The sequence below is a fragment of the Homo sapiens genome, chromosome 18 (genome assembly GCF_000001405.40).
Source record: "Homo sapiens chromosome 18, GRCh38.p14 Primary Assembly".
NCBI lineage: Eukaryota > Metazoa > Chordata > Mammalia > Primates > Hominidae > Homo > Homo sapiens.
The window spans coordinates 79,787,583-80,263,285 of NC_000018.10; the positions used below are offsets into that span (position 1 = coordinate 79,787,583).

The 475,703-nt window shown below is 48.3% G+C and overlaps 7 protein-coding genes, 4 long non-coding RNA genes and 1 pseudogene across 44 annotated transcripts, besides 56 other annotated features; 8 read left to right on the forward strand and 4 right to left on the reverse strand.

The window, feature by feature from the left end:
• Positions 9,639 to 10,235: an enhancer, noted in NCBI's record as "H3K4me1 hESC enhancer chr18:77557221-77557817 (GRCh37/hg19 assembly coordinates)". NCBI's record gives its function as "activates a minimal SCP1, AML or CMV promoter by ChIP-STARR-seq in naive H9 embryonic stem cells {active_cell/tissue: H9 hESC(naive)}" and the evidence as "EXISTENCE:reporter gene assay evidence [ECO:0000049][PMID:30033119]".
• Positions 9,639 to 10,406: a biological region, named in NCBI's record as "H3K4me1 hESC enhancer GRCh37_chr18:77557221-77557817".
• Positions 10,167 to 10,406: a silencer, noted in NCBI's record as "silent region_9577". NCBI's record gives its function as "represses an Ori minimal core promoter by ATAC-STARR-seq in GM12878 lymphoblastoid cells {active_cell/tissue: GM12878}" and the evidence as "EXISTENCE:reporter gene assay evidence [ECO:0000049][PMID:35858748]".
• On the forward strand, positions 10,356 to 112,518 carry KCNG2 (potassium voltage-gated channel modifier subfamily G member 2). The gene is made up of 4 exons (NM_012283.2): positions 10,356 to 10,432; positions 68,797 to 68,870; positions 76,046 to 76,709; positions 111,458 to 112,518. The coding sequence occupies exons 3-4, from the start codon at positions 76,086 to 76,088 to the stop codon at positions 112,232 to 112,234; spliced, it is 1,401 nt and encodes a 466-aa protein (NP_036415.1). The 5' UTR covers positions 10,356 to 10,432; positions 68,797 to 68,870; positions 76,046 to 76,085; the 3' UTR covers positions 112,235 to 112,518.
• Positions 28,937 to 29,438: an enhancer, noted in NCBI's record as "H3K4me1 hESC enhancer chr18:77576519-77577020 (GRCh37/hg19 assembly coordinates)". NCBI's record gives its function as "activates a minimal SCP1, AML or CMV promoter by ChIP-STARR-seq in naive H9 embryonic stem cells {active_cell/tissue: H9 hESC(naive)}" and the evidence as "EXISTENCE:reporter gene assay evidence [ECO:0000049][PMID:30033119]".
• Positions 29,439 to 29,938: an enhancer, noted in NCBI's record as "H3K4me1 hESC enhancer chr18:77577021-77577520 (GRCh37/hg19 assembly coordinates)". NCBI's record gives its function as "activates a minimal SCP1, AML or CMV promoter by ChIP-STARR-seq in naive H9 embryonic stem cells {active_cell/tissue: H9 hESC(naive)}" and the evidence as "EXISTENCE:reporter gene assay evidence [ECO:0000049][PMID:30033119]".
• Positions 32,316 to 32,455: an enhancer, noted in NCBI's record as "active region_13545". NCBI's record gives its function as "activates an Ori minimal core promoter by ATAC-STARR-seq in GM12878 lymphoblastoid cells {active_cell/tissue: GM12878}" and the evidence as "EXISTENCE:reporter gene assay evidence [ECO:0000049][PMID:35858748]".
• Positions 38,393 to 39,592: an enhancer, noted in NCBI's record as "BRD4-independent group 4 enhancer chr18:77585975-77587174 (GRCh37/hg19 assembly coordinates)". NCBI's record gives its function as "activates an origin of replication core promoter dependent on BRD2, P300/CBP, MED14 and CDK7 cofactors, and independent of BRD4, by STARR-seq in HCT116 cells {active_cell/tissue: HCT116}" and the evidence as "EXISTENCE:reporter gene assay evidence [ECO:0000049][PMID:35650434]".
• Positions 54,044 to 54,544: an enhancer, noted in NCBI's record as "H3K4me1 hESC enhancer chr18:77601626-77602126 (GRCh37/hg19 assembly coordinates)". NCBI's record gives its function as "activates a minimal SCP1, AML or CMV promoter by ChIP-STARR-seq in naive H9 embryonic stem cells {active_cell/tissue: H9 hESC(naive)}" and the evidence as "EXISTENCE:reporter gene assay evidence [ECO:0000049][PMID:30033119]".
• Positions 67,608 to 67,687: a silencer, noted in NCBI's record as "silent region_9578". NCBI's record gives its function as "represses an Ori minimal core promoter by ATAC-STARR-seq in GM12878 lymphoblastoid cells {active_cell/tissue: GM12878}" and the evidence as "EXISTENCE:reporter gene assay evidence [ECO:0000049][PMID:35858748]".
• Positions 69,127 to 69,421: a silencer, noted in NCBI's record as "tiled region #1017; K562 Repressive non-DNase unmatched - State 10:DNaseD". NCBI's record gives its function as "represses a minimal TATA promoter and a strong SV40 promoter by Sharpr-MPRA in K562 cells {active_cell/tissue: K562}" and the evidence as "EXISTENCE:reporter gene assay evidence [ECO:0000049][PMID:27701403]".
• Positions 69,127 to 69,421: an enhancer, noted in NCBI's record as "tiled region #1017; HepG2 Activating non-DNase unmatched - State 4:PromP". NCBI's record gives its function as "activates a minimal TATA promoter and a strong SV40 promoter by Sharpr-MPRA in HepG2 cells {active_cell/tissue: HepG2}" and the evidence as "EXISTENCE:reporter gene assay evidence [ECO:0000049][PMID:27701403]".
• Positions 69,203 to 69,332: an enhancer, noted in NCBI's record as "active region_13546". NCBI's record gives its function as "activates an Ori minimal core promoter by ATAC-STARR-seq in GM12878 lymphoblastoid cells {active_cell/tissue: GM12878}" and the evidence as "EXISTENCE:reporter gene assay evidence [ECO:0000049][PMID:35858748]".
• Positions 111,707 to 112,001: a silencer, noted in NCBI's record as "tiled region #1467; HepG2 Repressive non-DNase unmatched - State 18:Pol2". NCBI's record gives its function as "represses a minimal TATA promoter and a strong SV40 promoter by Sharpr-MPRA in HepG2 cells {active_cell/tissue: HepG2}" and the evidence as "EXISTENCE:reporter gene assay evidence [ECO:0000049][PMID:27701403]".
• Positions 112,967 to 113,261: a silencer, noted in NCBI's record as "tiled region #11655; K562 Repressive non-DNase unmatched - State 18:Pol2". NCBI's record gives its function as "represses a minimal TATA promoter and a strong SV40 promoter by Sharpr-MPRA in K562 cells {active_cell/tissue: K562}" and the evidence as "EXISTENCE:reporter gene assay evidence [ECO:0000049][PMID:27701403]".
• SLC66A2 (solute carrier family 66 member 2) lies at positions 114,838 to 164,071 on the reverse strand. 21 transcript variants are annotated; one of them, XR_007066224.1, is made up of 7 exons: positions 163,142 to 163,437; positions 159,685 to 159,759; positions 155,747 to 155,880; positions 146,387 to 146,440; positions 131,602 to 131,818; positions 128,642 to 128,897; positions 127,808 to 128,112 (listed from the first exon to the last, which is right to left on the reverse strand). XR_007066224.1 is itself a non-coding variant. In NM_025078.5 (6 exons), the coding sequence occupies exons 2-6, from the start codon at positions 163,342 to 163,344 to the stop codon at positions 116,394 to 116,396; spliced, it is 816 nt and encodes a 271-aa protein (NP_079354.2). In that variant the 5' UTR covers positions 163,345 to 163,443; positions 163,999 to 164,071; the 3' UTR covers positions 114,838 to 116,393. The 21 variants fall into 21 exon arrangements, 18 of the variants coding, with proteins under 18 accessions (NP_079354.2, XP_047293784.1, NP_001139817.1 ...); NM_025078.5 differs by lacking the exons at positions 127,808 to 128,112; positions 128,642 to 128,897; positions 159,685 to 159,759 and adding exons at positions 114,838 to 116,601; positions 163,999 to 164,071 and having other exon boundaries at positions 163,142 to 163,443; XM_047437828.1 differs by lacking the exons at positions 127,808 to 128,112; positions 128,642 to 128,897 and adding an exon at positions 114,838 to 116,601 and having other exon boundaries at positions 163,142 to 163,448.
• Positions 116,585 to 117,220: an enhancer, noted in NCBI's record as "H3K27ac-H3K4me1 hESC enhancer chr18:77664167-77664802 (GRCh37/hg19 assembly coordinates)". NCBI's record gives its function as "activates a minimal SCP1, AML or CMV promoter by ChIP-STARR-seq in naive H9 embryonic stem cells {active_cell/tissue: H9 hESC(naive)}" and the evidence as "EXISTENCE:reporter gene assay evidence [ECO:0000049][PMID:30033119]".
• Positions 124,790 to 125,706: an enhancer, noted in NCBI's record as "H3K4me1 hESC enhancer chr18:77672372-77673288 (GRCh37/hg19 assembly coordinates)". NCBI's record gives its function as "activates a minimal SCP1, AML or CMV promoter by ChIP-STARR-seq in naive H9 embryonic stem cells {active_cell/tissue: H9 hESC(naive)}" and the evidence as "EXISTENCE:reporter gene assay evidence [ECO:0000049][PMID:30033119]".
• Positions 156,683 to 156,742: a silencer, noted in NCBI's record as "silent region_9579". NCBI's record gives its function as "represses an Ori minimal core promoter by ATAC-STARR-seq in GM12878 lymphoblastoid cells {active_cell/tissue: GM12878}" and the evidence as "EXISTENCE:reporter gene assay evidence [ECO:0000049][PMID:35858748]".
• Positions 163,353 to 163,472: a silencer, noted in NCBI's record as "silent region_9580". NCBI's record gives its function as "represses an Ori minimal core promoter by ATAC-STARR-seq in GM12878 lymphoblastoid cells {active_cell/tissue: GM12878}" and the evidence as "EXISTENCE:reporter gene assay evidence [ECO:0000049][PMID:35858748]".
• Positions 163,513 to 163,592: a silencer, noted in NCBI's record as "silent region_9581". NCBI's record gives its function as "represses an Ori minimal core promoter by ATAC-STARR-seq in GM12878 lymphoblastoid cells {active_cell/tissue: GM12878}" and the evidence as "EXISTENCE:reporter gene assay evidence [ECO:0000049][PMID:35858748]".
• Positions 163,913 to 164,422: a silencer, noted in NCBI's record as "silent region_9582". NCBI's record gives its function as "represses an Ori minimal core promoter by ATAC-STARR-seq in GM12878 lymphoblastoid cells {active_cell/tissue: GM12878}" and the evidence as "EXISTENCE:reporter gene assay evidence [ECO:0000049][PMID:35858748]".
• Positions 164,553 to 164,602: a silencer, noted in NCBI's record as "silent region_9583". NCBI's record gives its function as "represses an Ori minimal core promoter by ATAC-STARR-seq in GM12878 lymphoblastoid cells {active_cell/tissue: GM12878}" and the evidence as "EXISTENCE:reporter gene assay evidence [ECO:0000049][PMID:35858748]".
• LOC124904336 (uncharacterized) lies at positions 165,227 to 168,514 on the forward strand. The gene is made up of 2 exons (XR_007066429.1): positions 165,227 to 165,497; positions 165,694 to 168,514. It is a non-coding gene; the product is annotated as an uncharacterized LOC124904336 (long non-coding RNA).
• Positions 170,148 to 170,746: an enhancer, noted in NCBI's record as "NANOG-H3K4me1 hESC enhancer chr18:77717730-77718328 (GRCh37/hg19 assembly coordinates)". NCBI's record gives its function as "activates a minimal SCP1, AML or CMV promoter by ChIP-STARR-seq in naive H9 embryonic stem cells {active_cell/tissue: H9 hESC(naive)}" and the evidence as "EXISTENCE:reporter gene assay evidence [ECO:0000049][PMID:30033119]".
• Positions 170,747 to 171,344: an enhancer, noted in NCBI's record as "NANOG-H3K4me1 hESC enhancer chr18:77718329-77718926 (GRCh37/hg19 assembly coordinates)". NCBI's record gives its function as "activates a minimal SCP1, AML or CMV promoter by ChIP-STARR-seq in naive and primed H9 embryonic stem cells {active_cell/tissue: H9 hESC(naive and primed)}" and the evidence as "EXISTENCE:reporter gene assay evidence [ECO:0000049][PMID:30033119]".
• Positions 172,470 to 173,154: an enhancer, noted in NCBI's record as "OCT4-NANOG-H3K27ac hESC enhancer chr18:77720052-77720736 (GRCh37/hg19 assembly coordinates)". NCBI's record gives its function as "activates a minimal SCP1, AML or CMV promoter by ChIP-STARR-seq in naive and primed H9 embryonic stem cells {active_cell/tissue: H9 hESC(naive and primed)}" and the evidence as "EXISTENCE:reporter gene assay evidence [ECO:0000049][PMID:30033119]".
• Positions 175,543 to 175,622: an enhancer, noted in NCBI's record as "active region_13547". NCBI's record gives its function as "activates an Ori minimal core promoter by ATAC-STARR-seq in GM12878 lymphoblastoid cells {active_cell/tissue: GM12878}" and the evidence as "EXISTENCE:reporter gene assay evidence [ECO:0000049][PMID:35858748]".
• Positions 176,718 to 177,287: a silencer, noted in NCBI's record as "silent region_9584". NCBI's record gives its function as "represses an Ori minimal core promoter by ATAC-STARR-seq in GM12878 lymphoblastoid cells {active_cell/tissue: GM12878}" and the evidence as "EXISTENCE:reporter gene assay evidence [ECO:0000049][PMID:35858748]".
• On the forward strand, positions 177,061 to 183,240 carry HSBP1L1 (heat shock factor binding protein 1 like 1). The gene is made up of 4 exons (NM_001136180.2): positions 177,061 to 177,204; positions 179,030 to 179,096; positions 180,507 to 180,601; positions 182,858 to 183,240. The coding sequence occupies exons 1-4, from the start codon at positions 177,154 to 177,156 to the stop codon at positions 182,867 to 182,869; spliced, it is 225 nt and encodes a 74-aa protein (NP_001129652.1). The 5' UTR covers positions 177,061 to 177,153; the 3' UTR covers positions 182,870 to 183,240.
• Positions 183,231 to 246,354, reverse strand: TXNL4A (thioredoxin like 4A). Of its 8 annotated transcripts, NR_131175.2 has the most exons (5): positions 200,658 to 200,981; positions 199,020 to 199,168; positions 190,016 to 190,119; positions 189,136 to 189,205; positions 183,231 to 186,274 (listed from the first exon to the last, which is right to left on the reverse strand). NR_131175.2 is itself a non-coding variant. In NM_001305563.2 (4 exons), exons 3-4 carry the CDS (start codon positions 190,057 to 190,059, stop codon positions 186,103 to 186,105), a joined length of 216 nt encoding a protein of 71 aa, NP_001292492.1. In that variant the 5' UTR covers positions 190,060 to 190,119; positions 242,939 to 242,995; positions 246,269 to 246,354; the 3' UTR covers positions 183,231 to 186,102. The 8 variants fall into 8 exon arrangements, 5 of the variants coding, with proteins under 5 accessions (NP_001292492.1, NP_001290400.1, NP_001292493.1 ...); NR_131176.2 differs by lacking the exon at positions 199,020 to 199,168; NM_001305563.2 differs by lacking the exons at positions 189,136 to 189,205; positions 199,020 to 199,168; positions 200,658 to 200,981 and adding exons at positions 242,939 to 242,995; positions 246,269 to 246,354.
• Positions 200,794 to 201,033: a silencer, noted in NCBI's record as "silent region_9585". NCBI's record gives its function as "represses an Ori minimal core promoter by ATAC-STARR-seq in GM12878 lymphoblastoid cells {active_cell/tissue: GM12878}" and the evidence as "EXISTENCE:reporter gene assay evidence [ECO:0000049][PMID:35858748]".
• Positions 201,074 to 201,363: a silencer, noted in NCBI's record as "silent region_9586". NCBI's record gives its function as "represses an Ori minimal core promoter by ATAC-STARR-seq in GM12878 lymphoblastoid cells {active_cell/tissue: GM12878}" and the evidence as "EXISTENCE:reporter gene assay evidence [ECO:0000049][PMID:35858748]".
• Positions 215,392 to 215,605: a silencer, noted in NCBI's record as "fragment chr18:77762974-77763187 (GRCh37/hg19 assembly coordinates)". NCBI's record gives its function as "represses an EF-1alpha promoter that drives an FKBP-Casp9 reporter gene in an ReSE screen in HepG2 liver carcinoma cells {active_cell/tissue: HepG2}" and the evidence as "EXISTENCE:reporter gene assay evidence [ECO:0000049][PMID:32094911]".
• Positions 219,076 to 219,577: an enhancer, noted in NCBI's record as "OCT4 hESC enhancer chr18:77766658-77767159 (GRCh37/hg19 assembly coordinates)". NCBI's record gives its function as "activates a minimal SCP1, AML or CMV promoter by ChIP-STARR-seq in naive H9 embryonic stem cells {active_cell/tissue: H9 hESC(naive)}" and the evidence as "EXISTENCE:reporter gene assay evidence [ECO:0000049][PMID:30033119]".
• Positions 225,227 to 225,521: an enhancer, noted in NCBI's record as "tiled region #15651; HepG2 Activating DNase unmatched - State 23:Low". NCBI's record gives its function as "activates a minimal TATA promoter and a strong SV40 promoter by Sharpr-MPRA in HepG2 cells {active_cell/tissue: HepG2}" and the evidence as "EXISTENCE:reporter gene assay evidence [ECO:0000049][PMID:27701403]".
• Positions 225,227 to 225,521: a silencer, noted in NCBI's record as "tiled region #15651; K562 Repressive non-DNase unmatched - State 23:Low". NCBI's record gives its function as "represses a minimal TATA promoter and a strong SV40 promoter by Sharpr-MPRA in K562 cells {active_cell/tissue: K562}" and the evidence as "EXISTENCE:reporter gene assay evidence [ECO:0000049][PMID:27701403]".
• Positions 246,138 to 246,307: a silencer, noted in NCBI's record as "silent region_9587". NCBI's record gives its function as "represses an Ori minimal core promoter by ATAC-STARR-seq in GM12878 lymphoblastoid cells {active_cell/tissue: GM12878}" and the evidence as "EXISTENCE:reporter gene assay evidence [ECO:0000049][PMID:35858748]".
• Positions 246,339 to 246,495: a silencer, noted in NCBI's record as "fragment chr18:77793921-77794077 (GRCh37/hg19 assembly coordinates)". NCBI's record gives its function as "represses an EF-1alpha promoter that drives an FKBP-Casp9 reporter gene in an ReSE screen in HepG2 liver carcinoma cells {active_cell/tissue: HepG2}" and the evidence as "EXISTENCE:reporter gene assay evidence [ECO:0000049][PMID:32094911]".
• Positions 246,339 to 246,697: a biological region, named in NCBI's record as "ReSE screen-validated silencer GRCh37_chr18:77793921-77794077".
• Positions 246,378 to 246,697: a silencer, noted in NCBI's record as "silent region_9588". NCBI's record gives its function as "represses an Ori minimal core promoter by ATAC-STARR-seq in GM12878 lymphoblastoid cells {active_cell/tissue: GM12878}" and the evidence as "EXISTENCE:reporter gene assay evidence [ECO:0000049][PMID:35858748]".
• Positions 246,708 to 246,787: a silencer, noted in NCBI's record as "silent region_9589". NCBI's record gives its function as "represses an Ori minimal core promoter by ATAC-STARR-seq in GM12878 lymphoblastoid cells {active_cell/tissue: GM12878}" and the evidence as "EXISTENCE:reporter gene assay evidence [ECO:0000049][PMID:35858748]".
• Positions 246,852 to 263,069, forward strand: RBFA (ribosome binding factor A). Of its 2 annotated transcripts, NM_024805.3 has the most exons (7): positions 246,852 to 247,071; positions 249,086 to 249,128; positions 249,748 to 249,924; positions 250,923 to 251,035; positions 254,553 to 254,637; positions 256,630 to 256,703; positions 258,192 to 263,069. In NM_024805.3, exons 1-7 carry the CDS (start codon positions 246,914 to 246,916, stop codon positions 258,571 to 258,573), a joined length of 1,032 nt encoding a protein of 343 aa, NP_079081.2. In that variant the 5' UTR covers positions 246,852 to 246,913; the 3' UTR covers positions 258,574 to 263,069. The 2 variants fall into 2 exon arrangements, with proteins under 2 accessions (NP_079081.2, NP_001165438.1); NM_001171967.2 differs by lacking the exon at positions 254,553 to 254,637.
• Positions 246,898 to 247,047: a silencer, noted in NCBI's record as "silent region_9590". NCBI's record gives its function as "represses an Ori minimal core promoter by ATAC-STARR-seq in GM12878 lymphoblastoid cells {active_cell/tissue: GM12878}" and the evidence as "EXISTENCE:reporter gene assay evidence [ECO:0000049][PMID:35858748]".
• Positions 260,956 to 262,155: an enhancer, noted in NCBI's record as "BRD4-independent group 4 enhancer chr18:77808538-77809737 (GRCh37/hg19 assembly coordinates)". NCBI's record gives its function as "activates an origin of replication core promoter dependent on BRD2, P300/CBP, MED14 and CDK7 cofactors, and independent of BRD4, by STARR-seq in HCT116 cells {active_cell/tissue: HCT116}" and the evidence as "EXISTENCE:reporter gene assay evidence [ECO:0000049][PMID:35650434]".
• Positions 277,993 to 278,494: an enhancer, noted in NCBI's record as "H3K4me1 hESC enhancer chr18:77825575-77826076 (GRCh37/hg19 assembly coordinates)". NCBI's record gives its function as "activates a minimal SCP1, AML or CMV promoter by ChIP-STARR-seq in naive H9 embryonic stem cells {active_cell/tissue: H9 hESC(naive)}" and the evidence as "EXISTENCE:reporter gene assay evidence [ECO:0000049][PMID:30033119]".
• On the forward strand, positions 279,674 to 293,722 carry RBFADN (RBFA downstream neighbor). The gene is made up of 4 exons (NR_103445.2): positions 279,674 to 279,726; positions 282,216 to 282,324; positions 292,105 to 292,226; positions 293,199 to 293,722. It is a non-coding gene; the product is annotated as an RBFA downstream neighbor (long non-coding RNA).
• Positions 290,125 to 290,667, forward strand: SLC25A6P4 (solute carrier family 25 member 6 pseudogene 4; annotated as a pseudogene).
• Positions 316,067 to 316,810: an enhancer, noted in NCBI's record as "OCT4-NANOG-H3K27ac hESC enhancer chr18:77861530-77862273 (GRCh37/hg19 assembly coordinates)". NCBI's record gives its function as "activates a minimal SCP1, AML or CMV promoter by ChIP-STARR-seq in primed H9 embryonic stem cells {active_cell/tissue: H9 hESC(primed)}" and the evidence as "EXISTENCE:reporter gene assay evidence [ECO:0000049][PMID:30033119]".
• Positions 317,667 to 317,776: an enhancer, noted in NCBI's record as "active region_13548". NCBI's record gives its function as "activates an Ori minimal core promoter by ATAC-STARR-seq in GM12878 lymphoblastoid cells {active_cell/tissue: GM12878}" and the evidence as "EXISTENCE:reporter gene assay evidence [ECO:0000049][PMID:35858748]".
• Positions 320,103 to 320,604: an enhancer, noted in NCBI's record as "H3K4me1 hESC enhancer chr18:77865569-77866070 (GRCh37/hg19 assembly coordinates)". NCBI's record gives its function as "activates a minimal SCP1, AML or CMV promoter by ChIP-STARR-seq in primed H9 embryonic stem cells {active_cell/tissue: H9 hESC(primed)}" and the evidence as "EXISTENCE:reporter gene assay evidence [ECO:0000049][PMID:30033119]".
• Positions 321,431 to 321,932: an enhancer, noted in NCBI's record as "H3K27ac hESC enhancer chr18:77866897-77867398 (GRCh37/hg19 assembly coordinates)". NCBI's record gives its function as "activates a minimal SCP1, AML or CMV promoter by ChIP-STARR-seq in primed H9 embryonic stem cells {active_cell/tissue: H9 hESC(primed)}" and the evidence as "EXISTENCE:reporter gene assay evidence [ECO:0000049][PMID:30033119]".
• On the forward strand, positions 321,680 to 352,764 carry ADNP2 (ADNP homeobox 2). Of its 5 annotated transcripts, none has more exons than NM_014913.4 (4): positions 321,680 to 321,890; positions 329,948 to 330,068; positions 345,521 to 345,610; positions 348,030 to 352,764. In NM_014913.4, the coding sequence occupies exons 2-4, from the start codon at positions 329,961 to 329,963 to the stop codon at positions 351,225 to 351,227; spliced, it is 3,396 nt and encodes a 1,131-aa protein (NP_055728.1). In that variant the 5' UTR covers positions 321,680 to 321,890; positions 329,948 to 329,960; the 3' UTR covers positions 351,228 to 352,764. The 5 variants fall into 5 exon arrangements, with proteins under 5 accessions (NP_055728.1, XP_011524185.1, XP_047293306.1 ...); XM_011525883.3 differs by having other exon boundaries at positions 329,948 to 330,002; XM_047437350.1 differs by lacking the exon at positions 321,680 to 321,890 and adding an exon at positions 322,309 to 322,439 and having other exon boundaries at positions 329,948 to 330,002.
• Positions 321,742 to 321,901: a silencer, noted in NCBI's record as "silent region_9591". NCBI's record gives its function as "represses an Ori minimal core promoter by ATAC-STARR-seq in GM12878 lymphoblastoid cells {active_cell/tissue: GM12878}" and the evidence as "EXISTENCE:reporter gene assay evidence [ECO:0000049][PMID:35858748]".
• Positions 322,102 to 322,201: a silencer, noted in NCBI's record as "silent region_9592". NCBI's record gives its function as "represses an Ori minimal core promoter by ATAC-STARR-seq in GM12878 lymphoblastoid cells {active_cell/tissue: GM12878}" and the evidence as "EXISTENCE:reporter gene assay evidence [ECO:0000049][PMID:35858748]".
• Positions 331,093 to 332,018: an enhancer, noted in NCBI's record as "OCT4-NANOG-H3K4me1 hESC enhancer chr18:77876558-77877483 (GRCh37/hg19 assembly coordinates)". NCBI's record gives its function as "activates a minimal SCP1, AML or CMV promoter by ChIP-STARR-seq in primed H9 embryonic stem cells {active_cell/tissue: H9 hESC(primed)}" and the evidence as "EXISTENCE:reporter gene assay evidence [ECO:0000049][PMID:30033119]".
• Positions 359,899 to 360,058: a silencer, noted in NCBI's record as "silent region_9593". NCBI's record gives its function as "represses an Ori minimal core promoter by ATAC-STARR-seq in GM12878 lymphoblastoid cells {active_cell/tissue: GM12878}" and the evidence as "EXISTENCE:reporter gene assay evidence [ECO:0000049][PMID:35858748]".
• Positions 360,342 to 390,850, forward strand: PARD6G-AS1 (PARD6G antisense RNA 1). 2 transcript variants are annotated; one of them, NR_028340.1, is made up of 3 exons: positions 360,342 to 360,672; positions 388,298 to 388,353; positions 390,504 to 390,850. It is a non-coding gene; the product is annotated as a PARD6G antisense RNA 1 (long non-coding RNA). The 2 variants fall into 2 exon arrangements; NR_028339.1 differs by lacking the exons at positions 388,298 to 388,353; positions 390,504 to 390,850 and adding exons at positions 374,934 to 375,021; positions 381,237 to 384,151.
• Positions 360,749 to 360,848: an enhancer, noted in NCBI's record as "active region_13549". NCBI's record gives its function as "activates an Ori minimal core promoter by ATAC-STARR-seq in GM12878 lymphoblastoid cells {active_cell/tissue: GM12878}" and the evidence as "EXISTENCE:reporter gene assay evidence [ECO:0000049][PMID:35858748]".
• Positions 360,869 to 360,948: an enhancer, noted in NCBI's record as "active region_13550". NCBI's record gives its function as "activates an Ori minimal core promoter by ATAC-STARR-seq in GM12878 lymphoblastoid cells {active_cell/tissue: GM12878}" and the evidence as "EXISTENCE:reporter gene assay evidence [ECO:0000049][PMID:35858748]".
• PARD6G (par-6 family cell polarity regulator gamma) lies at positions 369,650 to 459,932 on the reverse strand. Its single transcript, NM_032510.4, has 3 exons — positions 459,695 to 459,932; positions 415,128 to 415,350; positions 369,650 to 373,024 (listed from the first exon to the last, which is right to left on the reverse strand). The coding sequence occupies exons 1-3, from the start codon at positions 459,764 to 459,766 to the stop codon at positions 372,189 to 372,191; spliced, it is 1,131 nt and encodes a 376-aa protein (NP_115899.1). The 5' UTR covers positions 459,767 to 459,932; the 3' UTR covers positions 369,650 to 372,188.
• Positions 372,168 to 372,237: a silencer, noted in NCBI's record as "silent region_9594". NCBI's record gives its function as "represses an Ori minimal core promoter by ATAC-STARR-seq in GM12878 lymphoblastoid cells {active_cell/tissue: GM12878}" and the evidence as "EXISTENCE:reporter gene assay evidence [ECO:0000049][PMID:35858748]".
• Positions 391,391 to 395,855, reverse strand: LOC124904337 (uncharacterized). The gene is made up of 3 exons (XR_007066430.1): positions 395,716 to 395,855; positions 392,596 to 395,568; positions 391,391 to 392,479 (listed from the first exon to the last, which is right to left on the reverse strand). It is a non-coding gene; the product is annotated as an uncharacterized LOC124904337 (long non-coding RNA).
• Positions 440,204 to 440,705: an enhancer, noted in NCBI's record as "H3K4me1 hESC enhancer chr18:77985669-77986170 (GRCh37/hg19 assembly coordinates)". NCBI's record gives its function as "activates a minimal SCP1, AML or CMV promoter by ChIP-STARR-seq in primed H9 embryonic stem cells {active_cell/tissue: H9 hESC(primed)}" and the evidence as "EXISTENCE:reporter gene assay evidence [ECO:0000049][PMID:30033119]".
• Positions 458,070 to 458,571: an enhancer, noted in NCBI's record as "H3K4me1 hESC enhancer chr18:78003535-78004036 (GRCh37/hg19 assembly coordinates)". NCBI's record gives its function as "activates a minimal SCP1, AML or CMV promoter by ChIP-STARR-seq in naive H9 embryonic stem cells {active_cell/tissue: H9 hESC(naive)}" and the evidence as "EXISTENCE:reporter gene assay evidence [ECO:0000049][PMID:30033119]".
• Positions 458,572 to 459,071: an enhancer, noted in NCBI's record as "H3K4me1 hESC enhancer chr18:78004037-78004536 (GRCh37/hg19 assembly coordinates)". NCBI's record gives its function as "activates a minimal SCP1, AML or CMV promoter by ChIP-STARR-seq in naive H9 embryonic stem cells {active_cell/tissue: H9 hESC(naive)}" and the evidence as "EXISTENCE:reporter gene assay evidence [ECO:0000049][PMID:30033119]".
• Positions 460,098 to 460,157: a silencer, noted in NCBI's record as "silent region_9595". NCBI's record gives its function as "represses an Ori minimal core promoter by ATAC-STARR-seq in GM12878 lymphoblastoid cells {active_cell/tissue: GM12878}" and the evidence as "EXISTENCE:reporter gene assay evidence [ECO:0000049][PMID:35858748]".
• Positions 470,491 to 470,540: an enhancer, noted in NCBI's record as "active region_13551". NCBI's record gives its function as "activates an Ori minimal core promoter by ATAC-STARR-seq in GM12878 lymphoblastoid cells {active_cell/tissue: GM12878}" and the evidence as "EXISTENCE:reporter gene assay evidence [ECO:0000049][PMID:35858748]".

The following is a 475,703-nucleotide window of genomic DNA, read 5'->3' on the forward strand; positions in this document are numbered from 1 at the left end:
CCAGACATCTCCACGGTTCCCAGTTTTCCAATACTGCGGAGGTAATGCCTGTTAACGTTCTTGGACCGATACTTTCTCGGCTCTCGTTTATTTCCTTAGGAGAGAATTTCAGAACCGGATAGCCGGGGCAGTTAGAAGATACTTGCCTAATTTTACGGGAAAAGTGTCATTGTTTTAATTTGCATTCTTTAATTATAAGTGAGCTTGAACAGTTTTTTCCAATGTTCGATATTTACATTTTTTGTCACTTTTATTTTAGTCCTCCGCGAAGGAGCCTCTCAAATATTCCCGGAGCACAGGCTAATTTAGAACGTGTTATCCTGACAAGGCGGCCCAGCCAGGGAGGAGACGCCGGGGTCCGCGCCGCGGGGCGGGCGCTTCCCCGGACCCGGGGGAGGCGGGACGCAGGCGAAGGCCGCCCCGGGAGAGCGGGGTCCCGGGAGAGCGGGGTCCCGGCTGTGGGGGACGCGGGCCGAGGCTGTCGCGAAGCCGCTGACGGCCGAGGCGCTCCCGGTTTTCGCGGCGCACAAGGGTTGCCCGAGCGCTCAGAGCAGGGGCCGCCACGCGGGCGCCCGGTCCAACCCGCGGCCTCCCGGGTCCCTCCTAGCGGGGCCGCAGACGCCCGCGAGCCGCGTCCCCGGAGCGCAGAAGATCCCCGCGCACAGCGCAGGCCCCGCCGGCCCGGTGGACCCGCTTGAGGACGCGGAGGGGGCGCGTTTCCTCTGCGGCGCCCGCACGGCCTCTGCCCGCCTGTCCCGCGCTCCCGCCCGGCAGGCCCAGCTCGGACGAGGCTCAGCTGCCGCCCCCGTTGCCTTTGTGGGTTTTTCTGCGGAAGCCCCTTTTCCTCGGGTGGATGGGACCCTGCGCGTGGAACCCCGCACAGCCCCCGCTCCGCCGCGGGCCGCAGGACCCATTCCTTCTCCACGGTGGCGCTGGGGAGGGGCTGCTTCCACCCAGGAGATTCGCGAGGGAGAGAAAACATGCGGCTCACATCCGGACGGCAGCCCCGCCCCGCTTAGAAACAATATGGCCAGTTTGCTAATGAAAGGTGAAATTAATCCATTTCTTCGGAACACTCGGGGTCGCACCCAGGGCGCAGGTGGGTCTGCCCTGTGCGAATGACCTCCGCCCCCCGTTGGCCCCCCGCGCAGGGAACCGCCCCGCCCTTCCCGGCCACCCCCAGGAGCAGGGGCTGCTCTTCCTTCGCCTTTGCTCCTCATGGGCCCTCCCCGGCGGCGGTCGCCGCGTCCCTGTGGGATGCTGTGTCGGCCCGGCTCGGGGTCTCTGGGTTCTGGGGACCGGAGCCCCGGTGGTTGGACAGGGCAGGTGCAGGCCCCGGGGCTTCTCCCACAGACAGCGTGGCCTTTGCTCTGGCAGCGCCCGAGAGCAGCACCGCGCAAACGCCAGCCCAGGCTTCGGGAGGGCGCCTGGTTCCAGCGCTGCACACACTGGGGCGAGGCAGGGTGAGAGAGCACGCACATATATGCACACTCACACATACAGACATGCACACTCAGACTCACACATGCACACTCACACACGCTCACGCACACTCACATGCACGTGCATGCACACACGCACCCACACATGCATGCACGCACACATGCACACAGGCACGCACTCACATGCAAACGCATGCACACGCACGCACACACACATGCACGCACAGACATGCACACACGTGCATGCACACATACATACACCACACCCACATGCATGCACGCACTCATGCACACTCACACCATGCACATGCACGCACACTCGTACACACGCATGCACTCACACATGCACACACGTGCACACACGCACTCTCACACGTGCACGCCTGCACACTCGCACACTCAAGCACACTTGCACACGCACTCCCATCTCACAGACCTGGGCACACAGGCACATACGGGTGTGAGTCAGCAGCACGGGTGGGCTCACCACAGAATCTGAGCGAGGCACCTCCCACGGAACCTCCGTGCCCTCCCAGGATGGAAACCCCACGGCTCCGCTGCTCCCAGGGGGCCCCGCATGCCCCCCGCCGCGGGGGCAAGACGTGAACAGGCCAAGCACTGCCCTGAGCGGCACAGGAGGCCCTGGAGCCCGGCCGGCTCAGGCTCCCCGCAAGGAAAGCAGCCCATCCACGGACCAGGCCTTAGAGCCACGGGCGCACAGCGCGGTGCACACGCGAGAGGCAGAATGAGGAACGGGCTCGCGGGCTGGACGCTGGCGGGGACAGGAGCCTCCACAGGGGCCGCTGCGGGAAATTCCCGGGCCCCAGGCTTTTTGCGCAGGGACCTCGTCTTGTCCTTGGTATTCCAGAGGCCATGACCAGACTCTAGTCTCATAAGAAGTACAGAAATTCCTAAATTGCTCAGAGGTGCCTCCTGTGCCAAGGAAGGGGACGTCCGTGCCCCTCCTTGTCCCGGGGAGCACGGCTCCATGGCGCCCGCTGTGGAGCTGCGGTTCTCACCATGGGCAGGTGCGAGGCCGTAGACTGGTGTGGTCAGACCAGGGGACTCCTGCGTTCACCCTGGGCCCCGGAGACTAGTGATCCCGCTCCCCAGCAGAGCACCGCCAAAAGCCCCGGGTGCCGGAGCTGTCCTGCAAGAATGAACGGGCAGGAGACACAAGAGCGTGGCGGGGCCTTCCGAGGATGCGGTGCAAGGGCGCTGTTAGCACCCACGCGAGGCGGCAGCGCATGGAGGAAGCCTCCCATCGTAAGCGCGTTTCTGCCTGAAATGCACGTGTCCTTATAGGCAGCGGTCTTGCCACTCATGGACGGAGAGGCAGCATATGTTTAAAAGATGAGCACACAAAGGACTGTGCACCTGCCGCGGAGTGGCGTCCTCTGGGAGAAGCTGGAGAGTTTGAAGGGGTGGACAGGAGGCGGGAGACAGGGGAAGACGGAGCTCAGACCTGTAGGGGCTGCTGTGCTGGCCCAGAGTGTCCAGGGTTTGGGAGTGGAGGAAGGAGGCAAGTCTTTTCCAGTTAGGGAGAAACCACACAGACCCTGAAACCCGGTCCCCACATGCAGACCCAAAACCCAGTCCCATCCCAGGAGGCTGGGCCACCACCGTTGTGGGTGCTGAGTCCCTTACTTTCTGCCTCACCCGTTCCACTGAGCCTCTTTCGCGCCACCCTCACTGTCATTTGCAGGAAACACCTGTTCTCTCCATGCACCTGCTCTGATGCACTGACTTGTTACCGGGAAGGTGGCTGCTTCCAAGGCAGGCCAAGATGCCTGCGGCTTGTTATTCGTCTGAGAATGGCTCCTTGCTCTAACGGGGTTTGAGGGACAGACGGGACTGCTTCCTTCCCTCCTTCCTTCCTTCCCTCCCTCCCTCTCTCCTCTCTCTCCCTCCCTGCCCCCCCCCTTCTCTCCCTCTCTCTCTCCCTCTCTGGTTTTCTCTCCCTCCCTCTCATTCTCTCTAGCACTTTCTCCCTCCATTCTCCCTCTGATTCTCCCTCTTTCTCAGTGCTGCCTCCTGCCTCTATGATCTGAACAAATTTTCTGTGGAGATCGAAGTTGGTAGGGGGCAGGGGGTGGCAGCCTGTGTTTTTGGTAGAATTTCAAGCACGTTTTACAGGAGGAGCTGACACTGTCGGGCCATTATCTTTCCTGAGCAATGACAGCAGCACCTCCTGGCCTTGGGTCTTATCATCATATTGTTCCCGAGTGTGGCTTTCAATGCAGCTAATTACATAGGTTGTTGTTTTCTTCCACAGAGTTTTCCAGCCTCTCCAGGGCAGAGGCTGTGTCTGGTGAATGTCCAGGCACTGCAGCGCCTGGCACACGGCACTGGGTAGGTGCTTAACACAACATGTGAACAAATATTTATTGAACTACATAAAGGTAAACCACTCCATTCACAGAAGAGAAATATCTCTGTTGAGAATGTCATGGATGCCACGTAATTGGGGAGCAAAAGGAAGCCCCAGTCACCCACAACCTTTCACAGCACACGGTGCAGGGCTGGACAGTGCAAATAACTTACAGGGGTTTCCTCATCAAATCCAAGGCCATTTCCCAGAACTGTGACAGTAGTGAAATGGAATGTTACATTCACAGCACAAAATTGACAGAGACAGAAAGGACGTCTGCATTCCACTGTGGGTTTAAATGAAACGGTGAGATGCTCGGAGGAAGCGCCGGCTGCTTGCTGCATCAGGAACGTTTCGTAATAGCAAAGGCACTATCGGGAAGCGTTACGTAAGCTGTCCATTAAGGACACTGATTAGGAACGTTCAGAAATATGAAAACCGCATAGCATTGTTTGCTGGCCTCAACCACATGCAGCTTGCTTTCAGCAAGAGGGAAGGAAGTGATCACAGAAGGTGCAGGTCACTGCTGGGATGCCCCCTGGGCTGAGATAACTGAACGTATGAAACTGCTCCCTTGCCAACAGCTCGGTAAGAACGCAAGTGCTCGCGTTACAAAAGAATTTGGCATGAAGAGCTGTTCGTCAGAGAGCCCACCAGAGTCGTGTATACGTTTGAATCCACTTCCAACGTTTTAATTTACACAAATTTCAGGAGCACACTATTAGCCGAGTGGAAGGTGGTCTTATCCTCTGCACCACACGTGGGTCCGAGACCCCAGAGCACAGTCGTCTCCCTCGCCAAGAATGCACTCGGCAGCCAGGGACTCGCAGAGTGAACGTGTGCGGGTTTCAGTGGACCGCTTCCCATCTGGAGCTCAAGTTAAGATGAGGAAGTAGAATCACAGTAAATGAGGAGTTAGGGAATTTAGGGTAGAGATTAAAGTAATGAACAGAGGAGGAGGCCTGAGACAGCTGCAGAGAGACCCTGTGTTCCCTGTGAGGTGAAGCGTCTGCTGTCAAAGCCGGTTGGCGCTGAGAAGAGGTACCGGGGGCAGCACCCGCCTCCTGGGAGAGGGATGGGCCTGCGGGCACCTGGGGGAACCGCACGGACACAGACGACACTATAAACGCGGGCGAGACATCAGGGACCGGGAAACAGAAGGACGCGCGTTTCGAGCAGCTGCCCAGTGGGCCACAAGCCCCGCCACGCCACAGCCTCTTCCCCTCAGCACGCAGAGAGGGAGGCTGCAGATGCCAGAAACGGGCCCCTGTCTCCCATGAACAAGAAACAGAAAAAAAGGAAGAGAGCAGAGAGCCAGGCAGATGTTCAGGAGAATGAACGTGTCCGAAAGACAGACAGAAGCCCGGGGACTGACGTCCGTGGGAGCTCCTCCCGCACTGCAGAAGGTGAGTTCCTGGGTCCCCTCAGTACCACGCACGGGGAAGGCAGCGGGCGGAGGTCGGGAGGGCTGAGGGACACAGGTTTCTCGGTGGGGTGGTGAAAATGCTTTAAAATGGATGTAGCAACGGCTGCACGCGCTGAATAAACTGAAAACCACTGAATGGTGCAACTTAAATGGGTGACTTGTATGGTGTCAATCCTATCTCGGAAAAGCTGCAGAATATATCATCTTATTTTGAAAATCAGCCAAGATATGAAAATTATAGTAAATGTCTAGAAGAAAATGACTAATTTGGAAAATACTAGTAAAGAAAGTAATTTGACATCTAAGTTTATGACAGTACCACCCACTTCCTCATTTCCACCTTCAGTGAACACTTGCGGACAGCATGCTTCAGAGCCCGGCCCATGCCAAGGCCCAAGGACACAGATAAGAAGGTGCCCCTGCCCAAGAGGCTTAGCACCCAAGACAGATAAGCCAGTGGACACAGAGGCTTGCTATTCGTTTTCTTTTCTTCCTTTCTTTCCTTTTCTTTTTTCTTTTTAATTTTTTTCTTTTTTTTTTTGAGACAGGGTCTCTCTCTGTCACCCAGGATGATGTCCAGTGGTGTAATCACAGCTCACTGTAGCCTCCAACTCCTGGGGCTTAAGTGATCCTCCCACCTCAACCTCCCAAGTAGCTAATATTACAGGGATGTGCCATCACATTCAGCCAATTTTTCAATTTTTTTTTTTGTAGTGACAGAGTTGTGCTATATTGCCCAGGTTGGTCTTGAAATCCTGGGCTCAAACAATCCTCCTGCTTCAGCCTCCCAAAATGCTGGGATTACAAGAAGGAGTCACTGTGCCTAGTCTATTTTTTTGAAGAAATAAAATTTCAATTGTAATGTTCACACCAAGGATTTTCCTCTAATAATACATTGGTTGGGATTCAGCAATGTCACCACAGTCAAGAAAGTGGGTCAAGATTTGTCTGTGAAGATGTTTATGGCAGAGTATTTTAAGATAGTTGAAAATTGGAGAAAACATCAATGTCAAATAATAGAGTTTCAGTTAAAGTGTGGCAGCATCCCCAGGATGGAGATCTATTTAAAATGGTGTTGGAAAAAATGAAAAGTGTGTATTTCCTTTTGTGCAGTGTGTATACCCTGCCCAGTGTATATTTATGATGCGATTTTTGTATAATAAACCAAAATTTATTTTTACATAAAAAATGACCAAAGTAGGCCAGGCACAGTGGCTCATACCTGTAAGCCAGCAGTTTGGGAAGCTAAGGCAGAAGGATTGCTTGGGCCTAGGAGTTCAAGACCAGCCTGGGCAACATAGTGAGACTGTGTCTCCCCCAAAACTAACAAAACTCTCTGAGTGTGGTGGCACACCTGTGGTCCCAGCTAGTCAGGAGGCTGAGGTGGCAGGATCACTTGAACCCAGGAGGTGCTATGATCGTACCATTGCACTCTAGCCTGGGCCACAGAACAAGACCCTGTCTCAGAAAACAAAAACAAAAACAAAAACAACAAAAAAAGAGACCAAAGTGTTTCAGTGCCAAAATGTTAACAGGGATAAGTTTGGATGATGAAGATGGGAGTTAGAAGTGATTTATTATTTTCTTATTTGTGTTTTTCACAAAAAGTTCACACATTTTCTACAATGAGCATGCGTTACAGACAAAAAACATCTTAAAGTGTTTGTTCCTTTCCTAAAAGAGAAGCTACAGGAAGGTGCAGGCGCGTCACCTGGGACCTGTGCCTCTGGGATGACCACAGTACAAGAGTGTGTGTGTGAGCGTGCACGTGTGTATGAGTGTGTCCATGTGTGCCTGGATGAATGTGGGTATGAGTGTGTGGATGCATGTGCATGACTGTGGCAGTGTGTGAGTTGCACGGATTGCCAATGTGAGTGTGCACCTGTGTGAGTGTGATTGTGAGTGTGACAGTGAGTGTGTGATTTAGAAAGGGGAGTCATGAGCATGAACGGGAGCGAGTCCCACCCTCTGTGGCCCTGTCCCCGCATCCTTGTATCCTTGAAGCCCATCACCAGTGCTTGCTTAGGACATCACAGTGCAGGGGTCCTGGGACCTGAGCATCTGGAAGGCCCAGCACCCTCAGTGTCTGCCTAAGTCTGCTGTCAACAACAATCAGAAGAAAGGGAACACGTGAAACATCCAAAGTTCAGAGATGGAGCAACAGGAACCATGAACAGGAAGGAGACGCACACGGTGAGGAACGCTGCGGCTTAGGGAGAGGAGAAGAGCACAGAGACGAGTTACGAGGAACACGCACGAGGCCCCGTCCCAGAGACATGGGACCAGTTTACAAGATGACAGCGGGAGGGAAACACATGCGAGGCCTGTCCACATCTGAGAGACACGGGACCGATTTACGGGATCACAGAGGGAGGGAAACACACTTGAGGCCTGTCCACGTCTGAGAGACATGGGACCGATTTACGGGATCACAGGAGGAGAAAAACACACACGAGGCCTGCCCACATCCGAGAGACACGGGACCGATTTACAGGATCACAGGGGGAGAAAAACACACTTGAGGCCTGTCCACATCTGAGAGACACAGGACTGATTTACGGGATCAGAGAGGGAGAGAAACACACTTGAGGCCTGTCCACGTCTGAGAGACACGGGACCAATTTACGGGATCACAGGGGGAGAAAAACACACACGAGGCCTGCCCACGTCCGAGAGACACGGGACCGATTTACGGGATCACAGGGGGAGAAAAACACACACGAGGCCTGCCCACGTCCGAGAGACACGGGACCGATTTACAGGATCACAGGGAGAAGGAAATGGGTTGTACAAATCGCCTGTCAAGGGACGTGTTTCATCCGCATGCTGTGCAGGTGTGAACTGCCCTTGGGCAGGATGCCGCACTGCGTCCTCGCTGTAAGTTCAAGGTCCCATTTTCAAGACTCAGTTTGCAGATGTGTTCAGTGTTTCAGCATTCTGGAAACATTCCAGATTGTGACAGGTTTTGCAAGCACCTAAAACAATGATGATCATTGTTTGTCTGTTTGCCGTGAGCCAGACATGTCCTAGCGTTGTCTCATTTAATTAGTAAAACAGCGAAGTGCGTTCTGCTATTATAGACAAGGAAACTGAGGCACCACGCGTTAGGACCTCGGTCCAGGGTACACAGACCTTCCCCACTCCAGGCTGACGGGGTTCATGCAGCACCACCACCCCCCCAGATTGGTGAACGTTAGCCAATACTAAAAAAAACTTATTAAACAGACCACATTATTTGTTGTCTTTTTTGTGTGATATTGGCAGGTTTACTAGTTCAGATGCCTGATTCATTGTATTTTGATTTCTGAAAGTCTCCACTGACATCCTCCCAAACAAAATGGGAAATGAATCAGCAGGGTGGGCGTGGAGTCGCAGCTGGCGTCCAGGCAGTGCTCGGGGGCCTGGGCTTGCCGGTGTGACCCCTTTTTTTGGAAACATGAATTATGCTGATGACTTGGATGGCCCAGCTCGACTGAGCAGTTGTCCAATGGCTTCAGATGAGAAGGAAGCTAATAAGCTGCATAACAGAATTAAGATTCTGAAACATCTGACAAGGCTCATGAAAAAGTTTAACCTAATAAAAACTACCGAAATAAAATGTACTAGGGACAAATTGTAATATACAAAACCTAGACTTTTAAAGAATCAAGTAACTGAAAATCATGGGGGAAAAAACCCAACAACTGCACAGACCTAGAGCTTTGACTAGCAAGCCAGGGCTGTCTGAAACGTGATGTGGTGCCTGGAAAGGCTGGTGAGCATTTTGGTTGGATCAGTAGATATAGAGTCTGCAAAAGGGAGGTGATGGGCTGACTGCACTCTGCACGGTCACAGCCACCAGAGACTGGGTCAAGGTGCAGGGTCTGAAAGAGGCAGCCAGGGCTGAACTGGACCAAGAAGAACAGACCGAGGTCAGAGAATGCACAGCCTGAGAAACCCTTCAGACCCCCACGTCCAAACCACCAGCTGTAGGGCAACCCCTGCGTTCCAGCACAGACAGCGCAATCTGAGTTATCTCGTTTACTTTTCTAATGAGTGTATTTAACAGGGGCTTCTGAGATAAAGGGGTCCTGGCTGCTTCTGCCTCCTGCAGCTGCAAACGTCCACTGGATCCCCAGGGCAATGTCCCCAGGGGCAGATCTGTTCAGCCTCAAAGGCCTCCGCTAACCACCAGCTGCCCCCCCAAAAAGCAGCCTCTGCCCTTTCAGAGGCAGCAGTGCAGGCACCTCCTGCTCTGAATCCGGTAGATGTTTCCATGGAGAAGAGCCTCCCTTCCAAGACCTGGTGCTCCGGCTGGAGCTGGAGAGGAACATTTCCTTTTTGTGGATGCAAATGAGAAACATCCACTCACTAGAGGCTCCGCTGCGGCTCCAGGATCCATCCCACAGAAGCGTCCGGAGTCCTCACAGCTGGCGTCTCCTGGGGATCCGCTCAACGAGAAGTGCCTTGGCTGTTGACTGAAAACCCACAGTCCTGTCCTTCCAGAGTCTTGGGCCGGGTTCCTCGTCTCTTCCCCTGTACCCCAAAGGCTGCTTTGGAGTGGTCACAGCAGGCAGGAGGCAGCCCGTGCCTCTGGAATGACATTGAGAGTGTTTGTGTGTGAGTGTGCATGCGTGTGTGTATGAGTGTATCCATGTGTGCCTGGATGAATGTGGTTATGAGCGTGTGTATGCATGTACGTGAGTATGAATGACTGGGGTTATGAGAGTATGTGAGTGTGCACCTGTGTGTGATTATGTGTGGCAGTGAGCGTGTGAGTTGCACGGATTGCCGATGTGTGTGCACCTGTGTGTGTGATTATGAGTGTGGCAGTGAGCGTATGAGTTGCACAGATTGCCGATGTGAGTGTGCACCTGTGTGAGTGTGAGCGTGTGTGCCCCTGCCAGGGCGTGCGCTGGTGGGGGCGGTGTGCAGAGTGGGGCCTGGGCCTCCTGCCCCCAAGGGCAGCTGGGTGGGCTCCGTGCTCCCTCCGAGTGGACTTGGCCCCGGCTCCAAACCCAGCCGAGGGTCGGCTCGCTCCTGGGGACCCGCGGATGTCGCGAGGGGGCGCCGCGCCACTGAAGGCTGGGACGGGGGCGGTGCGCGGGGCGGCGCCGGAGTCCGGGATGCCGGCTCCAGAGACGCCGCGCTCCGCCCCGAGGAGGCCGCCGGCCGGGTAAGCGGAGCCCGGAGCTCGCGGAGTCTGGACCGCAGGTAAAGTTGAGCGCGCCGTGGGGCCGGGGGTGGGGGGTCCGCGGCGAAGGAGCCGGGGCCGCAGTGGGCGGTGGGGCGGGGGGCGCGGGCTCCTGTCTGATGGTTCCGCGCGCAGCTTCTTCTCCGGGTGCGCGGTGCGCGCGGGCGCGGGAGGGTCGAAGGGGACCTTGGAATCCCCCTGTTCGGGCCAAGGGGGCGGGGGCGGCTCGGGGCCGGGCGGGGCTGGTGCCTCCCCCTCCCGCTCAGCGCCCAGAGTCCGGGAGTCGAGGGGGGCGTCGGGCCGGAGGCGCTCGCCGGTCTGGCCGCGCCGCGCGCGTGGATGGAGGTCTCGGCCGCGGATCGCCCCGTCTATTCGCGCTGGTCCTGCGGGAGCCCGGGTGAGCCGAAGGCGAGGAAGGGGCGCGGGTCTCGGGAAAACCCGACTCTCCCGGCGCCCGCCCCGGTTCGGTTGGGGGCGCACCCGGCTCGCGCGGAGAGCGGGCGGGGTGTGGGCGAATGCTCGGCGCGCTGCGCCTTTCCCGGTCCCCCTTCTCCCCGGAGATGAACGCCCCACTCCCGCTCGGACACACGGCCGCACCCCTACTCTGCCTCCTCCGACCAGCCGGGGCGCGGCCCGAATTGGGGGAGAGAAGACCCAGCTCCCGCAGCCGCGAATTCTGCAAACCCGGAGCCCATGCGCCCCGTCCTCCGGCCCGGGGAGCTCCCAGCCTTGCCCGCCGAGCGCAGCCCGGGTCCGGACTGTGGTCACTGGGGACGAGAAGGGTCCCTCCTGCGGGGCTCCCGGGTTCGGATGGACGGAGGGGGCGTCCGGCAGGTGAACTGGGCCCGCTCCGCGTCCCGAACGTTCCCCTAAACCCACAAGTCCCGGAGACCCTGGGGCATTCTGCGATTTCGGAGTGACCGGTGGAGCCCCCGCCCGCGCGCCTGGCTCCCGGGGTCTCCCCACACAGCAGGGGCTGCGGGGACCCCCTCTGTCACCTCCTCCAAAGGGTCTGGGAGCAATTCGACCTGCCTGGAGAATTCCAGGAAGTCCTTTCCCTGCGGGAGCCTCATGGGTCCCCCCTTCTCTGCCTGCAGAGACCTCTGGCTTCCGCGTGCGCTCAAAGTGAGCGCCGGGCAGATTGTAAATAATGGATTTTGACCCAGCTGGGAGATCTCAGAGTGATTAAGTGGAGAGGCTGTTCCACCCTCAGCCCTGCCCAGGCAGCTGGGTGACCCCGCGGGCCACATGCCACAGGGGCACGGACTCAGCCCTGAGTGGTTTTCGTTCTGCTGAGAGTCCAGGAGGCTTCCCGAGACCCCAAGCAGAACCGCGGAAGAGGGGACCCTCCTCCCCCACCCCTGTTCTCTGGGATGGTGCAGGGTACACAGCTGGCCTCTGAAGGTTCTTCCTTAGGAATTCCTAGTTAGAGGGATGGGATTGCCGGGCTTTCTTAGGGAATTTGGGGGGCATTGTGGTACATTCTGGGGATGAGGTCACCTTAGATGTCACATTCTCGGGACTATCCACTGTTGCCACAAAGGGTTGCTGTGTCCGCATCTTCCCTGGGGAGAGGTGACAAAAACAACTTCCAGGTCTGTCCAAGGCCAGTGCCAGTTGTTAGATTCCACTTTGCAAAAGTGTGTTTTAAATGTTGAGATTTCGATAATTTAAGGGAAAAATTGGTGTTTTTGTAGGCATGAGAAGAAAAGGAGGGAAGTGAGTTCTCAGCTGCCACAGGCAGGAGGCTGCTCAGCTTTCCCTTTTCAGCGCCTGGCTGAGCCCTGCTTGTGCCAGGCGCACAGGAAGTGTGTGGGGGGCGGGTGGCCGAGCTATGATTCGGGGTTTCTGCCCAGCGTGCGGCTGGGGCTGCATGGCTGTAGTCACAGGTGCAGGTGCCTCCACTCATGGGTCATGCTGGTAGGAACAGGCCGGTCAGAAACGATAGCGTGCTGGGTTTTGCCCTGGTGAAAAGCAGGTGCTTGGGTTCTGAATGTCTCGGGAGGATCTGCGCAGCTTTGTTGTTCTTTTGTCTGATGGTTGGGGGCTGCTTTTCTGGAAGAAGTGGGTCTCAGGCAGGCACCTGGAGGGCAGCGCGAACGGAGGGCTGTTTGTCGTGGGAGGCGCGTCTCTCTGCAGCCCTGGCAGGCGTGGGGGCGGGAGTGAAGGGAGCAGATGGGGCTGTGCCGACAGGCATGAGCTCTGGGGGCCGGGAGGGGTGGTAGGGCCTGCAGGACGAGGACACGCAGGGCATCCAGGGACGGCCACCTGTGTCTGAGTACTGCGCGCCTGTCCACGGATGGGTAATTTTGTAATGAATGGGGATATCTTAGGGCTAACGCTTGGTCAGGGATGTTCTTGGTGGTAAGGAAAGGAGCCATGGGGCCCTTGCTGCCAGTGAGGTCGCTCAGACACAAACGGGTGCTGCCATCAGGTAGCCCAGCCGGTAGGCATGAGTCCAACGAGGGCGGGCATTGACCGAGGTAGTTTAAGACCCCCTTCCTCAGATGAGGCTTGGGAGGCAGGATCTCGGCCCCCTAAACCGGCTGAATCAGAGCCTGCCTCTGACGAGACATGTACCCCGCCTTCCCGTGTGGGAGGCACTCAGGGTCCTTGCTGGTGTCGGAGAAACAGCACTGGCTCCTTCACAGCCGCGGCTTTCCGGCAGGAGCCTCAGCAGTTCCTTCCCCGGGCGGGCGGCGCTGAGCAGACGGGAGGTGGGCTGGTGCCTATGGTTGCAGTCGGCCTGGCGTGTCCTGCGGGCACCCGCAGGCTCTGCTCACCCACCGGCTGGTTTGTAGGGACAGGTCTGCTTGGGGAACCACAGCGAGGGGCACCCGAAGCAAATGTCAAGTCAAAATGGGTCCCCGGCGGGGCCAGGAGAACACCCAGACTCATGGAATTGCTAACAGAAATCTTATCAACAGCAGGTTCAGCCTTTTCACGTGATGGGAGACCATGCCAGGCAGCTGCCAACAGTCTGGCCACGAGGAGCTCCGTGCTGTTGAGGCACTGTGAACTATCAGACAGCCTCCCTCTGCAGACAGCCATGCGGATGTCCGGGGCGGCCAAGAGATGCCGGGCAGGGCTTTAACTGCTGGTCTCTGATCCCCGCCACGTCAGATGAGAGGGTTGAACTGAATGATGACGCCCTGACCTGTGTCAAAATCAGTAATACATTCCCTCAAAAAGAAACCATGCAGTATTTTAATTTGATTATGAGTTTAGAAAAAGGCTAATTGAAATGTAATATAAAAATAGCGCAGAAGACCTTTATGTTGCCTTTGTCAATTAAGGAAGCTGAGACTGTGTGAGAACCGGTACCTGTGAAGGCCTCAGGCCTCGCCAGCTCTGCGTCCTCCTCCCCCGAGGGGATCCTCACATCTCTTAGTCCAGCAGGTCCAGGTCCTCCATCCCTGCTGGGTTTCCTCAGCCGGGGCCTGTGGAGGGGCCACACCTGCCCCGCACTGCCCACCCTTCACCCAGGCCCGGCAAGGAGGGGACGCACATGCTGGGCCCGGGAGCCCTCCGAGGCAGTTCCCAGAGTTTAATGGCCTTCTGGATATTTTTAACCTTCTCAGATAGTTAAGCGATGGAGTTTAAATCTTATATTAGACGTGAGTAGTAAGCACATGAAATCAAAGGCTAGAATTATGGGGCCCAGTGTAGCTTCAGAAACCTTCAGGCTGATCTGAATGTGGCAGCAGTTTTTACTAAATTCCAGCCCGAAGAGGCAAATGTATTCTTGCATAGGATTAGTGCAGTGGCAAAGGCTGTGTGGTCCTAGTTGTTCCTGGCTGAGCTCCTGGGTGCGGCACACAGAGGGGCTCCTGTGCCCCCAGCAGGGTGCTCTCACCCGTGTCCCCGCCCTCGCATGGAGGGATTCATTGCCCGCGTTTCTCATCACACTCATCACCTGGTTAATGGGAAGCCACTTAGCCAGGGACTCTGGGGACCCCTTCGCCAGGGGTCCCAGGTGGTGGGTCAGGGTGGGCCTGGAATTGATTCTTAGCACATATCCTACATGACGTTCATCTCTGAGAAGTTTTGGAAATGGTGATTTGTGGATGTGACTTGCGTTTTCATAGTGAGATGGAATAGACAGAAAATATGAGCATTTCATACACTGTGCAGTTAGTTTTGTGTGTTCCTGGTCACAGCATAAAATATTTTTCTCACTGTGGGTTTTAAAATCATGGAAAGAGCTGCCCAAATACAGACAGCTAAAGGGATCCTTTCACCTTTTCTCTACGGTTTAGAAATGTTCAAAAAGCACTTAGAAGACCAGGTGGACGCGGCTCATGGAGGGGCGTCTGGGGACCCTGGAGCAGTGAAGGTCGGCTCTCCCAGCCGTGCCGCTCCGGTCCGGAGAGCCTGGCCTCAACACCTGTCCCAGCCGTGCTGCTCTGGTCCGGAGAGCCTGGCCTTGACACCTGTCCCAGCCGTGCCGCTCCGGTCCGGAGAGCCTGGCCTCGACATCTGTCCCAGCCCGGCCGCTGCAGCATCGGCCCTAGTGGGGAAGGTCTGGCTGTAACTTCTTCACCCACAGCTAAGCAGACACTTGGCTGGCTCCCCTGCCTTCCTTCTCCAGCTCAGGTTCACACCCCAAGGACACCCTTCCTGGCACTGACCCCTGTGTGCACACCTGAGCCACCCCCAACCTGGCAGATAACAGATTCTGAGCGTACAGTGGTTCTAGCGTGCATCTGTTACAGCTGGGAGGAGAGTTCCTGGCTTTTTTTTTTTTCCTGTTCTTTTGGAGGGGATGTCTTTGTGTGCAGATTAACAGGAAAAAATTCTATGACAAGTTTTATATCGGTACATTTTATTTAACATCATAGCAATTGATGCAATGGAGTGAAAATGCTTTGATGAAATAAAATGCATTAAAAGTTAACGCTTGGCTGGGTGCGGTGGCTCACGCCTGTAATCCCAGCATTTTGGGAGGCTGAGGCGGGCAGATCACCTGAGGTCAGGAGTTTCAGACCAGCCTGGTCAACATGGTGAAACCTCATCTCTACTAAAACACAAAAATTAGCCGGGCATGGTGGCAGGCACCTGTAATTCCAGCTGCTTGGGAGGCTGAGGCAGGAGAATCGCTTGAACCCGGAAGGCGGAGCTTGCAGTGAGCCGAGATCGCGCCACTGCACTCCAGCCTGGGTGACAGAGCAAGACTCTGTCTCAAAAAAAAAATAGTTAACACTCATGAGATTGCCTGATCACCTCTGTAGTCACAGGGCAGGGCCAGCCCCCTCATCTCCAGGCCCCCAGCTCTTTCACCTCTGTAGTCACAGGGCAGGGCCAGCCCCCTCACCTCTAGGCCTCCAGTTCTTCTTCCCGGAGGTTCACAGCCACTTCAAGATGACAGTTTCTGACTGTGAACAAATTTCCTTGATTTAATTTTCCCTTGTTTTCTGCCAAAAGAAAAGACATCTTCTAGAAGAGGGAAGATAGGAAATATGTATCATTGGCTTCTTTAATACTTGCCAAATTAGAAACGGAAACATTCTAGGGTGAAGAAAACAGTGGCTAGGCGTGGGTGTGCAGTGCTGGGGACCGACGAGGGGGCCTGTGATTCTGGGGGCTCCGATCGTGTTTCTTCCCTGAGAACCTGCAGGGCTGGCCGTGATTCTCACCACTTGTGGTCCAAGGCTTCTGCTGGGCTGACGGAGGAGGCGTTTTCTCCCATCCCGCCCCAGCAGGGAGCCTGCCCTCCTGTCCAGGAGCCCTCACAGCTCAGCCGGGGCCCTCCTGCGTCTCCCGACCACAGGCCCCAGTCCCGGCCAAGGTTCCAGGATGCCAGCAGGTGCCTGAGACTGGGCTGCCTCCAAGTTTCTCCTCACTGTGATGGCCCCGGGGCCATGCTGAGGCCTCCGTGTTGGTTTCTCCGGGGTTGGTGCCGGTGGATCAGAATCTTAGGCCTGGCCTGGCCGTGTCACTCCTATCTCACCTTCAGGGAGCTCTAGCCTGCAGCAGGCCCGTCCTTTGCTGGTGGCAGATTATTCCTCAACATGGGGATCTTGTTCCTTATAAAAGTGCTGCATGGCACTGAATGCCTCCAGACCTGGGAGCACGATCATGGGGTGGCCAGAGCACCTGCCACCTCGGGGTCTGTGCCATTCTCTGTACCGAGGCCCCATGGAAAGGCACTGCTCAACCCCACCCTAAATCTGGCCACCTTCACTGCAGGCCTATGTGACCTGTTTCCCAAAGGCTACAAGAATAGGGCATTTGAGAGCGTGTTCTTCTTGCCCAGGCCGGAAGGCACCAGCCACAGCCGCTGGACCCTGGCCCTGCTGGACTCTGCCCGTCAGCACCCACTGATCACTGCATGGGGTATGCACACGGTGTGCTGAGCTCCTGCCGGCCGGTGCTGCACCAGGCTCCAGGGGGGACTCAGCACCCAGGCCACACACCTGGGACTCCTGGCTGGAGCCAGTGCTGCGTCAGAGGCCCAGGTCCTTCCCATGACAGGCTGTGGCTGTGGGGGGCCCTCCCATGGGTGCTCAGGTGCACCCGTGGCCGGTCCTGAGCCAAGGTGCAGAAACACACCCCAGCCCCAGAGCTGCTGACGCACCGCTGCTTCCTGGAGTCTGTGCTTCAGTCAAGTCTGGGCTGATGCTCTTTGATGTGAACCGTGGTTGTCGGCCTCTGAAGAAATCATTTCACACCAAAGGGAATGTGGCATCAAAAAGAAGCCAACAGTGAGCCCACGGGAACAAGTGGAGGGCCTCTTCAGGCTTCCAGGTACAACAAATGCAATTTAAAATGCCTTTTATTGCTTTTTCTCACATTCTAAAAGCAGTACACTTTTATCACAGAAGACTTGGAAATGAAAATTAAAAAGAAGTATAAATTACTTTTAAAAAATCTTGCGTAAGATTGCAACTGTCCAGAGGTAATAGCTGCTAATACATTAGGATAGTTTCAATGTGTATTTATAGAATGACCACACACACGCACACACACATACGGGTGAAGGCTCTCATACATGTTTGGGGTTATTTCACATCATATTATATTGAAAGCATCCTTTTGTTTGGATTTATCAAACTCTGTTTCTGTGTCCTCCTGTTATTGGCCATGTAGGTTGTTTCCAGTTTGTTGATGTTCCAAATACCACTGTCATGGACGTATTTGTAGATACATCTTTGAAGAAACTTTGCATATCGTCAAAAGTTAGAAACACTAAGGTCTTACACATTATGCCAGGTCGTTTCTCGGGAAAGCTGTGCCAGATGCATCCTTCTCATTCTCCGCCTCACCGCACTGCATTTCAGTGCTTTAACCTCTTCTCAATTTTCCAAATACATGGCTTTTTGCTGTAAAAGTGATACATGGTCATTAGGAAACACACGCGTGGCAGGAGGTGTAAGAGGAGGGCCTGCCGCGCACTCGGGATGAGGCCGGCACCTGCGGAGCTTCCTCCAGACTTGGGCCCTGCTGGCTGCACCCACACAAAAGTGCACTGGCTACAGGTCGAGTTTCTAGAAAACACTGCACTTGATGATGTCTGGCTAAGGCTGAATGTTTTTCTCCATTGCCTTTTTTTTTTCTTCTATCGTCTGTTTCTCAGTGATGATCTTAGTGGCTTCCTGTCTACTGTTTGTCACATTTCTCGCCTTCGGGTCTTCATTGTGGTCCTGGTGGCCATGTACCACCTGGCGCCCTGCAGGGCTGCAGCCTCTTCACCTGACGGCCTCATCCACCATGTGTGGTTGCAGGGCCAGAGGAAGTTAAATTAGCAGATGTTTCTGAGTGTGAGCTGGATTCTGTGCTGAGTTAGAGCTAGAAAAATGTCTCCACCTGCTAAAATCTAGAGTCTAGTTGTGGGGGAGGAGGAAATATAGACAGACGCAGGTCCACATGCACACACACACACACACGTGCACACACACGCGCCTAGGGGACAGGGCAGAGCCAAGAAAAAAGGAAAATGATGAGAGACTGGAGTGAAGGCCCCAGGGAGTGACAGGTGGATTGATCCAGCCAGGCCCGAGCTTGCATCTGTTCACACAGAGCTTTGGGACGTTAGGGTGACAGAGGAAGGAGGCGGCTGGGATAGCCCACACAGGTGGTGGGAGTCTGTCCTCTCCCTGCCAGGGTGCAGGACAGCAGGTCTCAATCTCGCCCAGTGGGACTCAGTGGTCCCTCATTCAAAGGGGCTGAGAGCCAGGCATCCAGCCCACGAAGCTCACATGGAAGCCACTGTGTGGTCTCAGGCAAGGCCGTCGTGCTGGGGGTTGGGGCGTGGGGCCATCAGCAAGCCCCTTGAGCGTTTGTGGTCTCAGGCAAGGCCGCTGTGTCGGGGGTCGGGGCATGGGGCCATCGGGAAGCCCCCTGAGCATTCATGGTCTCAGACAAGGCCGCTGTGTCAGGGTTTGGGGTGTGGGGCCATCAGCAAGCCCCCTGAGAGTTTGTAGTGGATGGTCTCATGGGTGTTTCTTGAACCGTGCTCTGCATGGCCTGCGACATGGTCTCACTGGTTGCTGGGGGCCCCTGAGTTATGGAAATTATTCTAGGATCCTTCAAATGCTTCAGTTAACTCCAGCCAGGCCTTGAGAAGAAAGCACTTTAGAATGAGAGGTTGTCTTTTATCTCTCAAATGATGGTTTTTAGAAAAAAATTGGTAAAATTAATACTTGCTAGGAGGAAGCATCAGAACATGGATTCTCTAACTCTTCCTTAGGGTGTTTTGATTTACTGATGAATTGGCCTCTTTCTCTCCTTTTTAGTGCATGAAGCTTTCCTTTTTAGACTGTAATGGTGACGCTTTCTCAAATAAAACCAGAACTAAGGGCTTCAAAACCACTCCACGCAAAATTAATAAAGAAGAAAATAACATTCTTTCCATTTCATTTCAAGGGCAGTTTTCAAAAATCTGCATTGACTTAAGGCTAGAAAGAGAAAATGCATACATGGAATTTTCTTTCCACCCTTACTCATGGATCTAGGGTCTGTGTGGGGTCTCAGATTTCCACCAGGGGCAAACTTCCTCATCTTTCTTCATGTTTAAATGTTAGAAATAGCCTGAAGCCTTGGGCTGCAGAGAGCTCAGGGGCACCTTTGAGCTGGACAGACCTCTGTGGAGGAGAAAACTGACCCCGGGAGGGTTTGGTCTGGCCAGCGAGGGTCAGCACCCACCTCAGCCTGCCTGCATCTGTCTGCACCTCAGGGTCACACATGCAGATGGACTGAGGGTTCCGAGTGGGTGGCTCAGGGATACTGGGAGCTCGTCGCGTAGTCTGATGTTTTTGCATGAAAGTGAGGTCCTCTGAGGGAGATGCACCGTCTGAGCCTGTTCGTGTTGGGGTGCCGCGAGCAAACCTCACGCCCTCCTCACCTTGCCGACGCTCTCTGCATCTGCCCCAGGACATAGATGATGAGCCTTTCTGCTCTACCGTAAACACCCGAGCACCCAGCGCCCTCACAAGAGAAGCAAGCGCTCAGTGACCACCTCAGCGGCGCGGACTGCTCTGACACGTCACCCCACCGGGATTTTTAGAACGCCTCTGCGCTCGTGCATTCACTCCATTTTACAGATGAGAAACTGGTGTGACTCCCATGTACGTGGCCCAGGCTCACTAATTCTCTCTTCTTAATGCTCTCACGCCTGGGCCAGCCCTTCCTCCCTCCCGCCGCAGCACACGCTGAAGAAACAAGTCCAGCTGTGAAGCCCCCACCTCAGCCTCGGCCCCAGAGTCCGCACTCTGAGAAGTTGCTCCGGCGCCACTGACGGGCACTCCATGTTATATGCCCAGAGTCCTCGCCCTGAGGAGCTGCCGGGGCCGCGCTGACCACACTCCACGTTATGGGCCCAGAGTCCGCGCTCTGAGGAGCTGCCGGGGCCGCGCTGACCACACTCCACGTTATGGGCCCAGAGTCCGCGCTCTGAGGAGCTGCCGGGGCCGCGCTGACCACACTCCACGTTATGGGCCCAGAGTCCTCGCCCTGAGGAGCTGCCGGGGCCGCGCTGACCACACTCCACGTTATGGGCCCAGAGTCCGCGCTCTGAGGAGCTGCCGGGGCCGCGCTGACCACACTCCACGTTACGGTCCCAGAGTCCTCGCCCTGAGGAGCTGCCGGGGCCGCGCTGACCACACTCCACGTTATGGGCCCAGAGTCCGCGCTCTGAGGAGCTGCCGGGGACACACTGACCACACTCCACGTTATGGGCCCAGAGTCCTCGCCCTGAGGAGCTGCCGGGGCCTCGCTGACCACACTCCACGTTATGGGCCCAGAGTCCGCGCTCTGAGAAGCTGCCGGGGACACACTGACCACACTCCACGTTATGGGCCCAGAGTCCGCGCTCTGAGGAGCTGCCGGGGCCTCGCTGACCACACTCCACGTTATGGGCCCAGAGTCCGCGCTCTGAGAAGCTGCCGGGGACACACTGACCACACTCCACGTTATGGGCCCAGAGTCCGCGCTCTGAGGAGCTGCCGGGGACACACTGACCACACTCCACGTTATGGGCCCAGAGTCCGCGCTCTGAGGAGCTGCCGGGGCCTCGCTGACCACACTCCACGTTATGGGCCCAGAGTCCGCGCTCTGAGGAGCTGCCGGGGACACACTGACCACACTCCACGTTATGGGCCCAGAGTCCGCGCTCTGAGGAGCTGCCGGGGCCTCGCTGACCACACTCCACGTTATGGGCCCAGAGTCCGCGCTCTGAGAAGCTGCCGGGGACACACTGACCACACTCCACGTTATGGGCCCAGAGTCCGCGCTCTGAGGAGCTGCCGGGGACACACTGACCACACTCCACGTTATGGGCCCAGAGTCCGCGCTCTGAGGAGCTGCCGGGGCCTCGCTGACCACACTCCACGTTATGGGCCCAGAGTCCGCGCTCTGAGGAGCTGCCGGGGACACACTGACCACACTCCACGTTATGGGCCCAGAGTCCGCGCTCTGAGAAGCTGCCAGGGACACACTGACCACACTCCACGTTATGGGCCCAGAGTCCGCGCTCTGAGGAGCTGCCGGGGCCTCGCTGACCACACTCCACGTTATGGGCCCAGAGTCCGCGCTCTGAGGAGCTGCCGGGGCCTCGCTGACCACACTCCACGTTATGGGCCCAGAGTCCGCGCTCTGAGGAGCTGCCGGGGCCTCGCTGACCACACTCCACGTTATGGGCCCAGAGTCCGCGCTCTGAGGAGCTGCCGGGGCCGCGCTGACCACACTCCACGTTATGGGCCCAGAGTCCGCGCTCTGAGGAGCTGCCGGGGCCGCGCTGACCACACTCCACGTTATGGGCCCAGAGTCCGCGCTCTGAGGAGCTGCCGGGGACACACTGACCACACTCCACGTTATGGGCCCAGAGTCCGCGCTCTGAGGAGCTGCCGGGGACACACTGACCACACTCCACGTTATGGGCCCAGAGTCCTCGCTCTGAGGAGCTGCCGGGGACACACTGACCACACTCCACGTTACGGTCCCAGAGTCCTCGCCCTGAGGAGCTGCCGGGGCCGCGCTGACCACACTCCACGTTATGGGCCCAGAGTCCGCGCTCTGAGGAGCTGCCGGGGCCGCGCTGACCACACTCCACGTTACCGGCCCAGAGTCCGCGCTCTGAGGAGCTGCCGGGGCCTCACTGACCACACTCCACGTTACGGTCCCAGAGTCCTCGCCCTGAGGAGCTGCCGGGGCCTCACTGACCACACCACGTTCCGGGTGCCCAGCGCACCTGCCGCTTATGCAGCTTTCGGTTCTAAACCTCGCTCCCCAGAAGGCAATCTTCACGCCCACTCAAGACGTACTTTTCGGATGCTGCAGCCCAGGCGTCCTACTGCACACTAGGAGCTGTGGTCACCTCGTCCAGAAAAAACAAGAATGTGGCCAAATGCCCGTGGCTGCCCTCTGCGTCTCCTTCATTGTTGCCGGTTTTAAAGCTTCTCCTCCCACTATCGTGACGCTCCAACTTTCCGGGGCTCATGGGGTTGTGGGGCTGGTGGGCGGAGTCCTGTGCTCATTGGCGTTTGGCTGTGGGTTCTGGTCTCAGCGCCGTCCACAGGGCCAGCCTCGCGGAGCCGCCCGCCCATTGCGCTGGGCCTGGGTGGAAGGGCCGATGAGGATGAAACCTCGAGGGAGCATCCCTCAGAACCTGTGTCAGCACCCAGCTGGGCTTCTCATGTGCAAAGGCAGAATCTGATTTAAAAGCCAGGGAAGATGGAGGCGGTGGGAGGGGGGAGTGGGTAATAGTCTAAAGGAAAAAAATCAGGTGAAAGGGACAAAAAGAGAAACTTGAAAAGGAAGCCTTGGAAAAGAGAGAAGAGAGGGTGGACAAAGAGGACCAAGATGAGACTGGAGAATTTCTGATCAGTGGGGAGGGGGGAAGCACCACGCCTAGTCCCGGAGGGGGTTTGCTGGGGGCTGCCCAGCACAGCTCTACAGGGCAGGCAAACCCAGCTTTGGTCCCATCTCATGTCAAATACTGATGCCGAGTGCTGGTGAGTAAAGGCAGGAAACGTAGAAATCAAAAATTAAAAAACAAAGTAGCCAGATGCAGTGGCTCATGCCTAGAATCCCAGCACTGTGGGAGGCTAAGGTGGAAAGATCACCTCAGAAATTTAAGACCAGCTTGGGGAACATAGCAAGACCCTGTCTCTAAAAAAAAAGAATTAACCAGGTGTGCTGGCACAGGCCTGTAGTTGCAGCTACTTGGGATGCTGAGGTGGGAGGATCACTTGAGCTCAGGAGTTTGAAGCTGCAGTGAGCTACAATCACACCATCACACTCCAGTCTGGGTGACAGAGTGAGATGCTGTATAAAAAGACAAAACAAACCAAAAAACGTAGAAAAAAACTAGAAGTAAATATATGCACAGTCTCTGAATGATGAGGACTGTCCAACCTTAGAAGCATGAGTCAGGCTCTTCTCAAAAACAAAAACAAACCAGAACTTAGAGTCAAACAATACTCAAAACTCAGCGTGTTGTTGTATACTAGCAATGAAAAACCTGGAAAGGAAATTAGGAAGACAATTTACTATAGCATCAAAAAGAGTAAAACCCCTAGCAAGAAATGTAACCAAAGAGGTGTAAGACTTGTATGCTGAGAACTACAGAACATTGCTGAAAGAAATTACAGACCTAAAGAAATGGAAAGACATCCCATGTTCACGGATAGGAAGACTTAACATTGTTAAGGTGGCAATACTCCCAAACTGATCTATAGATTCAATACAATTCCTATCAAAATCCTAGCTGACTTTTTGCAGAAATGGACAAGCTGATGCTAAAATTCATATGGAATTACAAGGGACCAAAGTAAGTGAAAAAAATCTTTAAAAAGAACAAAGTTGGAGTTCTCACACTATTTATTAAAACTTACTACAAAGCTACAGTAAGCAAAATAGTGTGGTATTGGCATAAGGAGAGACATATTGATCAATGGAATACAATTGCAATTCTAGAAATAAACCTATACATCTGTGGTCAGCTGACTTTTGATGAGAGTGCCAAGACCATGCAATGGAGAAAGAATAGTCTCTTCAGCAGATGGTGCTGGGACAACTGGATTCCACATACAAGAGAATAAATATCCAAAATGTCCATGATACAATAAAAAAAAGTCACTCACCAAGAACCAAGAAAACCAGAACATAAATGAAAAAAGACAATTAACAGACACCAACATCAAGCTGAATCAGATGTTGGTTTATATGACTACTATTTTAAAGTAGGCTTCACCAATCAACGATGGGTTTAAAATGCTTCACCAATCATGTATTTTCCTGAAACAAATGAAGGAATAGAAAATCTTAGCAAAGAAATGAAAGATATAAAAAAGAAAAAGATGAAATCACGTAACTGAAATATATAACAACAGTTTTTTAAACTCTGACTGCATGGGGTGAACAGTAAAGGGGAGATCACGCTGGATGGAATTAGTGAACCTGACCCACAGAAATTACCCAACATCAACAGAAGAGAGAAGAAAGACTGGAAAGCATGGGCAGAGAGTCACAGGGAGTTGTGTGACGATAACAAAAGTATTAATACTTGTATCATCAGGCCCCAGAAAGAGAGGAGAAAGAGTGGGGCTGAAAAAGTATTTGAAGAAAGAATGCCCCCAAAACCTCCCAGATTTGGCAAAAGACATAGATCTACAGATTCAGGAAGCAGAAAGACAACAGGAAAATCTCCAGATACTTGGAAATTAAATAACATGCCTTAAAATTATCTATGGGTCGAAGAGGAAGTCTCAAAGGGAAATTCGAAACACATAGAACTGAATGAAAGTGAAAATACAGCAGAGCAGCATATGTGAGATACGGTCGGAACAGTTCTTGGGGGAGGTTTATAACATCCAGTGCTTAGATTAGAAGAGACAAAAGGTCTCAAAGTAATATTAATAATATGTTACAAAATTGAATTAATTCTTAAAAAGTCCTGAAAAATCTCCAGACCTGGTGATTTTACTGGAAAATTCTACCAAATACTTAAAGAAGAATTCATTCTACCAAACATTCAAAGAAGAGAAGGGAACCCTTCCTCACTCAATGTGAGGTTTAATGAGGTCAGCCATACCTGGCGACCACATTAAACAAAGACATTACAAAAAAAGAAAACTAGAAAACTATAAGCCGGGCCTGGTGGCTCACGCCTGTAATCCCATCACTTTGGGAGGCCAAGACAGGCAGATCACTTGAGGCCCAGAGTTCAAGACCAAGCTGGCCAACATGGCAAAACCTCATCTTTACTAAAAATACAAAAATTAGCCAGGCGTGGTGGTGCGCACCTGTACTCCCAGCTACTCAGGAGGCTGAGGCGCGAGAATCACTTGAACCCAGGAGGCAGAGGTTGCACTGAGCCGAGATCGCACCACTGTAGTCCAGTCTGGGTGATAGAGCGAGACTCTGTCTCAAAAATAAGTAAATAGGCCAGGCACAGTGGCTCATGCCTGTAATTCCAGCACTTTGGGAGGCCAAGGAGGGCGGATCACGAGGTCAGGAGTTTGAGACCAGCCTGGCCAACATGGTGAAACCTCATCTCTCCTAAAAATACAAAATTAGCCGAGTGTGGTGGCGGGTGCCTGTAATCCCAGCTACTCACAAGGCTGAGGCAGGAGAATCGCTTGAACCCAGGAGGGGGAGGTTGCGGTGAGCCGAGATCGCGCCATTGGAATCCAGCCTGGGTGAGAGGGTGAGACTCCATCTTAAAATAAATGAATAAATAAATTTAAAAATAAAAAAAGAAAGCTATAGACCAGTATCTTTCACGAATTCACATGCAGAACCCTCAACAAAATATTAGGAAATTGAATCCAGCAATGAATAAAGTTGCTGCACCAAATGAGATTTAATCCAGGCACACAAGTCTGGTTCAACATTCTGAGTCAAACACTGTACTCCACCATATCAACAGAAGAGATATACAATCATATTAATTGATGCAGAAAAGCTTTTGACAAATCCAACATCTACTCACAATAAAAACTCCCAGAAAACTAGAATTAGATCCTCAATTTGATAAAGAACATCCACAAAAAATCCACATCTGAAGCCTTTTCAAGAAATGTTGTAGGTGCAGTTGGTCATCCATGGGTGGGGTAGCGTGGAGGGAGGATGGAGAAGCTTATCCTAAACCTTCCACCTGCTACACAAATCAACTAAAAGCAGATCACAGACTTAAATGTAAACATAAAACCATAAGAGTTCTAGAAAAGATAGGGGAAATTCACTGGGACACAGGGGTAGGCAAAGCCTTCTTAGACTTGACAACAAAGGTATAACCCATAAAAAGTAAACTTGATAAATTGGACCTCATCAAAATTAAAAACTGCCCTGCAAAAGACATTTTAAGAGCATGAAGCGTAAAACTACAGAATGGGAGAAAATATTTGCAAACCACGTATTCACTAAAGGACCAAAGTTTGGAATATATAAAGAACTCTCTAAATCACCGGTAAACAAATATTCAAAACATGTCCAGTTAGACATGTACAAGATGTGTGCACAGACCTTTCACTGTGGAAAACTCATGGAAGGCAGACAAGCAGGTGCAAAGACACCTAGCACCGTCAGCCTTTAGGGAAATGCAAATTAAAACCACTGTGCCCCTACACATCTACCAGAGTGGCTGAAATCAATAGAAAATATTGACAACACCGAATGCTGACAAAGATGCAGAGAAATGACCTTTCATGCCTTGCTGGGAATGTAAAATGGCTCAGCAACTCTAGGAAACAGTTTGGCTGTTTCTGATAAAACTAAACATGTCACTCCCGTATGACCCAGCAATTGTGATCTTGGGCATTTATCCCAGAGAAATGGAAAATATATTCACATAAAAACCTAGACACAAATTTTCATAATGTTATTACTAACAACCAAAAACTGGAATTGTCCCAGAGACCCTTCCACAGGTGATAGTTCGACGATCACACTTCTGTACTGCGGAATACTCTCAGTAGAAAGGGATGGGTTATCGGTACACACAGCAGCTTGGATGAATATCCAGGGAATTATGCTGTGTGAAGAAAGCCAGTCTCAAAATAATCAGACTCTGCCATTCCATTTGCACGGCATTCTTGAAAGGACAAGCTTATAGAGATGAGAGCAGATTAGGGGCTGCCAGGGTTTTACAGAGCTGGGAGGGGGTGGCAGGAGTGACACTGCCTGCGTGGGTCAGCATCAATCCTGGCGGTGAGATTGTACTGCAGTTTTGCAAGAGGCCACCATTGGCGGAAACTGGGTAAAGGGTACAGGGGATCCCTTTGTATTGTTTCTTGCAACTGCATGTTAATCTATTATTAATCTCAAAAGGTTTAATTCTAAAAATGTATATGTATATGCATAAAGGCTTAGTAGAAGTTCTGGGTAAATAAGTCACCTTAAAAGTAGTTACCTGTGGGGAGCGGATTTGTTTTGAAGGGGGAAGGGTGAGGATGGCCATGTGCTTTTACCCTGTGTGCTTTTTTTTTTTTTTACGATGAAAATACATTTATGTTTTAGTAGTGTAATTTCAAATATAAACAGATTAGGGTCAGGAAGTCTTCCCAGAGAAAATGAATTTAATATGCAAAAGGATGTTCTTTGCAGTATTCATGAACTAGCATGGAACTTTAGTATCAAAATAATGTCTGACAATAGGGAAATGTAAGTAAATTAAGATCCATCCTCAGGGTGAGGTATTACGCAGTTTCCACCAAAATGCTTATATCCAGGCACAGTGGCTCACGCCTGTAATCCTAACAATTTGGTAGGCAGAGGTGGTAGGATTGCTTGAACCCAGGAGTTCAAGATCAGCCTGGGCAACATAGTGAGATGCTCTCTCTACAAAAAAATAGAAAAAATTATCTGGGTGTGATAGCAGACACCTGTAGTCCAGTTACTTGGGAGGCTGAGGTGGGAGGATCACTTGAGCCTGGGAGGTCAGGGCTGCAGTGAGCCAAGATTGCACCACTGCACTCCAGTCCCAGGATGACAGAGTGAAACCCTGCCTCAAAAAAAAAAAAAAAAAAAAATCCTTTAATGGTTTATGAGAGTGTTGGGGAGTGTTCAGTGATGGCTTCTAGCGGAATCAAAGAAGAATCAAAACTTTATTTCTGCTGGATTCCTGAGGTCAGTGAAGGAACCACCGCTCAGCAAAGACGTGACCTCGCTCTAGAGCCCTGCGCCCAGCTGTCCCTGCCCACAGCACAAACCCCCAACTTCTCCACCTTGCTCCCTTGCTAAACCATTCTGTCTGGAGCAGATTTCCCGTGGGGAGGGAGAAAAGAGGGGCTGTTAGGAAAGGGGTCTGAGGAAGCCCTTCAGCGTGAGTGTCCTGTCCCCTGTCCCCTGCTCCCTGAAGCAGCTGTTCTAACCCAAGTCTGGGGCTCCCCGCTGGCCTGTGTGCCCCGATGGCACCCACCGCCCTGGAGCTGAGCTGCACTGCCACAGGGGGGTGGCAGCCAACACTGCTGAGCAAACACTGAATTTGGCCACCACGTAAAACTATGCAGAGACGAGAGGGAAAGACGTCCTGCAAAACGTATGGTGGCTGTTTCTGGTGGTGGGATTGGGTATTTTTTTCTTTGCTTTTATTGTACTGTCTGATTTTCCATTTTTCCACTAATTGGAACATTGCTTTTTATGCAGATGAACATCTAAGACTCGTTTAGACAAACTGATGTAGAGAAAAATAAGAAACATCAAAACATACCGTGCCCTGACCTGGGCTTTAATCCTCATGAGGCCACACTGTTCAGAATCGGCTGAGGGACTCTGTGGCATTTCGGGGTGTCCTTGCTGACAGGGTATTTGGTGGCCCCCAAGTTCCCTCCTCAGAGGTGGCAGCCGTGGGGGACCCTGCAGCAGCTGTAGTGGTGTGGGACTTGGTAGCGGGGTCCTGACGGCGGAGGACCCAGCACGTCTGTTCTCAGCGGAGCGGCTGCCCATCTCCCCCTCCCCTCCCCTCCCCTCCCCCTTCTCTGCCCTCTGGGGGCTCCGCTCTGGGTGGGGGTGGCACCCCAGCCCTGCACGGGCGCTCTTTTCCCTTTCCTGTATGCCTTGATGATTGTTAATAAAACTTCTTCAAAGTTGGTTTTCCAAATGTGGACGGTGTGGGAATGAGACATTTGAGTTATTCCAGCTCCCTGTTTTTCTTCCAGAAATGGATAATGGGCCCATTTCACATTGAATTAAAAGGCTATTAGGGCGTGCAAATGGTGTGAGCAACGTGTCATTTGCTGTTTCTCACAAATGTGAAATTTTCCTGGGACGATGTTCTCGCCGACCTGGCTGAGTGGCAGATCGGGAAACATTCGCTGTTTCCTGAGTGACACCACGGTGCAGTGTGGAGGGCCCAGTCTGGGGTTAGCAGAGAAAGAAACCGGGGACCAGACACAACAGGTCACAAATCCAGAAGTTACCGATTGTGTTACTGAGCAGAACCAGTGCCTTGAGGCTGTATGGAGGCGGCAGCAAAAGACGCAGCGGCCTCAGGTCCCTTTACATGGCCTGAAAGGCACGGCTGTCACATGGCTGTCACAAGGCTGCCACTCACATGCCTGTCACATGGTTGTCACACGGCTGCCACACGGTTGTCACGCAGCTGCCACATGGATGTTACACGGCTGTCATACAGCTGTCACACGGCTGCCACTCACATGCCTGTCACGTTTGTCACACGGCTGCCACATGGCTGTCACGCAGCTGCCACATGGATGTTACACGGCTGTCATACAGCTGTCACACGGCTGCCACTCACACATCTGTCACATGGTTGTCACACGGCTGCCACACGGCTGTCACACACCTGCCACATGGATGTTACACAGCTGTCATACAGCTGTCACACGGCTGCCACTCACATGCCTGCCTCACGGCTGCCACATGGCCGCCACTCACATGCCTGTCACATGGTTGTCACATGGATGTCACACACAGTTGTCATGCCTGGCTGTCACACATGGTTGTCACGTTATCAGATGTGCTTGTCAGACACAGTGTCACATGGCTGTCACATGGTTGTCACACCCGTTACACCCATGGTTGTCACACACGTGTCACACACAGTTCTCACACACACAGTTGCTGCACATGATTATCACATACATGTGGTTGTCATGTGGTTTGCACATGGTTTGCACACACAGTTCTCACACAGATGGTTGTCACACCTGGCTGTCACACACGCGGGTTGTCACATGCATGTCACACACAGCTGTACTCTTGTCCCTGAGGGCACAGTCAGTGGAGGGGCAGCAGGCCCCATTCTGCCCTCCCTCCACACCTCCCACCTTCAGCTGCCCCTCGGTGGGAAAGCATGGTTTTTAGCCACAACCTCCTGTGGCCTCACAGCTTTGGTGGGCCCCACGTCGCCTTCCCCACTCACTCTCAGACCCTCGGACCTGACTGTGAGGACCCCTCTCTCATTCCTGGTTTGAGCCCGTGGAAGCCCAGGTCTCGGGGTGGGGGTGCCCTGAGGGTGCTGTGAGGTGGTGAATTGGGCTCTTTCCTGAGGTGCATGGGTGCAGAGAAAGGGGACACCCTACTGGACCTGCCACCCAAGGGCTCAGGGTGGGTGCTGCCTCCTCGCCAGGTGGGCAGGAGCCTGCCCCTCGCCCCAGGACAGACGGCCAAGGCCCTAGGCAGAACACAGACCCTGAGGCAGCACCTTCAGGCCAGGAAGAACGAGCCACAGAGGGTGGGTGTGGTGCCTGTCCTGGATCCATGTGTGGCTGCTGTGGCCACCCGGGAGAGGCAATGCGATCTAATAAGGAAGCTTGACTCATCAGATCGGGAGACACCACCCCCACCCTCCTCCCAGAAGGAGGCACAGATGGAAACAGCTGAGTGAGACCCCAGAGACCAGGTCACACTCGGGTGAGGAGCCCAAGAGGGGCGTGGAGGCTGGAGGCCCGGCCCATGCCCACCTTGGCCAGCCCGCGAGAGATGCGCCAGGGTCGACTGCAGACTCTCAGCCAGCCCCAGGGCGGCCCCTCCCTCCTCCCCCGCTGCCTGGCCCCCTCGATTTTTCTAGCAAATAAGCAACAGCACGTCAGGAAACTATCTTAACTGAGAATTATGTTCCTGAGACAGGTGATGAAGCTATTTTTAGAAGTCTGTCACAGTTAAATTCTATAAAAATTAAATGACCCCAGCCCATCAGTCGGGTCACCATGTATGACAGTCCCTCCCGCCAGCATCTCCGATGCGGAAACTGCTCGTTCAAGGGCTGGGCACTCTCTGGTCTGAAGATTTAGGATTAATAAGGAACCGCCCAGAAATCAGTTCGTACCTGCGAGAGACGTCCGTGTCCTGAGGCAGAAATGACTGGGAGGCACTTTCCAGCAGGGTGCTCCGTGGGGGCTTTGGGGCTGCTTTAGGGGAGACTCATTCCCAGGCAGCAAAGGGGGCCCCTGGCAGCTCCAGCCACCAGAAGCACCCGGCAGCCATGAAGAGCCGAAGGTCCGCAGGTCTGGCCGAGCACTGAGCTCGCCTGTGAGATGCGGCCATTGGTGACTAATGTCCGAGAGGCATCAGGACTCGACACAGTGCCCAGTTCTGCTGGGGGCTCCACAAACATTTGCGTGTTGAATGAGAAAACAGACATCTAAGAATAGCATCAGGAGATGAAAAAAACAAAAATAAGGGAAGAAGAAAGAGCAGAGAGACTCGTTCCGCAACAGCAGAGGAGGCAGCAGCTCCACGGTAGCTATGGGGTGATAGGACCCCTCTCACTGCTCACCAAGGCCGGCGAGGGCACCCAGGACGTGTCAGAGGGAGAAGGCCGGCAGCCTGCAGAGACACCAGGCAGGCCCTACCCGGGTGCAGCCCAGGACACCACGGAGCAGCTCAGGCGGGCCAGCCTCAGCCCAGCTGGCACAGGGAGGGCAGCCTCACCAACCGAGGGACCCTTCCTGGTGGCTGTACGGGTGAGGCTGAGCCTCAGGGCACAGATTTGGGGGTCTCTAGGGAGAGCTGTTGCTGCCAGGCCTGGGGTCCCCACAGCACCTGTCCCACCTGGCACCACCCTGGGCACCGGACCCTCCTGGCAGAAGGCATGCAGCTGGCACTCAGTGTCCCTTCAGATCGGGCTGTGTTGGGCCTGGGTGTCACCCATGGACAATGTTCACGCCGCGGGGTTTGTGTGAGCCCCGTCCTCCCTACAGGTGAGCTGAGCGCTCAGCCAAGGACCCGGCCAGGCCTCACAGCCAGCAGGCTGCAATAGAGGCCGTCCACCTCCCCTACGGCTCCTCGGTGTGACTGGGGTAAAATACACATCACCTAAGGTATTCCATTTTAACTATTTCAAGTGGACAGTTCAGTAGCATGAATTCCAACCGCCGTGCTGTGCAGGCATCACCACTTTTTGCCAAATTCTTCCATTGCCCTCAACAGGAAATCTGTAACCACTAAGCAGTAACTCCCCCATAGTGCCACCTCCAACCCCTGGTAAGGTCCACTCTGCTTTCTCTATGAACCCCGCTATTCTAGGGATTTCATGTAGGTGAATCACACAGTGCTGGTCCTCCAGTGTCCAGCTTCTCTCACTCAGCATAACGCTCTCCAGCTCCAGCCGCGCTCCGAGGAGGAGCTCCTTCCTTCTCCGAAGGAGGTGCGTGTCAGAACCTCCTCCTATTCTGTGTCTGGGCAGTGCCCTCGTGCAGGGTACCCCACACTGTGTGCGTCCACCCTCTGTTGGCGACACGTGGGCTGTCCCCATCATTTGGCTAATGGGACTGATGCTGCTCTGAACGTCGGCGCTTGTATCCTCTGTTTGAGTCCCTGTTTTCACTTCCTCCCCACCTTTTGGCTAATGGGGCTGATGCGGCTCTGAATGTCAGCACATGTATCCTGTTTGAGTTCCTGTTTTCACTTCCTCCAGGCATGTTCTTAGGAGGGAAATGCTGAGCCAGATGTTGATGCTGCTGCTTAACTTTTAGAGAGTCTGCCAAACTTCCACAGCAGCTGAGCCATTTTCCCATCGGCAATCCTGAGGGGTCCAGTATCTCCCATCCTCACCAGCACTCAGGATGGTCTGTCTTTCTTATTACAGCCATCCTGGCAGATGTGAAGCGATAGCTCATATCTGCATTTTCCTAATGATGAGTGATGCTGAGCATCTTTTCATCTGCTTGCCGGGCATGTGTGCATCTTCTTTGGAGAAAAGTCTGTTCAAATGGGTACAATGTACATTTTTTAAAAAAAGGCTATTCAAGTTCTTTGCCCATTTTATTTACTTATTTATTTAGAGACAGGGTCTCACTCTGTTGTCCAAGCTGGAGTGCAGAGGTGCAATCAGCCTCAACCTCCTAGGCTCAAGCAATCCTCCCACCTCAGCCCCTGGAGCAGCTGGGACTCCAGGCATGCACCACCACACCCAGCTAATTTTTGTATTTTTTGTAGAGAGAGGGTCTCGCTATGTTGCCAGGCTGATCTCAAACTCTTGGACTCAAGTGATCCTCCCACCTCAGCCTCCCAACGTGCTGGGATTACAGGTGTGAGCCACCATGCCTAGCCCCTTTGCCCATTTTTAGATTTGGTTGTTTGTCTTTAGTTACTGAGTTAGAGAAACTCATTATATGTTCTTGATATTAAGCCCTTATCAGATATGTGATTTGCAAATATTTTCCCCCAGTCTGTGGGCTTTCATTTTGTTGATAGTGTCCTCGGATGCACAGAAGTTTTTAATTTGAATGAAGCTCAGTTGATCTATTTTTATTTTGTTGCCTGTGCTTTTGATGTCATTTAAGCAACCATTGCCAAATCCAACATCATGAAGATTTGACCACATGTTTTATTCTAAGAGTTTTATAGTTTTATCTGTAAATTTTGGCCGTCAACCCATTTTTACTTGAATTTTTTTTTTTTTTTTTTTTTTGACAGAGCCTGGCTCTTGTCACCCAGGCTGGAGCACAGTGGCGCAATCTTGGCTCACGGCAACATCTGCCTCCCAGGTTCAAATGATTCTCCTGCCTCAGCCTCCCAAGTAGCTGGGATTACAGGCACCCACCACCACACCCAGCTAATTTATGTATTTTTAGTAGAGACGGGGTTTCACCATGTTGGCCAGGCTGGTCTCAAACTCCTGACCTCAGGTTGTCCACCCGCCTCGGCCTCCCAAAGTGCTGGGATTACAGGCGTGAGCCACCACGCCTGGCCTTTTACTTGAATTGTGTATATGGGGTGGGGTAGGGCTCAGCTGCACCCTTTTGTGTGAGCACATCCCCATCTTCCTGGTGCCATTTACTAGGAAGGGCCTCCTTCCTGAATTAAATGGTCCTGGCACTCTTTTCCCAAAATCACTTGATCATAGGTGTAGGGCTCATCTCTGGGCGTCCTGCTCCGCCCTCAACTGCCCTGTCTGTCCACAGGCCAGGCCATGCATCTTGATCGCCATAGCTTGGCAGCACCTTTGAGATTGGAAGTGTGAGGCCTCTATCATTGCCCTTCTTTTTCAAAATTGTATTGACTATTCGTGGTCCGTTAAGACTCCATATGAATTTTAGGACGGGCTTTTTCATTTCTGCAAAAAAGCACTGTTTTTTGTAGGCCATTCTAGAAGTGGGCTGAGTGAATGTGCCAGATGGGTTTGTTGTGAGGAAATCCCAGCACTGATATTTGGGGCTGGGATGTGAAGGCTTCAGTAAAACTTGTCAAATTCAGACTCAAGGTGCCTTTTGTACCATTGTCCTGGGGTTTAAGCAGGAAATGTTAGATTTTTAAAAGCTTTTTATTTGAACGATTTTTAGACTTATAGGAAAGTTGCAGATTCATAGAGGTTCCCATGTCTCCCACCCAGCTTCCTCCAGTGTTGGCAGAATGGTCCAGACCAGGGATTCCCACTGGCCCCGCCCTGGTCACTACTTTAAAACCCCACTCAGATGTCACCGCGTTCTTCATACTAGAGCCACGGTTCTGTCCAGGGCCCCTCACCATCGTTCCCATCATCCGTCTGTAATAGCTCTCCAGTTTGTTTTTCGTTTTTGTTTTTCACAATATTGATACTTTTTAAAGTTATTATTTTTTTGAGACAGGGTCTCACTCTGTCCCCCAGGCTGGAGTGTAGTGTTGCAGTCATGGCTCCCTGCAGCCTCAGCCTCCAGGGCTCAAGCATCCTCCCACGTCAGCCTCCCGAGTAGCTGGGGCCACAGGCGTGAGCCACCATGCCTGGCTAATTTTTGTAGAGATGGGGGTCTCGCTGTGTTGCCCCGGCAGGTCTTGAACTCCTGACCTCAAGGGATCCACCCACCCCGGCCTCCAAAGTGCTGAGATCACAGGTGTGAGCACCGTGCTGGGCCTTCAAACGTGTGCTGTGCTCACCCCGAGAGACTGGAGCCTGCTGCGTGTGGCTCTTCTAGTCTTTAGCCTCCGGATTTCATGGAAACACATTTTCCACAATTACCTGGGAGAGCCCTTGTCTCCCCACGCTTCCGTGGGGTTGTGGATTCCTTGTGAGGCACCTGGGCTTATCGTGGGCGTTGGTGTTGCGTGTGGGTGTGGCTCACTTGTGGCATGTGAAGAGCGTGTGGAGCACCCCAAGGCTTTAGGAGTCACTGCCTCTGGAAGGCCCTTCCCACCTCCCTCCATGGGGAGACAGCCTTAGTTTCTGTTCATCCTCCTCTGTTCCTCCTGCACAGCCAGGCAGGCACCTGTGCATTTCAGCTGGCCCCTGTCTTACACCATGGGTGGCAAATCTCTGCCTTTCTTCTCACTTTGCCTTCTCACTTAATGTCCTGGAAGTCATCTCGTGGCAGGCCTTACAGACCTTCCTCCTTCCGGCACGTGCCCCACCGTGTAGACACCCGCGTTTACTCAGCGACCTTGCTCTGTGCGGGCACTGGGCTGTTTCCAGGGTTTTGCCATCTCCACCTGTGCTGCTGTGAACACCACATGTGGACCTTTTCATCTCTGCAGGGTTGACTCCCAGAATTGGGGTTGCACAGAGGTCATTAGCCAGCCGGATGTTGCCACATTCCTCCCTCCTGAGAGCTGTGCCCCGTGTCGAGCGCTGTTTGCTCACAGCCAGGCCAGGGGTTGTGGTAGGATTTTTAAATTTTTGCCAGTCTCATGGGTGAGAAATGGTATCTCAGTATTGTTTTAATCTGCACTTCTCTGATTACGAGTGTGCTTGAACATGTTTTCCATACGTGTGAGAGTCATTTTTATCTTTTGTGAATGGCCTGTTCATGTGTTTCCCCATTTCTCGATGGGGTTTTTGGTCCTTCACCCCCTGATGTTTAAGAGTTCATGCTATATGAGTTTTTCCCCTTGTTGTTTTTCTTTTTCCACGTGTGCCCAGCTCTTTATGCACATTTGAACCTTAGTATCGACATGTCCAACTCCATAAAATAGCTTACCCTGTTTTACTGGGATTGAGTGGAACTGATGAGCTAACACCAAGAGGAAGCCACCTCCACAGCGCCAAGTCTCCTGTCCAGGAGCATGGCTCGCTTTCCATTTGTTCATGTTTACTTTCGTGTTTTAAATTTGTTCTTGTAAAAACAGTACACATTCCTTGTGAAATTTGTTCCTACATGTTTTTTTCCTACTGTAAATGGACTTTTTCTTTCATCAATTTAATTTAATTTTTGAGACAAGATCTCACTCTGTCACCCAGGCTGGAGTGCAGTGGCACGATCTTGGCTCACTGCAGCCTCCGCCCCCCAGGCTCAGATGATCCTCCCACCTCTCAGCCTCCCAAGTAGCTGGGACTACAGGCATCACCACATGTGGGTAACTTGTATTTTTTGTAGAGACAGGGTTTCGCCATTTTGCCCAAACTGATCTTGAACTCCTGGACTCAAGCGATCCCCCGACCTTGGCCTCCCAAAGTGTGGGATTACAGGCGTGAGCCTCGGTGCTTGGCCATAAATGGACTTTTCCAATGATTGTGTTCTTTGTTGTTTGTGTATAGGAAGGCTGTTGATTTTATAGCCTGCTACTTTTCTGAATTTTTTTATTCAATAAATAAGTTTTGTCATTGATTCTCTGGGATTTCCAAGTATAAGATGATCCTATCTGCAAAGAGAGACGGTTTCACCCCTTCTTTACCTGCTCTATGCTTCTGATTGATTTTTGCTGTCTAGTTTTATTCATTAATACCTCTCGTATAATGTTAAATATATCAGAGGTAGTGGGTATCCTTGTTTCTGATTGCCATGGAAATGCCTCTAGTGTTTCTCCATTAAGAGAGCGGCTTTAGAACTTAACACAGGCTGCCGGTGCTGGTGAAATACCCATCAACGCCCTGAGTATTCATCAAAGGCTGCTTGGTATCTATGGAGATGATTACATGACTTTTCTACCTAAATTTATTATTATGGTGCATGATGTTAATGGATTTCCTACCACTGAACCTACTTTGCACCTTCTGGAACAAATTCTACTTTGTCGCAGTATTTTTTTTTCTTAAGAGGCATTGAATTCTGTTTAATAATATTCCGTTTAGAATTTCTGCATTGGTATTGATGAGTGATATTGAACTTAAGTTTTCTTTCTTCTTATTATATTTGGTTTAAATATCAGTGTTTGCTTACTTCATAAAATGAACTAGAGAGCTTTCCTTCCTTCTCAATGTTCTGAAATAATTTGTAGAGCATGGAGACTATCTAGGCTTTATAATCTTGGGAGAATTCTCTGTAAACCTGTCGGGGCTTAGTGCTTTGATAGGACAGTCAGTAGTAACTTTCTGTTTCTTCAATGGAAATGGGTCTGCTGAAGTTTCTAACTCTCCTGGGACAGTTTTTGGTGTCTCTGTTTCCCGAGAACATCTGCACTTCCTCTGGGTTTTCAAATGTGTTTGCAAAGAGGACTGCACAGTGTCTCCTCTGATTGTTCAGTCTGTTTCAAACGTTACATTTCTTGAATATAATAATGTGGCTTTAAAAAAGAAAAAGGAAGACACTTGAAGAATGGGAAAATATCCCTAAGTCATCCTACAGCTATAAGCCTTGTTTTCAAAGCAGCACATCACAGACTCGTGTTTACCGTCAGTTTACGAAGAATGCGCTGATGTCTGGGTCCATAAAAATATCTTTCCTGTCCTTTTCTGCTGTTTGCTGACGAAATGCCTCTTCATAAAAAATAGCTTTAACGCCTGAGAGTTACAGAAGCTCCCCTCAGCGAGGAGTCTCAGAAACCACGGAGGTTTTACCAAGTCCCTGTCGGTGAACATCAACTTGACTGACGGGGCGCAAGCTTCAGGAGATGAAGTGTCAATAAGGATTAATACGAAGGTAGATCAATCACGCTGTCATTTCATAGGGCTTCAGTTTCTTTCTGTAAAAACCCGTCAGATGTGATTTTCCCTCTAAAATTAGAATCGTTTTTATTCCTTTTTCCAGTTACTAAAATTACCTGTATCGTCTGGGGGAAAATACAGAAGGACAGAAAAAAGAAAGTAAAAATCACCTGACCTGACCGTGCACTGTCAGCCTGTCTGTGGCCTTCCTTCCGGAAGTTTCTTTATGCGTCTGCCCATGGACGGCAGGTGGGAGCGCGGACACCTGTCGCCCTCTCGGCCGCTCTGGGACCTGCCCTTTCTTTGAAACGCTGTGTCCAGGGCATGACCCCCATAGAGACGTGGGCCTGGGTGGAGGCTGCAGCTTAAGAGGAAGCTCTCGGCGTCGGGGCCTGTGCCCTGCCGGCCGCCCTGACCTTGGAGGAAGCGGGCGCTGACACACTGTGGGCGACAGGAAGGGCCGGGAGCTCTGTGGCCGTTGGCAAGGCCAGGAACCCGGGTAGTCGAGCTGAAACTGTGATCTGAGGCGCGAGGCCTCCGTGGGAGAAGGGTCGCTTCAGACGGGGACCGAGGGCCTGGCTCTGGGAAGGTGGGTCCTGCTCCCTTCTGAGGCAGGCAGAGCTGCAGGGAAAGCAGGTGTGTGGAGGCCCCTCCAGAGCCAGGCTCCAGGCGCTTCAGGTACGGCGCCCGTTCTGCTCCCTTCCCAGGCCTGCCCAGCTGCCCACCGCACGAAGCTTCACAACTGAGCGAGCAGCTCCTCACGGAAGGTTAGATTCGGCGCGTTACGTCATTACGTTCAGTGAAAGAACTGAGTGAGCAGCTCCTCACGGAAGGTTAGATTCGGCGCGTTACGTCATTACGTTCAGTGAAAGAACTGAGTGAGCAGCTCCTCACGGAAGGTTAAGTTCGGCGCGTTACGTCATTACGTTCAGTGAAAACTGAGTGAGCAGCTCCTCACGGAAGATTACATTCGGCGCGTTACGTCATTACATCCAGTGAAAGAACTGAGTGAGCAGCTCCTCACGGAAGGTTAGTTCGGCGCGTTACGTCATTACATCCAGTGAAAGAACTGAGTGAGCAGCTCCTCACGGAAGGTTAGTTCGGCGCGTTACGTCATTACGTTCAGTGAAAGAACTGAGTGAGCAGCTCCTCACGGAAGGTTAGTTCGGCGCGTTACGTCATTACGTTCAGTGAAAGAAGGTGTGGGAGTGACTAATCACTTGTTTGATAAAATTGATTGAAAAAGAAATTACCAACTAAAAATTATAATTATTAAAATGTAAAAGTTTAATTACAGTTTCTAGGAAATTCGCCTTGGCTTCTGCCCGCTTTCTGTTCAGGACGCTGAGCTTTGCTGCTTGGTGCCTTGTGAGGACGTGGCGTCCCCGGCGATGCAGGGGCCGGGCCGCGCCAGCCTCTGTTGCTCCTCTATGGGGTGGTGACAGCCTCAGGCCTCCCTGGGGACAGGCTGGGGACTCCCAGATACTGAAGCTTAGCAGGTGCGCCCCCACATGGTCATGGAGCTGGGGCTCGGGCCAGACCAGCGACACCCTCCAGGCCTCAGTGGTCCTGTGTCCACCCCGGAGCCCCCAGGGCAGGAGATGTGGGTGGGATCCCTGCAGGAAACCGTGAGGGTTTCAAACTAAGCCTCCTTTCGTTTTCCCTGGCGGTGTCAGCATCGTGCCTCTAAAGAGTTCTGTTCCTTGGTCAGAGTTCCAGGTGAGATGCTATCTTAGGTAGGAGAGGTCATCTGGCCCCAGCCAGGGTTTCGGCCCCACCAGTGGGGCAGGGCCTGGGGACTGGTAGTTTAGCACAGCGGCTCTCAAACTTGTGGTGCTGGGAATTTTTAGGACCTCCAGCAGCCTGTGTTCCTGGAGGAAGGAGGGTGTGGCAGAGGCCCTGGAGTCCCAGTGTCTGAGAGGCCAGCAGAGGAGGGGCTCAGGATGGAGCGGGAAGCGCGGGGAGAAGAGCGGGGACTCAGCCTCCCCCCTGGATTTCGCTTCTTCTGAATGCAGGCCCTGGAACCCCGCTTATTACCCGCCCACCCAGTGCCGCAGCTCTGGAAATGCAGCTTGGTGGGCTGGACCCAAGTCTCTCCATGTGGCTCCATAGGAAAAATACTGATGCAAGTAACTACTTCAGAGACAAAAACAGTTTTAACAATGTACCAATTATAATCCTTTTACCTATATGTTTAAACAGAATTAGCAGTTAGAATTATACTGGAACATAATATTCTTTTTTCTTTCTTTCTTTCTTTTTTTTTTTTTTGAGATGTAGTCTCCCTCTGTTGCCCAGGCTGGAGTGCAGTGGCGTTGTCAAGGCTCACTGCAACCTCTGCCTCCCTGGTTCAAGTGATTCTTGTGCCTCAGCCTCCCAAGTAGCTCGGATTACAGGCACGCACCAACACACCCGGCTAATTCTTTGTATCTTTTGTAGAGATGGTGTTTCACCATGTTGGCCAGTCTGGTCTTGAACTCCTGACCCCAGGTGATCCGCCCACCTCGGCCTCCCAAAGTACTGGGATTACAGGCATGAGCCACTGCACCCAACATAATATTCTTAAAACTCTTAGACATACAGACATGTAGGAATACTTAAAGACATGACATGCGTGCGTGTGCATGTGCATATGTGTGCACACTGCGTCATTGCATGTCTGCCTGTGTCAGTGTGTGCATGAGTCTGTGTGTGCAGGTGTGTGTGTGTCTTAGTGTGCATGTGTCTGCATGTATCAGTGTGTGCATGTTTGGGTGCATCTGTGTGCAAGTGTGTGGTGTGTGTGCAAATGTGTGTCTGTGTGTGCATGAATGTGTGCATATGTGTCTACATGAGTCTGTGTAGTGTAACGTGTTTATGCATGTCTGTGTGTGCATCTGTGTGTCTATCTGTGTGCATGTCTGTGTGCATGTGTCTGCATGTGGGTGTGTGGATGTGTGTAACGTGTCTATGATGTGTTCATGTGTCTGTGTGTATGTCTGTGTGTGCCTGTGTGTGCATGTCTATGTGTGCGTGTGTCCGTCTACAGGAATTTGCGTGTGTGTAACATGTCCATGATGTGTGCATGTGTCTGTGTGTGGGTGTCTATGTGTGCGTGTGTGTAACGTGTCTGTGTGTGCATGTGTCTGTGTGTGGGTGTCTATGTGTGCGTGTGTGTAACATGTCCATGATGTGTGCATGTGTCTGTGTGTGGGTGTCTATGTGTGCGTGTATGTAACATGTCCATGATGTGTGCATGTGTCTGTGTGTGTCTATGTGTGCGTGTGTGTAACGTGTCTGTGTGTGCATGTGTCTGTATGTGGGTGTCTATGTGTGCGTGTGTGTAACATGTCCATGATGTGTGCATGTGTCTGTGTGTGGGTGTCTATGTGTGCGTGTGTGTAACGTGTCTGTGTGTGCATGTGTCTGTGTGTGGGTGTCTATGTGTGCGTGTGTGTAACATGTCCATGATGTGTGCATGTGTCTGTGTGTGGGTGTCTATGTGTGCGTGTGTGTAACATGTCCATGATGTGTGCATGTGTCTGTGTGTGGGTGTCTATGTGTGCATGTGTGTGTAACGTGTCTGTGTGTAATGTGTCTGCGTGTGTGTCTGTGTGTGCATGTGTCTGTGTGTGTGTCTGCATGTATCTGTGTGTGTGTCTGTGTGTACATGTGTCTGTGTGTGTCTTGTGTGTCTGTGTGTGTATCTGCACGTGTCACTCCCTGGTGACCAAGTACCTGCCCCTTCTCTGTTGCATCATTCATGGCCCGTGTTTCTCAGGTGATTGTTTTTTACTTGAAGTGAGTCAAGTAGCTGGTCAGCCTCTGCCTCCCTATGGCTTGTGGGTCTTTGCCTCACACCAGTCCGTCTCTGCCTCCCTACGGCCGGTGGGTCTCTGCCTCACATCGGTCCGTCTCTGCCTCCCTATGGCTGGTCAGTCTCTGCCTCACACCGGTCCTTCTCTGCCTCTCTACAGCTGGTCGGACTCTGCCTCACACCGGTCAGCCTCTGCTTCCCTGTGTCCGGTGGGCCTCTGCCGCCATCTCTACACTGTACTGGCTGTTTGGGGGCTCCACTTGGGCTCAGGGCCTGTGTGGAAAGCTGGTGCCGGGGCAGCTCACACCCAGGGCAGCCTGGTTGGCCTTAAGACAGGGGCCTTGTGTCTGAGCCTCCAGGTCATCGTTCTTACATTTCAGGGTGTGATACTCCCATCTGTCTAACTTGTTAGGAAAAGGCAGAGAGGAGATAAGAAAAAGGTACCAATTCTGCGAAGCTATTATGTTTTCATTTGTCTTGTCAAAGCCTTGCACTTGGAGATTCTGTGCTTTTGTGGAGGAGAGTGGGGATGCTGTCTGAGAAAAAGGCACAAACCATCACGCTATGATTAAATTGGTCATGGGAATAAATAGAAAGTGTTCCCCCTGAAGTAGGAGTTCTTAACCTAGGACTGGTGGGTCCACGTGGCCACGAGTAGATTCTGCAGGTCCACGGAGCCCAGTGGAACCCAGGTGTGTGGTTGTGGACCTGTTGTGAGAAGACGAATCGTGTCCATCTGCTAAGGGTTCATGGTCCATCCCAGGTCAACACACCTCCCCTGAAAGCAGAACGTGACGTGTTGTTTCAGGGGTTTGAGAAGTGCTGGCAGGGTTCTTACAGGATGGCACCATTTGAAAGGGGCGCCTGTGACGAGCCCCACACCAGACAGCCCGGTGGCAGGAAACATGTCTGCAAGGGAGGCCTCCAGCCAGAGCTCACTGGGACATCATCTTTTCCAATTTAACTGTCACACTTAAAATACCTCAAAACACAGATACCTGCAAAAACATTTATTCCTCAGCTTACATAAACGGCAGGTGGTGTTCAAAGTAGGAAGGGTGATGGAATGTGGGGAAAGAAGCAAAGGAAGGGCCTTTGGCCATGGGTCCCTCCAGAACCGCCCCAGCTCCAGAGGCCAGCGAGAGAGATGCCTCGAAGAGACTCCCGAGTGATGAGACCCCCAAGCATTCCCTGCGGACAGAGCCTTTGTCAGGAGGGTTCCCTGCAGACAGAGCCTTCGTCAGGAGGGTTCCCTGCAGACAGAGCCTTCGTCAGGAGGGTTCCCTGCGGACAGAGCCTTCGTCAGGAGGGTTCCCTGCGGACAGAGCCTTCGTCAGGAGGGTTCCCTGCATACAGAGCCTTCGTCAGGAGCGTTCTCTGCGGACAGAGCCTTCGTCAGGAGGGTTCCCTGCATACAGAGCCTTCGTCAGGAGGGTTCCCTGCGGACAGAGCCTTCGTCAGGAGGGTTCCCTGCGGACAGAGCCTTCGTCAGGAGGGTTCCCTGCGGACAGAGCCTTCGTCAGGAGGGTTCCCTGCGGACAGAGCCTTCGTCAGGAGGGTTCCCTGCGGACAGAGCCTTCGTCAGGAGGGTTCCCTGCGGACAGAGCCTTCGTCAGGAGGGTTCCCTGCGGACAGAGCCTTCGTCAGGAGGGTTCCCTGCGGACAGAGCCTTCGTCAGGAGGGTTCCCTGCGGACAGAGCCTTCGTCAGGAGGGTTCCCTGCGGACAGAGCCTTCGTCAGGAGGGTTCCCTGCGGACAGAGCCTTCGTCAGGAGGGTTCCCTGCGGACAGAGCCTTCGTCAGGAGGGTTCCCTGCGGACAGAGCCTTCGTCAGGAGGGTTCCCTGCGGACAGAGCCTTCGTCAGGAGGGTTCCCTGCGGACAGAGCCTTCGTCAGGAGGGTTCCCTGCGGACAGAGCCTTCGTCAGGAGGGTTCCCTGCGGACAGAGCCTTCGTCAGGAGGGTTCCCTGCGGACAGAGCCTTCGTCAGGAGGGTTCCCTGCGGACAGAGCCTTCGTCAGGAGGGTTCCCTGCGGACAGAGCCTTCGTCAGGAGGGTTCCCTGCGGACAGAGCCTTCGTCAGGAGCGTGCCCTGCGTACAGAGCCTTCGTCAGGAGCGTGCCCTGCGTACAGAGCCTTCGTCAGGAGCGTGCCCTGCGTACAGAGCCTTCGTCAGGAGCGTGCCCTGCGGACAGAGCCTTCGTCAGGAGGGTTCCCTGCGGACAGAGCCTTCGTCAGGAGGGTTCCCTGCGGACAGAGCCTTCATCAGGAGGGTTCCCTGCGGACAGAGCCTTTGTCAGGAGCGTTCCCTTCATACAGAGCCTTTGTTAGGAGGAGAGCCTCCTTCAGGATGTGCCGTCCTCCCACCCCCACCCTTACCTGGCGGGCGGCCTAGGTGGTTGTCTCCTGGGTGCTTTGTAGAACCCTGATTTGGAGCAGCACTCACATCCCAGCTTGGGCTCTTCTCCTTCGCTGTGACCTCCACCTGGGAGTTGGAATGCAAGGAGCAGCCGTCAGAGCAAATGTCTAGAAAGGGCTGGGTGGATGCCCACCAGAAGTTTCTCCATAGCTAGGCACCCCCGGGCAGAGCAGGTGTCTGTGGCTTCCCCACACTCACCCACCGCCCCCTGGTTCTGAGCCTACTCCGAGGTACATCTATCCGCTGCTCATAGCTTGCCCGTCCTCACCCATGAGACCTCAGCTGCCCATCCTCACCTGCCCTTTCTCACCCCTCCTTCCTCACCTGCCCTTCCTCACCCCTCCTTCCTCACCTGCTCATCCTCACCCGTGAGACCTCACCTGCCCTTCTTCACCTGCCCTCACCTGCCCATCCTCACTGTCCTTCCTCAGCTGCCCGTCCTCACCTGCCCATCCTTACCTGCCCTTCCTCACCTGTCCATCCTCACCTGCACTCACCTGCCCATCCTCACCTGCTCTCATCTGTCCATCCTCACCTGCTCTCACCTGTCCATCCTTACCTGCTCATCCTCACCTGTCCGTCTTCACCTGCCCATCCTCACCTGCCCTTCCTCACCTGCCCAGGCCTCTTCCTTTTCAACCTTCTCTTCTACTTCCCTCCTCTATCTTCTCCCCACTCTCTTGCTGTTTTTTGAAACCCCACTCCTCCCTTCTTCTCCACTCTTTTCTGGTATTCATGAAACCTTGGAACTGGGAGAGCCGTGCAGATCATTCGCCCTGATTTCCAGAGGAGACCTGGGACTGCCCAGGCCACAGCCAGATCCTGCTCTCAGGACCCTCGGGCCACAGACTTTTCCAGCCTGTATGGCAAGACTCCTCTTTGCACAGTGCTAAGCAGCCTTAGAAGAGTGTTACATGCTTCAACGTGTTCTCAGAAGTAGATACAATCTCTCCTGTGGCTCCTCTGGGAGGGCTCCTGCGTCTGCTCCTTAAGCCCCTGGCACCTTAAGGTAGATCACGGTGAGCCTTGGAGTATAAACGGCTGGGACGTCCTTGCTGTCTGCTCCCCTGCTATGAGCCTGGGCTGCACCCAGTCTCCAAGGAAAGTAGCCTGGTTTCCTTTAAAATTGGCAATGAAGGATATTTTATAACTTTTTTTGAAATTTGTATAATTTTTTCTTATTACTTCAGTGTTCCTCAAGCTCTATAATTAAGAATGTCTTACCATCTAACCTAAATCTCTCTTGCTACAGGGTTTTTTTTGTTTTTTTGAGATGGTGTCTCACTCTGTAACCCAGGCTGGGGTGCAGTGGTGCGATCTTGGCTTACTACAGCCTTGACCTCCTGGGATCAAGCAATCCCCCCATCTCAGCCTCCAAAATAGCTGGGACTACAGGTGTGTGCTACCACACCTGGCTAATTTCTTGTTTATTTTTTTGTAGAGACAAAAATCTCACTATGTTGCCCTGGCTGGTCTCAAACTCCTGGGCTCAAGTGATATGCCTGCCTCAGCGTCCCAACGTGCTGGGATTATGGGCATGAGCCACTGTACCCTGCCTCTTACTGCAGTTTGATTTGACTGTTATAGTTGTTGGTAATTTTAGTTGTGATTTTAATTGTTTTTCTTTCAATTGCATGTTGTTAGCATCATGTCTGAGAAGTAAGAAATCAGAAAGTATAAGTTCATAGAACAAAACCTGCAAGTTTATAGAACAAAGCCCAAATCTCTTTGGCTATGACAGTTTCAAAGAACAAACCTTTGCTGCAACGTCATTTCCACGGATAAACAAGGCTAAGTCCAAATATGTGGTATAAATGCATGGATAATGAACAAATGAACATCAGTAATTAGGTGGTGCCCAGTGTGGCAGCATCTGGCTGGCTGCTGTGATGGGAAGTGTTGCAACAGCGAGTTTGTGTGTGTTCAAGCTGCAGCCTGGGCTTTTGTGGCAAAGTGTGGCCAAACTCTGCTCTGAGCCAGTTCTGCTGAGTGCGCCGGGAAGAGAAAGGCCAAGGGTGGCGATCCTTGCTAGAGGGTCAGAGTTGTGCACATCTGGCCACAGATGCTCTGGGCAGCACAGCTCCTGAGACAGGGCAGCCCAGGCCAGTAACGTGCAGGGCAGTGCCTCTCTGGCCAGGGGACGGTGGGCTGAGGAGGCCACCCAGTGCAGTGGCAGAGGGCGGTGCTTCCCGTGGTTTACCTTTAAAACCCCTTCACGTTAAAGCGTGTCGAGGTCGGTATCAGTGAAGGTGAGCTGGTGACCTGCAGCAAGAGCCCCAGCCAGCGTCAGAGCGGCTTGGACCAAAGATCAGGCTGCAGAACCCTGATAAAGACCCGTTTGCCTCGGCGGCACCAGCACTGAGCAAACGTCCTGTCCTCCGACGTGGCAAATGGGGGTTTTCTTTCTTTTGTTATTGACTCATGTTTTACAATAGGTTGCAGCCATTATGGTTTTAGACTCTCAGTTTCTGGGAGGACATCTTTTGTGCTGGCCACATGCTTCTGACACACACCCATCCATCATTTCCGGTACAAGGCCTCAGGTCTCACCCACACTTTGTTGGGGTGATCAGACCCAACACCAGGTCATGGGCGACAAAGTCCGGCAGAGTCAAAGGAATGAGAAAAAGACAGTTTGAGAGAGAAAGTGGGACCGGGGTCCACCGAGCTCTGGGAGCCCACGCTATTTAATGGTACTCAAACAAACAAACAAACAGCTGGTGGGGATGTGGGGTTTAAAAGGAAACCAGTGTATCAAGTGAATGAGAGACCTATGGCTGCTTGAGATAATGGGAGTGCTAGAAGCAAGAAGCCAGCAAGTCTAGCAGACATGCAAGCCCTGCCTCAGCTTCTCTCCCAACACTCAGCTTTTCTCCCAACAGACTTCCTTGTCAGGAGTCAGCCACTCTCCCACAGGAAACATTCTTGAGCAGGAGGAGCTGGTTCCTGATGGCTGAGTGCACCTTCAGTGGAGAAGGCACATCACCGAATAAACTCAGGAGCCATGCTGGGTGTGTTCACATCCAGTCCTCTGGCCAATGGAGTATTTCCCTCTTGTTTATACTGAGTCTGTCTAACAGAACCGTCTGTGCCACCCACACCCATGGTGTCGGCCACCCATATGGGGAGCAGTAACAAGACACACCCACCCCTCCCAGCCAGGGACGTGTCTGTAGAGAGATGTGGGGAGTAGGAACCCCCATCCCGACCCACTGGTAATGAGGAGCCCTCCCTCACCATGGATGTCAACAGAAGCCTCTTGGGGAATGTGCACTTCTGTCCCCACTGCCAGCAGAGGTGTTGTCTCTCTCCCCCCTGCCAGAGCAGGGCCAAAGGAAGCCAACCGCAGCAGAGCCAGCATCTGAGAGGCTCAAAATGTCTAGGTTTCCATGGAAATCAGCCCTCATACCAAGAGCCAGAAAGATTTCGAATTTGGTGAAAAGGACAGTCAACGGCCATTGACACCAACACTAAGATGATAGTAATGTCGAAATTATTGGGCACAGATTTTAAAACAGCCGTTGTAAAAATACTTCAGTGGACAATTACAAACATGCTTGAAACAGATGAGAAATAGTCTCAGCAAAGGAATAGAAGATATAAAATAAAACCAAATGGGAATTTTAGATGTAAAAATACAATAAATGGAATGGGAAACTCAATGGATAGGTTCAGTGGTAGACGGAGTAGACGTATAAAAGAGTCAGTGAACTGGAAGGTAGAATGGTAGAGGGGAAACATGATGAGGAAAATGTGAGTAAATGCAATAGACTTTCCTTCTCCACGTGAGTTTTCTGAATTGCTCGATGGTGGGAGTAAAGATTGTGAAAATTCCTGATGTGGCTCTAAGGCAGGTAGAGGGATGTGTAAGACTATTATTTACAGATGGGATGTGGGACATATAAAGGAAAGTGATGGCTCTACACTTCACTTGAACTGGTAAAATAACACCAGTGGACCATGACAGGTTGTGTGTGTATAATGTAATACCTAGAACAGATACAAAAAACACAAGAGATAAATCAAAATAGAATTGTCAAATAGTGAAGTAATCCACAGGGAAACATGAAGAAGAAAACAGAAATAAAGAACAGAGAACAGAAAACAGTACAAAATGGAAGATTAAAGTCCTAACATACAAATAATTTTAGTAGGTGTAAATTGTGTAAACAAAACAAAAATCAACTAAAAAGAGACATTGGCAGAGTGGGTTTAAAAGCATGACCCAATGATAAGCAGTCCACAAGAAAGTCACTTCAAATATAACAATATAGGCAGGTTGAAAATAAAAGGAGACAAAAAGATACATCGTGTAAACATTAATCAAAAGAACGTTGTTGTGGCTATATTTGTATTTGATAAGGTAGACTTCAAGGTAAATAATGTTACCAGAGACAGAGGAGAAACGTTATGTAAAAATGAAGGATCTAAGAGGACATAGCAATTCTAATGTATATGCACAAACAACAGAGCTGCAAAATATGTGAACCAAAGGATGACAGAGTTTAAAGTAGAAACATTCACAGTTGTGGTTGGAGATAACATCATCATCCAACAGATCTATTTGATATTTAAAGGATACTTCACTCAACAAAAGGAGAATATTCCTTTTTCTTGAGGTAACCATGAAACATATACCAAAGTTGTGTTAGTCCATTTTCACACTGCTATACAGAACTACCTGAGACTGGGTAATTTATGAAGAAAAAAGGTTGAATTGACTCACAGTTCCACATGGCTGGGGAGGCCTCAGGAAACTTACAATCATGGCGAGAGGTAAAGGAGAAGCAAGACCTTCTTCACATGGCTGCAGGAGAGAGAGAGTGAGTGAAGGGGAAGTGCCACACTTTTAAACCATGAGTCCTTGTAAGAACTCACTCACTATCATGAGAACAGCATGAGGGAAACCAACCCCGTAATCCAATCACCTCCCACCAGATCCCTCCCTCAACACATGAGGATGACAATTCAAGCTGAGATTTGAGTAGAGACACAGAGCCTAACCATATCAATTCAGCCCTGGCCCCTCCCAAATCTCATGTCCTCACATTTTAACACAATCATGGCTTCCAAACAGTCCCCCACAGTCTGAACTCATTTCAGCATTAACCCAAAAGTCCAAGTGCAAAGTCTCAACTGAAATAAGACAAGTCCCTCCCACCTATGAACCTGTAAAATCAAAAGCAAGTTAGATACTTCCAAGATAAAGTGGAGGAACAGACATCGGGTAAATGCTCCCATTCCAAATGGGAGAAATTGGCCAAAAAAGGGGGCCACAGGTCCCATGCAAATCCAAAACCCAGCAGGTCAGCCATTAAATCTTAAGGCTCTGAGATGGTCTCCTTTGACTCCATGTCTCACATCCAGGTCACACTGATGCAAGAAGTGGGCTCCCATGGCCTTGGGCAGCTCTGCCCCTGTGGCTTTGCAGGGCACAGCCCCCATGGCTGCTTTCACTTGCTGGCTCTGAGTGATGGTGGCTTTTCCAGGCAGATGGTGCAAGCAGTTGGAGGATCTACCATTCTGGGGTCTGGAGGACAGTGGCCCTCTTCTCACAGCTCCACTAGGCAGTTCCCCAGTGGGGACTCTATGTGGGGCTCCAACCCCACATTTCCCCTCTGCTTTACTCTACTAGAGGTTCTCCATGAGAGAAAAATCATCTCAAGTTCAAAGGTCCACAGATCTCTACGGCAGGGGCAAAATGCCACTAGTCTCTTTGTGAAAGTATAGCAAGAATGACCCTACTGCAGTTCTTAATAAGTTCCTCATCTCCATCTGAGACCACCTTAGCCTGGACTTCATTGTCCATATCTCTATCAGTATTTTGGTCAAAACCATTTGACAAGTCTCTAGGATGTTCCAAACTTCCCCACATCTTCCTGTCTTCTTCTGAGCCCTCCAAACTCTTCCAACCTCTGCCCTTTACCCAGTTCCAAAGTTGTGTCCACATTTTCAAGTATCTTTGTAGCAGTGCCCCACTCCAGGTACCAATTTTCTGTATTAGTCCATTTTCACGCCTATACAGAACTACCTGAGACTGGGTAATTTATGAAGAAAAAAGGTTTAATTGACCCACAATTCCACATGGCTGGGGAGGCCTCAGGAAACTTACAGTCATGGCAGAAGGTGAAGGAGAAGCAAGACCTTCTTCACATGGTGGCAGGAGAAAGCGAGAGTGAGTGAAGGGAAAGTGCCTCACTTTTAAACCATCAAATCTCAGGAGAACTTGCTATCACAAGAACAGCAGGGGGGAACTGGCCCATAATCCAGTCACCTCCCACCAGGTCCCTCCCTTGACATGTGGTGATTACAAATCAAGATGAGATTTAGGTGGGGACACAGAGCCAAACCATATCAAAAGTATACCATAAAACAAATCTCAACAAATTTAAAAGAACTGAAATCATATAAGTGTTCTCAGTGTGGTTCTCTGAGCATAATGGAATAAAACTGGAAATCAATAATAGAATAATCTTCAAACACTGGAAATTTAAATCATACTTCTAAATAATCCTTGGGCCAAACAAGTCTTTTTTTTTTTTTTTCCTGAGACAATGTCTCTCTGTCGCCCAGGCTGACTGCAGTGATGCAATCATGGCTCATTGCAGCCTCGACCTCCTGGGCTCCAGCAGTCCTTCAACCTCAGCCTCCTGAGTAGCTGGGACCAAAGGTGTGCACCACCATGCCCAGCTAATTTTTAAATTTTTTGTAGAGATGGGGTCTCCCTGTGTTGCCCAGTCTGATCTTGAATTCCTGGGCTCAAGTGATCCTCCCACCTCAGCCTCTCAAAGTGTTGGGATTACAGGCATGAGCCACCTCACCTGGCCCAAAGAGGAAGTCTTAAGGGAAATCAAAACATACATTGAACAGAATGAAAATATATACACAACATATCAAAATTTGTGAGACCAAGCTATACAGTGTCAAGAGGGAAATTACATTAGAAAAAAGGAAAAACCTCAATGTACAATCTCAGGTCCCACCTGCAGTACCTAGAAGAGGAAGAGCAAAGCAAGTAGAAGGAATGAAATAATGAAGAGCAGAAGTCAATGGCGCTTAGCCCAGTAGAACAATAGGGAAAAGCAGTGAAACAAAGAGCCGACTCTTTGAAAGGATCAATAGAATAAACTTGGCCAGATGCAGTGGCTCACACCTGTAACCCCAGCACTTTGAGAGGCCAAGTCAGGAGGATCATTTGAGTCAGGAATCCAACACCAGCCTGGACAAGACCCCACCTCTACAAAAATATAAATTTAAAAATAAATTAGCAGAATATGTGGGCGCATGCCTGTCATCCCAGCTACTTGGGAGGCTGAAGGGAGAGGATCACTTGAGCCCAGGTCAAGGCTGCAGTGAGCCATGATCATGCCACTGCACTCCAGCCTGGACAACAGTGCAAGACCCTGACTCTAAATGCATAAATAAATAAATAATTCCTGGCAAGCCCAACAAAATTAAGAAGAGAGAAGACACACGTTACCAACGTCAGGAACAAAATAGAGGACATAACTGCATACCCTGTAGACATCAGAAGTGTGAGAAGGGAACCCTGCCAACAACTCTACATGCACATTTGACAGCCCAGATCTACTGGACCGATTCCTTGGAAAATACACACTACCACAATTCACCCAGTGTGAAATAGATCATGAGAATAGTCCTATAACTGTTAATAAACTTGAATTTGTAAATTAAAAATTCCTGAAAAAGCAATCTCCAAGCCCAGATGATTTCACTGGAGAACATCTAAACAACTAAACCTCTGAGTAAACATCTAAGGAAGAATTAACACCAATCTATACTGTCTTTTCCAAAAAATGGAAGAGGAGGGAACATTTTCTAAAACCTTATTAAATATTAGCAAATAGAAATCAGCAATACGTAAAAGGAATTATACACCATGGCCAAGTGGAGAGTTTATTCCAGGGATGCAAAGATGATTCAGTATTTAAATTCAATCAGTGTAAGCACCATATTGACAGGCTAAAGAAAAATCACATAATCATATAAGTTGATGCAAAAAACTTTTTAAATAACACCTCTTTTGATAAAAATTCTCAGAATATAGGAATCAAGGGGAAGTTTCTTGACTTGATAAAGAGTATCTACAAAAACCTTAGCTGACATACACTTAATGGTGAAAGACTGAATGTTCTTCCCCTCAGATGGAGAACAAGGCAAAAATGCTCACTTTCATCACTCTTATTCAACATATAACTGAAAGCTCTGGTCACTGCAGTGGGTAATAAAATGAAATAAAATGTATATAAGTTATAAAGGAAGAAATAAGACTGCCCCATTTGCAAATTACATGATTGTATACACAGAAAATCCCAAGAAATCTACAAAAAGCCAAAAAAAACTCTTAGAACTAATAAATGAATTCAGCAAGATTGCAAGACATAAGATAAACATACAAAATCAATACACTAGCAAGACACATGGATATCAAAATTAAACATAGAATATAATACCCTTTACAATTGTTCAACAAAATGAAATACTTAGGTATGAGTCTAGCAATACACATATAGAACTTTAATGCTGAAGACTACAAAAGGCAAATAAAAGAAATAATCTAAATAAATGGAGAGATGTATCATGTTCATTTATGGAATTAGCTTATTAAAAATGTCAGTTCTCCCCAAATTGATATAAAAATTTGAGGTTAAAATCCCAGTGATTTAAAAAATATATAGATGAGATTATCTAAAATTTATATAGAAAGTCAAGGGAACTAGAATAGGTAAAATTATTTGGAAAAGAAGAATAAAGTGGGGAAAATCCATCCACCTGATTTCAAGGCATGTTATATAGCTATAATAATTGACACTTTGTGGTATTGGTGGAGGGATATGTACATAGATCAGTGGAATAGAACAGAGAACCCAGAAATAGATCCACAAAAAAATTCCTGATTAACTTTGACAGAGGTTCAAAAGTGATTCAGTAAAGTAAATATAACCTTTTCAACAAACAATAAGACATCCATAAGCCAAAAAAAAATGAATCTTGACCTAATCCCACACCTTATACAAAAATTAACTCAAAATGGATCATGACTTACAATAAAACTATAAACATTACAAAAATAACAAGAGAAGCCTGGTTGTGGTGGCTGATGCCAGTAATTCCAGCACTTCTGGAGGTTGAGGCGGGTAGGATTACTTGAGCTCAGGAGTTCGAGACTAGCCTGAGCAACATAGTGAGGCCTTGTCTCTATGAAAAGAAAAAAAAGTCAGCCAGGCATGGTGGTGCACACCTGTAGTCCCAGCTACTCAGTAGACTGAGGTGGGAAGATTGCTTGAGCCTGGGAGATCAAGGTTGCAATGAGCTGTATAGAGGCTGCAGCAAGCCATGATCACACCATTGCACTGGTGTTGCCTGGGTGACAGAGCAAGACCCTATCTCATAATAAATAAATAAATAAATAATAACAGAAGAAAACCTTCGAGATGTTGGGCTAAGCAAATCATTCTTCACACCAAAAGCACAGCCAATAAAAGAAAAAAAGGATAAATTGGACTTTATCAAAATTCAAATATTTTGCTCTGCAAAAGACCTTGTGTGAAGGTTTTAAAGATAAGCTGTAGACTTTGAGAAAATATTTGCAAACTATATACCCAACTAAGTACTAGTATTAAAATGCGTTTAAAAACTCTCAAAACTCAACAGCAAAATAACAATCCAAATAGAAAATGAGCAAAACACATGAAAAGATATTTCACCAAAGAGAATAGATGACAAAGAAGTGCATTAAAAGGTCTTCAGTGTCACTAGCTATTAAGAACATGCAAATTAAAAGACAGTGAGGAGTGATGTCATCAAGATAGCAAAATAGGAGTTTCCAGTTTTCATACTCTTAGAGAAACAGTTTGAACAACCATCCACACACAAAAATACCTTCACAAGAACTAAGGAATCCAGGTGAGAGATTAGCACCTGAATGGAGCACAGGAATAAGGAAAGACTCATTGAAAAAGGAAGGAGAGTTTCACATTAACTCATACCACTCTTCCCCCAAGTCCACATAGCACAATATGGAGATACTCTCCACATGGAAGGAGAACGAAGCGAGCACTCAACTTCACTGTGGACCCCAATACTAGGTCCCTCCCCCTCCCCAGAGTGAACCTTGATGCCAGGCTGGCCCCTGCAGACCCAGGTGCCAGGACTGCAGCTACAGGCCTAGCCTCCAGGCCCACCCTAGCTCCAGGCAAGTCCTCGCAGCCACATGCTCCAGGCCTACCCCAGCACAAGGGTGGCCTCTGCAGCCCAGGTACCAGGTTGGCCCTTGCAGACCCAGATACCGCCTACTCATGCAGACCCAAACTCCAGGCCTGTCCCATGGACCCAGGCCCCAAGCTGGCCCTTGTAAACCCAGGCAGCAAGCTAACCTGCCTGAGGACTCCAGCAGCAGGCCTTCATATGGAAGCACCCTTGCCCAGATAATCTCTGGGTGGGCTGACTGATAAAGGGCTCTCCTTGCCAAAGCCAGTTTATAAAGACTGGAAGAGGTGCTTGCTTCTTTAAATACTCAGATACCAATGCAAGGGCACAAGGATCATGAATAATCAGGGAACATGACATCACCAAATACACAAAATAAAGCACCAATAATGAAACCTAAAGAAATGGAGATCTACAAACAGCCTGACAAAGAATTCAAAATAATAATCTTAAAGAAGCTCAGTGAGCTACAAGAGAACACCAATAGACAACTAAACAAAAATCAAGAAAATAATACATGAGCAAAATTAGAAGTTCAACAACAAAGAGATAGAAAGCATAAAAAAGACCCAAACAGAAATTCTGGAGATAAAGCACGCATGATTGAATTGAAAAATCCATAGAGATTTCAACAGTAGACTCAATTAAGCAGAAGAAAGAATCAGCAATCTCAAAGATAGGACATTTGTAGTTATTCAATCAGAAGAGCAAGAAAAGTGTGAAGAAATCCTAGAGACTTATGGACTGCCAGCAAGCAAATCAATATATGCATTATAGGTGTTCCAGAAGGAGTGGAGAATGAAAAAGGGGAAGAAAGCTTATTTAAAGAAACAGTGATGGAAAACTTCCCAAATTTAGAGAGGGAAATAAACATCCAGATCCATGAAGCCCAAAGAACCCCAAATAGATTAAACATAAAGAGATATTTACCAAGACACATTATAATAAAATTCTCAAAAGTCAAGGACAATGAGAATCTTGAAAGCAGCAAAGAAATCCATTTATCACATATAAGGGAACTTCCCCATAAGAATATTGGCATATTTCTCAACAGAAACCTTGCAGGCCAGGAGAGAGTGGGATGATATATTCAAAGTGCTGGAAAAAAAAAGTCAACCAAGAATATTATACTCGGCAAAGCTGTCCTCCAGAAATTAAGGAGTGATAATTATTTTCCCGGACAAACAAAAGCTTAGGGAGTTTATCACCACTAAATCTGCCTTACCAGAAATGCTGAATGTTCTTCAAATTGAAATGAAAGCTCACTAATAGCATGAAAAAATATTAAAGGATAAAACTTACTGTAAAGGTAAGAATATAGTCAAATTCAGAATGTTCTAATACTGTAATGGTGAGTCATAAGTCACCTGTAACCCCAGCATAAAAGTAGAAAGACAAAAGTATTAAAAATAAGTATAGCTACAGTAATTTGTTAATGGATACATAATATATAATGTAAATTGTGACATCAGTAACATAAAATGTGTGAGAAGAAAAAGTATAGTTTTTGTTTACAGTTGAAGTTAAGTTGTTATCAGCTTAAATAAACTGTTACAACTAAAAGATATTTTATGTATGCCTCATGGTAACTAAAAAGAAAAAAATTGTAATAGATACACAAAAGAGAAAGAGAAAGGAATCAAAGCATACGCTATGAAAAAATTATCGCATCACAAAGAAGACAGCAAAAGAGGAAGAAACAATCAAAGGAACTACAAAACAGTTGAGAACAATTAACAAAATGGTGGTAGTAATTTCTAACCTATCAATAATTACTTTAAATTTAAATGGATGAAATTCTCCAATCAAAAGACATAGAATCACTGAATGGATTTTAAAATAAAATCCAACCCTGTGCTGCCTACAAGAGACTTGGTTTAGCTTTAAGGATATACATAGGCTGAAAGTGAAAGAGACAGAAAAAGATATTCCATGCAAATGGTAACCAAAAGAGAGCAGGGGTGTTTATACTTATATCAGACAAAATATATCTGCACTCTCATGATCATTGTAGCATCATTCACAATAGCCAAGATATGAAATCCACCTAAGTGCCCATTCATGGATGAGTGGCTGAAGAACATGTTATTGACATATACACACAGAGACACACACACAACAAAACATCATTCAGCCTTGAGAAATGTGTAATGAACCTGGAGGATGTTATGCTAAGTGAAATAAGCTGGGTATAGAAAAACAGTAATGTGTGATCTCACTCGTATGTGGAATCTAAGAAAGTTGAACTCACAAGCAGAGAGAATGGTGGTTGCCAGGGGATTGGGGGTGGAGGAAGTGATGTTGATCAAAGGGTACAAAGTTTTAGTTATACAAGATTAATCACTTCCAGAGATCTAACATGCAGCATGGTGACTATAGCTAATAATACTATAGTGCATACTTGAATTTTTCTAAGACAGTAGATCTTAAATGTTCTCACCACACACAAAATGGTAACTGTGCAAAGTGATGGATATATTCATTAGCTTGATTGTGGTAATCATTGCACAATGCATTCATATATCAAAACACTACAGTGTGCACTTTTAATTAGACATCAATAAAGTGGGACAAATGAATACAATAAGATGTCACCACACAGCTATGAGAATGCCTAAAATTAAAAACGGTGATATCAAGTGCTGGCAAGGATGCTGAGAAACTGTTTCTCTCATACATTGCTGGTGGGAATGTCAAGTAGTACAACCACTCCAGAAAGAATTTGGCAGTTGCTTTAAAAACTAAATATGCAACTAGCCAGTCAGTAAGGGGGAAAAGGATAAATTGAATTTTATCAAAAGTAAAACCTGTTGCTCTGATGAGCATTTACCCCAGAGAGGAAAAGCAAACTGTGTGGAAATGCTTATACCACTGTGTTCATAATAGCCAAATCCTGGAAATAACCAAAATGTTCTCCCACTTGTGGTTAAACAAACTCTGGTGCATCCATCCCATGGAATACTACTCTGCAGTAAAAAGGGATGAACTCCTGATGTATTCAGCAACCCAGATGAATCTCCAGGGAATTATTCTGAATGGAAAAAGCCAATCCTAAAAGGTTACGTAGGGTGTGGTTCAACATTCATAACATTCTTGAAATGACAATATTATGACGATGAAGAACAGATGAACAGTTTCCAGGGGTTCAGGAGGAGGTGGCTGGGAAGGCAGGGGGTGTGGCTGTGAATCCGCAGGAGGGACCCTTGTGTGAGGAGAGCTCTGTGTCTGGATGTGTCCATGTCGGCGTCCCGGTGGAGAAGGCGTTCCACGGTTTTGGGGAGGCTACCACGGGGAAAACTGAGTAAAGGGTGCAAGGGTGCCCGTGTATTTTCTCTTACAACTGCATGTGAATCTGCAATTACCTCAAAATTTGATTTTGAAACTTTTTGGAGCAATTATATGCAGCTGTACTGTACATACCCTGCTTTGTGGATAAGAGTTATTAATTACCAAATTTCTATGTGTATTATAGACTTGGAGATTGTGTCCCATAAATCATAATTGAAAAATAATTGTCAATTTCTCAGTCAAAAACATGGCTAAAAATGGATCTCATTAGCAAGTTCTCTTCTGAACAGAACCAAAACCTTGCTAATTAGATCTTATATACTTCATTTTATACACGTGTGTATTTATGAAAAATAAAACCCCTTTATAATTTATGGAACTTTGGCATATAGAAAATAAAAGTGGCTGGGCGCAGTGGCTCACGCCTGTAATCCCAGCACTTTGGGAGGCCGAGGCAGGCGGATCATGAGGTCAGGAGATTGAGATCATCCTGGCTAATACAGTGAAACCCCGTCTCTACTAAAAAATACAAAGAAAAAATTAGCCAGGCGTAGTGGCGGGCCCCTGTAGTCCCAGCTACTCGGGAGGCTGAGGCAGGAGAATGGCGTGAACCCAGGAGGTGGAGCTTGCAGTGACCTGAGATGGCGCCACTGCACTCCAGCCTGGGCGAAAGAGTGAGACTCTGTCTTGGCTGGGCGCGGTGGCTCACGCCTGTAATCCCAGCACTTTGGGAGGCCGAGGCAGGTGGATCACAAGGTCAGGAGATCAAGACCATCCTGGCGAACATGGTGAAACCCTGTCTCTACTAAAAAATACAAAAAATTGGCCAGGCGTGGTGGCGGGCGCCTGTAGTCCCAGCTACTTGGGAGGCTGAGGCAGGAGAATGGCGTGAACTTGGGAGGTGGAGCTTGCAGTGAGCTGAGATCGTGTGCCACTGCAGTCCAGCCTGGGCAACAGAGCGAGACTCCGTCTCAAAAAAAAAAAAAAAAAAAAAGAGTGAGACTCTGTCTCAGAAAAAAAAAAGAAAGAAAATAAAAGTATTTCAAATCAAAATAGTTGAGACTCACATGTGAACTCATATGTGTATCAGAAAGAGATTACAGGAATGATGCTAATATTACTCATCTTTAGTTTACAACAAAAATCTCCTGAGTCATATTTTATTCAAAATTATTTATGTTTGGCTTTTTTTAACCCATGGGTGATTATAGTCTTAATTCATCTAATGTTTTTCTTGATAGGACAAGTAAGAATTGAAAAATAAAAAATTCATTGGCACACTAAATATTAGCCTGGAACTGAAGTTAGATACATTGTATTTTAGACAGTTCTCAGCTGCAGTCGTATGCTCACTGATTGGTTGAAGAAGTCATCTTGTTTAGATGGTTTTTCCAGTTGTCGCATGGCCCTGTTTGTGAACCCGTGTCACCGCCGAGGTTAACAGTTCCAGCTGAAAGGCAAAGTGTGCATCTGGATGAAGGCCCCACTGAGGAGCCTAGAATAGTCTTCCTGAAAGGTGTGTGTAGGTCGCAAGGGTCTCATTTCCTGCAAACGAACTCGTTTGGCCACAGGGCAGCCGGTGGTAAGAAGACATGGGGAAGGTAAGTGACACCTGAACCAAATTTGTGAAGATGCCAGAACAGAGGCAGGCAGCGGCTGATGAAAGCATTTATCTGCAATGGCTGGATTATCTGGCAACATCTACTGCATGACAAATGCTTTAAGTCCTGAACAGTTGGCTTCTGAGCTTCAGTGAAAAATCCTCTGAGCTTCCTCCTTGCTTTGCTCCTCCTCGGATGTCAGCCCTCCTGGCCTCGTACAAGGTCCCCCAGGTGCCTTGGGATGTGGGGCTTCTCCGTCTGGAACTGTGGACGTTTGGGGTCGGATAGCTTTGCTGGGAGCCATCCTGGGCACTGTGGGTGTTGAACAGTATCCCTGGCCTCCATGCCTCCATGCCAGGAGCATCCCCAGTCAAGACAATCAAAACCTGGACATTGCCAGGTGCCCCGTGGGAACTGAGGGTCGCAGTGGATCCCAGTCGAGAAGCCCTGGTCTGGAAACCACGCTAAGCGATCTTTACCCGGCAGTGCGGACCACGCTCCCTGTGGAAGCCTTGGTGGGTCTTGCTCATGTAGATTAACAGCCCCACTAACTGCAAAGCACCCGCCCCATGAGCCCTCATCCATGTATGTAATAAGCATGTACAGAGATTCTAATTTTAACTCAGAATGGTAAATATTATTATATCCCAGTGACTTCTCCTTATTGATTACATTTGAAAAATCCTGATACTCTGGGTAGTGGCAGTTGCAGCTTTTCCCGGTGACACACACTCATGTTGCATGTAGAACCGCACTTGCTCTGGCATCCTGGAGGCTGGCACCTGGCTTGCTGGCGGCAGTGGGGCCACGTGTCCCCTGGGCCGGGCTCATGATCAGGGATGGTGGTGACACAATGCCCGAGGCACTAAACTTGTGGTCCAGTTAAGCCACAATTTAATTTAAACTGCTTGAGAGTCCATTTCATTTATGTATGTGTATTTAGCCAGATTTAAACAAAATAGTCACTGTTTTCCTTGGGACTGAAGGAGTGGATTGGCAGGGGGGAATCCTGGGCAAACAGGGAGTGAGGGATGGGGTGCGGTGCATGGACCCTGACCTGGGGCCCTGAGCACAGCGAACTTGCAGAGCTTCTCCCGGTGAAGGCAGAATGTCTGAAACCCTAGCGTGGGCTCAGCAGCTGCCAGGGGCCAGTGATGAACGCCAACCTCATCTGTCCTCGATCCCTGAGGCTAATGGTGACGCATATGCTTCTAAGTAGGGTTTGCCTTTTGCTTGGAAGGAAATGTTATAATTATTTCACCCTAACCCGCTGCATTCGTTGCTTAGAGCTGCGCAGCCTAAAACACCAGAAATGTATTCTCTCAACCCCGGGAGTCCCAAGTACAGAGTAGGGGTCCGCAGGCCTGTGCTGTCTCTGAACCGCTGGGGAGGGGCCTGCGTTGCCGCTCGGGCTCCTGCAGCACCGGCCATCGTCAGCCCTCCTTGGCTGTGACCTCGGCCTCTGCATCCCACGGCCTCAGTGTCGGCCTCTCCCCTCTTATGGGGACATCCGTCCCTGGACTCAGGCCCACCCTAGGGGCCTTGTCTTAGCCACACGCGAAAAGACCCTGTTTCCCCATGAAGTCCGTCTCACAGGTCCCGGGGCTGAGACTCGCACACACTTCCGGGGACGCAGTGGAACCCACAGCTCTGCCTTTGGGCAGCAGCCGCGTGGGGGAAGGAGGTGGGGACGGTGGCCCACGGGCTGGGGCACAGCTGGACGGTTCTGTGTATTTCGCTGAAGAAGCATCCTGTCGCCATGCCTGCCCCCGGGAGCTTCCGTTCCCCAGAGGCCGCGGCATTCCCGGTGAAGCCAGACTGCCCGGCTGGAAGAGCCTCCTCCCTGAGGAGTGGCCCCGGGCAGGTGGCCTCAGCCCTCTGTGCCTCGGTCCGCATGGGGCCCTGGTACCCACGGCATAGGCTGTTAGGGGTTAATGACCGCCTGGCGCCTGTGAATTTCTCTGTGTTTGTTGAATCAACAAAGTAAAAGAGCCGTGGATAATGAGTGCTTCCTGGACACGGGACCCGTGCGGACACAGGAGAGGCCTGGGCCCGCGTTCTCCCTCCCACGCAGGCCACTCGGCCGCTCTGCACGCCAGGCCCCGCCTCCACATCGAGCCCCTCTGCCAGCCCCACCCTGTCTTCAGTCAGCCTCCCTTAGAGGGAGCCCAGACCTCGCAGCCTGGACCCCTCAACCTCCACAGCCTCCCCAGAGGGGCCTCCGAGCGTGGTCCCGTCCTTAGCCCCTAATTCCTTTATTCGGAATTCTAATGTTCTCACTGAGCTCTGACTAGGCGCAGGCGACGTCCCGGGCAGCAGAAAACAAATCACACACAACCCGCCCTCCCAGCGCTGAGCTTCTGGGGGGCACAGGCGCCCCTCTTGGCTCAGAAGGTGGGGCCCTGCACCCCCATCTGACCCCATCCTCTGCCCTGTGCTGGGGCAGGTGCGTCCGACCTCATCCGGGGCAAGGTCGTCCGCGTGCAGGAGCCGCATCTGGACAGGCCGCACCTGCCTTCCCTCCCCGCCTTGCTCTGCGTCAGCCTAGGAGCCTCCTGTCCTGGCCGCGGGTTACACCAAGCGCGGCGGTAAAGACAACCGTTGTTTCTTAGCTGTCGTGGTTTCTGAGGGCCCAGCGCGGACGCTTGCCTTTCTCTGCTGCGTGAAGTCTGGGCCTCGGCTGGAGGCAGAGCGGAGGCTGGGGCCACCGGAAGCCTTGTTCTTGCGTGGCTGGGGGCTGATGCTGGCTGCCGGCCGCCCTGGGTGGCGTGGGAGCAGGAGCGCGTGGAAGACCCAGCCTCTCTGAGAGCCCCCCACGTAATCACACAGTGAGAGGTCCGCTGTGGTTTAGTGGGAGGAACCCGAGACTCCACCCAGGCTGAGTGGGAGGGAGGCGAGACCCCACCTGGCCGTGGGAGGAACCCGAGACCCCACCCAGGCTCAGTGGGAGGGAACGGAGACCCCACCTGGCCGTAGGAGGAGTGTCCCGCGCACCTAAAGGGCTGACAGGGCCGTGTGAAAACCCGCCGGGGTCGCTGGTCCTGGCTCTCCTGACCTTCTGCCTCCCCGCTACCCTCATCCATGTACCCAGCACACACGTGCACACATACGTGGATAAATGGAATAAACATAAACTTCACCCAGACAGCCGAAGCCCCTCCCTCTGTCTAATCACATGCATGGATACATGGATATATAAATAAATATCAACTTTACTCATACAGCCGAAGCCCCTCCCTCTCTCTAATCACATCTTCCTCCCTCTCCATGCAGAGGTGATTAAAGTTTGTATAAAATTGGGATTATTCTGTTCCTTGAATATCTGGTAGAACTCTTGATAAAGTCATTTGAGTTTGATTTGTAAAGAGATTTGTAATTACTCTTTCAGTTCTTTAGCAATTTTGTATTTATTCAGAGTTCCTATTTCTTAAGTCAATTCTAGTAGTCCATGTTTTATTCAGAGTTCCTATTTCTGAAGTCAATTCTAGTCCATGTTTTATTGTCTTTATTGGCATGAAGCCATCCAGAGTGTTTTCTCATGACGTTCTCTTCTCTACCAGATCTGATGTTATTTTCTTTTCTGATCTTCATCTTTAAATTTGAGCCTTCTCTTCTTTCCCCTCGATTCTGTTATTGTTTCCTTTCCTGCTCGTCGTTTTGAGAATGCGTTTTGGCCTCTCTGCCTTTCTTTGGGTTTTCACAGTAAGACAATCTGAAATTTTTTAGCTATGATGAGTTTCTTCTTAAAGTTACTAAGCGTACAGGCTTCATAGTGTAAATCCTTTTCTGTGAGTTTCTTTGTATAAAACTAAGAGAGATCATGGCCCAGTAAGAACTCAAACGCACGTTGCTTTTGTACCCACGAGGGCAGGCGCCGGACCAGGTGGTTCAAGACCAGGTGGCCGCACAGAGTGGACGGGGCCTGCGGTTCCAGCTCTCATGCCGAACATCCGTGGAGTCTTCGTGTTACCAGAAAGGGGTCCCAATCCAGACCCCCAGAGAGGGTTCTTGGACCTTGTGCAAGAAAGAATTCAGGACATGTCTGCCGTGTGCAGCAAAAGCAAGTTTATTAAGAAAGTAAAGGTGAATCGGCAGCTGCTGCATAGACAGAGCAGGACGTTCCCGAGAGTAAGAGGAGGAACACGTACAATGCTTGTTTATATACAAGACAAAAAAAAAGATCATAGGGAGATGTGCTCTGCTACAAGGGTTTGTGATAAAGGATTGATTTTCTTTATTAGTATATTTTGCAAGAATCAATATTATCTTTAAAGCAAAATTGGGAATGCTTCTGTTCTCAAGATATCGGGATATCAGGACACTCCTAAGTCTGGGTCTGTTTAGTAAACGTTATCAATCTGTTCCCGTAGCCATAAGCATCTAGAGTCTAGGAATACCCAACTTCCTGGGAGTCAGCCCAGCAAGTCCCAGCCTCACTTTCCAGCCCTCAGTCAAGATGGAGTAGCTCCGGCTGGAGCGCCTCCGACACTCAGAGGATGCACATGATATTAAACCAGTAAGAGCAGACACTGCAGATACTACCCTTGATCTCAAGGAAGTGACCTGATAGCCTTTTCAAGCTACGCTGTGTGTGTGCATGTGCGGGTGTGTGAGAGTGTGTGTGTATGTGCGGTGTGCAAGTGTGAGTGAATGTGTGTGAATGTGTCAATGTGTGTGAATGTGTATGCCTGTGTGAATGTATGTGTGTGTGAACGTGCATGTGTGTGAATGTGTATGCCTGTGTGAATGTATGTGTGTGTGTGACTGTGAATGCGTGTGTGAATGTGCATTGTGTGAATGTGTGTGAATGTGCATGTGAATGGGTGTGTGTGAATATGAGTGTGTGTGCACGTGTGCGTGTGAGGACTTATGCACCAGGACTATTCTAGGCATCTGCATTGGCTGTCAGTCCTCACAACAGCCTTGTAAGGTAGGTGCTATTCTATTAGGATTTATTTTCGTTTTATAGATGCAGAATGTGAGGCTTAGCAAAATTAAGTCGGTTTTTCAGGGCTGTTTGGCCCTTGCGGACCGCGGCACTCACCTGGGTCCGTCTGCACTAGCTCTAATTGTTAACGCTGCAATGAGGCTCTGCTCGTTAGACATCCTGTGAGGACTTGGGTTGGGGCCGGAATTGGGGGGATGGCAAGCGCTGTGTGTGCATGAGTGACACTTCACTACCGCCAGCAGGGTCCCCCGCCTCCAGTGACCTTGTTTCGGGGAAGCGCGCTCCCATTTCCCAAGCGCCCGCCCCGGGGAAAACGTGGCGTGGGCATCGTTATTTCCAATAACGCGCCATCTATCTCCAGCAGCGCAAACGATGCCTGCTCTGAACAGTTCAACCCCATGAGGAACATTTTGTATTCAACTTAATCTTTGCTTTATGTCTGTAATATCAAAGCATGTCTAAAGAGCCCGTGCACGGTCAGAATCTATTTAATTGTGCATAAGCGATTTCGACTTTAATTAAGGAAGCGGGGGAAGCGTTCCCTTAGCTCTCAGCCCCTGCACTCGCAGAGAGCATCTCAGTACAGGGGCCACTGGGAGCCCAGTTCCAGCCTCCTTTGAGGTGCCTGGGACCACTTGGGCTTCGCCCTGACAGTGACGATCGCATTCCTCGAAGATCACCGTTGTCCATGCGGATGGCGGCTCACCAGCGCCTGCACCTGGGCGTGGGCCACCCTCTGGAGATGAGCTGGACTTTGAAGCCACCGACGGGGAATGAAGTGGCTTCTCCAGCTTCCCGGCCAATCAGGGGCGGAGCCGTAATTAAAGTCCAGGCCTCCTGCCCGGTTCAGGGTTCTTTCTGGTACAAACCAGTGTCCCTGTGAGGACGGGCCTCCTGCCCAGTTCAGGGTTCTTTCTGGTACAAAGCAATGTCCGTGTGGGGATGCAGCCTCCTACCTTAGCAGAGTCTTTGTCATTTCTTTGGGGGTACCTGTGTCAGTGCAGACCAGTTCCACCCACTCCCACCGTGGGGCAGGCCCTGGGCTGGACACGGCACCGCGTGGATGCCCCGTGTGTGCTGGACGCCGAGAGCATCCCAGGCAGCCTGAGACCATTCCTTCCCTTGTCTGTCCCTGCGGCAGTGCGTCCTGGTCACTTGTGTGTGCCCTGAAGTGTTCCCAGGAATACGAGGGTGGGCAAAGCGGACAGTGGGCATGTCCTCGAGACGTTTACATCCTAGCGGGAGTGGACAGAAAATAACACTGGGTAAAAATAATGCACTAATCATTTAGTGCTTTAGGGGAGAAAAGAAAGAACGCAGCAAAGTGAGGTGGGCCTGGGCTTCAGCGTGAACCAAGTGGTGCAGGTGAGTCTGACGAGAGGTCAGGTTTGAGCAAACGCCGAGCGTGAGGGGTCACCATGGGGTGAGGGGTCACCGTAGGCGTCACTGAGCAGCTGTTCAGGCAGAGGAATGGCTGTGCTGAGGCCTGAGGCGGGACTCGCCTGGGTGCCGAGGGGAGCAAGGAGAGGCAGGACAGACCAGCCTAGTTAGGGCTGTGAGCTCTGGCGTTTTGAGCAGAGGGTGGTGTGCAGTGTTAGGAGGCCCCTCTGATCGCTGAGCTGGGAACAGAGGGCAAGAGGAGGAGGCGGGAACCTGCTAGGGCTGTGGGTGCAGCGGACAGGAAGCTCAGAGCAGAGGCTGCAGCGAGTCAGGAGCTTCCAGATGCCAGGCAGCCGGTGTCAGCAGCACGTAGCTGTGGGTGACCCCCAAGGACTCTGGCGGAAGGCCTGAGTGGGACTAGAGGCCAGGCCCAAAGCCTCAACATCTGTGCTGGGGGGATGGCCCCGCGCCGGGGACAGATGTGGCTCCCTCCAGGGCCCGAGACGGGCGCCACCCCAGGGCGGGCACTACTTGAGTGGCAGGTGCCTCGACCCTGTGGGCCTCAGGGCCAAGTGGGGAGCTGGCTCAGGGGGCTTCCCCCTCTGGTTTCCAACCTCGGGGTCCAGCCTGTGAAACAGCACAGACCAGTTTCCAGTGGAATCCACCACGCATGGGAGGAATGAGCAGGCCGATGTCCAGGGTAGCCCTGCCTGGTTCCAACCCCGTTCTGCAGGCGGCCCCTGGGGAGCACTGGCTGCACCTACAACTGTTTCCTGGTCGTGGGCTCAGGCATCCAGGACTGGCCGCGGAGGGAAGGCAGGGGGCTGCCTGTCCACAGGAGGAGCAGAGCCCGGCCTTCTGCTTCCATCACTGCCCGGCAGAGCCTCACTGTCCCAGCCCCGTTCACCAGAGCCCCCAGCCCCTGTGTGAGGGCAGCAGTGGCCGTGTGTGCCTGGGTGCCGTGTCCTGCCTGGACGCCGTCACAACACTCACATGCAGAAACACAAGAGCTTTCCCATTCCCCAAGCTCGGCATCAATTTCCCCTGGTTACGTTTATTTTAAAAGTAAATGTTACAGAGGTCCCCGTGGAGGGCCCAGGGGTGCACGATTCCTCATCCTCAAAGAGCCTTTAATGATAGACCTCCTGCCTTCCGTAAGGCTGGTAAAATCCAAGTCTTTATACATTGCCTTTCATTGGCTTTTTTTTTTTTTTGAGACAGGGTCTCGCTCTGTTGCCCAGGCTGGAGTGCGGTGGCGTGATCTTGGCTCACTGCAAGCTCCACCTCCCGGGTTCACGCATTCTCCTGCCTCAGCCTCCCGAGTAGCTGGGACTACAGGTGCCCACCACCACGCCCGGCTAATTTTTTGTATTTTTAGTAGAGACGAGGTTTCACCGTGGTCTTGATCTCCTGACCACGTGATCCGCCCGCCTTGGCCTCCCAAAGTACAGGGATTACAGGTGTGAGCCACCGTGCCTGGCCTCATTGGCTTATTCTTCTGAGCTTCCTGGTAAACCACTTTTGGTGATTTTACTTTCTCCTCCATGTGTGACTTTTCTGTAATATTTGTCTCCTGTGGACCCCGATGCCTCCAGGAGACAGTCCTCAGCGTGAGATCTTTCTACGGTCAATCTTGTCTACCGACTGTACTTTTTCATTTCTAGTTTTGTTTCTTATTTAGATTCTCTGGGGGTTTTTTTGTTTTTTGTTTGTTTGTTTTATTTTTTGTAATGTCTTTGCTTTCCCTAGTGTTTTTAATTCCTTCGTTCATTATTTTCTGTAATTCTATTTTCTAAAGTTCCCAGGAGGCTGTGTGTGCTGGCATGTGCTCACGGTGGACTGTTGCTGTGTGTGGTTTGTCATTTTAGTTTCAGTTCATCTTGGCTGGGGCTTTGTCTGTGGGAATCCCATGAGGCTTGAACTGAGAGTGCCTCTGGGCCAGTGCCCTGCTGACATTGGGCTGCAAACTTCTTTGCTCTGGGGGCCCGTCCTGTGCAGGGTGTTGGCAGTGTCTCTGGTTTCTACCCACTGGATGCCAGTCACGGTAGTCGTGACCATCACAGATGTCTGCAGACCTTGCGGGCTGCCCTGGGGCAGAATCACCCCCACTGCTGGGAACTGCCGCTTTGACTGGTTCTCTGCTTGGTTCTGTCAGTTTCAGGGGTATCACTGGCCTGCGACCACCTTTGTGCGTGATCATGTCTTGGCTGTATCACCCACCAAAATTCCAGCCTCACCCCACTGTGCATGCTAGGCTCGTAGACACACAGCATTGTTTTTGACCTGGCCAAGCAGAGAGGCCTTGAAACCTTCTGGTACTGGCTGGTGGGTTTCCTTCCCGATCACCCTCCGTGGAGGGGACCCTGCACGGCCCCTGCTTTCCTTAGATCAGTTCAGCCTCTGCCCTCGTGCTGTGACGGCCATTCCCGTTCACCTCTGTCGTCACTGAACCAGACCCCACACTCTTGACAAGAGTGTGTCGTCAAACTGGTTGATCTAGTCTAATACCTGTGGCAATTCAAGATGCTTATTTTTGCTCTTATGAATGAAATTGAGCATTTTTTCATATGTTGGAAGCCTTTTCCCCCTTTGATGTGAACTTTATGTCAGTTGGCCCATTTTTTCTATTGAGCTGTGCGTTGTCTTTCTTTTTCTGACGTTTTGCAGAGAATGGGGAGGAACTCCAGAGCTTTCAGAAGTAACTTTGTAATCTCCTAAATCAAGTAATTAGCTTTAGAACATTTCTAATGTAGCATATAACTTACGTCCATATTTTAAAATGTATGTTCTGGGAGGAAGAAAGCCTTTTACAGCAAAAGTTCCAGGTTATACCTGATTATCCACTTATTTTAATAATTATTCATCCCTGCCTACAAAAAAATGGAGCATGCAATGGATTTGGCTACAAGGGAAGTCAACCTGTCCTGCAAGCCTGGTGTGTGTGCTCGCGGGGACTGGAGGGGTGGGGCGTCAGAGCCACGATGCTCCGCAGTAATAACGCAGGTGACTCTCTGTCCCTTAGGGTGAAACTGGATGTTCATTTTCCAGGTCGAAGCCGCTGGTCTCAGCTGTGTTTTCACCGGTTCCCTGAAAGAGAATACCCTGTACCTTCACAGAGCCAGGTAAACCCAGAACCTGCCAGAAGGGCAAGAAACCTCAAGTCGTACTGGGATTATCATTTTCCATTTCAGAGAGAGGGTCTTCTTGGTGGGTTCTTGTGCCTTCTGCTGATGGTAAAGCTGAGACTCTGGTGACTGTTGACACACACCTGTCAAAGGCATGCCTCACAGGCAGCCCAGAACTCAGGCGCAGCCCCTTCCGAACCCCGCCTGGGACTGCAGAGGACAGGGGAGCTCACGGGGCCGTCTGCCACGCCACAAAGGGCTCCAGCAGCTGGGTTTGCACGCTAGGCTTCTTCGACAAACTGGGACAGCTGCTGCTTATTCCGGGCAGTTTCTGAGGCAGCACGTTCAGACGACTTCCTGCTGCATTAGGAAGCTCCGTCTTGTGAGCCCTGGGGAGGCCGGCAGGTTGGAACCTTCAGAGCCTTTAATCCCCCAGAGCGCTTGACTTGTAGGGCTCGGGAAATCTCCGCAGCAGGTTTCCATGACCTAAGCAGCTGATTGCTTTTGAATAAAATCAGATGCCCTGCTCCAGCCCTTCTGCTGGGCCAGCCCTCCGTCCCAGAGGAGCTCTCCTGCTTTGTGGACCTCTCTGCCTGCCCCCCACAGCCGCCCCCACAGCCGCCCCCACAGCCCTGTGTGGTATTGGATGAATCGGACTTGTCTGTGTTCCTCAGATCTATGCTTCAGGCCATGTCCTTGGCATGGGGTGTCTGGCACAGAGGTTTGGATCACATGTTCACTGAGTGAACCTTGGGGCACAGAGGCACACATAACCATTTGAATCCTGACCACGTCCCCCCTCTTCTCATGCAGCGAACTTGGCGCTGAAGGTCACAGCACACGTGGTCCCGGTGATTATGGAGCGCTTCTCTCCTGGCCTCCATTGCAGTAGTCATCCAAGGAGCTTTCTCCCATTCAGAAGCGACTTATGCAATTCTTCACTGGGGTGCTGAGCTCTTACTGGCAAGCTAACTAATGCCATTTTGTTAGACTGTCTTTCCCTCACTCCTTCCTTTTCATTTGACTTTTTCCCCCTAAAATCTCTAATGAATCACACGCTTGGGTCGAGTGGGCAGTCTGCGAGCTACACTGAGCAAACCCACCACGCCCCCTCTTCTCTGGTTCCTGACTTGCCGTAGTGGTGGGTTTAAGCTTTACTTGGCAGAGGTCCTAGAATACAGTTGTCAGCAACAACCAGAAAAAGGGCTTGACGTTGGCGGTGGAAGGCAGCGGCTCTCAAGCCTCAGTGATGAGGCTTGCGTGTTACTGGATCCCCCCGAGACCTACTCACTCAGAATGATTTTTATAAATGGAGATAAAATTCACCTAACGTTATATTTACCATTTTTATGTGCACGATTCTGTGGTTTTTAGTGTATTAACAATGCTGTGCAACCATCACCACTATCTAATTCCAGGACTTTTCATCGTCCCAAAAGAAACTCTGAGCCATTAGCAGTCACTCCCCATCGCCCCTCTTCCCATCCTCTGGAACCCCCTTGCCGGCTTTCTGTCTCTGTGAATTTACTTATCATGGATATTTTATTTTATTTATTTTATTTTTTGAGACAGTCTCGCTCTGTCTCCCAGGCTGGAGCGCAGTGGCGTGATCTTGTCTCACTGCAACCTCTGACTCCCGGGTTCAAGTGATTCTCCTGCCTCAGCCTCCCGAGTAGCTGGGACTACAGGCGCCCGCCACTGCACCCAGCTAAGTTTTGTATTTTTTGGTAGAGACAGGGTTTCGCCATGTTGACCAAGCTGGTCTCAAACTCCTGACCTCAAGTGATCCACCCGCCTCAGCCTCCCAAAATGCTGGGATTACAGGCGTGAGCCACCGTGCCCAGCTCGGACATTTTATATAAACGGATTCCCAGTATATGTGACCTTTTCTGCCTGGCTTCTTTCTCTTAGCATAGGTTTTATCCACACTGTGGCATTAGCAGCACTTGGTTCCTGTTTGTGGCTGCATAACATTCCTGTATGGAGGCCCATATTTTGCTTCTCCGTTTATCAGTTGATGGAATTTGGGTTGTTTTCAGTTTTTGGCTATTCTAGTAATGCCACTGTGAACATTTATGTACAAGTTTTTGTGTGAACACATGTTTTCATTTGTCTTGAGTGTACATCTCGGAGTGGGGTCACCGGGTCACATGAGAACTCCATGTTTAAATTTTTGAGGAACTGCCAGACTGTTTTCCACTGTGGCTGTGACATTTTATATTCCCACCAGCAATGTACAGGGGTCCAATTTTTCCACATCCTTTCCAACACTTGTTGGGTTTTTTTTTTCCATTTGTTTGACTATAACGACCCTAGTGGATGTGAAGTGGTATCTTGTAGTTTTAATTTACGTTTCCATAATGACTAATGATATTGATCACCTTTCATGTGCTTATTAGCCATTCACATACTTCCTCGGGAGAAATATCTATTCAGATCCTCTGCCCATGTTTAAATTGGGTTGTTTGTCATTTGTTGTTGAGCTCCAAGAGTTCCTAACATCCTGGATACTGGACTCTTATCAGATACGGGACTTGCAGCTCTTTTTTTTTCCACCGTTACTTGTCATTCATTTTCCTGGTCCTGTTCTTTGATATACAAGAGTTTCATTGGAATGAAGTCCAATTTATCTTTTTTTCTTTTGTTGCTTGTGCTTTTGGCATTCTGTTTCAGAAACCAATGTCTCATCCATGGTCATGAAGATGTACAGTCTGTTTTCTTCTACGTGTGTTTTGGAGTTTTAGCTCTTACATTAAGGTCTTTGATCTAGTTTGAATTAGTTTTTATATATAGTGTGATGTAGGCATCTTGGTCCATTCAGTGTTGCTATAAAGGAATACCTGGAGCCAGGTAATTCATTTTAAAAAGAAGCTTGTGATGTCATCATGATTCTGATGTCTGGAAAAGTTCAAGATCAGGCATCTGCATCTGAGGAAGGCCACAGGCAGCTCCAGTCATGGCAGAAGATGGCGTGGAGCTGGTGTGTGCAGAGACCACACGGAGATGGAGGAAGCAAGGGCTAGGGGTGCCAGGCGGGTTCAACAGCCAACTCTGGAGTGAACTCATAGAGCGAGAACTCACTCATTACCATGAAGACACCTCCCAGCCATGCATGAGGGATCAGCCCCCATGACCCAAACCCCTCCCATTAGGCCCCACCTCCGACACTGGGTATCAAATTCCAATATAAGATTTGGAGGCCAATATCCAAACGATAGCAGGGTCCAACTTTATTTTTTTACATGTGGATAACCGTTTGTTGGAGACACTATTACTTCTCCATTGAATAGTCTTGACGACCTTGTCAAAAGTGAACTGACGGTAGATTTATGGGTTCATTTCTGGACTTTCAATTCTGCTCCATTGATTTTTATGTCTCTCTTTACACTAGTACTACACTCTTGATTGCTGTAGCTTTATACTCACTTTGAGTAAGTAGTAATGTACTAGTCCATGTTCGCATTCCTATAAAGGAATACCTGAGACTGGGTAATTTATAAAGAAAAGAGGTTTAATTCGCTCATGGTTCTTCAGGCTGTAAAGGAGGCACGGTGCCAATGTCTGCTAAGCTTCTGGGGAGGCTTTGGGAAGCTTCCAGTTATGGCAGAAAGCAAAGGGGGAGCAGGCACGTTACATGGTGAAAGCAAGAACAAGGTTGCGGGGTAGGTACCACACACTTTTAAACGAACAGATCTCATTTCGACACAAGATTTAGGTGGAGGCATGTAATAAAATGATATCAAGTAAGTTTGAGCCCTCCAACTTTGTCCTTTGTCAAGTTTGTTTTGGCTACCTTGCATTTCCAATAGAATTTTCAACTTGTCAATAGAATGTTCAACTTGTCAATGTCTTCAAAAAAGTTACTGGGATTTTCATATGGATTGGATTGACTCTGTTGATCAATTTAGGGAAGATTGCCATCTTAACAATATTAAGTCTTCCAATACATGAGCATGGAATGTCTTTTCATTTATTTAGTCTTAAAATTTCTTCCACCAATGTTTGTAGTTTTCAGTTTTCAGTGTAGGTTTCAGTTTCCACTCCTTGGTTAAATTTATTTCTAAGTATTTTATTCTTTCTGATGCTCTTATAAATGGAATTTTTTTAACTTCCTTTTCCGATTATTCATTGCTTTTGTATAGAAATACAACTGATTTTTTTTACCGATCTCATGTCTTGCAACTTTGCTGAACCCATTCTCATAGTGATGTGTGTGTGTGTGTGTGCGCATGTGTATGTGTATGTGTGCGTGTGTGTTCTTTAAGGTTTTCTGTACATAAGATCATAAGATCAAGTCATCTCAAAATATAGTTTTACTTTTTTCTTTTGAGTGTGGATGCCTTTTATTTCTTTCTCTTGCCTAATTTTTCTGACTATAATTTCCAGTTCAATGTTAAGTAGAACTGATGAGAGCAGGTATTTCAGTCTTGTTCCTGGTCTTAGGGGAAAGAATCCAGTCTTTCACCGTTGACTATGGAGTTAGCGGTGAGTTTTTCCTACGTGGACCTTGTCATGTGGAGGAAGTTCTCTTTTAGACCTAGTTATTGATTGAGTTTTTTGTTTAATCAGGAAAGGATGTTAGACTTCGTCAAATCCTTTTTCTGCCTCTATTGAAATTATCGCATGATTTTTCCCTTCATCCTATAAATGAGCGTATTATAGTAATTTTGTGTATTGTGCCACCCGTGTATTCCTGTGATAAATCTCTATGGTAAACGATCAAATGGTCATCATGTATAATCCTTTTAATATGAAGCTGGATTTATTTTGCTCATGTCTTGTGGAGGATTTTTGCCTCTGTTTTCTTCTCTCTCTCTCTTTTTTTTTTTTTTTTTTTTTTGAGATGGAGTTCTCACTCTGTTACCCAGGCTGGACTGCAGTGGCGCGATCTCGGCTCACTGAAACCTCCGTTCCCAGGTTCAGGCAATTCTCCCTGCCTCAGCCTCCCGAGTAGCTGGGATTACGGGCACCTGCCACCACACCCCGCTAATTTTTGTATTTTTAGTAGAGACAGGTTTTTGCCATGTTGGCCAGGATGGTCTCAAACTCCTGACCTCAGAGGATCCACCTGCCTCGGCCTCCCAAAGTGCTGGGATTACAGGCATGAGCCACTGTGCCGGGTCTTTGTCTTTAGACAGTTTGTGGTGTGTCAGTGTGGATGTCTTTGAATTTATCTTACTTGGAGTTTGTTGAGTTTCTTAGATGTGTAGATTAATGTTTTTCATCGAATTTGGAGGGTTTTTAAACCATATTTCTTCAAATATTCTTTCTTCCCTGTTCCCTCTTTCCTTTCAGGACTCTCACTATGCAAAAGCTGGTACATGTGATGGTCCCACAGGTCTCTTAGGCTCTGTTCCGTTTTCTTCACTTGTTTTCTTTCTGCTCCTCAGATAGGATAGCATGAAATGATGTATCTCCAGTTTCTCTGCTTATTTCTTCAGCGTGTTCATAGCTGCTGCTGAGACCCTCTAATGAGCTTTTCATTTCAGCTATTACACTTTCAACACCAGAATTTCTATCACTTTTTTTTAATATAACTTCTGTCTCTTTATTGATATTCTGTATTTGGTGAGACATCATTCTCACAAATTCCTCTAGCTCTTTGAAGATATTAAATAAGCTTATGTGAAATCTTTTCTGGTGAGTCCAATATCTGTGTTTCTTCAGTGATATTCTGTTTTAGTTCCTTTTTCCTGTCTATGAGCTACACTCTTGTATTCTTTGTATGCCTTGTAATTTTTTGTTGAAAATGAAATTTTTAATAAGTGGCAGTTCTGGAAATCAGACTCTCCCCTCTCCCCAGGAGTTTTTGTAGCTACTGTGGTTTGTTGAGTAACTTTTGTGAACTAATTTTGTAAAGTCCATATTCTTTGTCTGATGTGGCCACTGATGTCTGTTCCAATAGCTTAGAGGGCAGCAAGTGGTGGGACATATAGATTCTTAAACGTCTGGAATGAAAACTGAAACTTGTTTTTGCAGATGGGCTCTGCGTGTCTTGGAGCAACCTTCAGCACTCATCCAGGCTGGTCAAGCCTCTGTCTTATCACCTCCTGCTCGCAGAATCTGAAGGTCAGCCCGAGGAGGCACTTCAGGGACTTCTCGGGTTTTTCCCGGCATGTGCGCAGCCGAGGCGTGTGCGTGGCATTCCAGATTCCCGGGAACTCTTAGAACTTTATCAGGCCTTCATTTCCTAAATCATCTCATTCCCCAGCCTTTCGTCCCCAGCTTTTTGTTTAGCCTGTGGCGGCAACCATAATCCATTGCCTCAGGCAGCAATGGCTGAAACACTTTCCTATCAATGTTTTTGACACACACTCCCCAAGTGGCTGCCTTTGCACAGACGGAGTTCCAAGACACCGGAGATGAAGGCAGGAGTTTGAGCCAGTCTTCCACGGAGTCAAAGTAATTACGATTCCTAGTCAAAGAGTCCTGTAGCTTCTCCTTCCAGTGCTGGTACCGGGAATGCAGGCTGTTGCTGTCCCCGCAGAGCTGGGGAGCGACAAAGCTTATTATTGTGACGAAGACTCAGCTGTTCTTTCTTAGTGCCCCACGGTTGGTGCAAGCTTTTGGTTAGTTTCCAGAGTTCCAAAAAAGTTGACTCTTGACAGTTTTCACCAGGTTTTCCATTGTGTTAAGGTAGGGATGGACTTTTGGAGCTCCTTATTCTGCAGTTTCTCCGCCTCACAGAATGCTGAGTAGGGCCAGGAATGCCGTTTTCCAGCAGGTCCCCTGGCTGATTCTGACGTGGCTGGTCCGCGGGACACACCGTGAGAAACTAAGCTAGGACTGCGTCTCTCCCTCCAGACATCACGGCGTCCTCACCGGTCGGTGGGGTCCGCCCTGAAACATCTGGCTCTTTGGAGTTTGCGTCGATTTGTGAAAGCTCCGTTCGACCCCGTGTTCCAAGTCCCCTAGTGTAAGAACCCGGCTGTTCCCTTGGTGATAACTCAAGGCGGGTCACCACCTGGCGGGGTCCGCTGGACGCTTGAGGGTCCCCCATGCGGACCAGGTGCAGAGGTCGGGCCTGCGGAGGAGTGGGAAGTGGGCGGGCGGAGGGGTCTCCGAGCTCACCTCCGAGGGTTCGGTGCCGGCCCGGCCCCTGGATCCCCGCGGGCGGACGCGCTCCCCCAGCTCAGCCCTCGCGACCCTAACGCGGTCCGTTCCTTTTGCAGGAGCCGGGCAGGAGCCCCTCGGTCCGGTCCGGCCCTGCGCATGGAGCCATGGCCCTGCTCCCCGGGCGGCGGCGGCGGGACCCGCGCCCGGCACGTCATCATCAACGTGGGCGGCTGCCGCGTGCGCCTGGCATGGGCCGCGCTGGCGCGATGCCCCCTCGCGCGCCTGGAGCGCCTGCGCGCCTGCCGCGGCCACGACGACCTGCTGCGCGTGTGTGACGACTACGACGTGAGCCGCGACGAGTTCTTCTTCGACCGCAGCCCGTGCGCCTTCCGCGCCATCGTGGCGCTTTTGCGCGCAGGGAAGCTGCGACTGCTGCGGGGCCCGTGCGCGCTGGCCTTCCGCGACGAGCTGGCCTACTGGGGCATCGACGAGGCGCGCCTGGAGCGCTGCTGCCTGCGCCGCCTGCGCCGCCGCGAGGAGGAGGCGGCCGAGGCCCGCGCGGGGCCGACGGAGCGCGGGGCGCAGGGGAGCCCGGCGCGCGCCCTGGGACCTCGGGGGCGGCTGCAGCGCGGCCGGCGGCGCCTGCGCGACGTGGTGGACAACCCGCACTCGGGGCTGGCGGGCAAGCTCTTCGCCTGCGTGTCCGTGTCCTTCGTGGCCGTCACGGCCGTGGGCCTCTGCCTGAGCACCATGCCGGACATCCGCGCCGAGGAGGAGCGGGTGAGCGCGGCCGGGGGTGGCGGGGACCGGGCCGGAGCTGGGGCTGGGCTGGGATCTGGGCTGCGGGGAGGTGGGTGGGGGAAGGGGCGCGGGGGCAGCCATGGCCAGGGCCTAGGACCGGGCTGGGGGCTGCCGGGACTGGGGTGGGCCGGGGCCGGGCTGGAGGCGGCCGGGCTGAGGGAGCGCCGCTGATGGTGGTCTTGGCCAACCTCCACCCCCAGCGGGAGACAACAGAGGCTCCAAGTTACATTCGGTTTCCGACGCAGCATCCGGTCCACAGGCCGCCGGAAACTGCTCAGCCCATCAGGCCTTCAAAGTTTGGACAACGTGGAGCTAAAATATTGGGTATCCGGGGCCTAGAGAATTGTGTGACATTTGGTCATTCTGGACCAAGGAGACCCAACCGCATTGTTTCAGGGCTGGAGGACAGTGCCAGGGCCAGGAAGGCTTCTGGCTATGGAACCGAGGTCTGGGTGCCGAGGTCTGTGTGCTGAGAGGTCTGGGTGCTGAGGTCTGTGTGCTGAGAGGTCTGGGTGCCGAGGTCTGTGTGCTGAGAAGTCTGGGTGCTGAGGTTTGGGTGCTGAGGTCTGTGTGCTGAGAGGACTGTGTGCAGAGGTCTGGGTGCTGAGAGGTCTGTGTGCTGAGAAGTTTGGGTGCTGAGTTCTGTGTGCGGAAGTCTGGGTGCTGAGAGGTCTGTGTGCTGAGAGGTCTGGGTGCTGAGGTCTCGGTGCCGAGGTCTGTGTGCTGAGAAGTTTGGGTGCTGAGGTCTGTGTGCTGAGAGGACCTTGTGCTGAGGTCTGTGTGCTGAGAGGACCTTGTGCCGAAGTCTGGGTGCTGAGAGGGCTGTCTGCTGAGAGGCCTGGGTGCTGAGAGGTCTGGCTGCTGAGAGGTCTGGGTGCTGAGATATCTGGCTGCTGAGAGGTCTGTGCTGAGAGGTCTGTGTGCTGAGAGTGTGGGTGCTGAGGTCTGGGTGCTGAGGTCTGTGTGCTGAGAGGTCTGTGTGCTGAGGTCTGGGTGCTGAGGTCTGGGTGCTGAGAGGTCTGGGTGCTGAGGTCTGGGTGCTGAGAGGTCTGTGTGCTGAGAGTGTGGGTGCTGAGGTGTGGGTGCTGAGAGGTCTGGGTGCTGAAAGGTCTGGGTGCTGAGAGGTCTGGGTATGAGGTCTGGGTGCTGAGAGGTCTGGGTATGAGGTCTGGGTGCTGAGAGGTCTGAGTGCTGAGAGGTCTGGGTGCTGAGGTCTGTGTGCTGAGAGGTCTGGGTGCTGAGGTCTGGGTGCTGAGAGGTCTGGGTATGAGGTCTGGGTGCTGAAAGTTCTGTGTTCTGAGAGGTCTGGGTGCTGAGGTCTGTGTTCTGAGAAGTTTGCATGCTGAGAGATCTGTGTGCTGAGGTCTGGGTGCTGAGAGGTCTGGGTGCTGAGGCCTGGGTGCTGAGAGGTCTGTGTTCTGAGGTCTGGGTGCTGAGGTCTGGGTGCTGAGAGGTCTGTGTGCTGAGAAGTCTGGGTGCTGAGAGGTCTGTGTGCTGAGAGGTCTGGGTGCTGAGAGGTCTGTATGCTGAGAGGACTGTGTGCTGAGAGGTCTGTGGGCTGAAGTCTGGGTGCTGAGAAGTCTGTGCTGAGAGGTCTGTGTGCTGAGAGATCTGGGTGCTGAGGTCTGGATGCTGAGAGGTCTGTGTGCTGAGAGGACTGTGTGCCGAGGTCTGGGTGCTGAGGTCTGGGTGCTGAGAGGTCTGGGTGCTGAGAGGTCTGTGTGCTGAGAGGTCTGTGTTCTGAGGTCTGGGTGCTGAGAGGTCTGTGTTCTGAGAGGTCTGTGTTCTGAGGTCTGGGTGCTGAGAGGTCTGTGTTCTGAGGTCTGGGTGCTGAGAGGTCGGTATGCTGAGAGGACTGTGTGCTGAGAGGTCTGTGGGCTGAAGTCTGCGTGCTGAGAAGTCTGTGCTGAGAGGTCTGGATGCTGAGAGGTCTGTGTGCTGAGAGGTCTGTGTGCTGAGAGATCTGTGTGATGAGAGGTCTGTGTGCTGAGAGTGTGGGTGCTGAGGTCTGGGTGCTGAGGTCTGTGTGCTGAGAGGTCTGTGTGCTGAGGTCTGGGTGCTGAGGTCTGGGTGCTGAGAGGTCTGGGTGCTGAGGTCTGGGTGCTGAGAGGTCTGGGTGCTGAGAGGTCTGGGTGCTGAGAGTGTGGGTGCTGAGGTCTGGGTGCTGAGGTCTGTGTGCTGAGAGGTCTGGGTGCTGAGGTCTGGGTGCTGAAGTCTGGGTGCTGAGAGGTCTGTTTTGTGAGAGGTCTGGATGCCGAGGTCTCTGTGCTGAGAGGTCTGGTTGCTGAGGTCTGGGTGCTGAGAGGTCTGTGTGCTGAGAGGTCTGTTTTCTGAGAGGTCTGGGTGCTGAGGTCTGGGTGCTGAGAGGTCTGGGTGCTGAGAGGTCTGGGTGCTGAGAAGTCTGTGTGCTGAGAGGTCTGGGTACTGTGGTCTGGGTGCTGAGGTCTGTGTTCTGAGAGGTCTGTATGCTGAGAGGTCTAGGTGCTGAGGTCTGTGTGTCTGTGTGCTGAGAGGTCTGTGTGCTGAGAGTGTGGGTGCTGAGGTGTGGGTGCTGAGGTCTGTGTGCTGAGAGGTCCGTGTGCTGAGAGGTCTGTTTTCCGAGAGGTCTGGGTGCTGAGGTCTGGGTGCTGAGAGGTCTGTGTTCTCAGAGATTTGGGTGCTAAGAGGCCTGGGTGCTGAGAGGTCTGTGTGCTGAGAGGTCTGTGTGCTGAGAGGTCTGGGTGCCGAGGTCTGGGTGCTGAGAGGTCTGGGTGCTGAGGCCTGGGTGCTGAGAGGTCTGGGTGCTGAGGTCTGGGTGCTGAGAGGTCTGTGTGCTGAGAGGTCTGTGTGCCGAGGTCTGGGTACCGAGGTCTGGGTGCTGAGAGGTCTGGGTGCTGAGAGATCTGGGTGCTGAGAGATCTGGGTGACTAGACCTGGGTGTGGATCTTCCTGCCCCTGTCTTAGACTTCCTGCCCCATCCGTCCTGTCCCACTAACCTGACAAGGCCTGGGCAGAAGTGTGTGTCCTTGTGGGTCAACCTATGTTACCATGAGGAGGCAAGAGAAGGCAAAAGCTTGCCAGCATGTGTCATGTCTGGGGAAGAAGTGAGCTCAGCATGTGTCATGTCTGGGGAAGGAGTGAGCTCAGCGTGTGTCGTGTCTTGGGGGGGGGACCGTGAGCCCGGCGTTGTGTCGTGTCTGGGGGGGGGATCGTGAGCCCGGCGTGTGTCGTGTCTGGGGGGGGACCGTGAGCTCGTCGTGTGTCGTGTCTGGGAGGGACCGTGAGCTCAGTGTGTGTCGTGTCTGGGGGGGGACCGTGAGCTCCGGGCCCTGGGCCTGGGGGTTTGTGTTGCCAGAGGGTGACATTCACGGAGAAGGGGCTGTGACTGTGTCTGAATGGGCATAGCTGAGTGTTGCCCTGAAAAAGTCTCCCTGCGTTTTCCGATGGCCACACCAGGAGGCAGAGCACCCCACCAGGTGGGGGTCGGGCACCCCTCCCCTCGGCACCGGCCTCCCTGGACTGCGTGGAGACCCCTCCACCCCTCGGGGCAGAGCACCCACCGTCAGCACCGCAGAGCCCCTGCCTACCTGGGGGACACTCATTGAAGGGCACAGCAAGAAGCTGAACTGACCCAAGCCTGCGGCCCGAGTGCCAATCTGACTTAAATACAGGTTTGGAAGTCGGCTGCTGCCTGCAGTCTGGGTGTCTGGCGGCCAGGCTGCCTTCCCCCGTCGTCCCCATGAGGTCCAGGTCCTGATCGTGCTTCCAAAAGGTGCTGGAGTGTTTGGCTGTCCTCGGTCGAATATCCAGGAGGGAAAATTCATTTGTGTCACGTTAGAGAATAGGAGAAGTTTGGGCTGCCCCAGCTACAGAAGTCACCCCAGGAACACCAGCCCTAACCCTTACTGTGGACCCCAAAACCCCAGATCCTCTCAGGGACAACCCTGGGCTCCGTGGCACCCAGCCCTTCACACTCCTGGCACGCACCCCTAAATTGCTTGTCCAGTTAAGAAGCAGTCGCCCTCCGCGTGGGGCCTGGTGACCCGTGTCCGAGCGTCCGGTTAAGAAGCAGTCGCCCTCCGCGTGGGGCCTGGTGACCCGTGTCCAAGCGTCCGGTTAAGAAGCAGTCGCCCTCTGCATGGGGCCTGGTGACCCGTGTCCGAGCGTTGCAGCTGCTGCTGACTGACCGAAGGTCTTTTTCGGAAGCGATTCAGTTGTGTGGGTGAAGAGCCAAGAAAAGGTGGTTCTCACTCCTGTCCTAAGAGAATATTTCAAAGCATGAGAATTGGCGTGTTGGTGACGTAACAAAACCGGAAGCCAGGGTGCTTCCAAGCGTCCAGCTGGGGGCTGGTGAAGGACGTCACCTTTTGTCCACTTGATTGATGGGATGTGAGAACCGTAAAATGATGGTGATTCCCGTGAGAAGATGCTCAGCCTCACTTTAATTAAATAAATACATGCTGAATCCCAGACAGTGCAAGTCCCAGCCCAGCTCAAGCCTCAGACGAGCCAAATCACTGGCTGACCATCCCAGGCCAGCTGCTGAGGGACGGCAGTGGGACCGTAACTCAGTGCTCCCTGGAGAGCACGTGGGTGCGAGCGCTTCAGTGCTGTTTGTCAGGACACGAGTTCTTGAGAACTAGGAGTCGGTGTTACTGACAGAATGTGAGCTCTCTGATGGGATGTGTGCGGGAGGCTGAGTCCAGCCACCACACGGGTCGGCTTCCACAGGGTTTCCCGCACGCACTGTGCTGTCCCAGGTGCAGGGGTGGGGATGCAGGAGCCGTGAGCACCCCTACACACAGCCCTGCAGACACTGGGGAGACCCCGAGCCAGAGTCCAGCTGGGACAGCCTCCCGGGTCTCCTGGATACCTCGGAGAATGAGGGAAGCCCAGGGTGCTGGTTGCTTTCAGTGCCCGCCCCGCGCTGAGTCTCCTGCCCCTGGGCTGCGACCTGCACAGGGGCAGTAGCTCCCTGTGGGGAGGGCTCGGCTCAGGGACCACGGAAACGCCTGGTCTGCTGCACACGGCGGGTGCGGAAGAAATAGGAAGCCTCAGTTATGTATGAGCAGGACATGCCCGTGCGTCCCCAGCAGTGCTCAGGACCTGAGAACCCGGCTTTGTCAGTGTGTGCTTGGCTCTGGGCTGCCTGGACTGGGAGCAGTTGTTGAGTCTGAGCCCACAGGGGACGCACTGGCCCACAGATGTGCTGGGACGGCCCTGGGGACCGGAAGGTGGACACCTGGACCCGCCCTGTGCTGTCCAAGCAGGCTCTGTCCTCTGCCTTCTCACGTGGGATCGTTCACTCCATTGCTGGGCCTTTCCCAGGAGAGAAAATCCGTTCTATCCCAAACCCACAGCATCTTCGTGGCCAGGCGTTAGGGTGATTTGCTCAACTGTTTATCTTGCCTGTGGCCACAGAGGTTACAAACCAAATCCTAAACATCTGTGGCCCCCAAAGTTATCCTGGATTCTCTGACCCTCAAAAAGTACATTCTAAACCCAAACACACCCACTGCACCCCCAACCTCGCCATCTTTCCTAGGAGAGGTCACCAGTGGTCACGACCTGCAGACACCTCAGCCGCCGCCACCACCACGCGGGACGGCCCGCAGCCGTGGCATGGATGTTTTAATCCAGGCTGTAGGGACACACACGGGTCTGAGGTCAGAGCTGGAGTGGGAGTTGCCACCCGTTCCCAGCTGGTGGAGGCTCAGCCAGGCAGGACCTCCCACCTCTGGGCCCCCAGCCACCTGGGGGTGGGCACCGCTCGTGCTCCCCATTGCCCTCATGGGACCTCCAGTGAGTCTGTGGCCTTCGGGAGTTTAGGCTGTGGACAGCTACTGGAGGAGGCCGAGCGACCTCTCTTCTCCCCACCGTCTGCTCCCAGACGAAGCCCCCCACGTCGAAGGCGCCCTGTGAACATACAGACGGGATCACGAGCTTCAGCTGCCGTGGGCCCTAATGGCTGCGGAATAATCGGCAGGGAGCGGTGTCTTCTGTCGTCTCTGACAGTGACAGGGCTTGATGATTGCAATGACGTGGTGTGGTTTTGGGGTCCCGTGGGCTCTCCATGGTCAGGATTGCACCAGTGTTGGCTTCCTGCTGGTGGATGTGGCCTGGTGACGCCCACCGTGAGGATCCAGAGGCTTTGGAGGGATGGGTGGTGGCAGTTTCCGTGCCCCCAGAGCTGCGCGCTCCCTCTGCGCTGGGCGGCTGCTGTGTGGCCTGGATGGTGTGAGCACCCACGGGCTGGCTGGAGGCCAGGACAGACTGTGCATCTGCTCACTGGAGACCTGCCCGCTGTTGGAGGTTTCTGGCTGGAGGTTGTTTTTCAAAATCCATTGCTTCCTTGTACATTCAGGCTGATTTTTGGCTCTGTGAATTGATTTTTTCTTTTAAACTCACATGATTAAATTGAGACCAGTATAATTAGTTATAGATTTCATGACTGGGATTTGAAGCATTGAATTCACTGAGAACATTTTTGCAACAGCTTTAAAAGCTGGTAGCCAAGTTTCTTCTGCACGTGGGCAGACGTCACAGACACCGAGTTGTGTCAGCTCACAGAGCGAGTTTTGTGGATGCCGAGTTGTGTTGATCAGGGTTCTCCAGAGGTGCAGGATGAAAGGGTGTGGCTGATTGGCAGGCGTCAGCTCACCCGGTCCTGGAGGCTGGAGGCCCCACGCTGCAGTCAGCACACCTGAGACCAGCAGAGCCTGGGTCTGAGTTCCAATCCAAAGACCAGCACCGAGAGACCAGAGCTGTGGTTTCCGTCGAGCCTGAGGCAGGAGGAAGGTCCTAGCCTGTGGCCAGGCAGGAGGAGTCCCTTGCACTGGGGAGGGTCAGCCTTCGTGTCAGGCACAGGCCTCCGGGGTCCGCCGTGAGGGTGTTCTGTCCACCTGCACCTGCGTGAGGCTAAGCCTTATGAGCTGACAAATCGCACCTCCCGCCTCCTGGCAGCGCAAAACGTGCTTGCGTCTGTCGCAGCCTGTCCTGTGGGGGACCCTTGGAGCCCTGAACGGCCTCATGGCAAGGATGGACATAGGGTGTGGACAGGACGTGGGGTGTGGCCTGTCCCTACAGCCGCAGGCAGAGTTGTCCTGGACCTGAGCACCAGCTGGCAGGTTCTGCGTTCAGAGCTGATTTCTTCAGAAAGAGCAGGCAGTGGGGCTCCTAGGGCAGCTGCTCTGGGCCATGGCCCCTTCCCATCCATGTGGTATAACAAGGGCTGTATTAGGGCCACAACAGATCCAAACTTGAGAATCTCGGGGGACGTCAGGCGGGGCTGACGTCTTGCGGCAGCAAGTCGAGTGGGCGGTGCAGGACCAGCCGGTGGCCCCCCGCGTCTGGGAGGCTCCCACACCACCAGTCTCCACCCAGGGGCAGTAGAGGGAGGGGAAGGCGGCCCCCTATGACGCCTTGGCAGAGCCTCTGCGTCCGTCTGCGTCCCGTTGGCCTGGACGTCTGCGGTGCAGAGGGGCCGGCATCACATCCTAACCCAGAGGCCACAGGCCTGAGCAAAGCTGCGGCTGCTCTTTACCAGGGAGGCAGGTGCCAGTCAGCAGCGTCTGCCACTGCGACATTGGCAGCAAATTCCTGCCAGCACCGAGTGAGGACCCGCAGCAGATGTGTCACCAGGGCCAGCTGCTCTGGGGCCGCACAATGCCACCGGACCAAGCTCTGGGAGGCGGGCAGGGCCCAGTGATGGCAACGCTCCTGCACGTGCGGCCGGCCGCACACCCCTCAGCCCTTGGCACCCCTGTGGAGGGATCAGAGACCCTGCAGAGGCTCGTGGAGGCCTGCAAACGGCAGGGCCTGGAAACTCCATGGGCAGGGGAGGAAGATAACAGGCTGCATTCTCTGCTCTGCTTCCTGCACAGATTTGATGGGGAAAACATCGAAGATTTGTGTTTTGGATTTTCACTTTAGTCTGGCAAAAAAAAAAAAAAAGCTAAAATCCCTGATATAAAAGCTTCAAAGCTTCAGTTTTTTTTTTTTTTTTTTTTTTTGAGATGGAGTCTCACTCTGTCACCAAGGCTGGAGTGCAATGGCGCAATCACAGCTTACTGCAATCTCCACCTCCCGGGTTCAAGTGATTCTCCTGCCTCAGCCTCCCGAGTAGCTGGGATTACAGATGCACCACCACGCCCAGCTAATTTTTGTGTATTTTTAGTAGAGACGGGTTTCACCATGTTGGCCAGGCTGGCCTTGAACTCCTGACCTCAGGTGATACACGCACCTTGGCCTCCCAAAGTGCTGGGATTACAGGCGGAGGCACCGCGCCCGGCCAATTCTTTTTCCATAAAATCCCTCCCAGGTCTCCGGTCTCTCTTCTTGCTGCAGTACGAGGCGCAGTTGCGGGCTGGCTTAGTTCTCAGACTCTGAGTGTGACTGGCGCTCCCATCCAGCTCTGGCTCTGACAGCGGCAGGGCTTGAAACATTCTCTCCATTCTGAGCCTGTTTCCTCACCAAACAAATGCAGATTCTTCAAAGCTGTTGAGATTAAGTTGAATAATTTACGTGCCTTGCTTTGGACAGTGCTCAGCACACAGAATCACACAGCGAGGTCTCTCTCCCCTTTTGCAAACGAGGGAAGCGAAGCCTCGTGTGGCCCCCTGTGTGGCGGCCGTGGGGAGGGTCTGTGGGGTGGGGACCGCCCCTCCGGGAGCCGGCGTGTGCTGTCCTCCTCTGATGACATAGCAGGAGTGGTCAGTGTGCAGAAATAGTGGGGAGGCTCACAAAAGGACCTGCTAGGAAGAAGCCAGGTAGCTCTGCCGGTTGGGCCTGGGGACAGGATGGGCAGCAGGGTGGGCCAGGGTGGTTTTGGAAAGACAGCACTCGGGCAGGAAAACAGGAATGAGAGTTCTTGCTTTGGGCCTCGGTCCCAGGCTTGAGGCCCTCTCGGGGGACCACCCTCTCCACCCAGCGTTTCTCGCCTCCTGTCCGTATCACTTGGGAGACTTCCCCTTTCTTCTTCGTGGACTTTGTTTTTTCCCAGGCTGTTGTTTTTCTCAGTTCTGTGCCCTGCAGGGGTCTCTGTGTGCTCCCCGCCTCCCCAGGCCTCCCCCACACTCCCGTTCCCTCTGTCACTCCCCGTGCTGGCCCACGGGTGCCGCTCCTGCCGGCCCCCCTCCCCCCCCCCCAGCCACCTCCTGTCAGTCTTCCCAGATCCTCTGCGTGGCCACCGGCCCCTCTGAGCACATCCAGCCTGCGCTTGGCCTGTATGCAGCTGTGAGGGGCGTCGGGGAGCCGGCCCTAGCTGTCCGGCCGTGAGCCCTGGACGGGAGCGTTTTCCTGGGAGCTGGCCCTAGCTGTCTGTTGGGGAGCCCTGGACGGGAGCGTTTTCCTGGGAGCCGGCACACCCCATGTCCTCAGTGTCTGTTCGCGGCATCTGAACTTTGCGATTTGGAAAGCAGGAGTCTGGGAGGAAAGCAGGGGAGGCCATGGAGCGGCCGCGGTTAGAGCTGGCAACAGTGTCCGCCTAGCTGCCTCACTGGGCCAGGAGGCGCCTGGGACTTGGCGGGGAGTGGATTTAGCCCAAAGAAGGCAGCAGCTGCGGTGTCCAGGTCCAGCCTGTGAGAGGCGCTGGCCTCGCTGCTGAGGGGACATCCTTGTCAGTGACATGCTCATGCTGAGGCCACTGAAGAGTCAGACACGTTTCGGGCCACTTCGGGCTTTGACGGGGTCATCCCGAGGACAGCTGCCTGCCCCAGAACCCAGTGGGAACAACTGATCCGGTTACAGCCTCAGGTCAAGCGTGGGGTCAAGAGGCCAGGCAGGCGCTGTCTCCTGACTGCCTCGGGAATCCTTGGCCCTCACATTCGGCCCTCACAGCGCCTCCCGCCTTTCCCCATCACAGGCTGAGGTAGGGATTCTGCTCCTGAACTGTGTTTTGTTGGCCGATTGAAGAAAAGCTGTACAGCCACCGCCATCAGCCACCTTCCTCTATGCCATCAGTCATAGAAAACTTAATAGAAAAACTATTCCAGTCACCCTAATAACAAAAATATGAAAGGCCTAGGAATAATCTCAGCAAGAGAGGTTCTGTGTCTATCAGGAGCAGCACCGTCACAGCGGAGGCGAAGAAAGGAGTGAACGGGGCACACCTGCCCCGAGGGGGGAGCCACTCCCCAAATTAACACACACACTTACTGCGCGTCAGTCAGAGTCCTAGTGGGTGTTTTGGACTCTCACAAAATAATCTTTAAAATCTAGAGAAATGTGTACGAAGATGTGACGGTGGATTCTGGAGAACAAAGAGAAAAGTGCAAAGCGGGGGGCCCACCCCAGAATTGATTCTCTCCTACTGCATAAGCTTCCCCTTGGGTTCAGATGGCAGCCGTCTGTCTGCGGGTCATTCTGAGGCTGGGTTTGGGCTTGGCATGCTCTGTCCTTGCCGCATCAACTGGGGTCTCCAAGGTGGAAGCTGGTGCATCTCCGCTCCCTCCTCTCCAGGAGGCCGGCCCAGGTGCGGTGGTGGGAGAGCTTCCAGGGGCACCGGGTCCCTTTCCAGGGCTCTGCCACGGTCACGTGTGCTCCTGCCCCGTTGGCCAGCGCAGGCCGGGACTTCAGGCTTCCCTCTTCCCCATCGCCATTCCTTCCTGTGGTAGGAGTGGGGGTTCCTGGAGGGTGTCAGGAGAGGGGCGTCTCCAGGTATGTGACAGGCCCTGAGGAGACTGATGAGGCTCAGAAAGCCACACCCCAGCGGGACAGCCTCTGCAGCAAAGCAGCTCCCCACCTTCTGCCCTGTGATCTCCCAGCCTCCATCTCACCCAGGGCTACCAGAGAAACTAGAATCTCTTCGCCAGGGTGGGTCATAGAAACCACAACCCCTTTTAAAGCTAGCCTGAGTTATCCCCCTAACTTCCCCACTCTTCTGTGTGAGGACTGGCCATGAGGAGATTGCCCTACGTTGTCTGATGGGGTCCTAAGACCCCCATTCCAGAGGGTCCTGCCCCATCATGGGAAGAAAGAGCACTGCCCAGAGCCCAAATCTGAACAGGCGGTCCTGGGGGCTCCTCTCAGTCCAACACCACGGAGCACAGGCGGCCCTGGGCGCTCCCCTTGGTCTAGCACCACCGAGCACACATTTCCATCTGCCAATCCCATTTCCACTCCAGCTTCACTGAACCTCCACATACAAAGAGATTGTTTCCCTAAATCTCAGGGTCTTCATGCCGAAGGCTCCTGTGTCAGTAAAACTCCCACTGTGAGTTTGTCATGTGTTTCTCCTGTCGGCCTTTGTTATGGGGTCGGCCGTGACCCTGACAATGGGGAAGAAAGAGATCACTCCCGTCCCACCCTACACGGTGGCACCACAGACCTTCCCGCCCTACACGGCAGCACCGCAGACCCTGGCACGGGGTTGGGGACAGCGGTCCTGAGTCGGGGAGGTGCAAGTCTGGCCAAGAGCAAGACTGTGGTGTTCACGGGGCCTCTGCCTGCTGGGGGGCCTGGGTCTCTGCTGCTGAACTTGCCCTGAGCCCCCATTAAGTGCAGAAAACCTTGAAGGGGGAGGCGGTTGTGAAGAGCAGTCGGACTGGCCTGCAGCCCACTCAGTGTCTGCCCCCGATCCCCAATGCCCAGCGCACTGATGCAGAGTTGGGATTGCTTCTTTCCTAAATCAAAATTCCTGTTGAGCCAGTAAGAACAGATTCTCCACTGCACCGATGTCCGGCACGCAGTCCCCAGGCGGGCACACTGCCCAGCAGCCCAGTGGCAGGAGCTCAGAGCTGACTTGCTTCTTGCCCAGGTCTGGGGTTGGTGCAGCGCCCGCAGCTCACGGGCCACAGCAGCGGAAGGTCTGCGGCATTTTGGACCTTGCTGTTGCCGGGGCAGTGGGTGTTGGCGCCACATCCAGGACCCATCTCCCGCCTGGTGCCGCTGCCATCACAGTGAAGCTGGACTGAAACCCACAGACAGGTCCAGCCCTGCCGGGCAGGCGTGATCAGGCTGACACTGCGGAAAAGCCCCACTAGGCAGGTATGATTGAGCTGGCGTCTCCGAAGGGCCCCAGCCAGGCAGGGATGATCGGGCTGGCGCTGTGGAAAGTTGCAAGCACACTGTGTGGGCACTTGGTGGGGCTGGGCTGGGTGCAGAGCACCTAATGGAGAGGAGTCACCTGCGGCGTGGCCACTGCTGTGGGCTGCAGTTCCCGGGAAACAGCAGTGGAAACCAGCGGCCCAGGGACAGGACAGGGGCTGCAGGTGCTGAGCCGTTGTTCGACCCAGTTGAATTCTAACTCGTGACTTGGAACGATTCTGTCCCGGGAAGGATGCCCTCTTCTGCATCCACAGGCAGTGGTGCCCTCTGCGAGCAGCTTGCTCACCTGTGTCTGTGACGCTGGTGCCCTGAGGGCAGGGCCAGCCCCCTCTCTCGGCACAGCTGGGTGAATCATCAACGACACCCTTGGCACCGTGAGCACTTGCACCTGCAGACCGCCTGGTCTCGCTCTTGGGCACCAGCCGTGCCAGGCCCGGGCCACCAACTCCGTGTCCTTCTTGCAGATGCCTCTCATGGTGTTTGGCACAGAACACCATGCTCAGAGGAAACCTCAGAATGTGCTGGGGTCAGGGGGCCCTGGGACGGCCAGGCTCATTTCAGCCAGGGGAGGGTGAGAGGACAGAATGCCGAGGGGAAGCTGTGCCGATTTTCTCCAGACACGAAGGCACAAAACGAGTTAACGCAGGGTGCGCAGGAAATCGAACTGACACGTCTGCTTCGGTGCAGATAATTCCAGGCGAGCACATTCTAGGCAAAGGCCTGTTGTGCTGTTTTGAAACAGTTTGTTCCCTTACATAGATTTAATATTCTGCTTTTCTGTCTTCATTTGACGCAAGAGGCCTTTTCTGTAGATGAGTGAAAAGAAAAAACCTCAATTCAGTTCAAAGTCAAACTGTTATGAATTCATAGTTAGTAAAATGAGTCAATAATTATTTTCTTTCAGGTACTTAGGGAGCGAAGGGTTAAAGTCTGCGGACAGAGTCGCTGCTGAGCAAATGACTGCTGGTGAGGCTGGGTCCCTCCAGCGGCTGGCTCCCGGCTCTCAGTGGCCGCGGCTGTTTGCCTGGTGGACAGGTTGGTGGAGGAGAGAAAGCTTCCAGGAGATACACAGGCAGCAGCCAAGGGATGCAGAAGGCTGAGGATTTGACTACACACTAAATAGACCTCAGACCCCAACAGGAAAATCGCGAGCTGCGGGGTCCCTGCATGCTGAGCCCTCCCTCGCCGTTGGGGACAAGTGCACCCAGCCTTCCCTGACCCCCTTGTTCTCACACCTCCGCCCCCCCCGAGAGTCACGGCACTCAGAATCAGCCTCGTTCCTGGCAGGCTGAAGCCGCAGAATCTTCTGTGCTCTGAATTGAGAACAGAGGCCCAGGAGCACCCACACTTGGCATCTCTGGAGCCTCGGTCGGGGTGACAAGTGCAGCTGCAGCCGTGGTTATTGGGGGAATGTGGCTCGGTCCTTCTGTTTACTGTCACTAGGGAATAAAAGGTTGATGCCAGGGCGGACACCATGTCAGCGGAGACCTCGCCTTCTGAGAAGGGCTCCCAGCCCACTTAGTTTTTCAAAGGCGGCTGGTCACGGTCCCTGTGCCTGCTCAGCCTGGCCCCACTCCATCCTCCACTGCCCTTGCCCACCGGGCTGCATGCCCATTCCGCCTGGCACCCAGGTTCCTGTGGCCACGTCCTGAGACTGTTGTCAGAACAGCTGTCCCCACACTGTCCGTCCCACGTTGCGGTTCCCGATGGCACCGGCGCTGCCGCGTGGTGTGAGCGTGCCAGGAAATGTGTAAATGCCTGGGAGGAAAAGCTGAACCCTCACTAGTCCCATTACACACAGAGCGCCACAGGAAGCGTTCTGAGACTGCCTTTCTGGTCTTTTCCTATTGACACACATTTTCTAGTTGAGACTTCAGTGTAGATCCTGCCTGGTGACTGGCTGCTTCACATGGCAGTGTGCAGAGGGCGCCTGATGCCCACGTGGCAGTGTGCGGAGGGCACCTGATGCCACGTGGCAGTGTGCGGAGGGCGCCTGATGCCCACGTGGCAGTGTGCGGAGGGCGCCTGATGCCCATGTGGCAGTGTGCGGAGGGCGCCTGATGCCACGTGGCAGTGTGCGGAGGGCGCCTGATGCCACGTGGCAGTGTGCGGAGGGCGCCTGATGCCCACGTGGCAGTGTGCGGAGGGCGCCTGATGCCACGTGGCAGTGTGCGGAGGGCGCCTGATGCCCCAAATCTTCCCCAAGGGCAGCCCTCCTCGCAGCTGTGCTGCATTCCTCCCCTTGGCAGTTCCGTAATTTATTCAGCCTGCTCTCCTTTCATACAGAACATTTAAGTTCCTGATTTTTTTTTCTAATAAAAATAATACTTAGACTTTTGATTAGGTAATGGATTGGCTACATCTTTTGACCTCCTCTGACTTCTTGAACCCAACTGAAATGATCGTAAAGGGAGAAAAGAGTGTAAATCCACATGGACGGTGCAGGCAGGAATGGATACAGTGACCGATGGGCGCTTTCCGCACGAAGGAAGATGGTGGCCGTGGCTGTGGAAGGTGACGGCTGTGTTGTGGAGCGAGACCTGTGGGAGATGCCGGCAGCCCACCATGGGCCGCTCTGGAGGCTTCTGTTATCCCAGCAACAATGGGAGAAACTGGGGCTGGAATGGGGACGACAATGGGTGGTGAGCTCAGCTCCTGCCTCCCCCGTCTTTGTACCAGCTCCTGGCCCCATGCCGCCTCCCTGGAGACCCGGATGTGGGGGTCAGGCTCCTGGAGGGTGGTAGCGTGCCAGGCTGCAGGAGTCATTGAGGGAGAACCTGCCCATAGACCCCTCCCTGCCTAGGATGGCTGCAGCCAGACCTCCAGCCCCCACAGGAGCCAAAGGACCTGTCTTTGGCAGAATTGGGCACCTCAAAGGGGAGAATGGCATTGGCTGGTGCACAGGGCCTGACGAAGGCCAGCACTGTCTGGACACTGGCAGTGAACCCAGTGGTTGGCAAGCCCCACCCAGGCCACAGGGCGTCCAAGCAGCAGTTTAGCGCCCCCGTCTCGAGGAAGTGAGGCACATTGGGAAAGAATGGAGCCTGAAAGGATAGACATGGGGCTTGGGGAAACACAGGAAACATCAGGAGTTATAATCAGGGACGCCAAGAGGGCAGAGCAGGGCTGTGTCCATGAAACAAGAACAAGACGCCATGAAAAAGGAACCGAGGGTGAAGAGGATCTCTCAGAAGTTAAAAATGGGATTACCCTACTCAAAAAAGAAGTAGTACACATTTAGGAAAGAAGATACCACTCAAAGACAAAGATGAAAAGGCAGGGGGAAGATGCACCGCTGGGAGGTTAATCCAGAAGTCCCGCTCTGGCCTACCAGGGTTCCAGAAAGGCGAGAATGAGAAAGGGTGTTATGGTTCAGAATTGGCTCAGAATTCAAGACACCGGACTTATCCCAACCAGTGCACGAATCCCCCAAGGCTGAATGGAAACGCACGCGTGTCAAGGCGTCTCATCCTGAAACTTCAGGGAAAAAAGAATATTCTAAAAGCTTCCATGGTGAGAGGGAAGAAACGAGGTCCCACCAAAGGCAGGACAGGAAGGGGCCCCCTGGGTCGTAGGCGGGTGGCACTAAGCAGTTCTGGAATGAAACCATAAAACTTCAGGAGAAACAAAACATTCTATGAGAAAAAAATGTAATTGTAGAGCACGACTTGGCTCAGCAATGAGCATGTTCACATTTTCTTAACACTGTGAACGCGCATGAGTTATCTTACCCCAAAAATGGGATGTAACAATGTCTGCAGAAAAGAGGTTACAGTTATGGTGGTTGAAGGTGGGGTGTGTGGGAGACCCAGATTCTCAACTCTACAAAGTCACCCAAAATGTGTAACATTAATATGCCAATAAATGGCCAGATCAGCATTTAGAAGTAGGGATAGTTACATGGGTTGGTTTTGAATATCACATGAGCCAAGATCGCGCCACTGCCCTCCAGCCTGGGTGACAGAGTGAGACTCTGTCTCAAAAAAAAAAAAAAAAAAAATTACATGTACAATTACTTTGATAAGACAAAAATTAACTTAAAAACATGCTCAGTCACCAAAATTCACTCAAGAAGAAATAAATAACATAATCCTATGGTAATTAAAAAAATTAAATTCATAGTTTAAAACCTTCCAGGAAGAAAATTCCAGGCCCAGGTAGTTTCACTGGTGAATCTAACAAAAATTTAAGGAATAAATAACACCAATTCTACATGGTCTCTTCCAGAAACATGTAAGAGGAGGGATCCCTTCCCAACTCATTCCAAGAGGCCAATACTCCTCTGATACCAAACCAGAGACATGACAAGAAAAGTAAAAACAAAGACCAGTGTCTCCCATGAACTCATGCGAAACTCCTCAACAAAACATCAGTAAATCGGGGTTGGTAAAGACATAAAAAGCACAGCACATCACGGCCAACTGAGGTTTTTCTCAGGAAAGCAAGCTTGGTTCGATACTCAAAACCAACCCATGTAATTCACAATATTAATGCACCAAAGAAAAAATGCCAGCTGTTCATCTCAACAGATGTAGAAAAAGCGTTTGACTAAATTCAGTATCCATTCATGATTTTTAAAACAGCACTTTCAGCAATTTAGGAATAGAAGGGAATTTCCTTTTCCTGATAGAGAACATCTACCAAAAAAACCCTACAGCTAACAACATACATAGCAAAAGACTGAATGTTTTCCCGTTAAGATTGGGACCAACCCAAGGATGCCTGCTCCCCACTCCTCTTCAGCACCTGTTGGCAGTCCTAGAGAGAGCAGTGAAGCAAGGAAAGTAGACGTCGTACTATTGGAAAGCAAGAGAATAGAACTGCATATGTAGAAACACGCTGTCCAATTGGAAAGCAAGAGAATAGAACTGCCTATGTAGAAACACACCATATGATTGGAAAGCAAGAGAATAGGACTGCCTATGTAGAAACACGCCGTACGATTGGAAAGCAAGAGAATAGGACTGCCTATGTAGAAACACGCCGTACGATTGGAAAGCAAGAGAACAGGACTGCCTATGTAGAAACACGCCGTATGATTGGAAAGCAAGAGAACAGAACTGCCTATGTAGAAATTCCCAGGAAACCCACAACAAAGCTTAAGAAAATTAAGGGAGTTGCTAGCAGTGAACTATTGGAATTCAAATTTTTTAAAGTTCATTAATAGCACCAAAAACCATGAATTGCTTACATGCAAGTCTCACAGCCTAGGTCCAGGATCCATCTACGTGCTGATAATTACAGCTAAATACAGCTGATAATTACTGATAAAGACTGAAATCAACGAAGGCCTGCAGTGCTCACGCGCTGAAGACTCGGTGTGACTAAGATGTCCACCCTCCCCATAGTCCATCTCCAGATTCAGTGAAATCCCATTCAGAATCCCATTTTCTGCAATATTTACAAGCTGATTGTAACATCTTTATGGAAAGGCCTAGGAACCGTTTTGAAAAAGCAGCAGTTGGAACTGACACTGCCTGCTTTCACGATTTGTTCTGAAGCCACAGCAGGACAGTGTGGGGAAAGGACAGGCGTGGGGTCGTGGACACAGTCCAGGAATAGAACCACATGAATGGGGCCAGCCGGCGTTTGGCAAAGTGAAAAGGCCGGGCACGGAGAAAGAATCGTCTTTTCAACAAATGGGGCTACAACAACTGAACTCCCATATTTTAAAAAAACACAACCCATGCCTTACGTTTTATACAAAAATTCAACTCAAGGTGGACCGTGGCCCTAAACATATAACATTTAAAACTATAAACTTGTAGAAGAAAACATAGAGGTGGCCTTGCCAATGGAGAGTAAGGAAGGAGTTCCCAGACGTGGCGTCAGATACGCGATTCATGAAATATGAAAATGGATAGGCTTCACTTCATTAGAATCTAAAACTCCTGGCCTAGTTGGGGTCTCAGGCCTGTAACCCTAACACTGAGAGGCCGAGGTGGGAAGATCACTTCAGCCCAGGAGTTCACGACCAGCCTGGGCAATATAGCAAGACCCTCATCTCTATTAAAAAAATTCTTTTGACTTTTGTCCACAAAAGACTGTTAAGAGAATGAAAAAACAAGCCTCAGACTGGGAGAAAATATTTGTAAATCACATATCTAACAAAGGACTTGTAATTAAGCTATATAAAGAACTGTATAAACTCAACTGTAAGAAAATAACCTGATTTTAAAAGGGACAAAGTTTTGAACAGACACTTCACCAAAGAAGACACGCCTATGGCAAATACAGCGCTGAACTGTTATTAGGGAAATACAGAGTTAAGCCACAGGAGCTGTCACTCACATGTTAGAAGGGCCCTGATCTAAAAACCAGCCGAGAGCAGCAAGCTCAAAGGAGGGTGCGCGGCCGGCAAGGCTCAGGACCTGCAGGCCATGGAGTGGCGAGGCTGCCATGGAGTGGCGAGGCTGCCGTGGAGCGCGGAGGCCGGGTACACCTGCGCGTGGAGCGCGGAGGCCGGGTACACCTGCGCGTGGAGCGCGGAGGCCGGGTACACCTGCGCGTGGAGCGCGGAGGCCGGGTACACCTGCGCGTGGAGCGCGGAGGCCGGGTACATCTGCGCGTGGCACGCGGAGGCCGGGTACACCTGCGCTCATCGCACACCAGCGCCCACGCCCAGGACGTACTCGCGGGAAGGACAGCGTGTGTCACGTACAGAGCGAGTGTTCAGCCGGCTTTATTCAGCACGGCCTAGCCCGGAAGCAGCCGACACGGACCGCGACGGCCGGTGCCAGATCAATCCCGGTGCATCCACGGTGCGCGGTGAAAAGCAGCAAAGGGTGGGTGCCCGGGACAGCACGAATGGGCTCGCAGGGCCTGACGCGGGAGAGGCCAGGCCAGGAAGCCACGCTGCGATCCCGTCTATGGGATACCTGGGAAAGCCAGGGGTTGGGGGCCAAGACTGGGTGGGCGGGGTCCGGCTGTGAGGCAGGGAACGGCGGGGGGAAGCTGGGGGAGCTGTCCTGCGTCTTTGCGCTGCGTTTTCGCGGTAGTGGTGGTTCCAGGACCGTGATTTGTCCAGACCCATAAAGCTGAGCTCTGATGAGCGAGCAGGTCCTTTTGCATAAATCTTTGGGCTCATTTCTGACGTTCCCTGACAACTCCCCAAAATAGAATTTCTAGGTCAAAGTGCACACAGTCTTTGAAGGCTTTTAAAATATATTAGTGCAGAGTTTTACGAGTTTATACCCTGCCCCGCCTGGACCACCCTGGGCCCCAGAACCTTGGCTGTGGCCGTGACCCAGGGGACACTTGTCTGGTGGGGACAGGGCTGAATTTGTGTGGCTGCTTGGGGACCAACTCAGCAGCTTCTAGTGAACGATGAGGAGGGGCCTGTCTGGCAAAGGTGAAGACATGTCTGTCTGGTAAAGGTGAGGATGTGCTTATATGTCTTAGAAGCCAGCTGTTCCACTTCCAGGTACCCTGGGTAAACGCTGGCCGGTGAGCACACAGCGTTCCCAGCAGGCATGTTTTCGTTTTTGCTTTGGTGATAGTGGATGATGCCGTTTACAGGGCCCGTCATGGCGGCTGCAGCCCCTTCTGCCATTTAGCACAGACTTGCACCGGCGTCCCCACCGGCACGTCCACGAGGGCTCCATGCAGCCCGGCCCACTGACCCCCAACTCGGGTGTGCCTGGGTGGGGACCGTCCCCCGCCCCCGTCTAGCCAGTCCCCACGTCCTGACGTTTCTATCCCAACCCCCGCCCTGCCATCTTTTCTTCTCCCAGTGCCTCCCGGAGGCTGGGCCCTCTTCTCCCACCAGCCTCCCGCCTGCAATTTCCGTGGCACAGGCCGACCTCTCTCTGCCAGCACGAAGCCAGAGCTCAGCTCCCCAGCACAGCACAGAAGCTGCAGGGGCTCCGTCCCCATGCCCCTCCCCATGCCCCATGTCCCTGTTCTCAGCCCTCCTCCCGCCCCTCCCTGTGGGCCCCACACCTGCACCCCCAAGAGAATTCGCCCCATCTAGGTCCCACCTAATGACACACACTCCCGTTCTCAGTCCTTCAAGGAGGCCCCCAGCTCTGCAGCCCCCACCACTGCTGGATTCCCGTCCTCCGGTGAGGGCGCCTCTGCTCAACCCCGGCCTGGCAGGGACTGGCTGGTTCCCTTCCTTGGTTCCCCCAGTGGGATGGAGCCCCGGCCACTGGGTCCCCGGGGGAGAGCCAGGCTGTGATGTCCCGATGCAGTGGAGGAGCAGGGCTGGGTCTGGGCCTGGGCCTGGGCGTGGCAGCTCCCCAGGCCCACGGGGCAGGAATTCTAGATTCTGGGATTCCTTTCATCGTTGCTTTTTGTGTTTTCTACCTAGAGCGGAGAAATGTTTGTGGTTTCCAAAGAGACCGGACACGCCCAAGGCCCACAGACACGTGGCTTCGTGATGGGGAGCCACGGGGGCAGGGGTCCGCCCGGCTCTGTGTTCCTCGGGGGGGCTCATCCTGGGGCCCAGGAACTCGGGAGCGGTTTACCCACAGGTTCCTGTGCGTGGGAGCAAACTTGCTTTTCCCATTCACAGAAACACAGTAGCGTGCGCGGGTCGGTGATGCAGCCAAGACACCATCCCTGAAACTGTGATAATGAGAGCGTCCTGACACCAGGGCTGGGAAGCCCACACTGATCTCTGAGTGTGCGGTCCACTTTCCCTCCCCAAAGAAGCGCTTGCCCAACTCTCGGGGTGCTTGCTCACACCCCTCACAGTCCCCATCCCTTGAACCTGAGACCACAGACCCCACCCTGACAGTAGAGGGCAGAAGCTGCCAGGAGAGCCTGCTCAGAGCACAGAACATCGTGGAGCAGCCCAGGGCTGTGGAGCAGAGTCTGAAGGTGCCCGCCCAGCCAGGGCACGCAGGAGCCGGCCCTGGCACCCCACAGAAAACCCTGAATGTCTGTTAAAAAGCACAAAAAAAGCCAAACAATCTAGAGGGCGGTGGCTGTGCGGGCCTCAAAGCTGGGTGAGCCAGGCTGAACGTAGACTTTTTTTCTGACCTGATTTTTGGCCAAGTAGACCAGGTGCATCAAATCTGATCAATCAGGGTCTGTTTTCTGGGCTGAAAGTTCCGGAAACGTGCCCGCCGACCATCCCACCTGTGGTTCCGCGGGTGGTCTCTTTCTAACCACGGGCAGACCCGGTCCAGGTGGTTTCTGGCTCTGTGGCTGCAGCTGCACTGGGTCCCTCCTTGTTGTGGGCAGGGCGGCGCTCAGAACACACACTCAGCCCGGGCGCTCCTGCCCCACCGGTCCCTATGCCCGGCCAGGGACACAGGATTCCTCAGAAGGGCTTGCGTGGAAGGCAGCATCCACCAGTGGTTAGGACAGTGCCCTGGGGCCAGCCTGGCTTCAGTCCTGGGTGTGCAACCCAGTGACCTGCCCAGGGGACATGGGATGGGGACACACCGGGGACACGAGGGAGATGCCTGTGGGGACACAGGGACAGGAACATGGGGACACAGGACAGGGAGATGGGGATGGGAACATAGGGACGTGGGGACGGGGACATGGGGACACGGGACAGGGAGATGGGGATGGGAACATAGGGACGTGGGGACGGGGACATGGGGACACGGGACAGGGAGATGGGGATGGGAACATGGGACGTGGGGACAGGGACATGGGGACACGGGACAGGGAGATGGGGATGGGAACATAGGGACGTGGGGACAGGAACATGGGGACACAAGACAGGGAGATGGGGATGGGAACATAGGGACGTGGGGACGGGGACATGGGGACACGGGACAGGGAGATGGGGATGGGAACATAGGGACGTGGGGACGGGGACATGGGGACACGGGACAGGGAGATGGGGATGGGAACATAGGGACGTGGGGACGGGGACATGGGGACACGGGACAGGGAGATGGGGATGGGAACATAGGGACGTGGGGACGGGGACATGGGGACACGGGACAGGGAGATGGGGATGGGAACATAGGGACGTGGGGACGGGGACATGGGGACACGGGACAGGGAGATGGGGATGGGAACATAGGGACGTGGGGACGGGGACATGGGGACACGGGACAGGGAGATGGGGATGGGAACATAGGGACGTGGGGACGGGGACATGGGGACACGGGACAGGGAGATGGGGATGGGAACATAGGGACGTGGGGACAGGGACACGGGACAGGGAGATGGGGATGGGAACATAGGGACGTGGGGACGGGGACATGGGGACACGGGACAGGGAGATGGGGATGGGAACATAGGGACGTGGGGACGGGGACATGGGGACACGGGACAGGGAGATGGGGATGGGAACATAGGGACGTGGGGACGGGGACATGGGGACACGGGACAGGGAGATGGGGATGGGAACATAGGGACGTGGGGACAGGGACATGGGGACACAAGACAGGGAGATGGGGATGGGAACATAGGGACGTGGGGACAGGGACACGGGACAGGGAGATGGGGATGGGAACATAGGGACGTGGGGACGGGGACATGGGGACACGGGACAGGGAGATGGGGATGGGAACATAGGGACGTGGGGACGGGGACATGGGGACACGGGACAGGGAGATGGGGATGGGAACATAGGGACGTGGGGACGGGGACATGGGGACACGGGACAGGGAGATGGGGATGGGAACATAGGGACGTGGGGACAGGGACATGGGGACACAAGACAGGGAGATGGGGATGGGAACATAGGGACGTGGGGACAGGGACATGGGGACACGGGACAGGGAGATGGGGATGGGAACATAGGGACGTGGGGACAGGGACATGGGGACACGGGACAGGGACATAGGGCCATAGGGACAGGGACATGGGGGCATGAGAGATGCCTAGGGACACGGACAGGGACACGGGGACAGAGGGACAAGGACACAGGGAGGGACACAGGACAGATGGGGACAGGGACACGGGGATATAGGGTCACAGGGACAGGGACACAGGGAGGGGACATGAGGGAGATGCCTGTGAGGACATGGGGACAGGACACAGGGACGGAAATGCTGAGACAGCAGAGGCGGAGGCCGCCCTGGGCCAGAGGCCACGGGACTGTTTCCAGGACACACTGGGCTCAGAGCCACGGGGCTGCCTTGGGGCCGACCTGTGCTGAGATGCCCTGTGCTGCTTCCTCTCAGCAGGTGTTTCAAGGTTCACGGGTCTTGAGCTCCGGCCTGAATTTGCCAACTCCTGGTCACTGCCTCACAGAGACAGACGTGGGAGGGAGGACTCAGCCTGGGCACCTCCTGAGCTGAGAACTTTCTAACCACCCCCCAGCTGGGCGCATCAGGGTTTCAAACCCGCATCCAGCTTCCCAGGGGCTCACACACCGTGGATGCCCAAGCCTGGCGTCCCGAGGGCTCACAGCCCCAGTGGTTCAGAGCGCCTAGGCCCCTGAGCTCTGGCCACGAGCCTCCTGCACCCGGACACGTTGCCAGGTGGGAGGGGCTCTGCAGGGGCTCCCTCGGGCACAGATCGGGGCTCGGGGGGTGGCTCCCCCACTTTTCCCAGGGCCTGTGAAGTTCGGGAATGGACTGGAGCCAGGGATCCACGCAGCAGCCCACCCGCCTTGAATGTCGATCAAGACTTCACTGTGGTCTGTGGTCAGAGAAGGCTGCAGAGGGAGGCGAATGGGGAGTGGATGTCTGACGAGGCCACCGTCTCGGGCTCACAGGGTAATAGCCTTGGAGACAGATGGTGAAGGCCACACAACATTCTGAATGCATTTAACACCCTTTAAAACGGTTCAGATGGTGTCTTGTTACATGTATTTTACCACAGTTTTTAAAATGCTAGGACAAAACCCACACCCCAGACCTAGGCCTCGAGGGTGGAGGAGGCCATGGGAAGCACCCAGACCTAGGCCTCAGGGGTGGAGGAGGCCATGGGGAGCACCCGCCAGGCCCAGATTCAGTCCCGTCCACGCGGTGGGGACCACGTTTGGGGTGGCACGCTGGGACCAGTCCACGGGGCTTCCACCAGCTGTGCCAACAGGCTGCAGACTCCTGAGAAGGTCCCCAGCCCACATCTGGGGCTGGGTCGGCCCTGAGGCTGCAGGGGGGCTGGGACAGCAGCATCCTCCTCATGAGGCCGCGGTGGGGCCGGGACGGCGGCGTCCTCCTCATGAGGCCGCGGTGGGGCCGGGACGGCGGCGTCCTCCTCATGAGGCCGCGGTGGGGCCGGGACGGCGGCGTCCTCCTCATGAGGCCGCGGTGGGGCCGGGACGGCGGCGTCCTCCTCATGAGGCCGCGGTGGGGCTGGGACGGCGGCGTCCTCCTCCTGAAGCCGCTGTGCGGTTCTCATTCCCGTTTCCCTGATGACCAGTGATGTCAAGCATCTTTTCATGTCCTTCCTGACAGTTGAGAGCTCTTCTTTGAGGAATGCCTCTTCAGACCTTTTGCCCAATTTTTTTTTTTTAGAGAGTCTCACTCTGTCGCCCAGGTGATCTCAGCTTACTGCAATCTCCACCTCCCAGGTTCAAGCAATTCTCGTGCCTCGGCCTCCCGAGTAGCTGGGATTACAGAAGTCCACCACCACGCCCAGCTATTTTTTTTTTGTATTTTCAGTGGAGACAGGTTTTCACCATGTTACTCAGGCTGGTCTCGAACTCCTGACCTCAAATGATCTGCCCACCTTGGCCTCCCAAAGTACTGGGATTACAAGCATGAGCCACCACGCTGGCCCTCCTTTGCCCAATTTTAAATTGGGTTGTCTTTTTATTATTGAGCTGTAAGAGTTTCTTATCTATCCTGGATGCAAGTCCCTTATCAAATATCTGATTTCCAAATACTTCCTTCCATTGTGTGGGTTGTCTGTTCACTTTCTTGCTGTTGTCCTTTGAGGCACAAAAGTTTTTAATTTTTATGAAGTTCAGTTTATCAATTTTTTGTGCTTTTGATGCCATATCTCATAGCCCTTGGCTAATCCTTTGTCGTGAAGATTTTACCCCAAGTCTCCTTCTAAAGTTCTGTAACTTTAGCACCCACATTTTGAGCTTTGGTCCATTTTTTCTTAATTTTTGCGTATGGTTCAGGTAAGCGCTCAGCTGGATTCCTTTGTGTGTGGACATCCAGGCACCCCAGTACCGCTTGATAACAAATTGTTCTTTCTCTATCAAATGGTCAAAATTTAGAGTTTCTTTCAACAGTGTTTTGTAGTTATCAAAGTGTAAGTTTTTTTGTTCTTTTGTTTTAGTTATTCTGATGCATTTCTTCCTTTTGATGCTGTTGTGAAGGGAATTACATTAATTGTTCATTGCGAGTGTATAGAGATAAAATGGATTGTTGTCGCATATTCTACAACCTTGTTGAACTCACTAGTTTGAATGGACGTTTTTAGTGGATTCCTAAGGATTTTCTATATACGAGGTCCTGTCATTTGTGAACCAACATGACATGACCTTCTCATTGGCCTAGTAGGCGTCTGTGCACATTCTGTTTAACCTGCCTGATCGTCCTGGCTGGAACATCCGGTACAGAGTCCACTGGAAGTGACGAGAACAGACGTTAGCGTCTCGTTCCTGAACGGAGGGAGCACGGAGTCTTTCGTTACCATGTGTGATGTTAGCTGTGGGGTTTCTATAGATGCCCTTTTTGCGGAGGTTTCCTGCTTGTTGAGTGTTTCTGTCATGAAAAGATGTTGTATTTTGTCAAAAGCTTTTTTTCTTCATCAGTTGACATGATTGTGTGATTTTTCTTTTCTATAATATGGATATGATGTATCACGTTAAGTGATTTTCAGATGTTAAGCCAGCCTTGCATCCTTGGGATAAATCCCACTCAGTCCTGATGTCTAATTCTTTTTCTACACTGCCGAATTCAGCTTGTTGATATTTTCTTGAATCTTTTAACATCGGTATTCACGTGTGGTTTTCTTGTGATACTTCATCTGGTTTTTGTATCAGGGTGATGTTGGCCTCATAGAATGAGCTGGGAACCATTCTCTCCACTTCTGTATTTTCATAATAGTTTGTGAGGAATTGGTATTAATTCCTTTTTTATGAATAAAATTTTTTTAATTGCTTAATAATCTCAGGTTTTATTTTAGGTTCAGTGGGTATGTGTGCAGCTCTGCTACCCGGACATATTGTGTGATGCTGAGGTTTGGGGTAGGATTGGTCCTGTCACCCAGGTACCAAGCACAGCACCCGACAGCACGTTTCCAGCCTTTGCCCCTTCCCCCTCCCCACTGGCAGTCTGCAGTGTCTGCTGTTGCCATCTTTATGTCCATGAGCACCCAACGTTTAGCTCGCACTTACGAGTGAGAACATGCTGTATTTGGTCTTCTGTTTCTGCGTTAATTTGCTTAGGATAATAGCCTCCAGCTGCAGAGGACAAGACATCGTTCTTTCTGTGGCTGTGGATATTCTCCTTTGACCCTTTGGCTGGATTCAGTGAAGCATCTGGCCCTGGGCTTTTCTTGTGGGTAGTTTGAGGGTTTCTGACTGAGTCTCTTCACTGATGATTAGTCTGTGCAGATTCTGTTCCTTCCTCGTTTCTGTAGTTTGTTTTTCTGTGAATGGATCCATTTTACCTGTTACCTACTGTGACGGCGCACGATTATTCACAGTGCTGCTTTATCACCCTTTTTATGTCTGTAAGAGCATGAATCACATCTCTGCTTTCACTTCTGATTCTAGTCAATGGAATTTTCTTTTTCTTCTGCTCAAACGAGCTAAAGATTTGTTGATTTTGTTGATCTTTTCCAAGAACCAGCCTTTGGTTTCATTGGTTTCTCTATGGGTTTTGTCTTCTGTTTCATTAATTCCTGCTCTCATCTTTGTTATTTCCTTCCCCCACCTGCTTTAAGTTTTATTTACTTTTGTTTTCCCAGTTGTCTTAGGGTGGAGTGTGAGCTTATTAATTTGAGATCTTTCTTCTTTCTTATAGGCATTGAAAGCTATAAATTTCCCTCTAAGCATTACTTTTTCTTTCTTTATTTTTTATTTTTTTTTCAAGACAGGGTCTCGCTCTGTCACCCAGGCTGGAGTACAGTGGCACCATCATGGCTTACTGAAGCCACAACCTTTTAGACTCAAGGGATCCTCCCATCTCAGCCCCCCAAGTAGCTGGGACTGCAGGCATGAACCACCACACCCAGCTAATTTTTGTATGTCTCGTAGAGATGGGGTTTCACCATGTTGCCCAGGCTGGTCTCCAACTCCTGAGCTTAAGTGATCCTCCTGCCTCGGCCTCCCAAAATGCTGGAGTTACAGGCATGAGCCACCACGCTGGCCCTCTAAGCATTACTTTAGCTGCACCATATAAGTTTGGATACGTTGTGTCTTCATTCTTACTCATCTCCAAGTCTGACTGCCTTCTGATTTCTTGGTTGGCCTCTTTGATTATCTAGGAATATGTTTAATTTCCACATATTTGTGAGGTTCCCAATTTTTCTCCTGTTATTAATTTCTAATATTCTATTGTGGATGGAGAGTATATTTGTATTATTTCTATCCTTTTAAATGTATTGAGGTTGGTTCTATGGCCTGGTATATGTCCTGTTCTGGAGTCTGTTCCGTGTGCACATTGAAAAAATGTATATTGAGTTGTCCGGTGCCATGTTCTACGGATGTCTGTGAGGTCCATTTGGCTTATGGTGGTGTTCACACCTTCTGTTTCCTTGACTCTCCTGTGTACTTGTTCTACCCATTATTGAAAGTGCAGTATTAATTAGCTGGGCACAGTGGTGCAAGCCTGTAGTCCCAGCTACTCAGGAGGCTGAGGCAGGAGAATCACTTGAACCTGGGAGGCAGAGGTTGCAGTGAGTCGAGATCGCAACACTGCACTCCAGCCTGGATGACAGAGCAAGACTCCGTCTAAAAAAAAAAAAAAAAAACAACACAGTGCGGTATTGAAGTCTCCAACTATTATTATGGAATGTCTCTTTCTCAATTTCTGTTTGTGTTCAGTTTTTGCTTCATTTACTTATTGCTGTATTATTGGTGCATACATTTTACTTGTTATATCTTCTTGATGGATTGACCTGTTGATCATTACATATTATCTCTAATAATATTTTTTGTTTTAACGTCTACTTTGTCTATTAGTACAGTCATTCCAGCTTTCCTGTGGTTGCTGTTTGGATGATATATCTTTTCCTATCTTGTTACATTGTATCTATTTCTGTATTTGAATCTAAAGTGTGTCTCCTGTAGACAACATATAGTTCAACTATTTTTTAAAACCCAGTCTGCCTTTTGATTGGGTTGTTCACTCCATTCACATCTAATGGTACAATTGATATAGTTGGGTCTGTGTCTGCTTTTAATTGGGTTGTTCAAGCCATTCATAACAATTGATATAGTTGGGTCTGTGGCCGCTTTTGACTGGGTTGTTCACTCCATTCACAGCTAATGTTACGATTGGTATAGTTGGGTCTGTGTCTGCTTTTGATGGGGTTGTTCACACCATTGATAACGATTTGATATAGTTGGGTCTGTGTCTGCTTTTGATTGGGTTGTTCACTCCATTCAAAATGATTGATATAGTTGGGTCTGTGTCTGCTTTTCATTGGGTTGTTCATGCCATTAATAACGATTGATATAGTTGGGTCTGTGTCTGCTTTTGATTGGGTTCTTCACTCCATTCACGTCTAATGTTACAATTGATATAGTTGGGTCTGTCTGCTTTTGATTGGGTTGTTCACTCCATTCACATCTAATGTTACGATTGATATAGTTGGGTCTGTGTCTGCTTTTGATTGGGTTGTTCACTCCATTCACATCTAATGTTACAATTGATATAGTTGGGTCTGTGTCTGCTTTTGATTGGGTTGTTCGCTCCATTCACATCTAATATTATGATTCATATAGTTGGGTCTCTGCTTTTAATTGGATTGTTCACGCCATTCACATCTAATGTTATGATTGATATAGTTGGCTCCGTGTCCGCTTTTGATTGGGTTCTTCACTCCATTCACATCTAATGGTACGATTGATATAGCTGGGTCTGTGTCTGCTTTGGATTGGGTTGTTCATGCCATTCATAACGATTGAGATAGTTGGGTCTGTGTCTGCTTTTGACTGGGTTGTTCACTCCATTCACATCTAATATTACGATTAATATCGTTGGGTCTGTGTCTGCTTTTGATTGGGTTCTTCATTGTTAACAATTCATATAGTTGGGTCTGTGTCTGCTTTTGATTGGGTTGTTCACTCCATTCATATCTAATGTTATGATCGATATAGTTGGGTCTGTGTCTGCTTTTGATTGCGTTCTTCACTCCATGCACATCTAATGGTTCGATTGATATAGCTGGGTCTGCGTCTCCTTTGATTGGGTTGTTCACTGCATTCACATGTAATTGATATAGCTGGATATGTGTCTGCTTTTTATTGGGTTGTTCACTCCATTCAAATCTAATGGTTCGATTGATATAGCTGGGTCTTGTGTCTGCTTTTGATTGGGTTGTTCACTCCATTCACATCTAATGGTACAATTGATATAGTTGGGTCTGTGTCTGCTTTTGATTGGGTTGTTCCCTCCGTTCATAACGATTGAAATAGTTGGGTCTGTGTCTGCCTTTGATTGGGTTGTTCATGCCATTAATAACGATATAGTTGGGTCTGTATCTGCTTTTGATTGGGTTCTTCACTCCATTCGCATCTAATGTTAACGATTAATATAGTTGGGTCTGTGTCTGCTTTTGATTGGGTTCTTCACTCCATTCACATCTAATGTTAACGATTAATATAGTTGGGTCTGTGTCTGCTTTTGATTGGTTTCTTCACTCCATTCACATCTAATGTTAACGATTAATATAGTTGGGTCCATGTCTGCTTTTGATTGGGTTGTTCACGCCATTCATAATGATTGATATAGCTGGGTCTGTGTCTCCTTTTGATTGGGTTGTTCACACCATTCACATCTAATGTTATGACTGATATAGTTGGGTCTGTGTCTGCTTTTGATTGAGTTCTTCACTCCATTCACATCTAATGGTTCAATTGATATAGCTGGGTCTGCGTCTCGTTCGATTAGGTTGTTCACTCCATTCACATCTAATGTTACGATTGATATAATTGGGTCTGTGTCTGCTTTTGATTGGGTTGTTCACTCCATTCATAACGATTGATATAGTTGGGTCTGTGTCTGCTTTTGATTGGGTTGTTCATGCCATTAATTACGATTGATATAGTCGGGTCTGTGTCTGCTTTTGATTGGGTTCTTCACTCCATTCACTTCTAATGTTACAATTGATATAGTTGGGTCTGTGTCTGCTTTTGATTGGGTTGTTCACTCCATTCATAACGATTGATATAGTTGGGTCTGTGTCTGCTTTTGATTGGGTTGTTCACTCCATTCACATCTAATGTTACGATTGATATAGTGGGGTCTGTGTTTGCTTTTGATTGGGTTGTTCACTCCATTCACATCTAATGTTACGATTGATATAGTGGGGTCTGTGTCTGCTTTTGATTGGGTTGTTCACTCCATTCACATCTAATGTTATGATTGATATAGTTGGGTCTGTGTCTGCTTTTGATTGGGTTGTTCACTCCATTCACATCTAATGTTACGATTGATATAGTGGGGTCTGTGTATGCTTTTGATTGGGTTGTTCACTCCATTCACATCTAATGGTACGATTGATATAGTTGGGTCTGTGTCTGCTTTTGATTGGGTTGTTCACTCCATTCACATCTAATGTTACGATTGATATAGTGGGGTCTCTGTCTGCTTTAGATTGGGTTGTTCACTCCATTCACATCTAGTGTTACGATTGATATAGTTAGGTCTCTGTCTGCTTTTGATTGGGTTGTTCACACCATTCATAATGATTGATATAGCTGCGTCTGTGTCTGCTTTTGATTGGGTTGTTCACTCCATTCACATCTAATGGTACAATTGATATAGTTGGGTCTGTGTCTGCTTTTGATTGGGTTGTTCACTCCATTCATAACGATTTATATAGTTGGGTCTGTGTCTGCTTTTGATTGGGTTGTTCATGCCGTTAGTAACGATTTATATAGTTGGGTCTGTTTCTGCTTTTGATTGGATTGTTCACTCCATTCACATTTAATGTTACAATTCATATAGTTGAGTCTGTGTCTGCTTTTGATTGGATTGTTCACTCCATTCATAATGATTGATATAGTTGGGTCTGTGTCTTCTTTTGATTGCATTGTTCACTCCATTCATAACGATTGATATAGTTGGGTCTGTGTCTGCCTTTGATTGGGTTGTTCATGCCATTAATAACGATTGATATAGTTGGGTTTGTGTCTGCTTTTGATTGTTCACTTCATTCACATCTAATGTTATGATTGATATAGTTGGGTCTGTGTCTGCTTTTGATCGGGTTCTTCATTCTTAACGATTGATATAGTTGAGTCTGTGTCTGCTATTGATTGGGTTGTTCACTCCATTCACATCTAATGTTACGATTGATATAGTTGAGTCTGTGTCTGCTTTTGATTGGGTTGTTCACTCCATTCCCATCTAATGTTATGATTTATATAGTTGGATCTGTGTCTGCTTTTCATTGGGTTGTTCACTCCATTCACATCTACTGTTTTGATTGATATAGTTGGGTCTGTGTCTGCCACATCTTATTTTCTGTTTCATGCACCTCACGGAGCACGTTGTTTCTGTATCCTTCCTTAACTGCTTTCTTTTGCATGGGGTGAATATTTTCTAATGGAGCATTTTAATTCCACTAATTAGATATATATATGTATTTTTTTTTGAGATGGAGTCTCACTGTGTTGCCCAGGTTGGAGTGCAGTGGCACAATCTCTGCTCACTGCAGCCTCCACATCCTGGGTTCAAGCAATTCTCCTGCCTCAGCTTCCCAAGTAGCTGGGATTATAGGCGCATGCCACCACACCCAGCTAATTTTTGTATTTTTAGTAGAGACAGGGTTTTGCCGTGTTGGCCAGGCTGGTGTAGAACCCCTGACCTCAGGTGATCCATCTGCCTTGGCCTCCCAAAGTGCTGGGATGACAGGCATGAGCCACCACACCCAGCCCACTAATGATATTTTAAAGTTTTTTTTTTTTTTAGTTCTTTCTTTTAGTGGTTGCTCTGGAGTTTACCACAAATAATCAGAACCTACTTCAGGTTTGTGCGTAATTCCAGTGAGATGGAGATATTATGCCTATAGAGCTGTATTCACTTTTCTCCCTTTTGGTGCGATTGTTGTAATACACATTGTTACAATTGTTGCTTTTGCTTCACTGTCATTTCCTTAGACCATTACACTTTTGCTCCCACACACCTCCTTTGTGCTTTTATTGGCAAATACATTGCACATATATTACATTTCTATATGATGCAAGCTTAATACGTTATATACATCTTATTTTTATACAGTTGCTGTTCAAATCCGTTAAAAAATTCATTTATAGTGTCTTTTCTAATTACATAATTACCTTTACTAACACTTTTTGTGTCGATCCAGATTATCATCTGGGTTCACTTGCTTTCAGCCTGAAGAACTTTCTTTAGTATTTCTTGTGAGGCAGGTCTGCTAGCAGTGAATTCTCTCTATTTTTGTTTACCTGGGAAAGTGTTTATTTTTTACTTTCATTTTTCAGCAGTAACTTTGCTGGATATAGGATTCTTGATTGGCAGGGTTTTTTTCCTTTGAGCACTTTGGATGTGCTATCCCACTGCCTTATGGCTTGCAGTGTTTCTGCTGGTAAGTCAGCCGTTTATTTGTGAACTTCCCTTGTAAGTGATCTTCATTTTGCTCTTGCTGCTTCAATACTTTTTCCTTGTCTTTGACCTTCGTTACTTGTATTATGATGTGTCCACCTGCGGGCCTCTGTGTTTATCCTGCTGGGAGTTCATTGAGCTTCCTGGATATGTAGGTTATTGTTTTTAAAAAATTGTTTTTTTTTTCAGCATTATCTCTCTGCATAGTTTTTCTTTTCCCTTCTCTCCTCTCCTTGGGTATTCCCATTATGCATATATTGGTGCATATAACGGTGTCCCACACTTCCTAAAGCGCTGTTTGGTTTATTCTTTTTCTCTCTATTCTTCAGCATAATTCCTGTCAAACTCTTCATGTTTACTAATTCTTTTCTCTGCCAGTTAAAATCTACTTTTAAGCTTTTCTAGTGATTTTTAAATTATTTTATTTCAATTATTGCACTTTTCAATTCCAGAATTTCCGTTTGGGTATTTTTTTAAATGTCCATCTCTTTACCAACAGCCTCTATTTGTGGCATGTTCATTTATGCGTCCTTTAGTTTTGTGAACATATTGATAGTGGCTGCTTTGAAATCTCATTCAGTTAAATTTGACATTTGGTCACTCTCACAGCAGTTTTTGTTGCTTTCTTCCTAATGTATGAGTCATACTTTCCTTCTTTTTCTTTTTCTTCCTTCCCTCCTCCTCCTCCACATACCCTGTCATTCTTTGTTAGAAACTGGACATTTTAGACAAGATATTCTAGCCCTTTTGGTAGTCCCCATCCTGGGCCTGTTATTCACTGGTTTAGTCTTTGGTGACTGGCTGGCTTACTGTTGTGATGCCTGTGTGCCCCTCTTCCTCCCCAGCAACAGTCTCGGTGTCGAAGCACCAGTGTGCCACCGTCACCCTGGGATGACAGGGCTTGGGGAGCAACCTCTTCTCTGTCTCACTGACCACACCCAGTAGTTAAACTCCTAGCAGCCAGCTGAAAGCTCTGTTATTCCTTTACAACCTGCTCATATCGCAGCTCCTTCTCATTGCTTTCTGAGAGTGCCTGACATTGCTCTGACCCCAGGAGGGCTCCTGCCAGCTGTCTTCTCCCCTCATTCCCCGGCACCTTAGCCAGCGTGCAGTCTAGGCTACGTGGTCAGCACACGCATGAATCCTAATTCCCTTCACCACCACCTCCAATAGCGTTGAGAGTGCCCTTCGGTGTAAACTTCTTCATGTTCCATTGCAAAGGAAGTCAGTTCCTTTGAGAAGAGATTACTTCCTTCATCTCCCTCCAGGCAGGAATCTCTGAGCCAGGGATTTGGGGGATGGGGACAGCTGCGAGCCTCAGTGTGAATGACACCCTCCCTCTCTAGGAGCTGAGAGCTTGATAGCACCCTGAGACCCCATTGGCCTCTCCTGGCCTGGAATCACTGCAGCAAGGGCAGTCAGGCCCTGCCTTCTCAGTGTGCCACACCCAAGGCCAGCCTCCCACCCACGAGAGTGGGGACTGGGCAGGAGGAGGGAGCCCCACCCCTCCACCGGACTCCCCAAGGACGTAGCCCCAGGAGCTGAGGGCGGAATGTGAGATGCTGATGTCAGCCCTTTCTAGGGAAGAAGCCCTCCTGACTGGGAGCTGTGGGTGGGGTGGAGGTGGGGGTGGGGGTCTGTGTTCGTGGCTGCAGCCATTCCACGTGGCGTCTCCCCCTGGCCAAGCTGAGAAGGAGGATGCAGTCTTGACACAGATACCACAAATGCTCACCTTTCTTCCAGAATTTTCACATATAAATAGATGTTTCTTCGTTTGCTGTTTGCTCTTAAGACCATTTCCCAAGGCTTTAAAAGGTCAGGGGTTTTAACATTATTTTCACCAGTTTCCTGGGTCAGCTAAGCGCATCCGCTCTCAAGCCCGAAGTGATCACCATGAAATCTTGCTGGTTTTCTGGGTTTTTCCAACAGGAACTGGGCCTGTCAATATCCCCTGCACCCGCTTCCGTGGGTTGGGGCGGGAAGGGTGGCCTGGGGGACGCCTCTGGTCCTGGGAAAGGAAGGGCAAGGCGCCCCCGGCCCTCCAAGAGGCCTGCGCCCCCAACCCCGTGTCCCCTCTCCCCGCAGGGCGAGTGCTCCCCCAAGTGCCGCAGCCTGTTCGTGCTGGAGACCGTGTGCGTGGCCTGGTTCTCCTTCGAGTTCCTGCTGCGCTCCCTGCAGGCCGAGAGCAAGTGCGCCTTCCTGCGCGCGCCACTCAACATCATTGACATCCTGGCGCTCCTGCCGTTCTACGTGTCGCTGCTGCTGGGGCTGGCGGCAGGCCCGGGCGGGACCAAGCTCCTGGAGCGCGCGGGGCTGGTGCTGCGGCTGCTGCGTGCGCTGCGCGTGCTCTACGTGATGCGCCTGGCGCGCCACTCGCTGGGGCTGCGTTCGCTGGGCCTGACCATGCGCCGCTGCGCGCGCGAGTTCGGGCTGCTGCTGCTGTTCCTCTGCGTGGCCATGGCGCTCTTCGCGCCACTGGTGCACCTGGCCGAGCGCGAGCTGGGCGCGCGCCGCGACTTCTCCAGCGTGCCCGCCAGCTATTGGTGGGCCGTCATCTCCATGACCACCGTGGGCTACGGCGACATGGTCCCGCGCAGCCTGCCCGGGCAGGTGGTGGCGCTCAGCAGCATCCTCAGCGGCATCCTGCTCATGGCCTTCCCGGTCACCTCCATCTTCCACACCTTTTCGCGCTCCTACTCCGAGCTCAAGGAGCAGCAGCAGCGCGCGGCCAGCCCCGAGCCGGCCCTGCAGGAGGACAGCACGCACTCGGCCACAGCCACCGAGGACAGCTCGCAGGGCCCCGACAGCGCGGGCCTGGCCGACGACTCCGCGGATGCGCTGTGGGTGCGGGCAGGGCGCTGACGCCTGCGCCGCCCACACGGAGACCCCCTGCCCCCTCCAGCTGCAGCGTCGGGACCCCCGAGGTGCGCCAAGGGGTGGGGGGCGTCTGGCCTGGGGGAGCGGCTCCTGCCGGCCGCGTCCTCGGCCCTCGTGCGTGAGCAGCCCCAGAACTTGGCGGGGCCCTGCCTGACTCCCCGTGGCAGCGCTGGGCAAAGTCACTGGCCTTTGTCCTCCTGCCCCACCCCTTTCCTTGGATTTTTAATTTTCTACGCCTAGCTAAAAATAAATTTAGTAAGTCCGAGAGATTCCACGCCTGCTGTGGATGACTTCATCCCCCTGCCTCCAGCCAGGGAGGAGGGAGCACGGCCCCTGCCAAGCCCCCATGGCATCCGGAATGGGCAGGTCCCTGCAGAAGGAGGCCCTCCGCATCCACCTCTGCCCAAGGCCACATCACCTTCCCAGGGATGGGACAGAGGTTTGAGCCAATGCTCACAGCACCCCCAGTGCCACCGCAGTAACCGCCCTTTCGGGGGTCGGGGAAGAGGGTTCCAGCCCTGACCTCTAACCTCCATCCCCTGACACCACCTCCCTAGGGAATCTTTAAGGCTTGACCTCCGGGAGGGTGACAAGGGCCTCCTGACACTCCCTCTGCACAAGGTTGCGTGTGGCATTGCAACCCCTCCATGGCCTTGTTCTTCTGGGATCCTCCTGTCCCAGAACATGGCCTTGTTCTTCTGGAAGGAACTTTCGACATCGCGCTGCTCTATGCTTCATTTTAATGAGTTCATCCAGGAAACCTGAGACATGGTGGCCGCAGCCCGAAGCAGGAGGGGGACACCTCACCAGAGGGTCCCACTGTCCATTACACGGCAGCAGGAGTCTGTAGGGGACGCAGGTGTGGAGAAAGGGCAGGAGACGTGCATGGCCCCGGTGAGTGGCTGAGTGCAAGCCCCAGCCCCTTCTCCATGGCAGGCAACAGCCCACCGGGACCACCTGGGGCTCAGACCTGCCTCCCCCGACAGGCAGGTCAGCTGGTGCCCCAGGTGCCCACGACATGGCTGGGTCCGAGGACGCCAGGCACACAGCGCGGGGGAGGGTCTGGGAACTGGCTGTGCACTGAGGGCTTCCCTCTAACAGTGACAGCCTTGGGTGTCGCTCAGGAATGAGCAGAGCTTGCTACCGGTCTGAGAGGCCCGTGCAGGACAGCCCGAGGGGCCACACGCCGAGGCCGGTGCCCCCCACCCTCTGCTGCTTGTCCCAGCGTTGCTGGTGACCCCCAGAGACAGAAGGATTCCTCCTGTGTGGTGAGGTGCTGACCACCACGAAGACCCCCAGAAATAAACACAAGTTGTTCTTCCTCGGAGGGTCAGGTCAAAGGTGAGGGCCAGGTCAGAGGTGGGGAATGACGGGGGATAGGAGGTCTCGGACCTGCCCCTCCCCACCCTGGGCTGCAGGGTCTGGTGGGGGAATCCCAGAGCCCTCCAGGACCAGGGCCCACCAGAGACCACCCTGGGTCACCAGGATGGGGGTGCCAGGCAGTTGTGCTGAGACTGGGGTGGGGGTACATTTCCTCCTGAGCAAGCGGCCCACCCAGCCCCTGGGCATCCTTTTCACTCTACAGGTGCCCAGTGGGCCGCTCTCTCACACAAGCCCCTGGGAAGGGCACAGGGCTGGGGCTCAGGGCAGGTCTCAGTTTCCTCATGGGGTGAGGGGAATGTGAACTTCCCAGGCTCTCACAACCCGCTCTCTCCCACGGAGGGGCCCTCACTGGGAGCCCTCCTCGGCCTCCTGCTTCCTTGGTGCTTCTTTGTTGCTTAAAACCATCAGAAGGCATCACAGGGTGGCAGTGACCTGAGAGTTCAGAAACGCAGCTATTTCCACCGCTGCCCCCACCTGCCACGGCCCCTGCAGTGCGGGGCTGAGACCTTGCTCCCATTTCCTGTTAAAACCCAGAGTGGTCCCCAAGAACCGCCTGTCTCCACACCCTGAAGACACACAACCCCATCCCTGCGCTAGATCTCGGGTTCATCTGGCACCGCCCGCCAGCACTTGAGGAGGGCGATTTGCATCTGAGACGTTCCAGACACGCTAGCCTTCATCATCTCCAGTCTTCCCCCAGGCTGCTGCCTGGACGTGGCCTGTGCCCTCTCCTAGTACCCAGATGGGCCCTTCAACCCAAATCCTGCCCTGCACCCACACACCTGGTTTTTTACTGGACAAAGAAACATCTTGCCTTCAATGTAAACTGCACAGAAAAAATCGCTATGCACACACAGCTCCATCTGTATGTGCTGCTCCAAGATCGCAAATCTGGAAACACTTCTCTTGGCCTTTACAGGAGACCCTTCCCATGCTCTAAGCCTTCGGTGGTGGGAGGCAGAAGGGCGGATGTGGCCAGGGCAGCTAGAGGCAGTGCCAGACCCGTCTGTGAGGAGCCAAAAGGACCCCCGGGCTGCCGGCCCACAGGCACAGGCCAGTGACAGGTCGAGGGGGCTGGGCTGTTGTTTGGGGCCCTGGAGGAACCCAGGTCACACAGGGGCCTTCTAAGGTGGCCCAGGCTACAAGGGTGTGTCTGGGCAGAGGCCAGGACCACAGCCAGATCCTTCCCTCTGCCCAAGGCCAACTCAGGATCCACAAATGGTTTATTGATTCCAAGTCGCCACACAGGGTACATTCAGCAGTCACTGCGCCTGCAGTCGGCGACAGTTTAATGTGAGGCAATTACCGCTACAGACATCTTGCTTCATCTTAAAAAAATAAAAATTTTCAAAGCATCTCACAGGCCAAAGAGCTAAGCAGGACCCTCACTCAGACATTCAAGAGTGTTTCCGAGGAAAACTCGAGGAGGAGGCAGCGTGGAACATCTTCCCATGGCCACGGCCCCGGCACAGAGCTCAGATGCCTGCGGGAAGCGGCCCCTCCACCTGCGGAAGGGAAGACGATGCCTGTTGGAGCCGCACGGAAGCATCCAGAACTCTGAGGCCTGGGGGCCGGCTGCGGTCAGTGCAAGGCTGCTGACATGGTGTGACCTCTTGCAACGGGGTGGGGGCAGAGCGTGCGGTGACAAGGGTCAGACTGGCGGCTCCCACTGCAGCCAGAAGTGAGGGAGCCAGCACACGGGGGTGGGCAGTGGACAGGACAGGATGCGGCAGGCCCCAGTACCCCCCACTCAGGAATTTGCTTCAGGCCAAAAGCCCAGGGCAGCAGGGTAAGGCGCCATCGGCCAGGACCTGCACGGCAGGGGCAGCCCCCTCCACTCCCTGGACCCGAGACCGTCTCTCCTGGAAGATGGACATCAAAACTGCATCCGGAGGTGCAGTCTGCACCCAGAAGGAAGGGGATCTCCGCCAGCAGAGCCCAAGAGTGGCGTGCAGACTGCATGTGCACAGCCTCAGCCCGGCCCCCTCAGCCATTGCCCATGAGGGCCTCCACGTTGTCTGATGGTCGCTGGCATCTGCCACGTCCCCAAGGACTCGAGGAGAACCAGAGGCTGACAAGAGCAGCATGAGCTAGCCCTGGCGATGCTCAGCCGGGCTGGACACAGCGGATCCACAAGGCGTTCAGGCCTCGCAGCCACTCCAAAGGCCCAGGAAACACCGACTGTCAGAAAACCCGGAGCACGGTGACCCTGCGTCCGCACAGCCGCCTTTCCGTGTGTACCAGGCAGAGAAAGCCCCAGCCCTCCCCCGTGCCAGACCCCTGGGTAGCAGAGGCCACCCCAGTCCAAGCAGGGTGTCTGGCCAGGGTGTCACGGGGTCGAGGGCTCCGCTCACAGGCCTTACAGGGTCTCCTGCGGTCACCCCAGCTTCAAGGTTCGCGGCTGCTGGCCCGTGTGTCCACCTGGAGCAGGTTCCTGCAGGCCGCCCAATGTGTACCTTGGGCTCAGACGGTGTTTCATAAGAGGAAATGGGGAAAACACTTGCTTTTTATGTCATCCTAAAAACATCCAAAACCCTCGGGGCCAGATCAACCCTGGCTGTCCCCGCTGAGCACAAACAGCGTCCCAGCCCCACCCCCACTGCCCACCCTGAGACACCCCACAGAGGCTGATGGAGACCCCAATGCCCATGCCCCATCTCTGCCACACCTGCAGGGGCCACAGCACCCACCCTCCCCGCGGGGAGGTCAGGGCCCACCAGTGCCCGCGGCTGGCGGTCCCACATCCTCGTCCTCCCCACTGTCAGAGGGCCTTGGTGCCAGTGGGGTGCACGGCGTGGGGCGCCGGCTTCTGGGGGTGGCGGGCGAAGGCGTAGGCCTGCCCCAGGATGGCCAGGTCCACCAGCACCTGCAGCAGGCCGCACACGGAGAACTGCAGAGGGGCACCCTTCAGCAGGAAGTAGGCCGTCTTGAAGGCGTCACCACTGGTCCACATGAGCACCATCTTGATGCTGTGGAGACACAAGCAGGCGGTCAGCGGTGGGGAGGGCGGCGACCTGGGCTCAGTCAGTGGGGAGGCCTGGGGCTTAGACAGCGGGGAGACCTGGGGCTCAGGGGCACCCAGGGGGCTAAGGGGACCCCCAGGCAGTCGGCGGGGAGGCCTGGGGCTCAGGGGGCACCCAGGGGGTTGAGGGGACACCCAGTCTACAGGGTGACCCAGGGGTCAGGGACACCCCAGGGGGCCAAAGGACACACCCTGACCCCACCTGTCCCATGCAACCCCCACCCTTGACTTCTCTGTGGCCGCAAGAGCTGCCGCCTGGCTGGGGCTCTGCAAGCCCAAGAACAGTGAGACCAGCTCGAGGCTACAGGGGACAGCAGGGCGAGCAGCTGACGTCAGGGCCCCTGGTGCGCGGTGGCAATTCTGGGAGGGGCCGGGCCTGGGAGGGTGCTGAGGACGCAGATCTGTGCCCCCAGGCACACAGCCAAGTGGAGCAGAGCAGCTGCTTTTGGGTCTCTGCCGGCCTCCCTCCCTGGTGATAGATGCAAACCTTCCTTTCCTGGAGTGAACAGGGAGCAGCCGCCACCCACCATCCCAGTCCGAACACGCTTCCCCCACCGCTGTGTTCATGCCCTGGCTTGCCTAGCAGTGAACATGAGTGCTGCTGCACTTTCCCGTGTGAAATGTTTAAATCAGCGGCCGCTGACCCTTCCACAGCTCCTGAAGCCAGAGGCAGAGCCTGGGTGGGGAGCGCTGCCTGGACAGAAAGGACAGGACACAGCCCTCCCCCACCCTGGGGCGTCCGTCCCGCTCATAAGCCAGGGTGGGCACCTGGGTGCCGTAGCCGCCCTGTGTGAGAGTCTTCAGGCACAGCCATGGCCGGGTGTGTTCAGGGCTGGAGCTAGGAACCCGCAGGAGACAGCCGGCATCTGCACCCCCTCCTCTCTCCCAAGCCCACAGTGCTCGGCTCTAGAGCATCTTGTTGGCCTCTGAGAACATAAATCCGGCTTTATCATTACACCCACTGGGAAAAACCAGGAGGCTTTGGGACTGTTTCCACTTGGGTCGGTTTAGCTAAATTATAAGGCCCTGACCCACAGAGGGCATTTTCCTCCCATTTTTTATTCTCTGGGATGTGTCCTCCCCTGGATGCAGCTCCAGCTCCACAAAATCCAGTCTCTTCCACAGACAAAAAGACAGGGTGGTGCCTGGGTAGCACCGGGGGAAGGTGGTGCAGGCCCCTCGGCCTCTCACACACCCCAGCAGTCAGCCCAGGCTTCGGAATTCCCCCCTGCCTGCTTTAGGCCCAGGCAGGGCTGCACAGCTGACTTGGGGTGGGGCTCCGGGCCTGGGACCACAGCCCCGGTGCAAAGGCGCCTGCCTTTCCTGCGCTAGCCATGCACACAGCAGGCGCCCGAGCATTGCGCGGTGACCCCGCCACCGGTCACCTTCGCCCCACGCAGCTTCCGGTTGACCCCTCACACCAGGATGGGAAACAGAGCTCGCCTGACCCTCACACACGGCTGAGATTTCCCAGGATGTGCTTGCGAACAAGACTCAAGGCCTGAGAGCCACCACCACGCCTGCTTCAGGGACAGGCTACTTCCCACACAAAGCCCGTGGCTTTACTTGGCATGCAGCATCAGCTCACACTTGAGTTTCAACACTTTGTTTCTAATCAGTTGGTAACTCTGTAAACACACACACACCCACACACAGACACAATTTCTGGCTTCTCTGGAAAAAGAGCCTTTTCAGACTTTAGATTATGCATCTACAACTTCCTTCATAGATACGGGTTATCTACTTAAGAGATACTCAAGCTATTTCTTCTTGGGTTAAAGGAATTGGTCCATTTTATCCAAATTTTCAAATGTATGGGCATGAGGTTGTTCATTGTACTCTTTTGATGCCTGTGGGGTCTACAGAATATCCTCTTCCATACCAAATACTGGGGATCTGTGCTTTCTTGTCATTCTGGCCACTGGTTTATCAGTTAATGATTTGTTCCAAAGAACCAGCTTTCAGTTTGGTTTTTTATGTTTGCTGCAGTTTTGTTTTCATTTTTGTTGCTTGGTGTTAGCTCCGTTATTTCCTTCCTTCTGCTGGCTTGGGGTTCCTTTGCATTTCATTTTATAGTTTCTTAAGCTTAGATTGATGATTTGAGAACTTTTTTCTAAAATCAGTATTTAATACTACACATTTAACTCTAAGCATTGCTTTAGTTGCATCCCACAAATTTTGATATGGTGGTGTATTTTTCAGTTCAAAATATTTTCAATAGTTTGCTTTGCAATATCCTCTTTAACAGATTGTTTAAAGGTGTGTTGTTTAGCTTCTAAACCTTTGGAGACTTAAGATCTATTTCTGCTATTAATTTCTAGCTTAATTATATTATATTCATAGAAAATACTTTGCACAATTTCAGTTCTTTTTTAAAAAAATTCTCATGACCCAGGATATGGTCTGTTTGGTGAATGCCCAACGGGCATCTGAAAAGAATGCGCACGTTCACTTGGCTGTTGATGGTGTTCAGATTTTCTACATCCTTGCTAACTTTGTCTGCTTTTTCTATCAGTTACTGAGGAAAGCTGGAGTCCCTAAGTGCAACTGGGGATTTGTCTTTGCATTTCTGTCAGTTCTGACCTTATGGACTTCCAGGCTCTGGGGTTCCATGCATACACACTCAGAACTGTTGTATCTTCTTGGTGAACTCACCAGTTTATCATGATGCAATGTCCTTTTTTATTCAAGGCAAATGTCCTTTACTTTGCCTGATATTAATACAGCGACTCCAAGCTTTCTTTGGTTCATATATGCATCTCTCACTGCATGGCCTCCTGGTCAATACATCCTGCACCCCAGCATCCGCCATGGATGTAATCAGACTTCAATTGAGTTTGCTGTAAACAGCAGGTAGCTGAGTCTTGTGTTTCTTTTTAAATTAATCTGAACATTGCTGTCCTTTAATTGGTATGATTAGGCCATTTACATTGAATGTTATTATTGACAGGTTTGAATTTAGATCGACCATTTTAATTTTTTTTGGTCTCAGCTTGTCCCTACGGTTTTATTCCTGCCTTCTTTTAGATTATTTGAAATTTTTAAAATATCCCATTTTAATTTATCTATTTGGTTTTTCACTGTATCTCTTTGTATAGTTTTTTTTTTTTTTGGTTGTTTTTTTTTTTTTTTTGAGAAGGAGTCTCGCTCTGTCACCCAGGCTGGAGTGCAGTGGCGCGATCTCAGCTCACTGCAAGCTCCGCCTCCCCAGTTTAAGCAATTCTTCTGCCTCAGTCTCCCAAGTAGCTGGGACTACAGGCGCCCGCCACCACACTCCGCTAATGTTTTGTATTTTAGTAGAGATGGGTTTCACCACGTGGCCCAGGCTGGTCTCAAACTCCTGAGCTCAGCCAATCCACCTACCTCGGTCTCCCAAAGTGCTAGGATTACAGGCGTGAGCCACCGTGTCAGGCCTGTATAGTTCTTTTAGTGCTCTAGGGCATTGGTTCCCAAATGGGAGTGATTATGACCCCATCCTCACACCCCTGCCCAAGGAAACATCTGGCAATTCCTGGAGACATTTTTAGTTGTCACAACTGGAGGAACACTGCTGGTATCTAGTGTGTAGGGGACCACGGATGCTGTTAAACATCCTATAATACCAAGATAGTCCCCCACAATAAGGGATTCTCCAGTTCAAAGTATCAATAGTGCTGCTGTTGAAAAATCTTATTCTAGGGACTATAATATATTTAACTTGTCAAAGTCTCCTTAGGATCAACATTTTATTACTTTAAGTGGAATGCAGAAGTCTTAGCACCAAGTTCACTATCGTCTCCCTCTTTTACATTGGACTTGTCACGTACAGCTACATTCACTAAAAACCCCACCAGACAATGTTATATTTTTTGCTAACTTTCACACATATTTTAAATAACTTAAGAAGAAAAATATATATATTATATTTACCCAGATATTGGCCATTTCTGTTGGTTTTCCTTCATTCCTGGAGTCCCAAGTTGCTCTCCTCCAGCGGAAGAACTTTTTTTAGTATTTCCTGTTGAGTAGCACTGCTGCCCATGACTTCGCTTTGTTTCCTTTCATTCGAGAAGGTCTTTATTTTGCCTTGATTCCTAAAGGAATTTTTTTTTTTTTCCTGAATATAGAATTCTGGGTCAAACGTTCTTTTCTTGCAGCATCTGAAAAATGTGCCACTTCCTTCTGACCTCCCTCGTTTCTGGTGAGAAACCCATAGTAATTTGGATCCTTTTCCTCTTAACTGCTTTCGACATTTTTTATTTGACTTTGATTCTTACCAGTTTGATTGTGATGTGATATGTTTGGGATTCACTGAACTTCTTACATCTATGTTTGTCTTTCACCAAATTTTGGGTGTTTTCAGCCCTTATTTCTTCAGCTATTTTTCCTCTGTGTCACACTCTCCTCTCCTCTGGGCTCAGATGACAGAATATTAGACCCTTTGGAATTTGTCCCTGACTCTATTCATGTTTTTGTTACTGTTTTTCAATTGCTTCCTGTTCAGAATGGACATTTTTTAATGATCTGCCTTCAACTTCACTATTTCCTCTCATCTCCATTCTACAGTTGTGTCGTGAAATATATTATTTAGATTATTGTATTTTTCAATTTAAAATTATCTATTTGGTTTTCTTTAAACTTCTATTTCTCTATGGAGATGTTCGGTCTTCCCGTTCATTCCAAGAACGTTTGCTCTTACCTGTTAGAGCACAGTTACAACAGTGACTTCAAAATCTTGGATAAGTCTGATCTGTCAGCCTGAGTTGGTTTCTATTGACTGTCATTTCCGTTGGCAGCTGAGAAACTCAACTCTTCATACATAACTTTGGTTTTTATCTTGGACATTCTGAACATTATGCAGTGAGATGTGAGTCTTCCATGGTCCTATCAACAGTGTTGCTTTTCCTGCTACCAAGCACTTCATGTGGTTAGATTCAGGGTGTGAGGTCTGACTTGTTTTTGGTGGACTGCAGTTCAATTTAATTCCATTTCAAAACCTCCCTTTTGATCTTTGGATCTGTCTTTCATGTGCAACACTCAGAGACAAGACTGGGACTTGAGCAGTCAACTGTCCACAATGACACTGAGTTCACAAAGCTGTTGGCATGTAGTTTAGGGCCAGATCTATGCATGTGTAGTTCAAGGGTGAGTCCAGAAACTTCACTACAGTGTCCCCAGTCTTCCTCACCACGATGTACCCAACCTTCCCCATCAGAGTACCACAGAGTCCTCAACCTTCCCCACAACCTCACCAGAGTCCCCAACCTTCCCCACAACCTCACCAGAGTCCCCAGCCTTCCCCACAACATCACCACAGAGTCCCCAACCTTCCCCACACCCTCACCAGAGTCCCCAGCCTTCCCCACCATCTCACCAGTCTCCAACCTTCCCCAGCATCTCACCACAGAGTCCGCAACCTTCCCCACATCCTCACCATAGAGTCCCCAACCTTCCCCACCATCTCACAACAGAGTCCCCAACCTTCCCCACCATCTCACAACAGAGTCCCCAACCTTCCCCACCACCTCACCAGAGTCCCCAACCTTCCCCACATCCTCACCATAGAGTCCCCAACCTTCCCCACCATCTCACAAGAGTCCCCAACCTTCCCCACCACCTCACCAGAGTCCCCAGGCTTCCCCACCATCTCACCACAGAGTCCCCAACCTTCCCCACACCCTCACCATAGAGTCCCCAACCTTCCCCACCATCTCACCACAGTCCCCAACCTTCCCCACAACCTCACCAGAGTCCCCAGCCTTCCCTACAACCTCACCAGAGTCCCCAGCCTTCCCCACACCCTCACCAGAGTCCCCAGACTTCCCCACACCCTCGCCAGAGTCCCCAGCCTTCCCCACCATCTCACCAGTCTCCAACCTTCCCCACACCCTCACCATAGAGTCCCCAACCTTCCCCACACCCTCACCAGAGTCCCCAACCTTCCCCACATCCTCACCATAGAGTCCCCAACCTTCCCCACATCCTCACCATAGAGTCCCCAACCTTCCCCACATCCTCACCATAGTCACCAACCTTCCCCACCATCTCACACCAGAGTCCCCAACCTTCCCCACCACCTCACCAGAGTCCCCAACCTTCCCCACCACCTCACCAGAGTCCCCAACCTTCCCCACCACCTCACCAGAGTCCCCAACCTTCCCCACCACCTCACCAGAGTCCCCAGGCTTCCCTACCATCTCACAACGGAGTCCCCAACCTTCCCCACACCCTCACCATAGAGTCCCCAACCTTCCCCACCATCTCACAACAGAGTCCCCAACCTTCCCCACCATCTCACAAGACTTTTTCTAGTTCACTCTCTTCTAAATTTGAGCATTTTTTTCGCATCACACATGAATGAACTAAGCTGTAATTTAAGGCAAGTTTAAGCTGTAATTTAACATTTTCTCATTCTAAAAGAGACCATATGAACCACACAAATCCTATATAAAGGACCAAAGACAGGTGTAAAATAGAGAAACGTGGCACCCCGGAGAATCTGCTGACTGTGTCTATTTTGCCCAGGGTTTCCCATATGGCTGGGCGTGTTCCAGTGTAGACGGAGGAGGCCAGGGCACGTTTGTTTTGGCTGCTTTGACAGACAACGTCCCTCCTCACACAGCGGCCACACAAGTTAACTGTGAACAACTTTCAAACTATCTTCAGTGAAACAGTCAAAGCAAGCAACCCAGACCTAGAGAGACAGCTTTTAGCTCCCACTGTAAAATCAGGTAAAGCCATGTGGTCTGCAACTTGGAATGCCCCTGGCTGCCAGGTGTGGCAGGGGAAGGGCTAAGAGGCTCACTGCAGCACCCACACCACGGCCTCAGGTGGGGACAAGTGGGAAGGTGATGCCTGAGCCCAGCCCCCAGGAAGGAAGAGCAGAGCCTGGAACAGCGTGGGCTGCTTTGCTGTCTGGAGGGAAATCGGGGGTCGGGGCCACTCCTGAGGCCCCAACCACACAGGCAGAGCCCAGGCCCATTCGGAGCCCACCCTAGGAGGGGGCTGGTTAGCCCTGAGGGGCCAGTGGGGGCCTGGACATCTTTCCGTCCCCTTCCCTGCTGACGCCTCCAACACACAGAACCCCAGGGAGCCAGGCAGGCCAGGAGGCAGGCGGCTGGCCCACGCCCCGTGAGGATTCCGCAGTGGCAGAGCTCAGGTCTGCACACACCAACAAAGACAGAGGGCTCCAGAGTTCCAGCCGGGACACAGCCCTGGTCAGACGGGGGCCGGCAGGACGTGCAGCTGAAGCCTGATCCCAGGACCACCTGTCCCTGTCCCCAGGTCACCGCCCGGCTCCCTCACTGTTAGCGTCCCCGGGGCCCTGACGCACAGGTGCGCTCTGCAGCATGGCAGCTGCAGGCACGGAGCCATCACTGGGCTGGGCTCTGCTGGCTGCGGGGACATTCCAGCTGCCGGGACGCTCTGTCAGAGAAGATGGCTCCACCACCATGGCACGGGGACTGGAATCCCAGCCATCCCCCACCCCCCTAGCTACATCATTTAGAGGGCAGGGGAGGGGACGGGAGCAGGGAGGGGACGCAGCAGGGAAGGGACAGGAGCAGGGAGGAGACAGGAGCAGAGGGGAGGCAGCAGGGAGGGGATGGAGCAGGAAGGGGACAGGAGCAGGGAGGGGAACAGTAGCAGGAGGAGATGGCAGCAGGGAGGGGACAGGAGCAGGAAGGGGACAGGAGTGGGGGGGACGGGAGCAGGGAGGGGACAGCAGCAGAGAGGGGACGGGAGCAGAGGGGACAGGAGCAGTGAGGAGACGGGAGCAGAGGGGAGGCAGCAGGGAGAGGACAGCAGCAGGAAGGGGACAGGAGCAGGGAGGGGAACAGTAGCAGGAGGGGATGGCAGCAGGGAGGGGACAAGAGCAGGAAGGGGACAGGAGTGGGGGGGACGGGAGCAGGGAGGGAGTGGGAGCAGGGAGGGGACGGCAGCAGCGAGGGGATGGGAGCAGGGAGGGGACGGAAAACAGGCTGGCAGCTCTGCAAATTATGAAACAGGGTCACATCCAACCGGCGATTCCACCCCCAGGTAGAAGGGAAAACTACGTCCACATAAAAACTCGTTCATGAGTGTCCATCACATGTAACAGCATAAACGTTAAACAACCAAATGTCCCTCAGCTGAAGAACGAAGAACGAAGAGCAAACGTGGCAAATCTATGGAAGGAACATTTTTCAACCACAAAAAGGAAAGAAACGCTGACCCCTTCTGCAGCATGGATGAACCCTGAGAATACGAAGTGCAGGGAAAGACGCCAAGCACAAGGTCACATATCGCCAGGCCACGTGTCGCCAGGCCACGTGTCACCAGGCCACGTGTCATCAGGCACCACTGATGTGATGTGTCCTGAAAGGCAAGCCCATGGAGATGGGAAGTGGAGGAGTGGCAGCGGGGGTGAGGAGGCTGGGGCGGTGGGAATGACTGCCAGTGGCCGCGGGGTTGCTTCCTGGGGTGCGGAAAATGTTCTGGAATTAGACCGTGGTGCTGGCTTGGCAGCCCCGTGAGTATGCTGTGATGTGAGTCACATCTCAGGCGGGTCACACTTTGTAATGTTCCAGAGCCTCCGCTGAACCCTCCTGTCACATGGGCCAGCCTGCGTGCACCGAGCTTGCTTCCTGTTAACCCAGGCATCCTGTGCAGCACTCACTCCACTCAGAACCACAGGGGCCTGCTCTGCATCAAAGGCATAAGGAAAGGCACAGTGGGTGAGGGGGGGTTCTGAGTGTCATGAAGACGTGGCCCCAGGGGAGACATGCCACATGCCCAGAGGCTGAGGACCCACACAGCCTGCTCTAGAGTTTGGGTAAGAGCTCGGCTTCTGGATCCAGCCCATGTCCTGGCTGGACAGGGGCAGCCCCAAGGGGTGAGGACTGACGTAGTTGAAATCCTCTCCTTGCGGGGCGGCCTGAGCCTCAGCTTCACCTGCTGCAGGCACCATGCCACACCTGCCTGGTCACCCATCCTCACTCAGCCACGGTGGTCACACACTGTCGGGGTCCACACAGGCACCTGCCCAGGCTCTTCCACAGCCACGGTGTCTGTATTCCGCATTTCAGGCTCCTCCCCATCTGTCAACACCAACGCACCCCCGCTGCCCTCATCATCTACACCCACCTCACCCTCCAATCCTTGTCAGGGAACAGTCTTCAAATCCAGTAAAAACTGGAGGAAGAGGAATGCAAACACTCTCAGAAAATCCGCCCTTCGGAGCCTGCTGTGTTAATTAGCAAAGCTGTTTCTGAAGCTTTATCACATCTCATTACTGGTTCAGAAACTACAACCACGTAGTATTTTCTAAAGGGAAGTCACTGTTCAAAAATGCCTCCGGCAGTTGCTCACAGGTGGAAACCGTGTGTGCATCGCTGTGTGTGTGTGCATGCGCGCACGCGCGCATGGAGGCAACTGTGCATGCCGGCCTGTGCACGTGTGTGCAAGTACACGAGACACAGGACTTTCCAGAAGCAGGGCTGCTACGAGATCAACTCGGGAATTCTTGAGTCACTTCCTATCAAACATCCTAGAGACCTTCGGTTTAATGTGGAGCTGAGGCTGTGGGTCCCAGGGAAGATTCCAGGCAGCATCTACGCCTCCCTCACCTAGGGCAGTGGCACTAGCAGGTCCCCAGAGAAAAGGAGCTGAAGTTCAGGCTGTCACGTTTCAGGCTCATGTCACCATTCGCCACCAAAGTCTTGTTTGTTTTTTTACATGGAGTCTCACTCTGTTGCCCAGGCTGGAGTGCAGTGGCGCGATCTTGGCTCACTGCAACCTCCGCCCCCCAGGTTCAAGTGATTCTCCTGCCTCAGCTTCCTGAGTAGCTGGGATTACAGACGCCTGCCACACCTAGCTAATTTTTGCATTTTTAGTAGAGACAGGGTTTCACCATCTTGGCCAGGCTGGTCTTGAACTCCTAACCTTGTGATCCACCTGCCCTGGCCTCCCAAAGTGCTGGGATTACAGGCGTGAGCCACCGCGCCCAGCCCAAAGTCTTGGTTTTTTGGGTATCTGTTAAGTACGTGTGTGTGCACATTTTAAATACGTCATCTTAAACACGACCCTGGAGATTATACAGGAAGCACACATGATCTATCAAACCTGCATTCAGAAACCACTACCCACAATGGCTTCAAGAATCACAACTCCTGACAGGGCTGGGGATACCACGACGCCCCCATCAGGCAGATCGGAGCACAAAGGAACCTGAGACGTCTCTGACCTGCCTCCAGATGGGGGGTGGTCTGACAGCAGGAAGTGGGGGGTCACTCCAGCCCACCCCAAGGCTGCCGTGGCCCCGGAGGAACAGGCAGGTACCACAGGAGCACCCAGGAAGTGGCAAAGGGGAGAGACACCCCCTTGCCCAAGCTGCGTCTGGAGAGCGAGTGGAACCCAGGCCGGGGAGGGCTGAAGATCCACGGAGCGGTGGCCTGGACCCATGCGGAGAAGCCAGAAGACCACACAGCAAGGGGGGCAGAGGTGGGGACCCTGTGCCCCACAGGCTGCAGTGCCAAGGGAGGAAGGTGGGCAGGGCCCACAGGCCCAAAGAGACGGAGCTTCAGACGCGCAAGTGGAGCCGGCTCCAGACTCAGCCCTGCCCAGAGGGAGCCTCAGGAACAGCCCCCAGGTCGCCGGCCCTAGCCCTGCAGGCCCTGCCTTGCCCAGGCTGCCAGGTGGCGTCTCAGGTTGTGGAAGGCAGCTGCTGGGCCTCCAGAATTCACACTCGGGTGATACTAAAACCCAGGGCCAAGGTGAAACGCGGCGTCAGAGCAGCAGAAATAAGGACGTGCGGCACAAAGGCTGGGCCTGGAGTGGTCCTGTTCCCTTTCCCGTTTAGTGAGAACCCTCCCAAAACCTTCCCTCAGGCCATGCAGAGGCAACGTCCCCACAAGCAGACCCCAGACTTTGCCTGGCTGGCAGGCATGGGGTCAGGCTGGCTGTGCGTTCTAGCAGCAAACGCCTTATGTGTTCCAGTGGGAAAACCGCCCGATGGTCACTCTTAAAAGCGCAGACCGGATGAACTGGGCCTGGGGAGGGCTGAAGCTCCCGGCAGCACGGGCGGGGCCAGCCCCACCCCCTCCGCATCCCCCCAGGGCCCGCCCTGTCCCCTCCCCATCCCCCCGGGGCCAGGCCAGGGCCTCAGTGCACAGACTCTCCGGGGCGCTCATTACCGTAACTACAACCACACACTCCATCACTCCGAGCCGACCCGACGCTGCTGCTCCTGGTCCCCGTTCCTGACGAGGATGCACAGGGTCTCAGCGGTCCCGCACTTGAAGCTGGCTGACCTCGCTGCCTACTTCCTCCGCAGAGACTGCTCCATCTCCCTCAGCCTCAGGACTCCATCCAAGCCCTCACAACGTGCCAGCTGTGTGGGTCGCCCGTCTTCTGCCCGGCCCTCCCGGCAGGGACAGAGGCCAAGCCTCCTGTGGCCCGATGGGGAGATGGGGTGCCTGTGACATCCCGTCCCCAGCCACACCTGAGGTTTATAAAAGCAGAAGTTAGCCCAGGTGATCTCACAGGGGCTTGGCACTCACCCAGGGAGCAGGGCAAACTCAGAGGTAGAACACCTGCACCTCCTGGGATCCCTGAGACACGTTCCAAGTTCCGCAGCCAAGGAGAAGTATGCAGGCAAAGGACCATGACCCCGGCTCCCATCTCGCCCACACAGCACCCCCAATACTATTTTACATGTGTGTAAGTGTATCCGCATCCCACACACACGGGTTTTCATCCACGGTTCCAGGGTGCTAACTCCCACAGTGCTTCTGTACCCGCGGTGCTCTCATAGCCGCAGTGCTCCCGTACCCTCCCATACCCACGGTGCTCCCGTACCCATGGCGCTCCCATACCCACAGCGCTCCCGTACCCACGGTGCTCTCATACCCGCAGTGCTCCCGTACCCTCCCATACCCACGGTGCTCCCGTACCCGCGGCGCTCTCGTACCCGCAGTGCTCCCGTACCCTCCCATACCCACGGTGCTCCCGTACCCGCGGCGCTCTTGTACCTGCGGCACTCCCGTACCCGTGGTGCTCTCATAGCCGCAGTGCTCCCGTACCCGTGGTGCTCCCGTACCCGTGGTGCTCCCGTACCCGTGGTGCTCCCGTACCCACAGTGCTTCTGTAGCTCTTGTCATGACGTTGGGGTGCTTTAGGCCTCAGAAAACAGAATCTCTCTGACCTTTTGCCCTCTGTTCACCTGCCCAGGCAGGACTCTAACCCTCATTCCAGAGAGGGTCCTGCCGACATCCTGGAGGAAGGAGCCTGCACAGAGGACAGAAGAATCTCAACAGACCCTGCTGGGTTCACGTCGCACCCTTAGGTCCAATCACATTTCAACACCATTGTCCATCACGCCTATCCAATGAGGTCTCCCAAGTAGACAGGCTTTGGGAGGCTCCGGGGAGAGCTGAATTTGCGGGAGCCGGCAGGAGAGTGAACAGGAGCTCATCTGTGTGCCGTGAGGGCGGCAGCCCCACTCCACGAGACCGAGCTCCTGCCTGGGGACCCCTCCACAGCTCCCTCTGTGTATCCCCTCACTCGGCGGTTTATGTCTGTCCTTTAAAATGCTCTTTGTAAAATATCAGCAACCGTGTTTCCCAGAGCTCTGTGAGCCGCTCCAGCAAGCTGACAGAGCCCAAGGAGGGGTCATGGAACCCTAACATGGCCCAGAAGTTCCAGAGGCCCAGATTTGCGATGGGTGTCTAAGTGTGGGTGGCATCTGGCGCTGTCTCTGGGTCAGGACAACCGGCGGTGCCCGCCGCAGGACCGACTGCCTGCTCGGTGCTGGGGAGACGCCTGCACATGGAAGTGTGTGTGCTGCTTGTGGTGAAGTGAGTGAGAACAGGAAAAGCACGTCCAATGTGTTTCTTCCACACACAGACCCCCCTTCCACAGGCGTTTCTGGAGCCTTCCCCGTGTGTGAGAAGAGCAGACCTCAGGGCCTAAGACAGGCCTGCCTGCAGGGCCGCCTCGGCCAGCATCTGGAAACTCGGGTTTGAAGAGGATTCCCACGTCCCCCCAGCTGACGGGGCAGCCCCTGGGCTGAGACCTTGAACAACATGCCTGCGCTGAACAGCAAAACCTGCTACCCTGGAATCGAGAGCAACAGCTCCTGCCAAGCCTGGGGCCCCTGTGAGGTCACACACGGCCAGCTCCTTGTGAGGGGCCAGGAGGCCGGCATGTGGGGTCCGGATCCGCTAGACCCTCACCACGAGGCTGTGGTGATGCTCTGGAGGGCACAGGCCTGGCACCCAGGCACCTCCCACAGATCTCCAGGTCGCAAGCTCGGCACGCGGGCACTGCCCACAGGATCTCCAGCTGTGGGGTGGCTGGGGACGCCACACTCCGCCGGACAAGGCCCACGTCCAGCCGGGGAGCCTACATACGACGCCCGCCCTGAGACCCACTTTCTCTCTGGGAGCATCCCTGCCTTTTGGGCTCCACACCGAAGCCCTCAGGGCTGCCACTGCCCAACCCAACAGTGAGGGAGCCTGTTCCAGCCATGGACACCCTCTCGGGCCTCCATGCACCCTCGCCCGAGAAACCCCAGCAACCCCCCTGGTCTTGATTCACTGTAATCACACCAACCAGGGCAGCCCAATCCCCACCTGCACCCCACACCACACCCCAACCTGTACCTACCTCACACCATGCCAGCACCCCACACCTGACCCATGCCCCACACCTCTACCTACAGCCCACACCGGAACTCCATACCCCACACCCCAGCCCACACCTACACTTCACATCTGTGCCTATGTCCCACACCCACACCTACGCCACACACCTGTAACTGCAACCCACACCTATAACCCTGGCCTGCACCTACATCTCACCCCCTACCACCACCCCACACCTACGACAAGCCCTCCTACCTTTACCTCTCACGGGCAACTGAACCTACACACAACCCCCGGCCCTCACACCTCTGCCCACACGCCAAACCTGCAAATACTCAGAGGTCTCTGAAAGCCCTCAAGAGAGTGCTGTGGCCCCTGGGCACCCGTTCTCCAACACAAAAACGCGTCAGCCCCTCTCTTCCAGGCTGTTTCCCACAAATAACAAATCCAAGAATAACATTCCCTCCAAATCACAGCCTCAGCATCTGTATTGGAGACCAGACTCAAGCAACGTGTGGGGGCTCAGGGTGTTCTCCGTGAGGAGCGGGCACCGGGGGGCGGATCCCCAGTGAGGAGCGGGCCCGGGGGGGGGTCCCCAGTGAGGAGCGGGCACCGGGGAGGGTCCCCAGTGAGGAGCGGCACCGGGGGGTCCCCAGTGAGGAGCGGGCCTGGGGGTCGAAAGTGTGAGGGACTAGAGTTTTCTGCCCCCGCCACAGCGAGCAGATCTGTTTTTATTACAATGCAGTTTCCATCCAGGACCTTGACTGAGCCCGTGGGCATCATGCTGCTCGCGTTGTGCCCTACCTCTGGCGGTCACGGGGACGTCCAGGCACGCACTGGTGCAGGGCGCCCAGGCATGGTCTGTGGTTCCGAACGTCAGCCTGCCCAGCCTTCTACCACATACCTCAGAGGCCGGAGGCCGTGCTGGGGCCAGTGGGGAAAGACCGAGGACAGTGTCCAAGGCAGCCCCCAGACCACCTTCCCTGCCCCACCAGACCCGCCCTGACCCTGGGCCAGGCTGGTTGCCCTGCACTCCTCCTGCCCCGTCTGGCCAGGCACTCGGACATCCCTCCCACTGGAAGGTTCCGTCTCAACGGCCCTGAAGGAGCAGCTCCCAACCCCGTGCTGGGTCTCGGCTGCCCCTCATGCGGCCCACACAAGCTCATCTGCTCCAGCGCGAGGTCGAGGGGCCAAGGCCTATAAACCTGCTATTCTTTAACCGGCAGCTTCACAGGTCAACGTGGGAAATACACAGCCAGACACACAGGCGTTTGATTTTTACCAAATCTGCAGCCATGTGGTGCCTCTGGAGCAGTGGTGCTTCCGTGGCGGCATCCCCGGCCTACCTCATGCCCTCCGTGGACTGGTGGCGGTGGTTGCGGTAAAGCTGGGGCACACCCAGCATGGCTTCGGTCAGCACAGCCAGGAAGCCCAGGGTCTCCACAAACAGGGCGGAGTCAATGGACAGGTAGGTGATGTAGCCCGCCACGCCCGTGAAGGCCAGGACGCACTGCACGTAGTCCGAGAAGCTGCTCCACTGCCAGAAGTGGTGGGGGTCGAAGTCTAGGGCGAGAGGGAGAAGCAGCCTCAGCACAGCTTAGGGTCCAGGTGAGGAGTCAAGGTCAGTGGGGAGAGACGGAACCGAGTGAGAGGTCAAGGTCAGTGGGGAGAGACAGGAACCGAGGGAGAGGTCAAGGTCAGTGGGGAGAGACAGGAACCGAGGGAGAGGTCAAGGTCAGTGAGGAGAGACGGGAACCGAGGGAGAGGTCAAGGTCAGTGGAGGAGAGACAGGAACCGAGGGAGAGGTCAAGGTCAGTGGGGAGAGACAGGAACCGAGGGAGAGGTCAAGGTCAGTGGGGAGAGACAGGAACCGAGGGAGAGGTCAAGGTCAGTGAGGAGAGACAGGAACCGAGGGAGAGGTCAAGGTCAGTGAGGAGAGACAGGAACCGAGTGAGAGGTCAAGGTCAGTGAGGAGAGACGGGAACCGAGGGAGAGGTCAGGGTCAGAGGAGGAGAGACAGGAACCGAGTGAGAGGTCAGGGTCAGTGAGGAGAGACAGGAACCGAGTGAGAGGTCAAGGTCAGTGGGGAGAGACAGGAACCGAGGGAGAGGTCAAGGTCAGTGAGGAGAGACAGGAACCGAGGGAGAGGTCAGGGTCAGTGGAGGAGAGACAGGAACCGAGGGAGAGGTCAAGGTCAGTGAGGAGAGACAGGAACCGAGTGAGAGGTCAAGGTCAGTGGAGGAGAGACAGGAACCGAGGGAGAGGTCAAGGTCAGTGGGGAGAGACGGAACCGAGGGAGAGGTCAGGGTCAGTGAGGAGAGACAGGAACCGAGGGAGAGGTCAAGGTCAGTGGAGGAGAGACAGGAACCGAGTGAGAGGTCAAGGTCAGTGAGGAGAGACGGAACCGAGGGAGAGGTCAGGGTCAGTGAGGAGAGACAGGAACCGAGGGAGAGGTCAAGGTCAGTGGGGAGAGACAGGAACCGAGGGAGAGGTCAAGGTCAGTGAGGAGAGACGGGAACCGAGGGAGAGGTCAAGGTCAGTGGAGGAGAGACAGGAACCGAGGGAGAGGTCAAGGTCAGTGGGGAGAGACAGGAACCGAGGGAGAGGTCAAGGTCAGTGGGGAGAGACAGGAACCGAGGGAGAGGTCAAGGTCAGTGAGGAGAGACAGGAACCGAGGGAGAGGTCAAGGTCAGTGAGGAGAGACAGGAACCGAGTGAGAGGTCAAGGTCAGTGAGGAGAGACGGGAACCGAGGGAGAGGTCAGGGTCAGAGGAGGAGAGACAGGAACCGAGGGAGAGGTCAAGGTCAGTGAGGAGAGACAGGAACCGAGGGAGAGGTCAAGGTCAGTGAGGAGAGACGGGAACCGAGGGAGAGGTCAGGGTCAGTGAGGAGAGACAGGAACCGAGGGAGAGGTCAGGGTCAGAGGAGGAGAGACAGGAACCGAGGGAGAGGTCAAGGTCAGTGAGGAGAGACAGGAACCGAGGGAGAGGTCAAGGTCAGTGAGGAGAGACAGGAACCGAGTGAGAGGTCAAGGTCAGTGAGGAGAGACGGGAACCGAGGGAGAGGTCAGGGTCAGAGGAGGAGAGACAGGAACCGAGGGAGAGGTCAAGGTCAGTGAGGAGAGACGGGAACCGAGGGAGAGGTCAGGGTCAGAGGAGGAGAGACAGGAACCGAGGGAGAGGTCAAGCTCAGTGAGGAGAGACAGGAACCGAGGGAGAGGTCAAGGTCAGTGAGGAGAGACAGGAACCGAGTGAGAGGTCAAGCTCAGTGGGGAGAGATGGAACCGAGTGAGAGGTCAAGGTCAGTGGGGAGAGACAGGAACCGAGGGAGAGGTCAGGGTCAGAGGAGGAGAGACGGGAACCGAGGGAGAGGTCAAGGTCAGTGAGGAGAGACAGGAACCGAGGGAGAGGTCAAGGTCAGTGAGGAGAGACGGGAACCGAGGGAGAGGTCAGGGTCAGTGAGGAGAGACAGGAACCGAGGGAGAGGTCAGGGTCAGAGGAGGAGAGACAGGAACCGAGGGAGAGGTCAAGGTCAGTGAGGAGAGACAGGAACCGAGGGAGAGGTCAAGGTCAGTGAGGAGAGACAGGAACCGAGTGAGAGGTCAAGGTCAGTGAGGAGAGACGGGAACCGAGGGAGAGGTCAGGGTCAGAGGAGGAGAGACAGGAACCGAGGGAGAGGTCAAGGTCAGTGAGGAGAGACGGGAACCGAGGGAGAGGTCAGGGTCAGAGGAGGAGAGACAGGAACCGAGGGAGAGGTCAAGCTCAGTGAGGAGAGACAGGAACCGAGGGAGAGGTCAAGGTCAGTGAGGAGAGACAGGAACCGAGTGAGAGGTCAAGCTCAGTGGGGAGAGATGGAACCGAGTGAGAGGTCAAGGTCAGTGGGGAGAGACAGGAACCGAGGGAGAGGTCAGGGTCAGAGGAGGAGAGACAGGAACCGAGGGAGAGGTCAAGGTCAGTGGAGGAGAGACAGGAACCGAGGGAGAGGTCAGGGTCAGAGGAGGAGAGACAGGAACCGAGGGAGAGGTCAAGGTCAGTGAGGAGAGACGGGAACCGAGGGAGAGGTCAAGGTCAGTGACAAGAGATGGGAACCGAGCAAGAGCGTGAGGGGCAGCCGAGGGTCAGAGGAGGAGAGACGGGAACCCAGGGAGAGGGCAGGGTCAGAGGAGGAGAGACGGGAACTTGGGAGCAGAGTAAGAGGTCAGGGTCGGTGAGGAGAGATGGGAACTGAGCGAGGGGTCAAATCAGGGAGGAGCCATGTGTTCTTGATCATGCCCCCCTGAAGGAGCCTTGGTACAAATAATAACTCAACATAAAAGACGCTGACATCAGGCCAGGTGCAGTGGGCACCTACAGTCCCAGCTCTTCAGGGGCCAAGGAGGGAGGATCGCTTGAGCCCAGGAGTTGAGGCCAGCTTAGGCAACACAGAGACACTTGTCTCTTTGAAAAGAAAAAAAAAAAAAAAAAAGCTAAAATCCTTCAAATTAATCTTAATCTCTGAGAAGCCGTAGAGTGCAGGGAGTGCCCTGCACTGGATCTGACGCCTGGGTTAGGGGCGCAGCCCCCCTCGGGTTAACCACGGTCTCCTGTTCCTCAGATGTTACCAGGAAGAGACAGAGACCACTCCTAGGACATTCTGGGGATTCAACGAGTTGATCTTGAGTTCTACAACACGCCTCGGCCACGGTGCCGCTCAGTAAATCCGTACCACATCCCTCCTGCACGATGTCATTTGCTAGATGCTGTATTCTGTAGAAACCACACTCATAAGCACTCTCAGAAATTAGCAAATTAAAGGAGGCAGGTGGACATGTGCAGTCCAGGGGACATAGCGGCAGGGAAAAGGTGAACGGAGACAAACCTGCCAAGAAGCCTGCAAGGCCCGCACCTGACCTCTCCTTACAGCAGCAGGGCCAGGGCATGGGCTGCAGGGGTGGGGTGATGGGAGGCGGTGAGGTCGAGGGGGTTGGGGGTGCTGAGGGGTGAGGATAGAGGGATTGGGGGGGTTGGGGTATGGTGAGGTTAGGGGGGCTTGGGGGCATCAGAGGGCAGAGAGGCCAGGGGTGTCGGGGGCCGGCTGCCTGTGGGGCTGGCAGTGCAGTGAGGGCAGGGGTGGCCAGGCTGTGCACCTTCTCCCCATCCCCTTGGACCCTAGATCTGTGCCTCTCTTCCTGCTCCACCCTCTCTCACTCTGAGTGAGACGCTGCTCGGCATCCGAGCTGGAAAGGGGCTGCACAGGAAGCAAGGCCAGAGGAAGGATGGGCATGGTACGCGGCACCTCCCAGAACACAGCGGGGCGTGGGCTCATGTGTATTTCATGAAGAAGCCCGGCTGCAGTGAGGGGGGCTGAGCAGGATGGGCTATGGACAGGGGGGCTGTGGACGGTGAGGGGGTGGATGGGGGGGGGCCGTGGACGGGTGGGTGGAGGACGGGGGGCCATGGACAGGCGGGTGGTGGACAGGTGGGTGGTGGATGGGTGGATGGTGGACGGGCAGGCAGGGGGGCTGTGGACAGGTGGGTCATGCATGGGCAGGTGGTGGATGGGCAGGCTGTGCACGGTGGGCTGCGGACACAGGACGCCAGGTGAGGGTTTAAGAGACTTGGGAAAGCCAGGTCTAAGGTCCATCTCTGGGAGACCTATTTTAGTTTCCCCAGGAAGGAGTCAATTGGCAAATGACTAACAGAAAATCCTCACTAAACAGTTTCTGAGAAAAGAATGAACCTGGATGCTTACCTTATACCACATACGAAATTTAACTCAAAATGGATCAAAAACCTACAAATAAGACCTGAAACTAAAACTCTCAGAAGAAAACATGAGGAAACACTTCAAGACATTGGATTTGTCAATGAATTTTTAGCTGTAAAACCAAAAGCACAGGCAACAAAAGAAGAATAAAAGATAAACCGGACTTCATCGAAATCTAAAACATGGCCAGGCGCAGTGGCTCACACCTGTCATCCCAGCACCTTGGGAGGTTGAGGTGGGAGAATCACTTGAGTCCAGGAGGTCTTGAACATCATGAGATTCCATCTTTACAAAAAAAATAAAAAATTAGCAGGGTGTGGTGGTGCGCACCTGTGATCCCAGCTACTTGGGAGGCCGAAGCAGGAGGATCCCTTGAGCCCAGGAGTTCAAGGCTGTAGTGAGCCATGGCTGTGCCACTGCACTGCAGCCTGGGTGACAGAGTGGGACCTGGTCTCAAAAAAAAAAAAAAAAGGCACTGGCGAGCTTAACCGTACACGCCAAACACCCTCAATTCGTGCATTTACCACTGCCGGGCCGGCGGAGAGGCTCCCGAGGATGGCAGAGGGACAGCAGGGTGAGAGGCACGAGGCGAGGCAGCTGAGATGCGTGGTGCAGGTGGGGGCAGATTTCCAAACAGAACGTGGCCTGGTGCACAGTGGAGTATTAGCCACAAAAAGGAAGAAAGGGCAGATTCATGCAACAACACGGATGGACCTTGAAACAGGACACCAAGTGACAGAAGCCAGACACGGGAACCACACACTAATGAGTCTGTTCCCATGAAGTGTCCAGCACAGGCGAGCGCACAGACAGCAGACGAGCCGCCGTCGGGGCTGGGGGAAGACGGAACTTGGGGAAAAGAAGGAAACTGGTTCGAAGGGGTTTCTTTGGGGGTGATGAAAGGCCCCCTAATGAGACAGTGGTGATGGCCGCACAACTCTGTAAATACACTAAAAACCACCGAACTGTGCACTTTTAAATGGTGATAAAATTGTGAATTTTATGTTATGTAAATTATATCTCTAATTTGAATGTTATGTAAATTATCTCTCTAATTTGAATGCATAACGAAATAGAAAATTTTAATGTATGTGACTTGTCTTATACCAAAAGATGCAGACATATCTACTTGTTTTATTAAAAAGTATCTACTTATTACTTATTAGTAAATACTTATCCAGCATTTTCTGATGCTGAAGTTGAAAATAGTTCCTTCAACTCCAAGTCTGGGAATTAAGGTGCTGTCATTTGTATCCAGAACAATTTGAAATAAATTTAGCAGCCATCTACCATTAGCTGTCAGCTCACATGTGCTGGGGAATTGGAGCAGGTGGCGGGGAGGAGCTGGGTAAGGAAAACGCTGGCTGAGGCTGACCTGGGGTGGCTCAGACAGCGGGAAATGAGATCTCTAAGTTCAGTCAGGAGAAGTCGGCGGACACGGGGGACACCTGGTGGGCATGGTGACTCCTGATCTGTCCGGTGGAAAAGAACATTTTCTGCACTTCTGAGACATTCCTGTGTCAGGAGATTTTCATTAATAGTTTTTTAAATCAGCAAATAAGAGAGAGGCGCCTGGCAGTCCTCCCAGAAGAGCTGGCCCTATTCCGAGGGACCTGGGAGGGGAGGGCACCCCCCTTTCCAAAGCAGCCAGGCCCCCGCACTGCTGAGCCCGACAGAAATCCAAGAGGGCAGGTGGCTGTGGGAGAGGAGGGGCTCTGAGAACAAGAACAAAAGGGCAAGAACGCAATTAGGATGCACACCCGTGGTCACGCAAGGTGCCAACAGAACAGCTGACAGCCGGCAGTGCAGACTCACACGCCGTGACTTCCCGAGATGTGTTTCTAGAGAGCGGCACCAAAGATAAGGCTTGAAAACGAGGCATTCAATGCTAAACGAATGTTTCCAGGCTTGGGGGGCTCACCAGAGGCCCACCCTGGCATGCACTGAGCAGAGAACAGCTGATCCTCAGAAGCTTCCGTCGCACGGGCGTGGCTGCCCTCAACTCACAGACAGATCTCTTCCAGCACCCCCCATGGGGAGCCCTGTGGGAACAGACCAGCTCCAGTCCAACTGCTCCTGGATTAAAAAGCAATTTTACCACTTGGGGAATGTGCACCAGGAGACTGTCTCCTAATGGGTAAGGAAGATCCGATTTCTCATCAGGTCGTGTTTTCATGTCTACAGGAGCACATGAGAGAGCCTGGTGTAAGAGGATCTGATGGCCAACGTGTCCAAGGCATTGGAGCAAGAGCAACTCCATTGTGAATAGAGGCTGGCTAAGATGAGGCTGAGGCCCTCTGAGCTGCGTTCCCAGACGGTCAGGCATTCTTAATCACAGGATGAGACAGGAGGTCGGCACAAGATACAGGTCATAAAGACCTTGCTGATAAAACAGCTTGCAGTAAAGAAGCCGGACAAAACCCACCAAAACCAAGACGGCCACAAGAGTGACCTCTGGTCGTCCTCACTGCTACACTCCTACCAGCACCGTGACAGTTTACAGATGCTGTGGCAACATCAGGAAGTTACCCTATATGGTCTAAAAAGGGGAGGCATGAATAATCCACCCCTTGTTTAGCATATCATCAAGAAATAACCATAAAAATGGGCAACCAGCAGCCCTTGGGGCTGCTCTGCCTATGAAGTAGCCATTCTCTTATTCCTTTACTTCCCTAATAAACTTGCTTTCACTTTATGGATTCACCTCAAATTCTTTCTTGTGCGAGACCCAAGAGTCCTTTCCTGGGGTCTGGGTGGGGAGCCCTTTCCAGTAATAAACATGAGAGGGACAGAGAATGCCAGAGAGCTTCCTGTTGGGACTGGGATGGCTGGAGGGCATCACAGCACTGGTTTCGAACACTGAACGGAGAACTGCCATGCAACAAGAACCTGGGCACATCAGACCCCTGCAGGCACCCTCGGGACCCACAGATCGCACACTCGATGGGCGCTCGCAGGACGTGAATGGCATCTCGGTAACGCCAAGCTCCACCCCAGAGCCACAGGGTGCCTTTCACCAGGCTACGGAGCCTCCTGGGCCACACTGCTCAGGGACATTCTGCAGGGGAGGAAATTGCTCTTTTTTTTTTTTCATGATTCTTGTATGAATTCTAATTAAGAAACATTACATTCAGAATTATAGCACTCACAGTGATAGTTTTCAGAAGACTGTAACAGCTTCTTTGCTACTTAAGGGGTACAGACGGTGCAGCTGCTTACCTGAATGACTTCTTAAATGAGTGACTACCACCACTCTAATTTTCCTAGTTGTAGCTCTGTTACAGGTTACTGACCACAAGTGTTGGCAAAGAAACTGTTCTTTTAAGCACTTTGGCGCTCCCTGGAGTGACGGCCATTCCCAGCAGCTAAACTGTATCATACTCCCACTTTAACTCTGTGACTGTTTCAGTATTTTTAAAAATACAAATCGACTCTCCAGGAAAAAACAAAAAAACGAAAAAACTTCTCACTTCCTTCAAATCCCTGGTCCAGGCTCACCTGACCTCCTGCAAGCTGCCCTTCAGGGCAGGTCCCAGCCCTACCTGCTGCGTCTGCTTCTCCACCCCACTCCAGCTGAGCAGGCAGAGCCTGTCCTTGGAAACGGCCCGGCCACCTGGGAGGGAACAAACAGGCACTGCCCAGACCCGGAGCTGCAGGCAGGGCTCAGCAGGACCCCAGGCGGGCACACAGGGGCTCATCTGGAGGGACCTGAGGGGCACAGGCTACAGTCGGGAGAGCCCCGGGCAGGCACACAGGGGCTCATCTGGAGGGACCTGAGGGGCACAGGCTACAGTCAGGAGAGCACAGACAAGAGGCCCCCGAGGCCACCAGGGCCGACTTTTACTTTATCCTAAGGATCAGGGACGCAAAAGGATTTTAACAAAGACGGCCACACCACCTGCTGCAGAATGAGTATAAATGCCCTTCTTAGCCTTCGAGGCCGGCACTGGCCTCGCTGACCCCTCTAATCCTGCCACCTGTGCAGCAGGCGGCAACAGGGACAGGCAGACGACACAGCTGGGGCCAGAGGACGACGCAGAGAGACCCACATCAGAGACCCTCGGGGAGTGACAGAGCCCCCGCCCCAACCCCAGTGAGTGGGACAGGCTGAGTGGGGACTGAGCACGTCTAGGGCCAGAGTGGGAGGGCCAGCCGTGCCGGCTTCCAAAGAGGACCCCGGGAAACAAACACCCTCCCACTCGGCAAGGACAAATCAAGCAACTGCCGAGACAGGTGTCCGCGTCCCAACCCAAGGCTGCCCAGACAGACAAGCGCTCACCGCCGCACTGCCCTAACAGCTGCTGAGACACATTCCTGCAGCCGCCTCAGCTAGAGCCAGGGAGGCCCTGGGAGAATGGCCTTGCCTGCTCTCAGCCTCCTCTCATCTTCAGGAGCCTTTTCCCCCCTTTACCCTAACTGACATCTCCGGGCCCCTCATTTGCTCAGAGTCTGCTCAGTGGGGCACCCAACGGTGGACAGGTGAGAGAGGTGAGGGGCTGGGCTGTCACCGCGGCCAAGGGAGCCATGGCCCTCCAGCCTGAACGGCTTCTGCCCGAAATCAGGACACAAACACAGCATCATACACAGCAGAAACAGCCCAGAAAGGCCCCAGCCCAGATGGCACTGGAATAAACAGTTTTCCCCAAGTCACTTTAAAATGAAAGTTTTGGGCTACCTACTTCTAAAGAGGACTTCAGGACAGTTCCAGGAGTTCCTCCATGACACACCCCATGGAGAATGCTTGGCTGCTGCGTTTACTCAATGTAGCCATTGAACAGAAACTCAAGAGCGTTGCTCTGCCAGCCTGAAACCTTCTTCATGCTTCCAGCCATCAGGGTTTCAGCCAGGTCAGAAACAACAGAGGCAGTAGGCTCTTCCAGAACAGCAGTGTGAGGCTCTCCACAGACCCTCTCCAGCAACATCACTGCCAGTGGTGAACATTACAAACAGCACCCACTTAAAGTCCCTAACGTGTCTTAGGGACACACGGCGAATGGAGAAACGCTTATCCAAGAAAACCACCTAAGTGGCAGCAGGAACAGCAACTTCGTGACACTTGGGCCACAACCTGCTTCCCCATCCCCATGTGACAAAAGCTCTACTCCCAGCAGGCAACCGAGAAGACAGGCTCCCTCTCCCCCAGTGCCACTGCAGCAGTGGCGGGCACCCGAGCTCTTCATCGCCTGCTCAGCTCCTGTCTGCCCAGGCTCCCTTCCTCCACTCAGCCCCCACCCATGGCGCAGGGGCAGAGGACACTGAGCATCCCTTGTCCCTGCCTCAGCTTGCTCACTGGGAGAGGTTCCACACAAGCAGGGGCAAACTAAGAAGACCAGAGGCAACAACTCACTTCCCATGCAGCACTCAGAGCAGAGCTGTCACCCTCAGAGGACCAGAGGTTCTGTCCTGGGGATGGCGGTATCAGGATAGAGAGCTCCGTAGCTCTCCCTAGAGGGACTCCCTGCTTAGAGCAGGTACAAGTTCAAGTGTAAGGATGCTAACAAAAACAACAGAGACCTCGGCAGCCAGCAACTAAGAGGAGCTAGAAGCTCCATGATGAGCTCAAAGTTTATCAAACAGAACCAGAAAGGACAACCAAGAGGAGCACTCCTGGGAACAGAACCACCACCAAACACTGGCCCCAATGGCCACCCTGCCCAGCTGTGGGGAATACATCCCCCAGGGCATCATCAAATCAGCCAGCAGCCATCAATGAGTGGAGGCCAACAGCTGGTTTGACCACCAGAAGCTTAACGGGAAGATCAGGGAGGGTCACAGCCAGCCAGAACCACCACATCTGAGGGAGAAGAGGCCCAGAGACTGCACTAGTCCAGCCAAATCACAAAACAAACAAGCAAACAGTAAGTCATCCTTCCCCCAAGTGGGGGAATCTGTATCCACAGCTGCTACTATAGTTTACCTAAAATGTCCAGCTTGCAACAAGAAAACAAAATGAGTTATACAAAGAAACAGAAAAGTGTGGTTCACACAGGAAAAAAATAATAAGCAGGACACAAACTGCTTTTGAAGAGGCACAGGTGTTGGACTCAGTAGAAGAAGACTTTAAAATAGCTATTATAAATATGTTCAAATAACTAAAGGGATCCATGCATAAAGAATTAAAAGAAAATATGATGACAACAACTGATCACATAGAGGTTATCAATAAAGAGACAGAAATTCTAAAAAAAAAGAACCAAGTGGAAATTCTGGCATTGCAAAGCACAACTAAAATTTTAAAACTCACTATAAGGGCTCAACAACAGACTGAGCTGGCAGAAGAATCAGTGAATTCAAAGAAATATCAATAAAGACTATGCAACCTAAAGAACAAACAGAAAACAGAATTAAGAAAAAAGAACACAGTCTCAGAGAAAGGTGGGATGACAGGAAAGGGCACCGGCACATGCAGAATGGGTGAGATTGTGGAGAGGAGAGAGGGGAGCAGAAAAAAAAATTCAAGGAGATAATGACTTTTGAAAACTTCCCAAATATGATGAAAATATTAATCCACATACCCAAGAAGCTCAACAAATTGCAAACCTGATAAAGAGATCCACACCCTGACACATCACAGTCTAAATGATGAATGTCAAAAAACAAAGACAAAATCTTGAAAGTAGCAAGAGAAAAATAATTTATCACTTACAAGGAAACCCCAATAAGATTAACAGCTGACTTCTCATCAGAAACAATGGAGTCCAGAGGGCAGTGGAATAACATATTCAAAGCACTGAAAAGAAAAAAAAATCATCAACCAAGATTCTTACATCTAGTAAAACTTTTTTTAAAAAATAAGGGGAAAACAAAGATTCCCAGATAAACAAGAACTGAGAAAATCTGTTGCTAGTAGGCAGACCTTACAGAAAACAAATTTTTCATGCTGAAAACAAGAAACATCAGACGCAATTCAAATCCACATAAAAAAAGAGTACAGGTAAAGACAATGATGTAAGTTATTATAAAAGATGATATCGGTCACATGTCTTCTCCTTTCCTCTCTTAGTTGACTTAAAAAGTAACTGCATGAAACAATATGCATTGTATTGTTTGGGGGCCTTTAACATAAAGAAATGTAATATATTTGACAATAATATTAATAGCACAAATGAGATGGGATCAAAACTGTATTAGAGAAAGAAAATGACTGTAGATGGTAACTCAGTCTCAGAAAGAAATGAAAGGAACCACAAATGGTAAATAAGGTTAATATAATAACTCCATAATATATGTTTGTTCTCCTTTCTTTTCTCAAGTTCTTGAATGACATAAAATGTATATAAAGGAACAATCAGAAAAATATATTGTTAGGTTGTAATATATGTAGACAAAATATGTATAATAATCATACCATTTAAAAAGGGAGGAGGAAATCGAACCATGTAGGAGTAAGGTTCCTGTCACTGGAATTAAGTTAGTATAAATTTGAAGTAGATTCTGATAAGTTAAGATGAATATTGTAAGCCTTCAAGTAACTACTAAGAAAATAATTCAGAAAACATTATTTAAAGAAATTAAAATGTTACATTAGAAAATATTTACTTAATACAAAAGAAAGCTGTAAAGGAGCAACAGCTAAGGGGAAAAGGCATAGGATATACAGAAACCAGAAAGTAAAGTAGCAGATGTAAATCTGAACATATTATAACATTAAGTGTGAATGAAATAAACAATCAAATCAAAGGGCAGAATTGCCAGAATGGATTTTTTTTAAAGATCCATCGTATGTATACAGAAGACTCATTTTAAATTCAAAGACATAAAAAAGTTAAAAGTAAAACAATGGAAAGAATATATCAAATGGCAACCACAGGAGACATGCATGTGATGACACTAACGTCAGAAGACACAGATGTCAAAAGAGAAAATATGCATATACGTCCCTAACAAACAACAGTGCCCCAAAATACATCAAACAAAAACTGACAGAAGTGAAAAGAGAAAAAGATAATTCAAAAATAGTTACAGACTTCCACACCCACATTTAGTAATGGACGTAACAACTACACAGAAGAACAATAAATCATAGACTTGACCTAACAGACAACCCTCCACCTTCACCCAACCACAGCAAAATGCACATTGAATATTCTCCAGGACAGATCATATGCTAGGCCATAAGATGTGCCTCTATTTAAAAGTACTGGAATCTGGCTGGGCGTGGTTGCTCATGCCTATAATCCTAGCTCTTTGGGAGGCTGTGGTGGGTGGGTGCCCTGAGCTCTGGAGTTTGAGACCAGCCTGGTAAACATGGTGAAAACCCTGTCTCTACAAAAAATACAAAAAAAATTGGCCAGGGACGGTGGCACACACCTATAGTCCCAGCTACTTGGGAGGCTGAGGCACAGGAATTGCTTGAACTCAGGAGGCAGAGGTTGCAGTGAGCCAAGATCACACCACAGCCAACAGAGCAAGATTCTGTCTCCAAATATTAAAAATAAATAAATAAAAGTACTGGAATAATACAGAGTATATTCTACAATTATAATGGAAATAAATTTGAAATCGATAACAGAAGACATTTTGGGATATTCACAAATATGTGGAAGTTAACACATTCCTAATAAGTGGGTCAAAGAAGAAATCTTGGAGTAAATTTTAAAATACTTTTAGGTGCATGAAAACAAAAACACAACACACCAAAGTATAGGATGCAGGTAAAGCACCTGCTTAGAGAGAAATTATGGCTGTCAATAACTACATTAAAAAGGAAGAAAGAAAAAAAATCAATGTTCTAACCTCCACCTTAAGAAAAAGAGTAAATTAAAACCAAAGCAAGCATAAGGAATGAAAGAATATTGGAGTGAAATAAAACACAGAATAGAAAAACAATAAAGAAAATGAACAAAACCAAAAATTGGTTCTCTGATAGGCAATGTGGATGTGTTGTGTTAAAAAAAGAAAGAAAGAAAGAAAGAAAAGAAAAAGAAACACCTTTTAAAAAGTTGGTTATTTGACCAGAACAAAAAATTGACAAATTTTTAGCTAGACTGACCAAAAAAAGAAAGGAAAGGAGGGGATCAAATTACTAAAGTCAGGAATAAAAGAGGAACCATTACTAATGACTTTCCAGAAATACAAAGGATTATAAGGGAATACTAAGAAAAATTATATGTCAACAAATTAGATAACTTGGGTGAAATGGAAAAATTCCAATACAAACTACCAAAACTGACTTACAAAGAAACAAAAAATCTGAATAGACTTATAACAAGAGATTGAATTCGTAATTTTAAAACTTCCCACAAAGAAAAGCCCAAGCCCAGATGGCTTCACTGGATAACTCTAAAAATATTTAAAGAGAAATTAGTGTCAACCCTTTGCAAACTCTAAAAAGATAGAAAAGGAGGGGAACATTTCCCAACTTATTCTATAAGGCCAGTATTATCCTAATACTAAATCTAGACAAAGTCATCACAAGAAAACTACAGACCATCATGTCTTACGAATACAGATACAAAAAATCCCCAATACAATACTAGCAAATAAAATCCAGCAACAGATAAAAAGTGTTAGACACCATGACCACATGGATTTATCCCAAGAATGCAAGGTTGGTTCAACACACAAAAATCAATCAATGTAGTACATCATCATAGTAGAATAAAAAATAAAACCCACATGATCATCTCAACAGACACGAAAAGCATTTGGCAAACTCTTTTATTATAAAAACACCCAACAAACTCGAATAAAAGGGAACTGCCTTAACCTAATGAAGGGCAACTATGGAAAATCCATTAACTAACATCTACTTAGTGATGAAAGATGGAATGCTTTCTCACTAAAATGAAGAATAAGATAGGTGCATCCACTCTCACCGCCTATAACCAGGATAAGCAATAAAAAGAAATAAAAGCAACTACATTGGTAAGGAAGAATTAAAACTATATTTGCAAATGACAGAATCATATATAGAGAATCTACTAAACAACTCTTAGAACAAACCAGTTCAGCAGAATTGCATGATACAAGATCAACATGCAATGATCAATTACATTTCTATAAAGTAGCAATGAAGCAGCAGAACTGAAATTAAGAAAACAATTCCATTTACAATAGCATCAAAAAGGATAAAATACTTTGGAATAAATTTAACAAAGTCCAAAATTTGTCATCTAAATTTTTCTCCTCCCTTCCTGTCTCCCTCCTGCTTCCCCTTCCCGCCCCCATCTCCCCACACACAGAAGAGCATGGACAGGCTTCTAGTAACTACTTCATGCTTGAAAACAGCAGAGCTAGGAGTTGATTAGTTTGCTGTAGACTCGGCCACGCTTGGTAAAGATGACGCACGCACATGCACAGATGGAAGCAACAACAGGAGGAAGTACAGCTGCAGGAATGAAGCAAAAGGAACGTGCTGCGGACAGTGCACGCGCAGGGTACATACCCAGGAAGGACCGCCTGGGGGCAACCTTGACTTCTTCATCCTTGCTATCTGCAGCTACACGTTAAAAAGGGAGACAGAAACAGAAAGGGGAAAAAGACAGAAACATACTGGTTTTAACATGGGTAAACAGCTGTGTTCCCAGAACTTTTTGCATTTCTTTAAAAAAAAAAAAACAAACCAGAATAGAAAGATCACAAGATTTTGGTTTTTGTGCATTAGAAAACCCACTTTCTGAACTATTTTTCTGCAAACCTAACCTCTTCCAATATCATAAAAAAGTGAATGGGGAGAATGGGAGAAAAATTGAGCCAAAAATTGAAAGTTACCACATTTCCATTTAATCTCTCGGGAGAAAGGCAGCATGGGAGCCCGTCACAAGCGTGCTGTGCTGATGGAAAGCAGCCAGGCAGATCCTGCTTCCCTTTTCCTAGAAACTCATCTGTATGCAAGCTGCGGCTGCAATATAGCTGCCCCAGGTCAAAACTCTTCAGAAGGCTGCCTGATAAAGCTGTTTTCAGAGTACACTCTGCTGTAAAAGGACAGCTGGTTCCGCACATGCACTTGACAAGCACCTCTGCACAGACACAGACACAGGGACAATGTGACAGGGACCCAGCACCCTCCAGGGCCCAGCACTGGCAATGACAGGTTATAAGTCAACCTTCCTATCTGCGCAGCCCCAGGACAAGACAGCAGCCAAGGTCCTGGAAAACAGTGTGGCCTCTAGGTGGCTCCTGGGAAGCCCCATGGGGTTTGGGATTGAAGACAGTTGATAAACAAGAGACTCAAATAAGTCCTGGGATCAGAAAGCAGAAGTAGGATCAAAGGTTGTGTTTGCCTGCCCCAGGCAATGTAGACTTAAAATGGAAATTTTGCAAGTGAACAGCTAAAAGCAAATACGAGGTGACCTCTGACCTCTGCCCTCTGCTACTTGGACTTAGGGTGTTGTTCCACTCACAAGGCAGGAACTGCAATATCTCTACCAAATTTGAGGGTTTTATAAACCAATGCAGCATACAAAGTGCAGTCTTCTCTCCTCCCTCAGCCTCCCCCAGCACTGCCTCTTGGATTCTATGGGTCCCTCAGCTCGTCCTCTCTGTTGCTTTGATTTAGACAACATCCCTCTCCACGGGCGCCTCTTCTAAAGACCAAGATCCTCAAGGGGTGGGAGGGAGGGACCACCCAAGGCAGGACTGCTCAGTCCACACTGTTTCCCTTCTCACATCCAGGTGTGACTGTGAACAGGCAATGGTGGGAGGCAGCCAGCCGGCAGGCTGGGGAAGAAGACATGGTTCAGGCTGCAGAGTCACATCCCACACCAGGCTGTGTCCTAGGCACAGCCTCAAGCTACCTGAGGCTCCTTGCCTGGAAAGCAGTGTGATCAGATCCACGTTTGTGTAGGATGGAATGCAGAGTTCTGATGCTGAGAGAGCTGCCAGGAACATTTTCAACAGTCACACACTTCCACAGATCTGTGCTGAACACGTCCTCCAGACCAGGCACTCAGGATCCAAAAAGGGCCCAGCAACATTTTCCTTTTCCTCCACACTCGGCATCAGGAGGTGGTGTCAGTGTCTTCTCCCCTTGATCATGGGTGGGCTTGTGACCACTCCAGTCCACAGAAGCAATGCTGTGATTTCCAAGACTTAGGTCATAAAAAAGATACAGCTTCCACCTGCTTTCTCAGGTAGCTCCCCCTTGGGACCTGGCCGCCATGTTGTGAGGAAGCCCAGGTCTCATGAGGAGGCCTTGGTGGGTGTCCCAGCAGAGCCTGGGTGGAGGTCCCAGCAGATAGATGGCTAGCACCAGCCATGCCAAAGAGCGAGTGAGGGAGAGAGAGAGAGAGAGAAAAAGCAAGAGAATGAGCTTCAAGGGCTGCAGCCCTAGCCTTTGAGCCTCCCCAGATGCTCCTGAGGACAGCAGAGACCAGCTATTCTTGCCAAGCTCTGCCCAAAATGCACTCACAAGCAAAATAATTGTTGTCCTTCCAAGTCCTAAGATTTGGGGTAACTTGTGGAGTAGCCAAAGAGACTGGAACAAGAGAGACACAACAAGTTATGGTTCCACATGGCCAGCAGGAAGGAGGCTGGCTGGGCCACAGAGGCCATCACCTGCTTCCTGGGACTTTGGTCCATGTCACGACTGGAGACCACTGCTGTTGGCACATGAAGGAAGGTTTGCACTGTACCCTGTCGGTACGGCGTGTATGGGGAGTGCAGGGGTGATAGTGACAGGGAGGTGCCAGACAGCCTGGGACCAGGGAAGAGCACATGATCACAGTGGCCCAGGCGAGCCCCCAATGGGAGGTACACAGGCAGATACAGGGATTCCTAATGTGACGTCCAAGAATCTCAATAAACCCCTGAAAATGCATGCAAGATGGCACATGACCCCTACATACAACACATTTTCCAGCTTTCTTGAATTATAACTAACTCACCTGTTTAAAGTGTACAATTCAATGGTTTTTAGGATATCCACAGTTGTGCAAACACCATCACTATCTAATTTCAGGACATCTTCAGCACCCCAAAAAGAAACCCTTGACTAACCAGCAGCCACTCCCTCTCCCTGGCCTCCAGCCTGGAACTGAGTGTTGAGATTTGGGACAAATTTCAAGTAAATTCAACCACCTGACTTTGAGCCACAGACAATTATTTCTCAAATAACCCCTAAGAGGAACTTAAAAGGAAAAAAGTACATGATAAAACAAAGTTAAACTTTATAAAAGCAATATTTAAAATGAAACAAATGACCCCGTGTATCCAGTTGCTGGTGCACCCCTGACAAGGTGCGTTTGTTTCCTGGTGACGTATCATGCAGCAGCGACCTGACCTCCGTTCCCAGCGGGAAGTGTCCTGAGGATGTGCAATCCTGAGCATATAAACCTCCACCCCCAATAAAACAAACGTTTTCAGTAACCGGGAGGCCGGCGCTGGCATGGTGACCCTCAGACTGCCGTGCACAGAGAGGGCTAAGGGAGGCATGAGGATGCCACATTCCATTATTTGTGGGGTCCTTGAGGGCAGAAGGGAGGCAGAGCTCAGGCTAAGCGACACAGCCAGGCCTGGAGGTTTGAAGTCAAATGGAAAGAATTGGTGTCCACTCATGAAGTATTTCACCTCACCAAAAAAAACTCCCTAGCTCCATCCACTGAAAAAGCCAAAAAATCAACCTGTAGGCCAACCCTCACACATGCCTAGGCCGTGGTCTCCAAACACTGTGTCCCAGATACCAGAGCTCCTTGGAGAAACGACGGATTCTAGGTCTGGGGCAGGAGATGTAGCCGCCACACGAGCACCCTGTTATACCAGGATCCTGTGTAGAAGCGAGACCCCTCATGCTGGGTCGAAAGGGCCCAGCAGCATCTGACGCGGCTCCCCGGCCAGAGGGAAGAACTGGAGCATTAACAAGCGTAATAATCCAGTAACACACCAAACGTCCAACTCACATGTTCAGAATGACTCAGAAACATGCACTCATCATTGCAAGATGCTAGGGAACCAACTTTGAAAACTGGTAAAGAGACCCGCATTTCCTTTATAAATTACACCTGTGGATAGCTGAACAATGGGTACCCGCCCATTTCTCTGCAGAGGGGCTCCAGCTAACAGACAACAAACATCCTGCAGCCCCTGATGAGCTGACGGCCTCAGCATGAGCCCCACAGTGGCCGCTGACCACACGCACCTCCGACGGAACGACGCAACCATCCTGCGAAACACAAGAACCAAACCTGGATCCGATAGGGCCTCAGGGTCCGCTATCTTTTTAAAATGCTCTTTCACAGAAAGAGCCAAGGACAGAACACCTTGTCCTTGTCCACATCCCAGGGACATAAAGACACGAGGAAACACCAGGAGTGCCATCTCCACTGCAGGGCTTCCCAAAACTCAGCCTGCAGGAGTACTCAGCAATCTTGTTAAAAATGCAGGTGGCACTGATGCCGCAATACAGACCACGGGCAAAGTTGAGAGGAGCTAAGGGAGAACCCACGGATTTTTAAACAACAAAATCGTATATACTGCCAGACACAGGGGCTCACACCTGTAATCCCAACGCTTTGGGAGGCTGAGGTGGGAGGATCGCTTGGCTTGAACCCAGGAATTCAAGGTGATAATGAGCTTTGATAACACCACTGCACTCCAGCCTGGGCAACAGAGTGAGACCCTGTCTCAAAAAAAAAAAAAAGAAAGAAAGAAAAAAGAAAAACCTGCAGGAAGGAGACCTGAATGCAACTGTGGGTCCAATCACCCTCGGGACTTTATGCCACCCTACCTACTTGGTAAACGCTTGAAATTCTCCATAATGCAAAGTGAAAGGTAAAAAGAAATAACCCAGCACACGAGAGACAGGTGTGCACTCACTCCCAACCGCAGTCAGCCATGGCCTGGCCGAAGAGGCTCAGCTCCGCCCAGGGGTTGCACCGTGCTGATGCCAGCCCTGCCTTCCTCAGGCTGGGCACTCGGGGCCCTGTGGGACATCTCCCTCCAGTGAGGGGCTCTGACCCTGACTCACAGCAAAAAGGGCTTGGGAAAACATCTCAGTGGAATGAGGGTTTCTTTTTAAAGTCTGATCATAATTTTGAAAATTATGCCAATTTTGTGAAAGGCGACTGTAGAAGAAAAAAGGAAGAGACTTGGAAAGCATGCCACGAGGTTCAAAGTAGTCACCTCTGGAGGGTGGGGTGGAGGCTGTTTTTTTGTTTTGCTTTGTTTTGTTTTTTAAGATGGAGTCTCACCCTGTGGCCCAGGCTGGAATGCAATGGCCCAATCTTGGCTCACTGCAACCTCCACCTCCAGGGTTCAAGTGATTCTCCCACCTCAGCCTTCTGAGTAGCTGGGATTACAGGCATGCGCCACCACGCCCAGCTAACTTTTTGTATCTTTAGTAGAGACGGGGTTTCACCATGTTGGCCAGGATGGTCTCGAACTCCCGACCTCGTGATCCGCCCACCTCGGCCTCCCAAAGTGCTGGGATTACAGGCATGAGCCGCTGCGACCGGCCAGAAGCTGTTTTACTTTATATTCTGTCTTCCCCAAATGTCTACCATGAGCATGCACTGTTCTTTATAATCAGACAACAAATTATGTATCTAATTTTTTAAGTAACCTACTCTTTCTTAATACCATTTATGTTTCTTTTATATTAACTTTCAAACTGAATTTGTGACCTTCAAAACTTAAAATCCCTATAAAAGATAGCTGGAAAACATTTCCGCTTTTATTTCATTAGGTCGTCTGACCATCCATGAGCACAGTGAAATGCAGCTATTCAAACGTTTCCTCATAAGTTATTTTCATGTCCTCATCGGTCTGCCAAGAATTGTGCCTCTCAAGGCCCATGATCCCCCTTGGCATGTCCTCACCCTCAGGGTGAGGCTCAAGAATGTACTTGGCAAAAGCAATAATTGACAAAGGGGATCTAATTAAACTAAAGAGCTGCTGCATAGCAAAAGAAACTATCAACAGAGCAAACAGACAACCTACAGATGGGAGAAAATTTTTGCAAACTACGCATTTGACAAAGGTCTAATATCCAGCAACTATAAGGAACTTAAATTTACAAGAAAAAAATGAATAACCCCATTAAAAAGTGGGCAAAGGACATGAACACTTTTCAAAAGAAGACATACATGCGGCCAACAAGCGTATGAAAAAAAGCTCAACATCACTGATCATTAGAGAAACGCAAATCAAAACCACAATGAGATGCCGTCTCATACCAGTCGGAATGGCTATTAATAAAAAAAAATAACAGATGCTGGTGGGGTTGTGAAGAAAAAGGAACACTTACATACTGTTGGTGGGAGTGTAAATTAGCTCAACCATTGCAGAAGATGGTGTGGTGATTCCTCAAAGACCAGAAATACCATTCAACCCAACAATCCCGGTACTGGGTATAAACGCCAGGAATATAAATCGCTCTACTATAGACACATGCACACATATGTTCACTGCAGCACTATTCACACTAGCAAAGACTTGGAATTAACCTAAATGCCCATCAATGAAAATCATCTAGATTTTCTTCTGGATGAAGCAAATGTGGTACGTATACACCACGGAACACTATGCAGCCATAAAAGAGAACAAGATCGTATCCTTTAGAGGAGCACAGATGGAGCTGGAGGCCATCATCCTTAGCAAACTAACACGGGAACAGAAGACCAAATGCCGCATGTTCTCACGTGTAAGTGGGAGCTAAATGATGAGAACACATGGACACACAGAGGGGAACAACAGCCACTAGAGCCTGTCGGGGGGTGGAGAGCAGGAGGAGGGAGAGGACCGGGAAAAATAACCAGTGGGTACTAGGCTTAATACCTGGGTGATGAAATAATCTGCACACTGGCCGGGCGCAGTGGGTCACGCCCGTAATGCCAGCACTTCGGGAGGCCAAGGTGGGTGGATCACTTGAGGTCAGGAGTTCAGGAGTTAGAGAAATAATCTGTACACTAAACCCCCGTGACAAACAATTTACCTATATAACAAACCTGCACATGTACCTGAACTTAAAAGCTTAAAAAAAAAAACAGAACATGTTCAGAGCCAACAACCTTCCCTTAAAGGTGACGCCGCTGACAGGAAGACAAGGCTGGCCACCTTGCTTGGCATGGGGCTGTGCTGCAGGAGCTACCGATCGGGCGGCCAGAAGCCAGAGCTTTCAGTCTGAACTCCAGTGATGTTCCTGCCTTGCCCTCCCCTCTCCTGGCAGATGAGAGGACATGAGCCCACACCTTTCATCAAGACGCCCTGCAGGAACAGGCCTGGCCCATCCACCAAGGGGACGTGGACATGTATAAACTCAAACCGGACTCCAATATTAAGAGTGCTGCAGAGGTAAATCTTGAGAATTCTTTAACACACACAGCTACACCCCAGGACACAGAGCTCAAGAGCGGATGTCCCACTTGAGGTCATTTGGGGCCCAGGAGTCATGCAGCTTGGTTCTCAGTCCTCCCCGGGGGAGGGCAGGCACAGGTCACCCAGGCTGACCCCAGGAGCCCGGCCCCCTACCCCTCGTGGCGGCCCTGGACTGCTTCCCAAATACTCCAGGCCTGAGGAAAGGGTGCCCCAGCTTCCTATCGCCTCCATAACAAGGTACCACAAACGTGGCAGCCACAATGCAGGCTGATTATCTTAATTCTGGAGGCCAGAGGCCCAGTGGTCTCCTGAACTAAAACCAAGGCTGTGTCTCCTACCCATTCAAGTACAGGCAGAACTCAGCTCCCCGTGGTCGGGGGCTCTGCTGCCTGTAAAGCGACGGCCGACCCATGGCAGAGAGCCAGGCCCTCAGCTCCAGCACCTGACCATCTCCTCTGCGGCCCTTGTTCACGTCTGAGGACCCCTGAGATTAGGTTACACCACAGGATAATCCAGGACCAGCCCCCTCAAGAGTCTCTCTGCCATGTACAGTGGCACGTCACAGGTTCCCAGGATCAGGGCACGGACGTCTCCAGGGGCCATTATTCTGTACACCCACAGAGGGTGTTTAAAATTCAGATTCCAGGCCTAGCTCTGGAAACTGGGACTCACATTTTTAACTCATCCTGGGTAACCAGAAGAGAAGTACTCCTTTGGAAGAAGTGACACAGAACGCCAGGCATCCACCATCCCACTCCCTTCTTATCCAACGGTCCTCTGAGACAAGCCTGAACCTGCACCTGCTGGTAAAATGAATGCAGGTGGGGAGCTTACGATGCCGCTTCTAGGGGTATCCCAGTGTTCCAACACACACTCACATTAAACCCCACGCTGGCTGCTCTGCCTGGACACTCACAACCTGCCGTCTCTGGGACCTCACATCAAGCCACTGCCCACTGCCAACAAGGTCACAAGGTCTGGCCTCATGTCCAGAGCCCGAGGACAGCAGAAACACCCAGCAACGCACTGGGCATCTTAGGCACAAATGTCCAGAGCCCGAGGACAGCAGAAACTCCCAGCAACGCACTGGGCATCTTAGGCACAAACCGTTCTCTCGGCCAGCCGGCCCTCCCACAGTGAGAACATTCTTGTTCCAAGTTAAATACTGAGGTTCAAAGGGGCAGGGAACATGCCATGAGGAGCTCAGGTCCAGAGAAGGAGCAAAGCCTTGCGGGGAGCAAGACCGAGTCACCTAAGCAGAAATGTAAAACCGCAGCTCCTCATGCGGGGAATCCGGCTGGTTCTTAAAAGCCTGCTTTCTAGGCAAGATCTGTGGTATCCTCAGTACCATCTCTGGTGTAATTTCAAACCCAAAACACAATAGAAGGGAACAGAGCAGAGACTCAGAGGAGAGGAGAATGGCGTGAATGGGGAGAAAGAACAGAACACCGCAGAAAAGACGCTGGAGCTCATCTCTGTGGCCCCAACGACACTAACTGGCCCAGGTCACACTGGCTGGAGGCTGGTCTGGTTTCTACAGAGGCTGAAAGCAGCACACAGTCACCTCAGTCTAGAAACAGAAGCAGACAAAAAGGCAGAGGTGGGAATCCTCTCCAACAGGACGAAGTAGCGGTCAGGAATAGAAACACAGGGACACAGCTCCCCGGCAAGAGCTCAAATCCACAGAAGCCCCAAACTTAACAAACTCTGGGAAGATACTCTTCTCCAAGTGATAGCTGAGATCACTCTCTCTCTCAAAGCCAAAGTGAGTGCTGTCTTAGATTTAGTAATTAGAAGAAAAACAAAAGGAAGGATTTAACCCTCCTGCACACAAGAAGCCCGCCAGCCTGCATGTTCAAACAGAGTTCAGACTGGAACAAACTGTGCAATAGGCAAAAACTGGAAGAAGTATTTTCTATTTTCTAAGCTGCCAAAGGTTAAGGAGCCATGTGTGCTAAGCATGTGATTGGTCCTGCCCAGCTGTCAACACTGCAGTGTGCTCCGCATAAAGGGGCTGCCTGACCCTGCGGGGGGACTCTGGGTCTGTTTAACAAGGTCTGTGAGGAAGACCCTGGCTAAGGTACCCCTGAGTCACAGCAGAACTGAAAGGGTGTGTTTTGTGTACAGGCCACGCACACAGACGAAACGCCTGACCTGGTACCGTCTGACCTGATGGGCCAGGCACAGATGAGCACTTCTTGTTCTGACACAGAAAGCGTCTGGGATGGCGCTCACAGCCAAGAGGAACCGTGAAGATGTGTTGAGGCCTCACCCAACTTCCAGTGAAGAAACTATTATCTTGAATTGCTTCAAGTCATAAACCGTTTAACTGAAGTCATTTAACATACTGAAAACACTATCAGCTGGAGATAACAGCACCACTTGGTGAAATGAAAGCTGCTTGGATCAGGACAGATTAGAGTGGCTTTTGTTTCACCAGAGTCACCTACGCCCTGATTCCCTGCGACTTTATTCCGAAGCGCCGGCCACCAACCTGTAAAGGAGCGGCGCCTGGCGTTGAGCTCGTTGGCCACACGGACCTCGGTGCACAGCTTCAGCATCAGCAGCATGGTCAGGATCATGATGGCGCTCTGCCACAGCAGCGGGGACTCAAAGCGCCTTCCAAACCTGCGGGAGAGACACTGTGTCAGGAGGGAGGTCCACCCATGCCACTTCTCCCAGTCCCGAACCTGCAGCGGGAGAGACCCGGGTCAGGAGGGAGGCCCACCCACGCCGCCCCTCCCAGTCCTGAACCTGCAGCCGGAGAGACCCTGTGTCAGGCCCACCCACATCGCCTCTCCCAGTCCCGAACCTGCAGCGGGAGACACCTGGGTCAGGAGGGAGGCCCACCCATGCCGCCTCTCCTGGTCCCAAACCTGCAGCAGGAAAGATCCTGTGTCAGGAGGGAGGCCCACCCATGCCGCCTCTCCTGGTCCCGAACTTGCAGCAGGAAAGATCCTGTGTCGGGAGGGAGGCCCGCCCATGCCGCCTCTCCCAATCCCGAACCTGCAGCGGGAGAGACCCGGGTCAGAAGGGAGGCCCACCCACGCCGCCTCACCCAGTCCTGAACCTGCAGCAGGAAAGACTGCCCACCCACTCCCCCTCTCCCAGGCCCCAAGCGGCATCCCGGGGAAGGAGCCCAGGAGTTGGCAAACACCACAGTGACCAGGCACCTGTTGCCCATCTCCCAGACTCCAGGTGGGGTAGGGCTCCGGGGAGGGGCCGTAAGACCCCCATACAGCCTGACTCAGAACCCTTCGGCACATTTGGCGCTCCCCAGAACCAGTGGCCCAGGCACTGGTACCCGGGTCTAGTGGCCCTGAGTCCCCTCCCACAGCTCAGCCCAGGTGCCCCAGGCCCTCCCTGCAGCCTCCGGGTTGCCACCAGGCAAAAAGCCCAGTTTCTAGCTCACAGCAGCCCTGCTTCCTGCCTGGGGAAGGCGGGGATAGTGTGCAGAGCAGCAGGTGGGCCAGATGCGAAATTTCCACATGCACACACACTCCCACAGAAGAGAAGACAGCCAAGGCTCTGCACCACCCCCGCCCCCACGCCTCCCTGGCCCCGAGCTCCTCTAGCTGCAGGCTCCCAGGCCTTCTTGCTGACTTTTGACCAGGGTTGAGCATCTCTTCAGCTCAGCTAGGAGCCTCTGCAGGGCAGAACCACAGGCCAATGACTGGCAGTCTCTGCCTCCCTGCGGTCTCTGCCTCCCCAGAGCCACCACAGAGCTGGGACACATGCCTGCAGAGCCACCACCTCCAAGGCTGGGCTGTGTGTGGCACGCACTCATAGAAAGCCCCAACCCCTGACTGTTCCAGCGCGGGAATCTCAATCAGCCTGCAGTTTGGCCTGAAGGGAATTTTCAAAACTTGAACTGGTCACCAACATGTCAAAGTCAGGAGATCCTACATAACAGCCTCATTTCCCAACTTCTGAAAAACTGGAAGACCTAGCAACAACCACCACAGCCCCCACCTCTCTCCAGCTCCCATGCAGCATCCCCTTAACACGAAGCAGAAGAAGGGGGAACCCCGCAGCCCCCTCAGCAACCCCTTATCGACTCAGAGCAGAAGCAGGGGGAACCCCACAGCCCCCTCAGCACCCCCTTATCAACACAGAGCAGAAGCAGGGGGAACCCCACAGCCCCCTCAGCACCCCCTTATCAACAGAACAGGAACAGGGGGAACCCCATAGCCCCCTCAGCACTGCCTTATCAACTCAGAGCAGGAACAAGGGGAACCCTATAGCCCCCTCAGCAGGTGAGCCAGCCCAGCAGGTAAGAAGGTTCCACTTGCAGGTGAGGCTCCCACAGCAACCAGGAAAAAGCCACAGACGTTCTCCTGGGAGGACAGGGAGCCAGGATGCAGTCCTCAGAGGGTGGCCATGCTGATTCCCTCTGTGCTGGCTTCAGAGACCAAGGCCCTTCCCTGTCTCCTGGGAGCTTTTCAGCAGAGGGAGCAGCTGCCTGAGGTCACAGAGACTCAGGGAGCAGAGGGAAGGGCAGAGAAAACAGTAGCCTGGGCCTGGGGCAGACAGGGGGCCAGACAGGCAAGCAGACAAGCTGCATCTCACCCAGGTCAGCAGCCATGGCCCAGGGTGGACAGGGGCCAGGCAGGCAGGCACACAAGCTGTACCTCCAGGAATATCACCCAGGTCAGCAGGGGCCACCACCGTCCCCTTGCCTCACTGGATGCTTCCCGAGGAAGCCTCTGAGAAACACACAAGGCAAGACTAAGAGGCAAACAGAAGAAGGGAGGGTGATGGGCCCGGGGATAGAGGACGGCCAGCAGCAAAGAGGCAGCTTGAACAGGGTTTTCTGGGCCTGAGGCACAGGCCGGAGGTGCAGGGACACTGCAGGAGCAGGAGTGCAGGGGGCACGGGCACTCTGCCCACAGGCTGGCTCCAGCCCCCACACCGGCCCCCTCCAGGCCTCAGCCTCTGCACTATAAAGCACGATCGCAACCCCCAAGGCTGGAGGATACAGCCAAGCTCACAGTCACTTCCAGGGCCGTTCTCCACTGGCTACCAAGCGGCCTGGGTGCCGGTCAACCCACCCACAGAGACCTGAGGCTGAGGAGGTGACGCTGGGCAAGCATCTAAAATAGGCCAGTCCCCTGGGACACACGGAGGCCACTTCACACCACGTTCACCTCCAGCAATGAGGCTGCACGTGAGCCATTTTGGCCACTCTGTGTGAAAGGCCACCTGCATTTTTTTAAATGTTTAACAGAAGCAATGAATGACGAGACGGAGGAGGAGGCGGGTGAATCAAGGTTTGAGCTTCCCCATAATCCACACATCAAAAATCAAATCTAGAGAAACTCGATATGCACAGTAAAGAATGAGGCCTTTTAAAATGAAGTGACAGGGTGCCCGGGGAGATAGTAAACTAATTTTAGGGTGAAGACAAAGAAAAACACAAAATTTCAAAAAGCACAGTGTTCCACAAAAGATGCACAAGGAACAAAATGAAAACGAAACAGAATCCAGCAGCATTAGTAATTTTAAAAGCTAATTAAAATAGATGCCACATTTACTTCTCAACTTAACTTTTTCTTCCTTTAGTGATAACAGTCTGTGCTGGCCATGAACTTAGGAGAGCACTTTTCCTCTCCTGCCGGAGGGCGTGACTCCCATGCCTCTTCTCACGGCAGGTGCCAGGCAGCCCACCTGTGTGGTGCAGGAGCCTGCTCCTCGGGAAGCACCAAGATACCTCGTCTAAGGTGGACTCTGCAGGTGATCATGCCCAGGTGCCCATCCACAGGGAGAGACAGTATAGAGGGTGCCCCATAACTGACCAGGCCCACAGAAAAACTTCTCCATGTTCCAAAATCTCACAGAAAAACTCAAGCAGGGCTGGGCACAGTGGCTCACACCTGTAATCCCAGCACTTTGGGAGGCCAAGGCAGGTGGATCACGAGGTCAGGAGTTCAAGACCAGCCTGGCCAATATGGTGAAACCCCGTCTCTACTAAAAATACAAAAATTAGCTGGGCGTGGCAGTGGGCGCCTGTAATCCCAGCTATTTGGAAGGCTGAGGCAGGGAACTGCTTGAACCCGGGAGGCGGTGGGTGCAGTGAGCCGAGATTGTGCCACTACACTCCAGCCTGGGCAAGAGCGAGACTCTTGTCTAAAAGAAAAAAAAAATCCAGCAGAAGAGAAGCTTTGTAGCTTTGTATCTACTCTTAGGCACCACTAAAGCTATCACCTTTAGTAACAAAATGTTATGACCTCTCTGATACAATGTTTTCATTCCTCCATCTAAGAGTGCTCCAGCCTGGGTGCTACTGTGGGTGGAGCTGAGGCTCCCAGGGCCCTGCAGCCCAGTGTGGCCTGATCCCCGCCTGGCCTCTCCGCTTTTCCTCCACATACTCACAGCTGGCAAACACCAGCTATGAGGCATCATTTAGCCCTTCTCCTGGCTTCTGGCACCAACCTGCCAAATCCTGAATGTTGGCATTCCACAGAGTGTGATCTGCTGAATGCTGGTTTTGCAAAATGGTAGTAAGGACTGTAAGAAACAAAAACATGAGTGACCTATGTTTCAGAATCCCTGGGTTTGTACTGTTAAAGCAGCCCCTGCAGGACTGCAGAGCCCCATATGCCATGCACCCCAAATCCCCAACGGGGAGCTGCCCAGAGGGACTGGAGCTCTGAGGACCATGCCCCAACAGCTTTGGAGGCGTGAAGATTCGAACTCCACCTCTGCTCTCCCCGTCTCCCGCCCCTTCTCACCAGAGCCCAGCCCAGCCCCACCTCTGCTCTCTGCCCCCACCCCAGCCCCTTCTCACCGGAGCCTGCCCCCGCCCCACCTCTGCTCTCCTGCTCCCACCACCCCCAACCCAAACACCGAGTGTGCCTGCGCATGCGTGGAGCTGGGGTTGTGTGTGATGCATCCCGCGTGTCACTTCTGCTAAAGCACAAATCCTCTGCCCTACAAACCATGAAATCAAAGAGGCTGTGAACCTACAAAGCCTGGAGAGGGGAAGCCAGGAGTGGGGGGTCACAAGAGGCTCCCAAGAGAGAAACAGAAGGGGTCATCATCCCCCTCTGCACAGCAGGACCTGGGGACCGGGTGGGCACAAGAGGATGTGTGGTAGGTAGGGAGGTGGGCTTCGCTGTGTGGAGTGCAGGGATGGCGCATCCTCAGGCTGGAGGGACGCCCAGCAGGAACGAGCGCCCTCTGCTCTCCCCGCTTTCATCCCACCATCTTCTGGAACACACTGGGGCCCTGCGTGTGCACTCAGTGGTCACAGAAGCCATGCATGACCAGGACAGCCCAGGATGTTGATTCTATGAAGAGACCCATGGACAAAGTTCAGAATTCCCTGGAAGGCTGCCCTGTGCTCCACAAAGAAAGAGCTCAAGTGTCTCTCCAAGGCCTGTAAGCAAGAACTCCCAGTTCCAGCTTCAAACCTCTACGTCAGTGCCAGTTAGGTCATGAGGCAATGACAAGATGGCACCAGGAAACTGGGTTAATCTCTGACTTCTCCAAACCGATACTTAGATGGACATTAGATAGATTCTTTTCTTTCTTTTTTTGAGACAGGGTCTCTCTCTGTTGGCCAGACTGGAGGACAGCTCACTGCAGCCTCGAATTCCTGGGCTTAAGTGATCCTCCTTTCACAGCCTCGCAAGTAGCTAGGACTACAGGTAATGCCCCCACACCTAAGCTAATGTTTCAATTTTTTGTAGAGACGGTGTCTTGCTGTGTTGCGTTGGTTGGTCTTGAACTCCTGGCCTCAAGTGATCCTCCCACCCCGGCCTCCAAAAGTGCTGGAATTACAGGAGCGGGCCACCGTGCCCAACCTAATTTATTTTCTTTTAGCAACTTTGAACTATGAGCATACTGGGGAGGGAAACCTCTAAGCGGAACTTCTTTCCCGTATGGTTATCCACTCTCAGGCAATTTTCCTCCATTATTTTGGAGAGAATTTATTCTATAACCCTGAAGACGAGTGCAGCGCTCCTTCACAACACACACGTGAGCTGGGGCTGTAGCAGGTGGCCTGCCGACCAGCGTCTCCCCAACCCCCACAACATGCACTCAAAGTAAACAACAGCATTAGACAATTAGAAACCTACTTCCAGTCAACCTTACGCTCACTGAGGCCACTGCAGCACCGCCAGCCACGTCTCCAAAGCAGGCGATGGGAAAGAAAGAAGGAGTCTCCAAAATGAGCACCCCTGAACCTCCCTCAGATGCAGCCTGGCCCAGAGACAAACCTCGAGACGGGACTCGGACCCAAAATCCTCCTCCGAGGTCGTTGCAGGGGACAAACCTCCCTGCCTCAGAGACAACTCTGGGGAAGAGGCAGCCAACCCACTCGCTCACCTAAAAATCCCTGGCAGGGGCAAAACTAACACCCAGGGACACATGGACCAATGGCTGCCCATGGCCAGGGCTGGGATGAAGGCCACGGAGCAGGGAGCACCCCGGCTCATGAACACGGGACACCTCAGCATCAGAACTCATCAAATGGACACGAAAGGGGTGTATTTCATGGAATGCAAATCACACCTCAATAAGGTTGACTTAAAAACTAACAGGCGGGCCAGGCGCGGTGGCTCACGCCTGTAATCCCAACACTTTGGGAGGTCAAGGTGGGTGGATCATGAGGTCAAGGGATCGAGACCATCCTGGTCAACATGGTGAAACCTGGTCTCTACTAAAAATACAAAAATTACCTGGGTATGGTGGCAGGCACCTGTAGTCCCAGCTACTCAGGAGGCTGAGGCAGGAGAATCACTTGAACCCAGGAGTCAGAGGCTGCAGTGAGCCGAGATTGTACCACTGCACTCCAGCCTGGCGACAGAGCAAGACTCTGTCTCAAAAAAAAACAAAACAAAACTAACAGGCAAAGAAGCAGGTACGTGATTACTCAGTGACCAGAGTCAGAAGCAGAGTTCTTGACACCAGCTGCCTGGACTCCTTCTCTCCACCCCTCCACCAGGCCCTCTTCATAGGAAGAGCAGCAGACACCTTCCAATCTGCCCGGACAGAGAGGCTGGGATCACCCAGAAGAAAGAAAAATTTCAGACGTTTTTGGCCTTAGAATGCAGCTGTGAGACCTCATTTCCTCTGAAAACTCACCCTCCCAATTATGTCTGCCTTCAACAACTGTTAAAATTAATTTCAATTTCCTTAGCCTAATACAAATACAAAGAGGAAGTTGGGGAGAGGAACAAGACAGTCTCCAGAGAGAGTGACTTCCTATTTAAATAAGGCAGGCCAGGCGCCGTGGCTCAGCTTGTAATCCCAGCCCTTTCAGAGGCCCAGTGGGGAGGGATGCTTGAGGCCAGGAGTTCGAGACCAGCCTGGGCAACAAAGTGAGACAACCCCCCACTCCCCTGTCTCTACAAAAAATACAAAAAAAACAATTAGCCGGGTGTGGTGGTGCGCCTGTGGTCCCAGCTACTCGGGAGGCTGAGATGGGAGGATCACCTGAGCCCAGGAACGTGGAGACTGCGGTGAGCTGTCATGTCATCATGCACTTCAGCCTGGACCACAGAGCAAGACCCTCTCTCAAAACAACAAAGAAAAACTATACAACATGAAAAAGGAGGGCAGGAACGGCTCCTCTCCACAGGCAGGCCTAGGCCAGTGCCCAGCTGAGAGGTCCCTGCTAAGTACCCATGTGGAACATCATGCAAGGAGGCGGATCTGGAGATTTTCTCTGAGATTCTGTGCTCCAACCCCACCGTTTTTCTGGAAAAATAATCTCACCCTAAGAAGTGACTTGCCTGCAGCCACGTACCCCATCCACGGCAGAGTGGGACGCTGGCCCAGCAGGGAGGTGTGGACCCTGCTGCTCCCCCGGCCTCAACCAGAAACCCCAAAGGAGAAACCCTCTTCTCCGGGTGCAGCCCAGGAAAGCAAGCCCCCAACTTACCAGAAGAGTATCCGCAAAATGTTGGCCACCAGCAGCACCAGGCACACGTAGGTGGAGAAGCCGTCGGCGTTCTGCGTCCTGCGAATGTCCCGATACTGCGGGACGTAGGGCACCACCCCTCCGAAGACCATGGCCGCGGCCGCGCCCCAGGACACCAGCTGGTGCAGTGGCACCAGGAGCCAGTCCAGGCCCTCGGCCTCCATCGCAGCGCCCGCCTGGCCGAGGCTGTCACGGGCTCCGCGCCCCGCGGGCCACCGGCCGCCTGCTCATCGCCGCTCCGCGCGCTCCTGCGGCCTCGGGGCCTGCGGGGAGCGGGGAGCTGCTCGAGTTCCGCCCAGGGAGGCTGGGGCGGCGCGCACGGACCCGACCCGACCCGCGCCAGCCGCAGGACCCGAGGCAGAGCGGGGGCGACCGGGGCCCGGGGCGCGCGAGGAGCGGCCCCTGCCTGGGACGGGGGGGTGTCTGGGGGTCCCGAGACGCTCCCGGAGGGGGCTGGGGAGGGGTCCCAGCGCCGGGGTCGAGGACGGGCGAAGCCCCTGGGGTCACCGCCCGGGTGCGCTTAGCCGGCGGGGGTCCACGCGCGCCCCGGGATGGGGTGGGGGAGGGGGCGCAGGGCCCAGGATCGGGGCGCACTGTTCGGGGGAGGGTCACAGGGCCTAGCATGGGGGCGCACGGCTCGGGGGAAGGGGGCGCAGGCCCAGGATGGGGGCGCACGGCTCGCGGGAGGAGGTGCCGGGCCGGGGACCCCACAGGACCAAGCCAGGGGACTGAAGGCCGCGACCAACTGCCCCGGCCCTGCGTCCTCGGCCGCCCTAGGCCGCCCCCCGAGGACCCCGCGCCGCCCCCGCGCTCCTTACCTGCGCCCCCAGCCCCGCGCCCAGCGCCCCGCGTCCCCGCGCCGCTGACCCGCGCGCGTCTCGGCGTCAGTCCGCTCAGGCGCCGGGAAACCCCGCCCCGTGACGTCACAATGCCGGGCCCCGCCCACGCCGGAGCTGCGCGGAGGCGCCGCGGTGTCCTAGAGCGCGCTGGGCAGGGCGGGCGCAGGCGGGGCCGGGAGCCGGGGCTGTCGGGGCGGTGGGGGCGCGTGGCTCCTCCCGCCCGGTCGGGAAATACCAGCCGGGCGGGGCCGGTCCCTCAGGCCTGGCGCCCACGTTAACCCGTCTCCAGCTGTCCCGGCGCGCGGCCATCCAAGCGGAGGGCGTCGTCCTGGAGGGCCGGGGGCGCGGGGTCCGGACGCCCCTCTCACGCGTGTCCTGAATGCGGGCCACCCGGGGACGAGTCTCGTCCAGCTCTGTCCTGACCCAGGAGACCCGGGGACCCGGCTCGGAGTTTGCAGCGCCCAGAGGCGGCCGGGGTCTCGGGAAACGGAGCGCCCCCCGCGGGTCTCCGCTCCGATGCAAGTGCCCCACGAGCAGATGCGCCGGGGCCGTCGCCGGGGGGCCGGCTGGACGCGCGGCCGTCACCGTGGCCATTGTCATTATCGTGGTTGCGGCCACGGTCGCTGTCGCTGCAGAAACGCGGGGCGGCCTCTCCCCATCCCCGTGTAGTTCTCCGGGCTGAACCGTTGGGCGCCTATTTGCAGAAAAGGCAGCTCCTGAGCCTCAAGACAGACTCGGGGGCCAGGCGTGCGTGAAGCCCGGGCCCTGCTGCCGGCCTCGCGTGCCAAGCCAACTCCGAGCCCCACACCCGCCCGCGGGGAGCTGCCCTCGCCCGGGACCCTCTTGGCCCGCGCGGGTGAGGACTGAGGGCGAGGGGCGCGTGGATGAGGGGCGCGCGGGTGAAGAGTGAGGGGAGCGCGGGTGAAGTGTGAGGGGAGCGCGGGTGAGGGGTGAGGGGCGCGCGGGTGAGGGGTGAGGGGAGCGCGGGTGAGGGGTGAGGGGTGAGGGGAGCGTGGGTGAGGGGTGAGGGGTGAGTGATGCGCGAGTGAAGGGTGAGGGGCGCCTGGGTGAGGGGTGAGGGGTGAGGGGCGCGCCGGTGAAGGGTGAGGGGAGCGTGGGTGAGGGGTGAAGGGTGCGCGAGTGATGGGCGGGTGTGTGTAGGGTGAGGGACGCGTGGGTGAGGGGCGCGGGGGTGTGAGGCGAGGGGTGCACGGGTAAGGGGCGAGCCGCGAGGTTGAGGGGTCCACGCTGAGGGTTGCTTCCCCGCCAGCCGCGGCCTCTTCTCCACGATCCCGGCCCCCTGCCCCCTGCCCCCTGCCCGACTGGTTTTATGGGGGATCATAAGGACAGTCACCACCTAACTAGGAGCAAATCCCCAACAATCGAGGAAACAGGGCGCTCCTGCCTTGCGCCCCCAGGCTGGCGTTGGAACTTCTTTAGAGCCAGCGCTGCGGAGCCCCAGCACCAGGAACGTAGAGGTGAGTAAAAGGCACAGCAGGAAGCCTGGGAGAGAAAAAGCAGCTGCCCCTGCTCAGCCGCGCCCTAGCCTGAGCCCAGCAGCCTTTGGGATCATCTGTCCTCTCTGCCCTGGAGGTTGGAGTAAGCTCCGGACCTCCTTGACCCTCACGGGAGCACTGGGGTCCCAGACGCTATCCTCGGTTATCTTAAATCCAGAGGCTGTGGAGGCATGGGGCAAATTGTGCCCGCAGCCTGGGGCCTAGAGCTGCATCTGTGCACGGGGCCTCCAGGAGCCCGGCTCAGTGGACGAAATCTGGCATGCTCGGACGTCACCCCACAGGCCTCACGCCTCAGAGGCACCCCGAAAGGTGAGTTGATGACTGCAGAGTGAGTTTGTACCTTTTCGAACACCACCTGCCGGGGGTCCGAGCCCCCACCCCCAGTCTACATCAGCCAATCACAGCTCATTGCAGGTGCTGCGCTTGTCACATAGCTTCCTGCAAACAAGAGAAGCCGACCAAGCCATGCACAGCTGGAAAATGGCCCTTATAAAGCCATCAAGTCCTAATCCAGGCAACCTGTAAATATTACCTCGTATGGGAAAACAATTTTTTTTTCTAATGTCATTAAGGATCTTGAGATAGAGAGATTGTCCTGGATTATCCAGGTGGGCCCTAAACACTGTGGCTCACGCCTATAATCCCAGCACTTTGGGAGCCTGAGGCAGGTAAATCTCTTGAGCCCAGGAGTTCGAGACCAGCCTGAGCAACATGGTGAGACCTCGTCTCTACAAAAGATAGAAAAATTATCTGGGCATGGTAGTGTGCACCTGTAGTCCCAGCTACTCCTGAGGTGGAAGGATTGCTTGAGGCCAGGAGGTTGAGGCAGCAGTGAGCCAGGATCGCACCACTGCACTCTAGCCTCGGTGACAAAGTGAGACCCTATCTCAAAAATAAATACATACAACAGAGACAGGGTCTCTGTGTTGGCCAGGCTGGTCTTGAACTCCTGGCCTCAAGCGATCCTCCTGCCTTGGCCTCTCAAAGTGCTGGGATGACAGGCATGAGCCAGCGTGCCCGGCCACATGCATCTTTGTAAGAGGGAGGCAGAAGGAAATTTGGTGCCACACAGAAGAGAGGGCCATGGGAAGATGGAGCAGAGATGAAGATGGGGCCTTGAAAATTGACGTGATGCAGTCCCAAGCCAAGTAACGCCGGAGCCACCAGAGGCCCCAGAAACAAGGAGCAGATTCTCCCCAGGAGCCATGCGAGGGAGCCTGGCCCTGCCAATGCCTTGATTTCAGCACATTAAAAGTGATTTTGGACTTTTGGCCTCCAGAGCTGTGAAGGAATAAACTTCTGCTGTTGTAAAAGCCACTTAGCTGTGGTCATTTGTTGCAGGAGCCAATGAGTGACTGACAAGATCAGAGCTGTGACACAGAGGAAGCAGAGCTGTGCCTCATGCTTTCCAGGCTCTGCTCATGAGAAACAGGTCACTGGGTTGGCCCGGTGCAGATTAAGGTGTCACGTAGGAGCATGAATACCTCAGGGAACCACTTAAGAATTTGCCTAACACATGGTGCTTATAAAAGGAAAAGCAAACAAAGCAACCTTGTTCTGAGAGCTGGGACATCAGAGGAAGATTGGAGCCACTGTTTCTCACTCAGCCTATTTCTTTTTATTTTATTTATTTATTTTATAGAGACGGGGAGCTCACTATGTTGGCCAGTTTGGTCTTTGAACTCCTGGCTTCAAAGGATCCTCTCACCTAGGCCTCCCAAAGTGCTGGGATTACAGGAGTGAGCCACCTTGCTGGTCGCGCACCCCATTTTTTAAGGAAACCTGTACGGAAGGTGGATTGGAAGTCTCACTTTAGGAGCCTGGCTCAGAAGTTCCGCAACTTCAACTGGTGTCATGTGACGTGCTTGGCAGTCACCACCCCCATCCTTACAGCAAAGAATAGCAGGGCAGCCTTTCATGGGCCCATCAGAGAACTAAGGCTGCCAGACAAACTGGCACCCTGCTCTGAAGAGACAGGCACATCCAGGGAGAGACAGCACCTGAGAGCTGCTCACCCAGAGCAGAAACTCCTGGATAAACTGGCTTTAGCAGAAAAATTAGACAACATGCAAGACCAGATAGGTGATATCAGCAGAAAGATGGAAACAATAATAAAAAAAAAATGCTAGAAGTCAAAAACACAATAGAAATAAAGAATGCTCATTAGTTGACTAGACAGAATGAAGGAAAGAATCAGTGAATATGAAGATAAGTCAACAGAAACTTCCCAAACTGAAATTCAAGGAGAAAAGGTGATGAAAAAAAAAAAAATCAACTGATCTAGTTTGAGTGTGTGTCCCCACCAAATCTCATGTTGAGTTATAATCACCAGTTTTGGAGGTGGGGCTTGGCAGGGGGTGTTTGGATCATGGGGGCGGGTTCCTCATGAATGGCTTGCACCATCGCTTCATCCCCTTGTGATGAGTAAGCTCTCACTCTGAGTTCATGTGAGATCTGTTTTTGTTTTTGTTTTTGTTTTGAGACGGAGTCTCGTTCTGTTGCCCAGACTGGAGTGCAGTGGCACAGCACAGTCTCAGCTTACTGCAACCTCCTGGGTTTAAGTGATTCTTGTGCCTCAGTCTCCCGAGTAGCTGGGATTACAGGCTTGTGCCACTATGCCTGGCTAATTTATTGTATTTTTAGTAGAGATGGGGTTTCACCATGTTGACCAGGCTGGTCTCAAACTCCTGACCTCTTGATCCACCCACCTCGGCCTCCCAAAGTGCTGCGATTATAGGCATGAGCCACCGCGCCCGCCTGAGATCTGTTTTTCTTTAAAGTGTCTGGCACCTACCCACACCCTCACTCTCTCTCTCTCTTGCTCCTGCTTTTACCGTGTGAAATGCCTGCTCCCACTTTGCCTTCCGCCATGAGTAAAAGTTCCCTGAGGCCCCCAAGAAGCTGAGCAGATGCTGGTGCCATGCTGGTATGGCCTGCAAGAACTGTGAGCCAATTAAATCTCTTCTCTTTATAAATTACTCTGTCTCAGGTATTTCTTTATAGCAATGCAAGAACAGCCTAATACACCAACAGAAAACACCATCCAAGAACAACATCAAAGGATATGATTGGTACAATGGGAGAATCGGAAGGAGGAAAGAGGAGAAGGGGCAGGAGAAATGGTGGAATGGCAAGAATGTCCCCAAATTAATGACAGACACCAAACCATAGATCCAGGAAACATACAGAACATCCATCAGGACAAATAACAAAAAACATAAAGCAAAACAAAACAAAAAACCACACCTAGGCTTGTCACATTCAAACTGAATAAACCTGCCTGACTGAACCCTCGTCCACCAGCCACAGCTACACCTCTGACAAGACAAGAGACAGATTTCAGTAACTCTCCTGGTAAGAGACCACTGACCATGGCTGGTCCCGGCTGGTTTACAAACTCTGTGCACCAAGTGCCTTTGAGTCTTAGAAAGACCTTTTGATGTATAGGGCCTAACTGTAATACATGTAAATGTTACATCTCTACCCCAAAGTGAACATGGGTCATGTGATACATACAGCAAGACCCCCTTCATGAATATTCATAGCTCCTCATGTAACCTATTAAGTATATTTAGCCAACCAAGTCAGCATAAAGCTCGTGCCCCATCCTCTCCTCCTCTGAAGGGCCTGTGTCTGGTCTTGTGGGATGTCTATCTTGCAAGTTATTTAAGAAATAGTCTCCTTTTCTAAATGCAGTGTTGTGTGATTTTTTAAGTTAACAAGAGGAATATGAATAAAAATGACCGTGGACTTCTTGTTAGAAATCATGCGGATAACAAAAGGGTAGAGTGAAATCTTTTTTTTTTTTTTTTTTTGAGACAGAGTCTCGCTCTGTTGTCCAGGCTGGAGTGCAGTGGCGCAATCTCGGCTCACTACAAGCTCCGCCTCCCGGGTTCACGCCATTCTCCTGTCTCAGCCTCCCGAGTAGCTGGGACTACAGGCACCCGCCACCACATCCGGCTAATTTTTTTGTATTTTTAGTAGAGACGGGGTTTCACAGTGTTAGCCAGGATGGTCTCGATCTCCTGACCTCGTGATCTGCCTGCCTCGGCCTCCCAAAGTGTTGGGATTACAGGCGTGAGCCACTGCGCCTGGCCGTGAAATCCTTAAAGTGTTGCAGTTGAAAAAAAAAAAATCTGCCCACCTAGAATTCCATATAGCAAAAGTATCCTTAAGGTGCAGGAAAAATAAAGACTTTTTCAGAAAAACAAAAACTGAGGGAATGTATTGCCGGTAGACCTGCCCTGTGAGAAATGTTAGAGAAGAGACAAGGAAGATGATACAGGTCAGAGGCTTAGATCTACATCAGGAAAGGAAAAGCATCAGAGGCAGAATAAATGAAGAGAATTAATGTCTCTTGTTTTTCTTTTTTTTCTTTCTTTTTTTTTTTTTTAAGACAGAGTTTTGCTCTTGTTGCCCAGGATGGAGTGCAATGGCGCAATCTCAGCTCACTGCAACCTCCACCTCCCAGGTTCAAGCAATTCTGCCTCAGCTTCCTGAGTAGCTTGGCTTACAAGGACATGCCACCATGCCCAGCTAATTTTTTTTTTTTTTTTTTTTTTTTGAGACAGAGTCTCGCTCTGTCACCCAGGCTGGAGTGCAGTGGTGCAATATCAGCTAACTGCAAGCTCCGCCTCCCGGGTTCACGCCATTCTCCTGCCTCAGCCTCTCAGGTGCTGGAACTACAGGCGCCCGCCACCGCGCCCGGCTAATTTTTTGTATTTTTAGTAGAGATGGGGTTTCACTGTGTTAGCCAGGATGGTCTCGATCTCCTGACCTCGTGACCTGCCCACCTTGGCCTCCCAAAGTGCTGGGATTACAGGCGTGAGCCACCGTGCCCGGCCTATAATTTTTTGTATTTTTAGTAGAGACCGGGTTTCGCCATGTTCGCCAGGCTGGTCTCGAACTCCTGTCCTCAGGTAATCAACCCATCTCAGTCTCGCAGAGTGCTGGGATTATACGCGTGAACCACCTCGTTATTCTTTTTTGTTTTTGAGGCGGAGTCTTGCTCTGTTGCCCAGGCTGGAGTGCAGTGGCGCGATCTCAGCTCACTGCAAGCTCCGCCTCCCGGGTTCAGGCCATTCTTCTGCCTCAGCCTTCCGAGTAGCTGGGACTACAGGCGCCCACCACCATGCCCAGCTAATCTTTTGTATTTTTATAGAGACGGGGTTTCACTGTGTTAGCCAGGATGGTCTTGATCTCCTGACCTCATGATCCGCCCGCCTCGGCCTACCAAAGTGCTGGGATTACAGGTGTGAGCCACCGCGCCCGGCCAACCTCGTTATTCTTAATTGATCTAAAGACAACTGTTAAAAGCCATAAAGTAACAATGTACTGGGTGATTACAGCTTGTGGACAAAATGTCACAAGGGACAGTGGGAGGAGCTGGGACTTTTCTGATGTAAAATACTTCCATTGTGCTGCCCTCCCTACCACGGGTCTAAAGCTATATTCCACAGCTTAAGCCACTTGGTCACACACTGAAACCCCTGGGCAGCTTTAAAACCACAAATGCTCAAGTGCCCGGGCCCACCCGCAGAGCACCGATAAAGGGGACTGTGCCAGTCAGGGTAGCCTTCTAAGCCTTCCCCAGAAGTTCTGATGTGCAGCCATATTTGAGAGCCACTGTTTTAAAATTCACACCTACAAAAGCTGCATGGTACAGGAGGTCCTCATTACCCACAATCATGACTTCTTGGAAAGACCACTTACTCAAACAGGACCAGAATTGCATAGTAAATAATTCATGGGATTAGAAAATAGTTGGTTGATATTGCATTAACAATGAAAATTAAACTTATGAAAATATTGCAATTATTTTAGAATAAGTAAAACAGAGCGGGCCAGGTGCGGTGGCTCACTCCTATAATCCCAAGACTTTGGGAGGCTCAGGTGGGTGGATCCCTTGAGCTCAGGAGTTCAAGACCAGCCTGGTCAACATAGTGAGACCCCCCATCTCTACTAAAAATACAAAAATTAGTGGGGTACATTGGTGTGCATCTGTAGTCCCAGCTACTCAGGGGTCTGAGGTGGGAGGATCACCTGAGCCCAGGAGGTCAAGGCTGCAGTGAGTCGTAATTCTGCCATTGCACTCCAGCCTGGGCAACAGAGCAAGACCCTGTCTCAAAAAAAGAAAGGAGCAACAGTCTCTACTCAGATCTGTATACCCAAATCTATACCCAAAAGAACTGCTTTTATATAATTTTTAAATAAAACTTTTCAAACACAAAAGAGCGTAACATAATGAAAGGCATGTATCCATCAACCAGCATCAATAATTATAAAATCGCTCTTTTAATGAGTATAAAATAAGAACTGAACTTAACGTTTAATTGGCAGCGTTTCTCCATTTCTGATAATAACAGTGCACCCTAAAATCAGCAGCGTCTTAGATTTAGGGCCTCAGAAACAAGGCCACCCACACTGGATCCGAGGGGCAACTGGGCACCTCCATGGACACCCATGCTTCATAAAGACAGCTGCACCCTACACTGGGTTGGACTGGGACGTTTTCAGCTATCCAAAATAAAACGTTGGTTTTCTAATTTAAAGCTTTGTTTCATGTCTACATTCTGCTCTTGTAGTCTGCATCTTCGCTCACGTAATTAGCTATTTCAGTCTTACCCAGACTGTTTTCTTCCCAATTGTCTGTCCTCACACCAGGGAAAGACTGGCTAATTTCTGTAACTTCAGAATACACATTAATATTCTTTAATATTTAGATTCCCATGGTCAATTATTCATCCTGGGCTAGTACTCGGCAGTTTCTCTTTTGTCAGTTCATGCGCCACCCAGGCAGCATATGCTGAGGAAGGCACAATTTCTACATTTATCCTAAGCCAAACATGAGCAGGAAAACTGAGAGCTATTCTAAACATAATTTTATCGGGTCAAAAAGAAACAACTGCTAGGCCGATCTGGCCGATGACTCCTCCAGTAGCTGTGAAATCGAGAATGCACATCATTTTCTTGCTGTGTTCCTAAGGTAGAGGAGACCACTTTGAAGACCCGCAGTCCATATTGGCATTGTAGAATTTGAGCAGAGGGCCATTTTGTTCTGTACTAAGAAAAATTCTTCTGCCTTGAGATGCTGCTAATCTGTAACCCTACCCCCAACCCTGTGCTCCCTGAAACACGTGCTGTGTCAACTCAGGGTTAAATGGATTAAGGGCTGTGCAGGATGTGCTTTGTTAAACAAATGCTTGAAGGCAGCTTGCTCGTTAAGAGTCATCACCACTCCCTAACCTCAAACCACTCCCTAATCTCAAGTACTCAGAGACACAAAACACTGCGGAAGGCTGCAGGGACCTCTGCCTGGGAAAGCCAGGTATTGTCCAAGGTTTCTCCCCATGTGATAGTCTGAAATATGGCCTCATGGGAAGGGAAAGACCTGACCGTCCCCCAGCCCGACACCCGTAAAGGGTCTTTGCTGAGAGGATTAGTAAAAGAGGAAAGAACGCCTCTTTGAGGTTGAGATAAGAGGAAGGCTTCTGTCTCCTGCTCGTCCCTGGGCAATGAAATGTCTCGGTGTAAAGCCAATTGTATATTCCATCTACTGAGATAGGGGAAAACCGCCTTAGGGATGGAGGTGGGACATGCTGGCAGCAATACTGCTCCTTAAGGCATTGAGATATTCGTGTATATGCACATCAAAAGCACAGCACTTTTTTCTTTACGTTGTTTATGATGCAGAGACATTTGTTCACGTTTTTACCTTCTGACCTTCTCTCCACTATTATCCTATTATCCTGCTGCCACGCCCGATAATGATCAATAAATACTAAGGGAACTCAGAGGCCGGTGCCAGTGTGGATCCGTATGCTGAACGCCGGTCCCCTGGGCCCCCTTTTTGTTTCTTTATACTTTGTGTCTCTTTCTTTTCCAAGTCTCTCGTTCCACCTAACAAGAAACATCCACAGGTGTGGAGGGGCAACCCACCCCTTCACTGTGTTGTCTCCATCAGATCCAGCTGAAGAGCTTTGCTCGAAAGCCAGTCCTTGGCCAGCATGGCCTCGTGCCTGTAAGTCCAGCGCTTTGGGGGGCCGAGGTGGGAGGATCACTTGAGCCCAGGAGTTTGAGACCAGCCCTGGCAACATATGGAGATCCCTGTCTCTAGAAAAATAATAAAAAATAGTAGCCGGGCATGGTGGCGTGCCTCTGTAGTCCCACCTACTCGGGAGGCTGAGGCAGGAGGATCCCTTGAGCCCAGTTCAAGGCTACAGTGAGCTATGATTGCACCACTGCACTCCAGCCTGGGTGACACAGCAAAACCCAATCCCAGAAAAAAGAAAGGCAGTCCTGTCATCTCCACAGACCACCCGGCCTATGTCGGTGAGGCCTGAGGCTGCTGTGTGCGGCGATGCTGGGTGGTCCTACTCGGGCTGCCCAAGAAGCCTGACCTGAAAAAGCAGCCAGGGCTGGAGGGACGGCCCAATATGAGCCTGGCCGATGCCGGCTGGAGAGGAGAGAGGCGTTCCCAGGTCAGAGGCAGGCTCGTCTCGTCTTCTGCAGGGCCAGTTCCAGGCTCGTGTGGGCCAGTGGGGCTCCCTGCTCGTTTAGCTGTCTGTGGTTAGGAACGCATAGCCCATGAGGACAGGGTGCCCAGCTTGAACCTGCACCCAGAGTCAGCCAGTCAACATCTGAAGATAACGGGTTCCACAGGGTGCCCACAAGCTCTCCAAAGTCCCAACGCCAGTCTGCCTTCACGGCTGTCCGAAGTGCTTTATCACTGGTGAGCTCAGTGCTGTCAAGAGCTCTGTGGCCCCTGCTCCGCCTGAGTAAGGGAGGAGCGGCAGCCAGGGAGCAGCCCCGCCCTGGAGACACCGAAAGCCCTTGGGTCTGCGCCTGCCCCCACCACGAGGGAGCCGTCCCCTGAAGCCATGAGCTTGATGCTGGGCTGTCCCTGGAGTAAAGCTTCCGGGAACTCCGTGCCTGCAGAGTAAGGGAAGAGGGGACGTTCTAGAACTTTCTGGAAGGGAGGAAGGAGGGCAGTCTGACTGGCTCCCTGCTCATTTAGCTGTCTGTGGTTAGGAAAGCTGCCTGTGGGCTGATGAGGAACCCTGTCGTGGCCCTGCCGTGGGGCACCACTGCCCATCTCCTCCCGCCTCCAGAGATGAGCGCCCTCTGAAGAGCTTGGAGGGCTGACGCCAGCCCGCTGTGTCTGCCTCCTCTCTACAGGCGTAATTTCCTTTTCCCCTAAGTTAGCTTGAGTGACTTCTGGTTCTTGACACTGAGGTGTGTTTCTGATGGAAACACCACCGGCTTGTACTCCTTGCCCCCCACGCCAGGCAGGCTTTCCTGGGTGCAGGCCGTCCACCCTGTACTGTGGCATCTTCTGGCCCTGCCTCCTCCTCCTCAGCAGCCACCCACACTGGCTTTCCCGAGAAGCCAGAAGCCGCCCGGCAGGATTCCTTAGGCCTGAATGGTCCTGGGAGTGGGCCGGGAGCCACAGCACAGCAGCCACTTTCCACCCACACCGCGTCTTTCTCAGCCGTCCACACTGGCCCCTACAACTAAGTTTGTATCTCAGCCTCTCTCAGAGACAGAAAAAAAGAGGAGGATGCTAAAAGCACACAAAAAGTGGCAAAATGGCCATGCTTTTAAAAAATAATTTTAACAGCTTCATTGAAATGTAATTCACATACCACAAAACCCACCCATTTAAAGGGCATAATTCAACAGTTTTGAGTATATTTACAGGGTTGTGAAACCTTCTTACGATCTAATTTTAGAACATTTTTGTCCCCCCACAAAGAAACCCCAGACCTCCTAAATCTCTCCGCACTCTCCCTCGTCCCTGCAGCCCCCAGCAACAGAAGTCAACTTTCTGTCTCCGTGGCCTTGCCTGTTCCAACTCTCCATGGACTTACCACTCAGGGTCTTCACGCCTGGCCTCTGCCACCCAGCGTTGTTCCGGAGGCCCGCCTGCTTCGTAGCGTGCGTCAGCGCCTCACTCCTTTGTGTGGCTGAGGAATATTCTATCATCTGCATTTTGTCACCTACTTATTGGGGGTGGACATTTGGGTGGTTTCCACCTTTTGAGCATTACTGATGCTGCAGTAGACTTGGTGCACTCGCGCTGTCGTTTCGGTATATGCCTAGGGGTGGCGCGGCTGGGCCCTGTGGAAACTGCTTCACTTCTGAGGACCCACCCGACTTTTTCACAGCACTGCAGCCTTTCACAGCCCACCGGCTGCGTGGGGGGGGCCACAATCCCCACACGCCTCTCGGACTTACGTTTGTCTCTCTGATTCTAGCCATGCTGGTGGGTTGCAGTGGGAGCTCATTGTGGTTTTGGTTTGTGTTTTCCTGATGACTGGTTGTAATGAGAAAAACCGAGAATCACATTTAAAACCTTACCCTAAAGTGGGAGTTGCTGAGAGACCAAAGAATGACTGGGCGGAGTCCAGCTTGGTGAGTAGGTGAGTTTATTAGGACTCACATGTGGGGCACTCGTGGGCAGCAGGACAACTCTAGAGATGAGCGTGCTTCTGTCCCTAAGCTGCTTTTGAGCTAATTTTCTGCCTCTTTGCGCCGTCTGTGTGATGGGCCTGCTCCCTGTGGTGGTTCTCACATCCCCTCCGGGCTGTTTGGGTTCTCAGGGACACCTGCTCCTCGCTGGGCACCGTGGCCTGGACTCACCGCCTGGCCTTTAGGGTTCAGGCCACAGACATCCGCCCTGAAGTAACCTGGCGGGAACCGCCACGCCACAGCGGTGGTGCTGGGTGGCTGTGTTTTATTTATCCGCACATGGAGACACCAGAGCTTCCAGGTGTGGTCACTGGGCTGTGCCCTAGGGATGCTGGGGTGACCAGACATAGCCCTGTTCCCACAGCGCTGCACAGGGGCACAGACATGGCAACAAGACTGGTAACCCTAAAACACCGTCCTGGGAGGTCACCCACAAGGTGACGAGCCACAACCCAGGTGTGAAAGAGGCCAGGGAAGGCCCGGCGTGGTGGCCCAGGCCTGCGGTCCCAGCACTTTGGGAGGCCGAGGCAGGAGGATCACTTGTGCCCAGGAATTCGAGACCAGCCTGGGCAACATAGTAAGATCCCGTCTCTACAAAAAATAAAAAAGATCAGCCGGACCTGGTGGCGCGCGCCCGTGGTCCCAGCTACTGGCCAGGCCGAGGCAGGAGGATCGCTTGGGCCCGGGAAGTCGAGGCTGCGGGGAGCCATAGTCGCCACTGCACCCCAGCCTGGGCCACAGAGCGAGCCCCCGTCTCTGAGAAACGCAGCAGGGGTGACCGAGGCCCATGCACTGCCCGTGCGGAGCGTTTTGGGGGTGTAGGTGGCCGGTGGCGCCCACGGGCCCTCTTGAGTAAGGCGGCTCCGCCCAGGCCGTCCCGGGGCCTCGGCTCGGCTCGGCTCGGGAAGCCGCAGAGCCTGGGGGCGCGGACCAGTCCTCCGAGGCGGCCGCTCGGTGACATTGCGTCCCTGCAGGTGCAGCGCCCGCCTCTCCGCTCCGGCCCCGCCTCCGCCCTGGAACGCAGCGCGCTCCGCCCGAGGCCTCCCGGCGGCCCATACGGGAATCGCGGAGCTTAGCTGTCGCCACCTCGCGCCGGGTCCGCGCGGCCCACGGGACCCCCCACTGACGCCCCCGGCCAGCGGTCCACATGGACGTGCGGGGCCCTGAAGCCCCCGGCGGGCGCGCGCTGCGGGACGCGGTGAGCCCCTCCCCGACTCCTGCTTCTCTCTGGATGGGGGCGCCCCTGCGGTTCTGGGGGGTTTTGAGGTCCTGGGGGGGGAGCCTGCGGTGCTGGGGGTGCCCTGCGGTCTTCGTGGGGCCCTGAGGTCCTGGGGGGCCTGCGATCCTGAGGACTCCTGTGGTCCTGAGGAGTCCTGAGTGCCTGGGAGGCCTGTGGTCCTGGGGGGGCCCCTGAAGACCTGGGGGACCCTGCGGTCCTGGGGGGGCCTGAGGTGCAGGGGGGAGCCCTGCTGTCCTGGGGGACCCTGCGATCCTCGGGGGGCCTGAGGTCCTGGGGGGAGCCCTGCAGTACTGGGGGGCATTGAGGTCGGGGTCAGTGGGGAAACAACTGGGCCAAAGGGTGCCCGAAAGGGGACCCACGAGTGTCGCAGCGCCCAGGGCTCCGGCCTCTTCCGGGAAATCCTCCCGCTCCCCAGGCCTTCCTACTTGCCAAAGAGTTCCAGGCCCACAAGAGGACTGGCTATGAGGAAGAGACCTGGAATCTGAAGGAATGTGTTGGGCGTTGTGCAAACCCTAACGTAAATTTCCTGACAAAGGTAGAAAGCCCTGGCATGGTTCAGAGGTGGGGCCTCCTCCTATGTCGACGGGATTCTAGATTCACACCATGGTACGTGGGGCTCCCTGGGATCTTGAACCCCCAGCTGGGAGAATTTTGTGCTTCTCAGCCTCACTGTTCTCATCTCACCCTGGACACGGTCGCAGGGTGAGGAGTAGATTACACCGTGAATGGTGTGGGACGTCAGTCTGTAAACTACAAAGCAGTATATAAACAGGAAACGCTTTCAGTAGCAATGGTGGTATTTCTGTGTGACCTGGTAAGTAATTTCATAAGAATTCTTGAGGAGCGCAGGGTCACGAGATTTTCTCCTGCATCCTCCTCTGCATGCTTTATGGCCTTGGCTCTGGGCCAAGGTGTGTGATCTCCTGCATTCATGGTGTGTGGTGTGAGGAGGGGGATGGGTCCCTGCCCCGTCTGCACGTGGCCCTCATGATTCCCGCGCTGCTTGTTGAAAAGACTTTCCTTTCCCTCTGAATCCAAAGGCCTTAGCACCTTTGTCAGAAGTCAACAGATTTATGGATGGGTTTATCCCATGATATTTATTTTTTTTATTTTTATTTTTTGAGACGGAGTGTCACTCTGTCGCCCAGGCTGGAGTGCAGTGGCGCGATCTCGGCTCACTGCAAGCTCCGCCTCCCGGGTTCACGCCATTCTCCTGCCTCAGCCTCCCGAGTAGCTGGGACTACAGGCGCCCGCCACTGCACCCAGCTAATTTTTTGTATTTTTAGTAGAGATGGGGTTTCACCTAGTTTGCCAGGATGGTCTCGATCTCCTGACCTCCTGATCCACCCGCCTCGGCCTCCCAAAGTGCTGGGATTACAGGCGTGAGCCACCGCGCCCGGCCTTATCCCATGATATTTAAAATGTCATACGTGGGCCAGGTGTGGTGGCTCATGCCTGTGATCCCAGCACTTTGGGAGGTCAAGGTGGGCAGATCACCTGAGGCCATGAGTTCAAGACCAGCCTGGCCAACATGGTGAAACTCCGTCTCTACTGAAAGTATAAACATTAGCTGGGCCTGGTGGCACATGCTTGTAATCCCAGCTACTTGGAGGCTGAGGTGGGAGAATCACTTGAATCCAGGAGGCGGAGGTTGTAGTGAGCTGAGATCGCGCCATTGCACTCCAGCCTGGGCAACAAAACAAGACTTCATCTCAGAAAAAAAAAAAAACTCATATGCCAACAGTAAATATTTATTCAATTGTCTTACGGTTTATTTTTTCAGGCAGAAAATCTATTTCAGGAACTTCAGGAACATTTTCAAGCTCTGACGGCAACATTAAACCTCAGAAATATCCTTTTCTACCTTTAACAAATGCTGTGATTCTTTCGGACTGGTAGATTATCATGGAGTATCTTTTTGTTGTCTGGTAGTAGTAGGTAATAGTTTACTTAGGATTTCCCAGTATTTACTTCTGTGCTTTTATGTGGCTTCCTGATGTGTTAATTACCCCTCACCTATAGCAAAAGCTGTACCTCCGGCCGGGTGCAGTGGCTCACGCCTGTAATCCCAGCACTTTGGGAGGCCGAGGTGGGCAGATCACGAGGTCAGGAGATGGAGACCATCCTGGCTAACACAGTGAAACCCCGTCTCTACTAAAAATACAAAAAATTAGCCCGGCATGGTGGCGGGCGCCTGTAGTCCCAACTACTCAGGAGGCTGAGGCAGGAGAATGGTGTGAACCCGGGAGGTGGAGCTTGCAGTGAGCCGAGATCGCGCCACTGCACTCCAGCCTGGGTGACAGAGCGAGACTCCGTCTCAAAAAAAAAAAAAAAAAAGCTCTACCTCCTGCTTGACTGGCAACACAGGATGTCTTGTGCAGCAAGTATAAAGGACAAAAACACAAACATATAACACTTCCCAGTGGGGCTTCCATCAGTCCCCAACCGGACAGTGCCCCCTAGACCATAGACCCCACAGAGCATAACACTGAAGCACAGGATCCCAGATACGGCTCTCCCAAACTTTGTTTTGTTTAGTTTAACATCGCCAACTCACTGTTTTGTCTTAGAAACATGAAATCAAACAGAATGAGAATATAATTTTTTTTGGAGTTGGAGCAAATCTAGATAAGGGTCACAATTGCCCCAAGACTTGCCCAATTTGAGCTCATGCTACACAATTAAATATATTCCTTAAATATTGTGTGCTTGCAACTTTTGATTTTGTAAATGGGTTCCCACAGGACAAAAATGAGTCTTAAACATAAAATTAAACCATATGAATGTTAGTTTTTTAGTTAATTTCAGCTGGGTGGTAGTCTATAGTCCCAGCTACTCGAGAGGCTGAGGCAGAAGGATCGCTTGAGCCCAGGAGTTCAGGGCTGCAGTGAGCTGTGATCACACCACTGCACTCCAGCCTGGGGGAAGAGCAAGACCCTACAAACAAAAAAGAGTTAATTCCATTATATTTATTTTTACATACCCAGAGTTTGACTAAAATATACCAGACAATCTCCTGTCCCCAAATCCATGTCCAAGCAAGGGGAGCCACGTTTTCTAAGCTCACAGTTTAAAGGTTAAAGAGACACACTGAGGAAAACTCAGGGAAAGAAGCTGATTTGCATGGACACTAGGCCTGTCGTTGATTCCCTCATTTCAAAAGTTGCATGTGCCATGGGAGGCGGAGTCTCTGAGGACATCCTGGCTGTGCCTCGGCGGCTCTGGACTCCAGCTCTACGCAGAGCGCCTTAACACTGTACTGGAAGAAATGGGAAATCGCATTGAGGACTTACAGAAGAATGTCAAGGACTTAATGGTGCAAGCTGGCATTGAAAATTCTATTAAAGAACAAATGGTAAGGTTATTAGCAAACTATGTCAACCGTTTTCGTATGTTTTGACTGCTTTCATCTTGAAACATACAATCCCATATTTGTTCACTATGGGAATTGCTGCCTCTGTGCTGCATGAAAACTGCTCAGGAATAATAAATTTCCAAATGCTCTCTTCTTTTTTTGAGGTGGAGTCTTGCTCTGTCGCCCAGGCTGGAGTGCAGTGGCATGATCTTGGCTCACTGCAAACTCCACCTCCCGGGTTTAAGCCATTCTCCTGCCTCAGCCTCCCAGGTAGCTGGAACTACAGACATGCACCACCACACCCAGCTAATTTTTGTATTTTAGTACAGACGGGGTTTCACTATGTTGGCCAGGCTGGTCTCCAACTCACAACCTCAGGTGATCCACCCACCTTGGCCTCCCAGTGCTGCAATTACAGGCGTGAGCCACCACGCCCGGCCACACCCAGCTAGTTTTTGTATTTTTAGTAGAGACGGAGTTTCACCTTATTGGCCAGGCTGGTCTCGAACTCCTGACCTCAGGTGATCCACCCGCCTCGGCCTCCCAAAGTGCCTCCTCTGCAGGGCATCTGAGGCCACCCAGTGCAACCCGAACCTCATCAGGGCACTGTAGGCATTCTCACAGCTTCTGATGCTGAATGTAAACATGCCACAAAAGAATGCTAGGATCAGAGGCATGTTTAAAGCCATTAGTAAAAATAACAGAAAAAATGATTCAGAAGCCAGGCGCGGTGGCTCAGCCTGTAATCCCAGCACTTTGGGAGGCCGAGGTGGGCGGATCACGAGGTCAGGAGATCGAGACCATCCTGTGAATGGTGAAAGCCCGTCTCTACTAAAAATACAAAAAAAAAAAAAAAATAGCCGGGTGTGGTGGCGGGCGCCTGTGGTCCCAGCTACTTGGGAGGCTGAGGCGGGAGAATGCCGTGAACCCGGGAGGCAGAGCTTGCAGTGAGCCGAGACTGTGCCACGGCACTCCAGCCTGGGCGACAGAGCGAGACAACATGAAAGAAAAGAAAGGAAAGAAAGAAAGAAAGAAAGAAAGAGGAGAGAGAGGAGAGAGAGGAGAGGAGAGAGAGAGAGGGAGGGAGGGAGGGAGGGAGGGAGGGAGGGAGGGAGAGAGAGAGAGAAAGGAAAGAAAGAAAGAAAGAAAAAGAAAGAAAGAAAGAAAGAAAGAAAGAAAGAAAGAAAGAAAGAAAGAAAGAAAGAAAGAAAAAAAAACGATGCAGAATAGCGCCCACGTTGAGCAGGTCCTCCCACCTGTGCCCACGCGGATGCTTCCCCAGGGATCCTCTGAACCTCCAGGTCAGAAAGCTGGTGAGCCGTGAATTCACCCTGCATTTTAATTTTTGGGTGTGGTCTGTTCAGGTAGGCAGAGATGGCAGTGCTCTGATTCTGCTGGTGGACTGAAGTCCTCATCCCTTCTCTGCGTGCGCTCAGAGCAGAGGCAGTCTTCCCCCAGACACCTAACCAAGTTTCCTGCAGACACACTGGCATCATAACCTTCAGACGTTTATTCTGAAAGTCTTAAAGCAGTATGTCAGTGGCCCCATACTCTGTAGCCTTCTGCCCCTTGCTTTTTTGTTCAGTACTGAGATTCATGTCGACACGTGTCGCTCTAGGTCAGTCGCCAACTGCTGCCTGATAGTCCTCTGATGATTTACTTTATATTTGACTAATATTGTTTCCAAACAATGCTGCACTATTCTTGTCTACTTCTTTGTGTACACGTTGCCAGTTTCTCTAGGGGACTTGGTTATTCTGTACCTAGGGGCTTGTCACCTGCATTAGCTGCCACAAGTAATTTCTGGACTTTGCCTAGAAGCCATCCTGGGGAGATGGGAAATAGAATTCACTAGGTACCCAGAGAGCCACTAGTATATCCAACTTGATTAAAGCACCACAGTGCCACAGACGAGGCAAGGCTTGGCAGCCATGCAGGCCTAGGTTTCAAATTCTTATCCTCTGTTGCTGGCTGTAACCTGGGGAAATCTAAGCTTTAGTTTTCTTCTCTGCCAAATATCTACCTGGTAAGTGGTTGTAAGGATTTAAGAAAATTGCTTGCAAAGCACTTAAGTCAGGGCAAGGTAGACAGCAGGTACATAATGAGATAAACTTGAAATACAGAGTCCAAATCATTATGATTTCAACTGTACTGCAGCCACAAAGCACCAGTGAGAACGTTATTAAAATCAGGGGTGAACATACTTAATACACCTGATAGGAGTTACGGCCTGAACGTTTATGTCTCCCTAAATAGCTGAAGACCTAACTGCAGCATGTCTGTATTTGGAGATGGGGCCTCTACAGAAGTCATTAAGGTTACATCGGTCCTGAGGGTGGGGCCCTCATCCAACAGGATTCGTCTTTCTGAGAAGAGACGCAAGGGGCTCGCCTGCTCTCCCCTCCGTGCCTGCACCAGAGAAGGAGGCCATCGGCAAGCCAAGGAGAGCCCTCCCCAGAAATCACACGGACCAGCACCTTGATCTGGGACTTCCAGAAAACAGAACTGTGAAAAGACAAGTTTCTGTTGTTTAAACCACCCAATCTGAAGTATTTTGTTATGGCAGTCCTGGGCAGACTAATACAATATGCAACACATTTACAATAAATATACAATAAACTTACAAATGTGGAATGTAATTATTTTATCTTTTTCTGGTAACGCCAGTAAAGCTGTTATCCTAAGAGACATAATTCACACATCATCCACCAATTATGCAATTGACAGAATTGTACCATTATCACAATCTTAGGGCACTTTTTCTGTTTATGCCTGCTCGGCTTATGTAAGCACATTTTCATTACATCAAAAATAAAACTGCCCATTAGCTGTCACCTCCTATTTCCCCCTCCCTCCCAGTCTTAAGCAACCACTAATCCGTCTCTATGGATGTGCCTATTCTAGAAATTCCGTATAAATGGAATCACACAATATGTAGTAACTGGCTTTTCACTTACAGTACTTCATTCTGTTTATGACTGAATAATATTCCGTTCTATGGATGGACATTTTGTTTAACCGTTCATCTGTTGATGGACACGTGGGTTTCCACATTTTGGCTTCTGTGTACGAGTTTCTATGTGGACATATGCGTTCAATTCTCCTGGGTATGAAACTGCTGGGTCAAATGGTAACACCATGTTTATCTTTTTTTATTTTTTTGAGACAGGGTCTTGCTCAGTTGCCCAGGCTGGAGTGCAGTGGCACAACCATGGCTTACTGCAGCCTTGACCTCTGGGGCTTAAGTGATCCTCCTGCCTCAGCCCGCCGAGTAGCTGGGCCCACAGGCACGCACCACCATGCCCAGCTAATTGTTCTGTATTTTTTGTAGAGACAGGGTCTCACCAGGTTGCCCAGGCTGGTCGTGAACTCCTGGGCTCAAGCAATCTGCCTGTCTCAGCCTTCCAAAGTGCTGGGATTACAGGCTTGAGACACCTGCACCCGGCCCATGTTTAACTTTTTGACGACCTGCCTGCCTGTGTTACCACTTTGCCACCAGCAGTGTGTGAGGGCTCCAATTTCTCCACATCCTTGCAAACGCTTGTTGCGATCTTTTTGTATCTAGCCGAACTTGTAGGTGTGAAGTGGCGTCTCACTGTGGTTTTGATTTGCACCTTCCTTAACAAGCAGTGATGCTGAGTGTCTCTTCGTGTGCTTCCTGGCCGTCTGTTTCACCTGCTCTGGAGAAATAGCAGGAGTGTAATACTGAGTGTCTGTTACATGCCAGGTACTCGAGGTCACATACACGTTCTCCCTAGCCCCTCATTCCGATACGCTGTTGCACTCTCCTACTTTATACATAGAAAAATCAGCACTTGGGAGATTAAACTGCAGATTTGCATTTGAATTTTAAATCCATTTAAAAAGCACACACTCATTTGTACTGTATGTAAAAAATGTGCTTCATTCTGTAAGTACCCTCCCGTTTCCACAACAGCAATCAATCTCCCGACAGCAGCGAGCCCTGTGCACCACTCCTGTGCCCGGCAGGCACCACGTGCTTCTGCGTCCACATCTGTGTGCAGGGCAGACACTATTATCCGCCTTTACCAAGGAGGAAACAAAGCTCAGAGAAGGTACCCTGCCCAAGGTCACTTGGTGGGGCAGAGCCTGGGTCTGAGGTCAGAGGGCCCACGGTGTGCTCAAGTGCCCCCATCCCTGCCCTTCCTCACTTTCACTTCAGAGCTCGAGTGTGCTGAGACGGGACACGAAGATCCCAACCAACCATCCACACTGCTAGGATGACAGAGGGCAAGAGAAACCTGAGACTGTAATAAGGACATTTTCTTTTCTTTTTTTGAGACGGAGTCTTGCTCTGTTGCCCAGGCTGGAGTGCAGTGGTGTGATCTCGGCTCACTGAAACCTCCACCTCCCGGGTTCAAGCAATTCTCCTGCCTCAGCCTTCCAAGTAGCTGGGATTACAGGCACGCGCCACCATGCCCAGCTAATTTTTGTATTTTTAGTAGAGACGGGATTTCACCATGTTGGCCAGGCTGGTCTCGAACACCTGACTTCGTGATCTGCCCACCTCGGCCTCCCAAAGTGCTGGGATTACAGGTGTGAGCCACCGTGCCTGGCCAATAAGGAAATTTTCTAACTATATGAACTGAAGGGCCATGGCTTCTACAGAAAATATGTTTACATCAAATACAATCTTGGGAAGAATAAAAAATAGCTCTCCTATTCCTTACAGGGAAGGCTATAAACAATATTTTATTGTACTGTTTTTATAACCAGAGTAAACCTTTGGATTCTGTCATGGATTGAATTGTGTAACCGCAAAATTTATATATTGAAGTCCTAACCCCCAGCACCTCAGACTGTGACTTTTGTGGACATAAGATCCTTGCAAATGTAATTAGTTAAGATTAGGCCATGCTGGAGCAGGGTGGGCCCCAATCCAACACAGCTGGTGTCACTACGAAAAGGGGAAATTTTGGACACCAGCACCCACACAGGGAGGACACAGGTGAAGGCAGAGATGGGGCGAAGTATCCACACACCAAGGAACTGAAAATACCACCAGCAGCCCCCAGAAGCCAGGGACAGGCCTGAGCAGATTCCCCTCACGGCCTCAGCAGTGACCCCCCACCCGCGACACCCTGATCTCAGACCCCCGCCTGCAAAGCTGTGAGAGCACACATCTCTGTTAAAGCCCAGCTCGCGGCATATGCTGTCACCGCAGCCCCAGCAAACCAACCCAGTATGCAAAACGCACAGGCTCACAGGATAAACACCTTCGTTTTACTCCAAGGGTAAGAATTAACTTTGACTAGGAAAATCAGTAATCTATTCATTAAGTTTCCTGAGAACAAACAAGTAGGCCTGCTCCTCTCACCACGTGCTTGTTTATTTCGGTGAGTTAAGACCATGTTATCAATTCCATCTCAGAGGTGCTCCAGCCCTGGAGCTTCCTGTATTTTCCAAAGGCTTTAAATAGCTTAAAACGTTTCCATACAAAAAGGGCTCCACGACATTTATCCGCGCAGACTGAGGGCGCCTCAGTAGCGGTACTTGGTGGAGTAGTCCTTGGGGGACACCACCAGGCCGCGGCCTTTGCGGGCCCCGCGGTACACCGTCTCGATGATGTCCACCATCTCCTGCTTGTCCTCCATGGCCCAGTTAATCTTGTTGTTGTTGCCAGTCCCCAAGTCAATCATGATGTGCTTGTTCCTGCAACGAGAAACAAGGGCATCCATTCTCATAGAAGTCTCTTTAAAAAAGAATTCCTTGAAAACAATGCCGTATTTTTCCCACTGTGACAAGCTCTTGTTAACATCACTGAAGAACGCATAAAATCGAGAGTGTATGCCATGATGCAGGAGAATACAGGAAGCAGCTAAATGTGTTTTTAAAGATGCAATGCATTGTCCACCATGCTCTTTCCTGCATTTTTCTGTATTTATTTAGGACAGTTATTCTAAGGGGAAATTAAAAGGTCAAAGGAGGGCAGGCGCAGTGGCTCATGCCTGTAATCCCAACTCTATGGGAGGCTGAGGCAGGAGGATCACTTGAGGCCCGGAGTCCGAGATCAACATGGATAACAAAATGAGACCCCCATCTAATTTGTACTAATTTACCTGATAAAAGCAATGTGTAAGTTTTTCACAGTGCTCTTATGAGCAATGACATAAATTGTATTAAAAGCCCTTCAACTATGAAATGAAGATGACATTTTGCATGTTTATGGTTAGGGAAGTAGATAATTCTTTACTTATCTTTCAAGAGACTAGTTCTTTTCCTCATGAATACTCATGTGCACTTTACAAGATAAGGATATTAACCCTTTGTTGTACTGGCATAAATTTATCCTGGTTTGTTGAAGTTTCTTTTTGAGATGGGGTCTCACTGTCATCTAGGCTAGGGCATAGTGGCAAAATCAACCTCCTGGCCCAAATGATCCTCCCACCTCAGCCCTCTAAGTAACTGGGACCACAGGCACGAGCCACCACACCCAGATAAATTTCTAGTTTTTTGTAAAGATGGGGTGTCCCCATGTTGGCCAGGCTGGTCTCAAACTCATGGCCTCAAGTGATCCTCCCACCTCGGCCTCCCAAAGTGCTGGGATTACAAACGTGAGCCACTGTGCCGGCCTGATTATTTTTCTTAGAGATGCGAGCTATGTTGCTAAGGCCGGACTCAAACCCCTAGCTCCAGTCCCACCCCGGCCTGCAGAGTGGCTGGGCTGCAGGCATACCCCACCTAAAGACTGTTTTTTAACGTTCACTTCCACAAGATCATGCATTTGGCTTCCACCTACTATTCCGTAGAAAGTATTCCCCGTGAAGTCTCTGGTTCAGGAGAGGCAAATCTGATCAGGGTCTGGAGCCCACCTCTGGCCGCCCTCTCATTCTCCATGCTGCAGGCAGGCCCTACATGCAGCATGCACCAAGCTCCTTCTACAATGACTGGGGGCTGCCCGTAGCACCCTCCCTGCAGCCCTATCTGACCTGGGTGTACTTCTTCGGTATTTATATCTCATAAACATCTGCCTCCTTTCACTTCTTCAGAACCCCCTGCTAATTTACTCAGCTGTTTCTATCAGACAACGTCCTATGAGAGTGGGAATCCTGTCTTATCTGACATTAGGCTCCACCACTAGACCACAAACCTGGTGGGGGCTCAAGATATATGTTTGGTGCATAAGTTAACTAAAGTACCGTTTGTCTTAAAATTCTAAATCACAGAAACAGCAGAAGGAAGTTTCATCTCCTTTTCTGAGTACAGCATCAGTCCTAAAAATATCAAACTACACTAAGTAGGCTGCTCCCGCCACCCAAGGCTGTTGCCTGCAGCCTCCTTGCCCCTCACAGCATCTCCAGCCCCAGGCTGGCCTCCACTGCACGCTGTGGGGGGCAGAGACCTAAGACGGCCCTCCCTGTTCTCACCTGAAGAATTCTGAGGGGCAAAATAGAAAAGGCCTCTATTGCCTCGAACAGGCTGTTAACAGAAATATGGACTTCAGGAACACCTGGTGTGGGCTTGGAAGGAAGTGAGGAGTGTGTTACTGGGAAACGGAGAAAAGGGGACCCCCGTTACAGAGTGGCCGAGGAACAGGGACACGGGGTCCGCAGTTATAGGAAGTCAGAGCTCAAAAGCAACACACTCGGGATATTTAGCTGCGGAAACTTCCAAGCAAAGTCTCGGAGGTGCTGCCTTCAAGAGAGGAAAGAGGCAAATTAGTGTAAGAACTGTTAACAAAAGGAATAAATTCTTTAGCCTCTCCGGATGGCCAAAGGGGCTGAAATTCAGAAATGGCTGCTGAACACACAGTAGAGAAAAGGATGAGGGTCAGCCACGCAACCTTTGCTGAAACCTAGGAAAGATGAAAAGTTCACAAGAAATGCAGGGTGCACCTCACAGATCTTCTCAACCTAACAGGAGGCACCTAGGAAGCCAAGGGCGTGTCCAGGGGAGCGTATCCCGACGCCCAGAACCACGGCAGTGCCTCACGCTTTGGCAGCCTGAGGCGGGAGGATGGCTCGAAGCCAGGAGTTCAAGCTTGCTGTGATGGTGCCACTGCACTCCACCCTGGGTGAGAGTGAGACTCCATCTCAATAAATAAATAAAACAAGGTCACTATCCTGGATTATTTGGGCAAGTCTAATCTTATCACAGTCCTCTAAAACCAGAGCATTTTCTCAGGCAGAACTTTTCAGGTCAGAGAACCTGTGTGAAAAGTTCTCAATGTGCCGGCATGCCAGTGCTGGCTTTGAGGGTAACTGGGTCTCTGGCAGCAGAGTGGCCTCAGGTAACAGCAGCAAGGAAGCAGATCTCAGACCCACCACCACGAAGAGCCAGACTCGGCCCACAACCCAAACAAGCCCCTCAAACACTCCAGATAAGCACCCAGCCCATGGTTCAGACCTTGTGAGACCCTGAGCAGGAATCCAGCGGGCCCTGCCTGGATGTCTGACTTACAGAACTGTGAGCTCAGAAAAGCGGGGTGATTTAAGCTGCTCAATGCGTGCTAATTTGTTACAAAGAATACAAAACTAACGCATACCCTATACAACCCACCTGACCTTCCTTACCGAGTAGGAGGCTCCACTTTTGGAGAATGGTCTAATGCTCATGTAGCTAATTCACCAACCTCTATGGTAACTAAACAAGTAAAAACAGCATCAGATGGTGATTTCTTTCCCCATTAAATTTCCATAATGAAATTTTTGAGCTGATAAAATAATCTTGTATTTATAAGCAAAGTAGTTCAGGTGTTCCTCTTGGATATAAAAAAGGACACCGAAGTTGATGATAACATATTTAATAAATTAGGTTTTTGATTTTTTTTTTTGAGACGGAGTTTTGCTCTTGTTGCCTAGGCTGGAGTGCAATGGCATGATCTCGGCTAACTGCAACCTCCACCTCCTGGGTACAAGTGATTCTCCTGCCTCAGCCTCCCAGTAGCTGGGATTACAGGTATGCACCACCACGCCCGGCTAATTTTGTATTTTTAGTAGAGACTCGGTTTCACCATCTTAGCCCAGCTGGTCTCGAACTCCTGACCTTGTGATCCACCCACCTCGGCCTCCCAAAGTGCTGGGATTACAGGCGCTTTGAGCCACTGTGCCCGGCCTAAATTTGTGATTTTACAACATTTTTGATGAACAGATTATAGTTCCAGGTATCTAAAATGTCAGTAACAACATCTTTCATTGAATTACACTTCACCTAGGTTTCCCCGCAAAGTTATTTCAAAAGGGTAATTTGTTACTGAGTAAATGCTAAAACTAGAATTGTTACTTTGAAAATTATTTCAAAGATTCACACTGATTGCCTGGTGATACAAACGATTTTGGGACATGACTGTACAACCAACTTCCTTCAAAATAAAATAATCTAAAGAGATCTTGATTACATTAAGCTTCCAAACTGACAATATTCAATTTCAGTAACAACTTTAAGATAACGTACCTGAAGAAAAACATGACAGTACATGGATCGTATAACTCATACATTTTGTTGAAGTCAGGCACTTCTGTAATATCCACAAGATAAATAACTGCAAAATTTTTAACCTAAAAGGAGATTAAAAAAAAAAACTGAAATAACAGAACACTTTGGCTTTCATTTTATAGAAGCACATTTATAAAAACAAAACCAAGAATTTGTGTGGATCAGGGCAATTTTTGTTTTGTTTTTTTGAGACAGGGTCTCACTCTGTCATCCTAGAGTGCAATGGTGCAATCAGCTCACTGCAGCCTCGACCTCCCAGGCTCAAGCTATCCTCCCACCTCAGCCTCCCAAAGTGCTGGGATTATAGGAGTGAGCCATCACTCCTGGCCAACGGGGCAATTTTCAAACTAATTCTTCAACATTTTTTCCCAGTGCAGCAAACACGCGGGAAGATCATGTGACACTACTGGGACCTTGGCCACCGGCTCCTTCCGCCTCACGCCACCGTTTCCCAGAATAGTTCAGGAATTGGCCGCTGGCTCCTTCCGCCTCACTTTACCATCTCCCAGAATCGCCCAGGAATTAAATTTCACTCAGGTAACAAGTTATCAAAGTCCTGCAGAAAACGTCCACAGACATATTATTTATGCTGATCTAGTAATCATCTGTATGAACCTTTACAAATAGTTACATGCATCTCACAACTGCTCTAAAATATACCTGTAGAATCCTGCCATCATTTCCCCGCAATTAGGTCTGAACACTTGCAAATATTAATAGTACCTCCAATAATACTGCATATAACACATTTTCTGTTATTTTTTCTTTAATTGCAAGTTTATCAGAGATTTAGAAAAGTCAGAAAAATAAAAAGAAAATAAGATCACCTCCAATCCCAACACCTAGGGGTGACTGCTGCTATCTTTTTTCCAGAGACAGGATCTGGTTCTGCTGCCCAGGCTGGAGTGCAGTGGCAAGATCTTGGCTCACTGCAACCTCTGCCTCCTGGGCTCAAGCGATCCTCCCATCTCCGCCTCCCAAGCAGCCGGGACTACAGGCACGTACCATCACACCTGGCTAATTTTTGTATTTTTTGTAGAGACAGGGTTTTGCCATGTTGCCCAGGCTAGTCTTGAACTCCTGGACTCAAGTGATACGCCTGCCTTGGCCTCCCAAAGTGCTGCGATTACAGGCATGAGCCACCACGCCTGGCAATATTTTTACTATATTCTTTCCCCTTTCTTATAGATATATATTTTTTAATTTGTTCATATTATTTCTGTTCAGACATAGCAAAATATGGTCATATTGTGATCGTACTACAATATTTTGTATGCTGCTTTAATTTTGAGCATTCTTTTTTTTTTCTTTTTTTTGAGACGGAGTCTCGATCTGTCGCCTGGTCTGGAGTGCAGTTGCATGATCTTGGCTCACTGCAACCTCCACCTCCCAGGTTCAAGCTATTCTCCAGCCTCAAACTCTCGTGTAGCTGGGATTACAGGTGTGTGCCACCACGTCTGGCTAATTTTTGTATTTTTAGTAGAGACGAGGTTTCACCATATTGGCCAGGCTGATCTCGAACTCCTGACCTCAGGTGATCCACCCACCTCGGCCTCCCAAAGTGCTGGGATTACAGGCGTGAGCCACAGCGCCGGCCAATTAAGAGCATTCTTTTACATACATTACCTACTTTCCAAAAATGGCAAACTTCTATGGCTGCGTGATTCATCAAATGGCTATGCCATTACTTTACCATTTGATATAGTTTGGATATTTGTCCCTGCCCAAATCTCAGGTTGAAACGTAACTCCCAGCGTTGCAGGTGAGGCCTGGTGGGAGGCGACTGGATCATGGGATGAATTTCTCATCAATGGTTGAGCGTCATCCTCTTGGTGCTGTCCTCGGGGTAGTGAGCTGAGGTTGTTCCAAGTGTGTGACACTCCGCCCCAGCTTTCACCGTGCGACGTGCCTGTTCCCCTTTGCCTTCTGCCATGATTGGAAGGTCCTGAGGCCTCCCCAGAAGCAAATGCCAGTACCACACTTCCTGTACAGCCTGCAGAACTGTGAGCCAATTAAACTTCTTTTCTCATAAGTTACCCGGTCTCATGTATTTCTTTATAGCAATGCGAGAAGAGCCTCCTACACCATTCTTCTGTTACTCTCTGATTGTTCATTAATATTATTCATCTGTGAACATTTTCCCCCTTAAATTTGTATACATACTTCATTATTTCCTAAAGACAAATTCCTAAAATTCTGGAACAAAGGATATGACATTTTAAAGGCTCTTTATAAATACTAACTCAATGCCCTTTAGAAGCTTGTAGCCACTTACATGTGTTATGAGTTAAACTGTGTCCCCAAAACAGTTGAAGTCCTAAACCCCCAAAGTGACAGCGCAGCTTATTTGGAAACGGTACTGCAGGCGTAATCAGTTAAGGTAAGATGAGGTCATACTGGAGTAGGTGGGCCCCTAATCTGGTGTGACTGGTGTCCTTAGAGGAAAATGGCCACATAAAGACACAGGGACAGGAGGCTCTGGGGGCATCGAGGACTGCAGAGGCGTCTACAAGCCTAGGAGCTCCAAGAGGCTGCTGGCAGCACCAGAAGCTGGGAGAAGCATGAGGACTCTCCTTGGCAGGTTTCAGAGAGAGCCCAGCCTGGAAAACACCTCGATTCTGGACTTCTGGTATCCAGAATTGTGAGAGAAGTTTCTGTTGTTTTAAGCCCCTCAGCTTGCAGCATCCTCTCACAGCAGTCACGGGAAATCAATGGGATATGCACAACATTTCTTCATATAAAACTAAATCTTTACAACCTGACTGTAACTTACAGGTGAAATAATTATATCTGGGATTTCCATGAAACACACAGCCTAAAAAAATGAGGGGTTAGGTAACACAAGACCAGCAAAATACCAGCAATTGTTGAAGTGGAACAATAGGAACAGACGGGTTCACTATATTCTCTACTTTGGGAAATATTTTTTAAAAATTAAGATGGAAATGTAAACCATGGAGCAGGGTGGGGAGAGGGGGAGGGGGAAAGCCCACACTTCACAAAGACTCCACTGCCCTTCAGCTTTGGTGAAAAAAACCGTATCAGAACTCCAGCACAGGGCCCACTGCAGGAGCGTGCGCCTCGCCATCCATGTGCTTTCAAAACCCCAAGGTGAGCACACGGCCCACTGCAGGAGCATGCAACTCGCCATCCATGTGCTTTCAAAACCCCAAAGTGAGCACACGGCCCACTGCAGGGGCATGCGACTCCCCGTCCATGTGCTTTCAAAACCCCAAAGTGATGTTTGCATTAGACATGGGCCCCTCTGAGTCCGGTCACTCTGACAACGCCCATTTCTGAAACTCTAGTTTCCCGCAGCGTCCACAGTGAGAATGTGTTGGTCAGGTTGCCAGAATCCAGCTTTATTTTCATGGTAAACTAATAAACTGTCTTTTGATTTGACTTAAACACAAAATACTTCCCTACAGAAGCTAAAATAAATACACCAACAAAATAAATGGTCACAGGCATTAGGAAAGTCAAAATAATATTTCATTATTCTCCCTTCAATGCCTTGCTCAGGGACAGATACAATAAATACCAGTAACATCATATTAACTTACGGAATCACCATGCAAATAATAAATTACTTGAAATATCATTTGGACAGGGTTGTAAATTGTGTACTTAAGAAAAAAGAAAGGTCACAACAAATTTTTACCATCCCTTTTCTTGCACGTAAAAAATAGTAAATATTATAAGCATCTGTGGTTTTTAATAATTTGTAGGCATTTAATAAACAGAGTGCAGGGCCAGGTGAGGTGGCTCACGCCTGTAATCCCAGCACTTTGGGAGGCTGAGGCGGGCGGATCACTTGAGGTCAGGAGTTCGAGACCAACCTGGCCAACGTGGTGCAACCCTGTCTCTACTAAAAACACAAAAATTAGCTGGGTGTGGCGGTGCACGCCTGTAATCCCAGCTACTTGGGAGGCTGAGGCAGGAGAATCACCTGAACCCAGGATGTGGAGATTGCAGTGAGCTGAGACCGTGCCACTGCACTCCAGCCTGAAGGACAAAGCGAGACTCCTTCTCAAACTAACAACAACAACAATAATCAGAGGGCAACTGAGTAACTGTAACTTTAAAGATACAAATGTGACTCTCCTTTTGCCTTCAAGCTCCGGCCCACTGCATCTAACCCGGAGAATTCTAACAGAGGCAAACTACCACATAAAGCTCACGTGCCACGAGAACGTGAACATCCTCTGATTTCACCACAGACCAGTTTCATGAACACTTGAGAATCCACCATGTATGAGGCACTTTTCACTCATGGATTCTAATTCTTTCAACACCTCTAAATAGATGTCGCCGATGTTTTAGGTGATGGAATTCAGGCTCAGAAAGGTCACGTGAGTGATGCCCAGCCGCACGGGGAAGGGGCAGAGCTGAGATGCACTCTGTCTGGCTCCAAAGCCTGAACTCTGGATGACAGAATCAGCCTAACCCACAGGAGACGGGGCGGCAGTGTGGTCACGGGGTGGCAGGGAAATATCTGTCCTTAGAGAATTCCATGTGTAAAGAGAAAGACACAAGACCAGCAGCCAGGTCTCAGATCCAGCACCAGGGCAAGGAAGCAGAAGTGCAGGACAGTGGGGACCGATGCGCAGGTGGACTGGCCCACAGAGGACCTTTTCCACTTGGGATTCTGGGCCATGTATTTATTTCTAAGAAAGCAGGAATTGAAGAGTTCAGTTTTGTATATACTGAGTTTGAGAAAACTAAGGGACATCCAGAGAAAAAGGCCCTCCAGGTAGCGACTGGCCTGGAGCTGTACAATGGAGTCTGGGCTGGAGAGAGCTACCTTACTGCCGCCACCTACATCCAGCAGTGATCCCAGCCAGGGTGGCAGGTGCCAGGCTTGGGAGTGAGTGCAGAAGCCCACTGTAGAGTTGGGGGCAGGAAAGGGATGCCAAGGAGGCAGTCTCAGAAACCAAGGCAGGAGACTCCGGGGAGCTGTGCCGAGTGCCCCAGAGAGGTTACCAGAAAGGACGATATGGGAACGGGGACACTGCAGGGGCTGAAGGACTGAGGAACAGAGGACTTCAGTGTGGACAACTTTCAAAAGCCGTGGCTATGGAGAGAGAGGGAAGTTACTGTGGGACTTGGGAGTTCAGATAGGAGAGGCTGAAAGAGGCAGGCAGAGGGGAGCTCCCCAGCCTCCCACCACCCCATTTTCTTGGTGAAATGGCATCTGTGGGGTGACTGGAGGAGCATGAGCTGAGGGCAAACATCAGCAAACATCCAGCAGCATCTGCTGGTGGCGACATTTCCACGGTAACCAAGCGCTTGGAGGAGGAGCTGGGTGAGTGCAGCCACACTGCTCTGCCAAGTCATCCTGTGACTTCCTCAACAAAGGCAGCTTTTTCTTTTCTTTTTTAGATGGGATCTCACTTTGTCACCCAGGCTGGAGCAGAGTGGCGTGATCTCGGCTCACTGCAACCTCTGTTTCCCAGCCTCAAGAGATCCTCCCACCTCAGCCTCCCGAGTAGCTGGGATTACAAGCGCCCACCACCACATCTGGCTAAGTTTTGTATTTTTAGTAGAGATGGGGTTTCAACATGTTGGCCAAGCTGGTCTCGAACTCTTGACCTCAGATGATTCGCCTGCCTCGGCTTCCCAAACTGCTGGAATTACAGGTTTAAGCCACGGCGCTGGCCTCAAATTGTTTTTAAATTCTTTGATTGCCTTGAATTGTAAGTATCTTTTCCAACTCTGTTGCCTATACACCTCATAAGCATGCTTTTTCTTTAGGCAAGTCAGCAATTAAAGTGCTCAGCAGTTCTTCCGCATGCCTCTAAGTCCACCTGCCAAGTTACAATGACATAACTCTGCAAAACACATGACCAAACTGGCACATGATACCAACCACTGTTCTACACTTTTGTATGGAGTCCCTCAACCAGCTAAGAAAACACCTAAAATTCCGGAAAAAGTGTTCTGGGCAGTTGATTAGCACAACAAATTTTTGAAGTGTTTATTTTTACATTTTTAGGTAATTCATGTCAAAGCCATAAAAAAAACTGAAAAACTTGACTTTCTAAAATTAATGTTTGCCTTAATCAGCTCTCACAATAACTTGCAAACTTAGTAATGTGAGAGAAGTAATCACAGTAATAACAGTGGCATTACTGCCCATGTGACAGGAGTGCTCTAGAAACCTTTATTAATCCCACCACAACCCTATGAGTGAGGCACAAGTATGCCCTTTTTACAGGTAAGATGACCCACGGGGCCAAGTTCGTAACGCTCATGCAGTTATGAAGTGCCAAGAGCCTAGCTAGAGTCTGCACCCTCAACCGCCGCTCAACACCACTCCTCATACCTTGTGGCTAGAGTCTGCACCCTCAACCGCCACTCAACACCACCCCTCATACCTTGTGGCTAGAGTCTGCACCCTCAACCACGGCTCAACATCACCCCTCATACCTTGTGGCTAGCTACAAGGCTGTTTTTTTTCCAGAGACAAAAATCCAGAGGAAACACCAAAAATATCCATTCTGTTTGTTTCTACAAGATTCCTCATCTAGCTGAGTGTTGACTCTCACTGGTTCAGTAGGCGTTCTGTGATCCTTAATGTGATACTTAAGATACACCCCTTAATATGGCTCCTATGAAGTTCCATAAATATATATCTGCCTTACACACAATTTATTAGAATGTACTATCATGGGCCAGGCATGGTGGCTCACACTTGTAATCCCAGAATTTTGGGAGGCTGAGGTGACTGGCTCACTTGAGGACAGGAGTTTGAGACCAGCCGGCCAATATGGCAAAACCACATCTCTACCAAAAATACAAAAATTAGCAGGGTGTGGTGGTGGTGCAGGCCTGTAGTCCCAGCTACTCAGGAGGCTGAGGTTGCAGTGAGCCAAGATCGTGCCACTGCACTCTAGCCTGGACAACACAAGAAGACTCTTGTCTCAAACAAACAAAAAAAATGTACTATCATGAGTCAATAATATTACTGAGGAATTTTTTTGTTTTGTTTTTAGAGATGGGGTCTCGCTCTATCACCCAGGGTGGAGTGCAACGGCACGATGATAGCTTACTGCAGCCTTGACCTCCTGAGCTCATACTCTGTCTTAGCCTCCTGAGTAGTGGGGTTACAGGCACATGCTACAATGCCCAGCTCACTGAGACTATTTTAAACTCTATTTGCGTGGGCTTTTTAACACAAAAAATAAACGTCCCATTCAGTCTTCTCACCCATCATGGGATTTAGGTAACAGTGAACCCCAAGCACTGCTGTGAGTGTTCCTACAAAATGGAAAGACAGCTCAAAGGCACATGAAATTGTCCCCTCTGAGAGCGTTCCTACAAAATAGAAAGACAGCTCAAAGGCACATGAAATTGTCTCCTGTGACGGCGTTCCCACAAAATGGAAAGACAGCTCAAAGGTCCATGAAATTGTCTCCTGTGACGGTGTTCCTACAAAATGGAAAGATAGCTCAAAGGTACATGAAATTGTCTCCTGTGATGGTGTTCCTACAAAATGGAAAGACAGCTCAAAGGTCCATGAAATTGTCTCCTGTGACAGTGTTCCTACAAAATGGAAAGACAGCTCGTACATGAAATTGTCTCGCTTCAAAACTGCATAAAATCAGCTGCTAAATAGAAAACTTTTTTTTTTTGAGACAGGGTCTCGCTCTGTCACCCAGGCTGGCATGCAGTGGCGCGATCACGGCTTGTCACAGCCTTGAACTCCTGGACTCATATCCTCCCACCTCGGCCTACCAAGTAGTTGGGACCACAGGCACATGCCACAACGCCTAGCTAATGTTTGCATTTTTTGTACAGACAAGGTTTCACCATGTTGCCCGGGCTGTTCTCGAACTCCTGGGCTCAAGGGAACCACCCACCTCGGCCTCCCAAAATGCTGGGACCACAGGCGTGAGACACAGTGCCCAGATGAAAACTTTATTTATTATTATCACTTTATCAAATGAATTGCCCCACATTTATTAGCAAACTCTAGGCATCTGTGAAATCTTTTAAGCATAGCTCTGTTTCCAAACTGACTTTATTCCTGAAGTTTACAGCTCAACTCTAATCCAGCATGAAGTCAAGTGGGCCCTGTGGAAGCAGCAAATCAATACAACACATCTAGGAAAAATCATATCAAGTCCAGCCTGAACATTTGCAACTGTTACTCACTTTAAAACAGCTGGAATATCCAGACAGAACTCGGAACAAGGTAAGGAAGAGTCCCCATTATCTGCCATTTCTGCACAGGGAAATTTTTAAATAGTTATATTGTTCTTTATACTAAAACCTTATATTTCAAAAATTTCTGTTGAGCTTCTCCAAAAAAGGGCTTCCAGAATTAGGAAGTCATATTTGCCCATAGACTAAGAAGAAAATAAAACATGAATATTCTTTTAATGCATTTCAGGTGTGCACTTTTTTTTTTTTTGGAGACAGAGTCTCACTCCTGTTGCCCAGGCTGGAGTTCAGTGGTGTAATCATGGCTCACTGCAGTCTTGACTTCCCGGGCTCAGGTGATTCTCCCACCTCAGCCTCCCAAGTAGCTGGGACTACAGGCACGTGCCACCACGCCCGGCATTTGTACTTTTAGTAGAGAAGGGGTTTCACCATATTGTCCAGGCTGGTCTCGAATCCCTGGGCTCAAGTGATCGCCTACGCTGGCCTCCCAAAGTGCTGGGATTACAGACATGAACTACCGCGCCTGGCCTAGGTTTGCCCTTTTAATAACTATATTATAATATTCGCATTAAAAGTTTATTAATAAAGCTATCCAAATTTTTGGACAAAAACAAAAATCAGACTATTTTAAAAGACCAAAAAAAATACCCCAAAGTGAGCCCATTTCAACTGTCCTTAAGTGTGTGTCCACTATGTGTGTCCACTAGTGATACAGTGATTCATTCTGTAATAACAAAGAAATTGGACATAAAGGAGTTGGAAAAGAGCAAATCTGGCAAAGACCCTAAACACTTACATTAACACATAAAATCTGTTTTCTAGCTAAGAGCATCTTGCTGAGCTGTGCTCGGATGTGATGAGACAAAGGCCCTCACATCTCCAGCCATCCTAGCCTCGAGCTGCCGGCAGCAGGATCTGAACACCACCCGATGTTTATGCCACCACCTGCAATGTAGAACAGTGAAAGATTCTAGAATTCATAACTCAAAGTCAATACAGCAGTGATTTACTTATTGGGAAACTGCTCTTAGTCAATTCTTCGCTGGATTTCCAGTATCTGCCCTTGTCCACTACAGCTCAAGCAATGACAAACTGATGTGTGGCACTGCCTCTCTCATCATCTCTAATCCCCGGCTGGCAGAACCCCCAGCGTGTGAGAGAACTGCTGCTCTCCCGAATTCCCTAGGTCCCTCCTCAAGTCCTCAGTGTCCAGGAGGAAGAGGCTGCGAGATGGCTGGTACTAAAGCTACTCCACCTCCATCCCTGACCCCCATGGAAGGTGGTTCAAGGTCAAGTCGCATCAGAATTCCCTGAGGGGCTTCTTTAAAAAGCCATTGCTGGACTTCACCCCATACCCATAGAATCAGAATCACAGATGCATTCTAGTAAGCACTCCAAGGGAGTCTTGTAATAACTAAAATATAACAACAGTTCCTAACTTCATGCCTCTCCTACTAAATAAGAAATAGCAAAAATTAATAAATGGCAGGCCAGATAGTCTTTCCTTTCCTGAATATAAAATATGTCCTTACATCTGTTACTCTTTACTCAAAGGAGTTATTTTAACCCAGGCCTACTTTTTAGCATCTGTGAAAGAAAAGATAGCTTCAATGTTACTTTTACTCTTCATTAAAAGGAATAACCTCTCAAATTACTTATGGAAAATTAATATGGCAAATATTTTATTAACACCCTAGTATTTGTGCCCTTTGCCCTATTGCTACAGCTGCAAAACCTCAATAAAAGTCATCCTAAAATTGCTATGAGGAACCACAGAAAAAGAATGAAATCTGGTTATAAAATAGTGTCCTACAACTTTTATTGTCAGCAAGTAAATGCCAAGACCACTCAGTGTACTAATATTAGAAATTCAGAGAACTAATTCTAACAAAGCATATTTCTATTTTCTCCTGATGTTTACTGCACCTCAATCACTGTAAGCTGTAAACCACATGACTCACAAAAAGCGTGGTGGGATAAAAAAACACACCCACAGAAAAGCAGGATTTCTCATGCTATGAACATGAAAGTCCTGCTTTATGCATACAACGAATAACTCAGGTACCAAAAAAAGACGTCCTTTTAAATTAAGGATCCGCGCTCTCAATAAAACCTGCAAGTGCATTTTGTTCACTGAACTATAAGTTTGGGAAAAACGCCTTATCAACAGAAATAATTAATTCATTTGAGAGGAGGGGGATCATAAACCCTTTAAAATATGAAAAACTACAAGAGCTCCCCGCAGAAAAAGGCGTGAAACGCCGGCACAGTCCCCGAGAGCGCTCGACCGCAGCGAGGGGAGGAATCGCCTGAACGACGGAGCCGCGGCCCCTCCTCGGGGAACAGCTCGCGCCCCCAGGCGACGCCGGCAGGGCAGAGGCGCGGGGCAGATGCGGAAGCACAGCCCGCAGAGCGGGAGAGTCCGGCGCGCTACCTTCTCGGCGATGCTGTACAGGACCTCGTCCATCTTCATGCACGTAGGATCCCAGTCGTGGCCGAAGCGGATGACGACCACGCGGTCCTCCTCCGAGAGGATGGCCTGGTCCACCTGCCAGCCGTTGTGCAGGTGCGGGAGCATGTACGACATGGCGGCCCGCGCGCTCGCCGCCGCCCAAGGCGGGGCGCCAGGGAGGGCCCAGCGAGGTGGGCTCAGCCGGCCCCTCACTCCCCGGCCCCCGCCGCCCCCGGGCCCACGGACGAAATCCGGTCCCGCCCGCACACGCAAACTCCGCTGGGACTGCCACCCGGCAGAACGTCTGGGCGCGCACGCACCGACGCCGTGCGTGCTGACGGCATGCGCGCGCGCTAGCGCCGTGCGTGCTGACGGCATGTGCGTATAGGCGCCGCGCGAACGTGTAGTTGGCCGGGTGGAGCGGCGGCGACCTGGGCACCGTGGAGCGCCGTTGGTTCCGTCATAGCAGCTGTCGGAGTGGGGGTTCCTCCCCAGCGTCCAGGCGGCCTGGTGGTCCTGAGAAGCCCCGGGCTCGCCGTGCCCTGCCCCCACGCTCCCGCCCCGAGGCCGCCCGCCGCCGCCCGGGCTGTCCTCCAGCCACGGATGGGGACGTCCAGAAAGGCCCGGAATGCCCGGCACTGCGGCTCGTTTTCTTCCTTTCTGGTGCTTGTTTCTGTGTGTTACTAAGACAGTTCATGTGTGTCATTTGTGAAACTTGATCATAAAAATGTGTCGTTGTTGCCATACCCAACCACAGCAGAGTCGAGCAGCGGGGTAGGGAGGAAGCACTGGGCAGGCCGTCCTTGAGGAATGTCACCATCAGGCCGGCTGCTGAGCTGCCTGTTGTAACCTGAAACCAGGTTTTTTAATTTGTCTTTTTATAAAGAAAAAAAATTTTTTTTTGAGACGTGCAGTGACGTGATCTTGGCCCACTGCAGCCTCCGCCTCCCGGGGTCAAGCGCTTCTCCTGCCTCCGCCTCCCCATAAGCTGGGACTACAAGGCGCCAGCCCGGCTAGTGTTTTTTTGTACTTAGTAGAGACGGGGTTTAACCATGTTGGCCAGGCTGGTCTTGAACTCCTGACCTCAAGTGATCTGCCCGCCTCGGCCTCCCAAAGCGCTGAAATTACAGGAAGAAGCCACCGCGCCCGACCTAAAGCCAGTTTTATTCCATAGCTTCAGCATAACTTCCACCTCCAGGACTGATCTGGCCCCCTGGCTTCGCTCACCAGTCAGAGCTCCCCAAACCCTTACTAGTGCCAGTGAACTTTCTCAAAGAGAAATAAGTTAATATTTCTCTTTTTAAAATAAAACCTCTAACCTCTGTTCTTCTGAGAGAGCACTTTGGGTTCATGCTGGAGACTCCCTGGTTTGCAAACTGATATTGATAGTAAAACTCTTGTCTACTATCTAGCTATCCTGGTGGTCCTTTAGATGACAAATTTAAAACAAATCACGCCCGGGCGCGGTGGCTCACGCCTGTAATCCCAGCACTTTGGGAGGCCGAGGCCGGCGGATCGCCTATGGTCGGGAGTTCAAGACCAGTCTGGCCAACATGGTGAAACCCCGTCTCTACTAAAAATACAAAAAATTACCCGGGCATGGTGGCGCCCGCCTATAATCCCAGCTACTAGGGAGGCTGAGGCAGGAGAATCGCTTGAACCCAGGGGGTGGAGGTTGCAGTGAGCTGAGATCGCACCACTTCACTCCAGCCTGGGTGACAGAGTGAGACTCCATCTCAAAAACAACAACAAATCACTATGCAGATGCTGTGGTGTCTCTCAGATGGGCTGTGGCATGGTGAGAACTACAGTCTGAAGAGCCTGCTGGCATGGGGATTGAAATGGGTTCCATGTTTGGTTTCCTCTGGGACACAGCACCATAAGGTGCTTTGATAATATGCACCCACAATTTAAATACTAGAATCACAAGTGCAGCTCACTGCCAGATTAAGCTTTTTACATAATACAGAATATTTCCCAATTATATACGAAATGCTTTATTGTAATGAAACAATTTCAGGTTGGTAGGATATTAGAGATCATCTAAATCTCTTTCATTTTATAATTGAGTAAAGCAGAGGCACAGAATATAAGCATAGTGGTTAACAGTGAGGGTTTTAGTTACATAAAGGCGTGTTCAGGTTCATCTGTGCCTTGCATAAGTTATCTCAACAAACTTCAGTTTCCTCATCCATGAGATGGGATGATAAAACAAAATCTCCTGTACTTCATTGGCACCAGGTACACACTGGAGAAATCTGAGCCCTTACTAAGGTCAGGCTATTGCCTTCTAAAAAATTCCTTACCGTCATTTTGGTAGTCACTCATTTCAGATACAAACACAGTTGCTTAACACATCACAAGCATTTTATTCACAGGAGAGTTGTTCCAAGCTAAGGCATAAGACTCAAATGTCCCCAAATAATTTATTGAAACTCATTTTTTATTGTGTTACTTATAACAAGATTTATCGCCTTAATTTTTAAGGACATTAAGTACATTCATATTATGCAACCATCACCACTATCCATCTCCAGATAAATCTTTTCTTTAATAAAAACTTTTGGCCGGGCGCGGTGGCTCACGCCTGTAATCCCAGCACTTTGGGAGGCCGAGGCGGGCGGATCACGAGGTCAGGAGATCGAGACCATCCTGGCTAACACGGTGAAACCCCGTCTCTACTAAAAATACAAAAAAAAAATTAGCCGGGCGCGGTGGCGGGCGCCTGTAGTCCCAGCTACTCGGGAGGCTGAGGCAGGAGAATGGCGTGAACCCGGGAGGCGGAGCTTGCAGTGAGCCGAGATTGTACCACTGCACTCCAGCCTGGGCGACAGAGCCAGACTCCGTCTCAAAAAAAAAAAAAAAAAAAAACTTTTGTTGAGATCTAATCCATATACTATAAAATTCACCAATTGAAGGTGAGATGGTTTTTCAGTGTTGTGGAACCAATACCACAATCTAATTTTAGGAGAATGTTATCACCCCGAAAAGAAAACCTATACCCATTAACAGTCATTTCCCATTTCCCTCCCATTCCCTCAGCCCCTGGCAATCACTAATCTATTTTCTGCCTCTATAGATTTACCTATTCTAGACATTTCATATAGATGGAAACACAAAATATGGAGTCGTTTGTGACTGCTTTCATTTAACATAATGTTCTCAAGGTCCATATTGTAGCAGACATCAACAGCTAGTTCTTTTTAATTGCTGATGAATATTTCATTAAATAAAACAAAAAATTAGAAACTATTCCATTATATGGATATACTACATTTTATCCATCAGTTGATTGACATTTGGGTTGTTTGCATTTTTTTACTATTATGAGTAATGCTGCTATGAACATTCATGTACAAGCTTTTGTGTGGACTTAAGTTTTCATGTGGTAACTGTTTAACATTTTTAAGTATTGCTAAATTGTTTTCCAAATTGGCTACACCATTTTACATTCTCACCAGGAATGTGTGAGGGTTTCAGTTTTTCCACATTCTTGCCCATGCTTGTTATTTATGTACCTCGTGAACCCCAAAAATCTGAGACAGGTCTCAATTAATTTAGAAAGTTTATTTTTCCAAGGTTGAGGATGCATCCATGACACTGCCTCAGGAGGTCCTGATGATATGTGCCCGAGGTGGTCGGGGCACAGCTTAGTTTTATACATTTTAGGGAGGCATGAGACATCAATCAATATATGTAAGAAGAACATTGGTTCAGTCTGGAAAGGCGGGACAACTTGAAGCAAGGACAGGAAGACTCAAAGCGGGAAGGGGGCTTCCAGGTCACAGATATGTGAGAGATGAACAGTTGCATTCTTGTGAGTTTCTGATCAGCCTTTCCAAAGGAGACAGTCAGCTGTGCATCTGTCTCAGTGAGCAGAGGGATGACTGACTAGAATGGGAGGCAGGTTGAAGGGACCCAAGATACTTTCCTTTCACAGCCTTGTATTATGGTCATACTGGTAGGTATAAAATGATAAGGTGGTTTTCATTTGCCTTTTCCTAATGGTTAGTGACTGTTCCTCAGTGGCCAGGCCTATACAAATCTGCCCCAAAGTCAGAGGAAGCTGAGACGCCAAAGAAAGGGACTGGCAAATCTAGTTCTTTAGAGAGAAACATTTAATAGGGACTTATGTACAGAAGCCACATCTGTGTCTCTGGCAGTGGTGAGACAAGGTGGTGGTTTCCCAACCATCACCCCCAGGCCCAGGGCCTTCCCAGACCCAGGGCTTACATACTGTGAAAGGAAAATAAATCTTGTGACCCCAAACTCATTAAGCCAAAGGGAAAAGTTAAGCTGGGAACTGGGTCAGGCAAACCTGCCTCCCCTTTTGGTTCCTAAATAAGAGGGCTGCAAGATGATAACCTACACGCCTCCCCCATATTTTGCCCACAAGGAAATTCCTGGTGAGCTCCAAGATTTCTGCCCTAAGGTGTTCCTGTTAAAATTTCGCCATGGTAATGTAAATCGATAGCTTGTCTTTACAGGTGCAGTCATCCCCCTGCCTACCAGATACAAATGCATATCTGATTGTTCCCCTGCCCTTTTGTTATGTTTTGTCTATGTTACCTTATGTAATAATGCAGATTCCTCTGCCCCATTTGTCTGTCATCTTATGTAAAAAAAAAAAAAAAAAAAAAAAAATGCAGATTCACTGAACCAAAGGCATGAATGACTATTTTTCCCTACCCTCCTCTTATGTGAAATTTGTGTACTTCTCAATATCCCACCCTTTCCCCTTTAAATTTGGAGCCCTCAAAATAATCTTTGGAGAAAGGCGTAGACCTGTCTCCCAGGCACGAGTCCTTATCTTTGGCAGATAAGCCTCCTGGAATGAGACTGGTCTCATCATTTTTTTCGACTGACATGTGGTAACCACTAAGGGAACCTGGGCGAAGGTGGCCCAGCCTGCAGCAGCTCTCCTATTGGTGCTTGGTACTGGTCTGGGCACCTTGTAGCCTAAACTGGTAGGACAATTTGCTGAAGTCTCGGACCTCTTTTTTCCAGGGATCCCTGATCTTCCAGTGTTTTTCAGTTGGGGGTCAGAGGTTTATTTGCTGTTTAAAAAAAAAAAAATCTCCTTTTTTCCTGGAATTTCCACTCACTTCCATCAAGGAAGGCAGCCTGTCTGCTGCTGCATCTGTGGAGAGCACTTTTCAGCTTGGGCTCCTATCACTAGGTAAGGAATTGGTTTGGGATTTTGTCTTGCAAATTCTTTTTAAATGACTAAAGTTAGCATGAACAACCCACTGGTGTTAATTTCTGCTTACACTTGAGTGCTCAGAAGTCATATAATTTGCGTGATCACTGTTAGTTTTGCTTAGCTGTTTTGTTGTTTCCGTCTTGTTGGGTTGTGTGTGTTGGGTTGTGTGTGTGTTTCAGTCCTTTCAGCTACCGGATTTGACCAACTCCAAACCCTCTAGCTTATGAGTGTGGAATTTTCTAAAGAAATAAGAGCACTTTACTCCCCTCAGCCTTTCGGGGCATTCTTAGGCAACTGAGAATCGCGTGAGGGTGTCTGGGAGGAAAGCACCTTAAGACGTGCAACAGCTCTGAGCTGGTTTTCTCCCCAGAAAAACATGCTTAAGGTCTAATCTCATCTGGTAGGTGCATATAAGGAGCTGACCCTTCCCACACCTGGAGCCCCTGACACACTTTACCAGGTAGCCGCGACAAGCGTGGACTGAACTGGTTCAAGGAATAATGGCCCTGAAGAGCCAGGTCCCCAGGCAGCACACTTTGGGTCTCACACACATCCCAACTTGGTTGAATCCGAAGGGGAACTTTAAATTATGGGGAATGAGGCCTCTAAATTAGCTAAAACCCCAGCAGCTGAGGAACATAAAGTTCCACCTTTAGAAACTCCGGCCAGGTACATGCAAAATACTTACGGCAAATTGTCATGCAAATATTTAACCAAGTGGACCACTATAACCAAAGTAGTTCTAAGTTACAATGGCCTAAATGGGGATCTTTTGAGATGCCCAATTTAGTGTACCCGCGAACCAGAATGGAAAACGCGGGCACAAAAACTAAGAAACCGGAATGGGAGAGCTACTTTCTTGGTACCTGGAGAGTAGCCAGCGGGGGGAAAGATCACCTCACCTCCCTACAGGAAGCCGACAACTTAGAACTGCCAATCGAGAACTCTCTAATCATTTATCTCTCTTAAAGAAATCCTCCCAGGGGAAAGATCACCTCATCTCCCTATAGGAGGCCAACAAACAACTCAGAACTGCCAATCGAGAACTCTCTAATCGTTTTATCTCTCTTAAAGCAATCCTCCCAGGGGAAAGATCACCTCATCTCCCTACAGGAGGCCAACAAACAACTCAGAACTGCCAATCGAGAACTCTCTAATCGTTTATCTCTCTTAAAGAAATCCTCCCAGGGGAAAGATCACCTCATCTCCCTACAGGAGGCCAACAAACAACTCAGAACTGCCAATCGAGAACTCTCTAATCGTTTCTCTCTCTTAAAGAAATCCTCCAAATCCCTTACTTCCCCCTTAGTGCCTCCCCTACCTCCACCTACACCCCCACTCTACCCCTAACCCTCTGGACTTCCTGGACCAGACCTCTCCCGTCCTTTTCCTTCAGGTTCCAATCTACCCTATTCTCCTCCTTGCCTGCCACTCACTGAACCGAAGGCAGTAGGGAATCTAACTTCCAAGACCCTACTTCCTGCCGATTCTCTGGTATCGCCAGTGGCAGCCTCTCATCTGGAAGACATGGAAAAGGGGACACCATAGGGACTCCTCTCATGATCAACCCGTTTCGGGAACAACTGTTAACAGTTAGGGGAACCCCTGTGATTGTCTGTCAACCCTGGTTAATGGCTGAGTTGCGAGGCATAAAGAATTTCCTGCCTCCCGTAAAGATCCAATTGGGTTTGCTCAAGAGTTTGAGCTCATTATCAGAATCTATGACCCGGGTCATTCAGACCTTTATCAGCTGGTCCACATACTGGTCTCAGAAGCTAAAGCTAAGTGGCTGGAAAAGGCACAGTGGTCAGACATTGTAGCAGACCTGATCTCTAAAGGCCCAGGAAGGCCAAATCAGCCAGCCCCAAATCCTGAAGACAGACGCAGAGATGCTCGTGAACGATGACTGTTCTGTTAAATAGCATTCCTTCAGTGTCCCGGAGGGTCGTGGATTGGAGGAAAATCCAGCAATGCTGCCAGAGCACAAAGGAATCCGTTTTAGATTATTTCACACGTTTTGATAAAACTTTTAGACAATATTGCAGGATGTCAGCTGATTGCTATGAAAACAATAAAAATGCTACAATATTAAATGCAAATTTATTAGACTAGGTGATGATTTAGCCACCCTTAGAAAATGCCACATGATAAATTGGGCCACAGCCAGAACTAATGAACTAGTTAGCTGACCAGTTATCCCGCACTGTGATAAAAAGGAAAAACAGAAGATTGCCCAAGTTATGCGTTTACAGTTAAAGCAATTAACTTTTCAAACCTCTCAGCCCCAGAAAGATTTTAAGCTCATAGGTCTGAGGACTCTTCCCTCCCAGTCTGTTACTAGTGTAAAAGACCAGGACAACGGCCGGGCGCGGTGGCTCACGCCTGTAATCCCAGAACTTTGGGAGGCTGAGGCGGGCAGATCATGAGGTCAGGAGATCGAGACCATCTTGGCTAACATGGTGAAACCCCGTCTCTACTAAAAATGCAAAAAAAATTAGCCGGGCATGGTGGCGGGCGCCTGTAGTCCCAGCTACTTGGGAGGCTGAGGCAGGAGAATGGCGTGAACCTGGGAGGCGGAGCTTGCAGTGAGCCCACATCGCGCCACTGCACTCCAGCCTGGGCGACAGAGCAAGACTCTGACTCAAAAAAAAAAAAAAAAAAAAAAAACGGCCAGGACAGCTTAAGAGGGATTGCATTAGGCTGAAATGAAAGAAAAGACAAGAAAATGCAGCTCAGGAAGACTAGGGTGCTCTGAGAAAGTACAGGGTTTCACTGCTCCAAATATTCTACCCTGACAAATTGGGAGAGATTGATATAATGATAAACCAGGAGCTTACAACTGCCTGAATTTGACACAGGAGTGGCTATATCTGTTATAAATCCCACCTAATTTAGAAACCCCATACGTGAGAGTAATGAAAGAATTAACATGGTGGCTGTGTCTAATAAAACTCTCTCATGTTTTAAGTCTAAACCTAAACCTTAACATTTCTTTGGGTTCAGATGCCCCGCCATGGGCTCTAAGTGTGACATGCTCCGTTGGTCCCATGTGTTTCTAATGTGCCCTGCAGCCCCGTCAATCTTTTGGGCTGTGATCTCGTCAACATCCATAATGCTCATATCTCTTTTTCATCGAAAGGTGAGCTTCTTCTAGAATTGAAGCCAGGGACCAACAATATCAACTTAGAAAACATCCTGACAGCAGGATGCAGTCACTCATGCCTGTAATCCCAGCACTTTGGGAGGCCGAGGCAGGTGGCTCACTTGAAGTTAGGAGTTAGAGATCAGCCAGGCCAACATGGTGAAACCTCGTCTCTAGTAAAAATACAAAAATTAGCCAGGCGTGGTAGCGCATGCCTGTAATCCCAGCTACTTGGGAGGCTGAGGCAGGAAAATCACTTGAACCCAGGAGGCGGAGGTTGCAGTGAGCCAAGACTGTGCCACTGCACTCCAGCCTGGGCGACAGAGGGAGACTCCATCTCACAAAGAAAAAACAAGACCTGACATTGCACCACAATTTAGTACTAGTAATGTTAAGACACCATTTTGTGACTGGGGAAGGGAAATGAGACAGAGAAGGAAATACTAGAAGAGAAGAGAGAACATTGGAATAAAGAGCAGAAAACAGTAAAACTCCTTTTAGCTTCCCCAGTCTTCCTGTTAACTCCAGAAGTGGAGCATTTGCTTAAGGATGTCCCTTCCCACTTATACTCTCAGTCAAATACAGATATAGGGAAAATATTCTCAGCCACTTCCATAAAGGTAGAGATAAACCTGAAGAACCCCCTACCCAACCTCAAACAGTATCCTCTCTGACAGGAAGCTACAGATGGAATCGCCCCTGTCATCCAAGATTAACTGAAAAGGGGGCTCAACTATTCCCTGCACAAGCCCCTGCAACAGCCCCATATTCCCTGTAAAACAAAAACAAAAACAAAAAAAAACAAGCAGGAGGGGACGGAGATTTGTACATGACTTGAGGGCAATAAATATGGCAATACCCAGACACCCAATAATCCCCAACCCACATATCCTTCTATCAACTATACCCAGTACCAGCTAGTATTTCTCAGTTGCAGATCTCTGCAGTGCCTTCTTTAGTATTCCTGTAGATCCAGACAGCCGGTATTTGTTTACCTTTACTTGGAAAGAAGGGCAATATATGTGGACGGTAATGCCTCAAGGGTATACACAAAGTCCCACTTACTTTTCCCAAATATTAAAAGCTGATTTAGAGGATTTAATTTTTCCCCAGGGCTCAACACTCATTCAGTATGTAGGTGACCTTCTTTGTTCAGACACACTATCTTCCTCCCAGGAAGATGGTCTATATTTACTCAAACAGCCACCAAAGGACACAAAGTGTCCAAAGACAAACTTCAGCGATGCTTGCTGCAAGTTAAGCATTTGGAGGCATATTATCTCAGTCAAAGGACTGAGTATTAACCCTGACAGAGTGAGAGGAATTTTAGCTTTCCCAATGCCTGTTACTAATAAACAGCTTAGAGGATTTTGGGTCCTGGCTGGCTATTGTAGAAACTGGATACCAGTGGACAGGCCCGGTGGCTCAGGCCTGTAATCCCAGCACTTTGGGAGGCTGAGGCGGGTGGATCACGAGGTCAGGAGATCGAGACCATTCTGGCTAACACGGTGAAACCCCCTCTGTACTAAAAATACAAAAAAATTAGCTGGGCGTGGTGGCAGCACCTGTAGTCCCAGCTACTCTGGAGGCTGAGGCAGGAGAATGGTGTGGACCTGGGAGGCAGAGCTTGCAGTGAGCCGAGATTGCACCACTGCACTCCAGACTGAACGACAGAGCGAGACTCCGTCTCAAAAAAAAAAAAAAGAAAGAAACTGGATACCAAATTTCTTCCTTATGGCTCAACCTCTCTATGCATACCTAAAAAATGAACAACCTGATCCTGCCTTGTGGAGTCCTGAGGGACAATCAGCTGTACAACAAATAAAGGAAATTCTAACTAATGCCCCAGCCTTAGGGCACCCAAACTACAAACTGCCTTTCTCCCTTTTCACACACAAAACTGGAGGTACTGCATCCAGGGTACTGATCCAGAAACATGGTGATCATCAGAGGCCTATAGGCTATTTTAGCCAACACCTGGACCCGGTGGCTTGAGGGCTGCCTCCTTGTGTGAGAGCAGTAGCAACCATGGCCCTTCTGTACAAGTCTGTTGAAGAAATAAGTATGGGTTCCCCCCTTACCATTTCTGTGCCACATTCTCCTGAGACCCTTCTAAACTCTCATCATACTCAACGTGTGTCTGTCAACCGGTCAGCCTCTTATCAAATTTTGCTTGTACCATCTTCCAATATTACTACTTCCAGTATAATAATCTTAATCTGGCCACTCTCTTGTCAGGCCCTTCTGACAAGACCCCTCATGACTGTGTTCTGATGACTGACTTCTCACCCCAGGACAGACCTACAAGAGATGCCACTGGATCATGCTAAAATAGAATGGTATACGGATGGGTCTTATTTAAGAGGAGAGGATGGAAATTTTGGAGCAGGATATGCTGTGGTTTCCTTACTAGAGGTAATTAAAGCCGGTCCTCTTCCCGAAGCCAGATCATCTCAAGTGGCTGAGTTGACTGCCCTGACCCGAGCTTGTCAATTGGCAAAATACAAGGCTGCAAACATTTGCACTGACAGCTGCTATGCTTTTGGGGTTTGCATGACTTTGGGATGCTATGGAAAGATGGAGGATATTTAGCCTCCTCAGGGCAACCCATAAAAAATGTACAAGTATCAGAGCTGTTAGAAGCTATTCTAGGCCGGGTGCAGTGACTCACGCCTGTAATCCCAGCACTTTGGGAGGCCGAGGCGGGCGGATCACATGAGGTCAGGAGTTCAAGACCAGCCTGGCCGACATAGTGAAACCCCGTCTCTACTAAAAATACAAAAATTAGCCAGGCATGGTGGCGGGTGCCTGTAATCCCAGCTACTTGGGAGGTTGAAGCAGGAGAATTGCTTGAACCCGGGAGGTGGAGGTTACAGTGAGCCAAGACTGCGCCACTGCACTTCAGCCTGAGTGACAAGAGTGAGACTCCATCTCAAAAAAAAAAAAAAAAAAAAAGCTATTCTAAAACCAAAATAGTTCACAACCATAAAAATCCCAGGTCACTTTAAATTAAACACCACAGAAGTTCAGGGTAACCAATTGGCTCATGCCACAGCTAAAAGAGCAGCATTTGAGCCAGCCCCAATCCAGAAAATGACCATAAAACTCAAAACACTTAAAAACATATGATATAGTTTGGCTGTGTCCCCACCCAAATCTTACCTTACATTGTAGCTCCCACAATTCTCACATGTTGTGGGAGGGACCCAGTGGGAGATAATTGAATCACGGGGGCAGTTTCCCTCATGCTGTTCTCATGGTAGTGAGTAAGTCTCATGAGATCTGATGACTTTATAAGGGGAAACCCCTTTTGCTTGGCTCCCATTCTCTCTTGCTTGCTGCCATGTAAGATATGCCTTTCCCCTTCCACCATGATTGTGAGGCCTCCCCAGCCATGTGAAACTGTGAGTCCATTAAACCTCTTTTTCTTGATAAATTACCCAGTCTTGGGTGTGTCTTCATCAGTAGTGTGAAAACGGAGTAATACAGTAAATTGGTACCAGCAGAGTGTGGTGGTGTTGTAAAGATACCCAAAAATGTGGAAGTAACTTTGGAACTGGGTAACAGGTAGAGGTCGGAACAGTTTGGAGGGCTCAGAAGAAGACAGGAACATGTGGGAAAGTTTGGAACTCCCTAGAGACTTGTTGAATGGATTTGACCAAAATGCTGATAATGATATGGACAATGAAATCCAGGCTGAGGTGGTCTCAGATGGAGAGAAGGAACTTGTTGGGAACTAGAATAAAGGTGACTCTTGCTATGTTTTAGGAAAGAGAATGGTGGCATTTTGCCCCTGCCCTAGACATCTGTGAAACTTTGAACTTGAGGGAGATGATTTAGGTATCTGGCAGGAAATTTCTAAGCAAAGAAAAGCATTCAAGAGGTGGCTTGGGTGCTGTTAATAAGATTAAGTTTTTGAAGGGAAACAGCATAAAAGTTTAGAAAATGTGCAGTCTGACGATGAGATAGAAAAGGAAAACCCATTTTCTGTGGAGAAATTCAAGACAGTTGCAGAAATTTGCATAAGTAATGAGGAGCCAAATTTTTTGTTTGTTTGTTTTGTTTTTTTGAGATGGGAGTCTCCCTCTGTCGCCCAGGCTGGAGTGCAGTGGCATGATCTCGGCTCACCACACCCTCCCTTCCTGGGTTCAAGCAATTCTCCTGCCTCAGCCTCCTGAGTGGCTGGGATTACAGGCGCCTGACTCCACTCCCAGCTAATTTTTGTATTTTTAGTAGAGACGGGGTTTCACCATGTTGGCCAGGCTGGTCTTGAACTCCTGATCTCAAGTGATCTGCCTGCCTTGGCCTCCCAAAGTGCTGGAATTACAGGCGTGAGCAAGGAGCCAAATGTTAGTCACCAAGACAATGAGAAAATGTCTCCAGGGCATGTCAGAGACATTCGTGGCAGCCCCTCCCATCACAGGCCTGGAGGCCTAGTAGGAAAAAATGTTTTTTGGTGCCTGGCCCAGGGCCCCCCTGCTGTGTGCAGTCTAGTAAGGACTTGGTGCCCTGTGTCCCAGCCACTCTAGCAATGGCTAAAAGGGGCCAAGGTATAGCTTGGGTTGTGGCTTCAAAGAATGGAAGCTCTAAGCCTTGGCAGCTTCCACGTGATGTGGAGCCTGTGGGTGCACAGAAGTCAAGAATTGAGGTTTGGGAACCTCTGCCTAGATTTCAGAGGATATATGGAAATGCCTGGACGTCCAGGCAGGAGTTTGCTGCAGGGCTGGGGCCCTCATGGAGAACCTCTGCTAGGGCAGTGCAGAAGAAAAATGTGAGGTTGAAGCCCCCACACAGAGTCCTCACTAGGGCACTGCCTAGTGGAGTTGTGAGAAGAGGGCCACTGTCCTCCAAACCCCACACTGGTAGATCCATCAACAGCTTGCTCTGTGGCCCTGGAAGAGCCACAGACACTCAACTCCAGCCCATGAAAGCAGCCAAGAGTGGGGTATACCCTGCAAAGCCACAGGGCAGAACTGCCCAAGGCCATGGAAACCCACCTTTTGCATCAGTGTGACCCGGATGTGAGACATGGTGTCAAAGGAGGTCATTTTGGAACTTTAAAGTTTAATGACTGCCCCACTGGATTTCGGACTTGCATGGGCCTTTAGTCCCTTCGTTTTGGCTAATTTCTCTAATTTCGAATGGCTGTATTTACCCAATGACTATACCCCCATTGTATCTAGGAAGTAACTAACTTACTTTTGATTTTACAGGCTCATAGGCAGAAGGGACTTGCTGTGTCCCAGATGAGAGTTTGGACTGTGAACTTTTGAGTTAATGCTAAAAGGACTTTGGGGGACTGTTGGGAAGGCATTATTGCTTTTGAAATATGAGGACATGAGATTTGGGAGGGGCCAGGGATGCAATGGTATTGTTTGGCTGTGTCCCCACCCAAATCTCATCTTGAATTATGGCTTTCATAATTTCCATGTGTTTTGGGAGGGATCTGGAGGGAGATAATTGAATTAGGGGGGCAGTTTTTCCCCATACTTTTCTCCTGGTAGTGAACAAATCTCACAAGATCTGATGGTTTTATAACGGGAAACCCTTTCATGTGGCTCTCATTCTCTCTTGCCTGCTACCATGTGACTGAAGAAGCCTCACAAAACATGCAAACAGTACAGATTTCAACAATCCTGAACCAGCAAACAGATGGTCAAGGAATCTGCAAGCCCTGTGGCACATCTTAATCCGTTAGGTCCTCGTGTCTAGGTGCATGCTGATGAGAATATGTTCCACCAAATCCAGGCTGCCCTCCTAGGGTGATGGGAAAGCAGAGGGGTTAAGTATGGCACAATCCACAGTTCAGTTCACCAAGTAAGGATGTGAGTAAAATGCTAAAAACAAAAAAGCCACTGAAGAGTTGCTTATAGAGTCCAAACTCATGTAGAAAAGGCCGTGTCCCTCAAGGCTTTCATTGTCACCAACAAATCTGGTATTGAGATTGCCAAGAATGATTACTCAGCCATTAATTTTGCAGAGTAAGAAGAACCAATTTTTAAAATGAGGCTGGGTGTATGGCAGCTCTGAGCATGCCCATATTTAGTATGAAAATGGATGGCACCCCCATTCTAGGAAATCTCCGCCTTTTCCCTAGAAAACCACATGATTATTCCACCCCCTAATTAGAAGAGCACATAAAGTTAGAAACCCAAACTCCTTTGTGCATGACCTCTGTCCTAAGTGTGAGCTTTCGCTTTGCAATCAAAGCTCCTGGCTTTCCACTTCACGGACTCGGCCCTGAATTCTTTCTCACTGTGGTGCCAAAAACCTGGACACCAGCTGTGGCTGGCATCCCACAGGCATCGGTAGACCCTCTTGAACCCTCCAGCAACAGGTGAGGGACAGGAAGATGGCAGGGAGGGAGGCCAGGATGTCCTCAGGTGAGTCCAAGTAGGAAGGCCCACTGCTGGGAAGGGGGCCTGTTGTCCAGTTGGTCACCCTTGAGCTGTCCTGGGAGATGGGTGTGTCTGTCCAGCTTCAGCCTGGCCAAGCTTACGCACTGACTGCGGCTTTCTCTGCTGTCTTGGCTCCTGGGTGGTCATCATCATATGTCATCCTCTGTGGATGACATTTCCTCAAGTCCAGCGCTGGGTGGCTAGGATAGGCCTAGGATGTCCATCCAGCTGGCTACATCCTCAAGAGCTCATGGGCCCAGCAATGGCCTGAGGAGTACTTCAAGGTGTGTCCAGCACAGGTCCTGTGCAGTGTGACACCCCACCAGGTGACTTCAGGGTGTGTGCCTGCTGCCTGGACCCAGAGGGCAAGCATGTGAAATCACAGCTCTCTCTTTGGGAACAAAAGGAGAAGCAGTTTTTGCATGACTTAGTTCCCAAGCTTAGTTTTCCTTTGGAATTGTGAGTTTGGGGTCTTGAAATTCTATTTTCCTTCCACAGCTTCTTTCTCTTCCCTTTTCCTTGTCTCTTCAGTTATAATTTTTTTGTTGTTGTTAATATTAACTGTCAGGAATTTCTGTTTCCAGAACCTGGCTGATTACATGGTCAGTGATTTCTAGGGCAGCAGGAGAAATATTTTAAAAGCTACTTTTAAGAAGCATTATTTTATTGGAGATGGTGTATTTGTTCATTCTCATGCTGCTATGAAAAAACACCTGAGAATAGGTAATTCATAAAGGAAAGGGGTTTAAGTGACTCACGGTTCCACATTGCTGGGGAGGCCTCAGGAAATTTACAATCAATGCAGAAGGCAGGTACCCTCTCCACAGGGCTGCAGGATGCAATGAATGCAAGCAGGGCAAATGCCAGACGCTTAACAAAACCATCAGATCCCGTGAGACTCACTCACTATCACAACAGCACGGGGAAAACCACCCCCACGATCCGGTCACCTCCGCTTGGTCCTGCTCTTGACACATGGGGATTACAATTCAAGATGAGATTTTGGGTGGGGACACAGCCAGACCATGTCAGATAGGTCACTGGTCTCAAAGTCCTGGCTTCAAGAAATCATTCCTTCTTATCCTCCCATATTTCTGGGATCACAGGCATGAGCCACCATAAGCTACTTAAAAAAAAAAAAAAGCCTGGCAGTGTAGGCAGGAAAGTTAAGGGATTCCTTGGGGCAGGGTTGGCAGGTAAGTAGAGGGATTCCCTGAGGTTTATGTTTCCTCCAGGGCTGTTGCTTGCCAGGCGTTTGATGTGCCTGCCCTGAGGGCAGCCTGAGGCCTGACACCACCACCCAAAGCCTGGACTCTGGGACCGTGGCTCTCAGTGCATGAACTCAGGGAAACTCTCCCTTCAGAGAAAGGTGGGTAGAGGTGGGTGCCTCTCCCACCTTACCTGTGGGTAGGAAGGGGGCTGCATCTCTCAAGCCAGAAACCTGAAGCAGGCACCGAGTGCTCCCTGTCTGAGCCTGGGTGGAAGGGCAGAGATATGTTCCTGAGAATTCCCAGCAATCTGGGGGGGATTCGCACTTCCTTGCAGCAGGAGCTCTGGGTTACTTTGCTGGTTGAAGAGGAAAGTAAGTGCCAGGCCCTCGGCTTCGTGAAAGGGGTGGGTGGGCAGGTCAAGGTGGGCTGTGGAACTCCTCTGTGTACACATTGAATTTAGAACTTTAGCTTTGACCCATGCAGAAGTGAATGTGCACGCTCTGAGAACTCATGAGAAAATCACCAGAGAAAACAAGCCTTGAGCAGAGTCCCAAGAAACCACAAACAAAACATCGAGTGCGCAGTGGCTGCCGGTCCTGAGATGATCAGACCCAGAATAGGAATGCATCTGTGTTTAAAGGAGTGCAAAGCAGTGAGGAGGAGAAAGCATCAGAACTATTGAAGAGTCCAGAACAGAAGCCAGGGAAATTCCCAGAAATGAAAATCAGGACAACTAACATTAGAAACAGGATGAATTGGCTAAAAAGGTTAGACATAGCTAAAGAGCTGCAGTGATAAAAGGGCTGGACTGAATGAGCCCGCTTATGTGAAGTTCAAACACAGGCAAAGCCAAACGTGACCTAGAGACACAGACGTGCAGTAGAACCATGAGGAAGGGCAAGGGATGGTTAACACGAGAGTCTCGTGAGATTGTGATGATCTCCTGGGGGAACAGCATGCAGAGGGAAGGCCCTGGTGACACCTGAGGCCAATGGGGCATTCTGGACTCGAAGGTTGTTGAGCAGCGGCCCTGGCCTCCACCCACCAGATGCCAGTGGTGGCCCCTCCCTGTGATGACAACCCAGGCTGTCTGCAGACTTGGCAAGCTCCCCTGGGGGGAGAAAAATTGCCCCCAGGTGACAGCCATTGAATTAGAGGTTAAGAGTGTTTCAATTGCTTATGCTGTCTTTCTTAGGGTGGGCAGTGCCTATGTAGGTATTCATTCTGTATTATTTAAAATGTCTACATGTGCACCCTTTATTTTAGGATATGTTTTTCAGGAATAAAATAATAATATACATTCTCTGGCCTAGTAACAGAGAATCCTACTGGATAAATGAATATGGAAAATAGTTTTCCTGGGAGCTTATAGCAGGGCTTCTCAGTGTTATTTGCTATTTAACTCCGTATTGAAAAATGTTGGCAGGGCACAGTGGCTCACATCTGTAATCCCAACACTTTGGGAGGCTGAGGCGGGCAGATCACTTGAGGTCAGAAGTTCAAGACCAGCCTGGCCAACATGGCAAAACCCTGTCTCTACTAAAAGTACAAGAATTAGCCAGCATGATGGTGCATGCCTGTAATCCCAGCTACTTGGGAGGCTGAGGCAGGAGAATTGCTTGAACCGCGAGGCAGAGGTTGCAGTTAGCTGAGATCGCACCACTGCACTCCAGCCTGGGTGACAGAGCAAGACTCTGTTTCAAAAAAGAAAAAAGAAAAAGAATAAGAAAAAATATCTAGGAAGAAGAACTTTCCAAAAACAGCTTTATCTAGTGTGGGGACACAATTTTGTAGTCCCAAGTACTCAGGAGGCTGAGGCAGGAGGACCACTTGACCTTGGGGGTTTGAGGCCAGCCTGGGCAAGATAGACCTTATCTCTAAAAAATAAACAAGGCCAGGTGTGGTGGCTCACGCCTGTAATCCCAGCACTTTGGGAGGCTAAGGCGGGCGGATCACGAGGTCAGGAGTTCGAGACCAGCCTGGCCAATATGGTGAAACCTTGTCTCTACTAAAAATACGAAAATTAGCCGGGTGTGGTGGCATGCGCCTGTAGTCCCAGCTACTTGGGAGGCTGAGGCAGGAGAATCGCTTGAACCCAGGAGGCAGAGGTTGCAGTGAGCCAAGATCATGCCATTGCACTCCAGCCTGGGTGACAGAGTGAGACTCTGTCTCAAAAAAAAAAGGAAAGTTTATTAGGAAGAATGCTGTAACAGAGTGCAGTGGGGCGCCTCAGAGAGAGGATTGAGCGCCCAGTGGTGGATTTTCCATAGGAGCATTTATGGACCTTAAGGCTGGAGCTTAGGGTTGTAAACTGAGTTTCAGCATGGCATTCCAGAGATGTTTAGAAATTTTATTTACTTATAAAAGTTGAAAGAGGCCTGGAATTGAAGCGGTGTCATTTGTCTGGGGTAATACCTGAGGTTTGTTGCCTCATGTCAAGGAAATTGAGGACGTAGACCCACAATGAGTGAGTTTTAGAGTGGGAGTTTAATAGGCAAAAGAGAAAAGTTCCCTTGTGCAGAGTGAGGGGGGTTCTGAGAGGATTTCCCCCTTTGCAACCAGATGGTTTTATCGATGAGCTTGAGAAGGTGGTGTCTGATTTACATAGGGCACAGAGGATTGGTTGGACCAGGTGTGCCATTTACATAGCACTGGAAGAAGCGGCCAACTCATCCTTTTATTATGCAAATCTTTTTATGCAAATGGAGTCTCTACGCGCCAGGCGCCACGTTGCCTGCTTTTTTACTGCACATGTGATGACAAAGAAAATGGAAGGGGAACCTCCATGTTGAACATACTTGGCTTCCAGGTATCCCTTTTCTATTGGCACAGCTGCCGGCATTCACCTATGCAGGCTTCCAGCTGGCTTATCTGTGTCTGCAGCTCAATTTTACAAGCTGCTCTTTGTTAGAAAAGAAATAATTTGGGGGCTGCTTTTTGTTAAAAGGAAAGCCTTACTGAGGACTCTCTTACCCTTGCAGCAGGACGAGCCACAGACAAAACCTCTCAGACACCGAGTTGTAGAAGGAAGGGCTTTATTCAGCTGGGAGCATCGGCAAGCTACTGTCTCAAAATGCGAGGTCCCTGAATGCACAATTTCTGTCCTTTTTAAGGGCTCACAACACTAAAGATTTCATATGAAAGGATTGTGATTGACTGAGCAATCTAGGGGATACGTAACAGGGGTGTCGTGCAGAGAGAGTCGGAGAGAAACAGAACAGAGCAGGGAGTTTCACAATGTTCTTCCATACAATGCCTGAAATCTATGGGTAACATCGGGTTCTAAGTCAAGAGTTGATTTTTAACTACTAGGTTTAGGCCAGGCAGGCCCAGGCCTGGTTTTGGGCCTGGCGCTGGGCTGCCTGTCTTTGATTTCACTTCCTTGGTTTTTTTTTTTAATCAGGTACTGAGTATAAAACAATATGAAACAATATGAGAGGGTCTCTCTCTTCCCTCACCCTCACTAATGGCCTAAATAAACAATATGAGAGGGCCTCTCTCTTCCCTCACCCTCACTAACTGCCTAAATGATTTCTTTCTAGTTCCTGTATCATGATCAGATGCCGTCTTCAGATACTAGGGAAGTTTGATTACTTCTAAATTCCCCAGATAAGGAGTTTTGCCTCCAGATGGCCTGTTTGATGGTCACCAGGTGGTCTTGGCTCCCTTCTGAATTGCCCAGGTAAGAAGATTTGTCTCTGGGGCCTGTCCAATGGTCACCAGATGATTTTTGCCCTCCTCACAGCCTAGGCAACATAGTAAGACCCCCATCTCTACAAAAAATGCAAAATCAGCCAGGCGTGGCAGCGCACGCCTGTGGTCCCAGCTACTCAGAGGGGCTGAGACAGGAGGATCGCTTGAACCCAGGAGGTCTGGGTTGTAATGAGCCGTGACTGCACCTCTGCACTCCAGCCTGGGAGATGGAGTCTTAAAAAAAAATGTTTTTCCGGGTGTTATGAGTGTGCTCTCCAGCTTCAGTGTGACTTTGTTTGTTGGAGACTTGGGTAAGTATCCAAATTGTTTTTCAGATGTAAATGTTAGTAGCTCTCATTCATGGGAAGTTATGGTCTGCTCTTTAAGTTCTATGGGGCTATCTTCACATCTGTGGCACAAGGCTGGTCAGTTTTACATCTGAGAAAAGTGAGTCTGGGGAAGTGCCCCTGCCATCCATCCCACAGCAGGCAAGCAGCCTCCTCCGCATTCTCCTCTTCCTCTTCTCATGCCTGGTCCTCTCCTTTTGTCATCTTTTCTTCCCTCACCCCATCTTTATTGTATCTCTTTTTGTCTGTCTCTAAACAATATTTTAATTGGTTGCATTGTTTTTATGTTCCCTGTTTTTAATATTCATGACATTCCCTTCCTCTCCCCCTTCCTGTCTTCTCCACATTAAGTTCACCCTCTTTGTACTTTTACCTGAGTGCTTCCCCCCGTTCTCCTCCACCCCACCCCACTTCAGGCAATTCTGAGTGGTACAGAGGTGTCACATCCATCTCCTGGGACTGTATGAGTCTGTCTCACTTTCCTTTGAAAGAAGCAGTTGGAAATTCATTCTACTTCATTTTTCTTTCTTTCTTTCTTTCTTTTGAGATGGAGTCTCGCTCTGTCCCCCAGGCTGGAGTGCAGTGGCACGATCGTGGCTCACTGCAACCTCCGCCTCCTGAGTTCAAGCGATTCTTCTGCCTCAGACTCCCAAGTAGCTGGGATTACAGGCGTGAGCCACCACGCCCGACTAATTTTTGTATTTTCAGTAGAGACAAGGTGTCACCATATTGGCCAGGCTGGTCTCCAGCTCCTAGACCTCGTGATCCGCCCTCCTCGGCCTCCCAAAGTGCTGGGATTACAGGCGTGAGCCACTGCGCCCGGCCTACTTTATTTTTCTTTCTAGGTCTCAATTTTCCAGGGGCTTTAAAGGAAGACAATCCTGTATTTAGAGCCTTAAGTCTGTTGAAGGCAATTTCAACGAAAGTAATACTTTTTTTTTGTAAATTAAGCCATCATCTTACAAGAAGAAAATGCCTTTCACTGTTTAGCAGCTCGAATGGAATGGCAGGAGGAAAGTGCGGACAGCAGTCAGGAAACATCAGTGCCTCAGTTATTGCTCTGTTGGGCAAAAGCAAAGCTGTAAACATTTTGACTTTTCCATATTTCACGGGGCGTTTATCCTCCGACTTCACACGATTCAGGTGGTTAATGACACACCTGCTTAGCTGTGCACTCCTGTTGTTGGGAGGCCCCTGCCTGTGGATCCTCTCAAGTTTGTCAGGACGGGACACCAACAGGGCTGTTACCAGTGGCAAGTTTATACGGGTCTGCAGCAACTTTATTCTTGCCTCCTTGGAGGAAAGAATTTGGCTGAGAGGAAGAAATAGTTTTAAGGCAGAGATAGAGACCAAGGCCAGATTTAGAGCAAGAGTGAGAGTTTATTACAAAGTTTTAGAGCAAGAATGAAAGGAAGTGAAGTGCACTTGCAAGAGGGCCAGGTCGGCAACTTGAGAGATGAGTGTCCCACCTGACCCTCGATTTGGGATTTTTGGGGTTTTGTGTTTCTTCTCCCTTGATTCTTCCCTTGGAGCTGGCTGTCCACTTGCATGGTGTCCCGCCAGAGCTTGGGAGGGGCTGCGTGCGCAGTGTTTACTGAAATTGTACGCAGGCTCACTTGAGGCATTTTTCCCTTATCAGTTGAGTGTTCCTAGAGGAAGGTCATATACCAGTTAAACTTCACCATTTTGCCTCTTGGTGCCATGTGTGAGCCCACTCACCCAACTCCTGAGGTCTTATCAGCAAGCTGCTCATCACCAGCTTCAGGTATTTTCTGTCTGTTTGGGAGATGGCCTTTCCCTGGCTCCTGCTGTAACCAGTTATTACGCAATGCACCAAGATGTAACAGTTTTTGTTCTTTGAGATAATAACTGGACTCTTGTTTTACCTTCAAGAAGATTAAGGAGTACAGACACAAAGGTGAAGTTGGGGCGAAGGTTTAATAAGCGAAAGAAGAAAGCTCTCTGCCAGCAGAGAGGGGGTCCTGAATGGGGTGGCCACTATGAGTCCCGTTCTGGGTTCTCTATGAACTGGAAAGAGGAAGAAAGGTGCTTAGTCTGCAGGCTGTCTTCGAGAACACGTGACTCAGCTTGTCCCGGGACCTTGGCCCAGGACCTACTGGAAAGCTTGGCCCAGCACCAGTTAGAAGATGAAGCGATGATTCACAGAGGCTGCTTAGCCTGGCCCAGGACCTATTAGGAGCTGAAGTGACAGCTTGGCCTGGGACCAACCAGAGGCTGAAGTGATGATTCACAGAGGGCAGACGTACAGTCCAAACAAAGGAAAGGAGAGTGTCCACGGGAACCCACTGAAGCCCACTGTGCCCATGCCCAAAAATGAGAAGAAACATCTTCCTGGGAGCCCACTGTCTATACAAAGGACGAAGGCATTTTTATGCCCAGCCTTGTTCCCTTATTTGAGTGAGTTGGAGGTTTGTGCAAGATTTTATCCAAGTGGAGGTTTTTCCATCTGTGTAGCCACGGGCATGTCTCCAGGCACAACGCCACGTGCTAGTTCCCTTACTGGTTCCTGCAGCCTGATTTCCCCCCACCCCAGGCTGCTTTCTATTTTATGTGGGGATAAGGCTCTGACCTTGGGCCGGGGGCTCTCCAGGGACTCTTCCCTTGCTGTCTACCTAAGGCAAGCTAACTCCTTTCAGTCCCCCCGTGGAGTAGAGACCCAACTGCTGTTGGGGAGGTTGGGCATTGCTTTTTTTTTTTCTTTGGCTACTTCCTGCTGGAAAGGGGCATTGTGTGGGGGAAGAGCAGCTAGGGTTCCTCCTGGGGTTGGTTTAAGGGTCCGCGGAAGAAAGGCACATCCATGTGTGGTTTTATTTGCATTACCATTTGGTGCTTGTTAGCCCCTCGGGAAAGGAAACAATTTGGGTTATATCATTGAGTATGCAAAGGCCAAACACTAATATAAAACATATAAGGAAAAGAGGTTTTCGTAGGGGAGCTAACCAGGCCCAAAACCAAGACTCGAATTTATTAAAAAGGGATTGTAGCCAACTGGGACGGGAGTTTGCATTTTCCCTTAATTTGTTAGTGATTTCAATTTGGTTTTTAAGGACTTGTAAATTTTTCTCTACCTGACTGGAAGTGTTGATCCAGAAACAGCATGTTTTATTTAAGAGTGCACAGGCGCCCACTACTTCAGCTATAAGGACATTGAGAGTTTATTTTGCATTACCACTGAGGCTACAGAATTTTGGATTGTTGTGCCTTTATGGCTGCTACAGTTGCCTTCCACCCTTGCTGCAATATTGTGGGAAAGAGTTTCTGGGGCGCCAGATGAGTTGGTCTCCCCTGTGTGAGACACCCATGGGGAGCCATGAGCAGCCTCTGAGGAGAAAAGTCTCCTTATTGCCTTCATGTCTTTATGCCCCGAGAGCACAACCGCTCGGCGGCATTCCACAGGTGGCTCAGGGAGATAACACTTCCTTGAAGCAATGGAGTATAATCAAACATCTTGGCTCCTCCTGAAACCCACTCCCACCTTTTCCGTCCCTATAAGTTAAAGATCTTTTTTTTTTAAGAACTATATATATATATTTTATGTGAAGTTTACTCTCTATAAAGTTTGGATGAAGACATTTTTTAAAGATCTTAAGTAGTTTAGACACACGCCTTTGCTCGAGGAAATTCACAGAAACCGAGACTGCTAAACATCTTATTGAGTGACTAACGAGTTCTCCTTCACTGATTAATCCTTTTCCTCATCCCTTCCTCCCCCTCCCATCTGCCCTAAGAACAAAGAGCTTGTAAACCAATAAATTAGGTGGAGCTAAAGAGCTCTGGACGCGCCTTTTAAACTCTTACTCTGTCTCTTTCTAACTCCTTTGTTTCTGCTGGACTCGGGGTACCCACCGGGTAGTGTGGGGCTGGTTTCCCCAATAATTTTGATAGAAATATTAAGCACTGATTTTCTTAAGAAGGGGACACCGCCAAACCAAGATAGGCCTTTGGCTACTGCATGTCCTATTCCTGGTTTTTCTAATATAGGATTCTTGTGTGCATGTCCTTTTAAGTTTTTTCTGTTAAATCTCCATATGATGACATAGAGATAAGTGACCTTCCGTTTTGGTATGTGTGAGAGAATGCACTTTCCAGAAAAGAGGCTAAATTAGGGATGTTACCTGACAATGCTACCGTGTTAGAAGGGTTTAAAAATAACACACTGGGGACCACTGCCACTATAGTGCCTGCTCCTCTCCAGTGCCTGGGGAGAATTAAGTGTACCCAGGAGCCATAGAGAAAGTAAAGCCCTGTTCCCTGAAGGGATGGTTTTATGTTGTGGTTCATGAGAGTTTCAGCTAGATTTAGTCCAGGCCTTATAAGGTTGCCTTCCCTATATCTAATGGCAATATCTTTAGGATAAGGATATCCATACTTAGTCTAGTTATCCACAGTACCATTTGGAACTATACATGCTGCGTAGGAAGAATCTTTTTGGCAAATAGAGTTTTGAAAAATTAGAGACACAGAATGTCCTGGCCAATATCTTAGACAACCCTCTTTACAGGGTCTGTTGGTTTAGACATCCCATTAGTCCACAAATTTGCAGATTACTTCCATTAAATTTTTTTTTTTTTTTTGGGACCGGGGTCCAGTGCGGAGTGCCCTTCCTCCTGGGAAACGGGGTGAGGCCGGAAAGGCGGCCGGCCGCCCCCTCGCCCGTCACGCAACGCACGTTCCTGGGGAACCTGGTGCTAAAGCATTCGTCGACGACCTGCTTCTGGGTCGGGGTTTCGTACATAGCAGAGCAGCTCCCTCGCTGCGATCTGTTGAAAGTCAGCCCTCGACACAAGGGTTTGAAGAAAGAAAAAATAAGAGAGAGAGAACAAAAAAAATTAAAAAAGGAAAAAAAAAAATTTTTTTTTTTTTTTTGAGACGGAGTCTGGCTCTGTCCCCCAGGCTGGAGCACAGTGGCGCGCGATCTTGGCTCACTGCAAGCTCCGCCTCCTGGGTTCACACCATTCTCCTGCCTCAGCCTCCTGAGTAGCTGGGACTATAGGTGCCCGCCACCATGCCCAGCTAATTTTTTGTATTTTTAGTAGAGACGGGGTTTCACCATGTTAACCAGGATGCTCTCGATCTCCTACCTCATGATCCCCCCGCCTCGGCCTCCCAAAGTGCTGGGATTACAGGCGTGAGCCACCACACCTGGCCCCATTAAATATTTTATTATTATTATTATTTTTGAGATGGAGTCTCACTCTGTTGCCCAGGCTGGAGTGCAGTGGCATGATCTCAACTCACTGCAACCTCTACCTCCCAGGTTCAAACGATTCTCCTGCCTCAGCCTCCCAAGTAGCTGGGATTACTGGCATGCGCCACCACGCCCGGCTAATTTTTTATTTCTTTTTGTATTTATAGTAGAAAGGGGGTTTCACCATGTTGGTCAGGCTGGTCTCGAACTCCTGACCTCGTGATCCACCCACCTCAGTCTCCCAAAGTGCTGGGATTACAGGCGTGAGCCATTGCACCCAGCCTACTTCTGTTAAATATTACACAAGGGTCCGAGATTTCATGTGTGGGCATCTTTGGGAAGGACTGTATTAGTTCATTTTCATGCTGCTGATAAAGACGTACCTGAAACTAGGAACAACAACAACAAAAAGGCTTAATTAGACTTATATTTCCACATAGCTGGGCAGATCTCAGAAACAGGGAGGGAGGTGAAGGCACTTCTTACATGGTGGCAGCAAGACAAAATGAGGAAGAAACAAAAGCAGAAGGCCCTGATAAACCCATCAGCTCTCAAGAGACTTATTCACTATCCTGAGACTAGCAGAGGAAAGACCAGCCCCCATGATTCAATTACCTCCCCCTGGGTCCCTCCCACAACATGTAGGAATTCTGGGAGATACAATTCATGTTGAGATTTCGGTGGGGACACAGTCAAGCCATATCATTCTTCCCCGGCCCCTCCAAATCTCATATCCTCACATTTCAAAACCAATCATGCCTTCCCAACAGTCCCCCAAAGTCTTAACTCATTTCAGAATTACCCCAAAAGTCCATAGTCCAAAGTCTCATCAGAAACACAGCAAGTCCCTTCTACCTATGAGCCTGTAAAATCAAAACAAGCTAGTTACTTCCTATATACAATAAAGGTACAGGTATTGGGTAAATACAGCCATTCCAAATGGGAGAAACTGGCCAAAACAAAGGGGTTACAGGACCCATGCAAGTCTGAAATCCAGCAGGGCAGTCAAATATTAAGGCTCCAAAATGATCTCCTTTGACTTCGGGTCTCGCATCCAGGTCACACTGATGCAAGAGGTGGGTTCCCATGGTCTTGGGCAGCTCCACCCCTGTGGCTTTGCAGGGTACAGCCTCCCTCCAGGCTGCTTTCATGGGCTGGCGTTGAGTGTCTGCTACACGCCATGTTTAGTTTTCCAGGTAGACGGTGCAAACTGTCAGTGGATCTACCATTCTGGGGTCTGGAGGATTCTGGCCCTCTTCTCACAGTTCCACTAGGCAGTTTCCCAGTAGGGACTCTGTGTGGGGGCTCCAACCCCAAATTTCCCTTCTGCACCACCCTAGCAGAGGTTCTCCATGAGCGCCCAGCCCCTGCAGCAAACTTTTGTCTGGGCATCCAGGCATTTCCATACATCTTCTGAAATCTAGGAAGAGGTTCCCAAACTTCAGTTCTTGACTTCTGTGCGGTCACAGGCTCAACACCACATGGAAACTGCCAAGGTTTGTGGCTTCCAGCCTCTGAAGTCACAGCCCAAGCTGTATGTTGGCCCCTTTCTGCCACAGCTGGAGTGGCTGGGACACAGGGCACCAAGTCCCTAGGCCGCACACAGCAAGGGGACCCTGGGCCCAGCCCACAAAAACATTTTTTCCTCCTTGGCTTCTGGGTCTGTGATGGCAGGGGCCACCATGAAGACCTATGACGTGCCCTGGAGACATTTTCCCCATTGTCTTGGGGACTAACATTTGGCTCCTTGTTACTTATGCAGATTTCTGCAGCCAGCTTGAATTTCTCCTCAAAAAAAAAAATGGACTTTTCTTTTCTACTTCATTGATCAGGCTGCAAATTTTCTGAACTTTTATGTTCTGTTTCCCTTTTAAAACAAAATGCTTTTTTAAAAAATTATTATTATTATTATTATTATACTTTAAGTTTTAGGGTACATGTGCACAATGTGCAAGTCAGTTACATATGTATACATGTGCCATGCTGGTGTGCTGCACCCATTAACTCGTCATTTAGCATTAGGTATATCTCCTAATGCTATCCCTCCCCCCTACCCCCACCCCACAACAGTCCCCAGAGTGTGATGTTCCCCTTCCTGTGTCCATGTGTTCTCATGGTTTAATTCCCATCTATAAGTGAGAACATGCGGTGTTTGGTTTTTTGTCCTTGTGATAGTTTACTGAGAATGATGATTTCCAATTTCATCCATGTCCCTACAAAGGACATGAACTCATCATTTTTTATGGCTGCATAGTATTCCATGGTGTATATGTGCCACATTTTCTTAATCCAGTCTGTCATTGTTGGATATTTGGGTTGGTTCCAAGTCTTTGCTATTGTGAATAGTGCTGCAATAAACATATGTGTGCATGTGTCTTTATAGCAGCATGATTTATAGTCCTTTGGGTATATACCCAGTAATGGGATGGCTGGGTCAAATGGTATTTCTAGTTCTAGATCCCTGAGGAATCGCCACACTGACTTCCACAATGGTTGAACTAGTTTACAGTCCCACCAACAGTGTAAAAGTGTTCCTATTTCTCCACATCCTCTCCAGCACCTGTTGTTTCCTGACTTTTTAATGATTGCCATTCTAACTGGTGTGAGATGGTATCTCATTGTGGTTTTGATTTGCATTTCTCTGATGGCCAGTGATGATGAGCATTTTTTCATGTGTCTTTTGGCTGCATAAATGTCTTCTTTTGAGAAGTGTCTGTTCATATCCTTTGCCCACTTGTTGATGGGGTTGTTTGTTTTTTTCTTGTAAATTTGTTTGAGTTCATTGTAGATTCTGGATATTAGCCCTTTGTCAGATAAGTGGGTTGCGAAAATTTTCTCCCATTTTGTAGGCTGCCTGTTCACTCTGATGGTAGTTTCTTTTGCTGCGCAGAAGCTCTTTAGTTTAATTAGATCCCATTTGTCAATTTTGGCTTTTGTTGCCATTGCTTTTGGTGTTTTAGACATGAAGTCCTTGCCCATGCCTATGTCCTGAATGGTAATGCCTAGGTTTTCTTCTAGGGTTTTTATGGTTTTAGGTCTAACTTTTAAGTCTTTAATCCATCTTGAATTAATTTTTGTATAAGGTGTAAGGAAGGGATCCAGTTTCAGCTTTCTACATATGGCTAGCCAGTTTTCCCAGCACCATTTATTAAATAGGGAATCCTTTCCACATTGCTTGTTTTTCTCAGGTTCGTCAAAGATCAGATAGTTGTAGATATGCAGCGTTATTTCTGAGGGCTCTGTTCTGTTCCATTGATCTATATCTCTGTTTTGGTACCAGTACCATGCTGTTTTGGTTACTGTAGCCTTGTAGTATAGTTTGAAGTCAGGTAGCGTGATGCCTCCAGCTTTGTTCTTTTGGCTTAGGATTGACTTGGCGATGCGGGCTCTTTTTTGGTTCCATATGAACTTTAAAGTAGTTTTTTCCAATTCTGTGAAGAAAGTCATTGGTAGCTTGATGGGGATGGCATTGAATCTATAATTACCTTGGGCAGTACGGCCATTTTCACGATATTGATTCTTCCTACCCATGAGCATGGAATGTTCTTCCATTTGTTTGTATCCTCTTTTATTTCATTGAGCAGTGGTTTGTAGTTCTCCTTGAAGAGGTCCTTCACATCCCTTGTAAGTTGGATTCCTAGGTATTTTATTCTCTTTGAAGCAATTGTGAATGGGAGTTCACTCATGATTTGGCTCTCTGTTTGTCTGTTATTGGTGTATAAGAATGCTTGTGATTTTTGTACATTGATTTTGTATCCTGAGACTTTGCCAAAGTTGCTTATCAGCTTAAGGAGATTTTGGGCTGAGACGATGGGGTTTTCTAGATATACAATCATGTCATCTGCAAACAGGGACAATTTGACTACCTCTTTTCCTAATTGAATACCCTTTATTTCCTTCTCCTGCCTAATTGCCCTGGCCAGAACTTCCAACACTATGTTGAATAGGAGTGGTGAGAGAGGGCATCCCTGTCTTGTGCCAATTTTCAAAGGGAATGCTTCCAGTTTTTGCCCATTCAGTATGATATTGGCTGTGGGTTTGTCATAGATAGCTCTTATTATTTTGAGATACGTCCCATCAATACCTAATTTATTGAGAGTTTTTAGCATGAAGTGTTGTTGAATTTTGTCAAAGGCCTTTTCTGCATGTATTGAGATAATCATGTGGTTTTTGTCTTTGGTTCTGTTTATATGCTGGATTACATTTATTGATTTGTGTATATTGAACCAGCCTTGCATCCCAGGGATGAAGCCCACTTGATCATGGTGGATAAGCTTTTTGATGTGCTGCTGGATTCGGTTTGCCAGTATTTTATTGAGGATTTTTACATCAATGTTCATCACGGATATTGGTCTAAAATTCTCTTTTTTGGTTGTGTCTCTGCCCAGCTTTGGTATCAGGATGATGCTGGCCTCATAAAATGAGTTAGGGAGGATTCCCTCTTTTTCTATTGATTGGAATAGTTTCAGAAGGAATGGTACCAGTTCCTCCTTGTACCTCTGGTAGAATTCGGCTGTGAATCCATCTGGTCCTGGACTCTTTTTGGTTGGTAAGCTATTGATTATTGCCACAATTTCAGATCCTGTTATTGGTCTATTCAGAGATTCAACTTCTTCCTGGTTTAGTCTTGGGAGAGTGTATGTGTCAAGGAATTTATCCATTATAACAAACTGTCTCTCAGACCACAGTGCAATCAAACTAGAACTCAGGATTAAGAAACTCACTCAAAACTGCTCAACTATGTGGAAACTGAACAGCCTGCTCCTGAATGACTACTGGGTACATAACGAAATGAAGGCAGAAATACACATGTTCTTTGAAACCAACGAGAACAAAGACACAACATACCAGAATCTCTGGGACACATTCAAAGCAGTGTGTAGAGGGAAATTTATAGCACTAAATGCCCACAAGAGAAAGCACGAAAGATCCAAAATTGACACGCTAACATCGCAATTAAAAGAACTAGAAAAGCAAGAGCAAACACATTCAAAAGCTAGCAGAAGGCAAGAAATAACTAAAATCAGAGCAGAACTGAAGGAAATAGAGACCAAAAAAACCCTTCAAAAAATTAATGAATCCAGGAGCTGGTTTTTTGAAAGGATCAACAAAATTGATAGACTGCTAGCAAGACTAATAAAGAAAAAAAGAGAGAAGAATCAAAAAGACGCAATAAAAATGATAAAGGGGATATCATCACCGATCCCACAGAAATACAAACTACCATCAGAGAATACTACAAACACCTCTACGCAAATAAACTAGAAAATCTAGAAGAAATGGATAAATTCCTTGAAACAAAATGCTTTTAACAGCACCCGTCACTTTTTGAATGCTTTGCTTAGAAATTTCTTCTGCCAGATACCCTAAATCATCTCTCTCGAGTTAAAAGTTCCACAGTTCTCTAGGGCAGGGGCAAAATGCCACCAGTATCTTTGCTAAAACAAAACAAGAGTCACCTTTGCTCCAGTTCCCAACAAATTCCTCATCTTCATCTGAAATTACCTCAGCTAGAATTTTATTGTCCATATCGCTATCAAAATGTTGGACAAAGCCATTCAACAAGCCTCTAGGAAGTTCCAAACTTTCCTACACTTTCCTGTCTTCTCTTGAGCCCTTCAAACTTTTCCAATCTCTGCCTGTTACCTAGTTCCAAAGTCACTTCTGCATTTTCGGATATCTTCTCAGCAACACCCGACTCTACTGGTACCAATGTACTGCATTAGTTTGTTTTCATGCTGCTGATAAAGACATACCTGAAACTAGGAACAAGAAAAGGTTTAATTGGACTTATTTCCAAATGGCTGGGGAGGTCTCAAAATCATGGTGGGAGGTGAAAGGCACTTCTTACATGGTGGCAGCAAGAGAAAATGAGGAAGAAGCAAAAGCAAAAACCCCTGATAAACCCATCAGGTCTCAAGAGAATTTATCATGAGAACAGCACAGGAAAGACTGGTTCCCATGATTCAAGTACCTCCCCCTGGGTCCCTCCCACAACACATGGGAATTCTGGGAGATAAAATTCAAGTTGAGATTTTGGTGGGGACACAGCCAAACCATATCAAGGACCATGTGTTATTTATTACCTGATAATAAGGTTGGCAAGGGGTGGCATTTCTGCCCAGGGATAGCTATTCCCATTGGGAATTCCACCTAGGAGGTCTGGCTAGATTAAAATTTTTCTATAGTCTCTCCCAGTTTGGTGTCACCCTTGTTCCTTCTTAGTCTCCAGATCTCTGTACTCTTAGCAATTATGAGCATACTTTTGGAATATTTAAAGGTTTCCCAAGTATGGTTCTTTTCCTCTGCTTTTAAAGCAGAAGAAGGCATTTGCTATCTTATTAACTTTACCTAGTCTAAAGGAGTAAGTCTTACCCTCAGGGTGTGTGTTTTTTTGCGTAGCGTTAAAAATGCTCCCATACCATGCTTTATTTATATCCATTTTTAATGGTTAAAGGTAAAGCCAGCAGAGGGAACCCCAAGATAGTGATATGGTTTGGCTGTGTCCCCACCCAAATCTCATCTTGAATTGTAACTCCCACAATTCCCTTGTGTTGTGGGAGGAACCCGGTGAAAGGTGATTGAATTGTGGGGGCGGGTCTTTCCTGCACTGTTCTCATGATAGTGAATGAGTCTCAGGAAATCTGATGGCTTTAAAAACGGGAGTTTGCCAGCACAGGCTCTCTCTTTGCCCACCACCATCCACGTAAGATGTGACTTCCTCCTCCTATTTCCTTGAGGTTTTTTTGGCTGCATAGATTTGCACCACCATTTGTTTACACTCCTGTTCAGGTTCTCCAGTTTCCTCTGGGAGGAAAGTGGCTGGGTTCAGGCCAGGACAGGTCTTTAACTGAACTGCAGGTTTTTCCAGCAGCAAAGCTTGATATTTGAGGAGGTGATTACCTGTTAGCCACAGACTTCCTTTAGAGGATAGCAGTGCTGCTACATTATGGGGTGTGTAAACAGTTAACTTATTCCTCATGGCTAACTCAACCATGCAACTGCAACTGCTCAGAGGCAAGCTGGCCATTTTTTAGCCACCAAGTTAAGCTTTTTGCTTAGGTAACCAAATGGCTGCTGGGGTGGACCTTGAGCCTAAGTTAAAACTCCCAAGGCTATTCCCTTTCTTTTTGAGACATAAAGATTAAACGCCTTCCCTATGGGAAGACTGAGCGTAGGTGCTTTAAGTCAGGCTTTAGCTGATTAAAGGCCTTCTGAGCCTCAGGTTTTTAAGTTAGGGAGTGAGTTTATAGCTGATTGAGTTTATTTTATAAGGCAGTATAAAGGGCAAGCCATTTTACTGTACCCAGGTATTTACAATTTACAAAAACCTGTAATGCCCAAAAATCCTCTTAGCTGTTTGAGTGTTCCAGGGAGGAGAAATGGGGAAATAGTCTTAATTATCTTCTCACCTAATGTTTTGGTTCTTTCTGACAAGACTAGACCAAGGTACCTCACTGAAGTTTGACAGAGCTGAGCATTAGATTTGGAAACTTTATATCCTCTACCTGCTAGAAAATAAAGAGCGTTAGTGCCTTCTTGAGAAACCCCCTCAGTTGGGGCACAGAGGATAATATTATATACATATTGTAAAACTTTAACCTGAGGATGAGAAAACTCAGAGAGATTTTTTGATAATGCTTGCCCAAACAGGTGGGCACTGTTTTGGACTCCCTGAGGCAGCACTGTACAGGTTAACTAGTTAGCCTGGTTGGAGGGATCTTTTTTTTTTTTGAGATGGAGTCTTGCTCTGTTGCCCAGGCTGGACTACAGTGCCATGATCTCAGCTCACTGCAAGCTCCACCTCCCAGGTTCATGCCATTCTCCTGCCTCAGCCTCCCGAGTAGCTGGGACTATGGGCACCCGCCACCATGCCTGGCTAATTTTTTGTATTTTTTAGTGGAGACGGGGTTTCACTGTGTTAGCCAGGATGGTCTTGATCTCCTGACCTCGTGATCTGCCCCCCTCGGCCTCCCAAAGTGCTGGGATTACAGGCATGAGCCACTGCCCCTGGCTGGTTGGAGGGACTTTCTTAAAGCAAACAAGTATTGGGAGTTAGGGTGCAATGGTATGCAGAAAAAGGCACTTGTTAGGTTTAAAACTGAATCATTTAGTTCCCTCAGGTATTTGAGTTAGCAAAGTATACGGATTAGGAACCACTGGATGGATTGGAACTATAGCTTTATTAACAAGATGGAGGTTCTGAACTAGCCTGCATTTCCCACTGGGTTTCTGTACCCCTAATATTGGGGTGTTGCAATGCTTGAGAAGGTTTTGTGCTTTTAATTTATTCATAATGGCTTTTAGGTTTTTGTTCTGTTTTTCAGCTTTTGGCTTTAGCGGGTACTGCTTTTGGTTACGGAAGAAGGTGGAATTTTTAAGGTGAATTTGGACCAGTATAACAGTTGTAGCCTGGCCAATTTTCCCGTGACTTGTCCACACCTCTGGGTTAACATTGGTTTTTAATAAGGGGAGGACAAAGAGTTTGTTCTGGAGCCATAAGGATGGTGGCTCCCATATGGGCTAGAATACCTTTTTTTTTTGCAATAGGGTTTGGCTTAGAAGTAGCATAGCATCTTTTAAGTTAGATTAAACACTTGGATTAAATTTTGGAAAGCCTCTATATATTTATTAGGGTTATTAGAGAACCTGCCCAGGTCCCCCTTTATTTGTTTAAGGTCCTGCAATGAGCAGGAAACTTGAGCCCTAGTAGCACCATTGGGCATTTCCTGCAGGGGCAACAGTGAAGTTGGGAATTTCTTGAGGGGCACTACCAGAGGAGCTAATGATCTGGCTATTGTGGGGCAGGTAGGACACCCGGAAGTTTTTTTCGAGGGTTCCCCAAGGGTTTTTTTCTTGACTCTGGGGAACCATCCTTTGCAGGCTTGCCTGACGTGGCTGCCAAAAGGGTGGGGTTAACTGTACAATGCTTACAAAGATTTAGGTTATCTTGCAAGGCAAAGAAAACCTGTACACTGGGAACCTTGGACTATTTGCCCTTTTGCCTACAGAAAAGTTTTAGTTGTTGAATAGTATAGAAATCAAGACTTTCCTCAGGCCAGGTTTGTTTGTTCCCAAGATGGTAATAAGGCCACGCCCTTGTGTAATAGAATATACGCCACTTTCTCTTTAGAGTCGTAGGGTTAAAGGAGTTCCAGTGATTTAGAATGCACTCAAGGGAAGTACAGAATGCAGATGGTTTGTTACCCATCTAGAGAGTGGGAGACAAGGTGTTCCTTAGTCCCCTTCCTTGCTTTGGCGTGACCAAGGGTGGAAGGAAAGAGAGAAAAGGTGTTGCCCTTTTGCCCTTCTCCTCTTTCCTTCTCTTCTCTGGGTCCTGGCAACCATTATAGGTGCCACCCCATGGATACAAGTGTGACCTTTACTCATGGATCCAGAGGAGGTAGTATGCAGGACTAGTCACACTTACCTGTGCAAGACCCTAGCTTTCCACCCTGTTGGATTCTTAGACCCACTCAGCCTAAAGGCTCCCAAGGTACCCAATAGGCCTGGGAGAGATTATGTAGTAGTTGGACTTGGGCAAGACTCTTTAATGGAGGGTGTTTTAATACCATATTTGGCTTCCCCTGCTATGGCCCCAGTGAAAAATTGGAATCCCACAGAATGGGACTGATTAACTTTCAAACACAAAATTCTTTTTTTTCTTTAAATCCCATTGTCATTGAATGCAGAACAGGTGCCTTAAAAGAACATAAGAATTGAATGGCTGCCCTTCCTTTGATGGGGACAGTATTGAAGCTAAGACCTGTTTTATTAGGATAGCTTCCTCCTGGCTGTTGAAAGTGGAGTTTTTTTGTTTACAAATAGGACATGTTGCCTGATCACTGATAGAGGGACATAAAAGGAAAAAGAATTAGGAAACTAGAAGTTTGGGGAAGAGGGCTGACAGGGCTTCCCATGGAGAAAAATCCTATTCCACTAGGTGGCGCCGTAGGGTTGCAAACGTTACGTAAAAACTCTGACTCCAAATTCTTTCCAGGCAAAAGTTAGAGAGGTTTGGGGTTTGATAGGATGTCCCCATAGCATGCCCCCCACCCCCATGCAACCAGCATAAGAAAATTAACTTGTCTTATAAAGGAACTGCTTAAATTTATTGAACAATGCTGAACTTTTATATGAAAGAAAAAAGAACCAAATGGAGAGGAGGATATTCACTGAGGGTGAAATATCCTCCCATATGTTACCATGAATATTTATTATTGAGGGATAGAAGGGACCTTACTAGGTAAAAATTTAGACTAAAATATTGAATTCCCTGCTTCTAGGAAGTTACAAAAACAATAACTTTTTGAATTACATTCCTGATTACTAAGACACTGACTAACTTTACCCAGCAAGATCTCAGTATTCTGTGCTTCTCAATATCCCACCCTTTCCCCTTTAAATTTGAAGCCCTCAAAGTCATCTCTGAAGAAAAGCATAGGCCTGTCTCCTGGGCACGTCCTTAACTTTGGCAAATAAATTTTCTAAAATGATTGAGATTTGTCTTGTCACTTTCTTCGATTGACATCCGGTAACCACGAAGGGATCCTGAGTGAAAGTAGCCTGGCCTGGGGCAGTTTGCCTTTCAGTGCTTGGTACTGGCTCGGGCACCTTGTAGCCCAAACCAACAGGACAATTTGCCGAAGTCTGGGACCTCTTCCTCCAGGGATCCCTGATCTTCCAATGTTTCTCAGCTGGGGGGGTCTGAGGTTTATTCACTGTTTAAAAAAAAAAAAACTCCCTTTTTGTGGGAGTTTTTCCACTGGCTTCCATCATGGAAGGTGAGTTTGTCTGTTTTTGCATTGGCAGAGAGCAGTCTCCAGCTTGGGCCCTATCACTAGGTAAGAAACTGGTTTGGAATTCTGTCTTGCAAATTCTTTAAATGACTAAAATTAGCACTAACAACCAGCTGGTGCTAACTTCCTGCTTACACTTGGAGTGCTTAGAAATCGTATATTTTGTGTGATCATTGTTAGTTTTGCTTAACTGTTTTTGTTGCTTGTCTCTGCTTTGTGTGTGTGTGTATGTGTATATGTTTCAGTCCTTTCCCCAATCAGATGTGACCAACTCTGAACCCTCTAGCTCATGACTGTGGAATCTTCCATGCTGGAGAAATAGAGCACCTTGCTTCCCTCAGCCTTCCGGGGCATTCTCAGGCAACTGAGAATCACCTGAGGGTGTCTGGGAGAAACGCTCCCTAAGACGTGCAGCAGCTCCAAATAGGTTTCCTCTTTCAGAAGAACATATTTAGGGTCTCATCTCAGCCGGCAGGTGCATATAAGGAACCGACCCGTCCTGCAACTTGAGCCCCTGACACACTTGTGCCAGGTAGCCGTGACACAGGTAGACCAAACCGGTTCAGGAGGTAACGGCCCTGAAAAGCCAGGTCTGCAAGCAGCACATTTTGGGTCCGACATATGTCCCGACTTCATCAAATCTGAAAAGGAGCTCTAAATTATGAGGAACAAGTCCTCTAAGACCCCAGCAGCTGCAGAACACAAAATTCCCCTTTAGAAACTCTGGCTGGCTATATGCAAAGTACTTATGGCAAATCACAAATCATCATGCAAATATTTAAACAAGTGGACCACTATAACTAAAGCAGATTCTAAGTTACAATGACCTAAATGGGGATCTTTTGAGATGCCCGAATTAGTGTACCTGAGAACCAGGATAAAAAATGCAGGCACAACAAATAAGCAACCAGAATGGGAGAGTTATTTTCAGTGGTACCTGGAGAGTAGCAAAAGGGGTGAAGACTGCCTCATCTCCCTATAGGAGGCAAACCAGCAACTTAGAAATGCTAATCAAGAACTCTCTAATCTTTTACGTCTCTTAAAGAAATCCTTGAAATCCCTTATTCCCACTTGGTAACTCCACCTACACTCCCACTGTACCCTGACCTCTCTGAACTTCCCCAGACCAGATCTGTCCCACTTTTCTCCTTCATGTTTAACACTCGCTCAACAAAAGGCAGGCAGGAATCGGACTTCAAAGACCCCAGCTGCTGCTGATTCCCCGACAGCCCCAATGGCAGCGTCTCATCTGGAAGATGTAGAAAAGGGGAATCCTATGGAGATTTCTCTTATGACCACCCCATTTTGGGAACAACTGGTAACAGGTAGCGGAGCCCCAGCGATTGTCTACCAACCTTGGTCAAAGGCTGAATTGTGAGTCATAGTTAAAGAATTTCCTGGCCCCCATAAAGATCCAATCAGGTTTGCCCAAGAATTTGAGCTCAGTATCAGAACCTATGACCCAGGTCATTCAGACCTTTATCAGCTGGTCCACATGTTGGTCTCAGAAGCTAAAGCTAAAGAACAGCTAGAAAAAGCACAATGGTCAGACCCTATAACAGATTTGACCCCTGAAGGCCCAGTAGAGCCACAACAACCAGCACCCCCCAAATCCAGAAGACAGGTGTAAAGATGCACAGGAGCAAGCAATGACTGTTAAATACTATTCCTCCAGTGCTCCAAAGGGCTGTGGATTGGAGAAAAATCCAGCAATGCTGCCAGAACCCAAATGCATTAGTTTTAGATTATTTCACACATCTTGATATAACTTTTAGACAATATTGTGAGATGACAGCTGATTGCTTTGAAAATAAAAATGATACATTATTAAAGGCAAATTTATTAAACGGACTAGATGATGATTTAGCCACACTTGTAAAATGCCACATGATAAACTGGGCCATAGCCAGAACTAATGAACTGGTTAACTTAGCTGACCGATTATCCCACGCTACGATAAAAAAGGAAAAACAGAAGATTGCTGGAGTTATGCATGTACAGCTAAAGCAATTAACTTCAAAACCTATCAGCCCCAGACAGGTTTTTAAGTTCTCTAGGTCTGAGAACCCTTCCCTCCCAGTCTGTTGCTGCTGTAAAAGTCCGGGACCCCTTAAAAGGGATTGCCTTAGGCTGAAATGAAAGAAAAGGCAGGAAAATGCAACTCAGGAAGACTAGGGGTGCTCCGAGAAAGTACAGGAGTTTCACGTCTCCAAATATTCTACCCTGACAAAAAAAACTGAGGGAGATTAATATAATAACCATGAGCTGACAACTGCCTTTATTGACACAGGCATGACTGTATCTCTGACAAATCCCAGCTTATTTAGAAACCCCATTCCTCGGAGTAATAAAAAAGTTAACATGGTGGGTATGTCTAATAAAACAATCTTACGTTTTAAGTACAAACCTTTACTTTCCCGTTTCATTGGGTTCAGCTCCCCCACCACAGACTCTAAGTGTGACGTGCTCAGCAGGTCCCACATGTCTCTTATATGCCTTGCGGCCCTTGTCAATCTTTTGGGCCATGATCTCCTCAACATCCATAATGCCGACATATCTTTTTCATCAAAAGGTGAACTTTTTTAAGAATTGGAACCAGAGGACCAAAAATACCAAATTAAAATAATGTCCTGACAATGTACCACAATTTAGTACCAGTAATGTTAAAACATAATCTTGTGACCAGGAAAATGAATTGGAGAGAGAGGAGGAAATATTAGGGGAGAAGAGAAGACATTGGAATAAAGAATAGGAAATGATAAAACTCCTCTTAGCTTCCCCAATTTTCCTGTTTACACCAGAAGCAGAACGCTTGCTCAAGGATGTCCGTTCCACTTACGGTCTCAGTCAAATACAGATATAGGGAAAATATTCTCAGCCATTCCCATAAAGGTAGAGATAAACCCTAAGAAACCCCTACTCAACCTTAAACAGTTTTGTCTCCGATATTGTAGAGGAAGCCATAGATGGAATCGCCCCTATCATAGAAGATTACCTGAAAAGGGGACTCACTATTCCCTGCACAAGCCCCTGCAACAGCCCCATATTCCCTGTAAAACAAAAACAAAAACAAAAAAACAAGCAGGAGGGGATGGAGATTTGTACAGGACTTGAGGGCAATAAATAATATCGCAATACCCAGACACCCAATAGTCCCAAACCACATATCCTATCAGCTACACCCACTATCAGCCAGTATTTCTCAGTTGCAGATCTCTGCAGTGCCTTCTTTAGTATTCCTGTAGATCCAGACAGCTGGTATTTGTTTACCTTTACTTGGAAAGAAGGGCAATATATGTGGACGGTAATGCCTCAAGGGTATACACAAAGTCCCACTTACTTTTCCCAAATATTAAAAGCTGATTTAGAGGATTTAATTTTTCCCCAGGGCTCAACACTCATTCAGTATGTAGGTGACCTTCTCCTTTGTTCAGGCACACTATCTTCCTCCCAGGAAGATGGTCTATATTTACTCAAACAGCCACCAAAGGACACAAAGTGTCCAAAGACAAACTTCAGCCATGCTTGCTGCAAGTTAAGCATTTGGAGGCATATTATCTCAGTCAAAGGACTGAGTATTAACCCTGACAGAGTGAGAGGAATTTTAGCTTTCCCAATGCCTGTGACTAATAAACAACTTAGAGGATTTTGGGTCCTGGCTGGCTATTGTAGAAACTGGATACCAAATTCTTCTTTATGACTCAAACTCTGTAGGCATACTTAAAAAATGAACAAACTGATCCCATCTTGTGGACTCTTGAGGGACAATCAGCTATACAACAAATAAAGGAAATTCTAACTAATGCCCCAGCCTTAGGGCACCCAAACTACAAACTGCCTTTCTCCCTTTTCACACACAAAACTGGAGGTACTGCATCCAGGGTACTGATCCAGAAACATGGTGATCATCAGAGGCCTATAGGCTATTTTAGCCAACACCTGGACCCGGTGGCTTGAGGGCTGCCTCCTTGTGTGAGAGCAGTAGCAACCATGGCCCTTCTGTACAAGTCTGTTGAAGAAATAAGTATGGGTTCCCCCCTTACCATTTCTGTGCCACATTCTCCTGAGACCCTTCTAAACTCTCATCATACTCAACGTGTGTCTGTCAACCGGTCAGCCTCTTATCAAATTTTGCTTGTACCATCTTCCAATATTACTACTTCCAGTATAATAATCTTAATCTGGCCACTCTCTTGTCAGGCCCTTCTGACAAGACCCCTCATGACTGTGTTCTGATGACTGACTGACTTCTCACCTCCAGGACAGACCTACAAGAGATGCCACTGGATCATGCTAAAATAGAATGGTATACAGATGGGTCTTATTTAAGAGGAGAGATGGAAATTTTGGAGCAGGATATGCTATAGTTTCCTTATCAGAGGTAATTAAAGCCGGTCCTCTTCTGGAAGCCAGATCATCTCAAGTGGCCGAGTTGATTGCCCTGACCCGTGGTTGTCAATTGGCAAAATACAAGGCTGCAAACATTTACACTGACAGCTGCTATGCTTCTAGGGTTTGCATGACTTTGGGATGCTATGGAAAGACGGAGGATATTTAGCCTCCTCAGGGCAACCCATAAAAAATGTACAACATGTATCAGAGCTGTTAGAAGCTATTCTAAAACCCAAATGTTTGGCAATTATAAAAATCCCAGTCACTCAAAATTAGACACCACAGAAAGGGTAACCAATTGGCTGATGCCACTGCTAAAAGAGCAGCACCCGAGCCACCAGCCCCAATCCAGGACCAAACGGCCATAAAACCCGAAACACTTAGAAACATGTTGAAAGAAACCCAGAGCAGAGCTCCTGCAAAAGAGAAATCTACCTGGAAACAGTCAGGGAGACACTTTTCTCCCGAAACTGAAATACAGTGTGGACCTAATAACCATTATTCCAGTGGGATGTCAGGTGCCCCTTATGGAATATGTCCATAATCTAACCCATTGTAACCCAGATAAAATGATATCCCAGCATAAACAATATTACTGGAAACCATCCTTCACAGTGGCACAAAATATTTACTCTTGATGTGTTATTTGTCCCTAATATAAAGGAAAGTCGCCCAGGGTCACTTTCCCCTTCCAGCTGGACCTTTTGAGGTATGGCAGCTTGATTTTATTCAGCTGCTATCATCTCAAGATTACAAGTATGTTTTACTAATGCTCTGCATGTTTTCTCATTGGGTTAAAGCTTTCCCTGCAGGCAAGCCACAGCCATGGCAGTTGGAAAAATCCTACTAGAAAAAATTATCCCACTGTGGTGAGTCCCAGGTGAACGTCACAGCGACAGGGGAACTCACTTTACTGGCCAGGTTATTCAAAATATTTGTAAAACTTGGCTCATATTTTCACATTTCCATTGTGCCTACCATCCCCAATCCTCAGGCCTAGTGGAGAGGCACAACTGGCTAAATTCACCTCCAGGCATTTCACCTCCCCTAGCCCAAAGCACTCCCCCTAGTGCTGCTTAAACTCCAATCCACCCCTTTTGGAAAACAACTGTGTCCTCAAGAAATAATAACAGAGGCCCATGTGTATGGGAACAAACATAATCAACCCAACTTTTCTCAAGGGAGATATATTGCAACATTGTGAGGGACTTATCGCCTTAAAAAAAAGCCAAGATTTGATAAAGAATTCCTTTCATAGTGTGCTCCATGAAGATAAGGTGCCTGGTCACAATCTGCAACCCAGAGATTTTGTCTATTGGAAAAGACATCTAATAAAGAATTCCCTTCAACCCCAATGGAAGGGCCCACACCAGGTACTATTGACTAATCTATGTCCCATAAAATTAGAAGGTGTAGACTCATGGATTCATCTCTCTCATCTTAAGGCACAACCTCCTGAGTGGATTGTAACTCCCACCAAAGACCTTTGCCTCCAGTTCACTAAACATTGACCTTCAACCCAGGATTAGAAGCAGACAACAGCTGTTGTGGACTGCTTAAACCCAAGACACAGGACCAGGCCTGTACACAAAGAAATGCCTATGTTTACTGCACAATAACCATTACAATTATTGTCCTAGATATACTGTCATCTGCTGTCTAATAAAGAACAGGGCACTTGCCTTGTCTGATTTAACACCCTTTAGTAACTAAGATGAATTTCACAACCTTGCTATTATTAATCATGTATCCCTTCACCTTCTTGCCACTGCCACCCACTGATGCCCATGAAACAAACCTGTTTCTACAATGGGCTCAGGATTATGCAGACAAATTACATAAGAACACCTGCTTGATATGCGGACTTACGCCTCTTTCCAGTGGCTCCAGCCTCCAGTGGTGGGTATCCTCCTTCCAAGGTCAGGACTGGATAGAATACCAAAAATTTATTACATCACAGAAACAGTTTGGTATCCTTCATGCTGGCATAACAAAAGACAATATATATAGTTGGCCCATTAAAAACACTCTTGGCCAGGCGCAGTGGCTCACGCCTGTAATCCTAGCACTTTAGGAGGCCGAGGTGGGTGGATCATTTGAGATCAGGAGTTTCAGACCAGGCCTGGTCAACATGGTGAAACCCTGTCTCTACTAAAAATGCAAAAATTAGCCAGGTGTGGTGGTGCATGCCTGTAATCCCAGCTACTTGGCAGGCTGAGGCAGGAGAATTGCTTGAACCCGGGAGTTGGAGGTTGCAGTGAGCTGAGAACACGCCACTGCACTCCAGCCTGGGCGATGGAGTGAGATTCCATGTCAAAATAAATGAACAAATAAAAACACTCTTAAGAACAAAGGACATGGGAAAAGTTTTTCAGTGGAAAGGACCAGCTCATTAGCTCTCACTTCAGCATTTCCCCCAACTAAAACAAAGTGGTGACCATGCCCCAAACAATGGCCCGTTTTCACAATGGAATAATGCAAACTTGGGATGGATTTATCTGGTTCACCCCTTCGTTTGGCCAACTCAGTCAAAATGTTCCTTTGTGCTGGGAGCAAAGAAATCACACCCAGGACCTGTGGCCAAACAGTAGGAAGATATATGGGGTGGACACCTGGAGAATGTTGTGACCACATTATTGTATTATGAGACACTGACTGGCATGCCACTGACTGGGTGCAGTGACCAACTATTTATTGGCTAGCTCCAAGTGGGACATATTGGCTATGTGGCACTAACTTATGGCTGTGGTCACCTCCAGGGTGGTTGGGATGATGCTCCCCAGGTTATGCTTGGGCACAAGGACGAGTAATTCAGACCCTGCCAAAAACAGCAAACCTTTTTCATTTACAATCTCGTTGGACACGTTCAGTATTCCAATGGTATGATCATTTAACTTCAATCTTTGTACCACAGATAGCTATTGAAGATGCTATATGGGATATAGAAGCCTTAACAAATTACACCCAAAAGGCCCTGAATGATGGCTACATGAGTTACCTCTTTGCCAAACGACGGGGTCATGCTTATGAGGAAAGCAGTGCTGCAAAATCATATGGCTTTAGATACACTAACGGCAGCACAAGGGGGCACTTGCACCAGAACAACTGAATGTTGTGTGTATATTCCAGAAAATGAAGAACATAACCCGGCTTATGACTGATATGAAAACCCAGATAATCAACCTGTCAGACCCAAAACCCTCACTGATTGGTTGAGCAGCTGGTTTGGATTCTGGGGAACTTGGTGGCACAAGCTAGTGCTTATAATAAGAACAATTTCTGATCTGTCCTGTTTTTGCTTATAATGTTGTTGTGGTATATGTTTGCAAATAAGTCCATGTGTAACTGAAAGGGCTAGGGTAATGACTGCTCAGAGAATTGCTCTAATTCAGGAGGCAGTAATGTAGCCTGACCTAGCTTCCAGTTTTGCCCTCCTTTTGTTGCTATAAGTCTGGCCTAGGTCCCTATACATTTTTCTTTTTTTCCTCTTTTTTCCTTTCCTCCCTATTTTTTATCTTCGTGGGACATGATCTCCTAGGAATGAGCATTCCTCGTGACGGAGGACTTGAACTTCTAGGAATAAACCATCCCAGCAACAACAAACCAGCAGGTGGGAAGAAAGGAGGAAGCAGCAACCTGAGGCCAGGAACCCACATTCCTTTTTAAAATGCTTTTCTCCAAAAGATTTTAAAGAAAAAAAAGGGGGGAAATGTGAAAGGAAATTAAATTTTGGGACGCCAAATTCACTTAGCCAAAGGGAAGAGTCAAGCTGGGAACTGGGTCACGCAAACCTGTCTCCCCCTTTTGGTTCCTAAATAAGATGGCTACAAGATGAAAGGCTACACGCCTCCCCCATATTTTGCCCACAAGGAGATTCCTGGTGAGCTGTTGAAATTTCACCATGGTGGCCAGGCGCGGTGGCTCACGCCTGTAATCCCAGCACTTTGGAAGGCCGAGTTGGGCGGATCACTTGAGGTCAGGAGTTTGAGACCAGCTTGGCCAACATGGGGAAACACCGTCTCTATTAAAAATACAAAAAGTAGCTGGGTGTGGTGGCACACAGCTGTAATCCCAGCTACACGAGAGGCTGAGGCGGGAGAATTGTTTGAACCTGGAAGGTGGAGGTTGCAGTGAGCCGGGATCACGCCAGTGCCCTCCAGCCTGGGCGGCAGAGAGAGATTCCATTTCAAAAAAATAAAACTTAACCATGGCAATGCAAATTGATAGCTTATCTTTACAGGTGCAGTCACCCTAGCCCATCTGATTGTTCCCCTACCACATTTTGTCTGCGTTATCTTATGTAAAATGCAGATTCCCCACGTTTTTCCTCTGCCCGTTTGTTTGTGAAAACTCTGCTTCTCAATACTCCGCCCTTTCCCCTTTAAATCTGGGGCCCTCAAAATCATTTTTGGAGAAAGGCGTAGACCTGTCTCCTGGGTGCGTCCTTAACTTTGGCAAATAAATCTCCTAAAATGATTAGAGACTTGTCTCGTCGTTTTCTTCGATTGACAATATATACACACATACATACGCATACACACACACATATATACGCGCACGCACATGCACACATATACATGTCCACACACATGCACACACACGTACATATGCACACATACACATGTACACATCCACACGCGCCCACACACACACACACACACAGACGTGTCTCACACCACAGCAGCCGCCTCGGGGGAGTCACAGCCCACGCATCCCCAACACTGCGGTCGCGCTCACTTCTCTTTCCACGCCCGGGGGGAGCAGCTTCCCCGCTGGGCCACGCTGACTCTGGGGAGGCGGGCGGGGCGAGACCACTTCTGGGGAGGACGCCCAATCTGGGGACTTTCTCTAGGTGCCCGGGGAGAAGGCGGCGCAGCAGCAAAGCCCTGGAGGGCCCAGTGGCGGAAACAGACGGACCCCTCGCAGCCTCCCGCCGACAGCGGCCCTGCCCAGGTCTCCAGGCTTCGATGCCTTCGTTGCTTTGTGCGGCGCACCCGCCTACGTCAGTTCCCAGTATTTAAACAAAACGTGTTCCTAGCTACGCAGCGCCAGGCAACCAGGCGGTTCCCACGCTTCCCCGAGTGGCACACCCTCCGCGCAGCCCACGCGGCCTCCCCACGCCCAGCTCCCGCCGGCCCCGCCTCGCGTCGTCCTTCGCCCCGCCCCCGTTGCCGCCCCCCCCGCCCGCACACTGCCCACCTGGCGTTGTCTTCACCCCGCTTACACGCCGCTCGCTTCGCTCTGGTAGTCGCCCACCTCGCGCTGCCCTTCTCGCTTCAGTCTTCGCCCTGCCCACCCACCGCCCACCTCGCGCCAGTCTTCGCCCCGCCCATTCACCGCCCGCCTCGCGTCAGTCTTCGCCCCGCCCAACCACCGCCCGCTTCGCGTCGGTCTTCACCCCGCCCACTCGCCGTTCGCCTCGCGCCTTCGCCCCTCCGCCGTTGTCGCCCCGCCCCTTCTTGCGTCCAGTCTTTGCCCCGTCCCTCGCCGTCGCCCCGTCCACACGCCGTCAGCTTCGCGTCTGTCCTCGCCCCGCCCACCTACCGCCCCCCTCGGGCCTTCGCCCCTCCGCCGTCGTTGCCCCGCCCGCCTTGCACCCCGTCTTCGTCCCGCCCCGCGCCGTGGCCCCGCCCACACGCCGTCAGCTTCGCGTCTGTCCTCGCCCCGCCCTGCATCATCGCCCCGCCCTGCATCATCGCCCCGCCCACACGCCGCCTGCCAGGCGTGAGTCTTCCTCCCGCTCTGCGCCGTCGCCCCGCCCACACGCCGCCACCCTCGCGTCAGTTGTCGCTCCGCGCCTGCGCCCGTTGTCTCCCTGCTCGCTCCGGGTCCCGGCGCCGCGCCATGTGGGCTGCGGCGGGCGGGCTGTGGCGCTCCCGCGCGGGTCTCCGGGCCCTGTTCCGTAGCCGCGATGCTGCGCTATTTCCAGGCTGCGAGCGGGGACTTCACTGCTCTGCTGTCTCCTGCAAGAACTGGCTCAAGAAATTTGCCTCGAAAACCAAGTAATGCGGCGGGGGCGGTGTCCCTGGGCGCGGTATTCCCTAGGGGGCGGTGTCCCCGGGTTGCGGTGTCCGCTCATCCGCGTTCTTGCGCCCATGCGGCCTAGCTCGCCAGTTCCTGCCTCCTGGGGTCTGCAGCAGTTCTAGCTCTCACTGTCAGCATTTGCAGCTTTTGTGTTCGTGGACGTGTGTCGGGTTAAGAAAACAAAGTGACAATGTGTGTTTATTTTGATTCTTGTCACCAGACGTATTTTTCAGAAGATTAGTTTCAGAAAATGAGGAAAAATGAAAAAATATAAGAATTTCCTTGCTAATGTTGACTTTCTGTGTGAATTTGAAGACTAAAGCTTGTCATGATAATTAGTGTTTTTAAATTATGAAAGATAAGTACAATAAAATACATTGACTTTTCACACTGCTTTTAGTTCTTCTAAGTATGGTAGGTGGTTGTATGTTTTCTACTTTAATACACTACTTTTAAAGACAGTTTTAGACCCTGCAGAAAAATTGCAAAAATAGTACCGCGTTCCTGTGTCCTGGCACCCAGCTCCCCCTGTGTTAGCGTCGGACTTTAGCTTCCAACGTGTTCCAGTTAATGAGCCGATATTGATAAGAGTGTTGCTAACTGAAGCTCATACTTTATTCACTTTTCCTTGGTTCTGCCTGCTGTCCCTTCCTGTCCCAGGTGCCCACCCAAGGTCCACGTTACATTGAATTGTCTTGTTTCCTTAGGCTGGGGTAGTGTCCCAGACTGTCCCTGGTTTTGATGGCTGTGCCAGTTTTGAGGGGTACTGGTCAGGTGCTTTGCAGGATGCCTCTCTGTTGGAATGTGCCTGTTTTTTTAATGCTTAGACGTGGATTATGGCTTTTGGGGAGGAAGACTACAGAGGTAAAGGCCATTCTCATCGCACCGTATCCAGGGTCCACGCTGGCCGTGATCCCCTGCATGAGGTGCTTGCCAGGTTTCTCTACCGTAAAGTTACTCTTTTTGCCCCCTTTCCTTACTGTACTCTGGGAGAAAGTCGCTGTGTGCAGCCCATGCCTAATGAGTGGGGAATTTTGCTCATAAGTGGTTTGCATTCTGCACAAGGGATATGTCTCTTCACCCCATGTATTAATTCATTCATATCACCAAGAACTCATGGGTTATAATCCCGTGTTACTTAGTTTTGTTCGAATGTTTCCAGCTCAGGCCCTTAGGAGCTCACTAAGCTCCTATGTCCTGTTTGCATACCCTGTCATTGTGGGGTTTTGCTGGGTTCTGTGTGTGTTAAACACTTTCCTACTTTCTGGCACTACAAGATACTCCAGGCTCATCTTGTGTGTTTCGTACCACAGCCCTAAAATCAGCCATTTCTCCAAGAAGCCCTCGTTCCTTTTATTGGAGAGAGAGATTAGAAACCATGGGTGCTGGGTGTGTTCATTGCTTCTGGGGTGTCTGTCTTTTGGGCCATCTCATCTGACGAAAGGATATATGTGTTTCTACTAACCCTTGTGTAAATATGCACCTATAAACATTTCCGTGTATAGCCATCTGTCTCCAACTCCAGACGTACTGTGTGGATCATTCTAGCCTCCTCTCCTTGCTGATCTGTAAGTCGCACTCCAATGGTGAGCGTGGCTCCCACCATCCATTTGCTTAATTGTTCAGTCTCAGTCTATGCCTATAACAGTATCTGAATCCTTTACTTGAACTTCCATGGGAAACATCTTTATCAATTAGCGTATAGTGTTTATGTGCAGTTTGGTAGGTGTCTTTTTAAGATCCTCTCTCTAACCTTGGGACTAGAAGTAGAATTTAGGTAAAAATTATGAGGTTGAATTAAAACCATCTTCAGCCTCTTCCCCACAACCCATGTTGTTATCAATTAAATTCTGAAATTTTTTAAGATGTCCAGTAATGTAACATCTAAGTTTAGCCCCCTATAAACAGTTATGGTATCATAACCTCTTAAATTAGCTTATGTAACTTTTTGACTTTGCCATCACTAACATAATGCTTATTTTCTCCCCAAAGAAAAAAGGTTTGGTATGAAAGTCCTTCCTTGGGTTCTCACTCGGTGAGTATAAGCCATGAGCCACTTTATAATCTTGATGGGAGTGAGGGTTTAAAAGTTGGCAAAACTCTTACCTGGAGGTCTTTCCATTTCTGTATTGGAGGGGATAGTGTCTATGTGGATGCGACTGGATGCCATTGGCAACATGGAGTTTTGATCTTTTCAAAAAAAAATGTACTGACATTAATGTTTTCTGGAAAGTCATATCTTTTATCAAATTATAATATGGTAATATCCATTCAGTTTTTAGTGTGTGTGTACTGTAAAAGTTTATACAATATATGGCTCCCATTCTGAAAAATAAATACATCACGTTTCCAAAAAATTACTGAATTATTCCCTTTAGCACGGTGAACTTTATGGTATGTGAATTATATCTCAACAAAAACTTTTTTTGAGAAAATATTTACTGGCAGTACTTTTAATCTTGGAGGGTTACCAGGTAAAATTTAAAAGGATCCCGGTTTATAAAACTTTATCTTAATGAAAGCTGAGGCAGCTGAGAGTGATAGCTGCTGTTGATCTGGTTGCCCATCCAGCCCTCCCCCAGCCCCTGCTGTGTGACTTGGTGAGTTTGGAGTTGTAACGCTGCCCTTGGGGTGTGCTCTTCTTCCTGATGGAGACTTACAAACCATCCAAGTTGGAATTCCTCATGAGGAGCACCTCAAAGAAAACCAGGAAGGAAGACCATGCGCGCCTGAGGGCCCTGAACGGCCTCCTCTATAAGGCACTGACAGACCTGCTGTGTACCCCTGAAGTGAGTCAGGAGCTGTATGACCTTAACGTGGAGCTCTCCAAGGTAGGCTGTGTGGCCAAAGAGAAGAAATGGGTTGAGACAGCAGGCCTGGCACTTACTTTACCTGGCCCAGTCTTGCCTGACAATTAAAAAAAGACGCTTTAGACTGGGCGCGGTGGCTCACGCCTGTAATCCTAGCACTTTGGGAGGCTGAGGCGGGCGGATCACGAGGCCAGGAGATTGAGACGATCCTGGCTAACACAGTGAAATCCCATCTCCACTAAAAATACAAAAACTTAGCCGGGCATGGTGGCGGGCGCCTGTAGTCCCAGCTACTCGGGCGGCTGAGGCAGGAGAATCGCTTGAACCCAGGAGGCGGAGGTTGCAGTGAGCTGAGGCCGCGCCTCTGCACTCCACCCTGGGTGACAGAGCGAGACTCCATCTCAAAAAAAAAAAAAGCCACTTTAGCACTTATGAAGTCTTAGTTCTGGGTTGCAGAAATAGAAATGATGCTCAGTCTGGTCATTGGAGCCCTGGAGACAGATGGTGAGTGTCTGTGCTGTGCAGAGGCAGATGTCTCACTGCAAGGCGGGAGTCCTGTGACCAAACAGCACCTGGCACATTGTCAGATAGTAGAAGGTCTAAGCCTGCCGTGGGAAGAGGATGCATCTGCATGTACCTCAGTACAGAGGTACAGGAGATGACTTCCTCTGACCCACTCAGTGAGTTGTAAGGAGAAAAGGCAGCATCGAGCATTTTTGATTAGTGTCTCAGGGCAAGTGGCTGTGAGGCAAGCGTGGGGTCAGGGTTCCGGTTTGGTTCTGCAAACCAGGTGGTTTGGTTTGCGGGTCCTGGTGAAGAGAGGAGGGAGGTTTTGGTTTCTGGGGCCCTACTTCACCTGGGGACATGGTGCGGCAGCAGGAGGTGGCCTCCAGCAGCATGCCAGAGCCCTGGCTTGGGTGGGAGGGGCGTCTGCAGCTGTCGTTTTCATCTCCTGGATGTTGTTTGTCTTGAAAACCCATGTAAGCTAAAAAGTGACCTGTGGAGGGGCGGGGTCTCAGGTTTCCCTGACTCCAGACTTCTCAGCCTGCCGAGCGTACTGGAAGACAACGCTCTCTGCTGAGCAGAACGCACACATGGAGGCTGTCCTGCAGAGAAGTGCCGCGCACATGAGGTGATGACCTTTGCTTTCTGAATGTACTTGCTTTTTGCTCATACCCTAAATTTCTCAGCTGTTTCACTTGTAGGTGGACTTGAACTTTTCATTGAGTATTTTTGCTTTTAAAGAAAATTTTGGAGGCATTTTCTTGAAGTTCATAGTATAATTTGCATTTTTGTATAAGCTATAATGTAGGTTAGCATTTATTAAAGTGTGCCAGGATCACTAGGGATCTGGAGATCCTGTCAGGGAGTTCATTAGGGTAAGACGTTATTTCACCTCTCCTGCTGTGTTGACATTTGCACTGAGGGTACAGAAACCATGAGGGAAGACTGCTGGTGCCATGCTGCCAGCCAGTGCTGTAGGGGCGCCATGCCACATGCCTAGAGTAAAAGACAATGTTACTTTTACTTAAGAATATCCCAGATGAGGCTGGACATGGTGCCTCTCACCTGTAATCCCCGCAACTCGGGATGCCGAGGCGGGAGGATCACTTGAGGCCAGGAGTTCAGGACCAGTCTGGGCAAGATGGCGAGACCCTGTCTCTACAAAAAATTAAAAAATTAACCAGGCACAGTGGCAGCACACGCATATAGTCCCACCTACTCAGGAGGCTGAGGTGGGAGGTATCCCCTGGATTCCTATCAGCCCAGGAATTTGAGGTGGCAGTGAGCCGTGTTAATGTACCTGCATTCCAGCCTGGGCAACGGAGCAAGACCCTGTTTCTCAAAGAAAAATTAAAAAATCCGAGACAGTTTATCAAAAATTATTAATTGTATTAAATCTTGACCCTTGAGCATGCCTTTTTCATATTTTTTGTAATGGGAAGTACATGTAAATCACCTGCTGTCTGGAGAATGCTGAACAGAAAAGCATCAGTGAGCAGACTGTTTAGGTTTGGGTGTTTGGCAGACATTCTTTCAAAAATAAGCGAGTGAACCTACCACTCCGGAGCAAACAACAGACCATATCTGTTGCCAGTGATAAAATTTAAGCTTTCAAGTGAAAATCAGAATTTTAGGAAACTTGTATTCACCACTGTGAGCTTGACAACTTCTAGGTACTTGAGACTCTTCTGATGAGATTGGCAGCGACCTTAACAAACGTGCTGTTGTATGATAAACTGTGTCAATGCTTTTAAAATCTGCATAACTAGGTGAGCTGTTGTTTTCCAAATGACCAGTGCATGAGGTTACAAAACCATACGCTGAGAGATCAATTCAAAGTGTGAGCCAGATGGTGAGTTTTAATGTAGCAGAGTGTGACAGGTTGGTTGGGTGTGGTTTCAGATTCCTCATTGCAACTATTTATATGTTTATTTATTTGAGATGGAGTCTTGCTCTGTCGCCCAGGCTGGAGGGCAGTGGAGTGATACTGGCTCACTGCAACCTCTGCCTCCCGGGTTCAAGTGATTCTCATGCCTCAGCCTCCTGAGTAGCTGGGGTTACAGACGCCCGCCACCATGCCCAGCTAATTTTTGTATTTTTAGTAGAGATGAGGTTTCACTATATTGGCCAGGCCGGGACAACTGACCTTTAATAAAGTACATTTGTTGAATTTTTGTGACAAAGAAGATCCATACTTTTCTCATGGCTGTTAAATTCTGTCTTTTCCAACACATAACTGGGAGGCCTGAATTTTTTTTTTTTTTTTTTTGCTTTTTTTGAGACAGGATCTCATTCTGTCTCCCAGGCTGGAGTGCAGAGACACAATCTTGGCTCCTGCAGCCTCAACCTCCCAGGCTCAAGTGATCTTCCTGCCTCAGCTTCCCATACAGCTGGAAGCACAGGTGCATGCCACCACACTTGGCTAATTTTGTATTTTTTGTAGAGATAGGATCTCTCTATGTTGTCTAGGCTGGTCTCCAACTCCTGGGCTTAAGCGATCCTCTGGCCTGAGCCTCCCAAAGTGTTGAGATTACAGGCATGAGCTACTGCGCTGGCTCTTCTTGTATTTCAGTGAGAGGAAGGACAGAGTGCAGAAGCAGCAGTGAGATCCCAGCTGTCTTCCATGAAGCTGGCCTTGGAGAATTTGCAAATACATAAACAATTCCATGCTTTTCATTGATTTTGTGGGGGGGAGTGTATATATATATTTTTTGTTAAAAATGTCTATGTAAGCATTTAGTGGGTTTTTAAGCGACTTTAAAAAGACGTAGCTTTTAGAGTTCTCAGTTTTAGTTTGTAGTATAGTAAATATTGATAGATAGAACCCACATAAACAAATGCTCTTTGGGATCTTCAGTAATTTTTAAGAATGTAAAGGATCCTGGGACCAACAATTTTGGGAATTGCTGAGCTGGATGATAATAAAGAAATTATTCAGTTTCCTCCTCAGTTTTAAAAAATGCAGAAATCCAAATCCAGCTCACTGTCCAGCTCTCTCAGAACTGGAATTCCTCCTTTCTGCCTCCCTTCTCATCATGCCCCATGTTTAGGGTGGGGACAGACGTAGAAAAGGTGGCCGTGTGTGGGCTTCGTTCCAGGCACCCTGCCTGGCTTCCCTGCATCATTACCACACACGATGATGCCCAGGGGTCTGTGAAACTGCATATCAGAGAATGCTTATTTCTTACTGTTTAACAAAAGCAAGAAAATGAGAGATTATTGACAAGTGTTGAAACAGCATTGTTTTCTGATTTTTAGGTATCAGAAAATTCAGTTGAGCTGAATGTCCCTCTTCCCAACTCCTGCGGTCACCCAAGATTTAGGGTCACCGTTTTCCATAGCTGTGTACCAAAGATCTGTGGTCACGGCTTTCGCTGGTTATATGTGCCGTGCCTACATTGGCCCTAGGTCTGTATTATGTGATGTGCATGATACAAATATCACTTCTGTGTCTAATATCTGGGAACCTGAGGGTTGTGTCGTGCCAGGGCGTGTCCACTGGGCACAGGAGGACAGGCTGTTAGTGCACAGACCCTGGAGCCCAAGGCTACGGCGATGAGTTCAGATCAGGTTATTTGTACAGATCGCACAAGTTGCGTTGAGAAAAGTCAAGGCAATTGCAGTTATGATGCATTTTGCATCCCTTTTTTGATGTGGTAGTTGACTAAAGATGACTCTTCTGGGCTGAGGTTTTCATTTTTGAGTAATACGATAAATCTCACTCCTGCCTCTTTTTTTTTTTTTTCTTTTTTTTTGAGACCGAGTCTTGTTCTTTCACCCAGGCCGGAGTGTAGTGGCACTATCTTGGCTCACTGCAAGTTCCGCCTCCCGGGTTCAGGCCATTCTTCTGCCTCAGCCTCCCGAGTAGCTGGGACTACAGGTGCCTGCCGCCACGCCTGGCTAATTTTTTGTATTTTTAGTAGAGACGGGGTTTCACCATGTTAGCCAGGATGGTCTCGATCTCCTGACCTCGTGATCCGCCCGCCTCGGCCTCCCAAAGTGCTGGGATTACAGGCGTGAGCCACCGCGCCCGGCCTCTCACTCCTGCCTCTTGGTTACATCTTGAATCATATGTTCAGCACTGTCACGCCTCTCCACTGAGTGTCACGGCACAGCTGTGAGGGTCTGTGCGTTCTGTCTCCTAGGCACCTTTTGATGTCCCAGCAGACCCTGAGGAATGTGCCACCGATAGTGTTTGTTCAAGACAAGGGAAATGCAGCTCTAGCTGAGGTAAGGTTTTCAAAAAAACTTTTTAAAATTTAAAAATTTTTATTTTTTTAATTAGAGACAGAGTCTTGCTATATTGTCCAGGCTAGTCTTGAACTCCTGGCCTCAAGGGATCCTTCTGTCTCAGCCTCCCAAAGTGCTGGGATTTATAGGTGTGAGCCACCGGGCCCAGGTAATAATTAACTTTTTATAACATAAACGCTTATATGAATAAAGTTTTAAATTTAAGTTTTAAATCCTGAAAAGATAATGTACAGTTAAAAAAGAGAAGAGGCCAGGTGCAGTGGCTCAAGCCTGTAATCCCAGCACTTTGGGAGGCCGAGGCAGGTGGATCACAAGGTCAGGAGTTAGAGACTAGCCTGGCCAATACGGTGAAACCCTGTCTCTACTAAAAATACAAAAAAATTAGCTAGGTGTGGTGGCGTGCGCCCGTAGTCTCAGCTGCTCGGGAGGCTGAGGCAGAAGAATCAGTTGAACCGGGAAGGCGGAGGTTGCAGTGAGCCGAGATTGTGCCACTGCACTCCAGGCAGCAGAGTGAGAGACTCCGTGTCAAAAAAAAAAAAGAGAAGAAACCACTGAGAAGGGAACAAATGAAAAGTAATGAAAGAAAGGTGCAAATGAAAAGGCTGTCCCTTTCTCCTGTGCCCCTGTTCCCAGCCAGGTCCCCAGAAGTAGTTGCTGTTTCTGGTTTTAATTTTTTTATGCTTATCACTGTAGCTCTAACTAGGGTATGAACTCAACACGGCCAGAGTTGCCCTCCCACGCCTGTCTCCCCCTCCCACCTCTCGAAATGGATCAGTCCACTTTCGTTTCACATTATTGGGGCTTATGAGACTTAGGTCTGTCCTGTAACCTTAAGTGCTTTTATTATCATTTTCCTTGCTTTAGAGATGGGTTAGCTATAAAGATTAAAAACATGTAAATATATACTTCTCTGGGTGGTGGTTACCTGGCAGTTATTAAGATATGTTATACCTTCAAAAAGTCAGTCAAAAATCAGCGAATAGCGTTTGCAGTATTATAGGTAACTGTTGTTCAGTATAGGACCAGACAGCATTTGGATCCACAGAAGAAAAAGATCCAGTTTGACATTTTTGGTTTTCGTTAATCAGTGTGTAGGTAACACTAAAAACATTGTACAAGTAATAAGCTTGACAGATTCGTGATTTCCCTTGCTAGAAAAAGAAACGAAGGAGTGAAGTTATAGTCCCTGCCGTAAGGAATCAGGGACAGTTCAGGTCATGGCAGTGTGCTGTGAGGGCATGAGCAAGGTGTTCCCTGGGGAGGACGTGCCAGTCTCTCTGTCTGAGCTCAGCACTCCAGGCTCCTGTCTCTGGGGAGGGAGGTCCCATCAGGTGGTGTGGGTTCCAGAACAGTCACTGGACAGGGGAGAGTGCATGCTATGCTTGGAGCAGGATGAGGACACCCCCGGAGGCAGGGGATAGGCAGGCAGGGTTCGGGTGGAATGCATTGTCCAGCAGGGCTTGTGGGCCATTGCCATGGTGTGGGTGGCATCCCATGAGCCTGGCTGAGGAGCAGTTTTCTTTTGTAGTTTAGGCTCCCAGCATTGTGACTGTCCGCATCATCTTTTACCTTGTCTTGTTGGGAGGCTTTTGTCCCCCAAGGCACACAAATTCTGTGGCAAAACTGAAGCATTTTGCAAAACTACCTTAGAAACCAGTTAATGGTTAGTTAGTTAATTCAACTAACGCTTAACTGGTTTCTTCATAAATTTGACTAACAAGTCTAAAATGTAGTTTTTAAAAAGCCTCACTTCGTTATCAGAGAAAATGTGTTATGTTAAAGTAACAGTAAGGTATTTGAAAGCACAGGCTACTGAACAGGTCCTAGTATTTGGGAAGAGTCGGTGGAAGGAATTGTGCAAAGTCTGATCAAAAGCTCTGCAGTCAACAATGCTGGTGTTACGTGGAGCCCGGCTGTAAGTATGGTGGTGGGGATGTGGCTAACGGGTTTACCCTCTGTGTTCCTCTGTAGCTTGATCAGTTACTGGCAGTCGCAGACTTTGGACCCCGGGATGAAAGAGACAACTTTGTACAAAATGATTTCAGGTGACGCATGTGGACATATGTTTTGATTCCCTGGGGTACATTCCTGGGTGTGGAATCACCATTTTCCAGAGCAGCTGCCCAGCGCCACATCCCGAGTAGCCTGCATGATCCCCATGGCACTTGCCTCCAGGGCCGGCAATCCACATTCACAGGCCTGTGCTGTGGCCTGGCCACGTTTACACAGTGAGGGCCTCAGGGGCCACCAGAGGTGCCTGCCATAACTCCTGCAGTGAGGAGAGGGCCTCTTGTCCTCTTCGTTCATTCAACACATTGTTTATTGAGTGCCCACTGTGTGCCAAGCCCTGGTCAAGCACTTAGGATGCAGCTGTCTTTGGAACCTGCGTTTCATTAGGGGAGGCCGACAGGAAGCAGTAAACATCACAGATGGGTGTTAGGAGGGGAGTAGAGGGAGGTGGGGCTTGGGAGAGCAGGTCGGGGGCGTGGAAGTTTGGCCTGTGCATGTACACACACATACACATCTTTTCCAAACATGTAGTGCCTGACAGAGCCTGCAGGTCTTGGGGTGTTTGTGGGGGGCCCCATTCCAAGCCCACAGCTGCTAGAGCAGGCCTTGCCTGGGGGCCTTAGACAGCAGCGTCAACATCGCCTGGCACCTGCCAGAGTCGGGTTTAACCAGCCTGCCAGGTGCATCCCTGAGCTGGAAGCAAAGCTCCACGCTGTAGCAGGCCTGGCCTGACCGTGTCAGCAAGGGGCAGTGTGGGGGCGGCAGGGCAGGGAGCTGAGCCCAGGGTGTGGAAACTTTCCAAAGTGGAGCCTTGGAGGATACAGGGGCTGTGACGTGGCCTTGACTAGGTGCTGTTCACCAAGAATAGACTCTTCATGAAGGCGAATGAGTGGCAGGTCTGATAGGCCTCACCTGCGATTCTGCCAGTTGAACTGGCCCGAGGCACTGGCCATGCTTAGAGAAAAAAGTTGCAAACGCTTTTTTTTTTTTTTTTGAGGCAGAGTCTCACTCTGTCGCCCAGGTTAGAGTGCAGCGGCGTGATCTTGGCTCACTGCAATGTCTGCCTCTTGGGTTCAGGCGATCCTCCTGCCTCAGCCTCCTGCGTAGCTGGGATTACAGGCGAGCGCCACCACGCCCAGCTAATTTTTGTATTTTTAGTAGAGACAGGGTTTCACCATGTTGGCCAGGCTGGTCTTGCACTCCTGACCTCGTGATCCGCCCGCCTCAGCCTCGCACAGTGCTGGGATTACAGATGTGAGCCACCGTGCCCGGCGCAAATGCATTTATTGCATACAGGACGGTGCACCTGGACTGTGCTGGCCGAATGCTTCTGACACTGGAGAAGGCGGAAACCAAAGCCCACCTTCCTTCACTCCTGTCTCCAGTTACCCTCAGATAGACGTTTGGGAGGGTTCTCAGGCGAGTAGATGTAGGAAGTGTGATGTGCTGTTGTGTTGTGGCGACGACACTGTGGACTAGGGGCATGGTTTGTGCTTGGTGTGAAGCCTCTTCTTCCTTCCCAGGGACCCTGATGCCCCACAACCCTGCGGCACCACAGAGCCGACCACAAGCTCCAGTCTGTGTGGGATCGATCATGAGGCGCTCAACAAGCAGATTATGGAGTACAAAAGGAGGAAAGATAAAGGGCTCGGGGGCCTGGTGTGGCAGGGGCAGGTGGCTGAGCTGACAACGCAGATGAAAAAGGGAAGGAAGAGGGCCAAGCCCCGCCTGGAGCAGGACAGCTCCCTCAAGAGTTACCTGTCAGGCGAGGAGGTTGAAGATGACCTGGACCTGGTTGGTGCCCCGGAGTACGAATGCTATGCCCCGGACACAGAGGAGTTGGAGGCAGAGAGAGGAGGTGGCAGAACAGAGGATGGCCACAGCTGCGGAGCAAGCAGGGAGTAGATGGAGAGGCTCTGCCCATCCCACATTTGCAGGGAAAAGCATTGGCACGCAACGCAGCATGTGGCTTCATTGAGGCAGTTGATGGAGTTAAACCATCTGCTCTTCTGCTACTTCAACATTTTCTAGCTTTTCCGTGTATCTAAACACAATTTGCTACACAAGTCACTGTTTTTTTTTCCATGCACTGTGTGTAATTTAAAAATTAAATGGCCATCTTATCACAGATTCTCACAAAAAGAAAATGGTAAAATAGTGTCTCTGAGATGCTGGCATGGCCACCTCCACCTGCAGAGCCCTGCCAGGTGCCAGTGAGTGCTTGGCCCGAGGGGTCAGGCCACAGCAGTGGCCGGGGTAAGAACTGAACCTGCAAACCTGGGGAGAACAGAGGGTCCCCAGAGCCTCCCAACCCCCTGGAGCTGGGCTCCGTCCCTGGGGCTGCTGGGCTGGCACGTGGCGCCGGGGGCTCCATCCCTGGGGCTGCTGGGTCGGCACGTGGCGCCGGGGGCTCCGTCCCTGACTGGCCTCTTCACAGCTTTGTGCAGCAGGCTCCACCTTCTGGTTCAGGCCAAGGTTGGGCAGAAAGTGAGTTGGGTTTGCTGGGGCTTCCTGGGCGACCCCGGCTCTGACCGTGGTTCCATCACGCCTGAAGTAGTAACACTTTTCCCTTGGTGCCCGTGGCCAGCTAGTGTATTTTCTAATCCATCCAAAGGTGAAACAGACTTGGTCTTTGCCTTCTGAAGAGTGTGCGACTCTGAGTCATACTGAATTCTTTGTGTCACCTCCGACGCAAAGATTCGTTTTGCTGTTTATCAGAAGAGAAAACACAGATTCCATACCTTGTCAGCTCCTATTTAGTTCGGCTTCCCTCTTAATGTCCCAGCCCCTGTGAGCTGTCAGGTTCTAAATTCAGAATTCTCTCAATTCTGTCAGGTTCTGCACTACGAGTCAGTGTCATCCCTCCAAGCCCTGGCTCTCTGCCAGTGCAGCAGGGCTGTGAGAATCAAGACGGCACAGGGAAGGCATCTGTCCCAGCATTTGCACATGACAGGTGCCCACGGTGCAGGAGTAGAATCTGTGGAAGCAGCAGTGGCTTTAGTTGCTGTGCCCTGCCACCTCCTCCCCAAAAAGGAGAAGTGTCCAAGGGATAGCAGACCCGTAGCACTGAGCGGCCTGCCGTGCTGACCACTGGATCCAGGCCACGTGCTGCAGACAGCGGCTGTGGGCGAGTGATGAGGCCACTACCCAGAAAGCTGCATGTGCACTGTGTGGGGTAAGGACAGTAGGAGATGCTGCTGCAAGATGCTGACTCCCTTGTTTTTCTTTTCATTTGTGCTCTGGGACTAAGCTGTGTATAAGTCATCAAATGGCAGAAGCAAGATTTTTCTTTTGAGATCTAGGAAATTATTTGTTTATACTCTACACTCTTATTTCCTATATCAGGATGGGGAGGCCACTACCTCAGGCCAGTTAAACTAAGAAGAAAGAATTTAAGGCAATTTGTAAGGATAGACAAAACCCCACATGATGGTATGAGTAGGAGAGAGAAAAAAAAAAGGGAGCCAGAAATTAGGTTACAAAGTGTACACCACACATAAAGGCTGATGCCTCTGTTACACCGTGAGCCAAATGTTTATCTCTAGGGTTTCTGGTAGCCAGTTGCGGGGTGTCCAGTGAAGGGGTGTACATGTCTGTGGTTAATCATATAGGTCAGGATAATGAGGTGATACTGCAGTGACAAATGGCAAATCTCCCTGGCTTACAACAACCAGTTTGCCTCTTATTCTTCTAGGGGACCATCATGGGCTGAGGTCAGGCCAAGGCCTTTTGTATCTGGTGTTACTGGAACATGGCTATGTGAATTCATTTATGTACAAGAGACCTCCCCATCCTGATGTAGGAAATGAATGGTGATGATTTACGAGCGCAACATCCTAAAAAACGTTTTTGTATTTCCCTAGCAAGATAACTTCAGGTTACAAGGCTCTGGTACTTGACCATGATGACTCCATGAGAAAACAGCAGAACGCCAGCTTTGCAGGTACCTCCACAGCACTGCCGGGCTGGGAACAGGGCCAGTGCTTGCACCAGCGCTGGAGGGGGCCACAGCAGAGTAAAGACAGAGTCTGCCATGCAGGAGTGCTTCGCAGGTCAGGCACTGCTCTGAGTGCTTTGTGTTAACCTGCCCCCCGCCCCCTAACTTGGGAAAGGTGTTAAAGAAGGAGAGAACGCCCTCAATGGTGTGTCCTTTGCATACACACCTTTGCATGCATCTGATGTGCCCAGGCTGTGTTTTATTGTTCTAGCAATTTATTGTTACAAAACAGATTGCTGCCATCAATTTGTCTCAGGTCCTTCTAGCACATCTGACAGGGACTAGTGTCTAGAGCCATGAGGACAGAGACCAGAAGGGACAAGAAGGAGTGGGCAGAGGGAATGGAAGGTAGAGTTAGGCCCAGAGAGCCCCAGGCTGCTGCCCAGACCTCCACGCCTGTGCCGGATGTGGTGTTGGCATCCATAGCAGTCTCGCAAAGTTGTTCTCATTTTCCAAATAAGGAATCTGAGGCCCAGGGAGAGGTGAAGTGCTGCAGGAGATCCAACCAGGCGCCGGCTCAGTGCCTCCTAGAAAGAGGAGTGTGGGCACGTTTGCAGGGGATCCAACCAGGCGTCAGCTCAGTGCCTCCTAGAAAGTGGAGTGTGGGCATGTTTGCAGGGGATCCAACCAGGCGTCGGCTCAGTGCCTCCTAGAAAGTGGAGTGTGGGCACGTTTGCAGGGGATCCAACCAGGCGTCTGCTCAGTGCCTCCTAGAAAGTGGAGTGTGGGCACGTTTGTAGGGGATCCCACCAGGCATCAGCTCAGTGCCTCCTAGAAAGAGGAGTGTGGGCACGTTTCAGAGAAAACTGGCTTAGGCCTCCCTGTTTCTGGCGTGGCCTTCCCTGGGAGCGAGTTAGGGACACGGAAGCTCACCCGCTTCTGAATGGGTCCACTCCTGGGGATTTCCGCGGCCTTCCCTGGGAGCGGGTTAGGGACACGGAAGCTCACCCCCTTCTGAATGGGTCCACTCCTGGGGATTTCCGCGGCCTTCCCTGGGAGCGGGTTAGGGACATGGAAGCTCACCCTCTTCTGAATGGGTCCACTCCTGGGGATTTCCACGGCCTTTCCTGGGAGCAGGTTAGGGACATGGAAGCTCACGCCCTTCTGAATGGGTCCACTCCCGGGGATTTCCATGGCCTTCCCTGGATGATCCACTCCTGGGGATTTTCCGCAGCTCTCCAGATGACGTGCACGCACACTAAACACCCAGAAGTTAGGGAGGCACTGATCCAGTGAAGTCCTCAGATCAACCTTGTGAGCTTTTTACAAGTACCTGTCACTGTTAAACTGCTGATGAAATGTGAAACGACTTCACAGGTTTTCAGTCTGATAAGCTCTCCTGTGTCACTGTCCCTTACCTTGTTAGTAAAGGTCAATGGTTCTCAAAGTTCCGGGCACATCCCCTGGGGGCTCATAAAACCAGACTGTCGGCCACTTCAGCCTTCTGGTTCGCTGTTCCTTGGTAATGCAGATGGCCCAGTAAGCAACTCTACAAACATTAGAACATTTTGAGGTAGACAGGGGAACTTAATCACCCCTTGTAGGCCCCCAGAAGACTGGACCCAACATCCAGCACAATGCCTCTCAGCCTTGGCTGTGCATCTGAAACACCTGCTGTTTGAAGACACCTGGGCCTGGAGACGGGCCAGAGCCACCTTGGTGGTCTGAGTATGAGGCCAGCATTAGAACCTCTGCTCTACGGGTGACTGCCCTGGGTTGATTTTTTTCCAGTATTATCTTTAGTACAGAATCTTTTCCTCTCTAAGGGCCTGAGACCCTCTCTTAGGAATAGAAGTACAGTTTTCTTCCCCACTCCTTTTGTCCAGAAGGAAAACCTGGTTTTACATCAGAAACTTGAGGTACTTTGAAAATTTGCCAGCTGCCTTGAAGGAGAGAGGGCTTGAGTGTATTTTGGGGGAAGAATGAGGGGACAACAGGGCAGGGAGAAGGGACAGAGCTAGAGGAAGGACAGGCCTGTGCCACCCAGGCCAGGGTAAGGGGAGCAGAGACCTTTTGGTTCCTGGTTTGTGACACAGGAAGGGAGGGAACTGGGGAGGACAGGTCATGATCAGTGTTTCCTGATTAAAAATTTTTTATTTTTATTTTTAATTATCATGGGCACAGAGTAGGTGTATATATTTGTGGGGTACATGAGATGTTTTGATACAGACATGCAATGTGAAAAAGCACATCATGGAGACTGGGGCACCCATCCCCTCAAGCATTTATCCTTTGTGCCACAAACAATCCGATTATATTGTTTTAGTTATTTTTAAATATGCAATTAAATTGTTATTGACTATAGTCACCCTTCTGTGCTGCTGCTCTACTGTGGCCTCAAAGATCATAAATGCTGTGGGTGCTGGCAAGATACTGAAATAAATTAATTCTGTATTTCTAAAAATAATTTCATACTTTCTTTTTACAGAAGGAATATATATTCTTTGTTGAAAAATGTTAAAACAGATACCAATAGAATAGAGGAAACAAAAGCCCCATGTAGTCTCAGCTACCAGAGACACCACTGTTAAATTTTGGTGTAGCATCAGGTGCGGTGGCACGTGCTGTTAGTACTCAGGAGACTGAGGCAGGAGGATCACTGGAGTCTGGGAGTTTGAGGCTGCAAGCACATTGATTGCACCTGTGAATAGTCACTGCACTCCATCCTGGGCGACAGAGTGAGGCCCTGTCTCAAAAAAAAGATGGTAACATCAGAATGTTAACCGAGCATGAGGTCCCCATGCCCACATGGGCAGCACACCTGGGAAGCCAGCCCTGATGTCAGTTAATCCTCAGGCCTCTTTGAGGTGTGCCATTTGCCCTAGGGATGTCCTGTATGGCAAAGGGCCTGTTCCAGAGGCACTTGTTATGTTTACCTGTCACCCTCAATCCCATGCCCTCGAGTAGCTCTTGGGCTTCCTTGAGCCTTCGTGGCCCTAATTTTGAGGAGTGCAGCCGTTATTTTGTGGAGTGTTCCTCAGTTTGGGCTTGTCTGGTGTTTCCTCATGATCACATTTAGTACTTGCTTTTTTGCAGGGACATCACAGCAGTGATGCTGTGCTGTCAGTGTTGGGTTGTATGTTCCTGGTGATGTCCACAATGATGAGCTGAAGAAAGGGGTGTCTGTTGGGCTTCTCCCTGTGAACTTACTCTTAAGTATTTACTTTTTGAAACAAATGAAAACAGAGACACAAGACACCAAAACCTCTGGGATACGATAAAAGCAGTGCTAAAACGGAAGCTTATACCATTAAATGCCTACTTCAAACATACAAAAGATCACAAATTAACAACCTAACATTGCACCTCAAGGAACTAGAAAAATAAGAACAAATCAAAGTCAAAGCTAGCAGAAGAAATAAGAAATATGAGGGCAGAACTAAATGAAGTTGAGACCAAAAGAAAAATACAAAGGATCAATGAAATGAAAAGTTGGTTTTTTGAAAAAGTAAACAAAATTGATAGGCTGATAGCTAGATTAACCAAGAAACAGAAGATGCAAATAAACACAGTCAGAAATAAAAATGGAGGCAGTACAACTAACACCACAGAAATGCAAAAGATCCTCAGAGACTACTGTGAATACCTCTACATTCACAAACTAGAAAACCTAGAGGAAATGGATAATGCCTGGAAACATACAGACTCCTAAGGTTGAACCAGGAAGAAACAGAAATCCTGAACAGACCAATAGTGAGTGGTGAGCTTGAATCAGTAATAAAAAGAATCTCAACAACAGAAAAGCCCAGGGCCAGACAGATTCATGCCAAGTTCTACTGGACATGCAAAGAGGAATCGGTACCAATCCTACTGAAACTGTTCCAAAAAATCAAGGAGGAGGAAATCCTCCCTAACTCAGCCTGCAAAGCCAGTATCACCCTGATACCAAAGCTAGGCACACAGCCAAAACAACAACTACAGGCCAATGTCCCTGATGAACATAGGTGCAAAAATCCTGAGTGAAATACTAGCAAACCAAATCCAACAGCACATCAAAAAGATAACACACAATCAAGTGAGTTTTCTTTTTCAGGGGTGTAAGGATGGTTTAACATACACAAATGAATAAATGTGATTCACCACATACACAATTAAAAACAAAAACCATGGCCAGGCACAGTGTGGCTCATGCCTGTAATCCCAGCACTCTGGGAGGCTGAGGTGGGTGGATCACCTGTGGTCAGGAGTATGAGACCAGCCTGGCCAACATGGGGAAACTCTGTCTCTACTAAAAATACAAAAATTAGCCAGGCATGGTGGTGCATGCCTGTAATCCCAGCTACTTGGGAGGCTGAGGCAGCAGAATCGCTTGAACTCGGGAGGCGGAGGTTGCAGTGAGCCGAGATCATGCTACCACACTCCAGCCTGGGTGACAGAGCAAGACTGTCAAACAACAAACAAACAAAAACCATATGATCATCTGAAATGATGCAGAATTGCCCTTCATAATAATAACCCTCAACAAACTAGACACAGAAGAAACATACCTCAAAATAATAAAAGCCATATACAACAAACCCATAGCCAACATCATACTGAATGGGGAAAAGTTGAAAGCATTCTTCCTAGAACTGGAACAAGACAGGGATGCCCATTTTGACCACTTATTGAACATAGTTTTGGAAGTTCTAGTTAGAGCATCCAGGCAAGAAAAAGAAATAAAAGGCATCTAGCCAGGCACAGTGGCTCATGCCTGTCATCCCAGCAGATTGGGAGGCTGAGGTGGGTGGATTGCTTGAGCCCAGGAGTTTGAGACCAACCTGGGCAACATGATGAAACCCTGTCTGTACAAAAAAATATAAAAATTACTCGGGCATGGTGGCATGTGCCTGTAGTCCCAACTACTCGGGTGGCTGAGGTGGGAAGGTCACTTGAGCCCAGGAGGTTGAGGCTGCAGTGAGCCATGAGTGTGCTACTGCACTCCAGCCTGAATGACAAAGCAAGACCTTGTCTCAAAAAACAAAACAAAACAAAAAAAAAACCCCACAAAATCCAAATGGGAAAAGAGAAAGTTAAATTATCTGTTTGCTGATGATACGATCTTATATCTAGAAAATCCTGAAGACTCTTCCAAAGGACTCCTAGATTTGATAAATTATTTCAGCAAAGTTTCAGGATAGAAAATCAATGAACAAAAATAAGTAGTAGTTCTATACACCGATAATGATCAAGCTGAGAACCAAATCAAGAACTCAATTCCATTTACAATAACTACAAACAAACAAAATCCTAGGAGTACATTTGACCAAGGAAGTGAAAGACCTTTACAAGGAGAACTTCAAAACACTGGTGAAAGAAATCATAGATGACACAAACAAATGGAAAAATGTCTCATGCCCATGGCTTGGAAAAATCAGTATCATTAAAATGACCATACTGCCTAAAGCAATCTACAGATACAGTGCAATTCCTATCAAATTACCAATGTCATTTTTCACAGAATTAGAAAAAAAAATCCTAAAATTCATATGGAACCATAAAAGAGCCCAAATAGCCAAAACATCCTAAGCAAAAAGAACAAAGCAGGAGGCATCACGTTACCTGACTTCAAATTATACTACAAGGCTATAGTAACCAAAACAGCATGGTACTGGTATAAAAATGGAAACACAGATCAATGGAACAGAATAAAGAACCCAGATAAAGCCACATACCTACAACCAACTGATCTTTGATAAAGTTGACAAAAATATATACTGGGGAAAGGACACTCTATTCAATAAATGATGCTGGAAAAATTGGATAGTCATGTGTAGAAGAATGAAACTGGACCCTATCTTTCACCATGTAAAAAAATTAACTCAAGATGTATTAAAGACAAACGTAAGGCCTCAAACTATAAAAATCGTAGAAGAAAACCTAGGAAAAATCCTTCTGGTCATTGGTCTAGGCAAAAATTTATGACTAAGACCTCAAAAGCAAATGCAGCAAAACCAAAAATGGACAAATGGTCTCTAAAAAGCTTTTGCACAGCAAAAGAAATACTCAGTGGAGTAAACATACAGCCTGTGGAATGGGAGAATATATTTGCAAACTATGCATCTGACAAAGGACTAATCAGAATTTACAGGGAACTCAGCAAGGTAAAAAACAAATAACCTCATTAAATAGTGGGCAAATGACATGAACAGAAGTTTTTCAACATACAAGCAGCCAACAAAATATGAAAATAAGGCTCAACCTCACTAATTAATAGAGAAATGCAAATTAATACCACAATGATATGCCATCTTATACCAGTCAGAATGGCTACTATTAAAAAGTCAGGAAGCAACCGATGTTGGTGAGGATGTGGAGAAAAGGGAATGCTTATAATCTGTTGATGGGAATGTAAAATTAGTACAACCTCTATGGAAAACAGTATGGAGAGTTCTCAAAGAACTAAAAATAGAATTACTATTCAAGCCAGCGATCCCACTACTACCCAAAGGAAAAGAAATCACTATATTAAAAGGACAGTTGCACTCGTGTTTATTGCGGCACTATCACAATAGCAAAGTCATGGGGTCAAGTTAGGTGTCCCTCAACTGATGATTGGATAAATAAAATGTGATTTATATAGAAATACTAAAAAATTTAGGATATATGTATACACACACACATATACCATGGAATACTATAAGAATGAAATGGTTTTTGCAGCAACATGGATGTAACTGGAGGCAGAAACAGAAAGCCATGTTCTCACTTACCAGTGTGAACTAAACAATGTGTACATATGGACATAGAGAATGGAATAATAGACATTGGAGACTCCAAAAGGTGGTTGGGTAGGAAGGGCATGAGAGATGAGAAGTTACCTATTGGGTACGATGTACACCATTTGGGTGATGGTTACACCAAAAGTTCAGACTTCATCACTGAGACATATCCAGGTAACAAAAATGCACTTGTACCCCTACATCTATTTTTCTAAGTATTTCTGTGGAGGTAGTTACAGACTATGTACATGTCATGTCCCTTATCAAACTTTCATTTTATTCAGCTGTTTAATCAGCCTGATGCCAAGGTTTCCTATTTGTTATATTCTGTTACTATGTTAATTAATTAATTTTTTAGAGGGGGGTCTTGCTATGTTACTTAGGCTGGTCTCAAACTCTTGGGCTCAAGCAATCCTCCTGCCTTAGCCTCCCAAGTAGCTGGGACTGCAGGTGCACACTGCCATGCCCAACTAGTTAATTTATCTTCATGCTTAAATCGTCATCAGTTTGGCAGAGGAGAAACTGTATTAGTTTCCTGTAGGTGCTAATTGCCACAAGCTCGGTGGCTGAAAACAGAAGTTTGCTGCCTCATACTTCTGAAGGCCAGACGTCCAAGATCAAGATGTCAGCAGGGCTGCATTCTCATCTAAGGCTCTAGAGGAAACTCTTCTTGTTCCTCCCAGCTTCTGGTAGCCTCAGGCATTTCTTGGTTTGTGAGTGTTGTTGTTTTTGGAAATATAAGCAAATGTGTGAACGTGTTTGTATTTCCTTCTTGTAATGCAGCACGTGTGTATTGTTCTGAATGCTGCTCTTTGCACTTTGCATTATATCCTGAGTCTCAATATCAGCAGAGAGTGTCCTTCGAGTTACCATATGGAATCATTTCCTTAGCCCAGTACACCTTTGCTCACACCCTTTTTCTTTGTACCATTAAATTGTCAAGTATATTGCATTTCTATACATTATAGGCTCAATGATACATTATAAACATTGTTTTGTACAATTGCATTTTAAATCAGTTATGTAATGAGAGAAGAAAATATGAATTTATACTGTATTTTATAATTACATGATTACCTTTACTGGTGCTCTTTATGTGGTCTCAGATTTTCATCTCTAGGGCGGACCCCCAGCCCTCTTTTAGCCTGAAGAGCTTCCTGTAGTATTTTTTGTAAGGCAGGTCTGCTAGCAGTGAATCTTTCAGTTTTTGTTTATTTAGGAAAGTCTTTATTTCACTTCTGTTTTTGAAAGATAGCTTTGCTGAATGTAGGATTCTTGAGTGACAGTTGTTTTTTTTTTTTGAGCACTTTGACTATGTTATCCCACTGCCTTCTGGCCTCCATTATTTCTGCTGAGAAGTCCGCTGTTAATCTTGTTGAGGGTTCCTGCCTTATTTTTCTCTTGCTGTTTTCAAGACTTTCTCCTTGTCTTTGCCTTTTGGCATTTTTATTATGATGTGTCTTTGGAGTTTTTCATGGTGTGTAGATTTGTGTAGATTATTGAGTTTTTGTTGTTAATTTTGGGAAATTTTAGGCCATCGTTTCTTTGAATATTTCTCTTCTCCTTTCTCTTTCCTCTCCTTTCCGCCATATGTATGCTGGTGCATTTAATCATGTCCCACATTTCTCTGAGGCATCATTCATTTTTCTATTCTTATTGCATAATCTCCATTGATCGATTTTCTTTTTTATTTTATGTATTTATTTAAAGACAGGGTCTCTGTCACCCAGTCTGGAGTACAGTGACATGGTCATAGCTTACCACAACCTCAATCTCATGGGCTCAAGTGACCTTCCTGCCTCAGTATCCAAAGTAGCTGAGACTACAGGCATGCACCACCATGCCTGACTAACTTTTTAAATTTTTGCCGAGACAGGGTTTTGCTATTAATGTGGTTTGGTTCTGTGTCCCCACCCAAATCTCACCTTGAATTGTGATAATCCCCACATGACAAGGGACAGGACAAGGTGGAGATAATTAAGTCATGGGGGTGGTTTCTCCCATACTGTTCTTGTGATAGTGAGTTCTCACGAGATCTGATGGTTTTATAAGGGGCTTCCTTCTTTGCTCGGTTCTCATTCTCTCTCCTGCCGCCCTGCGAAGAGGTGCCTTCTGCCTTGATTGTAAGTTTCCTGAGGCCTACCCTGCCATGTGGAACTGTGAGTCAACTAAACCTCTTTTCTTTATAAGTTACCCAGTCTTGGGTATTTCTTTATAGCAGTGTGAGAATGGACTATTACAGCTGTGTTGCCCAGACTGGTCTTGAACTCCTGGCCTGAAGTGATCCTCCCACCTTGCCTCCCAAAATGTTGGGATTACAGGCATGAGCCACCATGCCTGGCCTGATCTATTTCCAAATTTGCTAATTCTTTCCTTGGCCAGGTGAAATGTATTGTTGAACTGTTCAAGTGAAGTTTTGCTTAGGCTATTAAAATTTCCATCTCCACACTTTCCATTTGGTCCTGTTTTATAATTTCTGTGTCATTATTGGTATTCTGTATTTGATTCAGTGTTATAATCATATCTTCTTTTATCCTGATTTAGTTCTTTCAACAAATTGTAATGGCTACTTTGAAGGCTTTTTCTAGTAAGTCTGACATCTGGTCACTCTCATGGAGAGTTTCTGCTGTCTGCTTTATTTCTGGTTTATAGGTCATGCTTTCCTGTTTCTTTGTATGTGCTGTGATCTTTTTGGAAACTGGACATTTTAGATCAGGGGTCCCCAGCCCCTGGGTTGTGGACTGGTACCCATCTGTGGCCTGTTAGGAACGGGGCAGCACAGCAGGAGGTGATTGACAGGTGAGCCAGCATTACTGCCTGAGCTCCGTCTCCTGTCTGATCAGTGGCAGCATTAGGCATTAGGTTCTCATAGGAGCACGAACCCTATTGTAAACTGTGCGTGGGAGGGACCTAGGTTGCATGCTTCTTATGAGACTCTAATGCCCGATGATCTGAGGTGGAACAGTTTCATTCCAAAAGCATCCCCCAACCCCTTCCCGGTCTGTGGGAAAAAATTGTCTTCCATGAAACCAGTCCCTGGTGCCCAAAAGGTTGGGTACTGCTGTTTCAGATGATGTACGTAGCATCTCTGGGCACGGACCCTTCTCTCTAGGCTTGTTATTGTAATTTACTTGTTTATTTAGTGACTGGCTGGCTTATTTTACTGGAGTCTACCTATGCCCAACCCCAAACTCCCAGTGTTAAGTATCTAATGTTGTTCCTCAGGGAACTCAGCCTTGGCCATGTCCACAGTCACCCTGGGATTTAGTAGGAACGCTCCTTTGATCAGGGCGTGGCTCACTTTGACTCTCTTTTCCTGGCCATACCCAGCTGTCTAATCCACTAATCGCTCTATTGTTTTAACAACACTCTGGAGCATAAATCACTCTACATCCTAAAGAATCAAATTTAGGATCCTTTGAAGGGTAGTTCCTGAGGCCTGTGTTTGAGATTTGTTCTGACTTCAGCAGGCTCCTCGGAGCTGTCTCTTTTACACGTTCTCTTGGGCAAACTAGCATGTCTACAGCCAAGCCTGCATCTGCGCTTTCCCTTCAGCCGTTCACTGTTTTTGAGAGCACTCTTAGGCTTGCACCTCCCCACACTTTGTTTCAGTGAAATCAGCTCCTTTGGGAAGAGATTCGGAGTTATCTGTTTTATAGCCTGCTCCCTCCAGGCACAACCCCTGGAGCTTGGTGGGTGGTGATGAGGGAACCCTGGCAAGCTTCCTTTTGGGTGACACCCATCATCACCCACCTAGGAGTTGAGATTCGGGGTGGGGGGCGGGCAGTAGCCTGAGGTCTTCTTGGCTTGCCTCTCCTGTGGTGAAACCACCACCAGGACCCCAGTATTTTCAGCGCCAGGTGCCCAAGAGCCCTCGTCCCACAGAGACCAGTGTGGAAGGAGGCCCTGCCTTTCCTGGGAGGGAACGCCATCGTGGCCGGGGAGTGGGTGTTGTGTGGGTGAGGAGGAAATGCAAGTGTCTGCACACATCCCTGTGTTTCTAAAACAGTATTCGTGACCGCCTCTCCGCAGGTGCATTGGTGGGGCCCCAGAGACGGGGACAGGAAGACCGGGCATCCTTCCTTGCAGGGAGTCTTGAGGTGGGGTGGGTCACGAGCCTCTCCAGTGTTCTCAGTGCCAGATCCCAGAGTGTGGGGGTTGCAGCTCACTGAGCCCAGCCCCCTGGCTCTGCAGAGCGGACCCCCAGCCCTCGGCCCTGTGCATGGACCCCTGTGGTGTGTGACCCACATTTTATAGGAAATCATCTTCACCTTTTCCAGTGCACTTGAATTTGCCAAAACCACAGCTTTATCCACACCCAAAGCATGACACCACCAAAACAAGAAAGAAAGCCACCTTGCCCCCTGGAATCCCCCCAGGGCCTGCACCCCACCCTCCCGAGGCACTCGGGGCCTTTCCTGGGAGGCTCAGGGCTGCCCTTGGGGGCTCAGCTTCTTCCCAGCTTCCCCAGGCGCACAGTGCTGAGGGCTGGACCATGGATGATTCGGGTTTTCTGGGATTTTAGAAATTCTTAGATGTGGCCTAAGGGGAAAAGGAGAAACGAACCCACCATGAGAATGTCTGGTTTCTCTTTCAGCCAGCGGTTCAAGTGGTATTTGCAATGTTTTTTATTCACTTTGCAGTGTTTCTAAGAATATGCTTCTAATGTGCAGCTTCTGACAAACAGCCAGAGATGAACGTTCATGGGTGTCTGGTCTGCATGAAGGGTGTCCTGCAGGAAGAGGGGGCGGAGGGGCCCTGTTTCTGCAGGCGGCTTGGGGCCCCCTGGCTGCAGGCAGGAGAGAGGGTGGTGACTTGAGATGTGTTTCAGAGTTAAGTATTATAATTTATCTTTATTATTTGCGTTTTGTGGTGCTTACTCAGCATTGGGCAGCATAGATACAGCCATTACTCTAAGTGTCAGCAAACACAGTGTCTTATTTTTAAGTGAATGTGTTATAGGAAAGGGGTCCTGATCCAGACCCTAAGAGAGGGTTCTTGGATCTCGTGCAAGAAAGAATTCAGGGCGAGTCCATAGGGTAAAGTGAAAGTGAGTTTATTAGGAAAGTAAAGGAATAAAGAATGGCTACTCCATAGACAGAACAGCCCCAAGGGCTGCTGGTTGCCTGTTTTTATGGTTATTTCTTGATTATTTGCTAAACGGAGTGGATTATTCATGCCTTCCCTTTGTAGACCGTACAGGGTAACTTCCTATATGGAAACGCCTATTTAAGATGTAAATGCTCTGGTTCAAATGCCTCTGACATTTCCCCCTCCCTTTTACAAGAGAACCCTTAATCCTAAGGGTTGCAGAGGGACAGAGATCCATCTTCTGTAACTTCTTCAGGCTGAATAGAGGTGATGATATTCCTGCCTAACTGTTAGGTCTCTCGCATTCAGGTTAGACAGGAGCTCCCGTGTGGCGAGAGCCGTTCATAACTCCAAGTTCTGGCAAATTTAAGAATTTAAGAAATTTAAGGAAACATTCTGTAAGCTTATCCTGCAATCCTACACAGAGCACAACAGTGATATATTCCACAACAGTAAGGCAAAATAAGTAAAATTACCCCAAGTAAACTAAATCAGAAGGCTTTCCATGAACTAGGCAACTGCTGGAACCAAGCTGACAGGAGGTCGCTAGCTGATTCCAATGTGCCTAGAATTAGAATATTGAGTCAGATTTTTACATTTCCCATCCCTCTTGTTTCTTCTGAGCAGCAGCCAGAGTTCACTGGTTGGTTCACAGGAGTAAGCAGGGTTAGTCTAAGTTGCAGGAAAAAATTCTTAAAAATAACTGATGAGACTAGAATTTAAAAATAGGTGTACCATAGTTTTTGAAACATAATTTCTGTCTCTCCAGTACCCCATTTTCACTAAGGACAAATCATTGTAAGACTGATTTGCTTTATTATACTTGGCCTGATTATTTGTATAAAGTGCAGCAAGAATAATTATTTTTCACATAGACTTTTAAAATTGGCTTTGATGAAACTGTGTTCCATAGAAGGAATCTCAGATAAGACTTTTTTCTTTTATTATTATTATTTTTTATTATTATACTTTAAGTTCTAGGATACATATGCACAGTGTGCAGGTTTGTTACATAGGTATACATGTGCCATGTTGGTGTGCTGCACCCATTAACTCGTCATTTACATCAGGTATTTCTCCTAATGTTATCCCTCCCCCTGCCCCACACCCCATGACAGGCCCGCGTGTGTGATGTTCCCCTTCCTGTGTCCGAGTGTTCTCATTGTTCAGTTCCCACCTATGAGTGAGAACATGCGGTGGTTGGTTTTTCTGTCCTTATGATAGTTTGCTCAGAATGATGGTTTCCAGCTTCATCCATGTCCCTGCAAAGGACATGAACTCATCCTTTTTTATGGCTGCATAGTATTCCATGGTGTTATATGTGCCACATTTTCTTAATCCAGTCTATCATTGGTGGACATTTGGGTTGGTTTCAAGTTTTTGCTATTGTGAATAGTGCCACAACAAACATACGTGTGCATGTGTCTTTATCGTAGCATGATTTATAATCCTTTGGGTATATACCCAGTAATGGGATCGCTGGGTCAAATGGTATTTCTAGCTCTAGATCCTTGAGGAATTGCCACACTGACTTCCACAATGGTTGAACTAGTTCACAGTCCCACCAACAGCGTAAAAGTGTTCCTGTTTCTCCACATCCTGTCCAGCGTCTGTTGTTTCCTGACTTTTCAATGATTGCCATTCTAACTAGTGTGAGATGGTATCTCATTGTGGTTTTGATTTGCATTTCTCTGATGACCAGTGATGATGAGCATTTTTTCATGTGTCTGTCGGCTGCATAAATGGATAAGACTTTTTTTTAAAAGCCGAGCCTAGCCATGGCTTTGTGCCCTAAAATACCTATGAGTTAGGTAAATTCCTCTCCTCTTGAGGTCACAAGATAACTTGGGGCTCCTGAGCCTGTCATAAAGTGACATTTTTCACTTACCACAGGTCAGGCCCCCTGTCCAGGGACTATATAGACAAGGTATGTTTTCCCGAGGGGCTTTTATTGACTCTACAAGTCAAGTTGGATTCCTTAAAGGAAAACACACTATTCCAGTCAAAGCCTTGGCAAAATAGCCAGTTTCTCCAGTTGTGTCCTGTTACAAATGAAAACAGATTCTTATTGCACTTATGCAAACAACTGTATTGCCATAAATTAAGAATACTCACAAATAGTTTCCAAATTCTGGAGAAATGAAGTACGGAGAAACAAATATACTCAAAATTTTGTTCACAGGAGTGTGCTTTACTCAATTGTTTTTGTTTGTTTGTTTTTGTTTTTTTTTTGAGATAGCGTCTCACTCTGTCGCCCAGGCTGGAGTGCAGTGGTGCGATCTCTGCTCACTGCAAGCTCTGCCTCCCAGGTTCACACCATTCTCCTGCCTCAGCCTCCCGAGTAGCTGGGACTACAGGCACCCGCCACCACACCTGGCCAATTTTTTGTATTTTTTGTTTTTTTTTTAGTAGAGACGGGGTTTCACTGTGTTAGCCAGGATGGTCTCGATCTCCTGACCCCATGATTGGCCCGCCTCAGCCTCCCAAAGTGCTGGGATTACAGGCGTGAGCCACCGTGCCTGGCCTACTCAATTGTTAGAAGCTGCAAATAGCTTAAGTTTCCTTGACTCTGAAAAAGAAAACAAAGGATCAGCAACATTTTAAGCGAAGTTAAAAAGATTACTTCAGTTTAGTCCACGCAGTTAACTCCAGTTCTGCTTGCTATTCATGAATATTTTGGCTTTCCATGAGTCCTGAAAGTTTTTTCCTCTATTCTAATGTCACAACTTCCAAAGCTGTCGGAAACCTGCATTTAAGTGCACCTGTCAAAGTCCTATGGTTGATTATAAAACCACCTTTTAAAGAGGACCAAAACAAGACAATTGTCTGTGGATGACAAAAGTCTTAGGCCAGCCACTATTAAAGTCAAAATTGATAATGAAATTTGGTTATTTCTGTGGCATATAACAATGTTATGTAACAATTTTCACTATTAATAACATACACTAAGTCATATCAGAATTATAGAACTTTCTTATAATTTTGGAACACATACCAATAACATATTTATTCAAATACAGCCCAAAGTTAGCCAAACATTATTTCATATTTGACAATGCTTCCTGTATGATTTTTATACCAAATAAGCCAAATCTCACCTTTACATTAGTGTACTATTAATGCTAAACCCTAATCTTAATAAAACCTTATAGACAAATGTATTTAATCTTAATCAGTTTGACCATAAGGTAAGATTCTTTTTTTGAGACAGAGTTTTGCTCTTGTTGCCCAGACTGGAGTGCAGTGGCACAATCTTGGCTCACTGCAACCTCTGCCTCCTGGGTTCAAGCAATTCTCCTGCCTCAGTCTCCTGAATAGCTGGGATTGCAGGTGCCCACCACCATGCCCAGCTAATTTTTGTATTTTTAGTAGAGACAGGGTTTCACCATGTTGGCCAGGCTGTTCTTGAACTCCTGACCTCAGGTGATCCACCTGCCTGGGCCTCCCAAAGTGCTGGGCTTACAGGCATGAGCCACCATGCCCGGCCCCTAAGGTAAGATTCTTATACCTTTTATAACCCTTTACAATTTTTTTTTGTTAAAGAGTGGATTATAAGCAGGATTTTGCTTTAAGAAAAACCTGTTATGTTTTTATTCCTATGTTTAATTTACAGGAAAACTGAATAATACCCCTTTAACTTTAGCCAATGTCCATACACAGAATTTCTTTTACAATTAATTTTTTACAAACCTTCCACAACTTGTTCAAACCTTTAGCTTGATCCTAACTTAAAACAATACTTTAACCCTTTAATCTAGGCAGAAACATCCACATTCCCATGACTTCTTATAATCTTTACCAAAAGTATATTCTACTTTCCTTTTCGCCTTGGGTGTGGAACTATTTCTTGCGTAGTCTCAAATACAGTGTTAGCTTTTAGCACCTTTTGCTTTTGGTGAAAATCTTGGTAAGTCAGGGATTTTTCATTATGTGCCAGGTGTGGGGCCTAGCCTGGGACCCACCAGACAGAAGTGCAGATGAGGGCAGACCCTCCCGCATGGCTAGGGTGTGGCTCTCCACATGTCCCCAGGCCTTAGCTAGAATCTAATGTCCCCAAGCTAGGTAAATTGGACAATTTTCAAAAGTCAAATAAGCAGTTTATGACCTTAAAGCATTGAGTAAACTTCATATCCTACCTGCATAATTTAGACCAAATGTCTTTATTTTACCAATAATCTTTAAAACTTTTTATTTCCCAAAGATTACTTCAGTCACATGAGCTAAATAAAAGTTATTACACTATTTACTTTTCTGACAAAATATTTGATTTAAGCTGTTATTGTAATTAAACCAATTAATCAAAACTCTTTTATATTACACACACAACACATATAAATAGAAGACGAAGGACTCATCCCCTAAGACAGGAATTGGGCCCTAAACACGGGCCGCCATTGTGAAAAAAGAAAGCACAACCACATGGTTACAAGTTCAAGCTCCCAGGGACCTACAAGACAAGAGGGAAACCTCATCCAGTTTCGTTTTTTTTTCAGGGACCTGTAGCAACGTTTATAACTGACCAGTTTGCTGGGGCATCTTGAACAGTGGGCTTATAGGAGTCCCGCTCTCCGTGGTGGTTCCCACATCCACTCAGGGGTGTCTGGGTTCTCAGGGACACCTGCTTCTTGCTGGGCACCGTGGCCTGGACTTACCACCTGGCCTCCAGGGTTCAGGCCGTGGACATCTGCCCTGAAGTAGCCTGTGGGGACTGTCACGCCACAGTTAATGTCCTGGGTCCTTGGCATCAAGTCTGTAAAGCTGTCTTTGCTTTCTCAACAGCACTGTGTGGGAGTTGGCTGGGCCTCGGCGACTGTTGCCTGTCTCTGTCGTCACTAGGATGTTAGCGGGAAATGGTGGCGTTCTCTCCACGCAGTTGCTGCTTTGCCTGTGGATCATGTTTTTCTTCTCCCTATTGATCAGCACACATCACAGATTTGATTTGAGACGGAGTCTTGCTCTGTCACCCAGGCTAGAGTGCAGTGGCGCGATCTCGGCTCACTGCAACCTCTGCCTCCCGGGTTCAAGTGATTCTCCTGCCTCACCTCCCGAGTAGCTGGGATTACAGGCACCCGCCACCGCACCCGGCTAACTTTTGTATTTTCACTAGAGACAGAGTTTCACCATCTTGGCCCGGCTGGTCTCGAACCCCTGACCTCGTGATTCACCTGCCTCAGCCTCCCAAAGTGCTGGGATTACAGGCGTGAGCCACTGGGCCCAGGCTATTTTTTAATTAAGTTAATAGTAAGTTATAAACAACACATTATAAATAATATAAATTACAAATAATACATTAATAAATTAATAATACAATTTTTTTAATTTTAATTTTTAACATGTTAGGCATTGAGGTAAGTACAGTGGATAAACACCCATCACGCACAGAAAAAAGGAATGAGGAAGGCACGTTTGCCACACATCTGCTCCCTGCTCTGGGAGCCCTCCCTGTTCCTTGTGGTTTAATCTTCTAGAACTCTGATGGCGGCATTACTGTGAGTTTTGCTTCTCCAGAAGGCTTCTTCTTAAAGCTTTCTGAGCACTGGTACTCACAAAACTCTCCCCTGGTGAAATGAAAACACACACAGGCGGGAAGTGAGCCAGTTCTCAACTTGAGTGGCTTCTCCCCAATGCATGCTTTTTAAAACTTCCAGCGTTTTCTAATCAGATCTGGGCAATATTGTGGCATCACCTCCTGCATCCGCCTTTACCCTCCTCATCCTGTTCTTTGTCCTAAAAAAGGCTGTGGGACCAGCCGGTCTCAGAGCCCAGGTGGAGCCTCAGCTCCCCTGCGACCTGTGCTTTTCCGAGGGTGCCGCCTGGCAGGGCCTGCGTCAGGGTCACCCTGGCAGGACCAGAGGTCAAAGGTCACCCTGGCCAGACCAGAGCCTCGGAGGTCCCTGGGCTGCAGTGAGGGAGATCAGAGGTCGTGGGCTGGGGCCAGCCAAGAAGAGTTGGGGGCAGCAGGGAGCACAGTCTGGCCCTTGACATTCCCACCTGCTTGTCTGCTCCACAGGACAGTGGTCAGGAGGGCCCGGGAGTGAGTGTGCAGGGTCCTGGGTGGGCTCCACATGCATCTCATGGGGCAGCAGGACCCCGATGAGGGCACCCACAGGGTGGGAGGGTGGAGAGCTCTGCTAACCAAGATGGGGAGGCCCGGGTCAGGGCCAGCTCTGCCTCCGAGGCTATATCCAGCAGCCTTCGGCCTTGCCATGTGAGCTCGTGGAAGCCCATGCAGTGTGTGCCCCTCTGGTTGTATCTGGTGAGGCCTTGTACAGGGATGAGCTCGGACCTGAGTTTCAGTCAGCAGAAAAATAAGTTTCTGGAGGACTTGATTCTTTTCAGGGCATTCAGTTCTGTGTTTCCCCTGTACCCAAGATGAGATTTCTAATACAGTGATGTGTTTAAAATTAACCATATCTCCAGGGCAGCATCCAGCTGTGAGCCTTGGTGAAGAAGGTCCTGGAGACGGGAGTGAATGGGGTGGGGCCATCCTTGGACACACAGGAGGTTCCTGGGCCCTGGGGATGTGTCCGTGGGTGCTGAGGAGATGAGGGGTGCATGCTGTCTGGGTTCTTTTCTCTCCGCTCCATCTCTTGCAAGGTGAGGAGGGGTCTGCTGTTGATTCCTGTCCTGCCTGTGGTGCTGAAGCTCCCCTCAAGCTGGGCTTTCTCAGCAGGGAGAGTTTCTTCATTGCTTGTAGAAGTTTATGCTTCCCTGCTTTAGTCTGGGCAAATTGCTCCCCAAAGGACATGAGAGCTGAGGCTGTGTTTTTAGAGATAGGGAGCAGCTACAGGGACTTAGCTTCTTAATGAATTAATTCACAAATCTCAGCAGCTCCTGGCGATAAGATATGCAGAGCTGATGGCAGGGAGGACACGAGGTGGCTCAAAGGGAACTAAGCTTTGCGTGTGAATTTAGGGTGAGGCTAAGAGCCCTCCAGGCAGGCAGAGGAGGGTGCTGGAGGGAGGAGAGGCCGGTATAGGACCTTCGCCTTGAAGAAAGCACCCAGGTAAGGCTGGGCAGTGTTGGGAGAGAGCTTTAGTTGATCTTTTTGTTTTTGGATGTTTTCTGATGGTCCTCTATGGCTTTGGAAAATGGAGAGAAGACAGAGAGGCGTAGGCACTGAAGGCTGCAGCTGTGATTGAGGATCACGACGCCTGTTGGGGCTGCTCACCTGCCTAGGCCTGGGTGAGGAGGTGCTGGGGCCTGGCTGCACACACGTTCCTGCCCCAGAACTCAGTTGGGGGCTCGGAGCAGGAGAAGCTGCACACGGTGAGTGTGTGGGGCGCAGAAGCCCGTCTGCAGAGGTTCCACACCATGCAGAAAGTGGCCAGTGAAAGACAAGGAGGTGTTCCCGGGAGTGGAAGGGCTGGGGCCTGGAGAAAGGGGAGATGGGAGGAGTTGGGGGCTACAGAGGACACCACCCCTGGAGCTGGCAAGCATGGCAGGAAGGGGAGAGTTGAGCCGAGAAGGGCGGCCAGGGCAAGACGATGACCTGGAGTGGGGGCCCCAGAGGTCCTGCTCAGGGGCCTGCAGACCAGTATGCCTGGAAGATTCTGCAGGCCGATTATGAGGCCCACCAAGGTAGGCAGCCCCCTTCCAGGGCCGTCCTTCAAGCTTGGTAACTGTGTGGGAACAAACAAGACCTGTTGGGTGTCCAGTTCTGCTCTTGCTGCAATTCTGAAAGTCGACCATTTAAAGACTGTTATATAAACATAATCTTTTAATGAGAAATACTTCCCTTGTATTGTTTTTTTGAACTCTTGACTTAGTGTAGTATAGGATCTGGAAATAAGAAAACTGGATATCTCGGAAGAGAAATATAACAGCTTGTCTGTTTTCTTCTATTGCACAACTTAAATATGCTACAGTTAAGTGGGTCAAAATCTACCTGGAGGTGAAAGCTGGGTGGATGGGGGTCCATTCCTCTGTGAACTGGGGATGGCAACGCAGTCTCCAAAGGGTAAGAGCAAACGGACAGGCCTGGAGGGCGCAGCTCAGATGCACCCGTTGGCAAATGGACAGGCCTGGAGGGCGCAGCTCAGATGCACCCGTTGGCAAATGGACAGGCCTGGAGGACCCAGCTCAGATGCGCCCGTTGGCAAACGGACAGGCCTGGAGGGTGCAGCTCAGATGTACCTGTTGGGCTTTGGCTGTTTTTGTTGCACACAAAGGTCTGGGAGGAGCACAGAACCCTCCCTGAGGATGAGATTATGGAGGTTGTAGCGTTGAGGAGGTTCAGGTGCTGCCTTATATACTTTTATGTAGTGTGAATTTTTCAAGAAAGGTATTGTTTTTGTAATGTAAGAAAAGATTCCATATTGAGGAGAGTAAGTAGATCTGACAGGTGTGCAGCCTTAGGCATTAGTTATTAAATACATATTCATTTAATTAAAACTCAAAAATTTAAATGTTTTCCTCCTCATTAGAATATGCCATTCCAAAATATCACCATATTATTCTATCTCCCAAGAACTCTGTCCTCAGTATGGCTCCCGGTAGAATGAGGGTGAGACGTTGAAATGTGGACGTATCATCACTATAAAAGTTACATGTGGCAAATGTAGTTTCTAATCCCTGCTTTTCTTTCATTTTCTTAGTTATTAGCATCATTCTCCCTGATGCTTCTCGATCACAGAAGTGGCCACTGTCTTACTGGATTAGGCTCTAATCCCCATGCCCTTGGCCAAGTCAGATTTACCCTTCGAGTTCACTGTTGCCTGTTGGGATGGCCCTGCCCTGGATCTGTGGAATGAGCAGCCGCTCCTGTTTGCACCAACTGAAATCCTCTCTTCTGCTTGAAATTTTTGGTAGCCTTGCTGGCAGCTCAGAATGAGGCTCAGTTAGGACGGGGAGCTCATGAACCCCAGGGTGCAAGTACTGGATGTGGTCCTAACTAGCAAGGGCTCCAGAAAGGGACACAGTGAAAGAAAAGGAAAAGGAGTTATTTTTCTGCTATTGGAGAGGTGACAAATAACATGTTTGAAAGCAGCGTTGTTGTGACATGCCCTTCTGCATTGCTGGCGGGTGGGGTGTCCTCCCTAGGGGAGTGGCCCGTGGTGTCTGCTGGAATCCCAAACACATTCGCCCTTTGACCCAGCCATACCCTTGTGGGGACTTACCCTGCACCCTATTCTCTGCGGGAACACAATGGGAATGAGGAAAAGTCACGGTTGTAACCAGAGCAGTATTGTGAAGATGAACCTTTTAAACAAAATTCTAAAATATTAAAATCAATATGAATACTCTGTAACTTCAGAGAATCAGGTCTGGAATAATAATATTAATAAGAGCGAATATCTAGTAAGGGCTGAATTCCCTGGGTGCCCAATATGGACTTAGTTGTGTCCCACTCAGCTAGATAGGCCCAGTACAGGAAATTTCTTTCTTTCAGAGCCTTTTAAACATCAGAATGGCATGTTTTTCTTAAATGGGCAGATCCTTCTATTCTCAAATTGCAAAGCAAAATGTAGATGGAATGAAAAATCTGTAAGGGGGGCAAACAGCATTCTGGTCATACCTCTTTTATTTTCATTTTTATTTTTATAACTATTGTTTTTATTAGAGACAGGGTCTCTCTGTGTTGCCCAGGCTGATCTTCAATTCCTGGCCTTAAGCAATCCACCCGCCTCAGCCTCTCAAAGTGCTGGGATTACAGGCGTGAGTCCCCGCACCCAGACTGTCTCTTTTATTTTGAATGCTAGGTTAGGGTGGCATTTGTAAATACCATGGTAAATTCCTTTCTCTTTTTCTCTTTCAAGGTGGATGAAGACCTGATCATTGAAGTTCACCAGTTATTTTTCTCAAGAATGTGAATAACAATGGGATTTGCACTCATTATATTTTTAGAATGGCTTCGCATAATTTTCAGTGAGTACTTTGGACTGTTCGTATATCGACTCTTTGCCTTAACAGCTTGGTTTGACTTAAGCCTACACTGGGTTTTTCTTTGATTTTGCTTGGGAATGGTTTGATAAAGGAAAATGGATGATTGTATAAAATAAAACTCAACATGGAATAAATAGTAACTAGAAGTGAGCAAAATACTTCTATAGAAATAAACATCTTAAGATGACTTTTTAAAAAATTATCAAGAGTATCATAAAATATAGCAGTACATTAGATAATTTGGGATAGTTTTTCTATGAACCCATGATTACGTAAAATTCTTGAAACCTCTAAAGAAATGTCCTATTTTTAGGTTGGGCGTGGTGGCTCACGTCTGAAATCCCAGCACTGTGGGAGGCAGAGGCGGGCAGATCACGAGGTCAGGAGTTCGAGACCAGCCTGACCAACATGGTGAAACCCCGTCTCTACTAAAAATACAAAAATTAGCCAGGTGTGGTGGTGGGTGCCTGTAATCCCAGCTACTCAGGAGGCTGAGGCAGGAGAATTGTTTGAACCCAGGAGGCGGAGGTTGCAGTGAGCCAAGATCATGCCACTGCACTCCAGCCTGGGTAACAGAGTGAGACTCTGTCTCAAAAAAATAAAAATAAATAAAAATAAACAAATTAATTAATTTTAAAAAAGAAATGACCTATTTGGAAACCAAATTTTCTTTTTGGAAGGCCCCCATTTTGTGTTCAGTGAAAAATTAGTTGGCAAGACATGGACTTCTAATCAAGTTATTTTTGTAGTTGTGCTCAGAATATCTGTGGAATATTAGCTGACGCAGAGTAGATTTTTCACGTTAGATATTGGAATAAAGAGAGTTGCTCCTTATCACAAATGTATCATGTTTCTCTATCGGCATCACATTGTGCTAAACCCACTATTGTGTTAAATATATAAACTTTGTTGTCTTTTTTTTATAACTCAAATACTTCAAAAGGACAGCTCTAGAGAAGGTAAAATTTCACAAGACTAAACCTTGGGATACCCAAGGTATTACAATACAAAGCCTTACATTTACATGGAAAAGCAAGAAGTCTGGACTGAAAGCTCTGAATATATCACCAACAACAGCACCACTGTAGGTGGATCCAGGGTTTGCAGCTTTGATCTTGAGGTGAGGGGGCAGCCAGTCATGGACGAAGCCTGCATTTGCCTTCATCGCTGCCATGCCAGCCTCAGGTGGTCACTCCCAGGAGGGTGCATGGTGCTACCTGGACCACTGTGCACACTTGCTGGTCACCCCCCGGGAGGGCTCACTGTGCACACCTGCTGGTCACCCCCCGGGAGGGTTCCCTGTGCACACCTGCTGGTCGCCCCTGGGAGGGTTCCCTGTGCACACCTGCTGGTCACCCCCCGGGAGGGTTCGCTGTGCACACCTGTTGGTCGCCCCTGGGAGGGTTCCCTGTGCACACCTGCTGGTCGCCCCTGGGAGGGTTCCCTGTGCACACCTGCTGGTCACCCCTGGGAGGGTTCCCTGTGCACACCTGCTGGTCGGCCCCCGGGAGGGTTCCCTGTGCACACCTGCTGGTCGCCCCTGGGAGGGTTCCCTGTGCACACCTGCTGGTCACCCCCCGGGAGGGTTCCCTGTGCACACCTGCTGGTCACCCCCCGGGAGGGTTCCCTGTGCACACCTGCTGGTCGCCCCTGGGAGGGTTCCCTGTGCACACCTGCTGGTCACCCCTGGGAGGGTTCCCTGTGCACACCTGCTGGTCGGCCCCCGGGAGGGTTCCCTGTGCACACCTGCTGGTCGCCCCTGGGAGGGTTCCCTGTGCACACCTGCTGGTCACCCCCCGGGAGGGTTCCCTGTGCACACCTGCTGGTCACCCCCCGGGAGGGTTCCCTGTGCACACCTGCTGGTCGCCCCTGGGAGGGTTCCCTGTGCACACCTGCTGGTCACCCCTGGGAGGGTTCCCTGTGCACACCTGCTGGTCGGCCCCCGGGAGGGTTCCCTGTGCACACCTGCTGGTCGCCCCTGGGAGGGTTCCCTGTGCACACCTGCTGGTCACCCCCCGGGAGGGTTCCCTGTGCACACCTGCTGGTCACCCCCCGGGAGGGTTCCCTGTGCACACCTGCTGGTCGCCCCTGGGAGGGTTCCCTGTGCACACCTGCTGGTCACCCCTGGGAGGGTTCCCTGTGCACACCTGCTGGTCACCCCCCGGGAGGGTTCCCTGTGCACACCTGCTGGTCACCTCCCGGGAGGGTTCCCTGTGCACACCTGTTGGTCGCCCCCGGGAGGGTTCCCTGTGCACACCTGCTGGTCGCCCCCGGGAGGGTTCCCTGTGCACACCTGCTGGTCGGCCCCCGGGAGGGTTCCCTGTGCACACCTGCTGGTCGGCCCCCGGGAGGGTTCCCTGTGCACACCTGCTGGTCACCCCCCGGGAGGGTTCCCTGTGCACACCTGCTGGTCGCCCCTGGGAGGGTTCCCTGTGCACACCTGCTGGTCACCCCTGGGAGGGTTCCCTGTGCACACCTGCTGGTCGGCCCCCGGGAGGGTTCCCTGTGCACACCTGCTGGTCACCCCCCGGGAGGGTTCCCTGTGCACACCTGCTGGTCACCCCCCGGGAGGGTTCCCTGTGCACACCTGCTGGTCACCCCCCGGGAGGGTTCCCTGTGCACACCTGCTGGTCGCCCCTGGGAGGGTTCCCTGTGCACACCTGCTGGTCACCCCTGGGAGGGTTCCCTGTGCACACCTGCTGGTCACCCCCCGGGAGGGTTCCCTGTGCACACCTGCTGGTCACCTCCCGGGAGGGTTCCCTGTGCACACCTGTTGGTCGCCCCCGGGAGGGTTCCCTGTGCACACCTGCTGGTCGCCCCCGGGAGGGTTCCCTGTGCACACCTGCTGGTCGGCCCCCGGGAGGGTTCCCTGTGCACACCTGCTGGTCACCCCCCGGGAGGGTTCCCTGTGCACACCTGCTGGTCACCCCCCGGGAGGGTTCCCTGTGCACACCTGCTGGTCGGCCCCCGGGAGGGTTCCCTGTGCACACCTGCTGGTCACCTCCCAGGAGGGTTCGCTGTGCACACCTGTTGGTCGCCCCCGGGAGGGTTCGCTGTGCACACCTGTTGGTCGCCCCTGGGAGGGTTCCCTGTGCACACCTGCTGGTCGCCCCTGGGAGGGTTCCCTGTGCACACCTGCTGGTCGCCCCTGGGAGGGTTCCCTGTGCACACCTGCTGGTCGCCCCTGGGAGGGTTCCCTGTGCACACCTGCTGGTCGCCCCTGGGAGGGTTCCCTGTGCACACCTGCTGGTCGCCCCCCCGCCCCCCACCCCCCACCAGAGCTCGTTGTGCACACCTTGCTGGTCACCCCCCGGGAGGGTTCCCTGTGCACACCTGCTGGTCGCCCCTGGGAGGGTTCCCTGTGCACACCTGCTGGTCGCCCCGGGAGGGTTCCCTGTGCACACCTGCTGGTCGCCCCCGGGAGGGTTCGCTGTGCACACCTGCTGGTCGCCTCCCGGGAGGGTTCCCTGTGCACACCTGCTGGTCACCCCCCGGGAGGGTTCCCTGTGCACACCTGCTGGTCGCCCCTGGGAGGGTTCCCTGTGCAGACCTGCTGGTCGCCCCCGGGAGGGTTCGCTGTGCACATCTGCTGGTCGCCTCCCGGGAGGGTTCCCTGTGCACACCTGCTGGTCACCCCCCGGGAGGGTTCCCTGTGCTGCCTGGGCTGCTGTGCTGCCTACACCACTGTGCAAGCCTGCAGGCCGGCGCCCAGCAGCAAGACCCTGCTCACCTACCCTGAGTGCTGTTCTGCTTGCCAACAGATTTGAGGGATGTTCTGCAGACTCTGGGCTGTTGAGAAGTTTGTGATCCAATGACAGATGTCCCATTTATGGATCCAGTTGGACATTTTTGTGGACTGGCTTTAAGGTTTCAGAACACATTAAATACTGCCTCCCCAAAGTTGAAACTAACTTTCAGGGCTGGGAGTAGCCTTACATCCTAGCCACCCTTCTTCGTACAGAAAGCAATCCCAAGTGGCCCTGAAGCAGGCTAGTGCCGAGTGTAAGGAGAGCCCGGGGCCTGTGTGCCTCACCTTTGGCATGAGTGAGGCTCTGTGCACGTAAGAAAGACCCTGTGGACCTGTCCGGGAGGACCTGGGTGCCAGCAGGGATGGCCAGGGTGCTGTGGGATCACTGTTGCTGCCAGCTAGTCTCTCAGAGTAAAATGGGAAAAACCCCATGACAGGGATTGGAGCTGGTACTTTTGTTGTTGTTCAAGACAGGGTCTGGCTCTGTCACCCGGATTGAAGTGCAGTGGTGCAATCATGGCTCACTGCAGCTTTGACCTCCTGGGCTCAATTAGTCCTCTCACCTCAGCCTCCCAAGTAGCTGGGACTACAGGTGCGCACCACCATGCCCTGCTAACTTTTTTTTTTTTTTTAAGAAATGGGGTCTTGCTGTGTTGCCCAGGCTGGTCTCCAACTCCTGGCCTCAAGTGATCCTCCCACCTCGGCCTCCCACAGCGCTGGGACTACAGGAGTGAGCTGTGGCGCCCAGCCTGGAGCTGCTGCTGATGGGAACACACTGCTCCTGTCTCCTTTAAGATGGGCTGAAGGGGAAATGGTAGCTCATGTAATTTTCTCGGCATTGGAGGCTGATGTCTGTTGTCACAGAAGTGTGGGGGATTTTGTACATAGGTGTTCTTTATTTTGAAGTGGTCCCAAATGTGGAGCGTTGCCTAGGGGTTCCCAAGTGAGCATTACGTGAGGGCTGTGCTCTGATATTTCTCAGTGAAAACTTGTTCATTAAGATCATTACTGGAATGAAGTAAGTACGTGTGGAAGTTTTGTGTCTGACTGTTTGGGGAGAGTATCACTAAAATTAGGCGTTTTGTGATGTAGACTCTGTGTAAACAAGGACATTGTCATGAGTATCTCCCAGTAACACACTGCAGCCTACCGTGGCTTTTGGTTAGCATTCCTGAGTGGAAACATCTTTGAACTACACAGATGCTGCTCCACTTACGATGGCAATGGCCTCTACGCTGACAGGACCCCCTTGTGAGAGGGGCATTACTGAATGCAGATGGCTTTCACGCTCTAGTACAGTTGACCCGTTGTGAGTCAGGCCATTGTGAGTCGGGCCTGTGTGCTGTGCTGTGTCCTCAGTTCTGGGTCCACTCTGCTGTGTGTGATTCCAGAGTCCCAGAGCACAGGGTCCCAGAGCACAGAGTCCCAGAGCAGTGAGTCCCAGAGCACAGGGTCCCAGAGCACAGAGTCCCAGAGCAGTGAGTCCCAGAGCACAGGGTCCCAGAGCACAGAGTCCCAGAGCAGTGAGTCCCAGAGCACAGGGTCCCAGAGCACAGAGTCCCAGAGCAGTGAGTCCCAGAGCACAGGGTCCCAGAGCACAGAGTCCCAGAGCATAGGGTCCCAGAGCACAGGGTCCCAGAGCACAGAGTCCCAGAGCACAGGGTCCCAGAGCACAGAGTCCCAGAGCACAGGGTCCCAGAGCACAGGGTCCCAGAGCACAGAATCCCAGAGCACAGGGTCCCAGAGCACAGGGTCCCAGAGCACAGAATCCCAGAGCACAGGGTCCCAGAGCACAGAATCCCAGAGCACAGAATCCCAGAGCACAGGGTCCCAGAGCACAGAATCCCAGAGCACAGGGTCCCAGAGCACAGAATCCCAGAGCACAGGGTCCCAGAGCACAGAATCCCAGAGCACAGGGTCCCAGAGCACAGGGTCCCAGAGCACAGAATCCCAGAGCACAGGGTCCCAGAGCACAGGGTCCCAGAGCACAGGGTCCCAGAGCACAGGGTCCCAGAGCACAGAATCCCAGAGCACAGGGTCCCAGAGCACAGAATCCCAGAGCACAGGGTCCCAGAGCACAGGGTCCCAGAGCACAGAATCCCAGAGCACAGGGTCCCAGAGCACAGAATCCCAGAGCACAGGGTCCCAGAGCACAGAATCCCAGAGCACAGGGTCCCAGAGCACAGAATCCCAGAGCACAGGGTCCCAGAGCACAGAATCCCAGAGCACAGGGTCCCAGAGCACAGGGTCCCAGAGCACAGAATCCCAGAGCACAGGGTCCCAGAGCACAGGGTCCCAGAGCACAGGGTCCCAGAGCACTGCACTCCTCCTCTGCTTTGTCGAGCAGCGGCTGCCTCCCTCCTTTTCTGATGGAATGCTCTAGAGCAGGGGTTCCTAACCAAGGACTGCTACCCGTCCATGGCCTGTTAGGAACTGGGCTGCACAGCAGAAGGTGAGCAGTGGGAGAGTGAGCAAAGCTTCCTCTGTATTTACAGCCACTCCCCTTCGCTGGTGATACTGCCTGAGCTCTGCCTCCTGTCATATCTGTGGTGCAGTAGGTTCTCAGAGGAGCACGAACCCTATCGTGAACTGTGCCTGCGAGGATCTAGGTTGCACACTCCTTATGAGAATCTAATGCCTGATGATCTGTCACTGTCTCCCATCACCCCAAGATGGGACCATCTAGTTTCAGGAAAACAAATTCACGGGTCCCACTGATTCTATGTAATGGTGAGTTGTATAATTATTTTATTATATATTATAATGTAATAACAAAGACATAAAGTGTACAATAAATGAATGCACTTGAATCACCCCAAAACCGTCCCCCTGCCCCTGCTGTCGGTGAAAAAATTGTCCTCCACAAAACCCGTCTCTGGTGCCAAAGAGGCTGGGACCCGCTGCTCAGGAGGTTCCTCCCTGTCTTCCTCAGTCCGGCAGCCCGGCCTTCATGTGACTGTGACTGCTCTTTACGTGTGGAAGCTCGGTAATAAGAATGTCAACAGAAAAGACTCCAAGGTTAAGTTGATCATACTTGGGCTTCTGTCTCGGTCTGTTTATGCTTTTATAATAAAATATCTGAGACTGGATAACTTACAAACAACATCAATTTATTTCTCACAGTTCTGGAGGCTGGAAGACCAAGATCAGGGCCCTGCAGCTCTGAGGTCTGGGGAGGGCTGCTCTCTGCCTCCAGGATGGCCCCTTGTTGCTGTGTCCTCACGTGGTGGAAGGTGGAAGGGAAAAAGGGCCTGCCTAGTTCCCGCCAGCCCTTTCATAAAGTCACAAATCCCATTCCTGAAGGCTCTGCCCTTGTGACTCAGTCACCCCTAAGGGCCCCACCTCTTAATACTATCACATTGCTAATCACATTTCAACACATGAATCTGGGGAGACATTTGGACCATAGCGGCATTTGTTGCTTATAGAAGTGTGTTCTGAAAAAACGAAAAATGATTTTGACACAAACCAATACTTTTGAAATATTCTAATGTTTATTTGGAATATGCCTCTTAAAGAAAACTGAAGGGCCTGGTGTGGTGGCTCATGCCTGTAATCCGAGCACTTTGGGAGGCTGAGGCAGAGGATTGCTTGAGGTCAGGAGTTGGCCACCAGCCGAGGCAACATAGCAAAACCCAATCTCCAAAAAAAAAAAAAAAAAAAAAAATTAGCTGGGCCTGGTGGCAGGGACCTATAGTCCCAGCTATTTGGGAGGCTGAGGCAGGAGAATTGCTTGAGTCCCAGAGTTCGAGGCAACAGTGAGCTGTGATTGTGCCACTGTATTCCGGCCTGGGCGACAACAACCCTGTCTCTAAAAAACAAACAAAAAGCCTGAAATGTTTAGCTTTTCGTTGATTTTCATGGTTTTTTCTGGCGACCTCAGACCTTCTCCTTTGTCATGAGGGGAGATTTTCCTGATTTTCCTGGTGTGGTGTTCCCGGGGCTTTGTGCTTCCTTTGAGTGGCCTGGGTGTCCCTGGTTCTTGGTTACTAGGGATCAAGGATTCTTTCACTGGCTCACTTGTGAGCTGTTCCCTGGGGGGCATGGACAGGCACACACGGCTCTGGAGGTACCTGGTGGGCAGCCTGGCCTCCGGCGGCCGGTGCCACCTTCCTTTGCTTCCTGTACCCCCTGGATTTCGCCAGACCTGCCTGGCAGCCGATGTCGGGAAGTTGGGCACAGAGCTGAGTTCTGAGGCCTGGGACACTGCCTGGTGAAGGTCACCAAGTCCGACGGGCTCCAGGGCCTCCAGGGCTTCAGCATCTCCATGCAGGACACCATCACCTACCGGCCGCCGACCCCAGCATGAAGAATTCAGCCAAGGGCGAGCTCCCGGATGCCAAGAGCCCGTGGTGGGAGATGGACGACCACCGTGGCTGCAGCTCCCACCCCTTCCACGCGGTGTGGCAGACGATGGTGCAGCCTGGGCTCAGAGCAGCTCACATCACGTACACGGCACCCTCGGCTGTTGGGGAAAGACCGTTAAAGATGAGGAGACAAGGCCTTCTTCCAGGGCGCTGGGCCGGCGTCCTCAGGCCTGGGGGCCCCTCTCGCTGGTCCTGTGTGAGGAGCTGAAAGGTCATCTAAGGGCCCTGGCCTCCTCCAGACACCAAGGGAACCAAGAGAACCACACAGAATCCTCAACTGTGCAGACCATTGACCTTCGAGAAATTCCAGTCATCTTTTTCCCGGTGGATCCTGCCTGTAGAGGGCTGGGAAAGGCTCTAGAAAAGGGATGTCTCGTGATCCAACTGTGGCTTCGGTTCCATATCTTGATCACCTCAGGGCGGGAACCCAGGGGTCCTTGTGGGCCCACGGGAGGGGCACTCCGCTACTCAGACCTAGAGTCTGGATGCTTGTAGGACCTGGGCAATGTTTAAGTTTTTACTTAAAACAAAAGAATCGTGTTTCCCGTCTGTACTTAGGCACTAACTGCTCTTTGGCACCACCGAGTACTTGCAATTATGTTCTACGTTGGGGGTCTGCCACAGAACAGTAAAAACAGGATGTAGAACACCAGAAAATAAAAACAATGGAGTCGTCCAACAGTGGAGTTACTAGGACAGGACAAAGAAATTGAGTACAGGGGCCCTTGCTGGCTGTGAAAGAGTTGGTGAAGTGGAGAAGGAAGGAAGGAGAAGGAAGGAAGGCACCCACACTGCACCCCACCAGGGGGTCTTCCAAGGCTGGCCTCACCGATTTCCTCTGTACCTTGAGAGTGAAGGCAGCTAATGCCCAAGGGCACACTCAGCTCTTTCAACAGCGAGAGCAAGGCTCTGGGGTTTTTAAGTGGACACTGGGATGCACGGTTATCATTTACTTAGCTGGAGAGAGGAAGAAAGCCCATGATTTTGGTCTGATGTGGTCGGCTGGCCCAGCAGGTATCAGAGCTGACACAGAAATAGGGATTCATTCTCAGCCATGGGCTGCTCTTTGTACCACACCCTTCGGAGTGTTCCCCAGCCCCTCAGGCAGCTATCAAGGGACAGCGGATCCCAGAATGGGTAGAGTAGCCCTGACCCAAAACCACACATGGACAAAACAGAGTCGGTTTATACTTATTGGTGAGCACTAGCAGTGTACCAGGGCAAGGCCAGACAACACTTTTGCTTCTAATTTTATAATTTAGCATTAAAGAACAGTAAAACCAAAGAGAAGGATAGGAGAAAATCACTGAGGAAGTGAAAAGAAGTGAGAGTCCACATAAGAGAAACCTCACATTGCATCACACAAACGAGGCTGCGCATAAAATATGTGAGGGTGGACAGAGGTACAGGGAAACCGTTTCTATCTTAAAAGTTAAGTGCATGTTTGAAAAATGGCAAGCATTCTGCTTTTTTAGGAAAAGAAGTAAAATTTATTAAAAATATGACAATTATGATAAGGGACAAGTTCTGAATTAGGTATTATACAGTTTTGCCTTGTTTTCCATGCAAAATATATACTTTGAATTTTTGTGAATTACTAGCTTCACAAGTTCCCGGCCCTCATTTCACGTTCATCTTCGTTGGCAGTGCATCCTGTGGACGATGAACACAAATGCAGCTGTGGCCGTGCCTGGCCTGTGTGTGTTGAACGCGTTCCTGCCGTGCGGGAGCCACCTACCCAGCGGAGCCTCAGAGTCTGAGTTCTCAATGTGAGCCTCATTTTATTTTATTTTAAAATGCAGTTGTAAACTTTCCCCTTAAACAATTCAGAAAGCAGCAGTCTTATGTGGTCTTTTAGAAAACAAACTCAAATGGAAGAGTGTCCTTGTATATTAATGAACAAAATTTACTTCTGAATGTGAGTTTGTTTTTGGTGCTTGGAACCAGCACTTCATGGAAGAGAACAGCAAAAAGTGAGCAGCAGAGAGATGGTGGTCCAAGGAGTTAAAAGTTATTTTAATCACAGCGGGCAACTTGGGAAGAGTTTCATGGTGTCAGAAGTCTATATGACAGGAAGGGAAGAGAGTACCTCAAAGGAGGAAGGAAGGAGAGAAGATGTGGTAGGTGAAGTTGTAATGTGATTTAATGATGGCTGAGAACTTGTACAAAACCCAGAAAATGAAGATAAATTAGATATGAAGGAAGAAAAAGGTCAAAGATGAGATTGTAAAACTGTGATACAGACTGGCTGAAATTGGAGTTTGGGTCTTAACTGCCCCTCCAAATCCCTCCTCCAGTTTGTGTGAGTGTTTGTCAGGAGCCCGGTTTTTGCTCTGCCTTGCCTGGCCACACCGGGCCCTGTTTTGGTGCTGAAGTCTGGTGTTGGAAGGCTGCGGCACTCATAGGGTAAGACCCCTGTCTCCCAATTTCCTTCGTCTCTCTGAGCTGCAATTTCCTCATCTGTAGAATGAGACAATGACAGATCTTGGATCAGTTGAGCAATTTGTTTCTCAGATTGTTCAATTGAAGAATTTGTTCCTAGATATTTGTACTAAAACATACTAAAACTAAAGTGAGAACATCATATTAGTTAACAGGAAATCGTTCTGACATACGCAGTAAAAGGGAATCGGAAGCATCATTTCCAAATTGCACCACACATTCAGCCAAAATTGGAGTCCGCCGTCTTGCGATGAACGCCTCCCATGGTCTCGCACTTCGCTTTGTGTTTGTTCCCACAGGAGTCAACATTTTGGGTGTGTATGCCAAGAGGTGACACGAAACAGAAGTTGGGATCACTGTGGTTAACCTGAGCATGTTGGAGACCAAGGAGAGGCTGATGTTAATGTTGGATTTTTGTGAAAATGATTCCTTTCAAAGAAAGACCTGTGACAGTTGGTAATTGCAGCTAATGTGTTTCCACAAACAGCCATTTTGTGTTGGCAATCACACCGTCCACCATCAGGGTTGCTGACAGGAGCAGTGTTCAGGAGTCTCAGACAGTGGATTGTGCTGCTTCAGGCGCCTGGTGGCTGGAGGGTTTGCAGGCTGCCAGGGGCCTCAGCTGAAGACCTGGACCCACAGGACCCACAGAGGCAAATTGTTCAGTTGACTGTACAGTGTGAGAATGAAACATTAATTCCCCTTCTCTACCTCATATGAGAAATGTGAATTGTCTTTTTTAAATTTGGGAATCTGGGTTATAGTATGTGTGAGTCAATTTTTTCAACAATGACTTTTTTTTTGGCTCAAAATGTTTTATTTTGTTTTGTTTTGTTTTGTTTTGTTTTGTGGTAGAGGTGACGTCTTGCTTGCTATGTTGCCCAGGCTGGTCTCAAACTGCTGGACTCGAGAAATCCCCCTTCCTTGGCCTCCCAAAATGCTGAGCCTACAGGTGTATTCACCTTAAAAAAAATTTAAAGACCACTAGGAGGTCAGCAATCTCAAATGTTTCACTAGTTCTTCATCAAGGTGGGAATGAATCTGATTAAAACAACTTAGAAGACTTTATTCTGGAGAACCAGAGAAAACAGGAGGGAATCACCAGAAACACGAAGGAAATCTGAGTGTAGCTGGGATGAGGCATAGCACAGGCGGCTCTGCCCCTGGACACCAGGTTGTGTGGGACTGGAGGGCGCTGGCTGTTTTCTGTGGGCCCTCCTTGTCACTTTGCTTCTCTGTGGAGCAAAATGGAGGCAGATGCAGTTGATTCTCGTGATTTGCCACAGTTAGTTCTATAAAGTCACCTGAACACTGAATTCGTGGATACAGAGCCCTTGCTTCTGGAGAAATACAGGGCTAGGTTCCTGCGAGCTTCTGGTCACATTTTCATCAACCAATCAATACATAACCTTGCTTATGCATGTTCCTGTTTAAAGACACCTTTTTGAATAGACATTGGTGATCCCATTAACACTGAGTCCATGGCCAACAGCACTGGAACTCACACCTGAGTAAAGCTATCTCACATTTCTCTGTGAGGCACATCACAGCCTCTTGCTCTTAGGACGCTAGACAGTACATCAGTACTGGGCTTGGGGTCATTTTAAACAGCAAAATCACTAACAAAAATCACAGAAATGTGAAGAATATGGCGCTATGTGGGCCGTGAAAAGAGCACTTGTTGGTGGCATGAGCTGAAATGAAATGGTGGGGCGTCACCTGTGTGACCTCAGCCAGGCCCATGGCCTGTGGCTGACTCTGGGGTGGCACCGTGCTGGCAGGTGGGGCACACTCAAAGATGAGCTGTTATTATCAAAGGGTGTGAAATTTCCAGACAACCACTGACTTGATGAATCCTCTTGGGCACCAGAGCGTGTGCTGCATCTGAGATGCTGGCTGGGGAGCCCAGGCAGTCGACGGGAGAGGAGCGCTCACTGTCTTACTGGAAACAAGCTGTTTGGAGAACAACCTGTTTTTACTCTCCTTTTGCAAGCAAAACACTCCCACTGAGGTAAGGCTGCACGGGCAACACTGACTGAGCTCTGCCTTTCTAAATCTGTTTGTTCTCTTGACCTCGAGCTTGTCCCAGGCTGTTTCTGCTCTACATGTTGCAGTTCACTCTTAGCTGCTATTCACGATGTAGGTGTGAATTACCACCTTGGTGTCTCTAGGCTGTGAATGTCCCGCCTGCAGTTAGCTTCTCCCATCTAAGCCATCAGTGTTGCTTTCTGAAACACCAGACAGTTTTGGAACCGTTCTCCTTCCCCTCTTCTCTGACTGTACTTCCCCTTTGAAAGGGATAAGTACAGCAATAATTATGTCTTTCCCTCTATGTCTAATTTGTTCACATAGGGTCTCTTCATTTTACTACCTTTCTAAAAAGGATCAGATCTTTATACTGGCTTTGAAAGTACTAAATCAAGCCAGGCGCGGTGGCTCACGCCTGTAATCCCAGCACTTTGGGAGGCCATGGCAGGTGGATCACAAGGTCAGGAGATCGGGACCACCCTGGCTAACATGGTGAAACCCCATCTCTACTAAAAAATACAAAAAAACAAAGTAGCTGGGCGTGGTGGTGGGCGCCTGTAGTCCCAGCTACTCAGGAGGCTGAGGCAGGAGAATGGCGTGAACCCGGGGGGTGGAGCTTGCAGTGAGGCGAGATCGTGCCACTGCACTCCAGCCTGGGCGACAAAGCAAAGCAAAACTCTGTCTCAAAAAAAAAAAAAAAAAAAAAAAGAAAGTACGTCATCAAACAAAATATGAATTGACATGTTAGAAGGTGTTTTTAAAAAATTACAGAACTTCTCTGAGTTTCTAAGGGACACTTATTGCAAATCTCCAAGAGAAGCCCCATGAAGATCCCCTGAGGGATGAGGGGCCCTTTGGGGTTGTCCAGATAACTCCCCATGGAGTGGAAACAGAAAATGGTGATGGGAACATAAATGAGGTGAAGGATCCAGAAAGGAGAGCTCAAAGCTAGAAACATTCTTTTCCTTTTCTTTCTTTCTTTTTTTTTTTTTTTGAGATGGAATCTCACTCTGTCGCCTAGGCTGGAGTGCAGTGGCGCGATCTCAGCTCACTGCAAGCTCTGCCTCCCAGGTTCACGCCGTTCTCCTGCCTCAGCCTCCTGAGTAGCTGGGACTACATGTGCCCACCACCACGCCCAGCTAAATTTTTGTATTTTTAGTAGAGACGGGGTTTCACCGTGTTAGCCAGGATGGTCTTGATCTCCTGACCTTGTGATCTACCTGCCTCAGCCTCCCAAAGTGCTGAGATAACAGGCGTGAGCCACCATGCCCGATCACATTCTTTTTCTTAAAAGAGACAGGGTCTTGCTCTGTCATCCAGGCTGGAGTGCAGTGGCATGATCATGGCTCACTGCAGCCTCAAACTCCTGGGATCAAGCCATCCTCCTACCTCGGACTCCTGAGTAGCTGGGATTATAACTGCGTGCCACCATGCCCAGCTAGAAACTCTCTTGAGAGTAATAAGAGCAGGGAAAGGGGCCTAAAATGGAATTAGAAAAGTGCCCTAGAGAGACTGGAACCGTGGAAGTGCTGATGGGGAAATGACTCAATGTCCTTTACCTGAAAATCCCTAGGCAGGGATTTCCTGCGTGCAGAGTCCTAAGGATGCCTGCTAGGTCAGTGGAACTTTCATAAACTATTCTGATTTAGTGTGAAAGGCAAGCGGGCTAGGCCCCAAGCTGGAATGCCATTTCTCTGTCTTCTAGACCCAAATTTTATCCTTCTGGTTGTTGAAGAACAACACAAATTGATATCACAGCCTTTCCAGGCATTTTACTGGGAAGTTAGGACACTGACTGGAAAAGAGCAGGCCCTAAGAATTGGAACGGGAATCACTGGGTGGATTGTGATGCAGATGAGAAACTGGAACCTCAAATTCCACATCATCTTCCTTTTGCTGTTGAAAGCCAGTGCTCTTTTCCCACCTGAGTGGATCAGCCTCCCCTTGTGGAAGACTTTGTAATGTTCTCATTGAGGCAATTAGCTTGCAAGAGCAGGTCATTCTCAAAGCAAACCCAAAACCTCTTGCTGCCTCCAGACCCATCACCACAGTCAGATCCCTGCACACCAAGGGGGATGAATGCGAAATCTGACTGGGGGAAAGAGGCTTATACAACATTTTTTCCTGGCCAGGTGCATTGGCTCATGCCTATAATCCTAGCACTTTGGAAGGCTGAGGGGGAAGATTGCTTGGGCCCAGAAATTAAAGACAAGCCAGAGGAACAAAGGGAGATCCCATCTCTACATGTAACTTAAAAATTAGTCAGGTGTGGTGGTGCACACCTGTGCTTCCAGCTACTCAGGAGGCTGAGGCAGGAGGATTGCCAGAGCCCAGGAGGTCGAGGCTGCAGTGAGCCATGATCATGCCACTGCACTCCAGCCTGGGTGACAGAGCAAGACCCTATCTCAAAAAACAAAAACAAAAAAAATGATTCTTCCTAGTTATCAGTAGAAACATGAGTAAAGTGTGTAAAAATGAATTTTATTGGTATTGGAGAAGGAGGAAAACTGCTAGATTGGGCTGAATTTATTGATACACGTGTTCTTGGCAGATATTCTGGACTCCATGTGTTAGTGTGAGTAGTTGGGAAGACTGTTTGCTTAGTTAGTTGATGGGCCTGGAGATGTGGTTTGGATCTGTGTTTCTGCCCAACTCTCTTGTTGAATTTTAATCCCAAATGTTGGAGGTGGGGCCTGGTGGGAGGTGATTGGATCATGGGGGTGGATTTCTCATGAACGGGTTAGCACCATCCCCTCGGCACTGTACTCATGATGGTGAGTACTCACGAGATCTTGTTGTTTAAAAGTGTATAGCACCTCCCCCTTGCTCTCTCTCTTGTTCCTGCTCTGTAAGACGTTCCTGCTCCCCCTTCACCTTCCGCCATGATTGTAAGTTTTCTGAGGCCTCCCCAGAAGCCAAGCAAATGCCAGCATTGTGCTTCCTGTACAGCCTGCAGAACCATGAGCCAATTAAACTTATTTTCTTTATAAATTATCCAGTCTCAGGTATTTCTTTAGAGCAATGTGAGAAAGGACTAATACACCTGGCACTGGCATCCTTTGTTCTTGGCAGCACTGCTTCTAAAGAGCAGTGAGCACTTAGGACCCCTCCTGGGAGTAGAAGTTCCCATCCATCCATTGCTTAGGAAAAGCAACGGGTCAGGCCCTCACTCACTCTCTAGAACAGACTACAAACATGCAAATTAGAATTCTTTTAGAAAAACATAGCTGGAGTAGTTTGTGGCCACATTAAATGAAGTTGAGATCCATCACTTGATTTAATGTACAGGAAAGAATTTAAAGGCTTAAGGAGATAGAAATGATGTTGATTTATCAAGTGAGTCCTGCTCAAGCATCTTCTCACTAGGTTCTGCTAAGGGAGTATTGAGCACCATCTTTATGAAAGCATGGAGAAACATACTGATATGGTTTGGCTGTGTGTCCCCACCCAAATTTCATGTTGCATTGTAATCCCCAGTGTTAGGGGAGGGACCTGGTGGGAGGTGACTGGATCATGAGGGCAGATGTCCCCCTTGCCGTTCTCATGATAGTGAGTGAGTTCTCATGAGAGCTGGTTGTTTAAAAATGTGTAGGGTTTCCTTCTTTGCTCTTCCTCCTGTTGTCATGTGATGATGTGCTTGCTTCCCCTTCGCCTTTTGCCATGATTGTAACTTTCCTGAGGCCCCCAACCCCAGCCATGCCTCCTGTACAACCTGTGGAACTGTGAGCCAATTAAACCTTTTTTCTTTATAAACCACCCAGTTTCAGGTAGTTCTTTATAGCAATATGAGAACAGACTAACTCAAATATTAATGAAGGGAGCACTGGTATCCTTGCAGAACTCATATAAACCACTTCTGCTTCATAAGGGACTACTGCTGCACATGCCCAATTTGACACCTCCCCTGCCCCAGCCTGCAGTGGTTCTCTGGTGAGCATCCCTGATCCAGCATTCCAGAGCTAAGCCTAGCTAGTGCTTCCTGATTGAGTACGAAGAGCTCTGGAGAAAGGTGACTCATTTCATGTGTAACTACAAGGCAGCAAAGCTTCTCTGCACACACGAAATGAAGAAAAAAATAACATTTCTTTGAGATGCAAGTGAACTACCAGCAAATCTAAGGAATGTGTGTGTGTAGCCGCAGACAGCAGCATACCTGTCTTTACGTATGCTAACCCTTTGCCTTGAAGGCATTTATTCTAGTCTGATGGTCTAAAACCCTATTTCTTTTTCAAGATTCAGGTCTGGTCTCATCTTCTTTAGGAAAAGTTTTCCTATTTTTTTTCCCCTCCCCATCCTGCTTCTCCTAGAAGATCCAGTATAAACATCTATTGCTTGTTGTCAGCATGAATTCTCTTGTCTGTCCTTCTCACTGACTGCCTTCTCTATAACAAGGAGCAGTGATGCTCAATAATTGTGAGTTGAATGCGTAACAAGATGTGACAAAATCTCTATTACAAAAAGGTGAAAAAGTCAGCATAAAAGGCATTGTTTTTGTTTCACTTTACTATTTGGATGAGATGTTCAGATATAAACTATCTGAAAGATTACATAATTTATTAGGAGCTAATAAACAAGGATTACTGCAAAGGGGATAAAAAGAAAATAAAGGAAAGAGAAAGTTTCTATTTAATTCCATTTTAAATCTTCTAATCTGCTTTCCTACTCTGACCTAATTTATAGTAATGTAGCCTCAGCGTAAAGACAATCATATCAAAATTTGAATTTGCTCTGTAGAGTAGAAAAATTTTATGAGCAGTGTAAAAGTAATGTAGCTTCTTTTCTATTACCATATTTAATTTCTATAATAAACTTGCCAGCGTTGGTAGAAACAGTGGACTGATCAAAGTCTCACTTTCCCAATCTCTCATATGAGCAGTATTTCCCTCCATCAAAAAATTAGCAAGTGGGGAAGCAACAGCATAATTTTAGTTTAAATATAATTTTTTCCTTATTGACAGTCATTCGACATGGACTTCAATGCACATGGAGAAACTGTAGATGCAAGGAAATGCTTGTTTGTGCTTGACACTGTACTGAATTCTGAGTGCAAAGCACATTAGAAATATTAGAAATAAAGGCAGCATGTAGATTCAAAGGCCCAAATGAATCATTATATATATATTTTTTACCAGTGGCCAACTGATCTAAAGAATAGATATTCATTATTTATTAAAAATTTAATGATCAATCTGTACTTGAGAATAATTTATGTTCTGTTGTTGGATGGAGTATTCTTTATGTGTGTGTTAGGTCTAATTAGTTTATAGTGTTTAAATTCTATTTTTTAATTGATTGTCTAGATATTCCACTCATTATTGAAAATGAGGTATTGAAATTTGTAATTATTATTGTAGAACTGTTTCTCCCTTCAATTCTGTCAATGTTTGCTTCATATGTTTTGGAGCTCCATTGTTTGGTGCATATATGCTTATATTTGTAATTGTTATATTTTATTGATGACTTGGCCCTTTTATTAATATATAACGTCCTATTTTCTCTCATAACTATTTTTTACTTAAATCTATTTGCTACGATATTTGTATAGCCATTCCAGCTCTTTTGGTTGCTCTTTGTGTGGAATTTTTTCCATCATTTCACTTTTAACTTTTGTCTTGGGTCTAAAGTGAGTCTCTTGTAGGCAGCATATACTTGGATCATGTTTTTAAATTTATATTGCTGGCCTCTGCCCTTTAATTGGTGAATTTAATCCATTTACATTTAACGTGATTACTGATAATGAAGAATTTACTTCTGCCATTTTGCTATTTGTTTTCTATATTTCCTTAATTGTATTCCTTAATTCCTCCAATATTGCCTCCTTTTGTGCTTGAACAATTTTGAATACCCCCTTTTTTCTTTTCCATATAGTTATTTTCTTTGTGGTTATTATTAGGATTAGAGTTAAATCCTAAATTTATACCAATCTAGTTTAAATTGATACAAACATAGCTTCAACAGCATACATTAATTCTACTCCTATCCAGCTTCATCCCCCACTTTACATTGTTGCTGCCATTAATTACATATTTATATGTGTGTGACCATTAGCATAGATGGATTTATAATAATTGTTTTATGCATTTGTCCTTTGAATCACATAGGAAACAAAAATTGGAGTTCCAATCCAACAATACAATAATACTAGCTTTTATATTTACTTACGTATTTACTTTTACTAGAGATCTTTATTTCTTTGTGTAACATTGAATTGCCATCTAGATTTCTTTTGTTTCACCTTGTGTTCCCTTTAACATTTTTTGTAGCTAAAGTATACTAGTGATGAATTCCGTTAGCTTTTGTTTGTCTGGTAATATCTTGAGTTCTTCATTTTTGAAGAATAGTTTTGCCAGATATAAAATTGCTACTTGACAGTTTTTTCTTTCAGTAATGTAAAACATATCCCACTGCTTCTGGTCTCCATAGCTTCTGGTGATAAGTTGGCTGTTAATCTTATTAAAGATCACTTGTGTGTTACAAGTTGCTTTTCTCTGGCTGCATTCAAGATTTTCTCCTTATCTTTGGCTTTTGGTATTTTGATTATAATGTGTCTCATTGTGAATCTCTTTGAGTTTATCCTGTTTGGAGTTCATTGAGATTCTTGGATATGTAGATTCATGTCTTTCATCAAATTTGAGAAGTTTTTGGCCTTTTTTTTTTCTTTTTCTTTTTCTTTTTCTTTTTCTTTTTTGAGATGGAGTCTTGCTCTGTCACCCAGGGTGGAGTGCGGTGGTGTGATCTCAGCTCACTGCAAGCTCTGCCTCCTGGGTTCACACCATTCTCCTTTCTCAGCCTCCTGAGTAGCTAGGACTACAGGCGACCGCCACCATGCCTGGCTAATTTTTTGTATTTTTAGTAGAGATGGGGTTTCACCATGTTAGCCAGGATGGTCTCGATCTCCTGACCTTGTGATCTGCCCGCCTCAGCCTCCCAAAGTGCTGAGATTACAGGCATGAGCCACCGTGCCTGGCCCCAATTTTTTTCTTTTCTTTGTAGAGACAGGGTATTGCTCTGTTGTCCATGCTGGAGTGCAGTGGCACAATCATAGCTCACTGTAACCTCAAACTCCTGAGCTCAAGTGATCCACCCACCTCAGCTTCCTGAATAGCTAGGACTATAGCTGCATGCCACCATGCACAGCTAATTTACTTTTTAATTTTTTGTGGAGATAGGGCCTCACTCTGTTGCTCTGGGTAGTCTCAAACTCCAGGCCTCAAATGATCCTCCTACCTTGGCCTCCTAAAGTGCTGGAATTATAGGCATGAGCCACTGCACCTGGCCTCATTTTTCTTTATTCTGTTTTCTTTTTGCTCCTCTGACTGGATAATTTCAATTGCCCTATATTCAAGTTTGCTGATCCTTTCATCTGCTTAATCAAATCTGCTGCTGTGCCTCTCTGTTGAATTTTTCATTTCCGTGATTGTACTTTTTGGCTTCAGAACTTCTATTTGGTTGTTTGTGCTTGACACACAACTATTTATTAATATTTATTATCTATTTATTAATATTCCCTACAGTTCATACATCATTCTCCTGACTGCCCTTAGTTCTCTGTCCATGGTTTCCTTCAGCATCTTGAGCACAGCTAAGACAGTTAGTTTAAAATCTTTGTTTATTAAGTCCAGTGTCTTGTCTTCCTTGTGTATATTTACTGTTGATTATTGCCCCTGTGAATGGGCCATACTTTTTTGTTTCTTTGTATACTTTGTATATTTTTGTTGAGAACTGGAAGTTTTGAATATTGTAATGTGCTAATTTAAAAAATCAGATTCTCCCTCTTTCCCAGGAATTGGTGATGCTTCTTGTCGAAGGGTAAAGTTGTCTGTGTACAGACTATTTTAAGAATGGGACATATGGTAAGCCATAAAATAATTTTAAATAAATTTTAAAAGACTAAAATCATGCAAAGTATTTCCTCCAATAGTAGAATGAATCTGGAAATGAATAACACAGGGAATCCAGAAAATTCACAAATACATGAAAATTAAACAACACTGCTAAACAACTGATGGGTCAAAGAAAAAAATCACTCAGAAAATTAGAAAATACTTTGAGATAAATGAAAACAAAACCAGGCTGGGCACAGTGGTTCATGCCTGTAATCCCAGAACTTTGGGAAGCTGAGACGGGCAGATTGCTTGAGTCCAGGAGTTCAAGACCAACCTGGGCAATGTGGCAAAACCCTGTCTCCACAAAAAATACACAAATTTTCCAGATGTGATGGCGCACATCTGTAGTCCCAGCTACTTGGCAGGAGGAGTGGGAGGCTAAGGTGGGAGGATTGCTTGAGCCCAATGAGGTCAAGGCTGTAGTGAGCCATGATCATGCCACTGCACTCCAGCCTGGGTGACAAAGCAAGATACTGGTCTCAAACAAAAACCACAGCATACCAAAACGTATGGGATGCAGTAAAAGTAGTGCTCAGGAGGGAATTTATTTTTGTAAATGGTACAGTACAAAAAATAGAGATTTCATATCAACAACTTAACTTTATACCTTGGGAACTAGAGAGAGAACAAACTAAACCTAAAGCTAACAGAAGGAAGAAAAAAAATAAACATTAGAGCAGAAATAAATGAAATAGAGAACAGAAAAACAATAGAATATACAAAAGTAAAAGTTGATTTTTTGAGAAGATCCACAAAATTGTCAAGCCTTTATCTAGACTACCTAAGAAAAAAGAAAGAAGGCATACATAAAATCAGAAATTAAAGAGAGGACATTACTACCAACCTATCAGAAATAAAAAGGATTAGAAAAGGCTACTATGAACAATTATATGCCAACACATTAGATAACCTGGATGAAATTTACAAATTCCTAGAAACTCACAGATTAAGAATACTGACTCAAGAAGAAATGGAAAAATCTCAATCAACCAATAGCAAGTATAGATTGAATCAGTTATTAAAAACCTTCCCCTAAAGAAAAGCCCAAGACTAGCTAGCTTCGCTGATGAATTCTAACAAACATTTAAATAAAACTTAACACAAATTCTACCAAACTCTTCCAAAATATAGAAGAGGAAGGAACACTTCCTAACACATTCTGTGAGGCCACCATCACTTGAGACCAAAGTCAGACAAATATAGCACAAAAAATAAAATTACAGACCAAATCAATTAATGTAATATATCCTGTTAATAAAATGGAGGGAGAAAACCACACATGATTATCTCAATATATGCAGAGAATGCACTTGGCAAAATTTAACACTTTTTCATGATTAAAAAAACACTCAGCAAACTAGAAATAGAAGCCAACTTCCTTAACGTCATAAAGGACATTTGTGAAAAACCCACAACTAAAATCATCAACAATGGTGAAAGACTGAAAACTTTACCCTAAGAATCAGAAAGAAGGCAAGGATACTCAGTTTCATTACTTCTGTTTAACATTGTGCTGGAAGTCCTATCCGGAGCAATTAGTCAAGAAAAAGAAATAAAACCCATCCAAATTGGGAAGAAAGACGTAAAAGTATCTCGGTTTGCAGAGGGTTCTACATATAGAAAATTCCAAAGAACCCACAAAAAACCAGTAGCTAATAAAAAATTTAGCAAAGTTATAAGGTACAAGATTAATGTACACAAAGCAGTTGTGTTTCTATACATCAGCAATGAACAATCAAAAAGAAAATTAAGAAACAATTCTATTTATAATAGTACCCAAGAAAAAAGGATGCCTAAGAATAAATTTAACCAAGGAGGGGAAAGACTTGTATCCTGAAAACAACAAAATATTGCTGAAATAATATAAAGACCTAAATAAATGGAAAGATATCCCAAATTGAAAGAATATATATATATATACATATACATATATACGTATATATATATATATATAGAGAGAGAGAGAGAGAGAGAGAGAGAGAGAGAGAGAGAAAGAGACAGAGTCTCACTCTGTTACCCAGGCTGGAGTGCAGTGGCGCGATCTCGGCTCACTGCAACCTCCACCTCCTGGGTTCAAGCAATTCTCCTGCCTCAGCCTCCTGAATAGCTGGGATTACAGGCGTGTGCCACCATGCCCTGCTACTTTTTGTATTTTTAGTAGAGATGGGGTTTCACCATGTTGGTCAGACTCGTCTTGAGCTCCTGACCTCATGATCCACCCACCTCAACCTCCCAAAGTTCTGGGATTACAGGTGTGAGCCATGGTGCATGGCCAAAAGACAATATTTTTCAGAGCAATACTCTCCAAGTGATCTGCATATTCAATACAATCCATATTAAAATTCCAATGATCTCTTTTGCAGAAATGGAAAGGCTGATACTCAAATTCATATAGAATTATAAGGGGCTCCAAATGGTCAAAACAATATTGAAAAAGAAAAACAGATTTGGAAGATCCATACTTCTCAATTTCAAAACCACTGCAAACATCAGTAATGAAAACAGTGTGGTACTGGCTTGTGGACATATGGACCAATGAATAGAATTGAGAGTTCAGAAATAAACCATACATTTATGGCCAATCGACAAGATTGCCAAGACCATTCAATGTGAGAAAGAACCGTCTGTTCAACAAATGATGCTGGAACAACTGGATAGCCACATGGAAAAGAATAAACTTGGTTCCTACATCACTCAGTATACAGGAACTAACTCAAAATGGATCCATCACTTAACTATAAGAGCTAAAACCAAAAAACTCTTAGAAGAAAACATAGTGGTAAACTCTATGACTTTGGATTTGGAAATGGATTCTTAGATTTGACACTAAAACATGAGCAACAAAGAAAAGATAAATAAATTGGCCTTCATTAAATTAAAAACTTTTTTACATCAAGAACATTATCAAGGGCCAGGCATGGTGGCTCATGCCTATAATCCCAGCACTTTGGGAGGCCAAGGTGGGCAGATCACTTGAGTCCAGGAGTTCGAGACCTCCTGGGCTCGAGGAGTTCATGATAGTGAGGGAGTTCTCACAAGATCTGATGATTTAAAAGTGTCAGTTTCCACTGAGCTCTCTCTACTGAGCCTGGGCAACATGGAGACACCCAGTCTCTACAAAAAATACAAAACATCAGCCAAGCGTGTTGGCACATGCACATAGTTCCAGCTACCTGGAAGGCTGAGGTGGGAGGATCACCTTATCCCAGGTGGTCAAGGCTGCAGTGAGTTGTGATTGTCCCACAGCACTCCAGCCTGGGTGACAGAGTGAGACCCTGTCAAAAAAAAAAAAAAAAGACATGCCATACAGAATTGGAGAAAATATTTGCAAATCACATCATGATAAGTATTTAGAATCCAAAATATATAAAAAGAACTCTTACAACTCAACAACAAAAAGATAAACAACCCAATTTAAAAATGGGCAAAGGATCTGAATAGGTATTTCTCTAAAGAAGGTATATAAATGACCAATACATACATGAAAAGATGTTCCGCATTCCTGGTCATTAAGGAATGCAAATTGAAACCACAGTAGGATACCAGTTCATACTAAGACAGCAGTAACAATAATAAAAAATAGCAAGGATTCACCAGGATGTGGAATTAGGAACTTTCATACATTGCTGGTGGAAATTCAAAAATGGTGTAGACCCTGTGGAAAACGGTTTGGTATTTCCTCAAAAAATTAAACACAAAACTACCATATAATCCAGCAATTACACACACACACACACACACACACACACACACAGACACACAGACACACATGAAATAACATATTTCCTTACAGAAACTTAAATAGGATTATTCATAAGAGTAAAAATATATGATACAGTTTGGGTATTTGTTCCCACCCAAATCCCTTGTTGAACTGTAATCCTCAATACTAGAGGTGGGGACTGGTGGGAAGTGTTTGGGTCACAGAAGCACATGCTTCATGGCTTGGTGCTGTTTTCACAATAGTGAGTGAGTTCTCATGAGATCTGGTCATTTAAAAGCGTACAGGACCTCCCCCACTTGCTTCTGCTTTTGCCATGTGACATGCCTGCTCCCCCTTTGCCTTCTGCCACGATTGTAAGCTTCCTGAGGCCTCCCTAGAAGCTGAGCAAATACCAGCACCATGCTTCATGTACAGCCTGCAGGATCATGAGCCAATTAAACCTCTTCTCTTTATAAATTACCCAGTCTCAGGTATTTCCTTATAGCAATGCAAGCATGGCCTAATGCAACATAGAAATACGTTCATTAATAAATGACTGGATAAATAAAATGTGGCTTACACATACAATGGGATATTATTCAGCCTTAGAAAAGACTTAAGTACTGATATATGTTATAACTGGATGAACCTCAAAGACATTTTGCTAAGTGTAAGCTGCCAGACACAAAAGGTCATATATTGTATAATCCCTTTTACATGAAATGTCCAGAATAGGCAAGTACTGACAGAAAGATTTGTGGTTTTCAGGGACTGGGGGAAGGGGAATGGGGAGTGATTACTTCATGGGTATGAAGCGTTCTTCTGCAACAATGAAAAGGTTTTGAAACTAGAAGAGGGGGTGGTTGCACACTCCTTTGAATGCGCTGAATGCCACTGAATTGTACACTTTAAAATGATAATTTGTATGTTCTGTTTCACCTCAAAAGATTATAGCACAGCCTCTGTCTTCATCTAATCATTTTTACTCAGAATTATAATTTGATATTTATTAGCCATAACTAAATATTGCCATGATGCATTGCTATTTGTTCCCTCCTTTTCCCTTTGTCTACCTATATAATCAATCTTGTAAGGTCCAGTAACAAAGTGAATTATTGGGACTCTTGCTATTTTCCTATCACTAATGGACAATTACAACTTGTCTTTGATGTTTCTATTCTTGTTCTAGCAATAGCGTTTATGGCAGCATTTAGCGGACACAGAAGCACATCTGAAAGTGGAGAGAGACGCGTTTCCCCATTGCTGGCCGAGTCCCACCACTTTGCTCAGCTATGAACACCTGACATCTCGTTTCATTTTCATGCAAAATCTGGAGATAATTATTATCCACAATTCTAAGGCCTTAGGCCCCTCCGCATGAGCCTGCCATTACCACTTCATTCCCTTGCACCTGAAAGACTCCAGAGCCCCTTGAAAGAACAGGTCCTCCAAGAGGAGCATCGCCAGCCAGCCCCTGAATCTCCTGAGGAAACTCTCATGCACATATCTTGACCTGAGCACAGACCGGACGCCAGCGGAGGGCAGGAGCAAGCAGGACACACTGTGGCTGAGGAGGGGACCCTGGGCTTGTGGGCCTCGGAGAGGCAGAGCAGGGGAGGCAGATGAGACTGCACACAGCTTTTTGTTTGACATATCCTAAGCCCCCTGCACACGCCACTCAAGGTCTTCTCTGTGCCCCATCTGGTGCAGGAGGCCTGTCTGTCTGTGAAATTGCTTTTAGCAATAGCTGTGGATCACCACTGAGAGGGTGAATATACAAATGAACAATGGGCAGACCGTCTATGATGGCAAAACTTGGACCTCCAACCTTGAGGCCAAAGCACATCATGTGCGGCCTCTGGCGGGACTCAGGTCTGGGAAGCGACTGCAGCTTCCCTATTTTCTAGCTCTGCTTCCAACTAAGAAAGTCAGATATTCTCCCCAAACCAACCCCATAGGATGCCCGCTGCCAGGTGGCCCACCCCCAGCTTCCCCCTGACAACAGCCTCCACCCAGGGCATACCCAACCAGAGCCTTCCCATCTTCTAATGGGAAGCTTCCCCTCCCCACCCCACCTTCAAGGCTCTGCCACGCGCAGGGACAGTGTAGCCTTCTTGGCTACAGCTTCGAGTGAGCAGCCTCTGCCATCCTCGCTGATGTCCCCGGTTACCGTGAAGGCTCCTCCAGGACACTGTCTGCACTGCCTGTCGTCCAGACCCCACCTCTGCCCAGGCACCCTGGCCTTAATGCTGCAGCCCACAGGGCACCCAGCTGGTGACTGAGGCCTGTTCTGAGCCCCTCGCTGGCACATTCCTGGACTTCTCAGTTTGGTGCCAGGGCCTCATTCCTGCTTCCCATTTGCTCTGTTACAGGGGAATTAGTCCCTTCCTTTACTCTTTTGTGCTGTGCTTTCTAAACGTGGTGTTTGTCATAATAAGAAGCATGAGGGGCACATGGATCAGCCTCACAGACAGGTGAGTCTGTAGCTCTTACCAGACCCTTGTTCACATCCATGAACTTGGCTGTGGATCACCAGGGAAACTGGGTGAGGTTCTGCCATCCAGGGGTTTTGTCCTGAGAACTTGGCTTTTAGAACATTCTCTCTGGTTTTTTGCTTGGGGGTGGGGGTCTGGTGCAGGGTGCTGGGTCTGTGTTTGGAGGAGGCCAGCCCGTAGGCTGGGGGCCTGAGACACTGTGCACTGGCGTGATGCGTCTGCCGCCCATCACCAGCTTGCAGGGGCATCCACGGCTGAATCCTCTGCTCTTCCAGGAAAGACTTATGCTTCTCATGGTCCTAGTTCTCATGCTGATCTTTCTACTTGGCAAAATTCACCAAGGGTGACTTGGGTTTTTGGTGGCAACTCTGGGAACATTTGGCTTGAAAAATTGTTCATTTAAGAGATTCTTTAGAGAAGAAAATGAGTAAGATTCCCTAGGCCTAAATGCAGAGGCCTCCAAATGAATTTCTGAATAAAAAAGTATTTCGCTAAGAGACTGTTTGGCCAATGCTAATGACTGACTTGACAAACCGCCCCTCACCCGCCTGCCCTCCATGTCCCCCTGTGTCTAGCCCTCCTCCTCCCCCTCGTCCTTTCCTGTTTCTCTCCTTCCACACCTCCATCAACTGCTTCCTCCTGTCCCCTGTATCCAGATGCCCTACCTTTTCCCAACAATTCTCCCACCACGCTGTAACCTAAACTTCCCCCATATTCCTTGAAGCTGGAAACAAAGGGCTGACAGCAATCATTGAAGGCCTTGGATCCAAAGTCCTTCTCATGCACTTCACTAGCCCTTATCACTCTTGTCCTGCCAGTAAAGAAACCAAATGGGCCAGGCACGGTGGCTCACACCTGTAGCCGGGCGTGGTGGTGGGTGCCTGTAGTCCCAACTACTTGGGAGGCTGAGCAGGAGAATAGTGTGAACCCAGGAGGCGGAGCTTGCAGTGAGTGGAGATCGCGCCACTGCACTCCAGGCTGGGCGACAGAGCGAGACTCCATCTCAAGAAAAAAAACAAAAAAAAAAAACAAAGGAAAAAACCTCCAAGCAGTTGTGCAGATTACTCCTGCAAAACAGACCATGGGAAGCTTTGCAGTTAGGGATGCTAAGGGAAGGGGCCGTTGAAGAGCCTTCTTCAGGTTCCAGAGGCCTGTGCATGTTTATGCTCCCAAAGCAAACTGAGTCCTTAGTCAATTCACAAAAAAAGTGTAGCAATTTTAGAAAAATTTGGCCCTTATTGCAGTATCCAATTAAACCTAGAAATCCTCTCAATTGTCATTCTGTGAGAGATCTGGAATAAACCTGGGTAGTCTATCAGAAGAGAATGCTTTTTCCTCCTTAGATAGGGCATGTCCTAAATAATAAACTATGTTTTTGCAAAATGGTAATGTGTCTTCTGAAACATTATGTCCCTTTTCTACCAAGGCTGAGAGAAAGTCAGTGGAATCTTTTTCGCAGGCTTCTTTGCTCTCTGAGAAAAGTAGATCATCTATATATAATATCAGAACCAAATCCATAGAAATTCAGATCTTTTATGTTTTGTTTCGTTTTGTTGTTGTTGTTGTTATTTTTGAGACAGGGTCTCACTCTGTCACCCTGAGTATTTCAGGCTGGAATGCAGTGGTGCAGTCATAGCTCACTGCAGCCTCAACCTCCTGGACTCAAGTGATCCTCCCACCTGAGCCTCCCAAAGTGCTGGGATTACAAGCATGAGCCACTACACGTGGCCATCTTTTAAGTCTTGATTGAGGACCTGCAAAAAATAGGAGGGAGCTTCCTTGAGACTCTAAGGCATAACTGTCCAGGTATACTCTTGTCCTACCCAGGTGAAGATGAAGGGTACTGGATGTCTCTATGCGGGGCACACTGAAAAAGATGAAGAATCTCTATCATGATGGCAAGTGGTTTCAGGAGGAGTTGATAGCAGGAAGGGGTTTGGGTTAGGAGCCACTGGGAAGCAAGAGATAACAATTTTGTTGATGGCCTTGAGACCTTGAAAAATTGACATCCTCATCCATTTGGTTTCTTTTTTTTTTTTTTGAGATGGAGTCTCGCTCTGTTGCCCAGGGTGGAGTGCAGTGGCACAATCTCAGCTCACTGCAAGCTCCGCCTCCCGGGTTCGTGCCATTCTCCTGCCTCAGCCTCCCGAGTAGCTGGGACTATAGGCGCCCACCACCATGCCTGGCTAATTTTTTTGTATTTTTAGTAGAGACGGGGTTTCACCATGTTAGCCAGGATGGTCTCGATCTCCTGACCTCCTGATCTGCCTGCCTCAGCCTCCCAAAGTGCTGGGATTACAGGCGTAAGCCACTTTGCCCGGCCAGTGCTTGGGGTTTTTACTTAACTTCCTGGGAACCGTCAAAGACCCTGGACTCACTATGGCTTTACCCTTGATCTGGGTGCAGAGGCTTATTCTCCTTGTTTTAGGACAATAGCTGATGCTGAAAACTTTTTGAGGCTTCTAATGAACCAGTTTGTATTAGTCCATTTTATTTTTTTTATTTTTTTGTTTTTTTGAGATGGAGTCTTGCTCTGTCGCCCAGGCTGAAGTGCAGTGGCATGATCTCGGCTCACTGCAAGATCCGCCTCCCAGGTTCATGCCATTCTCCTGCCTCAGCCTCCTGAGTAGCTGGTACTACAGGTGCCTGCCACTGCACCTGGCTAATTTTTTGTATTTTTAGTAGAGATGGGGTTTCACCGTGGTCTCGATCTCCTGACCTCATGATCTGCCTGCCTTGGCCTCCCAAAGTGCTGGGATTACAGGCGTGAGTCACTGCACCCAGCGTATTAGTCCATTTTCACACTGCTATAAAGATACTACCTGAGACTAGTGATTTATAAAGAGGTTTAATTGACTCACAGTTCCACCTGGCTGGGGAGGTCTCAGGAAGCTTACAATCATGGCAGAAGGTGAAGGAGAAGCAAGGCACCTCCAATATGGTGGCAGGAGAGAGAGAGAGAACTCACTGGAAACTGCCACTTTTAAACCATCAGATAGTGAGAACTCCCTCACTATCAGAAGAATGACATGGGAAACCACCCCCGTGATCCAATCACTTCCCACCAGGTTCCTCCCGTGACACACGAGGATTACAATTCGAGATGAGATTTGGGTGGGGACACAGAGCTAAACCATATCACAGTTCTTGTCTCCCCATTTGACCTCCTTGTTCCTGCTTCCATGCAGACATTGCTGCTGTCTGAGAATGCATACTTCCCAGGCAGCCAATTAGCATTTTAGGAGATTCTGTTCCTCTCCACTTACTGTTCACGCTGCAATGCCCTGAATCCTCCTGCTGTCATGCCCCTGCCAAGGAAAGGGAGCCTCAAGGGAGTGCTACCTCAGCCAGGGAGCCTTCTGTAACTTTTTAGGTTCACTGGAGACCTCGATGGAGAACCCTGACCTAATACTATTTGTGAATGGATTGTAGCTCAAAAGTGAAGCTGGGGGTGGTCAGGTAGGATGTGCTATCACCACCTTCTATTCTTTGTTAAGGATATCATCCTCTCCCGATGTAAAATCAACCCTGATGGCCAAGCTCACTGTGTTTACTAGAGATTGTCAGACAGTCAGAGTCCAGAGTGGCTGCACACAGAGGCAGCAGGTGGGCTTTGGGAGCAGCACACAACTGTGGGAAGCTTTGGAAACAGAGGAGGTTTCTCACTTCTACTGGGACCCCCATCCAAAATGGATAAGTTCAGAAGCTTTTAGCTGGACTCCTACTTCCTAAAGAGGTGAGGCCTTTCCCTTCTATTAAGGTTGAGGCCTAGGCAAGAAGAGACACCATGGAAACTAAAGGAAATACTTGGTCCTCATGCCAAACAGTTTTAACAAAGGCTGTGATCCTAATCTAACCCCTAAAGAATAAACCCCTGGAGGGATTCAAAGAGGCCACTATAAGATATCCACTATTATGGAAGAAGCCCGGTTGTACCGTTACTCAGATAATCTCTGGCACTTCTAAGAAGGCCTGTTGGTGGTACTAGATGATTTCAGATGAATATTGGCTAAATTTCTCAATGAAACTACTGCTCATGGTACAGACAAATTGGTTACTATCTTAAATCAATATTGGTGGGAGAACTTTAAAAAGATAGTTGAGATTATTTTAGGCACGTGTTATGACCTGTCGACAATATAATCGTGGAAAAATCCGTAAAGATGGAACATGGCCAGGGATTAAAATCTCAAGAGCCCCGTGAGCATCTTCAGATGGTGATATGGTTTGGCTCTGTGTCCCCACCCAAATCTCATTTTGAATTGTACTTCCATAATTCCCACGGGTTGCGGGAAGAACCCAGTGGGAGAGAATTGAATCATGGGGGCGGTTTCCCCATGCTGTTCTCATGGTAGTGAATAAGTCTCATGAGATCTGATGGTTTGATAAGGGGAAACCGTTTCACTTGGCTCTCCTCTCTTTTGCTGCCAGCACATGAGACGTGCCTTTCACCTTCTGCCATGATTGTGAGGCCTCCCCAGTCACGTGGAACTCTAAGTCCAATAAACCTCTTTCTTTTGTAAATTGCCCAGTCTCATGTATGTCTTTATCAGCGGTGTGAAAACAGACTAATACAGGTGGATTTTACCTGGCTTCTGCCCGCCGTGAGAGTTGAGGATGTTTGTTATTGCATGTCTGTTTTCAGGGTGGGTTAAAATATTTCCTTACCAAAAAGCCACAGCCCTTACAGTTCCTAAAAAGCTGCTTGCTTTCATGTTTCCAACCTGGAGCATCTCAGCTTTCACATCAAGTGACCAAGGCACACACTCTATGGAGCCATTATAAGAGGATCCTATAAAGTGTTACCTCCTACCCCCAAACCACACTGCCTTCACTACCCATATATTCTGAATAGATTGAGAGAGCCAATGGCATCCTTAAATTAAAGGTAGGAAAAATTTCAGAAACCCTGGAGCTCCTTTGGCCAAAGGTAATCCCACTCCCCTTCAGGCCGTATGGTTCCCTCCTTCAGGGTGACATCAATTACCCTCTGAACTGGTGCTATAGACTGAATGTCTCACCAAAACTTGTATGTTGAAATCCTAACCACCAATGTGATTTATTAAGAGTGGGGTCTTTGGGAGGTGAGTAAGTTATGATGGTGAAGCCCTCACAGATGGGGTTAGTGCCCTTATAAACAGAGGTCCAGGGGAGACCCATAACTTCTTCCACCATTTGAGGTGATGGTGAGAAGATGGCCTTCGATGATGACCTAGGACCTCACCAGACACTGAATCCGATCACTGCCTTGATCTTGGACTTCCCAGCCTCCTGAACTGTGAGAAATAGATGTCTGTTGTTTATAAGCCACCCAGTCTGGTATTTTGTTATAGCAGCCTGAATGGACTAAGACAACTTGTAATGCATTTAGGGATTTCATCTCTGATACTAGCCTCTGCCCTGCTGCACCCAGACGAGCAAAATACTGGTGATGTTCAATATTCAACAGCCCCCTTCTTACAACATCTTCCTAAATAGCTTCTTCATGATCTTCAACCTGGAGATTTTGTCTGTTAGAAGAGATGTCTGAGAAAATTGCTCTTAAATTGTGTTGGAAGGGACTTACCATCTACGTTAACAACAACCACAGCAGTGAAACTCCAGTAACATTTCACAACTTGCTAAAGAAGCAATCCAGAATCCCACACAATTGGAAGCCTCTTCCAAGAGCAGACCTCACGCTTTAGAGATTCCCCACAAGGAACCCATCTTAGGAAGTAGGAAGCTGACTCAAGACCTTTAGAACAAGCTCAAACAGTGGAAAGTTTCTGCTTAAGACATTCAAGACTCTGATTCCTGTTTTAGTTTTCATCTTTTGCCTATGATCATTCTTCTAATTTTCTATAGGCCTCTTGTTGCTGTCCACTCATAATGACCCCTTTTTTCTCTTTTTTTCCCTTTTTATAATAGATCAGAAAATAGTCTAACACCATTCTCAGATTATCCCAGACAGTAGTCAGTGCCCTCAATCTTACTGACTACAGGACATGCCATCAATCACCACATTCCAATGATGAAAACCTCTAGGCAATTCTAGTTTTATTAAATGAGACATAGTGGATCACAGCTGATAGCGTTTCCACTTGCACCTACATGAACAATAAAACCTAAAACTAAATTTACATTCAACAACCTTCACAGAGTGATAGACCAATATTTGCCACCTTAAAGATATCAACAGAGACCCAGTTAGCATAACCCAGCTAATGTAAAACCTTGGTTCCAACCTAGTGTCATAGACAAATCCCTTTTTTCCTGGATCTCCATGCACCCCTATTGGATACTACTTTCTTTGGGTCCAGAGCTGATTGCTCTCATGAACTTTATTTTTTATTTTTATTTATTTATTTATTTATTGAGACAGAGTCTTGCTCTGTCTTCCAGGCTGGTGTGCAGTGGTGCAATCTTGGCTAACTGCAACCTCTGCCTCCTGGGTTCAAATGATTCTCCAGCCTCAGCCCCCTCAGTAGCTGGGATTACAGGCACCAACCACCACACCCGGCTAATTTTTTTATTTTAATTTTAATTTTTTTAAAATTTTTGTATTTTTAGTAAGATAGGATTTTGCCATGTTGGCAAGGCTAGTCTTGAACTCCTGACCTCAGGTGATCTGCCCACCTTGGCTTCCCAAAGGGCTGGGATTACAGGCATGAACCACCTTGCCCAGCCTCTCACGCACTTTAGGAATAGGATTCTGAGACTTGTCTGTACATAGAGACTCTAATTTTAGAAATCACCAAGGCTGGAAATCCGGCTGATCATTCAGGCACTATTCCTGGAGAAATTACTGACTCATTGTTTATACGAACAACCAGAGCTGTATTCCCAGAGGTGGGAATCATACAAGTAGAGGAGACTTTGAGAAAATTACTACTCACTCTGGCAGAAGTGTGAACACCACCTCCCGTGCCCTGGATGGAACACAGGCCAGTCTCGACTCACTGGTATACTTGGTGATGAACAAGCCCATTGCTCTAGATTTCTTGTTGGTGTCGTGGCATCTGTGCTGCTGCTAGTACTTCTCACTGCACTTGGATGAACAGAACAGGCAAAGTGGAAGAGACTATACAATGCCATAAGGAAAAAACTATTTATCTCTTTAAGGCTGATCCTCACGGCTTATGGGATTTGTTCTCTTGTCCTGGGATGGGAAACTGGTGTTCCCAGTTCAGAAGCATCTTATGAGAACTATTAGTCTTGTTTTGTCACAGTGGTCATGATGCTGTTGGTTGCATCCTCTGCAGAGTCTGCAATGCTTCTGTGCAGCTGCTCTGTCATCAGATGATCTCCATGATGCTACAACAACACAAATAAAAGAATTCTCATGAAATGATTGCCTATGGAGGCAACCAGACAACCCCCAAGCTGTGAAGATCTGGATCTCTAGCCTCCCCTGAGCTGTCCAAACTCTCCAATGAGAGAATGACCAAAAGGGGAAGGGAGACCAAACTGAATGTGCCAACAGACAATGGTCTGACCGTGTAAGACGATCTCTGACCTATGCCTCTGCAGCAATCAGACCAGAATGGCCAGGACTTAGTCAATGACTGCCAGTTTTCCATGCTTTTATTGTTTCCACTTCCAATTCAGGACCAACTAGAGAAAGCCAAGCATATTTCCAAAGCCAGTAAATCCACAAAAACAAGCGCCCACCTCTGGGGCCTGCCTCCAGCTCTCCATGCCAACAACTGCAGGTTCCCTCCCCTCCGAAGTTTCTCTCAAGGCTGGCCACTTCTTTTCATCTTCACTGCCATCACCCTCATTTAAGTTCCCAGCTGTCATCGTTTTTCACCAGGACTGCTCCCACAACCTCCTCTTAAGCCTCATCTTCCCTTCCTCAATCAACATTCCTTTCTCCGCAGGACAAGCCCTGCTGTACGTTTCAAATGCAGATGTGATCTTATCAACCCGGTCACTGAAACCACTTCCTTGGCTTCTCCTTGGTCTTAATAAGACCCAAATGGCTTCCTAGCCTGGCCCTGGCCTCCCCTGTGATCCTCGTCTTCCTGTGGCCTGCACTTTGACTGCTCTGGTCTGGCTGTGCCAGGCTCCCTCAGGCGCAGGCCTTCTTTGGGGCCTCTCACAGACCTCTCTTCTCCGCCTCTCACAGCTCTGCTTTGCCAGTGTTTACTTATCCTCTGATCCCAGACCCTGCTTCTTGGAGACTGCTGGTCTACATCAGGTTTCTGGGTCACAGGCATATATGGAGATTTCCTTTCTCAGGAGCATTGACCAAGGTTTATAATTATATTTTCATCATGTAGTTATTTCGCGGATGCCTTTCTCCTCCATTAGCTTAAGCTCCAGGAGAGCAGGGATGGAGTCTGCTCAGCACTGTATTATTGGTGCCTGCTGGACCTACACAGAGCGTATGCAGAATAAAGGGGAGAAATAACCTGGTGCAGTGGTTTACGCCTCTCATTCCAGCACTTTGTGAAACTGAGGCGGGAGGATTTCTTGAGTCCAGGAGTTTGAGACCAGTCTGGATAACATAGTGAGAGATCCTTTCTCTAACAAAACCGAAGAACTTAGCCAGTCATGGTGGTCCACACCTGTAGTCCCAGCTACTTGAGAGGCAGAGGTGGGGGGATCCCTTGAGCCCAGGAGGTCGAGGCTGCAATGAACTATGATCCTATCACTGCAGCCTGCCTCTAAGAGTATGACCCTGTCTCTAAGAGAAAAAAAGAAACCTCAAAAAACAAAGTAGAGAAAGAGTACATGTAAGTTGTTCTCCAAGCTCTCCTCTCCTGTGGCTCACTGGTTTTAGATGAACTCTGCAGTTTCTTGGATTGTACACTTGCATGTGCACAGTCGTCTGTGCGTAGACCAGTCGGGCTGCTGACTACAGTTGTTCACACTTGTCTTTACACAGAGTGAGCAGAGCGGGAAGTGGGAGCTGAAATCCAGCTCGCTCTGTTCACATAGGTCTGTGCCCTGCTGTGAGGCTGGGTCTGCACAGAGGCAGAGGAAGTGATACTGAAAAACATATCAAGGCACCTTCATCTTGACCATCCAGGTCCCGGAGGACAGCAACACACCCAGAGGGCCCCTGCTTTTCTAATTCACACAACAGTGCCTGTGGCTGCCACAGTCAACTCTGGGGCTCCCTTTGTTCTGAACAACTATCTTACAAATGCCGATGCTGGTTATAGGGGGACCTAGATGAGAGAGTGGGAAGCTTCCACATGGGCCATCTTCACTTTCAAACCTAGCTGAACAACCGGGGTCGAGGAATCTACTCATACTGCCACCAAGTCTGTGGTCTTCTTGTTATTCAGGAGCGGGTGTGCAGAATAAACCTGCATGAGCTGTGACTCGCCTGGTAGATAAGTCCTGAGGCCCAACCTGTGTCTTCGGTTTGATGACTTCAGTGTGGTGCACTTTCCTGAGTCTATGAAAATAATCTTGACAAGTCCCCAGGTCACATTGCTCATTCCTTCTGTGGTGGGAGGGACAGTCCTTTTTATCTCAATGCTGTGGATGGTGGTTTTAAACTGTATTCATCAGATATCCATGCTGAAGTGTTTAAGGATGGTGTACTGATGTTTTCTAAAAAAAAAAACAGTCGAGATGAATATTTGAATACATATGCGATAAAGCAAGTAAGCAAATGTTAACTGGAAGAGCTAGGTGATGGTTGTTTTCTGAACAATTATTTCAGCTTTTCAGTACATTCAACATTTTCATAGCAAAATGCAGGGGGAAAATCATTCAACATTTAAATTTTATTATATTTATTAGATTTGTATTTATGAAAATGTTGATATTGTATTTATTAAAGTAATGTAGGCATCAGGGATACAATGATGAATGAGACACGGTCCTTACTGGTGCCCCATAGAGAGACAAGCAGTGAGCAGATAACAGTAAACAACGTGGTGAGGGCAGCAGGAGACACACACAATGTTTTGGGAATGTCAAGAAGTACCTACCATATTTTGACTGTGTGTGTGTGTGTGTGTGTGTGTGTGTGTGTGTTCAGGGAGATCTTTCTGGGAGAGAGGCCGGTAGAGTTCAGCCTTGAATGGCAATGGAATGAAAATTAGCTCAGGGGTTGGGACAGGAGTCCCATGAACAAACACCGTGTGGTGTTTACAGGCTGGGGACTGACTGGTCAGCTTTGGAGAATTTGTGTGTCGTGCTCACCAGCTGGGCTTGATTCCTGGGGGATTTTGAGTGATTGCAGCAAGAAGGGAAGGACAGTCAGGTTCACTCTCTAAAAGGGCTGACTGGGGAAAGTACCTGAGGCACCAAGCTGGAGGTAAGGTGGTGGGAGCCTGTGCAGGTGTTACAGGCAGGAGATGACCTGAATGCAGGTAGTGATAGTGCGGCTGCAGATGAGGGAAGAGATCTGACGAATATTTGGGATATAAAATTGGAAAACTGGAGATGGGGAACACACTGCTTGCTGTAGGAGAGGCTGTTGAGGAGAGAATGATGGGCTCAGATTTGAACGTTTTGAATCTGAGTTGCCTGTGGGACTCTGAAGTGGAGCTGCCCCCTTTGGCAGCCAGAAAAATAAAACTGAAACGTAGGAAAGAGATGGAGATACTGGTTTGGAATTGACATAACAAGGTTTGAATCTGTGGTCGAAATTAACAAGGGAGAAAATGCAGAAAAAAATGAAAGGCGTGGGAGTTCCAATACCCAGCACGGTGCCTGGCACACAGGAAGCGAGTGGCGCATATGTGCTGCACCGTGAAGGAAAAAGTCAGCAGGATCCCAGAGAACACCGCGTTCAAGGATGGGCCGGGAAGAGATGCAGGCGAAGATGAGGAAACAGTTCGTGAATATGGAGATGAAAGAGCCCGTCTGGGGAGTAGTGGGTGTGGGGGGGGGCGGCTTTGTGGGGGGAGGTCTGTAGATTAGGAAACAGTTCCCGAGTTTGGAGATTAAAGAGCCCGTTTGAGGAGTAGTGGTGGTGGGGCGGCTTTGTTGCGGGAGGTCTGTAGGAAAGGGGGATTGGTCTGTAGTAACAAATGGAAGATAGATACAGAAAGACGAGGCCTAAAATCTGTTTTGGGCTCAGCAATTAGGAGGGCGCTGGTGACCAAGGCGTTTCTGCAGAGTGGTGAGGGTGGGGGCGAGAGGCGTGCAGGGGGCTGAGGAGACAGACACAGGGACTGCTGTTTTGAGAAATGTGATAAAATGAGAGGTCACTAGAGGATCAATGGGAGACTGCAGGCTTTAACTACACTTTTCATCCCACCCATAATTTTGCAAGGAAGATATATAGGGACATCACACCCATTTACCACTGTAACTCAAAGTAAAATCTTAACTTGTCAGCAAACATAAAGGGCAAACTCTACTTCAATTATGACTTGTATTCATGTAGGAAAAAAGCAAATTTTGGTCAGGTCATATCGGCCCACCATTTAACACAGTTTTAAAACGAATATGGACATTAATTTAGTGCCTATTATGTGTTTAGTCACTGGGCTAAACTGAGCAGAAGGCTCCCATTGAGAGGGAAAAGCTGAAATTATGGACGAGCGGATGGTGACAAGGAGGCTCTGGAGAGGGCGGTGGGCGGAAGGCCCAGCCTGGGCACGGCCTCTGCCCCGCGGTGGCTGGAGTGGGCCTCAGGGCTGGAGGCTGGCGGCGGGTTGCAGGGGCTCGGCGCTCTGGAAGGAGACGTGGCCTTGTGCTGAAAGGGGCACGTGTCCTGCAGACGGCTTCGCCAAGAAGGAACTGCCTGGAACAGCCACTGAGGGCGCGGCTGAGTTAGGGTCAGGGGAAGGAACACTGGAGGGGAGTTAGGGTCAGAGTCAGGGTTAGTGCTAGGTGAGGTTCAGGTGCAGGGTCAGAATTAGGGTTAAGGTTAGGGGCACTGGGGGAGGCGCCTGCGCTGCCCTCGTGGTTACTCCCACGTGCTCTGGGGCACGAGGGCGTCCGCCAGAGGCCTGGGGACTCCACGGAACGAAGACCTAGAGCCATTTTGAAAGCCCTACGCCATGTTTCCACTAATTTTGTGGAATAAATTATTATTGCTACACAATTGATAAACACCTGTGCAAAAATGAACTTTTAGGTTAAGAGTTTATACAAATGTATGCAATTAACCCTCTCCCCACACAACTTGTAGTAGATCTAAAAATCAGAATTCTCAAGAGAAGGTGTGATCACTTTCCCACAGGAATGATGAAGTCAGGAGACCCCAGCTAGTCGGTTCACCAGGATATGCCAATCATGGCACACTTGTCCCAGTTCTGGGAGCCAAAGTTTTGTCTTCCAATGGCAAGGCAGCATTATCACAGTTGGGCTCCCATTGGCTCTGAGATGTGGGCGGGGTCACCACTCCTGGAGCTGCCACTAGCTCCACCCCATTCCATGCAAATGAAGTCAAAGCTGTGGTGAGTCCACGTGATTAGTCACATGGTTGATGACACACTCTCCCCACCCCTTTAGTGACGTCATTGCCCACTCAAACTCTCACGAGAGTTTGCACAGATGTGGAAAGGAGCTGGCAGGGCAGTTCCCTGGGACAGAAGGGAGTCAGGGGGTCCAACAGGGGCCCCCCACTGCCACCCCAGAGCCTCCAGTCCATCTTTAGCCAGGGGCCCCGGGGGGCCTGTGGGAAGTGCCAGGGGCCCCCAAGCACACTCTGCTCTCATTGGCTGGCTGCGCCTACATGCAAATGAGGGCCAACGTCACTTCCTGAGGCCAATCGAGCGCCATTTTCTCTTTCTGGCTGCGCGGGAGGAGGGGACCAGTCGCGCTGGGGGTGGGCGCGCGCTGAGGCGGGGGTCCCGCCGCGCGGGGCGGAGGCGCGGGCGGGCGCAGGCGGCCCCACGGGACGCGGCTGCGCTCGGCGGAAGACGCGGCAGCCCTGCGAGAGGCAGCAGCGGAGACGCGGTGCTCCTCGGGCGCCAAGCGGTAGGTACGGCCCGGCCCGGCGCGGGCCCGCGCGGCGACGCCCCCTGCCCCGGTCCTGGCCCCCGCCCCAGTCTGGTCCCCTCCGAGCCCCGCCCCCGCCGGTACCCAGCCCACACCCACGCCCGCCGCCTGCCCTCGCGCCGCCCGTGGCCGCCTCGGGAATCCCGGGACGTTCTCAGGGCGCGGGTTCGCGGCCCGAACGGCGCCCGTCGACCCCCGACGCGCCCGCGGCCCGCCCCGCCCGCCGCCGGTCACGTGGGAGCGGGGGCCGCCCCGGGAGGGCGGAGAAGGGGATGGGGACCTGAGGGGAGAGTAGGAATAGGGGAAAGACGAGGACGGGGACCGAGGGAGAGAGGGGGGCTGGTGAAGGGAGCGAGGAGTAGAGGGAGAGGGAACGGGGATGGAGAAGAAGAGAGGGGGCAAGGAGCTGTGGCGACCCCTGTAAGGACTCCAGAAACGCCCCGCCCGCTGGCCCGCCCGCCGCATCCCCGAGACCGGGTTCTCCTGGAAGCTTCTCTCTGGAGGAGCCTTGAGTGACGGCAGATGTAGGTCAGGAGCTGACGGTGACACCTAAATCTGCCCAGGTTTTTTTTTCCCTAGAAAGGTTTGAAGAACAGCTGATAACGGGGCCCTGTTTCTTCATCGTTGAGCTTTTGATGCGAATATCAATAATTGATATACAGATGTTGACTTTAACATTACTTTTCATCTGCCGTTGCTGGTTGCATTGAAATAGATTCCGTTTACAAAATTTCTACTACAGTTGACTTTGGAATGTTAATTTTAACTGCCCTTTTAAATACTGTACAGATGCAGAATGAGAAATAATTAGATATTTTAAGTAGTTTATTTGAACAGAAGACTTGCCTGCGTGCTTAAAACTTACTCTATTTGCACGGGTAATCACTGCCTCTTGGGATCTTGAGGAATATACTGGCTGTGGAGGAGTGGGGTGGGGGAGGAGAAACTGGTAAGCAGGTAACTGACAATGCAGATTGGCAAGTGGGGCAGCAGTTTGTAGAGTACTGTGGGCATCTGCCACGCAGAGCCTTTATCAAAAGAGGGGGTTTGGAGTCTGGGTACCATTTTTGGGGGTGAGGAGCATTAGTGGGAGAGAGGACCACATGTAAAAAGAGTTGTGTAAAGTACATGTTCAGCTGTATTTGGAAGTCGGTAATGTATGTGTAACTTATTTAAAGATGTTCTTGGAGAGTTGGCCATGTATGAGTGTGTATTAATATTTCGGTTAAATTTCGGTTGGAGTTAGGACTTCACTGCGAAGACAGCATTGAGCCCGTCGTCCTTAAACATGAAGTGACAGATGTGTGTTAAGAAAGGAAGTACAAGAGTGAAGATGAGACAAGAGGTTGTCCTACCGGCCCTCTAGTTGAGGGGAGGAACAGTGAGGGTTAGGACATGTCTGAAAGGAGTTGATCACTGTTTATGGGGGAAGATGACAGCTATGCTAAGATTTTTAGCTGAAGAGATTCTGGGATTTGGGAGACACGTTTTTAATTTGAACCCAAGTTTGCAATATGCTGTTGGTTAATTTATGATTGCCCTCATAAGTTCACCAATAGCATATTGCAAACTTGGTTTCTGCCCTGCCCTTCATCCTCTGGCTATCCTAGACCTGTTAGGGCAATGTGTTACATAGGTGGAAACCGGTATCTCCCAGTGATTTGAACCCAGATCTGCTGAATATATGATCCAAGTATTCTGTGTTTTTAAAGTTGCTTTTTAAAAAGTCCTGTATTCCAATAGTTGGGACATTTCATTTAGTTTTTTGGAGTTAATTAATAGCAAACTCAGTGCTTATGTGCTGTTTTGCATGTATTAACTCATTTATCCTCATAACTACTCTGTGAATTAGGTCATACTCGCCCTGTTTTACAGAAGAGCCAGCTGAGGCCTGGAGAGAGTAAGTGATTTCCTGAAGATTACACAGCTCATAAATGGTGGAGCTGATGTAAACCCGGGCACACAACTCCAGAATCCTTTTTGGTGACCATCGTTTTGTGCGATTTCACAGGAACTAAAAAAAAGTTCTGTGGCTTAAAAAGTATTGTTTATTACTGTATTACCTGAATGACATTTTTTTTTTTTTTTTTTGAGACGGAGTTTTGCCCTGTCGCCCAGGCTGGAGTGCAGTGGTGTGATCTCGGCTCACTGCAACCTCTGTCTCCCGGGTTCAAGCGATTCTCCTGCCTCAGCGTCCCGAGTAGGACCCAGCCAATTTTTTGGTAATTTTTAGTAGAGACAGGGTTTCACCATATTGGTCAGGCTGGTCTCCAACTCCTGACCTCAGGTGATCTGCCCGCCTTAGCCTTCCAAAGTGCTGGGATTACAGGTGTGAGCCGTTGCACCCGGCCAACATTTTCTTTTAGAATGTATTTTTTTTTCTATAATAGAATATCCTTACGAGATCATTATACTAAAAAATCCCCAGAGAAGTCCTTTATGTACCCTTTTGGGAAATAATATTTTCTTGTGCATATCAGTGGAATTTTATGGTAGTTCCATGCCTACCCTAAACATTAGGAATTGAGATTTATTTTGAATTGAAATTGATAGGTTGGTGCATGATGTGGAAATAGTTGGCCGCCCCGGTTAGCCTGCTGTTTTCTAATGGTGAAAATACAGATTTTACTGAGCTCTAAGATTCTATGGAGAACAGTATCTATAGAGGATCTATAAATATGAAAACATTGAACTATTTCATAGTTAATTCATCCACTGGGCATTTTACATGGAATATTTTATCTTAGGATTGATAAATTATGCTATAAGAATGGATCTAAGAATGAATAAATTGTGGTAGCTTAGAATGGATAAATTATGGGTAAAAGTCAGCTTCCCATCCCCAAAGTGGTTGGCAACAGTTATGAAACCTGTAATTTACTTGCATTTTATTTTTTATCCTTTGTTGGTTTCCCTAAAGCAGTTAGGAAACTGCTAAACAAAAAAAAAAAGGAGGGGGGAACTTTTCCCCCTCCTTTTTTTAAATGAAAAGGTATTTGTGTGCTTGTGTTTTGTTTTGTTTAGAAGGGCCACAATAACGATGAAGGAATGGAAGCACTTTCATTTGAGAATAAAAAGTTCCTATTTTTCAAATTCAAGGGAAAAAAATAAAAAAGTGACAACTCCTTGGCCCTAGTCCCAAGCCTTGAACAAGTAACCACAGACCCCTGCCCAATCTCTGAGAGCCTCATTTTAGTAACCCCTTTCTGAGGTTCATGTATGTACAACCATGCTTACATGAATCAGCCAATCCCCAATCACTCTGCTTTTAAAAGTCCACCAGTCTTTGTATCCCAGGCTTCTCAAAACTCTGTGATAAGATCAGCTCTGGCTGTGTGAGTTGAGATTTTCTTGGAAGCAGTAAATTTAGCTTCCCTGTTTCAGATACATATGGATGATGGTCCCTACTTTAGACAACACTGTTTGTCAGCCAGCTTTTGGAGAAGAACCCCAGAGGATAGAGAGGATAGTGGAACTTTAAGGAGGAAATGAAATCAAGTCTGATAGAGTCCCTGGAAAGCAGCTAACAAAATTTTCGTTGAGTTTTGCTCTGACCAAAGAAGCTGGACTGGGCCAGAAAGTGACCTTGAGCTTAGTGTTTAGAAATGCATAATGAGGTTATGGCAGCTCTTGTGTGAGAGTGTAAGCTTTTGAAGGCTAGAACCCAAATCAGTGCATTTTATTAAAGAAAATTTTTAAACTTAAAATTTTATAAAGAAAATTTTTAAATTTTTATCCTCCCAGTTCTACAATGCTAATGATCCTTAAATCTCTCCTTTTGCTGAGACCAGGATACATTTTTCACATAGATAACTTTGAAAAGAAATTTATCCGCTTCAAAACAGCTTCTCAAAAACTTGGTGTTTGCTTGTTACCCACCAAAAATTTCTCCCTATTATATGTTAACCCTTTCTGCCTCCCACTCCTCTCCCAGTTTGATTCCAGTCCACCTTTTTGGTTTTACTTTTGCCAAATAAATTCAGACTTTTCCTTCTTTACCTCAATAATTTTTTGATGCTAATTTATTCACCTTGTATGTCTTGGGCACCAGCTTTCCATAGCCATGTCCTCTTTAGAACCTCCTAGCACTTTCTGCATATCTTACGGTTCTTATCCTGTTTTATTTTATATCTTTTGTTCATTTAATGAACATTTGCTACGTACTGTGCTCTGTGATGGGACCCTCTCAAGCAAATATAACATGATTTCTGCCCTGGAGTAGTTCAGCCCAATAGGAGAAATGGATATATAAGTAGATAATTGCAACATGGTGAGTCGAGTGCAGTGGAGTGGTATGTGGTTATGGTACTAAGTCCTAGGAGGGATCACTAAGCCTGTCCTTGGGTGGTGGATACAAGAGAGGAATGTAGAAGTAGAATTGCTTACTCAGAAATTGTCCTTAAAAATCATGAGAGAGCTGGGCATGGTGGTTCATGCCTGTAATCCCCGTACTTTGAGAGGCTGACGGGGAGGATTGCTTGAGCTCAGGAGTTCAAGACCAGCCTGGGTAACATAGGGAGACCCTGTCTCTACCAAAAAATAAAAAAAAGTTAGCCAGGTGTGGTGGCATACATCGGTAGTCCAAGCTACTCATGAGGTTGAGGCAGGAGGATTGCTTGAGGTTGGGAGGTTGAGGCTGCAGTGAGCTGTAATCAAGCCACTATACTCCAGCCTGGGTGAAGGAGCAAGACCCTGTCTCAAAAAAAAAAAAAGAAAAAAAAGATCTTGAGAGGTATTGCCAAATTACCCTGTAAAAGCATAAAAATTAAAATTTTTCTACTTTTACTACCACCAGATGTTAGTAATCTTAATAGTTACTGTTTTGATAATAAAAATTTGACATTTTAAATGGCATTTCTTTATTATTAAAGTTGAATAACCAAATATTTGCCACTTGAGTTTGACTGATATATATTTTAGCTTTTATAGCCTACACATTTAAATTTTGGAATAGTTGGCAGATTTTTAGGAAAGTTACAAGTATAGTACAAATAACTTTTTTCCCTGAATCACTTGAGAATAAGTTGCCAAAAAAGTTGCCACATTACCCTAAATACTACAAACAAGAACATTCTCCTACATATCCATAACAAAACCATCAAAATCAGGAAATCACTACATTCGAGCGGGTTATAGTCTATATAACTATATAGATTATCACTGTATACCAAACCACCCCAAACTTACTGGAGTAAGACATTTTATTTAAGAAGCGCATCAGTTCTCTGGGTCAGTTCTATTCAGACAGGGAAGGGAGATGGTTTGTTTCTGGTCCACAGTGTCTGGGCCTCATCTGGGAAGACTCAAAGGCAGGGGGTGACTTGACAGCTAGGGCTGGAATCCTCAAGAGGCATCTTCACTCCCATGCTGGTAGTTGATGTGGAACACCTCTACCTGGTGTCTCTGTGGGCTAGTTGGCACTTTCTACACATGTGGTATCTAGATTCTGGGCATGATCATCCTGAGAGAGGTATGTGGCATTTTTATGATCTAGTCTTGGAATTCTCATGGCATTATTTCCTCCATACTTGATTGGTCAAGGCAGCCACAAAGTTCTGCCCAAAGGTCAGGAGGGGGCATTAGATGCTGCCACTTTTGGGAGGAGTGTTAGGGCCGTATTGTAAGAGCATGTGGGTTGGAAGGTATTGTGTGTTTGGAAAATTCACTTTGCCACAGGTTGTATCTGTTACTTGATATATGCCCACATTGTCTCGTATCTGGCCTATGGGAGCCCTTTCAAGCTGGTTACTTCTGTGTTCTGTTGACATGCCTCATTGAGCAACTGCTTTATATTCCGGCACAGGATGTTCTAGGCTCATCTTGTCTTTACCATGCTCCAGCCATTTTTCCTAGGGTTCTTTTTAAAGGAAAGCGGTATTTAGGAATTCAGGTTTGAGCCCTAGTTGTGCCCACTGCTACTGGGGTGTATAACTGCATCCAGGCACTCTCAGTGGGCAGAGCTATGGAATGTATGTGTGTATGTGGACACACACTCTCAAACTATCTCTATTCTTCTATCTGTGTGTTGAAAACAATGAGTTCACTTCAGTAACCCCTAGTCTGGTCAAGTACTACAGGGTTTATTTTAATTTTGTGCCTTTTTAGATATTGTTTTAAACAGCTTGAGATATAATTTATGTACCATACAATTCACCAGTTTGAAGTGTACAGTGAATGGCTGTGGGCTCATTCACATTGCGTATACATCACCACAGTTGAGTTCAGAACGAAGAAGCCCTGCTTCCATCACTTCCCAGTTCTCCCAGCCCTGGCAGCCACTGTTGTGCTTTTTTTTTCTGGGGACGGAGTTTTGCTCTTACTGGTCAGGGTGGAGTGCAGTGGCGCGACCTCGGCTCACTGCAACCTCTGTCTCCCAGGGTCAAGCAATTCTCTTGCCTCAGCCTCCCGAGTAGCCGAGATTACAGGTGCCCAGCTAATTTTTTGTATTTTTAGTAGAGATGGGGCTTCACCATATTGGCCAGGCTGGTCTTGAACTCCTGACCTCAGGTGATCCACCCACCTTGGCCTCCCAAAGTGCTGGGATTACAGGTGTGAGCCACTGCACTCGGCCCACTGTTGTGCTTTCTATGGATTTGCCTGTTCTGGACACTTCACATAAATAGAATCATACAATATGTGGTCCTTGTGTCTGGCTTCTTTTACTTAGCATATTTCCAAAGTTTGTCCATATTGTAGCATGTATGTATTTCATTTCTTTTATGGCCAAATAATCTATTGTATGGATATGTCATATTTTATTTATCCAGTCATCAGTTTATTTATCAAATGCCCCAATGCAGGGGCATTTGGTTTGTTTACACATTTTGGTGACTGAATAGTGTTGTCATGAACATCCTTATATAAGTTTTTGGGTGGATGTATGCTTTTCTCTTGAGTGGAATTGCTGGTTCATATGTTACCTATATTTTTAATCTTTTGTGGGACAGCCAGACTGTTTTCAGGCACACATGAAGACTGGCTGCACTGGTATACATTACTATTAGGAATGTATGAGAGTTCCAATTTCTCCACGTCCTTGCCAACACGTTTCCTTTTTTTTTTCTTTATAGATATCCTGGTGGGCACAGTATCTCTTTGTGGTTTTAATTTGCATTTCTCCAAATGGCTAATGATGTTGAGCATTTTTTTTTGTTTTGTTTTAAGATAGGGTCTCACTCTGTTGCTCAGGCTGGAATATAGTGGCGTGATCAGACTCACTGCAGCCTTGACCTCCTGGGCTCGGGTGATCCCCTCACCTCAGCCTCCTGGATAGCTGGGACTACAGGTGCGCACCAGGATGCCTGGCTAATTTTTGTATTTTTTGTAGAGGCAGGGTTTCACCATGTTGCCCTGGCTGGTCTTCAACTCCTGAGCTCAAACAGTCTGCCTGATCTGTGTACCTCAGCCTCCTGAGCTGCTGGAATTACAGGCGTGAGCCACTGTTCCCTGCCTGAGCATCTTTTCATGTACCTTAGTGGACATTTTTCTTTGGAGAAGTGTCTATGATCCTTTGCCCATTTGTAAACTGGGTTATCTGTGTTTTAATTATTGAGATACAAGAGTTATCTGTATTCTGCATATAAGTTCCTTATTAGAAAGGAATAATGGTTTGCAAATATTTTCTCCCGTTTTGTGGGTTTTTTGCTTTTTTGATGGTGTCCTTTGAAGCATAAAAATTTTTAATTTTGGTGAAGTCCATACCTATTTTTTCTTTCATTACTGGTGCTTTTTGGTGTCCTATCTAGGAATTCCTTGCCGAATCTAAGGTCATCAATGTTTATGCTTACGTTTTCTTATAAGAGTTTTATAGTTTTAGGTCTTACATACAGGTGTGTGATCCACTTTTGAGTTAATTTTTGTATATGGTGTAAGGAAGAGGTCAACCTCATTCATTTGCATATGAATGTTCACTCGTTCTACAACAATTTGTTGAAAATTATACTCTATTCCTAGTGTTTTACCAACCCTGTCAAAAAATGTATTTTTGTGTATTATATACATGTACTTATTACAGTTTTGTTTTCTTTCCTTTTAAGGAAAATTTCAAAAATGTTTCAAATTCCTGTGGAAAATCTTGACAACATCAGAAAGGTGCGAAAAAAGGTGAAAGGTATTCTTGTGGATATTGGGCTTGACAGCTGCAAGGAGTTACTGAAGGTAAGAGGACGTAAGTAGCCAACTGGAATCTGGAGGTGAGATTTGAACTCGGGTTTTTGAAGAGTGGGTAAGATTCCTCAAAATGGAAATTGCTGTTATACTTCAGATGGCTGTGTGAAAGCCTCATTAGTACTTATTTATGTCTTTATGACATAAAGTGAGCTATTTAAGCTGTTCAGGTTTTTAAGCTACTTTAAGGAGGGGATTTTTCTAGTCATTAGTTACTAAAAAATTGTTTTTGATGTTTGAGGGAAATGTGATTTGTTATTTTAGCAAAAGAAAACTAACTTAATTTCCCAGTATTGTTAGAGCAATCAACAAATGGGCATGCATAAATGAAATGATAGGGTTTTTTTTAATCCTGATTTGTGTAGTTGTATATGTGATCTCAGAAAAGTTTTCCTAAAATTTTGTCTGTCCTTATAACATTGAGAATACATAGTTGGCATATATAGTTTTAAACAATGTTAAATAAAAGTTGTTGTATATCCTGGCCGGGCATGGTGGCTCACGCCTGTAATCTCAGCACTTTGGGAGGCTGAGGTGGATGGATCATTTGAGGTCAGGAGTTCGAGACCAGCCTGGCCAACAACATGGTGAAACCCTGTCTCTACTGAAAATACATAAATTAGCTGGGTGTGGTGGCGGGCGCCTGTAGTTGCAGCTACTCAGGAGGCTGAGACACAAGAATTGCTTGAACCTGGGTGGCAGAAGTTGCAGTGAGCCGAGATAGCACCACTGCACTCCAGCCTGGGTGACAGAGTGAGTGAGACTCTGTCTCAAAAAAAAAAAAAGTTCTTATATATCCTTGTAGTCATTGGTAATGACATTTTTGTCTCGTCTAATCATTTATAGCCTTGCTTTCCCCTTCATTAATAAATGTAGTCTAGGATCAGGTATGTATTTGGTTGTCATGTCTCTTTAGTCTCCTTTTGAGGTCAATTCAATCTTTTAAGGTGGAATTCTGTTAGGAAATTTGTTTTATTTTTAAGTAACATGTCAGTAACAACAAAAGTTTTTCATCCTAGAGTCCTTTGTTTTTGACTTGACTGGAACTGAACATTGCTCGTGAACTTTTGCTTCCTTAGCCTGAGAATGTGTTTACTCTTCTGAAGTTCTTCACGGCTGTTTACTTTTTTTTCCCAAGACTTTACTGATGCAGAGATACGGTACTTCACAAGGGAAAATTAAGAGATTTGAATGGCTTAAACTGTTAATTAGATTAACTGTTGAATTAGTAAAACTATTTTGGGGAGAAAATTTTATTTGTAATTGGGCCTATAATGAAATTTTTGAAAATTCAAGTAATACAGAAGTTTTTTATAGGAAAATGAGAAAACAGACACAGAAACAAGACAGTAAGACTCACGCGTAAACCATTACCCTGAAATATCCAGAATTAACGTTGTTATATATCTATAGATTTTTAAAAACGGGATATATTCACATTTTTTTTCTTAAAAGGATATAATCAAATTGTATAAGCTACTGCACCAGCTGTTGTTTCTTTTTCACTGAACCGCATAGTGAGAACCTTTTTCCATGTGAAGTGCGTTTATTCTTAATCCACCACAGCAATTAGAGTTCTTTGTTTTCAAGCAGCAGAAACCAATCTGACCAATTTACACAAAAGGAGATTTATTGGAAGCCTCTTGGGGGGCTTAGGCAGGAGAATGGCATGTACCCAGGAGGCGGAGCTTGCAGTGAGCTGAGATGGCGCCACTGCATTCCAGCCTGGGTGACAGAGTGACAGACTCCGTCTCAAAAAAAAAAAAAAAAAAAATCCAAGCTGACTGGAGAACCAACCCTGTAGAGAGAAAGAACCAAGGAAACTACCTGTCCATCGTCCTCACTGCTGCCTTGCTCTGTATTTCAGATTTCAGAGTGGTATGTCGCTCTGCCTTCTTGTAAGATTTACACAGCACATGTGACTTCAATCTTAGCAAGAGTTAACACCTCCAATAGGAGGCTGTTCTTGTCAGTAGCCTGGCTGAGAAAAGTAAGCCCTAGGAAAGGTAGACTCTTCCACGAATCTAATATTTTCTAAACTATATCTAAACCCTGCTGCACATAGAAACTCTTTAGGAGTTGTTTTTTATAAAAATTAACATCTGATCAGAAATTAACATTGGATCTGGGATGGGCGAGGGACCCTTGTCAAGTTACCTGCCAAACATACCTTGGTGCTGCCAGTGCAGGACAGGAATGGTTGCCACCTTGCTGCACACTGAGATGCCACAGCAAGTGCATTCAACCACCTCCCCCCCAACCCCCAATCTGTGCCAGCCCCCAACTTGGGACTACAGTGGAATGTGGACCTCTTGACAACTTGGTACAGTCCCAGGTGGAAGATGTGAGTGAGAGAGTGGTTATAGGGGTGGGGACTGGGAGGAAGGCTGAGGCCAAGTGGGCTTTGGGGTGAGGGCAAGGCAGAGAGCAGTATCAGACCTGGCCCTGGAAAGGGTAAAGGAGGCAGACCATGTGTGAGCTGAGGCTCCGAGCCCTTGGCATATGCTCCATGTCCCATCAGAGTTCACTTTTATAATATAAAACACAAATTCAAAGATAGATTGTTAAGAATTCACGATGGTTACCACTGAGCATTAAATCCCTTGAGCACAGGCTTTGTGCAGCTGTGCTAGTTGCATGCCCATGGAGCTGGCCCTGACTGGTATATTCTTTTCTTTTTTTTTTTTTTTGAGACAGGGTCTCGCTCTTTTACCCAGGCTGGAGTGCAGTGGTACAATCATGGCTCCCTGCAGCCTTGATTTCCTGGGCTCAGATGATCCTCCTAACTCAGCTTTCTGAGTAGCTGGCACTATAGGTGCATACCACCACACCTGGGTAATTTTTTTTTGTATTTTTTTATTGAGTCGAGGTTTCACCATGTTGCTCAGGCTGGTCTTGAACTCCTGGGCTCAAGCGATCCACTTACCTTGGCCTCCCAGAGTGGTGGGATTATATGTGTCAGCCACTACACCTGGCCCATGACTGGTATTTTCTTTTATTCATTTATTTTTTTTTGAGATGGAATCACTCTGTCACCAGGCTGGAGTGCAGTGCTGCGATCTCTGACTCACTGCAACCTCCGACTCCCTGGTTCAAGTGATTCTCCTGCCTCCGCCTCATGAGTAGCTGGGATTACAGGCACGTACCACCAAGTCCAACTAATTTTTGTATTTTTAGTAGAGATGGGGTTTCACCATGTTGGCCAGGATAGTCTCGATCTGTTGGTGGACACTTGGATTGATTTCACCTTTTGTCTCTTGTGAATTATGCTGCAATGAACATTGGTGCACAAGTATTTGTTTGAGTCCCTGTTTTCAGTTATTTTGGGTGTATATACCTAGGAGTGGAATTTTTGGGTCATATAGTTATTCTGTTTACTTTTTCAAAGAACTGCCAAACTTTTCACAGTGAAAGTGCACCATTTTACATTCCTACCAGAAGTGTACAAGAATTAAATCTGTTCACATCATTACCAACACTTACTTTTTTCTCCTTCCTCCCTTCCCTTCCTTTCTCCCTCTCTGCTTCCTTCCCTCTGTCCCTCTTCCTTTTCCTTTCTCCCTCCCTCACTTGCCATCCTAATAGTGTAAAGTGGAATCTCATGGTGGTTTTGATTTGCATTTCCGTAGACAAATGAGTTTCAGCATCTTTTCATGTGCTTATAAGCCATTTGTATATCTTCTTTGGAAAAATGCCTGTTGGCAGGTTCTTTGCCTGTTTTTTAATTGGGTTGTTTGTCTTTATGTTGTTGAAATACAGTAATTTCCTTATTCTGGGTATTAAACCGTTATCAAATACGTGATTTGCATATATTTTCTTCTACAGGTTGTCTTTACTTTCTTGATAACATCTTGTTGCACAAAAGTTGTTAATTTTGATGAAGTCCAATTTATCTATTTTTTCTATTGTTGTTGGTGTTTTTTATTTCATATCTAAGAATCCATTGCCAAGTCCAAGGTCATGAAAATTTTCTCCTATGTTTTTCCTAAGAGTTTTATGGTTGTAGTTCTCATGTTAAGTCGCTGATCTATTTTGAGTTAATTCTTATATATTGTATAAGTAGGAGTCCGGTTTCATTCTCTTACATGTAGATAGAAATTCAGTCGTTTCAGCACCGTTTCTTCTAGAGACTGTTTGTTCCCTATTGAATGGACTTGGCACCCTTATTGAAAATCAGTTGGTCCTGGATATATGGGTTTATTTCTGTACTCTCAGTTCTATTCCATTGATCTATATGTCTATCCTTATAACAATCCTATACTGGTTTTTTTTTTTGAGACTGAGTCTTGCTCTGTCACCCCGGTTGGAGTGCAGTGACATGATCTTGGCTCACTGCAACCTCTGCCTCCTGGGTTCAAGAAGTGATTCTCTTGCCTCAGCCTCTCGAGTAGCTGAGATTACAGGTGCCTACCACCATGTCTGGCTAATTTTTGTATTTTTAGTAGAGACGGGGTTTTGTGATGTTGGCCAGGCTGATCTTGAACTCCCAACCTCAAGTGATCCACCCACCTCAGCCTCCCGAAGTGCTGGGATTACAGATGTGAGCCACTGTGCCCGGCACCTATACTGTTTTGATTTAAACAAATGGTAAGTTTTATAGTAAGTTTTGAAATTGGGAAGTGTGAGTCTTCCAACTGTATTCTTTATTTCAGTATTGTTCTGGCTTTTTGGGGCCCCTTGTAATTTCATATGAATATGAGGATAGACTTTTCCATTTCTGCAAAGAAGACTCTTAGAACTTTGATGAGGATTGTGTTTGACATTACTTTGGGGATTATTGACATCTTAACAACATTGTCTTCCTATTTGTGAACATACTCTGTTTCTTTAGGCCTTTAATTTCTTTCGACAGTGCTTTGTAGTTTCATTGTGTAAGGCTTTCACTTCTTTGGTTAAATTCATACAATAAACTCATAGGTATTTTGTTATAAGTGGAATTGTGTTCATAATTTCCTGTTCAGATTTTTCAGTGCAGATATATAGAAACAACTGATTTTTGTGTATTGATCTTGAATCATGCAACTTTGCTGAATTTGTCATTAGCTCTGGTAGTTTCTTGTAGATTCTTTGGGATTTTCTATATGTAGAATCATGCATTCTGCAAATAAGGCTTTACTTCTATTTTTCAGTTACGATGCCTTTTATTTTTTGCCTCATTGTTCTGTTTAGAACGTCCAGTATAATATCTTGTGGCAGCAATGAAAGTGGGGGTCCTTGTCTTGTTCCTGATATTAGGAGGAGAGTTTTTGGTCTTTTACCGTTGAATATGATGTTAATGGGTTTCTCAGAAATGCCCTTTATCTTGTTGAGGAGAGTCCCTTCAATTCCTAGTTTTCTGAGTGATTTTTTTTTTAATCATGAAAACCTGTTGGATTTTATCAGATCCCTTCTTTGTGCCAATTGTGATAACCATGTGATTTTTTTCCCCCGTGCTTCATTCTACTAATGTGGTGAATTACATTGATATATTTTCTTATGTTGAAGCCCCTTTGCATTCTTGGGATGGAATGCACTCACTTGGTCGTGGTGTATAATTGTTTTAATACACTGTTGAATTTGGTTTGCTAGTATGTTGTTAAGGATTTTTCATCTGTGTTCATAAGGAATATTGGTTTTTAATTTTCTTGTAATGTTTTTATTTGGCCCTCGTATCAGGGAAATGCTGTCTTCAAGAATGAGTTAGAAGTTGTTCCCTCCTCTTTTTTTTTGTTTTTTGTTTTTTGTTTTTTGAGAGGGAGTTGCGTTCTTATTGCCCAGGCTGGAGTGCAGTGGCGCAATCTTGGCTCACCGCAACCTCCGCCTCACAGGCCAAGCGATTATCCTGCCTCAGCCTCCCGAGTAGCTGAGATTCAGGCATGCGCCACCACACCCAGCTAATTTTTCTATTTTTAGTAGAGACGGGTTTTTCCTTGTTGGTCAGGCTGGTCTCGAACTCCCGACCTCAGGTGATCTGCCCGCCTCGGCCTCCCAAAGTGCTGGGATTACAGGCCTGAGCCACTGTGCCTGGCCCCTCCTCTTCTATTTTTTTGTGGCGAGTTTGAGAAAAATTGATGTTAGTTCTTTCTTTAATTTTTTTTTTCTTTTTTTGGAGACAGAGTCTCGCTCTGTCGCCCAGGCTGGAGTGCAGTGGCATGATCTCAGCTCACTGCAACCTCCACCTCCCAGGTTCAAGCCATTCTCCTGCCTCAGCCTCCCGAGTAGCTGGGATTACAGGCGTGCATCACCATGCCCAGCTAATTTTTGTATTTTTAGTAGAGGTGGGGTTTCACCATGTTGGCCAGGCTGGTCTCAGACTCCTGACCTCAAATGATTTACCCACCTCGGTGTCCCAAAGAGCTGGGATTACAGGCATGAGCCAGCACGCTCAGCCTTTTAAGTATTTTTTAGGATTCACCAGTGAAGCCACCTGTACCTGTACTTTTCTCTGTTAGGAAGTTTTTGATGAATTCAGTCTCTTGTTACAGAAATTTGAAATTTTTCTATTTCTTCATGGGTATGAATCAGTTTTAGGTAATTAGTGTCTTTCTAGGAATTTGTCCATTACATCAAGTTAATTTTGTTTGTTCACATACAGTTGTTCCTAATAATCTGTCTCTCTCTCTGTCTCATTTTTCCTGAGATGGAATGAATCATTCTTTATGGCAGCTCTAGCCCCAGGTTGTTTTACCTGTGTTTCTGACTGACTGGCTATAAACTGGTGTTCCCACAACTCCCTCCTTGGATTTGATTACTTTGTCAGAGTGGCTTACCAAACTCAAGGAAATACTTACTTATATTTACTGGTTTATGACAAAGAAAGGATGTTATAAAGAATCACAGTGAAAGAGATACATAGGGCAAGGTATAGGGGAAGGGACTAGAGCTTCCAGGCCCTCCGCGGGTACTCAACCCTCCAGGAACCTCCATGAGTCCATCTATCCAGAAGACCACCAAACCCAATCCTGTTGGGTTTTTGTGGTGGCTTCCTTATGCAGGCATGATTGATTAAATCATCTTAACCTTCAGCCCTTCTCCCTGCCCTGGAAGTTAGCTGAAAGTCCCCCACCCTCTAAACTTGCCTTGGTGATAAGCCCCCATCCTGAAGCTACCTAGGGGCTGCCAACCACCAGTCATCTCATTAGCACACAAAAAGACAAAAATTAACATAACTCTTAATTCTAGATATTTCAGGGTAATGGTTTATGCGTGAGTCTTATTTTCTTGTTTCTGTGTCTATTTTCTAATTTTTCTATAAAAACTTCTATATTGCTTGAATTTTCAAAAATTTCATAATATATAGGCCCAACTACAAGTTAATCTGACTTGGGAGATTCCAAGGGTTTTAGGAGTTGTATGTCAGGAAATAGGGATGAAGACCAAATGTATATTTCAGAGTATCATACATGGCATGTATTTTTCTATTTTTAAACCTTTAATCCATAATGACTTTATATTTAAAGTTTTAATAGGCAGCATGTAATTGGTCTTGCTTTGTTACCCAACGTGTTAGCCTATGCCTTTTGAGTATCTGGACCCAGGGGTTGGCAAACTATAGCCCATGGGTCAAGTTGGGCTTGCTGTTATTGTAAATACAGTTTATTGGCGCCAGGTGCAATGGTAATCCCAGCACTTTGGGAGGCTGAAGTGGGAGTATTGCTTGAGGCCAGGAGTTTTAGACCAGCCGGGACAACATAGCAAGACTCTGTCTTTAAAATAATAAATAGGCCGGGGGCGGTGGCTCACGCCTGTAATCCCAGCACTTTGGGAGGCCGAGGTGGGCGGATCACGAGGTCAGGAGATCGAGACCATTCTGGCTAACATGGTGCAACCCCATCTCTACTAAAAATACAAAAAATTAGCCAGGCTTGGTGGCGGGTGCCTGTAGTCCCAGCTACTCAGGTGGCTGAGGCAGGAGAATGGCGTGAACCTGGGAGGTGGAGCTTGCAGTGAGCCTAGAATGTGCCACTGCACTCCAGCCTGGGCGACAGAGTGAGACTCCGTCTCAAAAAAAAAATAAAAAAAAATAGCCAGGTGTGGTGGTGTGCGCTGGTAGTGTCAGGTACTCGGGAGGCTGAGGTGGGAGGATCCCTTGAGCCCAGGAGTTCAAGGCTGCAATGAGCCATGATTACACCACTGCACTCCAGCTTGGGTGACAAAGTGAGACACTGTCTCAAAAAAAATTTTTTTAATTAAAAGAAGTTTATTGAAATAGCTATTCCCATTAGTTTAATATATCGTCCAAGGCTGCTTTTGTGCACGGTGTGGCAGGATTGAGTAGTTGTATGAGAGACTCTACAGGCAGCAAAGCCTAAACTGTTTATTAACCTGTCCTTTACAGAAGAAGTTTGCCAGTCCTTTTTATTTAATGTGATTATTGATATGGTTGGTTTTAAATCTCCCATCTCGGTGTTTGTTTTTTTACTTGTCTCATCTGTTCTTTATTTTTCACTCTTTTTCTGCTCTCTTTTGGATTGAATATTTTTATTCCATTTTATCTCTATTACTGGCTTATTAGCTATACATCTTTTTCTCTGACTTTCTTAATATACTACTACTTCTTCTACAGTATAAGAACCTTAGAGTAGTATGCTTTAATTTCTTCTTCCAGCCTTTGTTCTGTTGTTGTTATACATTTTTTCTTCCACATGTTAGAAATCTTACAATATGTTGTTACTTTTATTTTAAACTGTAAAAAAGAAAAAAATTATATTGATCTACATGTCATTGATGATAGTCTTCATCCCTTTGCGTAGATGTGTATTTCCATCTCGAGTCATTTCCTCTGCCTCCTGAAGGACTTCATATTTTGTAGTGCTGATGTGCTTAATTAACTCACTATACTTTCTCTCTAAAAAAAAGTTGTCTTTTAGGAAGGAAGAGATTTTTGCTAGGTGTGGAATGCTATTTTTTTCCCCTTTTTATATTTTAAAGATTTCACTCTTGTCTTCTGGCTGGCATTTTTTCCAACAATATGTTTTCTGTCATTTTTGTTCCTCTCTGTATTTTTAATACTTTGACTATAATGTGCCTTGGTTTGGTTTTCTTTGTGTGTCTTTTGCTTAGAGTCTGGTGAGCTTCTTGATTTTGTGGGTTTATAGTTCTCATCAGATTTGGAAAATTTTGTGGCATCATTTCTTCAACTAGTTTTTCTTCCCCTCACCCGTTTGTCCCTGATACTCAATTACACACACAGTAGTTCCCCCGTATCCTCAGTTTTGCTCTCCACAGTCAACCACGGTTTGAAAATATTATATGGAAAATTCCAGAAATAAACAATTCATCTGTTTTAAGTTCCATGGCATTCTGAGTTGTCTTCATCTTGTCACGTGAGGCGCCACACAGGCATCGTGTCATCGCATGCCACCACAAGAAGGGTGAGCACAGGATGTAAGATACTTTGAGAGACCACATTCACAAAACTTTTATTACTGTATATTGTTACAATTGTTCTAGTTTATTATTGTTGTTAATATCTTCGTGTACCAACTTCCTGTACCAAATCTAATTTATAAGTTGTATTTTATTGTAGGTATGTCTGTATAGGAAAAAACGTAGTATATGTAGCGTTTGGCACTGTCCACAGTGTCAGCATCCACTGGGGTCTTGGAACATGTCCTTTGCAGATAAGGGGGGACTCCTGTATATTAGGCTCCTTGATACTGTCCCATAGCTCATTGATGCCGTTGTTGGGGTTTTTTCAGTTTTTTTTTTTTTTTTTTTTTAACCATTCCCTCTTTCATTTTGTGTATTTCTCTTGCTTTATCTTCAGATTTACCAGTCTTTTCTTCGGCAGCATCTAATCTGCTCTTAATCCCATGCAGTATATTTTTCATGTTAGTGCATTTTTCATTCATGGAAGTGCAATTTACCATCCATCTTTCACTTTCTTTCACTTCTCTCGTTGCGTTCATGTTGTTCTCCTGGTTTGGGGTCATATTTTTCTGCTGCTTTGTATGACTGGAAGTTTTTGTTTTTTGTTTTTTGACTGGCAGTTTTTGACTACACACTGGACATTGTGTTTATGGGTGCTAGAGTTTGTTGTTTCCTTTAAATATATTTGGGCTTTGTTCTAGAACATGTTTAAGACACTTGGAATTTTTAAGCATTGCTAGAGTGGGTCTGGAGAGCCTGGGACTGTGGAGACAGACCTTGCTGTGAAGGCTTGACTTATGTCACTGTATTAAGGGGTCATTCCCCTCTCCCGGTGGACTCTGGCATTTTGATAGTTGTTTTACCTTCTCCTTTCACTAGTTCCCACTAGTGAGCCAGTAGAAAAGTCCCACTGGTTTTCTCACACATGAGAGCCTCAGTGCTCAGAAAAAGTCTTCAGGAGACCCTGTGCAAATTTATCACAAGGTCAATATGGCAGGATGCCCCTTTTTAATAGTAGCTTACTTCTTTTGTCTATTTTGAAATAGTGAATTCTTGCTTTCTATCAGGTGATAATGACTTCATAATTACTGTGGGGCTCTTGTTAATTCCAGCCTTCTTTATTCATTTCTGCTGCTCTAGCAGCATCTTTTAATTGGGCTTAGATTCTTGTGTGTGCTGGTTTTGAAGATGTACTGACAGTTCCTTTGTGTTTCCTAGTGTTTATGCTTATTTCTGTTTGTTTCAGATATGTTTGCTCTTTGTTGGAATCAGAATAAAGGACCTGTGTGTTGTATACTTTATCTTTTAAGATAGTTCTGAAAATAACCTAATTTTCAGTAGAAATCTTTGTAATAACTTGGCCAGGTGCGGTGGCTCATACCTGTAACCCCAGCACTTTGGGAGGCCGAGGTGGATGGATCACGAGGTCAGGAGATTGAGACCAGCCTGGCCAACATGGTGAAACCCCGTCTCTACTAAAAATACAAAAATTAGCCCGACGTGGTGGCATGTGCCTGTAGTCCCAGCTAGTGGGGAGGCTTAGGCAGGAGAATTGGTTGAACACGGGAGGTGGAGGCGGCAGTGAGCCGAGATTGCACCACTGCACTCCAGCCTGGGCGACAGAGCAAGACCCCGTCTCAAAAAAAGAAATAAATAAATAAAAATAAAGAAATATTTGTAATAACTTGTCTTTTTCTTGTTAGTTCTGAATTGACTTGGTAAGCTACATACTAGCGTAGAGTTAAAGGTAATTGTATTAACTATTTTTCTGTAGCTTTTTTTTTAAAGTAATCATTGTTATAAAAATAATACTGTAATCTATGAATGTTTGAAAATGCAGGTAACCGTTTCTAATTAGAAAATGAAATTTAAAATGCCACATTTCTGTCATTCAGAAGTTGCCACCATTAACATCGTATTGTTAGCTGTTTCTGTGTGTTTATTGTTCTTACCATGAGATTGTATTGATTAGCTATTTTACCACTTGCTTTTTTCACTTTTCTCTGTTCTGTCTTGTCATGTATTACATATTCACCTTATTTAATATGCAGTCCATACTCAGATTTCTTCAGTTTTACCCAGAACTTTTTTTTTGTTTTTTTTTTTTTTTTGAGATGGGGTCTCGCTCTGTCTTCCAGGCTGCAGTGCAGTGGTGAGATCTCGGCTCACTGCAAGCTCTGCCTCCCTGGTTCAAGCAATTCTCCTGCCTCAGCCTCCCATGTAGCTGGGATTACGAGCACCCGCCACCACGCCCAGCTAGTTTTTGTATTTTTAGTAGAGATGGGGTTTCACCATGTGGCCAGGCTGGTCTCAAACTCCAGACCTCAGATGATCCAGCCACCTCAGCCTCCCAAAGTGCTGGGATTACAAGTGTGAGCCACCACACCCGACCCCCAGAACATTTTTTACACTCGGTTTATGTAAGCCAGGATTTGTTGTGGACCCTGTTACATCTAGTGGTTGGGTTTGCAGTGCTTTCCCTGACTGTTGGCCAGACCAGCCTCTTGTCCTGCAGAGATGCCCCTCCTTCCAGATGTGTCTGGTACTTTCTTATAGTGTTGTTTCAGCTTAGTCCCCTGTCCCCTGAGCTTCTTTTAAATGAGAAGTTCTACTGAAAGGCCCAGTTGATTCAAGTTAAACATTTTGGGCTAGAATATATATGATGTTCTATGCTTCTTGTGTCACTTCAGGGACCCCAGTCATATTTTGTTGCTTCAATACAATAGATGGCAGTCTGGTCTTTGTGTGCATTATGTTCTTTCTGTGGACTGGAATGCAATGCATTTAACACCTGTTGATGATCCTGGTCCTAGATGGTAGTTTTATTTGGGGGCTTGCTGTGAATGAGGTGTTTCTGATTCTGTCACATGTAGATTGTTAGCAGACATTCTTCTGTAAACTCTTGTTTTACTCAGCAGTTGGGACTGTTTGGTTTCTCTGAAATATAGTGCCTCTGGGAAAGGCAGGATAGTTTTATCCTTTCCTTTGAGCTGTGACTTTTCAAAGTGAGTAGTTAGTTAACCTTTCCCAATGGTGATTCGTGAAATGCCTTTTTTTCTGACTTTCTTGAGCACTTCTGTGGATCTCCTGTGACTTCGTGTGTTTGGGTCTCTACGGCCATTTGTCTTTCTGATGCTCAAATGTTACAACATCCAGGTGCTCCTGGTGCTTTTGTCATGACCCCTCCCCTAAAGGGCCTGTGAGGATGGGCCCATTCTTTGAGCATTTGTCTCATTTGTCTTTGAGCATTTGTACTTATACTTTTCTGTAGGTTCTGAAGTTGGCTTCGTGAGCTAATTCTGAATGCACTGTTACCTCACAGGACTGTCCATATCACGCGATTATGGACTTGATACGTCTTTATGCTCACTTCTTAATACAGTCTGCACTTTTAAATAAGTGAGCTATGCTGCACAGGTAAAGAAAGTGTTTTGTATGACTACACTTTCTACACGCTTTGTGAAGTAGCTGAGAGCAAAACAGGAGTAGATTTTTACTTCTTTCAACTCAGAGAAAAAGAAGAAAAGTAATCTTGGGCCACATGGACTTTACAATTTTAGAAATGGAAAATGTTTTTCTTGTACACCTTCTCAGTGTCTGATTTTCACTTTTTGATACAGTTTTATTTAAAACCCTCTGCCGCCCTGCACTTCATCAGGATTCTGCCCCAGGCCTTGTTGTTTCTCTCTCTCCTGTTCCCTCCCTGTCATGTTAGCCACCCCAGCCCCCGCCCCCCCGCCCACGTCAGGTCAGGCAGACACAGTTGGAGCTCTCTGCGTTATACTCCTTTACCACTTCACAGTCATTATTCATAGCACCTACCACCCATGAAAGACAGTAGTTTCTTGTGAAAAACAATTTTACAAAATATCTGTGTTTCTCAGTTGTGAAACTGTGAGGTTGGGATCCCATCTGTCTTATCCATGGTTGGGTTCCCAGAGTCCAAAAGGAAATATTTGAGGGTTGGATTAGTGATGACTGCGAAAGGATGAGGTAGATTACTGTTCTGTGGAGCTTGTAATTGTTTTGTCTTAGGCCATTTTACCTGCACGTAAGGTGGAGGCCTTCCTTCTACGTTTCCTCCCTTCCCTACCTGCTGCCAGCAGGCTTTGGAAGTCAGCCGTTGAACCCCTGCTCTGAGGATGCTGCTGCTGTGGGAGGTCTCGGCTCATGCATTTCTGGCCTCTGGACCCCTTTCTGGGACCTGCGTGCTCCTCTTCTCTCCATGTTCACCTGCCCCTGAGAGTTACCAATACGCAGTGTGTTTCTCACACTACTGCCTCTTTCAGCTGATTGTGAGGTTTTCCTGACACCCTTGTCTACACTATAGGTCTTTTGCATAATTTTCTCACTCTAGCAAGTGTAACTTTTTGAGTGAAAAATGATTGATTCCATCTGAGAAAAAAATCCTCTATACGTTCTAGATCTTTGTTTAACTGCTTTGAAAGGTATTTAAAGAGTAAGAAAAAAATACACTTTTCTTTCATTCCCTAAGACGAATGGATTGAACAATAGCGGTAAGGTATAGTTTAAAAAGACGGTGTTCAAGATGAAGATTCTTTTTTTTTTTTTTTTTAATTATACTTTAAGTTCTAGGGTACATGTGCACAACGTGCAGGTTTGTTGCATATGTATACATGTACCAATACTATGCAGCCATAAAAAAGGATGAGTTCATGTCCTTTGCAGGGACATGGATGAAGCTGGAAACCATCATTCTGAGCAAACTGTTGCAAGGACAGAAAACCAAACACTGCATGTTCTTACTCACAGATGGGAATTGAACAGTGAGAACACTTGGACACAGGGCAGGGAACATCACACACTCGGGCCTGTCATGGGGTGGGGGGCAGGGGGAGGGATAGCATTAGGAGAAATACCTAATGTAAATGACGAGTTATAAATCATGCTACTATGAAGATACATGCACATGTATGTTTATTGCAGCACTATTCACAATAGCAAAGACTTGGAACCAACCCAGATGAAGATTGTTTTACTTTGAAGTACTTTTTTGTTTCTTTATATGTACTCATGAAGCTACATGGGTTTTAGAATCCTTACGTTTAGGCTTTGCGTACATATAGAGGATGTAGATAGTTATTTGTTGGGAGGTCTCCTCTGTTTATTTCTTATGAATCTGTAATTTTGACTTGGATTATTTCAACCTTTTCCTCAGATTTCATACTTAAAGGGTACTCCATCAAAACTTGCTGAGAGCTTTATAGTCTGTCCTCTGTATCCAGGGGTTCTGCATCTGTTGATTAAACCAACTGTCTGTTGAAAATATTTGGGAGAGAAAATGCATGGTTGCATCTGTACTGAACATGTACAGACTTGTTTTCTTGTCACTGTTCTCTAAACAAGGTAAGTAGGAAGATGTGCATAGGTTACATGCAAGTAACTGCACGATTTAACATAAGAGACTTGAGCAGTCTTGGATTTGGTGCCTCCAGGTGGTTCTGGAACCAGTCCCCTATGGATACCGAGGGATGACTATACTTTCATTTCTCTTTTCCCCTGTAGATTTCTTAGGTACCAAGTAATGTCATCAGGTTCATTCTTTTTCCTTCCTTCCTTCCTCTCTTTTCTCTTTCTCTTTCTCTTTCTTTTTTCTCTTTCTCTCTTTTTTTCTCTCTCTCACTCTCTCCTCTCTCCCCTCTTCCTCCCCTCTCTCCTCTCCCCTCCCCTCTCCCCTCTCCCTCTTTCTGTCTCTCTCTCTCTCTTTCTTCTTTTCTTTTTCGATGGTGTCCTGCTCTGTCTCCCAGGCTTGAGTGCAGCTCACTGCAACCTCCACCTCCCGGGTTCAAGCAATTCTCCTGCCTCAGCCTCCCGAGTAGCTTGGAGTACAGGCATGTGCCACCATGCCCAGCTAATTTTTGTATTTTTTGGTAGAGATGGAGTTTCGCCATGTTGGCCAGGCTGGTCTCGACCTCCTGGCCTCAAGTGATCCACCCTCCTCAACCTCCCAAAGTGCTGGGATTACAAGCATGAACCACTATGCCCGGCCTTATAATCTCATCAGGTTCTAATTAAATATTTCTTTATCTTCTGAATTTACATAATCTCTTTTTTTTCTCCCTTTTTAAAAGGACCTTAAAGGCTTTGATCCAGGAGAGAAATACTTTCATAACACATCATGGGGTGATGTTTCTCTCTGGGAACCTTCTGGAAAGAAAGTGGTATGTATTTTTTGCATTTGTTTTTCATGTTTCCTCAAAAGTGAGCAGTGACTGTAAATGTGGTCTAAAGAACATCACATGTATTGGGGTTGCTGGTGAGTGAATGGGGAGGAGGAATAATGCAACCTTTCAGAGAAGTAGCAAGAAACCAAGTATAGTGTGTGGTCAGGCAGGGTTACTGATGCTCTGTTCTGTGTGCAGAGTTGATACAGTGATGCAGTGAAACTGTTGTTTGTCCTTGATTATAAGATATCATTGCTGTAAGAAGGACGTTTGATTTAATAATTGTTCTGAGTAAAACAAAATGCCACTACATTAAGTGCATACAGTGAATGTACATCCTGGTTTCAGAAACTGAAATAAAAATGTAGACCTCTGAATCAAGGAACATTTTAAGTAATTAGAAACCTCAAACTTTTAAGCAAATTCAGGCTAAAACATGAGCCATACTGCTGAATTCTCATTAAAGTGTTTTCTGGGACACCTTTTCTGCCACCAGTTGTTAGCACCTTCCTCGGTATCAGACTCAGCTCATCCCAGACTTGACTTGGCTGTCCCCTCTCACCAGCTTCTGTGGTCAAAGTCATGCTGGCCTTGGGAATTTGGGCTTTAAGGTATTTCAGTAATTAGTCGTTGTCAGAATTTTTTTTTTTTTTGGGGGGACAGGGTCTCACTGTTGCCTGGGCTGGAGTCCAGTGGCGTGGTCTTAAGCTCACTGCAGCCTTGACCTCCTGGGTTCGAGGTGTCTTTCCACTTCAGCCTCCTGAGTAGCTGAGACTACAGGTGCATGCCACCATGCCCAGATAAGCATTTTTATTTTTATTTTTTGTAGAGGTTTGTTGAGACCCATTTTTCAGTCTCTGACCTGACACTCTCCTCTCTACCATGAGTTGCAAGTTTCCTTGAAACCACTGTGATTTAGTTCTCCTCCACCTGAGCACAGCTTGTGGCTACTACAGGATGCCTCATTTAGCAGATCTTGACTTCATGAATAGCAAGCCCCATTGATTTTTCTCATCCGAATTCTTAAAATATCTCGTAATGTAACTCCAGTTACTCAGGAGGCTGAGGCAGGAGAATCGCTTGAACCGGGATGGCGTAGGTTGCAGTGAGCTGAGATCACGCCACTGCACTCCAGCCTCAGTAACAGAGTGAGACTCTGTCAAAAAAAACAAAAAACTGAAGAATGGAAGAGTGTGTGTGTGTGTGTGTGTGTGTGTGTGTGTGAGAGAGAGTGATAATGAGCACACAGATTTAGGAAAGGATGAGAATTAACCCTTGATCACTGTGGTAGTACCACAGCCAGCTCTGGGGCTTTAGATGAAGCTAGGTCTTAGCTTCCTTGTTTGTGGAACTGGGGAGCAGGTGTTTTGTGTTTCACCAGCTCTGGGTTCTCAAGACTCTGTCATGAGACCAAAGATTTCACTGTGCTCTCAAGTTATTGCAAACCAGCAAGTCTTACTAGATGTTAGAACAGATTGCATCCTGTTGTATGAATATGCTTTTAGGCCGCGAACTTGTTAAATTTCCCAAAATGTGCTTTAAATAGAAATCCCATATGGTCAGTGTTGCGTTCTGTGGCCTTACCCTTATCTTAGGGTCATCCATAGTGTGAGTTTAGGCTTAGTCTCACTTTCTTTACTGTTTTATCAGATAGTTTATTGGGTACCTGCATGGGCCAAACACTGTCCATTTGGCTCCTACCTTCTCTAGAAATAGAGGAAGTAGAAAGATAGTAATGATGGGTTTAACATTTTGAAAGCTAGGTTAGTTATGGATAAATTCCAGAGGTTTTAGAATTTGGAGCAAAAACAACATTGGAATTAAGAGAAATGGGATGAGGGGGAGAAAATAACTTTCTTTTGTAGAAAATTAATGAAGCTTTTAAAATTGATGCTGTTATTAATAATTCAGAATACAGGACTAAGTAATTATATTTGTGGTTTTAGTGGATGACTTAGAACAGGGGTCAGCAAACTATGAGTTGTGAGCCAAATCCTATATTTGTATGAATTAGCCCGTGAGCCATGAGCTAGGAGTGGTTGTTAGGCTTTTAAATGTTTAAGAAAAAAATGACAATACTATTTTGTGACATGTGGAAAGTATATGAAATTCAAATTGGTGTTTGTAAATAAAGTTTTATTGGAACATAAATTACAAATTATTTTGGGGACTTTTGTACAACAATGGCAGTGCTGAGTAGTTGCCACAGAGACTGTACTGTATGGCCCACAGTCCTAACATAATCACTCTCTGGCCCTTCACAGAAAAAGTTTGCCAACCCCTGGGTTAGAAAACATTAAGTCAGGTTAAATGCCTAGCACATTAGAAGAAAAGGGATCAAGTCCTCAGGGACTGTGGAAGGTTAGCATCTGACAGTTTATTCAATTATGCTTAAGGCTTTCTTTTCTTTTAACAGAGATATCGAACAAAGCCATACTGTTGTGGCCTCTGTAAATACTCTACAAAGGTGCTTACTTCATTCAAGAATCATTTACATCGTTACCATGAAGATGAAATTGACCAAGAGCTGGTGATCCCTTGCCCAAACTGTGTATTTGCATCTCAGCCCAAAGTTGTGGGAAGGCACTTCAGAATGTTCCATGCACCTGTCCGGAAAGTCCAGAACTACACAGTGAATATTTTAGGTGAAACTAAATCATCTAGGAGCGATGTGATAAGTTTCACATGTCTAAAATGTAACTTTTCAAACACTTTGTACTACAGCATGAAGAAGCATGTGCTGGTAGCCCATTTTCACTACTTAATTAACTCCTACTTTGGCCTAAGAACTGAGGAAATGGGTGAGCAACCGAAAACTAACGATACTGTTTCTATAGAGAAGATCCCACCACCTGACAAATATTACTGTAAAAAGTGCAACGCCAATGCCAGCAGCCAGGATGCGTTAATGTATCACATTTTGACATCAGACATACACAGAGATTTGGAGAATAAGCTTAGATCTGTGATTTCAGAACATATTAAGAGGACTGGACTCTTGAAGCAAACGCACATTGCTCCAAAACCAGCAGCACATTTGGCTGCACCAGCAAATGGCAGTGCTCCAAGCGCTCCAGCGCAGCCTCCTTGCTTCCATCTTGCTTTGCCACAGAACAGTCCAAGCCCAGCCGCAGGACAGCCAGTGACTGTGGCCCAGGGTGCCCCTGGAAGCCTCACTCATTCCCCCCCTGCTGCTGGCCAATCCCACATGACTCTGGTCTCCAGCCCTCTGCCTGTGGGCCAGAACAGCCTCACCCTGCAGCCCCCAGCACCTCAGCCCGTCTTTCTTTCTCACGGGGTTCCACTTCATCAGTCTGTGAATCCTCCTGTGTTGCCCTTGAGTCAGCCAGTCGGACCTGTCAATAAGTCTGTTGGAACTAGTGTCCTCCCCATAAATCAGACTGTTCGCCCTGGGGTTTTACCCCTCACCCAGCCTGTGGGACCCATAAACAGACCTGTTGGGCCTGGTGTTCTTCCTGTGAGCCCCTCTGTCACCCCTGGGGTCCTGCAGGCTGTCTCGCCAGGGGTGCTTTCTGTGAGTCGGGCGGTCCCGTCTGGAGTCCTTCCTGCAGGCCAGATGACTCCTGCAGGCCAGATGACTCCTGCAGGGGTTATCCCTGGGCAAACAGCAACTTCTGGGGTTCTTCCTACTGGCCAGATGGTCCAGTCAGGAGTTCTCCCTGTGGGCCAGACAGCTCCGTCACGGGTTCTTCCCCCAGGCCAGACAGCCCCATTGAGGGTTATCTCTGCAGGCCAGGTGGTCCCGTCTGGGCTTCTTTCTCCCAACCAGACAGTCTCCTCCTCAGCTGTTGTGCCTGTAAACCAGGGTGTGAATTCTGGTGTTCTGCAGCTTAGTCAGCCTGTTGTGTCGGGAGTTCTTCCTGTGGGCCAGCCAGTGAGGCCTGGGGTCTTGCAACTCAACCAGACTGTGGGCACCAACATTCTGCCTGTGAATCAGCCAGTGAGACCTGGTGCTTCGCAGAACACCACCTTCCTGACATCAGGCTCTATTCTCAGACAGCTCATCCCTACAGGGAAACAAGTGAATGGGATTCCAACCTACACGCTGGCCCCCGTGTCTGTCACTCTGCCGGTTCCCCCTGGAGGCCTTGCGACTGTCGCTCCGCCCCAGATGCCCATCCAGCTCCTGCCGTCAGGTGCAGCTGCACCAATGGCCGGTTCCATGCCCGGCATGCCCTCTCCTCCAGTGCTGGTGAATGCTGCTCAGAGCGTGTTTGTTCAGGCCTCCTCCTCTGCAGCAGACACAAACCAGGTGCTCAAACAGGCCAAGCAGTGGAAGACCTGCCCTGTCTGCAACGAGCTCTTTCCGTCCAACGTCTACCAGGTCCACATGGAGGTAGCGCATAAGCACAGCGAGTCCAAGTCTGGTGAGAAACTTGAGCCTGAAAAACTGGCAGCGTGTGCACCATTTCTAAAGTGGATGAGAGAGAAAACGGTGCGATGTCTGTCTTGTAAGTGCTTGGTCTCTGAGGAAGAGCTTATACACCACTTGCTGATGCATGGCTTGGGGTGCTTGTTCTGTCCATGCACCTTCCATGATATCAAAGGTCTTTCAGAGCACAGCAGGAATAGGCACCTGGGGAAGAAGAAGTTGCCTATGGATTATAGCAACAGAGGTTTTCAATTAGATGTCGATGCCAATGGCAACCTGCTCTTTCCCCACCTTGATTTCATCACCATATTGCCAAAGGAGAAGCTTGGGGAGCGGGAAGTCTACTTGGCAATCCTGGCTGGGATACACTCCAAGTCACTGGTGCCTGTGTATGTGAAGGTGAGGCCTCAGGCTGAGGGCACCCCCGGGAGCACCGGCAAGCGAGTGTCCACCTGCCCCTTTTGCTTTGGCCCCTTTGTGACAACTGAGGCCTATGAGCTGCATTTGAAGGAGAGGCACCACATCATGCCCACAGTCCACACGGTCCTGAAGTCTCCCGCCTTCAAGTGCATCCACTGCTGTGGGGTCTACACGGGAAATATGACCCTGGCTGCCATCGCCGTCCATTTGGTGCGCTGCAGAAGTGCTCCCAAGGACAGCAGCTCAGACCTGCAGGCCCAGCCGGGTTTTATTCACAACAGTGAACTGCTTTTAGTCAGTGGTGAAGTGATGCATGATTCCAGTTTTTCTGTTAAGAGAAAGCTGCCTGACGGCCACTTAGGGGCCGAAGACCAGCGGCATGGGGAGGAGCAGCCTCCCATCCTAAATGCCGATGCAGCCCCGGGTCCAGAAAAGGTGACGAGTGTTGTGCCTTTTAAAAGACAAAGGAATGAAAGCAGAACAGAGGGACCTATTGTCAAGGACGAGGCTCTTCAGATTTTAGCATTAGATCCTAAAAAATATGAAGGCCGTTCTTATGAAGAAAAGAAGCAATTTCTTAAAGATTATTTCCATAAGAAACCATATCCTAGTAAAAAGGAAATAGAACTGTTGTCCTCACTCTTTTGGGTGTGGAAAATTGATGTGGCTTCATTTTTTGGAAAAAGAAGGTATATTTGCATGAAAGCAATAAAAAATCACAAGCCTTCTGTACTTTTAGGCTTTGATATGTCTGAACTTAAAAATGTGAAACATAGATTGAACTTTGAATATGAACCATAAAACTTGCAAAAAAAAAAAAAAGTAACTCTAAAGTAGTAGGTAGATTTTTTTCAGTTGAAATTTCACAGTGTTGTCCTCACTGTGTTGGTGAATCAACCTCAGTGGTCACTGTGCTGCTCTGCAGAGTTACTTCAGGTGCTGGAGAGACCCCTGTTACCAGGAAGCCAGTAGTTATTTCACATCTATTGTTTCCTGCAGTTTGATTTGTAACAGAACAGTTGTTTTCAGGTTTTTTTCTCTGTCATGTAAATGAAATCTTTTGATATTTCATGCACGCCTTGTTTTCCCACTAGTGTCAGTATCGTATGATAAGAAACTGAAATCTATAAATAATTTGCTTTTTCATTAAGGACATTTCAGCCTTTTTCAGAATACTTGATTTAACTGCGAGTGGAAGCATCGATCTCCTTCAGCTTTCCCTGTAGCAGCAGATGGTACAGTGAGTGTTCAGAGACGTGGGTACAAACCCTGTGATGTATGTATAAGGCTCCCTGAGGATGCACTGCATTAACTTACGCTGACTTCTTTGTAAGATCTTTGCTTATAGATTATAATTTAGATCTGTATTTTTTTAGGTTTATCCTAATAGCTGTTTTTTTTTTTAACCATAACTCATAGAAAATCAAATGTTTTTATTTGTTAAAAGTAGACTGAATTTGACATCTGGTATGCTGGTATGTAGCTCATACATCAAGAGTTATTTTACAAATAAATTTATTCTGTAGATGCAGAAATATTTTTCAGTGTAGATTTTCCCTTTTGATATGCTAAGTCATTTCTCCGTTCAGAGGTAAAACAATAAATTTTTAGTGCCTTTAGAATAAACATTGAAAGAATACACCCCAAAACTCTTCTCCTAACTTAACTACTCATAAACTAGTGAAAGGGAAGGTCTATGATACTCAGGAATAAGATTATTGCCCCTGAGTGTGAAAACTAACTTAAATTTCAGCATAGGGTTTCAGGGGACATGGCGAAGTTTACAGACTGAGATCTCAGTCTCCATGGTTGGTACAGTAAGTCTTTGACCACATTTTCTGAAGGTCATGTTTAGTGGAGAAACGGGCTTTTCTCTAGCTGGTTTAGGCTGGAAGCTGTGTCCGGGTCGATGGGATGGCATATTGTTAAAGAATCTCCATTGTCGTCACTGTCCTGTGGATGTTAAACCTCGTTTTTTTCCCCACACGATATTAAAACTTAAAGCACCAGAACCAGTCATGGAGACCAGCCAGTTTAGATGGTAAGTCATATTTCTGGTGGTACACAGCAGAGGAACCCCTTCACTCTATCTTTAGGTAGAAATATTTGGAGGATGTGACAGCCTCTGAGAAACATAATGTTACTATGTGGATTTTAAAAAATATAATACTTGCATGTAATTGCTATAATGTTCATATTTGAGGCAGTTGTGAAACTGGTTTATGATTGTTGGTGTACTCTGTTGTAAATTCAAAGAGAGCTTGTTGAACATTTTTTTTTTTTACCTATTGTTTTCAGAGTGTCTATTTTGAATTAAAATTTGTTACACCGCTGCAAATAGAACTGTTTAATTCTTTTAAAAGTTAAAACATTATTGTGAATCATAGGGATAACCTCTATATGGGAATAGATACCACATTTATTTTCTAAAAAAACCTTACCTGTCATTTGTGTGAAAATAAGAACATAACCCAAAAGGTCTAATTACTGGGGTCACAAAATAGGTGTAACTACAGATTCCTGATGATTCTATACTGGTAGCCCCCAAAGTGCCAAAGAAGGTATGTAACTGGGGTGTCAGTGCTGTGAAGTTTCCTTCACTGTGGCTGTGTTCAGGGTGAGTGTGGAGGAGGTGCTGATGAGGAGGCAGCTGCCGTCTGGCGTGGTTGAATCCTCACCTTCCTTTTGTTGTGTACGTTAGGGTTTCCCAGCCTCAGCACTGCTGACATTTTGGGTCAGGTAATTCTCTGTGGTGGGTGGCTATTCTGTCACTGTAGGATGTTGAGCAGTGTCGTTAGACACTAGTAGCACGCATGTCCCTACTCTCTCCCCATTGTGGCCACCAAAAATGTCATTACCAGGTGGTCCCTGAGGGGCAGAATCTTGTCAGAACCCTGGTAAAAGAGCTGATTTCTTGGTGCAGTTTAGCTGTGGTAGAACTGTTCATGCTGTCTTTAATGTTATGCTAGTTGCTGGTTACTAGTTTTTTAGGATTAGAGATTAAGATTTGATAGAAGCTGAGCTTCAAAAAGCACATGTGGGAGTTCTTGCAAATGTAAGAAATTTATTATTTGAAAATGAAAAAATGAGTAACAGATTAATAGTTGTGAACAAAGTTTAAACTTATTAAATTTAGAAGGAAGGAGTTTTTTAAATACAAAAAATTGTGTACTTTAAAATATTTAATCTACCTATGTAGCAGCAGCTTTAAAAATACTACACACTTGAAATCTATTCAGGTAAAACACATTTAAATATAGCATACTATTTTAGCTTCTCTGAATTTTGTTGCTCTTCTTTTTTTTTTTTGAGACGGAGTCTCGCTCTTTTTCCCAGGCTGGAGTGCAGTGGCACAATCTCGGTTCACTGCAACTTCTGCCTCCTGGGTTCAAGCGATTCTTCCACCTTAGCCTCGCGAGTAGCTGGGATTATAGGTGCATGCCACCACGCCTGGCTAATTATTGTAGATGGGGTTTCACCGTGTTGGCCAGGCTGGTCTTTAACTCCTGACCTCAGGTGATATGCCCGCCTAGGCCTCCCAAAGTGTTGGGATTACAGGCATGAGCCACCATGCCTGGCCTAAAATTTTTTATTGTAAACAGAATCTTGCACTGGTGCCCATGCTGGGATACAGTGGTGTGATCATAGCTCACTGCAGTCTCGAACTCCTGGGCTCAAGTTGTCCTCCTGCCTCAGCCTTCTAAGTAGCTGAGGTGCCTACCCATCATGCCCAGATTATTTTAAACAGTTTTTGTAGTGATGGAGTTTTGCTGTGTTGCCCAGGCTGGGCTTGAACTCTTGGCCTCAAGCCATGCTGCCACCCCTCAGCCTCCCAAAGTGCTGGGATTACAGGCATGAGCCACCAGGCTGGGCCTCTGTTACCCTTTTTTAGCAGCTATTTTAGTCTGATGACTGTTGTGTGCAGTTTCTTAGATTCACTAAACAAAGCAGCAGTTAATTAAGCACTAATTAAGAAAACTTAGCCCCAGAACTGTCCTAATTTTCAAGGTCTTTTTAGAAAATAGCACACATGTACTAACTGCTTGATATTGCTAGGAAAGGGGCTGCATACTTGATGATAGTCATCCTTGCTGCCTCCTGTGCCTGTGGCATGGCCATCAGCATGCGTTCTCACATTGAGTCCTACCGAGTGAGTGGTAGTCTCCCCTCTCACACCTGAGGAAATTGAGGCATGGAGGTAAATGACTTGCCTGAGGTGGAGGCCTGTGAGGGTGGACAGTGCTAGAGTGATAGCTGAGTGGCTTCTAACATGTATTATCCCATTTAAATCTCACAATAACCCTATAGGTATTAAGTTGTCTGTGTTTTCTAGAGGAAGAAACAAGCTCAGAGGCAGAGTTGGCTAGCTGTCCCAGTTTGCTAAGAACTTGAGTGATTTCTCTAGACTTCAGTGCTAAAAAGGAACCTCTTAGGCAGAGGGACAAGCTCGTTACTCCACTCAAATTTCAGTTTGCCCAGGAAGACATGTTGCTTCTCAGTGGTACAATATTATCGTTAGACCTGTACATTGCCCTTTGGGTATCAGGGTGAATAGGGCATCCTGATCCTAGACATCCTTTTTCTGGTGGTGCTGTCAACAATAACAACATAGAGATGGTTACCAGAGCAGTTCCTATGTGCCAGGTGCCATTCTAAACATTTTGCATGTTAAATTTGATAGTGACAATATATTAGTGACGAAGAATGATAGTCCTGAGTTAGTGAAAACAACGATAAAAAAATGCATGCAGTTTTGCTGTTTAGATTCTCTCTGCTGAATTTTCATGAACTAAGCAACAAAATTGCCATCTATGAAGTACTGCTGGAAGTTTCTCTTATGGTTATTAAGTGTCCAGTTTCTTCAAGCTAATTTCTTTTCATAGGTGGTGAAAGTAAGTGTGAGATGTTTCTGATGATGAGGGCTTACTTGGTAGCACACCTGCTAACTCAGGCTTCTGCAAGTTCGGCTTTCTGTTGTGCAGATGCTACACCACAGCTTTAGAATTCTGATTTTTGATCATTTGTCCTAAGTACTAAGTCTTTAATATTAACTGCAAGTTTAAATGTCATTTTAGCAATATAGAGGTTATGTAGGGAAGCTGTTTTCATATTTTGTGAATGTGCCTAAAAATACATTACTTAGAACAGTACCCAGCCCTTCACTTTCTTCAGATCCTAAACTCAGGAGTTTCTTAATTTATGATCCATGAACTCCCTTGGGTAAAAAGTGTAAATATGTGACCTAGAAGGTTGGAAAAATGTTAAAGTCTAGAATATTATCAGATTTTTCATAATAGAGAGTTAAAATGAGAATGTACTTAACTACCAACCTCAAAGACCTATGCTTATATGGGGACTGCTGTCTAGGAGACCACCTTATAAAGTAGATGAAACGCCAGAGCCTGTGGTGTCTGAAAGGGATCTTTAGGCCCATCATGGTGTCCAGTTCAAAACAAATACTAATACCAGTCATTCACGCAAATGATTCAGCTGTGCATTTTGAGAGGAAAAATATATGTAAGGTTGCTAAACAGTAGCTAGTGTTGTTCTTCATGGCCTTTTAAAGAGGGTGCTCCAGACCCACTTATCTTCATTTTGCTCATCACCAGCAACATGATTTCTTTTTTTTTGCATGCTCATCTCTGAACTAAACATTATTTCTTTTAAAAAAGAAAATACATAAAGTCCTTTTCAGAAGGGAACTTTCCGATAAGAATTTAAGATATTTAAAGTGTAAACTAAACTTTGGCAGCCACATAGACGTCTATGTTTGCTGTATGCAAACTAAGCTGTGAGGTCATACTTTCAAATACAAATACAGAATTAATTGCAATGAATCAATGTATTTTTTTTCCAGAAATTGTGTAGTTTCCTACAGTTTTGAACCCATGATATGGAAAGTTTAATGTTAAATAATTTGTCATTCACCTAAAAGTGCACTAGAAAAAATAGAACATTAGCAATGAATCATAAGGCTTTAGTGGTTCAGTGGTTCTTCTGACAGTAATCTTTCTGTGTTAGATGTATGTGTATCTCGAAAGAGTCATAAAATTCATAAAAACATCCTGTGAGAGTCACAGATCCATTCACTCGTTGGACTTCCTGGCCTCCTACCAAGCAGCTTGTTTAGAATGGGAAGACTGAATATATGGAAAAACCACACAAGACAGTTTGCTGAAAATAAAAACAATTCAAACTCCAAGCATCACATATATATAATTAGGATCCCAAATTTGGACTCTTATAAGCTACAAATGCTTGAAAGAGTCCCTGTGTAGGCCCAGATTAGACGTCTCATTACAACAAGGAAAGTGATCTTTGGTCCTAAAAAGGATGGGAGATTCATCCACCGTTTGTTATTATATTGTGGAAAACAGCTTATGAAAATAACTGGGAATTTATAAGAGGTCATTTTAAAGAGATTAGGAATTTTTTAGGGAAGGTCATTTTTGGCTATTAAAACATTTTTCTAGGTTTTATATGTGCTTTCAAATGATTAAATATATCAGTAAGACTACACGAAAGGAGAGGACAGAATTGAAGGGGAGGGCAAGGATTTTTGGAATGCACTTGGGAATTCCAAGTTCAGCCCTGCTCTGTTGCCCTGCTCTGTCCCCTGCTCCCATTTCCAGCCCCACGACCCCTTTGGGATGAAGCAGCTTGGGTGTCTAATTGTGTTGGTTCTAAGGCTGCCACTCTTCTGGTTATGTCTCACATGTTGTTAGAAAATTGATAACCTCATCCCAGAACTGCACATTGTATTTACAGTGGTTCTCTGTACCCCCATTTCCTAGTCACAAACGACTTCACTTCTGACTTCATTTTTTATTCATAGGTGATAGTAGTGATCATCTTTGTCTAATAAGCTCCTAATTGAGAAGTGAGCAGAATACATCTGTATCAACTCCCAGTGCTGTACATTTTCTAGCCATTTCCTAGCTATTTGTAGCATCGGTTTTTTGTTTTTGTTTTTTTGCTTTGATATAATATTCCGTGTTTAACTGGTTTGATAAATTAGGGTAAAAGTTGAGATACTAAAAATAGATGTGTTGCTACTAAAATGCTAAACATGGTTTCAGTTCAGTATCTTATGAAAAACAAAGTTCAGTATGAAATCTGTTTAGTAATAAAGTTAGACTGTCTAGGGACATCACCATGTCTATCAGTTCTTACCTATTTGAGTCCTACTTAGAAATCCTTAAAAACATTTTTAGAATGCACATGGTTTTGTCTAAATTAAACTTCTAGTTTCCAGGGTCAAAATACTTATCCATAATGTCTGAAGGACTTGGTATAATTTAACAATATCCTGAATCTAATTTCTCAACACTAAAGAAGTTCTGACTATGACTACATAAGCTTCTACATCTGAGAACCCATGCCAAGTTCTTGCTCCCTTGGCCTGCTTTTCCGTTTACAAAAAGTGGGGGTGGGAGCAGTAGGATGATTCCTTCTGTGTTTCTTAAAGGTGTTTTCAGTATAATCATGTTTATTTTCCATGTGCTAGAAGTGGGGACTGGATCTTTGCCATTTCCTGAACAGTTAATTAGCAAGCTGCTTACCTGCAGTGATCTGCAAATTCATTGATGCCACACCCTGCTCTCCTGAAGGGTTGTCATGGTGGCTGCAGGCAAAGACTGAACAGGCAGATTCAGAGTTCAGAAAACAGCGTATTCCTGAGCGGGACTAGATGTCTTTTTGCTTTCTAATACAAAGTCCAGATCATTTGAACTCAGACTTCGGAGATTAGCATAACTGTCTTGATAAGTTTGCTCTCTTTACGTCTCTCTGTAACAAGGTCTTTCTGCCTGTGGTAGCCCTCCGGAGAAGTGATGTGCAGAAGAGATCACCAGGAAGAACGTGCCAGAATGATTGCTTTTATTTAAAATCTACCATCCATTAACTTAAAGGTTAAGCTGCCACCTACATTTGGCAATGTTATATGCTTCTAACAGTGTTTTCTCACTGTTAAAATGTTTGTGCATATAATTTAAGATTATAGAGTATACCTACTCCATGAGCAATAGTATAAATATTTTACCATAGGGCTAATACTGCAGACCTTTCTTCCTAAAGCAGTAAAGTATCTTGGACCAAATTTCCCTGGTTATATTACCACATACATTTATCTCCTATTAAAGTTTATATTGACTTTAGATAACATTTCCAGTAGTTGAAAGATGCTAATGAAATATAAAGGGCAACTTGCAGTCTGATAAAATTACACGATGAGGTGCTTCAGCTGTTGAACACAGTGAAGTAACTGCTGAGCTGGTTATGTCCCTTATGATTTTATTTGTATTGAGTTCATTTGAATCTTTCAAGTTGACCCTGTGTGTCTGCTTTGTTTCAGTGGCCTTAGCAGAGGTGTGCAGTACCCTTTCGTTTACGAGATTAGGGGAGTACCACAAATCTAAAACCTAAGAATAAAGGGTGAGATTAAAGCATGTTACTCTGACTCTACATCATTTTGGGTAAAATGTGATCTTCATTACTACTTTCATATATATAGGTTTCTAAAATTTGTTGAAATCAGTCATTAACGCTGGACCAGAAGAGTTCAGGTGGATTAATCTGTCATCACTGTGGGCTCTTGGGGGTATGGCTGGCTTGAGTCTGTTTAGATTGCTTCCAAGCCCTTTCTGTTGATTTTGTCCATTTTCTCTACAGCTCCTATGAGTTGGTGTTACATTGCTATTGACCAAAAGCCTGAACTGCCCTAGATATTTAAATTCTAATATTTACTTGCCAGGCGCTAATGGACACAATCATAACCCAAAATGAAAATATAGTAAATCAAATAGCTTTTTTTCTGCTGTGAATTCAGCTGGCATCTGGATATTTGAATAGACCAATTAAAAATACAAGTATCTTGGCAACTTCATTGCTACATCTTAGTGTTTAAATTACAGCAGTATTAGAGATATAAACCAAACATACCTTATCTAACATCCCCCAAAACTCATCAATTCTAATTCTAGTTAGAAAGTCTTCAAGACTCCTGTCTAAAGCTTTGATTTGTAATAAATAGGATTAACTAAGTTTGTGCATTTATGAATAGAATCTTTAACAGTTTTTAAGAACTCTGCAAAGGATAGCATTGGTTATTAACTTGATAATTTCATTAAATTTTTTTCTTGAGACAGGGTCTCACTCTGTCGCCCAGGCTGGAGTGCAGTGGTGTGTGTGATCTCGGCTCACCGTAGCCTCCGCCTCTGGGGCTCAAGCGCTTCTCCGGGCTCGGCCTTTCAAAGTGCTGGGACTACACGCGTGTGAGGCACTGTGCCTGGCCAACTTGATAATTTCAATAGCAAAACGGTATCCTATAGAAGGCTTGTTTCTTAGTTGGTATAAGTTGCTAAGTAATCATTAATTCAACTCGATAAACCTGGTGGGTTTTGTGTTTCGTTCGTGTCATTTGTGAAGCCCGACAGGAAGAGTGGAGCCCTGCGCTGTGTGCGTGCGTTTTAAAGCGTGCTGGAAACGTCTACAATGGCAGCGCAGCCAGCAGCCACGCGGCCTTGGCCACCCCCGAGCTCACGGCCGCAGCTCGGCCCGGGCCCCCTGGACGTCCGCCCTGGGCAGGGGCCGCCGCCTCCGAACGCATCTCTGCCTCCCTAGGACGAGGCAGCCGAGGGAGGAGAGCGGCCAGGACTGCGCTGTGGCTGGACGGCGGATGAGGCTTCTTTCAACAAGGCGAGTTTCAGTGAGAAATGCGTGATGCTTTTGATGTTTCAACAGAATATTGTTTCTAAGATTATGTATCTTGCACGTTTGGCACTTGAGGGGGTGCTCATCTTTTGATTCCGCTATTGAGGTAGAGGCGGGACGGGGGAAGCAGCTTTCAGTAAGACCCGCCCGCTCTTGCCCTGTCAGTTTACCATTGCCATGGCAACACCCGGAAGTTGCCGCCCCCTTTCCATGGCAACACCCTGATGGCCGAAAGTTACTACCCTTATTCCAGAAATCTCTGCATAATCTGTCGGTTTGCATATAATTAACAGTGGCTATAAATGTGAGTGCAGCCCTGTCCTGTCCTCAGCTGCTGCCCTGGGCGCACTGCCTTGCGGGTCACTGTGGCTGCTCCTGTGCTTCAGCGGGACTAGAAGCTGCCGCCCACGGGCAGCGGGGAAGAAATCTGGGCAAAGCCATGAGCCCTCCGAGGCTGAGCTCCAGTTTAGGGGCTCACCTGCCTTGCATCGTTCCGAGTCCTGTACTGGACTGCATCAGGCCGCGTCTCCTCAGGGTGAGTACTTGTGGCCTCAGGGTAAAGGGCTTTTCTCAGGACGCGAGGCCATTGCTGGGAGAGGCAGATTAGGCTGGGGATCCGGACTCCGTTCCTAGCATCTGCTACCTCAGGACGGAGACGAACATGCTATAAAATGTTTAACCGTGTGATAACAACTCTCCTAGAAAGGAAAGGGGATGCCCCTGAGGAGACTCGGTGCTCCCCACAGAACTCCCCAGCGATCCCAGATGGGAGAAGCTGAGCTGCGCGGGCGCTGCCCTCACTCCGGGGGTGAAACGTGGCTGTGATTTCCACAGGTGACAGAAACCAGGCAGTGATTCAACTCGTATTTGACTTTCACATTCTCCAGCAATGTTCTTCAATCTGGGAAGGGTAGAAAATTAAAGAAAGGTAAGGAGAGTTAAAAAATGAGATCATTTCAAAGTAGATGCAGTCTTGAAGCCCAAATGAATTACGAGATCCAGTTTGAAAGCTGCTGCAGAAGTGATTTCAGAATCGCGCGGTGGCTCCGGAATGGGGAACTGCTGCTGAAAGAGGTCGGAAAGGGTGGGGACTGAATTTCGGGTAAGAGGACGCCAGTGGTTCTGGAGCACGCGGCCTTCAGCCATGCCTGCGTTCACAAGTACATTATTTCAGACTCACTCCAAGTTTACATCTCTAAGCCCATCCAAGCCATGGCAGCGCGAACCTCTCCCTCCCCCAGCTCAAGGCCTCTGGGCCCCCAGGACAGAGGACAGAAGAGCCAGCCCCTCCTGGCTCAGGGTTGCCGGGACCCCGTGATGGCTGCTGTGCCTCTCCTGAGGTGCCAGGTGAGAGCTGAGACTTCTGCTCCCGCTGCACCAGCTCCGTTTGTCTCCAGGCGCAGTGTCAGTCTCGTTCTTTAAGCGCTTCTGAGGTCCCATCAGCACAGGTCTCGTCTTACCTGGAAAGGCTTGTTGCCTTGTGCCTGGGACTTTTTATTCTGTGCTTTTCTTCTGGATATTAAATTTCATATCCACGCTTGCTTGTCACTCAGACCTTATTGCCCTCTCCCTCCCATTGGAACACTCTAGTCATTTCTGTTTTCAACTGTAAACCAGTCTCATTCATGGTGAGAAATTAATGCTCCCTGGGTGTGGTCAGCAGACGGTATCAAACCATGCAATCTTTTAAGGTCCATTCAAACACAGACCTCCAAAATGATTTATTGTTACACATATTATGGTCATAAGGCGTTTTCAAATCATAGGTAAACAGGACAGTGTATGTGTGCAAAAGAATGATTGTGCCCAGAAATCTCGGTAAACAGGTCAACTAAGAGCCCAAAATATATTTCTAGAGTGCTTACACCCAGAAGTGAGTACTGATTTGCTTTTAATTAATATTTGGAATGAATGGGGTGCCAGGAGGACCCAAGTATGAAGTATTTATGTGGGTGGTGAGACTAGGAGTGATTTTGTTGTGTTTTTATATTTTAAAAATTTTCTAAAATGAATGTGCATTTAGTCCTCTAAAAATATAAGTGGTGTCCCATTTAACAGTGCTACCAGTTGGAAAAAGGGATTAACCCTATTTACCCAATTTATTGTATATAAAGTTGTTGCTGTCATTGTTGAAATTAGGTGCTGCTAGATTGTGCAAGTATCAAAGTTCAAAAAAAGTGGGTCATCTGATTGGTTGTTGATCACTGCAACAGCAAAGTTCTAGGCAATTAATGTTTTTGTTACTTTTGAAACATAAGGGCAAGGAATTAACAAAAAGTGTGTGGGACAGGGACAACTCCTCCCCTCTGGCCTCATAACAATGTTCTTGAAGTTTGCTTTTTCTTCTCTACCACTTGCATTTGCTAAGCAGAAAGTGTTGGGGTGTGTACTCCACAGGAGTGGTTCACTGAGGTGATGCTGCCCTGCACCAGCACCCTGAGGTGAGGAGACTGCTTTGGGGCAGGCAAGGGGCCAGGAGAGAGCAAACAAGTATTATTTTTCCTGTGTGTAGACTCATATTTAATAATTGTTGAAGAAAAAAGCCTTAACACCACATGTAGCAAGTTTTAATAGAGTTTTCTGATTACCTTGGTCCCATGGCTGACCAGTGACCGCCATTATGCCTGCAGAGATGGGATGGTGAGCCATCATTTCTCCTTCCTCTTTCCTGAAACTAGTTCTGATACCATCAGTGGCTTAGTCTCTATATGTCCATCAGATCCTGCCCAATGCTGGGGACAAAACATGAATGAAATGGAGTTACCCCTCAAAGAGCTCCCAGCTCTAAAGCCATGATCCTGTGCTCCATCAATACACAGGAGCAAGGGGGAAGGCAGATGTTCCAGGAGGAGCAGAGAAGGCTTCACAGAGGGAGGCAGCACAGCCGACCTCAAGTGTGAAGGGAAGCTGCAGGGGAAGTGCAGAGCAGTCCCTTTCAGGCCAAGCAACAGCACAAAATACCTTTGAGACATAGACATATGAGAGGCACAGCTCATTTGAGGAGCATTGAAGAGTTTAGGGGCACAGAATTAGACTTCAGGGTTAAGTTCAGGACCTGGGATCAGAGTCTGGTAAGTTTAAAGGTTCTTGAAATAATTCTAGTAAATAAATAAATGTGGTAAGACAGTGCAGCAGTACAGGTGCAGAAGCTTCAGAAGCCGTCCTTTCTCCTCTCCTCATCCTCTTCCTTCCCTCTCAGCCCTAAACTGAGGCAGAGCGAAGAGGGCTCCAACTGGCAGAGGAAGAACTGGTGGGGCTTGGAGTTGGCTGTGGAGCCAAGCAGGGTGGTGAGGAAGGGTCCCCTGGGGAAGGTGAGAATGGCCCCTGTCAGTGTGAGTGGGGCTGGGAGGCTGAGAGGTAGCTGTGAAGGGGCATCGGGCCTGGAGATGGGGGAGGGCACCTGTGTGGGGAAGAGGGTGGTGGTGGTGACGGGAGGTTGGTGGTTACATTCAGGGGACTGATCAGCACATGAGTATATTAAGGATAATGGGAGCAGGTTTCTTACAAACAAGGAAAGGAAGAATCAATAGAGATGTAAATGCGTGTGTGCACATGTATGTTTGTATGTGAGAGAGAGAGAAAGATCATCTCCAAGACCACCCTCAGGTTTAGTGAGTTTCAGAAAGAACTCACAGGCCTCAGAAGTCATTCTGCTCATGGCTACAGTCTTCCTAAGGGGACACTGTAAGGGGAAAAGGCACAAGGCAAAGGCTGCAGGAAGCCTGTGTGAGTTGTGAGCACCCTCTCCTAGGGCAGTCAGGAGGGATGTTCCTGACTCCTCCAGCAGTGAGCTGTGATGATGTGTGAGGTGCTGTCCACCAGGATGCTTGCCTGAGCCTGACTCCTGCGTGTGGTTTGGGGGATTGGTCCCATAGGCACACAGGAGGCTACAGAACCCCGGAAGAAAATCGGGGGTTCGTTGTAAGTCACATCATTTGTACGAATTGTCCAGAAATTGTCTGGACAAAAGGGTGCAGGTGATGCATGTTTCTAAGTGTGCAAAACACTCATGCTACAGTGTCCAACTTTTTTGGCTTCTCTGGGCCACAGTGGAAGAAGAATTGTCTTGGGCCACACATAAAATACACTAACACTAATAATAGCTGATGAGCTAAAAAAAAAAAAAAAAAAAAGTCCATGCATAATTTTCATGATAACCTTATTAAAAAGTGGGCAAAGGACATGAATAGACATTTTTCCAAAGAAGACATACATATGGCCAACAGGTATATGTGAAAATGCTCAACATCACTAATCATCAGAGAAATGCAAATTAAACCACAAGATATCTCATCCTACCCTAGTTAGAATGGCTGTTATTTAAAAAGTCCCAAAACAGATGTCGGCAAGGATGCAGAGAAAAGGGAACTCTTATACACTGTGGGAATGTAAATTAGTACAACCTGTATGGAAAACTGTGGAGATTTCTCAAAGAACTAAAAATAGAACTACCATTTGATCAGCAATCTTCCTACTGTGTATCTACCTAAAGGAAAAGAAATCAATATATCAAAAAGATACATGCACTCTTATGTTTATCGCAGTACTATTCACAATAGCAATGATAGAGAAATTAGCCTGAGTGTCCATCAGGGGATGACTGGATAAAGAAAATGTGGGATAAATATATACACAGTGGAATACTATCCAGTCCTAAGAAAGAATAAAAATGTCTTTAGTGACAACATGCATAGATTGGAGGTCGGTATCTTAAACAGGTCAGATCCCAAAAGACAAAGATCATGTGTTCTCACTCATGAGTGGTAGCTAAAAAATGTGTGCACATGGATGTAGAGAGTGGAATGACAGACATTGGAGACTTGGAAGGGTGAGAGGGTAGGAGGTGGGTGGGTGATGAGAACTTAAGGAGTACAATGTATATTATTTGGGTGATGATACCCTAAAAGCCCTCACTTGACCAGCACACGTTGTGTGCATATATCCAATTATGCACGGACCTTTTTTTTTTTTTTTTTTTTAAGATCATCAGCTATCGTTAGTGTATGCATGCTGAATAGGGTATCCAAAACTAGTACCCCACGGATTTATACAAATAAAAAAATGGTTACTAGTAAGGATGACTGTAAGATTTCTGCTTAGATTACTATTGTAGTAGCATTCACCTAAGACATTCTTTGTCCAAAATACTTTCAAATACAAAAATCATGATTCCAAGAAAGTGAAGAAACAGGATGCTCAGAGAAAGGATTGCCCGTTTCTCACTGATTGTCTTTCTATGGGTCAGTGGTGCTGAGCAGGGAATATTCCCTTCCATATTTTCAACAGTAACTTGAGTGACCCTTTACATATAAGCAGACTTTTAATTCCAAATTTTTGTTTGTTTTTTTGAGACGGAGTGTCGCTCTGTTGCCCAGGCTGGAGTGCAGTGGTGCGATCTCAGCTCACTGCAAGCTCCACCTCCCAGGTTCATGCCATTCTCCTGCCTCAGCCTCCCGAGTAGCTGGGACTACAGGCGCACACCACCATGCCCAGCTAATTTTTTTTGTATTTTTAGTAGAGACGGGGTTTCACTGTGTTAGCCAGGATGGTCTCCATCTCCAGACCTTGTGATCCGCCCGCCTCGGCCTCCCAAAGTGCTGGGATTACAGGCATGTGCCACCACGCCCGGCTAGTTTTGTATTTTTAGTAGAGACGGGGTTTCTCCATGTTGGTCAGGCTGGTCTCGAACTCTCAACCTCAGGTGATCCAGCTGCCTCAGCCTCCCAAAGTGCTGGGATTACAGGCATAAGCCACTGCGCCTGGCCTAATTCCAATGTTTGACCGAGGAATGAAGTCACTTACACTGGATGGCAGAGTCTGCCTATTGCTGGCTAGAATAGACAGTGAAGATGCATTCCCGAATAAACCAAAGGTGGTAGATGGTGTCTTTCCTTAGCCAGACTGTGTGGATAAACATTGCATTTTTATTTATTTATTTTTTTGAGACAGGGTCTCACTCTGTCACCCAGGCTGGAGTGCAGTGGTGCAGTCATAACTCACTGCAGCCTTGACCTCCTAGGATCAAGCGATCTTCCCACCTCAGCCACCTGAGTAGCTGGGACTACTTTTTTTATTTTAGGCAAAGAGAATGTACTTGGCTAATTATAAAAACATTTTTTTGTAGAGACAAGATCTGTGTTGCCCAGGCTGGTCTTGAACCCCTGAGCTCAAGAGATCCACCTTGGCCTCCCAAAGTGATAAGATTACAGGCATGAACCACTGCACCCAGCCTGCATTTCTACAAACTGATAGATGGGGTGAGAAAAACAGTTAAGCCAGAACATACAGGTGCAAATTATGGCTCTGAAAAGTATTTGTGTGATATTAGAAATATTAGTGTGCCTTCATTTTCTCATCTGAAAAGTAATGGTAAATGGTAAAAATTTACAATATCCTCCTTCTGGCTCTGTTTTTCTTGTCATTTATTGATAAATGAATTATGTGTTATCTTTTGTTTGTTGCCTGTTTCTGAAGCATAAACTCCAAGGAAACATTGGTTTACTCATCCACACTAAGTAGGATCGTTAGTAATCGTTAGTAACTGAACATCAGAGAGAATATGACAGCCTCTGAATAAAGAGCTTATGCTGGCATGGGAAACAAATGCAAAACCGTCGTGGCAAGCAGAGGGCATGAAGTCGGGGTTTCAGTGTTTCGCCTGTTGCCTGTTACCACCCATTACACAGAAGTAGATTTGGGACTCAGGTACTCTTATTAGTTGGTGTGGTGCCCTCTGTGGCCTGGTTCTGGATCTGCAGCCCAGTTACTGAAAGTAGATTTGGGGCTCAGATCCTGTCATCCATGTATGTGGTGCCTTCTGCGGTCTGGTTCTGTGCAGTTCTCTTTTTATGACTGGTAATCTCTGTGGCCCAGTTCTGTGGAGGTGGTTTTCCATCTCTGATTCTCTCATCAGTGTGTGCTGGTCTTTGGAGTCTAATTAATTCGAAGTTGATTTTGGATATTATCCTCATTCGTGTGTGGTGCTCCCTGTGGTCTGGCTTTGTGGAAGTCAATTTTGGATTCTGATCCTGTCATACATCTGGCATTCTGCAGTCCCATCACATGGCACTGTGCCCTTCTTATGCTGCAGTCTTATTATGAGAAAGGAGGTTCCATACTCTGATCCTCTCATCTATACGTTTAGGTCTCTGCAGTCTGGCCTCAGATGGGTTTCATATAGGGTGTGTAATTTGGCTCTGAAGTGGTAAGACAGACTTTTCTGTCATCACGGCCATGTTGCTTAATAGCTCACCTGACAGTCTACTGGAAGTACAATTCTTGTAAAAGAGCTCTTGCCTGGCACTTTGTCTTGAGAGCAAGGGGACTCAAGTCAAGAAATAATGTGTTTATCTTCAAAGCTCCCTGGGAAAGCAAATTTGGAAAATGGCACTCATTTTCTGGGTTGCAAGATCAATGATGAATCATGTTTGCTTTTTATTACTGTTATAGAGTTATGTCTCTCCTTGGGAACATGGCTCAGTATTGAAAACATTCTCAATACCCTCAAGTTGTTTTTTTTTTCCCCATGAGGATAAAGGAGAATAAAACACAAGATAAATGAGGAAAGGTAAGAGGGAAAAAAGAATTTGTATATTGATTTGGAGTGTCTTCAGGAATAAATAGGAGATGTTCAAAGCATAAAGGAGAACGTTAAGAAGACTAGGTGTATAGATGTGGCGCCAGAATGGTGGTGGTGGGAGATAATTCAAAAAATAGTATTTGTGCACTTAGGAAATACTTTTGCAGGTTACCTGATGTGAAATTACAATATTGATACCAGCACATAACATCCTAGAGGGAAATCCTATGTGCTTGTTGGATAGGGTCTCGGTCATCAAGTCCAAGTTTATAGGCAAGTCCTATAAGCTTGGGGGATTAGCCAATGGTTCTCAAATGTGATTCCTGCACCAGCAGCATCAGCATCTACTGGGAACTTGTTAGAAATGAAAATTCTCAAACTCCACCCAAGTTCCTTAAATCAGAGCCTCTGGGGTAATCCAGGCACTCTTTTATTTGTTTTGTTTTTTTGAGATGGAGTTTGCTCTGCTGCCCAGGCTGGAGTGCAGTGGTGTGATCTTGGCTAACTGCAACTTCAGCCTCCCGGGTTCAAGCGATTCACCTGCCCCAGCCTCCAGAGTAGCTGGGATTACAGGTGCACGCCACCATGCCCAGCTATTTTTTTGTATTTTTAGTAGAGCTGGCGTTTCGCCATCTTGGCCAGGCTGGTCTCGAACTCCTGACTTCAGGCAATCTGCCCGCCTTGGCCTCCCAAAGTGCTGGGAATACAGGTATGCACCACTGTGCCTGACCAGCAGGTGCTCTTTAAACAAGCTGTTCGAGGGGACGAGGGTTCACCCTCCGGTTTGTTTGAAACAGGAGGTCCTTGAGCTCACGCTGAGCAGCTTACCTTTCCAGAAATGGGCAAGCTGGAAATCAGCTAAGTAGGTTCATACTTTCAGTAGGAATGGTACACATTAAGTATCTTAGTGCATTTGGGAACTGGCCATTAGTGCAGCCTTACACCATTTTAATAAACTATTCAGACCGTGTGAGTTTTAGTGCTGCCATAAAAAACTTCATACTAGTGCCAACTTTTAAAATGCAAGGATCAAAAGTTGACCCTACCACACTTAGTTCATACTTGCATCCTTTAAAAACATTCCACAGAGGTGCAGGTAACTTACATGTCCTTCTGTTGGAAAATTTAGATTTTCGCTAATATAGATTTCACAACAATCATGGCATTTTTTAGATACTTTTGCACCTTGCCACAAAACTCTCACTCGCTGTGATCATTTTATGTGAAACCATAAAATATTAAATACCCTCACCAAATTGTGAATAAATTTGCCATATGATGTGGACTATCAGGTCAGGGAAACCCAAGCCTGAGGCCACACCCGGCTGGCAGCCAGGGGCACATGTGGCCTCTGCTTACACTTAAGCCTCGTATCTCATCCTGCTGAAAGCGGACATTAGTTTTGGAGAGTGTACCCAGTGTTGGCACTTGACTCCTGCCTCATCAGACTGTGGGGGTCAACTGTCCAGCTGCCGACAGTCCAGAGTTGCTGTGGGGACTCAGCAGGTGGCGAGTACTTGTGAAGCTCCTAGTAGGGTACCTGTGCTGCTTCCAGGATGCTGGTGCTCAATGTGATCACATCTGTAATTTGCTGAGTAACTGAATTTGTAATTGTAATTTGACTCTTGATGGCTGCCAGAACGACAGTGTTAATGAAAACCGTGCCAACCAGGGCACATTTAGGAAGGACTGTGTGCTGTATAAATATTCAGAAAAGCTTTTTCAAAAAGACTTCGAGAGAGGGTTCTGGACTGTCATCTGTCTATCTGATGAGCTTGGGCCCATTTTCTCATCTGCGTCCCTCAGAGAGTATGTGCGGATTCCGTGAAAGATGGTACATGATAAGCACTTGATAAATCTGTCATTCTCTTTGAGGGATTACTTTATCTCTGGTATTCTCTTCCACTTAGAACACAGGTGAAATATTCATGCATTTTGTTTACTCAAAAGTCAAAAAAGTTTTTATTCTCTGATATATAAAACCAAGAAAACTTTAATACATAATATGCATAGTTTTGTTTTTTTAAAAGGAGAAAGTGGCAGAAGTACAGACCTGTGTAGAAAAATACACCCAAGCAGCTGTTCTAAGCAGTAATTCCTAAAATTATGAATAGCACACAAATCTCAGTGAAAGCCTCATTTCTTAAAAAAAAACTCACATTTGCTTAACAACTTAAAATGTGATAAGAAATATAACCTTCCTTCTTGATAGCCGACCCAGTTATATAACAGACATTCAAGAATCAGCAATAACTTAGTAAAAGAACATTTCCTTTGTGAGGGTAACATTATTAGTTTTAGTTCCACAAAAACTGCTTCTGACTGCTGGGGCACTGAACGACATGCCCTTCATCAGAGAGCAAGTCCGGGGGGTGCGGATCCTCACCGGAGAGGTCATGGGGAAGCATCTTTGGTCTTCTCTTGCTTAGGAACAAAGGGCCAGCAATCCATTGCATACAAATAACATCAAACACAGGTGCAGGAATTCACAACTCCTCAGCAAAAGCTATTTCTTAAAAATAGAACTTGCTTTTCACTTAATATTCAGAAAAAATGAAAATGCTGAGATGCAGTTTTCCCTCTTAGCAGTTCCATGTTCACGAAGTCAGGACAGTTCTGCCACTGACCAGCAGGTGGTGCTGGACCACAAGGAGAAGCAGCGGGAGGTACGCAGCTCCGACAACCTAGAAAAATATTTCTTTACCTGTATCTGTATGAAAGATTTGGTCAGAGTTCTCAAAGTATAAATGTAACATTTTATTCAAGCAAAACACATTATATAAAATTTAATTGTATCAAATAGGAATTTTTAAAATTACTAAATATATAAACGTTGCTGGAAGATCAACATAAAGTGAGGATGAATTTAGTATTTGTTAAAAATCACTAAGTTCCACGTGACTTCTTATAGTTAAAAGTGAGAACTGCCAGTGACCATTCTAGAAATGAAAATTAGCATGTATTGTGACTTACTAAAAGAAACGTCTGTTTCAGAAAACAAAGATGAGAACTCACGTGCAAATGACTGCATTCTCAAAGACATTGCTGGACATGTGCGATGCTTATCCTTCATTTCTGCTGAAAACATTTCCGAAATCGCCCTCAGAGTCAGTCAACCCACAGGAAAAGGGTCATCTTAGAGGCAATAGAGGCTTACATCCCAAATGGGACTGCTGAGCCCAGTCCAGCAGAGCTGCTGCTTCCTACCCTGGATTTCCCCTTGAGGCTGAATGGGCCACCTATGTGGGTCACAAAAATAGCCCCTGGTCTGGTGCTGTGGCTCACGTCTATAATCCTAGCATTTTTGGAGGCTGAGGGGGGACCGTATCACCTGAGGTCAGGAGTTCAAGACCAGCCTGACCAACGTGGTGAAATCCCATCTCTACTAAAAATACAAAAATTAGCTGGGTATGGTGGCATGTGCCTGTCCCAGCTCCTTGGGAGGCTGAGGCAGGAGAATTGCTTGAACCCAGGAGGCGGAGGTTGCAGTGAGCTGAGATCCCTCCAGCTTGGATGACAGAACAAGACACTATGTCTCAAAACAAACAAAAAAAAGCCCCGGAACAATTCCACAGCTGCGGGTGCCATAAGTGTGCTGGTGGGAGCTCTCCTGTCCCAACCGAATTATGACTATGAACAGTGTGAAAATCTGGAATTCATCTCCATGGTTGTACATGGACAGGTTTGGGTGTATTTTTTTTTTTTCCCGAGACAGAGTCTTGCTCTGTCACCCAGGCTGGAGTGCAGTGGTGCGATCTCAGCTCACTGCAACCTCTGCCTCCCGGGTTCAAGCGATTCTCCTGCCTCAGCCTCCCAAGGTAGCTGGGATTACAGGCGCCTGCCACCACACCTGGCTAATTTTTATATTTTTAGTAGAGACAGGGTTTCACCATGTTGGCCATGCTGGTCTCGACCTCCTGACCTCGTGATCAGCCCACGTAGGCCTCCCAAAGTGCTGGGATTACAGACGTGAGCCACTGCACCTGGCTGCATTCGTTATTAAAAACCAGCCTCTTGTCACGTACATCAGCACAGTCGGCCTCGCCTGCAAGTCAGCAGAGAGCACAGCAAGAATGCTGAGATATGTTGCATGGGCCAACTTACTTAAAAACATGAATTTGACTATTTTAAAAAAGTAATTTTAAAGCTTCACTTTAAAAACAAAGTATTTGTAAAAATTTTAAAAAGCATTTTTTTGCACTTGGTCAGATCTTTTCTATCACTTTGCAAAGGCGCCAAGACCTGCACTCAGGCCTGGTATAGAGTGTCTCTACAGGCGTTCATTTTAAGTTCTGTGGCGAAATTCTATAAAAATAGGCAATACTTGTGTTTTTATATCCGGAAGTTGAAACAAAGAGCAGCGTTGTTTTTGTGGTCACAAAAACAACAAAAAATGAGCGGATGCAGTCTGCAGGTCCTGTCCCTGTCCTTACCGGGGAACTGGAGCTAGGATTTGGGGGCCTCTCGGGAGTCTAGAGCGTGACCGCGGGCCCGTGCTCCTCCACGCCGCCTGGCGGCAGCGCCAGGCTGTGACGGGGGTCGGCCCGCAGGGAGCTGAGCAGCCGCTGGAGGCCGCCGTCCAGGGCCAGGTCCCGCTGCAGCCGCTGCGCCAGGCCCGCGCCATTGACCCGGGAGAGGCTGCCTGCGGGCGCGCCCGGGGTCTGGGGGGGACGTGCAGGCTCCAGTGTGCCCTCGATGACGACGTCGTTGTCCTCATCGCTCTCCGCCTCGTCGGGGTGGAAGTTCTGCAGGACGCGCGGGGCGGGGGGACCCACGAAGCCCGCGGTGCCGTCCGAGGGCGGTCCCGAGCTGCCCAACGCGCGGCCGCCGCGCACCACGTTGTTGCGCTGGTTGGCGGGCTTGACGGTGACGATGAGGTTGTGGCTGTTGGCGATCATCATGTCCGTGACCTGGTCCAGCGTCTTCCCGGCCACCTCAATGCCGTTCACCTCCAGGACCTCGTCATTCACAGCCAGCAGCCCGGTGCTCTCCGCCAGGCCCCCGGGTACCATGCGCGAGATGAAGATGCCGGGCACCTTCTCCAGCCCGTGCGGGGTCACGCGCACGCTGGCGCCATCGCGGATGTAGAAGCCCAGCGGCTTCTCGCAGCCGTGCCGGTGCAGCCGCACTCGCCGGTGCGTCTCGGGGACCAGGTCCACATCGATGATGGATGATACGGGGCGGAAGTCGCGCGGGAGGCCGATGTCCAGGTGTGCACGCCGCCGGGGTCCTTCATCACGCAGCGCGCCCAGCGCCCGCCTCCGCCTGCACAGCGAGCCCGCGCCGAGGCTGCCACGCTCGGCCTCCTCTGCGGGAGAGGGGACAGTTAGAGGGGACACACAACCGAGCCCCGCCTGAGCCCTCGGCCGTCATACACCTGGCACTGCTGTTCCATCTGCGTGACGCCGAAGCACCCAGGGTGCACAGGAGCATTCCAGACCTGCAGGCTGAGCTGAAATCAGGCAAGCTCAAGTGCAGCCCCTAAAATTAACTCTCTAGCACTCTCCTTACAGCTCCACAGGCACCAAACCAAAGAACTCAGAGATTAAAAGGTGCTAGCAGGCAGCTGCAGCAGAGAGAATCAATGGCAGTGGAGGGTTTAGGGCTTGGAGGGCTGGCGAGTGCCTCAGCCTTCTGGGAGGCAGCAGGCTGGACTGGGGACTTCTTAAGCTTTGCCCATTCTCCCATATTTCCTTCTCTCAACTGTAAGACGGAGGCTCGTTTTTTTCTAAGGTTAATTACAACTAAGAGAGACCTTTCCTGCTTTCTTCTTTTCTATGCGCAAGCCCCACCACAGTGTCTTCTAGCCAGCATTCAAGGCCCCTGAATGTGTCACTCAGTCGGGCGTGTGAGCATTTCCCTGCGTTTTTGGTTAGCAGCTGATGAGGGGAGATGAGTAGAGGAAGGAGTGGGATCAGAGGATGGCTGCTTCCCTTCTGTGAGGTCCCGCACAGTCAGTGCTATTTGTAGGCACATGGAGCCTCAAGGCTCACCAATATGCCCAGCCTCCCATGGGGGCTGTGCAGCTCTCTTCCTCAGGTCTCCCAGGGACCCTGTGGGATCCGCCTGCCCACACCTGCCAGCCTGTGGCATGACACATTTGTGGCAGTGTGTAAACTTTACCCTAAAGTTGGGCTACTGCAAAATAAAATGAAAGTCCACTGAATTAATCAAGCAGAAACGTAAGGAGCTTAGTCTAAAGTAAAAATTTTAAGTGAAGAGACTGGTGGCATTTGGAAACTCTGAATAATGCATTTTCCTCATGTCAGAAAAAAAATCTTGTTTCATTAATTTTTATATGAAACCTCTTGTTCTTGACACACACGACTCTGTAAGACAGGCGTCTCGGGGAGCAGAGGGAAGGGCTTGCTCTGTGAGGCTTGGTCCTGTGGAGTTGGTGGCATCCACAGCAGCCTGCTCTTTGGGCTGGGGAGGCTCACATCTTTGCTTTGCCAGTGAAAGCCAGTAGGACCGGGAGCCCAGGCAGAAGCAATGCCATAAACAGGCGCTCCTCAGAGCAGAGACCTCCAGGCTCCAGGGGTCAGTCTGGCTTCTGCATTTCAGTGAGCAGGCAGGGCCCATTATGACTTGCTTTGGAGATGGGGAATGCTGGTTGACAGTTCTGGAAAGGACTCGAAGACAAATTACTTCCACCATGGAGGCAACATTCAGGCAGCTTGGAGAGGAGGCCAATGCTCAGGCATCACATCTCTCAACCCAGCAGAGCCCATGGCTGCCTAGACAACGAGAAGGCCCTAGCACAGGCTCTGGCACATGCTCCAGGCAGCAGGGTTAATGCACCCTGGAGCCGGGATGCCCCAGCATGAGGACTGTCTTCCTGGGAGCTGGCATCCTGGCCAGCACTCAACACATGCTGCTCAGTGACGGAACCCATCCGTCATCAGTTATCAGCATAATTTATTACCCACTGACACAGTAAGGTCTGGAAGGACTTTTGAAATAAGATGACTTTTAAAAACTATACCTGTAAACCCTGTTTACCCTGACGTGATTATTATGCATTGTATGCCTGTATCAAAATCTCATGTAACCCATAAATATATATACCTAATATGTACCCACAAAAATAAAAAAATAAAATGACACTTGTAATACTTCTTCCCAGCTGTGACCACCGGGGCTGGGTGTGCATGTCTGTCAAGTCCTTTCTTGCACACTCACACGTACATGTGGCTATGGTTGTGCTTGTTTTATAGAAATGGGATCTTGGTTCCTGGCCAGCACCCGGCCTCTCTGCACCTCATAGACACTGCAAATCCTTACTCAGTGACTTCAGGGATACAGGTGAGTGGATAAAGTCCCTGCCCTGAAGTAGCCATGAAGCGAGTGGGAGAGATACAGACTGAATTTTACATACAGCTACATGGAGAACACCGTGAGACTGGATGTGCACAGGATATGATAGGAACAGTGCGGGGGCATCTGGGGAGGTGGCAGTTATGCTGCCCGGGGTGTGGGGATCAACAACACAAAGTTCAAGAGAAGACGCCGGAGGGTGAGTGGCACAGAGCTCCTCTTCCCGTGATGAGGAGAGACTACCTGTAGAGTCCATCTGGTCTGGCTGCTGCCGCAGGTTTGGACTAACCAAGGGCCTGGGACAGAGTGGGCTCTCCCTGGACTAAAAGCTAAACCTCACTGAAGGCATCTGCCTCATGATTGCTCATTCTAAGTGGGAGGGACTGTGGATCCATGGGGCCGCAGATGGAAGTGTGGCAGTGTCCGAGGCACAGTGCTCTGCCTGCTTTCCATGATACGGGCTCTTCCCAAGGGGTCTCCTTGGATGACAAATCTATGCACTTTCAAGAAGGCAACCCCTCTGGCAAACTCATGCCTGCAAGAACATTGTGGTGCAGGTGGCCATCCACATGCTCCTCCTTGAGGACAGGCCCTATGCTCAGGCCCTGTGCTCAGAGCCACGAGCAGCAGGGCCCAGGAGAAGAGACTAAGGTTTTATGCAGGGCAGGTGAGGCCTGAGATGCTGAGGGTAGGGGAGTAAGAAATGGTGTGTGTCCATGTGTGAAACAGCCTGGCCGCCTGTCCCACACACGGGCAGAGTACAGTGAGGCTTGGCCCGGGAGAGGTGACACCTACTGTTCCAAGCATCCTCTTTCTCTCTACCACTGACTCACAGAGTTTGAGGTTCAATTTCACCTCCCTCTGAGAGCCGCTTGTCTTCAAGTCCCAGTTCACAGCCACCCATCCCGGGAGCCCCACCCCTGTTCCGCATGGTGCATTCCCTTCCACCAAAACCACAAACCTGTCTGCGTCACAAGGGCCAGGTGGAAGCATCTCGGCCATCCCCACAGGGCAGCAAGTGCTCTGGCCGTGGTGCACGGTGGACTGGATTGAGGCTCAAGCCCAGAACTGTAGGATACAGAGAAGGGCACAGCGGGCCGGGCCCCTCCTCGTAAGGGGCTTATAAATCACTTAGGTAGACCAGGGTTCCCTGCACCAATAAAAGCAAGTGTGTGGACCTCTGCTTCCCAGAAGTCATGTAGTTCTTCCCATCCCTCCTAAGTTCAACAAAAACCCTGGATGTTACATACAAAACAACAAATATAAGATGACGCAGGAGAGAAGTCGCACTAGCTGGGGCCTCAGGACCGGAGAAGCAACATGGCAGCAGCTCCTTGGGTTTTCTTTTAGCCTTGTCATCCCAGACTTGGAGCTGAAGGCACCAGCAACCTGGATGCACCAACAGGCATAGACCAAAAAGCCCCATCAAAAGTCTGCTCTGTCTGTACAAAGATCAGAAAGAGGCAGCCTAAAAGGACGGAACACGTGTGGACAATAACTACCCCACCTGCTGCACCCCACACACAGAGCCTGGACCCTCACCTCCTCAAGGCTAGAATGGGTGCCCAACAGCCCCTGGCTCTGGTGCCAGAGAGACTAAGCAGGGAGTGAGGACCTGGCCTTTGTATTTTGTCCATGGGCCCCACAGTCTTGAGTGGGCCTCTCCTCCCTCAAAACACTTAGGGGCCATCCTAACAGCCCCTCCTCCTGGCCAAGTCCCAACTACTGCAAATCCCTCCCCTGCACTCCAAACCCTCCAACCTGTGAGGGGCGTTGCCTCTGTGATGTGCTCTCCATGTGTCTAAAAGGCTCCAGCTTTTAACTTTCATGGTTGGGTGTTTCCACCGGGTCCACACTGCTCTTCACGTCACAACTGAATGTCATGCCCATAGTAAGAGGATGAAACTGGGGGGTCCTGGGCCTTCAAGGACTTGAGCAGAGGGGAGCCTTGTTTACCCACCTAACAATAATGTAAAATATAATCCTAGCCAACCTCAAATTAAACCTTTTGAAGATATGTAATGGGGGAACCTGCCCCCAATATTTCAACGTAGGTTCTATTTTCCATAAATGTCAGCCAGCTGAGCAAGAGAAAGAGTACAAAGAGAGGAATTTTACAGCTGGGCCACCAGGGATGACATCACCTATCGGTAGGTCCGTGATGCCCACCTGAGCCTCAAACCAGCAGGTTTTTTATTAAGGGTGTCAAAACGGGAGGGGGTGTAAAACAGGGAGTGGGTACAAAGATCACATGCTTCAAAAGGCAAAAAGCAGACGTACTAATAACGGTCTAACAAAGATCACATGCTTCTGAGGGAACAGGACAAAAGGAAAAAGCGGAACCACTGATAAGCATCCAACAAACACAAGGCAAAGGGCAAAAGCAGAACCACTGATAAGGGTCTATGTTCAGCAGTGCACATATTGTCTTGATAAACATCTTCAACAACAGAAAACAGGGTTCGAGAGCAGAGAACCGGTCTGACCACAAATTTACCAGGGCAGAGTTTCTCCCCACCCTAGTAAGCCTGAAGGTTCTGCAGGAGACCAGGGCGTATCTCAGTCCTTATCTCAATCACATAAGACAGACATTCCCAGAGTGGCCATTTATAGACCTCCCCTAGGAATGCATTCCTTTCCCAGGGTATTAATATTAATATTCCTTGCTAAGAAAAGAATTTAGTGATCTCTCTCCTACTTCCATGTCCATTTATAGGCTCTCTGCAAGAAGAAAAATATGGCTCTTTTTGCCTGACCCTGCAGACAGACCTTATGGTTGTCTTCCCTTGTTCCCTAAAAATCACTGTTATTCTGTTCTTTTTCAAGGTGCACTGATTTCATATTGTTCAAACACATGTTTTACAATTTGTACAGTTAACAAAATTATCACAGTGGTCCTGAGGTGACGTATATCCTCAGCTTACGAAGATAACAGGATTAAGAGATTAAAGACAGGCATAAGAAATTATAAAAGTATTATTTGGGAACTGATAAATGTCCATGAAATCTTCACAATTTATGTTCCTCTGCTGTGGCTCCAGCCAGTCCCTCCATTCAGGGTCCCTGACTTCCCGCAATGGATATGTCTTTGCCTCTAAAATTTTAGTAAAGGTTTGTTTTGAAAAAACATGGTGTTGAACTGTTAACCTCCAGGAAGTTGCCAGAAAACATAATTTATCATTTCCACTGGGTGCGCTGGCTCACACCTGTAATCCCAGCACTTTGGAAGGCCAAGGTGGGTGGATCACCTGAGGTCAGGAGTTCAAAACCAGCCTGACCAACATGGTGAAACCCTGTCTCTATTAAAAATACAAAAATTAGCTGGGCGTTGTGGCATCCACCTGTAATCCCAGCTAGTAGGGAGACTGAGGCAGCAGAATCGCTTCCAGACAGCGGAGGCTGCAGTGAGCTGAGATCGTGCCATTGCACTCCAGCCTGGGCAAGAAGAGCAAAACTCCATCTCAAAAAAAAAAATTATCATTTCCGCTTATTTCCTAACATAGCTACCACTTTGTCACCATTTGGACCTGTAAACAAATGTGACTGTTCCCTTGTATTTTTCCTTCTGAGATGAAGGCAGTCATGTCAGCGGCACACAGCCTCAGCTCATGGACACCGTATGGTCAGGTCGGCACCAACACAGCACACCACCCCAATCATGAGTGTGTTCCTCCTCTCTGCCGCACCCCAAGCAGAACAAAGGCCCAGATGCAGGGCTGCAAGTGTCTCTCTCAGCAGCCCCACTGCATTCTGCTAAGCAGGCGACACAGTCTGGGGCACGTGTGCCATGGCAGACACTGCTGGTGTGACCCTCGGTCATGGGGGCATCAGGACGCCTTGTCTCAGTGGAAAATCTCCACCTCCCTTAGAATTTAAAGGCGTCAAGTTCATTGAAAGCGATCAGTTACAGCCTCCTCCATGGTCAGATCTAGTTGCCCCAAACACAACAGCTCCGTGGCAGCTTTTTTACAGCAGCATTTTCAAGTTTCTGGTAAATGTCCTCTGTAGAGAGCGTCAGACAAGCAGGGGAGGTACGTGCCCCTTTCATCCTGTCCTGGCTCCTTACATCCTCAGAGCACGAGACAGTCCACAGGGTCCTCACTCCCCATGTCCACCTTCCCGGGGAACTTCAGGGGAGTGCATAGCCCTCCCTGCAGACCAGGAAGGTCTGGTCCTCCCCCGACCATAAGGGGGCTGTTCTCACAGAAGTCCCTTCAGGGCCCCTTCTCCACACCACAGCCACCTCTTTTGGGGCCCCACAACTGCAAACACTTGAGGATCCAACAAACCAGAGCCCCCTTTGATCTCAGTCGTGCTGGCCAGACCCTAACATCCCATGCTGACCCCTCTGGCCTTGGCCCTGTGCTCCAAGGGAGTTTCAGCGCATCTAAAGGTGCAGGGCTCCGTGTGTCACCGTATGGAATAATTACCACTTTTCAGGGCAAGACAATGGCCAATCAAAACAGTGACAGTTCACAATTACAAGTGACACCCATTGGGCCTCACAGGTCACATCCCTGCTGTGGGTCCTCTGTTGTGGTTCCTGCCTGAGAGCATCATGTTGCGTGTGGACGTGTGTGCAGGATAACACGTGGGCAGTGTTGTGTGTGGACCTGTGTGCCGGATAACACATGGGCAGTGTTGCGTGTGGACGTGTTGCAGGATAACACATGGGCAGTGTTGTGTGTGGACCCGTGTGCAGGATAACACATGGGCAGTGTTGCGTGTGGATGTGTGTGCAGGATAACACATGGGCAGTGCTGAGGACAGGGCACGGCTCTTCATGCAGCAGCTCACTCAGGGCAGCAAGCTTGGAGCAGGTACTCCTGGGGACAGGGACACAGGCTCAGGGATTCAGGGCCCCGGAATGGCCTGGACAGGGAAGGTCTTTTGTGTAACCCCCATGACAGGCAAGGCAGCAGCAACGCTCCACCATGTTTCCAGACAGACTTGGGGTCCTGGGAGGAGGCGCTGCAGAGGGTGGAGCTGGGGCCATGAGATGTACCCAGGCCTGTCCTCTCTTCCTCCCCCAGCGTCTCTGATGCTCTGAGCCACGTAGGGAGGACGACCATGGGAACATGGCCTAAGATGAACGCCCAGGGGATTTCTGAGCAGCAGGGAGTGTATCCCCTCATGGTGCAGCACCTCTCAGCAGCAGGCACACAGACCACCCTGTACAAAGGCAGGTTCTGAACCCCTGGGCCTGGGGTGCAGCTCAAGGACACTCAGGTGAGGTTGATGCCATGGGTTCATAAACTAATTCTGAATGACAGGAGGTTGATGAGCTAAGTAATGTCTACCACTGTCAAATGGCTGTGTAAGCTGAAAGATGAACACGTTCATAGGCAGGGGGCAAAAGAGCCAGTGGCTCCGTGGAGGAAACGGGCCGACACCCCACTTGGAGGAGGGCCAGCAAGTGCATGCGACTCTGGTTCTTCCTGAACTCTTGAAGAGATGGGCCGGCCGTGGTCTGCACCCTGAACCCCCTCCCCAGCATCCAAGGGCCCAGGGTGCGTTTGGTGCCAACCACCCCGCCTGCTTCCAGTGAGCTGCAGCTCAGGTGAGAGAACACACAACCTCAGCCTGTCTGCAGTGGGAGGTGCAGGAAGTACTGCCCGCATGCAGCTGCGGTGGTATGGGGACGAGGTGACTGAATTTCAGACAACAATCCGTTTCTCCATCTCTTTAAATATGAACCCTTGCATATGGACTTCATTAGTGAAAAATTCCAAACTTTCTTAGAAATAAAATTTGTTTTAAAGAATACCCCATTTCTAAAATTCCAACTTTGATTTCTAAAATACCTTTTTACAAGAAAAAAATTGTCACTGCTTCTTTTTCAAGCAATATGTTAAATCTGGTATTTTCCACAAAGTAAACAATTCAAGGAGTCACATTTTTTAGGCAACTGTCTAACCACCCTCTCTCCCCATATCCTGTTTTCAGTCAAATTATGTTTGTGTGTGTGTGTGTGTGTGTGTGTGTGTGTGTGTATGTATATGTATAAACTTTTTTTTTTTTGGAGACAGTCTCGCTCTGTCACCCAGGCTGGAGTGCAATGGCACAATCTCGGCTCACTACAGCCTCCACCTCCCAGCAATTCTCATGCTTCAGCCTCCTGAGTAGCTGGGATTACAGATGTGAACCACCACACCCAGCCGTCAAATTAAATTATATTTTCTTCTTCCATTTCTATTTTGAAGTATCCGTAACAAGAGGGGAAATTGAAGTCTGGTCCTATGAAGCTCTCACGGTTACAAGTTTTCAAACTAAAGATTTTCTAAGAAATATTTTCTTACAAATAACCCCTTCTGTTACATAAGGGCTTGACCTGATTTATTAAAACTATCCTGACTCTCTGGCGAGGAAGGGTGGGAACTGCTGAAGGTGCCTCTTCCAAAGGTTTCCAGGGTCCTTCTCTCGGATGGAGCCTGTCCAACTGCACTCTGGGGAAGGGAGAGAAACAGGAAGGCGTCGCCTTCACGCTCCGGTCACTCAGGAAGGTGGCTGTGCATGCCTGAGAGCTTGCACCGGGGTGGAGGTAGCCACGGTCCCGAGACACGCCCTCTGCCCACACCTCCCTACCAGCCTGGCCAGACGCCTGGGGTGCCCAGTCGTCTTCATGGTGGCAGCTGCAGAAGTAATGACAACTCATGGGCATTTGGAGAACGCACCAGGCCCACGCTCAACATTGCATTTGATTCCTGCGAGCGCTCAACAAGGGAAGCACCAGACAGATGCTGAAATTTAGGCATGGCAGCACTGCTTTGCCTCCCTTGGCAGCACAGGGCTGCAGAAGGACTCAGAATTGCGGGGAACCCTCTGCCTCAAGGCGCTCCACCAGGACACAGACACCCCCTCAGCGGCCCCTCTGCTTTTTCTTCAGAATCTGATACATCTGGCCTGGACGGGAGATGGTGCCCTCGGGCGCCAGAGTGTGGGGTCCTCTTCACAGCCACTCCCACCCCAATTCCTGATCTTCCGAGTTTCCTGGCTCACAGTGTTCCTTGTTCTCAAACCGCTCGCTTCACTGCTTCCGATTCAACTTCATTACCTAAAGTGAGAGATACAGCTTCTTTCTTTCCCTCTCAGGATCAATGACTCGGTTTTAGGTCACCATGGAGAGGGGATTCAGAGCTCACGCATCCGCCACACTTGATTTCAGGAGATGAGTGGCTGCGAGTCACCCTGCTGTGAGCCGCCATGGTCCCCTGGTGAATTGCCCAGGCCAAACGCCATGGCCTCACCTGCTCACGGGCAAAGCAGCTGCCAGCTTAAATGGTAAGAAATTAGTAAAGGAAGGAAGGAAGGAGGGAAGAAGCCGGAAGGGAGAGCACGTCTCCGTCCCTCGATGACGGCATCAGGACACACCACGTCGGAGACTTCAGCTGCCAGATGAGCACGGCCTATTAGGGCCTCGTCCGGTCCCCGCTTATCCAAGGGTGGTTAAGACCAAATTCCTTCCCCATAATTAAACAGCATGTAGACACATACAAAAATACCGCAGAAGAACTACACCACTGGGTCAAAACACATGCCAGAACAATATTTCATTTTAAAAGACAACATAAATGTCAACATTTAAAAAGCCTGCCACATAAGGTGAAAAACAAAACCTGTTGTGTACTGACTAGTCTCAGAACTCCTTGGCAGTTTTATCTTTTCCAGAAAACTCTGTCTTCAAACCCCAAGACCTGTCTCCTTGTGGCATCCTCCACAGGCTTGGTCTACAGCATGCATCCTCAGGGGATTCTTCCAGGCTTACCTGGCCACGATCCCCAGCACAGAACAGCTCAAGATCACCGTCTACCCCCATCTGCCAGAGCAAATCTATTTTCCACCAAGAGCAGGACTGTCGGCTGTCAGTCACCAAGGACACCCAGGTTGATAGTTGGAGGCGACCAGCACATTCTGATGAAGTAGGTGATGGTGCCTGCCCCAGGACCTGTGTGCACTGCAACAGGCAGCCTGCAGGGCGTGTGCCAGAGGCCAGGGCCTGAGCAACAGACACAGCGCTGCCCAGTGGGCCCTGCACCCTTGCAGTGAGGGGCAGCCTCAACCAACGAAAACACCACACACTAAGTCCTAGTTTCCATCTAAGAAGTGTTTTCTGGAACTTTAAGCAACATTTTATTTCCACAGATGTGGGGAAAAGGGAACCCTATGGTGCATAATTATTAACTTACTTTAGGGTCCTGTTTCTGGACTCAGTGGACTCAAGTGTAGCCAGGTCCAATCTGTGCACTTGCCTCTGGAATGTTCTGCCAACACCCTTTCCCCAGTTTTGCTGGGGAAGGCTGCAGGCAAGGAGAGGAGGCTATTCCTGGCCCTGACCCAGGAGGAGAGACGGGAAAGGAATGAGCAGACTTGAGCTTAAATTTTCATTGGAAGTATTTAAGAAACACCTCATGTTGGTCCTGGTTCTCTATTATTTCTCTCTATTAAAAATACCACCCCAAGTAATCTGTACTCACTATAGAAAAACTGGAAGTAAAAGTAATAATTAAAAAAATCCCTGAAGCCATAACTCACTCTTCTATTACTATAGTCAGCATTTGCTGTGCCTCGTCCAACAAGCTGGGGTCGCCTCAGGAAAGAAGACTCTACCGTGCCCACTGCCCTCCCTCCAAGTCCTCCTCCTGTGGCGTCCCTCGTCGGGTAGTGCTGCCTTTTGGGAAGTCACTCTGGGTGGGGGTCTCCACCCTCCTGGGAAGTCTCCGGAACAGAAAGCAGGAGACACCGGCGCATCCAGGCCCCATCCCTCCCCGAATTCACGGGCAGCCAGCAGGGGGCGCCACAGCAGCGCAGCAACAGGCACCCGGTTGCCGGCATCACCGGCCCACGCTCGTTCCCTGTGCATTTTGTTTAAAATTTTTGAGAGAAAATTTACATAACATAAAATTAACCATTTTAAAGTGTACAACTCAGTAGCTTTAGCGTGTTCACAATAGAGTGGAACCATTACCGCTAATTACAGCACATTTCCATCACCCTAAAAGAAAAAGTCCGTTTCTCCCAATGCCTTCCTCTCCTCAGCCCCACACCCATTAATCTACTTTCTGTCTCTGTGGATTTTCCTGCCCTGGACACTTCATATAAATGGAATCTTACAACACGTGGCCTGTGTCTGGCTTTCTTTCACTTAGCATCATGTGTTCAAGGTCATCCACATTGTATAAGGAGTTCAGTATTCCATTGTGTTGATATACCACATTTATTCATCCATTAATTTAATTTGGGTTGTTTCTAGTTTCGGGCTATTGTGAATAATGCTGTTGTGAACACTTATGTACATCTGATACGTGTTATATCAAATGTTCATTTGAAAAGGGGGAAGAACGATAGCGTGTTTCTCTTTTGGTTTGGATGTTCAGTCTGGGCTTTCCAGAGACGCAGAACCAAGTTTTTGTGTGGACACGTTTTCCCTTCTGCTGGATATACACCTAGGGGTGGAATTACTGCTCATATGTCTAACTGTTTGAGGAACTGCCAGACTGTTTTCTACAGCGGTTGAAACATTTTCTATTCCCCCCAGCAGTTCTGAGGGTTACGATTTCTCCACATTCTTGACAATACTTGTTTCTGTCTGTCATTATCAGCCATCACAGTGGGTGTGAAGCGGTGTCTCACTGTGGTTTGCATTTCCCTGATGACTGGTGATGCTAAGCATCTTTTCATGTGCTTATTGGCCACTTGAATATCTTTTTTGGAGAGATGTCTATTCAGATCCTTTGCCCATTTTCAACTGGGTTGGGTTGTATGTCTTTTTTTTTTTTTTTTTGAGACAGAGTTTCAGTCTGTTGCCCGAGCTGGAATGCAGTGAGGTGATCTCAGCTCACTGCAACCTCTGCCTCCCAGGCTCAGGCCATTTCTGAGGCTGAGTGCCTCAACCTCCCAAGTAGTTGGAATTACAGGTGCCCACTACCGTGCCTGGCTAATTTTTGCATTTTTAGCAGAGACGGTTTTGCCAGGTTGGCCAGGCTGGTCTTGAACTCCTGACCTCAAGTGATCTGCCTGCCTCGTTCTCCCAAAGTGCTGGGATTACAGACATGCACCACCATGCCCAGCTGGGTTGTCTTTTCTATTGACGTGAGTATTCTTTACATATTCCGAATAAGAGTCTCTTCTAAGAAACATGACTTACAAATGCTTTTGTCCATTTTGTGAGGGGTTCTGTTTTCTCAATAGCGTCCATTGACGTACAGCAGGTTTTAATTTTGATGAAGTCCAATTTATCTAATTTTTCTTTTTTGCTTGTGCTTTTGTTGTTATATTTAAGAAATCATTGCCTAATGCGAAGTCACATCCCTGTGCCATTCTAAGTAAAGTAGCAAATAACATTATCTGTTGCTCTGGTAAAAACAAGCACACAAAAAACCAGAAACATAAATGTCACCATATGCTTGGACCCAGGCTTATGAGAACATTTCCATCGGCCTTGGAGAAGTGAGCCCTGAATATCAGGCATTATTAGTTGTCTGGAACCAGCATGATGTAAAAATGAACAAACCAACTACCCAATGTAGAAAGTCCTTATTAAGAAATTAAGTACCACCATGTTCAGCCACTAGGTTCCCAACATCATGAGCATGTGATGCACACTAGGAAGCACGTTGCTTGGGGCTATGGAAAAAGTTTGTCGTGGAGGACAAAGACAAGACTCAGAACTACAAGGGCAGGGGTCACAGCTGGATACCAACCCAACCTGCTTGGAAAGGGGCAAACGCGGCCGTGCACGGTGGCTCACGTCTGTAATCCCAGAACTTTGGGAGGCCGAAGTGAGTGGATCATTTGAGGTCAGGCGTTTGAGAGCAGCTCGGCCAACATGGTGAGACCTCATCTCTACTAAAAATGCAAAAATTAGCCAGGCATGGTGGCGAGCGCCTGTAATCCCAGCTACTCGGGAGGCTGAGGGAGGAAAATCGCTTGAACCCAGGAGGCGGAGGTTGCAGTGAGCCGAGATTGTGCCACTGCACTCCAATCTAGGTGTCAGAGCAAGACTTCATCTAAAAAAAAAAGGGGGCAAACCCTGGGGAGACCCCACCTGGGAAGGGGAAGAAGGCAAACACTGATGCTTTTTTCTGTTAAATGAATTTCTTCAAACAATGGCTCTTTCCTAAAAACCCCTCAAAGTAAAAATAAAGCGAACCCAGACACACTTTTCTCTGCCAAAAGGAAATGGTGTCTCAGCTGGAGGTGGCTCTGGAGCTGCTCCCCAGCAAGTTTGCTCAGCCTCCTTCAAAGCGCATGGCTACTGCCTCACAGAAGCCACTGAGTTATTAGTCCTGGGGCAGTTTCCAGGTCACAACAGGTCACTAATGCCCGAATTGCCTTGGCTTTGTGGCTTCAGGATACAGGGAAAGGCATTCAGTCTGTAGAGTTAGGGAAGCTTTGCCCTATCCCAGAGCCACCGCCCACTGCCTGGACCAGTGCTGAGCCCAGTGTTGACATCTATAAAATGGGATGTACCACCCTCACTCCACAGGGCTCCTGTAAAACCCCAAGGCTGTGCCTAGAGCCCTCACCTTTTGTGCTGCAGCAAGTTCACAGCCAAGCCTGTTCTTTCCAGGCCCTGTATCCTCTCCAGGTCCACGAACCAAGGGCTGACGTGGAGGCTGAACTCCCACCTCCTCAGGAAAGTCCCAGAGGCTCCATAAAACCTTCCCACCTATTTCCTCCTTGGTCTTCCCAGACCTTGAGGCCAATGACGACTTCCTTTGACAGAGAGGGGAACTGAGGCTGGAGGCCGCTAGGTGACAGCAGGGTGATCGACAACTCCTGGGCTCAAGCAATCCTCTCACCTCAGCCTCCCAAAGTGCTGGGATTACAGGCATGAACCACCGCACCTGCCCACAAGTGCTTTTAATCACGTTTTCCACTATGTCCACCTGGAAGAACTCAGTGCACTGAGAAAAGACTCATGGATGCAGCCCACATTTAGTTCACACTCAGGGGTAACAGCATTATCCAGGAGCTCCGACTCCAGCACTGGGTGATGCAGGAGGATAACCTCCCAAAACCCATGCCCCTTTGCCAAAGTAAAAAATGTTCATTGTAGGCTGGGTGCGGTGGCTCACGCCTGTAATCCCAGCACTTTGGGAGGCCGAGGCGGGCGGATCACGAGGTCAGGAGATCGAGACCATCCTGGCTAACACGGTGAAACCCCGTCTCTACTAAAAATACAAAAAATTAGCCGGGCTTGGTGGCGGGCGCCTGTAGTCCCAGCTACTCGAGAGGCTGAGGCAGGAGAATGGCGTGAACCCGGGAGGCGGAGAGTGAGCCGAGATTGTACCACTGCACTCCAGCCTGGGCGACAGAGCCAGACTCCATCTCAAAAAATAAAAAAAAAAATGTCCATTGTAAAAAAACATGATCTCTCATGCATTTGTCTGTTCATTCCTAACCAATGCTCAGGGAGAGCACCCAACAGAGGCCAGGCTGGGATCAGAAGACTAAACAGACTGGAGAAAATGGATTAAACAAAGCAGAAAGAAAATGCCCCATAATCCTTCTTCCTAACAGTCTAGTACACACTTCCCCAGACTATTTAGTGCAACTAACACATGCTAGATGGGAAACACATAACACTTTAATAATTGTTTTGCTGCAGAAGTGTGAACATAATGTGTGTCTTAGCTCCAGCGGCCATAACAAAATACCACAGATGGTGCAGCTTAAACTATGCACATTTATTTCTAACAGTTCTGGAGGCTGGAAAGTCCCATATCAAGGTCCGGCTTGTAACAGTTTCTGGGGAGGGCTCTCTTCCCGGCTTACAGACAGCTGCCTTCTTCCTGTATCCCCACGTGGCAGGGAGACCGAGATCTCTGGTGCCTCCTCCTCTGCTTACGACACAGTCTGATTAGGTCAGGGCTTCGTCCTTACGATCTTATTTAACCTTCATCACCCCCTAAAGACACTGTCTCCAGATACAGTCAGACTGAGGGCTAGGACTTCGACATCAGAACCTGGGGTGACGTATCGATTCAGTGCACTACGCACACTGTTCCGTAATTGTTCTCTTGCTGAGTGTATCTGAGTCACGTTCTCTGTCAGGGCACAACCCTCGTTCCACCACCGCAGGGACATTAGGTGTTTGGGCTTTTGCCAAATGTTCACCATCACAAAAAAACACCACAGCGAACAACCACACAGACCCGCCACTGAGCAGCTGGGGTGGCCACTTCCTGGATGCACGACTGCTGTGTTTTGTGTTATGTTTTCTGAGAGACACCCTCAGGCTTGTTTCTCTGAAATTCTGCAGGTGGTACCTCTAAATCCAAAAACTCCAAATGTCCACCAGCTCCAGTCACATTGGAGGTGAGTGCCTGCTGGGATGTCATGCTGGTAAGAGTGTGGCAAGTTCTGAGGGGCTTCCTGAGGAGGTGGCTTCCAAAAGGGAGAAGAGGCTGGCTGTACCCGGAGGGTCTGTGGGAGGTGACCCAGAGGTGGAGGAGGAGAGAGCTCCTAGAGCCAGGATGAAGACAGAAAAGCGGGGGTGGGGGGCAACTGATACGTCTTGAAACACAAATTCACATTTTTTCCTGGAAAGTATCCGTGGTATAGAGAAGCACATTAAAGAGGAGGGAACAACATTATAAAGTAGGAATTGGAGCAGATAACTTGATCAGGTTTAAAGTACACACATGTGCTTTTAATCAAGTTTTTCCTTGTGTCTCTACCTGAAAGAGCTCAACCCACTAAGAAAAGACTGATGGATACATCCCACGTTTACTTTACACTCAGAACATATACCTGTTTTTCAAAGCCAGTACCTCTTTATTTCAACTCCAGACCTAATGCCCAAGTAAATGCCAACTTACAATGTATACTTCCTACTCCCTTCAACATTAAAAACAGAACAAAGGCCCGAGAGCCACCACACAGCAGCTGGTCCTGAGTCTCAGCTCCCACTCAGGTCTCAGCCTCAAGAGAAAGGCAGGCAACAGTTAATGTTGGCCAGGGTGGGGAGAAGGGCTGCAGCTTGCTATGGAAGGGGGTGCAGGCAAACATTTCTGTGCGGGACTGGAAGGGAAATATGGGAAAGAATAAAAGTACAAGTCAGCCTTGAAGAAAGCCTCCCCCCTCATTGCCTGCTGTGGAGAAGGCCGAGCTCCCGACAGGGCAAACAGCTCACTAAAGTGGAAAAATGCTCCTCCCTGGTGCCGCGGCGGCCACAGGCAAAACATGATCTATGTAAACAGCCCTTCACGATCCTTAGAAAACAAACAGGATACACACACATGCACGGGATAAGTCACAGTCCAGATGGGAAGCACGCACACACACATACACACACAGGATAAATCACAGTCCAGATGGGAAGCATGCATGCACACACACACAGGCATGTGCACACACACACAGGATAAATCACAGCCCAAAAGAGAAGCACGTGCGCGCGCGCGTGCACACACACACACACACACACACCACAGTATAAATCACAGCCCAAATGGAAAGCGCGCACACACACACACACGGGATAAATCACAGCCCAAATGGGAAGCACACACACACACACCACAGTATAAATCACAGCCTAAATGGGAAACACACATACACACACACCACAGTATAAATCACAGCCTAAATGGGAAGCGCACACACACACACACACACACACACACAGTACAAATCACAGCCCAAATGGGAAGCACACACACGCACACACGCACACACACACGGGATAAATCACAGCCCAAATGGGAAGCGCACACACACACATACACACACATACACATGTACACACACACACACACACAGGATAAATAGCCCAAATGGGAAGCATACACACACATACACGCAAACACGCACACACAGGATAAACCACAGTCCAAATGGGAAGCACACACACACATGCACAGGGGATAAATAATCCAAATGGGAAGCACACATGCATACGTGCACACACATGCACGCGGGCACACACACACAGGATAAATCACAGCCCAAATGGAAAGCGCACACACACATGCATACACACAAACACACAGACACACAGAATAAATCAAAGTCCAAATGGGAAGCACACACATGCATGCATGCACACACACACAGGATAAATAGCCGAAATGGGAAGCATACACACATATACACGCAAACACGCACACAGGATAAATCACAGTCCAAATGGGAAGCACACGCACCCACGAGATAAATCAATGCCCAAATGGGAAGCACACACACACATACATACATGCAAACACACACAGGAAAAATCGCAGTCCAAACGGGAAGCACACACATGTGCACACACACCCACCACACATGCATGAAATAAATCGCAGTCCAAATGGGAAGCTCACACACACACATGCACAAGATAATCACAGTCCAAATGGGAAGCGTGTGCATACACACACACACACACACACACACACACACAGAGGCATGGGATAATCATGGTCCAGCAAGACCACATATTGTCTTAGACAAGAAACTTTCTTTTCTGTGCTTGATTCTTGCAGATACAGCTGTGGTTTGCTCCTAAGACCCACCCAGCACACGTGAGATGGGGAGACCTGGATTGCATCCCCATGTCTGTCCCAGTGGAGATATCATTGGAAAAGCTGCAGTGATCTCTATAAAAATCTCAACCACCCGCTCCCAGTAGGTTCAGTGCTGCACTCTAAGAGGAGAACAGGTCTGACTCCTCAAGGAGATGCCTCTGGTCCAGGCTTTGTAAACTTGGGCCTTCCAGCCAGATTCCTCCGAGCTCAGTGTCCGCTGCTGCTGGGCTGAGGGGAACCCCACTCCTTCACCACCGACTCCTGCTCCTGGCTGCACCTGCCCTTCCAACAGTGTCTCCTCTCAAGAAAGGGAGAATCCTCCAGCCTTCTGTGCCTGCATGCTGAGAACCCATAGAGAGGAGCATCCCTGGAGAATCCCAGCTTGCAGCCATCTTCCCTCAAGCGCATTTCCAGTGTCCAGCCTGGCTTTCTGATCATTTTTGCTTTAGGAAGGCCTCCGACCATGGCACTTTGGTAAAACCATGTCCCAGCCCCCAGTCTCCCTAGCAACGCCGACTCTCACCCCAGATGGTTCCTGCCAGGATGGGAGGGTGGAGCTCACAGAGTTTGAAGGAGTGCCACCTTCACATGGCACAAGTGTCTTTACAGAACACATGAGGCAGAAAACAGACGTCCACGAATCTGGGCAGATGGACACATGCCGACAGCATGGCAAGGTCCCCTCCTTTGCCCTGCCCCATCACTTCCTCCCATGTGTAGGAGCAGGTCCACCCAAAACAGTGTGAAGGTGTCAAGCCAGTAGCTCCTCTTCTGGGGAGGGAGTGAGGAAGGAAGAGCAGGAGACAGGCAGAAGAACTCACTGGGCGGGTGGCGACCTGCAGGGAGACAGAGAAGGACACGCCAGAGCCCAGGGAGAGCACTAACCACCACTGACAGTTTCCCATTTCATATATTTTTTCCGAGGCCACGAAGAGGAGGAGCCTGTCACAAAGCGCCAGTGGGAACTCACTGCCCCCGACACCTCCCGACGCATCAGCTGGTGAGCACCAGAAGCCGGCCCAGTGCCCACAGCCAAGCCCACGTGGTGTGGCCCACAGCACCTTCACAGGAAGGGCCTGAGGGTTGGCTGCAGTCATTTTTTTTTTTTTTTTCAAACTGGAGGGGAACGTTTTTCCTTGGTAAACCCCCGGCGCTGAAGTCACTCAGGTGAGCCTCGGTGAAGAAGCCTCAGACGCTCAGCAAGGCCCAGGGAGGATGAGCTCATCTCTGGAGGCCAAGCTCACATGCCCTAGACTGCAGCAACATGCCCTCCCGCCCACGCCCGCTCCCTTGCCAGGGTGTGTCCTGCCCTCAGCGGGCCACTGGCCCCCAAATCCACCACAGAAGGCCAACAGGACAGGGGAGTCCCAGTGACATGCCACTGCCTCCCCCCACCCAGGAGGCTTGCTTTAGGGTCCCCTGCTGCCCTGGGCCCACGTTAAATCAGCTGTTCCATGCAAAGACTTGCAGAGCCAAGAGGAGAGGTGCAGGCGAGTTGTTAGGAGCATGAGTTTCACAACGGTGTGGTCTCACTGCTGCCCCTGGCCACTGCCTGTGCCTTCCGGGCAGCGACTGCACCTCCTCCTCAGTTAACAAGCACAGTGGCGGATGCCCATGCCATGGGTTCCGTGCACGGCGGTCACCATCACCACACGGAGTCCAAGAGCAAGAACTCTGCCAAGACACTGTTATTATCAAAAGCAAATGGTTTGGGTAATGCAAAATCCAAAACGATCCTGAAGTTTATATTTTGGTTAGGAATGCAATGGCCAGAGAATTGAAGCCACATGAAGGTGCCATGAGCGTGCTGCCTGGCCCATCTCAGAGGGGCACCCAGCTGCCAAGAGCTGTGCCGTAGCTGGTCTCACCTCTGTCTAGGGGGGCAGAGCCTGACGGGAACGCCCCATTGTGCCTCAGAACGAAAGTTCAGTGGTCTGCAGAGAGGAGAGGAAAGGGGAAGCTGAATGTCCCGTGGAAAAGTGGCACAGAGGCCTGGCTGGGTGAACCAGGGCCCGGGACGGGAATGGCCATTGGTGTGTCAGCTGCTCACCTGGGCTTGGGTGTCCAGGTCCTGAGCTCACTCCTGGTGATACACCCTCAGCAGCCCAGGTGGCAGAGGGGACAAGGAGCGCCTGCTACCTGAGGCCTCTGCTTGGGAAGTTCCTGTCAGGAGAGGCAGGCAGGGCGTGGGCAGCGACAGCTGGGGCCGGCAGGTGAGGACACGCAGCTGGGAGGGGCGCAGCCGGCAGCACCTGGGAATGCAGCACTGTGCTCTTCCTGGGGGCTGTGGCCTCACAGAGGCTCCCAGGCTACACTGGAGGAGGCTCTGCTCCATGGTGTACACCCCCCAGGTATCACCGGGGCCCTCCCAGGACCAACCCAGCCGGTGGTCAGGGGTCCTTGCTCTCTGCCGGGCACACTGCGGCCTCTGGGTGTTTTCAGAACGGCAATCACATTCTCAAGCTTAACTGTCTCTATGGCACCGCAAATGGCAGGGCTGCTCCCCACTCCCTGGAGGAAGTGAGCCTGACCCCCAGTTCCTGCCAGTGAGCTTGGCAGAGGCACCACAGGCTCTTGGGTCCCCTCATACAAGCTTTGTCAGGGGGCCGGACGTCCACCTGCAGGCCCAGCCCTTCCTCATCACAACAGAGAGCCCACCACAGGGGACAGCCACAACTTAGCCCCGTGGTTCTGCCCCCAGCAGACATGTGGTGATGTCTGGAGACATTCTAATTGGCACAAGTTGGGGGGAAGCTCCTGGTATCTAGACAGCAGAGGCCGGGGCACCGATAGCTCTCCACATGCAGATGCCCCACAGCAAAGAAATGTCCAGCGCAGAACGTCAGCAGTGCTGAGGGTAAGAACCCGGCCTCACACGCACGTTTCCAGCGGGCTGGAAGGCGGCTCCTACAGTCAGGCTGTTCAAAGGTCTGAACCTCACGCGCGATCTCGACATTAGAACATGGGCTGCGACCGGAGAAGCAGCCTGCGGGGGTGGGCCAGGAAGGGGCGCCACCCTGAAGGCTCAGTCTGTGTGGCAATGACACCCACAGACAAGCCCTGCGTACACTGACCGTAGACTGGTGTGTGCACCAAGCATGCCAGGGACCCCAGGTCACACGCCCCTGGGGGATAGGAGAGGTGGTGTCTGTCCCCTGGTCCCTCAGCCAAGTCAGCCGATGTCCCCAGCTGGGATGTCTGCGGAAGCTGTGGTCCCGATGCCACACACGCCAAGGCAGGCATCACGCTCTGGGCACCGGGGGACCCTGCGTGCTTGGGTGCATTGCACACCCAGGTCACCAGGGACACGGTGACATGCCGCTGTGAGCCCTCAAGAAGGCCTCATCTCCATACAGCGCTGCGGCCAGCTGGTGACAGGTCTCAAAGGGAGGGAGCAACCCTACATCTCTGCTTCCAAAGTCCGGTAGGTGTGCCCTTCCCCTAAACTCAGCAGATCGGATCTACCTCCCCTCTCCCAACAAGGAGGGTCTCCTCCCCATCCTCCCTCATCAGCGACTGTGCCCCTGCCTCCTGCTTGGGGAAGAGCTTCTCTCTGCTGCCAACCTGGAGCCTGGCCCTTCCCTCCTTCCTGGCTGGAAGCTGCTTTCAGCTCCTGGCCTTCCTGATGGGCATCGGCTCCCCATTCCTCGCGTCCTCTCCCCCTGTGCAGAGCATGTGTGGGGACAGGCAGCTGGATGAAGCACCTCAGAGATCCACTGCCCAAGGCTGCCCGGTAGACCTGTCCCTGGGAGGGAAGCAGCCCAGCCCCGCTGATAGAACCTGCATTTCAAACAGACCCAGGGCTGCAGCACACAACACGTTTCCAGTGGAGAAGCCCTTTGCAGAGTTCAGAGCTCTCGCAGGCCTCGTGTTCAACTCCTCATCTTGCCACCTGCTTTTGTTACGCAAGAAACTGAGGCAGAAAGCAGGGAAGCAACACAGCTGGGTAGGGCCCAGCAGAGTCTCACCCCAAGCTCCCCAGCTGCTCACCCACAGTGCTCTGGGCCCCTCCCACTTCCACAACTGCGACCTTGTCTTTGACCTTGAACTTCTGTCTCCTCCTCCCAAAATGCCTGTGACCAACTGGGCTGCCTTTGACGAGCTGCTCTGAGGAACAGCAGCCACTTGCCCACTGGCCCCCAGCCCTCCCTGAAGGGTGGCAGCTGATGCCTGTGTGCCTGAAGGCAGCTCCTGCCCCCAGTATCCACAAGGAGGGACAAACTCTCACATGGACAGTGAGGGTGTGACAGGCCCTGAAGAACAGGTTCTGTGTCCACTTTAGATGCTGGAACTACACTTAAAGAGCGACCAGCTTTTACAGATACAAAAATAAACATGTTTGCCTTTGCTTGTTATTGCCAAGGAAGCCATCTTCCCCTGCTTTGACACCTCAACTGTGAATGCATTTCCCATAACATCTGAAAATGTACACTAAAAATCAAGTCACACTTAAAGGTAGTGTTTTTGGCCAATTTGTTCTGAGAACAAATACAAAACTGCATAAAAATAGCTTCCACAGGGAAAAAAGGTGCAAGTCCAACAGACACCCTTTCCAGTCACCTAGACATCACCTGGGTGTTGAAAACCACCTTGAGCCCAAATCCACCTGCACCATTGATTCTCTCGTGTCAGGTGCATCCACGGGGCTTATCAAAGCTCTGTTTTATTCTTTTAAAAATGACAAGTTACTATTTTGGGCAGGACAAATGTTCCCAGAGAACTTTTAAATCTGATGTTATAGTTTTATTTCTTAGTTCTAGGTACAGGGCTAGATGTTTGGCTGAAGCTGCGTGTGCCACAACACTGCAGGCCCCACACCACGCAGCCAGACGCCCCTCCCAGTCCTCCTTCGTCCTGACGTGGCTCCCAGTGGAATGAGATGGCTGGGGTCTCATGAGGGGCCAGCTGCGTGGGCCATCCATTCTCTACCATGGCATGCCGACAACAGGGGCACAGAGAAGTCCCCCTTTCAAACCAAGATTTGAGCTGAAGAGTCAGGTTCCTGGTCGCAGGGCTCCGTCATCTGCAGGAAAATTAGTGAAGAAGTGGAGGGCCTTGCAATGTGAAAGGGTGGGAGAGAGAAAGCCAGAGAGACTTCTGCAAAACAAGCTGCAGATAGGCATGGAGAAGAGCAAAGCCGCATACAGGCATAGTGGAAAAGTACGCTGACCTTCTCAGTGGCTCTAAAACAACAAGCGAAAGACAAAAAACCACCAGCATCCGTCTTCTTCCTTTCCAGCCAGACAACTCTCCCTGGCCCTAATGGGTTTCAGGCAGAGATGGTTTCCTGAGGGCAGCACCAGTCAGAATGGGTGGAGCAGGCCCCAGAGCTTCTAATGGTCCCAGCTGAGTCCCCCAAGGCTCAGCACGTGATCCTGCCGGTCGTACACACAGCCCCAGCTCGAGCACTGTGCGGCCACTCTCTCTCCAAGTACTCTCTGCCCGGGAGCCCACTTCATCCTGCTTCATCAGTCTCTGAAGCTGAGAGAACACCCTTGTTTGTTTCTGCAGACATTCCTTTGCTTCAGCACTCACCGCTCCCCAGACCACAAAGGTGTATGGACTTAGCAAAACCAGTCATAATGATTTTTCTATATCAAAACCAGCCCTAACAATTTTTATACAACTTTTAAATAAAAACAGTGGAAAATACAATAAATAAGTCCTCTAAATAAAGCTGTGGTATGAAGTTTAAATGCCCCAAGTCAGAAGTCAATTGGATGTCTCTGTCTGAGCTGAGAGCACATGACATACAACGAAACCACATGGACAGACACAACCCCGAATGCCAATTCCAGTGTCCTGTGCAGTGATGACCACACTGTTAGAAGCATTTTAACTCTTGTTTTTACAAACTTTCTTTTTACATATATGTTAGCGGTCAAAGAACTCTGTTTTTCTTGGTCCAAACCAGAGGAAATTTATTGTCCAAACCAGACCCACCCCAATGCATTTGCCTCTGATGTGAGAAAGAAACACTAGGGCTTCAACCAGATGAGGGGCGTTTAGGAAAACCCACAGCTGAAGTCACATTCAATGCGGAACACTGGGCACCTCCCCCTAAGGTCAGGAACAAGACGAGGGTGTCCGCTCTTATTCCTTTCAGCCTCGGCACTGATGGTCCTAGGGCAACTCTATGTTGACGCCTCTGAGGAACTGCCGGGCTGCAGTGAATCCAGGTGACCTCACAGAAACTTGTATGTGAGCATTCGCAGCGGCATCATTCACAGTGGCCAGGAGGTGGAAACAACCCCGATGTCCATCAACTGATGAACCAACCGATGAACACAGGGTGACCTGTCCATACAGTGGGGTCTCAGCCACAGAGGGAGCAAGGCCGTGAAACCTGCAGCGGGAGCAAGGCGGTGAAACCCGCAGAGGGAGCAAGGCCGTGAAACCCGCAGCGGGAGCAAGGCAGTGAAACCCTCAGAGGGAGCAAGGCCGTGAAACCCGCAGCGGGAGCGAGGCGCGGAAACAGGCCATGACACGGACGAGCCACACCATGGATGACCCCACGGACACGCCACCAAAGCACCATCATGCTGAGTGACAGAAGCCAGGCACCCAGACCATGCACCGTATGATTCCTTTCACGTGAAATTTCCAGAACAGGGAAATGCAGAGCGACAGAAAGCAGGTTAGAGGTTCCAGGGGCTGGGGGTTGGGGGAATGGGGAGAGACTACTTAACAGGCAGAGACTTGTTTTTGGGGTGGTGAAAATGTTCTAAACTGACTATGGCTGCACAACTCTGTGAACACACTAAAAACACTGGCTTGGACAACCTAAATGGTCGGATGCTGACTTAGGTCTCAATAAAGCTAAAAAATAAGGTGGCTCCTTCCAGCTTTGCGGGAACCTAACTGCTAGTCCCATGAACTTACCCTCCTAGGTGTTGCAACCTTGAATGTCTTTTAAGAGAGAGATTTGTGAGAGAGCCTAATCTTTTCTCTGCTTTTAATCTACTCTCCTTCACCAAATTGGACTAAAATCGACGTTGATGAATTACAATCTGAAAGTCTGTACCTTTCCCATACAGTCTAAGGGGAGTTACCAGCACATCCCTTGCTCTATCCTTGGATAGCAGAATCTGGTGTGATGTGCCTCGCTGGGAGGAGTGGGTCATTCCCTCGAGCATACAGGTGACACACTCACAGGGTCTCTCACATATCCTCAGAAGGTGATTTTTTTTTTTTAAGAGGCGAAGTCTTGCTCTGTTGCCCAGGCTAGCTGTGAACTCCTGGGCTCAAGCCATCCTCCTGCCTCAGCCTTCTGAGTAGCTGGGACTACAGGCATGCTCCACCACACCTGTCTAATTTTTAATGTATTAAGAAGTAATTTTAAAATATTAATGAAATTAACTTTTGTTGCTTTTCTTATCTAGTTAAATTTGGAGCCAACATTACCTGAATGTCACACGACCTAGATGAAATTATTCTAGGCACATGACCAGCAGCCCTGGAACACAAGGGACACGCACATGCTCCCACACCCACACACACATGCACCCTCACACACGCATATACCCTCATATATGCTTGCACACCCTCACACATGCATACACCCTCACACACATGCACCCACACATGCACCCTCACACACGCATATACACTCAGACATGCTCGCACACCCTCACACATGCATATACCCTGACATGCTCGCACACCCTCACACACGCATATACCCTGACATGCTCGCACACCCTCACACACGCATGCACCCACACAGGCACCCTCTCGCATATACTGTCACATATGCTTGCACACCCTCACACACGCACCCACACATGCATACACCCTCACGCGGGCTTGCACACCCTCACGCACGCATGCACCCACACATGCACCCTCACACACGCATATACCCTCAGACATGCTCGCACACCCTCACACACGCATATACCCTGACATGCTCGCACACCCTCACACGCATGCACCCACACAGGCACCCTCACACTCGCATATACAGTCACATATGCTTGCACACCCTCACACGCACCCACACATGCGTATACCCTCACGCGGGCTTGCACACCCTCACGCACGCATGCACCCACACATGCACCCTCACACACGCATATACCCTCACATATGCTTGCACACCCTCACGCATGCATGCATCCTCACACACATGCACCCACACATGCATACACCCTCACAAGGCTCACACACCGTCATGCACACATGCACCCTCACATGCTTGCACACCCTCACATGTGCATGCACCCTCACACATGCTCGCACACCCACACATGCTCGCACACCCTCACACATGCATGCACCCTCACACACGCATATGCCCTCACATATGCTTGCACACCCACACACGCATACACCCTCAAGGCTCGCACACCCTCACATGCACCCTCACACATGCTCGCACACCCTCACACATGCATGCATCCTCACACACGCGCACACCCTCACACACATGCACACACAGCCCTTGCACACCCCCCCAAAGGATGCACACACACATCCCTGTGCACACGTGCACTCATAGCTGCTGCTCTCGATGGGATAACTGAGGGCTACATATAATCACACGTGATACGCAAGCAAGTGCTAATCAGCATTTCGTCTGTAGCTGCTACTCCCCCAGTTTTAAAAGTAACATAAAATTTTACCCTCGGCCCCCAAATCTCCCTGCTAATCAGTATCTTCTCATCTTTTCTGGTCTTCAGAACCACCTTAAGAAATCAAGGAAGGGCTGGGCGGGGTGGCTCACGCCTGTAATCCCAGCACTTTGGGAGGCCGAGGTCGGGAAATCAAGACCATCCTGGCTAACAGGGTGAAACCCCGTCTCTACTAAAAATACAAAGAAATTAGCCGGGCGTGGTGGCGGGCACCTGTAGTCCCAGCTACTCAGGAGGCTGAGGCAGGAGAATGGCGTGAACCCGGGAGGTGGAGCTTGCAGTGAGCCGATTGCGCCACTGCACTCCAGCCTGGGGGACAGAGTAAGACTCTGTCTCAAGAAAAAAAAAAAAAAGAGAAATCAAGGAAGAATCCACTAAGGGTTACTCTAATGGTCTGACACCAGTGGGGCTGCTCCTAAGGACATGGGGCTGCCTGCTCTAACCTGTTCTCTGGCCCTGGAAGGTCAGTGTCCTGCTCTGCCTGGCTGAGGGGATGGCACGCGTGGGTGGGTGCTGTCAGGCTCTGCACAGCTGACTCCCTCCCAGTGAGAAATGTACTTGGAACACTGGGCTTAACTGTTTCTCACATTTTGCTTCAGAGTAGACAGGGCTGTGTCCCTCAGGCTACACACGAGGCGTGTGTGTGAGAAGGATTCTACCCACTGTGGACACATGTAACCATGAGCTTCAGCAAGGGGGACAACGCAGCATCCCCAAAGCAGCCCTCAGTGCGGCTGGGCTGTTCCGGTTAGATTTAGTTGTGAATCATCGCAATTCAGGCATTGTGGGAGGGTCACGAGGAACAAAGGACACCCTAGCCCCTTCCCTCTTGGTGTGAACGGGCCCCCCCATCCACCTCCTGGCTCCCCTGTGTGGTACCCACAGCACCTACTATGGGAGCGGCACCTGTGTTCATTTGTGGGCTCCACCCTGGCCCAGGGATGACCACTGCTGACCTGATGCTTTGCAGGGTCAGGCCCCGTTCGGAGAGATTGCCATGGTTCTGAGAAACGCATCATTTGGTGACTGGTCATCATGCAAACATCCTTGAGCGCACTCACACAACCTGGAGGATGTAGCTCACTGGATGCCCAGGCTACGTGGAGTAGCCCATTGCTCTGGGGCTACACACCCATACATCGTGTTACTGTGCTGAATACACTAGGCAACTGTGATACAATGGTGAGTATCTGTGTATCTAAATACTTCTAAACATAGATAAGGTGCAGAAAAAATAAAATCTTACGGGACTGCTGCATATGTGCTCCATCACTGACTGAAACGCTAAGTGGTGCGCGACCGTGCCCAACGGGAGGTGTTACGTGGCGCGCGACCGTGCTCAATATTAGAAGTAAGATGCCTTGGACACAGTAATATCCCTCTCATTTTACAGTATTTCTATCCCTCCTCAGTCTCTGCTACAGTTAATTAGATACAATTTTGTTTAATTATGTGAACCTTCTTGGGTCCCATGGCTGGCCCCACCCTGGCCTCTCCCTAAGGGCGTGGAGGTGGCCTGATCTCACTGCCTGCGTCAGGGACTCAGATTCAAAGACTGAACCTACATGGGTGTCTTGGGGAACAGAGACTTGGATTCCAGTGCTGGTGTCTCTTCCAACAAGAATACTTTCTTGAGGAGCACAGATGCAGTTCCAAGGACCTAGGCACCTCCTCATGGTGCCTTCCACCTGCAATTCCCGTCCTGGGCAGCAGAAGTTGCCCTGCCCCAAGTTCTGACAGCCCAAAACCCGGCAGGACCCTCCTAGTACAGGCGCCTCGACCCAACTGTGCCAGCACAACCATCCCAGCCCTCCTCGGATGCCCAGTTCGCCAGAGGAAGGGTCTCTCTGTTTCCCCACCTATTGCTCTTGAGTTTTTATGATGAAGGAAAAAGAAAGGAAACATGGGCCCCTAATTTCCCACACAGATGCAGGGCAGAGTTCACACGGCTTCTCAGGGGCCTGCATCTCAGAAGATGGGCAGCTCTCGGCCAGTCACCCTGGCCTGGGATGGCCGGGGTACAGCAAGTGACAGGCATGTGGGAGAGACAAGCCCACGAGATGGGCTTGCGGGGAAGTCAGGCGGGTGCAATCCCTACCGTTTCCCCACGTTCGTGAGGGAGGTGTGGACTTGCTGGGGCATCTGAACACAAGAGTGACCTGGGGGGTGAATGCAGACATGGGAAGAGTAGTGCTCATCCCAGCAGAGGCAGCAAGGTAGGCGTTGCCCAGCCCGGGGTTGCCTGACACTCTCTGGGGCAGAGAACCCAGTTCTAGGGGCTGCCCACGTGTCACTTCCACCCCAGATCTGGCTTCATGGCCTGGTTGTGATTCACCCTGTATTTATACAACACTACAGCAGTTACCAGAGAGCACAACTGTAATTGAAACAACCAGAAATAACCGTTGGCAGAAAAGCCCATATTTAGAGCAGACCTCCTTCAGCAATTCCCATGGCCAGCATTCAAGGCCAAATTTTGCCAACACATCAAACCAACCGTTTTCTTCTTTCTTTTTAAAGGAGATCACAGAAGGCCAACAAAGAGGCCTGGGGCACGTCAACGTGGTCCTCATCGGACTGGCCAATGGTTCCTTCCTAACTCAACCAAGGGCCACTGCGCCACCGCAGCTGTGGGACCGTATCTCTGGATGATAAGCTGAGTCCAACACAAACACAACAGTAAGCCTTTCTAGCAGAGGATGCTAGGCAGTTGCTCCTGGGGCTCCTCAAGGGGCCAGCATGAAATACCAATGGGCAAAACACCTTTTTCTTCTGAGTCTACCACGAGGACAGCTAACTCCAGATGTCTTCTCTTACCCGCTAACTGACACCACGTCAGGAGCCCACCAGGCCAGGCAGGTCACCCTGGCCCCACAGTCCTCCCTGCCTGGCGCACAGACCCTCTGGACAAAAACAGCTTCAAGCACGTCCCCTGGGAGTCCCCCGTCCGTCGTTGAGGCTGTTCTTTCATCTCCCAGATGAGACCCGACCTCTCCTTCCAGAGAGAAGGTCAAGCACCAAGCAGAACTCGATCAGTTTTTAAACACCTAGATAGAGGCTCAAAGGCAAATGAAATACTGCTGTCAGAAGAATTTTTAAACAGCTGGTTTGAAATACCATGTAGGATATGATTTATCTACCAAAGAGCTCATTCTCTTAAAGTGTACAATTCAGTGTTTTTTAGTATATTCAGTGTTGTGTAACCACCACCACCACCTAATTCTGGAACACTTCATCACCCCAAAAAGAAACCCCAAACCCATTAGTCACTCCCCATCCCAAGGATATGACTTTCAAGAGGTTCCCAGATTACTCCAGGGTCTATTCGTACAACTTACAAGCAAAAGTGAGCACAGATTCTTAATCTCTCCTTTTATTATAAGGGTCATGTATCATATACACCATTCTACCCCATGTTTTCTGCTTAATATCGTCAAGAGCCTGGATTTTAAAAAAGAAACGACCCAAGCCACCTTCTGGCCATTTCTAAGAAGCTGTCCTGTGCACCGGCAAACAATCCGGGCTCAGGTGGATGAACCCACCAGAGGCCAGAGGAGGGTGCTGAGGGCAAAGCCTCCTGGGATGGGCAAACTCTGGCAGGCCTGAGAGGGCTTCTGTGTACACTGCCTCTCGTCCAGAGTCTGTTCCCAGTGGGCACTCTGCAGTCCAAGGAGGTGTCCCTTTAGGCCTCTGACCTGTATAATGGGCCTGGTGTGCACAGGCCCATGATTCCACCCATGAGCGCCTGAGCACACAGCTGCTTCTCCACCTGTAAGTCCAGCTGTGGGGAGGAGGCATGGAAGCAGGCCCAGACACGGATCCTGGTCTGTCACCTGATGGCCACGTGGCTCTGAAAAGTCACACGGCCTCTCCAGGATTCAGTTCTGTCCTATATAAAAAAGGCAGCCACCCCTACCTCTGAGAGGAGGTATTGGAGACCATGGATTTGAGGAGTGGAGGGCAGGCGGGCAGCTGTTGGGGGCTTAGGAAGCCTACAGAGACAACGCCTCTGACTCCTCTGTGAGGCCCTGCAGCCCCTGGAACTCTTTCTTGGTCTCCAGGCAATCAACAAAATCACCATCCACGAGCAGGAAACAGAGCTCATTAAATCCCAGCCTGAAACAACAGATCCAGAACCTATTTGCCCAAATTCTCTGTGAAATGTGCAGGGTTTCTGCATCTCCCTCCACCTATAGCCCTGGGAACGACCCACCAGGGGCCAGACATTCTGGAGGCTCCATTAGACTCCTCTCATCCAACGGTAAAACAACTGTGGCAGGGCCAGCGTGTGAGAATTCACTGGCTCCGTAACACCAGGTGGATGAGTATTTTAACAGTAACAAAGGGTAAAGCAGAAGTTATTTTAATTTCAGAAGTGCCTGGCAATAGGCAGGAAGGTCAGTGAAGGCTTATTCAAGGGTTTCAGCAGCATATTCCAGGTAACTAGAAGATCCAGAGCTGATCACCTGTTAACCTCAAACCGGCCACCTCCCCAGGACCTGCAGGAGAAAATGTCGGGGCAGCAGCTGCCCAGATGCGTGGCCACAGCCCAGGCCTGGCAGAGCTACATGAGGCGATGCCTTTGTAAAATTCTCTTCTTTCTTTTTTTCCTCTGCTCTGTATGGTTCTTTGGGCTTTATCAACCTAGAGGAAAACGCCACTCAGATTGGGATGGAGTCATTACTCAAAACACTCTGAGTGCCGACCACAGCTCACCACCAGGAGCCCCCATGTGTGTCCCTGGGCAATGAGATGGAGAGACATAAATTTTCTGCCACAGATGATAGATTGCAGGCAGCTCAGACATATGAATTTCTACTGGTTCTTTTATCTGCTCACAAGAAATTTTCTTGAAAAATGTTTAAATCATTTAGGTTTTGGTCTATAAGAAAACCAAGTCTACAAGGGCATATGCCACAATTTAAATATATTTGTCAGACACCTAAGTGGGACCCTTGGACTTGGCCCAGCTGGGTTTTTGGTTCCTCGCCTGTAAAGAAGAAAGCTAGATTGGAGGACCTTTAAAACTCCTTCAATTTCAAATTCCTATGATTTTGATACAGCAGGAGACTCAATGTTTATTAACTAAATGTGCTTAGATGTATACGTGTGATAATGAGGGTAGCCAGAAAGAATCATGTGTTGGGAAAACTGTTTAGGTTAGAAAAGACTTGTTCCAAGATAGGGATTTATTTCCTAACGCTGACAAACCAGCCTCCAAAGCCAAATCTAAAATTGGTCAAAGGTGTCCAACTCCACCTTGATGATTCTGAACATCAAAAACGTGTACTTTCATGTTTTCAATGTACAAGAAGGTCAGCGTTAACCACAAGAAGTTTCCATTTGATCATTAAGGAGTCACTAAAAACCCTAGAAGGTGTTGGGGTCACAAGACCAGACTGCGCATTCTCTACGAGACATGATATGACAGTGACCCCTTCGTTCATTCCTGAGAAGCAAGAACATCAATGAACACTCTCCTTCGGTGGTCTCTGAGTCGTCCCTGAGGTGGGGTGCAGTGCAGGCAGAGGGGCCTTCTGGCCTCAGCTCCAGCTCAAGGGGGTCTTGTTTAGCTGCCACTTGGGAGCAGATCTGTTTTGGAGCCCTTAGGTGAGGCCTCAACTGAATGCCAACCCTAACTGAAGCCACTGCCCAGTGGGAGCCCAGGGGACGGGGGAGAGCAGGTGCCACGGCGGGAGCCCAGGGGACGGGGGAGAGCAGGTGCCACGGCGGGAGCCCAGGGGACGGGGGAGAGCAGGTGCCACGGCGGGAGCCCAGGGGATGGGGGAGAGCAGGTGCCACGGCGGGAGCCTGAAGCTCCACAATTGCCAAGGCAGCCCCAGGGACCTGTGTGGGGCTGTCATGACACATTGAAGGGTACACTGTACTTTCTGAACCTTACTGTGGTCCAGAACACCAAAGACAAGGAGGGAAGAATGATAAGAGTGAAAGAAAAGCACACCTGGCCTGGAGATGAGGGTCAACCAGTCCCAAATCTCCACTGTTCATTATCTCCTCCTCACAGTCCCCACGCTGTGGGCAGGGACCCTCCTGGCTCGCCGGCCGTGGGAGCTGGGCTGTCAGTCCTCCCCTCACTCCTGTGTGGAGGGCGGAGGAGAGGTGTCTGCAGGGGAGCTGCTTGGCAGCAACTTCTGGTGGATGAAGCACCAATGTGTCCAAGTCCTCCTGGCCCCTGCTGCCAACATGTCAACACATCACAGAAGACTGACATCTCAAGACAGAACTTGCTTCCTAGTTCAGAAAGGCCCCAAGCAGATGGTGGCTTAGGTCTCTGAGCTGTACTCTTTCTTAGGGTAATTTAACTCGGAGACCCACCTGAAGCCCAAGAGGCACAGCCCCTCCTCAGCACTGATGCCAGTATCACAGAAGGCTCGCTCCTGACCCTGACGTCCTCCCCACTCCAGGTCCTAGGAGCCTGTGGCCTGGGGTGTGGTCAGTACACAGGCGCTGGGAGAAGCAGCCAGGGGAGGAGGGTCGGCCTCACGCATGGCCTGGGGAAGGGTCCAGGAGCTCCCCAGAGACTCAACAAACTCCATCAGCAAGGGAAAATTCTTTCATGCTTTCTGAAAAAGTGTAATCCCTCACCCTTTGATTTGAAATTTCTAGCAAGACCATAGATATATCAGTTATAAACATGCCCCAAGGACATTTTGTAGAAATTTATACTTTTAGGTACAGAGCTGTTTTTTGGAGTCTGGCTTCAATGCAACAAAAATACAAAATGCTTTAATGGGTACAGAGTTTCAGTTTGGGAAGATTAAAACATTCTGGAGACAGATGATGGCGATGTTTGTACAATGTACCTAATGTACTTAATGCCCCTAAACTATATACCTAAAGATTGTCAAAATAGAACATTCTACATTACATATATTTTACCAGTATAAAAAGTAAGTCATTAATATTTGATACTGGTTAATGTCTTGGTGTTGACACTTTGCTCCACCCAGCATGTGGCTCCGAGTGGAACTGCTGAGGAGTGCTGGCAGGAAGTACTGGCAGGAAGGCGGGAATGCCCAGCATCCCTGCCACACACCATCATGAGGAGTAAACGGCTCCAACTCCAACAGCACCTCTCACCCCAACTCTGCCTGTGTGTGTCAAGTGCCACAAAAACAGTCGGGATTTCTGGAAGCCTGAGTACAGGTGGGATGTGCTGCACATGGTGACCTCCAGGCTGAATCATTTTCCAACAGGAGGGGATGGAAAGTACAGAGATATGGGGCAAAAACAGGAAAAGAAACTGCTGTGCAAGAGGAAATCCAAATCTTGCTTACGTTTCTGGAAAAGAAAAAAGTTCACAGTGGAAATTTTTATGTCTCTGGACTCCAAACTAATATAGGTATACAATTTCTACAACGAGCTACTTTTCATTAGTGTATATTGAACAGGGATCCTCCTGGCCACAGAAAACAACACGGCCTTAATGTGACAGCGCCACTCAATCCATCCTCGGTGCTGAGCACAAGCAAGCGAAATGTGAATTCATTAGTGTGAGGTGCGTGCCTGTCGCTACCTCTGCATCCTCTACGTAAATAAAGGTGCCAAATGGGCCCTAACTCATGGATACATGAACTAAATTTCAAACTTTAGCTGAGAACTTATTCACAATGTTTGACCTTTCTTGAAGCCTCAGTGTCATCATGTATAAAAGGAGGAAACTTATACAACTTGGTTTATTGTGAGAGTCACACGATAATTTTAGAAATCCTTGGTTAGCAGTAGAACATTACGTGTTTCTGAGAACATTCTAAATGTTCTCAGGCAGAGGTTCATAAACGTCAACGTGCATGAGCTATGGACATTCACCCCCCCGAGATCTTAGTTCCGTGGGGTAGGGGTGAGCTCTGGACTTTGCATATTTCATAATCCTGGCTCCAAAATACTAGTGCAGGAGGATCCTAGGCCACGTGGGGAATTATTTCTAAGGGTTCCTGAAGTAACAATGGTAACAGAGGTGAATTTTAGGAAGTAAAGGATGTGAACTAGGAAAGAGATGGACATAACTGAGGGGGGAAATGATACCCATGGGAACAGAGAAACCTGCGTGTGAGGTGTCAGCATGAGGAGACCAGGGGCTCAAGTGAGCCCCTCCGAGGGGATGGCTGTGCTGCAGCAGAGATATGACTAGAGACAACCCTCCTGGGCCGACTGCTAGAGAACAGCAGCGCCACTGTTGCGTCTCACTGTGTGGCTGGGGAATAAAACGGCAGGAGGAGGAGGGGACAGGAAACCAGCTCTGCCAGCCAGAGTCCCACCTTGGACGAATCACTTGAGCTCGAGATGATCATTGGCCTAATATGAAAAGAAAGCCCCAACCTGTGCCTCCACGCTTGGCCTCAGTTCCATCAAACTGCACCCACACAAATGTGTTAATCATCACACAAGCCACTCTGACATGACAGAAACAATGACATGGCCATTTTTACCACACAACACTCTGGCCAACTGACAGGTACAATCTGCTCACGGGCAGCATCCTTTTTGCTAGACTTGAACTCTGCAGACCTGCAGCTCCTCATCCACCGAGGCCAGGCTGACAGGAGCGTCCATGAATACAAAATGCCAGGTGCTTGGAGCAGGCGGGAATCCCTGTTCCCAGGGTGGGCAGCCATGTACCTGGCCCCCCTCGGTGCTATTCCGGCAGGAAAGCAGCCTCCCCCTGCACCTCAGGCCAGACCCTTGCCGGCCTTCACTGCAGCATTCAAGAGGGAAAATTCAAAGATCAGGAGTTCCTGTCCCACACAATAAGAGTCTTCAAAGATACATATATATATATATATATATATATACACACATTTTTTTTTCTTTTTTTTTCTGACCAGGTGCGATGGCTCCATAATCTCAGCACTTTGGGAGGCTGAGGTGGACGGATCACCTGAGGTCAGGAGTTCCAGACTGGCCAAAATGGTGAAACCCTGTCTCTACTAAAAATACAAAAAAATCAGCCAGGCGTGGTGGCGCGTGCCTGTAGTCCCAGCTACTCAGGAGGCTGAGGCAGGAGAATCGCTTGAACCTGGGAGGTGGCCGTGTCAGTGAGCTGAGATGGCACCAGTGCACTCCAGCCTGGGCAACAGAGCGAGACTCCATCTCAAGAAAAAAAAAAGTAAACTTTTTTTTTTTAAAGTAAAAAAGAACCAATTCAAACGTTACTCTAGAGCCCTGCAAAAGAGTGGTCCCCTGGCAATATATATATTTTAGTTCAAAATACTCATACCTTTTAACCCAGCAAGAACATTTCTACCAGTTTCCCTTAAAGACAGAACCTGACAAGTATTTTAAAATATACAACATAGTTTATAATAAAATTGTAACAATTTAAATAACAATTAATAAGGACTTGGTTATACTTTGTTAGAGCTGTGTAACTGATATGTCCACCATTGATGTATGTCTACATACATCTACAAAAAGACAAAAAATATGGTGGTAGGTTAAAATAATTGCTATGCCATGTATATTATGACCCTGTTTGTGTAAAACTACGTCCAACTAACCACGTCTACAGTGAGAGGCCTGGAATGATTCTGCCAAAATGCAAAAGTCATTGCCTCGGGGTGGTGGGATTGCTTCCATGTCATCCAAATCTTGTTTTACAAATATGTTTTAAACAGAAGAGCTTTTTTAAAAACAACAAAGTTTTATGAAGAATTTAATGATGGATATGCTTATGATATGTTAGGTCTTTAAAGATAATCCAAATTATAAATACATTATGGGTTTAAATTTAAGAAAAGTAAGAAAATCACAGACTCCAAGCAATATAAACTCTCACCATTTACATACAAGGTGTTTTGCTGGGACTACAGGAGAATACAAGTTAGTCATCTGTTTCCCTCTCTGTTCCCATTGGCTCAATTGGAAGAGAATCAAGGCAGAGAGCAGGGCGGCTGCTCACAGCGCCTGCAGGGCTCGGCTTCATGTGGGCGCCCTGGAGGACAACCCTGGATTCTTCTGGAGGGGGGCCTCTGGCTCTGTTTCTTTTTGACAAGCTACATCAGCACATTTTCTCCTCCCTCAACACACTCCTACTCTAGCGTGAACGCGGCTGCAGGAATTTCATCTTCTCCACATTCCCACGGTGGAGTGGGAGACTTTTTTCTTTTATTAAAAAAAAAAAAAAAAAAAAAAAAAAAGAAAATCCTCCAAACACACAAACTTCCAGGAATCTGTGGCAATTAAAGCAGCAAACATGTCTCATGGAAAACCTCCTACCCCAGAGGGCAAAGCCCACGTTCTGTCTGTTCCCATAAGCACATGGACACAGTGAGGCTAATTCAGCAAAAATATACCTCTTCCCTGCCCCCAAGAAACAAAACCTCAAGCCCCTAGGCGGTGTCCGAGGAAAGAGACTACAATGGGGCGTGGAATGCAGAAATTGAATTCTGACGGCTTAACTGAGGGCTTCCTGATGAGCAGTGAACCCTCAATTTAAAAACCAAACATACCTCTAGCTATTTCCCTAAGAATCCAAGAAAAACAATTATAAGCAGGATTTCTATGCTTGATACTTGAAAATCCTGCCAGTGTCCATAACAAGATTCTCAATCATTCCATACCCCTTCCTTTTTCTAGTAACTCACTTAAGTGAAATCAGAGCAAAATACACCCCATCGGGCAAATTCTGATAAATCAAATAGTTTACAACTGTGTTCTCCTCATTCTAGGAACCCAAAAGAATGCCCAGAATGCCAAGAACAGTGAACAGCCATACGCAAACGGGCAATACTGATGTTAGCTTTAAAAGTAAGGAGTTCAGAGTGCTCTGTGCTGAACATCTTTCGGTGTAATTAAGCCTTCATATTCCTGAGGAGGAGCTACTAAGACACCCTACCAAGTCCTGGGCTGTGCCTGGAGGTGAGTAACCACACTGCAGGGTATGCTAGCATTTGCAGAGTTTATTTGATGGATAAGCAGGGAAAAGTTACTGTTTGCACTTCCTGTTTATCCTGCTAAAAATAGAGATGCTCCAAGTATCAACTTGGTTGTGCATTCTCTGGCAAGGGCCAGCTTCCCAAAACATTCCTGCACCCTTGGGGAGGCAGGGGAACAGAGAAGCGGGTCCTTAACACTTAACACATTCTGTATTTACAACCTAAATACGCAGACTCAAGTCCAGACCCTCTCATCGTGGCCAATCCATTCTGGTAACTGCTGTTCTTCTCACTTAAATGGGCACAGCGATACAGAGAAGGGCAAAGACAGCTGTCATGTGTCCAAGGGAAAAGCCCATGGCTTTTCACAGTCCCTGGCCAGATGCAGCAGAAGCCTAGCAAATAAAGAAGAAAGGCAGTGAAGGCCTAAGGCTGGGTCCTTTTGCCCCCAAATGCCATGTAGTCGTTGAGAGAACGTCCGGAGAGAACGTCCGGATCATCCCAGGAGAATGAAAAACAAGTCATTCCTGGCCTGTCGTCTGAGCCTCAAATGCAGCCTCTCTGCAAGTGGGGCTCTTAACCTGGTATAAGCCGAGAGCCCTTTAGCAATCTGATGATGCTAGGGAACACCTTTCTCAAAATAACGTTCCTAAAGGCATAAAATAAAGCACAGGGGATTATAGAGGAAATTATTTTGAAGACAATTATCAGAATAGTAAAACAAATGTGTGACAGATTACTTTTCTTATTCATGCATTAAATAACAATATGTACCGTTGTTTTTAAATAATGATTACTGTAAATGATATTTAGGATATTGGAATGCAACTACCACAGGATATGAAAATATCTCATTTTTATTGGTAACAAAGTGACAGGCCCAGCTAGTCCCATTGGGCTGTGCTGAGTGCCTTCCCAGTGAGGACAGGGAGACAGCTGGGGATGCCACACTCCTGTGCCCACCTGGGGCACTCACCAGGCTTGGAGCCCTCTCAGAGAAGCACAGGAAGTTTCCTATTACCAGGGGAAGAGAGGATTTTTTTTTAAAGTTTTGAACAAATATGTTTATTAAAAAGTCAAAGTATTCACATATGGAGAATGGCTGAATTTTGGAAATAAAGGCTGGAGATAAACCCAGAAAACCTTACCCAGGGCCATGGCTCAGATCCAGGGGTCTGATCATCAGCCTGTCCGCCCTGGTAAGGTAGACAGTCCTTTCTATTTTTAACAGCTTTATTCCGAAATAATTCACATAAACTTCACCCATTTAAAGTGTAGAATTCAATGGTTGTTGGTATTTATGCAAATCTCTAGTTCTAGAACATTTCTATCACTCCAGAAAGAAACCCCCTCCCTCCCAATTCTCCCCACCTCTCAGCCCCTGGCAACCATGAGTCTATGGATTTGCCCATTCTGGACTTTTCACATTACAGAGGATTCTTGTCACGTGTAGTAGTTTGTTCTCTAAAGTTGACATGGTCACTGAATTACTGAGCATAGAACCATTGCTTCCGGGGGACACAGGGTTAGGTTCCTGTTAGCCTCTGGTCACAACATTTCATCAATACACAGTCCTTGAATAATGAGAATCAACTTCCAAAGTCATCATACAATATGGGAACTTTTATGTCCGGCTTCTCTCACTCTTAAACATACGGTTTCTGAGGTTCATCCATCTGTAGCATGTGTCAGCGCATCATTTTTCATGGCTCGATAACATTCCACTGCATGACTAGACACACACGCACATGCGCACACTTTTTTATCCATTTATCAGCTGATGGACGCGTGGGCTGTTCTCGCCTTATGGATATTGTGAATAATGTTACTATGAACATTCGTGTACTTTTTGTGTGGGTGCATTTTTCCATGTGCTAGTATTTTGCTGAAGGGTTTTTACATCTACATTCATAAAGGAATGCTGTTCTGTAGTTTATCACTGTGTCTTTGTATGGTTTGGAGGAAGAGATTATTTTAAGCAACAGATTAATTTTTCTTTTTTTCTGAGACGGAGTTTCGCTCTGTCACCCAGGCTGGAGGGCAGTGGTGCAATCTTGGCTCACTGCAACCTCTGCCTCCTGGGTTCAAGCGATTTCTCCTGCCTCAGCCTCACGAGTAGCTGGGACTACAGGCACATGCCACTACACCTGGATGATTTATATATTTTTTAGTAGAGATAGGGTTTCACCATGTTGGCCAGGCTTGTCTCGAACTCCTGACCTCAAGTGATCCACCCGCCTCGGCCTCCCAAAGTGCTGGGATTACAGGCGTGAGCCACCATGCCTGGCTGAGCAACAGATTAATTTTTTAAAACATAATTGTGGGTTTATTCCAACATGTATTAGGAGAATGCTGACTTTTCCTCTGTGATAGTAAATTCCCTCTTAACATATATTTAAATAAAATACGTCCGTGTACAGAAAGTTATTAAGTAAATGACACAGTGGGTACGGCTGCAGTAGAATCTTGAAAATAGCATGACCGTGACTGACCCCTCGACACCCCTGCTGCAGTAAAAAGGCTGTGGGATTGAGTGTTGCCTCTCAGGGGCCTCAGCTCTGCCCCAAACGCAAACACACAGATTATGAAACATCAGCACAGATTACTATGCAGGGAGGGTGCCTGACTGTGCACCGGAAACAACTGCCCCTGACTGCCACCTGGAATGTCGTCATCTTTACAGTCAAATCCACTGAGGACAGCGAGAGGCAGCTCTGATTTTCCCAAAGACAGGACCGAGGGGCCAGTGAAGGGCTTGTCATCAGCAGATGTCGCTGTTAAGCTCTGACAACAACCCCAGAGACAGGCACTACCACCCGTGCCACAGATGAGGACGGTAGAGCTCTGCGGGATGAGGCGTGTGTTTGTGTCACAAAGCCAGGGAGAAGGTGGGGTCTGAGTTCAGGTCTCCCTAGCTCCACACTGTAACATGACAGAGGAAGGCAGGGGCTGCTGGCGACACGCTCACGCTATAACCACGAGAGACTGAGAAACCCTGAGCCAGCTAGTTAAACTGGGCTACTACTCTGAGGGCAGAGGAAGAAGGAAAAATAAATGATGAAGACTGAACACAGGGCCCCAGCCAGCAAGCTGGAAAGAGGCAGAGTGTCCGAGCTGCTGCTGGAGGTTAGCACGTTCCCATGGGCAACACACAAGCCCACTTTCTGGTCCCAGCCCAGCTTTGATGCATCCCCAGTAGAGGGTGCCAAGACGCCTGGGGCCCACCTCCAAAGGGCACAGTGCCTTCTGCTGGCCTTCACCCCAGCTCCACAGTCAGCGGGACAAAAAGACTTGTTTCCTGCACGATGGGCAACAAAGCCTGTGCGCACATCTGCAGTTTACACACCTTCTTCACACCATTGCTCACCCCACACCATGTGAGCAAATGCTGTGACCTGGGATGGCAGGGGCACAGCCAGGAACACACCCCCACCCTACGCTCCTGGTCGGGTGGAGACAGACGGCAAACCAGCTCTGGGAGCAATGGACAGAGCCCAGAGGAAGCCGAGTAAGAGGACAGAGGACGACAGGCAGAGGGGAACACGGGCTCATCAGATCAAGCAGCTGAGACCAGGCCTTCCTGAGAAGGCAGCCTGTGAACAGATACAGACACCCAGGCAATGTGAAGGGGTAGAGAGTTCCAGGGCAGGGGGCAGGGGGCACAGGCCTCCATTCCAGGACCAGCCAAGCAGCAAGCAGCCACTGCAGAGGGCAGCATACAGAGGACCGAGGTGTGGCACGCTGGAGGCTGTGCAGAGCCATGCAGAGACAGCGAGGGTCCTTGCCCCCAGCAACCCCGAAGGACTGATGTGGAAGCTGAAGCTCAGCCCGTCCCCCAGGCCACTGTGAGGAAGTGACAGCTGTGTTGACTTCTCAGCACCGTCAGCAGGATACCCAGGCCCAGTGAGAACTGCAGATGCAGAGTGTTCTGATCTTGTGCCAGAGAATCTGTCTGAAGTGAGGTCAACGAGTCTCCTGCCGTTCCCTTCATCACCACAAATGGGAATAACAGCCATAGCTAGTATTTACAGAGCAGGGACGAGGAGCTGGCAGCACGCTGCTCAGCATCACCCTCACAGAAACTGGATGGGGGTTACTATGAGGACCCTCGTTTTGCAAAGCAGGACGCTGGGGTGAAGGAGGCGGAGGGCCTCGTCTGAGAACTCGCCCAGCCCGCCTCCCACCCAGCACCCTGCTGCTGCTTCCTCTAGTCTCAGCTCAGCCTTTCCTCCGGGAAACCTCTCCTAGCTGTCCCAGAGACTCTGGCAGCAGATCCATGAGGGCAGACAGGGCACACTGCAACCTCACCTTGCAACTGTCACCACTGGCTGCTTGGTTCCTTGAGGTGGTCAGTGTTCACCACCTGCACCGTGGGGCCGCCCAAAGGAGAGGCAGTCAGTTATAAAAATGCCATTTTCCCAATATCAAGCCTCACCTGCAGGTGCTTCTTTCTTTCAGCATATTATTTTGAAACAACAAGGTTCTCCGAAGTTTGGAGATGGAAAAAAAATCTAAATGCAGTCCAGAGACGTGAGCAGTATGAGGTCCCACAATAAGTCAGCAGTAGGGCACCCCTTCCCTTTCAGCCATTAACCTATGTTAGTAATTTATTTTAACATAAAATGATATTATTACTTATAGCGAAACTGGGCCTCAGAGCTAAAAGTTAACCAAAGTTATCATCGAAAGCTAACATGCTCCCTCCTCCTAACAAGATGATGGAGGGCATGCACCGTAACCCCAAGTTTCATTCTGAGGCCACTGACTCAAGCCTCCTTATCACTGAGTCATTTCACTTCTAGTTAAATGACTGGAAGTATCAATATTATTCTTTCTTCAGTATTTAAAAGTCAGAAGTCAATATCATTTAAAGTAGAAAACACAGTTTAGTATTTTGTCTATTAATGCTGATGAAACAATTTTTAATTTCTTTAATCTCCTACTACAGGTTAGAAAACGAACCACATAGTCCTGTAATGACAGAAAAAATTGAAAACTGTATTTTAAAAATGATTTCTCAACAAGACCAGCCGGCCACTCAACCACTTCAGTACCTCGTTTCTGGATGAAGACCCTGAGCAGGGGATTTGCACTAGAAACCGCCTTGCAGAAGTTGTCATCATTGTTGATGGGCAGCAGGTCTCCGTGCACATCTGCATAGCCAATAGTTACATCACTGTTGGAGATATGGTGGGTGTGCACAACCAGCTTGTAGAAATCTTCAAACTTCCCAGGCTTATGACGGTCCAGAGAGAACCTTCGGAATTCCGCCCCAAACTACAATGCAAGAGACGGGGTGGGGGGAGGGGCATTAATAAATACCAGAGAAATATCCAGAAATAAGGTGTGGTTAGTGTACTTAACAAACAAGTATTTACATTCCACATTTTCTTTAATCAATCATCCACTGATAGACACATAAGTTGATTTCATCTTTGCTATTATGAATAGTGCTGGAATGAAGCTACAAATGCTTTTAATACGATTTCTCTTCCTTTGGGTAGAAACACAATAGTAAGACTGCTGGATCCAATGGTAACTCTATTTTCAGTTCTCTGAGATATCTCATACTGTTTGCTACAGAGGCTGATGAATTTAAAATGTTGTATTAAGAAAATAAAAGGACAAGTATTTATTAATTCTCCACAAGGGCCTGGGGAGATAGTGACAAACAGCTCAGTTCTCACAGAGCTCACAGTGACTAAATAAGAAATTATAATACAGGAAGAGGGACCCTAAACAATTAAAAGCAGTAGTGACTCAGGCAGCAGCTCGCTCATCCACAGAGACCCAGGACGGCCCTCTCGTCCACACTGACCGAGGGACAGCTCAGTCATCAACACAGATGAATATCCTGAGGACAGGATAGGACGGGCTGTGTAGCTCATGTTGTAGGAAAAAGCAACGTCAAAATTAATGTTAATTTTTTGGGTGGCATGAAAGGAGAATCCTTCCTCAGCAAGGTCCCTTGCCTCATCTGTGGTTGCTGAAGGGACATCTGCACAGCTTGGGGCAGGGCTTAGGAAACTCAGAGGCAGGAGAGGACGCAAGGCCGGATGAAACCTCGGGACTGTTTCCAAAGGCAAAAGACCATTAAGACCTTACGGGTCTTAATTTTAAGCTAGGAAGTGTCTTCATTTGATTTGTACTTTAGTAATGGTTACATTTCAAAAGGATCAGAAGTAGACATGAAATTGCAAGAATAAAGGAACCTGGTTAAAATCATACAAGTCCAAGGGAGACAGGATGATGGTCTGGTCTTTTTCCTAAAGGCGACATGTACACCCGCCTCAGGAGCTGTCATTAGGTGGTCCAGGTTTGGGAAACATCTAGGGACTAACCTCTTTTCCAGCAGACCCCAACCCTGGCTCAGATGCCCATGAGCTGCCCGCAGAGCTCCAGGATACCCTCCAAGAGAGGACCCCAGGGGGACATGAGGTTAGGGTCATGCCCAAGGGTTCCGGCTCCTGTCATTCCTCACTCGGCAATTCGGGATCTTTATTCATCAGGTGGTACATATACAGTTGAAAACTAATTAGATTGGTTCCAAAATATATACAAATAAAGTAATGTTTATGGAAAACTAGTCATTATATCATCTAGACATTGTATGAATGAGTCAGGGAAGGTCATCTAAGATCAGACGTGTTTGTGCCAGGATCACCTGGAGGCCCCCCAGAGTTCTGGATTTGACTGTGCTGAGGTACAGCCTAAGAATCTGCATTTTAACAAGTTCCTGAAAGAGCTGATGCTATTGATCTGGGGACCACACACAGAGAACCACTGGTTTTATGGGAATCAGCCACTAGACCTTAACCTCCACAGATTCTTTGTGAAACTGAATTGCTCAAGAACAAATCTCCTTTTCTACCTCCCTTTCAAAAAGCACTTCCCCCAGGTTACCAAAAGCAAAACAAACCTCTCATCCATTGTGCACTGCCCTCAGCAATTAAAAAAAAAAAAAAAATCTCCAGGGCCTACAACAATGGGACAATTCAAAATACTGGCTTGGGGCAGGCATGGTGGCTCACGCCTGTAATCCCAGCAGTTTGGGAGGCCAAGGCGGGCAGATTACTTGAGGTCAGGAGTTCAAGACCAGCCTGGCCAACATGGTGAAACCCCATCTCTACTAAAAGTACCAAAAAATGAGCCAGGCATGGTGGCACACACCAGTAATCCCAGCAATCTCAGGAGTCTGAGGCAGGAGAATCCCTTGAACCTGGGAGGTGGAGGTTGCAGTGAGCCAAGATCATGCCACCGCACTCCAGCCTGGGCAAAAGAGTGAGACTCAGTCTTAATAATAATAATAATAATAACAATAGTTTGGGAAAAGCCACTTTCAATGACTAATCAAAGCCCCTCTAACCTACGGTCTACATACTCAGTAAGGGAAGAAGTGGGACCCCAGAACTTGGTATTTGGACAGTTACATGCTCTGAACACGGCTGCACCCTGGAAGGGGCAGAGGAAAGGGCTCTCCTCTATCTCCTGCTATTGTCAGAAGTGCAGAGCAGAGCAAACCCTTGAAATCTCTCCCCGTTATTCAAGGGGAAACGTTCACCCAAGGATGACACTGGTACAGCATGTAGGCGATGCAGATTCTTTCACACACAGGGGCTCCAAAACTTTAAGACACACATGTAAAGCCTACAACATCAGTTTTATGCGGTATCTTTCAGATCACAAAGCATTTATTTCACTAACATCAATCCTTGTCTTTCCCATCTCACATAGCTCATATATACTCACACGGTTTGCATCTGTGTCCCCACCCAGGTCTCATGGTGAATTGTAATCCCCAGTGTTGGAGGAGGGGCCTGGTGGGAGGTGACTGGATCATGAGGGCAGAGCTCTTATGAATGGTTAAGCCCAACTCCAGGTGCTGTTCTTGTGATGGTGAGTGAGTGAGTGATCACGAGATCTGGTTGTTTTAAAAGTGTGTAGCACCTTCCCCCTCTTTTAGTCCTGCTCCTGCCATGTAGGATGCCTACTCCCATCTTGCCTTCTGCCATGAGTAAAAGCTCCCTGAGGCCGTCCCAGGAGCAGATGGTCACCATGCTTCCTGTGCAGCCTGTGGAACCGTGAGCCAATTAAGTCTCTTTTCTTTATAAACCACCCAGTCTGTAGTCTTTCTTTACAGCTATGTGAGAATGGACTAATACATATACCAACTTCCAAAGCAATTTCCTTGTATCACTATATGGCTTTCGTTTAACTGAATACATAAGATAATTTAATCATGTCTAATGCAACTAGTAAGAGTGTTTTTGAATTTTATATAATTCTCACTTCAGTATCACCGCAAAGGGATACAGCTCACTTTCACCTCAGGAACGCCAGGCCTCCCTGAAACAGCATAGGCTAAATGTTAGTTCTACAATGTTTCAGTCTTAACTTTATTTAGCAACTAACCTAAAACACATCTCAGTTTCTCAGTACGTTCAATAATTTTCTCAAAATATGTCTTAGCATGTTAACTTGAAATGAAAAATAAATTCAGACTGTTTCCTGAGAGAAAACAAGGTTGATTTGTGTTTAATGATGAGGCTGACTTTGCCAACCCAGCTATATGGTAAACATGCTTCATATGTTGAATGAGCTCCAAAGTTTTGACAAAAAGAGATGTGAAATGTGACATGACAAAAGCATTGTATTTAAAAATCATATTGGTATTGGGTACTAAATATTTTTATTTCCCCATGATATCAGATTAAACAAGAGTCCTCTAAATGAAGGAATTAGCAGGTATAATTCATTGTCACATACTTCTTGGTAAAGTCCTTCCAGTATACTTACCAGAAACTGAAACAGTGAATGGCTCTAATGACCAGGCAATAAACCTTGCAAGTCAAGTAGTTTCCAATTACTTGCTTTTGACAAAATATAAAGTTGTCCTAACTGAACTGTCAGCTAATTATCAAAATAATTTTGAGAGACCACCCTATTATTTTTGTCACACAACCTGTTGAGAGTTCAAAGAACTGAGCTGTGCTTAGGGGCCTTCACTCTCATCTACCTGAGTGTGCAAATGAAGCTTCACAGTGTTGACACCCAACAATAAAAATTGCAAAACAATTAGTGCCAGCCTACCTCATTTATCAATAAATACTTAACAGTAAATGAAAGATTCTTCAAATGTTTATTTGGATGGCTAGTGATTATCAATAAATACTTAACAGTAAATGAAAGATTCTTCAGATGTTTATTTGGATGGCTAGTGATTATCAATAAATACTTAACGTAAATGAAAGATTCTTCAGATGTTTACTTGGATGGCTAGTGATTATCAATAAATACTTAACAGTAAATGAAAGATTCTTCAGATGTTTATTTGGATGGCTAGTGATTATCAATAAAGACTTAACAGTAAATGAAAGATTCTTCCGATGTTTATTTGGATGGCTAGTGATTATCAATAAATACTTAACAGTAAATGAAAGATTCTTCCGATGTTTATTTGGATGGCTAGTGATTATCAATAAATACTTAACAGTAAATGAAAGATTCTTCCGATGTTTACTTGGATGGCTAGTGATTATCAATAAATACTTAACAGTAAATGAAAGATTCTTCAGATGTTTATTTGGATGGCTAGTGATTATCAATAAATACTTAACAGTAAATGAAAGATTCTTCCGATGTTTATTTGGATGGCTAGTGATTATCAATAAATACTTAACAGTAAATGAAAGATTCTTCCGATGTTTATTTGGATGGCTAGTGATTATCAATAAATACTTAACAGTAAATGAAAGATTCTTCCGAAGTTTATTTGGATGGCTAGTGATTATCAATAAATACTTAATGTAAACGAAAGATTCTTCAGATGTTTACTTGGATGGCTAGTGATTATCAAATTGCACAACTATGTTCCAATCACCATTTGATAATACTTGTTAATAACTCAATCTAGAAATTTACTATAACAATCTATTTCATTTATAATTGTGGTAAAACACACATAAAATTTACCATATTAGCTCTTTTTAAGTGTACAGTTCAGGAGTGTACATTCACACTGTTATGCACCCACTCTCTAGATTGCTTTTCATCTTGCAAGCTAGAACCCTATACTAGTAAACAACTTAAAAATATTTTTAACAAATAGAGCCCCAGGACCACAAGAGAAAAATATTTGAACTTCAATTTATACATATTTTTTGTTGCAGAGAAGAGTAACAGGGGTAACGAAGCATAAGTTATTAGAATAAAATATTAGGACAAAAATCTCTTGAGGGAGTAATGGGAAGAAGAAATCAAAGAGAAAAAGAAACCATGTATAATTTCTGATTAGAAAAGAGCTCTTCAGAGTCAGAAAAGTGGCAAAAATAAGAGTCTGTTTATCCTATTTTAAAATGCATGATAGTGGTATCAAATCACTGCAGCATTTAGATTTCACTGTATCAAATCACTGCAGCATTTAGATTTCACTGTATCAAATCACTGCAGCATTTAGATTTCACTGTATCAAATCACTGCAGCATTTAGATTTCACTGGCTGTATTTAGAAGATCATGCACCAAAAACTTTATTTGTAATGGAATATTTACAGCATGCTGTAAATTACATCCTTTGCAAACTATTTATATTTACTAAAAAAAATTCAGGTACCAACTTAAAAATATATCATCCCCTTTTATAGTGGTAGTTTTTCAAAATTCTTTCAGGCTTCATGTGACATTTGAAGACCACAACATCAGAGTTCAGGGATCACTATGAAAATGCCTAAACCACCATTAAAGGTTAGCAGGAGACTTGGCACTCCCTAATATTTTCATTGTTTTTCATGTGGGTGTTTGTTCGTATAGCAGGACTTACAACAGGACGGCTGCTTCAACATCTGCTGGGCTTCATTCATTCACCTACTATCCCGCACATAAAATGCCTCAAAGGGAGCCATCCTATCCCGGGAGGTCATCTCCTCACTCCAAACCAGTGACCAATTTCAATGAAAGATCAATACTCAAGCCAGGCATGGTGGTATACACCTGTAGTCCCAGCTACTTGGAGGCTGAGGCAGGAGGATCACTTGAGCCCAGGAGTTCCAGGTCAGCCTGGGCAACATAGCAAGACCTTGTTTATGTTAAAAAAAAAAATCAAATTTCCTAAAAAAGATTGCATTGCTGTGCCTGGCCTAGGTTAGTAGCAAGTTAATAGATAACCCCATCAAAAAGTCCACATTGGCCAGCGATGGCTGATGTCTGTAATCTCAGCACTTTGGGAGGCCAAGGGAGAGTCCGAGACCAGTCTGGCCAACATAGTGAAACCCCATCTCTACTAAAAATACAGAAAAACTTAGGCAGGCGTGGTGGCACACGCTTGTAGTCCCAGCTACTTGGGAGGGTGCTCCAGGAGAACTGCTTGAACATAGGAGGCAGAGGGTGCAGTGAGCCAAGATTGCACCACTGCACTCCAGCTTGAGTAACAGAGTGAGACTCCATCTCGAAAAAAGAAAACAAACAAACAAACAAAAAAAAAAAACACACCTTTCCCTCACCAGTACCCTGACACTATGAGCTGTATCATTTCCCCTTAAAAGGACCCATGGTTCCGAGGCAAAATGGCTAATTCCAGGTATATGGCAAGAAATGTATGTAAGCCTATGAATCCCATGTTTATTTTTAAAGAATAAGATTATTTGTTATTGGGAAATACACAGGTGTGCAAATTCTTATTCTTCAATGCTTCTAGCTAAATGAACCCTCATTCATTATTTAGATAATGATTATTCTATTTTGTAGTTGACCCCAACTATTATTCCTACAACAGGATAGTAAAAAACGGGGTTGGGGGAGATTTCATCTTTTAAAATTATTAAAAATTATCTCAAATACAAAATACCAAGATCAATAAGCAAAAGCGTATCAGCATCTGGCTAGGTGTGGTGGCTCACACCTGTAATCCCAGGACTTTGGGAGGCCAAGGCAGGTGGATCGTTTGACTCTAGGAGTTTGATACCAGCCTGGGCAACATGGGGAAACCATGTCTCTACAGAAAAGTACAAAAATTAGCCAGGCGTGGTGGCACACGCCTGTAGTCTCAATCACTTGGCAGGCAGAGGCAGGAGGATCGTTTGAACCTGGGATGTGGAGTCTGCAGTGAAGTGAGACTGCACCATTGCACTCCAGCCTAGATGACAGAGTAAGACCCTGTCTCAAAAAATACAAAGTGTATCAAAAGCTTCTAAATGCAAATCATTTTTATTTTCTTTAAAATGTATTCAATGATAACATCATTATACTATAAATAGAAAATAAGAAATGTCCATCTATCACCTATATCATATCAATCTCTATTAATCATATCTATCTATTCCCCCAACTCTAACTTCTTATCATAATTTTGACCCTTTTCCTTCCAGAAGAAGGGATAGAGCTCGAGAAGTGCTTGTTGAATGAATAATACCTTGGAGCCAGTTGCGATAAAAGTAATGTTCCATACAGCTCTTGGTCAATAAGCAAGGAGACAAAAAGATGATGGAAACCCAAGACAGCTAGGAGCCTGGGAAGCACGACAGGAAAGATGACAGGACAGTGCTGTTTTAAGTTAATCTCCAAGCACTTCCAGAATGGAAGACTAGGACCTGCAAATCTCTGCTTATCCATTAAAGACAGAATACTGGGAAAAACTGTCAAAACCAACTTTTAGAGAACCGTGGAAATTAATCAATGGCTTGCAACAATGCAAGGAGTGTTTATTCTAGAAAAGCAGCTGAATCTCAGTAAGAGCAGCAAGCTTTGCGGTGCTTTCACTTCCTATCCACCTCTCAACTGTGAAATCCAGCAGCCTCACAGCCTGGGAGGGAGCAGAACCAGTCTGGAAGTTCCCCAAAGCCCACACTCAGGACTGTCATCGTCAGACCTGTCTTGCAGCTCCAGGAAAAGCCCTTCTCATAGGGTCAAGTTCAGTGGGAAAAGCCTTGTCCCCAGGGCATTTGCTGAACACAATCAGCATCAGCTGTTTAACATTTAAAGCTAATATGATCAAAGTTTAAAAAAAAGTTTTTTTCCATGGGCCAAGTTTATTTTGTTAGTAGGACCAAAATAGGTTATCTACAAAGGGAACGACTAATTATAAACAAATAATTATTGCATACTCCCTGCCAATTTTACATCTCTTGCCAGATACAAAGCATTTACTTTAATGAACTTACAACGAGTTACTTGCCTAAAACCACGGAAAGTGGGGATATTTTCAAAGCAGCTGCTTATGTGATATGACTGGCAAAACCTCCCCACCCCCCATCCCCAAACACACGTCACTAGTCATTCCTTTGAGTCAATACATTGAAGGCCTCTGTTAAAATATGATCTGCTGACAGACAAATGGAACTATTCACATTTAGTTCAAACTAGTTGATTGAGTTTCTTAGTCACTTAGTAAAAGGTCCTTTGTGAAAGGGACCCAGTAGCATTTTTTTCTTTTTTTTTGAAAAGCCATCTGTATTTTTAGGTTTGCTTTTAAGTGAAAATTTTACAACATGCTTGAAATTAGATCCTCTGCAGCTATTTATATTTCTTATGATAAAAATTAGATGCCAATTTAAAAATATATTATCTCCTTTACACTTGTTCTTAAAATTCTTTTAGAGGATATGTGATACTTGAAGATTGCTGCACTATGGTATAGAGATCACTGTGAAAGTGCCTGAGGAATAGTTACCATTGGGGCAAACAGGAATTGGACAAACACATTTAAAAGACAATGCTGGGACGCATACCCATTAGGATGGCTACTATCGAAAAAGCAAAATAGTAAGTGTTGGCAAAGATGTGGAGAAATTGGAATCCTTGTGCACGACTGGTGATAACGTAAAGCAGTGCAGCTGCTGTGAAAAACAATATGGCAGTTCCTTAAAAACATTACAAATAGAATTACCATATGATCCAGCATTCTACCTCTGGGTATATAACTAAAATAACCGAAGGTGGAATCTGGAGGAGATATTTGTATATCCATGTCCATAGCAGCATCATTCACAATAGCTAGAATGTAAAAACCTAAGTATCCATCAATGGATGAATAGGCAAAAGGTGACACATACATACAATGGAATATTATTCCATCTTCAAAAGGAAGGAAATTCTGATGTGCTACAACATGGACGAACCTTGAGGACATTATGCTGAGTGAAATAAGCTGGTCAGAGAAGGACAATACTGTATGATTCCACTTATATGAGGTAAATAGAGTACTCGAAATTTTATCACAGAGACAGAAAGTAGTATGGTTGGTGCCAGGGCCTTGAGGGAGGAGGAATGAGGAGTTTGAATGCAGAGTTTGAGTTTTACAAGATGAAAAGAGTTCTGGAAATGGGTGATGGCTGCGTAACAATATGAATATACAGCAGGTCCTCAAATAATGTTTCATTCAATGTTATTTCACTACAATACTGATAAAAAAAAATCGATTCCCAGCCAGGGCCACACTGTCTGTGTGGAGTCTGCATGTTCTCCTCACATTTACATATTCTCCAGTTACTCCAGTTTCCTCCCACGTCCCAAAGATGTGCACATTAGGTTAACTGATGAGTCTAAATTGTCCAAGTCCTTGTGGGTGTGTATGTGAGTGTAACCTGTGATGGAATGGTGTCCTGCCCATGGTTGGTTCCTGCCTTGTTCCCTGAGCTGCTGGGATAGGTCCTAGTCACTCATAACCATGAACTGGAATAAACAGGTTGGAAAATAAGTGAATGAATAAATACAAATTATTGTAAAATAAAAATCTGTAATCACACAAATACGTGGCAAGAAATGACTGCGATAAATGCTGCAGTATGAAAGTGCCGGCCATATTTGTTATTGTTTGCTTTTGAACTGCATGGTGGTGGGAGGTGCTCATTACAATTTTCACTTTGCAAACAGTTATTCCTTGATTTAATCCACCACCGCTACAACCGCTGTCAGTCACTGATTCACCAAAAATTGGGTAAATAATTATCTTGTTTTGGCCGGGTGTGGTGGCTCAAGCCTGTAATCCCAGCATTTTGGGAGGCCAAGGCGGGCGGATGATGAGGTCAGGAGATCGAGACTAGCCTGACCAACATGGTGAAACCCCATCTCTACTAAAAAATACAAAAATTGGCCGGGTATGGTGGCACACGCCTGTAGTCCCAGCTACTCAGGAGGCTGAGACAGGAGAATCACTTGAACCCGGGAGGCAGAGGTTGCAGTGAGCCGAGATTGTGCCACTGCACTCCAGCCTGAGCAACAGAGCGAGACCCCATCTCAAAAAAAAAAAATTATCTTGTTTTTATCAATCTTTCTTAAATGTATAGCTCACATTTATTTCAAATGTTTAATATAATAAATATTTGGGGTCTTTATTTAGAAGTTTGGTGATGTTTTTGTGACGAGAAATATGTTGCAGGAACTTAACTCTTGTTTATATCAATCAGCCCATAGTAAATTGGTTTTATTACCAGTGGTTTTGCTTAAAGTCACAGTTTCCAAGAACCTATCGATGATAAGTGAGGACTTACTGGACTTAATACTACTGAACTGTACACATAAAAATGGTTAAGATGATGAAGTTTACGTCTATTTTACCACAATTTTTAAAAACGAAAAAAAGAAATCCTGGGGAGTGAGCTGTTCAAAGAAGGCTTTGAAAAGCTCTGATACATTCCAGAGATCTAGACAGCTACACAGGGGCAGGGCTTTGTGCATGGCCATGAAAGACCTGAGGCACCTGTGATCTTTTACATCTGACTCTGGGGTTCTGTGCAATCAGAAAGTGAAAGCTAAAGCAGACTTGGACTACCAGAGTGTTGAAGCTGTGTCCCAACAGATATAGAGCCACTCTACAAAGGCTGGGAGACTTATAGCTTCAAGGCATTTAAGGAAATCTCTATCTAATCATTAGCTGAACACTCAGCACACTAAGCAAAGATTGAAAGTCACACATGACAAAGAATACAGACTTCATAGAATTAGTCCAGGAAAGTCACTAAAAAATCCAACAGCAACAACAACAAAACCCTTGAGAAGGAAAGGTCCTATTCTTTAAAATGTTCAGTTTTGGCCGGGTGCAGTGGCTCACGCCTGTAATCCCAGCACTCTGGGAGGCCGAGGAGGGCGGATCATGAGGTCAGGAGATCGAGACCATCCTGGCTAACACGATGAAACCCAGCCTCTACTAAAAATACAAAAAATTAACCAGGCGTGGTGGCGGGTGTGTGTAGTCCCAGCTACTCAGGAGGCTGAGGCAGGAGAATGGCATGAATCCGGAAGGCAGAGCTTGCAATGAGCCGAGATCATGCCACTGCACTCCAAGAGTGAGACTCCATCTCAAAAAAAAAAAAAAAAAGTTCAGTTTTGAGCAAAACTAAGAGATACACAAAGAAACTGAAATAAAAAGCCCATGCAGAGGAAAATAAAGCAGTCAGTAGAAACTGTCCATGAGGGGGCCCAGATGTTGTACTTCCTAGGCAAAGATTTTAAATTAGCTATTATAAATATTTTCAAAGAACTAAAGGAAAACATTTCTAAAGAACTAAGGGAATGTATAAGAATGATACCGGACAGGCGCGGTGGCTCACGCCTGTAATCCCAGCACTTTGGGAGGCCGAGGCGAGTGGATCACGAGATGTCAGGAGTTCATGACCAGCCTGGCCAACGTGGTGAAACCCTGTCTCTACTAAAAACATAAAGACCAAAAATTAGCCAGGTGTGGGGGGTGAGCGCCTGTAGTCTCAGCTACTCTGGAGGCTGAGGCGGGAGAATGGCATGAACCCGGGAGGCGGACCTTGCAGTGAGCTGAGATCACACTACTGTACTTCAGCCTGGGAAACAGAGCGAGACTACATTTCAAAAAAAAAAGAATGATATCTCACCAAATAGAGAATACCAATGAAGAGATAACAATTATAAAAGTAGACCCAAGTAGAAATGCTAGAGTTGAAAATTACAAAACCGAAATACAAAATTCAGTAGAGGCACTCAACAGCAGATTAGAGATGGCAAAAGAAAGAATCAGCAAATTTGATAGGTACATTGAGATTATCCAATCAGAGGAGCAGAAAGAAAAAAGAATAAAGAAAAATGAACAGAGCCTCAGAGGTCTGTGGGATACCATCAAACAAATCTGGAGGTCCCAGAGGAGAGAAAGAGGAAAAAAAGGCAGAAAGGCTATTTGGAAAAATAATAGCCAAAATTTTCCATTAAACTTTTCATTTGATGAAAAATTAATCTATATATTTTTAAAAGTTTAAGTGTATCCTACTTGCAGTTTGTTAAAGAGGTCCATACCTAGACACATCACATGCAAACTGCCAAAAAAAAGAGAGAGAGAATCCTGAAAGCAGCAAGAGAAAAACCATTCCTCTTGTATAAGAGATCATCAGAGTAAGATTAACAGCTGGCTTCTTGTTAAAAAAAAAAAAATCCATGGAGACCAAAATGCTGTGGAATGACATACTTCAAGTTTGGGGAAGGCAGTGGGGATAATTCTATATCCGGCTAAGCTATCCTTCCAAAAATGAAGGAGAAGGAAAATAAAAAGTGAAGGAAACATGAGATATTCCCAAATGAATAATAAACAAATAACACTGAGATAATCTGTTATTAGTAGATCTGCCTTATAAGAAATACTAAAGGGCCTCCTCTTTCAGGCTGAAATAAAAGAACATTACACATAACTTGAATCTACAAGAAGAAATAAAGAGCACTGTTAAAAGTAACTACATAGGTATATAAAAATGATAGTATAAATGTATTTTTGTTTGCTTGTAACTCATTCTTCTGATTTAAAAGGACAACTGCAGAAAACAATAATTATAAAAATGTTTTGACAATGTTATATGAAAATGTAATTTGTATGATGACAATACCACAAATAATAGGGATGGGAATAGAGTTATATCGGAGCAAAATTTTTGTATATAATTGAAATTAAGTTGGTATCAATCTGAGCTAGATTGTTTTAAATTAAGATGTTAACTGAAATTAAATGTTAATTGAAAAGCCATCACTAAGAAAATACAGTAAAAAGAAACAACAAAGAAATAAAACTGTACGTAAAAATATTTAACAGAAAAGAAAGCAATAATGGAGAGCAAAATGATGAGACAGAAAATAAACAGCAAAATGACAGGCACAAATCCTACTATGTCAGTAATTAAATGTAAATGAATTCAACATTCTAATAGAAAAAGGCAGAGATTGGCAAAATGGATTAAAACACAAAACACAAATAGAAACAACAATCATTCTCCAGTTATATGAGGAGACATGCTTTACATTCAGGGAAACAAATAGGTTGAAAGAAAGGGGATGGAAATAAATATACCATGCAAACAGTACCTAAAAGACAGCTGAAGTGGCTATATAAACAGCAGACAAAATAGACTTTAATGCAAGAGAAAAAGATATTTTATAATAAAAGGGTAAATCTATCAGGAAGACATAACAATTATAAACATATATACATGTGACAACGGAGCTCCAAAATAAATGAAGCAAACACTAACTTAAAAGGAGAAATAAATAGTTCAACAATAAATGAACAGTTCAACAATAAATGTTGGAGACTTTAATATCCCAATTTTTATAATGAATAAAACTAGGCAGAAGATCAACAAAAAATAGAAGACTTAAACAACACTATGAACCAACTAGACCTGGAAGACATCTGTATAATACTGCACCCAACAACTGCACAATAAATATTCTTCAAGTACACATGAAACATTCTCTAGGATAGACCATACTTAGGCCCTAAAACAAGTCTCAATAAGCTTAAAAGGACTGAAATCATACAAAGTATGTCTTCCAACCACAAGAAAATGAAATTAGAAATCAATAAAAGAAGAAAATGTGAGAAATTCACAAATAAGTGCTAATTAAACATACCCCTAAATAACCTATGGAATTAAAAAGAAATCACAGAGGAAATTAGAAAATATGTAGAGATTAATGAAAATGAAAATACACCACACCAAAATTTATGGGATGCAGCTAAGGCAGTGTTGAAAAGGAAATGTACAGCTGTAAACACCTATATTTAAAAAGAAAGATTTCAATTCAATAATCGAAACTTCCACCATTAGAAATGAAAAAGGAAATGCAAACTTAATCTAAAGCAAGCAGAAAGTAGAAAATAATAGCGGTTAGGGTGGAAATAAACGGAAGACTCAAAAAACAGAGAAAGTGACAAAATCAAAAGTTGGTTATTTGAAAATACTAACAATATTGACAAATCTTTAGGTAAACTAACCAAGAAAATAATGAGAGAAGATTCAAACTACTAAAATCAGTAATGGTGAAGGGGACATTGCTATGGGCCTTAAGGAATCAAGGATTATAAACATTCTAGTAGCAATGATCACACCTAGCATGCAAGGAACCAAGACTCCTTGGAGAAATGACTGATTGAAGGGCTGGTACAGGAAATATACATGATGTGCCTTGGGTATTTTATAATACCAGAAAGTAAAGAAGTGCCCCAAAACAAAACAAAGCCCATAATCATGTGGGTATGTCAAAGGGAAATAGAAACCAACAGAAAAAGCTCCCAGTGACTGAAGTTGGAACAATTTGAGCAAGTAGTATTAGATTATAATTCAAAGTACAAATAAAATCCATGACTCCACAATGATGTAAATGACTGAGTACATAGATGAGGGAGAGTAGACAGGTCTACCATACAGAAGAATACCAAATAATTTATTACCAAATAGATACACCACCCTCAAGGATGTAGAGCATAACTTCCCACCTCTTATGTGTAAGGCACACGGAATGTGTTCATTCCAAAACCTACAGTATAAAAAGGGGGAAGAAAGAGTAACTCTACAGGGGAGAAACCGGGCAAACACTCTCAGCCAGGTAACCAAGATCAACATCCACAATAATAAGTAATGTTGATAGCATGTATCTTGATATGATGTGATCAAGATACCACTTTACCACTGTCTTCTTCTTCCCCCAAACCCATAATCCCAGTATAATAATGAGAAACATAACAGACAAATCTCAATTGAGGGACATTCTACAAAATGTCTGAAGAGTACTCCTCAAAACTATCAAGGTCACCAAAAACAAGAGAAGTCTGAGAAATTATCACAGCTAAAAGGAGCCTAAGGAGATGTATTAGTCCGTTCTCATGCTGCTATAAGGACATACCTGAGACTGGGTAATTTATAAAAGGAAAGAGGTTTTACTGACTCACAGTTCTGCAGGGCTGGGAGGCCTCAGGAAACTTACAATCATGGTGGAAGGGGAAGCAAACACATCCTTCTTCACATGGTGGCAGCAAGGAGAAGTGCAGAGTGAAGCGGCGGGGAGCCCCTTACAAAACCATCAAACTCATGAGAATTCACTCACTATCACAAGAACAGCATGGAGGTAACTGCTCCTATGATTCAATTACCTCCCACCAGATCCCTCTCATGACACATGGGGATTATAGGAACTACAATTCAAGATGAGATTTGGGTGGGGACACAGCCACACCATATCATTCCACCCTGGCCCCTCCAAAATCTCATGTCCTCACATTTCTAAACACAATCATACCCTTCCAACAGTCCCCCAAAGTCTTAACTCATTCCAGCATTAACTCAAAAGTCCAAGGCCAAAGTCTCATGTGAGACAAGCCAAGTCCTTTCTGCCTATGAGCCTGTAAAATCAAAAGTAAGTTAGTTACATCCTAGATACAATGGAGGTACAGGCATTGGGTAAATACACCCATTCCAAACAGGAGAAATTGGCCAAAACAAAAGGGCTACAGGCCCCATGCAAGTCTGAAATCTGACAGGGCAGTCACTAAACTTAAAGTTCCAAAACGATCTCCTTTGACTCCATGTCTCACATTTAGGTCACACTGATGCAAGAGGTAGGCTCCCATGGCCTTGGGCAGCTCTGCCCCTGTGGCTTTGTCAGGTACGGCTCCCCTCCTGGTTGCTTTCATGGGCTGGTATTGAGTGTCTGTGGCTTTTCCAGGCGCACAGTGCAAGCTGTCGGTGGATCTACCATTCTGGGGTCTGGAGGATAGTGGCCCTCTTATCACAGCTCCACTAGGCAGTGCTCCAGTGGGGACTGTATGTGGGGGCTGTGATCTCACATTTCCCTTCCGCACTGCTGTAGCAGAGGTTCTCTATGAGGTCTCTGCCCCTGCAGCAGACTTCTGCCTGAACATCCAGGCCTTTCCACACATCCTCTGAAATCTAGGCGGAGGTTCCCAAACCTCAATTATTGACTTCTGCACACCCTCAGGCCCAATACCACATGGAAGCTGCCAAGGCTTGGGGACTGCACCATCTGAAGCAACCACCTGAGCTGTATGTTGGCCCCTTTTAGCCGCGGCTGGAGTGGCTGAGACACAGGGCACCAAGTGCCAAGGCTGCAGACAGCAGGGTAGCCCTGGACCTGGCCCAGGAAACCACTTTTCTCTCCTAGGCCTCCAGGCCTGTGATGACAGGGGGCTGCCGTGAAGACCTCTGACATGCACTGGAGACATTTTCCCCATTGTCTTGGTGATTAACATTCGGCTCCTTGTTGCTTATGCAAATTTCTGCAGTAGGCTTGAATTTCTCCCCAGAAAATAGGGTTTGTTTGTTTGTTTGTTTGTTTGAGATGAAGTCTTGCTCTTGTCCCAGACTGGAGTGCAGTGACGTGATCTCAGCTCACTGCAACCTCTGCCTCCCGGGTTCAAGGGATTCTCCTGCCTCAGCCACCTGAATAGCTAGGATTACAGGTGCCTGCCACCATGCCAAGCTAATTTTTGTATTTTTTAGTAGAGATGCAGTTTCACCATGTTGGCTAGGCTGGTCTCGAATTCCTGACCTCAGGTGATCCACCTGCCTCAGCCTCCCAAAGTGCTGGGATTACAGGCGTGAGCCACTGCGCCCAGCCGGGGTTTCTTTTTATCACATCATCAGGCTGCAAATTTTCCAAACTTTTATGCTCTGGTTCCTCTTGAATGCTTTGCTAGTTAGGAATTTCCACCAGATACCACCCTAAATCATCTCTCAAGTTCAAAGTTCCACAGATTTCTAGGGCAGGGACAAAATGCCGCCAGTCTCTTTGCATAGCAAGAGTGACCTTTACTCCAGTTCCCAACAAGTTCCTAATCTCCATCTGAGACCAGCCTGACTTTATTGTCCATATCACTATCAGCATTTTGGTTAAAGCCATTCAACAAGTCTCTAGGAAGTTCCAAATTTTCCCACATCTTCCTGTCTTCTGAGCTCAAGTCTCTAGAAAGTTCCAAACTTTCCCACATTTCCCTATCTTCTTCTGAGCCCTCCAAACTGTTCCAACCTCTGCCTGTTACCCAGTTCCAAAGTCACTTCCACATTTTGGGGTATCCTTATAGTAGCACCTCACTCTCTGTGGTACCAATTTACTGTATTAGTCTGTTCTCACACTGCTATAAGGACATGCCCAAGACTGAGTAATTTATAAAGGAAAAAGGTTTGATTGACTCACAGTTCTGCAAGGCTGGGGAGGCCTTAGGAAACTTACAATTCATGGTGGAAGGGGAAGCAAACATGTCCTTCCTCACATGGCAGCATCAAGGAGAAGAGCATAGCAAAGTTGGGGGAAAGCCCCCTTATAAAACCATCAGCTCGTGTGAGAACTCACTATCACAAAAACAGCATAGAGGTAACTGCCCCCATGATTCAATTACCTCCCACTGGGTCTCTCCCACAACACATGGGGATTATGGGGACTACAACTCAAGATGAAACTTGGGTGGGGACACAGCCAAACCATATCAGGAGACCTCAAAATTAAATGCAATGTGTTATCCTGGATGGGATCTTGGATCATTAAGTTAAAAGGGACATTAGGTAAAACTAAGGAAATCTGAATAAAGTATGAACTTCAGTTAATAGCAATATATCAGTATTGTGTATTAATTTTAACAAATATACTATATTAATGTTAGTTGTTAATAATAAAGGAAACTGGGTATGGTGTATATGGGAACTCTCTGCAATCTTTGTTTTTTTTTTATTTTTTATTTTTGAGACAAAATCTCTCTGTGTCACCCAGGCTGGAGTGCAGTGGCATAATCTTGGTTCACTGCAACCTCCACCTCCCAGGTTGCAGTGATTCTCATGCCTCAGCCTCCCAAGTAGCTGGCATTACAGGTGCACACAACCATGCCTGGCTAATTTTTGTATTTTTAGTAGAGATGGAGTTTCACCATGTTGTCCAGGCTCCAGGCTGGTCTTGAACTCCTGACCTTCAGTGATCTGCCTGTCTCAGCCTCCTAAAAGTTTTCTAAAATAAAATTTTATTGTAAAAAGGGATCATAGAGGAATACTATGAGTAACTGTATGCCAACAAATTGGATAACCTAGATGAAATGGACTGATTCCTAGAAAAAGACACAAACTACCAAAACTGACTCAAAAAGCAGAAAATCTGAATAAATTTATAACAAGATATTGAATTATCTCTTGTTTAATTGAATTATCTGGGTCTGGACTTTTCTTAGTCCAGACCCAGATGGTTTCACTGGCCACTTATACAAAGTGTTCACAAAATCAAAATCAAACCTTCACAAATTCTTCCAAAAAATAAGAGGGATGCCAATTTATGCTATGAGGTCAGCTTTCACCTGATATCAAAACCAGAAAAAGACATTACAGGAAAAGAAAACTACAGTCCAATATCTGTTATGAATAGAGACACAAAAATCCTCAAGAGAATACTAGCACACCATATCTAGCAACATATAAAAAGGACCACACACCATGACCTGTGAGATTTATCACATGAATGCAAGGTTGGTTTAGCATTCCAAAATCAGTCAATGTAATAAACAATATTAAAGGGACAAAAGCCATATGATCATGTCAATAGATACAAAAAGAGCATTTGACAAAATCTAACACTCTTTTATGATTAAAAACACTCAACAAACTAGGAATAGAAAGAGACTTCTTCATCCTACATAGAGAATATCTATGAAAACTCACCGCTAACATCATACTTAATGGTTAAAAGACAATGATTTTCCCCGAGATCAACAACAAAACAAGAATGTCTACTTTCACATCATCTATTTAACACTGTACTGTAGTTTCGACCCAGGAAAGGCAAGAAAATAAAAGACATCAGATTGGAATGGAAGAAGTTAAAATATCTCTATTCACAGATGATATGCATTTGTATATAGAAAATCCTAAGGAATCCATAAACAAAACCTTATTAGAGTTAATAAATGAATTCAGCATGATTTTAGTATACAATATCCACATACAAAAATAAACTGTATTTCTAAGCAGTAGCAATGAACAATCTAAAAATTAAGAAAATTCCATTAACAATAGCATTACAAAGGATAAAACAGGAATAAACAAAATAAGTGAAAGATTTATACATTGAAAACTACAGAATATTGTTGAAAAAATAAAGAAGATCTAAATTAATGGAAAGACATTTCATGCTCATGGATTAGAAAACTTAATTTTTTTCTTTTTTCTTTTTTTTTTAAATGAAGTCTTGCTCTGTCACCCAGGCTGGAGTGCAGTGGTGCAATCACAGCTCACTGCAGCCTCAACCTCCTGGGCTCAAGTGATCTTCCTGCATCAGCCTGCCAAGTAGCTGGAACTACAGGCATGCGCCGCCACACCTGGCTAATTTTTTTTTTTAATTTTGTAGAGATGGAGTCATTCCTATGTTACCCAGGCTGGTCTCGAACTCCTAGGCTCAAGTGATCCTTCTGCCTTGGCCTCCCAAAGTGTTGGGACTATAAGCATGAGCCATGGCACCCAGCCGGAAGACTTAATATTGTTAAGACAGCAATACTCCCCAAATTGATCTACAGATTCAATACAACCCCATCAGAATCTTAGCTGTATCTTCTGTAGTAGTCAGCAAGCTGATCCTAAATTCAAAGGTCTCACTATATCCAGAAGAATCTTGAAAACGAAAAACATAGTTGAAGAACTCACACTTCCCAATTTCAAAACTTACACATAGTACTAACATAGAGACGTATAAACGACCAGGGGAACCGAATTGAGAGTACAGAAAAAAACCTTACATTTGTCATCAATTTATTTATTTATTCATTTTTTAAGACAGGGTCTTGCTCTGTCACCTAGGCTAGAGTGCAGTGGCATGATCTTGGCTCACTAAAACGTCCATCTCCTGGGCTCAAGCAATCCTCTCACCTTAGCCTCCCAAGTAGCTGGGACTACAGGTGCACGCCACCACATCTGGCTAATTTTTGTATTTTTTTTGTAGAGACAGTGTTTCACCATATTGCCCAGGCTGGTCTTGAGCTCCTGGACTCAAGCAATCCACCTGCCTCAGCCTCCCAAAGTGCTGGGATTACAGGCATGGGCTACTGCAGCTGGTAATCAATTTATTTTTGACAAGAATGTTAAGACAATTCAATGAGGAAAAAACAGTCTTTTCAACAAATGGTGCTGGGACAACTGCATATCCACATGCAAAACAATAAAGCTGGACCTCTACCTCATGCCATATATAAAAAGTAACTCAAATTGGATTACAGACTAAATGTGAGCTAAAATTATAAAACTATTAGACAAATACATAGAATTAAATTATCATTACTGGAGTTAGGCAATAATTTCTTAAATATGATGCCAAAAGCAGAAACCACAAAAGAAAAAAAAGATAAACTGGACTTCATTAAACTTAAAAACCTTTGTGCTTCAAGGAACATCATGAAGAAAGTGAAAAGGTAATCTATAGAATGACAGAAAATATTTGCAAATCAGATCTCTGATAAGGGACTTGTGCCTCTGATAAGGCATATTAAAAGAAAACTCTTAAAACTCTATAATAAAAGACAACCCCATTAAAAATGGTCAAATAACTTTAATAGACATTCCCCAAAAAAGATACACAGATGACCAAAAAATCAAAAGCATAGGAGTCACTACCTCGGACTCACCAGGTTGGCTGTAATAAAAAAGATAACATGCTGATAAGAACGTGTGGGAATCTTAACCCTCACACATTTTTGTTAGGAATGTAAAACGGTGCAAATGATTTTGTAAACAGTCTGGGAGTTCTTCAAAATGTTGAGTTACCATGTGACCCAGAAATTGAAGGCTAACTAGAAGCCATGTTCAGAAACATGACAACCCCGAGGACGGCACCAGCAGGCACTCAGTGGAGACTCTGCTTTTGCTCCAGGCAAACAGGATGTTCCAAGGGACCAAGGGAGGCCAGCATCTGCTGTAAGCACACAACCCATTTAGAAGATGAAGAGTTAAGAACTCAGGGAAGGCTCATGCCTCATCACTGCTGGGCCTTACAGAGGAGGCACAGGATATGAGGTTTGGTCCAACCCAGCTGGCAGGGCTGGCTTTTCCAGTTAAAATGGACCCAACAGTGTTGGCTGGGTAAGGAGGACAGAGGGCAGGCACTCCGAACAGGGTAGAACTTGCCTTCCCTCACATGCCTGTCTCCACCCTGACCCCAAACTACAAAAGTCCTCAGTCCTCCTTCTCTAATTCAGAAACCAAAACTGTATATGAATGATATTTCTGGAGTCACAGGGCTCTGGCAATATAAACCTATTTTCATTATTCAACTTCTATACTGAAGGATAACTCATCACCATTAACACGATTATGTCTTACCTTCCAGGTTAAAAGATATTACAAACATAAAATTTTCTTGATACCTAAGAGGTCTATCTAAATTTACCATACGTTTAAACAAATCAGAGCATGAATGACTCTAGAAGGTATGAAAGTCTTTTTCTGTCTAAAACAAAAATCCAAAATCCTTTTGGCCTGCCTGACTGCCTGGGCCCTGATTCAGTATGTTCTGGACAAACCTCCTCATCATGTGAGGTTCTCTCACTGTCGGCACAAACAGGGCTCATGTTTGGTGTGTGCTTCAAAGCTGGATATCTGTCTTCATGCCCTGAATTAAATCATAAGCTTCCCAATTGAAAGTGACCGTCCAAGGCCGGGTGCGGTGGCTCACGCCTGTAATCCCAGCACTTTGAGAGGCCGAGGCGGGCGGATCACGAGGTCAGCAGTTCAAGACCAACCTGGCTAACACGGTGAAACCCCATCTCTACTAAAAATACAAAAAATTAGCCGGGCGTGATGGCGGGCGCCTGTAGTCCCAGCTACTTGGGAGGCTGAGGCAGGAGAATGGCGTGAACCTGGGAGGCGGAGGTTGCAGTGAGCCGAGATCGCGCCACTGCTCTCCAGCCTGGTCGACAGAGTGAGACTCCGTTTCAAAAAAAAAAGAAAGTGACAGTCCAAGCCCCTGCACTGAAGGCTCAGAGAGGGTGAAAGACTTGCCCAAAAGCTACAGAGAAACTTGATTCCAGGCTGGAACTAAGACCCTCATTTCCTGACTCTGGCCCAGTGCTCCAACTGTGTAGGCATTCTTCTTACCACTGAAAACATAGTCCCCTGCTGGTTTCATCTTAAACTCAGTCAGCTACTAGTGACTAAAAAACTTTAGGATGTCACGCTTTTGCTGATCAAAGTGCAGCTCTGGCTCAGAACCATCCCCAAGGAACTGCGGCACCGTTTCTCAGTCTACGCACGAAGCAGCCATCACCGCATGTTGGACTCATGTCTGCTTTTCCTTTACAAAGGGTCCAAAATAATGAAGAGGAGAATTTTAACAGTATTTTCTTGTCACCTAGGTCCTTTCACACTAGGGAGGACCCTTAGGGCCTGGACCCACGTGCTGTTCTTCAACAAACCAAAGGGAGGGAAGCTCCTGGCCATTTCCATCACTCATGCAAAGGCCCATTGCCATGTTAAAGTTCTCATAGCTGCTTGGGGCATGAGATGCACATACATGATTTTTAATCTTTAAGCCACTTGGGAGATGTAGCATCCCCTTTATAGAGGCAGACAACTGAATGTCCCCTTCACAGTTATCCTGCTCACTCTCTGCCACAGTGCTGGCTCGATTCCCTCCCAGCTCACCTCCCCCTTCAGGCTGGTTTTCACAAAAAAGCAAAATTAAACTTGAAGGGCAAATGTTTCTGACACTGCATTTCTATTGTCCTTTGTCATTTCCTCAAAATACTCTTGCTGTTTTTTAAAAGCATTCTTTTTCTCTTTTGCACCCAAATCAAGACAGTGTTGCCTGAAGTAGTTGGAGAAGCGTGGGAAAGTAGCCATCCTGGGGAAACCAGCAAGTTTCAATGTAGATGCCCCCTCCCACATGTACAACACATACAAAGAGGAAAGTCCAGGTCTAGTGTGACACCCAAGGTGCTGCCAGAGGACAAGGAGATCAGAGCACACCTAGTCATCTCTGGGCCGGCTCACGAGGGCCCCACACACGGATGTCTAACTCTGCACATCACCCCACCACAAAGAAAACCACTGTAATGTGTAGGAAGACATTCTTCCAGGCTTCTTTAACATGTATGGTTTTTAAAAATTAGGATCATACACTGTTATATTTTTCTTTATGGTTTGAATAGGGCTATATAACCACATAGCTCAATATTCAAAAGGTATTTAGTGAAATCTCCAGCTACCCAGCCCCCTCCCCACAGGTAACCAATGACTTCAGTTTTTTTTTTTTTTTTTTTTTTTTTTTTTTTTTTTTAGACGGAGTTTCTCTCTTTGTTGCGCAGGCTGGAGTGCAATAGTGTGATCTTGGCTCACCGCAACCTCCGCCTCCTGGGTTCAGGCGATTCTCCTGCCTCAGCCTCCTGAGTAGCTGGGATTACAGGCATGTACCACCACGCCCAGCTAATTTTGCATTTTTAGTAGAGACGGGGGTTCCTCCATGTTGGTCAGGCTGGTCTCGAACTCCCGACCTCAGGTGATCCGCCTGCCTTGGCCTCCCAAAGGGCTGGGATTACAGGCTTGAGACTTAGCTTTTAATGTGCCCTTCTAGAGATATCTTATGCATACGAAAGCAAACAAATGTGAATTGTCTCTATCTTCCCTCTTTTCTAAACAATGGTAGCACACTACCAACACCGGTCTACTTCATGCTTTTTTCACTTAATTGTATATTTTGAAAACAGTCTTTTGCTGGATGTTCCTAGTTCTACTGGGGCAGTACCCCTGATTCACAGATGACCCTGAACCGGAGAAAGATTACATCTGTTAATTATAATGTGCCCCCAGAGATGTGACAGACTGTTGTCACACTGGCCAGCAAAGAACCAGGCTGAAGACCCAGGCATTAATTTATCAGTCAAAATTTGCTGAGGAGCAGGTCACCTCCCAGACCCCAAGCAGCCACAAATTTAAAATTTTTAATTGCCATATTACGAGTGGCAGGAAACTGCTGCGGCTTACCACTGACTACAATCACATAGCAGGCACTTGAATCTTCACTGAATTAATGAATTAAACCTGTTGACCAGAGTTTTTGTTTATTTGCTTTTTGGAGACAGGGTCTTATTCTGTTGCCCAGGCTGCAGTGCAGTGTGGCTCACTGCAGTCTCAACCTCCCAGGCTCTAGCAATCCTCCCACCGCAGCCTCTCCAGTAGCTAGAACTATAAGCTCACAACCACCACACCCAGCTAATTAAAAAATATATATGTATTTGTAGAGACAGTCTCACCATGTAGCTAGGGCTAGTCTTGAATTCCTGGGGTCCAGTGATCCTCCTGCCTCAGCCTCCCAAATTGCTGGGATGACAGGCATGGCCTGGCTTGACCAGTTTTAAAATAAAACTCTAGAATTTTATTAAACTGACATTGGCTGACAATGTCACAAAACAGAAAGACAGGACAAGGTTTGAGCACAAAGTCATGAAATGTGTTCCATGTCCCTTATAGAGCAATGAGTCCCACCAGTCCGGCCCTGTGGACATTGCATTTGCCATAATCTTCCCCCATCTGGAGCCAAATGTCAGCATGCAGGTGAAGATGTTTTCAAGCAACAAAAACAGGGAGGCAATGTTTCAAATACTTGCACACGGGTGACAAGAGGCAAGGCTGTGTTTTCTTGCAAAAGGCTTTGCTTCCAAATGACTCAAGAAGGAAGCACTGAATTGCTCTGACCAGCTCCCTTCTTCTGGTCAAACTTGAGTGGCAGCCACTGGGTCACACACACCAGGTAGTGTTCCACACTGGCGACTGCAAGGCAGGCACTGCGTCTGTTGCAGGCCAGTGGATTCTCCTGAGAGTCTGAGGACTTCCCACTCACTCCCCACCCCACATCCTTCCCTTCAGCAGAACAGACCCCAGAAAGAGAAGAGCATCTGAGAAACCCCATTCACGAGAGGGCAACCCCGGGAACCACCAGACCACCAGGGCTTCAGACCATTCACGAGACGTCAACCCCGGGAACCACCAGACCACCAGGGCTTCAGAAAGGCCAGGAGGTTCACAGAAGTGTTCTCTTGCGTGGCCGTGTCTCAATTTGAACTCACTTCTTTGAGCCAGGTAGAAACTTACTCATTGAACCCGTATTTTCCTGTGCTGGGCTGAACGGTGAAAGAAAAATATGGTCTCCATTTTATCCCCAAGAGAGCTCAGTATACAGTAGATACTAAAAACATTTACTAAACGACAGGTGACCAGCGTGAGGCAGGCCCCACCTTTGTTCATCTGAGGAGTGGTTTCAAGGCCTCTGAGCACAGCTGGAAAAGGGCCCGACCTGGTGCTCAGGAAGTCACATCCCACGGGGGAGACGGCAGCGAGCAGAGAGACCCCAAGTGAAAACTGCGGAAGCCGCCATGGGGAGGTGAGGGGAGGTGAGCGGAGGGGAGGCCAGGGGAGGGGAGTTCCCGGACACACGGTCCTGGAGAACACAGGCCACATGCACAAGGCCACCCAGGTCCCTCTACATTGACCCCCAGCCTCCTCAATCAGCTCTGCTGGGTGAGTCGCAGGCACCAAGTGCCCCTACAGCTCACATTGTCTGCAAGGGGTCCCCACCCCCACAAGGCCCGCCCACCCCAGGCTTGCCCCAAGGTGCGCAGACTGTCTCTCGTCTAAGGTCCCAGACACCACAGGGTCTTGGCCCCCAGGCCCACAGACTGCATCTCCTAAGATGCAGCCCTGAAGCCCCACCCCCATCCACAGACTGCGCCTCCCACCTAAGGCCCCGCCCACTGAGGCCCCATCCCCTGCCCACAGACTGCGCCTCCCACCTAAGGCCCTTCTCCACCAAAGACCTGCCTCACACCCCCAGGGGCCTGCCTCCCATCTAAGGCCCCCACCCCAGGCCTACAGGTGAGAACAGTGAACAACTGCAGGTGATCAGAAACAGAGACAGATTCCCACAGGAAATGTTCATCAAAATACTTATAAGGGTGACAAATGGAAACAGTAAGTGCATCAAACACATGAAAGCACATTTCCAGGTGGAGATATGATGAAGCTAACAGAAGTGGGACTTATTTTATTTTAGAAGACGGAGTCTCACTCTGTCGCCCAGGCTGGAGTGCAGTGGCATGATCTTGGCTCACCATAACCTCCACCTCCTGGGTTCAAGCGATTCTCCTGCCTCAGCCTCCCGAGTAGCTGGGACTACAGGTGCATGCCACCACACCCGGCTAATTTTTTGTATTTTTAGTAGAGATGGGGTTTCACCATGTTGGCCAGGCTGGTCTTGCACTCCTGACCTTGTGATCCACCCACCTCGGTCTCCCAAAGTGCTGGGATTACAGGTGTGAGCCACCACAATTGGCCAGAAGTGGTATTTGAAAAGGATTTAAGGGCTCAAGGAAGCCTTTACAATATAGTAAATTTAAAAACACACACACAAAAACACAACACCGAATCTGCAGCGAGGTCCCAGTTAGGTCAGAAATTACCTTGGCACAAAACAGAGCAGATGGGCAAGGCCCCTGGGCTGGGAATCCTGTCTGAGCCAGGAGCCCCCTCAGGCCAAGGAAGTCAGGACCTCTGGGGCTGGGCCCAGGCAAGGTCATTTCAGAAAGTTCTAGCTCCTGCTCCTTGAGGATGTTCCTTGAACCAGAAGCATTCCCTGGAGCCAGCTGGAAATGCTCTACACCAGACCCGGAGTCCAAATCTGCACTCTCATGGGAGTCAGGGCTCATGTGCACATTAAAGGTTGCACAACTGACCTGTCTTCGTGTAGCTGATGGTTTGCTCGAGCCAGAAGTTAGACAGTAATCCACACATGCAAATATGTAATTGCAAACTCTGAGAGATGCAAATGAAGACTGTAAAACACAGGCCCTAATTTAAACTCAGGGAATAAGGAGTGGAAATAACTGGGTGAAGCGTGAGGACAGAGAGCATTTCATCCCATGGCACAACCAAAGGAGCCTGGACAGCCCCAGGAATGAGGAGGGCAGTGTGGGCGGCCAGGCAAACAGGACTGTGTGTGTCTGAGATGCTCCAGGGACGTGTTGACACAGGGAGTTGGCTCCAGGACGTGCTGGGGGCCTTCAGGTGTCTCCCACATTCCCCCACGCATCCAGGTGGGTCATAGGGTCACAGTGTCACCATTTCAGAGGAAGAAGACCCTCAAGTCTCACTGTCAGGGTGGGGTCACATGCCCAGCTCTAAACCATTCACTGGCAGGGGCTGAGACTCGCCTTAGACTGTCAGAGCCCCTGGCCTACAGCAGGGTCTGTTGGGAGGGGATGGCGATGCTGGCCTACCATCCAAGCCCAGACGCATTCCAGCTGTAAAGGATCTCACGCGTGTGCATGGCAAACATGAGCTGCCTCAGACCTTCAAGCCGGGGAGCACCTGTGCACATCTGTGCCCTGTAGGAAACTAAGAAACACAGAAAGAACTCCATGTAGGAAAAGAGAGTGCAACAGGTCTTAAAGAAATACAGGCGGTCATCCTAATGAGGAACCTGTTGGAGCGTGGGACTCGGCAGTAGTTTGCTATAGAATGACTTCTTGGGCTGACACGTTGGGACGGTTTAAAATCGGGCCACACACCTATGAGTCAGATGAGGTGGAGCCTGGCGCCTGCCTAGGTGCTGTCCACCCAAGATCCAGAGTGATGATGGTGCAGCCGTTGGCACTCGCAGAACTGCCCAGACGAGCATCATGCCAGACTGTGCAGGGTGACGGCTAAACCCACTGTACCCTGTGGCCCCTCTGAGCACAGACAGTCCCTGCAGAGGGCCTGCCATTCTGGTTCATGCATGTGTTCTGGACCAATGCACCCAGCACTGCTAAATGTAGGAGGTGGGAGGGGTAGCAGTGAGGGAGGGGTAGCAGTGGAGGACACAGAGGTCTATGAACATGGTCTCCGTCCAGAAGGGATTTACCATACAGGAGAGAAGTCAGAGTCTCTGCCAAGCTTTGTGTGCATGCTCTCTGTAATCCTGATGGCAACCCTAGGGAGGTGTCACTGTTCCCACTTTACAAACCAGGAGACTGAAACCTAGAGGGGTTCAATAACCTGCCCATAGTCACAAGGCTAGTAAATGAAGGACCTGAGGCTGAATTCAAAAAGGGAATTTGGAAAAGACCTAAAGAGCTACAGTGATGGGAGAGAGAATTCCAAATGGAAGGTCAGGGACAAGGGGTGCCCTTTGTGAGAAGGAACACCCCAGGTGGGAGGGGATGCCCCTCATGGAGGGAATGGACAAGGATGGCCCATCAGCAAGGGAGTGGGATGAACGGGCCAGGGTTACTCCAGAAGCAACTAAGGGCTCAGGAGACTCTAGTGCTGAGAGGTAGGGCCAGGGGAAAGGTGCTGGGGGTTGGCCTGGGCCCAAGTGTGTGAGGCGTGAGCACAGGCTGCGCATCTGTCCCTGCCTTCATAAGACTTTCCTGAAAGGTAAATTCACTTAGGCAGAAGCCTCGAACTCCAGCCCGTGGAAGAAAGTGGGGTCCCATTCCGATGTGAGCTCATGATACATGGAGGAATTAGGCAGTTCTGCATCCGAGCTGTGCTGCCCACTGGGAGCGGCTGAGGGGATGCAGGCTGGGTCACTGGAGTTGTACAAATACAGACAGACAACATAGCAAAGCTGCAAAGAGCCAGGCTCTGAGTGGACACACCTGGGTTCCAATCCTCACCTGTACTGGCTGTGTAACTCTGGATAATTTATTCAACTTCTCTGATCCTGTTCCTCCTTCATAAAATAGATAAAAACATTCATCCCAGGGTTGTGGTGAGACTCTAATATGAACACATGTCCTGTGTTCAATATAGGCCCTGGTGAGCGAGTGAGACTCCAGCCAATGGGAGCAATTCACTCGCTCAACTTGCTCACCAAGCTGTTTGTTCTCCCCCAGGCCTAGAGACGGGTTCGGCATCTCACAGGCATCCACAGGGATGGCTGCCGAGCCCTTCTCAAAAACCCAAAGTTGCAAGCACAGTAAAGGCAGACCTCTTGCATGTATGGAGTTATAATAGCACAGGATAGTAAGCCTGTTTTGGGCTCACACTGTGGGCCTGAGCTGCTGGCAGATTCAGCCTTCCGGCAGCTGAACCACAAGCCCTAATCTCTGAGCAGAAGCCACTGCGTTCCTACACTTGTCCCTTCACTGCTGGCAGGTAGCTGTTTTTCAGGGCATTTTTAAAAAATGAAATAACCTTTTAGTAATTCCATGAGTGAAAAGCTGTGCTCATGAGTGTGACCAGAGCCAGCAGCTCTGGGTGGAGATAAAGAGTGGTAGGTTCTGCCCCCGCCCCCCAAGCCACACAATTCAACAGGCCTCTGCTAGGTGGTGTCCACACCAGGGACTGGGTGGGTGGGATGGGTCACCAGGAGTACTCTGACCTCCACTGCAGAAAGCCTACTGCGGGGCTGCTGAAGCAAGTGGATGAGGTGGCCAGGCCTGCAGTCCTGGGCCTGTGCTCCTTGCATGTATTAGTCCGTTTTCACGCTGCTGATAAAGACATACCCGAGACTGGGAAGTAAAAGAGGTTTAATTGGACTTACAGTTCCACATGGCTGGGGAGGCCTCAGAATCATGGTGGGAGGTGAAAGGCACTTCTTACATGGTGGCAGCAAGAAAAAAATGAGGAAGATATGAAAGTGGAAACCCCTGATAAAACCATCAGATCTCATGAGACTTATTCACTACCACGAGAACAATGTGGGGGAAACTGCCCCCATGATTCAAATTATCTCCCACCAGGTCCCTCCCACAACACGTGGGAGTTATGAGAGTACAATTCAAGATGAGATTTGGGTGAGGACACAGCCAAGCCATATCACTACACCTGCCCCATCTCCACCAGACAGACTGGACACAAGGCCAAACACGCCCACACCAGCATTCATGGGCAGGATCAGAGGCTCAGGCAGCTGAGGAGAGGGTCTAAGATGCATGAGGGCATTTAGGAAGCAGCCCATCCCTGAGTGGTGTCCTTCCTACAACCCACGGGGCCACATCCCTGGGGAACTGCTACCAGCTCATGGTGCAGGACAGGTGAGTGTGGGCTCACAGGTAAACCCTCCTGAGGGACAGACCTCCTTGCACACAGGGACCTGGGGCTGCTCATCTCCTGAGGAGTGGAGTGGGGCCTCCTCAACAGTGAGACCCTCAAGGGACAGAGCTCCACACACGCAGGGACCCCAGCTGCTCATCTCCTGAGGAGTGGAGTGGGGCTTCGTCAACATACCATTTATTTCAATTGCATCTCTCTGATGTCTGCTGCTCCTGTCCATGCAGACACACAGTGTCACCTTCCAGGCAAACTATCCTACCTCTGACAAAGGAGAACATTCATGCAAAGTTTTTAAACAAAACAAAGCCACCTGAGGAGGTACAGGATTTAACATTCAGCATCAATCACTCATGTGCCACCGCATAGCCGGTGACTGGAACCGGCGGGTCTCACACAGGACCCAGGAGGCCTGTCCCCACAGCTGGGCCTGCACTCCCTCTCATCCCTGCACCAGTACAGGTGCTGATGGGCCCAAGGTGACTGCAGGCCATGGGGGTCAGTGCCACTTCCTCTCCCTCATGAAGGACCACTTTGAAGCCAGAGAAGTTTATTTTGTCCCAAGGAAACACCCCCTTATTATTGCAGACACCAGCAAGGCATGAGGTCAGGACTGTGGGTGGAAAGCCAGTCAGGGAGGCCCCTGAGCCACGGGATACAGGTGCTAACATTGCTTTTGTTTCCAAATCCTCTAGAACAGCTGATCACCTAAAAATGACAGCTGTAACAGCCCCAAACTCCTTTCACAGCCTTAACCAGGAACCTCAGGGGCCTCACACCCGCACCCAGGTCCCCAGAAAGGGGCCTCTTGAGGGCTTATGCACAGGCGTACTGTCCATCCTGTCTCAGAAGCAAAGGCAAAAAGAGAGATCTCACACCTTAGAACTGACTGATTTATAACCCAGCTTTTGACAAGCGTACTGATGTGATAAGACAGAAAATAAATGCACCCATTCAGCAGGCAGGCTTTTAGGAGGAGCGGAGAGATTCACACAGTGCTCTGACGGCCCTCGAGACACAAAGGCTTCACGAACACCCTCCGAGTGTAGAAGGGATGAGCTGCCAACCAGGCAACCCAGGCACACCTCCCAGGCTGAAGGTGGAGTGGAAGCTCTTGGCCCTGCGGGTGTCCACAGCTCACCATGAGTGAAGCTGCTGTGAGGTCTTCATTCCACATGTCAAGTTCAGGCACGTTTTCCAAGAAAGATTGTCCAACTTTCATTGTACACAAAGGGCCCCAGCACAGCGATGTCCTGGACCTCTGGCACAGTGTCAGGCCTGTTCTCATCTCAGGTCCCAGCTTCTCCCACAACATCCAGCCCACCAGAGGGACCCCAGAGATTGATCAGCTGGTGTGAACTCAAGGAAAGCCAGGAAATGCATAAGAACAGCCAATCAAACCACAGAATTCGAAGAAGGGTTGTGAAAGCCCTTCACACATCAGCAGTAGGGACCTTAAATTCTGTAAGATAAAGGATCTTTTCTGATTTTGATTAATCCACAAATAGCTAATAAGTTGTGGTTCAAGGCCTCCAGGACCTACAACTGCCTCACCCCAAATCCAGACAGGGGTCACAGTCTCTGTGTACACCAGAGCCAGGAACAATCCCAATGCTGAGTCATAGGTAAGATCAATGACCGAGATCACCCCCATAGGGCAGACTTGCATCACTGAAAGCCAGTATTAGTGGGGCATGGTGGTGTGCACCTGTAGTCCCAGCTACTCGGGAGGGAGGCTGAGACAGGAGGATCACTCAAGCCCAGGTGAGTGACTGGTGAGACTCACCAGTCACCAAGTCAAGGTGACTGTAATGACAAAGAAGGCCATTACATAATGGTAAAGGGATCAATTCAACAAGAAGAGCTAACTATCCTAAATATATATGCACCCAATACAGGAGCACCCAGATTCATAAAGCAAGTCCTTAGAGACCTATAAAGAGACTTAGACTCCCACACAATAATAATGGGAGACTTTAACACCCCACTGTCAACATTAGACAGATCAACGAGACAGAAAATTAACAAGGATATCCAGGAATTGAACTCAGCTCTGCACCAAGCAGACCTAATAGAAATCTACAGAACTCTCCACCCCAAATCAACAGAATATACATTCTTCTCACCACCACACCACACCTATTCCAAAATTGACCACATAGTTGGAAGTAAAGCACTCCTCAGCAAATGTAAAAGAATAGAAATTATAACAAACTGTCTCTCAGACCACAGTGCAATCAAACTAGAACTCAGGATTAAGAAACTCACTCAAAACCACTCAACTACATGGAAACTGAACAACCTGCTCCTGAATGACTACTGGGTACATAACAAATTGAAGGCAGAAATAAAGATGTTCTTTGAAACCAACGAGAACAAAGACACAACATACCAGAATCTCTGGGACACATTCAAAGCAGTGTGTAGAGGGAAATTTATAGCACTAAATGCCCACAGGAGAAAGCAGGAAAGATCTAAAATTGATACCCTAACATCACAATTAAAAGAACTAGAGAAGCAAGAGCAAACACATTCAAAAGCTAGCAGAAGGCAAGAAAGAACTAAGATCAGAGCAGAACTGAAGGAGATAGAGACACAAAAAACCCTTCAAAAAAATCAATGAATCCAGGAGCTGGTTTTTTGAAAAGATCAACAAAATTGATAGACCGCTAGCAAGACTAATAAAGAAGAGAGAAGAATCAAATAGAAGCAATAAAAAATGATAAAGGGAATATCGCCACCGATCCCACAGAAATACAAACTACCATCAGAGAATACTATAAACACCTCTACACAAACTAGAAAATCTAGAAGAAATGGATAAATTCCTCGACACATACACCCTCCCAAGACTAAACCAGGAAGAAGTTGAATCTCTGAATAGACCAATAACAGGCTGTGAAATTGAGGCAATAATTAATAGCTTAGCAACCAAAAAAAGTCCAGGACCAGATGGATTCACAGCCGAATTCTACCAGAGGTACAAGGAGGAGCTGGTACCATTCCTTCTGAAACTATTCCAATCAATAGAAAAAGAGGGAATCCTCCCTAACTCATTTTATGAGGCCAGCATCATCCTGATACCAAAGCCTGGCAGAGACATAACAAAAAAAGAGAATTTTAGACCAATATCGCTGATGAGCATCGATGCAAAAACCCTCAATAAAATACTGGCAAACCAAATCCAGCAGCACATCAAAAAGCTTATCCACCACGATCAATTGGGCTTCATCCCTGGGATGCAAGGCTGGTTCAACAAGCACAAATCAATAAACGTAATCCAGCATATAAACAGAACCAACGACAAAAACCACATGATTATCTCAACAGATGCAGAAAAGGCCTTTGACAAAATTCAACAATGCTTCATGCTAAAAACTCTCAATAAATTAGGTATTGATGGGACGTATCTCAAAATAATAAGAGCTATCTATGACAAACCCACAGCCAATATCATCTTGAATGGGCAAAACCTGGAAGCATTCCCTTTGAAAACTGGCACAAGACAGGGATGCCCTCCCTCACCACTCCTATTCAACATAGTGTTGGAAGTTCTGGCCAGGACAATCAGGCAGGAGAAAGAAATAAAGGGTATTCAGTTAGGAAAAGAGGAAGTCAAATTGTCCCCGTTTGCAGATGACATGATTGTATATCTAGAAAACCCCATCGTCTCAGCCCAAAATCTCCTTAAGCTGATAAGCAACTTCAGCAAAGTCTCAGGGTACAAAATCGATGTGCAGAAATCACAAGCATTCTTATACACCAATAACAAACAGAGAACCAAATCATAAGTGAACTCCCATTCACAATTGCTTCAAAGACAATAAAACACCTAGGAAACCAACTTACAAGGGATGTGAAGGAACTTTTTCAAGGAGAACTACAAACCACTGCTCAATGAAATAAAAGAGGATACAAACAAATGGAAGAACATTCCATGCTCATGGGTAGGAAGAATCAATATTGTGAAAATGGCCATATTGCCCAAGGTAATTTACAGATTCAATGCCATCCCCATCAAGCTACCAATGACTTTCTGCACAGAATTGGAAAAAACTACTTTAAAGTTCATATGGAACCAAAAAAGAACCCGCATTGCCAAGTCAATCCTAAGCCAAAAGAACAAAGCTGGAGGCATCAAGCTACCTGACTTCAAACTACACTACAAGGCTACAGTAACCAAAACAGCATGGTACTGGTACCAAAAAAAGAGATATAGACCAATGGAACACAACAGAGCCCTCAGAAATAATGCCACATATCTACAACTATCTGATCTTTGACAAACCTGACAAAAACAAGAAATGGGGAAAGGATTCCCTATTTAATAAATGGTGCTGGGAAAACTGGCTAGCCATATGTAGAAAGCTGAAACTGGATCCCTTCCTTACACCTTATACAAAAATTAATTCAAGATGGATTAAAGACTTAAATGTTAGACCTAAAACCAAAGAAACCCTGGAAGAAAACCTAGGCAATACCATTCAGGACATAGGCATGGGCAAGGACTTCATGTCTAAAACACAAAAAGCAATGGCAACAAAAGCCAAAATTCGCAAATGGGATCTAATTAAACTAAAGAACTTCTGCACAGCAAAAGAAACACCATCAGAGTGAACAGGTAACCTACAGAATGGGAGAAAATTTTTGCAATCTACTCATCTGACAAAGGGCTAATATCCAGAATCTACAAAGAACACAAACAAATTTACAAGAAAAAAACAACCCCATCAACAAGTGGGTGAAGGATATGAACAGACACTTTTCAAAAGAAGACATTTATGCAGCCAAAAGACACATGAAAAAATGTTCATCATCACTGGCCATCAGAGAAATGCAAATCAAAACCACAATGAGATACCATCTCACACCAGTTAGAATGGTGATCATTAAAAAGTCAGGAAACAACAGGTGCTGGAGAGGATATGGAGAAATAGGAACACTTTTACACTGTTGGTGGGACTGTAAACTAATTCAACCATTGTGGAAGTCAGTGTGGCGATTCCTCAGGGATCTAGAACTAGAAATACCATTTGACCCAGCCATCCCATTACTGGGTATATACCCAAAGGATTATAAATCATGCTGCTATAAAGACACATGCACACGTATGTTTACTGCGGCACTGTTCACAATAGCAAAGACTTGGAACCAACCTAAATGTCCAACAATGATAGACTGGAAAATGTGGCACATATACACCACGGAATACTATGCAGCCATAAAAAATGATGAGTTCGTGTCCTTTGTAGGGACATGGATGAAGCTGGAAACCATCAGTGTCAGCAAACTATCGAAAGGACAAAAAACCAAACACTGCATGTTCTCACTCATAGGTGGGAATTGAACAATGAGAACACATGGACACAGGAAGGGGAACATCACATACTGGGGCCTGTTGTGGGGTGTGGGGAGGGAGTAGGGATAGCATTAGGAGATATACCTAATGTTAAATGATGAGTTAATGGGTGCAGCACACCAACATGGCACATGTATACCTATGTAACAAACCTGCATGTTGTGCACAAGTACCCTAAAACTTAAAGTATAACAAAAAAAAAAACAACTATTTTTTTAACCAAAAGTAAAAAAAATAAAAATAAAAACAAAAAACTGGTCTGGCGATAGAGACCCTAATAGTGGTTACCTCGGGGGTAGGTACTCACTAGAAAAGGGCATGAAGGAACCTTCCTGGATGCTGGAATGTTCTGCATCTTGACCACCAAGCCGTACACTTAAGATGAGTGTATTTCACTGTAATACACTCACTGAACACAGCAGACACTGTCGTTGGGCTAAGGGGGTCTGGGACAGCTTCCTGAACAGGCAGTGATTTGAGCCCTGAGGCAGGAAGGCAAGGCTGAACTTCCACTGGCAAGAGTAGGAAAGGATCGGCTTGCTGGGAGGTCACAGAATCGGGGGGCGGGCGGGGGAAGTGGGAGGTGACAGATAGACTAGTAGTTTCACGTAGGCCACGTGGGAGGGCCTCGGTGCCCAGGCTGAAAGCATCCTGCACTACAGTGGTTTTCAAACTTTTTAATCAGCGAAAGCCTTTTCTTCCCCCAAGTGAAATGCTACACATGTATCTCAAAACCAAGCAGATCTGCTCTGGTTGGGGCTGGGGAGTGGAGCCCTCCCCTCTTAGACTCCTCTGCCACTGTCTATGAAGTATGGGATGAGTGACTGATGTGAAGGGAGAATAAGGGAGAGGTGGGGCAGGGGCCAGGGTACAGGAGAGCTCGTCCTTAGACCCCAGGAACATGGGAGCAGCAGGGAGAAGAGGGGGTCGAAGGTACCTGATGACACAGCTGTACCAGAAGTGCTCTGGTCCAGCCACCCCATTCCCAGTGGGCTGGTCCTTGGAGCACTTGAGTGTGCCCAGGCAACTCTGCAAGAGGAAGTGTGTAGGGCTGCTGGTCTACAACAGGGGTACCCTGGGCTACACTGGAGGAAGAATCATCATCTTGGGCCACACATAAAATGCACTAATGACAGCTGATGAGCTAAAAAAAAAATTACCAAAAAAAAATCTCATAAAGTTTTAGGAAAGTTTATGAGTTTGTGTTGGGCCACGTTATTCAAAGCCATCCTGTTCCACATGTGGCCCATAGGCCATGGATTGGACAAGCTTGGTCTACAAGGAAGGGGCACAAGCACCCCTGGAGCTGCTGAGCTGGCAACAAGCAGGTTCCTGGCCTATCTCTGAGCACTGAGAAACTCAGGAGGTGCCAACAGCAACAGAAATAGCTATGTGGGCTTTTAATTTCCAAAGTACCTCACCTTTTCCCCTCAGCTACAGCACTAGTGCCACTTACCTTCACAGGATACAGAGGGCAAGGCCACTGACGCCTCTCAGGGATGCCCCGGCAATGAGCCAACTGGCAAATCAATGTATCAATACATTTTAATTGGTAAAGAAAAGAAGCTTATTTGGCTCACAGTTCTGCAGACTGTACAAGAAGCATGGTGCCAGTATCTGTTTCTGGGGAGGGCTTCTGGCTGCTTCTACTCACAGTGGAAGGTGGAAGGAGAGCCGGCATGTGCAGAGATCATGTGGCAAGAGAGGAGGCAACGGGGGAGGAGCCAGGCTCTTGTTAACAACCAGCTCTTGCTAGAACTCATAGAGCAAGAACTCACTCATTACCATGAGGATGGCACCAAGCCATTCACGAGGGATCCACCTCCATGACCCAAACACTTCCGTTTAGGCTGTACCTCCAACATCGGGGACCAAATTTCAACATGAGGTTTTGATGGTCAAATATCTAAGCTATAACATTCTCCCTGTTCCCACAAATCTCATGTCCTTATGACACTGCAAAATATAATCATCCCTTCTCAATAGTTCCCAAAAGTCCTAACTTGTTCCAGCATCAGCTCAAAAGTGCAAGTAGTTGTCCCTTTCCTCAAAAAGTAATTTTCTAAATTTGCTCAACGGACCATTTCTGAACCAGTAGCTGTCAGGAAAACCCACTTGTTTTTCATCTGAATTCGACCCAAGGAACACTGATTGTGTCCCTAATATAAACAAGGCACTGCTCTTCCCACCTCCAATGCTGAGCTCTTCCTTACACAGCACGCCATTGAGAAACGCAGCTAGGGTTCTGAACTGGCCTCTGAAAACATGTGGGGAGGATTAAAGAGCCCCAAATAAGGACAAGTGGGGACTGGACCCTACCTGCTTCTGGGAGCTATGGAGACCTGGCCTAGAATCTCAAACCACCTCACACAGGCATCACTGTTGCCGATGCAGAGACTATCAGAGCAATTTCAGGGGAGACTCAGCACATTGACTGGTCTTGCGGGGTGGTGGGATGACTGGGCTGCACCGGAAACCTCCGATTTCAAGGAGACGTGAGGCTGTGGATCTGGTGATAGCTTGATTATCAAGACAAAGGACATTCCACCTCACCCAAATCTGCCCACTTACCTGACTGAACCTTCACTGGTGTTTTTAAGGCAGGGATGTTGTACGTTTTACCCCAGCACATGCCCTATGCCTGCCACAAAGTAGTTGCTCAGTAAATGAGTAAACAAATGTATGGATAAGATCAGACTCTGAAAGAATAGCTACTGAATAGAGGACTTCCCGTGAGGCCATGCAGCAAGAACCTTCTACAGTGATGCAAGAAAAATAGAACTTCTCCCCATAAAACACAAGACTAACCCTCCCAGCTGTTTCTTGCAAGCTCCAGATTCAGACAGCTGAGGGAGTCTCTCACCCTATGCACGGTGAGCTGGGAATGTGTGCACCTGTGTCCTGGTTTGTATTTCATGGCTTATTGGATCCTGAGAGGGGTGTGAGCCCTCTTCCAGCAGCCACGGACAACTGGTGGTTCCCACTCTAGACTTTGGAGCTAGACTATCTGGGTTCCAACCCCACTTATGAGCTTTATGACCTTCGGCAGGTCAGTGAAGCACCCTGTGACTCAGTTTCCTCTTCATCTGTATAGTGGGTGTGATAAACGAACCCACGTTACAGTATTGAGATGGGCATTAGTGAACTATCTGCAATTGCAATGCATTTAGGATGGTCCCTGGCCCACGTTACAGTATTGTGATGGGCATTAGTGAACTATCTGCAATTGCAATGTATTTAGGATGGTCCCTGGCACATATATGCACGTATATTGGAGGGGCATTAAGTAAATGTTATTAATACTCCAGAACACAACCTCTCTGCACAGCAGGCAACGTCCAGCCTGGGGGACTCGGGGCAGGGCCGCAGGGTGTGTGTTGGGAAGAGGCTGGGGCCTACACAGGAGCATGTACCTCCCATGGATCCCCAGGGTCATGGTGCAGTAGAAATTTGCCCAGAGGAAGTGGATTTGACATGTAAGCAGCCAAGTGAACACATCTAACCACCTGGAAGGTTCTGCTGCTGTCATGCCAGGCTCCCTTCTTGCTGCCTCTAAAGGTCATGGAGACCCCTTTATGGGAAAAGATCAGGATGCCTCTCCCCTTTGTACTAATTCTGGACGTGATTCACAAACGCCAGAGCTTCTGAGACCTTGAATGGCTGCATCTCCCAATCCTTGATATTCCTTCACTTCCCTAAAATTAGGGCCTTCTATCTGAAATGCCATGGGTCCTAGGAAAGGGCTCTACCCCCTGGCTAGCTGGGGTGCCCACCTGGAAGGCCATCAGAGTCTCCCAGGCCACAGACCTACAAGAAATTGGCAGCCTCCAGGGGCAGTGACGCCATCAGTGCCCCCCAGGCTGACTCTGCACTTGGGTCCCTGGTAAGTCTCCCTAAGATGTGACTTCCCAAATCAAGTCACTGAACCTGTTTAAGCACAGACATGCACAAATACAACAAAACTAAAGTCTTAAAAGGGTGTAGCTGACACACACAGGTGAGTCAAACCATGTCCAGGCAATTCTTAACTGGCCCACAGGAGGCAAGTGTCAGCCACCCAATGGGGAGGCCTGGCCTCAGCTCCATCCCACCGGCTGTCGCACATCACACAGCTGGAAGGGCATGTTCCTGCAGCACCATGGCAGCCAACGGCCTCAGCCAGCAGTAAGATCTTGGGGACCAGAGGAGATATGCTAACACAAAACACTGCACACCTGGCTGTCCCCAGGAGAACCTGGCCAGCCAGTGCATCAGCCAGCCCACCAACAGGCTCCTCATACCCTTGTCATCCTGGAGGGCCCAAGTTTAATGCCTGGGGGCAAGGTCACAACACTCTCAGAGCCAGTCACCCTCAGCACCATCTGCACTGATTGGAAACATTGCGAACAAGAAGCTCCCATAACTTATTAACTCCCAAGAAAACTAACAGAGAAAAAGGATTCAGGACAAAACCAGGCAGTTGAAAATAAATACACAAATAGCCAATAAATACGAAAATTTCAACTCTCTAATAACTTAAGAGATACAAATTAAAACAATGGGATACCATTTCACTCATCTAATTGGGAAAGAATGAGAAAATGCCCAGCGCTAGAAGGAGGAAAGAAGAAAGGGATGGGGAGAAAGAAACAGATGAATGAATAGATATGAAACAGCATCTATAAATTGGTAAAATAAACTTTCCAGAAGAAAAGTAGAAATACGCACTCAAAGCCTGTAAAAGTACGTGCCTTTCCCAGGTGATGTCACTTCCAGGAATTTGTTCTAAAGATCAGTAAGAATTTTGCACTGGTTTAATATAATCAATAATCTTTACATATTTTATATGTGTATATTCTATATATAATCTTTATATAAAGACTTAAAGATATTATTTACAGCACTGTTTACTGTGGAAAAAATTGGGGTTAACTTAAGATACTGGTTAGTCATGGTTTAGACATGAGCAGGAATATGATGCAGTCTTTTCTGTTGTCTAAAAATATTACTGACATGAAAAAACACTCGCAATACATGATAAGTTAGAGGGGAAGCCGGCTACACCATGACATGCCTATTTGACCCAAATTCTGTAACACAAGAATGCGTGCATCATACAGGCACACAAAAGACCGGAAGGCCAGAGGCAACATTTAACAGTGGCTCACCTTTGGACAGGAGAGCTACCAATGGTGTTGGCCCTTCTTTGTGCTTGGCTGTGGTTTCTAAATTTCCTACGATGACACTGTGTTAGCTTAGAATCCAAAAAAGCCCCATCATTATTTAATCAGGAAGCACAAATGGGATGAAAACCTTCTCCCTCAGATATAATTAACACGACAGACAATCTGTGCCGAACATAACTGTGGCACCAGCATCATGACAAGTGCCAATAAGATGACCAGAAACACCAAGAAGGGGTCGGACAGAGAAAGTTTGTTCTGGCACAGGCATCCAGAATGACTTTGTAGAAGAGGGAGCTGTCTAAGAAGGTCCTCAGGATAGGGCAGATTCTCAGAGAAAGCATTTCAGGTAGGGGAAGCCACAAACTAGGGAAACACAGGCCAAAGAAAGCGTGGGCCGAGGGCATGAGCAGCGGGCCATCTACGCTCACGTCTGAAGGAACTCGGGGCTCTGGGCTGAGCACACTGCTGGGAGCGGGGATGAGCTGTGTTTCTCTGGATTTTTCAAGCTCATGCGGACGACAGTGGAATTGACGCAATACTGACGTAGGTAAAGGCGTTGCTAAGTTCGTAGTGGCACCGTGTTGCTTGCTGTCTTCTCCTCATATGAAAATTCATCTCCATTTACCGCCCCCTGTAAACCCCTTCCGATCCCAGCACTGGCTTTTCCGCTGCATTCTAAGGTGGCCAAGGACTCTTGCTCTCCTCCACGTGAAACACCCTAACCCTCTGCGTAGCTCCTCCCTCCCCACGGCAGGTCCTGTGGAAGGAGAGGCCAAAGTCGAAGCTAAGTGGGAAAAGGGTGGTCCCATGAACAGAACTAGGGAATTGGAAGTACATACTGCAGCTGGTTTGGTGAGGAACAGATGAATCACTGGAATTCAGGTAAAAATGTTTGGAGAAGTATAAGGGCTGCAAAATGAGGAAAAGCCACCAGGTCAAGATCAAGACCATATGGCCCCTCGCGCACACACACCAGGGTCCTGTCCCTAAGCACTGGGGACTGACCATCTGTGGCAAATGGTGAATGACAAAAATTCTGAGAGAACCTAAGGCAGTTTTCCAACCCAATATCTTAAAATGCCAAAGAATTCTGACCTGCAGTATTTAACTCAAAGCGCTCTTGTATTCAATGCATTTCATCTTGATAGGTAAGCAGAAAAGGTATCATGCCCATTTTACAGATGAAATAACCGATGCTTGGAAAAGTTAAATGACTTGCCCAAAAGCTCACAAATGCAGTAGGTGGCAGAACCCAGGCTGGACTCAGCTCCCCAGACGCCATTTTCCCCACAAACCAAACCATGGTGTTATGGTGCTACATTGAGGTTGTCATAAGGCTTTGCTGTTATTTTGACAACAGCGGCTCCCTATGGAGATAGATGCTACAGTAACAAATATTAACCATAAAGTGGGTAAGTGGGAAGCTGTGCACAGAAGGAAGAGCCACACGGACCCTCTGGACAAGCAGCAAGTTCAGCCCCATCACGGTGGGGAGGGCACAACAGCAAGTCCAGTAAGGCCCAGGTCAGTGTGGCCCTTCCAAGGACACCCCAGTTCAACCAAAACTCTGGCGCTGCCACTCACCTCCAGACAAGCATCTGCTGCATCTGAACTTGAATCCATGCTTGGGGTGTAAGGCAGCACCCCTTCTTTGCCAAGTGGAGCTGGCAGAAGCAGGCAGGCTGACACCCCAGGGAAGGCAGAGGCAGCCTCTGTAGTGCCAGCAGCCCAGGACTGCAGGATGAGGCCTGGTGAGGGCATGTCCTCCAGACCTACCCTGTGCCTGGTTGAGGCCTCTGATTCTCTGGAGCTATGTGTGTGAGGAGGCAGCCACCCTCTGCAGAGGGCAAATGAGCACAGAAGTGAGTCTTTAACGCTCATGTTAACCAACCAGTCCTCCCTGGTTAAACAGCTGCTGTGAAGGGCAGCAGGAAGGATCCTAGGATGAAAGGGGAAAACTGCTCTGCACCTTGATTGTGTTGGTGGTCACACCACCGCACAGACCTAGGCGTACACGAATGAGTGTGTCACGCTGCTGAGACCCGCTAAGGTCTGTGTCCAGGATACGACAGTGTGCTAGTCACACGAGATGCCACCATCAGGGAGGCTGAGCAAAGGCTCAGAGGCTGAGAACACAGACCTCTATATTCTCTCACAGCTACTTGTGAATGTACAATAATCTCAAAATAAAAAGTTAAATAAGATTACATACCACACGTGCTTATTGTCTACTGTACTAGATAGTGCAGCTCCAGAGAGCTGTGTTCCCACTGAGCTAAAGAAACCTCCCGCCCATGCTTGTGGGCTCTTCCCCTCACCTAACCCACAGCTGGCACACTTGATTTGGGGGAGCTGGGGGCACTTCTGTGCTCCAGAGAAGATGGGTGTGGGGCCGAGGTCATGGGGCAAGGGTAAGGACAGGATCTTATGATAAATGAGGGATTCATTAAAAGACCGTGTACCCCTAAGCAGAGAAGGATCCTGCAACTCACTGTAGCAGGCTGGAGAGGCGGCCATGCTGTTGCTGGGACACCTCCCCGCCTCAATCCTCTGCAGACACCCTGGAAATCCTACTCCAAAGGTCAGAGCAGCACAGCGAGAGGGGGCTGTTGGACTTGCCTCCCCAGAGACAGGGGAGGGAACACCCGCCCTGCGCCCAAGATAGGCACACAGTTAGGGGTGCGGGCTCCCACTCCGCCGTTAGGAGCCTTTCCCACAACTCTGAGAACCGGGGTGCGAAGAAAGAAAGGGCGAAAGGGCCGCTCAACTCCCAGAGAGTAGCCAGCGAAAGACTCGAGGGGCCCCCTCCCGCAGGACCCCGAACAACTGCAGCACCTCCTCAGCCCGCGGGGTCCACCAAGGAGACCCTCACAAACAATAGCATCTGCGGCGAAGGAACCACCCCCGCAAAGGGCAGAAGCGCCAGATCCTACCAGCCAATTACCCAGACGCGCATCGCGACCCGCAAGTTCGGGCACGCTCCGCCCGGGCGCAGGCAGCGGGAGGGGCCGGGCACGCCCGTGGGGGTGGTCTGGGTACGGGTCTGATCCGGGGGCGCGCTCGGGAGGGGTCTGGGTCTGAGCCGGGGGCGCGCCCGGGGGAGTGGGCTGGGTCTGGGGCGGGGGCGCGTCCGGAGGTGGGGGAGTCTGGGGTGGGGGCGCGCCCGTGGGGGTGGGGTGGGGTGTCTGGCCCGGGGACGCGCCCGGGGAGGCGTGGTCTGGGTCTGGGCCGGGGGAGAGCCGGGTGCGTGCTCTGGGTCTGCGCGGGGGAGCGCGCCTGGTGCCTAGATGTTTGGTACCGAGCGGGTGGGGGACGCCGGGCTCGGAGCCGGCGGCAAGTCTCCTCCTGGCAGGTAACAAGCCTCCTTTGCAGCCTTGAAGGCGCCTTGGCCAGGGCCATCCCACGGCCCGGGCCCCCAGAGCCCCCCCACGGCCCCGAATCCGAGCAGCCCCTGGCCCTCAACTCGCCCCGGAAAGGCCGCCCTCCCCTCCAATGTGTGGCGCGCCCCGATCGCCTCTCACTCGTGGAACAAAAGAGCAGCTCCCGCGGAGCGGGTCCAGAGTCTGCCCGGACTGTCCGATGGCCCTCGGCCCTCTGAGCGCCGCGGCTGCCGGGCTTTGTGTCCGCGCGGGGGGCGGGAAGGACGGCCGGGGTCCCCAGTGCGCGTCCCGCGGAGCGGCGCGCGGCGCCCGAACTGGAAAGTTGTCGCCGGCGCCTGTCGCCTCCACGCCGCCCCAGTCCCCCTCCGCGGGGCGCCCCATTCATTAGCCAGGAGACTGGGCGCAGGGCCGCCGGGGCGGGCGGGGGGCTTACCTTGCTCTTGACTTCCACTGCGCTGCAATCGTAGAATCGCAAGGTCTGAGACTTGTGAAAACTTCGGTTCATGGTTTCGGCCCCGGTCAGCCTCGCCGTCGCCCTCGCTCCTCAGGGGCCGCAGAAAGACTCCCGGGGGCGGCGCCCCCAGGCCCCGGCCCCGGCCCCGGCCCGCGCTCGCTTGGCCGGCGGGCTGCTCCCGGTGCTGCGGGCCCGAGCTGGGCTGGCCGCGCGCCTCAGGGACTCCAGGGGCCGCGCGCGGGAGGAGCGCGGGGGACGCCGGCGCGCGCCGCCCCACCTCCCGGCGCCCGCGCCCGCGCCCCGCCCCGCCCCCGAGCCCCGGAGGACCCGCCCATATCCCCGCCCACAGCCCCGCCCCGCGCTCCGGAGGACCCGCCACACCACGCCCCCACGCTGCAGCTCCGCGTCGGATCGCCAGTGGGTGCGCGCCCTCCTGTCCACAATCCCAGAGCCTGGGGAAAGGAGCATCGCGGCCAGCCCAAGGCGTCTCGTTTTGATTGCCTCCACCGAGCAACCTAGGATAGGGGTTGATTTTTGCCATTGTTTTGGGTAATATTCAAGTGAAGAATGCTAACGAGAACCACTGGAGACCTGATCCCAAAAGGCATCACCTGTCAGTACTAATTGTCAAGTTGCTGATGGCCTGGGAGAAGGGTTTTATCAAATAGGCTTAGAGCAGCCTGGCCAATACGGTGAAACACTATCTCTACTAAAAATACAAAATTAGCCGGGTGTGGTGGGGGGGGTGCCTGTAATCCCAGCTAATGGGGAGGCTGAGACAGGAGAATCGCTTGAACCCGGGAGGCGGAGGCTGCAGTGAGCCGAGATCGCATCACTGTACTCCAGCCCGGGAGGCAGAGCGAGACTCCGTCTCAAAAAATAAAAAATAAAAATAAAGGCTTAGAGGGCTTTATTAGATAGCCTATCTCTAGGGAGAGGATCAGAAGCACCTGCCTGATGCGAAAGGAGACTTTTTCTAAGGCAGCTAGAAAAAGAGAACCTGTTAAGACAAAGAATCAATTACTAGCAGCATCAATGAATATTTACCAATCAAGAGGCCTCTGAAACGGGCTTGCTGAAACCAAAGATACAATCCTTGCCCTTGAGGAATTTGTGATGAAGTTCAGAAGACAAGACAGTTTTTAAAAAATCATTTTGAAGTATACTATGAATTGTAATCTACAAGCCATATAATTATAAATCTCACCATACATTCATTGCAAAAGAAACCTGCAGAATATAAAGAAGTGAAAAAACCTGTAAAAATTACCTGTAGTCATGCTACTCAGCAATCAACTGTATTAACCTTTGGTGTATTTTATTTTCACTTATTTTTCTGCATATATATTTGTATATTTTACAAAGTTGTGACCATGCTGTTTATCTCGTTTTACAACTTGCACTTTTCACCTTGTGCTATATAATGAACTTTTTCTTCTTCTAAAAACAGGATCTTGCTATGTCGCCCATGTTGTAGTGCAATGCCATAATCACAGCTCACTGCAGCCTCAAACTCCTTGGCTCAAGCAATCCTTCCACCTCAGCCTCTTGAGGACCACAGATTTGTGCCACCACACAGACTAATTTTATTTTTATTTTTGTTTTTTGTAAAGATGGGGGTCTCTTTATGTTGTCCAGGCTTGTCTCAAACTCCTGGCCTCAAGCAATGCTTCCACCTCTGCCTCCCAGATGTGAGCCACTATACTCGGCCAGAACGGTTTTATTAAATGTTCTTAGAGAAGATGTTTTCTAAAAGGTGCTTATATGAATATAGGCATAATTTATAATCATTTCATTATTGTTGGATATTTAAGATGTTTCCACTGTTAAGCTTTTATATCACACTGTTTTAAAAATTTGCTTATATTCAATGTTTTAAATGGACTTCTAAAATTAGAACTACTAGGCCACAAACTACACACCTCTAAAGCCTTTAACACAAATTACTTTCATAGAAATCTGATTTTCCTTTATTTTTGCTAAGTATTTACCCTGTTATATGCTGGGACTTAGTGCCAGGGAGTACCATTACAAAGCCACTGAGTTATAATCACTGCCCTTTAGAGAAATGCTAGGCTGGCCAGAGGACCGGATATGTAAACAGAGTTCCAAAACAAGGCACGTGCGCAGTAAGTAAGCAAGCAAACAAAAAATGCCAAGAGACACACACTTGGCAAGCAGACTGTGGACAGAGGTGCTGCCATTCTTTCAAGGGAAATTTCCTAAACTGAATGCAAATCTTTGGATTTGAGAAAAGTCACAGGCTCAATGCTGACTGCAAGTTGCCCATTACAGTGGGCAACATTGTTTTGTGGTTAGAAGAGGCTCAGTAATATCCTGAGGGAGGAGCTCCAACTGTCACATTTTAAGAAATGCAGGGACAAAGGAGTATGTGGAGGAATGAACAGCACTGTAGGCAATGAAGGTGGGAGTGGGGTCCACCCAGTAAGCTCGGGGCTTTGGAGTGGGAAGACGCCTTTTAAAGGAAAGGCTGGAAGGCTACGGAATTTCAAGTAGCCCTAGACTTGGCTCTGGACCAGGTTGATGAGAGTGAGATCACTTTGTCAATGCCTGTGGCTCAGAGTGTGGTGTAAGGCCCAAAATCTGCTCCACCTGGCACTTGTTAGCAATACCCCACCCAGACCCACTGAATCAGAATCCGCACTTGAACAAGATCCCCAGGTGATTCATGTCCACACTGAAGTTTGAGAGGTGCTGCTCCTTTATCTTAATCATCTGTTGCTCCACAGTTCTTGATTGGCATGATCTGCAGGCAAAAGCAGGAGGAAAGGCTGGGAAAGCTTGCTGTTGCGTGTGGAGCTTGAGTTTCCAGCTGAGACTTGAACTGGATTTGCTAGGGCTTTGAGCTCTAGGTTCAGGCGGGTATAGACCAAAAAAAAATTAACTGAGCCTTCAGCTGGAAAGGCTTTTACACAGTACAGCAGCCAGATTGGAAAAAACAAAAGCCCTCTCCTACCAGACACAGTGGCTCACACCTGTAATCCCAACACACTGGGAGGCTGAGGCTGGAGGATTGCTTGAGGCCAGGAGTTTGAGACTAGCCTAGGCAACATGGTGAAACCCTGTCTCTCCAAAAAAAAAAAAAAATTAGCTGGGCATGGTGGGACACACCTATAGTCCCAGCTACTCAGGCGGCCAAGGTGGGAGAATTGCTTGAGCCCAGGAGGTCGAGGCTGCAGTGGGCTATGATTGTGCCACTGCACTCCAGCCTGGGTGACAGAGAGAGACCTCATCTAAGCAAAAAGAAGGGAGTGGGGGAGGAAAAGGAAAAGAAGAAAGAAAGAGAAAAGAAAGGAGAGAGAGAAAAGACTCCTCAGATCCTGGCCTGATAGCCTGCCTTTTCACACAACTGGGGGTCATGGGAGCCTCTGAGAGGCTGACTTGTTTCAGACAGAAAATGAGAGAGAAAATAGGAATGGGTAGGGGTTAAATCTTCCTCAAATCACGGCTTCTAAGAACCCATCTAATAACTGAACCATCAGGAGCAAAAAGGAAGTATGTTGTGGACCCAGTAAAATGTATTCCTTGACTGGGTGCAGTAGCTCAAGCCTGTAATCCTAGCACTTTGGAAGGCCCCTCTGCAGTGGCTCATGCCTGTAATCCTAGCACTTTGGAAGGCCCCTCTGCAGTGGCTCATGCCTGTAATCCTAGCACTTTGGAAGGCCAAGAGGGGCAGATTGTTTGAGACTGGGGAGGCTGAGGTGGGAGGATTTCTTGAGACTGGAAGGTCGAGTGTGTGGTGAGCTGTGATCATGCCACTGCACTCCAGGGCATAGCAGAGTGAGACCCTGTTGAAAAAAAGATGAGAGCAGGTTCTTTTATGATGAGAGCAGGCTCTTTTATGATGAGAGCAGGCTCTTTTATGATTGAACATTTGTTGCTGATGTATATGTTCTAAGAAAACATTCTCTAAGATAATTTCGTTGGGTAATAGGAAAGCATCGCTGTAATATTTGAACCAGCAGGCTGTTGCATTTGCAATGCATTCTAATATATTTTCGGATGAGGCAGGCAAAGAACTGATATTCGATTGAAATAAGGAAATGGCAGAGTAGTTATGCCTCATTATCACCTGATTCTCATATAAAGGCATCCCTTCTTTTTACCCTTTACTCTTCCCCTGCTCAAAGAGGCCTCTTCTGCCTTTTTTAAAAATTTTCATTTTTGAGATGGAGTTTCATTCTTGTTGCCCAGGCTGGGGTGCAATGGCGCGATCTTGGCCCACTGAAACCTCCGCCTTCCGAGTTCAAGCGATTCTCCTGCCTCAGCCTCCCAAATAGCTAGGACTATAGTCATGTGCCACGACGCCCGGCTAATTTTGCATTTTTAGTAGAGACAGGGTTTCACCATGTTGTCCATGCTGATCTCGAATTCCTGACCTCAGGTGATCCACTCGCCTCGGCCTCCCAAAGTGCTGGGATTATAGGTGTGAGCCACTGTGTCTAGCCTCTTCTGCCTTTTTGATGCAGTAATATCTTGACTCTCAATGGAAGCTTCATGCCTAAATTGACTTACCAGTAGCTCTTTCAGCAGATGGCACCGTTGGCCAGAATAGAATGAATTCCCTGCATTCCAGAGCCATCTGCCCACATCCTACAAAGTGGCCCTGGTTGCATCCCCTAGATTGGTGCAAAGGGCTCTCTCCTCAACCAGCTTGCGGTGTGACCTGCATGTCCACCCCCAGGTGGAAGACAAAAGGCAGGTGGTAAACCTTACGCAGCTGTCTCTGACTTTGCATTAAAACTCTGGGACACTTTTACAAAATACAAATAAAAGCACCTAGAACATGAAGCACAGTCTTTGTTCCAAGTATTACACTAAGCATGGATTAGAGTCTCAGGATCTGTTTTAAAAAGAGTCAGTCCGTAAAGCTTTTCACTGACTTGGTGAATGTATCAGAATGTGATTTTATGGCAGAAAAGCGTGGTCAGTTTTCAGCCACACAGCATCCATTCATCAGCATGATTCATCTCCTCGTGCACACTCCCAAAGCATTTCAGAGGTTCAAAGCAGTTGCAGGCCCTACTGATTTCCTATTAGATGAAACTGCATGCTTTTCCTCTTGTCTATTTCAGCATGGTTTCTTGGTGGTCCAGTTTACGGCCATCTCCAAGATAATGTCTCTGATTCATCAAATTCTGCCATGGTGGCGGCCTGTACCGGGCCCTGGCAATACAAACATTAAGGAAGCACTCATGTCTTCTGGCCTTGAGGTCTTAGCCAAAGCAAGAATCCTGAAGCTAGGTGTGAAGAGTTCATTCACTCTAAATGGATATGCATCAACTCCTTATTCTTAGATATGTGGGGAAATCTTCCCGGAAGATGCTGCTTGATCACTCAAGTTGTAAAACCAACAGCATCACACAGAAGGCAGTGAACAAGCAACTTCCTGGAGCCATCCTTAGCCCCAAAGGAAGACGGGCTTGGATTCAGACCGTACCCAGCTTGATATGTAGTCCCCTCTGTCCTCAATATGTGCCTGATTTAATTGTTCTAGAGCATCCCACAGAAACCCCAGATAATGCCCACAGGCCTAAGGACATACTGGGAAACCCTCTGGGCTCCCTCAGATGACCTTGATCCAGTCTCTCAGTCTCCTGGTTCATGTCCCAGTCTCTGTACCTCTGCATGCCCTTCTGATATCTTCTTCTTGTTGATCTCGATCTCCCAATTTTACTGCCAAGAGTGAGTGCCTGGACTTTCACTCCCTGCTAAGCACTAACATCCCTGTGACCTCCAGGGGTGAGAAAGTCCTAGAATTCCAGGTCCTCTTCCTCTCTTTCCTGCCTACACATATCCACAGATTCTCGGACATGGTCTCAAGCACTCTTTTGGGTCACTGGTCACCGAGACTCAACGTGTGCAACGCAGACAGAGCTCATCGTTTCTGACCTTGCTCCTCTCTCCCCAAACTTCTCAGGAGGCGTCTGTCTCCACCTTCATAAACATCATCGCTCAGTGACCTACTCCAGGAAAGGTCATTCTGGACTCTCTTCCTGCCGGACTGCCTGTCTCCCAGCCCCATCTCAGGCAGCTCAGGGGTCACTCNAGTCCCTNCGAGTGGACCCTCTCCTCCAGGCATGTGTCAGGGCTGCTGGTCCCCTGCGGTCTGTGAAGCCCACCACTTCCCTTTTCCTATCTGCAGCCTGGCCCCGATCCTCCCAGTGACCCGGGGGCCTTTCTGTGTGTGGTGGTCTCAAGGGCCTGTCTTTGAGCAGGCAGCCTCTTTGGCTGGACCTCTGGTCCCCTTTTCTGCCTAGCTAACTCCTCCTCCTCCTGCAGGCCTGGGGCTTCCGTCCAAGGACTGCTCCTCTGTGCATGGCTCTATCATTGCATTCTCACTCTCGGGAGGGGGACTTGCTTACTTTTTGTCTTCTCCATCGGATGGCAACTTGAGGACGTAGGTTTAGCATTTAATCTCTGTTATGTCTGATTTTTCTTTTCAAGGGACACTCATCCGGGTTTCTTACTTTTGTATTTCTCATAATCTTTATAGCCGTCCCTCTTTGTTTCTGTAGAATAAACCCCTATAAGTGGCATTGGTGGATCACAAGGAAGGCACATTGATTTCTGAAATGTACCACTGAATTGCCTTCAAAAACATTGTTCTAAGCTGTACTCCCACTAGCAGGAATGGGGGATCCCAGGCACCCCTTCTTGATGTGACTCTGATAGCCCCACGTGGGATGCGGTGGGGATGGGGANTGGAGATGGGTGTGGCCTCTCTGTGGGTGTGGCCTGTCCACTGTGGGCGTGGCCTCTCCTCTATGGGTGTGGCCTCCCTGTGGGTGTGGCCTGTCCACTGTGGGCGTGGCCTCTCCTCTGTGGGTGTGGCCTCCCTGTGGGCATGGTCTGCCTCCACCCCAGGTGTTCCTTGTGCCCTGCTGTCCTGCTTGGCAAAGTATGGAGAAACTTGCTGGCCGACTACTCACTCAGCTGTTAAAGCCCTGTCTCCTTCTTTGGCCATCATCCTGTGAAGTGGTGGCACTGCCTCTCACAGTGAGGTCACTGAGCCGTCTCAGGAGAGTGATGCTCTGAGGGAGGAACGTGAGTGGGAGCTGAAGGGAGAGGCATGGGGGTTGGCAGGCAGCATGAGCCCCAGCTGTGCCCTGGACAGGAGGGCTCTGTGAGTGTATTTGACGGCTGGGTGATGTTTGCCCCACATGCCTTCACATATGTGAGGTTGTTGGAAGGATAGGCTCACTGCCTGGGGTAACCAGGTCTGAGGGTCTTTTGAAGGGGGTTGGGGTCTTTTGAAGGAGGTCATGTGAGTGCAGGGCAGGGGGGTGGAGGGTGGGGAGTGGGCATTGGACCTGGTCCCCTTTGAAATTAGTGAGACATGAGTAGGAAAGCAGGAAATTCCTCTGGCTGGTTGGCCCCTGGTGTGAGATAGGGTCAGCAGATGTGGGTAGTGGGGACCTCTGTGGATAAAGGCCCTTTACCTGTAGGAGGCATTCACCAAGTCTATCGAAGGCTTCTCTATGCCACTCACTGTGAGATGCAGGATAGGGATTGATCTGGGTCCAGCTCTCCTGGGCCTGTCTCAAGACCTTGAGAGAGGCAGTGTTCAGAGACACCTGCAAATAGAACTTTCCTGATTAGAGTGGTATGTTGGATACTGTGATTTCCCCCGATATCCATTTCTCCCCTTTTTAGAAATGGAGTATCTCCATCTTCCTCAATTTTAGCAAGGTCCATCTCACAGCCTCCCTTGCAGCTAGATGTTACCACCCAAACAAGCTCTGGCCAATGAACCTAAGTCGAAATGATGATCTACCCATTACCTGCCACCCACCTTGCCACTGCCTGTTGGCCTAGGATTGGCAAGCAGTGGATCTTTGGCCCTGGGCCGGAAGCTGTGGGTTAGGGATAGCAGAGTGGCCTTGTCAGCCCAGGAGAATTCTTTCCGCCTGGACAGTGAGTGTGTTTGGAGCTTTCAGCTGCTTCATTTTAGCTGTGCTGTATCCAAAACTAGTAACTGAAGCCACGTGTGTTCTCAAGTTCCCCATGGGTATGCCTCTGGAATGAAAAGATTTACGGAGGACAGATTGGAGGCTGTGGAACTTCAATGTGCAGGGCAGCAAAGACTGTAATGACTCAAGTTCTAGATAGCACAGGTATTCGGTGGTAATTAGGTGGGATGTGTATTAAGACTGCATTTATGCAGCAAGCACATTGCAGTTGCTTAATTGTATTTATTTGGGTTTGTGTGCCTGAAGGGCTGATGGAGATTAAAGTGGGACTNGGGGTGAGGGTATTGTGACACAGCCCTTTNTCCCCTNAGNNNNAATAGAAAAGGAGGGGAGTNNTAGGGTCATANACTTNNCTTCCATTTNCTNCTAAGAGCTTTAAGGTCACGACATGCTCTCATACGCAAAACTTCATCTGATACATACACAGAAACCCCATGAAGTATACGGGGCAGTAGTGCATTCATTTAGAGGGCTCTTGGGTGGAAGATGTTAATAAACTGCCCAGGTACCATGGTTCAGCAGAGCATTGTCCATTGCTGGGGCCCTTAGGGATCCCCAGGATTTATTTCAGTGTGCCCATAATGGGCACACTGAAAACTGGGAACAGTTTCTCACAAAGCAAATACCCCATCGTCCACCACAAAACACACTCTCAGCTTATTCATCAACGTGGCACTGGGGTCCTTAATGTGTGGCAGGCAGAGGTAGTGACAGTGAGCAAATAGCCCAGGGACTACCTGAGCTAAAAGCAACAAAGGAACCAAACGCTTCGACTTTCTGACCAAACCTAGTTCCCAGCTGAAGCTGGTCTCATGCAAGTGTGCTGGCCTGAGTGATCTCATGTGCTGTGAAGGCTCTGCCAAGGAGGGATGGTGGCTAGGGTCAGGCCTCCTTAAGAGGGGTCCTGGATCCCAGCTCTTTGAGAGGCCAGGGTGGGAGGATCACTTGAGCCCAGAAGTTTCGGACCAGCCTTGGCAACATAGAGAGACCCTGTCTCTGCAGAAAAAATAATAATAATATAATTTTTTTNAAAAAAAATAGCAGAGCATGGTGGCATGTGCATTTAGTCCCAGCTACTCAAGAAACAGAAGTGGGAGGATCGCCTGAGCACAGAACGTCCAACCTGCAGTGAGCTGTGATGGTACCGTGATGCTCCATCCTGGGCAAGAGAGTGAGATCCTGTCTCAAATCATCAATCAATCAATCAATCAATCAATCAAGAGGCTTTGGAGAAACCCACAAAAGACTTTAATACTTTGGTTGTGTTTTGAGTACTTAAGTCCAACATACAAAGGGATATAATTTATAATCTTCACAATTATGATTTTCTTTCTTTTCTTTCTTTCTCTCTCCTTCTTTCTTTCTCTTTCTTTCTTTTTTCTTTTTTTTNGAGACAGATCCTCACTTCTTGACCCAAACTGGAGTGCAATGGCGCAATCGTGGCTCACCGCACCCTCTGCCTCCCTGGTTCAAGCAATTCTTCTACCTCAGCTTCTCCAGTAGCTGAGATTACAGGCATGTGCCACCATGCCCAGCTCATTGTTGTATTTTTAGTAGAGATGAGGTTACACCCTGTTGACCAGGCTGGTCTCAAACTCCTGACCTCAACTGATCCACCTGCTTCAGCCTCCCAAGGTGCTGGGGTTAAAGGTGTGAGCCTCTGTGCCCAGCCATGATTTTCTTTTCTTGCCCTGATTTCCCATTGCAATGACAGTGGATGTCACAGCTGTGGATGCTCCCTTGGAGCCCTGTTAGTCCTGTCTTCCTGCTCCTCTGCAGACAGCATGGCTGCAGCCTGTGTCACACCCAGGGTGAAATGGTGGTTGGTGCTTTTCAGGTGAGTACGTCCTTTCATTCCATGGTTGGAGTGAGGGCTCCGGTTTCAGACTGGGTTCAGGTAAAAATTCTTAGAAGTTACAGTTAGGGTAAGAGTCAGGGTGGGGATGATGCTTAGGTCTCAGCTGATAGGTGTTAAAAATAGGAGTTAAATGGTAGAGTTTGGATTCCCAACTGGGTTTGGGAAAATATTAATTGTAGGGTCCAGCCCCACAGGGTCGGTGGGTTTCTCCCTGTGTGCAGAGATGAGAGAGTGTAGAAATAAAGATACAAGACAAAGAGATGAAAGAAAAGACAGCTGGGCCCGGGGGACCACTACCACCAAGACACAGAGATGCAGAGACTGAATGCTAGGCTTTGCTGATATTTATTGGATACAAGACAAAGGGGCGGGATAAGGAGTGTGAGCCATTTCCAATGATAGGTAAGGCCACGTGGGTCACGTGTCCACTGGACAGGGGTCCCTTCCCTGCCTGGCAGCCGAGGCAGAGAGAGAGAGAAGGAGAGAAAAAGTTTACATTATTATTTCTGCTTATCAGAGACTTTTAGTACTTTCACTAATTTGCTACTGCTAACTAAATGGCAGAGCCAGGTGTACAAGACAGAACATGAAGGCGGACTAGGAGCATGACCACTGAAGTACAGCATCACAGGGAGACAGGCCTCTGGATAACTGCGGGTGGGCCTGACATCCACAAGAGGTGGAGGAGTAGAGTCTTCTCTAAACTCCTCTGGGGAAAGGGAGACTCCCTTTCCCAGTCTACTAAGTAGCGGGTATTTTTCCTTGACACTGAGCCTACCACTAGACCACGGTCCGCTTGGCAATGGGCGTCTTCCCAGAGGCTGATGTCACCGCTAGACCAAGGAGCCCTCTGGTGGCCCTGTCCGGGCATGACAGAAGGCTCGCACTCTTGACTTCTGTTCACTTCTCACTATGTCCCCTCAGCCCCTATCTCTGAATGGCCTGGCTTTTCCTAGGTTATGATTATAGAGGGAGGATTATTATAATATTGGAATAAAGAGTAATTGCTATCAACTAATGATTAATGATATTCATATATAATCATGTCTAAGATCTATATCTGGTATAACTATTCTTGTTTTATATTTTATTGGAGTGGAACAGCTCATGTCCTCGGTCTCTTGCCTCGGCAAAGATTAGATTAGGGTTAGGTGAGGGTGAGGGTGAGGGTGAGGGTGAGGGTGAGGGTGAGGGTTAGGGTTAGGGTGAGGGTGAGGGTGAGGGTGAGGGTGAGGGTGAGGGTGAGGGTTAGGGTGTTAGAGGGTTAGGGTTAGGGTTAGGGTTAGGGTTAGGGGGTTAGGGGGTTAGGGGGTTAGGGGGTTAGGGTGAGGGTGAGGGTGAGGGTGAGGGTGAGGGGTAGGGGTAGGGGTAGTGTGTGGGTGTGGTGTGTGTGGGTGTGGTGTGTGGGTGTGGGTGTGTGGGTGTGGGTGTGGTGTGTGGGTGTGGTGTGGGTGTGGGTGTGGGTGTGGGTGTGGTGTGGGTGTGGTGTGGGTGTGGTGTGTGGGTGGGGTGTGGGTGTGGTGTGGGGTGGGTGGGTGGGGGGGGTGTGTGTGGGTGTGGTGTGGGTTTAGCGGAGGGGTAGGGGTAGGTTTAGGGGTAGGGGTGGGGTAGTGTTAGGGGTAAGGGAGGGTTAGGGGTATGGTTAGGGTTAGGGTTAGGAGTAGTGGTGGGGTAGGGTTTGGGGTAGGGTTAGGGTTAGGGGTAGGGTTATGGTTAGGGGTAGGGTTACGGTTGGGGGTAGGGGTAAGTTTAGGGGTAGGGGTGAGGGTTAGGCTTAGGGTTAGGATTAGGGTCATGGTTTCATTATCTCAGCAGGAGGAATGGGGAAGGAGAGCAGGGTGTTAATAAGGAGAAGGTCAGCAATAAAACGTGAGCAAAAGAATCTATGTCATAATTCAGTTCTAAACCATAGTAATTTATAGCGTAAATTCTTTTTCACATGACGTATTCTATCCTGGGATAGTCCATATCCTGAGTTATTTTATTTAGTTTGAATAGAGTTTGATTAACCATTTGGCTGTAAAATTCTGCATATTTTGACAAATGCATTGTAGCAGGTATCCCACTATTAAAGTATCATATAGAATGCTTCAAACCCCCACCCCATGGAGCCAATGGCTTCCCATCCGTGTAGTTTGCCTTCTCCAGTGTCTCATTAAATGAGATTACACTGTGTGTATTCTCCTCAGACTGTTTTCTTCCACTTAGCAATGTGCATGCAAGATTCATTCATGTCTTTGTGTGAGTTGATAGCTTGTTCCTTTCTATGACTAAATAGCATGAATGTACCACAATTTGGTTATACATTTTGGGGAGCAAAACCTTCCTCTTCTAACTTTGTTCCAGGGTTGGAGACCTTCAAATTAACCGACTATAAATAAATTAGTAGAAGAGACAATACATGGCTTCTTCTTCCACAAGTATGATTGTGGGACAAAATTCAGCAGATGGCAGGATCCAGTTTACAAAGAGGTAAAATTAGCCCAGAAACAAGAAACAAGACTGGAATCTGATAACCCACAATGGCTATAGTTTTCCTTTAAAAAAATTTTTTTTGATACAGGGTCTGGCTCTGTCCCCCAGGCTGGAGTGCAAAGGTGCAATCTCAACTCCCTGCAACCTCTACCTCCTGGGTGCAAGCGATCCTCCCTCCTCAGCCTCCTGATTAGCTAGGACTACAGGCACATGCCATCATGCCCATCTAATTTTTGTATTTTTGGTAGAGACGGGGTTTCACTATGTTGTCCCGGCTGGTCTTGAACTGCTGGCCTCCCAAAGTGCTGGAATTATAGGTGTGTGCCACCATGCCCGGCCATGTTATAGTTTTCCATTGAAATGTAAAATTTATCTCTGTAGTAACCATTATTTTTGATCATAATCAAAGTAAGACTATTCTTGTTTTAAAAATAAGTCTAGTTTTGTTAGATTTTGCTTGATTATTTATGTAAGTGCAGCAAGAACAGGAGATGACCACGTGGGTGCTTTCAAGTTTCTTTGCTGGAAGTTTTCATACAGAATCTCAGACTTGACTTTTAAAGGCCTTATTCAGGCTAAAAGCCAAGCTAAGAACATACTATCAGATTTCAGCTGCAGTCTTTATAGCTTTGTGTGAATTCCTCTCTTCTTGAGGCCCCCCAAATATCCCTAAATTCCTGGGCCTACTAGGAAATGACCTTCTTTACTAAGCTGTAAGTCTGTGAACCCTGTAATCTAGGTATCAGGCTGGCTTTTCTCAGAGTGCTGTTGGGAATGAAGTTTTTGGTATTCCAAAAAAAAAAGAATTAATATGGGAACGAATGATCTCTTAGCAAGGCGAGCTTTACTTTCTGCAGAAAGGGTGCTACTCAATAGCTGTCCAGCCACAAGAGCACACCAAACAAAGGAGACAGAGTTACTCATAACCTGATGTGTCTACCCTAGTGCTGTGTCCAGGTTCCATTGGCTGGAATAGGACCTCACATTTTACACTTTACCCAGTTGGCTTAGAGTTTAAAACTTTCTTAATTAGGTAAGGGGAATAGAAGAAAGAAAGAAAAGGAAGTTGCCCAGGGATAGTTAAGGAAGCATCTCCAAATAAGGAATGGCATGTACTATGGGCTGGGGCTTGTCTAGTTCTGTCCAGGCATGCTGGAGCAAGCTAGGACAAGTGATTTGGAATACACACACACACACACACACACACACACACACACACACAAAAAAATAGTGGATAGTTGTGACTTCATAATGTTTGAGGAAGAACTTTCCCATTTCTCACAGCACTTTGTAAGCATTGTCTCCATAAAAGTCAACCTTACTTCCTTAAAATTGCTAGTCATAACTGATCTTAGGTACACTTCCTAAATATGATATTCCAGTACAAACCTTGATAATATAACCAAAATTTCCAATTATGTCCTGTTATAAGGTGAATAAATTCTTATTGGACTTTTGCTAACAACTATATCATCGTGAAAATAAGAGTATTCAGTAAGGATTTCAAAATTCTGGAAAAATCAGGCAGGGAAAAAAGATAAATGCTTCATTTCTGTTTACAAAAATATAATCTACTAACTTGTTGTAAGTTACAGTAAGATTAAGAGAGAGAGATTTCTTAAATCCAGAAACTAGAACATTAAAGAACCAGCAATGCTCCAAAAAGCTATAAAATTACAATCAATTTTCATCAGTTCATTCAGTGCCATGTAATCAATTCCAGTCTTTTTGGATCTTGGGTTAGCAGTGTCATGAACCCATCAGTTTCTCAACCAGAGTTCTGGAGACCTTCACTGAGTCAAGTGTATGGTCTTAAAGTTATTTAAGCAATATCATCAGAAGCCTATAACGAGTACGTGTCATAGTCTTTTCCGTGAGTCTCAGAGGGAGTTCTGTGTTGGAGACGAACAGTCTGACTTGTAGCTGATTGCCGGAGCTTTCAGGAAAGCATCGGGGGAAATAATATCTAAATGACAAAGAGTATGAAATGGCTGTGATGAAAGATCTGATGAGAGTTCATTATACCACAGCTGAGAAGGATATTCGATTTTTTCTGTGGCATACAACATTTATTTATTTATTTAGAGACAGAGTCTCACTCTGTCGCCCAGGCTTGGGTGCAGTGGCGCGATCTCGGCTCACTGCAAGCTCCATCTCCCGGGTTCACGCCATTCTCCTGCCTCAGCTTCCCGAGTACCTGGGGCTACAGGCGCCTGCCACCACGCCTGGCTAATTTTTTGTATTTTTAGTACAGACGGGGATTCACCAGGTTAGCCAGGATGGTCTGGATGTCCTGACCTTGTGATCCACCTGCCTCAGCCTTCCAAAGTGCTGGGATTACAGGCGTGAGCCACTGCGCCTGGCACAACATTTAAAATAATAATTGGAATTATGACTCATTACTCTATACTGGCACAGAGCATGGATAAGGAGGACATTGACAAATTTCCAGGAATTTTATATAATTTCTGAAAACAACATTGTACCCATACAAATATAACACAGGGATGGTTAGGTATCTCTTTTTATTTGTATCTTATGTATGGTTTTCCTTATAAAAAATACATCCTACTTTACTTGCAAAACATGCCCTACTTTTCTTGCATGCTTTGCGTAGAGTTGTTTCTAGTTATTCTATTATTTCTACTAGTTTTCTTTACATATATTGACACCACTGGACACCACTGTCAGCAACAGGGCACTGCAGTTGCCGTAGTCGCCAGCAGGGGGCGCACTGGCACAGCACCGTGGGCAAGTGGGTCCTGTAGTGCCCGGCTGCAAGCAGGGAGCGCCCGAAACGGGCTTTTCAGATTACTCAGGTTCCACCTGTCTCTGCGCCGCGCCGCCGGCGACGTGTGTCTCTGCGCTGTACCGCGCCACCCCCGCGGTCCCCGCCCGGCGGCGTCAGACTGTTCGCGTGCAACACGCCCCGCCACCATCAGCCCAGCGACGTGCGTCGGTGCGCCTGCGCCCGCCTCAATCCCGCTCGCCCAGCCACACCTCCCCTCTGGGGACGCGCCGGCGTGCGTCAATGACCTACACCGCGTCTCCCCAACCGCGCCGCGCCTCTGTGCGCCTGCGCGGGCGCGCCGCGCCTCTGTGCGCCTGCGCGGGCGCGCCGCGCCTCTGTGCGCCTGCGCGGGCGCGCCGCGCCTCTGTGCGCCTGCGCGGGCGCGCCGCGCCTCTGTGCGCCTGCGCGGGCGCGCCGCGCCTCTGTGCGCCTGCGCGGGCGCGCCGCCTTTGCGAGGATGGAGTTGCGTTCTCCTTGTTAGGGTTAGGGTTAGGGTTAGGGTTAGGGGTTAGGGTTAGGGTTAGGGTTAGGGTTAGGGTTAGGGTTAGGGTTAGGGTTAGGGTTAGGGTTAGGGTTAGGGTTAGGGTTAGGGTTAGGGTTAGGGTTAGGGTTAGGGTTAGGGTTAGGGTTAGGGTTAGGGTTAGGGTTAGGGTTAGGGTTAGGGTTAGGGTTAGGGTTAGGGTTAGGGTTAGGGTTAGGGTTAGGGTTAGGGTTAGGGTTAGGGTTAGGGTTAGGGTTAGGGTTAGGGTTAGGGTTAGAGGGTTAGGGTTAGGGTTAGGGTTAGGGTTAGGGTTAGGGTTAGGGTTAGGGTTAGGGTTAGGGTTAGGGTTAGGGTTAGGGTTAGGGTTAGAGGGTTAGGGTTAGGGTTAG

What these genes read in the sequence shown, in the direction of transcription:
- KCNG2 (NM_012283.2), top strand. Translation starts at nt 76,086, where the DNA reads ATGGAGCCATGGCCCTGCTCCCCGGGCGGCGGCGGCGGGACCCGCGCC. An exon ending in TCCGCGCCGAGGAGGAGCGG is followed by an intron (nt 76,710 to 111,457) that starts GTGAGCGCGGCC and finishes CTCTCCCCGCAG; the next exon opens with GGCGAGTGCTCCCCCAAGTG.
- SLC66A2 (XM_047437828.1), bottom strand. Translation starts at nt 163,344, where the DNA reads ATGGAGGCCGAGGGCCTGGACTGGCTCCTGGTGCCACTGCACCAGCTG. An exon ending in CAACATTCAGGATTTGGCAG is followed by an intron (nt 155,881 to 159,684) that starts GTTGGTGCCAGA and finishes TCTCTCCCGCAG; the next exon opens with GTTTGGAAGGCGCTTTGAGT. An exon ending in CAGTCCACGGAGGGCATGAG is followed by an intron (nt 116,602 to 131,601) that starts GTAGGCCGGGGA and finishes GTGTCTCCACAG; the next exon opens with CATCAAGATGGTGCTCATGT.
- HSBP1L1 (NM_001136180.2), top strand. Translation starts at nt 177,154, where the DNA reads ATGGACGTGCGGGGCCCTGAAGCCCCCGGCGGGCGCGCGCTGCGGGAC. An exon ending in GGCGCGCGCTGCGGGACGCG is followed by an intron (nt 177,205 to 179,029) that starts GTGAGCCCCTCC and finishes TTATTTTTTCAG; the next exon opens with GCAGAAAATCTATTTCAGGA. An exon ending in GGCAACATTAAACCTCAGAA is followed by an intron (nt 179,097 to 180,506) that starts ATATCCTTTTCT and finishes TTAACACTGTAC; the next exon opens with TGGAAGAAATGGGAAATCGC.
- TXNL4A (NM_006701.5), bottom strand. Translation starts at nt 200,810, where the DNA reads ATGTCGTACATGCTCCCGCACCTGCACAACGGCTGGCAGGTGGACCAG. An exon ending in TGTACAGCATCGCCGAGAAG is followed by an intron (nt 190,120 to 200,657) that starts GTAGCGCGCCGG and finishes ATCTCCTTTTAG; the next exon opens with GTTAAAAATTTTGCAGTTAT. An exon ending in ACTGTCATGTTTTTCTTCAG is followed by an intron (nt 186,275 to 190,015) that starts GTACGTTATCTT and finishes TTCTCGTTGCAG; the next exon opens with GAACAAGCACATCATGATTG.
- RBFA (NM_024805.3), top strand. Translation starts at nt 246,914, where the DNA reads ATGTGGGCTGCGGCGGGCGGGCTGTGGCGCTCCCGCGCGGGTCTCCGG. An exon ending in CTTCCTTGGGTTCTCACTCG is followed by an intron (nt 249,129 to 249,747) that starts GTGAGTATAAGC and finishes TTCCTGATGGAG; the next exon opens with ACTTACAAACCATCCAAGTT. An exon ending in AGAAGTGCCGCGCACATGAG is followed by an intron (nt 251,036 to 254,552) that starts GTGATGACCTTT and finishes TCTGTCTCCTAG; the next exon opens with GCACCTTTTGATGTCCCAGC.
- ADNP2 (NM_014913.4), top strand. Translation starts at nt 329,961, where the DNA reads ATGTTTCAAATTCCTGTGGAAAATCTTGACAACATCAGAAAGGTGCGA. An exon ending in GCTGCAAGGAGTTACTGAAG is followed by an intron (nt 330,069 to 345,520) that starts GTAAGAGGACGT and finishes CCTTTTTAAAAG; the next exon opens with GACCTTAAAGGCTTTGATCC. An exon ending in AACCTTCTGGAAAGAAAGTG is followed by an intron (nt 345,611 to 348,029) that starts GTATGTATTTTT and finishes TTCTTTTAACAG; the next exon opens with AGATATCGAACAAAGCCATA.
- PARD6G (NM_032510.4), bottom strand. Translation starts at nt 459,766, where the DNA reads ATGAACCGAAGTTTTCACAAGTCTCAGACCTTGCGATTCTACGATTGC. An exon ending in CAGTGGAAGTCAAGAGCAAG is followed by an intron (nt 415,351 to 459,694) that starts GTAAGCCCCCCG and finishes CTTGCATTGTAG; the next exon opens with TTTGGGGCGGAATTCCGAAG. An exon ending in GGTCTTCATCCAGAAACGAG is followed by an intron (nt 373,025 to 415,127) that starts GTACTGAAGTGG and finishes CCTCTCCCGCAG; the next exon opens with AGGAGGCCGAGCGTGGCAGC.